General features: G+C 41.2%; 2 protein-coding genes across 19 annotated transcripts; one reads left to right on the forward strand and one right to left on the reverse strand.

The window, feature by feature from the left end:
• The first annotated feature begins 5,236 nt into the window (after positions 1-5,236).
• On the forward strand, positions 5,237-440,111 carry TENM3 (teneurin transmembrane protein 3). 16 transcript variants are annotated; one of them, XM_054202752.1, is made up of 32 exons: positions 5,237-5,343; positions 113,903-114,205; positions 128,682-128,960; positions 262,055-262,264; positions 297,509-297,746; positions 302,813-302,919; positions 305,631-305,721; positions 315,774-316,012; positions 336,735-336,857; positions 343,655-343,869; positions 350,680-350,890; positions 351,396-351,497; positions 351,651-351,845; positions 352,970-353,170; positions 356,143-356,328; positions 370,672-370,698; positions 373,265-373,411; positions 381,380-381,596; positions 382,637-382,756; positions 383,156-383,417; positions 389,941-390,208; positions 390,783-390,926; positions 394,255-394,504; positions 400,137-400,369; positions 400,910-401,064; positions 401,927-402,801; positions 419,172-419,347; positions 420,028-420,263; positions 426,309-426,605; positions 427,800-429,411; positions 432,167-432,297; positions 436,497-440,111. In XM_054202752.1, the coding sequence occupies exons 2-32, from the start codon at positions 113,974-113,976 to the stop codon at positions 437,250-437,252; spliced, it is 8,535 nt and encodes a 2,844-aa protein (XP_054058727.1). In that variant the 5' UTR covers positions 5,237-5,343; positions 113,903-113,973; the 3' UTR covers positions 437,253-440,111. The 16 variants fall into 16 exon arrangements, with proteins under 16 accessions (XP_054058727.1, XP_054058711.1, XP_054058712.1 ...); XM_054202736.1 differs by lacking the exon at positions 305,631-305,721 and having other exon boundaries at positions 302,813-302,905; XM_054202737.1 differs by lacking the exon at positions 305,631-305,721 and having other exon boundaries at positions 302,813-302,905; positions 351,654-351,845.
• A 32,741-nt stretch (positions 440,112-472,852) lies between these two features.
• Positions 472,853-492,442, reverse strand: DCTD (dCMP deaminase). Of its 3 annotated transcripts, none has more exons than XM_054204251.1 (6): positions 492,347-492,442; positions 488,522-488,633; positions 487,036-487,171; positions 478,076-478,192; positions 476,446-476,542; positions 472,853-474,509 (listed from the first exon to the last, which is right to left on the reverse strand). In XM_054204251.1, exons 1-6 carry the CDS (start codon positions 492,379-492,381, stop codon positions 474,431-474,433), a joined length of 576 nt encoding a protein of 191 aa, XP_054060226.1. In that variant the 5' UTR covers positions 492,382-492,442; the 3' UTR covers positions 472,853-474,430. The 3 variants fall into 3 exon arrangements, with proteins under 3 accessions (XP_054060226.1, XP_054060227.1, XP_054060228.1); XM_054204252.1 differs by lacking the exon at positions 492,347-492,442 and adding an exon at positions 492,156-492,294; XM_054204253.1 differs by lacking the exon at positions 492,347-492,442 and adding an exon at positions 491,501-491,620.
• Positions 492,443-535,271: the final 42,829 nt, after the last annotated feature.

A 535,271-nucleotide genomic window follows, 5' to 3' on the forward strand; every position in this document is an offset into this window, starting at 1 on the left:
CTCTTTAGATCCACATTTATTTTCACTCGTCAGATTTTCTAAAAATATAACGAGTGCCTTTATTAATTAGTAATAATATGCAAATATTCAGCACATGTTCATGATACCTAACAATGGTGGGAGCGTATGCGTGGCTGTGGGGGTGTGTTTATGCACGTATGTGTGTGTGGATGTGTATCTATAGCAATATATATACACACCTATATAGTCATATATAGATAGGTATACACCCACGCACACTTTTATATATATTTTTTTCAGCTCAGAGAGTTGAATTTAGAGCTCAGTTTAAACAAGGTTAATGCCTAAAACCTTCGAATGCCTCAAATAAGGCCCATATGGTGATCACTTTACAAAGCATACAGGGACTGTGCTTAGGTTGCAACATACACATTTCCAACTAAATTCCATGCCAGATCAATTAGAAACAGTTCTCCTGAGCAGACAGGAACAAACAGAGATTGTTACCACTCTACTGCCTGAACTCTTGTCTTCCAGGAATGAAAGCAGTCATCTTGAATACAATGTATTTTGCTACCAAACAGCCTAAGAAATTTTATAAGCTGGTAGTATTTTAATAAAATCCCTGGTTAAGCACATCGGAGCAATTAACATCCAAATTATCAAGATAAAATAGGAGATCATTGTCCCTCGTTACAGCTTTTAGTTAGAGAGGTACGTTTCCCAGACTGCATTTGTTAGTGATGTCTTCTACCAGGAGGAGTACGTGGCAGGGGAGAAGGGAAAAGGAAAGAAGCAGACAACAGAAAAGCACATTTGCTTTCTTTTTTCCTCGTCCTATGTGCTTATCTTTTCTTTCCTTCGAGTAATCTTTTCTGCAAATTTCCTTTATTTGAGCAGTTAATTGGTGGAATTTCTTATAATGATCTTTTTTTTACACACCTTTCAGACAGAAAAGAAAAAAAAATGTTAATTATGGCTGTGAAGCTTATTTAAAACAAGGCCCCTTTCTTCTTGCAAAAAATCATAAATTCTGAATAAGCGTGACTTTATGATGTAAACCTCTGCGTGGTGCATATAAGGTCTGTATATTGACTTCTAAATAAATGTATATTCCGCATTCCTCCTGCTGCTGGGAAGTATGGATGGTTACCCCCAGCGACAGTTTTCTGGGAAAGCGTTATACCAGCAAAGACGAACCTTAAATTTTTCATGGCCTCGTGTACTCATTCACACTGACGGCAATAACAGCGTTTGGTGATGGCTCCGACGTGTGGGTGCAAGGTGATTAAAATGATTATGATGTGCTTGATTTTCAGGCCGTAAGTTTAGCTCAGGCAGGAGTTCCTAATGCAGTATTGAGGCATTTTTGGAGTCCAAATCATATGCAAACTCCTTCAGGTTCCTTCCGAAGAAGCCAATGAAGAGGGTCAGCAGTTGTGCGCAGCTGAAGTGCATCATTCTCGCCAGAGGTCAGCTTCCCATATAGCTTTGTTTTATGCGGTGGAACACAAACTAATGTAGTGGAAAAGCATGACCCCCATTTAAAGGTTGATTTGTATGATAATCAGTACATTTAGTGGCTTCAAAATGAATGTGTGTAAGGCCCTATCTTGCTTTAATTAAGGTAATTAAGACATATTTCCCTCTGCAGACAGCTATTTAATTTTATGGCTTTGTCAGTGATCAGATTGGAATATTTGTTTTCCAATTTTAACCACAATTCGGGACTCGGCGAAAGTGCTTTTATCGGTCTACTTCTGGAAGGAAAAAAAAAAAAAAAAAAAAAAGAGTGACAAAAAACCCCAGCAACCCACAAAACAACCAAACTGGCGAGACAGAGCGCCGATTTCCGCCGAATTTCTACATTTTTTAGCTACACGTGGCCCCCCGGGCCGCCGGAGTTCCGTACTCGGCGCATCCCCCGCGGAGCGGCGCGGATTCCGCCGCTTTCTCCCCAAAGTTTCCCAAAGCATGGGGAAATGTGGGGTGGGGGGGGTGATGCGTTTGTCGCCAGGGGTGACGGCAGAGCGTGGTCCCAGCCGGCTCGTCACCTTCCCTCCCGGCGCGGAGGGCTGCGCGGGGGCGGTAAGGCGCGGCGGAAGGGAGAATCGCGGTGGCTTTGCGGAACGCCCGAGCAACCGGTAACTCGGTGCCTTCCCCGGGAAGGCACGGGAAGAAAGGGGAATAGTTGCTGCCATGTTAGGATCAGCCAGCAAGACTGATGGACGAGCCGAAAGGGGCACTTATTTTATTTATTTATTTATTTATTTATTTAATTAATTAGGATTGCGGTTATAAAGTATCCTGGCGCAGGGCGACGGTGCTAATTGTCTGCATCACGTAGATGCGACCCCGACCTGGCTGCGCTAAAGCGCATCTTGCCGCTCACCCCCAAGGAGGGGGGAAAAAAAGGTGGTTAGAAACAGCGTCTCCCTCCAGGAGCCGGAGATCAAGGACCTTTGACAAGGCAGAGAAAGGTTGGGATCGGTTATTCCCAGTGTCCTAAAGAGCGGGGAGTCCCGGGAGCAGAAAGTGCTGATGAGTCCGGGGCAGCCCGAGTTCCCGTTCCCGGACGGAAAGACACCTTCCGAGCAGTTTAAGAAGTTTGGAAAGAACGTGACAATGTCTTAAATTTGTCTCTTTTTTTTTTTTTTTTTTTTTTTTTTTTGGAGTTCGGGGGAGATCAGCGCAGGAGCCGGCACGTCTTGCATCAGAGGACGTCCTGCTCTCCGCTTTCGCTAACACCTACCCTCCAAAAAGATTTACTGATGGTCACACTTAAAAAAAAAAAATAAATAAAATAATTCTAAGTCGATAAGGAATGCGCCTCCTTTTCTTCTTTCTGTACTAAACTTCTCTTACTGGCAATCCAAAGGAGTAAGGAAGGGCTGGACTGTGATTTTAGGGAGTTTAGTCACATTTAAGAGGTGACATTCAGAAGCTACTTTCCTACAAAGCTCTAACACAAACGTGACTGCACACCTTTCAAATGAGTTTAAACTCCGAAGGCTGGAATTTAATTAAACTTCGGTAAGCCTGGGGATGCTGCTTCAGTTATCTTCGAGTTGAAAGCCCCAAAATAACTTATTCTGAACTTCAAATGTGTATTAATACGTAGTTGACGTTTGTTGTTTATCCGGTGAGCTTTGCACAAGGGAGGAGTTACAGAGTCTTTGTAATTAAAGGAGCATCTTCACTCGATGTATTTGGAGGCGGTAAAAAGTTCAAGTTAGTAGTAGATGAATGGATTTAGCTGAGGTGATGCAAGTGGCTGAAGTAGCAGTGCAAAAATACACCACTTTTTATATATCTGCATTTGCAAAATAAAATTTTTAATTTTGTGCTAGGGGGCTGTAAGCCAAAAGGAAAACCGTACGTAAAGCCCTGACTCTACAAGATTACCGTTTAGTTTAGCAGAAATGCTATTTTGTGTCCTGTGCAACAACAATTATAGCATTTGGGGTACGTTCAGGGTTAGGATCATTCCTGTGTGTCGAGCCTGTACGTGTTTTGTAACAAAGGATTTTGTGCCGTTCACATTTTCCCACTTGGGAGTGCTTCCTTGTAAGGACTGAAACCCCTGTGGGGTATTTTATTTGAAAGACAAGGTCAGGACGATTCCAGTCCTACCTCTATCTTCTGGGCGCTCACCTGCGCAGAACTCTGTCTGGGGAGGTCTCTGCGACTCCTGCCTTTTAAAATGAAATCCCATCCCTCCAGAGTCGCCCCCCAAATCAGTGCAGATTGTTCCTTTCCATCCCATTGGTTTAGTTTTGCTACCTTCAGAAGAACTTTTCCAAAGCTGTATTTAAAAGTAGTTGCTTAGTGGTATCACCTCTTTCACCTTGGATGAAAACAAGTGGTTCCCGTTAATAAAATGACGGGTTTGTTTTCTGTGCGCCCGGTACCACGAATTACACATTGGCTGCCCACCTAAAAATGCTTGAAACGTTGGTGGGTTTCTATTACACTCGCTGCACAACGGGGCTTTGTGATGCTGGAGATTTGTGTGTGCGGTGCCCGCCGATAGTTCTCCAACGCTGATCTCAGCCCTGTCGGGTCGGTCTAAACACCCAGGTACTCCTCGGCTGGAGAAATGGAAAACACTGGGGTAAAAACCAGAGGATAAAAACGCTGGCATGCGGGCTAAAACTGCTGGACGGACCATAGCAATGCTCCTCGTAACCTTTTATTTAGGACTAGGAGCTATTCCCACTCATTTCAGAGGGATACAGAGATTTTCCTCCCAGTCCTTTCAGAAATAATAGGGTTTGTTTAGTTTTTTTTTTTATTTATTTTTTTTCCCCCTCCTCCTCGAAGAGCGAACGTAACGGCGCACCTCTCCTTACGGACTCGGGGAATTTGAAGTTTGAGAAAATTCAAAGTATTGCAGCGGGTAGCCAGCTAAACGTTCCAAGATGCTCATTTACTTAATTTCTACCTCCTGTGTGAAAAAGGGGGGTGCCCAGGCGGGTCGGGGGGTGCCGGGGGTGGGGGGGCGCTCCCGGGGGGCCCTCGGCACCGGGTTGTAGGGAATCACGGCTTATTTCCCAAAATTCATCCCCTCCCCTGCTAAAAATAAACCGCTCCCCAGCGGGAAAAAAACAAAAACAAAAACAAAAAACAAACAACAACAAAACCAAAAAAAACCCCAACGAACCAAAAAAACCCACAAAAACAAAAAAACCCCAAACCCAAATACCGGCGGACGGAAGCTTTCCGCCTCCGCCGGGAGCGCGTAATGAGAGCCGCGTTAAGTTCATTAAGCGCTCGCAATCAGGAGCAGGCGAAGAAGAGCCGCTCATCAGGCTGAAGTGCTGCCGGCGGATGACCCCCCCCCCCAAAATCACCGCGGCGCTGGATGCGATGATTGGGAACAGCGTGGGAGCCGGTCCCGGCCCGGCTGTGGGGGGGGAGCAGCGGCTCCTCCCCACCCGCCACGCCGCGGAGGCGGGGGAAGGCGACTCCGCGGGGCGCGTAAACCCCCGTGGAGAGGAGGAGGAGGAGGGAGGAAGAAAGGAAGGGGGGTGCAGCAGCAACTCCTGGCCCTCCCTCCACCTCCACCACCTCCTCCTCCTCCTCCTCCTCCTCCTCCTCCTGCTCAGCCCGGCCCTCCCCTCCGCTCTCGCCCGCCCTCCGCTCCCGCCCGCCCCAGCCTGACAAAGTGCCGGCGTGCGCCGCGCTTCCCCCGCGCTGCTGCTGCCGCCGCTGCCGGCTGCGCGGAGGCGGCCAGGCTCGCTGCGCGCCCGCGGAGGGCGGCGAGCGGGCCAGCCGGGCCGGGGCTGGGGGGGGAGGGAGGGAGGGAGAAAGCTCTGCCCTCCCCGCGCTGGTGTGCGGAGGATTTCCGCGGCCCTTCCCTCCCGCGGGGGGCGCCCCCAGGTAGGCTTACGCGGGCGCGGAGTGTGTATGTGTGTGTGGGGGAGGTGAAGGGGAGGCGGGGGAGGGGGGGATAGCGCAACTTGAGGGGGAAACTCCGCGGCGCGGAAAATTGAGCGGAGGGGTGTTGTGTGTTTTGGGGGGGGGGGGGGGGGGGCGGTGCTGGGTCTGTTGAAGCATCGCTGCGCGGCCCCGGCGGGAGCCCGGCTGCGTGCGCGCTCCCGGCAGGACTCGGCACCGCCGCGGGTTTCGGTGCTTCCCCCGAGCCGGCTCCGGCGCGCTCGGGAGACGGAGGGATGGATGGAGGGATGGATGGATGGAGGGATGGAAGTGTCCGCACTTCGGTGCGGGGGCGAGGAAACGCGTATCCCGGTGAGTTGAGGGTGGGTTTGGAAGTTGGTCGGTGTTTCCGCGGGTTTCTCCCCCCCTCCGCGGGGGTGTCTCCGCTGCAGGCGGGGGGTCTGGAGGTACCACCGTGGCTTTGCTGTTCAAGGAAGCGTGTGTGTTTGGGGGGGGGGAGGGGGGAGAGTTGTGGGGCTAAGCCATCGAGGAGAGCATCCTCTTGATGATTCATTCACTAAATTGTAGTGAAAATAGCGTGAGAACGCGCGGTGCGTCCCTGTGCTTTGGGGACAGAAAGGGGAGGGGGTGTCTCCGGCGGAGGTGACACCCAGCTCTGGGGTCTTGGTGGGCGTTTTTCTTTACGGGGATGCGTGTAGGAAGCAGGCCCCTGGTTCCGGGGGCTTAAAACTTTTCTGTTGTGAAGTTGCTTTAAAGGAAAGTGATGTAACAAGGTGAAAATAGACAAAAGGGCATCTTTATGTGCTCACGGCCTGTGAAAAGTTTTTATAGGAGCTGTTTACGATATCACACAGTTCTAAATTTTTAGGTTGAAACTACTTCTTTCTATAAGAAAACTTCAGCAGTTTTATTTCTGTACTTTCTAAATATCATGTGTCCTTTACGTTAAGCCTTCTGAGTTGGATCCTTGTTTGTTTTTATTTGTCTGTTGCCTGATTCATATTATATATACCTCTTCATGCAAAGCATTTTGCATCGTTCCACTGCAGAGTTACAATAATATTCTGTGGATGCTTGCAACCTAAAGTTCAGTCTAGTAAAGAGCATATTGAAGTATAAACATTGCTCATCTATGGTCAGTTATCTTAGAGAGAAGTTAATTGTAGAACACTTAAAGATGTAGAACACTCTCTGATGAAAAACACAGAGCTCTTCCTTTGTAAAATAATCGAAGTGCTATTCAGAATTATTAATGCACTCATATCTAGGAGGTTGGCTTAATATTGTATGTAAGGAAAGATTTTCATAAAGTGTACTTTGGTGTAATATAAGAATAGTTAGGAAGAATGGGCCCGATATGGGTATGAATATATATGGAAAATATATCACTTAAATTTGGGGAGGATACAATAGACTGAGAAAAATAATATTATGTTACAATTCCTAGCTTTGCTGTTTTGAACTTGCTGGGTTATTTTCAATGGCCTGGTAAATTAGGGGAGGGGAAAAAAGCCAGCAGTAGTGAAGTATTAGATGCATTCATCAGATTAAAAAGTGAAATGAGTTTACGTGAGTAAACACCGAGATGAAAGATTCTGTTTGGTAGAAGAAATAGTTGAGCACACTAAGAAGAATCTTTTGTTTAATATTTATTGGAGAGGGGGGAAAAAAAATCCAGAAATACATTCATAATCCAGTTAGCAAGTTAAGACTGGTGCTTCAGTCAAATCTCTTTGAGCCAGGAGTAATTATTTTCTCTTCAAATGGAAAAGGGGAAAAAAGGGATTTAGTAATAGGAACTAGATTTAAAGTTATGAATCAGTCCACAATAGCTGCTTTTAATAAGGAGCTATTTGACACGAATCCCCTAAAATATCAGAAAATGAAATAATAATCAACCTGAAAGTATGTTTTTGTCGTCTCCTGGCCCCAACAGTTAATAGATTATGGGCTGGGCTCAGTTCCGAGTCCAAGTACCTTCACCTCGGGCTGAAACGGGGGAGCCTTTTGCAGACGGATGCCCGCGGAGATTGATGCAGAAACTCCCCCTGACTTGCATCAGTTTGGGGTTTGGCCCAATAAAAGCCGAGAGTGCTCAGGGACTCGAGGATCAGGTGCTGCTCGCGAAGGGGCATTGTGCTGTACAGGCGCAAAAGAAAACACCACAGACTTAATGCTAAGGCGTCAGGTCAGAAGTACTTTTAATTTTATAGCGGGTACTGCATTTCCTGTGCTGAACGCGGCATTTCGGTTATAGGAAACTGTTCTCTCGGGCAGTCTACAAAAGAAAATAGGAAATTTTTAAAGAGAAATCTTAAAAAAAAAAAAAAAAAAAAAAAAAAAATCTTATGCAAGTATATTGCACTTGTGTAAGATTTAGAGGCAGCTTTGAACTGTGGTACTACACATTACAGATTGTTAATCAGATTAACGTATCTATATACTATTATTGTTGTCTGTTAAGAATAGCTTTACTGTATAATCTGTTCTATTAAATGAAAACGTGTAAACTCCTCAGGTTTACTCTTTTAGCAAATGTAGCGAGAATGTGACTTTAGCTCCTGCAAGTTTGCGCAGTACCAACTGCAGAAAAAATTATCAGAAATAATTACGGTGTTTTATAATGAAAACTTTGGCTTGATGGAATACATTTTTTTTTCCCAGGCTAACTGGTAAAATTAGTAAGTTCTTTTCAAGATGCTTGCACACAGTTCCCCTTCCTAGGCTGAGGGGTATCTTGTGATCTTAAAATAAATGCTTTAACTTCATAGTAGTGTAGTATTATTTGCAAAGAGTTTTAGCTTGTGGTAAAATATATTGGAAGCCCAAAGTTAGGATAGACATCCATGCTGTCAGCTGAGCAATTAAAACAAAACCCTAAACATTTAATTTTTTGGAGGTTACAGAGGCTTTAAAGAGGACCGTTGTAAAAATGCGCCGCTTTAACAACCTTTCCTTTTCTTAGTTCTAAAACTGATTAATTGCTGTGTCTTATAAAACCTGATTTATTTCATACTTTTTTCATACCAAGCATTACCATTATGAAGCTCTCCTTATAATTGAGATTAATGTTTCTGAGCAAAGAAGTGCTTTGGAGGGCTGCATTCATTTTGAGTGCTGTTTTAATCAATTTTAGATACAGCATTTCACAATGTATCCGTCTGCATCCCAAACCTGCCTTATTAGGGGGAATTAAGGTGGTGGTGACTGATAGCGAGCCCGCTCCAGCTCCAGAGGTGATTTGTTGCCAAACAAGTGTTAGGGCTCCCAAGAGTTTGAGCACGGGGTCAGGAGATTTGGGCGCCCTTTCGGTGGCCTGAATGAAGCTCGGTGGAGTAGTTGGGGGAGGGGGGGAAAGGTGTGGTTTTTGGGGGGGGGGGGTGGGAAAAAACCCCAACCCAAAACCTACATTGACCGGTGTTCCTTAAACTGGTGTTTGCATGCAGTCTGGAGCGCTGGGTGTAATGCCCAAGCAGTAGCTCAGAGCATCACTGCGTTGTGTAACGATGCACATCTACTGGATTCTTTTTAAACGCTTTTAGCGCTTGAACCCAAAACTCGGGAGGCCGGTTGCAGGTGACAAGGTGTACGTCTACTCGCATATTGCCTGCGTAGGTAACGAAAGACTTGCTACTTTTCTTTTTTTTTTTTTTTTCTCTCCTTTTAAAACTACCAAGGGGAGGGGTTGTTTCGGTGTCTGCTGAAATGTTTGCGCGTTCCCTCTGTGCACCTTCTGGGCTCAGCTTCGCCACCGCTTCCTTCGGAACCGACGGTGCATGGCCATGGGCTGCTGCGGAAATATTTAAAGTTGAGGTGAAACAGATTTCTCAATAGTGAGAGGAAAAATAAGTAAAAAAGACCAAACTTTAAAAAAAAAAAAAAGAGAAACCTCTGAAAATAGTAAACACAATTCTAAGAAGGTTTCTGTGTGTGCGTCTATTAGCAGGATAGTGATTTCAGTCTAAATTGTAGTTATTTATGTATTTCTTGCAAGACACGCTAATTGCATTCAGTAGGGATTTTTTTTTAAGCTCGCATATTGAGGTAATTACACGAGTCTCTTAGTGTAAGTGTGCATGTAAACAATACCCAGCACGTTGCAGCTGAAGCATTGCCTAAAAATATTTCCGGCCTTATGCAGATGAGAAGCTCATACAATTACAAAATGTTGACGAGTACCAGGCTGTAAGTGCCCCACGCCGCTTGGCTCAGGCTTTTGCTGTGGAAGAAACGTTGTCAGGACAGGTTTGTTTTAATACTGTAACCGAAATAGCCGCTACTGAACTAATACAAAGGGAATAACCTTTTTAAATGTATTGTGGAATGGAGAAGACAGCACAAACTGTATCTCTGATTGCTGCCTTAGGTGGAGGTCTGGCCCCATGATACACACTCTCATCCTATAGTATATTTATTTTTGCTGTAAAATACTTTTTAAGCCAAGGTGATGCTTGGGTGACATGAGCAAGATAAGTAGTTTAAGCCCGGAACTGATTTTTGTGCTGGGAGGCGCCACGGGTCTCGCAGAGGCGAGGGGACGCTTTTCTAATTGAGACTGAAATCCGACAGAGAAGCCCAAGCCTAGCTGACCTGATTATTTTAAATTTTGCAACTTGTGCCTGTGTAACGGATGGAGGTTGTCGGTACTTGATGTGCGTGGTTGTGTCTCCAAAAAAAAAAAAAAAACCAAACAGGTAATTGTAAACATGAGTGCCTAGAAATACAGCAAGGGGGGAAAAAAAATAAGCTAGAAACTGGGAAGCGCTGTAGTAAATTCTGCACTGGTGAACGTACCCTGCAGGTCCACTGAAGTCAGCAAATTACCTGGATGGCTACGTGCTACTGCACTGGGAGGCAGTGGCATCGCTCGGTGTTAAAACCTTCTTTTCATATATTAAACACACGTTATAGGTTGTAGTAGCAACTTTGCTGTAGGCTTTCATGAATGCAAATGCCATCTTCATGTATCAAAGAAAGCAAAAACAGTTTTCAACGCAAGAAAAGAAGTGTTAAATTATTTTTGTTGACTTTACTGGTTTGTTTGTTTTTTTTTAACACGCTTCTGGTCAATGTTTAAAATGAGAATCTTAACATGTGTTAGCTATGGGTTATAACTACCTAATAATAGAGTCTGTGTTTCTCTGGGTTTTGTTCTTTTCTTCCCCTCCCCGGAATGATTGCAGAAATTTTTAGTACAAAACAGGCAAAAACTTTGTTTACTCTTTCAATTAATTTGTTTGAAAAGGGAGAAGAATATCTTTCTCTGATGACGGTCGAAAATCTGTATTCTGTAAATCTTTTAAATTCAAAATCTAACCTTTACATCTGTATTTTTTGCATCTGAATTTCACAAGTGTAAAATAGCAGTTTGCAAAAAATCTTGAGATATTACAACTTCAGTTTTTTCCTGTGAACGGTACGGCCAACCGTGCAGAAAACCAACAAATATTATCGTAAAAGCTCTGTTGGTGTTGAATTTGGATTGAAATCAGTAGTGGTGTTGGTGTTATTTTCCAGCGTTGTGTCGAATTTCTAATAGTATTTTTTGACAGCAGTTAAACCAACATACAAAGGAACTAATGTGTCTTATTTCCTTATTTGAGTCGTGACAATTTTTAGTGTCTTAAGAAAACTCCTGCCAGTGGTGAAATATAAATTTTAAAATATTTTCCCTGGCAGGAATTGTAATTGAAAGCTGCGCGTTGGAATTTTTTTTTTTTTTTTTTTTTTGGGGCGGGGGGGGGAGGGATGTCATCAGCACGTGATTTACCATAATACAGCAATAGTTTCCTAAATCATACGAGTCCTTGATACCCTTTGCCTGGGTCATGGAGCGGGTGACATGTGGTGGTTGAAGAAATCATCGTAGCTCCTAAGTGTTACTTTAGATTAGCAAATGAAAGACTGCGTCCTCCTTCAAAGGCCTCATCCATTCTCATTATAATTCTTGGAGCGTTTGTCTGACCTTTTTTAAAGAAATCCTACCGAAACTTTATGCTTAGAGTGCCACGTAAATAAACTGACCGGCGCTCCCCTCAAGAAGTCTGTAATTGAATGACAGGAGCGTCTTTTAACGCAAAAACATCAAATGTTACTCGTCGCAGGCCACTGTTCATTTATTTAAAAAAAAAAAAATCTCTTTTCCTACTGGTGTAACGCTCACGAGACGAATGATCTCTGAGCAGCTTTATGAAAGTGAGTAGTGTCGCAGTTGTCTAGCAAAAATCCAAAGGCAGATTGTGTTGCTGGTATTTCTCCTCCCAGGCGGGTCAGGGTGGGTGCGCGGGGAAGGCCGGGGGAGGTGGCGTAATTTTGGTTTTATGACTGAGAGCGTGTGGAGCCAGGATGTGCCCAGCTAAAGCAAACCAGCGCAGCCTCACTGGGGACATCGCCGTTGACTTCGCAGGTGACAACCTGTACAGCTTATGCTCAGTTTACATTTCACTGTAAATCATCTTTTTTTTTTTTTGCGTGTGAACAGTTCACGTCTTCCCAGTTATAAAATACATTGCTAATTTGAATAGGCTCTGGTACCCCTGAAAATCGCCAGGGCTCAGACGTTATTTTCCATTAAAAGAAAAAAAAAAACCCACCTCGTTCTGTTAGTGAACTTGGCAAAGCAGAAAATAATTCATATTAGTAAATCAGTTTTTCTTAGAAAGATATTCTTTATTCGTGCTACTGGATATATGAAGTGCTTGATGTCTCCCTGCTCCCCTTAAGAGAGACTCTTGATTTCCACGTCAAAAGGTTGAGTGGCGGCGTCCAAACCTACGCAACCAGAACCAGAGGAAAGGTTTGATGTTCCAATGAATCAGCTGGTTGAAATCTTGGTTATGAGTTGTGAGCGTCTGTGTAGCGCTTTAGCAGCAAAGGCAAAGTCATCGGAAGTCTGAATGTTCAGGCAGCAGCTCCTAAACCGCAGTTTGTTCACCCCTGTTCCCATTTCGGAAGGCAGAAATGTTGTATTTTTACAGTGATGGTGGAACTTGAGAAACGCTGTGGTTCTCCACGAATGGTTGTCTGAGCTCGGACCGAACAAATAAAAATATTGTTGGGAAGGCTGAGGGGTTCTAGCTTGCATTGGGTGAGTCAGGCTGATAGGAGTTGAGATAAGTCTTCAGATTTGACTTCCCTTTGTCCGTAACTGGTTGGAAAATTAAGAATTTGGGCAACATAGGGCCCCGTAGCATTATAGTTTCTAATTTTTATTTTGGGTCTGATTTAAGAGATGACTTTGCGTGTAAGACGGTAGAGGCGCTAGGAAGGGTTCTTTTCATACCTTGCTTTGCTGCTTGCCATGGTAATACACACCCACCCACCGTTTGTAATTGTCTCATTTTCAAAAGTAACAATTTGATTTTGATATAAATTGCTGGGCAGATGAACTAAAAGCTTTCCTGGCAGCTTTCAAAAATATATATATGTGTGTATATACATATATATGTGTGTGCGTGTGCGCATGCGTGTGTTGACCATTCCATGCAGTTTGACTTAGCGAGCACTGCAGTACAAAATTATAGGAGGATTTTTTTTTTCCCCCTGGTTTGTCTGGCGATTGCAGAAGTGTGTGACTTCAGCAGAGGCCGATATGTTGGGAGGTGTCGACAACCCCCCGAAACCCTTAGGGTGGGAGGCCCAGAGTGACGTCTGGGTGATGCTGGGAGCAGAAATGCGCGTCACCTTTCAGAAGGTTTTTCAGTCATTCGTGTGTTATTAGACCATGAAACAAGACCCACCTTGTAATGGAATATTCATGTTTGTGGCCTGTTTTCATCTTATTGACTGCAAGAAATATGTGAAGGAGGGAGCAATTCTACCTAAACGTGTGATAACCCAGAAATACCTCTATGAATGACTGCTCTACAGGGAACTTAAAAGTAATAAGTGATCAGAAAAGCCGGGGCTTTATTTTCTCTCCTGAGTGAGGAATATCTTAGAGTGAAAATGGAGTATCAACTCTCACTTAGCGTGAAATAGTTATAATTACATTTAGAAATGTTTTAAGTGGCTTAAAAATGCATAGCCGCTTATATTATTCTTTTGATAATTTCACGTTAATTGTGGAATGATACAGGGTTAATGATACAAAATGTTTGCACTTCTAATGATATGTTTAAGAACAGTGCAGTCATTAAATTCAGTAAACGGAATATGTGGGCCTCATAAATAAATGCTGAATTATAATACAAAACACACCATGACCAAATTAATTAGTATGTTTAATCTAGTGAATTCCAGCTAGGCTGCATACAATACGGACATGTATTTAATATCTAAATTTAATATTAGCTGCATAAGTCAACTCTCACTTATTCGGTGCAGAATTAGTAATAGAAATGTTAATATTTTCCAGTGTTTTACAGAAGTGTTTTTTTTTTTTTTTTAAACAAGATGTTTTAACTCCGTTAGAGGTTTTAAACCCTGCCATTGAAAAAAGGGATGCGAGTGGTGGTGTTCCCCCCTGCTCTCCCCATCATATGTCGTCATCAGGAGGTAGAATTCCTGAGGCCCAAAATCCCAAATTCGTTCCATCAAAATGGCGACACTCACTCAAATTCATTCGACAGTCGAGGGCAGAATATTTTGTATTCGCTGATGTGATGCAAACTTTTCGGTTGGTCGCTTTGCGGTGGTCGTTGTTGTATCAGATTTTATTTATCCAGGGAGAGTTAAAATGCCAGTAGAATCATCTTGATTTTTCGTTTGAAAGCCTTATTTTTCAAAGAAAGCAGAAAATATATTCTATTTATTTTTTTTTTTTACCTGCGAGTACCTCAGTTTTTCTTCTTAAATTACCAATACCATGTCTTTATCACGTGGGTTCTAGGGCGTGCAGATTTTCTCAAACTCAGCTTCTGAATTCTGAAATGTGAGTTTAGGACCGAAATAGGAATTTGGGTGGTTTTGATATGTTTGTTGTTGAGTCTAATTCTGCAAATCTCTACATAAATCTATTCGGTTGGTAGTTCCAGGGACTTCAACGAGACGGCGGAGCGAACAGGCATTGTGCCCGTGATCGGTGGAATACGGGCTGTGGCTCCTGGCTGTCAGAGGCCAGGCTGTTTGAGATGAGGAAGGTTTGAGAATAATCAGTGTGGGGTTTTTTTGCTTCTTTTTATCTTGATAGAGGATCACACGCCCCGCCCATAACCTTTGATACAAGTCTACCTTTGCATTGCGTTTTTCTTTAGTAAATACTTGACTAGAAATGACTTGATGAACCATCCCGTTTTCACGGAGAGACCATAAAGCGCTGAGCTGTGCTGACAGCACTCTGCTCCTCAGCCAAACCTTATTGTTAAACGCGTTTAAAGTAATTTCCACCCCTCCGCCCCCAGCATTTCCAAAAGGCAAGTCCAATGACCGTTTCTTTGCTGGTCCACAGCAAAGGGCGCTCTTGTCCAAAAGGGAGCATGATGAGGTTATGCCTCTACCACCATATTTAACACCACGCTGTGATTTCCCCACGTGCCGGGATGCAGTCATCTATATGGCTTAACTCTTAAAGAGCGTCCTTAATAGCGTTTTGATCTGCACCAGTTCTGTCCCCCCCCCAAACAATTCTTGGGCACGGTTCTGCAGTTCAGACTGGGGACGTGTTCTTGGGACCGTTCCCAAGAAGCGCTTTGCTTCCAGCTTCAGAGGTTGAGAGTTTTTTTTCTTTTTTACTAGTACAGACCTGATTTAATTAGACCTGCTTTAAGCAGGGGTTTGGACAAGATGACATCCAGAAGTCCTTTCCAACCTAAATTATTCTGCGATTCCACGCTTGCTGGCCGCACTCCTCGCGATCCTTCTTGGGGATGTTGAATTTACTAGTTGGGCATCACATCTGGGTTCGGTGTTGCCAATGCTGATTCCATTGACCGCGTTTGCAAGAACAGTTTGGTTTAACGGGCTCAGAATTAAAATCGTAGTATTCCCATTTTTAATCAGCTTTAATGAACTGATGTTATTGTTTTATAACCTGTTGTAGGGCTAATTTTTTATCCACCCTGCTCGTATAAGGTAGATGCTCTATTAACTCACCAAAAGGATTGGTGGGAGTGGACAAGCACGCTGAGCACCCTCTGTGTTGGAAACTTCAAGGTATTTCTTGAAAAGAGCTATTTTACCTTTGGAAGTTACCTTTTTTTTTTTTTTTAATATGTTAATCACAAAAAAGAACTGTATTAACAAGTCTTTTTTTCAGCACTTCTTTCAAATTCTAGAATGATTGTTAGCGTGCAGTAAGTGGACCTGCACTACGAACTTGACAAAATTGATTCAACTGTTAAGAAAGAAAAAAACTAGCTTAACTTTAGTACACACACCTGCTAATTATTACACAACGCTAACCTGACAGAAGTTAAGTTTGCTGGTTTATATTAAGTGCACAATAGCATTACTGTTTACGGGCAACGTCATGTATGGAACCCAGATTAACAGCTTTTTATTGAGTTTTTTTTTTTTATTACGAGGCTGGATTAAAGATGATATTAACTGACTTAATATGAAAGTCTCAAATCTGTAGTTTTTTTTTTCTAAGGTGAATTTTTTTTCATGTGGCTTGTTGCAGAATTGACAAGAATAACAAGCTACCAATGCTGGTTTTCTAACATTAAGGAAATAAATAATTTCTTAAAAAAATGTTCAGTAACTCCCAACTTTTTGGATGTGAAGAGACTCTGCTGACGTGTAGCACGTAACGCCTAAACTGAAGCTACAGCACCGCGTATCACATCGACGTTAAACCACTTCCAATCTATAGATGAGACTTTAAAGCCTTTAGTTACGGTGGAATGGAGCAGCAGTTGGGGACCTGCAATGGAGACGGGGTGGGCTGGAGCCCCCTGGGCTGAAACCCAAAGGCCCAATGAAGCCCTTTTTCTGCAGCGCTTCGGTTTTCTACCGATGCCGTGGAGGGAAAGAGATGGAAACAGCCTAGGAGGGATCTTGGCTTTGTGAAGGTCTTTAAGACCTTCTCTCCATTGCTTGGGAGGTTGGACACTGGCTCCAGTAGACTTCCTTTGCCAGATGCCCAAAGCGTTGCCTGGGTTTAGTGATCTCAGCTAACCAGGCTGGCTTTCGTACGTACATCCTCAACAGTAAGTTGTAAAAATAGCGTGGAAGTTACGGGTTTGTTTAACCAGAACAAAAATAATTGTTTTCAGTTTTGCGTTATTTTTTTTTTTTTTTAATGTTCAAACTGAAATCCTGTTATTTCCAAACTGCTATTTCATCATCAATTTGTCGGTTGGGTATTCTCCCCCAAATAAGATCTTGACTTCTACGTTAACACAGATGATCTGCACAGCAGAAACAAATGTTGCTGCAAATATGTAGACATTTTTGTATACGTTTTTTTAAGCTCTGGCTTAGATTGATGTTGTTTCAGGGGGGAAAAAAAAAGTTTATGCATTATTTCATGATAAACAGATTAACCGATAAGCACTGTATCTGCTGCTATTTTGAATATTTTTGCTGAAAGCAATGCCAAGAATTTTAGATTAGAAAGTGTGCCAAAATTGGGTTAAGTGCATTTAAGTTAAAACTCCTCTAGCTCATCGATATTTTAAAAAAATTTAAGTAGACAATGGCTGTAGACTTTTTTTTTTTACTCATAACATTACCAATGTATTTAGTTTAATTTCATATCCTACGAATCAAAAGTACTTTCAGGGATTCTGAAAGCTTGGTCTTAATATTTCTTTGCCCTCCTTTACTGTGCCACTGGCCCGACTCTTTCACTCGTCCTTGTTATATTTCTCCCTGATGGCTGAAAACAACTGTTAGATACCAATTTCTACTTCCAGAAGATGGCTTATATGACTTTTTTTGTGTGACAAGCGCAGGAACTGCTTGTTCTTTCATCTCCTCTACGGTGGTTCATAACTGTCTTAAAAAAAAAAAAAAGGAAAAAAAAAAAAAGCAAGCAAGGTTTTGGTTTGATTAACATTTTAAGCTTTCATAAGCTACTTCCTTTAAAAATAAAAAATTGCCACCCTGCCCCCTTTACGGCCTGTCCTCCTCTCCACTGCCCTCTCCCTTGTAGAAGCTCGGCTCTTTGCTTGGCCGTATACTGAATTCAGAGCAGTGGTATGGTGGAAAAATGACCATTCCGGCTTTTTTTTTTACTTTTTTCTCTTTATTTATGTTTTGCCAGGTTGGTAGTCAGCCCGCTGACCCAGTTCAGCAGGCAGCCGCGGCGGCGCGGTAGGTGCAGGGCAGGAATATAAGGAGGATAGGGCTGCCCTTTTTGGTTTATGATTTTAAAAAAGGGAACATCACACCACCTACGTTCTCCTGGCTTATGAACTTCAAAACACCTACAGGAGAAGGGGAGGTCCTAGAAATGGGGTCTTGGAACTTGTGTTTTTTTTCCTCTCTGCGAATTGCTTTGTTTTGTACTCAGCATCACAGCAGAAGACTTTGGGGACTGGGCTAACCGAGAGAAACCATAAATAAAAGAGGGGAAATTGAAATACAAGACTGCCTTTTTTTTCTTTTTTCTTTTTTTTCCCCCCTCCAATAACTGTCTGTGTGCATGCATACAGTAGGGCTGGTGTATTTGTTCCCCCCCCCCCCCCCATATATACTGTTTTATAGAAGCAAAAGCAACGATACCGTGATTCACTTGCTCTGGAACGGCATTGCAGTTCTGCAGGAGATCAACCAGCAGCAGAAGGGATGTCGCAGCCATCGGTGCGTGTTTACAGAGACCGTAAAGAGGGCTGATTTCTCTAGACCACACATTTCTGTATTCAGGATTTAAAAAAAAAAAAAAAAAAACAAACAAAAAAACCCAACCAAACAAAAAAACCAACCAAACAAAAAAAACCCAAAAACCCAACCAAAAAAAAAATCCCAAAACCCAACAACACAAAAACCAAAACAAAAGAACCCAGATGTTGTCAGTATGGTGTTAATGCTGTCGATGCTCGTGTTGGCGGTTTGTGCCCCTTGGAAGCTTTCAAGGAAAGAGTAACCTGGGATAGATAGAAGCAAACCTGAAAAAAGAACCGCAGTTCATAATGCAGCTTTTCCCCAAAGTCTTTGCTGATCATTTAGAGCCGGGCTTCGGGGTTGCGAAGCGGAGATGCAGCTATTTATGGAGCTTCTCCCTCTGCCCGCCTATTTCTCCTTCCAGACATGGATATATGTAAGGGGATCACGGGGGTTCTGGCACTTTAACCCTCCCCTTTAGCACCAGCTGATGTGACAGCAGGTAATTCCGCATCCTCTGATGGATTTACCGTTGTGCCTCCCGCGGCCTTGCTGTGCCAGGGCGGCACGGTTCAGCTCCGGGTTTTTCCCGGAGAAGGTCATCATCACTTAGCTATAGGTTATGATGCTGATGCTTTTATTTTTTTTATTCCCCCCCCGGCCCCCCACCCCGTTGAAGTTGTTCTGCTTCCCCGTGAAGAACTTCAAGGTTCATTGGATCACAAGAGGGCAGCGAAGTGGGGGCGGGTGGCGGGGGGGGGATGTGTTGTTGCAGCCTGATGCTTAGGGCGTGCGTTTGAGCCGGGGAAAACCTACAGCTTCCTTTAATCTGCCAGAAATGTCCTTTCCCTTCATTCCTGCTGCTGCTCTGGTGCTGACACGGGCACTGGTATGCCTTTGGGCTGAGCCAGAATTTATCTGTCTGAAAGATTATTTTTATTTCTCCCCCCTCTCCCAAGTTAATTTTTTTTTTTTTGAGTTAGTTTTTCTAGCTCAATTTGCCGCCTGGTGCCACAGTACGGTTGCTAGTGCTGGCACGCAAGAGGAAGGAATCGGTGGCCAAAGCTGGGAATAAGAAATTGCTAAGAAGGCTGGGAGTGCACTTTTTAAAGGGATTATGTGGGATTAAAGTGAGCATGTAACTACAACATGAATGCATGTATATGACAAAGCTAGGACAGGTAGAACATGGGCACTTCCCGCTTTTAAGGGATGTTACCTGCTTCCCAGCCCAAATCCCAGTTTAAGTGCACAAGTCCCTTCTTTGCATCTGATTTTTATCTTTCCGGAGGGGGAAAAAAAAAATACAGTTGTCAGTTGGAGCCTTGGGTCAGGTTGTTGTGGTCCTGGACCACGCGGGGCTGGCTTTGGACATGCAAAGGGAAGAAAAATGAAATGGAAATAATGTGGCAAAGTAAACAGTTTCAAAATGAAGTATACTAGATTGAAAAGAATAAAAAAAAAAAAAAAAATTAAAACCCATCCTTATTTCCCATGTTGGCAGCAGCACAGTGTTTCTGACGTAACTCAGCAGATAATCCCTGTACGCATGGCTGTCCCGGGCTCGCCCTCTCAGTGTGTGCGGGCTTGTCTCCCCCCAGTAAGAGCAGAAGGACGGCTGTCACTGCAGGCTGAAACACAACCGTCACCACAACCCCCTTCCAGTAGTTCACGAATAAAAGTTACCAGTGGAGTTTATTAGGTGCGATAAAAACCTATGACGTTTACCCTTATTTTACAGACCCCAACGCTGGGGCAATGAAAGGCGATTTGCTCGTCGGACCACGAGAACTTAGAGCAGAGCCCTCGTGTAACCTGACTCTTAATTAGCCTGCGTGGAAGATGGTTCATATTCTTTATAGGCTTATTTTTGGCTTGCCCATAATTTTGTCCGAGTGCATTCTTACCGTTTTCTGGCAGCAGCCGCACGTTCTATGATTCTCGGCTTCTGCACAGCACGAAGGTGATGTGTCACGCCGTGGTTTTGAGTTGCTCGTCCTCTGACACGGCCAACGCTTCAAAGCATTTCATTCAATTCCCTTGGTTCAAAAATCACCCGCCGCCTCTGCGGCTTCCTAATTCCAGTGTGATTACATTTCCCTGCAAAGCTTTGCTGGTTGTGTTTGAAGAAGAGAGGTGCTGACTAACCATGTTGTTAATGTTTTTAGGTGACAGTCTCAGCAGCTCACACATTTTAATACTATGAGTTTCTTGCTGCCACCATCGGTGAAAACAGTGGATGTTTTCCAGCGCACGTGGTAGCACAGACGTGGCCTTAAATTAAGTAGTCTCAAAAATGTCCCCGTGAAGGTGCACGGTGCGCCTTCTGAATGTAGATCTCTTGCTTTTTTCTTAGTTGCCTCTTACCCTATAGAGCTATGAACCAAAGACGAAAAAGTCATCGAGGTGAAATGTTTTATATTTAGTCACGGACTGAGAACATCCTGTAACTCGGGTAATAGAAGTCTGTTGTTTTGGTGTTACAGAACCGTTATTAGATAGCTGATTTCACAGATTTGTATAGATCACAGTTAAAATGCGTATAAAATTAAACTTTTTCTCCCCCCAATCCCTCTAAAGTAAAAAAAAAAAAAAAAAAGTGCATTAGCAACTATATCAACATATTTCTATGTGACTTAGAATCCACTAGTAGAAAGAAAGAAAGCAGAAACTTTTGTTTTAAATATTAAATTTTTAAAGAATTTCTTCGGTTCCCTTTCTGGATCACAAGCTTACTTCTCTCTTTCTAGTTGCAACTTAAGAGAATGTTGGTGTCTCACAGAGGAGGTAGTTCTCAAGGAAAGGAAACATTAGAAAGGTGAAGGTACTGACAATATTTGAAGCCTGAGCGTGCTTCTCCGTAAGGGAGCGTTGAAAGAAAAGATAATGATGTAGAGCAGCATGTTTCACCCATGAACCTATTCAAATTACCCATGAACCAAATTCAAATAGGTGACTCAACAATGAGTTACCTATTCAAAAGAAGAATAAAACTGTGTTGTCTAATAAAACAATGATAATTCCAGCGTTAATTCTCCTTTTTTGTCCCGTGAACCCAAGGTGAGCAGGCGGTGTTCTAGTCTACATGCATATTGTTGAGTCCTAATGGGTTTTTACCCTCTTTTACCAGTTTACTCACCGGAGTAGTTAATGCTAACCTGGTTTCAAACAGTGGCTGAGCTTTGCTGGGGTGGACAAGGCTGGATGGAGGCGGTGGAGCTGCCGGTTGAGTGGTATTCCCCTGGAGCCAGGGGAAGATTGCGGGCAGCGCTCGGCATCCTCAGGTCCATAATCTGCATCCGTGTGGAAAGGCTGGGATGGAGGATGCAGCTCACCAGAAGGGATTACTGTTCCGTGAGGGGAAAAATGTCTTTTGAGAATTCCCGATTGGGTGATGCGTTCATTGTATGTATGGAAAGTTCTCAGACAAGAACCAAGATGAGAAAGGCGTACTCATTTAGTGCTTCAAATACGTAGCCTCCAAAGGCTTCTGTGCTTTCTGAGATTAAGGACAGCTTACTTTAGTGGAGAGAATGCTTCATCCATCGCCTTTCCTCTAATTTCAGTTATGCAACGTCCTTGGAGCAACTTGGAAAAGGAAGATTAGAGAAGTAAGATTTTTAAGCTGTCTTTCGGAGGAGACTCGTTGAGCTGTGAATCATGAACCGCAGCTTTGCATATTGCTTTGGTCCGTGGGTCACTGTTCAGAAGGCACTACGTGACACTGGAATGAATGCCTTGTCCTCCAGAAAAGAGTCAGAAAATTGAATTTCAGTTCGAAGAAATGTCCTTTCTCTTTCTTCTGCTGTCAGCTGATCATTAGTGATCTGTGGTACGTGTCTGAGATGGTTGGTTTTGATTTGTCCATGAGGATGGCTAGATGATTTTGTGACTCTTTCAGCTTGAATTTTGTGAGCTATTCTGGCTCAATGTCAGTTTGATTTAAATCCTTATTCTTTTCTCCTTTTTTTTTTTTAGTGTCCTTTTTTTACGGCTTTCTCATTTTCATCTGCACTTCTTATTTTGAAGTGTTGTGCAGTCTGACCATAGAGTTTTTAGCGTTTAGCACTGCTGACGTGTTTAACATAATACTTTTTTCTGGAAAACACATGTTACCTAGTGATCCTGTGTAGCTGTTGTCATTATTTCTCATTTTAGATTTTGAAGTGCCTGGAGGGGCTTTGTGCTTCTCGCTCCTCGCACAAGGAGCGGGTCTGTTCAGGATGGAAGAAGCAGCTTGCTCGGTTGGCACGGGGTTAACAAACGCAGGGGGATGCGGGAGAAGTCGCGCGATTCTGGTACCGATGGCAAGCAATTCTTTCAGAGGGTTTTTCCGATTTGAGGACCAGGTGCTGACATCCCTGTGAATCGTGACGATGCAGCCCGCTCCCTGCGACTTTAGTGGAACGGAAGGATTTCCTCGCGGGGTGAGGAATCAAGGCGTTTGGCGAGCTGGTTGTTTTAGTGGCTCAAAAAAAAAAAAGTCTGAACGTTGAGAGCATCTGCCAACTGGAACCGCTATTGCGCGTGTGCGTGAGCATCGGGCTGTCAGCGTAGGATTCCATGTCCTTCTTGAGCAGTAAGGACACTTCCGCTAAGCTGTCTAGCACGAAGGTAGACATACGCCTCTGAGGTCTGTGTCAGGGTAACAAGCGGGCTTGAAGTCATACGTCTTCAAAAGCTGACCTAGTCTGAACAGCGGTGGTAGAGTGACCTTGCAAGTGTGCATCTGCTCTAACTTTGATACAGGGGTCATTTTATGTGCCGTTTTCTTTGTGTATCAGGCTGCCTGTGCCTTCTGCAGAGTCTACGTTTTTCTGTTGCGAAATACTTTGTGTAAACATCTTTCTTTTTCTTTTTTTTTAACCTTAGACTGAAGAAACATATGAGATATAGGGTTGTATTGGATTTGAAAAGAAATAAAGCTAGTCGTTGTAAATCACCAGCTTATTCTTTTTAGAGTGTTATGTCACTCAGAAAACATTTCTACTTACATAATTGCTTGCATGCTATGCGAATAAGCATGTAAAGATTTACAAAGAAAGTTAATAATTTTATAGATACCTGTTCCACTGCTCTGCCGTCCTGTTTCTTCCTCCAAACTGTTACTGTGCATTACAGTTGGGGTGCGATATGCCAGACGCGCAAAAACCTCCATGATTCAAATGAGTGAAGGCAGATTAATTTTTATTCTTTTTTATCATAGTGATTATATAGCGTTTTGCCACAGGACAACTTTCTCCCAATGGCAGGGCACGGAACAGCTTGCATCTGTGGGAAAGTGGCGTCGAAACTGATGGAACAGTCTGTTCCTGCCGATGTTCATTTTGATGCCCCAGAATACGGCTCTCGGTGTCTCCGCTGCCAGAGCGTACCCTAAATTGATGGGACAAAAGGAACAGCCGGGATCGTCATGTGTTGAAGTGAGGAAACGGAAGCTCAAATCTCAGTTAGACTTGGAATTAAGTGGGTTGGTAATGCCTGTGGGGCTCGAAAGGGGGAAAAGGTGACTCTCTCTTGCTCTTCCCTATCATGCAACCCTCTGAAAGGGCTTGGAAGTGTTTAGTGGAGGGTGGGAGCAGACAAAAAGGAAAGCTTTTCTTGCTGGATTGAAAAGCGAGGGAAAGAACGAAGACACGAATGCCTAATGAAAAAACACATTGAGTTTAAAATGTACCTCAGGAAATATTTAAGAGGGGAGGAAAAAAAAAAAAAGGTGGTGCCATCTGCAAGGAGAAAATCTCTCTGGTATTACTAAGACCAATGAGTTTTTCATGTGATCTGCTGAAACGCTGAACTCTCCAGGGCAGCCCTAATTCATCATCTGATTTTCGCAAGAGTTCACAGAATTCCCAAGAAGGTGCCAGCAATCATGTTGTTCATACACAGTTTTTTCTTCCACTTCCTGTTTTTCCGCAGCGATGGGACCTACCTCTGCTGCCATTCAAGCTGGAGAGAAGGCTCCCGTTGGTGCGGACAAGTTAGGATCAGGCACTTTACAAAAAGGAGACTCTTCTAAGCAAGTGTAGACAAGGAAATTGCAACATGACTTATAAATATTTTCTTCTGTTCATCTTAATGTGAAAATGCCATGAAGTAGTAGGGTCAGGAATGTGTATAGAAGAGTGCTTTGAGACCTGTATATGTGCTCAATCTATGAGCATAAATCTATATGCGTATATAAAAAGCCACAGCTTTATTAATTTCTTTAACCCCTGTAAGATAACTTTATAAAGATCATAGAATCACAGAATGGTTTAGGTTGGAAGGCACTTTAAAGATCATCTAGTTCCAGCCCCCCTGCCCTGGGCAGGGACACCTCCCACCAGACCAGGTTGCTCCAAGCCCCGTCCAGCCTGGCCTTGAACCCCTCCAGGGATGGGGAAGCCACAGCTTCTCTGGGCAACCTGATGCATTCTCACAGTAAAGAATTTCTTCCTAACATCTAATCTAAATCTGCCCTCTTTTTAAGTTAAAGATGCTGTCTTTCATTCTATTCATGATCCAAGCTGGAGCTGTTCTTGCTCCCTCAGCCCCATGGAGATCACTGGTGGGAAGGTGTATGTCGCAGCCAAGTGGAACGGCCACCTTCCTTCCTGCCAGTGTCAGACTACTTGTTTTTCTCCTAACGATGATAAGTTGTCACTCCATCCGTCAGTCCTCCACCAGGAGAGTGAAGCAGACAGCTTTGCGTCTGATTCCTGGCCTTTGACCTTTCCGACTTAGGTGAAGATATCAGGAGCTACAGCTCCTATCAGCGTGGCTCCTGGTTTCCGTAACGTACCTGGGCCATTGAGTCCTATCAATGATCCTTCCCAAGGAAGACTGTTCATAAGTATGCACTTTGATTTACTCATGTGATACGTCATTTGTATAAATTATGTTTTTATATAAGCATGCACAGAAAATGGAACATAAAAGATCTTTTTATTTTTTCCAAAGTTCTTATTGTAGAACTGCATGATGTCGTTATTTTCAGATTGCATAATATTATCTAAAAAACTGTTTTTCTATAGCCACGAAATAAGCTTAATACGTCCCTCAAACCGTGTGATATTTAGAAATACCGGTATTTCTTAAATTCTGGCCCTCCCCCAACATTTCTCCAGCGGAAAGCCAAATACAGCATCTCTGACCTTTTGGTTTATCAATGAACTAAGAGGCCATCCCTATTGTAGTAACGGTCTCCGATGTACCTTACGCTGCGTCTTGCTACCAGAGCAGGTTTGTTCCGTTGGGGGTTAAGAATATTTAATCCTTTAACGCTGACACATACAACGCACAGCCATGTCAGCTACAGCTGTTTCCAAACATCACTAACAAAATTATAGATGGTTTTGAAGCTTCTGCGGTGGAAATGAATACATTTGAGGATTCAACTTGCTGACAGTGTTTACGTAATTTAATCTTGCCATCTGGAAGAAAGTAAACATTTTTTTAGGAAATTAAAGTTAAGGTAGCAAGCCCCTTGGGGTTTCTGGCTGCTGCAAATAACTTAAGTTGAACCAAGCTGATGAAAATCTTCAACAGGGAGGGGATCATGGTTATATTTAAAAGATTGTTATACAAGTGCATCGATGCATAAAATTGTTTCAGAATATCTGCTTTATTAACTTCCCTGCTTATTCAGTGGTTACATGCCTTTCTTCTGCGCAGACAAAACCAGCGTGTTCTTCAGTGAAATGTGATAAAGCCTAGGACGTGTATGTACACAGAATGCAGAGGTGTTACTGAAGCATTTAAGTGATTGCTTTTCTTATCATACTGTTCTGTAGGGTTTTTTTTTTTCCTATTCCTCTTTGTTTGTGGGTTTGTTTGGTTTTTTTTTTTTTTCATTCTGTGTTATTATTTGCTTCTCAAATATCTAGTATTTTTTTCCTTTAATTCATCTCCTTTATTATTCCCTGGGCTCATTATTTCTTTCTGTGTTTTTTAGCTTGGCTTTCTAAAGAAACACAGTGTACACGATCCCACCATGTGGGCCTCAGTCCTGCTGTAATAATTTTGAACCTGTTAGCCAATTTCAAACAAACAGGAGAGACAGGAAAAGATTGCAAAGGCATTGAGTTCCCAGAATGCTTGTGAGTCGAGGTGGCTTGGTAGAGGGGAGACACCTCAACAGTTGCCCACAGCATGAGCTATCTCATAGAATCACAGAACGCTTTGGGTTGGAAGGGACCTTTAGGATCATCTAGCGCATCCCCCTGCCCTGGGCAGGGACACCTCCCACTAGACCAGGTTGCTCAAAGCCCCGTCCAGCCTGGCCTTGAACCCCTCCAGGGATGAAGAGAAGGAAAGAAGAAACACTTTGATGGAGAGAGAAGAAAAGTTTAGAGGTATCCGTAGCAAACCAGGGTTAATTGATGCTGCAAGTGCTGGAGCCCCTCTGCTGTGAGGACAGGCTGAGAGAGCTGGGGGGGTTCAGCCTGGAGAAGAGAAGCCTCCGGGGAGACCTTAAATCCCCTTCCAGTCCCTAAAGGGGCTCCAGGAAAGCTGGGGAGGGACTCTGGAGCAGGGAGGGGAGCCATAGGACGAGGGGGAAGGGTTTTAAACTGAAAGAGGGGAGATTTCGATGAGATCTGAGGCAGAAATTCTTTGCTGTGAGGGTGGTGAGCCCCTGGCCCAGGTTGCCCAGAGAAGCTGTGGCTGCCCCATCCCTGGAGGGGTTCAAGGCCAGGCTGGACGGGGCTTGGAGCAACCTGGGCTGGTGGGAGGTGTCCCTGCCCAGGGCAGGGGGCTACGAATGAGACAGTTTTTAAGGTCTCTTCCAGCCCAAGCCATTTTATGATTCTAATTAACTGTGCTGCTCATAAAATTGTTTAAATGCCAGCCCCTTCCTCTCACTATTCCATGTGTTTGTTTTGTTTGTGCCATCTGATGAGAGGCTTTCCATGGTGGGGAGGGAGGCAAGATACTTTTCATAATATTCACGGTCTAAAACATACACAGACATCCAAGACGCTTCTGGTAGGAAGCTGATTTTAGAGGCCCATGCTTTGAAGGGATGGACAGTGTCAGCCATTTTACACGTGGAAATTGTGTGATTGTTAGGATGGAGGAGAACTGAAGCGGAGCACATGAAAATTTAGTTTGCCTTTAGGTTTGTGAGCCTTTAAGATCGTCTTCATCTTTGTGAAGGATATTTACTGTTATTCTTCTTATTCTTTAATGAAAATTTTGTGTCAGGATCCACAAGCACGCAAGCAGGTGGCATGGCAGAGGTGCCCTTTGTTCCTAAGTAATAGACAGTAAAAGAGAACAAGGCTTTTCAGTGTTCTGCAAAGGGTTTGTAAAACCAGGAGAAAGCTAAAGGCTGTTCCTCCTCAACTTGGGTGTCTGGTGATTTCAGCTGGTTCTTTCAACCTGCGTTTTCTCTGCTGTTCGAGATCATACTCACCCTTCCCTCTTGGCGTCTATGTCCTCTTGCTTTGCTCTCTTCTGCTAGACACATTGATTTATTTATTTAGGCTTTTACAAGCACGCTAGTGTTTGGCTAAAATTAAAAATACCATTGCCTTATAGAGCTGATCAAGTAGTGGGATTTTAACCTAAAATATCTAACTTCATATTCAGTGGAAGCTGCCTGTCAGCATCTTTATAGGTCTGAATAGGCTGTTAAAAAAAATCTAGCTGTAAGCCTTGGTAATTGAACTTAAGCTCCTAAGTTGCTAATCTACTTCTGAAATTTAAACCTGATCCTTGTTGTAAAACTGCAATGACGGTCGACGCGAAAATGAAATAGGATCTTAATGGAGAATTTCTCATTTAGTATTGCATCTTGGCTGTCTAAGCAACAATTTTAGGAATGTTGATCTGATTTGTATCGTCTTGCATATGAATGACTTCATAAAGCGAGTTAGTTGGTGTCCAAATCGTGCCACGTTCCAACTTTGTCAGTGTGACCTAGACATTTTGCTTGGAATAAATACACAGACTGGTGTGTTGTAAACATTTATAGCTGTGCCCTGTGTTAAATAAGGACTATGCTTTATTTTCATGCAATAAAATTTAATTAGTTGTAAGTCAGGTTTTGCTTTAGTTGTAATTAGTTTAGCATATAATTATTGTGTCTAATAGCAATCTGAAATCTGCAAGCATTTTGATCTTATTCCAAGTTTAAAAAAAAACAACAAAACCCTCTTAGATGTATTCAATCAGTAGCTATAATAGAATCTTATTAGTCAACCGTATAACAGACTGTGTAAATCTTTAAGTGACTGAAGCGGTGTTTTCACTGATGCTTGTTATGTATTGCATTAAGAAGATATATAAAAATGTTTTGTGTTGGACTTGGTTTTTTTTCTTAGATGATTAGGAAAAAAATCAATGATTTGGGTTTTCTTGGCGAACTTAATATTTGCTGTTTGATTCTTAGCTTTTTTTTTTTTTATTTCAAAATTAATTTTAAAGCTCTAGCTTTCCTAAAATATAACCGGGAACTGTGTGTGTGGAAATACTAATCAATTTTAATGAATGGATTATATACAAAATCTCATAATTTGCACACAAATATTATTGCGTGGTAAAAGGTATTATAATGATTCATGGGTATTTTTTTTTTTTTTTTTTTTAACATCCACATGAATGTCTTGTCTTCTATCTTTCGGTTGTGGCTGGCTGGCGTTTCTAAAGAAGTTGCCCTTCCGAGGACTCTTCTGTCAGCTCTGCCTATGGATTTCCTTACGGGAACAGCATTACAGCAAGAGAGAAATGCCGGGAGCCTGCCGTGGTGTCAGCTGCAGTGGAGTAGCGGGGAGCTTCCCTTCTCCCTTTCCAGCCCAACCCAGCTTATTTTTTTGCAGATACCGTAACTAGCAGTGGTTTAAAATACGACTTGCCAGCAGTGTTGTTCTAATTTAAATTTCATCTGTATTATTCATATCGGTTCTTACATGTTTGCTCCATAAAAGGGCTCGTCTTGTTCTCTGCTGATCATGTCATCAGCCTGTAGGTCAGGTAATTATGACTAATCAGAGCACAGAGAATGGCACTTTTTAAGGTATTGAGTAAATGAACAGTAACCTGCCTCGTACTGGATGGATATTTGTCTTTTGGATGCTCTGTGGTCTGGTTGGGAGGGCTAAATGACTTCGCAACTAGGAAAAGAGGTATTTGGATGTTGACGTTTAAAAAGGAATATGTGCTTTATATTAGGCAGGAATTGCCTCATTTGTAGGGAATGGGATTTGCAGTGCCATGTCTATTTTTGCAATTACCTGCCCTACAACACTCAAAAAACCCCTTAGATATTTCTGTTAAATTTAGCAGGCACATCATGCGAGTTAACTTGTCATCCGCCTTTCTAGACTTTCTATTTTAGAAAAGCGAGGAGGGTACAGTTCTTCATTTTGTTTCACTTTGTCTCCGAGCAATCATATTGATATTATCTGGCATATTTCTAAGGTATCTCATAAAGACAGTATATTTAGTGCATATTATTACATATATAATTGTGTGCATATAAATACTTGTATATGCAGGTGTTATATGTAATTATAGAACTCAATACTATACATATAAGTATCTAAATGTGCATAATACAGAATTAAAAGTTTAAAATACAGAACACAGTTGTGTAGAAACTCGAAAATGTTTTATTTGCACGTGCCCACTTGTTAAATACCATTATGCTAAGGCCTCAGTGGAAGAGTATGGAAAGCTCTAATAAAACTACTGTTAATTTAGTGCTAATCTTTGGAATAGCAGTTTGGCTTTTTGTTTTTTCCCCCAAATGAAACTAACCAATAAAATTACTGAAACAAGAGGGTGAATAATCTTGCTTATAATAGAGAAGTATATTTGTGTTTTATTTTTTTCACCTAGACTACCTTAAACCTCGGTTTAAAAAGGCACTCTTTTGGCATCATTGGGTTGAAGTTCATTTGCATCCCAGGAGTAATAATAAAACCAAAAGTAAAATATTTTCCCGTAATCGCTCAAGGTGCTGTGGTTAGAAAACGGATGTAGAAATGGCACGAAATATCCATCTGCTTTACAACAAAGACTAGTCCAAGTATAAATAAACACTTGGAAGTGTTTTGTCTTTAAATTGAAAGGAGTCTTAAAAAAAAAAAAAGGTGATTCAATTCAGTGTGACAAATGAAGTATGAATTCCATTTTAAAATAAATAAAAGGAAGGGTTTTATTTTTGTTCCTTTAACTGTGTTTTACCCAAACATATGAATATTGTATTTAGTACTAAACAGTTTCAGAAGATCAAAGTTGCCGATCACTGGAGCCTATGTGCATTTTCTAGGCCACAGCCCCTGAGCTGACTGAGGGAAGCAGAGAGATGTGAAAAATCTAGAATAATAGAAAGCATTCGCATCTCCTAAACCTGCATTTCAACAGGATGCTTGGAATTAGAACAGGGCAAATATAAGGGGAAGTATCCCCTCCCCAGCTCGGGAACAGTCTCGGAGGGTCTCGCAGCCAATTAGGGCACTTCCGAGGGATTATTATTCTTGCAGATCTCCACAAAAAAAATCATCGTGGTTTTTTTCTCATGTGATAAGCAGAGACGGGAACTCCTCTTTAGACTCAGTATGATCCTTATATTTTATGTAGTTGCAAAGGTAAAGCATCCTATGCAGAAAAGAGATTATTAAATATCCATCTCAAGGAATCAGAATGTAAGTACCTTCGTTTTCATTTGTGTTGGGGTAGCGGGGAGCAGCGCTGTAGGAAATACAAGCAGTGTTTTGCTGGCTGTAGTGCAGTAGAGCTCAAGAGCAAGATAACAAGAGGAAAAATGTTTCATTTTTTAAGAAGGTTTTCTAAAGCAAAGATCTAGTGATTCTGTTTTCTCTCTCCCAGTCCTTTGAGGCAACATGTGATCCTGGCCCTACTGTCTAATTAATTACTGAGCAAAAAGTCTGCAGGTTGATTTATAAGGGGTCTCTGTTGGATAAGCAAGCTAGAAATTTCCTACTTGGTAACTTGTTTAGGTGTATGGGTTTGGTTTGTGACATTATTTGCATTTCTGTTATTCCTTTCAGGGTATGGTAAGTTGGAAAACATTTCAAGGTCTGAAAACTTGCATGGGATTAAGAGATTATAGGAGTATGTTAAATTTTGGGACTCATGGTGGAGAAGTAGGTGAGCTTCTGGAGAACAAAGGACAGAAAAGGCAAAAGAGCAGGTTAAGTGACTGGCTAAAGGAAGATGGATTGGGCACCAGGTGGCACCCTTTTTCCATAACAAGCTAACACTTGGTGGATGGCAAATGCATCAGGTAGTTCTGATAGGCTTCCAGAAGTTTGGTTTTATTGACACCAACATCCTCTCCCCACAGTAGCTTCTCACTTGTCCTTTCCGTTGGCTTTGGAGCTGTTGGCTTTGGGTCGGCTATTTGGGAGGCAGCAGGTGCTGTGGTTGTTGCAGAGCTGCAAGGGCGCTCGTTGGCCTGTTGGGCAGGAGCCTAACACGTGTCCGCTGGCCAGTTACCCAGAGCTGCTGGAGGGGAGAACCAAACGGGCAACCAAATGTCTGCGTCAGACAAAGAATATGTAGGAGGTATAGGGGGCGAAGTGAGAAGGCAACAGGAGGAGGAAGGAGGAGTCAGGAATTTATCAAAAAGGGATAAAGAACTGAAGAACATCAGATAAAGAACATCAATTCTATGGGAGGGAAATAACATAGAGAAGCATATAGGCAAGGAGACTGTAATAAGTTTGAGGCAAAGATAATCATGGAAAGAAGAAATAGCAAATGTTCTGCCTGCTCCTACTTACTTCAGGAGTTTCAAGAAAAATGCCTAAAAAGAAAAAAAAAAACAACAAAAAATACCCACCAAAAACCAATCCAAAAACCCATTATGAAGAGAACAAATAGTCACGAGAGGGGAAAGAATCCAAGAGAAAAACGATTTCCTCTCTTTTTTTTTTTTTTTTTTTTTTTTTTAAGGCGGTTTATGGAGAACCTACTTTAGGCTCTGGTGCGGGAGGACAGAAGGGGCAGCTGAAACAGGGTGTTGCGTACCTGTTCTATTGGTGTTTTCTCTTCTCTCCAGTCTAGCTTAAACTTGTTGTTGGCGATTATGTAGCGGTAGCTTTTCCTACTGATAGCCGAGTTCGTGCTCTCCAGGTTTGCATCGCCACAATTGGGATGGCGCAGTCGCTGTTGACTCTTCTCCAGAGGGGCTTCACCGCGCCAAGGGAGAGACTGTGAATATCGCAGCCGCCAAGGCGAAATGCATTCTCAACCTAGAGTTAGAAACATCTCTTGTTTCCAGGTTGTGCTTCTTGCTGAATCCTGAAGCGTGTAAATCCGCGTTTGCTTCGGAAAGCGTTTTGCGTCTTTAAGGCCGAGAAGTATATTTCAGCATCTGACAACTAAAAAGAAACTTTTACAAGGCTGCTGACCCAGGCGCTTTCAGAGAGGTTGGAATTTAGTTAAATTTCACTTCAGGCTGCTTTTCCCCGACCTTCCCTCCCCCTTTCCCCTTGCGTATTCCCTCGGTGGTCTTTCAAAAGCCAGGTGGCTGGGATTGTCTCCAGCCTGCTCCGAAAGCATGGATTAATACCCCAGAGCTACCTTTTATTGAAGTCCGTCCATTTAACATCATGCCTGCTCAAACCCACTTGAGATCCACGGCCAAGTTGAAGCGAAGCCGTAGCAGGTCAGTGGCGCCTGCTCCTGCTTTTTACCGAATTTAACTTAAAAACGTTGCACCTTTTCGCAATGAAAAGCAACACATATTGCAGTGTGGGATTTTTTAGGGATCTTTGTGTGAAAGAACCAAAGAGAGAGCAGTATGTAAAAAATGTCCTTCCGCTTAAAGGGTGCGAGTGTAGAAAATTTCATTGTGTAGACGTGGCATGACAGCGTAGTATGAAAAATACTTCCCATAATACACGGATCTACCTAAAACGTATGAATGTCCTTCTGTTGTCTCAGCTTCTCACTCCAAATGCATTGTTTCCATTAAATGAAACACTTGAATCAAAAATAGTCTCATTTTCTAAATGCAGTTCTGAATGACTTATATCTCAAAAAAACCCCAAATTTCTCATTATCCTTTGCCGCAAGCATATTGAACAGCAGATTGTGGTTTAGGTTTTTGGTTTTTTTGTTTGTTTTTTGGGTATATTCCCCCTTTTCTGATAATCCTGATCGTCATCTTTTATACCTTGGCATTGCTTTTTATTAGAGTCCTCCTCAATCTCGTTGGAAGCGGGTCACGGGGGACCTGGTTCGGTTCGGGGCGCAAGGGAACGATTGTAGAAAATAGGGAGCCCTGCTTTGAGCGTCTGTTCCAAATCTTCAGGCTGCCGAATTTGCAACCAGATGGTATCATTAGTGATCCTTGTGATTAGAGGTGAGATCCAAGTTCTCCTGCCTGCGTAGCACTCGAGGAGTGAGTAAAAATGATCAGGTAAAAAAGCCAAATTTTAGAATTTCTGTTACTTAGTGATAGGCTTTCTTGCCACAGGTTGCTTTAAATGCTACAACATAGTACGAATGTATTAAAAGGGCATTATTTTTGCAATATTTCTGCCTTTTTTTTTTTTTTACTTGAAAACACAGTGGTTGAACCATCAGTTGATTCTAGGACTTTGCTGTAATATTGTTGGTACTTGCACAACGTGGCACTGCTTGATTTCCCTAATGAGCAAATAGTTGTTTCCTCTACTTTGGGCCGTATGTAATTCACATTGTTATGGATATATCTCTTTAGACCGGAGTGGTGTATTAATAAACTGTCGGTAGGAGATTATTCTTGCTCTGAGTGTACCATGCTATTGTTTGTCGTCCTTCAATGGCTTCAAAATTACAGCGATTGCATTTTACTACCACTTCTAAATTATCTTGGGGCTGAATGTTGTCTGACTCCAAATTTTTAATTTTATAGATATTTCAATAATACACGTTCAAAAATCTCAATTTTCTGTTGCTCTCTTTTGACCCTGAATTATCTTTGTCACCTTTAAACTTGTGGGTTTTTTTTTTCCTAAAAATCAGAAACTTTTGCTGTGTTTTCTTAAGAATGTCAAGATATTTTTTTGTGCCCTGCACATGAATAAAGCAAAGATTCATTAGGAGTAGCATAATAACACGCTATTTCCTTTGCAAATTAGTTATCTGCACTTCATTGTAAAATTCTGAAATATTTAAGCAGTGAAGTTATATTAAAAGTTTTTTAAAAGACGAGAGCATATAAATGATTAGATTTAACAGCTGATCAGATCTAATGTGGGGAAGATAATTGTATGAAATTGGTGCCAGATGGGTCTTGGTCCTCTATTACAGTACATGGTTAGGCTAAGAAGAAAAAACTACAAATCTTAACATAGATTGTGGGGAAAAAAAATATAAATAGGGACTAAGTGTTTATAAATACAGACGTGTGAAGGTTGTAAATATTAAAAACTATGCTTAAAAGGTTGAGTATGAGTGCAAGGCAATAACAGAAATAAACATAAGAAGCTGTGGATTGGAATAAAAATTTGGTGTATATTGTGAATCCTTATCTGTTGGTGGAGTTGTGATGGCAGGACATCACGTTGCTTACGGATTTACCTGGCTCACCATGGTGTAAAAGGGGAAATCGTAGAGGATATTGGGATTCCTGATGGTATTATCTAGATAGATTTAATTTTTTCACTTGTCTTACCACACCGTGGTTTATCTGAAAGCTAAATACTAAAGAAATTACTGTGCTCTTTGCTTGATTTTAATGTTACTGAAAGGGAGAGCCTTTCAAGAAGGAGCTACGTCCCGTCTAAAATCTTGTCCTGTCAACACCAAAAACGTCTGCATGACAGAATAAACCTTTGGGATCTTAATATTTTCATCGTATTTGGCAAACCAGGAGCAAGGAGTGATCCATTTAAGAGCAAGTACTGAACTTACCACAGAGGTCAAGATTTGATGGTGATGCACCTCTAGTGTCCAAGGCTGGACAAGACATACCTCTTGGGCCACATCTTAACGTCTGATGGTATCACAATACTTTTAAGTTCTCAGGGGCCCAGCATGTCCAAATAATTCCCTTTTGTCAGTGGCTCCTAAATAGAGTTGTCTAGAGCAATTGGCATGGACTGTGGTGGAAGATTTCCAGTGCATGGTGATGGCTTGACACCAGCTTTGGCCAACATCTCTGGCACAAGTGGTCCATGGAGCTTTCCATTAACTTCTGTAAATACTGAGGTCCCCTTTTCACTGCCACCTGCCAGTCACGAGGTCACCATCTGTCATAAGGATTGGTATGTGACCTGCAGTGTTGCCGATAATATGGAGACACTTGACTCTTCCTATCATTTCAGCTATCTTTTCCTTCCCTGTCTACGCTGGTTGAAGGCTTATTTGACACATCTTAGTATGCAAACTTTCTCTGCAAAAAACCACATACTAGTAGTAGTGTGTCAACAGAAGGTGAGCACTGAGAAATGTTTGGTGCCATTTCAGAAAGCTTAGACAACAATTTATTAAAAAAAAAAAATGTTTTTAACACTCTTGGAAATTTGGTTGTGTGACCATATTTTGTTGTTGATGATACACATCATAATCCTGGCTTCAAAATGAATTTTAAAGAGGTACGCTTGGTTTTGTCAGGGTATTTCGCTAATGCAGATTTTAAGTAAATGTAAGAATTTCTGAGCTTAACTAGTCGGAAATAATTGCTATGGAGTCCAGGAGGAGAAGTTGAGTTTGTGAAGACAGCCTGAGAGAATGGGCTCAGACAAAAAGGTTGGTCATTATATCCGTATTGATCAGAGAGAAAAGGAGAAACCATCGTGACTAAAGAGGGGGGGAAAAAGGATGAAAAGGAGGGAAATGGCTAGTAATAAATGGGTTGTAGGTGTTTGGGGAGAGGGGGAGGATTTTGTTGCTAATCTGGCACAGATTGCTGGGTACCCTTAGCCCAGTTCTGGGGAGAAAAGTGTTGTTAAACCACTCAGTGAAAACTCTTCAGGCAGAACCTCAAGAAAAGACAGTTGTGCCTAAAAAAAAAAATAATAAATAAATGTGTTTGAGTAAGTGTTTTGTGGTTTGAGATCAGCTGAAAGAATGGTATTTAACAGAAATCAGATTTGTTTTCTAAATATTTGGGATTTGGCAGAAATATCTTAAGGTTCAGACGCTAATTACTTTTGTTTATTGTTGCTTGATTAGCTGGCATTTAAAGTTTGAAAGATGACTGCACAATTAGGTATTTTTTAGTGGTTTTTAAATAAATAACGCAAAATAAATAACAGAGGCATGAGGTATAAAAGTATTCTTTTTTCTGTGGTTTTTTTTTAGCATTTACAAGGCGTTATTATTGGGAATTGTGAAACAATTTTGAGTATGGTAAGGCACGATCCTTGATTTAACCACTTCAAAGGACATACATTATAAGCACAAAGTTTATATACGAAGCTGACACCAGCCAGTTGTGACCGCAGTGTAAAAATGATCTATTTTAAAAGGCTGAAATGCACACAGATGAAGTGCGCAACTTTAAACGTTTTAAGCGGTTGTGTTTCAACGTGCAAAACAAATGACGTTTCCGTAGTAGATTTTCTTGCTAAAATGTAGGTTTTGTGATAAGAGTATTGGATTGAAATTAACAATGTACAAAAGGCATCTGTATTGACTTCTTATCTCTCAAAAATTGTCTTTTTAATTAAGTTTATTATAGCATGTTGCAGTTTAGGTGATATAAAAATTGCTTAGCATACCGCGTAACCATATTTGATTCTTCCTTTGGTCTACACAAAACCCAGCAATAACAGGAGGGGTTTTTTAATAAGTATTAATAAGGCATGTAAACTTGCTCCCTCCCTCGCCCCTTCTGGGTTTTTTTGATCTTTGAGTCATATTGTCAGTTTTGACGTTTTCTTAAGCTTGCATATGGAGGAGATTTGTGGTGTGTTTTGGATAAGAGAGGAAGGTTTAATGGTCTGTCCTGGAGATACAGTCTGGCACCTTTTCAGTCCCGAAGTATCAAGAGCAGACTCAACAACGCGAGAGTGGAAGAAAATCGAGCTTGGATTATCCCGACAATAGGTATTTCGAGATGAAGAAAACATATGGAACTTGCTAACGGAGAAATCCTAGAAGTAGCCAAGCTCAAGAGGTTTGGGTTGTTACTGTTTTTCTTGGCTGGCGTTGATGCTGCGCAGCAATTACTGAGGAATGGGTGAAGCTGGAAGTCGTGGCTTCCAAGGAGAAACTTGAGTTCAATCCGGTTCTTCAAGGAGAAACATAAGAAAGCTTCCACTAGAGATATATCTGATACTTCAAGATGTAACGTGTGAAGCTGACCTTGGGGAAAAAAAACCAACAAACAAACAAACAAACCACTGACAATAGACAACAAATTTTAAATATCAATAAAACATTGATATAACATCGCAAGAGAGTGGAAAACTGCCTTCAAGAGGTAGACTTCTAACAACCAAAATTGTATAGCTTTGGAACAAGTGCAAGTTGTTCAACTTTCTGTGGAAACAATTGGGTTGTTTTCTGTGACTTTCTTTGCACGGGCTGAGATCGGGAGTAGTAATGATTTCTCTTAGAACTAAAAATTGCATCTAATACATGACTCGCGTTGCAAAAAATGGGTGGGTTTTTATCCCCTCTGCAAATCTGGGTCTTATTTTACAGTAAGTTAAAATCTTTTTTTCAGCCGTGGTGAAAGTACGCATTGGATGTAAAACATTTACAATTGAAACTATTTTAACAGTTCCTAGTAGGAATGTACTTGATGCCCCCTGCTCGTGGCCTTTGGCCCTGTAGAGTCTTGCCTGTGCCGCGACAGCAGAGCTCGGGTATGAAACGAGGGCTGTGCAGGAGAGGGGGGAAGGGAGGAAGGAGTGACCAGATAAAGTATTAAATGAACGAGAAATAACGGGTGCTCCTTGGTTTGGAATAGGGAGTTTTGAACGACACAGGTATAGTGATTAGCTGTTTACCTTTGCTAGACAAATTTTTTTTTTTTTTTAAAGAGCTTTTTAAAGAGACTAAAATATTTTGTGATAGGTTGTTTGGTGATTGGTTTGTTTGGTTTGGGGTGGTTGTTTTTTTTTTTTTGGTTTGGGGTTGGTTGGGGTTTTTTTTGGTTTTGTGTCTGTGGTGGTATATTTTTCTGGGCTAAAAGAGGCACCTTTATGATGTTCCATCAAGGTTGTTTTGGAACAAACTGCCTTATTTTCATTATTTGTATAATTCCTTACTTTATACAAAACGTAGTACCATATTTCATAGTCTTTTTTTTCTTCTACAAAAAAAGCCTCTGACACCATCTCAGGATTTTCTGTCAGAACCACTTAATTTTGCTGGATTTAGCACTGCCGTACATCAGACACTGTTGCTATGAGTTTTTCTGTGTACAGGAAGTTTTACAGTGTTACTGGTTACATGGAATCTCTGGCCTTAGGAGCTTTTTTACCAGTTTCCATTTCTTAAACACTTTTGTTACGACTATTTTGGTTGGTTTGGGTTGTTTTGTTTTTTGGTTTTTTTTCCTCGTGTGGGAATGTGGTTATGTCTGAATTGGCTGGCATCTTGGCTGCGCTTCTGTACCTGAGAGGAGCCAGTGGTGTGGAATAAAGCCAGACTGCTCGGTAGACTTTTTTTGTTGTTGAGATACAATCCTTGGTATGTATGCTGTAAAAGCATTTTATTTATTTTTCCTCCCGTGAAAACGAATACTAAAAGGTTTAAAAATGTAGCCAGGTGCATGCTACGGTGGTTTGGTTTATTCACTGGCTTCTCTTTAGCTGATGGCATGAGCCAGCTAGCATGTTCCAATACATATATGTAGTCATTTTCTGCTGATAATTGGAGGTTAATAAGGTTTAAATGGATGGTACAGCAGAACAAACAGCACAGTCTTTACAAACACTTGAGTGTTTGATCAGAAAGTGTTTTCCATCCTTACAATGATCCATTGTGGAGAGCTTATCGTGAACCTGACCACAGGTACTGGGTCACGCAGGGTCTCCTGACTCTCAGAACGTAAGGTCAGAGTTTGAGTGAGGTCCTCAGATAGCGCAAATACTTTCATTTTTACTGAGATAACAAAGGCCTCTTAGACACTGCTGGGTAGTTAATATTTTCTGCGTGGTCTCCCAAAGACAAAGTGCTTGTCAGCTTCTGTTCCGTTATTGCTCTTCCACGTGCTCCGACAACCCTGTTCCCACCAGGAGGAGGGGAGCAATGGATGGTACCCCGTGCTGGATGTATCCACTCGTCTTTCCTGACTAAGTTGGGGAAGGGGGGGGGAAAAAAGTGATGATGTGGAAGATCTTAAAGCAAAGTCCGTGCCTTTCAGGACATTTCTTGCCTCCGTTTGCTGAATTGATCTGTAAGTGAAGCATTCACCTTTGTAACTGTGTGTACGATTTCCAGGGTAAGATCAAACTGTTCAGAAGAATCTACTATTTGCCTATGGCAAATGCACGAAAAATATTCTATCTGGCTTATTTTTAAAAAACGGCAATGCTTTCAGTATGTGCTGCTAAAAGAAAACAGGAGGTTTCATCATGAGTTAAGAATCTGTCTGAGCTGTAAGCCCTAGGATAATTAGAATAATCAGTCTCGAGCCTAAAATGTTGCTACTATGGAGTTAGTTACTGTGAGGTAGGAAACGAAGTTCATGTTTCTTTGCTAAGTAGGTGATATAAATATAAAACGCGTTACTTAAATAGGGATACTATAGAAAAATTCCGGGGATGAAATTCCAAAATGTACAGGTATCAAAGGGTCTGAGGGGAGTGAAACAGCTGTTCAAAAGTCTTCTAAAACGCTTGAAAAGAAAAAATGGCGAAAAAAAAATTAGACTAGAATAATGGTGATGTAAATAAACATTATTTCCAATTTTAAGTTGTCTTCATATTCATATAAACGTACCCTAAGGTGTACTGGGCCGCTCTTTTACTCTGTACTTTCATTGAACTAGTAACAGATGTTAGCCCTTCCAGGTAGATAAGGCTGATATTATATTTAGGTAATATAAATTATATTTAAGTCTTCTGTATTTCAAAAAGTAGAGTGCTTCTCTCGAGATACTCTGTTTCTTGCATCTAATAGATTCTTCATTTTGAGGTACACCGAAAGGAATATTAAATTTCAGCTTGCAAGCCCTTTTTACGAGTTATTCAGGTAAAGTTAAGCATGTTTCCCCTAAAATCAGTACTAATATTACAAATCAGGCAGTTAATTAGTATGTTAATATATTAATTTTGATCTATAGAATACAGTAAAGGTGTGGAAATTCTTTTCATGCAAGACACTGAATTTATAAAAATAACCTTTCACCTTGGTTTTCCCATTTATGAAATGGGAACAGTCCCAGCCCTGGTCAGGTGCTCTGATGCTTGTGGCAGATAAATCTGCTCTGTGTGTGTGTTCTGTGTTAGAAGTAGCATTTATCACTGCGATATCGAGAATTTGTACAGGAGAATATATTTGCAAGGACAGGTTTTTCTCCATTTTGATTACGCGCTCTGTATTCTGCTTCTTTGTGTACAAATTTAAGGCTAAAACGGGGCTTGTGTCTCAGCGTAATATCTGATCAGCAGGACGTCCTCCGCTGAATAACAGTGCGGAGCAAATAACGCAATTCCATAAATCGGAAGGGTAATTAGCAGCTTGCTATTTTGAACGTAATTTATGTCTTTTTAAAACCTCAGTCCTTGCATTCAGAAATGTCTTCTCTTTCAGTTGCTTCTTATTGATGCTTTATTTTAGCAAGTGGAAATACAAATAAATTTCCAGTTTGATCCCAGTCGGTTATAACCTTCTAAAACAATACACTGAGCTTAAAACAACTTGCAATAAGAGAGAGAGTGTGTGCGTGTGTGTGTGTGTGTGTGTTAGATAAGTACTTTGAGTTTGCTCCTTTTCACGCGTTGCGCGAACAGGTGTAGTGATGGAAAAGAAATATTCCCTGACATGCCTAAGAGGTGAAGGATAAGCATTTGTAGCGAAAAATGAGGAACTTCAGAAAAAAATATGAAAATCCTCTTGAAATGTCTCTTTCTCCACATATCACCAAGAGAATTGCAAATAATAGTAGAAGGGATTTGAAGATGCTAATATGGGATGGAAAAAATATAGCCATGTTTCAACAGTTGTTTTTCTCTGTGAAGTAAAAGCTTTTGACTTATTTAATTAAAAATAAAAAAAAAATAAAATAAAATATCAAACCCAAAGGGTTCTTGGGATGGTTAACGGTTGGACTTGATGATCTTAAAGGTCTCTTCCAACCATAATGATTCCGTGATTCTATGTGGAGGTCATCCTGGAAAATGTTACAAGTTTTCCATCTCATTTAGAAATTATTTTTTGATTTAAAAGCCGGCAAAATAAGGATAATCCCCTCAATTCCTTAAAACGCTGCTAAAGCTGTAAAGTGGGAACCTAAATGGGAAAGGTTAACGCTGTTCTTAGCTGAAATGTCTTTTAATATAACTACATTTTTGTGAAATGTTCTAGCGCGCAGTGTGTTGTGTCAAGAGGTTGAAACGGATTCCTTAGGACAGCTGCCAATGTAATGTCTGTTGGCTGTTTTGTCTCTGTAGCAGAAAAAGAATTAAAGAAAATCTGACACTTGTATTTGTGGTGTCTACAGCACAGAAACTAACGGGAAATTCTAAAAGTAATGATAAGATGATTTGTGTTGTGGTTTGGTTTTTTTCCTGCTACTTGGGCTTAATTTTCTTTCTTCTTTCTAATACGTGTAATTGACAAAAATAGAATGTGCCATTTTGCTCAAGAAAATGCACTAAAATTTTAGTTACGCCTTTACGAAGCACGGTACTTCTCTTACGTAAAAGACGCCAACAATTCCGATGAGGATTAGGCTAATTGATGTTATGTGGGCTGCGTGGCGTTTAACAAACAGAATAGCTTTGTTAATGCATCATTAGCAAAAAAATTTCTTGCTTTTCATTCCTCAGAGCTGAGAGTGCCTATGCCTGCCACGTGTTTGTCGTCCTGAATTGTAGGCTTGCTTTTGCAGTCTTGCTAAATTGCAAATACTATTGATTACCTGTACCGGTACCACGTGCGGTGTGATAAACGGGTTAGGCGCCGCCGCTCAGAGAGATCTTGGATAGGCCAAACTATATTAATATCTTAATAGCAGTGTGTTCTTATAGATCTCTGTAGCAGATGAAACGTCCCACGCAGATACTTGCAGTAAGTATTTAACCTAAAGGACTGCCAGGTATGCTTCTGACAGCGTCGGCATGTGAATATGCTGTACTTCTTGTCTATCCCAACAGCACACACCTGGAAAAGTCAACTGCAAATTTAGAATGGGAGAAAGTACTGTCTTGCCTCCTGTGATATTCATGAATCAAGAGAGAGTTCATGTTAATGAGTTGTGTACTGGTGATGAGTGTAGTAAGCCTAGTCTTTCTTTTGAAAGGTAAATAGAAGTTGCTCAGAATACTGAGTTGTTTCCATCACTGAATGGTTTGGGTTGGAAGGGACCTTAAAGACCACCTAAGTTCCACCCCCTGCCCTGGGCAGGGACACCTCCCACCAGCCCAGGTTGCTCCAAGCCCCGTCCAGCCTGGCCTTGAACCCCTCCAGGGATGGGGCAGCCACAGCTTCTCTGGGCAACCTGGGCCAGGGGCTCACCGCCCTCACAGCAAAGAATTTCTTCCTAATATCTCAGCTAAATCTCCCCTCTTCCAGTTTAAAACTGTTCTCTCTCGTCCTATGGCTCCCCTCCCTGATCCAGAGTCCCTCCCCAGCTTTCCTGGAGTCCCACTAGGGACTGGAAGGTGCTCTAAGGTCTCCCCGGAGCCTTCTCTTCTCCAGGCTGAACCCCCCCAGCTCTCTCAGCCTGTCCTCACAGCAGAGGGGCTCCAGCCCTCCCAGCATCTCCAGGGCCTCCTCTGGCCCCGCTCCAACAGCTCCGTGTCCTTCTTCGTGAACAGGTTTCATTTTATGGAAAGAAAAATCTGGCACGTTAGTGCTAAATTTAAGGTATTGTCCATTAGCTGCACGATCCTTCTGCTCTGCCTTTGTAGTCTAGATTAACAGCAGAGATATGTCCATAGAAAATCTTTGGAATATAAATTTGCAGCAGAACCAAGTGCTACATACAGATTCATAAGGGGTGGAGGTATCACACAGGGATACCTAAAATATTGAAATATTCTCTAGGGTGGTATTTAATAATACTCTAAAACTTATAAATAGGTAGAGCAATCAAGCTGGTTTTATGCTACTTTGGAACTTTCCTGTAAAAAGTGAAGTAACAGGATAAAATTCATGTTACGTTGTTTCTTTTGTAGAGTGTAAGGCTGTATCCAGTGAGGAATTAAACATGAGAAGGGGGGAGGGAAATGAAATGACCAAGTAGCTAGACTATGCTAACGCCTGTAACGCGTGTGGAAGAATATGCCGTGAATTTCACAAAAGAAATGGAATGTGTTGCCATAGGGCTTTGCCTGAAATATATTCCTACAAATAGAATATGGCTGTCTTACAACGATGAGTTAAGGAAGTGTTCCCCTTTTTTACGAAGGGCATGTGGAAGCTTCTCAAACGCTGGGAGCCTCCCCTCAATAGGAGAATCAGTTTGTCACCCAACCCCCTTGTTGTCGTCTTTTGAGGGGGTTGGTATTGAAATGAGATCAGAAACGGGTTTTGTATCAGTAAGATACAAAGTATCTGGATCAGCATGATCCAGATGTCCTGGGGGCTGTTACCTTTCTGGGTGTGAATCTCAGAAATTCCAAAACTCCATTTTTGCTGCGTGCCGATCACTTAATAATTTTCCATAGATCTTGAAGGCTGCCATGCTCTTCAGGCCTCTACGGCAGGAGTCCCATGAATGCAGAGGCTGTATTATTGGAAAAAGAATTGTTGTAATAAATTACTCTGTGATTGCTTGGGAATAGGTACGGAAATTGGGAAGGACCTTCTGAGGTTGCCTCATTCCTCTCCTTGCTCAGCTCAGAGCAAGCCTGGTTACATGGGGTTGCTCAGTGCCGCATCCAGCAGAGTCTTGGACACCTGGAGATGGAGGTGGAGGCAGGATGGAGACCCCACGGCCTCGCTGAGCAACTTGCGCTGGGCTTTGCCCGTCCTTATGGTAAAAGTGTGCTGGTTTCAGATGAACTAGCAAGTAGAAATGGACTACTTCGTTTTTCCATTACTGGCCCCTTTCCCTCTTCTCTCTGAACGTGAGCGTAAACCAAAACAGGTTCTTTCATACTGCAGCTCTTGCTGGACTGCTTGCTCCTCCTCACGGAGGAGAACTCTTCTGACACTTATGTACCTTAAAAAGGTACATAATCTCGTTGTAGTTGTGTCTGTTGGTGAGAAAGAGCACGCTTTTTTCTCCTGCGTGATTCTGCTTCGCTAACTGGCTTTGCATTTTCCATCAGCGTCTACTGCAAGGTGAAAGAAAGTCTGTGAGACGTTGGGAACAATCGGGCAACTCTTTCCTTAACCGTAGACGTAAGCCATCGTTAAGTGTCCTGTTTGGTACCGTGTTGGAAGGGAAGTGAGAGGAAACTGCAAAGCTGAGAATGGCGTTTAAGACAGATGACATTTCCATGTATAAAAATAGTTTGCCCTTTTCTGTGGGTGCCCATAACCAAATAACATTTGAGCTCGTCCTTTACTGCTGTTACATACATCTTACCCTTTCTCTATCGAAATGCAGAACTGCCCACTTCCCCCACCTCTAGTTGGCTAACAGAGGTTTTAAACAGGTATGCTTCTTCCCTGTCTCACTGCCAGTAAAAGAAAACATAAATACTTTAGCTATCCATTCAGTTATTTAACCACGACGAGAATGGATTTTAAAGGAGTGAATAGCTGGGGATACGGTTTTTGGCTGAGGCGAGGTGAGTCATGCTTTTTTGCCAGGAAAATATTTCCCCTAAGCTTTCTCACCGTGAAAAACTTTATTGACCGAAGGTGTGTTTTACCTGCTTCGGAAACACGGCAGTGCCCAGCCCCTCTGCCCCAGGTTTAAAGGCTGGGAACTCATCAGTTGTGTAAGCGTTGTAGTAAATCTCAGTGTATGTGTGTGGCGGCTACCAACAGAATGAAGTATTTATTTTTTAACGCTTAAAATACTTAATTTCTGCTATAGCGTAAATATAAGGAATATGCCGGAATAGAAATTCGAGTAAAATTCCTTCTCAGAGAAAGAACTGCATAATACGTTTCTGCACTGTGGAATGCTACAATTTACTAGGCTAATGATATACCGAAAGGTTAATCGGGTGTCCTCTTTTTCTGAGGCAGCTATTTCTAGGAATAGCTGTTTCTAAGCTTTTCATCCCAATTTCTGTCAACCGGATTTCCACAAAGAACAGCCCAAAGGAGCATAAACAGCAGCTTCTGTTGTGGAGCGCACTTCCTTTTTACTTGAAAGCGATGATTAACCCTTTTTTTAAAACTTCCTTTTGATGTGACCGGACAAAGAGAGACTCCTATAGCCCTTTGGGATTTGCCTCCACTGAACCTTCTTCAGAAATCCTGACCTTGGCTGTCCAAGTGACAAGGCTCTGGAGTTGTTAAAGTAGATTTAAATGAGAAGAAAGCAGAATGTCAAATATGCATATTTGTTGCTGGAGATGTAGTGCAGCGAGGAGCAATACTTCATACGTGTTGAGGCACACGCGAGTGCGTTAACCTGTCAGGGTAGAAAATAAAACTTAACGCCGTGGAACAAATTCCGCCGACATCCCGGCATCTGAACGGGCGAGCGTTTCATCCATAAAAATGAACGTAGCTTATATTTACTTCTGTCAGGGGGCAGTAATATCAGCAAAGTCTGTCCCTCTCAGGAACAAGGACATTCTCTGTAATGCAGATATGTGCATACCTTTTCCTTTACCGTCATAGCAACTTCTTGCCATATGAACCACAAAGTCCCAAGCGAGGCTTTCCCATCACGGTAGAAGAAGAACTCAATAACTTGGTATTCAAAAGCCCTATGATGGAATACATTTCCGTCTTCAGAAATTGGGTCCTTTGCACGTTTCCCTGGGAAAAAACGCACTCCAGTGATTGTTTCAATGTATGCGCTAGGGTTATAAAGGGAGTTTCAGAGATACCGTACTTATCAGCTGCACATGAACAGTTTGTGGTTTGAAGAGGGAACCTGGGATGGAGAAATCCAACCTTCTGTATCCAATTTTACCCAGTGGAATACGGCATTAAACAACCCTATTGTGTGTTTAAAATTTCATTTTGTCTGTTGGAACACTAGACCATATGGTTTCCCTGGAAAAGCTTATGGATAGTTTGTGCATCACTGTTTCCTCATTTTCTACTTTATAAATCAGATAATGCGGGGAAATATATTGTGATAACCAAAGGTAAACCTTAAAGTTCAGCGTGGTGTAAAACTACACCTTATGTCTTAACTGTTTTATTGGAAGGCAGGAGTCGTGCCTTTTTTGATTTAGGTTGTACGTTTGGATTAAAGTCCGATTGAACTGAGGACTAAAAATAAGTTGACTGAAATATTTAATTAGAAAAGGTTATGGATGTTCTGTTTCACAAGCACTACTTGAAGAATTAAACATCCTCAGGAAAGAAATTATTACTCCTTTTAATGCGTGAACCAGACTTGGGCTATATTTTCTGATATCAGCCAGTCTTTTCAGTTTTAAAAAATGTGCTGGTGGCTTTTCTTTTTCCCCTTTCCACATTTATTTACTCGTCTCCTTTTATACACTTGTTTAGTTGTACAAATGGGAGACTTTCTGAAGGTGCGTATTTAGGAAGTAGCATAGCTAACCTGTAAAAGCGCCTGAGCTCTGCAAAAATCTATGCTGTCCCTGTGAGACGGACCGGAAAGCTGCGTATCGCTAGTTATTTATCTAGCTTTTAGCGTTGCTGTTCGTTGCCATTTATTTAGATCCGTGTTTGGAACCTGCTGTAGTGTTTCTTGCTTCTGAGACTTCAAGTTTAAGTGGAGCCGCCTCACAAAGAAACGTCCTTTCACGAGAAGATTGCCGAGTAAAAATGAATGAGCAGAGAGAGTACGCCAGGGCTATAATAATGTTTGTAACATTCATTAAACTGTTTGTTAAGTAATGTATTCAGACTGACTAGTGTTTCCCAGCTTCTACATCGCCCATTATGTGTTCTAGTAAATTAAAGCTAGGAAACCTTTGTTGGAGTTATAATACTCAAACTGACATCTAATTCCCCCAGACAATAGGTACAAGCCTGCAAGCCTCTCTAATTCTTTCCAGTCTTTACATTTATTGATTCTTTTGTAAACGTGTTCCATCCAATCTATTACAAACAGCGCTGGTTAGAAGTGTGAAGTTTACCACGTTTGACCTAAGGCACGTTAAAAACAATAGCTGTCTGGCATCCCACCGGCCGTCCCAGACTGACTTGGAAATCAGGAGGAAATTTGGGGCTGTAGCTGCTGCCCCGGGTTGATATCTTGCTTCGCTTAGAAGGATTGACATGTTAATTCTTTGATCTGACCGGTTTGGGTATGAATTGGGTTCAGCTATCACTCCTATTCTAGGCTCTAAATGTTTTATTACTTGAGTTGCCTTATGTAAGTAGTTTATTTTGATTCAAGGCTTCATTTCGTCTCGCATATACAGATGTAAGTTTCTTCCTGCAAAGTATGCATGTAATCCTTTCTTTTTCAAGATTTCAGATATTTTGTATCTCGTTATTGAAATTTCATAATATCTGAATGGATAGAAAGAACAGGAGATTTTAATGAAACGAACATAATGCATTTCTATTATTTTCTGCATATCTTATACAGTAAAACATACGCAATAAATAATTTATAGTAAACACACATCTTATTTTTTCCCCACCATATTCATCATCAGTTTCAAAGCTTTGAAGTTCAGTAAATAATTTATGGTAGTTGTTAGCGTAAGAAAATCAAACCGTACTCCTGATCCTGCTTGCTTTTTGTCCTTGTTGTTCTGCAGCGGAACTTTGACTGGTAGCCAAACAGAATGATAAAGAATGTATGAATAACCAATGGGATTCATTAAACAGACTGAAAAATTAAACGAGATATTGCTGCTTAAAAAAAAAAAAAATCATTGAAATACATAATGAGAAAATTTTGTCTTTTAAAAAAATGTTGGATTTTTTTTTATTGGTTATGAATTGCATAGGACAATGATGGAAGTAAATATTTTTAATACAAAATGGAACATGTTTTCAGCCTGCTTTTGTTCCCAGAACTTCAATCAGGGTGTCTCTTAGCCTGGTTAAATATCTTGCTGAGACCTGCTGTATTTGCCGAGAATGTAAAAACAGATGCCTGAGTAAAAAAAAAAAAAACAAACCCAAAAAAACCCAAAAACCAAAAAAACATGGTTTTGACCTTTAATGAAAAGTTCCATAGAATATCTATTCTAATTCTTTTGTTTTCCCTTGTTTACATGGAAAAGCCAAAAACTTTGGAGAGATTTTTAAGCATTGAAGAGACTTTTATTCTCCCCCCGCCCCCCCAGGTCATTCAGACTCTTCAAGATTGTTTTTATTTATGTGTTCTTATAAAATTTCTTAAAACTCCAATAATACATTGTCAGTTTGCACCTGTGTTCTGACTGACTGACAGCAGGAAAAAAGAATACGTGACTTCAGGGGGAGATGTAAAAATTCCGTGTAATTCTGTAACTTCCAGGTCCCGGTTCGTACGATTTGCATTCCAAACAGGGTGAGATCGGGACAGAGCGGAGTGGTTTGAATCCATCCTCATTTTGGCTGCAAAAAGCAAGGCTTCCCTTGCTGTGTAGTTTTGCCTATGTGAAGCCCCGGGTTTTTGCTTTGTTTCCGCCAGGGAGTCGCATGGGGAGCAGCGGATACGTAGAGATACGGTTTTGCACAGCTCTAAGTGCAATGAGGCATCATAGTGAAGCTTTAAATGATATTTTCAATGCAGAGCTGGATATATTAGATACTAACAGGCAGTTGTTCTCTGCTATAGGATCTTCTGGGTCTGAGGTGTAGGCTGTTTTGTGAGGTTTTCTATGTGAAGAACATGATTTGTTATGGGCTGAAATCCTCTTGGCGGCCGGTCACCAGTGGTGTCCCTCAGGGCTCAGTTTTGGGGCCGGTTTTGTTTAATATCTTTATCAATGATCTGGGTGAGGGGATCGAGTGCACCCTCGGTAAGTTTGCAGATGACACCAAACTAGGTGGGAGTTTTGATCGGCTTGAGGGTAGAAAGGCTCTACAGAGGGACCTGGACAGGCTGGATCAAAGGGCCGAGGCCAATGGGATGAGGTTTGATAAGGCCAAGTGCCGGGTCCTGCATTTCGGTCACAACAACCCCAAGCAACACTACAGGCTTGGGGCAGAGTGGCTGGAAAGCTGCCCGGCAGAAAAGGACCTGGGGGTGCTGGTGGACGGCCTGCTTCACATGAGCCAGCAGTGTGCCCAGGTGGCCAAGAAGGCCAACAGCATTCTGGCTTGTACCAGGAGTAGCGTGGCCAGCAGGAGCAGGGAAGTGATGGTGCCTCTGTACTCGGCACTGGTGAGGCCTCACCTCGAGTGCTGTGTTCAGTTCTGGGCCCCACTGTACAAGGGGGACATTGAGGTGCTGGAGCGTGTCCAGAGGAGAGCTACCAGGCTGGGGAGGGGTCTGGAGACCAGGTCACATGAGGAGAGGCTGAGGGAGCTGGGCATGTTGAGCTTGGAGAAGAGGAGGCTGAGGGGAGACCTCATTGCCCTCTACAACTCCCTGAAAGGAGGGTGCAGAGAGGTGGGTGTTGGCCTCTTCTCCCAGGTGAATAATGACAGGACCAGAGGAAATGGCCTGAAGCTGCGGCCGGGGAGGTTTAGATTAGATATTAGGAGGAATTACTTTACTGAAAGAGTGGTCAGGCACTGGAACAGCCTGCCCAGGGAGGGGGTTGAGTCACCATCCCTAGAGGTGTTTAAGAAACATCTAGATGTGGCACTTCAGGGCATGCTCTAGTGGCAGAGATTGTAGGGGTTTGGGGTTTTTTTGTTTGGTTTGTGGTTTTTGTGTGTGTGTGTGTATGGTTGGACTCGATGATCTCAAAGGTCCTTTCCAACCATGAAGATTCTATGATTCTATGATTTGTAGGTATCATGAGATAGATATTACCAAAAATAGCAAGGACGGCTATCTTGTTCTTGCCTTTCATGGGGTTCTTATCTCAAAACTCCCAGTATACCACTGGTTTTTTCCCTTGGATTGAGCATGGGTCCTGCCTTCTGTTGGCAAGACCACGCTAAGCTAGTGTCTTTATTGGCTCACTAGTTTTTCTGCTGTGGCAGATGACACAAGAGGAATGTTTTGGGAAGTTTCTATCTTTGACAAATACGGTGATAATTTCACTTGGCAAAGGCACTTTTCTACTTGTTCCCTATTGAGTAGTAATAAACTTCTCCAAAAAATGAATTTGTTAGAACATTTCAGTGGGGGGAAAAAAAAGCACCACCATCTTTTATAGCTGAAAGTGTTAGCCTAAATATAGATGTTATCATTGACTGCTCAATGTTGTCGGACAGTGGCAAATTGTTTCCTTTAGGGATCTGTAAATGATGTGAGGAGCAAGTATTCAATCTTCACTTGGTGGCTCTAGCTGCTTTTTAAAAAGTACTTTGGTTTGGTTTTGTTCTAAAAGCTGCTCTTTTCCTTTCTTCCCCATGGCTTTTACTGTGCTTCTCTGTCTATTTTTAACTCCTACACTGTAAAAACAGCGATGGCAGCTGATAAAGCTAATGATGTTCGCCGACGAACACCCATATTCCTTTGGAAGCTTTAAAATTAAGAGGATATCAGCAAAACATTGTCTGGAAGAAACGCGTGGCTACGATGTGACCTCGTGCATGTTAGTTTTTCAGCGCAAGAAGAACCTGTACGCTTGCCTTGGAGCATCGCTGGCTTTCATAGATCAACTTGAAGGATTGGGGCTTGCTTTTTGTAAAGAACGTGGAAAGTATTTGTCAGCTACTGCTCCCCGTTTGCAGTAATACATCATCTTTGTGCCTCTCTTTGGTCATAGAGAGAATCTGCTGACAGCAGGACTATGTTAGAACAGGCCACGTCCCCCATTGACTTTCTACTTTCAGTGTCACCTTGGGGCATCGCGTCTAGTCTCCAAGTAATGGTAATTTCTTAAAGGTTTTTAGCACTTGTCTTCGTTGTTGTTGTCTTGTGCAGTCTGTTGATTCTTCGGAGGATAAGTTCATGTGTCTCACAAAGGGAGACAAAAATGCTATAGAAGAAGAAGAAAAAATATCAATCATTTTCAAGTTGCCTTTTTTTGCTGTCAGATACTTTTAAGAACTGTGTAAATTTGTATTAAGCTGTAATAGGTTTTTGAAAACGCCTGGATTTCTTGGCAAGGAAGATGGAGCAGAAAAGGTAGGAAAAAAGGCGAACTTCCAAGAAGGATAAAATTAACCTCAACCAAAGGAAGCAGGTCAGCAATGATCTGTACATTGCCAATATTCAGGCTAGAACGTTGTTCACAGACAAACCTCGGTTATCTGCAGAACAAAGGCAGATCTTCAATAACTGTCAGTTCAGAAGGATTATAACAGTAATCTTTGTGACCACTAGTAACTTCATAAAAGGCAAGATATTAATGAATACAGTGCTTGGTTCTTGATATTGAAATCTTTGGAGTTAAATTAATAAAACAAACTTGCGTAGCTATCAGTGAATGCCTTCTTGAACTAAATCTTACTTTCTAGGTCACCAGAAGCACCAATTACTCAAACTATCAAAACCAAGGTGCTTAAATTAAAACAATTTTTTAATGTAAATCTACTTGAAGAAAGAAGTTGTTCATGGTAGAAGAGATCAAAATTGGAACCTGACAAATTTGTATTTGTACATAACTTTCCTACAAGAATCGAAATTTGTCTTTACTGTGTATTAGTTCCTAAGTCAGATGTCTGAGGCGAGAGCTGCAGAGCTGAGAGCAAATATTCATAGAGGAAGCTGATAACAGCCTTAATTAAGCTGCTGCTGTCTTGCTATGATAAATTTAGAACTTTTCTATAAGTCATCTGACTTAACGCTCCATTTGCATCCAGGAGTGTTTGATTTAGATCAGTTTCTTTGTTAAGAGTTCTGCAGATATCTCCTTGGTGTAGCCCTCGCTGTCTCTCCTTGAAGAAGAGCCCAAGAGCTCTGTTTGTGCTGTGTTGAAATGGAGAGAAGGAGAAGGTGGTGTATCTTGACCCAAAGCTGGCCTCCCAGCATTAAGCTTTTCCAGGGCTGACATACCCTCAGACATACTTTTTCTTTAAGGTCTAGTGCTTTCTTGTGTCAATTCTTGAACCGCAAATTCCTTAATCTCTTTTAATTACTCTGGAAGGTAAGAGGTGAGATGTGCAAATAGGTGGATAATAATTGTCCTCATGGACACTTGGCAATGACATCTATTTGACAGAGGCTGTTCCATGCCACTGTGTCATGTCTGAAACTTTCCACATTGTGTTCTCCGTGTTGCGTTCAGAAAGAAGGACATCCACCTTCTGAGGTCATCAAGCTTTTATTTGGGGCCAACTTCTATATCAAATTATAGAATCATAGCATCTTCATGGTTGGAAAGGACCTTTGAGATCATCGAGTCCAACCAAACAACCTACAATCTCTGCCACTAGAGCATGCCCTGAAGTGCCACATCTAGATGTTTCTTAAACACCTCTAGGGATGGTGACCCAACCACCTCCCTGGGCAGGCTGTTCCAGTGCCTGACCACTCCTTCAGTAAAGTAATTCTTCCTAATATCTAATCTAAACCTCCCCTGCCGCAGCTTCAGACCATTTCCTCTGGTCCTGTCATTATTCCCCTGGGAGAAGAGGCCAACACCCACCTCTCTACACCCTCCTTTCAGGGAGCTGTAGAGGGCAATGAGGTCTCCCCTCAGCCTCCTCTTCTCCAAGCTAAACATGCCCAGCTCCCTCAGCCTCTCCTCCTGTGACCTGGTCTCCAGACCCCTCCCCAGCCTGGTAGCTCTCCTCTGGACACGCTCCAGCACCTCAATGTCCCCCTTGTACAGTGGGGCCCAGAACTGAGCACAGCCCTCGAGGTGAGGCCTCAAAAGTGCCGAGTACAGAGGCACCATCACTTCCCTGCTCCTGCTGGCCACGCTATTCCTGATATATTATATATATGTTGTTCAGCCGGGAGAAAAGGAGGCTGAGGGGAGACCTTCTCGCTCTCTACAACTCCCTGAAAGGATGGGGTAGCCAGGGGGGGTCAGTCTCTTCTCCCAGGTGACAGGTGATAGGACAAGAGGAAATGGCCTGAAGCTGCATCAGGGGAGGTTTAGGTTGGATATTAGGAAAAAATTTGATGCTGAAAGGGTTATTAAGCATTGGAACAGGCTGCCCAGGGAAGTGGTTGAAGCACCGTCCCTGGAGGTACTTAAAAGATGGGTAGACGTAGTGCTTAGAGATAGGGTTTAGTGATGGTTTTCGTCAGAGTTAAGTTGATGGTTGGACTCCACGATCTGAAAGGTCCCTTCCAACCCAGGCGATTCTATGATTCCATATTGTCCCAATTATAATGCGGAAGACACTCAAGGCGGGCACTCTCAGAGCTTAAAAAAAGCATTGTTTTTTGGATATCATCCAGGATATCACAGTCTGCCAGTTTTACAAAACAAGCCCAAAATCTTGATCTTGTAGACTAAGTTGCAATAGTTGAAGGTAGGAGGAGAATGATGGGTGCTGATCAGCTGAGGCTTTCTCATGATTGTGGCCGGGCTTTTCCCGGGAGCCGTCTCTGCTCCTGGACAGTTGGGGATCTGACAGTCATTCTGCCTATTTTGTCTCATTCCCCTCTGATTTTGCTGTAGTTACTCATCTCATGTTCACATTCCATTACCGCACAATATCTCTATTCTAAAAATGAGGAATTGTTGATTAAAAACGGCTGGCACTTGGTTCATTCTAAGAAGTTTTATCTTGAAAACTTTGTCTAAAAGGATAATTTCAAGCATATTTTTAGAAACTTCGGTGGGCACAGTCCAAGACAGTTATATTCCTGTAGTGTTGACTGCAACTACACCAAAAGTCTTTGAGATAGCATCTCGTTTGGTAGATTTTTTGCATAGCGAGTTAGTATTATGTCATTGGATTATTTGGATGGACTTATTTTCTCTGTGTATTTTGCTTTAGGGCTTTGTATACATTGTAAAGGTGTTACCAAATCATCAATGACTGAACTGTCCGACAGAAACACTTTTTTTGTATTCTACTTCTTTTCAGGAGAGAATGACTGGAATAGAAACGTAAATCTTGTATTAGAATTTTTTGATCAAAAAAATAAACTGCAACGTATTTTTCCTGTCGAAATTCTGTCATTGTTTCTGAACTAGACGTTTTAATAGTATTCTTTTGTATAGTGTACTTAGAGGGAGGGTCCAGTACTACTCCCTCACAAATAGTTAATAATCAGTGTTCAGAAACTCTAATTCTTACGGCCAGCGAAATTTTGAGATAAACTGGATCATTAAGTTGATGTAAGTTACAATAGTCATCTGCATGGCTTAAATTACAGTATTTATATATTTTATAACAAACAAATATAAAACATAGAAGAGTTGCTTTTCGCCGGAATCTGAGAACTGGTGTGAAAGGAAAAGGAGCTCTGCCCGAGAGATGTGGAGGCTCTGATGTATACGACCACTTAAAAACAGGCAAAAGAAATCAAGCTTGTTCTGCCGTATTTCTGCTGGCTGGGCTCGTACGTGCTCATGGGGTTTTTTTCCCTAACTCATCTGCTTTTTACGCAAAATTTTTTTAAAAAAATTGGTATGCCTCTGGATGAATTTTCAGGTTTTGGTTTTTTTTGTTTGGGTTTTTTTTTTTTTTTAATAGGAGCTTGGAAAAAAATTCAAGGTTTTTTTTTTTATTTTTTTTAATTATTTTTTTTTTTGTCTGTGTGTGTGCACGTGCGTGTTTGCTGCGCCGTGGCGCCGCTGGTGCAGCAGTGCTTCGTAACTTCTGAAGTGTTAGGATTTCGTGGTGCTGTACCTTGGCGGGGTGGGGGGGAAATGCAGAAACCAGTAAGAAATAGTAGCCAATACGCATAACTGGAGTGTTTAAAGTCACCACAGTGATTCAGGTTGCTCCTTGGGCAGTTGCCATTTGCCAGAAACTGGTGGGTGAATAAAACGTTGTTAGTTTTCTTCTCTGTCAGTCATTAAGACGGTGGCCAGTTGAGTGGCGTTTGCACCTGGAATAATAACTTTTTGCAATGACCTCTCTGGATGGGGTGCGGAGTAAATTAGCTAGTAATGTATATCACAGAATTTGATGAAAAATCCTTTTGCAAAAAACCCCAAAGTTAGAGCTTGCACTTCTCTGCTTTCTAACCTGTTATAAAGTCTGTTTGTAACCTGATTAGTTTCATTTTCAGGGGATTGAAAACAGACCAAAGGTTTAAAAGTTTCTCCATGTGGGTTGATGTTATTTTGCCGAGGTAGTAGGAACATCTCTGGACAAATAAATATTCCATTTGACTAATTCTGCGTACCAGCAGGGGTGGGAGCATCAAACAGGGAGATGCAGATCCGGAACACGCCCGGTGCTTATGTTAGCTGAAGAGGTTCTCTGGTTTGGGATTAGGAAGGTGATGGATGTAGGTAACTCCTACAGCCAAGCGGATATCAAAGCTTTGCTTCGTTGCCTCGCTCCCCTCAGGTTACGTGCTGCCCTCTTTACTCCAGTATTTGGCAACCACTTCACTGAGGTAGCCGCGTTTCCATAGAGCTGCTGAGAACAGCAGCAGATGGCAGCTCAGTCATTTATCCATCCTGCACTATTTACTTCTATATTTCTTTGGAAACTGAAGTTAATTGACGTTAAGCTGTAACTTCCTACCGCCTGCTCTCTTCCTTTTTTTTTTTTTTTTATTCTTCTTCTTCTTTGTGTGGTTTGTTTGTTTTGTTTTTTTAAGAAGTGAAAATAGAAACCGTGGTTGGTCGGTTGTTTTTTTGGTTTTTTTTTTGTTGGGTTTTGGTTGTGGGTTGTTTTTTTTTCCCTCTCCTAGTGATGAATATTTCAGAGCTGTAATGAGTGGTCTTTGAGAACTGGGTGGAAGATGAGGTAGTAAAAGACTAAAAATTACCCTAGACACGGCAGTTTATTCTGTTTCTAGAAACATCCATGTCAAAATGATGATACGAGTATGCCTAAAATACAAATTAGGGTTGAAGGTGGATTGGGCACTGCTTGGAGAACTCCACTTGGAGAGTAACCATCAGCACTTCATTACCCACACAGAAGGTTACATCCAGTTCGGTTTTGTATGGTGACCTCCAGCAGCATTGAATTTTTGTTTGTTTGTTTTCATGAGGTGGTGGAAGAGACTATAAGCTTTTTTTGAACTTCGTCATCAGTGCTTTAGTATCACCTTAGAATCAAATAATCTTAAAAACATCAATTGACATTCACTCCAGTAAAAGAGAAGATTTTGCTCTTCAGAAAACACTATTTTGAGAGGTGGACCATTCTGTGGGGGCATATTTAATAGGGTATATTTAAATAACCGCTGATGGGCAGGAGGAATAAACTAAATAAATACAGGGTGGTGAGCAGATACCAACAACGACTACCAATAAAATATGTAAGGTTAGAGTAGATCCCATTGCCTTACAGCTGAGGGGGGGGGTCAAAAAAACACAACTCCAAAGCCGAGCGGAAGTTTATGTCGCAAGATCTGTAAACTGCTCAGTGCTGTATGCTTCATTGTGAATGTTATGAAAGTTACAGTGTGGTGAGCAGGGCTAGGGCTAGGGCAGTGATGGTCCCCCTGTACTCGGCACTGGTGAGGCCCCACCTCGAGGGCTGTGGCCAGTTTTGGGCCCCTCACCACAAAAAAGACACTGAGGGGCTGGAGCGTGTCCAGAGAAGGGCAACGGAGCTGGTGAGGGGTCTGGAGCACAAGTCTGGTGAGGAGCGGCTGAGGGAGCTGGGGGTGTTCAGCCTGGAGAAGAGGAGGCTGAGGGGAGACCTTCTCGCTCTCTACAGCTCCCTGAAAGGAGGGTGTAGCCAGGGGGGGTTGGTCTCTTCTCCCAAGGAACAGGCCATGGGACAAGAGGAAATGGCCTCAAGTTGCACCAGGGGAGGTTTAGGATGGATATTAGGAAAAATTTTTACACAGAAAGGGTTATCAAGCACTGGAGGAGGCTGCCCAGGGCAGTGGTGGAGTCGCCATCCCTGGAGGGATTTAAAAGCCAGGTAGACGTAGTGCTTAGAGATATGGTGTAGTGGTAAATTGGCAGTGCTGAGTTAATGATTGGACTTGATGATCTTAAAGGTCCCTTCCAACCTAAGTGATTCTGTGATTCTATGATTTTGTGGAAGATGGCTGTATACTTCATTGTCAATGTTACAAAAACGGTGTGAATTCCACCACTGGTTTATGTGAACGCTACGACATTTTGAATATTCTGGTTTTTTTCATCATCTTGCTTCAAATCCTGGGCTGGAAGAGAGAAAGGACACAATCCTTGATTGACTGCCCGTAAGGCAGTAAATGGGAGAGGAGGAGAGTGGTCCCATAGCATTACAACTTCAGTGTGCCTCCTGGAAATTCAGCTGCTTTCTCCTCTTGGATCTGATAGGAAAAGAACTGCGAAGGCAAGAAGAATATTGCCCATAAATTGCCTTACATTAATTCCTGTTCCAATTCCGTGTAGCACATGTAAGTGAAAATCTTGGAAATATGTTTGCTAAATCATGTGGTAAATGGTCTTGTTGATGACTGCAGAGTTGCTCTGGGGATGGAGTTGTTAAGCACTTATTATAGGAATCCAACAGGGCAAATTAAGAGAAACCTGTGTGTGTGCTTGTTATTTTAGGACTTTTATGCTCGTCTTCTGAGAGACCTCATGTAGGACCTCCTGACCTAAAAAGACTCGATGTCTCTCAGTCAGAGGTTAACTCCTGGAGTCTCAGTTACTGACCTATCAACAATGAAAATAATCACCTCCAAGGGAGGGTTTAGTGTTATTATTCTTTAATGCTAAATAGCTGAATATTGCTGTTAATAATACATATAAAGTAGCTTTTTAGCATTCTGCTTAGTTGTATGTGGTGCACTCGCTCATAACTGAGTCTTTTTATACTTGTAAATTAGGGGGGATATTTTATGTTTCATTGTAAGTAACTGCCGAGCGCGTTTCTTATTTGTTTGTAAGACTATTGCAAGTGTTCCCTTAATCCGTGAGCGTTCAGATCCAGTGGGTAGAACTTAAATCTGTATGTGAGCGTTCCTTGGAAATACTATTCCGAGTACACAAAAACACTGTGCATGGTAGAATCTGCCAGTATAATAAATTCTATCATAGAAGAACCAATGCCTGGTGCTTTTTGCTGGTTTAAATTGTTGTGTTTTAAGACTTAAATGGGCAGTCCATTTAAAACAAGTATTGGTATTTATACTGCTTGCTAGATGCTTCTCCAGATGGACGTCTTTAAAGATTTATCAATTTTTTAATGCTAGTGTACAAGTGTATACTTTTACATAAAAAGTTCAAATTTCAATATGTATGGGACAGGTAGATCATTTTTCTCACCTTTTGGTTTTTTTCTAACTTCATTTAACTTTCTCTGAAACACTATCATCTAATGGCATTTTTGCCGGGATCGTGAGCATTCTCAGTAACCTTTGGGAGCAGCCTTACTGACAGACCTTGAGTTCCAGCGTGAATCAGTTAAGGCTTTGGATGGCATGATTATTTTGCCAGTCATCGTTATCGTAACAGTGGAACTCCCCTTTGAGGAAAAAAGGGGGCATCCATCTTTTGTAAGGTTCGTATGTGAGCTTTATCACTACAGTAATAAAATTCATTGCTGGCTTGGTAACCACAAAGGATTCCTGCCACTGGAAAATGTAACTACACGTACATACATTGTCACGTGCGTGGTTAGCTTACTTTTAGAATAAGCACAAGAAAATGCAAATATGGCATACTGATAAAGAGAGAATGTGTGTTTAGTTTAAATTTACGGAACGCTGGAAAGTTTGAACAAAATATTCAAAAATGCCTGAAACAACATTCTGGCCTTCTTTGGTTTACCTCAGATTCCTTTGGTGAAATTTATAAACTTGGAGGGTTTTTTTACTTATTATACGTATTTACACCTAATATTCTAGGACCCTATGTTGTCTTTAAGTAGCATTTTTCCGTTTTTGAACCTTACCGGTTTATTTGTAAGGCTCTGTATCTGACAGCTGCATAGCCAGTGCTTAGATGGCTTCTCTGTAAACTACGTTCTAACCGGATATATTCACGAGTATTCACTTTTCTTCTCTTTTTCCTCTCTGTATCTTGTTTGTAGTATTAACGGAAGTATCCAAAATTAGTCTTCTATATGGCTGCGGAATGATTTTTTTTCGTGTAGAAGCTGATATCACTGTTACCTCGAAGAAATTCATACCAGTTCATATCGCTCTTGTGAGACTGTAAAACTCTCAGCGTTCAATTGACTTAACAAGATGACGGAGAGCATTATTTCCAATTTGGAAAAAAAAAAATGTAGGCCTTTTAACTCCTGTAATATTACAGCATAGAATCAGAGAATTTTCTAGGTTGGAAGGGACCTCTAAGGTCATCGAGTCCGACCCTCAGGGTCCCATTGACTGCATTGTCAGCAAGGAGTGGCTTTCATTCAGTGGTATTTTGGAAGATTTCTAAAATTCAGAATTAATTTTTTTTTTTTTTTTCCGTGGTGCCAAGCACCTTCCATTTGTATTTAAGGCAGAAGGCGCATTTTGGAGGTGGCGTGCAGCAACACGCAGGGATGCCTGGTGCTAGCAATGCGGAACACTTTCCACTCCCAACAAATCCTGCAAGGAATTCCAGGCTTCTGTTTGCAAAGGCAGCAACAGAAAGGCCGAGTGAATGGGGTGGAGCAGAAACGACTCCCTCTGCTGCGGACGAGGACATAAAAAGTACTTCTCTAATGAAGATTGTTACTGAATCCATTGCTGTTGGTATTTCACATTGAGCTTCTGTTAGGCTAATTTATTTATTTATTTATTGTAAATAAAGGCAGTTGAACCCATGCGTCGAATGTACATTGAATGCTAAAGCAAATACAAGTCAATGGCTGCACGTCTTAATGAAGAAAATGGTTGTGGTGGTCTGTGGTGAAATTACTTAATTTCATCAAGAGGAATGTCTTGTTACACTCCTTGCAAATAATTATTTGCAAATAATCCCTAGCACGTTAATCTGTCTAGGAGATACCCATCTCCTTAACATATTCTAAGAGCTACAGGTACCTAAAGAGAAACAATGCAATTAATTTTGCCCGTATTCATCTCTACCATTTTGTTGTCTGACCGTTTCCCTCTTCGATAGAAGCTGATTTGGCCGGAACCTGACAGCCTTATACGTGGATCTTCTACTAAGGTTTTTAAAGAATTCCTGAGATCCTAATAAGTAATCAAAAAAGAGAGACCTTTTAGTCCCACAGGGTATTTCAGAATATCATGTAACAAATCCCTGCAAGCTATTTTGTACAGATGATGAAACTTCGGATGAAATACCCTATGATGCTGCAGAGTATTTTAAAGAATGATTTCGATCTCTTGAATGCGCTAAAATATCACATGCAGATTTGCTCCGACTAATTGGGATTTCACAGTTGTGCCGTTGTAAAGAGAACTTCTGTGCAAACTAAGTTGTGGGCAGGGGAGGGGCAATCAGACTACAGTACAATATAAACTACATGAGAATCAACTTTTCTTAAAACGCATAACAAACTTGATCATCTCGCGTGCTGTTAGCAGCACAGTGGGTTTTATGGTGCTTCTGTAATTTGGATACTCTGATTTGGAGACTAATCAAATTCGTGGGCGACACCGAATGTCTTATGCTCTGAAGTTGTGTAAAGACCATTTGAAATAATGGGCTTGACATTGACCTTTTAAGTTTCCATTTTTAAAAATGTATTTGAAAATATTTTAAAGATAAGCCTCGATAAAATTATTGGAGGTTTCAGGAAAAAAAAACTACTCTTGTGTCTTAGACCATAGGTAATTGTTCAGTTTGGCTCTGTGTAATAGATAAAATAAATTTACGTTTTATTTTTTCCTGACCTCCAATTACCGGTGTAAACCAAGGGGTTAAAAAACTTCCCTTTCAACTTGGAAACAGCAGCTGCCTTGAAATTCAGCCAAAGAATTTGGCGTTTAGGCAGCAAGTAAATGCTTACAGAAAAACCTAAAATCAGGAAGGCACAGTATATCCGATGATTATTGTGTTTCAGGAAGGGGGTGCGAATGTAGGTGTGTTGAGACTATTGAAAATAGCAAGAAGTATTTGCCTTTTGTTTTTTTCTTTTAACTATAACTCACATTTGTGAGGTTGGTGTCCTGTTGCCGTTTAAGCAACGGTAAGGCAGGGCCACGCTGTTCTTTGGTGTCGTTGCTGGTGCTTATATAAAACCACGCAAGGCTGGTTCAGAAAGTTGCTTAAAGCAAATATTAAGCTTTTCTTATTTCCTCTGGCATTGTGACAGCTTTCTGAAACAGCGCACCTTGCAATCATCAAAATGTCAACGCAAAGGAGGGACTCCGGACAGGGCGGCAGGGGAGGACAGTAGAAGTGGCGACTTGGGTTGGTTTAAATTGTTAGGAAATTTCCTTAACTTCATTAGGCGTGCGTAGGATTCTCATCGGTGGGCGGCTGAAAGGATGCTGTGATGGGTCAGGTAATCTGGTGTCTTCTGCGTGTTGATGCTGCTTGATACCAGGCTGTGGAAGATGTACAAATGTTGGGCTGAAGACGCCACGGGCAACGGAACCCGCAGGTGGTGATGTGCAAAACTTTCACCTGGCATAGGCCTAATAACGATGTTAATATTTGACTTCATTATTAAAGGGACCATCCTTGGCAAAGGAATAGCTACTGGGTAGGCAAACTGATTTTTCGCATCCGAACTCAGGCGCCGTTAATCATGTCTTAGGTGGTTTTGAAGAATTTATGAGTCTGATCGACGGGTCATCATACAAAGGGAGCTGACAGTGGTAATGGGAGTAGTATTTCCCCAAAGATTGGGGGAATACTCTGGGGGAAGGAGGAATCTGTGCAATCTGGTTTCAAGGGAGATGAGAAATTCCCTGATGGAAAGAAAAAGCTACGTTAAGAGGAGTTTGGATATGCAGAATAATTTTGAGCAGTTTGCTCTCGCTGGTGAGGAAACTGGGGGAAATAAATGCACCCTAACATCATTTTGTTTTAACATTAGCTGAAGTTAAAAACCAAATTTTGGGATCGCTGTGTGTTTCGGTGCCATCGTTTTCACTCATTTCCTGGAGGTGCGACCTGTCAATCTGGAATGCCTTCGAGTTGTAGAGCCCTGAGAAGGGCTGCACACACGGTGAAGAGGATTTCATGAGGTCGGGCTCTCACGAGGAGGCTTAACCATCTCTCCACTGCGATGCCTAATTTATGGGAAGGATGAGGACGTTTGCCAGGGCGGCCATGGAGAAGGGACTGTGCCAAAGCCACTTCAAAAGAGCCTTAAGCTCCTGGGACCTGCAGTCCTTTTTTTAACAACTCTGTCAAAATAGTCCATCTCCATTAATTTACTTGAAGATATCCCAACTGATTTATTTGGAACAGAAATCACCTTTTCAGGATAATATAGCAATATCTGTATTTATTTAATTTTTTTGTTTGGGAATCTCATTATTCAGATCCTGAATGTGTATTTTGCAGTTGTAACAGCTCTCATTAAGGGCTTCTCCAGTGTACGGTAAGGTAAATCGGGGAATAATTTCAGTAGTAAGGGTATTCTTCAGGTCATCTAGTCCCGCCTCTTGCTGGAAGCAGGGCTGCCTTCAAAGGGGAGTGCGGTGCCTCGGGGTCTTGTTAAGTCAAGCTCAGAAAATCCCCAGGGATGGAGATTTCACAGCCTCTCTTGGCAGGCAGGTCCAGTGCTCAGCCATCCCCGTTAGGAAGCTGCAGGAAGGAGTTTGCAGTGTATTTTGCAGATTTTTAGATCCTGATTCTGATTTGGGTGTCCCATTTTTTTAACTTCTGGGTAAGATGCAGATTAATTTAACATACCAAGCCTGTTTGGATTAGATCTAGAGCTTTTAACTGATGCCCTCCAAGAGTACTCAGGTAACAGACCTTCATTGCTTTTAAATCCATGTTAGGATTTTACTCGTTGGCGTCTGTTTTGATATTTTCGAGCCACCGTGGAGTGTTTTCTAACTCCTGAAATGCTTAGTTCTCTTCCCTTATAACATTGTTTACATACATTTATTTTCTGTTCCTCAAATGTATAATAGGAGTCCTCATCCGGTGCTAATGCTGAGTTGGGGAGCTCGCACCTATCTCTGTAGAGAGTACCGGTATTTCCAGCTGGAAAACATTGGTATTGCTGGAAAAAATATCTCAGCTTTGGAAAAAATAGTGGTGTGCCGTGTGCGTCAAGTTACATAGCTTGAGAATGGTAATATTCCCGAGAGAATAAAGGATCTGAAAGTAGTAGATGACCTCATTAAAACATGAAGAGGGGGAAGGTGTAGGGTTTTTCTCGTGTAACCCTCTAGCTAATCAAGGCCGTATAAAAAAATTAAATAGGTGGTTGAAGATAAAGATTTCCATAAGGTTTTATCACTTTTTATGTCTGTGGAAATTATTTCTTTTCTGTTCAGTATGGACCCTACTCTCTGAAGAAAGGGACTCAACCGCGGTGTTGGTGAAGTGCAAGGAGCTGAAGCTGTCACTGTTGTAAATGACATTTTCAGGAATGAGAAGTTAGTTGACCCGATACCTCATAGCAAGCGTCTTTGAAGGTCGAAGGTGCTGTCTTTGTGAATTAGAATGAAAACATTGCAAGTGGAGGTGTTTATGTAGTCTGTCTTGTACATCTTTTCCAAAATGTATCATTGGGTACGTATTCTGGGAACACATTTTTCTCTTCAAGCAAAACCAGGTTGTTCGATACAGATGTGGCGCTCGTGTTCCCTGAGTTCAGGGAACTCACAACGGGTGGGTTATGCCGGTCATTCCAAACACGTGCCTGAAAAACCCATCCATGTACCATGTCCTGGAAGTTTTCACCACTTGACTGAGAAACTGTTATAAAAAAAAATAGTTTAAGAAATATTCTAACGTACAGAAATTTCATACTGCGAATAAAACCAAGCTGTCTTCTTTACTATGACTGATTTTACAGCTTTTGAGAGAAAATTTTGGTGTCTTTTTCTAGAGGCTTTTTTTTTTTTTTTTAAGATCCCTTAATACCTGTTTGTACTAGAATGAGAAATTCTTCAAGTCTGCTTGGATATTTCTCTAGAATATAAACCTAGAAGTTGGAACGCGTTCTGATTTAGTGGAATATTACAGCTCTTCTCTTCACCTAAGGTTAACTTGGTAGGTCACTGGATCATCATTGCAAGGGACAAAGCAAATAACAGCTCTGCACCTGGTACGCTTATATTTTCATGTCAGTCTCTGATCCCGTTAAAAGCCACTTGAAATCAAAGCGCTTGATGTGAATTGCCAAAGCGCGGACCCTGCCTTGGAAAAAGGGAGCACAGCCCCTGTTCTGAGTTTCAGTAAGAATCTCTTGTCAAGAGACAAGGATTAAGACCCTATTTGTACGTATGGAATTAGGTAGGAATTAAGCATTTGGACTTTTGAGGATCCCTAGAGACACCTTTCTAATACCTGAGGGGCCCTAAGTGTTTTTAATAATCCAGCTCCTAGTCCCCTGTTGATTTTTATTTTTTTGTCATGTAAGGGAGTATATACATCTGTTCTTTAAGACTGAATATTGTACAAGAAATAATAAAAATGTTAGCAAAATACCTTTTAAAGATTGCTAGAGAACTTGTTGCACTGACTTAGTGCCCTGGCGGATCTGTTGTCTAATTCCACCCTTACGGTCCCCAGTGACCTCGGCTGACGTACTTGACCTTAACGCTTCAGCGTTTCTATTTAGCGTGTCTGTTTGGCACATCCCACAAGGCCAAGAGACCCTTGTGGGAGGGAGCTCTACCGCACTGCGTATTGCACAGACGAAGACGACAGTCCCTGCCGTAGGAATACATCGTGTTGAGAGAAATCTGGCACGCGAAGGCCTCCAGCCAGCTGTGTGAGTACAGGAGGTGGACGATGTATTACCAAAACCAGTTGAAGATTTTAACATCTAGCTGTATGAAGAGCTTTTTCCTCTAGTTAGTCAAAGTGCACCATTACCTAAACGTCTACTAAATACATCGTTGAATCTGAAGTGCTGAATACCAACATTTTTTCCTGACAATCTAGTATTATTTGTATCTTTAAAGATATGCATTAGAAATGCAAGCAAACCCTCAATTTATGCACAATTTCAGTCTCGCAATCAGATGTTTCCTGAAAATACGAATAGGTGTGCTGATCTTGCATCCGAGCCTCTTCTTTTTCATATTCGTCTTCCTTATTTACTCATCTAAAACTAGGGAAGATACTTTATTGTTGTGTTGCAGAGTCATTTGTTATGGGTTGTTAAAACGCGGCATAGTCATTTATTATAGAGTTAAAATCTTGTCTGGCCATTTGTTATAGAGAGTTAAAATGTTGACTGCAATAGCAAGAAATTGAACTCTACTTGGATTATTAACTTTTTCCCCTCCTAATTGATATCTCAAGTGAGAGAGCTGTCATTTAAAAGTAGTGGGCTGCTCTAACAATATCTGACTGTCGTGAACTCATAGCCATAACAGAATTACAAAGATATATAATGGATAAAGTCAGAAATTTGGGTGGGGAATTAATAGCTATAATTTACTTTCCGGTTATGCTGCCTTTTCTTTGTTAGAAAATAGCACTTTGATATTTATTGCAAATACACTTTGCCAAGTGGCAATTAAGTTATGTTTTGGGCATAAAAAGACATACGTTTATTGGAGATTCACTGGGCAGCATGGGAGAAGGTGGAGTTTTAGCTACCTGTAGTCCATCTTCTTGCTGCCCGCTTTTCTGCGGTGGGGCTGGTGGCTTTTTTTGGTGCTGGGGCTTCCCGCCCAGGTCCAGCCCCACACCCTGTGCCCCGCTTCCCTTCTTCTTGCTCGGGTACCTCTGTTTGCTGGCCTTCAAAATACGCCCTGGTTTAGCAGGGCTACAAACCGGTCCCTGGATGTTACGGCTTGAGGAGCCCCCAACAATTTATTGTCATTGAGACAATTGTTTTCTCGCCCAATGACCCCTCCCCGCCCAGGAAGGGGAATTGGGAAAAGACAAGGAAACACAAGGGTTGAAATATAAACGGATTTAATAGAATAAGACTAAATAATCAACATTAATAATACTAAAGAACCAGTATTGATCCCGATACCAATATAAAACATACAAGGGTCATACCCAGCCCATTCCATCAGCAGGAGCCGTGCACTCCCCGCAGGGAGGGCCAATGTGGGACCCTGCGAGCGCTGCGGCTGCGGGAGGACGGGAAGGGCTCAGGGCTCCGGCACCGGGGCGAGGAGTGCTCAGGATGGCAGATGGACACACAGAGAGAACTCTTCAGCAAGCTTTCTAATTTATATTGAATGTGATGTTCGTGGTATGAAATAACCCTGTTGGCGGCTTGGGTCAAGTGCCCGGGTCTCGCTCCTCCTCATCCCCGCACCTGGCAAGGCTCGAACACACTGAGACCTTGAAACCCACACACCAGAGCTGGCTATAAACAAGTATTTTCACAAATTCTGACACTAGAGCCTTCTAAACGTGCAGTTTTCCTAAGCATTAGAGGAGACCTTACTGCAAAGTAAAATTACTGAAATGAATCCTGTGTCGCTCACACCAGGACGCTGGGGCGCCCAGTGCTCCAGTACCAGATCAAAATGCCCATACGCTGCAAGTTCTGGCTCGGTGTTAATTCGCTCTTCCGGTTTGTATTGTTCTGAATTTTTTTCTCGATTCACTTTCTATAAGCAGATTTTATGTTGAACCACGTCACCTATCCGTACCATTCTGACTCAGCGCAGAACTGGGTGTGTCGTCTTGCTTAAACTTGCCCCCCTATGGCCCTTTGGCCAGTTTGGCAGGTGTAGTAGTCGTGTGTCAGGGCTCAGTCCTCCGGGTTGAATTAATAGCATTAGGTGATGGAGCAGCGCTCGCCTCTGCTGCCTTGTTAACCTGGTAAACATTTTTAGAGAGCCGACAGTTCTATCGTGTCAACCATCGACGGGGTTGGGCTATTAGTCCAGAGGGAAAATTGTCAAGCAAATGTTTTTCTGCGTTAAAACCGTCAGTAAAGGCTACGAACCGAATCAAACTTTTTGGTTAGATCCTGTGGAGCCGGGGTTAGAAATTCTGACGCAGTCAGATGTTATGAATTCTGAAAAGAAATACTTAGATAGACTAAAAGAGAGAGATTGTCAAGAACTACATGAAATCTTTTTCTGTAGAGTGTAGAATTGCTGGTAGCAAACTGTTCAGTGATTTTGCTGCAAGTGAACCACACGGTTAATATGAGAAAGTGAAACTTTTCCAGTTGAACAGAATTTTCAACTCTTATTTCTTAATGTAGAGAAACCTAAAAACTAAATGAAATGTTCTTTAATTCCTGCGCCAATTTTCTAATGTTACTTTGGGTTGACATAAATCGTCTCCATTGTATGTCTCTCGTGGGGCATTCCCTCCTCCTCGTGCATTATTTCAAGGGTGCAGGATGCACGTTGCTGCAACATTTCGGAGAAGGATCTTGGTTTTAAAATCTCAGAGAGAGAAATTCAGAAAGTAGTCCAGAAAATTCCTTTTTTTTCCTGACTGTTTTCTCTCCTTGTGCTTGTGTCCGACTGAAAAATATTGCACAATTGCATATTGAAGTTCTTGTAAGCTTCTGTGGAGCACTTCATTCCTTTTTTCATGTCATATTCTATATGGCCTAATTACAGAATTTATTCAGGAAAAAGGAAGTGCCTTTTAGTTTTGGAGGATTCCTTTAATTTTTTGTTATCAGTGATATAAAGATAGTGGCATTAATGACCAAGTTGGCTAGACTTAAAGGGTGCATCCTTGGAAACAAAATCTCTTCCAGACTGAAAACCAATTTAATATCACAATCTCATTTCTGTTATTCATGTACCTCATTTTATGACAGTGGTAATTGCTACATTTTTAAGTGCAATATCTCTATATAAAATATAGATATATAAGTGCAATATATATATATTGCAAATATATATATATATAAAAAAATAAATTTAATTTAATTTTGAAGTTAGATGCACAAAGTTTAGGAAGTTAAGAAAATGAGAGGTTGATGCTTGCAGATGCAGTTTTACTTCTGATACTGTAGAATGTATGTACAGGTAAATAGTCGTGGACTCTGTAGTAAATCCGTGATTCTAGAATTAAACGTTGCATCATAATGTGCAAAACGAAAAGAAGATTTTTCATTTTACGTATTTAGTTTTAGATGGGAAATCTCCCTTGCTATCCCTATGCACTTCATTCCATAATTTCGAAGAGATTAATTTTGCCGTGTGGATGGTGTGGTTTTTAAGTGCAATTTTGGAACTCTTCTTCATCATTGCAACAGCGTCTGCCTCGTGAACTGCAGAACTCTTTAACAAACAGCTGGAGAAGATCATTACATGAGGTTCAGGAGATGGGTGTGTTTGAGAGAGCTGGGTGAGTTTGCTTCTTATTTCAGGAGTTTGAATTACTTCTGTTCCTCAAAAGGTTCCCAAACGGGAGTGGCGGCACCATCTGCCAGACTGAGTGGCTATTCCTCAAATAAAATCTGCATTACCGCAGGGATTCAGGTGTTCACCTGAAAAAGCAACGCGGTGTCATGGGGGTTGGTTTTCATTAGCATGGACCCCACGCTCATGTTCCTAGAATCTCCCTCCTGTCCCTTTAGCTGTGTTTTTACAGTATTAGTTGCTTTGGGCCCCTGGACCACGCTTTTAGGGTACACTGATAACATTCTTGGGATATGTCAGAATGTTACCGGCCAAGACGCGGAAGAAAATGGAAGGTTCTGACAGGTTATAACTGAGTTGGTGCTGAAATGGCCGAGCTGAAGGAAGAAAAGGGACTTCTGTAGCTTGAGAGATGTGTTCATGCAGAGTTTCGAAGTCCATCCACGCCCACTGGACACACACAAGTGGAGTGCTGTAATTGATGGCTACCAGCTTTTCAGAAGGGATAGGCAAGGGAAGAGAGGTGGTGGGGTGGCCCTCTATGTTAGGGGCGGTTTTTGAATGTCTGGAACTCAACACTGTAAATGACAGTGTTGAGTGTGTATGGATAAAAATCAAGGGGAAGGCCAACAAGGCAGATATCGTGATGGGAGTTTGTTATAGACCCCCTAATCAGGATGTAGAAACTGATGAAGTATTCTATAAGCGGCTGGCAGAGGTCTCGCGATCATCTGCCCTTGTTCTTGTGGGGGATTTCAACTTCCCGGATGTCCGCTGGGAATACTACACAGCAGAGAGGGAACAGTCCCGGAGGTTCCTGGAGTGTGTGGAAGACAACTTCCTAACACAGCTGGTGAAGGAACCTACTAGGGGAAGTGCCCTACTGGACCTACTGTTTGTTAACAGAGAAGGTCTTGTGGGGGATGTAAAGGTTGGAGGTCATCTTGGGCAGAGTGACCATGAAATGATAGAGTTTTCAATTCTTGGTGAAGGGAGGCGGGGAGCCAGCAGAACTGCCACCTTGGATTTCCGAAGGGCAGACTTTAGCCTGTTTAGGAGCATCGTTGAGAGTGTCCCTTGGGAGGCAGTTTTGAAGAGCAAAGGTGCCCAGGAAAGCTGGTCATACTTCAAGCAGGTGCTCTTAGAAGCACAGGTGAAGGCCATCCCCATGTCCCGAAAGACGAGCCGACGGGGAAGAAGGCCGGCCTGGCTAAATAGAGAGCTTTGGCTGGACCTCAGGAAAAAAAGGAAGGCTTACATTCTCTGGAAAAGGGGCTTAGCAACTTATGAGGATTATCAAGATATAACAAAGCTATGCAGGGGGAAGATTAGAAGGGCCAAAGCTCAATCAGAACTCAGCTTGGCCACTGCAGTTAAAGATAACAAGAAGAGATTTTTCCAGTATATCAACAGAAAAAGGAAAACTAGGGAAAATATAGGTCCACTGATGAATGAGACGGGTGCCCTAGTGGTGGAAGACACAGAGAAGGCAGAGTTACTGAATGCCTTCTTTTCTTCGGTCTTCACTGATAAAGCCGTCCCTCACACATCCCATACCCTGGAGGCAAGGGGGAAGGTCTGGAGAGAGGAAGATTTTCCCTTAGTTGAGGAGGACCGGGTCAGAGACCACTTGGCCAAGCTGGACATTCATAAATCCATGGGCCCTGACGGGATGCACCCGCGAGTGCTGAGAGAGCTGGCAGATGTTATCGCTAGACCACTCTCCATTGTCTTTGCAAGGTCATGGGGAACAGGAGAGGTGCCTGAGGACTGGAGGAAGGCTAATGTCACTCCAATCTTCAAAAAAGGCAAGAAGGAGGACCCAGGGAACTACAGGCCGGTTAGTCTCACCTCTGTCCCTGGGAAGGTAATGGAGCGACTCATTCTGGATGTCGTCTCCAAACACGTAGAGGAACAGGAAGTTATTGGAAGTGGTCAGCATGGATTTACCAAGGGCAAATCATGCCTGACCAATCTGATAGCTTTCTATGATGTTATAATGGGTTGGCTGGATGAGGGGAGAGCCGTAGATGTCATCTACCTTGACCTTAGCAAGGCTTTTGACACTGTCTCCCATAACATCCTCATTAGGAAGCTGAGGAAGTATGGGCTAGACGAGGTGACAGTGAGGTGGATCGAGAGCTGTCTGAGTGACAGAACCCAGAGGGTTGTGATCAGCGGCACAGAGTCCAGTTGGAGGCCTGTAACGAGTGGTGTCCCTCAGGGGTCAATACTTGGACCAATTTTGTTCGATATATTCATTAATGACCTAGATGAGGGGACAGAGTGTATCCTCAGCAAGTTTGCTGATGATACCAAGCTGGGAGGGGTGGCCGACACTCCAGAGGGCCGTGCTGCCATCCAGCGTGACCTGGACAGGCTGGAGAGCTGGGCAGAGAAGAACCTAATGAGGTTCAACAAAAGCAAGTGTAGGGTCCTGCACCTGGGAAGGAAGAATGCCAAGCACCAGTATAGGTTAGGGGCGGACATGCTGGGAAGCAGCTCTGAGGAGAAGGACCTGGGGGTCCTGGTAGACAGCAAATTATCCATGAGCCAGCAGTGTGCCCTTGTCGCCAAGAAGGCCAATGGCATCCTGGGCTGCATAGGGAAGACTGTGGCCAGTAGGTCGAGGGAGGTCATTCTTCCCCTCTACTCTGCACTGGTGAGGCCACAACTGGAGTACTGTGTCCAGTTCTGGGCTCCCCAGTTCAAGAGGGACAGGGAACTACTGGAGCGAGTCCAGCGAAGGGCAACCAAGATGATGGAGGGACTGGAGCACCTCCCTTATGAGGAAAGGCTGAAAGAGCTGGGACTCTTTAGCCTGGAGAAGAGAAGGTTGAGGGGGGACCTGATTAATGTTTACAAGTACCTAAAGGGTGGGTTTAAGGAGGATGGAGCCAGGCTCTTTTCAATGGTTCCCAGAGACAGGACAAGGGGCAATGGGCACAAGCTAGAACATAGGAAGTTCCGTTCAAATACACGGAAAAACTTCTTTACAGTGAGGGTGACAGAGCACTGGAACAGGCTGCCCAGGGAGGTTGTGGAGTCCCCTTCTCTGGAGATTTTCAAGACCCGCCTGGATGCAGCCCTGAGGGATGTGCTTTAGGCAACCCTGCTCTAGCAGGGGAGTTGGACTAGATGATCTCTAGAGGTCCCTTCCAACTCTGAAGATTCCGTGATTCCGTGATTCCGTGATTCCAGTGGATCTGTTAGATCTTAAAAAACAAGTCACCATTTCAATTTACAGTGGCACCTGGCAGGCCACCAAAAGCCCAGGTGTTCCCATGGTACGCTGTCAGCCTGGTTTCATTGCCGCAGGAGCAGATTCTAGCCCTGAAGCCAGTGGAGAATCACCTGTGTGCATCACCAATGGGGGAGGTCACCTGCATCTGAAATGGTGCCTTGGTCTCACACCGTTGCCTTTGTCTCGGGTATTTAGCTGGGGGGTGGTGGAGGGGGGTAAAGGTTCTACTTAAGCAGAGTCTTCCCTGATTTTTCCGCTGTAAATTAAAAATATGTAATAAGGTGTCCAAAAATACGGCATAGGTGTCCAAGCACTAGAACTGGACCCTTGGTTAGGCTTGGTCTGATGGTGTAATAACTCTGGCAAGTTCTGTGAGCTGGTGAAAACAGCAAATGTCATTTTATGTGACCTTCACTTTTCAGTTCATTGAAAAACGACGAGGAATAAGATCATGTTGTTTAAGATGTTTAAAAATATTTTAGTAATACATATCACTAGAAAAATGTTACCGTTTTCCCTCCTCAGAGTTGCTTATTAATGTGTGTGCTATCTAATGGATAGTTTGGGTTGTAAATCTTTTTTTTTTTTTTTTTTTTTTAAAAAGTTATTCCTCTGACTTACACATTTTAGAATAAAGCTGTTTCTACTGTACCTTTAAAGATGAGAATTTTTTAATTCTCATCTTTAATTAAAAAGTTAAAATTTATTTTTAATTTTTAAATGAAATAAGTAAATAAAATTTAATTTAAAATTTAAAAATTACAAATTTGAGAAACCCGTAACATTTCTAGGGCCCTTTCTCATACAAGCGTCTTTAACGGCAAGTATCAAAACTGAATAGAATGTGGTCCAGGAAAAAAAAAAAAAAACAATCTCAGAAATGAGAACTCTCTTCTCTCTTGGTGGCATCTAAGTCTGTCTGAACAAGAGCAGCGACTGTCTCGTAGCCCTTGTTGTTGAACTGCTGAGGTCCTTGACCAGCTGGATCACTTACTGCCCCTTCTCTTCGTGTGATTTCTGCTGGGATCAGATAGAGTACTGCCACGCTGAGCCTTTTCCCGACGCAGGAGGAGCGACCAGGAGACCGACTTATCTTAGATCGACGACTAGATGGATGGTAAGCAGCGCAGAAGGTTCAAGCCCCGTGCTAGCATGAAATCATTTGACAGATAGAAATATTTGCTTATAAATTGAAAGAGTAGGTAATAATAGTGGTTTTTTATGATTACATTACATGATATTTTGTGATTACACAGACTAATAGCTAGCAGATGGCAGAGTATACACTCTACTTGTTTACCAAGATGACGGATGGCAGTGATTGAAAAACATTTTTTTCCTTGTTACATTACTGTGGCAGCTCGTAGTGGACAGGCAATTTACAAAGCGAGTCAACAATAATTCGTATCTGCCCTAGATTTTGGGGGGTATCAGTTATTCTGTTTCTTATTTTATTGGAGTATTTGCTTCTTTCAATTATATTTACTTCTTGGGGCGGGGGGCGGGGGGGCAGAAAAAAAACTACTTGGAAAACCAGGCCTTTAAAAAGGGCGCGTGTGTGCCTGACAGCCTACATATACAAATAACATCTATTTGTATGAAGAATAAATGGTGGGAGGGTTGTTTTTTTTTTTCCACTGTTCTATTTCAATGTTTATCATATTACTTGGGCATTTTGACGAAAAGAGGTATGCTCTGTCTTTTGTTTAGGCACCTCAGCACAAATCTACATTGTTATATTGCATGCTACCGAGATAGTTAAGGCTATCCAGTCACAATAATGACTGCAGTGGTTTTCATCCCTTTTATTTAATTGGTATTGACTTACTCAAATTATCCATGAGCGTGTTTTATACGTATTGGCTGCTCAAGCGTTGTTTTGCTGTGTTGTTTTTTTTTTTTTTTTCTTAAATACTTGAGGCTTGAGAATACTCCGTAAACACGAAGCAGGTTGTTCCATGAGTGGTAGACCTAAAAACTGGATTTCTTCTAGGTTCGTTCCCTGTGTATTTTAGTTTCCAGTGTCAGGTGCCCTCCTCCTTGCCATCTCCCCGCCGTCTGCCATTCCAGTCGGCCTGTCTCAATGATTTTGGGCCGGATTAGGAACAGCATCCTTGTGGTTTTGACAGACAGTACCTGAATTCTGATTAGCTAATAGATTGCCATCTCTGCAGGGAAAAGGGGACAAAGCTATGGGCGCTCTTCTCTCAAGAGTCACTGCGTTGCGTCTCATTTTTTCTGTAAAGACTCTAACTTCTGTAAAACTCATATCTGAGACATCTAGCATTTTGCCAAATTTGATAGAACTTGGACAACATGGTTCAAATGTTATGATTTTGTGTTTAGTCTTCTCATAATAACATTAGTTTCCTGGAAAAATCAGGCTAAAACAATCAGATGGCACCAGGGTGTCTTTTCTCCTTAAAGAACCCAGTAAGATCATGGATTATTTATTTTTTTTTCCCCTAGTAAAAGGGGAAGGGAAGTCATTGCAATAATTACAGTGACTGCACAGCATAAAACATAACTTGAGATATCTTTTCTAGATAGGAGGACTCTTGCCTTTCAGGCAGAGGATGCTCCATAATGTATATATCTGATTTCTGTTTGAAATATGGAGTCTGTTTAAAACTGTCCCTTAAATTCCCCTTATGGATTTACATACATGATAAGACTTGAATGGACATTAGTGTTAGGAAGTTCAGTTTTATGTCAATCAGAGATAGATTCACTGAGTCCCTGTAATTCCACCCACTTACAACTCCCTTCTCTCAAAGGGTTTTCGTCACGGCAGACTGCCAGTGGCCTTCCAGCAGGTAGAAGGCTATGGTATCGTCTCACCTTTTGCAATGTGAAAAGAGGAAAATAGATTTGGCTAGTTGCTGGCAGCTTTAGTGAGCTTGTTTTCCATAGTCCCTATTCCCAAGGTGTACTTTTTTCCTGGCCATTAATTAATGTTTGTTTTATTTCCTCCATCCTCTGCTTTTCACCACTGAGTTGGGTGGCAAATATATATGTATATAGTTGCTAACAATTACCGTCTTGTTCAGCTTCCCTACCTTTGATTAATCTTTATTTAGCATTCTTTATAAGACCCAAGCTTCAGACCAGTATGATACTATGATGTTTTCCAGCTTGTATGTGTAAAGATGAAATGGGTTTGGTAGTGATGCCTAGCTTTGGCTCTAAAGAGGAGAATGGGAAATTAGCAGTAGAAATCTAGCTACCAAGAGCCAAAATTCTCCAAAACGTCATCATTTCTATATGGGAATCTGAATTCTGTAGCTGAAGTGTCACTGGTGGATGGTTGAGGTTGGCAGTATGGGAAGGAGATGAGGAGAAAGAGCAATGCTTGGCTGGCCTCCTTCAATTTTCCCAGTGCCCGTGTCAGGGGAAGGCGAGTACCGCAGCAGAAAGTGACTGTTGCATCAGAAATAGTTTTCGGGTCTGGATGGGTTTGTACTTGTGTAGCCTTTGCTGGATTCAGATTATGGAGCCAGGTTGTGAGATGAAGGGGATGGTTTCATGCGCCGTAGGCGTCCCTGCTGTACTGCAGCCCCCACGGGGGTCCCGGTGGGCGGGTGCGGAGACAGGGAGTGGACCCGAGTTAAAACCGACTTGGTGAAAAATGAGTGTTTAACGCAGGGAAACCACAAACTTCGGGACAGGACAAGGAGCAGGGATGCACAGACCTGAGTAGATGCGGTAGAACAGAGGGTTACTGCTTTCAGGGCTACTCTGGGCTTATACCTGCGTAAAGTTTCATAAAAACTTATCTTAATCCTGTTATAGAAATCCATATGCACATTTCTGGATTAGGAGGTGACAGTGATTGACAAGCATGTGCTGTTAGTGTGCAAATTCCGGAGTTTTGTCAGGATTATAGATGATAAACCAGGCAACAGGTCTTAGTTAAAGAATATATAAAACATACAAGTGACTTCTGTTGTCTTTGCCCAGATTTTTATTAGCTTTTTGCATTTGCAGCGTTCGTTCTTAATTATGCGTGTAGTCTGCAGGCTGCTCAATCTCCTTTGTAAAATTATACAGCAAAATTTTCAATGGAGGCCTTTTTAGAGTATGTGCTTGTAATATGTACCTTACTGCTGCAAAGCCACACGGTCCTGATTTTTAAAACTATTCAAAGTCAGTCCTTTGTTAAAGCCGCTTTTTTGTATGTGACTTTTTGTTGGTTTAATAGTTCTCTTTTTGAAAGGAAAAAGGACTTTGCGTTTTCCGCGTGTATCTAAATTATGCCTTCATGGTTTCATTATAATATGTTCACTTCTATTTTTACCCTGTTTACATGGCTCACAGAAGTCACTTTGAAACCCTTCTAACGATGTAATGCTGCCATTAACAGTCATCAATATTCGCAAGCAGGAGATTGATTCGCGTTGGGTAGCAAATACTGAAACTGTTCCTCAGAAATGTCTCAAGGAATATATCGCAGCATTTTTACCAATGAACTTGGTATGTAAGATGGTACGAATATCAATCAAATTTCGAAATTCAACCTCTGTATTTTGGGAATGTAGCGAAAGTTAACCACAGATTGTCATAACTAATTTGCTGTGTATTTAGTCAGTGAAGTGTGAAGGAATTTAAGAAGTCTACGGAAACTTTTTATTTCACGTTTTGGAACTTCTAACTGTTGTTTTCCCAGAACCATCTCCTTCCAGGTACGTCTTTCTTCCAGCAGTTTTATGGGCCAAGGGAAGTTCTTGGGGACTGTGGACAGAAATGCTGTTTTCTGTCCAAGGCAAAAGCTGAACATGAGGAAAAACTTCTTTGCTGTGAGGGTGGCAGAGCCCTGGCACAGGCTGCCCAGAGAGGTGGGGGAGTCTCCGTCTCTGGAGACATTCCAAACCTGCCTGCACACGTTCCTGGGCCACCTGCAGGCGGTTGGACTAGATGATCTCTAGAGGTCCCTCCCAACCCTTGCCATTCTGTGACTCTCTGATTTACCGTACACGCTTACTCCCAGTTTCGCAAGCATTTGCTGAAGTACCTGCAGTGCCACTCATTTGTATGCTGCTCGTGCCTGCGTCTCCATGGAAGGTGGTTCAAGTGTATCTCAATATTAGAACAAACGGTTTCAGGTTTTCTGACAAGAATTGACTGCCATTCAGGTTTTAGCAATAGATTTTACCTCTGTGTGGGGAACAAAATGGGCTTGAGTAATGATTTTTGTCTCTTAACCTTTTACTAACTGGCATAAGTAAAATTTGTTCTGGTGTTTGGGGATTTTAGTTTTTCCTTTGGTTTCTAGAGAAGACAACCTATTTTATTACTGCCCTTGTGTCAACGGGCACGCTTTTAGCTTCTAACCAAAACCAGAGCTGAAGGTATATAAAAAGGTGCACTGGTCCATCCGTATTTTCGTACAACACTGCATCAGGCTCTTCCAGATGATCCAGGATGCTCGCTGTTCAAATTCGCAAATCACTGCTTCATGAGGACAGCCACAGCAATGAAAGGGTCGGGGGTAAGAATTGCTTTTTTGAAAAAACAAAACAAAAAAGCCCCACAATTTTTTTAAAAGCAATTTTTTTTTTTTTTAAAAAAAGGCATTTTTTTCTTTTAAAGCAGTTAAAAAAAAAAGGCAAAAGCTTGTTGTCTCTCTTTAGCAATTACAAAAAAAAAATTATTTACTGCCTGGCATATGACAATGTCTAAGTGCGCAATTCAATCTAAAAGAAATAATTTACAAATAGTTCTGTTTTCTGACTTTTGGAATAGAAGTTATCCATTTTATTCCGTTCCTTAGTCAAAAAGCCCCAAGTTCAATACCAGTGCTAAGAGAAGGCTGTGAGATTGTATGTACAAAGGGACGCGGAAAACAAAAAAAAATAGAAAAGTTGCTCATATCTCCAGGAGATATATTTTTAGTTACAAAAAGACTTTGTTCTTTTGTATATTGTGCCTTTTCAGGCACTTTTCAAAATTAGGCTCTGGTATGTGCAATGAATTTTAGTGGAATTTGCATATTGCACGCAGGAGACAGAGTATACATTGTGTGTGTGTGTGTGTATTAATTTATTACAAAAAAAATCACTTAAAAGAAAAATATTAGAATTTTTACAAATAAGACCCAGCCCTATACTTTAAAAAACAAAAATGAGTAAAAGTTTCCACTGCTCTAGACATAGAAGAGTGTCTCGAAAGAATAAAGGGGGGCGAAAGATTTATCGTTCTTTCCCTCTGTCCGTGTCGCCGTGGTGTCCAGTCCCCCCCTCCCTTGCTAAATGACACTGATTGATTTGTTTATATGCTTTGGTTAGGAAGGTAGGCTCGGCGTTGTTCCTGTTCTGGATGCTAGCGTTTGTGAGACACGAGCAGGCGTCTTGCTCAAGGTCGCAAAAGGCAAATTCTCTTTCAGGAGTCTGACTCCAAAAGTCTTTCCGTCTGTCTGCTTAGTTCCCTCTTTGCCCTGGGAAAAGCTGGTTTGAAAAATCAAGTAGTATCCTGTCGTGCTATTTTCAGGTGAGAAAAAAATAATTATAGTAAAAAATAGGACACTGATGTGAACGACCATCCAATATGTAAAACATCCACTGACATACACTCTGTATTTCCAGTCTGTTGCTTACAGGCAAGATCACACTTCTTCCATTTCCTTAAAAAAATAACTTTTTAAAAACCCCTCTCTTTCCCCCACCCACCTATATAAAATGAGCGACTGTGTTAGTTCAGATCAGTTACACCGGCTTGGGGAAGCGAGAGGGAGAATTGGAAACGCATCCACTGTATCTCTTGTGGAAATTAGGTTTTTGATCGTTTTGATAGGAGATAATTGCTTAAACATGACAGTTAATTTGTGTTTTGTGTTCCAATGTAAAAGCTTCAGAGAAAGTGTGTTACAGTGTGTACAGCTGACTTTTCTTGAATTTATACCAGAGGCATTTTTATCTCAGCTTGAAGTGCAGTACTTATTTTTGCAGTATGCTAATACAGCAATCTGGGCAAGGAATAGAATTTTGGTTTAATCTTATTGTAGAAGTTGCTGGCAGTGACCATGTCTTTGATATAAAATGTTACGAAATTGGGCAAATGTAATATTTAATGCCTGACCTGCAGCGTATAGGGTCAGAATATCTTAGCCGAAATCAGTGTTCCCAGGCAACAAAAAATACAATAAAATCTATTTTCTGTCAATAGCCTATAGACATAGTTGGTTAAAAGTCTCACTTTTAACACTTCTTTATCTGATGTATTAATTTGATATACTATATGGATGATTAGAAACAAATATATTTTTACTTCATAATAGTCACCTGTCCTCAGATAATAAACAGGCATTAGCTTTCAATGAAATAGTAAATGAGTGAATAATAGTATTTACAGTTCTGGCTGTAAAAGAAGTAGTCCTGTTAGTCTGTCGGAATCAGTTCTTGGGTTTGGGTGTTTGACATACAATTCAGTTATTTCATTTGAGTTTAACGTCATGCTGTGTTGTTACACCGCAGTCTTAAACTGTGCTGGTGCTCAGAGTGGTTTGAATAAACTCAGGATGTCCATGGAGAAGTGCTGGTGCTCTGGGGAACCGTCACCGGTCCAGGGGATGCGGTGAGGGTCAGCAGTGCGCTGGATGGCCTGCCGCGCTGCTCTGCTATCAGACGGCACCACATTGAGATTTAAAAATGACTTTTAAAATAGTGCTTTGACCATCTTTCAGCATCTTTTTGCAAGAGCGTGGTGTTTGTTGTTAATTCATATTTGAAAAGATGCTTTTAAGACTCGGTGTGCTTTATCATTATTCATAACAACAGAAATCTCAGATGAATGTGGTCACGTCACAGAAACATTTGCAGCTAGACACAAACACTGCTTCATCATTATGAGAAACACAGCCTTAATGATTCTGGAGAAACCATGTCAAACGAAGCACTTGCTGCAGTATCCACTTCAGACCCAAAGTAATTGCGTACAGTGGAGTACGTCTAAGGAGAAGTGTTGGGCTGGAGAAAGTGCTGATCGTTTATGCCCGTTGTTTGATGATCATCAGTTTGGATTTCTGACTTGCACCATCGTCGCTAATGCGGCCAGTGAGTGTGATGGGACAGGCTCCTCCCCAGAACCCGGCTTGGCTTCACACAGTCACAGGGTTGCAGGGGTTGGAAGGGACCTCTGGAGATCATCTAGTCCAACCCGCTTGCCAGAGCAGGGTCACCCAGAGCAGGTTGGACAGGAATGCGTCCAGGCGGGTTTGGAATATCCCTGGAGAAGGAGACACCACCACCTCTCTGGGTAGCTTGTGCCAGTACTCCGTCACCCTCAAAGGAAGGAAGTTTTTCCTCATGTTGAGATGGAATTTCCTGTGTTCCAGCTTGTGCCTGTTGCCCCTTGTACTGTTGCTGGGCCCCACTGAAAACAGCCTGGCCCCATTCTCATGACACGACACCCACCCTTTAGATCTTGATAAGCATTGATGAGATCTCCTCTCAGTCTTCTCTTCTCCAGGCTGAACAGGCCCAGGTCTCTTGGCCTTTCCTCAGCAGAGAGATGCTCCAGTCCCTTATCATCGTTGTAGCCTCCACTGGAGGCTACTGGAATTACTGGAATTACTCCAGTAATTCCATCTTTCTTGAATTGGGGAGCCCAGGACTGGACCCAGTGTTCCACCTGTGGCCTCACCAGGGCAGAGGAGAGGGGGAGGATGACCTCCCTGGACCCTGTTGGCCATGCTCCTTTTAATGCACCCCAGGAGACCATTGGCCTTCTTGGCCCCAAGGGCACATGGCTGCCTCATGGGCAACTTATTGTTCACCAGGACTCCCAGGTCCCTCTCTGCGGAGTGGGTGCATGTCATGACAGGGGCAGCCTGGTGGCTTCTGCCCCTTCCCCTGCCCGCCATTTGTCAGCAGGGACACCCCGACCAGCAGCGTCACCTCGGCATCCGGAGAACAAGAATGACTTACCCTTACCGTGCTTATCTTACAATCGCCCTACTTGTGAATAGAAGTCTTAGTAATGGGTATAATAGTATTTTATAATATCATAAAAAGTAAGTTTAATCTTAATTTATTTGATTGCTGCTGTGGCAGAGATCCTGAAGCACTAGCTCTGCTTCTTTTCCTGAATAAATTTATTCTGCTGTAGTTGTAGGTTTTGGTTACTGGCCTGAAAGCTCTGCGCAAATGTCAGAGTGGTGGTGTATATTAAAATTTATCATTATTCCTCTTGGTACCATAGCATGATCTATCTGAAGTAAAAGATTTTTAAAGGCACACATACATCTTCCTGAGAGACAGATTTTTGCAAATCTGTCTCCATTTACTCTCATTAGTATTAAATCAGTACAATTGATAACGAATGTCAGACTGTAATGTTTCTGGTGAAGCAGACCATCTGCCTGTTTCGTAATATGAACATTTCTGCTTACGATCAGTATACTTCAACAACTGTCCCTGAAATGCCAGGTAGTAAAGTCTGTTATTTGAGGTCTGTGAATACATTATGTATGTTGGATCAATAATTAATTCCATGCTTTCTGGCAAATGTAGTTATTAAAGGAGATTTCTTCCCGTGGATTGCTCTCCTCCCTTGAAAATGCCATCCTACTCTTCGCCTCTCTTTTATTTCCTTGGGATTGTTTGTTTCTTCCCAATGTATTTATTTTTCAAGCTAGTTAGGCTCTCTTTGATCAGCTGAAGTTTGCGAAGGCTGCCAGTCTACCAACGAGCGGAATGTTGTGATACCGGAACAGAATCATGTTGCCATCAACTTTCCAGTTTGTTTTGATGGAAAGTTTTTAATTAAAAACAAACACTAAGCAAACTAAAAGACTACAAATATCTGTGAAATCCCTCAGTTAAAGCTTTGAGGGCTGCAGTATAATTTGCTGTTCTCCTGCGGGGAGCAATGGGAAGTGGAAGACGAGTTGTATTTCAGAAGTCTTGCTCTACAGAAGTGCTGTTACGCAGGTCAGTTGTGCAGAAAACAGGCTGTGCCCACCTGGACGGGTCATTTAACGAGTAGTAGGACTTAATCACTGGTGGAGATGAAGGGAAGAGGGGAGAGCGATGCCTCTGCTGTCTCTAGTTTTCCTCAAGCCCTTTTCATGGAAGAGGAGACTCTTCCATGTCTTTGCGGCTGTGGAATGTTTTGAGACCGTTGTACAAAACGGGGGTTGGGTTGGGGTTTTTTTGAGGCCAATATTAGGGGGTTTTTTTTGAGACCAATATTAGGGGTTTGGTTTTTTTGAGACCAATATTAGGGTTGGTTTTTTTTGAGACCAATATTAGTATGCCTAAAAGGAAACTGGAGAATTGTTGTATGTTAATAGCAAAGCTGCATATGTTATGTAGACATTTTCGTCACCAAGAAACACTGTAAATAAGTGAAAAGATGCTAGATGTATTCTTTATTCTGCTTTATGGTACCCTTTTCAAAATGGTTGCTAACGCTGTGCACTTAGAATAGGTAGAGAAGGTTTGCTGAGTTATTGCTAGCGATACGTGAACAGAGCCATGCATTTACTAAATTTCTTACAGGTTGTTGTATTTCTCCATCGTGATTTGAGAATGAAAGCTAAGATAATCGAGCTGTTCTTTTGATTGCTCAAGACCAGATGACTTGAAAATAGTGTTTGACAAAAAGAAATCTTTGTTTTGTTGCAGGGTTGGGGTTTTGTTGTTTTTTTTTTTTGTCATTGTGCTGCTGGTTTTCAAATACTGGCAAAACGACTTGCCCCACTTGTGGCATATCACATTTTATTTTTAACAAACTTTCCCCTCTTTGCTGGTTTATTCAGTGTTTTCGGAGCAATATGTTACATTCCCAGCTTTCATGTTTGGCTTGGAAATCTGCGCTGTTTAAAACTTGAAAATAAGCAATATTCGTTCATGCATTCATTTGTTTATCTACTTATACTGCGAGGTTTCTTAGAGCATTATGTCTGAGTAGCTACGAGTGTAACTTGTAGGTATGCGTATAGCTTATGTATTGGAACGTTTATTTATGTATTGATTGGTAGGTTTTTCCATAAGCACTTAGCATGTGTTTGTCTTTACCAGTTGAAACGGGGTTAGAAATCTGTCCCGTAAAATCTGTATTTCTGTAAAGTACCTGCATTTCCAATTTATCCACTGAGTCTTGGTCTGACAAAGCAGCAGAGATGTCTTCTGTGTACTAAACATTAACAATTTATGGATGCCTCCAATCATCAAGATTTTTAAGCAGAGGAGTTTTGTCAGTGAGAAAAATCAATTGAAGGAAAATTTTGCTTGAGATTACTCTCGTTCTTCATGCCGTGATGCTGAGCAGAAGGTCTGGGAAGTGGTATACAGAGTTACAATCCTACAATAAAATCAAGGTCTGCAAGTTCTGCCAAGCTTCTTAGTGAGTAAATATTCAGCAGAATCTGTCATTTGATGTTGAAGAATGTAAAAGGCAGCAGACATGCAAAACTGCAGCAGGTTTTAAAGCCGTTGAGCTGCTTCAATAGAAATAAAATGGTTTCAATCACAACGATATATCATATGCACATCCTGATAGAACACTTAAATGTAATCATATTAGGGTGTTACGTTTTTATGTGCTCTGTAACGGTGTGCATATGATGCATCATTGTGATTTAAAACATTTTAATCTTCATTTACTCTTTTATCTTCCTAGTCCTCTTTCTTAGTCCCATTTTCCTGATCTCAGTAATAAAAAAGCAGCTTCTGATACTCCATTTTCTTATTTGTTTGGAAGGCGATGTTTTGGCAAAAGGATGCAGGAGTTTTCAGATTTATAGGCCTGCTTGTTAAGGCAGCCTCTGCTTAATTAATGTAAAAACCGCGAGACTGGAGAGGACTCTCCCAACTCTCCCGTTTTCACCTCCAGCCCATGTGAAGGACATACCAAACATCCATCTGCCATAAACAGGTGTGATGGGAGTTCTCTGAAGCTTAGAACCTAGACCTGTTCTCCCGGCTGCGGAGTTAAGCATCCCCTAATGTTTAACCAATATCTAGATAGTAAAAAAATAAAGAAATGTTAAAAGATTTGCTGTTAGTTAGGACTCCTTTCTTAACAAAATAGATAGTGTTATCCTACTGTTTTAAGTAGGTTTGAGCAAGTTGATGATATCATTCTATTTTCTCATTAACCATTTTATACTATTATTATACCAATTATGCCATATATTATATCATTATACATTTATTAAGCATTTATATTGTGTTTCCTATGATGATAATTTGGCTTCTTCAAGTAATAAGCCTATTCTGTTAAATCCTTACTTTGAGAGAAGCAAGGGGATAATCTAGAAACTCTTCAGGTTCCGAGAGAAGAAAGTTTGGCATAGACTGAGTTGCTAGTTAGTCAGACGCTTATAGAGTCTTCAATTTTGGTTTATTCGTGAAATGTACAGCACCAATTATAGCTGATATGTGCTGACAAGTGATATTTTTCACTTTACAGTTCTATCTAGTTAGATAATTTAAATAAATGGGTAAACGTACCCAATTCCTGGAGTGAGCTTGCCTACCTGCTGCTTTGCTTTGATTGTTCAGTTAATAAAAGTTTTAAATGTCATATCTATAAGAGGCCTGACATAAAATCCTCCGGCTAAGGAACAGTTTTATCACGAATTTTTTGGTAGTGAGAAGAGAAGATACTCAGGCCTTACTCGTAGTCTTTTTCCAAAATACTTGTTAAGAAATTATATTTGAGAGTGACCTGACGGGATAACGATGAGTGCCTCGAGGAGCTCGGTGCAGTCTCTGGGTGTAGGTTTTATTTCTTTTATTTTCCCCTCCTTATATAATCACTATGTTTCTACAAATCCCTCATCCAACTGCCTGCCCTAGCCTTTTATTGTGGACGTTTTTCTACCCATCTCTTAAAAACAAAACAAAAAAAAAAAAAACAAAACAACAAAAGAAGAGGTGTGTATTTGTTCACTTCTTATGTGACAAGACCCTTGCTCTCTCGAGTCCCTCTCTCAAGGGTCACTTCTTGGCCATCTGCTCCTTCCTATATACCATGGCTAACCGATGCTGCCAAGTGACAGTTATGTGCTCGTGATTCTCGGCTGTACGTATTTCTCGACACCTTTAATGACTCTTCCCTGTTCTCTTTGCCTGCTTGCGTTGACTTTCCCCTCTAAATACTTCACATGGATGTGTTTCTCCTGGGGACAAATCAACTGTTCCGCCTCTGTAGTTGCTATTTAGACTTTCCGTGAATAACCCCGCTGTCACGTTTGATCCTGAACTTCTCAACTGATACCTTTACCTCTACCTGCAAATCTCATTTGCTACTTATAACACTGGCATTTTTTTAGCACCTTGTGGTCTGAACTTCCTCTCTTGACAGTTTCGCTTCTCTCTGTTCTTTCTTTGTCTCCGTATTTGCTGCGTGTGAAAGAAGCATTTGTACTTTTTGTGAGTGTCCTATAACTTGGCCGGCTTCCGATTAATTTCAGGGATCAATATGAAACCATTCTCTCTTACTCAAAATCTAAATACGCCCTCTCATATCTTTTGCTTTCAGTGTTTTCCTTTTGTTTTAGCACAGATCTTAGTTGCACAAGTCGAGCGCATTTTAATAGGAGCTTGTGTGTCATATATACCGCTTCAAGATAATTTTTAGTCTGTTTTCTTCCAGCTACTATATCATGTTACTTGAGTGTATAATTTTCTTAAAACTTTAAAATTATGTTGTTTGGGGTTGTTTTCTTTTCATTTTTTTAGGTTTCGAAGTGTGAGTACACATACTGTGATTCACACATGATATTGTTGGATACGGTCCTTCAGTTTTTGGAGAACAACGAAACCCAAACTCCCTCTGCTGTGGTTGCTATTTAGGGTATTTCTGCATTACCAAGTCCAATGCTGAGGTCCTTGGCTTGTTGACTGGTTTAGGCTAGGTCTTGTGTAGAAGACTGGCGGTTCTAGAGGTCAGTCTAGCGGTTCAGAATATAGCGCGCATTACGTACTCCTTCTGCATTAATCGGTATAAAGCTTGGATCCACTTTGGGCAGGATGCAACCGTCCTTTATCATCCTTTTCCATATGAGCACTTCTGAAGCTGTTGAGGTTGTGCTGGAACAGCCGTGTTAGACTTGCGCGCGTGCCGCTCGCTGGACAGCCTGGAAAGACTGCTCTGATGGTTAGTGCTGTGACTACTCACACTTAAGGCTGCAGCTGATTTTGGTTTGACTTCAAATCAATGTTTTCTTCGCCTGTTTTCACCCCTGAAGTTTCTTTGCTCAAAATGATCTCTGAATTACTGTTACAGATATCTTCCAGGCCCAAGATAAAAACTGAACATTTTGTAATCCACTTTCATTTTTTCCAGTATCAAAGGAAACTATTCAAGATCTAGTCTACAAACTCCTCATTACTGCTCTCTGTACTGATTCCTATCCCTTTCAGTGTCTTCTCTGATTTAAAATTCATTCCCAGCTTGCCTTTGCATTCAAAGAGTCAGTCTGCTTGACCAAGAGGTTCTCCGTTCTTATGTATTTACACGGGATTACTGGGAGCTAGAACTAGTGCTGCTTGTGAAAACAAGCCTGTGCCTCTGTGCAGTGCAGTGGAAGCTGGAAGCTTTCACCACGAGCACCAGCCGGTCGGACAAGCAAGGTGCAAGAGGTGAGCCCCTGGCCCAGGTTGCCCAGAGAAGCTGTGGCTGCCCCATCCCTGGAGGGGTTCAAGGCCAGGTTGGACGGGGCTTGGAGCAACCTGGGCTGGTGGGAGGTGTCCCTGCCCAGGGCAGGGGGTGGAACTAGATGGTCGTTAAGGTCCCTTCCAACTCAAACCATTCTATGAGACAAGGGAACAACTCGAAGCCGTGGTGCTGGGTGATACCAGCTGAAGGGCAGCAACAGCTCTAGCCCTGAACTTGAGTCTTATCTCTGCTGACAGCGTATCACATCTGTAGAGCTGATCTAATGCTCCAGACATGCAGTAGTTCCTACCGTCAGATTCCAGCCAAAGAAAGTGTGGGGTTTTTTTTCTAAATGTCAGGTGTTAAAGCATTTTGGAGTTTTTTGAATGCGGGCAAATTGTTCATTAGCGTGTTGTTACTGGCTACAGCTGCCGAACTTGAAAAGAGGTGATCAGTTATGCAAAGGTCACAGCGTATTTGGAGGCTTGTGTTTGTTTCAGTCAAAACGTTTTAACCTCAAATGTGAACTAAGGAAAATCAGCTCCTACCAAACTGGTTTTTACACGTCGTGACAAATTCAGTTAGACTTCACTGACTGACCAGAGAGTAGCTCTGAAAGGTATTGCGTTTTGAAGTTAATTCTATCCAAACCTTTACAAAAGGTTAGCAAATTTTCAAATACAAGGGACAAATTTTCCTCAGAAGCCTTTGAGAGACCTTTAGGTCTCCTATTTTGTTTGAAAGTTTAAAATTTCCTTATTTGTTGAAATATTCTTCTGCTTTAATGTTTTGTCTACCATATACAGTATTTTAAAATTTTAAGAGTATGCAGAGTTCTGAAGGTTTTTGGGTTTTTTTCCCCAGATGTAATTTAGTATCTCCTTAGTAGCCACGGTGCGGGCAAGTAATTATTAGGAGAAATTATTGTTGGGATTAGTCTTCCAACTTGCAGAATGAATGTTCTCCTTTTAAACAGAAAAGTAATTGAAGTGGCTTTAACGAGAAATTCTGCAAGGCTCTGCCAAGAATTCTTTAACATTTAGATGTAAAGGCAAGAGTCATAAGGCATCCTTAAGATGGGATAGGAGTCAGGGATCAAAAATTTATGGCATAATATGAGTATGAAATTGTGATACTTCTGTCAGCGTAGGCATATAGTTATTCTTTTCATTAGGCTTACTTATAATAGGGACTTCTAGCAGAAATAAAATTTTAGGTTTAACTTATGACTAAGTTTAGATTAGTTTCTTATTGTAATATGGAATATTGTTTCAGGTATGTTGAATTTACATTTTGGGGTAAGGGGAAAAACTATTCACTTCGTTCTTACTGTTTGTCTAGAATGGGACGTTATACTTGTGGCTGCTGGTCTAGAGGAAGTAGGTGGTGATTAGCTGAGTGCTGCCCTTATTCTGATGTGAAAATTGATTTCTGTTGCTCAGTGACAGCCCTTTATTGTTTCTGAACTAGTTTTTTTTTTCCTCTGTTGCTGAGTTTCTGGTTTGCCCTCGTGGAAGCACAGTATATTGCTCCTAGAACTTATTTTTCTCTCTGAATTTATCAATAATACTCACACAAATGCCATGAATACTGTTAAAGTTACTCATTTAATTTTATAAACTCATTAATAATATGCACTGGAGAATAAAATGCATTCAGAGGTTCAATCTGAGTGATTCTTTCATAGCTTTAAAATATGAACAGTAAGGTCTAGCTATTTTTTTTTTTTTTTTTTAGCGTTGTCATGGTTTTTCTGGGCTGGCCACTAAACTAGGTTTCTAGTTGGGCCACTAAACTAGACAGATTTCTAAGCACTGTAGCTTATTTGAACATCTCAGGAATGTCCTTCCATATGTGGCTGTGTCATTTATTTTTTTTGAAGTGGGGTTGTTTTTTTTTTTTTTGGTTTATTTGTTTTAAGTTCTGGGTTACACTAAGGAATTTAGCAAAAAGTTAGTTCTGATTTGGTATTCACTATTTCAAAACAGGTGGTGTAGACTTGTGAAAAGGGGATGGCTGTTACGTACTTCTATTTTCGTAACCGTGTCTTTGCAGTACGTCCGATGTGGAGAGTTGTCGTATCAGGTACGAAACTCACGGGTGTGTAACCGCGGTGGCAACTGATGAACTCTTCAGCTACCGGTGTGGAAGGCAATTTGGCAGGCACTAAATTTGTTGAATCCAGGTATGCATTTCTGATACCAGAGGCAGTCACAAGATGCGCTGTGTTGTTCAAAACTCCATACGGTGCCAGCTCTTTTACAGTGTGTGGCTTCATCATTGAAACCCGGGGAAAGCTTCTGGGAAATTCCAGGTGAAGTGTCATTTCCAGGACATTGATTATAGCAGCAGGGATGATGCAGTATGTCTAGTTTGTATCGTAGTTGGAGCTTTTATGTTCAGGCAACACTGGACGCTGGAGCTTTATGATGCTGCTACGGCTGTCACAGACATGTATCTGCTGGCCCACTTGCAGAGCAATCTGCTGCTGGTGGTGAACAAGCGTAAGCAGGGACTAGGCTTTTTTATCTCCTGTGAGGTATGATATTAAGAGTTTGGGTTTAGAGTTGATGTTTCTAGTTTACTGTCACTTCTAGAGCCATTCCAAAAGTACTATTTGGCAGAAAATTCAGTTTCAGACTTGGTGCATCCCAGTCAGTTCAGGGTTTAAGGACGCGCAGGGCCATTTTCACATATGTCTGCGCCAACCCCATTTGATAAGGGACAACACATATGCTTTGGCCATTAGCAGGAGGGGGCTTTTCCATGGGAAACTAGAAACTTACTGGGAAACAACACTCTGATCTGTGTCTGCTGGAAGGTCAGCAGGTACATACATAAGACCATAAGGAAAGTTCTCGCTTCTTGTTGTCAGTGTGCCTGTGTGATCGTACGTGCACAGGAGCTCACTCATATTTTATAAAGGTATTCATTTCTGGTGGGTAACAATTAGCCCTCTGTTAAGTAAAAGTGATATTTTTCATCTCCAGAGCGGCGCTTTTCTCTGCGGTAAAGAATATCCTTGGCCCATTGTCACTGTCCTGCACAAGGACGGTCGGGTTGAGAGACCAGCGAGCCGCAGGTTTGGGGGAGGAAGACTTGTCTGTCTCTTTTTCACTCCCTTTTTCCTCTACGTCCCTTTGACCTCTCTCCTGCTTATCACTTGCTTCCATTTCTCATCATGAAATGACGATCAAGAGTCTCATCTGCCAGTATGGTGGGAAGAAAACTGCAAAGCCTACGTGAAGGGCAGAGGCAAGCTGACCGAGGTACTGCCTAGCCATAACCTGCAGACATGAAGAAGCAAACCCAAGACAGTTCTTTGCTCTCCTTGTTCTTCATTCTTGCCCTTTCCCTGAGGCAGCTGCTCTGACAGTCAAGGTAGCACATCGTACACACCAAGGTAACCCCCTCTTACTGTGGGACTTGGATTTGGTGGTGGATACTCAGCTCCCCTGGCTGCTTGTGTTGCTCATACGTGGTGCCTGGTCTGTCACTCAGGGCACGTTCTCCCTCCTCCTGGCTTGTAGGTGGCAGGGTGGCAAGTATCAAGTTTTGGTACTTGCCAGCACTTTGTCATTAAAAGTGTAAGCGGTCTTCTCAGCTCTGGAGTAGCCACTGTTGTCCTTCACTTTCTACTACATGGCCAAGAGATTTTCCCGCAGCTAGCAGCTGTGCGCGTTGCCTGTGTTTCCGTCTGCTGGAAGGTGCTGTCGTGAACGGTATCGCTGTGGAAGTGTCCAGCAGCTGCGCCCTGAACAATGCTCAGGGTTTGGCAGGTGTTACTCGGATGCTCTTAGCTAAAGACACTGCAGTGTTTTTCATTCGCAAAATTAAAAGTGCTAAATGGCTGTGACAGGGGGCTGAAGGGCTGATATCCACATCTGGGATCTGCAGGTACGCGAGAGGGATAAGCCTTCTCCAGCCTGGACAGGACGGTACTACCAGAGGATGCCAGTAATCCTACTGTTCTTCATGCCTTCTCGTGCCCAAGATCAACAACTATCAAACACTTTGTGTTGGTATGGAGAAGACGTTTTCAAAATCTAATATTTTCCTGGAAGGCATAGAACTTTAATAAAGAGAAAGGAGCTTGGATGATATTTTCTTTTTCATAGTCATGCTATTAGTTGTCAGTGAGTGGGTTTTGCTTTTCTTTGCGGTCCCATGCCACCGTACTTGGTGTAAGTCTTCATGCAAGAGACTCACGCAGACTCTTCAGCAAGCTTCATACAGAATATAAATGTGGGAGATATTTCTAGGGATGTAAACTTATTTATCAATAAAGGGCAGCAAAATATTCCTATTAAACTAAGGGAGGAATCCGTAAGCTTGGGAAATCTTATGTGCAGTGTCTTTCACCTAGCCTGTCTGTGCATTCTTTGCCTATAAGGCTGCTGTAACGGAAGTATTTTGCTAGATTGTTCATACAAAATAGACATCTCTGAAGAAACGTTGCTTCAGATGTGTGTTCTTCTGAATATTCATGAAATGAAGAAACTAGAACTGGCATTTTCATGCTGGTAAAATTCTACTTGGCTCCTCAAATCTAAGAATTAGTCTTTTCAAAGGGACAGAACACATACGTATTACTCTTAAACCGTAGTCTTCTGTTAGTCCGTTTCCATCGCATTTCAGCTTGAAACATATTTGTGCAGAGATAATGAGATAGACCAGGACTCTGTCCTTTGCTTATCTTGTACTGAATTTCTCTTGTAAGCTTATAGATTTAGTTTTAAAAGCTCTCTCCAAAGTTCAAGATGCACTTTGCAGAGTATTGTTAAATAGATTAAATCCCAATGCAAATAGATTTTGTTGAATTGTGTTTGATTTTTTTTTTATATATATATGTGAAATTTCTCTATTAGTAGTAAAAATAATACAATAGTGGAAAAAATATTTGCAGCAAGGGTAGATGGGGAGATAGGAGGAACCTGAGCAGAAAGTTAATCTTGCTGCAAACAGATAATTCTCAACACGGTGTTTTCTACCTAAGAAGTAGGAATTACTACAGTGAATTCATCAAAATATCTTAATTAGAGCTATGGTTATGATTGTCTCTTTAAAGCTAGGCATTGATAAGATCCAGCACTTAGAAATTGAATTTTTTTTTTTTATTCTTACACCATTCTCAAAATTAAGATTGATTTGATCTGCCAGCGTGTGACCTTTACAAATCACAACACTACTTTATCATTTGATCCTTTTTCTGAAGAAAAACTACTTAGATCACACAGCTACCATCTATTATTATCTTGGAATCAATACATTCCTTCTAAAATTCTCTACTTTCTGGAAGTTGCTGTAAATAAAAATGTATAATATGGAAGTGATTTCTTTAGGACAATTGTTGTGAACGTAAGATGTGATAAATATACAACATTTGAAACAAAATGCAATTAGATTTGAAGAGTGTGATATTATGAAGAAGTTATAAGCAGTAGATTTTATTTTGGAAGTATGGAGATGGAAATATTTTTTCATTGGTTACGATAGTTATTTTTATTCTGTATGTCTCACATAATGAGCAGCACACAATTGTAAACCAGCAACATTGCCTGTTAGATAGAAATGCTTTTCAAGCTAAACAAAATACTTTCTGCATGTGAAAAATCTTCACTTACCTATGTTTTAAAATTTTTTTCCCAGTTATTTCCTGAGTCTTCGTTGCTTTATTTTGACTTCGACCAGTAAAAATAGGGTTTTGTTACTGCTATTAATAGTGTTAGTATAATGTGTTATACCATAGCAACTTACATTTTTGGAGCCTATCTTGCAAATGTCTCCTTTCTCGTGTTCGTTTTCCTTCTGTAAAAAAATTCTTTTAGAAATCTGGAAGATCCAAGAGAGAGCTTTTACAGGCATTTGAGTATTCTCCACTACATCAATGGAGTATTATATGTAACTTGTATGTGTGTGTACAGATGTACAAACCTTGCCTTTAACATTTCTTGACAACTGCTGCTATTCTTAAAAAATCTGAATTTGATCATTGCAATTCAATGAACTACCGAGCTACTTCAGTGTCTTAAGACCTGCATCTCTCGTCCCTGATGCAGTTGGCTGACAGATGTCTCCAGGACATTGTTCTCAAACGTCATAAAATTGTTGGGTCAGTGGGCGGGAAAAACGAAAAAAAAAAATCCTTCTATAGGATGAATTCGGACTTTCCCATTTGTTGGTCTCTGTGCTTGTGCTTTTATTGTATTTACATTCTTATGACTTCCTAATATTCTGAAACAGTTTTCAGTTTTGGAGGGGTTAGAAGACAACATCTGTAAAACTGGGGATGAAAAAAGTCCTGTGTCCTCTTGCAATTATCTTATCGCTTCTGTTTGTGATCCTTTTTTTTGCAAGGAGTACCAGTCTTGATGTGTATAGGGAGAAAGCAGATTTTTCGAAGGTAATATTATAATCTTGGAAGATCATCTACTTAAAAACATTGTAAAATATTTGCTGTTTTGCTGATCACAACATTTTGACTGAAGGAAGAAAAGGGCCATGTAGCCAGTCTTGTCTTCAACTCTGTTCTCAACAAGCTGGTAGAAAACCTTAAAAGTCACATTTTATGCCCAATATGACACACAGCCACTACCTGTGGTGTTACTCGTTTCAGGTTACGGTCAAAAATGGGATCATCCAGATCATTTGCCTTGCAGGGAAATTTTGGAGATCGCACACGGTCTTGTAAACTGAGCAAGCTTGTACATGGGAAGTAGTGAGGGATATTGAATTCAGCAGCTCTGTAAAACCCTTACACAAAAGACACCTTCGTAACGAGTCTGTTGCGTTCCGTGTCCATAACGTATACCTGAAATCCTTCTCCTCTTTGCCCGAGTTAGATCCGATGGTTAGGAGTGAAACCTGAAGAGTACATGGAGAGGGAAGAGAGGATGCTTGCAGCCCCTTTGCTGTAAGCTTGCCTTTGGGGTTGCAGCAAACCCTGACCTGCTATGGAGGGTGCGGGGGAAACCCTCCGCTTCCTCCAGCAACTGCTGCTGGCTCCTGCTGGGAGAAAAATCAGTGAAGAAGGTGTATAAATCGATATAAAGACTCCAAGACTGGGAGAGACAGGCTTATTTTGGCACATAAAGGTAAATTTTTATATATTTAAATAGTTTACATTTCCCAAGAGAGTGCTTCAAGCCATAGTTTACATGTTGTATCTTTTACCGAAGGTTGTGATTTGTGATTGTTTTCTCTGTTTGAAACACGGGTTTCAAAGCATTACGCACCAGTGGAGCTTCACTGACAAGTATTTTTTACGCTAAATAAGCTTGCTATTATGTGTTTTTTATGTAGTTGTTTGTAATACAACTCCTAAAAAAGGGAAAATTTGTCATAAATCTTAATCTGTGTTGTCAACTAGGTTTGCTCTGTTGCCATGAAAAACTGTATTTGGAAAACTCTTGAGAGGCACCATAGGAACCTGAACAGCTAGATATGAAAATATTAGGGGCTTTGTATTATGTGCTTTGGACATTTTCATACAATTCTGTTCAAGAATATTTTTTTTTTTTATATAGAATGCACAGCTGCATGTGGATTGTAAATGATTATGGGAGGCAATTAAATAGCCATGAAAGAAACAGCCGGGGTAATTATAGATAGTTTTCATACAGTATGTTACAAACAATCGTTTTGGTTTTTTTTTTCATACTCATCGCGAATTCTGAGATTCTGACTAATCACTCTAAGGTGAGTTGTCAAAGCTTATTTAAAATTGGAATACCGGAATGTAAATCATTCAGCACGCAAGACAATTTTTTCACCGCGATAGGCTAACTCATATGCATAAGTGTGTGACCTTGAAAATTGTATGTGTAATTTTGTTCCAGACAGTAGACTCCTCACTGTAGTAAGATTAAGCATATATGTGATAGCAGGTTTAGCAGCGTATGGCTGGGTACGCGTTCCAAAAATCCATTTGTTACCTTTTTTTTTTTATTTAATGCCTATTTTCCTCTGAGCCTGGACCATAGTGCCCTCTTCCTCCCTCCTCCCCCCTCCAATAAAAATTAATGAGCAATGTTTTTTACTGCTACGAATAAGCTTTAATGATCTTAGCAAAAAGTGACAAGCAATTAATTTGTTGAAGTTCTTCCATTTTTCAGCACACAATTCAAAGTGCGAACATAGTAGGCAGAGACAATGGGAATCTGACAAATAACAACTTAAATACAAATATTTATTTAAGATTTTGTGTTGACAATGCATTCACTGAACTTACAAACTTTAAAACAATTAACGATGCAAATCTTTCATGTAGGTGTCTTCCATCATTCATCACTATTTTCAGATTACTTCAAAACTTAGGAGTGATGCTTTACTTGGTTTGACTTGTTACTGACAGTTGTGCATATTTCCTAGATGTTTCTTTCAAAAATGCAACACTTGAGATGTAAAAAACCTAAAAACTCTATTAAAATTGGTAGTGTCTCACATTAATACTTCTATTATATGTGCTGGCTGTGTTTTAGAAATATTTAGAATTGAATTAGAAATAGAAATTAGAAATATTTAATTGATTTTTTTCTTACTACAATTTACATTGGTGCTTGTTGGCATGAGGGATATAACACCATAAATGAATTGCATACGACAGTCATTATACCAACTGGTATTTCTTGTTTACAGCTGAAGATAAATTCTTAGCTCTTCATTTTCGTTTGCCTTCCTTTTTCAATATGGTACGTTGGGAAGATTACTGGTGGTAAGCAAGTCCTGCCAAAAAAATTCATGTTCATGCGCACTGGTTATCGCTGTTCATCGCAGCAGCACAGAAGGACAGGGCTTTGAGCTGGACAGTAAAACCTGCTGGTAGAAATTTTATTTAAATTTATTGCATTGAATGAAATGCTTTGTCTGCTTTGCTGCTCAGATTCCTTCCATACTTCACCAGTAGAAGTGGGAGAAACCCAAACTTTGACTCTGTTCCCAACAAGGAAAATCACCAAAAGTTGTACAGAGCACAGTGATATTGGTTGTTACTGGCTTGAGACAAAATATTGGGATAAAGGAGTTAATTACTTCAATTTCTTAGTTAAAAGTCTTGTTCTAAATGGGAGCTGCTGTGCCTATTGATCTGTTGAACATCGTCTATATTGCGTTTACCTTATTCTTTATTGTCTTTCGTCTGTAAAAGCTAAATAGCTGCAGCAAGTTGCGGAACCTGTACGCCTCCTGTATGCTGGTCTGTCCTACTCTGCCATGGCCTGTAGGGAGGTCTTTTGTCCTGAAGAGGCAGGCTGGCTTGTAAGACTTCAGTGTTTGTTTCGGATGAGAGGAAACGGCCTCAAGTTGTGCCGGGGGAGGTTTAGATTGGATATCAGGAAAAATTTCTTTCCCAAAAGGGTTGCCGAGCATTGGAACAGGCTGCCCAGGGAAGTGGTGGAGTCGCCATGCCTGGAGGGATTTAAAAGACGTGTAGATGTGGTGCTGAGGGCCATGGGTTAGTGGTTACTTGGCAGTGTTAGGGTAATGGTTGGAGTCAATGGTCTTAAAGGTCTTTTCCAATCTAAAGGATTCTGTGGGTTGCGTGGCTAAGGAGAGCCTGCAGCTGCCTTTTGTGGACTGCAGCTTGTATTATTGCCATCGCTAAGTGCAGTAGCCGCTCTGTTAATTGGTAGGAGGGTAGCCTTACAGTCACCTATCTGAAGAGCTCCCGGTGTTCTCCCTCTCTGTCAAATATACAGGCAGCATACCTGCCTGAATTTTTAAAAAATAAAAATTAATATTCCTTTTCTTAAGCTTGTAAAAATTGATGTAACGTTTAGAATGTGTATCTAGTATATGTAAATTCTACCATAGAAACACATGCTTGAATCATTCCCTTTACCAGACACCTAAGAATATCTTGTTACCCTACAATTGTGCAAAGGAGCCCACACATTTATTAGAATCCTTTACTACCTGACATAACCCAGACTTACACATGGTATTAATGTAATTGTTTTTAGAGATACAGAGAGTCATACAAAACGACCAAGAACTTCAAATGCACTGATTACGCAGTGTTACACAGGACGTTTGCAATGGGAGGTTGCAGACGTGCAGCATTTGGGAGGTGGGAAGTTTATAACCACTTTTGGCTCTTCATGCAGCATGCTTCTGACAGTCTGTGTAGAATTGAGATGTTTAGGGAACTTTTAAATTAGAAACAGAGGCTTTGTCCTGTTCTCAGAATGATAAATATCTAGTTCTGTTTTTTTTCTCAAGAAAATATTAGACCAAAATTTATAGCAGGTGAGTAAGTGCACACTGTTTTTTGTTGTGTGGTTTGTTGGGTTTTTTGGGGGTTTTTTTGATTGTTTGTTTCGTTTTGTTTATTTTTTGTTAAATTGTTCATTATTAGCCGTGTTTGGGGAGGTGTGTGGGGAGGTGGTTCTGAGTGAAGGATGCTTGGGAGAAAGGTTACCCTCCTCAGGATAGAGCGCTCGTGTTCTTTCTGCTGAAGTCTGACAGAGGACTTCATTGATCTCTATAATAAAGACATTGAAAACTCCTTTGGGAGACCAAATTTGACATTTTGTGATATATCTAAAGTTATTTGGCAAGAAGGAAGGAAATGGGGAAAAGATGTCAGGTAACAAACCCCTCAACCTGCTAGACCTTATTTAAACACTAGGAATTGGGGAGGGGGGTGGTTTGTTGCCTGCGTAGAGGGTTTGGGGTTTGGTTTTTTAATGTTTTTTTTTTATTTGAGAGGGGAAGGATCGTAATCTTTCATTCTCCCTTAGGTGGTTATCTTCCTTGACCATCAAGTTGATTTCAGCCAGAGGAAGAAAAGAATGAAATAGATGGGTAGAAATACTTAGATGCTATGCTCTGCTGTATTAACTGGCAGATTTTTTTTTTTTTGAGTATCAAAGAATACTCTAGCTTTCTTCATGGTTAGACACAAACTCGTGGTTCAGTTCAGCAGCCTTCAATTGGGTGTGTGTTAGAGTTCAATGAAATTCAAGTTAAAATTTGGAAAATGAAGCGTTTGCTGTAATACAGATCCTTCACATATGTATTTAAAACAAGCTTTCTTGGCCTAAAAAAAGGTTATAATTTCAGTGAAGGGAGGAGAAGATTCAAGTAAACAGCAATTAATCCCTTAAATACTATATTGCCTAAATCTCTCTTGCTCTGACAGATACCACTTTCAAATAAACCTGCATATTTTCTGTTGTTGCAAAAAAATGCAGGCTCTATAATCTTATCACTTTATTATTTCAAATAAACCTGTATGTGTATATATTGACAGCCTTACGCTTTTTAATCACAAGATTAAAGAGAAAGTGGCAGTGAATTTACAGTCTTTTCAAAAAGGCCTGAAGGGGAGTATTCTCAAGTGTTAGTCTTTGGAAAACAGGTGATTATAGTGCTCATCTTTATTTTTAATAAATGTTTTTCAAGTACCACTGTTTCTGTGCATCAGTGCCAGATTGCCTGGTTACAATATGTATGCTGACATCTGTCTATTTTATAATTAAACACAGGCCTACTGTACATCAAGTATCTGAAATAACTACACAAACATGAGTGCTGGTACTGCGTGTATAACCGCTGAAACTTGTCATTCCTTTGTGCTCCTATTATTTTTGTACTCTAAGCTAAACAGACTAACTGCTGCTAAGAAGCTGTCAGGGGATGCATGTCAAACACTAGGTGTATCATGCGATCGGACCAGTGCTGGGATGGAAAAGTCAGTGGTTGGAAGGAGAAAAAAAGTGACCTTTTTCTCTCAACGTTGTCTTTACACTGAAAGGAACAGATGAGATTCTGAATTATTCACGGTGCTGAAAGCTTCTAATCGTTAGCGACGGTGGCAGCAGCAGAGTATAGAGACAGGAGTTTGGGGTTTTTTTGTGCGAAAATGCCTGATTTTGAAGCTCATCAAAGGATACGTTTCACAAAACTGTCTCTGGGAATTTGGGTGGTTTAAGGTCTGTGGGAGAGAGGGCAGATTCTTCCAAAGGATCATGAAATAGAATATTTTCCCCTTACCTTCATAAGGATCTGTGTTGGAATAAAGGTTAATATTAATCACAGGTCTTATTCAGTAACGGAACAAAGAAGCTCCATGAAAAAGGGTTCGCTGTTTCAGCAAGTAATCTTTGTGAGTCAATTACAGTGATAGTAATAAAGCAGATCTTTTAACCCATAATATAATTACTAGATATATAAATTACCTATCCAGCTAAACAAATAAACCAATTGCCATAGTAGTAAAAGGTACTTCAAACAAAGATAGGCAATAAGATTGTTTTGGTTATAACTGATATGTGGTGGAAGGTAAGGCTTCTCTTGATGTCGTGTAGAGTTTTGCTTACTTAAAATACAGAGTGTTTATAGTTTCCTTGAAGTAGTTAGCTGTTAATGATATGATGTTTAAAATTCTTTCGTTTCAGTAGGTCAGATTTAATACTATATTTTCCAAAGTTTCTTCTCCTTTTTTTTTTTTTTTTTTTTTATTCTGAAAACTATTGATGCTTATTACGGATATGGAAAGTGAGCACTTGGATGCAGCGTGCAATAATTATGCTGTGATTTAGCATGCATGTCATTAGTGTCCTATGATGAACACTCGTTAGTCAGAGGCTATTGCCGAAGTGAGAGCTGGTGTGGCAGCACCCATTATTATCGTTACTCTCTACTACACGTTCCTGAAGACAAAGGTTTTGCGTACAGAGAGAGTAAGGAAAAAGCAGTGGAAAGTGGCAGGAGAACTAATGATCTGTAGCTCTCAGGACCCCCAGTTTTTTAAAAATCTTCCAAAGCTTTTACAGTTCTCCGTTTGCTTTTAAAAGCTGTTCCTTGTGGCTGGGAAGATGCGCTTTATTGATACGCTCCAAATCTTCTTAAGATAAAAGGGCACATGCCATAGATAAAGCACTAAGAATTTCCTAGGAGTCCGGTTAATGTTTTAGCAGTCTGATAGCCCACAGAATGTAGAAAAGCCTCTTCAGTAATACATTTAAAACTGTTAAACAAAAACTTCTGAGTGCCTACCCCACTTTGGTGTTCCGCTGGGTTGTGAGGGGGAACAAAATGGTGGCCGCGTGTGTGGAGGGGTGTTTCCAGGCGGTCCCCAGCATTCCCTGCCCTCCGCCCCAGGCAGCACAATGTTCACAGTGGGGCTGGCTTCCTTCTTGATCTTGGCCCCACCTGGGGCTGTTTTTATATGTTTTATTGTAGCCTGTGGGGCGTCAGACGTTCCCCACAATGTTTTCAGGGACAGGCCGTGCTCGATCACCTCAGGTCAAGACAACCCCAGTCAGCTCCCGAGACCCTGTGCTGCCAGGTCAGCGCAAAGCCTCTGGCCTTTCACTAGCGTTGGCAAGAATCATATTTATTGGGCTACTTCGTATATAGAAATATAATTAGATTAAAGCTTTCTGAAGTCATCAGCATCTGGCTCATATTTCCTGTCAGAGAGAACCATGTCGGTCAACACTACCAAATGCACTCAAACAGGCTGACTGAAGTAATCGCTGCAGGTCAGAAACTGCTTATTTAAACCTGGCTAAAAAAGATTTTTTTTTTTTTTTTTTTTTTTTTAATGACAAAACAAAGTAGATACAAGTCATAAGCTAATGCTGACTAAGGAGAAAAGGTAGTCTCCTCGTTTTCTGCAAGCCCTATCCATCTCTTCCTTGTGGCTCTTCTGGCTTTGTGTCTCCCCTACGGCCACACCACGGCCCAGCCTCAGCAGGAGAAGCGTGGGATGGTCCTCTCCATGTTCCTTCAGGCCCACTGGGTGGTGGAGCGCTGGAGGACTGGTTCGCTCCTCTTAGATGGCTGTTCAAACCCCCAGGGGCATCTGCTAAAGGGGAGAGGAGGGACGGGAACGCTGTTATGGTTGCCATTTCCCCTCATTTTAAAAAAAAAACAAAAAAAACAACAAGAAAAGCTGTTCTGTGTGATTTATTTTCTTTTTAAATAAGTTTTACACTGAATTTCTTGTAAGCATCTGCCAAATCCTGTTGGCTTCCTCTTCAGTCAACGGGGAGAACATAGACTCCCCCAAAAGACTCCCAAGTCTTTTTTTTTTTCTTTTTTTTTTTTCCTGTTGTTGCACAAAACCACAGGCTCTGTAATTTTATCACTGGGGATTCTGGCAAACAGTACTTTGTGAATCTGAATTATGTCTCATTTGACGAAGCCAACCTGCTTCATGATTTCATGGATAAGGCGTTCAGAAATCGGGACTGACAGATTGAATTCTAAGAAAACTGTGTTGTGTCCTACGACGAGCGTGGTGCATGCTGAACCGGAGGGCTTAAGCTTTCAGGACTGACATCCCAGTGAGGTAAGATACCACTTCATTAGTTCTTTAAGTTGTTGCTGTTACTGAATCACTGTGACACAATCTCTAATTTAACAATTCTGCAGGACAGTCAGCACCCTTTAAACCAGAGTCACGTACCAGCCAGTAGTGTTTTTGTTGTTGTTGCCATGTTGTTGTGAAAGGTAACTAAATGCTTTAAACAGGAGCTGGTAGATTCAGCCTCACAGCAATGTGTTTGACTTGCTGATAGACAGAACTTTTCCTCTTTTGAGGCAACAGCTCCTGATAAATTTGGCATTTCTGCCAAAAGCTACTAATTTCTCCTTTAGGTACACAGGAACACAGCCCTGTGGGGATAACAGGTAAGACAATACAGAGCAATACATAGTTATTACTAGCTAGAGATGCTGGTTTTGTTTCCATAGTAAATTTCATTTTAATTGAGTAAATAGATAAAAGGAATTTGGAGGCAATTACAGTTTTATGGTTTTCTAGCTTCAAAACCAGCGTAGAATTTATCTCCACGATGGCATTTTGCACATCTGACTAATTGCTGTGTCACCTAAATTTAAAAATTTTCAGCCATGTCTATTTGGATAGGGGAGATTCCCACTTTTCTTTTTGAGGGGAGGGGGAAGAGAGACTATTTAAAAACTGAACTTACATAGTTCTAAGAACATTCCTGCTTTGCTCCTTCCTCCAGTACTTCCTAGTTATCTTTGTTTGGTCACTTTTACCATAAAGAATCCATTATTGTGAAGAGACAAATTATCAGCATTAAAGTGTTTTGGAATATAAAATTGCTGAAGGTAGTCAAATTAGTAACTTAAATTTCCCAACCTGGCTTATCTTAAGTTAGCTACGTAGTGGGTTTTGTTATTTTTAGATTCAAAAGAAGATGACTTCTTATAATACTTTCCCCACAATATGTCCTTCATAGTTTTTTTATTTTTTTTATATATTTGCATATATGTAACATTTATTTTACATGTATACGTATTTATACGCACATGTACACATTTCACTATATTTGTAATGCTCAATTAAGCTTTTTAGGCATTAGGGAAGCAAGATCTGATGGTTCTGTGCCTAGTCAGGCCACAGAGCTATAAAACGTCTCCTGACCTTTGCAATCTCTCTCTCACCTGCTTTGCTGTAGTCTCCATCACTGTTTCAAACTCTCTGTGCAAGTCTGTCTCTATTACAGCTCTGCTTGGTGTTTCTGGGCTTGTTGGGTTTGGTTTTTTTTTTGTTTGCACTACTTGCTGTCTGTGTGTGAGAATTTTTAATTCTCTCACAAATAAATATTAATATATATTGCATATGCTTAAATTCAGGTAAATGGAGATCCTAACTAATGTAAAGGAATATTAAGATTTCCTTTATCCTTCCTGTTCCCCCATATGAAAGATAAACTCCCCAAATACTGGTGTATATCCTATGTTAAATACTTTTCTTTCTGACACCTGCTTCTCGGAAACCCCAATTAACTTAGACACACACAAATTGCATCACTAATCCTCCCCGACAGCCCCGTGCAGCACAACAAAGCAGTCTGTGCGTGAACTGGAGGTGTGGAGTCGCCCATTCGTTGTTCCCAGCTGAATGAGACCCCCCCAGAAGATGAGTATGTCCGGAGATGATGATAGCCAAGTGGTGTGAACCCCTTCAATCGCCCTGCTGGGTGTGCTTATCCTTTCACCTGGATGCGTTAAGAGCCTATGATATTCATCAGACCGGCTCCAGTCTCAGGGCTTATCTACATCAGTGGTTTTAAAAGTGCACTCTTCTGCCAGCATCGCTGCATCTGCACATTAAATTTTGCTAGCTTAAGCTATGGCTTGTAGTAAATTCAACTATGTTGGCCAAACTTTTCAGTGCAGACTGGATCTGTCAGTACTGTACGTTTTAAGTGTGCTCCTTGGCTGTGTAAATACAGAGACAAGATTTTGATGCCGCCAAGCTCAGGTGCAGGTACCGGGTGTTTTCTCCCTTTTCTGATGCCTGCATTTCTTCAGTCCTAGCCCACCCATCAGCAGTAGGAGAGAAAGATCATAATTTTCCTAAAAGTTTAAATGCTTCTGAATGTAGCTAACGCAGTTGAGGGAACTTCTCGGACGTCCTACTATGCCACAGGGTCCTTCACTTTAGGATGGATGTGACCCTCTCTACTCCATTGTGTACATCAAGAAACTTTCCAGATCCTGCCTTCATCTTGTGAATGCATCTCGTACCCTCTTTCTGTTCCCACAAAATAATACCTCAAGACAATTCAGGAAAAAGTTAATGCTTGGAAGAGCCTATAATGGTATGGCGTCTATGTCCTTAACTAGAGAGTAAGAAAATCACAAATAGTTTCGTATTAGGTATAAGGCCATGCAAATAATGAATTAGTGATAGTTCCACTCTATGTTTTGTATTAAAACGGAATTAGAAATATTTGAAACAGGATGGAAATCAAACTGCCTGCTCATCCACCCAGGTAGTACGTATGGACTTGTCTGGGGCATCTTGACTGTCACTGTGGGAAAGATTCTCTTCCTCCTTCTGCTGGTGCTTTCCTTGTCCTGTAAATGCTCCGAAGCCTGCAGTGTTCCTGGCTTTCAGTCTTGCACCTGTGCTTGCTAAACTTACTTGGTAAGAAATACAATTACCCACAGTTTAGTTCTGGTCTAACTGAACCGTGGAGCTTCTCTACAAACTCATATTAAATCAAAAAGGATTTCGTTGATAATTGTTAAATATTTTCATTATTCAGTTACAGTTAATTGCCCATGTGTTTCGCGTTTAACTTTCCATTTATTTTATTAAGAGACTTTTTTAAAGGAGAGAAGTTGCCCATCCTTTAAAGGTCACCTTGAGATTGGTTGCTGAAGTGAATTGTTGCTTTAGTTAGAAGGACTTTTAATCAATGATTGTACTAAGAAATTCTGAGTGTATCTTAAGTGGGGAATTGAAAGGTTTAAAGAAGCAACTTCCCTCCCCTCCCAAAGCATAATGTGAAGCTGCTCAATACTTACTGTAGAAGCTTGTACTTTTTTTTTTTTTTTCCTTTTGCAAAATTGGGATCTTCAGGCAACGAAGCATTCTTTACAAGTCGAGACTGGTTTCTCTCAGAGACATGAGCGCAGTGGACCGGGTGCCGGCATTGGGCTCTGCTGGCAGCAGCCCGGCTGCAACCCTGCGGTAGACATTGGGCATGTGGAAGCGCAGCTGGGTGCCTCACCTACAGGTAACACACACCAGCAAAAGAGGAGGTCGGTTTGAGGTAGTTCTTTGGGTACTTCCCCAGCTTTGCATTTATTAAAGGTTAATTGTTTGTTCTTTAACTAAACAGAGAGGATTTTGGCTGTTAGCCAGCTAGGGCCATGCCGGAGCAGGCTGTGTGGACACTCTCAGAGAGAAACATGGTCCTTTGAACAAAATTGCTAAGTGGTGTGGGAAATCTTGTGTCTCACACAGTTAGCCAAAGGGACTTATTTTAAAATGCATTATTCTTTTGTTTGCCTTAATCAAAGTCTTAGTTCTGTTGAAATTGGAGACAAAACCTGGGAGGTAGGAGCGGAATGGGGTGATTATAGGAGAAAGAGTTTTTGTACGACCTTTAAGGTAAGGCTAAAAATGTGATGCTTTGAAAGGGATGGTTTGAAAGAGAGGTAGAACGGGGATTATGGCAAGGAAGTGAATCCAGCAGGGCAAACAACCTCCAGCCTTTCCTGTCTGCTGATGTTGGCTAGTACTGAAGAAGAGACAATTAGAGGTTGTGACAAGAAGATACAGCTTGTGCAGAGAGAGAAGCAGGAAACTGGGGAGTATATAGGGAGACATGACAGCTGATACAGTCTGAATAGATGGGATAGTTAAATACACTAGTAGGGATTGCTAATGTAAACTTAATCAAGTTACACAGTGCTTTACTGCATGTTGTGTAGGCATTAGCTAATAAATTTTCACTCCACGGTGTTAGGAGTGGTAAATGAATGCTGTGACAGGATGAGTATACAGCACTCCCCATGTTTCTGGGGGGATTTTTCGTCATGTTTGGGACTTTTCTTGCTTGTGTCTGTGTGGTTTTGATTTGTTGCTGTTTTGAGAAGGAAAGTCAGGGCAGGGGGGCAAGGGGATAAGTTTGAACAAAACAGCGTTCTGAGCATTAAAAAAATTGGCAGCGTGCCTTAAACATCTTACTAGTTACTCTCTACTGAGGTGAGTCGCTAATAATTCTCCAGGTTTCCAGGCTGCAACAGTATCCTAATTATAGTGTGACTGGGACTGAAGAATCCAGCTACCCGTCAGATCATTGTGAAAAGAAAAACCATTTTGTGAATGTCCTCTGTTTATGTGGCATTTCAGCTTTGACAATGAGGAGCTGTACGTGGAAAGAGAGGCTGATGGTGCATGTGTATCCTGTGTCGTGCGATCACAGCAATAGCTTCAGCTCTACCCTTTGCTCTTTCTTCTCACTGCTGCGTGTCCTCACTGACATCCTCATTGCAGTTTCCGCAGGTCCTCCTTTCATTTCCAGACACCTTCACAGTGATATTTTCAGCTCAGTCCTGCGACTGTATGCCCAGCTCTCGCATGTCACATGTAATATACCTCATTTCCCTTATAGTGACTTGAGAGATGTGTTATTTTTGAAACCTCGCTACTGTCAGATTGTTTGAAATTAACTCTGAGTTGTTGAAGGGGGAGTTGAATGATCGACAGCCTGTTCAGATGGTGAAGCTGACACACCGATAGCTTTGTTCTCCAAACAGAAATGCAGAAGCCATTGTGCTGTGCTCTCTGCTTGGGGACTCGGGGACTGTTGCACCTTTGCTGATGCTCATGGCTTCTCACATGTTGTTCCTGTGTCAGGTTCTCCACCCCACTTGTTTTAGTTTTAAAATTCCCTAGATTTCTGTGGCTTTGTTCCTGAACAAAAGTGGACTGTACGGAAGAGCTCTGAGCTGGTGCAGAAGTAAACTTGGGAGGTACGGTTCAAGAAGGAATTTATACTTGCATAAATCAAGAGACCATTGAGATGGGGTGAGTAAGAAGGGAGGGGGGTAAATTCTTGTCAAAAGGATGGTGAAGGGAAGGAGCTGATGGCATAAAGGGTGAAATTCAAGTTTAAATGAGTGGAGGAAAGTATTTAGGCCTTTTTAGTTGCTGCTGAATAATGAATTACTCAGTGCTGTCTCTCTCAGAATTTATTACTTTCCTCTGAAGTAAATGAGGCACAAAGTTTCTCCCTTCTGAAGTTTTCTTTGTTCTCTTCCTCCACTCAGTTTTTCCTCTTAGACTCTTCTCTCTCTCTAGGCTTGCTGTATCACTTGTCCCCAGTGTTGCTGTACTGGATGCTAATTATTTTTTCTGCCTCCACTTTCTGTCCTGAACTCATTTTGGTGTTCATTTTCTCTTTATACTGCAGCATTTCTGCTCTCCTAACTTCCTCTGCCTCTCCATCTCTCCATCACGTAGTCTTACCGTCATTTTCCTTACAGGAGCACACCACATTATTTCACTCGTTTTGGTCTTCGTGTTCCCGTTCTCACTTAGCTCTCTCAGCCCTTCAGAAAAAAACACATCTTATTCAAATCCCCCAGATTAGAGTCAGACATTTCCTCTTGAGATCAGAGTTCACGAGGTGTAACAAAAATTGTCAGTGTAACCCCGTACTGAGTTCCTCTGAGGAGGCTGTTCTTGTTTATGCAAGAGATAAGCAGAGTAGTTTATCTAGAGCAATTTATCCAGTGTTTTAGCCCTCCCTCCTTGCAAGTTGTGTTTTTCTGCAGGGCCTGCTTGGCAATTTAATAGCCAGCACAGCCCCAGGCCATATCCCTGCGTAGCCAACTTATGGCTATTTTCAGTTTTCTCTTCGGAAGGTTTTCAGCCTTGCCGCATGCAGGGCTTCCAGCCAGCAGGAATGGCTGTAGCTCCATCTCAAATGCTGCTGTAGGAGCTTCGTACCCTCGCAGGAAAATGCCATCCGGAAAAGTACTCCCTCCACTCCCATCAACACCAAGAGTGCATCATCTCGTTCTGCTCATATGAGGGGAGGCGTGAAGTCTCCTTTCCTTCTCCCCCCTGCCCCAAAGGTTTCAATTTTAAGTAATGGCAGCAAAACTGTTACACAAACATTAACCTCTATGACTAACCAGGACCCTGCAGAACTCTATCTTGCTCATTTTCCTGACTCTTATTGCAATAAACTTTTATAATGAACATAGAATACGTTTATTTGTTGTTTGTTCTGTCTGTAATGAAGCTGAGATTTTTAGATAGACTATGTGAAGTAACTTTTTACTAACATTACATTCTGTAGTGATGGTAGATAATGAGTGCTTTGTTCCCCTGATGCAGAAAAATGCTTGAAGAATAGGCAGTATTTTTTACTGGTCTTCCTTTTTATTTTTTTTTTTCCTCCTTTTTCATTTTTAATTTAATTCTAAAATGTAGGATTAGTTAGTGACTTAAGGAGGCTTTTGTAAAATTTTAGTTTGTGAACTGCTTGTCTGGCAGGCCATCTGTTTCCCACTCCCCCTTAAGAATGCTGACTTCGGATGCATCCTCTCTCGTCTCTGTGCGGGAAGACAGACTTTTAATATTAAGAAGTGAGTTTCCAGATATGATGACCTGAAATATCCATGTATTAAGAGTCATCAGTTTGACTAATGGCACACCATGGCTACAGATCATCCTAAGCACCTCTTCAAAGTGTCATTTTTCCAGCTCAGTTGATTTCTGACATATCTCACTTTATCAGCCATTGAAGTGGAAATTTCATCACTCTTTTATGCCTTTTGAGTTTTTCTCAGTATTTGTTTGTAATAGGTTTTATGGGTGATTAGTTGTGTGAATTGTGAGTATTTTTTGGTGGACAGGAGATTTCCTTAATTTCTGTTTGATTTCTGCATATCACTCTTAGACTTTTTAATCTACTTGTTACATATATCAGCTAAATTTGCTTTGTTCTTTTGCTGTTAAAAGGCATGCAAGTATTATACCTAGTGCAAATCATAACAAATGTAATATTTATATTAATAAAAATTACAGATTAAAAGGAAATTATGATTAAAATTAACAAATTACACTTGCATTAATGTATCTATTCAGCAGCACTACTTAAACACTATTTTCAGCAACTGTTGTCAATGCTGAGAATAGGCACTGACTTGACTTTCAGCCCATAAAATCTTCTGCTCTTATTTCAGACAGAAGTTCAAGCCTGCTTCTTCTCGCAAAAGGCTTATGATTCTTTTACTGCCTGTGTGTATGTGGTAGTTTATCATGAAGGAAAATTTGTTCCCGATCTAAGCAAGCATTCAAACGCTGATTGTATTAAGGGATCAATGTGGAAGGATCAATGATTCTTAATTTGTAATAATAGTAATTAGTAATAAAAATAATAGTAATTCCATAATGATAGTAATTCAGTAATAATGATGCAGGCTTTTAAATGCAGCTGGGAATACTAGTGTTCTTAGGAATGCCTAAATTGTTAGATTTAGGTGTTGGGAGGGAAGGTTGTGGTATGTAATGTTACAGTTTCTTCCCCAGCTCAGTTCTGCCGGCCTTGGGAAGAAGGGTTCTGCTCTGAGCCGCGTGCTGCTTTCCTTGTTCTTCCTTCTCCTGGTGAGGCTGAGTAGGAGAGGGCTTGTTTGGCGTCCTTAGAACAGTATGTCTTACTCTGTTACTGTTCTTCTGTAACAGAGAAATCTACAAGTTTTATCCTCTCATTTTTGAAACCTTTTCTATTCCAGCACTGCATATGTTAAAATAATGACATGTTATTCTCAGAACTAGTTCCATTTTTGCTTTTGAGATTTCTAAAATGGATATATACATTGAAAGGGAATATAATGCACACGACTGTAGATCCATAAATCTGCCCTAGCAGTGACATAATCTTTTGTATACAATTATCTCTTCATTTTGATAGCAAACATATTTTATTTCTTAAATAAATAAATATTTGTATATAAACAAATAAAGAATATTCTTTATTTCTTAAAAGAAATAAAAAAGAAACTTCTTTATTTCTTTTTACTACTTTGCGCCTATGTAGCTTTTTAGATATCAAAGAGCATAAAACATTGAGGTATGTTTAGACTTGTTAATCATTTACCTTGGTGTTCGCTGAACCAGCTTTAATGCTGGGAGAAGGTTCTCCGAGTGAGAGATGGGGAGGGAGCCCTGCGTACGTCAGGCACGATTGCCGTCCTCTTGCCAAACTGTAGTAACCCTTTGGGGAACTCGGAGATGAAGCTGCTGAATTAAATGCAATAATTTTCCATAACAGTTTAGAAGGCCTGCAGGCATGCTAAAGTTGCAGCTGGGTGTTTTAGATAACACTTTGTAGCACGACCCTAATGCCTCGTTTACATCTTGGCAATTAAAATATATACTACATTTTATGTCTGTTGTACTTTTCCTATATTGCAGTGGAGGGCTTTAGTGTTGAGGCTTTTTTATTGTAAAAAAGGGCAACTGGTTCTTTTCCTTGTCACTACAGTGACTCTATTTCACGTTGCAATAGGTGATTAAGAGAAACTGCTGAAAGGTTGTGCTGAGGAATTTTAAATATGGTGTAAAACTTCTACCTCTGCATCAGTCAGCTTTGGCTGTGTCTGAGTCTTCAGTCATTGAAGCTCCCACGGCATCTTCGACACGTGTGTGGTTATGCCTTGTGCTGTGTTTTGGGGTTTGCACTTGGGCTCTCTACGACATTTTGAGTGAAAAAAAGGATTTTGATAATTTACTTGTTCTAATTATTATTTGTACACACCTTATCCGACTTGGTAATTAAATGTTGTGCTGAATGATGTTGGAAGTCTTCAAAGTAGCCTGGCACATGAGGGAATGAGCTCTCTGGTCCCAATGAGACCTGGGCACGTACAAGAAACGCTTCTCTAGTTCTGCTGCTTCCTATGTAAATTAAGTTAAAAGAAATATGTATTAGTTTAAAAGAAATAAGTATTAGTTTAAAAACAGGCATCTCCTCTTTAGGGTTTTGAGCCGTTTTTGAAATGTGGAGTGATGCTGGGAAGGTGCATCAGCTAAGCTATGTATACAAATGGGCTGGGCATGAGTCTATAAGAGCTGATATGTCAGTCTGGTGATCAGCATGCTCTCTCCCGTTTAATCCAGCCAGGAGCCCGTGACATTGGGCAGATCACTGAAGAGGTCGCAGGAGATCCCAGTGCTCGGTGACACAGATGAGGATCCTCGGTTTTTATACTTAGAAAAGCATCAGACAGAAACTTGAAGTAGTGGCATGCAACAGCGAAAGCTTTTTTGATTTTCTTCAGTGTATGCAGGCCATTTCACGTTAGCATTGTAATACAACACGCAACAGTATTTAGTATGGCTGTTCTGACATCCGTTTGTGAGTGGGTGAGTTAGTAGTTCAAGAGCTTTGTAAATATTGCTCTATGAAAATTCTTTCATTTAATTGGAGCGAAGCTATTCGATGGACCATAAATATTGACATATGGGCAAAAATTACTTGCAGATGAAGGCAAGTGTTTTTTGTAACATGTCACAAAATAAATTTAATTTTATTTGGTTTAAGATTTTAATCTGATTTGTCAAAAAAACTGTCCATGCGTCAAATTAGTTGCTGTGTTCCCTTGAGTTTGTATTGTACTCATTACCAATATTTCATCTGAGCTTCTTCTAAGGTATAGTAAAAGAAAGCTAGTCAGTGCGTTCGGGTAACCCCCCCACCCCCCGGGATGCAGCTTTTATGCTATAGGAGACAGGGGAGAAGAAAAATGAGATATGTTCAAATTTGTGCAACAGTGGTTCATTTAAATCTGAAGACTTGAGTGGGAACACTTGTTAATATTTTAACTACAGTGATCTTTATAAGAAAGGAGCTGAGCAGATGCAGTAACTGACAGTTTGGGTTTTTTCTTAAAATGTTTTTCTCAATAACTGAAAATGTTTCTCTAAAATTAGGGGTGAGAGGTGTTGTTTAAAAGGGGGAGGGGGTGGAATTTTTGAGGGGACCAGTCAGTCCTGCGCAGTCCCGAGACTGTAAAACATCCCACCGCAGAAATAAGACTTACGGTTCAGCTCTTTTAAAGCCATCTGCAAGTCTTCCTTTGTTTGACTTGTCATTGCTGGCTTACTGCTTAAACGTTAACACTGATATCTCTTTCTGTATTCTGCAAATATGTTTGTGTTCTCTCTTTCTCTTTGTGTTCTGATCATGGTAGAGAACGTTTATTTGTAGACAGATCTTTAAATAGCTTTTATTCTTGTCTCCTCCTTTCAGATATGTGTGTTCATTCACTGATGAAATAATTTCAAGGGCATGAGACTGAGGATGTTAAGTGTTTCCTACAACTCGTGTAGATATACTAATTATTTTTAGATATTACTGAAGGTAGACAGGTGTTTTGTATAATGTCAGATTCAAAAAGATCAGGCTCTTAAATCTTGAAGGATTTTTTTTTTTTTAATGCCCACAAAAAAATCCACTGGTCTTTCATTATTGTGACAGTGTAACCACTGTTAAAATGTCTCCATAATGAGATGCCATTAAACAGCTTGTATTTTTTTAACCTTTTCATTCTTTGCCTGGAGAGGCAATAGATAACCCAGAAAACTGCCTTTTGAAGTTTTATTGAATTCATTGACTTCCGTAGGAAGCAGATCAGTACTTCCTCATGCTACAGCACAGATTAAATCTTTGAGGATTTTAGCTTGGTATAGTAACAACATATTGTGCAAAAGAAGGGTTTGGCTGGGTGTTTTGGTTTTGTTTTTTTGACATAATAAAGGAGCTTGGAAACGTGGAAAAAAAAATCGAAATTATTTCATCTTTGATGATGAATAGTGTATGTCAGTTTTCCCATGGCACAATTTAGAGACATTAGGAATTAGTGGCTTTTTAAAGTCCTGAAATGCTTAGATGAAAGGGGAGATACGCTTCCATGTGAAGTCTTGACGCTGCAAAAGAATACCTGTGCGTATCTGTTAATAATGATTTTTAAAATCACAATTCAGTTTAGCGTTAATAAAAATGTCTCAAAAAATGTTTTTACATGGAAAGAACTTTCATTCATTAATCAATCAAATATTTTAAAATCTGAGTATTTTATATAAATTAAAAAGATGTGCTACATGAGCATGCAGACATCTAAATAGCCATAAATTTAATAAACTACTCTTATAAAAATTTGCTTTTTCTGATCATGTACAAATATTTCAGTTTCTTTCTAACCACTTAACATTTGAAAAATGTAATAAATATAGAAGACAGTTTGCTTTAATGGAAGGCTTTGTAGCTTTGTCTTTTAGTCTAAATTGAGATTCACACAGGTCAAGAAATGCAAGAGCTTTTCAGAGAATTTCAAAACAGAATGATAAAAGACGCTGCCATTCACAAACTTGAATTACGCTTCTGCAGTAAATTAAATACTCTCTAAAAATCTTTTCAAGGAGTGACAATAATTAGTTTATTTGATATTAAATGTTTAAAATGAAATAGTTGAAGAGTTCTAAAGCAACCTTGTTTTTGCTGAACAGAGTGCAAATGGAAGTGGCTGTTGCTTTGTGATATGTGCTGTAGCCTGTTGTCATGGTTTCAGCTGGGATGGAGTTAACTTTTTTTACTAGCAGCTGGTGCAGTGCTGTGGTTTGGATTTGGGATGGGAATAGAGTGATAGGGCACTGGGGGTTTGGGTTGTTGCTGAGCTCTCAAGGCTTTTCTGGCTCCTCACCCCACCCCACCAGGAGCAGGCTGGGGGGCACAAGAAGTCAGGAGGGGACACAGCCAGGACAGCTGACCCCAACTGACCACAGGGATATTCCATGCCATGGGACGTCATGCTCAGTGTATAAAGCTGTGGGAAGACGAAGGAAAGGGGGGGACGTTGGGAGTGATGGCATTTCTCTTCCCAAGTCACCGTTAGGCGTGATGGAGCCCGGCTTTCCTGGAGATGGCTGAGCACCTGCCAGTTCCTTGCTTTGCTTGCGTGCGTGGCTTTTGTTCTACCTATTAAACTGTCTTTATCTCAACCCACCGGTTTTCTCACTTTTACTCTTCCGATTGTCTCCCCCATCCCAACGTAGGGGGAGCGAGTGAGCAGCTGCATGGTCCTATCTGCTGGCTGGGGTTAAACCATGACAACTGTCATTTTAATTCTACATCATGAAGCACTTGACTGATAATTCTTCATAAAATAATAAGCTGTGGTATTTCAGTACTATAAATTGAGGGGATCACCCAGGAGAAAGTTCTTCTTGAGACAAAGGAGAGAACTCTGATATCTAAGGTGTTAAACAAGAACTATCAGGGCCTCAGTTACTGGGTGCAGTTGCAAAGTACTAAAATCATCTGAACAGTTCTTCATTTACATGTTTTGTCAGCTGTTTAAAGATATAAAAAAATATATTCTTTATTTTAGCACTTTTCCTTAAAAAACAAAACCAAAATTTCCAAACTATTTCTTACTCTGTCAGAAATAAAGATATTTGGGGTAAGTGTGCAGGACCCAAGAGATGAAACTGAGAAGCCTTGTTTTGAATATTAAGTGGAATGAAACAGTGAAGAAAAATAAATAGTAATAGAAATAAACTGCCTTGTGGAAGTCTTCCTGCATATCACCTATAATGTTTTAGTAGCTTGCGGTGCAATTATGTGTATATGTTCTTGATAAGAATAATTTTCTTAGAATAGAAATGACAACAAAAAGTTGTACAAGTCTGTATACCAAAAACAGGCATTAAAAACAGAAGTTTCCGACAAGCAGGAGGAAATCAGACTTGTCATTAAAGCAAAGCATCCCTCTCAGAAAAAGAGGAAACAACTTACCTACAGATAGACTGTAGGCGAGTAATGTGTTCTTAAAGCTGAAAAAGCTATGATTTTTTACTCCCAGTTCTCCATATGCTTTTGATCTTCTGATCTGTTGTATAAAAATGAGAAGTATTGTGGTGTTGTTCACAAAAATTTATTGCTAATTTTTTTGATCAGGATAGCTCATGCATGAAACTCTGGGAAGTCTTGCAAACGTTACAGAAGTGCATCTCACCTATGGCTGATCAGATCTATCTTTCTCTTCCAGACAGTTAGGAAGCAATCACAGCAATTAGAGAACATTGTAACACATCAGCGGTTGTCTTTCTAATTTTGTTATAGGTGAATGTAAGCTGAATGTAGAGAAGACTTCTAAATAAGCTGGACTGATGTGCGCAGAGAAGGAATGAAGTATGGATGTGAAGGAACGTAGGCCTTATTGCTCCCTGACAAAGAGCAGACGGGACAAGGAACGGCGCTATACAAATTCTTCTGCAGAAAATGAGGAGTGCAGAGTGCCTACACAGAAGTCTTACAGCTCCAGTGAAACCTTGAAAGCTTTTGATCATGATTCCTCTAGGTTGCTGTATGGAAACCGGGTAAAAGACTTGGTCCACAGAGAAGCAGATGAGTATACCAGACAAGGTAGGCAAGATGTTTTAATTCAGAGTGTATAATTCATTAGTACCAAGTAAAGAAGGCATTCTTGCTGCACGAGGAATATGTTATTATACCAGTTTCATGAGTTTTAGTGCCATTCTGCACACGTAGTACACTTGTATCTCCCTAAATAGTTTACAAAGATGGAAAAACATTACGTACCGTCTTTGAAATAAATAATATACGATTCACAGGAAAGTTAAGTAAATGGCTCATGTTGGGCAATGGGTCAGTGACAACATTGCAGACTCAAATGTGAAGTATTCAGGCCTTACAGTTTAAAAACTGGACCCCCAGCATCAATTCAACTCATTAACAGATTGCCTAAAAGTTTCCCACTCCGATATACCCAAAATGTCAATAGCTTCAAAATGAACCAAAAAAACCCAAATACAACTGTTCCAAGAAGCCTAAGCCCTATGAACAGGTTTGGGGAAACAGTGTGTGTGTGTATGAGCGTACAAATAATGCATTAGCTCAGTGTCTTTATCTTTTAGCTCTCAAGGGCAGTAACAGACCACTGTACATTTGGGTTTGTTGGGGGACTTTTTTTTACTGGATATCTCTGATATCTAACCAGATGCTAACAGATTGCTAGAGCTCACTGTTGAATTTCTGAGTCCAGGAATGGAGAGACATGAGAGATATGAATATATTTGGAGACGCTCAAAACCTGCCTGGATATGGTCCTGGGCAGGCTGCTGTAGCTGACCGTACTTTAGCAGAGAGTTTTGGACTAAGATGATCTCAAGAGGTTTCTTTGGACCTCAGTGATTCTGGGAAATTGCACTTGGCTCTAGTTAGGGTTAAGCACTTATGCGTCACCCTTGGATTCAACTTTGTAGCCTCTGGAACTGGCATTTCTATATTTCCACAACTAAACTACTTAATATAAGGAGGGAAAAAAAAAAGTTATAAAATGTATGGAGTACTGCAGACCAGCTATCTAAAAGGATAAAGCTAGGCCAAGAGCTGACTGAACCTATGCCTCAGTCTTCTGCATAGAGCTATCTTCTCTTTTATGAAGAAACAAGAATAGATTTAGGGGTAGAAAAAGAAAGCTTTGTCCTGTGAGGAAGTCCTTAGTTTTAACTTTATAAATGCTTAAAAATATTTTCCCCATTGGTGGTTTTAGTTTGTTCCAAGTAGAATAACTTTACATTAGAATTAGAGCTGGGCAGATGGTGTTGGCTTTTTTGCCTTCAAATGTTTGCAAGGGAAATAAAAATATTTCTCTTAGGCTCATGCAACAGAGGCTTGCTGGTACTGTAGCCTGTCTGCTTTCTGCTGTGTGTTTTTGGTTTCTGTGATGCGTTGAAACTTCAGGTCATCACTACTTCCTAGTTTTTAAGTCATTAGTCACCTTGATCTCATTACTTTAATGTGGTGAAATAATGAGGACGTTTTCTAAGACCTCTACTGTAGACACTTTCTTACTACTAGTGACAAAATTATATCAAAATAGGCTCCAATTATTTAATGGATTAATAAACTATTGCTTGAATAGAGTACTAGTCTTTTTAAATAGCAATAATGAAATGGAAGAAGCTATGTAGTCTGGCATGTCACATACGATGGTGCACTGGGGCTTGGGGTTTTTTTTTTCTCTTCATTTTCTCTGGAAAAGTACATAATATTTAGCTAATACTCATTGCCCATTATGCAATAAATGACATATCTATGGGTTTGAAATGGCAGTCTGGGATGTGTAGTGTCGTCTTCACCTTTCAGTGGTCTCAGCGCTGTCATCTGTGCCCGTTTGATTTTCCTCGTTGTCCTTTCAATTCTTTTTGTATGGCTTATTGGCTTCCTCTGATGTGTGCTGGTTTAGCACCTTTGGGGACTACCTGCAGGTTTGATAGGGTCAGGTTAGAAAGGGCTTGTTTTGCAGTCTTAGGTACTGTGTTCCGTTGATTCATCTTTGACTGAGAGAATTTACCGCTTCTGACATTGGAAGCATTTTGTGGAAAAGGTGTTCAAGGTCATTCCAAAGGTTTTTAAATAATATATAAAACACGCTTCCCTGTATTTATTTCCCCCCCCTTCCTCTGTCTAGAAATAGAGTGCAGATATGTGGCTTTGTTGACAGTCTAATTACATTCAAGCCTGCTAAATCAACAGGAAATAAATCTAAAAGCAAAAAATGCAAGCTTTAATAAATACCTTTAATTGAAAATTAATTTTTAAAATTAATCATGACCAATGTTTCACTTTTTTTGCCCAGACTGTGTAAAATAACAATATCAAATTTCCAGTGTCCACTGTCTGATATTTTGGGGTAAAGCCCTTCAAAGCTCTCTGCTAACAGATCAGAACTTTCCCAGCTCTTCTTCCTGAGTTGTCTCATACACATCTTTGTCCTTCCTGCTTCCCAAAATCTCATGGTAGGAATTCAGAAGGGGATGTTGCCGTGGGAGATAGGTGTGTCCTGTTCAGGGGTAGCTTTATGCCAGGAGATCGCTACTTGTGGAGAGGTGATTCTCCGATTTTCAGTTCCAGTCACAGAATCTTTTTCCTCGTCTGTTGAATTTCTGCTCCTTGAGATTAATTGCATAAATAGAAATAAGAGCCTAGGAATGCATATGTTTGTCATTGTAATGCTAAAACTAGCATTTAAAACATTTAGTAAAATATTTGAACATTAAGTTATTAGTTAACTGGGATTATGATTTTAATTTTGAAAGCCAGTTGATAAGACTGGAAGAGCGGGTGGGCTTGTTTAGGAAACTGTAACTTCATCTAGGTAACATGCTTTCAGATAACATCGACGAGTGATGAGACCTGCTGTGGTCTCCTTCCCTTCTTCCCAAGCCCCTTCATCTTTTGCAAAACTGGGTTTTGGTTTTAAATTCTTTAGATGAGGATTGTTTAGCCTACTATTTTTGGAACTTCTGATTTAGTTACTTATTTTCACTTTGTTGTTAATCCCCACATAAGATTCAAAAAAAGTGGTAAGCCTGTGAATAATTAAACTCAGCACCCAGCCATGTAAATGAAGACCATGAGCTTTTTGTCTTTAAAAGCATTTTTAAACTAGATGCTCAATTTTATATTGCGTGTTTGAGAAGTTACCTAATCTCATCCTTGACAATGGATGAAGCACCATGAAAGACTGTTTAATTCCAAGGTGTGAGTATTTGCTGTTTATGTGCTAGGGAGGAAGAAGACACCTATTTTCTTATGCTTTGAAGTATCCAACTATAACGAGCAGCCTGATTTGCATGTACAACTTCTCTAATTGAATTCAGCAACCTAAATGTTTGTATTTTGGAGTATGCCCAAGTATCTTGCTGAATTCAGGATTAAAGCTGACTGTATAAAGTTGAATTTCTCTGTTGTACAGAGAGAAATTCCTGTGTTTACAAAATTAAACTGCTGTGTGAAGTGATGCAAAGTACATAGCAGTCTCCAATGCAAAAATATCTGAAAATGTGACATAAGTATGGAGTGGGAGGGAAGGACTGTAGAAATATAGAATGTAGTATTTTTAAAATTACATTTGGAAAAAAAATAATTGGAAGTAGTAATATAACAATATGAAAATAATTTGAAGGAGATCATGAATCGAACCTGGACTCAAAAGAACTGAAAAACTTTTTATTTAGTAAGAAAAATACAGGCAAGCAAAAACTGTATTTTATTTTCCATCAGATATGTGTTAAAGGGTAGAGAGCAACATGCAAGACCTCTTAAGTAGTCATTGTTCCTTTTCAGAGAATCTTGTTGTTGCAGGACAGTACAGTGATTCTACAGAGGGCTCCACATATGGTGTCAGTGAGTTTTTGCACAGGAGCAGGAGGCTGACCCATGAGCGCAGGTAGCAGGATCTGCACGTGGTCATGTTTTCATGCAAAATAATCGCAGCGCTGTTTGTGAGCCGTATGTGAACTGAAAAGCTGAGCTGTAGGACACCTTTTGCTAATAGAAAACTCGATGAGGTAGTGCAGGTTTTGTTAAATTTTTTACTTTTCGAAAGCTTGAGTCAACTATGGTTCTAGCCTGCAGGTAAAGTTATTTGGTCTTTCTAGCTGGCAGTGAGAATGAGTTCACCGTGTTTATCAATCAGAACAATTCATTGTCAACCAAACCTCAACATCAATTTATTCTCATGCTACCCCTGCAGTTTTGCCGGAGAAAGTACTTATATGCGTGGTTTTGTGCCTTTACCCTTCCAGAATACTCATGTGCCTAAATTAGATTAAATGCACTAATAACTCTTTGGAGCTGCAAAAAGAGGGGCTGAACTTACCAAACAAGCAAAGAAAAAGAATTTCTTTTCTTCACAATATTCTGGGTCACTGCTAGCAGGTTGCTGAAAAGTGAAGCCGTGTACAGTACGTTACAGTGTGCGGATGTATCATAGCTGTCGTTCAGCTGCCACTCAATGACAATTAGATTTACACACTAGAAAAATCTCACCATTCAGTGAAAGAGAGTCCTGAAACAGTGATATGTATGCTTCGATAATTTTATTTTATTATTTATTATTTTCCACTGTCAGGGAAATTCTTAAGATTTCAAAAACGTGAAACATTAATTGCAACTTCTGTCCTACTGTAGTATGTCTCCAAAGTCTATTGCTTTTAAATGCTAGCTGCTTAAAATGAGTTATTTGGATAGCAAAATGTTTAATCTTTTTAGTCTCCATAAATGTCAACTGTAGGATTAAAGGATTTAAATGGTCATGTTTCTAAACCTAAAGCTTGAGTACTTTAAACTCACCTATCTGAAGCAGTGGAAGGACAGATACGTAAGACCATTTTTGACCTTGCACTACCTTTGCCTTATTGATAAGTAGATTTTGACTATTGAGAAGGCAAGTGATTCTCAATAGAACTGAATCAGCCTGCTTTGCAGATTATTTACAAGAAGGTATGAAATAATATATAAGTGACTGCGTGATCTCCCGATGAGCAAATTAATCACCGTTCAGTGACATGGCAAGCGCTGTCCCTCAAAATCTGAGGCAGATATTAGAATTAGTGTTTTTTGTTCCCGGCTGCAGTGCAAGATGTGTCCTGATTGTCATCGTGACAGATACTTTTTTGTTATACTGAAACACGGCCACCTGCAGTACCTGCCCGATTTGAGTGGATAACTTCTGTAAGCAGCATACGGTGCCAGTATGTTCTGAATAATTTTGTGGCCTTGAGCTAAGCACATAACCTTCTGCCAGAGGTGGTTTTTTTTTTTCCCTCTGTAATACAGGAATAATAACACTTACCCACCTCACAGGCGTGTTGGGAAGATTAATTAGTTTATGTTTGCAAAATGCTTTGAAGATGAAAAGCGCTGTAAGTGCTAAGTAATATTATCATCTTTCATTGCTATACTAGTTACTTCTTAAAGCAACAATAAGAAGTTAATTGGTTTTCAGGTTCCAGGTGATAAGGATCTGTTGACTTTTAAAGTTATTCTATTAGCTACAGAGTGGTACCAAGAAAAACGTTTCACTTTTATTTGATTAGGAGTATATTTAGCTCACACTCAGTGATACGCACACTTGCTCTAAGGTATTCATCTAGTTGAAATTGGCCCCTTGTGGGTCATGGTCTGTAGATGAGCTACAGATCTGGAGACAAAGGGCAATTGTGATTCTCCAGGGAAAAATCAACCTTGGTTATTGGCAGGAGACTGCTTGATCAGGCATTTCTACGCAGCCTTGGTCCACAGAGTAAAAAACCTTGTCTTGTACTAGTCCAGTTGCAAAATAAGAGAATTAAGTTCTTGATCATAATGATTAAGGATTTATAAGGTGAGCAAGGGGCCTTCACAAGGACTTTCAGCCTCATGGAAAGGAAGATACTGTAGAGGGTCAGTAATTGCTTTTACATCTTTCCGTAGTTCATATACTGAGATGTATGTGCCACTCCTGTTCATAATACAAACTAAATTGAGGACTGGTGAGATAAATGGATCACATGCATGGCCGTGAAAGATGACTTCGGCGAGTTAATGTCTATGGAGATAACGAAGCTAGAAAAGTGTGCGGTTAGAGATGGGGTGAGGGGAGGAATGGAAGAGACTGAGGAGTCCCATCTGTCCCATCTGTTGGTTTAGTACTTGGGGCTGTAGGCCAAGCTGTGAGTGATCCCTTATTCCATCACTGACAAATAAATGTGGAAAGCAAAGCAGAGGTGTAAAATAGGAATAATTCCTCAGAAAGTTCCTTGATACTTTCTGAAATTAGTTTGTAAAGTGTCACAACTTACTGGCTTGAGAGCCAGTACTTAGCATTACTGAGCTTATTGAAGCTGGAAGAGGAAATGGCAGAGCTACAGGAACATGTTTGCCCCAAATTTTGTGTGTCTTTTTTTGTTTTGCAGTGCCATAAATATGTCTGAGTCATAAATCCTTCCTTGTCTTCAGCATAATGGACATTTTGCTAGAAAATCTAAATTAAGACAATGCTACACTGCATTTATTTTGGGGTTTTACAGAATGGAAACCCTTTTGGGGGAGTCTGTCAGCAGTGTGAGTGAGAGGCAGTAAAAGAGGTTTTCATTTCTGCAGAAGGCCTTGGGTCTGTGCTCTCTGATCTTTCTTCCACTTACCTACAGCAATGGTCTGAGTGTCTCATTCTGTCCATGCATTGCAGAGCATGTGGGATGCTTGTTTATAAAGTCCTACAAATAGAAATGTATGGGGCTATTCTAAGTAGGTGTGTTGGGTTTTGTCATTGTACCAGTTCAGAGCCTGTTGAACTAAACAAGTTTTCTACCATGCTGTGAGACCTCTGCCCACTTGTGGTGGCAGACGTGCCTTGCCCTTGTGGAAAGGCGGCAGTAACGCTAGAGTTTTCTCTCCTCCCCGTATGGAGGGGAATAGCAGTGAGCCTGGGCTCCATTTTGCATGCTGCTCTTCATGCTGCCTCCTTTCTCCTCACCTTTTTTCCCCATTTCAAGCCGTATGTCATGTCATTAGCATCGTGCGGACCTTAATGTGGCAGTTCATACCTGTCAGATCCGTGGTTGTAGGCTCTTTGCAGGCTGGGTATCCATCATCTCCGCATTACTTACCCTTGGGTCATATTTTCTTCACATCTATCAAATTTACGCTTTATTCGTATTTTGTAATAAATGGATGCTGAGGTGTTGATGATTTGGTCCCAGGACCCAAAGATTAAGATAGAGGCCTAAAATGTCTATACTGTCTTTCTGATCATCATCAAGACTTTGTGTTTCTTGCTACTTGTGGAGTTGTATTTCTTTTTTAAATCCCCAGAATCCTTTTTTTTTTCCCCCCCTTGCAGCTGATGATCTGGACATCTGTGTTAGCTTCTCTTGATTTAGTTTGTATATTTTGTAATCATAGTCATGAAACCCAATTTTTATATAAAATCCCCAAATTTGGAACCGTAATGCTTAAATTATTAATTCGTTTACTGGAACACCATTGCTGATGCTGTAGCTTGAAGCTTTGAGTTGTGCAATTGTGAAATTATCTTCAGCTGACTTTAATCTTACTCTGCGGTAACTTCAGAAGGGCTTGATGAACAGTCCTTTATCCTTATACTGGATTAAGAAGTGCTTCTTATGTTCTAGTCTGTGGATTAGTACGAAGGATCCCTTGCCACCCTCAAGCCTAACAGGGAATAAAAATACGAGTCTCCCATACAGCACAGAAGAGTCTGTGTGTTTGAACCGTAATTTGGAAAACCAGTGGCAGGAAGACATTGTGTTTCATTCGCATTGATTCTGCTCTATTTCTTAAAAAAATAAAAATGTTCCCAGGCTAGCATTTCAATCAGTGTCTCCTTGTGATTCTGTAGTTTAACGCTAGTAAAAATACATGGCCGGTTTAAATATCAGATTTGAAATACTTTATTTCCCACAAAAAAATAAGTGTGGGATGGTGTTGTTCTTTTTGGTTGGTTTGTTTTTTTTTTTTTCTTCTATAATCGACTCCAGTTTTGAGTCTTACATAAAGCTTTTCTACCAGGAGTGGCACAGTAAGTGCAGCTCAGAGAACTCACAGTATCTGGCATTAACTCTTTCAGGAGTCACTGAGACCACCATGATTTAGCTCCCCACATGCTTTTGAAAACCCATAAGGAATGGGAGAACTGTGTGGTTCAGAATAACACGCACTTGAAAATTATATGCACAGTTGCTAAGATGTAATTCAATTTAATGCTCTTTGTTATTATGTAGTTTACTGGTTATAGTGGAGAAGCAACTGTCTGTCGTACGAATCTTACAGCTCCACTCTAAATCAGATAATGACAAGAAAAGGAGGTTAAGATGGAAAAGTGAATAGAGCGGAAAGGTCAGGAAAGAGAGATTAAGAGGTGACAAGGAAGAACGTTGTGATGAGTGAAGAGAAAAACACGGGAATTAAAAACAGGAGGAAAATGTGATACAGTGGATTAGGATGGTTTAAATTTCACAGATAATTTTCACAAAAACAAAAGAGAAAATCAGGCTGAAGTAATAACAACAAAATGCCAAATCAGAAAGAAAAAAATGTTAACACAGGCAAAGCTCATTACTTGTCAGTCTTCACTGCGATTTCTTGCATCCTAGAAAACAGAACTCTGCAAGTACAGCTTTGAAAACTCCTTTTTAGTAAATATATTGTGAAGTTTGTCTGACAGAATGGATGGTATCACATCTCTTACTCATTCTCTCTTCAGTGTAATTGTATTCTATCCACCTAACATTCTGACTTCTGTAGACAGCATTTGTACACTTCTTATCAGAGTTTTATAGAGCATCCAAGGGCTCTGTTTTGCTATTTTCTTTTTTAAAATCTTTGTCCTTTTTATTTCCAGCAAATTTGTTATTCTACGGTACATTTACTTTGATGTTACGTCCTTCCTCTCAAGGTCTTTCCTTACAAAGGACCACCTTTGTAAGTGTACCATATCGCGTTTGCCCCAGTAAATGGAAAAAAATTATTTTATTTACAAAGAAGTTATGTGTTTTTCCTTAAGAAACCAGCTAGAATTGACACTTGAAAGTAGGTCCCACAGGATTGCATGGAATTCTTGTTAAACCGGTCCAGCTCTGCTTTGATCATTTAGGAAGGTGACATCTACCCCGTGTTCTCAGTGGTGCTGTAGTGATTAGCTTGTACCTGGAGAAGAGAAGGGACGGTTTTTCTGCCTATTGTTATACACAAAGCAGTTCCATTTTCCATCTTTGACTAGCATGTAATTGAACTCTGTATTTTTCAGGAATTAGTGAACAGGCCAGCCAATTTGCAGTTACAGAGCTATTCTTTCACAGCTGTCATGTGTATGAGTTAGGAAGGCAAGGGACTGTTGAATCAGGGCAGTAGTCTTGAGCTCTTGGTTGTACAGACATACCGAGAACGAGCTCCAGGTAAGAAGCTTCAAATAGAAAAAGCAGTCCCACTTTATAGTGTTTAAACACGGACACAAAAGGAAGAAATAAGTACTTTTCCCATATCAAAATAGCAGAAAACAGCATGGTCCTTGCAGTAGCACTTTGACGTCGGTGCTGATGATACAATAAGCTTTTATGGTAAGCATTGTATTATGAGGACACGTTTGTTTGCAGTAATCTGGAGACAAAAGATAAAAACCTGAGAAAAATATTTTTCCTCATTTGCTTTCTAAATAAATGAGACTTCTTTTAATTAAAAAAAAAAATCAGGATTAAGTAGGGCATTGAGGAAAGGTAAGGGAGAAGATTGGTTCTCCTATGGACTGTGATCATAATTTTTCACATGTATAGCTTTCACAGCTATAAGAAAAACTTGTTTCACAGTTTTTCTTAGTTTAGTGTAAGTATTTTTGTTGCGCATTATCACAGAGTGATTATAGGGAAAACGGGCTTGATTTTTGAATGGCATAAAGGTGTTATAGGCAGATTGAAGGAGGCAAGATACAAAGGAAGACTAGATTAGAAGAGGAACTGACGAGTGCTGAAGGATGCAGCAGACAGGGCATGAAACTTCATCAGAAACATAAGCAAGAACCAAACTAAATGGAATTTTGAGTGTGGATTTGGATGGGTCTGGGACCTCTGCCCTTTTGGCACTGTGTCTATCCTGTTACAACAAAACCAAAGTCAGCAAAGGCACTCAAACTATAATTCCTCTGGTTTAAAAGGTAGGGGTGTGGGTGTATTTTTATGCTAACTAGGTAGATACTTTAGAGGCTTTTCAGATATTTTTTTTTCTTTCTGTCTTTTCCACAATAGTCTATTGTTGCTGAAACCTGAGTTGTCAATTTATCAGTGGTTAATGAATTACTAAGGACAGTGCTGATGTCTGGAGATGCTGACAAATTCTCTGTTGAATATTTTTTGTTCATTCCTTCTGTATATTTCTTTCCCCTTTTCATGTTTTTTAAGAAAGTATCTCTGTATATATTTAGTATAGATCCACCTTAGAGCAAGGACTGACAACTGAAGAACCATGGGGCTGTTTCTTTTGTTTAGTAGTCCTCTTCAAAAACCCGTTTCCACAGATGAGATTTCCAACCCGAAGCTTAAATTATTACAGATGTCTTTGAATAACTTCCCCCATTTAGGCCAGAGAAACAAATGTGACACAAGTGCAGCAGGTTTCCTTTTAATTCCAGCTGTGAACTTCTGACTTTCTAAAGTAATATATAATTTCTGCATACATCAAACTTGTTTATGTGCCGTATTTGATTAAACTAAAAAAAAATCATTTACATTTCTAGGCAATGTAACCTGTGTGATTCTGGCAGAGAAATATATACACACATATATACACACTTTCTTTAAAAAAAAAATATATATATATATATTAACATATACGTATTAAAATTATGTTGATATACTTTGTATGTGTTTAACTGAAGGAGTTAAGGAGGTACACCAATCGTCTGTGGATCATATCTTACACAGAAGGTGGTTGCAACATAACAAACGGGTAGATGTGTATGGTTACTGATGGCAAACGCTGTGTTTTTAACAGTGATTGCTGCACAAGCTCCTGAAAGTTATTTTAGAGTTATAACATTAATTTTGTTCTTGTCGGCACAAATGGTGGGTGCCAGCAGTCCTTACGCTCCCTATAAGTTGATGTTCCTAGCCAAGAGAAGTGCAGTATCTAATGGGAGAGTGCTAGTAAACAGCATTAGTGTCAGTTTTTTAAAACCTAACTTCATGACACATCATCCCAAATAGTCCAAAACCCCCAAAGGTGTCTCCAAAACAAGTCTCCTTGAAAAGTCTCTCTTTTTTTTTTTCTATTTTCTATTTCTATTCATACTTTTTTAAAGGAAAGGAAAAAACCCACGGAGCATTATGCCTATCTGCTTATTCTGTATCTACATTTTCTTCTCAGGAATTAGTTCATTAAAATTGCCAAGTTGTTTTTAAGTCTTTATGAACTGTTGAGGCACTTATTGTCAGTGGGAGAAATTGCAAATGTGTGTATAGTGTAAGAAACCAATGATTAAATCCCTCACATTGAAGTAATTCCGGAAAGGTTAATTAGAAACTCTAAGAACAGAAGGAGAACATCCTCTCTTCATACTCTTTTTTTTGTTTTGTTTTGTTTTTTTTTTTTTGTTCTTTTTTCCACTGAGCTCCTACAACCTCCTCTTCAATTTTTATTTTTATTTCATGGTATTGTTCATTATCAGGTAAAAGCCGCCAACCATTCTGCTGCCCACTAAGTCTGTGTCCCAGACGTTCAGCTTCCCCTGGAAGACTTCCAGCTTTCATTGTTCAGGAATCTTAAGATGATGTAAAATTTTTGTATCACATCTGTATGATTTCCTTTGGGATATAAATTCCTACACGAATACATATTTTTTCCATGTCAACTTTTTGGTTTGCGTTTTGTGGGTTTTGTTTGGCTTTTTTTGTGTGTGTTTGTTTTTTTTCATTTGTGTAGGCAACTTACATGGAGTACAATCCTCTTAGTGAAGCTCTTAGGAAAGGTTTAATTCAGAAGATGATTTAGCCTGATGTTTCTAAAGCGGTTACAGCATTTCTGGGCTACGCTGTAAAACTTCTCAGTGTAGTGAAAAGCTCTAATATATTGAATGTGATGAGAGACCAAGATACAAACCTGCCCCCCTTTTCTCTTTTGGCCCTGTGACATGCCATTTTGGTTTTCATAAGAGGGGAAAAAAAAAAAAATAATTATATTTTACATGGAGGTAGGCTGTTGTAAACTTAAAGTAAAAAATAAAATCCGTGAACAGGTGGGAGGTGGTATATTGTGTCTGAGACCCAGTCTCCTAGACAGCAATAGCGGAGGGTGGTGTTGTATAATGCCTGATGTAGTTTCTCTTAGAAATAATAGCTTGCTTAAGAGGAAGAAAAAGGGGATGGGGGGAATAGTTTCTTAAAATCGATGTGTCTGCACAGATGTCTCCCCAGCTGATTCCCTGAGTGCAAAGAGGTGCTTCTGGCAGCGCGGGAGCATGGGGCTGCGTGGTGCGGGCAAGCCCAGGAGCTGCAGGTTGCAATGCTCGCCCGCTGCAGCGGGTCTCACTGGGGCTCAGGAGACTGTGCCTGGGTCTCTCCGCATCCTTCCTCGCTTCCACATCCCAGGACCATGACATTAAGGGGACTGGAGCCATAACACCTTGTAGCATTGAAGTCAACGGCAGTTTTGTTACTGACTCAAGTAACCTTGTCTTTGGTCAAAAATACCTCTTCCCTTTCCATTTTGCTTCCCAAACCCACATTCTTAGAACCAATAAGATGCTCATGTGCAGTTGTTTATATACCTTAGCTGCTTCGTGTGCATGTAGGTACACCCCTATACATACACACACGCACATGGGCTTCCCCTATATTTGATTCTGACTTTAGGCAACCGTAGATTCACGTAATAATGTACCAGACACATAAAACCAGTGTTCTAGGCAGTCACTCTTAGCATGTAGTTACCAAAATGCAAAATAATAAGCATTTTAGAGACTTTACTATTTTCAGCTCTGCTCCTATTACCACTGGGCGGTTTGTTTGGCCTGTTTGCTTCTCTCATTAGTTTCAACTCTCACAAAACCTGAAAATTCACATGGCATGACAGCTTTAAAAAATGAGACGATACTATCAGTGTGCATGGTAATCCTCTGTGCATGTACCCTTCACACTGTTCAGACATAGTCATAGAAATGCTTACTCCTTTTATATTTACCTCCCCAGCTGTGTTTTCGTTCAAATATTTATTCACACCTGCATAATAAATACAGTTTGATTTGCACCTAATTGTAGTAACTGATTTTCATTATTTATGAAAGTCATTGTCGGAATTCATTTATGGTTCTGACTGCAAAGAAACTTATAGCGACAACATCCTATGACTGCAGCAATAAAATAATTAACTGGCTCACTTAAAGCAAGTCAATGGCCAGGGCATTAACTCTTAATATTTCAGGAATTGTTTAAACTTCTGTACTCGCATGTCTGCAATTCTATTACTTTCTGATTGATAGGATCCTGTTCTTGTTGTATTATGTATTTTTATGTTAAATGGCTAATTTGGGAGAAATTAGGATGCCTGTCAGATTCGAAAATTGAATGTGTGTTCTAATTTGTTCCCGAAGCTATGAAATAACTGTGGGCTAGGGTGGAAAAGCATTATGGGTATAGGCATACAAATGAGCTTGCTAAGTGTCTCTATATCATAAAATGTCTTAAATCTATGGACATAAAAGTAGGATGAAGACGGCCATTAAAAAGGCAGTCATTTTTGAGTGTCGCATAATTTAGACACTTTAAGTTATCGAAGTGTCATGAGTTTATTGCAGCTAATTTATTAATACAATCATTTGGGATTCACGTTATGTCTCTTGCTCTGCCCCAAAACAGAGGCTAGAAGTCTGTTTCAAACGTACAGACTCTGCTACGGCAGTAAAAGCCTAACATGTTTCTCAAAATACGGGGACACGAAAAATAACTTTACTGTAGTCCTTGCAGGTAGCGGGTGGCCGTGTTCCTGTTTGTTTATATTTTTGTATTAAACTAGGGCAGAGGAATTCAATAAAGACCAAGTGAGTTTGGTTCCCATTTAGTTTTTCCATTGCCACATTAGGTTACATCTGTAGAGGGAAAATAGCCCGTTGCTTTGGCTCTAACCAGGACAGAAAAAAAAAGAGAAGATAATCCTGACAAATACCTTGTTACTGCTTTCATGCTTTGAAAAAGGAAAAAAAAAAATAATTTTCATTTATTTTTCATCCTTTCATGTGCTGAATTGGCTTTTCTTAGTTTGCAGGTTCTGTTACGTTTCTTTCCTACCCAGGAGCACTTTTGATGTGTTTAAGCAGTTGACAAAACAGTGCTAAGGTGTAGTACGAATGAAAAGGGGCACCACAGAGAGCTGGAGACAAAAGAATCCACTTGATTGTAATACGTGCGGAGTTTTGACAAAACGCCTTGTGTGATACCTGAGACAATGATACACATGAAGAGTTTTTACTTTACCGTCTTTTAAAAAATAAAAATAAAAAAATAAATAAAAAATCTCACCTTTTGTTATCTTTTTTTCCCCTAATCAGGACAGAATTTTACCCTAAGGCAGTTAGGAGTTTGTGAACCAGCAACTCGTCGAGGACTGGCGTTTTGTGCGGAAATGGGGCTCCCCCACAGAGGTTACTCTATCAGTGCAGGGTCAGATGCTGATACTGAAAATGAAGGAGTGATGTCTCCAGAGCATGCCATGAGACTTTGGGGCAGGGGGGTCAAATCAGGGCGCAGTTCCTGTCTGTCGAGCCGTTCCAACTCAGCCCTCACTCTGACTGATACCGAACACGAAAACAAGTCCGACAGTGAAAATGGTAAGTTCTTATGCGTATGCCCATCTATAAATCAATGTTTTATTTGCTGTTTCGGTTGACACTCAATAATTTTAAATCATTAAAGGAATGGCCTTGAATTATTTACCTATTTTTTTTCTTTCTCCTCTTCCCAGAAAAGTCAACTTTCAGTATCAATCCTAATTAATGCAAGTTTTGGGTGTGATGTTGTATCTGTAATTTTGAAAGAGATTAATCACAAAAAAAAGATTAGCTCTGTTTTATCTCAGGCCATGTCACCTGTTCCCCTTTGGGGACCAGCTAAGTAAGTGGTGATAAAGTTGATCCCCAAGGCCAGCTTGCAATCAAAGGTTTCATTGTAAACTCTTCTCCAAGACATCTTGGAGAAGTTGCAGAATCTTAGAATGGATGAATGAACGCGAAGAATAGCTTATTAACTGGGCCCATGTGATTGGAAAATGAATTTGATTGTGCTTTAAACTTCCTAGTTGATGAGAGCAATTGGAACTGTGGTGAAGAGGGACATGTGGCCTTTGATGTGCCTGGGGGACTGGATTACTGTGCAATTAAAATCTGCAAAAAAATCTAAACCGCATCTTTGTAGGATGTGAGGTATGACCATTGTGTATTAAGGCTTAGTGTTTAAATGAAAAGAGGTTAATACAATTGAATGATTCCTTTTTAAAGCTTTTCAAAAATTTTTCACCTCCACTTGAGGTTATGAACAGAACCTAATGTGGTGTTAAATGCTAAATGCACAAATCTTAGAAAACATTTTATCTTTAACTTCTTTCTATTTGCAGAAGATTTCCAGCTTTACTAGAATTAAAATGATTGTTCTATTAACTTCATGACTTTCTATATGACAAATTCAAAAGAGGAATAAAGAGAAATGAGTAAAAATGAAAATTAGTGATGGCTATTGCCTGCATGTCTACATGTCATTTTATTAATTTGTTAAACCTGCTCAGCTGTACAAAAGTCAGAGCAATTTTACTTCTGTCCTCTGGCAATAGCTGTAACGCATTGTGGGAAACAGTGATGTAGGTGTGTATGTATGGTAACCTTATTTTTTTAAAAATGCACCTTTATTTTAAACTACAGGCAATAATGTTTATTCCTACCTATTTATTATTTTAATGTCGGTTTGAGAAGACAAAACCAAAGCCGTATGTTGGTATTATTTGTTGTTGTCTTTCCTCTGGTGGCTGGTTCTAACTGAAGATGCCTGTGCAAGACAGCTCTCTCAGATGGGATCCTCCTTTTTGTGTTGGACTTAATGCTGCGCAGTACCTGAGGAGACTGCTCTCGGTGTTCCCAGGTGTCTTGTCTCATGCTTGGAAAACTTGTTTTGGGTCAGAGGCACATTTTGAAAGAGGAGGATGGGAATACTTGCCTACCTCCTTTTGGCAGTGGAGTTTCTGTTGGATGACTCTTGATATTTCAGCTGCAAAGCAATCTAGAATAAATTGTTGAACAGTCCTGTTGATTTTCCTTTTGAAAGGTCTATGCTGGCACAGATTCTCTTGAGCCTTCTGTAGAACCCTAGGCTAATGATCTTGAAAATACATATCTATATATACATGCACGCACACACACACACAATTTCCTTAGAAAGTCATACCTTTACTTTACCAAAGGGGTGACTACTTCAGAAGTACAATAGGATTGGTATACTTTTTTTATAAACCTTATATTTACAATTTTTAAAAAAGCAAAACGTCAAAACTTTTTGACATATTCTATGTCAAATATTACAACATGTCAAAACATCCTCCATGAGCTTAGAGTTCTATTTTATTTTTTCATGTTTAAGACGACTGTGAATATGTTAGAAAAGACGTAATTCTGCACTGGTTAAAATTATGCAAGGAATGTCTGATGTTTGATACAACTTCAAAGAAGAGTTTAGTCACTAAAAAGGATTACAGTTGATTTATTTATTGATAGGGAGGCCAGCAGTCCAACTTAAGAAGGAACTGGGACTGCTGTGAGGCTAATGAAATTTTGATGGCTTGAGAGTCCCCTAGCGTTATCAAATGTATGTAACTCGGACCATGTCATGGGTCGCCATTTCAGTGGAGATGTTACAGAAGTGGTGAAAAGCTTAATCTTCTTTGGTATTTTTATCTGAATTTTTGTTTCCACTGAACACGGAAGATTTGGCTGAGAAATGATTTTATACACATAGTTGGAAGTCATATGTTAAATGGTCACAGTAGAATAGAAAATATAATTTAAAGCCAGGGAAGCCGTATCATCCTGGCAGGCACAGGTGCTCTAATCAAAGGATCAACCTGCAGGTGCGAGTTTTGTTAATTTATGGCCTGAAGTTAATAGCTGTGCCAGTATACCGTTGGCATCTGACAAATCTGATAAGGCTTTGAAACCAAAGTTAGAGTTACGGCGAGTCCTCTGGACTGCGTTGCCCATTGCTGTGTGTGAAAGCTTCCTGACTGAATTTTGATGGAATTGTTTTACAGGTAAATGCATTTCTATGTGACATGTTTACCTCTAAGGTAGATGAGGAGCAACAGGTTACGATGAACTAAACACAACACCAGATTGTATTTTCCTCACCTAAAGGCCTCAGTTCTTGAGCAATCCCAGTGTTCACCCAGTAAAACCATTCACTGTTTAAATAGTCCATTACCTTAAGCAGACATTATTGAAGTTAATGGGACGATTCCCAGTGATGAGAACAGTGACTTATCCTACAGGTTTATGAACTCGGGATTAACTATTTGTTGGATGTACTTGGGGTTTTCTTTCTCGCCAGTTAGGCAAGAAGAGAAGCTTGGCATCAAAACATGATTTCCTTTCCGTGTAACCATTGTGTGTATTTGCTCTTCTGAAATAGTTGTGGATTGCATGTTCCTCAGGAAGGCAAAACTCGAGGTTCTGTTGCATAAATACAATGAATAAGCAGAAATTGTTGAAGATAGTAACTTTCATTTGTCGAGGTCTCAACTTTATGTTTCTAAGATCCTCCAAAAGCAACCTAAATTTGTGAATATTATCGGCAGGATTAGAAGTTTCTTTAAACAAATAACATTGCACATGATTAAGTTGCAAAATTTTAAGTATACTAATAACATACCATGAATGACAGCAGATTTTTTTATATTATTTTTTTTTAGAAAACATCAGAACTGTCTATCAAACATAGGGTTTGTAGATGTACTCTCACATCAGGGTTTTAGGTTACTACTCAGTAAATCATTCTGAAGAGAACTATTTTTCTTTGAGCTCATTCAAGTTCCATCTATGACTCTTGGCATCATATTCTGGGAGATTTGTCATGTCAGCCTCCCTGAAGGAGGACCTGCATCTGTTCATCTGGGCAACCGACCAGTGTCACGGACAGTATGATGTATCAACTGGAGCACACTGAGCACACACGGGCTTCTTCAGGCTTTCTTCTCCATTCCCATTGCAACTTATTTCATAAATGCTGCACCAAGAAATTCATGTTAATAATTGTTCTAGGAACTGTGGCTTTGAAATACAAGCAGCCCATCTTTTACATGCTTGCCAGTAAATTTAAGTTGTTAAGCTGTTCTAAAATTATTAAAGCTTGTCTTTTAAACTTGATAAACATTCCAGCAGAGTATGAGCTAGAAGCTGTAGTTAGGCTTCAAATGGCCCTTTTGCTTAAAGGGTCAATATATTTTTAAGGTATCTTAGAATCCACTTATTTAAATTATTTTTAAATCCATTAAACTGCAGTCCCTGACTTCATGAGACACAGAAAGCTAATAAGCAAAACAGGAAAGTTAATTGAGCAAGTTATTCCTGAAGTCCAGCTCCTTCGGGAGTTTTTACTTATTTATTGTAAAGTTGTAGAACAGGTTTTGTATGCACTTTTTGTGGCAGTGATTATGACTGGAAAGTCCCTCATTTAAGGCTTAAGCAACTCCATGTCACCTTCTATCCCTTTGGGAGCGCTATTGGCAGTCAGTGCTTCTGGAAAAGAGTTGGGCACTCTGGATAGATGCGTGCCACATAGTCGACTCTGCCTGCAGCCACAAAGGCTAGCTGGGTGTACAGGAAATAGTTTTGATGGCACTAGAATGTGAGGGTTTGTTTTCTTATTTAGTCAAAATTTTGCACTGATGTGGACCAGAGGAGATCAGGATGTAGCAAAATAAAAAGAAGAAAGGGAGAGAGGAGAATGAGATCACGGCCTCAGGCAGTCGTTCTGAATTGGTTAGATAAATGATTTTAAACTTAGACTTATTTTTCACAGACACAGAAAAGTGGATATTGCTGGTAGAATGTTCATTGCTGAGGATTTCTGTAAAGAGAAAATATGAATTTATCAGCTGTGTGGGCACCTGCTTGCTTCCTCTCCAGCTTCAGACCGTTTCTGAAGATAGCATTCTTGTGAACCTAATACTCTCTTGTCCTTCCAGAATGGTGAATTTACTGGCATTCAGATCTCTGAAAACCAAGAAATACATTGGTAAGATACTTGTCAAGACATTTCAAATCTGTTCTCTCTAACCCAGTACATCTATAACATACACTTGAACTCTGCATTCTTAAATAATGCACATCATTCAGGAAGTAGTGTTATACGTTTTCACCTGTTTAACATCCTTCTTTATGCTAAGGCAAAACTTAGATGAACTCTACTGAATAGGAGCTGCTTGGTACCTGCTAGCCAAATGCTGAGCCTACTGATCAAAACCAGCCACATAGCTGATGAATTAATATTCATCTTTACTGCCATACCACCATTTACAGCTTCTTCACAATTTCCCACACTATTCCATCTAGCAATTATCTACCCCTCATTAAGCATGCCAATATCTCTTAAATCCTGCTTTGCTGCTAAGAAATTTCATGACCAGGAAATCAGTCTGTTTTATTGTTGACAGAAGTCAGCTCTGAAATAATATTTAATATCTAAAGAGGGATACACATTTTTCTTTGGTTAGACACACGGAACGGAAGTACATACACAAAAGTAGTCATCCCTGGTTTTCTGCAATATTATCACGAGTTTTCTGTAGGTGTGCCAATTTTCACATTCTGTTATATTATTGTAGTTCTGTGGATATATTTCAATAAATCTTCTTAGTGTTCACTGTTAATGCAATTGAAAATCGTGTTGATAATTCCTTTGGCTAGTAGTAGCCAAAGAGGGAACAGATGGGCTGACCTATTTCCAGTAGCCTTTAGGGATCTCCTGGATTTCAGAGGTTGGAGTGTCACTGAACTTGCTGTTGAGGAAAGGCATGAGATTCTGAAGGGCCATCTTAATGATGCTTTCATGATGGGAATCTGGTACAGAACATCAGGCCAGAGGATGAGGCTCTTTGGAAACACTTAAATCTTCTGATGCACAGGAACTGTAGGCTTAACAACAGCTGACAGCAATAAAATTAGAACTGAAGTCAGCAAGGAAGAACAAATCTAAGAAAATTTCAGAGAATTCACTCTTGGCTGCTAAGCTTATAAATCCTTCTAGCGCGAAGGAGTGGCGGAAGAGGTGTTTAAAGACCAACTGTCATAGCTCAGGATTTTTCCAGAGATCTGGATTTCAAGAAAGAACCACGCAGAAAATGGAAGGAAGGTCAAATTTCTGAGGAGGAGCTTACAAAGATGCAACTGAGGAGGTCCAGGAATACAAACGAAATTGAGACATCACCAGCAAAATAGTGCAGAGTTGTACGGAAACATGACTATTAAGACAAGGGAAAAGAGGGAATTGATTTATTACTTAACAGTGAAGGAAGACTAATATATTGCCGATGTGTTTTCTTCTGGTTGTTTTTTTTTCAGCATTTGTTACCCAAGTAACTGATCACAGAGCTAACGTTTATACTATTAATTAAATAAAGGATTAGAGGTTACTTAGGTAAATAGAATTTGTCCTGCATGTATAGAGTGTCTACAGCCTCTGGGCTTTTTATGACTCATGTCTGAGAAATTGTTGATAATGGATATCGTTCTGGAAGACAAAACCAAACAAACAGGATGACTTCAGAAGGGGCAAAGCGAAAGAGGAGGAACCTGCCTAGTCAGTTAGACAGGAAACATCCTAGGGAAAAAAGAAATAGTAAAAAGTTTATGCTTTATAAGAATAAGCATGTGTTTTTACTAAATGAGTCTTGTGAAGCTATAATTATTTCCTTCTGTGACAGTGTAAGTCACTCCTTGATAAGGAAGAAGGAGCAGATGCTGAGATTAAAAGGTATTTTGATATTAGTAAGGTTTCTGACACTGCCTCACTCCTGACATACTTATAAATAGAGACACAGGGTCATGGCTCGTTATTGCAAGATAAATGTACAACTTGTTGGAAAAATCTGTAAAAAATGATTATCAGTATTTCATGAACTGGCACGTTGAATCAAATAGTGTGTCAAGATTTTCTTAATGACCTGGATAATACATTGTAACCTGGAAAGAATCACACACGCTTTGTAGGACAGGATGAAAGCTGGAGAAATAATTCCACGTGAAAAAATGCAGTTCAGTAAATACAAATGCAAAGACCTACATTTAAGTGAGAATAATCAAATTTCCCAAATGTGAGCAAGACAAGTGGCTGAATCACAGTCCTGTAGAAAATCATAGAATAATTCAGCTCAGAAGGGACCTTTTGAGGTTGCGTGGTTCAACCATCTGCTTAGAGCTGGACTAACATTAATTTAGATGAGATTGCTGAAGGCCTTGTTCAGTTGAGTTTTGAAAATTTACAGGAAGAGAAATTCCATATCATCTCTGGGCAACTGTTCTGGTGCTTAACCAACTTTATTGTGATTTTTTTTTCCCCTTTTATGTCTTATCAGGGTTGCAGTTATGACCACTTGCTGCAGTTGTGACCACTGCCTTGGGTAGTGGAAGACCAAAGTTAGATTTCCACCTCTTGCCTTTTCCAGGCTCACTCCAGCTTCTCCTCGAGTTGCATGCTTCAGCACTCCAATCATCGTGGTCAGTCTCCACGGAATTCGTTCCAGTTTGTCAGTGTTGTATGAGTACGGGCAAGCCCCGAACTGAATATTGTACTCTAGATGTGGTCTTCAAATGCTGAATAAAAGGGACTAATCACCTCCCAGGGTATGCTGGCTCCATTCTTCTGAATGCAGCCCAGTATGTGGTTAGGCCTTATTGTTGAAAGGGCACACTGCTGAACTTGTTGTCCACGTTGATTCCCCAGGTCCTTTACTACAAAGCTGCTTTACAGTGGGCTCACAGCTAGTGCTGTTAGATGAGGTTATTCTGCCTTTGGAATTCATGAGTGTATTTTCATCCAGTTCTTACAGCCTGTTGAGATCCCTCTGAAGGGCAATCTTGCTCTGCAGTGTATTGATCACTGTCTCCAGCTTGGTGTCATCCACAAACTTGCTGAGGGCACATTCCATCCTATTCATTCTCAATATGTTAAATGTAGGACAGACATAAAACAGCATCGGCCCCAATATTAGCCCCTGAGGAATGCCATTAATACTGGCCAACAGTTGGTCTTTCCACTACAAAACGCTGTTCTTTCAGCCTCTCTGTGTAACCAGTTTTCCACAAACTGCACTTTGTAGCTCACCAATCCAGTCCATCTCTCTCCAGCTTGGCTACCAGGATACTATGGGAGACGATGTTGAAAGCCTTGTTATAGCCTTGCAAAAAGTAGAGGTTAGCTCATACAATGGCGTTCCAGGGATAACTGGGTGAAAGGAAAGGAAAACAACATCTGCTGCTCTCCCTTTGTCTGCTGAGACAATTACCTGTTCCTAGAAAGCCCCGTGGGGTTGTTTAGGTGTGATTTACCTTTGATAAATATGTGTTAGCTACTCTCATTCCCTTTCTTTTCCTGGAGCCCTATCCAGGCATATGAAGGATAACTCCAGCAGAACTTGTTCCATAATCTTCCCTGGGAGGCTGGGGTGAGGCTGACTGCCTCTACTTCCCCATATACTCCTTGCTCTTCTTGAAGATAATATGACCTTTATGTTCTAAAAAGTCATCAGGAACCTTCCTTCATTGCCATGACCTTTCAAGGAATCACAGAGTGGCCTTTCAATGACATTGGTCACTTCTGCCAGCACCCATGGATGCCTTCTGTCTGGTCTCCTGGACTTGTATATGCCCAGCTTCTGTAAGTGGTGCCCGGCACTCACCCTTCCTCTGCAGTGGTAGAGCTTCTCAACTGTGGCTGAGCTTTGGCTTCCCTATCCCTCATCCTGCATGTCCGGGAAATGTTTCTATGCTGCTCCTACGTAGCCATCAGCTGAAGGTCATGGCGGTTATTTGTCAGTGGTATTTTCTGTGGTATGTGAGGGCTTCTTCCACAAACTTATGACGTATCTCTTGCATACAGATCCACTGAAATAATCCTACTACTGCACTCAGCAAGGCCAAGACAGAAACACTGCGTCTCTGTGGCTGGTTTTGGGACTACATTTTGAGGAAAATGCCAGCCAACTGGAGACCTAGAGAAAGCTTAACAAGAATGATGAGAAATTTTAAACACACGACACTAGAAGAGATTGGGAGAATTCCGACTGTTGTACCTAGCGTGTTCGGTCTAGGTGTTGCTGCTGTTACAAAGGCCATGTGTGGCAAATAGGACAAGTAGAGGTTAGCTCAGACAATGGTGTTCCAGGGATAACTCAGTGAAAGAGATTGCTGGGGACCGCACGACCGTTTCATCATCTAACATATTTTCCAAACCAATTCTAAAATGTTGGTGTAGTTCCTGTTGGTACGGATTTGTGGGAGAAAATGGACAGAAGAAATCCTTCATTTCCTTACTGGTTTTGTTTTCTGTGAGTCAATTGTGTTCTTCAACCCAAAAATTAATGAGCAGGAAGCGTGTTGAGAAAATGAAGGCTATAAAAATGTTGCTCTGCAATTTAATATACTATTAATATTCATATCTTGTTTGTTCTTCTAATTGGAAACAGTTAACTTTTCATAGATTTTTGTATTTTTTCTCCCCCTCATTTTCAGTTTGATATAAAAATATTGCTGTTCAGTCCCTCTAAACAAAACATGTTATACTGGACGTGCTTGCACAAGGAAGTCTTAAAGAAAACACCTCTTTTTCATTTAAGTTGTGTTTTAATTGTGAGGTTGCTGTGAAAGCAAAGCATGCTTTGCACATCTACAAACTGATGATCTCTGCTGTTTTGATTTGGAATGTGGTTTTGATGTCCTTGAAAAATCACAGTGGTAGCAGTAAATTGTTTTAATTAATGAATTAGAGAGCAACGGATTTGCTGAATCAGGTTTATTGATGTAATTATCACTGGAATAAAAAGGAGGAAAAAAAATATCTGTCAGAGCTGTGAGAGTATTTGGTTTGTTGTCATTTGAAAGCAAGTTTCTCAGCCACCACTTCCTTCGTTTCTTGGATAGTTACGTGGACATAGGGAGGGGTGCGTGCATGTATACATACACATATATACACATGCATTTATATATTTGTTAGGGAAAACCAAATTAATGTTAGAGGTAAAGTCTAAATAATACCAGTTCTATATAAAGAGTAGGTTTGTTTATATTCGGTTGTGTTAAAGATGTTTTTTAAGCTTCATCTAATTTTGATTTGCATTAAGACTTTAATTGTATTTACTTGTATAATTAAATATGTCATATTGAGAAATAATCTAATAATGTTTTCGACTTTAAAGTAAATCTAGGCTGTGCTGTTGTCGGAGTATCAGTAATAATTACAGGTGACAGCCTTTGTATGCTGGTCAAATAACAGCTGCAGAAAATTTGTCAGGATGATGGTCTGTTGGTTGGGTTTTTTTGTTTAAAAGCCACTAAGTTCTTTAAAACTAACTCTTATTAAGCCCATGTAAAGACTTATTTCAGTGTTTTCTGGATGAAAAGTTGTATTTCTTTGATTTGGATAAAAATCCAGTTTGAAATTAAGTTTCAAGTCAAATTTGAAAATTAATTCCTCTTACAATTATTAAACCAATGTGTGGATTGAACTCATCAGAACTTTTTTTGCTCTATATAATGTGCTGACTGATCTGTTGGCAAAATTTAAGCTTTTTTTCCTTGATTTAAGGCGGGAAGAAGATGAAGTCTAAAATCTCAGGAAAAGAAATGTTAGTTAAGAAGCTGTGGTTTTGATTTTTATTCCATCCCCCCTCATTCAGTATACCATTTTCTTCCCAAATTGTATCAGTTTTGTGTTTAGTTGTCTGTTATTTTCACTTGGATGTTGTAGAGAAGGAGAAGTGTCGTTTTGACATGCTGAAACTAAGGAGAATAATATTTTTTTTTCAGGTCAAATTAGAAGCTTTTCAGTGGAGGGGCCTTTGCTGCCTGCTGCAATCATTGTGGATTAGTCCAGGTTTCGATACAGGGCATGGGAATCTGCAAAAGACTTAACAATATCTTACTTTGTGGTTTTGTTGTTCGTTTGTGGGTTTTTTTAATTTCACAGTTGTGAACCCACAGCATTAAGTTAGGAAAGATGAGGGGGAACAATGTAAATTAATTATGGATTACAGTATGAATATGCAAATGGTTAATAGGCATATCTCTCATATCTTCTATAAGAACATCCATAATTGATAGCTTTTCTCTTGGAGTTTGAAGGTTCTGTGCAGCGGGTGGGGAATCCCTCCCTGGGGTACTGTGGCTGCTGACTAGGTACGTCTGGGACAAAATGTGAGCGTTTCCACCTCTGGTGCAGTGTTCACAGCAGGAAAAGAAGCAATTGACCTGGGAAACCCTTGTTCTGGATTGTCAGGGATTGTCACGACAGAGTAAAGACTGACAAAAGGCTGATTTCTCTGGTTGACTACATTATGATTGCTTTTTGTCCTTTGTGGTGAAATGGGTGCATAAATGTGTGTATATGGCTATGTGTGCATGTATATGGCTATCCTTAAAACCCCTTTTCCTAAACAGTCTTATTTTCACAGCTTGTATACATAGTTTTCTTGTAGATGAAACAAAAAGGCTTGAAGTCTGGTTTCTTCTTCAAATGACCCAGAAACTGTAAAGCATTTCCATAGCGAATGTTGTGCAGTCATAAGCACATGAATAGGAAAGTTATTCTGGTGTTACACAATCTGCCACTGACCTACTCTATGCTGGAGAAAGAGATTGATTTTATTTAAAATTTTTTCCAATTGCTGGGCTTTTATAAATGTAATACTTCTACAAACTGCTTGATATTTACGAATAAAATGTCTTGTATAATTGCTGATGGCTAATGCTCTGGAGTCTCAGTCTGCACCTGTGGCAGACAGTCTAAAGAATTCGGGTTGCTTTGTCTCTGTACAAAACTTCACCTTTTGCAGTGGGTTTCACTGAGTCGAACTGTATTGGTCACTTGTGTAGTTTGTAGAAAAATAGCAGAAATGAGGAGTTTAAGATACTTTTTGGCAAAAGTTAGTTCTTGGAGATGGTTCCGGAGTTGTCTTTTCTGCCTACTGTTGAAGATGGATATTGAATGTATCAAGACAGTTTTTTGAAGTTGTGACAGATCTTTGAAGTTCTTTTGAATATTCAAAGCTTCCGAGATATCTAAGTCAAAATGACTTGGAAAGGAACGGCCTCTATCATCACTATTTGGTTAAAAGGATAGTATCCAGTCTCCTTCCATGTAGAGTTAGGCAGAATTCGTTCAAGCTGCTAAGTTCTTCGTTGCGTGATTGCTGCATGTTCTGTAAGATTTATTTAAAATTGCTTAAAAGCTGCACTCAGTGGGGAATTCTGCTGCTCGTTCCCTTAACTAGTTTAGCTGCAGAGAACATATGACGTCTTTTTCATTAACTGTCTTTGCTGCTTGTTTGCTTTCAGTGGAGTTCTAAGAGATTGTTATATTGTTTTGTAAACTCAATATTGCTGGGCCCTGGCTGCTTATGGCAATTGAGATGAGATTAGATGCTTTTGTTAACGGGCCCCAGACTTTAAATTTATAGGGACTAGGCACCATCTGCTCTCAATTAAAGGTCCTGAGCTCTGAAATTAATTCCTTCCATTGGTCCATTAGACTCAATCTTTTGACCTGAAGTCATGATAAGGTTCTATTAGCCTCTCGAGCCTTGGAAAAGTGAGGAGTTCACGCAGGGACAGTACTGGTTATTCCTTTTAGTCCTTATATCGGTGTAGTTAGAAGGCAGAAAGTAATGATTGTTTTTCCATTTTACAGGTAGAGTGAGATTTTTTTGAAAAGCGCCCTGGAGATTTAGAGCTCACATCCTCACAAGCTGCAGTAGGACTTGTGCTCCGAAATCATATAAGTGCTGTTGAAAATCTTTCCCAGAAAAATCAAATTAATATAGAGAATGTCAACTAAATTCACAGAAAGACTTGATATAGAAGTGGGCTGAGTGTAGAAGTCCGTTGTTCCCAGACTCACGTTTGCTCCTTAGATTAGCTGTGTTTTGCCTCAGCATTGATTCCATCTGCAGCTGCAAAATGATGGGGGATCGTACCAGCAATCCTGGCCCTAGAATTGTTCCACCAGTGCTTCTGCTGAATTTATATCTGTCCTGTGGTGTGTAGATGTTTCAGAGAAGAAATAGGTGGATGGACAAATTGGTTCACATTTTTGCAGTTGTAACTATCCCCCCCGCTCCTTCTCATTTCCTGTCTGTATTTAACTGAAAATTGAGTTTTGCTCTGTGAAAATACAGCAGGGAATACTGCGGAGCGGGGAGAACCTATAGCCACAAGCTTTTTGATTCCAAAAGAAAAGCTCTAAGATGCCAAATAACTGCGCCGGTTGTTTAAATTTAACGTCAGTTCCTCATACACATGAAAATGTATTTTAAAGGTTTCAGGATCTGATAGTTCCTCAGCAGACTTTGGTTTAATTTATACAGTGCTAGTAATTTCCTGGGAGACAGTTTGTGAGAGTATTGGTTTTGAAACAAAAATCTCTTCAATGTCTAAGAGCATTCCTGTCTTACCCCAAAATGCAACTTATTAGAATGTGTTGGGATCTGCTGGCCATTGGGCTATGAGGAGAAACGAGCAAGGAGAGAGTTCATATGCCTGGTTTTATTCCTGTCTGACAATTCCTGTGACATAAAACGTGCAGCCTTGTTTGACTTGATAAAGGGAGCAAACAAAGTCAAAGTGACGGCCTTCTCAGCGCAGAAGGGATGACTTGTGACTGCTCCACCTAAGTGTTGCTTCCTGGCGACCTGCCAGCCAGAGGTTAAACTTAGGAATTCAGGTTTTTAATACTCTTTCTCAATATTTTCCCTAAGTTCACCTAACTCTCTACCCCAGTCATAAATTTCGTATTCACGGGGCAGTGCGGGTACTTACCCGCTCGCAGCGCTGCAGAGGTTTATACCTTCAAGGCTGACTGCAGTGCCGTTTCCTTCTGCCATCTTGATGCTGCCAAGGCAGTTTTATGTAGTTGGGTCACTCCTGTTGTTTTTTGGGTTGCCAGAAGATGGCTGTATGGGCCAGATTAGCCCTGTAACCACTGGCTGAAAAAGGCCAAAAAATACTTTTTCATGTCCATGGGGAAAACCACTCTTCTTGCTCTTCTAGCCGTTACAGTTCTTGTTTCCAGCAAGACCAAGTCTCAAGCAGGCAAGAACCTGTTGTCTTTAAAAAGTAGGTTTCACTACAATCTAGGTGGAGCCACGTATCAGCTTTTTAACTGGGTTCCTAAACAGCTAGGTAAAAATATTTTTGTCTGCTGTCTGCAATTAGGACCTCATAAAGTTTAATAACTTGGAAGATACCTATTGTTCAACATTACCTAAACTACAATAATATTGGAGCCCCCATGATAGCAGGCGTTATTTGTCAAGTATGGCTTAGATGGCTCCGTGACACATATATACGTTTTGAAATTCAGTTTTAGTAGTTACAAATCCCAACTACATTTTTTAAAAGATAAGTTAGAGTTGTTACCTTGTTTTTCAAATGTGAGATACCGTATCAAGCCTTTAAGTAAACCTACTCAGAAAATACGAAGTGTCCACTTTGCATACATTAATAACATTCTCCTTATCCAGAGAGTCATCTTTGCACTTCTGGGACTTAAGGAACACATTTAAACAACTATAACAATATTTAAAATATGGTAACAGAGTCCATGTACTTTTAGTTAGCAGTTTGCTTTAAAAAAACCCCACAAATTCATTTCTTTCTTGTTTTCTTACAAGTTCTTTGTTCTTTGCAGTATCAAATATATTGATTTTTATGGAAAAGTTAATCAGCTTACCTTTGTTCAGAGTGGATTTTTGTTCCTCTGATCAGCTCTACACAATTGAATTTTTCATCCTCTTTTCTGAGATATTTCAATGTTATGAAAAAAGCATTAAAGAGAATTCTGATAAATTATTCCTTTAAAAAAAGAGTCTACTGCAATGCACTTTTGTTGAGGCGGGGGAGTTAATTGAACTCAAAGATTTCTGTTTTGTTTCAATGAGAAAGATATCTATGCTTGGTAAATGCAAGAGACAGTGTCTCTTAGGGAGCTGGATTACATGGTTCCCTGCTGATTCTGGTTACCCCAGAATGCATAATATGAATTTGAAGAAACCAGTTAGGTGACACAGTACTATTGATTATCTCAAAATCCAGTTTTCCTTGTGGTTTAAAACATTTTATAGTAGAGTTTGAATACAGTACACTAAAAGATACGGAAAAAATATTTCGTAGTCGTATACAAAAAAGAAATGCTTTCTGACTGTTTTTTTATCATACTCTGTGGTTCTACTTTTATGGAGCAATTGTTCTCCTCCCCAGAACCTACAAAAAAGCCAGACAGTGTGATATATTTTGATACAAAACGTGTGATTATCCTATTTTGCCTTAAGAAACAAACAAACAATAAACAAAATTATAACAAAATGTACCATCACCGACAAAAAAAAAAACCCAACCCACAAAACCCCCCAACCTTTTCTTGCATTGTGTTCCTACTTTGTTTTTCCTTGTTAAATCAAGCCTGACCTAATCTTTTATGAGTTGTTTTTGTGTCTCTATTACCTCAGGCTGTGCTCTCATCAGACTTCACAAGCTAAGTGGACTTGAGTTTTGGATAGTCTGTGGAAATAATCAAAGAAAATGTACTGTACTCCTGGGTGTGATGATAATGGTTCATTATGTCCATTAAATTTAGTACTGAATCAGTGCTGAGGATTCTGCTGTGAGTTCAGGTTAGACTCGGTGTCCTGATCACTTGTAATTACTAAAGCGCAACTGTTAGCTCGGCTAAACTCCAATCCCAGTGACTTTCGTTCTGCTTATCAATTTCTTCTGAACTTTACATGTGGGAAGCCTTCAAAGTATTTGCTTTGAAGTCAGAGCTTCTGCAGTGAAAACCTGATCTGGTCATTAATTTGCTGCCTCTGCATTTGCACATTACTTCATCTTTCTGATTTTGTTTTCCTACTTGTGAACGGGCATCATAATGCTTATTTTCTAGCAAATACTCTATCTAACTCTGCCTTTTTTACCTTCTTGAACTAAATAATTTTACAAGGTTGGATATCTTTTTTTTTTTTTTTACATATGTACATATATAAATAAAAATACATTTGCAGTAACTTTAAAAAAGGCATAACTTTTATAAATTCAGAAGTGCTTCTGAATCCTGCAAATAATCTCACTGAATTTTAGCCAATTAAAAAATAAGGTGGATGCAAAAACCTCGACAATCTCTTGTAATTTCGTATGAAATTGCAGTAAAACTACCGCACAAATTATAAGCAGCTTTAAGATGCTGGCTTTTGTATATTCTGAATAAATGCAAGTAGTTTTGTATGTTCTTAAAGTCTGTGTCAAACGGCTGTTACTGGCAATGTGTTCTTCATCTGCTTGCACGTGGGTAAAAAAGCAGAGAAGATGTTACTGCCCTTTCTTTGGTTACATGCCACCTCCCATTATAGCAGAGTACAGCTGAGCTAGTGTTCTTGTCCAGGCTTTGGCTAAATTGCTACGAACTTCTTGAGTTGGTTCTTTTGATTTTTGATTATATCAGTACTCTTAGATCAAGTGCTGACATTTTTCACACTCCTCTATAATACCATTTTTATGTTTTCCCTTATCTCCTGCTCAGGGCTCTTCAACCTGAGGCTTCAAATTCTATCCATTCAGTAACAGATTAATTTTCTTTTTTTAGAAAACGGGCACAAGTGTCTGTCTCCTGTTTCGGAGAGCCGCACATCCTGCCATGCTCAGTGTGCTGGATGTTTTCCTGTAGGATGCACAAAGCCTGATAGAGAGGAGGTGAAATTTGCTTTCTGGAACCATCTGCTCTGATCTCATCAGATCTAAATGAAGCAACGGCGTTCCTTCCACTCTTTTGCTGTCCCACCAAAACCATGGGAATGGTTTGTCATCAGGTAGACAAGCCCAACTCCATTCTGGCACAAAATGAACGTGCCACAGTATAGGCAAGCGTTGATTCTTGGAAATGGAGGTGGACGCTTGTGCTTTGGGCATCATAGGTGGGTATGAGGAAGGAGCATGCTCAACCATACAGAGGCACTGGATGGAGCTTTACTCCTTTCCTGCAGAGTTTGAGGGATAAGAAGGTGCCTCCAAATCCCAGCAGTGTCAGAAAGTCCAATATGTCTTGTATCTTACCAGCCACCTAGGACTGGGTAAGATGGCACTGGAGTCACCTGCCATTACCCGTACCGGTCCTGAGCGTATCACTGCTGCTCATTCGTGTTTGCTCTCTCTCCCAGATGAGTTTTTCTGCGTAAGAGGAAGAAAAGCTCTGCCCTAAATTTGGTAGTTGATACTGTGGAGAACAAACCCAGGGCTGGCAGTGCAGGTAGCAGCCCTGTCTGGTCAGAGCATTGCCTTTTTCTGCTCTGACACCATGCTAAATGTGATGTCTGCCACACTGTATTTTCTATGCTGTACCATCCCCATCCCTCCTCAGAGTCTGCTGTAACCAGGAGTGGCCTTGTTTTCTGTGTCTAGGAGCTGTAGGTAATGACACAGCAGAGTTCAAGAGAAAATGCTTGTGTTCACAGTATTTCCTCATTCTGAAGCGTAGGATGGTTTTACCCTGTCAGGTGTCTACATTTGAGGAGATTCAAGAAATCCATAGGTTTCTTGTTAGCCCATCTTATTTCAGGGCTCCCGTTCTTCAAACTCATCTGGTGCACAGCTTTTTAACTTGCAAGTCATTCGGCCACCTTCTGAGCCTGCAAGAAGTATTCCGTTTAGGATTTCACTCCATGGCCTGTAACATATGAATAAATGAATTTTCCAGACAGCCAAGAATGGCGTTTTATCTATCAGTTGTGGAAGCAGCCTTGAGGAGGGACCAAATCCATGTGCAGATGGATTGGCATTGTCAGGAGTCCTGTAAAACCTGTAGCATTGACTAGGGCATCATGAAAGCTGTAATATATCAGTTCACACTATTGTAGATTATGGAGTTGGTTGGAGCCATCACCTATCAGGTGATTTTAAAAAATAAAAAAAAAAAGTGTAGTCCTATGAAAGCATATGTGGATAGCTGGAGATCCTAAATCATGTGTGCACATGTAATGCTGCTTTCAAGACTTCATGCGTAACGTCTACAGGTTTCGCTGGAGTTTGTGTGCTGCCCTTCCAGGTACCACCTGAATAGACTGATTTTATGGATCAGACTGATTTTATGGAGCAAAATCTCACTTGATGGCTGGATTCCATGAACATGTGGAGATGCTTTGTTTTTTTCCTGGTTGTGACTATGGATCACATGCACCAGCAGACTGAGTAGCTTGCAGATACAAGGGATGTGATGTTGGGATGAACTCAAATTACCTAGTCTTTCTTCCTGGTTTTGAAATTTGTCCCAGTGTCCCACACAGCATTGTTCTGCATCTCGTTTCTGTGCCTGACTTCAGAGAGCAAGTCCTGAAAAACAACACATTGGAAAGCCAGAAGGACGTGACATTCATTCATCTGACCTCTGCCAGGAAGCAGTCTGTCTCACAGGGAGATCTTGTCATATAAACTCTGTATTTCCATGGGTTCTGCAGTGATCTGGTATTTTCGAAGTAGCCAAATGATGACTTAGGAGCGCTTTGCTGCTGAAGGGGTTTGTGTGGGCAGTGTGAGGGAGGGACCTACCTGTGAGGGATTCATTTGTCGCAGAAGAGAATACCAAATTCATAATTTCTGCTTCATTGTGAATTGGATTTATTGTCAGATACCTTTAATTTCTTTAATCATCCTAAACTAATTTCTATGGGGTTTTTTTTCTGATTGCCAAGCTTAGCTAGGACAAGGCTGCAGGGTTGTTGTTCCAACCAATTTCAAATACCAGAGCTATCTGTCATCAGTTATCTCCTGTGCAATCTTGTGTCCTACACAGGGCATATTCTTGGAGAACCAAGGTTCCATCCAGTCACTGGGGCTGGTCTTTGAATGTGTGAGCGCACAGTCTTAGTGAGCACCACTAAGAGTTACTGTACCTTGCGGATTCAGGGAATCCCTTTACAACGCAGAAAGCATGAGGACTTCGTCTTTAAATGGAAGGATTTTAGAAGCGAGATTAAGAATATTTGGATCCAAAGAGAGTTTCAGTAACATAGAGCCTAGTAAGGCAAGACCAAGTTTCATGTCTTTGCAGTATTTGGTAGTGAAACTCCGGTACCAGCATTCCTTAGGAATCTCTCTCAAACAGAATTAGAGGCAGCTAGCCTGTGGAATACTGTGCGTGTGTTCAGTACTTTTTCTGGAGTTTTGCGTTTTTCAAGTAACATATAATCAATTTTTTCAAGTAACATATAAGATTAAGTTAAATATGACCACAATGGACTTTTTTAATTCCATTTCAGAATCAGTGAAGTATCACAGGTCTTATTACTTTGACTGGCAAAATACAATTAAAACCAGTAAGAATACAGCTAGATTTGAAATACATCAGTTTAAAGCCTTTGTGCTGAAAAACTTGCAACTAGAATTCTTTAAAGTAGGCAATAGACTATTAAAAGGCTAAACAAACTGCTGACTAAATTCATTCAGAAACTAAATTATTCAACAGCATCCAACACACATTGTCATAGCATGAATTTATATCTAGCTACTCTTCTTGGGAGCATTTTGTGCAATTGCTGTAACTTGAATATTAAGAACTAGATTATTCAATCTTATTTCAAACTGAGCTGCAATATCTGCAGAAATTGGATATGCGTACTGGTCCCTGGCTTTTCTTAAATGGAAAGAAAGTATTCACATATGTAAATGTGAGTATGTGCAGAAAACTATGCCGGGCTGTAGCCTATATGACTTTAAAGATGTTTGCATGGTAGCATACTTCATGGAAACACAAATAGGGATCTTAAGATACGGGGAATACCTAAAGGGTATTTAACAATTGGCGTCTACACCTTGGTTTATTCTAACAAACTGTAATAGAAACTATCTTGTGTTTCAGAACAATATTCACATATCATGCTAAGGAATTTTTTTTTTCACATATCATTTAAGGAATTTTAGTTGAAAAGCTTTATAGAAAGCATTTCAATATGTCTATGGATATACTAAAAACTTAATATTGAAGAATACATCAGTGAGTAAAAAAGTTACTAAAGCACTCCCCTGTGCTGCGATTAATTTGTATATTATCAAGGTCTTTATTATGAATGCAGTTCCTAATGTAGGCCTGTAATAAACAGAGTGTAATTGAATTTTCAATATTTTGCCACCAGGGAGTAATTTTCTTACAAGACCTCTGCTCCATCTTCTGGCTAATTGTCAGCAGTTACTCAGTATTACTGCATTAATGTCACCAAACAGTGAAAACAGAAGCTACCTGCTTCCATTATGTGTAAGGATGTGCAATTCCAACCCTTCTCTATTTACTGATTTGGAGTTGTGCGCCATTATCACTTGCACCTTTATTAACAGCATGAAGTTTTTTGAAAATATAGCTTTGGAGACAAACCAAACTTCTCATAAATTTGGTGTAAGGTTTCAATTTGAGTCTTCCACGTAGCAAAACCAGAAAGTTCCACAGCGTTAGGATTTTCAGAGACACTAGAGAGAAGAGCATTTTATGTAACCCATGCGTGACTGAATATTTTGTTTTGTTTCTCAGCAAATCAAGTCTTAAATTTGGGAATATCCGTTGCCTTTCACTTCCAATTACACGTTGTGTTATACCGCAAATATAACAAGAACAGAATTATGGAGGCTGATTGTTCTACCAGCTGAGCAACCAATGGCCAAAGTTATGTGAAGATCTTGGTTCCACTCCTGGTCAATATTTTCATTAAGGTTTTGAATGTTTGGAATAGTTTTATTAACTTTTACGAGCAGTGCCAGGCTAGGAGGAGCCACAGACACTTTGCTGGAAGGGATTAGCATTACAATCTTCATACATTGGACTTGTGAGCAAAAAACTGTAGTAAATAAGCTGCAATTCAGTAAGAGAAAGTACAGATGCAATTCTGGAGTAGGAATAATTAATTCATACCTTCAAGATGGGAGAACCACTTGCTGGGCAGAAGTTCTGTAGGAAAGGAGCTAAGTACTGCAAGGGGTTGTTCATAGACTGTGAATCAACCAAGTACTTATTTTGTGGGGATCTGTGGGGATGTGTAAGCATGGGTGTCATATGAAATAGTCACGCAGTAATTCCTTCAGCAGCTCTCAGCGCTAGTGAGGCCTCACCAATATTACTGTCCACCACTGACAGTCACAAATCAATCAAGTTTCGGACCGAAGACCATGGGAAAAAAAAACCAAACAACCAACCAAACAGAATTAGGTGAAATCTGAAGTGGAGAGTATGTCCTCTGAAGAAAAAATGGCCAAACTGGACTTTCTCTAAAGAAGGGAAAATGGTGGAAAGACCTTGCACATTTTCAGGTACATCCAAGGCTGATGGTGAGGAGCAGGGAACAACTTTGTGGGTCATTCTGTCGGCAGGTCAAGAAACAATGTGCTAATTGTTGCGAGAGAGATTTTGTTTGGGCATTAGGGTAGCTAAGTACTGCTTGAGATGTCTTGGGAAGGCTGTGAAATCTGTCTCCCAGAGGTCTTAAGAACAAGTTAGTGTTCTATTAAGAATGGATAATCCTTCTCACTGTCTCGTTCACTCCTGTGAATCTGTGGTCCCTGCAGATTGCTATAAACAATACGTAAGAAAAGTTGCAGTTTGAAAGCTGACAAAAATAAAATGTCTAGCGTCACCCACCTATCTCAGTTGCTTAGCTGGCCTTAAATAGCATTTAATAACAATGCTTATCTGTTATTTTTAACACTTTTGCAAGCTGGACTGTTGAGAATTGTTTTGATAATTTAGTTATTTTCTCAAACACCTGCCAGATTGAGAATTTGCCAGGTTCCTTGACATCCAAGTGCTGTATTTCAAATTCAGCCAAACCTTCTATTTTAGCATGAGAAAAAATAACCCCGGACCAGCAAATGTTTTACAGGATTCTGCTGGCAAATAGGAAAATACTGTTACGCGTATTTACAACTTGATAAATGAGCACCCGTCTACAGTTATCTAAACCAGTAACTTCCCTCCTCTTTCCTTCCTTGAAGGGGGAAACACAAAGAAATGTGAAGACAGAGAACGTGCTAGAGCAGGAATTGCTACCTGTACTGCAATTGTGCTCCCTTCACCCCTGCACACCTTCTTTCCAGTGCTTTTCCATCCCAGACACTGTTCAGAAAATCCCATGCTGGGCAGGGGGAGCGAGACGAGTGCTGAGAAACCAGGTTGCAAGTGAAGCAGGAGGAGGGAATTAATTGGAAATGCTGCTGGATGGCTTGGAGCATTGGCAAAATGGGGGCTGATGCTTGTGCTCGTAGATGTGGAAGAGCTCAGCAGCGATGGGGTGGATGCAAGGCCAGAGAAGTGTGAAGTCTGTATGGCGTTTGAACAGAAGTAGCAACTTGGGCATGCTTCTAAGATGAGGAAGTTGACAATTGTCTTTTTAATAAGAAATGGGAACAATAACTTTGCATTCAATTTAGTGGCAATATTATATGATGCTACAGTTGTTGGTTGTGTATAAAAAATTAATTTACATAAGACATGAACTCATACTCAGCAGCCGGATTGTAGATATAATTCCTTTAAAGTGGGTTCAATGTAATATTGAAGGTCAGAATTAAGGTACAAAGGTCACAATCAATCTCTTTGTCATCCATTAAGAATTACTTGCACTTCACTACTCAATATAGTCAACATAATTCTCTGTAAAACATGTGTCTGAAGTTCTATGTACTACATGCTAATTATACCTGAGCTCTTCCTCCAGCATAAAGAATCTGCATGTTTTTAATTCTTTCACATTACTATGCAAACGCCATTTGCCCGGGAAAGGCATTATGATAACTCTATAGCATTCATATAGCATTCACATGCCTCCTGGAAACCTTGCCAGAAGTTCAAAGTGAGGAAATGCCTTCATTTCCCCCAGTCTCTTCTCGCGCGAGCACTGGGACTTTGCTGTTATCAGACCTGTCAGGTCTCATGATTCCAGCAGGAGACTGATTCCCCCATTCAGGTTTCTCTGCCGTTGCTTATGTATCCCCTGTACAGGGAAATGGTGCTGGAACCTCTCACGGGGCTGTAATGCTTTGGCTGATGCTCTGGGTACATGGAATCCTGTAGCAGAGCCTTGTAGCAAGTGAAAAGCCCTTGCAAGGGTATGAGCCTCTACTTTGGCCTTGCATTGCCATTCCTCACCCCTTCTACGTTCCTGTTATCTGGCTTGCGTAAGTTGTGGCATGTGTTTCATGAGTTACATCCTTTAGATTGTTTAACTTTAACATAGCTTTTCCGTTTCGTACCTTTTTTCTGTGAGTTCTGTGAGTTTTGAAGTGCTTCCTACATCTTTTTTTAAGGTGTCACAATTCAACAACGTCTCTACGAAGCGGATGATGGTGTGGCTCTTCTTCAGATACACAGCAGACATGTAAAGACTGGTTTACTGATTGGGGCTTAACTCAGATTTCTTTCTTGAGGATGTCAGTCAAGGCATTTGTTATAGTGAAAGCAAGTATAGAAGTAGTTAGGATTATTGTATTTTTCAGCTAAGGAGTTAAGAATTGCTTGTGAAGTAGTACATGGACAGGTGGAAAGCACACGTGAAGACAAATGTGAGAATTTTAGTATCTGGTTCTTGGCTTAATATGTGCTGGCTTTATGAGGAGTGGGAAACAATTTATTTCAGCTGAGATCTATCCACTTATCGCCAATAAAAATAGTTTAAAAAAAAAAATCAGTGAAAATCACTGCAAGGTTTTGAGGTATATTCCTACAGCTCCTCAGCGTCAGGATGGTTTTGGTAGCCAGTAGGCGGACAGTAATTGGACTGAAAATTGGCTGGTGAGGTCATTTATGATGACAACACATGGAGTGAGAATTACTGCTTTGGGTCTGAGTGTACAGTACATTTTTTGCAGCAGATGTAAATTAGAAGAAAAGTTTGCAAATGGTCAGAGGCTTAAAGCAGCTCTCGTTTTGCCAACCTGGTTCGTGTCCGTGGAAAAGGGGAGATGTAATGTCAGATCTACTGGGAGCTCCTGGAAATTCTCAAACTATATCCTTGAAATGAATTTGCATAGCTCCTGTTGAAATAACAAGGACATGCAAATATCAGTTGGAGATGTAGATGTGTGCTGTGTTTTTTGCTTTTCAGGTGGATAATGAGTCTCTTTTGGCCCATAGGGTGAGAATAGTAACATGTATAATGCGGAGAAGACAAGATCAAACCAGGAGTGAGATGCAGGTAGGGGAATTAGCTGGGCTTCTCAGGGCCCACGCTATATAATTTAGGTCTAGTGTGCATAAGGGACATGGCATAACCCCAGTTAAGACCTCAAAATGTAAAGTTTGGCAGTTAAGTGAATACTTTTTTTTTTTTTTTTTTTAAATGTCACTTAAAGCACTACAAATTTAGCACACAATATGCACTTGGTATCCAGCTTCTGAAACAGAAAGCGTATCTCAAAAATTGTCAGTTAAATGTGTAAAAATCACTTCTGTAACAAATTGAAAGGATCTATTGAGAGCATAAACTGCTCTTTATTTGGCATTTTCAGGCTGGGAAAGGTATATTGAGAAAATGGAGGTATGCCTTCCTGATGTATGTTTTCATATGTTGTTATAAACAAACATACAAATAGATCTTGTGCCTTCCCTTAAGAAATAGTGTTATTAAGGTGCCAGTGAAACTGCCTTGAAAATAAAAGCACCAGCAAGTGTTTTCTCCTCCCCCGTTATTATTTCTCCTGAGGAATATCTTAGTGTAAGAGTAGTCTGCATTTTCTTTGTTTTTAAGCTTTAAGGTGTTGTCAGTAAAGGTGATGTGTGTTTGATAGCGCTTGCGATTTTTTTACATTGTTTTTCCCCACTCTTTCTAAATACTGTGTCTCATTCTCTCACAGCATCTCTGCATTATCGCTGCTTTCCCAGCTCCCCGAGAGCTTGTCTACATTAGCACGGTCCCTCTGATAGGTGTTTCTATTTAATCTACTTAACTAATGCTTTCCAAATGCATCGAAGCAGACGGGTGAATTCTGTTTGACTTAAAGTATGGGTATAGGTGTGATTCATCTCCCTGCAGGTTTCCGTCATTTCTGTGTTCTTAAGCAGATCTTGTTCAAAGGCAATCACGTCCCCTCCCCTCCTGTTTTTTTTTTTTTTCTTTTATACGAGTATTCAATGAACTGCGATCTTGATATGCACCATCCCTACAGAAAAGCAGACTAATGATTTTTTTGGTCATTAGATTTATGTCAGATGTTTTTTTTCTTATGGCTGTTGCTACGTTGTTTTGTGTTACTTCTAAGAAATCAGTGATTTTTAAGATGTCACATCTAGGAGTATTTTACAAGCAAGAGTTCTGTGTGTGCCAATGTGAATCCTATTTGTCAAAGTTAGGCCAGGAAGGATTTGTCTGAACAGAGTCTATGTCTGTATCGCCTTTATAATCGAAGGAGAGGAACTCTAGAATGTGGTTCAAGTACTTCGGGTCCTAAGTAGGTGCCCAGGTTATGTCAGGTGATTTGCTCATAAGTGTGTCTTTGACTGTGGAGGAAGCATTAAAAAGCGTTATACCGGAGTTAGTTACTTGTCTGGACTACCAGGATCTTAAGTCAGTTTAAAAGAAATAGGTCTTTTTTATTTTCCCCTAGTGCAAACTGTCCTCTTTTCCTTATATGGACAAAAAGTTCCTCCACGGTTTGCTTGGGAAAATGGGATTTTCATGAATTACACTAGAGGCATTGAATAAACTTGTTGTTAACACAATGTAGCAAATCCAAACAAACGGACCTCAATCCTCCTCCCCTCAGCAGCCACCATTGACAATAAAACTGAGAAAGGTGTAGAGGAAAGAAAGCGTTCAGGTGGTACCGACACTGAAGAAAACACGGCTATTTTGGGGCAAAAATATCATTGAAGTGTAAGTGTCCTAAAGACTGAGAATAGCCAAGAATGAAGAAGGAAAAACATGGAATCCTATATAACTCTACTTGTAATTGGTTACTTCTTGAATGCTCCTTGTTCTATCGGGAAGGAGTGTGTGTCTTTGTCTTTTTTTCTTAGCTCAGCCTACCTATTGTAGGGGCCACCGATGTGCATAGCACAGAATATGGGAATAACACAGACGCTCTGTGCTGCAGTCCAATGTGTGCGTTTTTTCACCCCTCAGAGAATAGTCTAGATTGCAGTATCACGCGCTATTTTGAAGCTTAGAAATTAGTTTAGTGAATTCTTCAGCATTCAGGGACGTAGAGTTTATGTGGCTTTGCCAGAGACTTAGTGTACTGATACTATTTTTTTGTATTCCTTACAAAATTTGTAGCAGCTAGCTTCAAAACTGGAAATATCAATTAGTATCGGTTTAGCTACATTAGATTCATAAATTTATTCCAAATCCACCTGCAGAAATTATTCTTCTTTTCCTGCAAAGGTAAGCTTTGCGGACAGACATTGAAAGTCTCTAAAACTTTCTTACCTCTGAAAAAATGCCCAGAAAATGTAAATTACAGCTTGGTATCAAATGGCCTCAAGTTCACGTGTTCACACGTGCTATAATTCAGGCAGGAATTACTTTAAAGGAAGTCATTAGTATGAAGTCTCAGAACTTGTAGTGGTTTGAAGTTGTGGTCCTCTTTTCTTCCATATACTATTTGTAATGTTGACAGCCCTCTTTCAAATAGAATTAAATGCAATTTTATGAGTGATGGAATGGAATTGATAGCAGTGTTCAGTAAAAACTGGAAGATCAGGAAACATACCAGAGCTTTAGTATTTGCATATAAAGGTATTAATTAGAGCAATATTTCTAATAAATTGGGTTTCTACTGCTTACAACATTTAAAATACTAAACATTGTTAAAAATGTTATTGTAGTGATTTCCCTGTAACAGGAGGATTTGGGGGTTAACTTAGATGTTCTCCTGCACGAGTACGTGTGCTGGTGCTGCTGCTGGCATTGCCGTGACGTGACACACTTCTTTTTCCTCTGGCAGTAATGGCTAAGCAATCAAAATTTGGAAGCCTGTTGTGCACCGTGTCAAAGCTGAGAAAGAAGGGCTGGGGGGAATGCGAAACTTAATTTGGTTTTGTGGGCTTTTTATGGCTGTGGTGTGGCCAACGACTTCTCAGCTCTTTAGCTTTGAGAAAGACTTCTCTCAGAAATGACAATATTATAAACAAATTTGTAATTTTATTGCATTAGGCTTGCAAGAGGCAAGAGTCAGGTCTCTTGGAAACACAATGTTAAGATTTGTCATTCACTTGTTCTGTTTTAAAGTACGTTTCTAGCTTGCTTGTATCTTTTTTGCCACTTTTCCCCATGTCATTTCACAAACGTATACTTCTTCCCATATCATACACATAGTTTTCACTCTGGCCTGTTCCTAATACCTTTTTTTTATCAAGATCAGAAAAGGAATCATGTTTATTTATCATGTTCCTCATGATAGTAGCCATCAAAACCAGGCTATAGCTCTTTTAATAAAATAAGAGAATGTGTTTGCTTGTTCTACTGATAAAACGAAGAGTTAAGAAAATGCTTCCACAGGCAATGCAAGTTTGATTTTTAAAACAAGCCAAATTAATTTCTGGGCTTTCAGTTGTCGCTGAAAACACTGACTGCAATAATTTTAAATTAATCGCTTTAGCAACTAATACCTGATGTGCTGAAGTGTGAAAATATAAAATGCGAAGAAAACCCAAATACATATATACGTATATGGTAGTTTAGTAGAAAGTGTACCAACGTAATGCCATTAGGAACAAATCACCAACATCAAGGTATTTTTTGCAGATGCAGGGAGCTGTAGTTTAATTTTCCACCAGAAGGTGACTGCTTAAAAGGTCATTTCCCAAAGCACAAGTCAGATTCTTTGGGGATGTATCCTTTAGCTTCATCTAATGTTTCATTGACTGTATAAGCATTAAGCTCGGCGAGAGTGACAGGCTGTAGTAAGTGGATCCCAGGTGGGCTTTGGGATCCGCAGAGCCAGCTGTTCCCCAGCTCCGATAACTCTTTTAGATTTGCAGATCCTTTTGCGCCTGACATGGCATGCCGAGCCTTTGTACTGCCCAGTCCTGATCTTTTAAAGGAGAACGGCTTAATAATTTATTAACTGCTACGTTTCCTTTGGGCTTTATCTGTGTGATGCTCTTGAGTCACTGAGAAGTGTAAATACATAGAAGTTAACAGAAGCACGGTCTTTAAGAAAGCCAAAGCTTTTTCTTTCTCTTTTGCCTTTTTTTTTTTTTTGACCAAGGACTCTTCTGAGAATTTATTGTTGGTTTACCTAGTTATGAAAGAATAAAACTTCTGCTTTTTAAATCAGGGCTGAAACATGTTTTGAGTTTATTAACATCATGCCCTCCTTAAAATAATGATAATTAGCAGTATAATGACAACGTATTTTCCCGTTTGTATGCAATTTTAGCTACTGATATTTTTTCACCCTATTACCGCTATCAGCCTTTTCTAATCTCTATCTCAGCATGCAGTCTGTGCCTGTATCAGCTCTTTCCCTTCAAATTCAGGAAACATGCTCTTGTCCATCACCTGTGCCTTTGTAATATGTTAGTGTAGGCTTCTGCCAAGCTGTTAAATCTCCCTAAGGCCCCCTGCTCCACAACTCTAGAAAAAGATGATGAAGAAACACTAGTATGTCTTCAGCATTTCCTGGCTGAGAGAAATCAAATTCTGTCTTCTGGTTCCCTGAATAAATGCGATGAAAAATGGCTAAAAATGGATAATTTTCACGCTTGTTTCTTTAATCTCTACTGTCCACTCCTGGAAAATCAAAGCCTAATGCAGTCTTGTCCGTGCATATGGATTTATAATATCCATTTAAATATCAGTCCGTACTTTCTGTTATATGTCCATGAGTAAGAGTTATGGCAGAGAATTACAGAACTTCCGATATCACTATTTTCAATAGTATAACTCTCCTCAGCTCGAGTAGTACGGTAGTGAATTAGGACCTTTGCAATATTTATTGTTCAGATGCAAAACCAGTATAGTGCTGTATTTAAAAAAAATAATGATTTTGTTTAGATATTCCACATAACGACCCAAAAAAGTAGAGGTCATTAGAGGCTTTCTTGGTAGAACAGTACAATGGAGAGAAGACAGACTTCCTCTATTTCCTTTGTTTTATTTAAGACGTGAGCTTGCAGAAGTTAAATAAATGGGCTTCTTAGATTTGTGGAAATCAGTCAAAGAATATCTGAATACCTGCTAATATGTGGTAAATAGTGTAGTAGAATAAATGGATAGAAGTTAATCCTGACATGACTGAGTTTTCCAACTGCAGCTAGGGCATTTGGTCTTTGTCTGTCTGCGTCCCCTGCATCTGGGGACGGTGGCACACACATTTTCACATGCTGCGTTACTGCTTTTATTTCTGTGAAATCACCAACGCTTCATTACTAAAATGCTGAGATAATGATTATATGGCACTTGCAGACTTTATGCTGATTTGAGCATCAGGATATGATAACGTGAATTATTTTTCATCTGTTCAGCAGCATTTAGGCTCCGTGGAGGCTGAGAGCCTTGTGGAAGCTTTCCGTATCGGAAAAAGAGTAGACCAAACCTGATAGGCATCAACATCCAACAGAACTGGTTCCTAATGTAAAGAATGATACATTATTTTCATTAGATAAAGCAAGCAAACAAGTCTTGCAGTTGAGAGGCATTTGAGTTTTCCCTGCATAGGCTTAGGTTTTCCAGCGGAGGGTTGAAGTGTCGCTCTAATAGGAAAAGAGGCTCTATGGAAAGGAGAATTTCTGACTCAGCTGCTGGGAGCCTTCTATGTGCTTGCAGTTCTGTTTAGGAATGAAAATGCTGATTTAGACAGCCTTTGGTCTCGCAGTTAACGTAGTGTTGGATTGGTGAATTGCGTCCTGGTCTGTCCTGGTCTACCTAATTAACAAAATTAGGTAACTTTAATACATCTCCAAACTCCTCCTTTCGCTGGTTTCCCAAAAGTGTTCACAGTGGTGTTTCACTGATGCAGCTGAGATGGAATTCACCAAAGACAACAGATCTGCTTTAGTTCCATGAGGAGTTTATAGCACCGGCAGCTATAAAGAGATGTTATTCTTTGTAAAGGCAACAAATCTGGCATAGAAATTGTCAAAGCACAATTAATACGGAGTTCTGTAATGCATCTTCAAAATGAAATAAGTTCATCTTTTTTTTTTTTTTAACTCGGTTTGTATCTCTGTGGGTTCCCACAGTTTCCAAAATGACAATTGGCTTCACTAACACCCCAATGAGGATACAGAGATCATTGCTCATTAATGTATTTGTTCTTTGTGTTCAAAACTTAACAACCTCCTTTTGCGTTTGAATGAAGTTTAGAAGCCAGCATTTTTAATAGACTTCTGACACTGTGGGAGCAAACGTTACGTCAGATGTGTCTCACTACTGCGCATCCACAAGGCTGAATATAAACTTAGCAACACAGCTGAAGAGTTCATTATTTTGTGATCTTGAAGCAGGTTTTAGCTTGAGGCAAGTTTTTGTTTTGAGCCTTATAAAGGAAGCCTTATAAACTCATTTTCTCTTATTTGAATGGACCATATTAAAAAGGAAAAATGTGGATGTACAGTAGAGACTGAACTATAAGAGGATCTGCTGGCTGGGCAGGGATTAGCTTCCCAGGGTAATTGTTGGACAGACAAAACCAGATGGAAATAATGAATGATTACTCTCAAACGTAGACACATTTTTAGAAAAAAAGAGGGTATTATTTTTTTTCTGAAGTTACTGTTTGCTTCAGTAGCTTCGCTACTTTAAAAGTACTGTCTTATTAAACAAAAAGTATGTTGATATGTATTTACCTATGCACAAAAAGGTTAGCTTAGAAAAGCCCAAAATCTTAGCCAGAAGAACTAACTTCCTCACTTGTAAGGGTTGTAAATCAATCTCACCTGATTCAGTTGAAGACTTTCATTAATTTAGTAGACTTTAGATCATGTTCCTGCCTTGCTGTTGCTTAGATGAGCTCCTTAGAGAGGTGATGTTACTGAGAAAATTTTATAGAAATAAATGATACATTTCTTTAAGATACTCATTTTTTCCCCCAATTTGTTATATCACCTACAGACAATTAATATCAATAATGAAGCGTTCCTGCATCCTCTTTTTAAAACCTAATCCACTACTGTAAGGATTAACTAATATGTTATACCTGGATATGTCTACATATACCATTCTCGTTGTCCCTTGCGGGGAGTGATCAATAGACGCTGAACAACAGAATTTGGTCCCTTCTTATTTATGTTGCAGCATCACAATACTATAAACCAAAGATGTTGTTCTTGTTTTGTCATCTTTAATAACATTCTGTTTTGATTTAGGCATGCTTAGTTCTGTTCATTCGTGATCCATTGATCTGCAACTGGGGAGAAATGAAATTCACTCAGGAAAAAGAAATAAAATTTTCATCTTAATCAGTCAAGTGCAGCCACCTCTGGGCCGCTCGGCTTACCTACTCTGCTACCACATCAGTTTCAGATAAAAAATGTAATTAGTTTAATGCACAAAAATTATTATAAGTGGAAAAATACAGTTGTAAATTCACAAATTTAGAAGCCCTGTTTAAGATCTATTTGGTAGGTTTTTTAAAAAATTATTTCAGTTAAGCTACTGAGACAGGGGGGATGGAGAACCTGCGTTAATGTCCAAATACCAGGTCTTTTGTCGCCAGTTTTGAGGTTAAGAGATCTCAGAATGTCTCCTTGATGGCACTGGTTGGAATTTGTGTCTTGTGCTGGCTAATAAATTCTACTGACACCTTATTAATAAATAGCAATAGTCTCAGTCAAGAAAAGTATCATTCCTAAGTAGGGATTCCTAAAAGTATTCCTAAGTAGGAATGCTAATTTCCAAAGCACAGTAAGTTACCATGAAATTAAATGGACAGAAAATTGTACTTGAAGTCAAGCGTGTTTTCTCTGTGATTTGGTAGATTTACTCTTAGCAGGGAAATAGGTGATATTCAGTGTTGATTATTTTCTGTGCGTCTCCCACCACGGTGTGTCATGGAGTATTTGCTAGTGTACAAGTTTAGCTAGGACTACCACGTCAACCCTAGCACCCACTTTGAAAAATTATTGGGTTGTGAGAGAGGGCACGAGCAAAAGATTTGGGTCTACTTAGTTGGTGGCCTCTGAGATCTTAATGGCCTTCAGCCCCATCAGTCTTGGTATCACTGTGTGCTTATTATATTGATATTTTTTTCTTTTGCAAGGAAGCAGTGATATATTTAATTTGAAAATTAAATTGCAAAATAATCTCTTAGCAACTCTTAAAATTGCATCCATCTGATGGTTTATTTGGGCTGATCTGATTGTAAGAGTATTTTATTTGTGTTTTGTTGATTAGTAAAAGCTTTATTTCTAGTCACCTTGCCACTGTTGTTTAGAAATGCATTTGTGAAAATGGAATTGATTTTTCATTAAGGAGCCTTTATTTTCGGTTACAGATAAGCCAAATTGACCCGGAATATTCCTAAAGCATATGCAGCGGATTGTCTGAATTCCTAAACTGTCTTCTCAGGTACTTTGCTAATGTGGCATTGATCAATCTACAGATCCCGAACTGCGGAGAAGTGATAGGAGCATTGGCCACAGGATGCACTACGGGCCAGAAAGATAAATTGTTTGGGTTGTCTTTTTGCAAGTTTAAGGTCACAATTCATTCATCTTGTTACTTTGCTGTATCCCTTTAGTGGCTTCAATTGCAGGATTAAATATTGAATGGTGGCAGATCATTCAATATATGGCTCTTCTACTTTGGCATTAGGAGGCTTTTCATGCTTAAAATGGAACGATGTGCACACAGAATGCCAAAGGTAGTCGTGCCGACGATCTGTTCTATAAGATTAATCCCACAACAACTTTATCAGGCAATTCTTAACACATCGATTTATTCCTGATATGACACTTCTGAAACAAATGGATAAATGCTTGGCATATACTCAGCGTCCTAGGAGGGAGAATGCGGAATTGAACCCTCTACAGAAAAGATCCATATTTAAAATTAACCCATTAAAAGCTTAGTGAGGAAAACTTTAAACTTTTAGACTGAAATTCATGGCCCCTCATGAAAAGCTGGTCCATAAGAAACAAAAACCAGGTAAGAGAGAGGAAGACAGGCTGAGAGAGTTGGGGGGGTTCAGCCTGGAGAAGAGAAGGCTCCGGGGAGACCTTAGAGCCCCTTCCAGTCCTTAAAGGGGCTCCAGAAAAGCTGGGGAGGGACTCTGGATCAGGGAGGGGAGCCATAGGACGAAAGGTAAGAGTTTTAAACTGGAAGAGGATAGATTTTTATAAGATATTAGGAAGAAATTCTTTGCTGTGAGGGTGGTGAGCCCCTGGCCCAGGGTGCCCAGAGAAGCTGTGGCTGCCCCATCCCTGGAGGGGTTCAAGGCCAGGCTGGACGGGGCTTGGAGCAACCTGGGCTGGTGGGAGGTGTCCCTGCCCAGGGCAGGGAGGTGGAACTGGATGTTCTTTAAGGTCCCTTCCAACCCAAACCATTCTGTGATTCTTCCCCAGAGACCAGATCATAGCAGATTCACCACATACCCTGTTTACAGTCCTGGTTGTGCCATTATACTTTTCTAATATTTCATGTTTCGGTGCCTCTGGCTTCCCGCAGAAAGACTCCTCTCTGCCCGGCTGCAGGGCTCTGCTCCAAAGCCCCCAGGAAGGTGCAAGGTCCCCAACAGCCTTTTCCCTCACCACTCTCCTCTTACAGTAGGCTCTGTAAAGCTTTGGGGTTTCTGCACTGATGAACGGAGCAAGAGCATTTTGCCTCTAATGACTCTCACCTGTACGAACTGTATAAACACCTTCTGTGTGTTCCAAGAATATTATATGCAGAACATGAAAAGCAGCAGAGCTGTTGAAGTAGGTAGGTGCGCTTGCAGGTTTTGTACCTAGCACCGTGATTGCAGCACGAACCAGCTAAAGAAAGGAAATGAGTTGCTATTGATTCTTAGCTTTAGCACTGTTTTATATAAGGTTTCTAAATTGGCGTTGTATTTTGTATGTTATGGAGGCTTTTGTTAAACCTATCTGCAAGTTAAGAGGGAGGCTCGGGATTTCGAAAGCGCATGATTAACTTCACCAAGTGAGAAGTAGCTCCAGAGGAGAAAATGTAGTGTTGCCCTTTAAAATTGTATCTAATGATTAAATATGTGTTACGTATGAGTTTGGACAAAAGTGAGATCCAGTCTCAGTCCTGTAGACTGTCATTGGGTGGTATTAAAAGCCTCGGGTTAGGTGCCTGCACTTCCCACCGGTGTATTAATTACACTGCCTGTACGGATGCCTTACACTGATACTCACGAACGGCTGAGCAATTTTGCAGCGTCACTCACGTAGCCAAGCAAGTGCCAAAGAAGAAGGTGTTGCAGGAGTAATACCCAGGAAGGGACTCGCACCCTGGGCTGTAAGGTGACACCTGAACATTCAAATTAATAATAAAGGAATTGCTTCTTTGGATTTGAGTGCTCCAGGCATGTCTATGCTTTCCTGCAAAATTAGAAGGGAATATTCTCTGTGATGTGGTCTTTTGGTGTCCTCCAAAACTGACTGCAGACCATTAGGTTACTTTATATATACATACATACATGTAATACATGTATGTATTAAACCCCTCTCTTTCCAAAATGATTTGAACCCAGGTGTCTCATCTCAGGAGGAATATTTGAGACTGCTGGAGTTCTGGCAGTCATCTAGGATAGGGAGGAGTCTGGTACAAGTCCCCCACCTGACTAAAATTTGCTTATGCAAGGAAGAACAGTTATTACAGAGAAGGCTGACAGCGACCTGCCCGAAGACATCCAGTGTGGCAGGTAGTCTGTCAGAGCACATTTCTTGAAAGTCAGAGATCTGATTTCAAGTACTTTCTTTGGGAGGATTTGATTCTGAATCACTCTTGTGCCATATATGTATAAAAGGTATAAGAAGGACCCTCTCATTAGCTCGTTCGTGATTCAGTCTGTGTGTCTCCATAAGGGAAGCATGCTCTTGGAGCACTTTTCAAAACAAAAATTATTAACGTGTTAGAGATGAGCTTAGTGAAACTAGCTGACTAGAGATATTAGGACAAAATTGTTTCTAAGGTTTATTCTCAAGCATTAATTTGGGTTGTGGTGTTAAGTATGAAAAATATATGCTAGGCCAGGTTCTTAAATTAATGTTTTTTACCGTGTTGCACTTCTGTAAATATTAAGATGCATGAATTCTGGCTGCCTGCCTGCCTGCCTGCCAAAATCTCATCTGGATATAGTTAGTACGTGTATACAGCCCCTGTTCGTGTGCTAATGTCTGTAAATATTCAGGCAAGCTAACAAGGCTGTTGCTTTCTTTGCAGTTTCTTCATGGAAGTGATTCTTTAAACTGACCATCATAATACATTTGAACTTCAAATATTCATTGAGTTGAATGAGTTGAATTGATAGTTGAAGCTTATTGACATTCAGCGTTTTTTCCTAGTGCCAGTAAAATGTTTTTGTTGTATACAACACCTTTTACAGTTTGCTTTAAATTGCTAATGTGTTTTGTTTATTTCTAGTGCTGGTATAACGAAAGCTTACTTGGGAATGGCTTTTACTGGAAAAGAGCGTGTATGAAATGTTCTATGGCTGGTCATATGGGTGTTTGAAAAAGTAACTTTTATGTGGATGTGAGCAGTTGTCTTAGTTAAGAAAAATTGGCATCCCGTGTCCTCTAAAGTTGGTGACAAGTGAAGTGATTTATATTAAAAGTTTTTGTTGTTAGAATCCCAACTAGTCGTCAGCATAGAATTAAATATATATATTAGGATTATTTTTTTCTTTAGCCAAAATCCTCATTTGTATCGAAGGAATATTTTAATTCATTTGGCTGTTGTTGACATCATAATACCGTCGAAGTCAACGTGAAATATGAGCAAAAGATGCTTTTTGCAGATCAAGAGTTTGATCCAGTATTTGTGCTGTAGACTCGTTTTTTTTATGCTATCCTCCTGCCATGGAGAATTACACTGCAGAACATGTAGTAATTCAGATTCAAAAGAAAAATTTCTCCTTGCTGTTTGAAAGAATTTTTTTGGAGTATCTGCTGATACAAGTAAATCCTGCACGAGGACATTCTTAGATAGCTACACGTGCTCCCTAAGTGCCTACTTCCCTGGAACGTTGATTGGTCGCAGATAAATTGCTGCATAGGTGTCATGGTGTAGACACCACAAATTATCATGAAATTATGAAATTCTCTTTTTTTTTTTTTTTTTTTTTTTTTTTTGAAAATGTTTCTCCTGGGCTTGAAGATGAAATAGCAATGATGAGAAAACCAGCGTGTTACATTCTTAAATCTACAGGGTGATAAAATCACCAATTACATGAAAAGTTGCCTGGAATGCTTTTCCTCATTTTAAAAATACTTTCACTTAAATGTTGATTTTTCTGGTTACAAAGTGATTCAATCTGCTCATTTCCTTTGTCTGCATTTTTTTTTTTTTAATCACCATAAAATTAATAACCGCATTATCACATAGTCACATAGCCTTATTTTTCATTGTTCCATTTTTGTCTGTTAGGTTGGCATAAAATTCAAAGTGCAACTTTGGAGGTGAAAAGCATTGCTGGCCTGGAGATTTTACTTCTGATATATATATGTGGGTGTGTATATATATATATATATATATATATATAAAAGTGTGAACCCAGGCTCCTGTGTTGATAAGCAATGTATGTGACCCATGACGGGCAGCTTGCTGTTCTGGTGGAACGAAATATTACAGCTAGAGCATGCAGGCTTCTGCTCCACTGGACTTGGAATAGATTAGTAAAGTACTCTCCCAGCTCGAAGGGTTTTAGTTGGGTTCTTTTTTCCCCATGATGGATTATAGGTAAACTCATATGCAAGTTTATTGCAAGATTCCTCTGAGACCCCTAGTTTTTTATGAATGGAAAGGTCATTTATAATGTTCAACATCATTGTATTTTATTATTTTTCCCATAGGACGAGATTGCTGTGTTTTCTGTAAGAGACTGCAATCAGATTTTACAACCACACACGTTTAATGTTGTACATATTACTTGGGCTTAGATAAGTGAAGACTGTACTGGAAAATATGTTTGACTTCAGCTAATGGAGGTCTCTTATTCATACGTTACAATCTTCAAACCAGAACAGAGACTTTACCAAGGGCAAAAGTCTTCAATTCGAAGTAATTGATGCAGGACCAATCTTTGCCTAGCGTGTAGTTTTCTATAATGCTGAAAAGTTCCAAACAGTTTTCTCACATACGTCTGACGAGTCTTTCTCGGAGTGGCTTTGAAGTCCACTATTTGTGGACCTCTGTTTGAACAGTGGGGTCATATTGCAGCTTGGTTTGGTTCACTCAATTATACTTCATATTTATGTTTGCTGGTCTTAGTTCCTGAATCTTATTCCTTGGGGTATGACACAGCTTTCAGTCACTATAACATCTAGTTTGTTATCATCTATCTAAAAGCATTAATATTAACTAGAAAAGTCTTCACTCAGGGAAAGTCCAGGACTTGAACGTGTGCAGCCATAGGTTGCATTCATTATTGCAACATAAAATGTCAATTAGTAAATTTGAGAGTTAAAGCAATAAAACCAGCTCTGTGATCTGATAGAGAGATTCAACGTCAGGCACTGCAATTCTTCAAGCGTTTCTTCCCTGGCTTAAAGCTCTAAAGCCAACTTGGATTTTATTAGTAAGGCTTGGTAGCAAAGTGCATCCCTGTATTTGCGTTACCACTAAATCCAGAACCCCCACGCTCTGTCTCGCACCAGGAGAAGCGACACCATCTCCAACTACAAAGCTGTCTATCAGCATTTAAGTGAGTATCACTGAAGTTTAGAAGCAGTTTCCCAAGATCTTGGGAAAAGTGTGGGGGCAGGAAGAGTTCCTCATCACGGAGTATTTTGCATACGGGAGAGGAAATAACCTTTCCATATTGCAAAGCAGACAATCAATGAGAACCCCAACTAAACCTGAGAGGGCTTCTAAAAGGTTTGTGTGGAACACGTTCTCCAGCATGCAAATGTATGCATGACTAGCGCCATGTGTTAAATTTCTTACACAAAAGGAGAATGGCGAGATTGCTTATGAAAGCCAAGGTGCAGGACTGTACTCCCACCTCAAGGCAATATTAAACTCGGAGTAGGAAGAAGAACATGAAGTGTCCCGCTCACACACATCGATGTGGGAACACCTGGCAGTTAAAACTCATGATTTCTTCTTGAGAGGTTTAGGAAAGATGGTTTCTCTTAAAATAAACAATGTCATGGTCAGCGGTGCACGGCTGTGATAAGTACCAACTTCTCTGAAAGTATTCAGTGGCTGTTCAGGCTTTAGATTTTTAGATTCAGCTCAGTGTGTAGTGCCGTGCAGAGACGTTACATAGCTCTGTCTTATTAGTATTTAAGTGCTGCATGGGTAGGACTCCAACATACCTTACCAGAAGCATCTCATTGGTGTTTTGCCTGTTCATAAATTGCACCATACTGGTGGGTTTGGCCTGCGCAATACCGTGTTTCAGACGCTGTTTAACAATCTATTGGCCAAAGAGACGCAAGTTGGTTGTTGCACAACCAACTGTTATTTCACAGGGTAGCACGATGGTTCCTTGTTCATTTGTTAGTGTTCTAAGACAAGTCAATTTATTGCCTTGAAGGGAGAGGATTATGGGCCTGTACTATATTTAACAGCTTCAGAAACATCAACTTTTTGTGTATGAAATCTAGTAGCTGTTTTCTGAGAGGCGTCTCACATTTTTGTGTTGAAGTTTTATGAATACCAGGTTCTTGCAAGTACTTGTGGAACGTTATTTTGATAAGACGTTCTGAAGCTAAATGATTTTGAGGCATTGCTTGTGGGGGAAGTATTGGCAATGAGAATACAGTGAGATCAAGAGGCAACTGTCAGCTGGCAAAGCGAGCAGTCTTATTCAAGAAAGTGTCAAAAGTGACAATATTTGATAGGGACAAAACTAACTGTTTTCCTTCCCCCTCTGCATTTTTCCATAGTTTGTTGCCCTCTAGCAATAGGCTAGGAACAGTTTATGTTTCCCTTCAAATGCCTGAACTCCACCTTGCACGCACAGACACATGCCCATACTGTTTTTCCTAGTAAGTGTCTTGAGTAGACAGGATATAAACCAGCCTTTTCGGAGAGTCCAGAGAATAACGGCCCACATTCCCCTGAAAATAACATGATATGCTTCCTGAATAAGGACAGCTGGCATTCATGAGTAGGTGCATCATAAAATACATCTATACATGCGTGTATTGTGTGTCTGTTTTAAGATGTCTTTGATTGCTCTAGCTTGCAGTTCCCGTCTGTTGTCTTGTTAAAACCCTCCGTTGTCAATATGGGCAAGTATACAGGGGGTTATTATGTCGCAATTGCGTAAGTTTGTTGCTCTCTGTAGTATTTGTTTGCGTGTGGTAGGTAGAGCTGAATGTGGGAGCAAGTGGGAAATGGCATTGCGTCTCATAGCTGAGCTTGCACATTTCTTACCGTGAGATCCCTTCCCCCCCTTTCCTCTCTCTTCCCCTTCCTTCACACTAGTGAAATTTAAATCTGTTGTCTGGGGAGTTTGCTGGGGAAGTGAAGTTTTCCATGGTGTAACTTTACATATGAACCAGACCGGATGTTAATGAAGCTTCAGGCGTGTAGCGACCAGGCAAGCTTTGGCCAACGCTGGTTTACTACCTTCGGGGTGTTCATCAGGGTGCTGTAATAAGACAACATTAGGCACGGTTCCTCCTTAACGCTCCCTCGCACTAGGTAAGGACTGTTTCAGCTCTGTTTTTACAGTTCTCTTTTCTGAAAGTCAAGTTGTAATAAAACCAGCCGAGGCTTTCTTCCGTCGTTCAGCTTCTCCTAGAATGTACCCCTCAGGACTGCTGAGTCCACTCGGCAGGCTGTGCTTTTCAATTATGGGCCACGGATGACTTTTAAGGGACCTGGCAAAGGTAACCAAAAAAATTGAGCTTGGCAAGATTAAATTTGCTGTACAGGGATCTTCATCTTCACAGGAAAATTCTGAAGGCTCTGTGAAGGGTAAAAAAAAATAATAAAAAAGGCTGAAAACTACACATAGCTCCTCTGAAAGTGACTTCTATATCATGACAGTTCAAAAAAATCATCTGGCCTCTAGCCACCGGAATACACTAACCTTTGGCAAGTGGAAGAAAAGAACTTTTGGTAGGTTGTTAGAGTTATACTTATTACAAGTTACACAGTTTATAGGCTTGTTCATCCTATATGAATTTATGTCCGGCTGTATTGATATTTGCCAGACGTCAGTTTGTTCTCAAATGAGTAGCGCAAAGTTTGTGTGTCTGATGGCTTAAGATGAGACATAGTGTATCTGAAACGTGTCTTACCCTTTCCCAGTTACGGATTTCTCATTCTTTAAATGATGAATATAAGAACTGCTGTTTGATCTCACAATATTTGTACAACTATCATGTAAGTAATGTCGTGCTTGTGGAGTACGTCCTCTAAACTAGTGACACGAACAGATTTTACAGATACAGAAAACTAGAAGTGAAAGTAGTGGCATTTGGGCAGTGGAAGTGTTGCTCATATTCACTGAGAACAACACTGTGCAAAGGTGTTTCTATAGTGGTATTAATCAGCGTGCATTTCTTACCTCTGTAAGGGCCCACATATACACTTACACCAGTAGAGTTACTCATATTTGTAAGTATATTGAAACACAATCCTTACTGTAGTAATATTGTATACTAATTCTTTTTTTTTTTTTTTTAATATTTGCTAATCTGTATTTCTTATACAGCGAAGGGCCAGAAATCAGATTTGGGACGTTAAGGAACTGCCGCTTTCCCCTTTAGCATGAGGGAGAGAGCACTCCAGTTAGCAACCAAGCAAAATATTAATAGTGCCATACAGTTTGCGTTAATTTAACATTTGTGATGTTTAGTGGCTGCAGCTAAGATTCAACTCTGTATGGCAGTGGAAAGACGCACCCAATCTGCTGAGATGGGACTGACCTGTATCAGGATGGGAGGTTACTTGGAATTAATTTCCATTAGTTGTTTTCCCAGTCTGTCTTTTCCAGCCATTCCCCATGTAAGTTATTCTTACAAAATGCAAGTATACATTTTTGACAGCAAGGCTGCAGGAAGTGCAGCTTATAGCGGACAGAGTTTTAGTATTTTGCCCTAACAGTCTAGAAAATTATAATATATTCCCAAAAATCAATAAGCGTAGCCAGAATGCAATTCTCCCTCCTACAGAAAGCTCTGCAGTTGTTTTTTCCAACAGCTGGCAGCCTGGGCGCCTGAATCTTTACAGTTTCGTCCCTTCCTTTGTCACTTGGGCCTGACCTGCCTGGCTTGGAAATCCTCCTCAGCCGGGAACGCCCGGCGTTTGTACCTCCTCGTTCTCCGGGTCCCACCAGCGGTAGTCGCCAAGGATTCTGGCCCACCGTGCTGCTGCTGCTGCCATTTCTATTTATGGCTGACTTTAACTGAGGGAATTCCAAACTGAACTTTGATACCCTCAGACGCACCTGCTTATAACTCCTGAAATACCTGAACAGAAATGGGCATTGCGAGACTATGTAAAGCACCAAGAGAGACATCTGAGAAGTCCTGGAGCATGATCCAAATGCCAGACACCTTCACAGCAGTTTAAATATAGTACTAAATGACGGTAAAAATGTTTTTCCCAAGCTGTGTGAACAAAATCTTCATTAACTTCATTAATCTGATTTGATATGAAAGAACTCATAAGTCATCTTGTAAGATCTTCTGTTCACTGTCAGGAATAGCAGATGCTTATACATTATATAAAATAGTATCTCTATTCCCCTCTCCAGTTACTTTTCAGCTATTTTTCCTAAGTAATTGGCTTTTCATACATTCATTTTATTGTACTTGAAGTTTAATATTTAAATTGCTTAACATGCTAATCAATTAGTAGAGGGCCAGACCTCGCTACACGTTTTTATCACGTAATTTTATAGACCTATCTGCACGTAGTTAATCTTTTTCCCTCATGAACGCAATCAAATTGCCTATATCTGAAGTACTTACAGTTCCTTAAAGGCACGGATTTCCACTGGAGGTCTATATTCTCACTAGGGCTGATGATTCTGGCAATTTTATTTTTACGGGGTGGTGTCCTCGAGTCCATCAGGGCTGAAGCCACGTGCACTTGGGCGTGAGGGAGAGATGTTTTTGTTGCTCTGCTAGAAAGGAAGGTCTCCAAAATCCAGTTTTTGTGTATTTGTCAACTGTGATACAGCTGCTGATTACCTCTTAATGAAGCTCATGCGACTTGCACTGTGTGTAGAGCTGGGTAAGAAGCCCTGTGTCATCTGCTCCACAGTGAGCCCAGTCTGGCAGAGAAGTTAGGGACCCAAGGTGGGTACAAGTCTGTTAAGGTGGTGCAGTTCCCTCGTTAGGAATTGTGTCCCTCATCAGGACACCAGATATTGTGGTTATAAGCACTGTGGTATCTGGTGGTCCTTGCTCAGAGAAGCTTCTTCCTACTGGCAGCACTGAGATCCTGATTCAAAGAGGGTTGGGCCAAAAAACGTTTGGGGTGGAATGGTTTTCTATGGAGCTCTAAGGGGGGTTGTGGACATGAAGGGCACGGTGTGCCAGCGCAGGGGAGGTGCTGTGGGGTGGCACTGCTGCAGTGTGTTTGGATGGGGTTGGGCGGCACTGCGGGGACTTGCAGGAAGCTTTGGGGGTGTCACGGGCTTGGGAAGCAAAAGCTCAGGCTACAGCGACGCAGGGGAAGGATACAGGGGTCATACATGGAGTGGGAACAATATGTACAATGGGGTGGCAAAAGTGTGGGGTGATATTTTTTCCCTTTAAAATCATATGTGCTTTTGAAAAATGAGGGTACCTTAGGCTTGCGCCAGCGTGGTATTCCTTTTTCCTTTTCTAATGCCATGTCCTGACCACCAGGAAGAGCAGAAAGAAATATTTAGTGTGTTGTTTGTTTTATTTTGTTTGTGGGTCTGAAGGATGTGAAATAGGAGTCAGGAAAAAAAAAAAACTATTTTAATGTTTTGATTTCAAATTAATTTAGAGATTTAATCAGACAAACTTACTTTTGAAACTGGGAAGGATTTCTGTTTCACAACTTAGAAACGTTATTCCTTTCCAAGTATTATCAGGCGGTTAATTCCGGGCATACGCTTAGCAAACTGCAGAAAAGCTGTGTCTAATTGCAAACCCCATTTTCCTTCACAAGAAAGGGAAGGGAAATAGGCTCATCATATTTTTCAGGCGGCAGGTCAATGTGGAAGCATTTCTGTAGCTTCCTCCCCTCCAAGCCCATTCTGTCTGCCTTTGGTCGTGGGTTTGCTCTGTTAATACGTCAGAGACAGAGCAAGCAGGTGACTAATGGGAAGGTTAAAGGGGACTTGCTGAAATGGAACTACCTAAGCCAGACTTAATGTGAAAAGACAAAAAAAAAAGCAGGGAAGAGACAAAGAAGAGAGAAGAGCAACAGCTTTTCCTACGAGCGGTGCAGCGCGGGTGTGGTTAGTCTGCGTGTTCCTGGCTTGTTTTGGTCCATTTTGCCCTGTGTCAGCATACTTGAGACATATCTGTTGCAGCACGGGTTATTTTGTTAGATCAAACATTTCCTTAAATCTGATTCTTGTCTTCATCACTATAATATTCGTAATAGGTAAATAAAATAAAGGTTAAGCGGTGTTTCAGAGGAAACGGGTGAAAAGAATTATTTATGCTGAGCACTGAAGAGCAGAAGCGTCCCCGTTTGCGCTGAGCCCAGCTGATGGATCTGCGGGTTACGAAGTGCCGCGTGGCAGTCGGGCCGCGTCGGGAACAGGAGTCTGTCCGCATCAGCCAGGAGCTTCCTCCAGACTAACAGACCTTGTCAAGAGGTAGGGCATGCTGCTAGCGCGCTTTGATGGCTCTCCAGCTCCCAGGCACTTGCATACTTGCCAGGTCAGGTATTTTAGCAGCCGTATGTAGACATCCATCCTTAGACATGTAATTTGAAAAATGGGTTTGTAATAAACGGAAGGCAGGCACGTCCCTGTTTTACAGAATCGGTAGCAAATACTTGAAAGTTAGTAATTTTTTGGTTTTGTTTTGAAACCTGCTCTGGTTTCTGAAAACAAAGACTAATCGAGAAATTCAAGAATTGAAATGCGAGTTGCGGATTCTTATTATCTTTTCATTACCATAGTTACTTGCATATGGGCTGTATGATAATCATTGTTAACGTCCCACTGATTTTGCTGAGAAATGAGATTTGGTTTCCATATAGAAATGTAATAAAAGCTGGCATATAAATACTAAGAGAGAACGAAAAACACCCTTACTCTTTTTATCAAGTGATATAACATTTTGATATTAGCACCCATGTAGCTAGTGTATATAATATTTTTCGAGTCATTAAAATCATTACTAGTGAGTAATGCATTGTGAAAAAGCATTGTAAAACAATCTGAGGCCTTTCAACTCACTTCTTTCATGTCATTTCATTCAATTTAAACCTGTTTGACGTTGTCCAAGTTAACAAGTTACTCTCTTCTGTTCAGCACCTACTGGTGGCAACCCGTAAATCAACGTTTCGTGCAGAAGCATGAAAGACCTCATTAAATCCATTTTTGTGCAAGTTAACAGCTCTCCAAATTAACCTTTCTTTAAAAATAAAATAAAATAAGATAGTAAAGGTCAGCCTTTTTTTGTGCAACAAAGTTTGCTGACCACAGAGATTTTCAAGCCTGATGGCACATTTGACTGCAGGGTTGTCTCATCATTTTGGCAGGGATCTGTTTGATGCCAGTGAGGAATGCTAAGACTCTAACTGTCTGAAATGTGTTAACGTGTAGACTTCATTATTATTTTTTTTAAAGCACGAAGTGAAAAGTGGAGGAGAAAATGTCTTTACATTCTTTTTTTTTTTTTTCCCCCAACAGCAGTAAATTATTGATGTGAAATGACTTTTGTTAATAATCTGGGGGGAGAAGCGCTCAGCTCTCCATTCACTTGCCAACTCTTTGACTGGCAATGCCATCTTGCATTTTATGTTTGATTCATTCTGTTAGAATTCTCTTTATTTCACTAACAGGTAAATATTATATATGTAAAAGTGTCAAAATATTGTCTAAGTAAATACATTTTGACACAATAGTTGCAGAAAGACTATGTAAGAAGGCTGCATCTTACTTGAATGTGGACTCTTAACAGTTTAAGGTAATTAATTAGACCTCTAAAGACAAAAACTAAGCCCATATATGCTGGAGATAATAATGATATTCAGCTGTGTCTAAAGATGTAGGGAAAATTTATTTTAAGCACATTACTTTTTAGGTATAGGGTATAGAATCTAATGTACTTCCAACAGAAATCACAAATATAATTCACCTACGTTATACATAAAAAACCAGCTGGCAAACATTTCCAAATTTTGCAAATGGGAATGTCTGTAAAAAAACCCCACTTTAGTAACATCAAATAAAGGCAGAAGAAAAAGATAATGAAGCATTAAGAAGAAAAATGAAGATCTTAAGAGTACAAATAGCATTTTAGTAACAACATTATTACAGCAACATCTATACTTCTGAGTTTGTGTCATATAGAAAACTAAAATCTGATTATAAAATATGTCAAGTAACAGTGCAGAGTGCAAATATTTGTAGTGAAGTGCCAGACAATTTATTTATTACATTGGTTAAAATTACTGCTACACTGAACCAGATTTTTTTCTTGTCGTTTTTTTTCCTTGTCATTTTTATTTCAATTTACACAATTTAAATAAGAAACAATATGCTCCCATTGAAAGAGTGCATTGTGTGGTCAAGGTGGGTTCTTTCTTCCCCCTTTCTTCCCCACCTAATAGAACATGTTAGCATTAGTTAAAGTGTTTGGGCTTTGGTTCTGAAGACCCGCTCAGTGTTGAACTTGGTCGAGCATCTATGACGTGAAATCACACCAGGGGACAATGTGACTCGTTAAGAACCTACCTCTAATATCGAAGCGGAAAAAAATGGTATTATCGTGGGGTCTTCAATGGAGAGATTATGTTCTGTATGTCTTATACTGTCAGTACTAAAATGACTCTGACATGTAAAAAATCATAGACATCTAAAATATTGGTGCGATAAATTCTTTATTAAACTTTGTATCGATGGCTGAAAAAGAAGGGGAAAAAAATCACAGTTAATGTTGGCTTAGGTGAGCGAACAGATTAATTTATGACTTTGTTAAATAGAGGGAAATGAAAACCAGGAAATAATCTCTGTGAAAAACTGTAATGTAAAATCTCTCTCAGTAAATTAAAAACCCATTTACAAACTCAAAAAAAATATTCAAATCCAAAACCTGAAATGATTCTTTCAAGTTTATGCTGAAAACTGCCCTAGCTAGGAAACAAAAAACCCCATTAAATAAAACAGTTTGAGAGGATGCATACTGAAAAACAACTGGAGGAGAGCATAATTTGATGATAATGAGTTTATATCAGCTAAGAAATTCAGAAAAATGAAGGGGCAGGAGGACAAATTAGGGAGAAATCCGTGGCCAATGAGTTTGGTGGGTTGTGGGGTTTTTCTTTCCTTTAATGGGGCAGATGTTGAGCTTCTTGTTGTGGCCGTTAAGTTGAAAAGGAATGAAAGGAATCCTAACAATGTTAGCCAAATCTAGGCAAAATTAGAAGATTTCCCCAGGATAAGGCAGAAAATGCTGAAGTACCAAATAAATATTTATCTTCTGTGCTCAGTGGAGGAAGAGGAGGCAAAGAGGACAGTTAGATCATATGATAAAATACTTATTTTTTCTGTGGAAATATTAAATTTTAGCTATTAATATTGGATGTTTTCAAGTGCTGTGGCCAGATAACTTCATTCAGGAGTGCAAAAATATGCAGTGAAACACCAGGTAGACATAAAGCAGATGAGTTAAGACTGCAAATAATGATGCCAATTTATAGTCAGGTTCCATTAAGAATATTAAAAAAGCTGGCTGAAGGCCTCTTCCAGTTGTTCGTGTTGACTTCCATGAAGTTGTCTATCACTGGAAAACTTTTAGAGAAATGAAAGTAAGACAGTGCTGTTCCGTGTGCTTTATAAATACTGACCACGTATAATTTTACAAGGCTGGCTGTTTTCCTGGCAAAGTGACTGACCGAACGATGCAGGAATAATTCATGGGAATTCTTAACATTAACGTTTAACATTCAGTGGCATTTTAGCATCAAGACTAATTAACCACTGAAGCCGTCTCTATGATTTTGTGGAAGTTTTTCAATTGCCAGAAGATTTAATCGCTGTCTTTTCTCCAAAAATCAAGTTAAACCAGAAACATAACTAGTGGTAGTTCTGTGGCCAGTGTTGTCCATGCTTGCTGGTATCTTCGAGTCCAACTTCCATTTGTAGCCTCCAAGATATGCAAAAGCATAAACCTTGGCATGTTTACACCGTGTAACAATTGCATTCTTTCTTTAAAAATCTTCATGAAGGAAAATACTAGGAAACTTCTTCTATAATGTCTATTTTATTTCCAGCAGCTGTCTGTAGGCTGTTCTTTTAGAGGCGTAGTTAGAATAATTGATATAAAGCCTTTTGAGATGGTAAGGAATGTGATACTTCAGACCATCTGCAAAATGGTGGCCTTGCAGAAAAAATGAAATGAATAAAAGAAGGACTAGATACTCACTGTATTAATCTTTTTTTCTCTGTCTATGATCTTTTTTCTTTTACCTGTAATAGAGCTCTATTCTCTGAGTTGAACAATTTTTCATGATCCAGCTGTCTCGGGATTGTTTTAGTTCAGCTTAATATTTCTTTTGATTCACTGTTGTTTTTTTTTTTTTAGCTATTTATGGGATTTAACTCCTGTGCCACACAGGGGTTAATAAATCATGATTTAAATAATTATAAAATGATTCCAGTTGAATAAATGAATATGACCTCATTAGAAAAAACTCTTAATGCCACTGGCTTTTGCCAACAAATAGCTGATGTCACTTTTCCATACCTCTTCTCCCAATAAAATATAAACATACTAAATCTCTGCTTCAAAAGATTAAAAAAAAAAAAAAAAGCTGAATTGAAGCATATTGTTGTTTTCTTTATCTATTGATACAGCAATTTTCCCCCAACGTTTTTATAATGGAAAATGCAGTTTATTTTTAAGGATGAGACTTCATATGATCCAATATCCGTTTGCATCAGAAGGGGACGATCCCATCCCACTTGACTCCAGCCAGATGCTGTGGCCATTTCTTTTACAGACTGAGCACTTAATTACAGAGATGTGGAGCATGTCAGGTCCTTGGATGATCCAGGGGCGATGGTGGATGCTGGCGTACGCTGCGCTGGTACTGCCTCCACCCTGAGGCTTGCTACACGGCGGCCCTTATTCCTTTGTATGGGGGCGGGCTTCATCCAATTTCTTAATGATCTGGTTAAGGCTATTGAGCCAGCAAAGTATTATTCCCTGCTCCTCTCCCCACCCCCTCTATCCCCAATTTCCTTGGATGGTTTCCTGAAGATTTACCGGCTTGAACTTGCTCCCTGCAGAGTCAGGCGATCAGCACAGTTGACACGACACAGGAGGCAGGGCTTTGGAGATGGACGTAACTGCAGCAGCGCTAAATATTTTAATGTAAACTTGAATGGAACTGTACCCGAACCCTGAAAAGAAAATGACCTTCCATCACCAGCCAGCTGAACCAACTCACCCTTGCAGCTGTGCAGGCAGATCTCACAAAAGGAGGGAGGCAGGCAGGGATCCGTGGCTTCAAGGGGTGGGAAGGGGGACCTCCTCCCCTTTTGGCTGCCTGAGACTGGCAGAGCTGTAACATGAAACTGCTTAAGGTTCACTGAAGAATCTGGAAGTGCCTGATTCAGTTTTACATCATTTAATTTGTGCTCGCGTGTACTTTCTCCTCACTCTTTGCAATTTGTATTTACGTTACAAAATTATTTGTGAGGCAGAGAAAAGAAGAAATTCATTCAAAACTAGAATTTCGAAGGGCAAATAGGACTTTCCATAAATAATTGACCTGTCAAAATATCTGCTTCAAAACTAAGTGTAAAGTTATTTTGGAGATCCTGATAGTGTCCCCAAGACCTCTGTGCTCCCTCTTGCAGTAGGCATAACTTGTTGTACTGCTGTATCTTCTTATTTGACCTCCCTTTCCTAAGAAGGCACAAGGCATAACAGGAATTCGCTGTTTGTTCACTTAACTTGATCCACCTGTATTTTCCCAGGCTTCAGAAACTGGGTCTGAAGTTAGAGAGAAGAGGTAGATCTTTCCTGTCACCGTTTTGATCCGGTGCTTGGATCAGGCAGGTAATGGCCGTTAAACAGGAGGGAGAAGGGTAGTTCTGTCTGACCTAAGTTATTCCTGCTCCACCGTGTCACTCGCCTCTTTCCTTTACTGATTCTCTTTTGTGTCTTGTTGAACCTTCTTTCAGAGATTTCAGAATGACACCTTTGTTTGCACAAGCTTTCTCAGCGTTGCTGATGTCCACGTAGGCTCCCAGCTGAGTGGGCTTGCTGTCAAACGGTCCAGACGTCCCCATCTGCGTGAGCAATGGATGGGACTTCACAAGTTCTGCTCATTGAAATGCACGGGGGTTGATCCGCTTCTGGTAAATCTGACGGGGTCAGGACAGATCTGAGGAAAAGCAGCTCGTTCTGTAGCTTGTTTATTCTGGGAGCGGTTACAATTTCCAAGCCATGGGAAGAGTGAGTGATTTCAGCCTGGTCTAGCTCAGTAGCCTTGTCTGGTGTAACCTAGGTTTTGGTACAGGTTATCCAGAGAAGACCCTGTTATAAGGGAGGGTGAGGAACACAGACTCATTACAAGCAACAGCTTTAACTTCCTTTTAAGGAAGCTTTTAATACTTAGCTTTCGATACTTAAGCTTGTAGCTTCCAAATTACCACTTCCTTGTCCTTAGGCAGCTACTGGAACGCCCATTTCAGAGGTGAGGTAAGTGTACGTTAGTCATCCCCTATACATTGCTGAATTGTGAGTCAATGCTGCAGCATCTGAAAGCGGCCACGGGATTTGTGAGATTGATAAAAGGTGCTTTGTTCCCTTCATTGTTCATCACAGGTTTGAGGAAGGAAGGAGTACATGTTGGTAATTGTACTTTCAGGTATCTGGAATTGCAGGCACAGGTTTATAAATTAATGGTCAATATTATGTTAAAATAAGAGTGTTACTTTATAACTGAGAACAAATAGCGTATCAAATTAAAAATAAACTTGGCCTTCTGTAAGCTCTGTTCAAACAATTTTACTGGTGGGTTTGTGGAGTTTGCTGGGATGTGCACCGAGTCCTGTACTTAAAAGATAATAGCCACTTACTCTCCAGAGCCCTCCTAAAGAAATAATGTTTAAAATTATTTCTTCTCTGCTAGTTTTGTCAAGCCACAATAATTACCTGTACTTCACCTGAAAGCATCCTCGCCTTTTCCCTAAGTTTTGACACTGTGACAGGTTTTGTAGTTGGAAAACTGGATGTTCTAGCTCTGTATTCTTGAGAATTAAATGCTTCCATTTATCTGATGTCTGAAATTCAAAATTAATAAATACAAAATCAGTAACTTCAAAATTAGTAATATAAAATATGATTCAGCTAGCGATGAATTTCTGTCTCCAGTCTATAATAAGTAAAATCCATGAATAAAGACACTGCTACAAATATAACTTTTCCTCTTATGATTTCGGAATTAAATACTATTGCTTTGTACATTTCATTTTCCGCAAAAGTGTTACGGTGATGATTACTTATACAACTGCTAATATCATTGGTGGAAGGACTTCACACCAGTGAGACCCTGCCAGTTGGTCCAGGCACCATACGAAGGCTTGCGGTGAGCTTGAATCCTCCTTATCTCGTCATGGAGCATTTCCTATATTTCCTGTATTCCCTATATTCACCTGCCTCTTCCCAAGGCCTGAGCCACGGTACCTACAGAAGTGCTCCTGCCCTTGCCATGAGGTGTACAGCCCTATCGCGTGCATCTTTTCATGTGGGAGGACTTTTCTGCTACTGCTGAATTGCTTCAAGTAGATTTCCCAAAGCGGAAGAAAGAAAATGGTGATGTCATTCGGCGAGAAAAGGAACGGCAGCAGTCTCTCGAAGCAAGCAGAGGTCCCTTTCTACTTGGTTATGTATGGGTACTCCTCGACTCTGCAGATAAATATATATATACACTTCTGTGTGTGTGTATATATATATATATTTAGGTGTCTATTTGTAGCTAAATGGGACTTGAAGACAGTAGAAGTGTTTGTGGTTATACCCATTTGGCTATGAGCTTTCTCAGTACCGTAAGAGTTCTTCCCCAATGCTGTGCACCTGTATGTGCTTCTAAACCAGCAGAGCTGAGGTAATTTATGCTGTGTTTCACTTAAGCTGTTTATATCAGTTAATCATACTTTGTCATTAGTTCTCTACATATGTCACTCTATATGTTCTTTCCCCACCCCCAGCTTCCCATATAATTCGCAGGAACTGTAGGTTTACCCATGAAGAAGGGACTGTTACTCTTATACATATAATTATGTATAGAGAGAGAAATAATACGAACATCAGATTATTACAGCCCATGTGCTTCATTGAGATTACTGCTTTTCACTAGCAATTTAGCAAAGCACAGGGGAAGAGGCATAGGTGAATCTAGGGCGTTCTGTAAGTTTATCTGCGTGTGGGCTGCTGATTTATTTTGCTTTATTTTGCAGCTCTAGGCAAAAATACAGTAGGTAAACAATTAAAGAATATTGATAGCAATATGACTGAACTCTTCTCTCTCTTTTTTCCCCTCTATTATTTTTTTCCTTTTGCATGTGTGGGATGGTATTTTGTTTGGCAAGGTACTTTCAGAACAAACGGTAATTTGGGGGTGAGAAAGGGTGACTCAGCTAAGAGACCTTTCCTCCTGTAGTTACAAAACACAGAGAACTGAGAATGTGCAATTGCATAAAGCCAGGGTCGGAGGGGATCCCTGGAGCTCACCACGTCCAACCTTCTGTTGAAAGCAGGGCTTTAGATGACCCAGGGCTGTGTTTCAAGCCGAGATTGAAATAATTTCCACCAAGGGAGATCCCACCTCTTGTCTGGATAACTTATTCCAATTTTTAATTGTTCTTATAGTGAAGTTTTTTTTAATATCCAGACAGAACATCTCCTGAAGCAGCTTGGGCCTGTTGCCTCTTGTCCTGTCACCACACACCTGTGTGAAGAGATGACCTCCATCTTCTCTGTAACAGCTTTCTAGGCATTGGGAGGCTGTGATTAGCTCCCTCTGAGCCTTCTCTTCCCTAGGCTGCATGAATCCCTTCTTCCAACCTTTCTTCATCTGGCAAGCTTTCCGATACTTTAATCATCCTGGTGGCTCTCCCCCAGACTCTCTCCAGTTGTTCGGTGTCCCTCAAGAGCTGGAGGGATCAAGTTCTTGATGGTTTTCTGCAGTCATCATCTTGGAAGCATTTTAAGAGGGCAACGTATATGACTTTGTAAAGCCATCAGTTTAGTGCCATGCTGGGCATGTTATCATATACGTTGTTTAAACCTGTGACTTACGTAGTCTTTGTATATGTCCTAAATAGGCTATGAGATTGTATTTGTTTTATCTAACGACATCTATGTTTCGGTGCAATCCTTAGCAGAGGTAAAGCATTTTAATTATGTACGTCCATGCTTTTTCTTTTGTACTTTATATAGTGTGGCCACTAGGGTTTGGAGGGAAAGATGTTTCTTTTTTTAAACAAAGAGAAAGGGAAAAACTAGTCATTTGCTCTCATGTTTCTCACAATGCAAAACTGCTCTTGTACCAACTAGTGCTGAACAGTCAATGGTGGGTTTAAATAATCAACTACATACTTTAACATATTTTGAAGCACGAACATGGCATCAGTAGGGTTGTGTACTGGAGTTGAACTGCAATCCCAGAAGTAATAGAGAAGATTTTTTTTTCCAAGGAAAATCCAACAAACAAAACTGTGCTATCGTCCTAAGACAATGACTGACGGCATTTGTATCACTTATATATCCTAAACTCCAGTGTTCCCTGACTCACATTAACCTCTTTCACAAGGATCACAAATCTTCAGAGAATCTCCTCTATCTATGTAATTTACTCTCTGTCAAACATATAAAACAAATCTCAGTAATACTTTGCGTTAGGGGAGGAAAGGAACTTGGAAAGGAAATCTCTATCACGGCTGGCCCTGCGGTTTGACTGTCCAGAGCAGACGGATGGGAAAAGCCTTGTTTCAACACCCGTAACCACAGTTAGACTGATGCTGGGTTAAACGCATTAGCTCAGAGAATCTGTTACGATTTTGGTGTGGGCTTGGGGTTTTCTTCTTTTAGGGGGTGGTGGTGGAATTATTCTGTCACTAGCTTATCGATAGAGACTTTTTAAAATTACATGAAATAACTCAGGGTAAGATTAAGCATGTCACAACTTGGTATTTTTGTCTATACGGCTACTGGTCTTTAGGTTTAGCTCCCTTTTAAAAATAAAATAAGCAGAAATCCTGGGCAGCAAAATACTTGGCAAAGTTTTAACTCTCTTAAGTTCTTTCTTAATCGTTGCTCTGATTTCTTTCTTGTTACTGTGCCAAGCTCCAGTTTGTGAATTGTAGCTTATCCTCCTTCATTTATAGTTCTACATCTCCCCTGTATCTTCTCCGTATTTCCTGGTTTGTAACACAGATCTTTGCTTCCAAGCAGTTCATTTTTAACTTCCCATGTACTTATATGGTGTTAGAAATATTTCTGTTTGATGACTAATAGTGCAGGTAGACATTTTATCTACGTCCTTCTCGTTTATAAGCTTTTTTTTTTTTATTTTTGTCCTTTTTGCTCTAAAAGAACGTGTCTATCTTTGCCTTACCATGTAATTATTTTAAACATATGTTCATCCATAGTTTTGAATCTCACTCTGTTGGCATTACAGAGTAGAATTTGACAGCTGGGTAAGTCTTATTTAAGAGCATATTTTGCTAGGAACTACTTCCTGCAAAGAAAAACAGAAAATAAGATCCCATTTAAACCAAAAAAAAAAAACCTGAAAGAGAGCAACTTTTTAGCACCAAATTTCCTAAACTTCCTTTCTAATAGATAATCAAAACCTAGGAAAATTAATTTGAGATTATCCCCTTAGCTTCATTCCAGACTGCTACTCTTTTTTCCCTTTTTTTTTTTTTTTTGTATTAGGAGAAAATCTATGTACCCATGTGTTTAGATTAAAGACTAGCTTTGGTAGCGCAGACGTAGAATCTTTCACCGCTATGAGGAGGCAGGTTAAATGCCTCCTTCGGGGAGCGTGACCTGTGTAAAATCCAGCCTTTAATCGCAGCCCTACTTACACCACTTATTACAGTATCACCAGACCAATTATAGCAACATCCAGGCTTATCAGAATCGTGGCAGAACAAAGTCCAGAGCTCTTCTCTTACCCTAGAAGTTGCAGGAGCTCAGATGTGAGAGCTCTGAGCACGGCGGCGTTGCTGCTGCTGTTACTGGAGCTGGGCGGTGGGTGAATGTAATTTTAGTCCCCGATGCTGTCAACCTGGCATCTTTCACAAGTAGTGATTTTGTTATATAAAAATTGACTCTGTCTGCCATATCTTACAGGGTGGTTATGTAGAAAATGATGCATTTAAAATTAAAAAAAAAAAAAAAAATAGTTGCTAGAAGAGAATTAAGGCAAAGACTCCTTAAAAGTTGTTAACTGGGAGGACAGACTTTTGAAAGCCATTCCACCGGTGCGCGGTGCCAAACTCTTGTATTGCAAAGTTCTGGCTGAAATACCGGGACATGGAGATAATATGGTCCCAGAAAACTTGCCAAGGAAACTGCAGTCAAAAATGTAGGAAACTGTCCAAGATCAGACCTCAGACATGCTGCATTCATTACCAGCAGCTGTGCACATAAGAAGTGTTTCTTTATACCTCACAACCAAAACCGCTGCGGCCTGTCACTGTCATTTTTATAGCAATTTGCTGACTTTTTAAGAAGCAGGAAAACATTTAGCTAAAACAGAAGTTAAAATGACTGACAGAAGATAATTTAAGGGAATTTTAATGGCTACTGGAACGTGTACCATAGAACTATGCTGAAGTGCACATATATTTAAGATTTTACTTTATGTAATAAAACTTGCTAAGAAAATTTAAAAAAATGCGTTGATAATAGTTTAATGTTTACTGTAAATTACAGATGCATACCTTAAAAGATTCCTTAAAAAGCCAGGAAGGGGAAAGGGATATGACAGTATTACTGTTATTTTGAGCATTAGAATTTTAACTTATTGACATCTCCTTTTAAGATAAATTCAAATATGCCTCCATTAGGGGGAGTTACACATTCATCGCTAAGTGCTTCAGACTTTCAGACACTGTTTGGTATGATGGATTTTCCCTTGGTTGTTTTTGTTAACTTTTAAAACACTCTGTTACTGCTAGTGCCACCTTGTTTCTCTATAGTGGAACGCGTTTTTAGCTTGTTTAATCAGCGTGCAAAAATTTGCAGCAAAGAAGAAGGTCCAACTATATCAACTTCTAAATACTTCAGGAAAAAACAACCCTATTACAATAGTAAAAATATCTTTATTAATTGGCGGATTTTCCAGAATGAAATATCAATGGCAAGATTTAGAAAACCTGGAGCAAAATTCTCTCTCTCAGGCAGTTTTTCTTTTGCCCGTCTTTTTTTTCTTTTTTCATCTGTGAAACTGCTTCTGCCTGAGGGTAGTTCAGGAAATCTATCAGTGTCTGGTTTGTTTACTTTGGTGCAGGAGGGTTTTAAACAGCAATGTGACCCTTGTGCTGGATGTTAGCAGGCGCGTTATCAAAAAGGCAAAGAATACCGATGGACTTCAGCTGATAAATTCTTGTGCCGGGCTTTTGAGTATAACAGTTTTAGATGAGGTATTGAAATCACGTAGTTACATGCCTAAGCACTCTCCATCTAGCTGAGCTCCCGCGTAACGTGGGTAGGGACAGATCCCTCTCCTTTATATAGAGCTGGGAACCGCGACCGGTTGAATTCTCTATGGAATAAGTCCGTTGCACGCTTGCCCTGCAATCACAGAGCCCTTGGAGTACTTTTCTCAGTGTCTGTGGCCCAGCTGCAGGAAGCACTGGCTCCTGGGAGTTCAGAAGAACTTCTGGGAGGCCACGTGAGTAAGGAAAAAAAGGATTTCAAATCCTTACAATCTAGGATTCTGCTATACCACATGTGAGGGCTTGTCTCAAAATGAACGCCGGTATCAGTAGTCCGCTCTTCAGGACAGAGCTCTGCTGGAGACTTTGTGTCTCTCCCCCTGGCAAAGTGATCACTGAGGAAGGGTGGACAAGATGAGAAAGGACAATTCAAGGTGGGGAGGAGAGAAGGGGAGAGGGAGGGACGGAATGATGGCAGCAATTCCTGAAGTTCAGCAGTCAGTGTCTTTGCTTAGATAGATGACTGAGTCGTGTATGCGTAATCATCCTCATTGGAGAAAAAGGCATTTGGGTCTCTTGGTGGTGGACACAGAGATGTGAGAATAACTTATCAAAAGTGGATTGAGACATGAAATGTGGAATAGAGATATTTCTTGTAATAATAATTTTTGCATACATTTTCCATGCAATTTTTAGAACAGGCTGTTTTCCATACTTTTCTACCCTTTTGACCCCGCTTCAACCAAGTACCGAGCAAATGCAGTGAGATGAGTATTCCAACTCCGATCAAGCACAAGCATCCCCAGCAACTGGGAAGGAGGGAGGAGGAATCCCCAAGTATGGCAACTTCCAGACTCTCTAGAAAGGGCTGACGATGCTTCTTGCAGTTAATGGATGGCAGGGGGAAGCTAAGGCAAGTTGTGTGCGTCTGGGAAGTACTGCTGCAGAAAGCAGAGGGAACTCTTTGAGACACTGGTCGTGCTCTATCTGCCTTTTCACCAATATTAAGGGCAGCTTCTATAAATTTGATTATCTTCAGGATATTTGCAATAAAAGCTGTATTTTTACTGAATGCTTTTCTTATCTGTGAGTCCTTCTCCAGCAGGCTGGGCTCTGTCCATCTCAGATTTTTTGGCCTCAGAACTGACCCAGTCACACTGGTGTTCTCAGTCCTAAATGTGGCTCCGCTCTTCCATGTAGGTTTTCACTTAGGCTTTCACTTTGCGTGCTTTGCTCTTAAACTGTAAGCACATGGTGGGTGGGAAGAAGCGGGCGGGAACCCTTTCCTGTGACTTGAGCTGATTCATCAGCAGTCTAAAAACTCCTGTGTCACGCCATCGGCTTTTGTCTGCCCTCAGTATATACATACTATATTTAGTTTCCTTATTCTCCTTGCGAAATACCTTTTATGCTGAATATTCTACCACTTGCTCAGATTTTAAGGGCTCTTGTATGAGAGAGTTCAGCTGGCCTTTGAGTTCCTTGTCTTGGCAGATAACGCCAGAACTTGCAAATCTGGCAGCGCTTGTGGGAAGGTCTTCAGTGAAATGCGTTGTTAGTGAAATCATTTGGATGATGGAATTAGGAAATGCTAGTGATAAAGTTGGCTGCTGTGAAATAGCAACCGTATGACAGAGCCCAGCGCCGTGATTTCGGAAGCTGTTTAACACACGTGGATCCATGGCGGTCTGACATCTGTGCAGCGGCGTGCCGAGCAGATGAATGGAGTACGGGGAAGCGGTAGTGGGAAGACTTTAGGGACTATCACATGTGATATCTTCAACGTAATATACTGCAGTGTGGAAACTTGTCTGATGGTTAGCCTTGCTTGAAGTAGGTCGAACACAAGTGGTGGTTACAAGACCTGCGGTACAGGCTGATGGCTCTGTGCATGAGCACAAGGTGAAAAGGCTCACTAAAACCTGGTGGGCACATCAAAAAAATCCTGAAGTATGGATGAAATGAAGGAAGAAATATTTTCTTCTCCTTCCCCTCCTCTTAAATCCATGGTAACTTTAAATTCTTGATAGCGTCTACGCCCTGGTTCTGAATATGGCGCGTCTGCTGGTATCCAGTACAATTATTTCACTAGCAATTTGGCATGTTGGCAAGTATTAAATGTGTCGTGTTGAATGTGGAAAATGATCACCACCTCTCCAGGAGAATTAATATCCAATAAATCACTTCAGGGTGTTGCCATAAATGCAATTCTAGATGCACTACAGCACTTACTCTTCTGCCGAACAACCCCCCCCATCACCAGGCATTCATCATCTGCCCGAACGTCTACCATGGGAAGGTTTGTTCATGTAGGCACTTCCGAGTGTACATCAAGTATATATAAACCCTATTCTTACAGTTTATGAAAACCTCCTCTTCTTTTTTTTTTTTTCCCCTGGAAAAGGTGATAAGGTGTCTACTTAACAGCAGCCTGCAGTGCAATTTTTTTATGTATATAAACCCAAGTTAATATTTTGTAAAGCATTTATTTCATTTTAAACGTACGATTTTTATAAGCATTTTGTATATAGACCACTTGCAGGGACATGGCTCACACCAGGTGTCAGAGTAGTGTGAAATAATTTTTATGCCACCTTTCCAAGGCAATAAATGTCATATAAGCATACACAAGTGCAGATATAGTACTTTTAGATGAACATTCTCAAACTGTATGTTAGAAATCTGTTTGACAGATTTACCCAAAGGATGACACTTTTTTCTGATCTTGCCAAAGCAGCAACTGTGTAAAAAGAAAATTTGCTCTGGTGGTTCATGTGGGTTTTTTCCCCGCAAGGAGTTATGATGTAGAGGGAGGGAGGAAAAGCTGTAATTAGGAGAAAAGAAAACGGTTTCTTTCTATTGAGGAAAAAAAAAAAAGAAATTTCTGACCAAAGCGATACAGTGAGTTTTCGGTCACCTACCCTACACTAAAAAAACAAAATAGAAGATGAAGGACAGCAGCAGCTGAACCCACAGTCCCAGCCACATAGTTTCTGTCATGATCAGTATAATGCTTATTCCAAGAAATATGTGAAATATTTTGTGGGAATCACACGGATATTGACTTTTTTCTTTTTTTTTTTTTGTGCTTCTGTTTGTAAAATATCTTTTTAAAGATGTCAGTTTGGAGAAGTACCTTGAACTGGGTTTTTGTTTGGTTTTCGTTTATTTTTGGGGGGTTTTGGGGGTTTTGGGTTTGGTTTTTTTTTTTGGTTTTTTTAAGGTGATCAGAATACAATATAAACTTTTTTAGAGATGTGAGATTCCAGCTTCATCATGAAGAAGAACAGAGTGGTTTTTCGTGGAGCTTGTTCTCTTACACGAATAGGATTGCTCTGCTGGTGGTCTTTACCAATTCTAAGAGATTCACAACAGGGTAGTTTTTTCACGAAAGCCAATTCTCTTTGTCAGACCTCTATACAAAACTATTTTATTCTAAATTGATTGTTTCAAGCAGCCTACAGATACCTTGTTTGTTAGGAAATGTCCTGTAGCTCATGAGCTTACAAACCAAATTGACCTCTTTTTCTTTCCAGTTACTCCTTTATGTCACTTTCATTTGCAGTAGATGTCTTCCTCTTTTTCTTTCTGACAAAAGTGTAAAAATTTAATTAAAAAAAACCATATCCAGTAATCCTGAGGGATTTAGAGCTGTGGACCCAAGTATTAAATGTAAATCAAAACTTAGTCAGTTGGAAGCTGCTTAATATGAAGATTAGACACTCGGTCTCCAGTTCGGAGCATTAGCTGTGCAAGCAACTGCTTCTTTGCCTTCTTTTCCAGGTGAAAGCCAGTGGGTAGCAGCTGCCGATAGAGGTCTCGGAAAAAATGGGAAAGCAATATGAAAAATTAAGGGAGGAAGGTGCAACACCTGTGCATGTTTCAGGATCTTTAATAGTTCTCTCTTGCGGGTCCCGAAGCGTGCTGATGCGCTGAAGTGAGTCTCGCAAGACACCAACAGGTTTCAAATTCACGGCGAGTTGAGTTTAGAGAGAGATATAAGGCTTGGATTATAGTTGGATTTTTATTTCTTCAGTGAAAAGCTTAAATTTTTTCCTAAAATACTATAGCCTATCCCTCTAAAATTACATAAAAAGACCTGAAAACATCAGAGCGTTACTTTCATTGCTTCATCTCACTACCGTTACTCATATAGCAGTTCTTCTGAAACAAACAGGATTAACTTTTTTTTTTTTTTTTGGTGGGAGGAGGAGGAAACTATTTCTTTCAAAGGCCTCATGGATACATCATCTAATCCCCCAGAACTTTCATGAAAATGTCTTCCTCCTCATCACTGAGCTGTACGAGAAGATAAGGGAAGCATGTATGCTTTGTATTTTCCCAGAACTGTGTTAATCATTCAAAGCATATGTGCCCTTTTTCGCTGTAGTCTGCTGGCTCACTGGTACTGTCTGCATTCGAACACGGGAACGTATTGATGAAAAAGTAACTAAAACTATATAAGTACTATGGAAAGCATCGTGACCAATATTTATGTCTTTAATAATTCAGTTTTGTTCATCTTGGTTTTGGAGACCAAGATATTCGATTGGTACAATAACTGTAGGTTTGTATTTTATGACAGAAAGTAGTGTAGAGTAGGGTGGTTCTACGCAAAATTCTAGGTATTGTTATACAGAAATATTTTGCATTTTTTTTACCTTGCCTGATACTGCATTGAGCTCGCTGGGAATTTGTCAAAGAGCAGAGTAACGTTATTTACTTCAATATATTAATCTACAGCACTCAGAACTCGCAGTACAAATATAGACTGGCTGGGTTTGTGTTGCTTGTTAGGGAAAAAAACACCCACGTATTATCCACTTATATTCAAGAAAAGTGTCATAATTCAATCATTTTTTGAAAGGACTGTATTTTTGCTATAACTCTTGCCCTACCCTAGTTTCATCTACTTGCTTACGATTTCCACTTGTATTTTCAGTGAAATGCTGATGTGAAACTGCAAAATTTTTAATACACTCTTGGAAGGGATTATGAAAAATAAAGTTAGGCTTTATCTATGTGAATGAAAAGGGGGAAAAAAAAATGTTTATTGTTTTCAGATTTGAACACCGAATCTGTGGTCTCATCGTGGTCTTAGTCTGTTCTCATTTAAATCAGCGTCATTACGGCATGAAAAATGGCTCATCTGAATCTTTCTGTGTGAGAAAAATCTAGTCAATGTCGTGTACTATTTAAGTGCTTAAGAACTACAAGATGTTCTACATGTAAATATATTTGTGCACATGTGCTTTCTCATGGGAACACATTATATTACTAATCCTGTTGATATCAGATAGTGTTCTTAGACTTTTATTTCTAGACAAGAATTTGCCTTTTTTAACACACTTCCATCAGGAACTGGAAAGCCAAGTGATAAATATTTTACTTGATTAAGTCTGTTTTGTAAAACAGATGTGAGAATGTATGTTGCTGTTATAAATGATACCTTATCTGACAACAATCTTTCTCTTAATCAGTGTTTAAATTTCATAGCTTAATACTCTGCTTTGTTGTAGGACTGTAAGAAAAACAGGTTCCAAAGTGACGTACTGATGCTGTGCGGTTTCGGTTTCTATGTAGATACGTAATGCACATGCAGAGAACAGTATTTCTCTGAAGTACACCTAGCATTTCAGTACAAGTGGCTGTAACCCTAATTAACTATTTACGATAGGATGTCTTAACTTAGGCTACTGCTATTCAAAGAAGTGAATTAGTATTTGGCTAAAAAGGTGTTTGTTCCCTTTTAGTAAAAGCCGTTGGTCATCCCTAATGTTGATAAATAGCTGAAATTATTGTTACCGGGATGATAAGAAGAAGAAAGGTTCAGTGATTAGGATAGGCCTTGGAGGACCATCCGAGGCATCAGGTTTTCCCTCTCCACGTTTGTGGTATCGACGGGTCAGCTTTGTGTCTCCATCTGCCGTGTTAAAAATGGGCATGATAAAGTTTTCTACTTTGGCGTGACGGCACTCAGAGAGGATCTTAGTAAGGACTGAATCGTTAATGTGCTGCAAGGAGCACAGCCACTCGTACCTGGGGCTCTCTAGTCTAATGGGTCACCTCCGGTGTCACTTCTTAAGCCCTTTCCTGGCATCACCTTGAAGTGATGGAATTACCAACGTTTCGGTTCTCTGTGATGATATTAACAGAGTGAGTATGGCTGTTTGTTACTACCATTAAATTCCTGAAAACATGTCACAAATTCTAATGCAAATGTAAAAATTAGTCATCGTGACTGAGCTGCAATAGCCCTCCCTCCTCAACCAAATGCAAACCAGCCAGTTTGAAAGCTGAAACAAAGCCCTGTCTCCAGAAACTAACCACATTCACAATTCTCCCCTGTTTTCATACACTCTGGAAAAATATGAACTATGCAACATGCTATGAAGGCCATAAAATCTGAGCTCTTCTGGATCGGGGGAGAGGAATCAGTTCCAAAAGCTTTGAGTTCCCACAAAGAACATCCTGTTAGCAGTTCGTCGCTCTTTTATACCAGCAAGGCCCCAGCTCAGTTGTTTTCACTGATCTAAATTGTGGCGATACAACAGAGAGAGTGAGAGCGAGACAGAGAAATTCTTTCACATGTGTCAAGGCCGGCTGTGTGGTACCTTTCAGTCCTCTTAAAAAAAAAAAGGTAAGTTTTCAGGTGACCCTGGCAGTGACCTGGAAAGGCCACCGTGACTTGAGTTCAGCGGGGGACGAGTCTCTGTTGCCCGTGAAATGCAGCTTCCAGTAAGGAGAGTAAAAGTGGCTACCGTCGTGATAAATGTACCTGCAGATAGCTGCATGGATTAACACAGCTCTAATTTATTCCACATTAAGAAAAAGGGCTATAATGAGTTATTAATAAAGAAAGACTAAAAATGGGTTCAAATGCAATGGTTAATGCTCTGCATAATTTACTGTAATAATTCTTCTGACCAAATAATTAAAAAAAAAAAAAGTGCTTCTTTCTTTTCCTATGAATGAAACATATACGCTATTCCCCCCCCGCCCCAACCCCCAAGGTTTTGTTAAATCTTTCTACTGTTCGGGCATGAGAAACGTGGACATAAAGCATGGTATCTGTGCTGGAGTCTGCTTCACCCCCGTTTGTCTACTCCATATAAATATTTTCCTAAGCAAACATCTATGTTTCAGATGTCTTGAGCGTTGCACCTAATAGATTTCATAAATCATTTGTGCTGGCATTAATGGGACAGTGGAATCGCAGCACAGGGGGCATCAGAGCAATGGAAAATTCCATTGCAGCTGGCTGAAAATGGAGAGAAGAGGATCCACTGCAGCGACACCCAGGTCTGTTCCTGCATGGGGATGGGGAGATGAGGGACAGCCGGGTGAAGGAAGAGGGTCAGCACCAGCATAATTAACAGGTGCAGAATCCTACTTTTTTTGATAGGCTGCAAACCTCAGATAGTGAATGTACGGTTGTGTGTGTTTGTCGAAAAATGGTATCAAATGTATAGGTAGGTACTCACAAGGAAGCTTTCTTTTGGAAAGAGGGATTGTTGGAATACCTCATGTCTTGCGTAGCATCTGGGAGGACCCTGCTTCCTGCAGAGTCCATGGCAGTCTTCTGCAGAGGGGCAGTAATTCTCAAAAGAGCTCTACCTGAGCTGGCTGCAAGCATCCAGTTCCCATTCCTCTTTTCTTTCAAGACCTCTAAGGGTATATGCCTCAATTAATAACCTACTTAGTAGATTTTTCAGTGGCTGAAAGTGCTTATCCATAGGTACTCCGTTCAAGCAGTTTGGAAAATGGTATTTGTGTGATCTAATGTCGCATTTATTACAACTAGACCTCTTGGAAGAGACACAGAGTATGAGTGTTGCTGGTGCATTGCTGGAGACTTCCTTAACTGACTATATTCCTTCATGATTTCATCTTATACTTCTCTTCTTGGCTGATGTTGCAGCTATCGCAGACGTGAGAGTCTGTCCAGAATTCGAACTGCAAAAAGCTTCCAGTTTTCAGCACAAACCCCCCGAAGCTGGAGCAAAGTATAAGCCAATGGTGGCTGTATTACGGTTTCTCCTTTGTGCGAAGTCAAAGCACACGTAGTCTGTTGCACATCCAACTCGAAGAGCTTCAGTTCAAAATGTAGTATCAGTGCTACTACTTCTGCCTTTTTTTCAGTACTTTTCCCCATTGCCAGCCAAGACTGCCCTCATCAGGACCTGGCCACTCAGCTCATTATTTTCCCCCATTTCACGGAATTCTACAATTTCAGTCTGTCTAGCCTTTGTTTCTCTAGGAAGTTGCAAATGAGCACTAATTGTGTGAGCTTTATGAATATTATTATATTTCTTCTGAATAATACATCTAAAATATGTGCGTTCATTGCAGCCTTCTATGTAACAGTGTTGAAACGTATTCTGGAATGGTATTATCTTCCCTGGAAGTATTGTGTAGTCATTAACAGTGTCTTGATCTGATTTTTGGCAAAATGTGGCTTCTGAGTAGCTGCTGTGATAACTTGGCCTGTGTCAGCAACGGATCTTGTAATGGGGTGAGGAGAGTTACGGTTAGTCAGTATTAGCAAAGGTCCCAGGTGAAAAAAAGCATGATAGAAGTTTTGTAGGAATTACTACATACCACTGTACTTTCTAAGCCAATTTGGAAGAAGGTTCTTTGTGTATTGATGTTAAGAGTGAATTTGGAGACATCATTCCCATGAGGGAGTAATAAAAAAAAAATCTGATTCTGTTACTAAAGACAGAGGCATTAACTTATTTGATTACCAGATGAAAAGGGGATTTTCTGCTTTGAATGGGTATAGAATCATAGAATCATGGAACAGTTTGGGTTGGAAGGGACCTTTAAAGGCCATCTAGTTCAAACCCCAGTGAGCAGGGGCATCTTCAGCTAGATCTGGTTATTCCGTCCAACCTGACCATGGATGTTTCCAGGGATGGGGCATCTACCATCTCTCTGAGCAACCTGGGCCAAGGTTTCACCAACCTCAGCATAAAGAATTTCTTACTTATTTCCAGTCTGAATCTATCCTCTTTTGGTTTACAACTGTTACCCCTTGTCCTATCACAGTAGGCCCTGCTAAAAAGTCTGTCTCCAGCTTTCCTGGAGCCCCTTTAGGGACTGGAAGGGGCTGGAAGGTCTCCCCGGAGCCTTCTCTTCTCCAGGCTGAACCCCCCCAGCTCTCTCAGCCTGTCCTCACAGCAGAGGGGCTCCAGCCCTCCCAGCATCTCCGGGGCCTCCTCTGGCCCCGCTCCAACAGCTCCGTGTCCTTCTGCTGTTGGTGCCCCAGAGCTGGAGGCAGCGCTGCAGGGGGGTCTCCCCCGAGCGGAGCAGAGGGGCAGAATCCCCCCCTCGCCCTGCTGCCCACGCTGCTGGGGATGCAGCCCAGGCTGCGGGGGGTCTCTGGGCTGTGGGCGCACATTGCCGGCTCACGTTGAGCTTCTCATCCACCGACGCCCCCAAGTCCTTCTCCTCAGGGCTGCTCACTATCCCGTTTGAGATGGGATTTATATCTGCGTATTCGGTAGGCACCTAGCTGTTCTGTCTCTGTATAGCAGTTCAGAAATTAGCGGCGAGCGATGGGAACGCGGTGTTTTGTACCCGTTATCCATCGCTGTATCCGACAGCGGTGGTGCACAAGGCGATGCACCTGAGTCTGTGTCCGCTCAGGTCTGGCCGCGGCCCCAGCCCTTGATGACAGGACCCTGCAGCCCTTCCCCGGCCGCGTCCCCTCCCCGGCCGCCCTCCCCGAGGGCGGTTGGGCGGCGGTTCGTCGGCCGCAGCCCCGAAAGGGTTAAGGCGTCGACAGGCCCGGCCCCCGCTCCCCGCCGGGGAGTGAACGCCGCCGCCTCGGCCTATCGCGGCGGGGCCGGGGGCCGGCGGGGCTCGGCCGGGCGGGCCGCCGCTGAGGGGAACGGCGCGGAGCGGCGCGGAACGGAGCGGAGCGGCACGGCGAGGTGAGGCGGGGGCCGGGGCTTCGGCAGCTCCCCTGTGAGCAGGAGGAGGAGGAGGAGGAGGCGGGCATGGCCGGTGCGGTGTCGGTAGCGCGGCGGAGCCGTGAGGGAACGGCTCCGGGCCGGCGTGTGAGGGGCCGGGGAGCGGGAAGGGCCGGTGCGCGGAATCGGAGGTGTTAAGAATTGAGAAGTGGGGCTGGTTTGTTTTTTTTTTTGCATAATTTGCATTCGTGGGGCCGCAGGGCTCCCTCGCCCAACTCTCGTTATCCTTGTGTCAATGGGAAAAGTGGAAAGTACTTCTAATTATTGCGCTTCCGAGAGGCGGCGGTACCTGCTGTGCTGGGGGGAGGTGGGGGGGGAGAGATGTGGAGGAGATCGTGCTGCTTCAAAAGTGTGGAAAGAAAAATGTAACTTTACAACAGTGCAAATTATGCAAATAAAAGCGGGGGGCCGGGGAGGGGGGGCAGGAAAAAAAAAACAAACACGCAACACCCTAGTTAATTTCTAAAGGATTGTAAAATCCTTCATTTAAAGCCTAGCGTAATCTTTGACGTTTCTGTGGGCACCTGAAAAACAAGCAGAGCCGAGGTATGGAAGTGCAGGGCTGCTGGTGTAAAGTGCCAGCTCCTCCTGCCTTTCGTGCCTCGCAAACCATACCTACGGAACCTACAGCTGTGTCACAAAGTCGTTCCCTGTTCTTAAAGCTTAATATAATCAAATTCAGTGCCTAAAGATGGTGTAGTTGAAGATGTGATCCTTTTTGCACTGAAGTGGAAATACTTTCAGTAATTGAAAGCAGATTCACGTCTGGAGTTGTACAAGCCAAGGTTTTCATTTTTAAAATAAACCTTTTGTTCCCCAGCTTTAAATGTTTCACTGAGCCATCCGGAGACCTCTGTTTGTTAATTGCTAGAGTAGACTTTAAGGAAGGATTGGGGAAAAAAAACCCTGAGAAAGGTATGTCAGCAATTAAATTTACTTACATTTACGATGTCTGTATTCCAGTGCATGAACGTACCGTTGCATCTTTTGTGCCCACTACGTTTTAGTTTTCCTGTTAATTCACGTGAATCTGAGCTACCCATCTGTCTGTAGAGTGTTTTGTTTTGTTTTAAACCATCTTAGCTTATGTTCGCCTCGCTTAGCCCATTTGCCGGGGTTTTTTTAAGAGTTTATTAAACAAAAAAACTGAACTTTGAAGAATTGGGGGAATACTGATCTGCTCCGCTCCAGTAAACAAACCTGACACTTTGTGGCGATAGCTCCCCTTTGTTAACTTTCTGCCTGTGTTCTGGCCGTTACGGTGGAAAGCTTTCCCGAAACCTTGCCTTCCGATAATTCCAGCGATGGGGAGAGAAACTTGGGATGTGAACTCCCAGACCCCCCACCCCCGACAAAGACTGAGCTGCTCTCGAGCTGTTTGTTACCGGCTTTGAAGGTGGAGAACAATGGAGGGAGAGGGAGGAAAGCACCTTCTCTCCCAAGCTCTCTAATTCACAGAATAAATGCACTAAAAACGTGTGGAAAAGTTACTGAAGATGGCAGGAGTCCCCTATCCGTTAGGAAGTGTATTAATTGCTTAATAGACACAAGGATCTGATTGCCTGATGTTAAATGCAGGCTGCCATTAAGATAAGAATTTGTACATTTGCATGATGGTACTAAATAGGCCAGGTTTATTTCACTGAACTCCTTGGTGCTGTGTGCGTAGCTGACGTAGTTCACTTTTCCCTCTTTTATTTAAAAAGATAAATCTTTTAATATATCCTCAGTAAGTTTAGGTGAAAGTATTTGAGTAAAAACTGGGAAGGGGAAAGCGTTCTCACCAGAACAGAAAATACAGCCTACCACTTTTTTCATCCATCAGATTCGGGCACAAAACTGTCAAGCAGCTCAGTAACTACACATAAGCTGTTACAAAATTTGTCGGTTAATTGCTCTGCAACTCTATATGGAGAATGGGCTCGTATGTGTCACAGTATGTTTTGTTTTTTCTTTCAAGGAGTTATAAAAAGGCACTGCTACAATTTAGCAAGAAACCTACAACAGCAGAACCTTTACAAAAATATTTAACCTTTGGATGGTTTTGGCTTACTTGTCATTTTTACTTTGTAACCTTTTTGGGGTAGAATTGAGAGCACGTGAAGTAATATGTTCCATGCAGTATGGGATACATTTTAGGTTCCTGGGTTATTTTTTGTGGTTTTTCCTTCTGAAGAAAAGCAGCTGATGTGGTAGCTGTCTAAAAAAAATTGATAATTGATGCTATAAAAAGATGTAAAATGTTATACCAGGTATGTGTTCATTTTAAAGGTCTGCAGTAAGAACACTGCTAAGCACCTGTCAGTGTTCCATGTAAACTGACCCAACGTAAAGAATTTGTCTTGAGCTGTTTGTATTCTTGCATTTCTATGAAGACTTAACATGACTTAGAAAATTACTGAAATGCTCTGATAAGCAGTTGTGAGATTGGACTTTACAGCTTTTCTTTCTGTAACTTGTTTTGCATCCCAATGCACTTCTTGAAGTTAAAAAGGAAAAATAAAAGGTCACAATACACATGCTTCGTACAATGTAGGCATTTGAGCGGTGCTATCAGAAAATGATACTGCACCGTATGGTTTTCCCAATGAGAAAAGACATTAGCTTTCCCATTTTTTCTGCATGTCTACAGAGATCTTATTGCTGCTTATTTCATTCTAAATACTGCTGTCGGCTTCCCTCTTGTGTGGGTTTGAAAGACTTTCTGAAGAGGTGGTTACAGACCCATGCGTTTCAGAATAGCAAGAGGGCTTCAGTGTGTTCAGGATGTACAGAGAGATGATGCTGTGAGCTGCTGACCTCACTAATGATTTGAAGATGTATGTATCTTTTAGATTTGAACACTTGAAGATTTTTATACAAAACAAGAAGTCGGGAGGAAGTAAAGTAACTGTACTAATAAAATGCTTCTGTAGTTTCCCAACTTTAACTTAATTAAGCTGGTTAAATGTTAGGGACAGATGGAAAAAATGGCACTTGTTCCTTTAGAAAGTTTCACCCATGTTAAACTCTGAACAGAGCAGGCTGAAATACTCTGAATCAGTGGAAAGTAATCATTCCCACACCTTTGCCTCAGACTGAAAGAATTACAAGTGCACTTGCACAGGAAAACTGCAGAACTCACTGTGGGTAATGACAAGGCGCCTAGTCTTCTTTTGGGACTGGCTAGGGCAACCATTTACCCAAACTTGAAACGGAAATAATTGTTTTGTGTAAACTGCTGTCAAGTGGATGGTTTACGAAGCAAGTCCTTTAAGTGTAAGAGCGGTAGAGTTCTCATTTCTAGAGACTGTGTATCGTTCTAGTGGGATCTACATGGGAAACAAAACACAGGGTGACCCTTTTGAGACCTAGCTCAGGGCGAGAGGCTTGTTTATGACTTACTACGTACAGCAGAAAGGATTTTGCATAGCGATAGTATGTGAATCATTGCAAACTTCAGGTATTTGGTGTGGTGATCAGTGATGTTGCAAGTACTGGGTAGTAGAAGGCATCTTTACAGGTGGTTTAAGTTCTGCCGTATTCAGAATTCAGGAGCTGAGTCTAGATTAAGAAGTGTTATGGCAAAAGGTTTAGCCAAATACCTGAACACTTTGAAATTTGGACAAACTACACCTACAACTCAAAGTAAAGGTGGCCTGACAGAGTGGCAAAGGTAGATACTGTCATTTCTGAAGATCTGCATTATGGCAAAACTCTGATTAAATATGTGTAATCGGTTTTCTGTATGCTGTATTTTCTGTGGCAAAGGACCAGGAATTTTTGCAGTAGCAGTAAGCTCACATACCTAGTATCACATCAACAGCGAGTTGCGTGGTTTTAGCTTTTTGATACAACTTGCTGTTCTGACTCTTTCTGGCTCTTGCAGAGGATTCAGACCTATACAACAGTATTTCTAAGATGCTTAAAAGAAAAACAGATTTAGAAGAAAAAAAAAAAAAGATTAATCTAAATAAGATCTCTTGCATGCAACTACAAAAAGAACATCCAACTGCTTTGCCTGCTTTTTTTATTCTTTTTATCCTGTTTCAGTTGTTATTAGTCCAAGTGCTATTGACGTGGGGGATTTTTTTTCCTTGATATGAAGAAGAATTAGTGTCCTGGAGAATGCTTTGGGATGCAAGAATAGATACAAATAAAATTAAAGAAGAAAGTAACTGCTATTATAGAATGGTATTATTTGGTAATTTTTCATCGCTGTATAAATCATGAGAAAGCATTACCTTAAGCTTCCAAATTGTCATAACTGGCAAACTGATCTTTAAACTACTTTAATTTGCATCTCTAGTATAGTTGCTGACCACACACAAAGGGAAAAAAAATGAAATACATTTATTAGAGCAGCTCTTGGTTTAATTATACAGACCTTCTTTTTCATAAAACATAATTGTACCCATGTATGAAATACAGCCAGCTCCAAATCTACAAAAATTTCAGAGTTGTTAATTTTTGCAGAACATTTTTCCTCTTAGTGAGAAACTGCGTTAAACAAAAGACTGTTGTCCAGGGAGTTGTAAAAAGTAGCCTGGAAAGCCTTTTATGCCCTTTCTTTTAAATAAAACAGAATTGCCTTATGTAACAAAGTTAACTTCGTTAACCTTTTATAATTATTTAACCATTATTTCATTTTACCCCCTGCTCAAACATTGTACATTAATGCAGTAGACACCTGGCTGCGCTCTTAAAAGTTTATTTGTCTTTCAATTCCTGTGATAGTAGGGGGCAGTATATCTCCTTAATTATCTTTGTTCAGGGAAATGTTGAAAGGCCAGGGTAGTTAAACAAGGCCATTTGGATTTGCAATAAGGTCGAAGTCAGATGCAAGGAAAGTGGTTAAATGCATTATCATCTTATTGAGCACATCATCAGGAAAGTGACCTTGATGGAGGTGGAAAAAGCCATTTGGCTATTTTATGACAGCCACCTCTCTGCTGGCTTTATCCCTGCCAGAGAGTACTTCAGATAGCTTTATCACAGTCTCCTCTTCTTGCTTTGAAATCTGATTTTTCTTAATTACAGATAACGAGTTAGAGGCTGAGCATTGCAATGAACTTTTCTAATAATGGCAAATTTTAGTACTTAAGAGTTTATCCTTTTCCTTGGGAGGTACAGAAATATCTCTAAATTGTATATTAAGGTGACCTTAAAGTTGACTGTTACATACCTGCCTATAAGGATCTCTTAAGGATAATCATTGTTTTTAAGTCATGAAAGCTTTTATTCTACTACTTTTTAAACTGTTTTTAAGTTACTATGAGGACAGGCAAGCCAATTTCCAGCCTTAGCAGCAGGGACACTATTTGTTTTAACAAGTGTGTATTTATGTTTTTATAAAGATACTCAAGCCTTGGGAGGCCTGTGGCTAAGCTGGAAACAAATAGTTTAGAAAATATATAACTAATGCTTAAATTCCTGTGTCACTTATGCTTTGTAATGGCAGTCAATACTGATGCCTTGAAAGCTTACAAAAGTAAAATTTCAGCTATTGCACGCTAATTTAAGTATTTAATCAAAGTACTCTCAACTGTCCATCTTCCCCTCCCTCCTTTTTTAACTGCCTTTTCCCATTCAAAAATCATTTCTTTCTTTGGTGTAAAACTACACTGACTTGGAACAAACAGTGTCATTTTAAATTTCTGGCATCGAAAAGAGCGCGGTGCTAGTTGTACTTTTTATAGTGCTCTCTGTATAAGCATTGGTATAATCATTAAGGGAATTTTAAAACAAATGTACAAAATACAAGGGAAGACGGTATCAGGAAAACTGGATCCAAATTTGAGCACCTTAAGATATAGGTTAATTGGCTGAAACTCACAGCAGAGCATTACAAATGATTAGAGACTAGAGGGAATGATTTACAGGAAAAGATGAAAAGAAAGAAAATATATAGCATAGTCACATGACAGATCTGCAGCGGTGGAAGAACCATCTGCAAGATTTTTCAAGATGATGTGGACTGAGATGGTGTATCTAGATGCAATAAAATGAAATTAAGGATCAGAAAAATATCCGCTGCATATCAAGACTGGCATTGTAATGGTAAAATCCTGGAGGTTATGGGAAATATCTCAGCACAATTGATAGAAGTTCCATTTTTTGAAAGAACAGATAATACTTGTTTGATGGCAGAGTGTGGCTTTATACCTTTTGTTCTAAATTTTGATCGAATGTTGCCATTTTGAAGGTAGATGTATTTAACTTCCACTTTGGGACCGATGATCTCTTATTCTTCAATACGTAGGTGATCTCCCAAGCAGAGAGCAGGGTTCTTCTTCCCATCATCACCTCAGTCTTCAGAGCTGGAAAGCATCTCATAGTTGTGCCCCTCACAACTTTTATGGCAGTAAGAAAGCACATTATCCCTGGGTATGCGGTACTTTTCTGAGACCTTTCACTTCAGTCATTAGGATTTTAAAGTTGCCAGCTGCCAGCAGTGTTTTGCTGTGGTCCTTAGCCCTGGGTTGTAGGGCCAGAGTGTGTACTCAGCATGAAGCATCATCCGGATGAGCACAGAATCTCTGTTTTCACTCATGCCAAGTTGCCCTTGTTCCTCACAGACTTGCCTTATTGATAGACTTGCCTATATGATGGAAACGCCCTTCGCTTTTGTAGTATAAAGTTTTCTTACATTTTCTTTCTGTTTAATTATTCTTGCTTCCTCCTCAGCACTCTTCTGGTACTTATCACTCATGTTCTGCCATAAAGCGGGAGGATTATACCTCTGTGTGTGTGTTTCCATCTGCCCATCTGGAAGACAAGCCTTTTGAAGGCAGACACATAGAGCCAGAGTCTGAAAATGTAATTCTGCCTTCTCCCTCTGTCGAACTCACTTTTTCATCAGATAACTCCAGGAAGGTCGCCACGCAGATACGCCTGTCCGTTGTCTTGTAATGATACTGAATCTTAAGATCTCTCCCATCAACCAAGAGACAAGCAGTGAGCTGATGGATCGTGTGCTGAAGAGGATCTCACTGTTCCTTGACAAGTGTGCCGAAAGCACTGTCAATATTTGAGTCTTTTCTGTAGCCTAGAAGTACCTCAAAGAATTTTTCTTTTCCTCCCCCATCTTCCTTTTCTTTTTGCTCCTCCATCGACCATTTTGGTTTATGGAGCCAGGCACGTATTTCATGGCCAGGAGAGTTTCTTTTTAACAGCTGTCCTCTCTCCAAAACATACAGTAAGGTTCATCACATTAAATAGACATCTTCAGAGTGTTTCAAATAGTCTTACTCTGCAATCCCTGCTACTCCTCATTTGTGCGAGATCCCGGTATTTACCACTCACTTCTTCCCCTGAGGTCAAGGAATCTCAAACAGACTTTTCAGACAGACGGTTCCTCTCTGGATGTAAACCCTTCTCCCCAGATGATTTTTTTTTTTTCTATCAGTGGAATTTCGATAGTATTTTCAGTTATTCCTTAGCAGCTCTGCCAGCTTTTCACAGAAGAGACCTGTGTATTATTTATCAATTCTCTTTTCTCATTCCTGCCCTCCAGCTTTTACATTACCCCCTCATCCTAGTCCTTTCTACCTAATCCTAATTTACTGCTGATCAGAGCCACAGCAGCAGAACCAGTTACATGAGGTGAAAAAAAAGAATAAAAATAAAAACCTACATCAGACAAAGTTATGTTTTTGCCTTTGAGGTAATTGGTTTTGCTTGCAGTGATCTCGGTGAAACCGGGCAGAGCTGAGCATTCTTCTTCTCGCTTGTATATTGTCTGCCTTTGTTTCCTGTAGAGTGACTGTACCCCATAAAATAACAGGTAACAAATCAGTCTTCCTGAGTGTTTGGTTTCTCTCTGCAGCATAGAGCAGAGCTTGTGCTAGAATCTGTTCTTTGATTATTTTTTTCCTGTCTTTTTGCCTGCAGTTTTATATGTGGGTGGAGTTTCCCTGTGTGTTCTTGTGCCAAATGTGGTCAGTATTAAACTCGTATGCAATAGACTACATGGGGGTCTTTACTAAGAAATATGAAAATGTACTGTGGGTCCTATTTTAGCAGACTGAGAATTACCATGGTTCCATGGAAATAGTTTATTGGGTATAGTCTGTATAGAAGTTATAGCCTTTATTAAAGGTTATAGGTTATATTATAGGTTTATTATAGGAGGATAAGGAAGGTGATTTTCCCCCTCTGCTCCACTCTGGGGAGACCCCCCTGCAGTGCTGCCTCCAGCTCTGGGGCACCAACAGCAGAAGGACACGGAGCTGTTGGAGCGGGGCCAGAGGAGGCCCCGGAGATGCTGGGAGGGCTGGAGCCCCTCTGCTGTGAGGACAGGCTGAGAGAGCTGGGGGGGTTCAGCCTGGAGAAGAGAAGGCTCCGGGGAGACCTTCCAGCCCCTTCCAGTCCCTAAAGGGGCTCCAGGAAAGCTGGGGAGGGACTCTGGATCAGGGAGGGGAGCCATGGGACGAGGGGGAAGGGTTTTAAAATGAAAGAGAAGAGATTTAGATGAGATCTGAGGAGGAAATTCTTTGCTGTGAGGGTGGTGAGCCCCTGGCCCAGGTTGCCCAGAGAAGCTGTGGCTGCCCCATCCCTGGAGGGGTTCAAGGCCAGGCTGGACGGGGCTTGGAGCAACCTGGGCTGGTGGGAGGTGTCCCTGCCCAGGGCAGGGGGGTGGAACTGGATGATCTTTAGGTCCCTTCCAACTCAAACCATTCTGTGATTCTATATGATTAACGTAATTTGTAGACTGAGCTGTGTTGGTCTGAAACAGCATGTGCATGCGTGTGTGTAGTACGTTTGCATTTTAGCCAAGGGAAGGAGTCCCCTACACTCTGGCTGCCTGATGTTCCACTTGTGTTCATGGCTATAACACAGCGACCCTTTAACGTTATACCTTATTGCTGCCAGAAACTGTTAAAAAGTGTCCTAGAATTCAGTAGGTAAAAGGCTGCGGATGTTGATAAATCCATAAGCCTGGCAAAGCAGCAATACTTGAGAAGTATCGGAAATTGTCAGTTCTGCCTGCCTGCTCAGGAGCCGCTGGCTAGCAGCTATAGCCATGTGGCCTTCCCTCCTTTCCCAGCATTCCCATTCCCAAATGTGGTGAGAGAGGGCAATGAAAAGGGAGAGGAGATACCAGCCAGGTGCCTTTCTCACTGTAGAGAGTAAAATTCGATTGTAGAAGAAAAGAGACAGATGCATAGCCTCTGTCTGCACCAGCAAAGGGGACAAGCCAAGGTCTGTTTCCTAACTGTTGAGGCACAAGGATTACTGATGTACACATGCCCTTCACCAACTGCCCAGGGACCTCGTTCCTCTGACCGGTTGGGAGCAGTCCCTGCTCCATACCCTTCCCTGAACTGGGGGGGTGTTAGCTGCTTGTCGGAGCCTGAAATTAAGGTGGGAAAAACATTATCAATGACAAGTTATTGATGATTTTATGCCAGTGCTGGCACTCAGCTGCTCCTGTTGAGTTAGTACAGATGAGCCCCAGGCTCATGGTAGGGATACGAGGGGAAGAGTAAAACAAAGTAAAACAAAGCCCTTGCAGGGACACACCTCTCTGCTCTAAACTCGTTTGTGTTTGACAGAACCCATTAACACTTTCCCACATAATAGAGCAAACTTAACTACAGCATGTCTGTCTCACAGTATTTTTCACACCCCCATCCCAGTTAGATCTGGATTTCTTTGTTCTTTTTCTCTCCCTGGTGGTTTTTCTATGGGTCTGTCGGAGAGCGGGGAGCCCTTTTGAGTGTGGTCCTGGGGCATATGCCCCCCTTTTCCTAAAAGATAGCAGTTATCTCCGCTTTACTAACTCTTGATTCTGCAGATCACTTCCAGCTCTAGGGACATCCAAATTATGCTTTTGCTCCTAGGTTTCTTTGTCATGTAGCTCTTAATTTAGGATAATGAGATTATTTCTTTTTATTGCTTTGTAAAAAAAACACGAAAAGCACTGAAAAAATATGCAATGTCAGTTCCCATTCAGCCCTCAGCCTAGCGGAGTGGCTGCATGTGTAACTACCTCGCACGTACCAGTTCTTGCCAGATTTGCTGCTCCTTTATGAATGAAATCAGCTTGAAAAAAGTTCAGCTCAGCCTCATTTTCATATACGCTTCCACATTTGTTGAGACAATTAAAAATATTGTAGCTCATATTAGTGGTCACACTTCATTTCTTAAGTGAGAGGATGAAGCAGCAAGAAGTGTTTTGATGTGTTTTCTGCTGGGTATAGATGTTGCAGTACATTATTTTTTTTTTTTTAGTTCATAGAAACAAGTTCTTCCCTTAGACACATACCACCCTAAAAGTCATAAACCTTTGTGCTAGAATCATAGAATCTTCATGGTTGGAAAGGACCTTTGAGATCATTGAGTCCAACCATACACGCACGCACACACACACACACAAAACCCCTACAGTCTCTGCCACTAGAGCGTGCCCTGAAGTGCCACATCTGGACGTTTCTTAAACACCTCTAGGGATGGTGACTCAACCCCCTCCCTGGGCAGGCTGTTCCAGTGCCTGACCACTCCTTCAGTAAAGTAATTCCTCCTAATGTCTAATCTAAACCTCCCCTGCCGGAACTTCAGACCATTTCCTCTGGTCCTGTCATTATTCCCCTGGGAGAAGAGGCCAACCCCCACCTCTCTGCACCCTCCTTTCAGGGAGTTGTAGAGGGCAATGAGGTCTCCCCTCAGCCTCCTCTTCTCCAAGCTAAACATGCCCAGTTCCCTCAGCCTCTCCTCATATGACTATGATATTCCTGTTGCTGCGATCAGATTTTAAGTTGGTTGAAAAATTTATAACTACTGCCTTTTGGCTACCCATCTGAAGAGCCTAAAGAAATGCACTCAACTCCATTCTAAGTCAATTAGAACTCACACTAAATAAGTTGATTCAGTATCCCTCTGTGGCAGAGGAATGACCTAGCTAGCTTTTGTTTTGGATGGAGCTACATCTCCTTTTACAAAGCTGCCATTGCTCTGTTTAAAGAAAATGATTAACACAGAAGCATGGGAGCCAGGTTATTGTGAAATAGTGGCTTCTACCAGCTGAGCTATTCATCAGTCATTTACGGCTCTCCCTTTCATTCAAATGCCGCTTGCAGTTCTGCAGGCAGACCTTCTACCTTTGCCGCTGACTCTGGTTAGCTCTTCTGCGCCTCAGTAGGATTAAAATAGAGCAGAAGGAGAAAAAAATTGTTTACTTTTCACAGCCAAATGAATAATAGGCAATTCTCTGTCATTGCATCCAGCCTCTAAGACGTGTCATGCTTTGAGGTGACACTGGGCCTTTTCCGTAAGGCAGAGGTATGTGCGCTTGTGTAGAGGGCATGCCTTCCGTCCAGACAGGCTGGCGTTTTCCAAAGAAGCCCCCATGGTGAAAGTCTCCGTGACCAAGTGGAAGGAGAATTAGCTGCCTGGTCTGATCAGTTAGGAAAATGTACCATTAGCAAAAATAGTAATGTACACTTTTCTCTGAAATAGGGGTTTTGCAAGTATCTATGACGTCCATTAGTAAAGCAGATTTTATGAAGCCGCTGTGCTCTTCCACATGGTGAACTTGCTTCTTTCCTTTCTATGTAGTTAAGTTGATGTGCCAATGCAAGGCAACAGGATAACCCCGTCGAAGAGGAATAAAAGCTTCATCTCTAATAAAATGCATAGAAAAGTTTAGAATTTAATATTGATGGTATATACAGTGTTTATGGAATCAGCATATTACACATTAGCGGTACAAGCAAACTGACATCAAATCAATGCATATCCATGTTATGGACGACTTAACTGCATATATTTGTTTTTCTGATATTTTATTCTTGTAATTTCCTGAGTCATGCCAAAGAGGAGCCATAAAGATACTACCATAAAAGTTAATACTGTTAGTTTCCTGTAACTTCAGATACCTGTGCTTAAAATCTCTGCTGTTTTGTGTCTACTAACAGAAAACCTCGAAGTAATTTTACATCGTTCAGACTACACCTAGCTGTGTTCCACCGAGCTTAATGAACTCACCTTCGAATACAAAAAGTGATAGATATTATTAGAACATATTATATATGTGTTCAAGCTTTGGGGGTATGGTGGAGTTACTCAAGGAATGTACAATTAGACTTTGGCATTAGTGATTGTGTGATAAGGGACAGCTCGAGTTCCCTGGCCAACCTGAATTAAACGAAGAAACCTGTTGGAGGTCACAGATGGGATCTGAAGTCTGAATGTGTGGAGTTCCTAGCTCCTGTTGCAAATTTGGGATCGGTGCCCTGCAGAAGTATTCCAAGATAGCGTGAACTAGTTGAGAGCATCCATCCCCGTTGCACTCGGATGTCTCTGCAGACACCCCACGTCCCCAGTTTCAAGTTGTGGCACAGAGCTACCTAAGAAGGTGCAGGGCCAGCATAGCTCTGGTATGGTTTAGGTTGGAAACCGCTAATCTTGACCATTACACCAAGGCATGGATGTTTAAAATAAAATATTATTTTAAATTAAAATGTTATTAACATTTGTTAAAGTAGCTTAGACTCTTAAGGTTAACAAGCTGGAAGAAATCTCAAGCTTTTTATTTTTCCCCACCTTTTCAGAGGAAATTTGTATGCAGGCTGACTAGTATACCAAATTTCAGCCAGATGTGAATTAAAACTGCTAAGTTAGGAATGCTTGAGAAAGAGAGTGCATAGTGGAAATGACAGCTCCGGCACAGGAATGCCAGGAGCTGCTATAATAACTTAATATTTAAAATGCAATAAAATCGGAAATAAGCACCTTTAGATTTTCATGTTTCAGAAGGAGATTATGACTGAGACGCATTGCTTCTGTAGACAGATTCCCTGCTACGTTACAGCTACAGCACTAGCAGGTCTTTACATGCCTGCAAGAGTAAATCAGTTTTTAAAGAGGTAGTCCATTTGAAACTAGTAATCAGCTTTTTGCTTCTTTTTTTCTTTTTTTTTTTTGTAGCTTTATTACAAACATCTGTAAACCTTGAAGTGCTGTCTACTGGAGTAGAGTTCCCCGAAACAGATGTCTTGTTTGCGTTTAACATGTCTAGTACCTTGCTTAGTCCTTCTCAGGTCAGGAACTCTTAAAATCATAAGGTAACAAAATGTTTGCCTATTTATTGTATGAGTTATGGTGGTGTTAGTTGCAGGTACCATTCAGATAATCAACATTTGAGGATTGTTATACTTTTCATTCCGTGAAAGCCTTGAAAAAGGGGGAAAAGCCATTTACTGAGAGAGTTGTTGCTGTCGTTCTGAGGCATCCTCTTCTCTCTTTCATACTTCATAATTAATTGATCGTAAGCACGCAAATGCGTTGGGTTTTCTTTCCGTCACGGAACAGTCTTGAAAGAGGGATTTGGAAAGCAGTTTTGCAGGAAGCAGGGTAATGGGAATATTTTAAAACTCCTTCATCCACATAAAGGAAAAAGATGTTTCAAGTCATTCTTTTCATTGTAACGTTTGAATAATGGAATACTACCAACACTGTTAGGCAGCAGACTACAAGCCATTTTTGTTGAATAGCAACAGGTTACAAGTGTGGCTACATTTCAGATCGCAAAGAGGTATAATATTTATGACGATAAATGCAGTAAATGTAGTAGTCCTTGCTGTCCCTTAGAGAATATTGACCAGTTCAACTCCAAGAGACTTAGAAATCCAAATATAAAAGGATATGCCTGATCCCGGTGAGGCACATTCCTCCTATATTTCCTAGTAAAATTTAAATATAATCTCAGTAGTAGTTTTCATACTTGTCTGTGACTGATGTTAAAACTTGCATCTTACATGTTAAGATGTTAAAACTCACACCTGTAGCCAATAAAATAAATAATCTTTGATAATACGAGTGGAAAATTACGTTCATTAGTAATGAACAGAATATAAATGTGTAGGTCTCCAAGGACCAGAAACATGTTTTCCTTTCATAACTTCTAAAAAGTGTTTTGTGTAATGCCAAAATTCCTGCATGAATAGGTATAAAAAATCGACTAGTCAAAAAGTCAGACTAGACAGCTGAAATATTTTGAGGAGACAGTATTTTTCTTCATGCTGTAGAGCTGTGAGAGGAATTGTAGACACTGGATTCTTGAATATAGCATAAAACAATTTTTAAATTATTGAAGAATCTGTGGTTTAGTAGCCTGTGTAAATTTACATCCATACTGTAATTTATTAGTACGTGGAGTAACGGCATTTTGATTACAAACTGAAAGTTTGTACATACCAAGAATATGTTAAAACTGTGGCACCATTTTTAACTGCAGAAGATCCTAACTGGCTACTGCAGATAGATTTCCAGGATGAAACAGTGGATCCCTGCTTGTGAGAGGCTGTAACTTTAGAATTATTGTATAAAACATGTTAAGCATATAATGACAAAAACCATAAGCTGTTTGCTATCACTTCTGGTAGACCATAACTCTTACAGGAACGCACATTTTGGGATTACTTTTCCCGAAGTGTTTGTCAGCAGAGGTGTATCAGCAAGCCCTCCTGCACATTCACTAGGACAGAAGGATCTATTATTTCTGTGAAAGAATTTTTGCTTCCGTAGTTTTAACAGAGTTCTGCTTCTGCTGCTGATGACATAACTGTATCTATGGTATAAACGTGTTTGTCCAGAGGTGTCATTCCCTTTTTCCCCATTTCTATTAGAAAAACTAGTCTGCCATCACATGCATGCTCATCTGTTGCTTGCAGTTTTTATAACTAATAATAATCTCTGAGTGGTAAATATTTTTTCAACTATTTCACGTTATTATTTTCCTTGGGAACTTCGTGGGGGTATTTTAAACCAAGAAAAAACCTAATTGGCTGAGCAAAGAAAATACTGGCAGCGGCCACACAAACATTGTCAGTTAAACCAAAGAAGTATTACCCTGTCCTCCTTATAAATGTAGTGAGGACACATATGGAGAGGACATATACATATATATATATAGGGGGACATATATAGCTATAGGGCTGGTGACTTAAAATAGGTGCTTGCAGAGAGAAGCTGACATTTGCATGTTAACGTTTTCTCCTGTATGCGCTATCACAGTTATATCCAGCCCTGAAAGTCTTACCTGTCGTCTCTGTTGGCAGCTCAAAGTTTTGTCCCTAAAACTTTTCAGTGCAAAAAACCCCATTCTGAGCCAAACGCTGGTTTAACTCGGATTCAGCTGGCTGCCTGGGGTAGGGGGGAGGGTTGTAGCACATGGCGGAGGAGGATGAAAGTTGAAGTTTATGATGCTGTGCCGAAATAAGGGTGGAGTATCTGGATTTACAAGTGTATCTGATGGTGATCCATGGACACCGTGCTACTACATTGTGTAGTACACGCCGTTTCTCGGGGTGGCTGACATGGCTGAGAGAGGCATTGCGTAGGCATTGCTTGTCTCTGTTATGAAAACATTTTCTGGCAGGATTTGTCTGTGTTTGATTTCTTTAAATCATGTTTTTTGAAAAAAACCAGGAGAAATCCAAGTAGCTGGAACAAGGTGCTGTTTTAGAGTTTGTATAATTATTTGTAGTACAGTGAGCTGGCCTTTATTTACTTCAGAAATATGTTTAAAATATGTTTTAAATGAGAATAACATAGCAATGCGTCCTCAAGTTAAAATCTCTTCAATACATGCGGTTTACATTTAATATCTTAATGTGCTATGCATTCATTAGTTTAATACAAAAACACCATCTGTATAAAAAAGATCAAATAAAATAACTGCTGTTTTTTCCTCATATTGAACAAAGTAGTTGCCAGCTAGCGTACCGCAGGAAGAGCAAACGCCTTCCCCCTCTTTCCCCCACCTCTGCCATTTGGGGTACAGTTTCCTTTTATACTCCTTTCTTCCCAGTGTGGGACTGGGAAGGGTGATTTTTCACTCAGGGGTGGCTGGTTGCGTATTCCTGAGCTGTGGTTAACTCCCCAGTTGCATTTTGCTGACTGTGTTATCCGGTCTTACTGGTGGGGGAGGCAACCCCAGAAGAGGAGAGATGTGGCCTGACGTACTTCATGCTGGAAGCTCACTTGGGATGGCCTGAAGGCTGCCTGCCTTTTTTTTTCCACATGTCTTGTTCTGAAGTCATCCTATTTTTCCTATCCTTTCTCTTCGTATCCGCTCTGATATTTTTTTTCCCTTCCTTTTTTTTTCCCAGTGGGCTTTTTTGGTTCTTGGATGGTTGGTGGTTTTCTTCCTCGCGCCAGACTTGGGCTCCTTTTTGGTGCCTCTTTACCGTCTCCCTGGAGCCAGCAGTGCTTCTGGCTTGGGCTCATCTGTGAGTGGCCCGGACCGGACCCCTCCGTTCTGGCTCATATCAGTGGCTTGACAACTAGACATATTTTTGAAGCAATAAATGCTAGTTTAAAGGGGAGAGCAGGAGAAAGGCTTAGGGCACCTCTGGAGTTTCAGGGAGATGTGAGCAGCGGCATCTCCTCTCCTCCAGCCTTCCTCTCCATCCCTACTTTCTTCCCCAGTTGATAATCACCTTTTGTATTAGTTCGGTTTAGTCTCAGTGAAAATTTGAGATTATGGGACAGGCTCCGTTCCTTTTCAGGAAACAAAAAAGCCCCTCAAACTGCCTTTCAGTTCAGTGCCCTGCTAGAAAAGGTACTGACTTGTGGGCCCTCAGATTTCCATATAGATCCTGTCTTGGGTGAAGTAAGCGTCACCAGACGGAGGGAAAAAGCTGTGCTTGGGCTGGCCTTGACAGTGGTACGTACTGGCTTCAGCCAGGGCAGGACCGGTTGCAGGATTAACTTTAAAGTTCCTCACTACTTAATCCACTGCAGCTGCTGATGTGGTGTTTGGTGCATATCCTTTTACCGTTACTGCTCAGTCCCGGCCTTTCCTAATCCAAAGTCAGTATTGGTGTGGACAGCATGGTTGGAAAAGGCTGATTTAGGAAATGAAAGGTGGCTTACTTGCTATCTTGAGGAACCAGGACCATGGCACTTTGCACTGGAACCTATGTGTTTATGCTTTGCGCTTTCAAGTTGACGTGGGAGGAAGGAGCAAATCCTCTTCAAAGTTCACGTAACTATTAAGTAACTTCTTCTAAGATTAAATTTGCATTCTTAAAGTAAAGCTATGAGCCTTGAAACGTTTCAATTAGTAATACTTTTGGGCTTCAAAATGCTTTGGGTTTACCTGTGAGCACTTCTAAAACAATACTGTGGAGGTTGTGGCTAATTATGCGAACTGTATATTAGCATTGTAATTGGCTAGCTTTGCCTTCCTCTAACAATAAAAAAACAACCCCAAATTTATGACACAAAGTCTATAATCTGTGAAGTAGATAAGATGAATCCTAAAAGGAAAGTGTTTGTTAAGAGTGAATCATATATGACTGGTGTATATCTGAGCAGTTACAACTTCAATATCCAAATTCTAGAACTACTTTATTATTATTGCCCTGTTTGCTTAAAAACCTGACCAGGAGCATAGAATGACTGGCATAAAATAAAATACCGGGCTTTGTTTGCAAATAAAGGTTGGTGGTGTGCTAGAAAGTGAAGATTTCCAGCTGAACTTTGCTTGCTTCCCACATAACTGCGGTGCTGCATAGATCTGAACACAAACCTCATACTTCCAGTGTCTTTGTGGATGCTGTTTTAAGGTGGCCTTCTTTTAGTTGGCCGCTTACTCGTAACTGCTTCTCAAGTTTGTCACCAGCAGTTTCAGAGCAGCTCACACTGCTGCTTCCAGCTGCTCTGCAGACCTGCAGGCTACCCAAGGCTTCACATTTATCAAGCGTTGCCCTATTACTCTGTCCTGCTAGTGGATAATATTAGGTAGGAATTAATGGTTCCTGCTTATGTCAATAAAATTTTGGCAAAGGCCTCACCCGCACCGGCAGCGTAAAAAACACAAACCATAGGATCTAGTACTAGAACAAGTTCTTCACTAACCCAAATTTGCAGGGGCTCAGTTTTTGCAAATGGAACAAGATTTTGTACAAGGGTTCAAATCCTTTCTATTATATAGGAGCTCCCCATTAGAGTGTAATAGTCAAGGTTTTCAAAGAAGTCTGTGCTCAGGGACAGGGGAGGATGAGACGGGAAAGTTGTACTCCCCATTACAACCCTAAATCTTGGGGTAGAATTGTGCTCTAAGATTTGAGCCAATCTTGAGCTGACAGTTCATTGCTGCCAAAAAACATAACCCAGAAGAAAACAGGCAGGAGGGGAAAAAAGGGCATAGTTTTCCGTTGGGTTAGCAAGTCAAATCAGCTCCCCACGTGGATAGGTGGGTAGAAAAGGCAGGGGGCAGGAATGGCCAGTTGGAGCAGGGGGAGTTTAGGGTGGGGTGTCCCATTTTCCGTGGCAGACCATGACGATAGCTCAGCCTTAAGCTACAACTTCAGCCTTTGTTTACAGCACTGGTGTCTAACACCCGTGATCTTTTAAAAACCTGCATCCTATTTTGCATCGTTTTTTAGCATTCAGCTGAAGGCACTCCTGGTGACAGAATGGCTTGAGTTGCTGCGGCGTGGTATCTGATTTTGTGCCCCACCTCAATCTCTTGTTCTTTAAGGGTTTTTTTCCTTGCTCTTGGAATGTCTGTAGGGCTCGGCCGTATTATTTAAACATGTACATTGATGGTTGCAGTATCAGTAAAAGTGCAGGTTTCAGTGCTGATTTGCTGTGTATTTGCTATTTATTTACTTTTCGGGCTACCCAGTGGGATATAAGAGTGAACTTGTCCTGCTCTTATTTGAGCCTCAGTGTGCTTACTGTGCACATTGTGCAATTGCTGTGAAGGAAAAAAATCACTGCGATAGACTCATAAACCTGAGCAGCTGTAGGGGCTTCCTCTGCAGAAAAATAAAAGGAGTCTCTCCCGGTCGCCCTGTGAGCTTGCACTCTGTGGCTTGCTGCTGCTGTGCCCTGGCAGCCCAGGAGCACGGTCCTGCCTGAAGAACGTGCTGCAGGACAAGCTGGTCCGCAGTCGGTCCTCTCCACAAAACCCTGCCGCTCAGTCTCGTCCCCTTCCTGCTTTCAGAGACTATTTAACTCCTCAAAACCACCTTTCAAACAGCTGCATGAGCTGCATGCAGGCAAGCGCTTTTAAATAACATGCCTCCTTTAATAGCTAGTCTTTAGAGCAGAGTGAGATGACCTAAGCTGCTTGATTTTCAGAGCTGAGTGTCTGCCCAGTTCCTCTCTAGCATACACCCCGAAGGAAAAATGACAGTCTGCTATCTCTTCGGCGTAGCTCCATGCCATGTAAGTGTCATACAGTCTCCACAGTTGGTTACTCACAGGTTATAAGGAGGCTGCTTTTTGTTACAACTGCGCTGCTATTTGCTTATTGTTCCTTGAAAAGAATAATTGTATTGCTTGGCTTCAGGTACCGCTTGTGTACTTCTATTATTTGCTACTCGTAATTGTGCATGTTTGTAGTAACAGGTAGTTTTCTATTTCTATGAGAGATGACGAGGAAGTATTTTGAAAGGATGAGAAATAAAAGGCCTAAACCTTTATTCAGGAAAAAACATATGCTTTGCTCTGAGCGTACAAGTCTCGTTGCCATCGGCCCCTCAACCTTACTATTACAGGGATTTTAAAATCTCTTGGACAAAACTGGGCAATGGTGGGCAAAACTGAACAGTTGTCGTGGTTTGGGCATACCATTCCTTGGTATTAATTAGAAACATCAGGCCTTATCTCTGCTAGAAGTGGGTACTGTCTGAAAAATAATGCCGTTAAGCTCAGTTAGACGAGATTTAACTGAAAAGTAAAATTACCGAACAGTAATTGGCTCTGGTTTACCTCAAACCAGGACATCAGTGAACCAACAAAGAATTCCTTGCTCAATTTTTTATTTTTTTTTAATAAACAAAAGGGTTTATGTTGAGTCATCCCTGCTCTCTCCTAGCGCTTCATTTTGTGCGAGTCTGCAAGGGAGATGGAGAGAGGGCAAAATTCAGGGACGAGATACCATCGAACCCTGTAGCCTGCCAGGGAGGAAAGGCTGGGCGGGAGGAACGCGTGTGCTCCCGATGCATTCGTTTACGGTAGTGCAGCTTTACTATTTGTCAGCAAATGGCTATTTGAAAGAGAAGATGAATAGTGGGGAAATCAGCTCAAACCTACCACGGCTGCTTGAAAACTATTGAAACTCTTTAACTTTACTGACAGTAAAGGAAAGAGAATGTGATATGGCAGGGAACATATTAATAATATTGAGCAAAGCATTGAATGTCTGATGTGGATCCCCCTTCTGCAAAGCACCAAGGTACAGCGTGTCTTTGGTGCAATAGTTTGTATTTCATCGCCTTTGCTGAGATTCAGATAAAGGGTAAAGTTAAGAATATGCTGAACTCTTTTGCGGAATTAGATGGGAGATAAACACCAGCTTTAGTGCACAGAGAGGCACCCACTTATTGGTAAAGCGAAGATTACTGTTGGTGGATAAAATTTTATATTTTCCATAATACTCTTCATTTCCCAATTTTAATACAGAATGCTTTAAAAATCAAACCGTTAATGTAACTTGATTCTGTTGTGGGGAGGAAATATTAAGAGGCAAGAAAAAGTGAAGAGGTTTTTTTTTTTATTTCCTTTTAATATTTTATTTTATTTTTTGTTTACCTTGTTTGACTGTTAGTTTGCAGGGAATTGTCCACTGTGTTTCTCACCGGATCACAGACGGATATTAACCCTTGCTCTTAATTCAGAACAAGGCAACTCCATGTGCAAAAGTTAATTCTTAGTAAAGCAGGAGATATTTGTAAAGAGAGTAGATAATCCAGATAAATTGCAGGTTCAGAGTAACTGCTGCCTGGTACTTAATCTTTGCTGAGAGCAGATTAGGAAACCAAGTTAAATCAAACAAGCGTGCTTTCGTTTCTGAGGCTTCGTTCCAGGCTAACACCAAGCATGAAAATCCTGGTTGCCATTTCATGGGGTGCAGGTTGCCGGATCCATGAATTCTTACCAGACCCTTTTGCTGGCGCATGGGTTTTTTTGGTCAGTTAGTATTTCAGAAATGCTCCCGAATTCCCTACTGGAAGCATTTCCTACATGCCAATGCCCCTTTAAATTTCTACATGAGAACTTTATTGTGCTTTTTTTGTAACCAAACCTAACGTAATCTGAGGAAGAATCTTACAAATTCTCCGTGACAGTGTCTTACTGTGCTGCAGGTGGTTTCATTGCCCATTCTGGGCAGCTTCGCAGAGATGAACGTTGCTCTCCATTTTGAGGGGGATGCACCATCTCCTTCAAACGGCACTTGTGGAAGGGGTCGCTGGACGTTGTGTCAGCCCAGATTTATTTTGTTTAAAAAGTGTATCGGAAGCTTTCATAGGCTCAGAGTGGCATATTGTACAGAAGGTGGAAGTCCTCATCCCGATAAGGCCTTTTCCTGTCAGCAAAATCTCCTTCCATTTTCCTGCCAGAGGTTGGGATCCCACCGGCAGTGTTGGTAGCCACCTCAAGTCTGAATGGCCTGGAAAGGCTTTGAATGTTCCCTGTTGTCAGCAGGATGTTTTTGTGTGGACCACAGTACCTCGATGGGCCTGGGTTTTTTTTTCTTGTACACCAAGACCTGCCGCGCGGTCGCTGCTGCCGTGGCCCAAAATGGCGGGAAGGAGGGCGGACGTCGGGTGCCACAGGTGCGTTGCAGTGCCGGTGTGTGAAGTTTATTTTGATAATTAACCTTCATTATTTCACATATTCTGAACTTACTTTGTGTTTTAACCGTTGCTATAATGGTCATCAGGTTGAATTCGGTATTTTGTGAAGTTAAATCATTAAAATGCTCTGTCATGATATAAATCCACAGAGGGAAACATGCGTGTCAGTGGGTGTCATCCCGCCGTGTCCCATGAAGGCCTTTTTGTCACTGTTGTGCAGGAGTAAAATGGTATATTAGTACCCAGGCAATGTAAACTGAGTAATTTGGGGAACTCTACTCTTGTTGCTTTTATCTGCCTTACTTGTGGCAAGTTTAATGGTGAAAAATTTTTGTACTGCTTCTTGGAGGGCTTAGAGGTGGAGTGGCAGGAGGCTATGACTGAAAGATGGGCTTATTTTTGGAAACCTAATTATAACGGCATCATTTTACTTTTCCGTTATTGTTGCCCAAGGTTTGTCATGTTTCTAGTGTTGCTATTAATGTCGTCTTAAATGTCAAATTCAAACTGCTGATGGTGATCATCTCATATCGTGTCGCTAAAAATATACACCCTGTTGAGAATGTCTGATGTAAATGTTATGCCAGACCCTCTACATATGCATATTAGAAGTCTTCTTATGCTAAATAGCTGCTATCAAATATATGCTTAACTATTTTCCTAAGTGATACACGAAACAATTTTATGTTTTTCAGTAGACCTCATACTGTTGTATCATTTGAAATGATCTGTGTTAGGTGAGATCTTGCTTCTGAATAATTGTGACACTGCGTGCTGCTAAGTAAGAAATTACAAATGTATCTTCACTGATGAACTGGAAGCTAATGTCCTTTCCTTCTGAATGTTGCTCTGTGAGATCTGGGTGCACGTGACTACCACCTAGCAACTAGCAGTCAAACGGAGAAAAACAGAAAAATGCCTCAGGGACATCCTTAGTAAAACTTTATAATATATTAAAAAAAAAAAAGTTTGCCCTTGTAGTCTGGTCAATTCAATACAGTTTCAATTATTAATGATAAATAGCTCTTCATTTTCTTTTTACAGAGTCATTTTGGAAGTGAAAAATCACTTTAAGACATAGGTTCTTGTAGTCCTTAAATTAGCTGGCTGGTTAACTGTATGTGGATGACTACGGTGTGCAGCTTAAGTTGTGGTGTTCAGTTTCCTATTCTTGGAAGCAGGATGTGCGAAGTTTTCCTCTGATACATATTGAATTTCATGCGTTTAGCCTATTTGAAGTGTACAATATTTGTAATTTGGATTGAAACATCAATTATGTGCTGTTGGAGCTGTTCTTTAAACTCTTTTCTTTGTAAGAAATCACCTGTAGCTTCACTGTGTAAATAAGATTGCAAACATAACTGAAAAATGAGTTAGTATCTTGTTGCTACTAAAAGTGGTTGCAAATGACTGTGGAGATTACATGCCAGGGGAATAAGATTTCGCCTTTACAACGGTTTTGTGATGTTTCCAGTGGCCTTTAATATCTGCCATTATGCTTTTTTCATGCTTCAAAAGCAAGGTCTTGAAATTTCAGAGTTATAAATATATTTATTATATTCACCCACATCTGCGAAAAAACATGTGTCTGACTTCTGGCACATGAATACATAATTGTGGGATTTCAAAGTGCTTGTATCTTGTTAGAACAGCAAACCTTTGGATATCAAATATGCAGTTTTGAAGAAATGAGGGATGCCATTTGTTTTTATTAAGCTGGGATTTGAATGTTTGGAGAAAGCATTGGGGGAGGCATTTCTTTTGAAATGGAAGTAATATTCCTCATTTGTGATGTTAAAAATATTATTTTTGGCATAGTTACATCCTTTATAAATAAACATAGGAATCGGTGCCTAAAAGAAATATGCTTATTTTCCGTGTCTACTTATAACTTGGGGTTTTTTTATTATTATTTTCATTTTCATGAGGGCTTCTGTGTAACAGCAAAACCAGAATTGAATATACTGCTGTCTAAATGTGCCATCATTGCTTTCTGATGGAAAGGCCAATGTATTGATCACAGAATATCAATGCATTGAAAACTCTTCATTCTATTATTAAGTCATAAAGAAAATCAGTGAGTGATGTTTTTCAGGCAGGGAACTGCAGAATAAAGTTAAAATAAACTGTTTTAGCTGACTGCAAAAAGACAAGGATAATAAAGCTTGGAATTCAGCCATTACCTCTCTCTTCATTTGTTCAGTGAACGCCTTTCCATTTTTTCTGCAGCTTTCCACTCACGTCCTTTTGGTTATTCACATATTCCAAATACCAAACTTTGTAGAAGTATGCTTTTGTATTCTGAGAAACTTGGCTTTCTATGGAAGATTAAGGCTTTGGTTGGTCAACTTTTATTTACAGAAGCCAACAGACTTGTATGGTTTTAGATGTAATGTACAATAAATGTAGGTGACACAATAGAAGTTTATGGTTTTACGCCTGTCTTATATCCTGACCGATCCTCTTCACCATGAGAAATTTTAATTCTCTTGTATATTTTTCAGTGTCCAACCTTAAGGCATTTTGTACTATTTCTCTAATTATGCTTATGAAGTGGCATTTGAGGAACCTTTAGGGGGAATACTGGGAGATCATTTTCATAAAGGTTGCTCTTCAGTACAGGATGTGGGAAGAATTAGTTCTTTTTTGGTGGCTTGTGGTTGATTACATGGAAATTGTATCCTGAATTTAGTAAGCTAAAGCCAGTGCACTCTTCTTCATGCAGTAATAGTGGCCTTCTGCTATAAAATGAAATTAAGAATTCAGTAAAACGTGTTCGAACTCAGACTTAGAATTTTAGTGCATTTTATGTTCATGGGGAATATTCCTAAGTGTGTCTGGGGTTAAGGATAGCTTTATGCATTCAGCATTATAATTGTTTAGTTGATCCTCGTTTTGATGCCTTGTGTTCCAGCGTAAGCTAGGTTTTGTTATGAGGAATTCTTGTGAGAAGTCAATACGCTGGAGGAGGATAAGCTAGTATGGAGAAGCTGGCCAATATAGAGAGGGGCAATTAGCAGTAAAGGAACGAAAATTATTTAAAGTGATACATAGCCAGTAATAATAGAAATAAAGGGGGAAATTACAATGTATGTTAGAAAAATACATAGACTGGAAAATAACTTTCTCCAGAGAAATGCTACACTTAATTTTTTGAAGTCCTAGATTATTTTTTTTTAAGAGTAGACTGCACATAGCACTGAGAAATAACATGTAGCAAGTAGAGGAGGAGGATAATTTAGTAAGTCTTTTCTATCTCTAACTTACAGCTGTAGCCGGTAAGTGAGATTCAGTTGAACATAAAACCTGCGCCGCAGATGTAAGTGCAGTATGTGCTTCACCACGTCCTGAACTGTGAATCAGGAGCAGACGGGCACACGATGGCCCTCTTTTGCGTTGGGTAGATCAAATTAGGGTGTTCAGTAATTTCCCTCCATTAAATATAAAAATTTTAGTAATGAGTGGGGAGGAGTTAACCTAATGGTAAAGACAGTGCATGCGTGAAACTTAGGAGACCTTGTCAAGCCTGCATTTTGTGGTGTGAAATATAGTCAAAGGCTGGTACCATGTACAGTGGGTAGGATGCCAGGAGGGCCCTCTCCGTGCAGCTTGGACGGATCTGCAGGCATGAGTGTCTGAAAATCCAGTCTTTCATCTTTCTGAGCTTTCTCTCCCTTGCCAAGATTACACCTAGGACAGCCCCACAGAGATATTTGTTGCTGCTCTTGATATTGCTAATATTAAATATTAAAATTAAGTATAAAATATTAATATTTTAGTAGTCACACAAGTCTCTACGCATCTTTAGAGCCTCTTTATACTAAGCACTTTTCAACAATACGGAGGCACAGGCCTGTCCTGAAGAGCTTGTAATAATATAAAACAAAGGATGTATGAAAAATGGGGAAGGATAACTCAATCACATGTCTGTATTATACATTTTTATTTTAATTTATGAGTAAAACACCAAATGTTCCTATTTTCTCTTCAGCCTAGCTGTTGGTTGGCTGATTTGGTAGGAGAAACCGCAAATACATGTGGATTTGTGTTCGCTTGCCCTTCATACTTTTGCACATTTCTGTAATTCATAAAAGCTTGTAGCTTCTCTTCTCAGTTTTTAAAAAAATAATTTCAGATGCAATATTCAAAAAGATTAAAGAGAATGAAATTTATAGGTCACATTCCTGGCTACTCCTGTCTTATATTTTACTGTCTAGAGAATATCCCAATGCTAGAAAAATGCCTTTTATAGCTAAATTTTACTGTCTTTAGTCAAATTGACGACAGGACAAATTGATTCCAGATCCAGGATCCAGATTTATTGTAATTGTTGGAAAACAGATGCTGATTCAAATTACTGCCTTTAACAACTAGAAATAAAACGCCATTGTCTGGTGGACAAGTGTTAATTCGGATGACTTAAGGGTGTGGAATAAACGACTCCAAGGGGAGCCTCTGCTGCGTCACGCGGGGCTGCGCTGCACAGGGGAGGCAGTGGGGAAAGGCACGAGTAGGAGGACGTGGCAACGGGATGGTCCTGCAAACTGGCTTGATTTGGTGACCTGGGGCTTTGGAGAGCCGTGTCCAGGAGGATGCTCTGTCCATCAGGGCAGATGGACAGAAATCAGGCTGTGGTTGTTCGCAGGTTGCAGTGGTCGAGGAGAAAATTTCTTGTTTAGGTAAGATTACCTGGGGCCAGACAGTTTTTTCTGGCTTCTTTGTAGCATCGGCTGAGCAGAAGCAGCTCTAGGAAGGCAAAACTTAAACACTAACTATGTCTAGTAGGAGGTGTCTCTGCCCGTGGCAGGGGGGTTGGAACTAGATGATCTTTAAGGTCCCTTCCAACCCAAACCATTCTATGATTCTGTTACGAATTCTTTAATTTGTAACGAGTTGTGAGGATTATTGCAGTCCCTAATACGCAGTGCACTTTCATGACCAAGGATCTCCCTCACAGAAGAACTGCACGCTTCATTCATACAAAATATACATACAATAGAAATCTATACACCAACCCCAGTAAGAAATACCATAGACTGGTAGGATGTGGGCCTTGAAAGGGCAACAGAATCTTTGGCTTTCATTAGGATTTCTCCTGCTACAAAGATGGGGGGAACCCTCTGCATGGGCAGCTGGGACAGTTGCTGCTTAGAGACAGGTAGATGATCCACTTCTGCCTCTTACCCTTCTTAATTTGACTTCGTTATCTAGCCCAGGTATTGCTGGTGTCTCCTCCTGTGTGCAGGTGGCCTTGAAGGTTTGGTCCCTCTGTATCCCCTTCCTTGGGATTCCGTAGTTACAGAACATTTTTTCTTCCCCCCTCCTGTTACAAAGTAAAATGAATCGATCTGCTCCATAAAATTAACAAGAATACAGCTTGTTTCCTTTCATCTTTTTATGACAGTATCAAAAGTTCCTGAGCAGTCTCCATGGCCTGCTGGCAGGCAGGTCTGTTTGGTATGGCACTCCAGCCTCTTGCTTTTGGTCAGAAAGGGCTGCAATTCATCCATGCTTCTGGCTTTTCTGCATGCTCTGTTTAGTCTGCTGTTCATTTTCTCCCACTAACCTTAACCTGTCATATCAGTGCTGTAAAAGTTCTTAATTTCTTGAAGTGTTTCTTCTTCCTGTGGAGTCTAAATATGAAGAAGTGATATTTTAAATAGTGTCTTACTCTAGCTACTGACTATATAGTTTCCACATATTAGTATTTCCGATATTGTCTCTGGTTTTGAACTATTTGAGGTTTTTCTAACAATCTAAACTTTTTTAACAGTTAAACCAGTCATCTTGTCCTATATATAGCAACTACATAGCGACATCTCTTTTTACATGAAATATATGTCAGCATGTCATATTCTGTGTTCATGAATAAAGTCTCTTACTTCCTGAAAACACTAGTTAGTGTTTAAGTGCTTTGTTTATTTGCGGCATCTAAGCATTACATGTTTTCTAATCTGTTTGCTTATGATTACATGAGACCATGGGTGTTTTCATGATGTCTTGCATTGACTCACATACGTTCTTGCAAAGCTTATAGTTTTGTGGTCTCTTTTTTTAATTCCACTGTCCTTCAAATAAATCAATGGGAATAAGGTTTAAGTCTGTGTGATGACAAATAGGACTGCAATGTTTCCAAATTGATGTTTTCTCAAAGCAAAACAGGGGCATGGCCACTCTGTCCAGCGAAGCAGTGTGCTAGCCACGTGGTGGCTCATCATGGTGTCACTCTTCTTCCATGCTTCTTTACTTCAGTTTCCATGACTGATCATCATCTTTTTGTAATCATTTTTTAAGAACACGCACGGTCCAACTTCTCTGGCTCTTTTTATTCCTCATTACTGCAATGTTATCCAATTCCATGCTTCCTTTGTGTGTTTCCAGCTTGTTCTTCTCATCTCTGCACAAGTTAGCATTCCTGAACTCTGTGAAGTATGGCAGAGCTCACTGGAAGCCCATCACTGAGGCGCGAGGTCTTGATTCCCCCAAACATTATTTACATCTTGTGTTGCTGCCCCTTGTGCTTTCTGTGCGGCAGAGTCTTCCTCCACTCCCTTCCACACTCCTGGCAATATGTGAACTTTGTGTTTGTGTGTTTGTTAAATAGCTGGAACAGGGAGCTATAAAACAATTCCTGTGAACTTTGTGCTCTGACATTCGCTCAGTCACTAGTGCCCTAAGGGGCATCTTCTTCGAGCTTTTGTTTCCCCTTTCAGAGTTAATCAGAGACATAAAGACTATTTTGTCTCGAGACCTACAACCGCTGAAAAAGCAACAAAGGATCAGCACAAATCACTAAACTTCTTGTGGCATATAAGACTTGGTCATCTCATTAAGTATTTATGTATGCTCTCTTTTTTTTCCTGCAGCTGTCATATTTCTCAGAGGGGACACAGTACCTTATCACCACATCCACTTGTCTTTATGCCTCTTTGTGAATCTGCAGTGGGAAGCTCAGTCTTTTTTTAGCGAGTCAGACATAGCAGAACTGCTTTTAGTTTAAGCATTTTGCAGTCTTGCAGGAAAATATTCTGGGTGTGAGCTGTTTAGATTTTGTTTGATTTAGCATGAGCTGGCTTTCATAATTCATTGTTCTTTGCGGTATTTGAATTCTGGGGGGTTTTGTTTCTGGTGTTTTGGTTTGGGGTTTTTTGTTTGACTTTTTGTTTGGTTGGGTTTGGGGTTTTTGTTGGGGTTTCTTTGTTGTTGTTAGCCTTCTAGACTGCAGCATTAAAATGGTTTAAACCTTAACATAAAGAGGCATTTCCCCTTCGCGGTCTTATTGCTTTTCTGAATAAAGGATTTCAATCATGGGAGATTAATATCTGGTTTTGTACAGTTTCATGTGTCTGCTACTTGCAGGTTCCTTTACTCTTCACATTTTTCTTGGTGTTTAACATCATTGCAGCCTCGATGGTGTTGGCAGTCAGCGCGTTGCTCTTCTGCCATCTGGGTCACTATGTATTGAAAAAGTACTAAGCTTTCGTATATCCCAGAGAGTACTTGCTGACCCAAATGGAGAAGTGCAAGTACAGATCTTGGAAACTTTGCTGCAAAAAGGAGCTAAATTTGTCTTATGGCAACATCTGTATGTACTGAAGACTTTTCTTTTTTTTTTTTTTTAACCTGTCTCCACAGGGTGAAATATTAATACCGTGTTTTCTGTATTCTTTAGCTTTTGAGGGTCAGTGCAAAGCTGTGCTCTGTTTTTCCTGTGTTACTGTGTATTGGATCATCTGGCTTTTCTATTTCATAAGTTATTCTTAAATATATATGTGGTCTTTCCTGGCCTTATTTGAGAAAGCTTAAAAAATGTGTTAGAGGACATATATGCAGGGTTCAGCATGCAACCACAGCTTCTTGTGGTGCACGCTCAAAATTAGTGCAAGTTTTCTCCTGCTTGTGTATCTTTGATTTTTGTCAGGAGGATTGCTGGCTGCCTGCTCCTGTCCATTGATGAGAACGTTTGTGTAACAGTGTCCCAGGACTTTAGAATTCGTTCCCGGCTACAGGGCTTTCCCAGCATTCTGACTTTTTATCCTGTATGTTTGAAATAGTGTTTTTCGCTTTCTAGCATTCTGACTTTTTATCCTGTATGTTTGAAATACTGTTTTTCGCTTTCTGATGTTCCACTCAATATTGCTATTGAACCCTTCTGCTAAGCTGTAAGCATAACATTTTGATTGTATTTTTATCTACCATCTTTGTATTTCAGTCTACTGTCATGATACAGTGCAACTATTAAATAATTTGCTGCGCTTCTAACCTTTGCTCCTAGAATTTACTTATTTCCTTTTCATTGTGTTTTCTAAAATTTAAACAACATCTGACTATTTCTGTACTCAAAAAAGACTCTTTCATGTGTATGGCACTGATCCTTTGACTTTTTTTTTTTTTTTTTACTTTCTGTTTGAATGAATTTATCTTATTCTGATGACTGATGCTCTGCTTTCTGTGGAAAATTCAATGAGTAGCTTGTCTGAGAAATTCACACTAAAATGCAAGTAGATGAGACGATTTCTCTGAGTAAGCCAAAATATGTTGCATAGAGGAAAATCCCTGTCAGAGAAACCTGCAGAGAAAGTTGTATATCTGAAATTGTGAAAGACACTTTCAGTGGTCAGCTATTTTGAAGAAAAAGAAAAAGTTGAGGCCAGAAAAGAAAGAAAACAAGCATCAGCAGTTGTCATCAGATACATTTGTGTGTGATTCCACTTCTTTTTCTCCCTTCTCCTGTGTTGTGAATGTTGACAATGGCCATAATACAGAAATTTGACAGGAGTTTTACCAGAACCTTTACTGATGCTGAAAATTTATTTCCAGAGTTGTTTTCTAGATCCATCGTAGCGCTTGAGTCTTTAAATTCTCTAATCTGTTGGTACGTGGGTGAAATTAAATTAACAGGACTTCAAAATGCGCTTAAACTTAGGGCTAGGAGTGAATTAGGTCCTGTGTTCTGGGCACAGCAGACTTGAATGGCCCCTTTGAAGGAATCCTACCCTAAAGGGCTGAGCAACTTCATGCTCATTAAAAGTAAGAATCATAACTTGACCTTTGGCAATAGATTCTGTACACGTTAGACTGTGCTTTAGACGCTGCAAATAAATGCAGTGCTTCAGATGCTGGTGCAATTCATATGGAGTAATGAAAGAAAAACTTGTCTCCTTCTACGTAAAGACATTTTCACTCCCACTGTTGCTACTGCTACGCATTCAGCTGTGCTGCCGGAGAGAAGAGTGGCATTACCAGGGTCAGTGAGACCTTAGGGACCAATGTTATTTTAACTAGTGCGACTGAAACATGCTCTGAACAAGGTGAGAGGACAGTAGTCTGGATACTGCCCCTTTCTCAGCATCACAGTCGCTAGTGGGAAGTGTCACCAACATGACTTGGTGCGTCGGCAGCTTTACGGTCCTGGATGGCTGCAGGCAGCTCTAATTATTTGTTAAAGTTGGCTGATAGCACAGCAGGTAGTGTCCCATAACGGTGCGCTCAACTTCACAATTTGCTTCCTGCTCAAAGGTGAGAGAAGGGCTATTGAACAAGCGCTGTAGGATTATCGGAGGTGTTGAGAGGAGATGCTGCCTAGAGGGGAACAACAGTTTGTTTTGTAAAGTTGTTTTTATTTCAGAGCGCATTTTAGCAACATTTCCGTAGTAGCTTCACAAAATATTTGAAGCTGTATCTGCTTCTCGGGTGGAAAATGGCTATAAAGTAATCTCAAGATAGTTACCAAACCTTTGTGGCTTTTTCCCCTTCTCTCTTTGTCCTCTTTTCATCTTCCAAATTGCATTTGCTGGGAATTAAATAATAATGGGCCTGTTTTGTCAAAACTCCCTAGCTGCTGCAGTATTACAGCCCAAAGAGAGTGTGGGAGTTTTCTAGCAATACATTGAATTTCTGGTCTGATAATTCTCGGCAGCAAAAGTATGATTTCAGAGGCTCAAATCCCAGCTGCCATATTTTCAGGTAATTGCTGGAAAAAAAATTATCTTACTGTATGGGAAATGGTGACTGAATGTACCCTAATTTTCAAGTACAAGTAAGTTTCGAGAATGCCTGGTGTAATATGGATATCTGTTGCTCTTATACAGTGGTTAGATAAGTTATATAATAGTCTTTGAGATGGTATTTCATCTCCCTGATCAATTTGTGATAAAGTTTGGGAGCTTTTATTCTGTTGGAATGTATAATTGAGTTTTCACAGTTATATCTTTATTCTATTCCCTTCCCTTTCCTTTCCCTTTTCTTTTTTCCTCTTTCTATTGTTATATGCATACAGTCATCATGGAAACAGATTTACGGCATTTTCTAGTGTCTCTAGGCCATGTTGTGCATAATACCATAAACATAGGCACAAAAAGTCATATGGTACCTTTAGGGAAGTGTTGCATTAAAAATTGCTACAGACATTAAATAATAACATTGCCGTGTACCTCTGATCTTGACAGATACTTGGTCGTAATTGTAGCCTGTCTGTAAAGATGTTGTATCTCATATTTAAGAAATAAAATATGGAATTATCACATAATAGCGCAAGTATGTTTTAACACTGTTAATACTTGTTAAAATCGACTTTGGTGCACAAAGTCGCAGAAAATAAATACATTATTTTCTAATTCTAATGAGGATTAACTACATAAAAATTTTACGTTCTTGCAAAAATGGGAGAATAAAAATTAGATTAATTCTGATTTAGGGAGTGGGCCAGGATTCAGATCCAGGTTACTTTCCTGGGTTTTTTTTACAGGTACACTGTTTACCTAAGCCTTTTGAAGATGGGAAGCTAAGCTCCCCCAAACCTTAGTTTCTCTCCTGTCACTGGCACTGCTCTCTGTAGGTGGTGGCAGGGACGTGCTGCCTTATTGTCACTTTAAGGTCCTACAGATTTTGCATTTAGCACTGTCTACGTGCCACAGCTTCTATTAGGAGGAAAAGGATTTCTTTTAATAATTAAACAGGGTCGTGTTTCCTCTCCTGGTGCTGATTTGAAGGAACAGGGAATCATGCTGAACTCTGTGTCGTTGGCAAGTGAGGGCTGGGGTGAGACAAGCCCCACTGACAGCAGCTGAGCCACGTAAGGGGTTTCTGCTGCCAGCTGCTTGTCCCAGCCTTCCTGCCATGCATGCCAGCAAACTGCTCAGGTAGCTGCTCCCTAACCTGACCTGCCCAGACAGTCCCCATTCCCTCCCGCGTTTCCGATAACAAAGCCTTTTTAGCCTGTCATTTTGCTGTCCAGGGTTCGGAAACAAGTGCGTGATTGTGATGCGGAGGGGTGATGGTCTCCCCCGGTGACGAGCAGCTGGGAGCAATAACCCCTTCACCTCACTTAGATGCATCCAGGGCATCGAGTCTGATGATGGCCTTAGGCAGTTGGAGCTTTTTTACAATTCGAGAGCCTCAAGGGATTTTGGCCATTCTCATTTGAGGGTAGCGAATGGCCTGGAGATGCAATACATTCAGTAAGAGAAGATAATGCTGAGATATTTAGCAGCAGAATTCAAAACACTCTTGCAGCTTTGCTGGTGAAAACGTGGACCTCTGTAAGTTCTCAGGCGTGTAAGGTAGGGATTTTTTTGGATATCGTTCCTGCACTGGGGCACAGAAATTCCCATTGTAAGCATATACAAGTTTTTATAGTCCCAGTCCTAGCGGGTGTAGAGACAGATGACTTAACTGGGATTTAACTGTGTACCTGAGGTATATACTTCTAAGCAGACTGCGCCATCGTTCATTTTCCCCTTCTTCGTTATAATTTGAAGCATATTGCATGCTCATCAGGCAACAGAAATAATCTGCATAAATATTCTGAATAGGACTAAAGAAAATATTTCAGGAGGAATATTCCCGTTCAAATTCTGGACAAAGTACAAGTCTTCCAAGTTTTCATGATTGGTAATAAAAAAACCCAATTTCACTGTAATTCATTGGAAACATTTCCCAAAGATAATTTTGAAATGCTTTGTTTAGATTTAAATTATATAAAATAATTTTTAATGCTGATTAGATTACATTTAGAATCAATATATTTTAAATGGGCGAATAGGGGTATTTCTGAGATACTTCAAACTGATCGCAGAGGAAACGCTTTGGAGTGCACATCTTCATAGCGTCTCCAGAAAGCTTTACAAGTGAAGCAGCTCCTCCAAAATTAAGGAGCCTTCAAGTATAGCATTCAGGACTTTTAAATCCTTTGTTGGAAAGAGGGGTTTAATGTAAAAACCAGGACAGGAGTATTACATCATCGCAGATATTTTTTCAGTATAGTGGCATTTCAAAATACATGCTGTCTGCAGCTAGAGATTTACAAAATATTGTTTCAGAATATGTGGTATTGGGTTGATCAGCCCAGAAATGGATGCCTACTCTGTAGGAAAAAACGCAAGCGTGTTTAACGTTGTTGCATAACTGGAGCTTCATAATTGGATTTTCTCCCTTCCTCCACTTTGCTCCCCCATTTTTTGTACTCTGATACCGAAGTGCTCTAAATGCAGTGGCATAAAATTATAGTAAATGGAGCTAAAGTAAAATATCTGTTCTTTAAAGCATGCGACGTAGTTTTAGCATCACTTCTCTTGCCTTTGGACTTTATCAAAGCAAAAAGCAATCCCGTCTTACCTGGCTGTTGCAGATGACCTTTGACAAGGTGGTGGTAAGTGAGCTGTGCACTTGTCTGTTTCCTTCCGAAACCCTGGCTAAATGCTGAGGTGGAGGAAAGGATGCTGGTGAATTCATTTCATATATTTGTCAGAGCGTCTCCCTGTGTAATACTTAAATCTCTGCTTAGAGAGGTCACGCGAGACTGAGTTTCAAAGGTTGAGGCAAAATTTCTGTTTGTGTCTGTGTAGGGAATCATTTTGATGTTTTGGGGGAATTCTAAATGAGAAGATAACGTTGCGTAATTTCTTTTTGTGTACCAAAAGAGGCATGTTAAAAACGAAAGCGTTTTCCATACTTTTGGATATAACACATGGGACCATTTGTTTAAATTCTGTTTTACTGAAGGAGGAAGAAAAGAGTGGGGAAAAGAGGAAAAGGTATTTTTTTCTACCAAAGCTACCCTCTGAAGAGAGAATACTACCGCAGTTTCATATTCACGCTTTTAGCAGCGCCCATCCGCGTTTGTTACAATCTACTGAGGCTGCACTAACAGTCACTTTATTTTATCCGGTATTGGTGTTGTCTGTCAGGGTTATGGGATGGCTGCAGGCCACTCGCTGCCTTCTTGCGGCTTTGGAGAACGGTCCTCGCACAGTGGCATCAGCCATAATGGCCCCACACCTGAGCCGCGGGGGCTGGGGCTGGAACTGCTCCAGGATGCCTGACTTTTTGTGGTTTTTTTCCACTTGTACAATATTCTTCAATAGTGAAAATAATGAATTACAGGTAGATAAATATAAAGTGTGTTATTTTTCTAAAATTAGAGGCTGCATGCTTTGTTTTAATACATGGCTTTTTTGTCAACTGTGGTAAAGAGGAAGTTGTTTTTCAGTTTAACAAGCCATGTCGCTGTCTTTTCCTCTCAAAGCTACAGGCAGAGCTGATCGAGCTTGGAGAACTTGAACCCGGCTAACCTGAGCCTTTGTTTTCAGTTTTGACAACTTTGCCATTCAGATTTTCAAATTTGTGTTGGTAGAAGCTAGTGTGTTAACTATGTTGCATTAAAGTCTATCTGGACCGCTGTCTGTGCCTCTCTAACTGAACAGAGCCCCTCTCTATATGATTCTAGGTTATTGCTTCAGGGATTTTAATGACAGTGAAATGGTTCTGTCTAACAGTATTTTTCTTATGCATGTAAGTTTTCTGAATTGGAAAATACATTATTTTTTTTCAGACTATATGCTGTACTCACTTATCAGAGAAAGTAAGAGAAAGCAATGAGCTTCCCAGCAAAGCCACTCCTGTCGGAATGAAGGGTTGAAGACCAAGAGTACCAATTTAAATCTGGAGTAATTACAACTGCTCTCAAAATACAAAATCCTTAAAATTCACCCCTAGACTTTTTCACAAGAGCAGCGATTGAGAATTTTCCCTCATGCTGCAAATGGTTTGCTAGTCCTCACGAATCCAGATCTTTGGCAAATGGCTTGAGGAGGAAGTAAGTGGAAAGTTCACAGTGCCCAGCTTTAAAACAGGCAGGGGTGGTGGGCTTGGGGAAGGGGGGGACGGGAGGGGTTTTCTTTTATGTGTTGCAATTTTTATTAATTTTTTTCTAAATGCATTGATAAAAAGAAAGACAAAAATATAGACAGCACATCTGCAAATAGCTACAGCCTCGTGTAACCCACTGAATTAAATGGATTTCCCTGCAGGCACACAGATCTGCCCACATGGAAGAAAATGTGGGATTGAGACACACTTAGAAGACTTAGAATAATAGTTACATTAATGAAAATCAGGATAGAAACAAACCACGTTAAAATTATGCTGTTAAAATAATATTTTTTTCCTTTTGCATTTTTGTTCACTGTATTGTTTTTTTCATTCTCATTGTCTGTGCTTCACCCCCACATCCCCCAGGACTCCTTTTTCCTTTTTTCAAGTTAGAAAAAACTCTTATCCAGTCTTGTGAACAGAGCTACAGTTAACTGGTTAGAAGCAGATAATCTGTGCGAGCACAAATGAGACCTTTGAGCATGTAAGCTAAGGGGAAGCAGGTAGGCTTATCTATGAAAACAGAAATCAAACTCGTGATATAATATAGTTTTAATAATATAGTTTTACTCTGATTATCCAATATTTTTATCCTGATTATTGTGTTGAGAAATTTTGTTAAAAGTTGAACTGCTGACTGGAATATGGGATGGTTTTTTATATAAAATGGGACCTCAAGTGTGTCTGCAGAACAGAGGAAGAATTGTTTTGCTTGTGGCTGAGGCAGTACTGCTTTTCAAGCTTTTCCTTTCCAGTCTTTCCTAGTTTTATACCTGACTTTTGTAGTTTAGGCAGATTTTTTTTTTTTTCCCCAGTTACACTCTTTGAAGGATAATTTGTTAAACCTTTGAAGAACTTATGTTGGCTTCTGTTGAATGGACTGTAAATATCTAAAATGCAAAGTATATTCAGACTACGCTCTGCCTAAAATGGTCAGCCCAAACTAACAAGGACTCGAAAGTAAACTGTCATGTTCTGGCGTGCTGCACTAAGGGAGATGAATGAGCAGAACCAGGCAGGCTTCGTAGCCTGATGAAGAAAAAGAAAGTAATCTGTATTTTTTCCAAGATTTGCCTTCTTGTCTGGTCATATGGTAAACCAGGCTTGCAAAAAGGCCCAAAGTGGATAGGTATCTGGCAAATAAGTGTGTCATTTAAAAAACCCAACGCTACATTGACATCAATGGAGCCAAAAAAATCAATGACTAATCTTGTCAAATATACCGACTTCCAGAAGCACAATTAAAATTCAGAAATAGCAACAAGCATACTGCTTAAGTACTATACTGTTTAAGCTTGTTTTCTTTTAGTATTTTTAAAGGATATCTGTTATCGCCTTTACCATTTTCCCAATTTGACGATATAGTCGGGTAATGTGGGAATGGTCAGAGCCAGGCTCAAATATTTTTTCTGAGCATCGTCGCAATATAGTAGTTTATAGCCAATGAAATGCCTTTTCTGCCCAACGCATGCCAGACATGTATTTTTCAAACATGAGGTCTGCGTTTCAAGTTTGTATTTTAATTTAAATTTGTAAGATGGAATGTCTTGAAGAGAGCAGGAATGGCTTATTTTATCCGTATCTGATTGTGAAGGGGAAGAAGAAAAGCTTATTATCTAATCAGATGTATTTTTAGCAGGCTTCCATAATTGGCATGAGACCCTCAATCTAAGTACTTGTTTTAGAATGGAGATGAGCTGATCCTTTCATGTTCACTGGTTAGCTGGAACGCTTTCAGTTCAGACAGAGCTTTATGATAACATGCTGTTTAGGGGCTAGTGCTTAAACAAGGTCCAAGGCTCTAATAGTGTCAGTTCTTATAAGAAATTATTTGTGCATTTAATGTAATAACTGCAGTAAATGAAATAATTCCATTATTCAGGTTTGATTTTTTTTTTAAATTAATTTAATTAATTTATATGTTTTATTGTAGGATTGTTACTTTAATTTAGCTAGTTTCATCTGTAAATCTTGGAACATGTATGTTTTGGTGCTGCTTCTCCAGATACTGCCCCTCTCAGTAAATCCAAATATGTGTGTGTTCAACCCACAAAGAATTTGGTGTGGAGGTACCCAGGCTGCTGCCCAAATCAAAAATAACGCATCTACGTGAGCTCACGACAGTGCCTAATGTAATGAGAAGCAAGGCTTAATAGCCTGCGCTCGGTACTGCAGTGAGGTAGTTAAACTGATCCCAGGATGCTACTGGTTTGCACATTTGGCATTGTGTCGAATTGTAGAAATAGACTGGCTCTTGCAAATAGCTTTTCTTCTGTTTGTGCTGCTGTCCTCTCTACTGGAGAAACGATCAGAGATTGTTCAGACAACTATAGCCTATTGAGAACATTCCCCTCCATGTTAATATTTAATTCAAGTGCATGTAAATAACTGTGAAAAGCTTTCTGTACAGATGTGGTCCAAAATAACTGGGTTTTATCATTGAGAATTTTGGCTGTGCTCTGTGCCAAAATACGTTTATTTTATATAATAAATGGACGTGCTGTATTAGTATTTCAAGTTTTAAAATTAGGCAACTGCTTTTTCATATAGCAATGTTTAATTGTGGAACGATCATCTGGAAATGCAAATCTGTCCCTTTGGCTGCTTCCAAAGTACTTATTTTTTTAAAGGGTTAATCTTGTAAACCAAAAGCTGCCCAGGAAAGTGTCACCTGTGCTGGCAGGGGGAAATGAGTGAAGCCCTTCCCTGGGTGGGTTCAATGTGCGTTCCTAATAAGAAGCTCCATATTCACTGTCAGACTTAAATTAACGTGGTTTGAGAGGTGTCTTGCAGGTTAGTTTTGAATCAGTGTTCATCTGTCAGCTACGACAATTGTCTCCTGCTTACTTGAGCTATGATACCTCTCAGCCTCTTAATCAAAACCAACCCAGGCAGTGTAATCAGAAGCGTGCGGTGGGTGACAGTCACTCGGGAAACCCTCCCAAGCTTGAAGTCTTCTCCACTGCTTCAATGAAAAGTGAAGCATCTTCTGCATGCTTGCTCCCTTTGGTTTCTGAGACTTTGGAGAAAGACTAAATACAGGAATGAATAAAACCTAAGCACTGGGAGTTACTAATACATGGGGCTTTTGATTTTTATGTTGGGGTTTTTTTTGAAGAAAATCTCGTAGAATGATAGAATTGCCTAGGTTGGAAGGGACCTTTTAGATCATCTAGTCCAACCATCATCCTAACTCTGAGAAAAACCATCACTAAACCATATCTCTAAGCACTATGTCTACCTGCCTGTTAAATACCTCCAGGGATGGTGACTCCACCACTGCCCTGGGCAGCCTCTTCCAATGCTTAATAACCCTTTCAGTGTTTCCTTTCAGCCATTTCCTCTTGTCCTATTGCGTGTTCCTTGGGAGAAGAGACCGACCCCCCCTGGCTACCCCCTCCTTTCAGGGAGCTGCAGAGAGCGAGAAGGTCTCCCCTCAGCCTCCTCTTCTCCAGGCTGAACCCCCCCAGCTCCCTCAGCCGCTCCTCACCAGACTTGTGCTCCAGACCCCTCACCAGCTCCGTTGCCCTTCTCTGGACACGCTCCAGCCCCTCAGTGTCTTTTTTGTGGTGAGGGGCCCAAAACTGGCCACAGCCCTCGAGGTGGGGCCTCACCAGTGCCGAGTACAGGGGGACCATGGCTGCCCCAGTCCTGCTCACCACACTGTTCCTGATACAGGCCAGGATGCTGTTGGCCTTCTTGGCCACCTGGGCACACTGCTGGCTCATATTCAGCCGGCTGTCCACCAACACCCCCAGGTTTTTTTTCCACCAGGCAGCTCTCCAGCCGCTCTGCCCCAAGCCTGTAGCGCTGCATGGGGTTGTTGTGACCCAAGCGCAGGAGCCGGCACTTGGCCTTGTTGAACTGCAGTTCTTTACGTGGTGTAGCACCTTGTTTCTCACCGAACTGCCCCATACTTTGAGCCATTGTTTCTACATAGACAGGCAGCTGATAACTGGACAGTTGTGTGCCCGGCTGTAGCAAAGATTGTCAAGAGCATGTCTCCAGGCAGAATATTGCTGGATGTCCTCCACAAGGCTCATGTATCATCAGCTTCCCAACTCTGCCCAGTGGGAGATTGGCCATAAGAACTGTTCTGAATTAGAGGATTTTTGCTACCTTTTCCGCTAGCTAAGACTTCTTAAATGGCAAATCATCCTCTTCTCTTTGAGATTTGATATGTAGTCATCCCAAGGCTTTTTTTTTTATTTAGGTTTTCAATTAGGGAAAAAGAGTTGTGATACAGATCTTAGGGCAAAAATACTTTCAGCCAGATTTGTGTGCTTTGATCTGAAGTAATGCACCAGAAGTAATAAAAGATTAAATGGCCACAAACTTTAATGTCAGCTTTAGTAGTCATTAAGATCCTTCAGGTATTCTGTAATTGTTAATTCAGCTCTTGGTTCATGAAAAATGTATGTTTGTTTAATTTGCGATTGCATTGGGACTTCAGAATTATTTTGTTAGTTGCAAAACTTCTGTGCCCTCTGCGTCGTAGCTGCCATTATGCATTTCCAAATACAATGTTTTTTACACAGCAAGTCACTCTTGTGTTTAAAAGTTATCTTTCACAAATAAAAAGTGCAACTAAAAGATGTGCATCAAAAGCACTGTATGTGCTGTGTCTGCTCTCAGACACACAAAAATACATGTTTTCCGTCGCTCCCCAAACCCTGGCATGACACAGTGAATTGTCATTTTTCTTTTTTTCTGAAGATTTTTGCAAATGACCTTTTTGTGGAAATAGCAAGGTGAACTTACTGAGGAGTGATGTAACTGTTCACATTCCTCTAGCTTTGATTAATGTCTTGACAAATACCTTTACCAGGAGTTCCTGTGGGTTTCTCTTTCGTTGTATTCTCTGGCTGTTGAAGGGTAAATAAGTTAACTGAATATTCAATGTAATCAGCTGGGTGTTCTAGTCAGGTAATCGCTGGATCAGTACAGTCACATAAGTATTTTAGAAGATGTGTTTATTATGGGAGAATCTCTACAGTAAAGTGATGATCAAACAACGAATTTTTTGCTGTTGGCAAAGTAGAATGTTTGGTACGGAAAAAAATGAGATGATACACAAAAGGACTTTTTATCAAGTGTGGACATTTCTTAGTACGTTGTTTAGAAATCCGGAGTACCTCTTAAGTGCTCTGAGCTGAAATAAGAGACCTGAATTTTGAGCTAAAAATGATCGTATCTGGAAGAATACAGATGAGCATCTTAGGCTTTCAAAGCTTAAACGACTAATCCAGTTTTAGTTCTGTGATTTAATAGATTTTTATAATGTAATGAACTGAATATCAGCTTGTACCCACCAAAAAAAAAAAAAAAATCCGTTTCTTCAGTGTTTTCAGTAAATTCTAATGAGGAAGAGTTAATGAAGGTGAAGTAGAGTCTCCTAGATCCTAACACTTTGTGTTTAAAAGCAATTTCTCAGACAGGTAATACACAGTAAGTAGAGTGTGCCCATACATTTGGTATTTAAAAAAAAAAAAAAAAAACAAAACGGTGTTTTCATGTTGTGATGCAGCCACAGTGTCTTGGAGATGGAAATAGTCGCACATCTGCAAATAAAAAATGTAGGGTGGAACAACAGTTGTGTGGCATAAGCTTAACTCGTAAAAGTTCAGAACTATGTGTTTGATTTGAATATGTCTCTTGTCATTTCTGTAAACTTTAGGAAGCTCATTTTTAGAGTGCCATTATTACAAATTTCCTAATTGTTTTCAGTGCGTTCTTCAAAGGAGCATGTACATGGTATGATTCATGTGTATACATACATGAGTATTTTCATTGATTTATGTAGTTACATATATAAAATATTCATACCTTAATAGAAAATAAAACCAGTCTTTATTGAGTTAAGTTGTGAATGTGGACACCGGGCTGCAGAAATGATTGATGGTTTTCTTACCACATGTAATAGCCTAGCAGGATTTCACAAAACCTTTGTTCACACATTTAAAAATTTACTATCTGCTCTTTACTTTAAGGAAATGTCCTGGTAAATCTTAAACCAGTGCTTCAGTATTTCAGAGAGATTTTCCTAAATGTTTCTTCAAAAAATAGGTCTGGAATTTAAGGGACGTTTTTTTCTGTAAATAAATACTGTAGATTGCAGTTGCATATAGACTGAAATATGTTGTTTTCATTTTGTTGAGTAGAGTTCATTTGTTGCATCGTAGCTTGGTTGGGTTTGTTGGTTTATTTTTAACACTTTCCAACAGAGAAATTGGAAGTAAGGTTAATTATAAAATTTGATTCTATTCTGCTTTTTTTGTTTCTGTCTGGAAATTACCTGCAAGTGTCTTGAGAAACAGTCACAGTCATTATTCACCATTTATTGAAAACCTCCTAAGCCTTTTCCTCTTAAGGTCCCTGCCCCTGCCACCCGCTGTACAAAGTTGCCACTGTTGCTTCCTTGCCCTCTCCTTTGCTGGAGTGAACTCTGGACCTCGCCGCCGATGTTACACCTCCCCTGTGATGTGCCTGCTCTATTTATATTTCTGCGTGGGTCAGGAGTGCAGCCTTTTAGCAAATCTCCGGGCTTACCCCACTTGGTTTTGCCTGCTGGCATGGTATCGGAGCCCAGGCGCTGCTGCCTGCTTGGGTGATGCTGAGCTGGAAAACGCACTCCAGAAGGGCTCTGCCAGTCCTCAGCTGCCCACATGCTCCAGGACCACGCTGGAACTAGGCCAAAGTGAAACCCTTAAAATATGAATCACGTGGCGGTCGGGCTCTTGGCAGCAGCTGCTCCGCACAGCAGATCCGCTCCTGTTGGCAAGCTTTGCTTTCCAGCATCCAGCGTAGCCCCGTGTCCCTGGTGGGGACCCCGTTGCCTGGGATTGCAGTGTCCTTCTCTGATCCTGTCAGCACTGGTGACAACACAGCCGTCATCCTGGGAACAAGAATTTGAGAGGGGCACTTTAAGATGGGTACCAGGAATTCATGCCATTCATCACAGAGGAGTATTCATGGTGTATGCTGTAATCACTGTAATTAAGGACTACAGTACTATTTTCTTGTGGGTAGCGCCCTCCTAGTATTTTTTTCTACCCCTCCCTTCCCTCAGGCTTGCTTATCCTCAGGAGTGAAATTATTCATGGCCAACGTACTCACTCCTATATCACCCCAGTAATTTAGTACAACTTCTCTGTTCCTTGTTCCCCTTTGATTGGCCTCTCCATGTAGTCATGTCGCGCATAACACAAAGATGGATTGTATGGCATTCTCTGCTGGGGAAAATCAACACATAGAGCAGGCTCGCTGCCAAGATGCTCATAATTAAACTGTTGCTATGGACAGGATTACATCGATGTTTCTATCAATCATTTGCTGCAGTTTTGTGGCTATCGGTACTTGGATCTTTTTAGGTTTTAGTTTTTATCTTCCTTCTACTTACGTTAGTTTTCAATTGAAGCGTTGCAGCACATAGAGAGATGTATAAATAAAAATGATTATTGGAAGACATAGGAAAAAAAGAGAAGCCAATTCCATTATTCTGATTCTGTGTTTGAAGCTGATATCTCTGTGAGGTGTTTGCATTTATTCAGCTAACAGAAATGGCCAGGCGCCGTCAGTCCCTTTCAAAAGTCACCATATTGTTGTGACCTAAGAGCCTGTTGCCAAACTCCCATGGTGTGGTAACAGTTTGTACAGCCAGAGCATTATCAGTTTGCATTAAATGTTGCAAATGCAGTAGAACAGCAGGTGTAATGGCAAAGCAGCAGCAAAGCAGTTAAACCTGTGATTTTTGTTGTCCCCCATCCTGTCTGATTCACAAACAGTAAGATGTGAGATGGACTGATGACAGGATGGCATGAAGTACGCTGGTGTGGTGGAACAGAGCTCGAATACCATGGCCGTACTTCAGCTGCCACCGTATCATTGCTAGTGTTATCCCCTCTTACAATGATCTTCAGCAAGTAATTCCTTTTGGTAGCACTCAAAATGTTTGGTATTACAGCTAACGAGTGTGCAGCACGTTAAATGTAGAGGAGAGGTCCAGGATTACAGCACAAATGAGGTAGTCGGAGGGGTAATAAATGATATCGAGTGCAGCTGAGATCACTGTAACGAGATAAACAGTGTGGTGTCACAAAATTGTCTCCCAGTTGACAAAACAATCCATATTTTATAGATTGCCTTAAAAATTGAAGGATGGAGTCAATTATAGCCAATTATGATGCTACATTTACTGGAGGAGTTTTCATATCCTTTGGGGAGGAATAAGGAAATGTTCGAGTCAGTCAGAAAAAGCTTTTGCATTCGCTTCCTGTTTTATCTGAATGCGTTTTTTTCCCTATTCAGGTGAAATTGGCGTATGAAAGCTGAGACCAGGTTATCTTTAGGAAAAAGATATTTATTTTTTTAGTTCTTTCATTTGTCTTTGCGCTGAGCATAAAATTGCGGTAGATCATATGGCAAATAGAACAAGAAACTTGAACATCAGCTCCCCTCAGTTACGTTTGGGTTTACTCCAAAGGAATTGTAAATGCAGCCTGGTGATGGCAAAGCCTGCTTAGACAATGCATATTGACATCTTTAATTTGACTTGCTTCTTTCCCAAAAAGGAGTCTTCATGTCACTGAAGAGATACCTAGTAGATACTGCATCTTTCCGAATGTAATCTGTTAAAGTAAAAATGAAGGCATGAGAGCAGGGAACGGTTTGCTGCGACCCACAGTTGCTTTTCGGGGAATAGATGTAAATTGGGATACACAAGCTGTATATTGAAGATGAACAGAGAGATAGCCGTATTCTTAAGAGATCTGATGATCTCAGTGGTTGAGAGGCAGGCATTCATTTAATGGCGTAGTAGTCCTTCATTTAGATTATCTCCCTCCTCCCATTCTGATTCTCCGGGAGCTGTGCGTCCCGTCTGGCTCACGCTGTAGGACTGACTGTGAGGAGCAGTTTCCCTTCCCTAGCGAAGCATGCTGTTGGTAATTAATTAAAGATTCGGATATATAGATAAAGGTGTAGTGTATTCAGAGACGAAAGCTGACGGTAAACACGTTGTTTGAGTAATGTTTCAAAGTGTTATCCTCCTCCTGTGCTCAGGATTTCATTTGACCAGCTCGCTTCAGAGGGTGACCTAGTACATGTGCCAATGACAAAAGCTACTTGTAACAATTCAGATCATGCTTTCTGCTTTATGAAATGGGATTGTAAAAATCCTCTCAAAAATGACATCTGAAATAGCATTAAAACACAATTTCCCTTTGATAAGGTTTTAAGGCACTCATATGAAAAGTGACACTGCTTTGAGTGGCTCTGTGTCAGCATTATGCAATGTGTTACACATAAGTGACATTAATCCATTAAGGGTGTGAGGGTCACTTATTTTTCTCATGAAGTCATTAAATACCTTTATTGATTTCTGTTCAATCAGTTGCATTCTGCTGCATACGGAGATCGGCATACAGCGATCTCTAGACATGCTAATAGTGCTGTTTCTAATAATGCTTATAGACCAGAGTTTTAAAGACAGATATTACATTCAAAATAAATTATCATGCCTAAGTGAAACACAAAAGAGCTTAGGGAAGCAATAATATTACGCTGTTTGCAAATTACCTGAACCTACTTTATTGCAAAAGATGATTTTGTGACACAGATGTTCTAAAATCAATAATTAGCCATCTTCAGTACATTCATTGCTTTTTCTAAATGTCCAAAATTAATTTATATGTTTGGACTGTCTCTGTTACGTGATGATAAAGCATCTTTTAAAAATCGAATGCAAACCTGGAAACCCTGTCGTAGCAAATACAGAATTTGTAATACTGGTTTTTATGCTGAACACTGTTTAAACCTTGGATCGTAACAAATGCTGTACATTGAGCTGGCTGGTACTTACTGTATTACTAGATTATTTTGTCATTTGAAGCGATGTTGTGTATATGAAATGCTACTGAATCAAATGCCAATAAGAGAGTACATTTCTTCTTCATTTCTTCATGATGAACAGATCTCGTAAGAGGATGTACGTAAGACTCAATTAAACATAACGGGTGCATTTTAGCTCTGTACAAATGGATGTGCATTATAGAGGGGAAAAAAAAAGTCATGTTGTGCCCTCCCTGCTTTGATGCCATCCTAATGCTTTATCTTGACAGTTAGCCTGAGCTTGTTTCCTTACCTAACAGATAACTTCAATTGTATTTTCTATTTTTCCTACTTAGAAGGAAATGAGGCTTCAGATGACTTTAAAATCTGATGGCAGAGTTGTGATAGTCCTGTTAATTTCTGCAATAATGTGATATTGTAGTTTACCTCACCTCTTCTAGCTTCTTTGCCTGTGGACGCAAACAGTTGATCGGAGTAGGTTGCCAGCTTTGCCCTGGGAGTAGCAAAAGCAGACAGTACATTCATCTCTGCAGCTAAAGCGTGAAGTTTTCACTCCCAAGCAGTGAATCGCATCCTGCTGAGGAATTACTGTTTGTTTTGTGGGTTTCTTCGCTGGGACCCTTAAGGGGCTCTGACAGGTCTTGTCGAACGGCGTTGGCCATCCCCGTCTCAGACACCAGACGATGCCAAGTAGTGGCAAGTTTATTGCATTGTCTCTGGAGAAGCTGCTGTTCGCTCAGCGTTTTCTTCGTGGGCCGCCTGCCTGATCTCATTGAAGGAAACATGAGCAAGGCTGTGTTATTAATGAATTATGACAAGCCTTTTGCCTATCAGGCAGAGAGGTTCCTGCTATCTCCTTTTAAGACAAAAACTTAATGGAAGATGCTCAGCTGGGCCAGCTCTCCGATGATGCTCCTTAAGTGCTCATCCCAGGCTGATGCGAATACGCAGAGAGCCGTGAAGCTGCAAGTGGCAGCGTTTAATACAGTCTCCCTCATAATGCCTGAATAATTTTCCGGAGAGCGATCGCTGCTGCTGCTGTGAACATGGTTATTTGTTTATTTTTCACCTTGGTCCTGGCGGATTGCTGACCTGGCTAATCTGCTGCGCGCGCGGGGCTGGCGGTGGGGGGGGACACACGACAACGTTTCCCTGCTCGTAGCACTGACACTTTCCTCAACGTGACGGGATCAGCCGCCGGAGCGTGAGCCTGGCTCCCGAAGCCCGGCGGAGTTACATGGGCTGGCTGCCGGGAGCTGAGCAATGCTGGCGAGGGCCGGGAAGGAGGCGATGAGGGAGTCGGCTTATGTTTTTCTTAATGGCTGTTTGTGAGCGGGAAGGAGATGGCACGGGCTGTCGGGGTGAGTTATGGAGCGCGTTTTGCGATCTCCCTCCGGTCGGGCGGCTCATTATGTTAAACAGTGCAGCTTTTAAAGTGCCGTAGCTCTCCTTTTATGTGCCTTGGCCTTCATTTGCTGAAATGCTTCAAGTTCACGGCGCTCAAGTCATTTTGGAAACGGGATGTAATTACAAAGGTTTCGTGTGCTTACCAACAGCTTTTTTGAACCAGTGTAATTATCATTACTTGTGGATACTGTAAATTGAATATCCCCTCCCTAATTACATTAAACTCAAGGGTTGGCTGCTTAAACAGCCAAATAAGAAAAGTTCGCCCTTTACTATAAATAGCAAAATTGTTCTTTTAGTTCTGCTGACCTTTAAAGCTAAGTGCTTTACACGATGTCGTCAGGTGTACATTATAAAGATAGCTTGTAATTAGATCTGTAATGAGGAGCTCGGTTAGAATGGCTTTCTGAAAAACTTCATTTATTCGGCGTTTTCTAACTGCGTGACGGAATTAAAGTTTCAGGGTGCGTCAGGACTTTTAAAGGGGCCAGCCACCGTTTCACACTTCGCCTGCTCTGCACCGCTGATTTGTAGCTGCCCGTTGCTACTGCCAGCACTCCAAGGCAGCCGCTGTGGCTGCAGCGACTCAGCCCTGCCCTTTGAAACCAACCCGGGGTCAAGGGAACAATTTATCTAGTGGTCCAAGGGTTTCTGTGATTAATTAATGTTTCTTCTCTCACTTCAGGAGACAGATAATGGCTTAATTTGTAGCGAACGGCGGAATAAAGAGAGGGAAGAGGTGGTCGCCTGATTTTTGTTTGGTTTTGGCCGGTTAACAGAAGTGGCCGTAGTCGTGCTGAACCATAAGTCGTCTCGACTGATGGAAGGCTGCCGAGCTGTAGTTAGTGAGCTGATGTCCCTGCCTTGGGTGCAGTCTGCTGCCTGTCACAGCGTCACCGGGTCTGTGCGTTGCTTTAAGAACACTGAAGGCATTTCTCTGAGCAATTCGATTGACTTCCACTTACTGGCAGGGACTGAAATTTTTAGTGCATTGCTACCAGCTAATATTTACTTTGCTTTCTTCATTCTACTTTAATTAAAATCATGCCGTATATTCCCTGTAGAAGCTTTTTTGTTAGTCGGGACTACTTATTTTCCCAGAGCGCTTCCTGCTGTGTGTCCTTCATGACCTGTCATAAAAACGTGCTCGGACGGGACAAATTGAAAAGTGCGCCTTCAAAAAAGAAAGAAACTTCAATTACAGTTCAATGGTAGAGAATTACAGCTATAGGAAAAGAATAGAAGAAAAAAATCCGCATTGTATAATGCAATACTATAACATTTGAATTGAAATAACTTCCAAGTGATTTTTTAATGAAATGTAAGGCTAAAACAAAGGCAAAAAATAATACGCGACTTGGTCTGGTTTAGAACATGTATTATTAGTCCATCTGCATTCTCCTGTAGCAGCTCTTAGCCAACAGCTTAAACTAATGGAATACCCTGCATAGGTTTATTTCTTGTTGAAAAACTCTTATGTTCATATTTGATAAATTTATGAGTTCAAAATTAAGAAACAACTATTCATCACAATTCTGGTTTTTCTTCCAACATATTTCCTACCGTTCTGTATTTATTCTAATACACGACAGGCAAAGCTACTGTATAGATTGTTTATAGATCATGGTGGTAGTGTATTTCTCTTATACGCCTGTGTGGGCATATGTGAAGTGAATAGACAGTATTTTAGGCAAGTAAGTAGAGAGTACACACCGCGTAGCCAGCATTGATAAACAAATTCTATGTCTGATATTTAACAATCCAAATGAAAACCAGAACGGTCTCATGGCTCATGCAATTAGACGAAGATATGAGTAGTATCAGTCCATTAGCAGGCAGGCAAATCCTTTCTCATGAAAGCAAGTAGTTGATGTTTTAGTAGAGATGTGTAGAGATTAGCTCCAAGTCTGAAGACCTAGACTTAATTTAGTTGTTCCCTGTTACAGAACCTCAGTACCTAAAAACATTTGTGTGTTGTTCAGGCACCAAAGAGTCTGATTCCAGCGGCACCTTGAACAGGCTAGCTGGTAGGAAAGAAAATGAGGAAAAGAGAGCAGTGAGAAAGGCAAGACTTTAAAGATTTTTTAGATTCATTTGTTTCTACTTAACCTTTTGCGGGCACTTGTGCTTACCCTTAAGGCTTAAAATGTTTAGTCGCTTCAAAATGGCATGGCAAAGTGATTTTTAGCTGGCTGTGTACTGCTAGAGTGAAGGCAAATCTTCAAACTTGTCTCTTCCCAGCTATTTCAAATACTAGTAAAGCTCGTGTGTTTAGCAATAGCTAAGTTTGTGATACACAGCAATGCTTTTTAATAGAGCTCATTGGCTGTGTCTAATTTGTCAACCTCTTTTTTTTGAATGGTTTACCAGCAAGTACCTAGAAGGGGCTGCGTCCTTGAATTTTTCTCAGAGAAAACTTGTGAAACTCAGACGCAGACAATGTTAAAACTGCTGTCTTTATCCCCCTAATTATGGGTCGCTCTTCTGCATTAAGCTTCTTTCTGTTTTGCTCCTACCTTTGTAGAAGTAAACACAAAATACTCTGTGCTGAAGCACGTCCCCTGAACTTGTCCCAGCTGGAAGCAGGGACAGCGTATGAACTGGGTGGCGTTACAAAGTGGTCTCTGTTTTGCTTCCTGTTCAGTTCCTAACAATACCTAATATTTGGGCTGCTTTCTTTTGGCAGCTGAACACTGAGCTGACATTTTGATGGCACCATTTATTGTAACCCCAAGGTCTCGCTCCTGAGCGGTAATGTTCATCTCGGAGCCCATCACTGTACGTGGGAAGTTAAGGTTATATTTTCCCATGTGCATCACTCTACACTGAATTTAATTTGCCATTTCATTGTCTAGTCACTCCATTTCATAAAGTCCTGTGATTCTTCACTGCTTGCCCTCATCCTTGCTGCCCTGAATAAGTCTGTACCATCTGCAGACTTCGTTGGTTCAGTGCTCAGCTGCCTTTCCAGGTGAGTTACAGGTATGGAAAGAGGAGCAGGTCTCAGTGCAGATCCTTGTGGTACTCCGCTGGTAGGCTTCCTCTGCTATACAGGCTTGACCATTTACCACTAATTTTTCGTTATGTCTTTTAATCAGTTACGTTGCCGTGCAGGGACCTCTTTTGCCATAGGTGCTTAGTTTCTTTAAAAGCTTTTGGTGAAGTACTTGTTCAAAGCCTTTTGGAAATCCACGTAGGCTGCATTGACTGCATCACTGGTTTCACATGTTTGAGCTATTCAAGAAACTGGGTTAATTTTGTAAGACAGGACTTCATTTTATGAAAACTGAAATTTGACTTTTCTCAGACATGCCCACTTGGTCTATTTGTTACTATAGTCTCTATTAACTCAACTAGCATATAGACATCAGGCTTGCAGATTGCTGTTCCCTGGAGCTTTTCTGGAACCTGTATTAGAAGTTGGCAGCACATCAGCCTCATCGGAGACCTCGAGTAGCTAGGCTCTGGGGAGAGGGATGACACATCGTTATTAGTAATGCAGCTATTCTACCTTTGAATTTTCACTCTCGGATGAATGCTGTCTGGTGCCAGTCATTAGTTACTTCATACAGAAAAAGGACTGGGTTTCCTTTGTTACACGCTTCTGTAATGCCCAGCACAACAGGGTTCCTTGTGCTCACCAACGTAATAATAGTCATAAATTAAAATCAGATCAGCTGTTAAAAAGTGGGTTAAAAAAATGTGACTCTTGCTTTTACTATTATTTGCAAGCTTTAGTAATATACTGTTCTGTTTTGTTTTCTTTGATTTTGTATATTTTCATTTCCCTTACTGGTGTTTGAGAGAGTAATGCAAATGGCTGAAGAAAGGGCAAGATTTCATTTACAGAGAAGGAGACTTTAAAAACCCTGAAAATATATAGAGTGGTGATTTCGTTTATATAAATCTGAGATGTTATTTGAAACCATGGTACTCTAGAAAAAGTCAGACGGAAGCAGTATTTTTAATCTGACAGTTTCCTTTTAATAAAGACACATATGGCCTCCATCAGTAATTATCAATCTTAAATTACATTAGTCAGATTTTAACTCATGGATAATAAATGCACACCGGCGCCCTGCTTGGTTTCTGAGTGAAGCTTTTGTGATGTTTCAGTTGTGGGGAATGTTCCTTTGGCATTCCTCATTACACAGCTCTTGCTCAAAGCTGAGCGAAGTTACACGTTGTATAAAAAAAAAAAAAGTCTGAAGGAGAAGTTTGGGGTCACAATCTGCCATTTCTTTAAGCTGTGTCAATGTTTGCATTATATATTCAAATATTAGGGATTCACAACCCGTTTTTAGTCACACCGGGCTCAGATTTTGAATTCATCAAGTTTTTGGGCTCTTTCAACTCCCTGAAGTGGGGTTCCTACCCCACGAGGCAGAAGAATGTTGCGGATGAAATGCTTGACAGCAGGTCCTTTTGCCGCTTGAAAGCAAAAAGGAAGAAGGCTCCTCAGGTGTCTGCAGAAGCATAGCCGTGATTTTACTGCAAAGCTCAGCTGAAGAAAGCTCCCTCCCACTCAGGGTGGAGGCAGAGCAAAAGATTGTCTGTTCTCCTGGTTTTTTATCTCAAGGAAATGGGCTTTGTGGTCCTTTGTAGGGTCCCACGTGATGTAAAATCTGGCAGCTCTGATCCTCCGACTTCACTTTGCTCTGTGTTTCACGTCCTGCCAGCCCTCAGTGGGAGAGACAACTGCTTCTCTTTTTCTTCTGCCATGGGCGTTCAGGGGCATGAGGTATGATTCATCACAGGTGCGCCGCTCGGTCTGATACTCCATCGTCCTTGTATTGGAGGCACGGGAGAAGAATACCGTCGTAACTGGAATTGTAACATTTTTCCCGTTATGCTTGAGGACTTTGCCAATTATAAGAAGAAAGAATTTCTGTATCGATAAGTTTTCAGCTTGTCAAGCTGAAGGTAGGAAAGGTGGAGAGAGAGAGAAAAACAGGGCAAAAATGGCCAGATAATGAGGTAAAATGAATTACAAATAATACATGGAACTAGCATGATGTGCATGTAGCTTGAATGGTTTGGCAGGCAAAGATTAAATGAAAATTTACCTATAGCACTGAGCACTGCTTATGTAGTGGTTTTGATAGTGATTTCGTTCCTGTTCTTTCATTTTTTTCAATTACTGTGGACAGACCAGGAAATTGAACTACCCTCATAATTCTTCACCAGCACCAGGAAATACGGTGTAAAATACAGTGTAAAAGAACTGCCAAGTTCTATTCCAACCCCTCTTTCTTAATGATAAATACACCCACTTTACAGAATTGCGGGCTTCAGGAAGGTTTCCCCACCTCCCTCCCCACCATATTCATAGTTTGTAGAGAAATTTTCTGGGGTTTGACTTCCAGAAGATCTCTTTTGGCAAAGTTTCTTGGGAGTGTCAGAAACAGGACAAGGAACAAGTTTGGTATCGGTGCTCCAATTTGCTTGGACATTGGCAAGATCCAGCTGCCAGATTTGGTATAATGGAAATAAATCCCTCACAGCCTGAATGGCAAAAAACTTGGAGGCCGTTTGTCTTAGGTTGTGCTTTCAGTGAGGATCACCTGCTGGGATTATATAGACACATTACACCCGTGTTCAATCCAGTCCATTACAGGGACCTTCAGCACTGGTCTCCTGAGGACTGGATTGCTAACGTCTACATAATAGTACTTTGAAAACTGTTGGAGAGAAACGGTTTAACAAGAGGATTTTGAAAGTTTGTTTCAAACACAAAATAAATATGGAAGAAGACACACAAACTAGTTTTTAAAGGAAAAAAAAGAAAAAGGCAAAGTGGGATTTTGGGTGAGGATGCTCAGAGACATTATGTAGGAGATGGTCTGGTCTTTGGGAGCTTTCTGAAGACAAGCCGGGGACAGGACTGAGCTGTGGGCTTGTGCGTACCAGCAGGTCATGACAGTGGGGTTAGCTTTCCACGTTACCTTCTTGGCACATGGCGTCTCCAATATAAGACTGTGTACATCCACATGGGGACTTTATCACGCATGCCTGGAGTGTTGCTAAGGCAACTATGTTGAACTTCAGATTTGGTATCAGCCATGGTATTTTCTGGCCACAAATTGGCCATTTGTGCTTCCTTTTTAAGTATATAATAGCAATTATTGTAACAATAATAACGGAGCATTGTGGGTGGAAGTTGCTGTAGAGTATAAGAGACCTCAAAGTAAACAACGAAGCTTGGTCTGTTTCCAGACCTCCTTTGGAGAGAGCAGCTAACAGAATACATGGATAAACTGGGCATGACCATACAATTATTTCAATGGGTGACATTAAATCCAGGTATTTTGTGTAGCGAATTTGTTCTTTCATCTCCTTTCTGTAGGCTAGGGATGCACAGTTCGTAGCCTACGTGCCTGATTTGCAGCCGAGAGGTTAATTCAGTCAGTTGTCTGCTGCCTTTCAAGGCCTGGCTGAAATGTTTTGGTGTTTGTTTGGCCTTCTTTTCTCAAGTTCCCACTTCAAGGCACAGCAGGCCAGCCTAGCTCGCAGCCAGCACACTTGCTGCTCCAGAAAGGGCTTTGGCAAGGAGGGTAACCCAGGCCAAGCTGTGTGAATTATTCTTCAGTCACGGTCTGCTCCCAGCCGCCCCCTTCCCTGGCAGCAAGGGAGCAGGCAGGGGCCCCGTTGGGCACCAACCCAGGGGTAACGCACGTGCAGCAGAGTCATTGTGTGCGAGTTTAGTAAATCCAGCTTTTCTGGATAGCGTTATGCCTTCCGCTCCCGCAGTGCACTTGCAGTCCAGCTGATTTTTCCAGGCTCGGCACATTTGGCTGGTTCTTCCCAGCCCACTGATGGTGCTGCTCCTGCCGTGGAGCTGAGCCCCGCTGCAGCAGCTGGCACGGCTTCATGGGTACCATCATTTCACCAGCAACACTGAGAATACTTTCCAGACTCCACTGGTGCAGGCACTGCCTCCTTAAAACGTAGACTGGGAGAACAACTAGCAGATTCCTCCTTTTTGCGTGTTTATTTTAGGTCTTAATAGACTTAAGTATTTCAGGACTCTGTAGTAAAATAAATGCCTGAGGGAGCCTAAAATGTTCACACATAACTAGGGCTGGCAGGAGAACAAGAATTCAGTGTCATGAAAAATTTAGCAGGCTTGGCATTTGTCTTGATGAGGAACTAAACACAGTTCTTCAGAGATTTTAATGAAAAATAGGGAGGGAGAAGAAGTTGCTTTGCTGTTAGGTAAGGGCTCATTAGCTGGGACACTCACCTGGAAGGTGGGAGACTGGACTTAATCCTCTGGCCTGAATCATGCAAAACATCCAAGTGTCTTTTCTCTGGTTGGCTGCTATCTCTGCCCGCTTGTCTCTCTTACGTTGACCAAAAGTTGGGGTCACCATCTGAGATGCCTCTCCAGTAGCAGGTGGGAATAAAGGTCGTTCAGAGTCTCTTCTGATGTTGAAGAGTCTGCAGTTCCTGTTGGGAAATGGTTGGGGGAATGCTCCATAAAGGAGTGCCCACTTAGCCCCTTTTTTTTCCCCAAATGTCCGAGTTTGTTTTAATCAAAAGAAACAATGGCATTACCAACATTACCTGTATATTTATGTTATTCCACGTACATGTCACAAAATGATGTAAATCATTTCTACGTATATTTTAGTATGCAAGTGTTTTACGTTAAATTGCATAGACACTCAACTAGTGCTACATTCAACACTCCCACATCTTCTTGTCTTGAGAATTTATTTTTTAGTGGAAGTTTCCTTCTTTTTCTACAATAAATTGCTTAATTTGTAACAGGAAAAGCATTTGAAACTTTTTCATTGACTTGTGAGGAAAAATAAAACAGACGTCCTATTAATAAGAAGGGCGTATGGAAATAAAAGGGCAAGGAGAGGTAAGATGGAAGAAAGTAGCGGGGCAGAGGTTCCCTTGGTTGCAAGGGGGAAGACTGGGACATCAGGAAGCCTTGTCTCTAGGAGGTCATAGATGCCATGAGGTAGGTGGCACTGCCTTGACTTTATTACATATGTTGTGCCATTCTCAGAGGCACGTTGCCTGCCAGCTTTGCAACATTCAATTTATAACCTTTGCAGGGGATAGGAGGCATGCAAGATAAAACCCCAGTATTCTGCAAAGCCAAAAGAAGAGGGAGCATGCGTTTCTGCCCCCAGACTGGGATCCTGGCAGGAGATGCCTGAAGCAAGAAGATAATTTGGTGCACTCTGTCCAGCAACTTTACATTCAACTAGCATGGGAGATGCTCCTTCAAAGCCTGATTTATAGAAAACTAGAGGGGATTTTTGTTTGGGTTTTTTTTTATGGATAACATCAATGAAGACTTATCTGAGCTGGGGGTGGGAGGGGAAGAGCTGGATGCGTTTTAATCCAATAGATTCTATAAAAACAGACTGTAACCATAAAAATGTCAAGTAAAGCAGTTGTGTTGTATATTATTGTTTATAATGAATTGTTTTCTGCTTTTTCTGCTAATCAGGCATTTTCATAAATGTATTTTCCTTCCAAATGGATATGTTGTTGTTCCCATGGAGCAGCTGCAGTAACATATTGTACTTGCATGTTAGGATTTTTTTCTTTCAAATGGAATGATGTATGAGTCATTTATGCCTAAAACATAGTAAAACTTATTATACCGTCATTTATACCACATCTTCTGAAGTAAACAGATCCAAAAAGACACTTGCAGTGAAAGTTGGATTCAAGAGAGTTTGCATGGGCTGATGTATAATTTATATTCAAAAGAAATTTGTGGACGGTCCTTAACATCGCTGCCTGCTCACCTCAGCACACATAATCTTAACAGCAGAGTGACAGAGGGGTTTGTATAAACTGCACTGATTAACATCCTCTGCTGTTTGACAGGATCTGACTTTGAAGTATCCTGTGATTTGTTTTCTACTTGTGGATGTAAAAATTCTGACCAAGAATTTACTTGCTTCAGAAAATAGGTAATGAATGGTAACCGCTTCAGAAAACATGTAATGAATGATTATTTGGACTACTAGGATACCGCAAAGATAAATAACGAATACAAACAGCATAAAGAAAAGAAAGCATCTCAGATAACTGAGCAAGAGAGCTAAGACTATTCCTTTGTCTTTATCTGGTCGTATAGATACCGTGGCATTTTGAGTGTAGGAGGCTAAATCAAGTACCATGTAGTAACAGCAACTGCAACAGAAAACTGCATGCGTGTTAGGCGTAAACATGCCAAAGTACAAAAGGAATGAAATGTAGGTAAAACCCGGTTTCAATTCTGTGTTTCTCTTTTTCTCTGCGCTTATAAATTGCATTTTATATGGTCTGATCCTTTCAGAATGAATACGTTTAGCTTGTAAGTGTTCCTGCCTAACCTTTTCCTTACATAGTGCTGCTGCATTATCAGGCATCATATAAAATTAGTTACTTTGTGCTGATATGAATGTGGACAAAGTCAAGCCATTAGTTGGCTTTTTCAGGGGCTGCTCTCATAATTGGTTGCATTACTTCTTTTTATAAAAGGAGCGTTGTGTGAATATGAATGGAGTCTTGGCCAAGAACCCGTTAAAAAGTGTCTTTTTCAGAGAGGGGGGAAAAAGCAGTCATATAAGAAATCTGTTTGTGTCTTTTGTTATCAGTAAGTGCTTTGGTAGGTGTTTTAGCAGTAGAGATTTATGAAGACTGACGTGAGGGAGTGGATAATCTTGGAAAGCGTGTGTAATAAAGTATATGGGGAATTTTAGTTTTACAGGGCAGGACTTCCAGACCGATGCCTTTAAATGCTTTCTGTGTAGTAATTGGCTTTTATCAGGCAGGTTTTACAGGTACTGAGTGGTGCATCTTGAAAGTACAATGCTTCAACATTAGCAATTTTTCAGGAACTGGGAGGCTGATGCAGCTTCTGCTGGCGATCCTACCGTTGAGATGAGGAGCAGTTGTTTCAGAGTTTGCAAAGCACTCAGAGGAGAATTTCCTTTCATCTCTTTTCAAAGAGATGGATCACCTCTGTCTGGCGGCAGATTTGGATGGCCCAGTTGGCATTTCCCTTCTCCTTGGACAAAGGCCCAAGGATTCTGGAAGCAGCTTGGTAAAGAGGGTTTGTTACCCTTGGCTTCAGTCCGGCGTAAACAAGTATTTTCTCTGTTTTGGAATTTTCCTTATATGTATTTTGGCCTGATCTTTTGGGCCTTTTCTATTTTCACTGAGATAAAACCTCTTAGAAGTAACCAGTGTGGTTTATTTTACTTTGGTTTTTACTATTCTGAAGTGGTCAAATTGGCAAAGAAATAAAGATTATGTTATTAGTGCTGGATTTTATAGTTAACTTTTCATGAAACTTTATTAGAACCCCCTTTTGTTCATTAGCTCATAACTTTATGAAAAGCACTTTTGGACTGAAATTTTCCATGTTTAGTCTGAGGCCAAAGGGATTTTTTTACCTCCATTCAGCATTTTCTGACCTACCCCGCTAATGTGACGGGTTTGTATATTTTTTTTTTAAGAAATGTTAAGTCTGTGCACTTCTGAACTTGAATGGATAACTAACCGCATTTGAAATTTACGGTTTTAAATTCTACATATAGCTAGAGCACAATGCAGTCCTGCCAAGTATAAACACAGATAAAATGTTACAAAATTAAAAGCTATCAAATAGAGGGTCTATATAACTGGCCAAACTATATTCGATTCTAGATCGCAATAATTTCTTACAGTGGAAGAGAGTGACTAAAAATGTGCTTTACAAATACTGTATACATTTTCTCATGAGTTAAAACATTATTGTTTATATATTCAGGCCAAAATAAGGGACTTTGTTGTCCCTTTGTTGATGTGGGGTTTTTTGTTTAATGCTGGATTTCCAGAGACACCTAAATAGAGTCCAACTTTCTCTGAGTTCTCAGTACCCAACAGTTTTTATTGTTCTCGGTTTTCTAAATCATCCCTCAATGAGACGAGGCTTTCTCAAAAATCTGGCCCTAAAATGCCACCTCCGTCCCCCTTCACCACGGCCGCTTTAGAGGCTTTGGTAGCGAGGTAACGTCGGGGATCATGCGGCGGGTTTTCATTTAAGCTTTCCAGCTTCCTGCCTGTGGTGGTCTATTTGTTTCTAAGGTAGAAACATTTTCTCCACATGGGCAAAGCTGATAAGTTCTGTTCCAGCAGAGAAATAAATTACATACTAGATGTAATGAGACATCAATGTCCAGTAAATGTCCTGTTGCTTGCGAGAGTGGTACTCTGCGAGACAACAGTCGATAATTTTCTGGTAATTCTCTAATTCCTCCCCTCCCCAAAATTCCTTTGTTAAGGAGTTATATTTAATACAGCGGAAAAAAAGCCCCAACAAGGAACCAAACTTGAAAGTGCAGTAGGAAGGGAAGGGCTTTTGAAAATGGAGTGATGAAGAGCTGACAAAAATACCTCCCCAGTTGTGTTACCTTCAGGCATACAAACCCTGTGAAGTTGAAGACTTCTCTGGATAGACAAGTTTGATGTTTTGTTAGCGGGACTGCTTTCTCCTTTCTCAGCGCTAAACTTACGCTTCCGTAAGCATCGCGTGGTTCCTTAGTTTTATGGGCAGCTTTATTGGTTGACTTTATTTTATTGGGAAAACACAGGGTGCAGCAGCCCGTCGTTTTCTCTCCTGTGGGAGGCTCTGGCAGCAGCACTGCCCATGGCTGCCCGGCAGCCGGCTGGTCCTCATGGGGACATGGCCCAGTCCCTGGGGCAGCTTTCCATCAGGAGTTGGTGAAGATGACAACAGTCATCTCATCCCTCCTTCTTTTCCTCCTCTGCTAGGCCAAAACCGTGATCTTTTGAAATGAGCTTTATGGAATGCTTTTTCAGGACTTTGTTGCTCTTTGTGAGCTTCTATCGAAATCTCTTTAAATTGCCATGTTCCCTTCTAAGAAAACAAGTCATATTCTGTGATCTGCAAGCATAGGCAATCCCATGTCATTAAGAGCTTCTCTGGAGGCTTTGCTTCAGAGATATGGTTCCCTTTATAACATACTGCAAGGCGGCGGCCACGCTAGTAGCAAAAATAGGCAAAACTGGCATCCCTACCATTGCTTTGACTGCTTTTCTTGTGTAGGGCCCGGTAGAAGTAAGGAACCCAAATTTAGTTAAACAGGATTTATTTTGATTCCTCTTTCCATTATTTCTTTCTGGCGTGGGAGGAATGAGGGTGCGAAATTACCTGATTCTGAAAACTGGATGATTTGTGAGTCATTCTTAGAAGATTTATTTTCTCTTTAACAAGTCTCTCCCTGACTCTCTTCCAAAAAAGCCCCAAAACCCAAGTCCTCTGATGCTCTTCAAGATGCATTTCCCGTCCTATTACAACAAGACTTTTTCTGCGTGTCCCGCCCCCCCCCCCCAATATAGCCCAAAGCAACGTTGAAAATACAAAGTATGTAGGCTACCACAGAGTCATGCTGAAAGAATGATAAACCAGATGTGACATGGCTCAATCCAGTTCACCTCTAATAATAAAAAGTCACGGATAGGAAGAATAAAGAAGCATTTCTTCAAAGGTTACTTTTTTAGGCGATTACTCTTTATGAATTGCCATCCAAAAGAATATCAGCATCCAGAAAAATTGCAGTCTTTTACAAAGGTCAGGATTGAGAGTGGAAACTTGGTAAACTCCTCAGCCTCATCTCTGGGTGAATACAAGACGCAGAGAGACTGAGCGCGGCTATCCTCCCTACACCAACTACAGTGTATGCCAGCAGCTCCATTTGTGATGCTCGGTTCCATTTCTGGAAATGAAAAAAAAAAAAAAAAAAAAACCCAAAAAAAACCCAGAACCATTGGTGGGTTTTTTCCCTGGTTTTTGCTTGTGTCTGTGGTGGGTTTGTGGTTCAGGGGTTTTTAATGTGGAAATCCTGGCAGGTTCTTGAGAAAGGGCTGTGTTCTGTCTACAGCACTGTGTGATGCTGATTTATGTTTGGTGACCAGGGTGATGGGGAGGTACCAGGGAGTGGAGCCATAGGATGAGGGGTAAGAGTGTTAAACGGAAGGAAGGGAGATTTAGATAAGGTATTAGGAAGAAATTCTTTCCCGTGAGGCGGTGGCCCAGGCTGCCCAGAGAAGCTGTGGCTGCCCCATCCCTGGAGGGGTTCAAGGCCAGCTTGGACGGGGCTTGGAGCAACCTGATCTGGCGGGAGGTGTCCCTGCCCAGGGCAGGGGGGTGGACTAGGTGGTCTTTAAGGTCCCTTCCAACCTAAACCATTCTGGGATTCTAATAAGGAGTGGAGAGAACTGGCTGCGTGTCCTCTCCACTCAGGAGACATCTCCTGCCCTCTCCCACCCCCGTGAAGTGGTCAGTGGAGCAGTAAGCCCAGGCAGATGAGCCTGGTTTGGGCTCATCAGGCAGAAGTCGTTAGCCACAAATGGGTGCCTTTTGCGCTGCATCAGTACGCAGCTTTGTATATGACCATGCACCTATGTCATTTGGCTGGATCCGAGCAGGCACCAGCTCAGTGGCTGGGCCACGCAGGGTCCAGATGGGGACCCCAGGAGCTCCCTCCCCTGGTTGACCTTGGAGACCTCCTGGTCACCATGTTCCAGGTGCCGGGGCTTGTGAGGTGGTTGCAAGAGGTAGTGGCTTGGGCAGAACTGTGAGCGTGCGGCTTGTACAGCAGAGTCGGTGGCTGAGCTGGTGGCTCCTTGTCCTAGCTGCGCTGGATGAGGCTCTCATCACAAAGCAGAGGAGCTTGAATCCCAGCAGATGCTCTAAATGGAGAGGTGGCATTTTTGTGTGAGAACTTTTACATCTCAAGTGGAGAGATGAGTTAATCGAAACATTTTGCAATCTGGTGTTGATTTCATCAGCTTGCTTCTGTCCAAAACCCCCACCCCCCACAAAAAAAATAGAATTAGGCATCTTTTTTCTAAAAATATGGAGGCCTATCACTTAAAATGATTTTCTGAGTGGAGTGAGGATTTTCAGTCTTCTGGAAATAGCTCTCTGTTCTTCTTCCAACACTTTGTGTGCCCACTCTTAATTAATACTGGGGGACATAAAGTGGTAAGTTCAGTTGAGTTGAGCAGAACAGCTCCTAAAAATCAAACCTGGATGCTAGAGATGCTTGAGTTTTTAGTTGGGCTCATGAACTTTCTGCCTAGCTGAGTGGAACTTTGCTCTGCACCTGGCTCTTATGTTATAAGGTAATTCCTTTTGAAAATAATAATAATAAAAAATAAAAAGGTAGTGAGAGCAATGCGCTTCAGTTAGGATAAGCTGTCGGTTAAGGCTCAGATTCTGCAATTTCTTTACAGACAAAACTCCCATTTAAAGCGAAAATGAGCACTGCCTTAACTCAGGATTGAAGAAGGAGCCGTTGTGATCATGCAGTCTGACCCCTGCAAGAACAGGGCACTCCTTTTCATTTAGCAATCTGCTGAGCAGCAGCTGTTAAATTTCTGAAACCACCAAAATGCCTCAAAGTACTGTTTGCTTCAGAAATAAGCATCAGTTCTAATGCATAACCATTTTTCTTAAGAAATCTTTCTCATTTTCGGAAGACAATTACAAGCTTTATAGTACAGACTGTGATTATTATACTACGCTTCCAAGAAGAAGGAGGAAAAAAAAAAATAACAGTATTTCAGGGCAGCATTTCTCTTGCTTTCTAATGGATTACTTTTGTTTTCAAATCAATGTCCTCTGATTATAGTCTTGTAAAGTTTCAGCTTTCAGTCTACAGAAGCAGTTGCAACTTTGTGAGTTAAAATACACGTCAAGATAATGCACCTGTTTTGTTTAGAAGGAATAACTTTTCAAGGAAATCTAGGAAAAGTAGACGTGATTTGTATTTAAGATTTGCATCTGAGCTGTAGTCACAGTTCATCAGCACTCAGAGGGATTTGAAACTTGGAAAATCCGCTTCCCAGTTCAGGGGTAAAAGGGTCGTTATCCTCTATGCATACAAACAAAGCAAAACAAAACCAATTAAATGGAAAGCCCACCGTAGATTGCAGGCATCATTTTTATGTATTTGAAAGCATTTTCTTTTAAAAGAATTCTTGGCACATAGTTCTTCTCACTGGAATGTTTTTTACTATAGATGGATTTATACACTCTTATTTATATACGTGTCTATGTGCATGTGTATATATTTGAAAGACCGTCTATGCATGTATTTCCTTGGGGAGATCTTCACAGTAGCTACAATGGTCGACTCTGGTATAAGTAGATAAAAAGAACTGTGTTGGTTATAAATAATCGTTCTTTGTGTGCTATGCCACAACACTTTTCAGTAGGTCTATTTGCATGTAGAGTTTTAATTAAGAGATAACTGTCACTGCAGGTTGACTGCAGAAGGCTGCAGCATCCAGCAGAGAGATAAATGCCAATGCCAAGTCATACAGGTTGGAGAGCATACAGGGAGTCCATAATAAAAAAAATGGGTTTACAATTAAAACTCACTTATTACTAACTTACTGTGTTATGCGAAGAGGTCCAAAATCAGGTTGCTTAGGGTTGTACGTACCAGGTGGGGTGTTATCTGGGGGCTTTTTGGGGTCAATCTGCGTGCCACACATTGGAAATTGAAAGTTGGATGCGATCGGTAAGCTTGGTAGGGAGGGTGTAGGTGCCCTATTTAACAAGAGTGTGTTACAGCTTTCAGCGCGCTGGGAAGTCCTAGAACAGATTGCAAAGATTCATCTCAGCTTGATTCAGAAGGGCTCTAAGTGTCCTTCTGCCTGTTTGAAAGTGGTTTGCTTTCTAATTAATTTAGCCAGAAGACACGTTATTTCTGACCTTCACAAACCACTGCCTGTCTGATCCCAGTTTTAAAAGATCCCATTATCTGTCGTATTAAAAAAAAAAAAAAAAAAAAGGCAACCTGTCTCTTCCTGTTGTGAGGAGCAAAGTACAAAATGGAGAGATATATATAGCTACTGTTAGCAAGCCATTATATGTATAACATATTTTTCCACAGTATGTGGTATGTTTTGGGGTTTATATGACATAATAGTGCCATTTAAAATAAGGTGAAATCTTCATTTCTATGAAGCCACCAGCAAAAATCCCATTAATTTAAGTAAAGAAAAGAGATATCTACCTTGCAATCTGTAATTTAATAGCATTTTCTTACTGACATTGAAGTCAGTAAGTACTCTTTACCGCTAACTTCAAAATAAGACTCTCCCCCTCTGTCTTTGAGATGCAGATAGAGGAGTTTTCTTCTTCAGTCCCAGTGACAAGGGCTGCCAAGCCCGTGAGAGGAAAAACGCGCTGTTCTGCCGTAGCTAAACAGCCAGACAGAGCTGTTTCCTCTTGTATTGCCTTAAGCAGCTGTCAGAACTTGTATGTAAGAGTTAGGGGTAGGATTTGCGCATCCCGATTGAGATGAAAATAATGGCCCTTCACGTTTTTATCGTGAAATGACTTGTGCAAAGGACGAAACTCGCAATGCAACATACGCAAAGTGAATCAATAATGCTGGGTGGTGGGAACTAATCTAGATATATGAACAGAAGTTCAGCGTTAAAGACATTCATGAAGCAACAAAGACTTCCCTGAACTAAAACACGATCTTAAGAATGTGTAGGTTTATAATTACAAAAGAAAATAAACAAGGGTTTTTCTTTCTTGTTGGTATCATATTGCCAGCAAAATGCCTGAATCTGTTTGAGGAGTTTTTGTAAGCGCGTGTATTTTAGGGCCCTGCAGAGACTTTCTGGGTCATCTCTTCCACCCCGCCCACCCTGCAACAGCAGGAGATCATTACTCCTGCTTCTCTTCCATCCTACTTTTTCTCCTAAATGCCACGTTCCAAAAGTGTCCGATACTATTTTCTCTAAAATACATCTGGTGAAGATGCAGCGTGGAATTCATCTGCGCACCCATTGGTGTTGAAGCAAAGTGCTTCTTAGGCACGTGATGACAGATAAAAGATGAAATCTGAGTAGTTGTTGGATTCGTTCTTCATAAGACGATATAAATAAGCTGGCGTGCTGCTAACGGCGGTTGTTTAAGGGAAGGGGTGTAGGTGAGCGGTAGAGGACGGTGAGCTGTGGGCTGTGGCCAAGTGGAAGCGTCCCCGTGGGGAAGGCTGCGGGGCTGAGGGCACAGCCCTGCCCCACACTGCCCTGACCCCCCCTCGCTTCCCTGCTGGTACCCACCGCAAATTCCCAGAGGAATTGCCTTCCCTAAGCAAGCCTTAGACTTAAACTTCAGCTTCGATATACTTCGTATGGGAAGTCCCACGCATCCCTATGCCTTCCATTATTACTAGTCCACTGATGACGGTTTTCCCCATTGTTAATTTGCTATCTTTTTGGTGGGTTACACGTATCATACTTGTCCCTTTCAGCTTTTCTATATGTGACATCAGCTCCGCTTCCAACATTTTTTTTTTTTTTTAATACCGTCTTTTAGATCAGCGCTGATCTTTGCACAGAAGAGTACAATTTTTTTAATGTAATTACCTTGTACGTATGTATTTAATGTATCCATTATTAGCTCAGGTGTATTTCTTTGTTAATGTTCTTACAACCAATTTTCTTTGGGTTTTACTTTCTTTGGGGACTCATATTATATCCTTAGCAAATTTATTCGCATCTCCACATGCTGCTATATTGAGTCTATTCCTGATGGAGTTTGCCTATATTTGCTGCAAATCTCTTTTTCATATTTGTGTGAGATAGTGGTTTTGTTTTAGGGTTTTTTTTTTTGGAAGTACGTAAGGTAATTGAAAGTCGTGTATTTTCGATTATGAAAATCCCAACAAATTAAAGTGCGTTTATCCTCATAACTAACCAAAAAGATGAGATTTAAGTACTCTTAAGCGCAGTATACTTTCTCATGAAAAATAGCTTACTATCTTATATCGAAGTCACATAGTAAAACCAGAAACATTTGCTTTTTTAAAGTATGGGCAAGAAAGTCAAAGCAGAACAACAGAAATTTTTGCTAGATGTATACCAAAAGAAGCAGAGCAGGGGGAGGAAAAAATCAATATTTGTATTTTTGTGGTTTTCCTTAGAATGAAATATTCTTTGCATCATCGTGTGCCTCCAAGCTGTATTGAAAAAGTGTTATAATCAATATAACTGGGTTTTGTCATACTTAATGATTTTTGTGATTTTACTTAATGATTTTTGTGATTTATAAATGTGTTTGTTAACGCTTCAATAAGAGATATCACCAAGTATTTTTAAATGCCTTTCATTCCATGTTAAAAAAAAAAAAAAAAAATGGAGAGGAATGTGCACATCATTTACGATCCCTCTTGCCTAGTGTGTTAAGTATTTTTTTTTCTTAACATGTAGCTTATTCTATAAATGGCAGTGTAGATAGCTATCTGTCTTTTCACTTGGAATCAAAGAGGAACTTACTGCAGAAATCTGCCAGCGCTGGATGAAGTTGTACAGAAATCCGCGGCCCAGCTGGTTGGCCCAGGAATTGGCTGGTATTATAACTGGCTCCCTTTTCTCTGCAGACCATGTAACTTTGTGACAAGAAAGACCTGCCTGCCAGAATTAGGCTTATTTATAAAAATCAAATCACTGAAGTTGCGTGGCCCGTGCCTGACACACGGGGGTTTGCGCACCCAGGGGCTCGGTAACCCGGAGCACCCAAGGGACACTCTCCCCGGCGGGCTGCTCATCGGTGCAGTGCGGTGTCAACGAGCCACGTAGAGCTGAGGCAATTAATAAATTTGGATAAATGAGGGGATTTACAAAATAATTAAGGGACCTTGGACGTGACACCTTTTCAGGCAACACGATGTTTTGTGTGATTTCGGTTTGTGTAATCAAGGCTTTGTTGTGTAGGGAAGTGAATGGGTGTAAACTGAGAAGGAGAGAGGAAGCGTACTGAGAGCTGTGGTGTGCGTAAGCTCCATAGGTATTACGGAGACGCTGATTTGCTTCAGTCTGTGTACCTCTGGAACTCATTACTCTAGCTCTCCTCTCTAGGCAGAGAAGTCCAAAGCAAGTAAAGGAGACTTGTTCCAAGCCAAAAAAAAAAAAAAAAAAAATCATAGAGCTAATTTATCCTTGAAAAAACCCACTGTTAACTATTATTGGAATTATTCAAAAAATGAAATATAATGGCTAACTAAATTGGTTTGGGTACATCATAAATAATGCATTAAATACTCCATCAAGAAATAACCACAAATCCAGGTTACTGAAGCAAACAGTGGGAAAAACCGAAGTGTAGCAAGAAAATCTGGTGGCACTTTATCTCGAACTTGAAAATGTGCCCATTCCCGACTTCCACATTCCCAGGTTGAGCCCTGTAAAATGTCGTTCCCCCACCCTTGTTATTTCCCTGGCTATAAACCTTGGGTTTCACACAGGAGTTACTTTGGTAATAGTAAGTGCTTGCTTTCCTTCCAGAACCAAACCTGAGTCTTAACATTGGTAATAATATATATTGTGCTGTTTGCTACAAGAAGAGATGAATGAAGCGTGAAAGAATTAAGCCAAGAGTTTGTGGTGAGGCTGTCCCTGGTTTCTTTCCAGGGAAACCAATTGGTTGGGACTTAGCAACATGTTTTAGAAATCTTTAAGATATTATGGGATGGGATAAACTGAATATGAAAGAAAAAAAAAAAATTTAAAAATCAGTGTGATTCTATCAGTGTACAAGGGAGATGGTGAGAAGGTAATTCAAGCTATTGGTGCCAATAGGATTTATTGTATTAAACTTAAACATAACATTGAGAGGTGCTGCACCTCTCCAGCATAACTGTACTACTGAGTACCATAAAAACAAATCATTATATGATGGGAAAAAACCCTCTTTTCCTTTAATTTAAATTTAGATTCATAGTTATGAATGGTATCTGTGCAGGTTAATCTATTTTATATTTTTTTTACCATAAAGTCGGTAATAAAGCCACTTCATTTTCTGGTACGATTCCCCACCTACAGGCAGCATAATACTGTATTCAAAAGTAGTGCAGCAGTCGTACTCTCACAGAGGGAGATCTGTGCTGACTAAATACTGTAAAGAACCGATATATTCACAGGGTAAATTAGGTAACTCTTTCTCTGCCGCTTATGGGGTTTACCTATTGTTTCCTTGAAGGACTAAAATGCATTGTTATGATATGCTAAAGCTTTATTTAAATCTGTCTTTCTCCACGATGTCTTTATGGTACTTCCAAGACGTAGAAATGGGATGTAGTCATTGTGTATGCGTGTTTTAAAAGAACTTGTGCAGGTGGACTCGAGTTTGACAGGTGAAACATTTTAATGGGTTTTAAATAGTACGTGTATCTCAAACGCTGCTAAAACCTTAAATTCCTGTCAGAATAACTCACATGGTAGACATTTAGGGCTGTGAGTTTCCCTGTATATGTGAGGTTGGAAAACTCTTCCTGTTTCTTAGCTTATCTGAATTATTTTCTTCCATAAGTAGATTTTAGACAGGAGTGTCCCACTGACAGAAGCAGCCCTATACTTGGCCGTATATTTCAGTACTTTTGTTCTGCTTAAAGGCTTGAAAAAAAGAAAATACTGTCTTTTCCAAATGGTTGTACAACAATTATTTCACTTCAGTTAACGCCTGTTCCTCTGTCATTCTGTGCTGCAGAGACATTGGAATTCCAGGTAGCAATAGACACCATCCATTGCAATAGCGAGTCGTGGCATTGGGTTATGTTTTCTAAAGCACTTAAACCAGTTTATTACATGCAATTGTCATATTTTCTTTGTCCGTCCCTTTTTATTGTTTGAAGTAGACTACTAGTCTTTCGGCGATGCAAAAAATAAATGATTTGTTGTTCATGTGGTATCTCGACCCATATTTTAAATTTTCTTTTATTTTTTTTCATAGGTCCTCCCATGCCATCCTCCTCATCTAGTCCATCAGTTACTGAACATTTACACTCCCCTCCTCCATCACCCAATCTCCATGACAACCAGAGGTGGTTATTAAGTAATAATGCCAGCCAGCCAGTTCAGGACTCTGATACAGATGAGGACTATACTGCCAGCTCATATCTAGTACAGACCGGTACTCTTTCAGTGTCTGTCCCAGGTCATGGTAAGAAGAGGACGCTTTGTCCATAGTTTGAATACCCTTTTATTTTCCATCCTCTTACATGCCTAACAAAAATTAAAGAGAACAAAATGACTTTGTATTTTACACTGATTTTCCTTTAAATGTCGCTAATGATGTTTCTACTTTACTGTAGGATAACCCAGAGTAGGAAGTAACTTTTAATACAAAAAAGCTCATTTACATTATTTTAAAAGGCAATACTTATATGAAGCAATAGCCATTAATGATTTATTATGTAATGTAATTTGTAGCGAGCGACTCGCCTTTAGTTGAACTTTTTAAAGAGCAAGCCAAAGTTGGTTAAACTGTCATGATGCTTAGCTTCAGAATGATGTAAAAGTCATCTGTTACTACTTTATCAAGTTCAGCAGGTTCCAGCTGTTTCTTGAGTCTCCCTGGGGCACGAGAATGGGATTTGTACGTTACTGGATAGGGCAGTCTGGCTTGAGGGAATCGATCTAGAGGAAGAGAGCTGTGTGGTGAGAGGAGGCAGCGGTGGCTCCTGAGATGTATGTTTCCATGTTTCTCGTCCTCCCAACAAGTATGAGTAACCAACAGGAGTGACGTACTTGAAACAGCAGCGCCCACTTATGCATCTTTAGACTTTAACATTAAAAAAAATAGCCACAGGGTTCCGTTTTTGTTGTATGATTTAACAGATTTTCTTGGGGGGTAGGCAGACTGGAAGATAATTTAATTCACAGCCTTTCCCCAGTAGATCAGCAAAGCTTGGAACAAGCCTCTTCATTTTCTAACCATTTCTGTCTTTCGTAAAGAACTCTCCTACAGATGAACCACTAGAGGGGGTTTGGAGAAATATTTTCGTACAGATTACACATCAGTTGGTTGGAAGAATGATTTTGCAGAGCAAAACCACTGGCTTTGAGCTTCTCTTCCCAGCTTTGAGTGAAACTTTGGCATGGTGTCTAAAAGGCCAGTCTGCTAAGAGCAGTTGTGTATGTGAATTTGACACCTTTTCTCTTCTTTCTTTTTTTCTTTTTTCTTTTTTTTTTTTTTTTGCCATGTTAGGGGCTTGGATTAAGATCTTTTAAATTAACAATGATAACTTTATTTTTGTGTTTTCAACTTGCTCAATATTTAATCTGTGAAGAACTCCAAAACAAAAAAAAAAATGGTAATGCATTGTCATAATCAGGGTATGTTATGAAGATGTCTCCTTTCCTGTATGTCTAGGAACATGAAATCTGTTAGCAAATACATGCGTTATCGAGAAGGTAGCCTGGTTTAGTTCAATAAGTCAATACATTTAGATTGCTGTTTCCACCAGCCCTTCCCCTACAAATGAAAAATGCAAAAGCAAGAGAAAGCTGCTAAAAATTTTGAATAGTTGGGATGAACTCCTTATACCTCCTAGCCTCATAGGAAGCTAATAAGCGTTCATCGTTCCTCTAGGTTTTAGCATTTTGCTGCTTCTGAAATCTTCAACAGATGCTTGCCAGTCTGAGTTTACCAGCCTTGAGGAATATTCCTTAACCCCATTCACCCCAGACTGGCCAAAATAATTTCAGCTGCTCCCATGGCAAGTCAAGTCTTGGCCTTTTGGCAGGAAAAAATAAGTGGTTTTTTGATAACAAGGAGGGCAGAAGTTAACACCATGGTGTATGTTGAGAGTTGTTCTTGGTAAGACTTTTGCTAAGCAGAAAGGGAACCCAGCATACTCTGTAAATCCATGTTCCTTTTCCCCTCCCCTCACTCTTCCCGCTGTGCTCCCCTGTCTCCTCTATCTGCAGATGTCTGAGATTCCCCCCTCAGTGTATATGTGCCATACAAGTGCTTGAGTTCCTGCTTCCCGCTGTCAAAGTATTAAATCAATGATATATATACACTCATAATCTAGCAGTGCTGGCGGTCATATCATACGGCTAATGATCTTTCTCTCTCTCCACAAGATTAGACTTGTTTTCAGAAGTGCTTCGACTTGCTAACAACAGATACTGTATTTGTGATTGTCATAATTGAAGTGGGGTTTGTTTTGCTTTTCTATGGACAAGGAGAAGTCCCTAGGTGTTCCGGTGGCGGGCTTCCATCCCTGCAGTCAGCTGCAGGAGCAGGGTGTGCGTTACTTGAAGAAAGGATGTTTTTATCCAGCACATACATGAGTATAGCTTGGAATAGCTACTTGATTTGCTTGTGGTTGGTTTCTCGTATCTTATGCTGTTGGCCTATTGATGGGGAAAAAATACGTTCCTTGTAAAACGGGCAATAGCAGAATTTAATAGTTAAGCTAATAATTTCTAAGTCAGCTCCAGCTTTCTTCTACTTGATGATTTGCATTGTTGTGTGGCTTTTTTACCAGTGTGTGGATCTCCAAATCTACCCTAGAAAGTAAATATCACTTAATCATGGCCTTTGGTACAGTCTTATATGAGTATTGGATTTTCTTTAGTTAAAATGATAAGGAATACAGCATGTGTAGCACTTTCACAGGAGGAAGGGTTGTTTTTTTTTTTCACCCGTTGTCTTTTAATTCATCCAGATGCAAAAGAAGCTTTCCGTTCTAACTAAGGTTAACGGGTGCGAAATAACTCCAGTGCCGTATTCTGGATGACTTCTGTCCAGTGTTCATTTTGGCAGGGCCTGGGGGATCACTTTTGAAGCATTTAGGATGAAAAAGGTACTGACCAAAAATAATATTATTGAACTGGTTTCAATTATATTGACTTCATGTGAACAGCAAGTTAAATTACCCTTTCTTTAGTCTATGCAAACATCTGTTTTACTTTAGTCTGAGTTCATTTGATCAGTGTAGTTTATTTGATGAACTCCCTCAAAATTTAAAGGATCTGATTATGTATTTAGAATGATATTAATCTAAGCCTTTGGGTTTGATTAGTTTGTTTTGTTGACCGATGGGAATTAGCTTTCATTTGAGGAATTAGCTAAAAGAGAAATGAGAATTACTAAAATCCGTTATCAAATACTTACCATATGAGAAGAATCTTCATGGAGGTATTGCTAGTAGCTTTAAAAATTCAGATCCAGTGAGGACTGTGTGGACCGTGTCCTGGGATTCATTTCATTTCTTTAAAAGCAGTGTGTTAATAGGTTGTTGATTCAGGAGGAGATAAATTTTCAGACCATCAGTCATAACAGTGTTCCTTTACATAGCACCTCCAATTTATTCTGCTTGTTGTTCCTCTTCTCCGCGGCGCAGCTCTGTTCCAGCAGTCAGCCTATTTGTCTACTGATTTCAGAACAATTTACTAGTTTTATTGTTTTTAGAAAGAAGACCAAACTGGTTTATAAGAAAGAGGGGCATCGGAATATGTCTGCAGGGAAGAGGAACAGTTTAAGCGAGAGGGAGAGTGAACGAGGAGCGAGGAAGAGAGGACTCATGAATGTGACTGAGGTGGAGATGTTTTCTTTGTGCAGTAAAATCTGCTTATAAACAATAGAAGTCATGTAAAGTCTGTATTTAAGCATCTTGATAAGCTTCTTAATCTTTTCCTGATAAAAATTAGAAATTAGTCAGAGTTTGGAGGGGAATTACTGGAATTGGTAGTAGCTTATCTTTCAAGACAGGCAGGTATTATAATGAGAAATACAGTGCTAAATTCTTAGGTTAAGCAGAGACTATGAAGAAAAATACAGTTAAAAGTTAATGCTTAGTATTGACAATGGAGGTGAAGAGTCTGAATTAGAAATTCAGATTTGAGGATTTTTACGCCCTAAATTGGGAACATTATGGCAGAACCATCAAATGCAAAATAGAGAAAGATGTCTTTCAGAGCAGCCTTTTTACAGGGTATTGGAACATTTAAGTTGTACAAAGTTCTCAGGTTTCTTAATAACAGTTTGTGATGATAGTTCATCTGACGGGAAGATCTGTAAAAAAATTCATTATAATATAAAATGGTTTTCAATTCTTCTTGATCAAGGATGTACCAGGTGGTGCACAATAAATAAGATTCTGTTCCCGCCACGTGTGAGTTGCAGATTGATGGGCTTTTCAGTTCAAAATGGCTAAACTTTCCTGCAAAGAGAAAGAATTTGGAAATCTAGAGCACAACTCTGAATTTTAATTTATGAAAGAGGAAAAATAATCCAGTAAGGCTGGTTGAATGATAACATACAAGAACTCTTCATGTTCAGAGGTCTCATTGTAGGACATCTCGCTCGACAGACACCAAATCTGAGGACTTTAGTTCATGGTGACTTATTAGAATTTGATGGGAGAGCTTATACAAAAGTCTCTCTCGTACAGAAATGATTATTGTTTTATCATACCACAATGTCAAGAAGCCAAAGTCAGAACCTTCTGCTTTTGTACAAGCACCTGAGAGAACACAGGCCAAATGCTCAAGAGTGGCAGCAGTAATGACCAGATGCAACACACGTGCAAAGCAGAGGTGTGAATGTTACTAGGTGGTTGGTTTTTTATTAAAACTCACATATTCCCTTCAACTGTCATGTTTTTTCTGCCTGGGTATCTCAATTAACGTATACCCACCGCAAGTAAGCAATCTGACATTTCCTTTTATCCCCGCTTCTGCCTTTTCCTTCCCATCGGAAGCCTGAAATGGAAGTGTGAATGGAAGCCCACCCAAGGATTTGTGTCAAAAGTTAGTGGACGAGGCGAGTGATTTGAAGGTATCTTCCTCCATTGCAGCTCTTGCACATGCTCCTGGGAGGGCAGGAAGAGAACAACGTGGTTTCCCCCTTCAAACCCCACTGGCTTGTGAGAAGATTGGAAATAACCTGGAAATACTGAGAAGACCCACGGCAAATTAAGTCAGTCCTAGCCCATATCTTGGAATTACCTCATGTAACCTTCTGGCAGCCCCACTTTAGTGCCTACAAACACTCCCCAGCCCTTATTCCATCCCTGCTTTGCCATAGTTATTCCACAAGGGAAACTTCGTGTGCTGCTGAACTAGAACTTGACAGACAGGCTGTTTTGTTCTGATTATTGGGGAACAAAAGGAGGGCGGGTGGGAAATGCTAGGGGATAAGGAAATGCAAACATGATGGCATGAGATTGAATGCTTAAAAGCTGTTTGGGCTTTTTTGGATGAAGTGTAAATTTGCTTTTTTTCTCTCCGTCATTCTGAGAACTGGCAATCCACCTGAATTCCCTGGAAACTCTGTGGGTATCCGCACGCCTTATTTTCATTGTTGTCTTACACATTGTCTAATGAGATTTTTTTTTTCTCTCTTATCTCATAATTCATGGTAAATTAAGTTTTGTCATTGTTATGTCAGTATATACAATTTGTCTTCAGGTCTGACGCTGGTCCTAAGACGCGTTGCTTGAAAAATGATTTTAGACCTGCTTGGTTTGAAATAGTCTGTGACAATAAATTAAGAATAATAGATCAAACTAGGAGGAGTTGTGTTGGGGAACGTCATGGGGATATGCTATAATCTTGGTTTTATTTAACATTGTCATTAGTTATATGGACAAAGGACTAAAAATGGCACTAATAAAATTTCCTAATGATACTAAATAGTGAGAGTTCTGAGTGCCAACTGGGGACAAAATGTTAATAGAAAAGGACGAGAAAAGATCATTAATTGTACGGCCAGAAACTAATAAAGTGAAATTAGAACTGAAAAATGTGAGCTGGTCTGAGATGCAGAATATTCAGGGGAAAATCTGAGGAGAAATGGTGGTAGAGAATTTTAATCAGACATAAATCTGCAACATGGTCTGACTGACAAGTGTAGTTTGAGCTGGATTTAAAAATACGTCCACAAAGAGGGAATCGTAGACCTAGCATCAATGGAATGTAAGTTTTGAATTTGGGCCTCTTGCTTTTTCAAGGTTCCCGTCAAATAATATTATTACTTCTAGAATTATTGCTATTTATTCTACAGTTCAGATGTATTTGGATGAAAACATATAGGAGGTTAGAGGTATTAATATATGGGAATAGGTAAGAGAATGAAACTTTGACTCAGTACATAGCCTAAACGCTAATTAAGTTCCGACAAAGGGAAAGCGATAACCCAAGATGGAACCGAGCATGTTGTGTACCATGTAGAGATACAATGAAAAGCAATAGGATGAAAATAAGAAAAGGAAACATTGGGCACGTTATCAGGAAAAACTATCTAACAGTGAACTGTATTAAGATATCTAAGCCTATCCCAAGGGAGGTGACAGAAGCTCTGTCACTTTGTAACATGAAATTAAAATAAATAAAAACGTCAGTCATACTTCTGAGAACGAACCTACGTTCACTTAGCAGGAGGTGGACTGAGGGAACCTCCTGGAGCTTTCCTAGTAATACTTGTGCATGTTTCAAGTCAGGTAAACACGAGCTTGTAGTTAACAACAGAGATTATCGTTCTAATAGATGCTGAGTGTGTTTCATTAGCGGTGTGCACGTTGCAATGACTGTCTGCTTAAATGTCGTAGAAAACTACGGTTTGTCCGGTAGCCCAGACCTGGAGTCTACACCTTCTACCATAAATCATTTGCAAAACAGATGCTTTCCTGATCCCACTTGCTGGACCATTTTATATCCTGCAAAATTATAAAATAAGGCTGCCTGTTCTCAATGAAAGCTGCCGGTGTCTTCTGGGCATGTGCGTACTCAATATTTTGTAAGCAAAAATGTTTGATACCCATAAATTCGAAATGCCCGTGACGCTGAGCAGAGGTATTTGGCGGGCTTTCTCTAAATATAGAGTAAGTTCATGCTATAAAAACACATGCTGACGTTTTTTCTGAGGCCAGGGATGGTTACATTTCAAGCCCTGTGCAGCCATGCTTGCAGGCTTCATCACTTACAGGCAGAAATCAGCGACTGCAGGAAGGCCAATATCCTCTAGGTACAGATCGACAAATTTATCTCTTCCACGTGCTTGGGGCAAATATAGTTGCTTTAAAAACTTAAAAATTATGTCTTGAATGCTAGCCAATTTATTTTCGATCCCTTTTTGATATTTGATTTCAATTTCAGGAATCCGTCTTTTTATCCTCTTCCTTTGGTTTTGAAGCCAGCCTTCTGTCAACATTGTTCCCTTAATGTACAAAAATGTACATTTGTTCAGTTTAATTAAGCATTCAGCCTGTTTGCCAAGAGCAAATTACAGTTCCCCAATCTCACCCTCACCCCTCCAAAATCAAATTTTGCAAAGTGGTGGGCAATTAGTCCTCATGTCTGATTGTTGTAAGTCATGTTTTTTCCCTTAAAGATTTTTGTAGTTTTCGATCTCTGTTACTTAATGGAAGAGCCAAGACCAATTATTTCTCCTCAGATTGTGGCCTTTGTAGCCTTCAAAGAACAGTCTCCCCCACACCTCCTGTATCATTAGCTGCAAAATATCTTTCCAAAGATGATTTCGGCCTCTTCACAAATCAAAGGATTCAGAGTGACAAATTATCCGTCTTATACTCGAATGCATGCCAGATGGGACAACCTGCCAACTGTGTATCCTACTGCGGATATGATCTGATGTAGAGACGTTTCCTCCCCTCCTCCCTTCCCCATCAAAAAATTGTGCAAGTTAAGAAAATCTGTGAGGAGAAATTGATTCTGAAATACAGTGAAATATAAAAGCAGAATATAGCTTTATCGAAGGAAGGAAGCTGCATCCAAATGTCAGATCACTTAAACTGAACAAACGTGTACCTGACAGTAGAGATGAAGATGAGACTCAAAACTGCATCCCTTCCCTGCTTCCCAGTGCTTGCGCACACGTCGTTCCCTTTGAGTCGCTTGACTGCAGAACAGACATTCCTAATTGCAAGATAAGGAGCTTGAATTTAAACCCTGTTGCAGTTTGTTCGGGGAAGAACCCTGAAGTCACCATGAGGAACGAGGATGTACTGCTCCTGTGGGGAACAGGAAGCTCTAACAAATTTATGGTAGAAGTTAATTTGTAATACGGAAGGTAAAAGGAGAAGGAAACAGTTACAGAGTTTATTTCCACTATCAATTACAAAGTTGAGGCCTTTATCTAGTTGCTGCTTAGGCTGACTTCCAGAGGTACAAGCGGTGTGCAAGTGCCCGGCAAATAACTTGTGTGAGGTCAGGGTCAGACGCAAGTGTCTCTCATCGTCGCCGTAAACTCTGTTATTGATGATCTTTCATTATTTTAGTTCAGGGAAAGGTCTAGTATTTTCAACTTTGTGCCACGATACAAAAGCCTTATTTAGGGAGAGAGCACCAAAGATCTTACACATGATCCCATTTGTTCATCACCCAGTTTTACTTACAGTTTTACAAGCCTTTCTTATCAACTCAAATGCTCACCGAGCCTTGATAGCTTTGAGAATACAGAAGTTCTTCCGGTAACACAGAATGAGTTGAAGGTTGTGAGGTTTTGGTAAAATCTTGATTTTTTTTTTTTTTATTATTTTTTAAAAATCTTGTAGTTTCATAGTCTTTAGGCTGCTATTGGTTAGGGTTTGTTTTTCTAAAGAAAAAAAAAAAGTCACGTGTTTTTCCCAGCTGTGAAAGCTTGGTCAGTCATTTAATTTTTTGTTTGTTTTAGCTGAATTATTTTGTGTAGTCATGGTCATTGTAAGGAGCTGGTGCTTTGGAGGGCACCACATCTCTACCAGCTTGGAAGAAAACGTATAAATTTATTAAGGATACCATGTACTATCCAGTCCTACTGATTGTGGAAAAGTTTCTTCCTTCATCTGGGACTGAGTCTTTAGTCGCTGTTGAAGAAAAAGAGCTGTGCAAATACATAAAATACCTAATTTATTCCTTAGTTCTGTGGAACACTGATTGCTACGGCCTGATTCTGTGCTTCTGAGGAAAGCCCGGTTGCTGTTGGATGAAATGGAAGTTAATACAGGAGTCCAGTCATTGTAATGCAACTGCAACACAAGTTTTCTTCTATAGCGTGTAGCAAAAAAAATAGAGCATTTGACAAAAATAATAAAAAAATCTTTTTTCTCCTCGTTGGCTTTTGGCTTCCACTTGAACTCCATTCTGGCTTGCTGTAGGTTGGAGGACGATGTTTTTAGTGCTTTAAATATGCTGCTCACTGGAAGCAAACAGGACTCTCGCAAATTCTGCTGGCAGATGCTTGTCGCAGTCTTTCATAGGAGAAATACTGAGGATTTTGCACTTGAGTCACTAAGCAAGAAATGAGTAGATGTGCACTGGGTGATTGTGAAAACAGAGCTTATCTCAAAGTTGAAGAGTAAAAGGCTAACCATTTGGCACCCTTAATTTAACATCCTTTATCTTTTTAAATATTATCAATGATTTTAAAAGTGTCAGGGCTGTGCTTAAAGCATAATTTCTCTGCTTTTCTACATTATACACAAAAGGCTTCTCCATTTAGTATCTTTCTGTGTCTGGACGTGGCATTGACATGAATTTCTTTGTCACTCCCCCATTAGGAGCAGGCAGGAGTGGTAACCCTACTTTTTAAGGATGCAGAGATCTGACTAGAAGGCACATCAGCCTTCCTCTCTCGTGCGAGGCCAAGGATTCCTATTGTCAGATGCAGTGGGCATGAAAGCAGCAATTTTACAGCACAAAAACTCCAATAACATTTCCTGCGGTTGGCTGCCATCGCAATGCACCCAGGCACCGCTCGGTCGGGGTTGCTTAAGCACCAGCTCCCCTCGGCCTTCTGCCAGCCGGCGCGCTCCGAAGGAGACAAGTCCTTTAAGGGGAAAGAGTTTCCCTCGGAACTTGCTGTGGGGTAAACAGACCGTTCAGGCATAGTTTTATTGCATTACATACTCGGCTATGCATACTGGAATGTAGCAAAGTAATTGGGAGAATTATTTTAGTCGTTAGAATTCTTAGGTATGAGATACGTTCTCTGAGCCAGGAGGAGAAAAAAAATATACGTAAGGATGTTTCTGTCTGCTAAGCTGCTGATCATTTATTACAAAGGACTAAAAATATTCTCTCCGTGGGAGTTCTGTATGTTTACACTGGTATCCCTGCTACGGTTACAGAAAACTGAATTAATTTGCCTCTTTATTGCTATTCTTCTCTTGAAGATAAATCCCATAACAGTTAGCGGCAAGTTACAGTGTAAAGGAGCAGTTCTGTGCATGTAACAGGATACTTTTTGTTGTCGTAAAAAAACCCAGCTCAATTTAGAAATACTGTAAGTGCAGAGTACTTGCAAATTAAAAGGAAGTCAGTTACCGTAAATTCCGCCATCAGTCCAGCTCATCTTTGCATTGATACCTACTCTGTTTTGCAGCAATCAGCAGTAAGCTTAGCCCATCATTGCCGTAACCTGGAGACTCCAAATGAAATATTGTCTAAATATTATTTTCTTAAAGCTTGTTATTCTTTTCTTAAAGCTTTAATTTAACACTGCAGTACCTATTCAAACAGCATATAAGGGAATTTATTTGTACAAAAACATGTGTTATGATTGCTGAATATAGAGAAGGCTGACTTGGCTATCGCTGAGTACAAAGTGTCAGGTGCTGCTCTTTGAATCTTTCAGTTCCTTCATAAAGCTTCGAAGAAGGGTAAAGCTTTCCCTTGATTTTGTTGCTAGTAGTTGGTGTAAGGGGACTTGTTCTGTTCATTCTTAAACCTCCTCGGTGGTGTCCTACAGTGTGTTCAGGAAAGGTTTAAAATCCTGTCTGTGGCATTTCTTGAGTCTCTGGGTTACTCTCTGGTAGCTCGTCCTCTGTTGAGCGGTGAAGAGGCGAGGACAGGGGTGACCTTGCACCCCTCGCTCTGTGTCCAGCAGCATCAAAAATGCTTCGGAAAGGCAGTGAAGCACTTCTGATGAATTGCACTTTTCAGTCTTTGAATCTGCGCAGCAACTCCATCAGGTTTTTACAGCTGGACTCTTGCCATAATTGCTGCTGGGATGAGATGCCCAACGTGGGGCTTTGGAGCTAAGTACTTACATTGTTTTACTGGCCAAAAGTATACGGCATAGTGGGAGCATCAGACTTCATGAAATTCACACTTGTGTATCTTCATGTTCTTCACCCGTTTCCGACATGCTGCTGGTTTGCCAGCAGGCACTCTAGATGGGGATGATAAAAACGGAAAAGCTGAAAGATGGAGTTTCTTAAAGCAGCCGTATGTTAGTAAAGAAGTTGCTTGTGATTATGACGTGCGATAAGTCTCCAAAGATCTGGTTTTCATTAACTGACTTTAAAGTAATTTTTACTGGTACTGAAAAATTAGATAGAAGCACTTCACCATCTTAATCTTCTTGACATCAGAATGTAAAATAATGCTCAGATAAAAGGTATACACAGATAGAAACAATAATTGGTCCCCTGTAAGCTTCAATTTCCAAGTCCTTTAGATCTCACCTGTCTCCAGGTATGCATCATCTTTGGCATATTTACCTGGCTAATTCAAAGATTATACTTCTTTCTCAAGTCTTTATAATGCATTTTTCAAGAGATACAATATAAAGTTGTTACTTATGCCCTGTAATGTATAGTTCTCAAAATTCACTGCAGTATTTTTCTTCAGATGCCCTTCCTCATCTATTTCCTCAAGGCCTTTTATCAGTGGCTTGTAATATTGAATATTTTTCTGTTTGTTTACGGTTTTGTATGAATAACTCGAAATAATTGGCATCAGAATGCTCCACAGCATCACATGTGGATCTCTTCCTCGCTCAAGTTGGATTATTTCTTATTTTAATCTAGTCTCCCGTTTAAAAGTCTTTGTTGCTTCCCCTAATTGTAGTGAATTCTGGCTACTGTGTGCCTAAGCCAGTAAACCCCAAGGCAGAGAGGGAGGATGGGTTAGATATTTTTAAAACTCCTTTCTAGCTTCCAAAAAGCCTTCTAGAATAAACTGCTTTGCAAGCCTTGTGGGACAGGAGGCCCCGAGGGACATTCCTGGGCAGGGCGGAGGAATCAGCCAGTGTATTTGCATTGTTTGGAGCCTGAAAGGGAAATTCTTCCCTCCCCTACTACAGTTATTTATCCTGTTAGCTAGACATTAAAATGCAAAGTGGTGTAGAGAAAGACCAGCAGAATAACAGCCGAGTAAAACAGTGCAGCCTGCCCGGGTTTATCCAGTTGCTTTATCATTAGTAATACTCAGATCAAAAATTACATTAAATAAATTTATCTGGAAGTTCTTTTCATTCAGTCTTGAACTTTCAATGTAGCTTTGCTTCATTACCATATAATAATATTTTATGATCATGGCCACAACAGACCAGATGTTTTTTCTCCTTTGTGTGTGGAAAATCCCCTAAGAGAGTTAAAATGCAAGCTAGTAAAGAACAAAATGCTTAAACTTAAGCGTTTGAACCACACGCTTAAGAAGTCTCTAGAAGTAAGTAGCCTGTAGTACTGGTTCCTTCTAGGGGCAGCTTCCACATCCTTCCTGCATGCTGTAGCAATGTTGATGGTCTTGTCTGGTGTTCTGCCCCAGATTTAATCTGGTCTGTCATATCTCAAAGGAGCAGACAGAGACTCCGAATTTTGCACTTGGGATTTTAAACTAGCAGGTATTTGTGTATGTATTTTGGAGTGATGGACAGGATGCTGCTTCCATTAAAAGTTGAAGAAATTTGAAGGCAGAAAAAAAATCAAGGGAATGATTAAAAGATTGTTAGCTTTTATTGTGTGTACGGTTGGTAGTATGGAATTTTTCTCTGACATTGATCCAGAAATAATAAAATGTGATTACTAAATAGTCAATAATAAATGCACTAACCTTTCTTCTTACTGATGATGGTTAGTGACTCTCAATTTACACGAGTGCAAAGAAAGGCGTAAATCCTGGCAGAATTAAGTTGTAGTTACTGCATCCTTATGTTTCTGGTTCCTCTTACTGTGCTCCCATGATTACAACAGAACTTAAAATGTATTTTAAAAAATGTGAAAAGAATACTCCCATGGTTACAGAGACTTCAACAAAGCCTTTGGGAAAAGCTCTTAAGAGTTATGAAGTATGGGAACCTCAGGTTTCGGTGCTCTCCCGCTGCCGCATCAGTGATGCTCTAGTTCTGTTTGGTTCCCTGGGAGATCAGACGTTGAGTATCAAGGGAAAAAAATAGCAGGTCCAGTATTTCCACCACTCAAGAACTGCTGACATAAGTATCAGACAGCTTCTGTGCCATGAATTCTGCCTCCAAGAGCAAACCTCTGCTGCTGCTTTGTAGGGTAATAATCCTAAAATGGTGTGCTGGTTCCATTACACTGTCTCAATCTCTGGAGGGAATGAAGTTGCACTTTGCCATATCTGTATGCTAGTAGGGACCAGTGGATGGATCGTGACTGGTGGATGAGAAGCTCAATATGAACCGGCAATGTGCGCTGGCAGTCCAGAAACCACCCGCAGCCTGGGCTGCATCCCCAGCAGCGTGGGCAGCAGGGCGAGGGGGGGGATTCTGCCCCTCTGCTCCGCTCTGGGGAGACCCCCCTGCAGTGCTGCCTCCAGCTCTGGGACCCTCAGCACAAGAAGGACACATGGACCTGTTGGTGCAGGTCCAGAGGAGGCCGCAAACGTGCTGGGAGGGCTGGAGCCCCTCTGCTGCGAGGACAGGCTGAGAGAGATGGGGGGGTTCAGCCTGGAGAAGAGAAGGCTCCGGGGAGACCTTCGAGCCACTCCCAGTCCCTAAAGGGGCTCCAGGAAAGCTGGGGAGGGACTCTGGGTCAGGGAGGGGAGCCATAGGATGAGGGGTAACAGTTTTAAACTGAAAGAGGGGAGATTTCGATGAGATATAAGGAAGAAATTCTTTACTCTGAGTGGTGCCTCAGGTTGCCCAGAGAGGTGGTGGAAGCCCCATCCCTGGAGGGGTTCAAGGCCAGGTTGGACGGGGCTTGGAGCAACCTGGGCTGGTGGGAGGTGTCCCTGCCCAGGGCAGGGGGTTGGAACTGGGTGGTCTTTAAGGTCCCTTCCATCCCAAACCACTCTATGGTTCTATGACTATGACATCTGAGCGAAGCCAAGTGGTGGTGCATCAAAGCCTTTAATTGTGAACCCACAGAAGGCACTGGAAAATTAGATCCCTTTTTCTTGGTGTATTCATTGTTTACTATAGTAGGAACGATGGTTTGCATTGCTGCATTACTGCTGTGGAGTGTCAGCAGGCATCGTAAGCGCGGTTCCCCCATGTGGAAAAGTAAAGGAAGGAATAATGGAGACTGCTCATCTGCCACTCCCTATCTATTTCTGGTGGTGTCAGATGTTGAGATCTCTTATGGAGAGGCAGGCATGAATGCCCTAGACCACTAGTAGCATCTGCAACTGGTTAGGGGACAGTTTTTTCTGATACCCCCCCTCATCTTGGAAAAATAGGCAGGGAGATGTTCTTTCCGGGCTCTTCCTGAGCCTAACTGCTGGCATCCACCTTGAGGCAAAGCAGGGAAGCGGGAAGTGTAGATGAGAAAGCAGAGCTGGGCCTGGACTTACCCTTGACCTCCAGCCCTGATGACTCATCTTTCTAATGCTCCTTAAGCAGTCAGAAGTGCTGAGGAATGCCGTAGAGTCACATGTAGGCTACAACACACGCAAATGGGCACGAGCCTTTCGCTCCCTGAAGTGATCTGTATGCACGGACGTGATTTTTTTTTTTTTTTTTTTGCCTTTTACTTCCCATTCTTCGGAGAGGTTTTCTTTTATTCTTGTGTTCCATCTTAGGTTTAATCCTTCTCATCCTTTAAGTGTGCTCTTTTAATTTCCTCCTTTCCCTCTTTTAGCCCCTTCTCCTTTGAAGGCTCCTTCTTATTGATTAAGTCGTTTAACCTTTATTAGACGATACCATGCCACTCCATCCCACTTCCTACTTTCCTTTTTATCCTTTTTCTCTCTTTTCCAATGGACTCTTTTCATATCATTCTCTCCTTGTTCAGGCTTCTTACCTCCCCTTCCTCATTCCCTTTGTTGTTCCCTCCATGGGACAGGTATATCTCATGAAAAGGTGCTTTGTTCAGAATGTATCTGCCTTGGGGCAGCTATTTAATGAAAAAATCAGCTTTCCATCCCGTGCTCCTATCCCTCTGAAGCCCTACGCAATAAATGCCAATTACAGTTTTACATAATTAAAATAACCGTGTCATATTTCTTTTTTAGTATTGGCGCCTTCACATTAAAGGAATAGAACGCTATGCAGCGTGTATGTTTTTCAAAACAAAAAAAATAAAAGTTATGCTTCTAATCCCTATTACAGCCCTCATTATCCAGAATTTTCTTTAACCCTTCTTTTCTGTTCTGAGAATATTCCAGCCATCTGTAGAAGGGTCAGCAAACACACCAACATGAACGCTTATAAGAAGTCTAGTTCCTTTATAATTGGGGATGAAAACTAACATCCTGCCTGCTTCTGATCCCGCTTATGCTCTTGTGGCTGGAAAGCTGTTAGAAGGGATGAAAATTGATCAAAAAAACCCCGACAGACTTTTCTCTTGATGGCTGCTGTGGTTATTGGGGGAATTTGTGGTTGCAGAGAGGACGAGGGGAGATAAAGGTACAGAAAAGTATCAGTCTTGGGTGGTTTTAACAATGCAGGATAATCTTAACCTTTTGGGTGCTGGGCTACTTGTCCTGCCCCAGGGAACTGAGATATTCCTGGATACCTTAATATCCTTATAAGAGGATTAAAAGCAGAAACGAAGGAGACGTTGGTGCCGGTAATGGCAGTCATTTCCAGAAATGTGACCACTTTTACTATAGAGAATAGCTGATTTCAGACTTCTCAGTGAGATGCTCCCACTTAACCTGAAATGCCACGGTCTTTAATGTGTGAGTTTGATATCAAGTGGCTCTTTACGCTCACTGTGCCAAAGTTAACATCTGGATCGGTGCTTTTCCCCAACCATTTTCTCCATCTCTTTTATTTCAGCTTTATACAGTTTCCTATTCCTGCTCGTAACAAGACAGTACTGTGCAAACAGCTAGAGCTTGAGTAGCTGAAGCTAACTATTGGTATAGAAATGAATATATTTTAGAAATAAGGATCTTACTTTTTTTCCCCTCAGAGTTAATGTTATTAGATAATATTCTGAAAGTCAGATTTTGAACAGACAAAAGTCAAGTTTGGAATTGCAGATTTCTCTGATGAGACGGATGATATAAAGGAATTATTGAAAGCAGTTTTAGGAACTATGTTCTCTGTAGTGTTTCCTGCTCAGGTAGTCCCATTAGAGAAAGTATTTTTGTTCAAGGGGTGACAGGCAGTCAGCAAGTAGGACATACAGCATCGCTGTATGTAAAAAGACTGCTTTTTGCATAAGTGGAAGGATCATAATACTAGAGTGGCATCGGGATACGATTGCAACAGTGGTGACATGTTTGTGCCTGCATGTGAGATGAATGATTAATTGATGGGCAATGGATAAGAAGAGGTTAGATGTGCTGGCAAAAATAATCGGCATTTTATTACGTGTGTGGAAGCTTTTACAGAACATAACCATGTGTAGACGCACACCACTGCCTTGGTGACTCCCACGTTGCATGCAAGTGAGATGGCACCTGGGTCCTTCTGGAATGGAGGAGCTGTATATCTCCTCTGATAAACTTTGGTAGCTAATTTTGCCCAGCAACTAATTCACTAGTTGTGCTCCTGGCACCCTGAGTAGTCACCCAGCAGCATCTGAGTGGGCCTGACGTGCCGCCCCCTCTGCTCGGGGCGCAGCGTGCCCTCAGCCCCGTGCCCTCCCAGCAGGACCATGGCAGCCCTGCGAGCAGCCCTCCAGTTGGGCTGGTGGTCTCCAAAGGGCTTGAGTGCTCAGAGGGAATTAGCTGGCATGGTAATGTGGAGCAGATGAACATCTGTGGCACAGGTAGCTGATCCCAGGATCTCTTCCAGGGGTCTAGTAGTGTGGGTGGGAGCAGTCTACTACCAGAAGATAGAAAATATGGGCAGTATAGTTCTGAGACACTCCGGCACATGATCAGAACAAAAACAGAATTGCTCTTCGAAGCAAATTGCAAAACCAGGGTAGCTGCTGCTTTTATGTCCTAGGACAGAAGTTCCTCTTGGGTGGCTCTGTCCTTCCCTTGTCAGTCTTTTTTCTCCTTTTTCTTAAACATCCTTCACCATTCTTCAGTGTTTTTTTTAATTCTCTTGTGTGCTGGTATAAACATCTTTGACGTGTCTGAGTGGTTGTCTCTACACATTTGCCATTGTGCTTTGTTTTTTCCTTTCCCAGATGTTTGCATTTTTAAGGGATTTCATGGCCTAGAGGCTATTATTTCTCAAAAAAAAAAAAAAAAAAAAAAAAAAAAAAAAAAAAAAAAGACAGGAGGAGGGGAATATGTAAGTTGTTTTTCTTAAAGCACAAAGAAAATAACTTATCATTTTTTTTCATCTCTTGTCATATTTTAGGAACTCGTGAGAATTTTGCTTGTGATTATATTATCTGTTTATCAGTCTAGGAATTTCTCAATCATATTTCTCAACCGTATGTTCAGTATGTCATTATTGCATGTATAGGGCAATAAGATACTGAGTAACATAACAATGTGAATTACCCAGGGTATATTAAGATGTACAATCAATCATGTAAAGAAATGGGAAAAAAAAGAAAAAAAAAAAAGAAAAAAAAAATCCGTGGAATGGGTTTCACATTTAGTATTATAATCCTTCAAATCTGTATACCCCTTTAATTTTTTTAATTACGCATATTTTCTTTTGCTGTTTTCTTACTCAGGATGTAGAAAGGAGATGCATTGACTCTGTAGAAGAAACTACCTTGTAAAAGAAACACCTTACAAGGAATTAATTTCCATTCATTAATAAAACACTCTGAACTGATTAATGAGACGAATGTAATTCTGTATTTCAGAAGTAATAGCTTGAATTATTTTTTTTTATGAATTGTTCATATTTTATTGGCTGTTTATTTTCTATTGCATTACTTTTCAGATTTATGGAAAGTACTCGTAATTATCATATCCTTCATTTGATGCAATGAATATATTTTACTGGACAGCTTTATGCATTCAGTGTTACATCTTCGTTTTGCAGCTGAAGACCAATTTCCTAATTACACTTAGGCACATAGTTGTTTATTGAAGTTTTGGGTTTGTTCTTAGAGTTTTGAGGTCTTTTTCTGAGCTGCTGGGAATTTTGCATGTACGTGTTAGGCATGTGCAATACATGTGCAATACAATTTTACAAGTTACAAGTCTAAACCAAGCTCTCATTAGCTACTTTTGTGGTTCTGAAGATTACAGCGTACCGTTGCGCCTGATATCTGTAATTGAATTTTTAATAATAACTTCTAGGTCAATACCCAGTAGTTGGTAATATAGAAGCAAAATGTTTGTGGAAACTTTCCCAAACTGTTGATTGACATTTCCATAGTCCCTCTGTCCTGCTAAGAGAAAGAGCAAGAAAAGAACGCTTTTCTGCCGGGGGCTGTTGTGCTTACATGCCATGGAGGTAGGAGCTGTATGCGAATTTAAGTTTTTCATTTATAGCCAGCACTTTGTTTTTTATCTGAACCCAGTGATTTTAAAACATCATTGCAGGAGTCATTTTCCTCTTGCAAGTAATAAACATGCCACATCCTTAAAAGACAAAGTGTGAGACATAGCTGTAATTGCTCAGTTTTGGTGCCAAGAATAAGTGGTTTGAAGAAAGCTTAGCACCCCTATCCCTAGGGAGATGTAAATTATGGCAGGCAACACCAGACACAGTTACTTCTCACTTGAGTTCTAGTAAACAGCAAGGACGTGTCACAAGTATAAGAGATCGTCATAAAGTAATATTAAAATGTACTTCTTCTGACATATATTTGTATTTTTATTAACAGTAATTTTGTATGCATGTGCACAAGTACCTATAGTGCAAAGTATTCATGTTCCAAGAGTTGCAGCAGCGCTGCAAATATCAAAGACAATGTGAATTATTCTTTTATTCTGTAAGAGTAGGTGCCTTTCGTAGAGCCGTGTGCGCCTCAGTGTGTTCCAACGTAAGGGCAAAAGAAATCATGGGTAAGAGAGACCTTCTTACTCTTACAGCAGGGAGACTGAACCCCGTGGCTTTCTTGAATATTCTTTCTCGAGGTTTGTTTCTCAAATAAGTTTTTGTTTGCTCAGTAATGATTTTTGTGTGTGCATGTTTCCCTGTCCCCGCCAAAAAAGATAAGTAAATACAGTAGAAGAATGATGGATATGGTTAAGCTCATTCCTTAATGAAACGGCCTAAAGCAATTAAGTGATAGACACTGAGGGTAGTCTGTAAGTGCAGAGAAACGCATCCGCCTAGAAACTAGCCTGCCGTCCCCTCTGGTTCTGTGTGCAGAAGTCAAAAGGCGACACAAAATACATCTCTCTGCTCAGTGAAAATTGTTTCTGATCTAGAAGAGACACACACTGACTGGGGTTGGCTCTTACGGCATGTAACCAGTAACCAGAACTCCCCTGGTTTTATCAGGAAGAGGAAACTATTAAAACACTCATTAAGGCTGCTGGTATGAGCGAAAGCCCTGGCCATTAAACACCTGAGCGCTAACTCTAGGGGCAGGAAATCTGGCATCTTTGCCGACGTTCAGCAAAGATCTGTATCTCGTACAAACGCAATGTGGAATATCCAGAGAGTTTACTGGGGGGCAGGGGGGGCGCTCAAACATCCCGTTGTACACAAACCTGATGAGTTGACCAGCTGGGACTATGAAAACTGGCACGAGATTAGCTGTACATGTACCTGTTAGAGGAAACCACACTGGCCTGAGCAGCAGCACATCAGTCATCACATTTCTTTCTTGGGATTTGCTAGAGAAGAGCTACCATCATGTCTCCCTTCAGTCTATGAGTCACTTATTTTGATGGGCCAAGCAAACAGTTTTCATCTGTATTCTCATAGCATGAGGAATATTCAGCAGTGCCCCCGCGGCCTACATCTGGGTGAGGATTGAATATAAACAGTCGTAAAGCAGGAATCGTGCCTCTGGCAGATGTGATGTTTTCCTCCAACTTCGTGTTTTGGAGACATGATAAACAATAATCAATTGGCATTAACTTCAAGACACTACAAGGGTCTTATGGAAAAGAAACAGCGAAGATGATTTATGTCAGGTCTCTGAGCTTGAATGGGCCCAGGGGCATTGCAAGTGCCTGCCTTTTACATACTTTCCTACCAGTCTGACTGATCCCCCCGGTTATTGTCAGTGCTGGTCAAAACCAGGACATGCTCTTCCATGTAGTTGTGTGTTGGCCAAGGGTAGACTTTCTGCATGCCAGCAACCACAGCCAGCTGGGTTCCACAGCAGTTACAGCCGTCGTGTTTCACGGGGTGAGGGCTGCAGTTTCTTCTTGTGTCTAGACTTGCAGCACACTGAGGTCTGGCTGGTAAGATAAATTATTCCTTGCTTTTTCAAGAAGTCCTGTACAGTTGGAAAAGTTCTGAATGCAAATCGCCAAATGTGAAAATTCTTCAGATTTTCCCATTGTCTTTAAAGGAGAGCATCTAATACAGGTAACATGCCACAACGAAGCCCGTACTTACCAAAATTCATTAGAAGGTCTCCACCCAAACTTTACTGAGAGCTATAAAATATTTTGGAATCAAGGCTTGAAGTTGTTGTTGTGGAAGGCTTGCGCTGTTATGGAAGAATATTGCGATGCCAGTGTCTTATTTTGTAACTGTTTGTAAACTCTAAAATAGCTCTTAGCCTCTGTCAAGTAGTATCTCAATGGTGTTTAGAAATTTGAAAAGCCTTCTAAAGGTTCTAAAAAATTAAAAGAGCAATTTGGTTCAATGATTATTATTAAATGGTAACAAGTAAAAGAGGAAAACTTGGAACCAAAATGTACCTATTTAAAAATAAGTATTCACACGTAGAGGGCTTTACCCTGTTTTTATTGCCAGTTTAGGCTACACAATTAGTCAGTGCTTCTGTTATCTCCATGATCTGTCTGCTTGCTGTTGTAAATAACTTACACTTGCTGGTGGAGTTGCTGACAGCTATTTAGACTTTCAGCTTTCAGAAATGCTACTAATTGTCCATGTTTGCGGCTTCTAAAAGCATTGGCTTCTGAGGTAATTTTTGCAGCTAATGTACCTCAGTCTTCACTGTTTGTTTGTATTTATTTTCTTTAGATGTGTATTTTCAAAGTGTGAATCTCTCTAATAGATTTAATTCACCTGAGACTATAAAGCTACCCAGTAGCTTTTGCTGAAAATGTTACCTTGTTTGTGATGTCGGTTTGTCTTTGTGGAAGACAGAACGTTCTCCTGTAGTGCCGCAGGTAATCTGTGAAACCTCACACCTTGGGGAAGGATGCGCGCGTGAAATTTCCACACTTACCCCTGCACGAAGGCAGGAAAATTGGGCTGCAGGGAGCTCTTCAGGGAGCAGGTGGGATGGGTTGCAGGCACTTCATAGAGTCACAGAATGGGTAGAGGTTGGGAGGGACCTCTGGAGATCATCTAGTCCAACCCCCTGCCAGAGCAGGGTCACCCAGAGCAGGTGGCACAGGAACGTGTCCAGGCGGGTCTGGAATGTCTCCAGGGACGGAGACACCCCAACCTCTCTGGGCAGCCTGTGCCAGTGCTCTGCCACCCTCAAAGTAAAGAAGTTTTTCCTCATACTCAGATGGAATTTCCTGCGTTCCAGTTTGTGCTCGTTGCCCCTTGTGCTGTCACTGGGCACCACTGAAAAGGGTCTGGCCCCATCCTCTTGACACCCGCCATTTAGATTTTTATAATATCTAAATATCACTTCCCCACTCACAGGCACTGTCTGTGAAAAAGTGATGGGAACTTGACCCACATCAGAAAAAAAATCCGATATTCTGAATATCCCCTCCCATTCTCCACTTGGGTAGCAGTGTGGGGTCGCCCCTCAGCAGAACACAAAGCGTGCCCTTCCTCTTCCTCCTCCTCCTCCTCCAACACGTTGGTCTGTGCGCTCTTCATTGTAAATCTAGGCTGAGGACCTTTACTCACCTCTGCCGTATCTGTTCAAATGTCACCCTTAGAACATCTTTCACGTCGAGAGCAACACAGAGCTGTCGGGCATGTAATGGATTCCCGCAGCCCCCTGCGCCTTGGTATCGTTAACCAGCTTCGGCGGCGAGACCCCTGCATGTACAAAGGTTCTCGCTTGCTTGTGATCACGCCGTAAGCCACTGGCTGTGTCAGGAATAGAAAAAAAAGGTATTTCCTGATTTACTCTGCTGCGGTCTTACCATGAGACAATTCTCCCTCCCGAAATGTTTGTTTTTAGCTCCCGGTAGTAGTTATAAAAGCGTGTTAAATATCAGACTTCTCAGCCTGAGACCATCTGTTTCCCTCACAATCACGTACCGCCCACACACACGGGTGGCTTGTCACCAGCCGTGGGGTTACAGCAGAAGACAAAAAGAAAGGCATTTTCCCATATGAAGGTTTAACCAGGAGACGGACCAGGGAAGCGTGTTCTGGCGGAGGAGGCATGATTTTGCTAGAAATAGAGGGGTGTTTCCCTGCGAGTAGAAGGCTTCCAGGGACTCCAGTCATTCCGATCTCCTCCGGTGTCGGTGTCAGACCTTGTCCCCTTGACTGGGGTGTAGTTTGCTTGAGAAATCAAGCAGCGTGAGGTGGGGAGCAAGCTGTCTTTGTCACTGCTCTCCCAGCATCCCAGGGAACGCTTTTGCCAAATTTATTGCTGGTGAAATGACAGCTGTTAGGTATAAAGGGAGTTTACACACTTTCTGCACATTAAATCACTTGAAACTCAAATTCTGTTTATGTAGAAATTAGATTACTTATTAGGAGGCTTCAGATCAATCTTTTTTTAAGAACTAAATTCCGTGCAGAATTTGTAATTCTGCCAGAAGGACATAGAATTGTAATGAATCGTTTTATTTAGCCTTTGCTTACCCCAGAAGAAGCAGCACCGTCTCTTTTGCTGCTGCGATTGCCCGGCAGGCAGGAGCATCCTGGAATTCAACTTGTGTTTGCGAACAGTATATGGGAGATTTCATCACTTTTCACTGCACCGTGGTGGTGATTTACTTTGTGCTTATTTGTATACTTTTGCCGTTGTTTCAAAAACAATTCTTTTAGCTCTGGTCTTTTTGGGTCTTTATGTGTACACTATCAAAGGGTGTTGTTGTGAGCTGGGATTTCTCTACCTTCTATCTGTTCTGTCAGTGTCTGTTGTAGAACTACAGCAGCGTTATTAAAAGGAAGAGCTTACTACGACATGAATCAGCCATGGCTTTTTTTAAGGAGCTTGGTTCAGGCGAGAAGCTGTAAAGTTTAGCTAGAAACCAATGTCAAAGAGCACCTGCAGGAAACAGCTTCAGAGCAGCAACACAATGACGACATTATGAAAATATGTACAGGAAAAGGCAAAGCCTGCAGTCATTCATAAAAAATATATATGGAATTTAAATAGAAGAAAGACTGATTTTCACAATTTGCTATGGTTTATACATTTAAAAAATATTTCTGGAATTTCCCACGTAACTTTTTCTTTATTATCGAACATAATCGTTTATTGTCATTAGTTATAATACAGTCTGCTTAAGCTGCTCAGCAAACTGCTGTCCTTCAAGCAGAATAAATAGTGAACACATACAAACGTCTAATTAGATCACTCTCCATGTCCACTGATACCTCTGCGCTTGTCGTAGATTCACTTCAAATGGTACGCGAGGTAGGGGAGAGTGTGGTTGATAAGTTACATGAACTGAGACAGACTGAAAGGCAGTTTTTGTTTCAACTCAGCAATTCAAAGTTTATGTTGGATTTGAGGGTTAATGACAATGGTTACTGAAAAGGGAAGCAGCTGCACTGGAAACCCAGAACATCTTGTAAGAAATCTTTTGCAATGGATTTGTTCTTTTGATTGATACCTAACTAGCCTTGATTGTCATTAGAATAGAATAATATCTTCCTGAAATCAAGAGGTTGTTGGGGTTTGTTTTTTTTAAACGTAAGGAGAAAGAGCAAAATTCTAATTCACATGTAAGCCTAAAAAGCTTATTTAAAGTCATTAGAGAACAATAGTTCCTCAGTTTGCTCTTGTGGAGGCCTCCCCCTCTTATGCGTTTCTCTTCCCTGACACAGTTAGGAGAAAAAAGTACTTAAAAGCTATTTTGGAAGCTTGGTTCCCTATTCTTTTCCTGTCTTTCATGATCTGCATATTCCTTATACTTGATAAAAGATAGATCAATTAATTGATCTGGAGACACAATTCATCTGGTGACCTACTGCTTGCTTTCTCTCTTGCTCTGAGGCCCAAGCTGCAGTCTATAAGAATTTTTACCTTTAACTCTAGAGGCCAGGATTAAACTCGTTTTTTAAAAGTCAAGGCTGTAGAGTAAGCAGCTCACTTCTGTGTTTTCCATAGAAGTTTGATTGTTATGATTTTCTAATAAAATTGTATATGCTTTCTCGTTTTTCTTACAGTTTTTCTCTTAGCTGTTCGCTTTTGCGTCTCCTCTGTGTATTATTCATTCAACCCCTTTTCTGTGCAGTTCTACCATTTTTCCCCCCCCGGTTTTCCTTTCATCTCACTGCCCCTGTTCCTTTTTCATTTCCTCCAAAGCAAAACACGAATCCCTCTTATCTGAGTTCTTTCAAATCTGATGAAACAAACCCACCTATTTGTGCTTAGAAGTTTTATATTGTGTTTTCCCATTCCTGGCTTATCTTTCACCGCTTTTATTAGTGCGGCCTTGTGTTCCCAGACAAGGCTGAGCGTGCAGAAATTGGTCAAGAATTTCATCGCTTCTAATGAACTAATTTGGGGGCCTTTCAAACCACTTTTGGATTTGTAAGTTTACAAAATGTTCGAGAGGCGCCATTAACCTTAACAAGTCCATGACAAAAATTCGGTTGACTTAATTAGTGAAGAATTTTCACCCTGGCGCTTAGAATTGGGGAAATCTAATGGTTTGTTCCTTCTTCGTGAATGTCAGCCATATGTCAGTAAAAGTCAGGTTTAGTAAGTAGTAAAAGAGCCTTTAGATGCTATTTTATTTATTGGGAAGAGAGGCATTTTTTTTTTTTCCAGCCCTGGTTGTGTCAGCTGTAAGCTCTACATAATCATGACTTGTGAGTGTATTTTTTCAGGTTAAAGGTTTTGAAAGTTTGGGGTTTTTTTAACCTGTACAGTAGTAACTGTGCTTCTAAAATAAATAGCTTTGGCAAATTGTTTTTCTTGGAAGTGTTAAGAAAGAAAATCAGAAGACAAAGAAAAACATACAGTCGTAGCTCACTATGGATTAATGATTTTGGATAGGAACCAAAATTATCTAACACTTGAAAATGCTAGGAAATCTATTAAGAAGTCGTACATCAGACTTTGCAATCCATACCGCGCTGCAGCTAAACGTGTGGTATGAAATGAGTACATATATTAACGCGCTGTCATGTTGCCTGAATCAGGATTATAGAATGTACTCAGCTTACAGCTGAAGCATGGTACTTCTTTTTTATATCATTTATTTATAAATCACAATTTTTGCAGTCAAAATGAAGTGGCTGTCACTATTTGGTGTAAACATAAGGTGTTGGGTGAGCAAAGCAGGCAATGAGATACTCCACATAGTTTTACCTGTCTTTTACAGGCAGGTTTTGGCTATGTTCTCAAAGATTTTTCAGAGTAATTCCAGTCCTCTGTCAGCATTTTGGAAAGCTGAATTTTCCTCCCCCTACTAAGGCTTTCGGATGAACTTCTCCATTTTTGTTTCGTGTTTTGTTTTCTTTCAACGGAAACTTGAATTCTCTGGTTAAAAAGCTAGCCTTCAGTTTGTGAGCTCAAAACGTATCGCTCCACTGATTTCCTTGGGTTATCAGCAAAGAAGATTATCTGAAGCTAGCAATAATTGCATAAATTTCTAACTTCTGACTCTAAACAAGGGAGAAGGATGATCTGATTTATGAAGACGCAGAAAAGTCTGTTCCGAGTAGAACCAAATGTGACTTTAAGTGAAGCCTATGGGCTTGGTGATCCCCAGCCCCAGTGAGCATCACTCTGGGACACTGCTGTCCCCCGGGGAAAAAACCTGACCCCCCCAGCCCTGCAAAACATCTGAATCCCACCGCGGGGAAGCCAGGCCAGGAGCACGCCACTAAAGGCTGCATTATTATATTTTTGAATCTCTGCATAATAGAAGCTGAATGTCATTTTGGTGTCTGAAGTGAGCAAGCTTTTGTCGTTTCTCACCGTGTGATAGCATCTTTTCCCAGTTTGATCTCCAGGTAAATTGTTGGAAATAAGTCAATGACATTTTACCATTGTTCTGTTCTGTTTGGGTTTGACAGACCTCAGGTCCTAAAAAGAGAATAGAAATAATGTCTGCTAGTGTCCCTGCTAACTGCTGGGTGCATTAGCCTGGAGCGGAAGGAGATGATGTTCACGTAATACGACAGCAGGATTGTTAAGTACACTGTTGCTTCTAGTTCATTCTGTGTGCGCAGTTGCCATCATGCGTTTTATGTTATCTTTTTTATTTCTTTTTCTTGTAAAGCAAGATCATAAGTATGTTACCCCAGCAGGTTAAATTTCAATTTACTTTAGCAATGTTTCTGTACTTTTTTTTTCATCTTTCTTCTTAAATCCCTCTGGGTCTAAACAGACCACTATTAGGAAGGTTGTTTGCTGAACTAGTTCCCCTATAGCTTTTTTCACTGAAGCTGAAACGTTTGCCTCTGTTTTAGCTTTCGTAAGGTGATTAAGCCATCCGCAACTCAGTCAAAAACCTGCAAAGTTTCAGGTTACTTTGTTACTTAAAATGCCTGCCTTATGGATGACAGCATCCTCATCGGTTTTCTTTGTTCTAGGTGAATTTGTTCTCCCAACCTGAGCTCTTACACCCCACGTGCTTTTGTGACTCCCTTCCGTTAGCTGGTCTCTTGTACGGTACCATGGGCAAGAAGGCGTGTATCGTTATATGCTATTTGAATTAAACAGATTTTGCCTGCCGTAATATTGACGGCGTGTTACGTATGTATTGAAGGGGTTAATGGAGCGGTCGCAGGCTGGAGGTGGGTAGTTGGAATGCTTTGAGAATCGATTCCAGCTAATGGAAAAAATGTTTTAAAAGTGAGCTGGTTCAGTTCCCACAGTGAACAACAGAGAGTGGAAACAACATTTAATAAACCTTTCAGAAGTAAATCCTCCGCTTTTTCCTTTCACCGCCATCTGTGGGAGAAATGCCCGCTTTCTTCTCAATGGGCAGTATTTCTTCCTGCAGCGTGTTTGCCTTACTCTGTCAGGTATCAAGAGAAAGCTCTTTATGTCTTTGGACAGAAAAAAAATATTTGAAAAATATGTTCTGTTCTTACGTCCTCTAAGACTTGAGTTTCATTGACTTTGTATGTTTTTGTTTAAGCGGCAGGTTGACCAAAAATAACCAACCTCAACAGCCCCTAATTGTCTGGGTTCTGGTAAATTGAAGAAGTTTTAACTTCATGCATCTTGTTTTACAAAGATGGTGCTGCAAATGAAAATCTCTGTTGTACTTGGATTACGGGAGAATGCTGCATCTTCTGATTTGTCTCTGTGTCACCTCCATTTTGAAAAATAAGGTGCTTATAAGATTTGGCAAACATAACCTGTTACTTCTGAAAATAACACGCGATTACGTTTGTTGTTGTTGTTTGGGGTTTTTTACTATCTAGTTCTCATGCGGAGTTGAGGTGCTTACAGTAATATTTTTGCATTGCTAATTAAGATGATTATATAAAAATTGAAATTACGGAAGAGGTTTTGTTCTATGGATAAACCTCACTGAAAAATCCAAGTTTTATTTTGCGTTTGAGAATTAGCACAATTTTAAATGCGGGGCATATTTGTTGTGAACCACGAACAGTCTTTATGAAACCTGAAGAAGATTTGTGAAAACAGCCTGTAATAAAAATCACACATGCTTCATAAAACGCTACTTGATAGATATCACTTGCACCATTAAGAACTAAACGACAAAGGATGTAATTTCAGTTCTGGCATGCAATATTAATCGAAAGCCTTTAAAGCATCTTGCTGATGGGAACTATGACAACATGACATTGAAGAATTACGAACTAGAGACATCTATCTTAATCAGATTTTCAAAGTAAATGCCATAAAACACAAAGTTATTTTATCTATCTTCACAGGGTCACATATCATATAGGGTACATAGCTTTTTAGCTTGTTTATGCTAAAAATACCAGGGACAAAAAATTCCGCCTTTCAAGTAAGTTTAAAGTTCAGTTCATATAGTTTAGAAAGTTTTTTGTGAAAAGAGTGTTAGTAACTGATGGTTTCTATATGCTGCAGTAAGATTTCTAAAACATTATGGAGAGCTGAATTATAAAACATAGCCAAGCGTGCACAGGTATTACCAGTGTGGAGTTGTTGAGGGGAAAGACTTTGCTGAATGGATGCGAAATGGAAAGACAAAGTTACAGGTGTGCCTTTAACCTGAAGGGACGCTCCTGTAGAGAGCACATCGGAAAGACACAACTGAAAGACACTGGTAAAAGCATTTTTTCTTTAGTTCCTAAAGATTGCATTTTTGGGCATGACTCATTTGTCTTCCAGCGTATATTTAACTAGTAAAGAACAGCTTCTGTATATTATAGGATATAAGAAATTATCAACATGTACTTTGTGGTTTAAAATACCAAGGTTACGTGTTGGGGACTATCCTACTGCCCTCCAGGGAGCTCCTGCTACTCCTCTCCTCTTGTCATCTGCTGGATCTTAGAGAGACACTTACGGTGTGTGCACCAGGAGACCCTTTGAGTTCCTCCACCATCAAATAAGTCTTTCTTCCCTTTCAAAGGAGAAGTTTTTATTTCACTTCAAAAAGTAAAATAATCATAGAATCACAGAATGTTTCGGGTTGGAAGGGACCTTAAAGACCATCCAGTTCCACCCCCCTGCCCTGGGCAGGGACACCTCCCACCAGACCAGGCTGCTCCAAGCCCCGTCCAGCCTGGCCTTGAACCCCTCCAGGGATGGGGCAGCCACAGCTTCTCTGGGCAACCTGGGCCAGGGGCTCACCACCCTCACAGCAAAGAATTTCTTCCTAATATCTAATAAAAATCTCCCCTCTTTCAGTTTAAAACCACTCCCCCCCATCCTATCACTCCACTCCCCAATAAAGAGTCCCTCCCCAGCTTTCCTGTAGGCCCCATAATGTTGAGATTTAAAGAAAAACGTGTAATGTGAATAACAAAATTCAGGTTTTCTTTATCATTTCTTACAAACTTCAGGTGCATCAGGAAGGCAATGCAATCTTTCAGAGCATAACCCACTCTTAAATTCGCCGGTAGTTTCCGATAGCATGACAGGTTGTCACACCCTACAGGCAGCGTACTGGTGAGGAGACAAACATTGGCCCGCTTTGATCAAGCTACTTGTATGACTTTTTCCCATTTTATATTATAATAGTAGACACACACGCACACAAGATGCATATCTTGATCAAAGTGTCCTTGTCACTTCTCCACGTTCTTGTCACGGCGTAGCTGGCACAGAAGCACAGAGTACTTCAAGAGCAAGTCAGTGGCAGCGACTGCGGGTTAATTCTGTTTCCCTCCGTGTGTCCATTAGTTATAAAGCCAGCAGATAGGGATGGTGCGGGCTGACAACAAATGCGAGTGACAGGGCTCTCCTGTGGTGGTTGGCACTGTGTCACCTCGTTCTTGAGCGTGCGGTTTGGATCCTTAATGCAGTTGGCAGGGCAGAGCCAATTTGGGCATGGGTAAGATTAAACAAATACTGGGGATTAACCACAAAATGAGCAGATAACGGCAAGTTCTCTTGGATTGCCTCCATAGCTTGTAATAAATGATCAGAAAGGAAACTTGGAGTCTTGCGCACCTTGGCAGAAAAAGTAGACTGAAGCAATTTTTCTCTAAACCCATATCCTCCTTTTTGTTTTCATTGATTAAATACAGAAAGGTGCTCCCAGCCCAGAGACCTCTGGAGTGAATGGTTTTATTTGTCCGCAGAATCACTGAAGCCCTGGCCGTAGCGGTGCAGTCTTACCCCTCCATAAGCAGGGACTAAAAAAAAAGAGCTCTTTTGGGAGCTCTAGGAATAATTAAGCCGTAATATCCACTCTCTTCAATTTGCAGGGATTTCCAAGGTGAAGCCCACTTCTGCTTCCACTACTTTTGGAGATGGATCCATGTGTCAATTAGGTAAAATTTCAACTCCATCAAAGTGTTTTGTTGAGGAAATCAAACCCGTTCCTATAGAAATTACTTTTGACTGCTGGCAATGGGGGGCTAGCAGCCCAGGGACTGGGGACCTGGAAATGGTCCGAATGGACCTTTAATGGTCTGGAAAATGTTCGAATGGACCTTTAATGGTCTGAAGTTGCGGCAGGGGAGGTTTAGATTAGATATTAGGAGGAATTACTTTACTGAAAGAGTGGTCAGGCACTGGAACAGCCTGCCCAGGGAGGGGGTCGAGTCACCATCCCTAGAGGTGTTTAAGAAACGTCTGGATGTGGCACTTCAGGGCATGCTCTAGTGGGAGAGACTGTAGGTTGTTTGGTTGGACTCGATGATCTCAAAGGTCCTTTCCAACCATGAAGTTTCTGTGATTCTGTGAAATGAAAGGTTATCTTTTTTGTTATCAGTTTTCTAAAACGTTCAGTCAACTCCAGCTGCTTACTCCTGGGTTATATCGTGGGTACTTGCTTTACCATGGCAGAGACTCATCTGAAGAGAGAGGAAAATCGGAGCAACTTCAGTAGAAAGAGTTAAGACTCGTGCAGACATAGATATTGAATTACGTTATGTTCGCATTTGAAATGTTTATATCATAATGGAAGTCTTTGCTTTTGTGTTTGTCATGGAAACTCAAAGTTAACGTTAATTATACGCTATTAAAAAGCCTAATCCTTATCAAATGGAAATCACCTCTTTTTCCTAGATGAGTAGCTAGCTGACAGGTCTCAGTGATCTGTCTGTTATAGAAAGGCTATCACACAAAATGTGCAACAAATTGCTTTTTTTCATGGATGCTTGGTCTGCTTTTCTCCTTCTGAATTAACCCCTTTTCCCCAAATGGCAGTAGTTGTCGTAAACGTCTCTCTCTCTCCTTGCTTTTTACTTTCCCATACGTGTTTTTCTGTATTCTTTCACAGGCTGTTCAAATTCTGTAACAATTAAATGATAAAATTAATTAAATGTAAATTACTTTTTGAAAAAGAAAAGAGAAAAAGGTTTTGTGAAAGGCTACAGACTGCGTATAATTTACCTCTACAATTGAAACGGCTGCTTTGCTTCACTGTGGTTCCCTGGGGTAAATAACAATTTAAATATGTTTTGAAAAATTCATATAACTGTAGTAAGACAGCTTTCTACCCGATTTCTTGTGACTTTTCCGAGTTCTGTACATATGTTCGCATGCATAATTATCTGATGCTGACTTTTGCAGCAAATGCCTCAAAAACGTGGGGCTTTTTTGTTGCACCTGAAGAACTTGAAGGCCCAGGCTGGTTGCTGGGCCGATTTACACGTGCTTCTTGCTGCAGAAATCTTCTCTTCAAGATGAATGGGATTGCTCTACAGTCATTAAGGTCTGGACTGAACAAGAATGTTTTAATTAAAATTTACCATTTTTAGACATAAACTTCCCCGTTCCCATACCTGCTTGTTTTTAGTGAAAACCAGACGTTTCCATTTAGATTGAATCAATTAGGATAGCATTTACAATCCAATGTAAAGCAAAGCAACTGTAGCTTTCTGCGATAGTTTTTAAGTATTTCAACCCAGTTGCGCTTTATCGGAGTTGAATGTTCTTTCTTCTTCCTGATAGTCTATAAGAAGGAAATTTCTAACAAGTGGTTTGTTGTGAGGGCCCTGGCCGAGTCCCAGGACTGCTCATCTTTTCCCCAACCAAGGGAGGAACTGTTTTCCAGACGGTATTCCAACAAGGTGAGTGATGGAGAGGAAGGAGGAGTCACAGGTCTCGGTGCCGGCCGTTGGGGCACACACGGGGGTATTTTCACTAGGAGCAGTCTCCAGCATTGCAGAGCTCATGAAGTACGTATCTCTGTCGTGAAACTGCTGCTGACTTTATCAATTCCGTAATTATGAAGAGCAAAAAAACGAGTACTTTTCTGGCTGCGACGCTGATTTCTCAGGAGCGCGGTGGCGAATCCCTTTACAAATATTCCTCAGTTTCCCTGTATGTGCAATGGGTATATTTTTACAGTGTCACAGGGCTGTCGAGAGGCTTAGTTGCTACCTAAGGCTGATGATAGCTTGGTGGGAAAGTCGCACTAATACCAAAAGCTGCTCTTTGGCTATTATAAAAGAGGAGTAAAAAAAGGGAATGTGGCTCTGGCTTAGGAACAAGCATTCAAAACACGGCTGTTGTGATGTTTACATCTTCCTCACAAATCCATGGGGCGAGGTGGAAGTTTCTGCTAGGGACTGCGTGGCCATCAGAAGAGCTGTGGATTCGGGAAACCTGGCAGGTTGAAGACAAGATCGAAAGAGCAGCCCTCAGCGATCTCTCATTCAGAACGACAACATCAGGCTGAGGAAATTTAGAGGAATATAGATTTTAGCTCTATTGATTTATGGAAAATCTAATCTTGTTAAACTCAATTCTACCTGTAGCTCTTGCACAATTAGAAGAGGAATAAATCATTCCAGATTTTTCAGGCATTTCTGTTTCTGTGGAGGCTGGAGATTCCCTGCCAATTGAACTTGCCCTCGGACGCTAGAAAATGTCACCTGGCAGCATCCTATGGAGGCAGACAGTGGGCTTGGAGGACGTGTGATCTTTGCAGAGTTGCACTTCTCGCTCCCTTCTAGCCTGTGCCCTATGGTTACAAGCTCATCCCGCAACTCTTTATTTTAAATGTTACTTTATAGTTTCGGTGTCAGTAATGTTTGTATGTTATACGGCAGAAGGGCTTTGTAGGTTCACAGTAAATTTCTGGGGGAATAATCTAAATCCCAAACAGTGGCCTGAACAGCTGGCCTATGGGCTGAGGAATAGTTTCACACCTCCAGTATGTTAGTGATGGATTTACTAGATCTATGCATTTATTTGGGGAGTGCCTAAATATCCTTTACAGAGCCTTTCCTATCCCTCTTCCTTGCTGGCAGAGCGTGTGGGAAGGTTTGACGTCTACTTGAGACCAGCCGGCACAGTCCCTTACTCACACCCTCCTTTGTGCAAGAAAATAACATTATTTTATCCTCTGCTTTGTCTTCAGCAGAGGATGGTGCAAGATCTTCAGTACTAAAAATGATAGACGAAAAGATTGATTTTCAGCTGAGAATTTTAGATGAGAAGAGAAATTAATGAAGAAGAGGGGTGTCAGAATAACGTTTCAGCCTGCAGAGGAGGACGGTGTTGCATTCATGCAACGCTGTTCACCAAGGCTGGGCAGGTAGGAGAGGCAAAAAAGGGAATGGCAAGGACAAAAGGTCGTGTCTTTAGGACAATTTTAAGTAATTTATCTGATTAAAAGTCACGAAAAATATTTAATTTCACTTGTAATTTTTTTCTGTAGTGTAATTAATCGTTTATACGTATATATTTACACATGCACATGTATAAATATTTACAGACACATGCACATATATGTGTATCTATAGATACATAGACCTATGTATTATAAAATATAGTTAATTCCGCGCCAACCAATAAATAGCTTGTAACCTAAATCTAAGTAGACATGGGAAAGAAGTCTTTGCTTGTGTCAGTCTATTAACTTTCCTTTAGCCGGCTTGTTGAAATGTGGCTTCAAGCCCTTGGCAGGGATTGTAATCGCACGCGGTGACACCCTTTGTGTCGGTGTTGGTAAAGACAAAGCTGAGCAGTTGTGTCCTTCCTGGAAGGTAATTTTTCATTAACGTATTATGGATTTGGTGTTGAAAACCTTATTGGCAATGTAAATGCTGCCATTATTTTAATGACAGATTCAGCGTTGCTGTTGTTTGTGAGAAAAGTCGTATTGACCACACAAGATAACTGGAAAGGAGAACGGGGTTCTCGGGAAGGAGATTATTCCAAAGGCTGGATTTTCTCTGTAAGCTTAGTACGTCTGTTCCTTAAGATTCTCAAATTTTCTTACGTTCACGACATGAGAAATTACTCACTGTTAAGTTATTTTTATAGTAGTCACCTGTAAGTTATTGGAAACATCTGTTTCAACGTAAATACTTTTCCTGTGTTCTCTCTACCGAGGTATTATTACTGGGTTTGTAACAATTTGCAGTCCTAACCAGTCCCAAACAGGGAATTGATTTATGAAGATCAAACAACTAGTTTAAAAACTACATGAAAAACATTTACGCTGTGAGTAAAGTGCAGGCCCTGTATCTTCTGCTCTGCTTAACGCTTGGATTTATATTATTAAGTATGTTCTACTACATTAGTTTAGGAAATAGATTACGATTTGAATTACATATTGTTAAGTGTTCCGTTCTTAAGTGTCATCAGTCATTGCTAAATCATGACAAATGAAGTGTCTTGAGGTTTTTTCTAATTTTGTGTTCATTGGGTTGTGTGGCAAGGTTTGTCTCCTATTTATGACTTATTTACTACTGATTTTGCAGAACAGATTGTTAAAACCTAACATTGACAGGGGCGTTTGATTGTGGGTTTTGCTGGTTTGAGGTTTCGGTTTTAAGCTTTGTGGGGGTTCTGTGCTTTGGCTAAGTCAAAAAATATTTCCTTTTGTTTTGATGGGCTGCCTCTCTGATCACCTGTGACTTACTCCAAACTGGAGTTCTATTGCAGAGTGTGAAATTGGAAAATCTGTTCTGTGTGTGTTCTAATGGATGTGACGGTCATTAAGTATATGAGTCTTCTGACGTTGTAATCAGATGTGATTCAGTCTGTTAAATATCCATGAAGCAACATCTGCTTCACAGAGTGACCTTCTGCTAAAGAATACTTAGCATCTATTAGCAGATCATAGTGCAGATCTGCCTTATTTGAAATGCACCAAACTAGTCTGCTGCTGTTTAGCGACTAGCTTGTAATAATTTATTGCAGTTAAATAAAGCTTAAAAAACTCCATTAAATAATTATAGGGATTATATGCATTTTGAAAACCTTTGTGTTCTACGGAAATTACCCATTTAATTTCAGGGTTGGTTTGTTAAAAAAAGCTGAAATCTAAAGGCACATTAGGGGATCTGTCAGATGCTATTTTCTGTAGGTGTTAATAAAACCAGATTAAAAAAAAAATGAAACAAATTAAAACCAAAAGCAATTTTACCATCTGTTGTATATTAATTAGAACTTTGTGTATCAAGGGTAAACTTGCTCTTAGAGAATGTCACTGAATGTCTGCTAATAGAATAATATGCAAATATATTAGATGATAGGATTATATTGAATTTCTCGTTCTGCTTTGGTTGTAGCAAATGCTAAAATGGTGTATAACGAACTTTAATTTTCTTTCTTCTTAGAACAACCTCCAAATAACCAAGGCCAGTCGACCCTGCAGCCTTTGCCACCTTCTCACAAGCAACATTCAGCACAGCATCACCCATCCATCACCTCACTTAACAGAAACTCACTGACAAATAGGAGGAATCAGAGTCCGGCCCCGCCGGCTGCTTTGCCCGCCGAGCTGCAAACCACACCTGAGTCAGTCCAGCTGCAGGACAGCTGGGTCCTTGGCAGTAATGCGCCACTGGAAAGCAGGTAATTACTCAGGTACTACTACAGACCTTCGAAAGAAAACGTTTAACTTGATGAAGGATGACCAGCAGCTAATACTTCCCCTCGTTCAGCAAATAAAACTGAAAACTTTACGGTACTAAAAAAATCCGTCCTCTCTCTAAAATCCGCAGTGATGCTCTTTTCCCGTACAATGCCTATTGCAGAGTAATTGGACTCAGAGAGTATGTTCATTTTTCCATACAAGCATTTTCCTTCCTGGGCATAATCTGTGACTTTTGACTGTTGAAGAAATTTCTTGCCTTGCTTGCCAGATGTGTTACGTGTCAAATATATACATTTGCCACACAGATCAAATGTCAGGGAACGTTCAGTAATACTTTTTAACTCTTACAGTAATACTTTTTAACTCCCTTTAAAGAAATACCCATGTGAGCCTAGATGTTTATTAAACTTGTCTAGGATTCGCTGTGACGAAAGAACTGACTTAGTTCTAGTATAATGATAAATTTGTCCTTGTCCTTTTTTGTCTTTTGGAATGGATAACTGGCTCTAGGAAAGAAGCAGCTAATACAAAGGGTGACACTAGCTTCTTTACATGCAAATGATGTATGATGCAGAGTGATCTATAAAGAAATTTTATAGGATTTACTGGCACAGAGCTGGATTTACCTACAGTGATTAATTAATACTCATGTTACACTCAATCAGCACTAAGTTTTTATCAATGAAAGCCATAATATTCCAATTTAGTCATCAAACTGAGCATTTATAACTGTATTGAAGCTGACAGTAATTCTTGAAAATGTTTATGAAATCCCTTCAGTTTATTCTTTGAATCCCTTTAAATTATGTTTTGTAGCAAAGTAAAGATAGTCGGGCTGATTTTGACTGATTTAAGACATATGTGACCTTAAGGTTCTCTATTAGGTAGTTTTGTTTGTTAGGTAGCTGCTTCAGGCATCTCTTCCGTCAGGCGGCTGGGAAGGGCTATTCCTTTCTTCGTTTTCTTGGACCCTCCCGTGTTGCTGACGAGACACAGACACCGGGGACCGGGATTCCACTGAAGGGATTTCATCTTCATATTCAGACAATTTAGTACATTAAGAAAGAGTTTTCTTATAGAACGAATAAGTTTGTAGTGGGAATAACGTGTTTGAGGTTTTCCAGACTAATCTTCAGTAGATGGGTAAGGTCTTTGATGTTTACTTCTATTGCCATCTATGTTTTTATTGTGTTTATAAAGAAGAAGACATAGGACTTGAGGAACGAGAATACCACTTCCAACCTGGACTAAATATTTTTGGCTGAGCAGGGTCTTTTCATCTTTTAAATGCTCCTGATGAAAAGCTAAGGGTAGTTGAGTGTTCAAGTTTGGAACACTTGTGAATGAGCTGAAATGTGAAAATTTCACATAAAAACTGACAGAGCCCTACTGTAGTTTCTCTAATAGTCTCACTTGGTTGGAACTCTGGAGGTGAAGAACCCATCTTATTTGTCATTGATTTTTCCCTTTTTGGGTACGGTTCCCTACTGAGCGTGATTCTTAAGCTCAGTTTCAACTATATTAACAACTTTGTGATAGGTCTCTTCCTTCATCCTTTTTTCAGCGTAAAAGAAAGTTTATTTCATCTTTGGCAATATTTTAGCTTATGCCCATAGTCAGCGCTTTTTTTTTTTTTCCTCCTTTTTTTTTTTTTTTTATCTGACTTAGATGACGGCCATTTAGAGGTACAGAATGTGAATGTCAGCATCTATACATAGCTATCTTTCTATCTCTATAGGCTCATATCGGTGATGGGTGGCATAAAAATGACATACAACTTGCTCTCCTGTATAGCCGGATAGTGAATAGGCTGGTTTTGTGTATGTGCGTGGAGGTGAGGGATGTATTTGCAAAGCCTGAGGGAGGCTTTAGTCCCTATCGTTTCGCAGTAGTAATGGAGGTGACTTTGAAATATGTATTTCATAATACTGCATTCGGTTGTATATTTAATAGAATATTCTGCAATTTGGCTCTGTGTAGAGTTAATGCTTTTGTGTAAAGCATTGCTGTTACTGGTTAAATGGATGAACTGAGGTGACAGATCGATAACGTCCAACAGAAATTCCGATTTATGGTTTTTTTAAATATAAAAAGACTCTGCTTAAAATTTTATGAGAGCCTAAAACTGTAACTTGGATTACGTGAGTGCTTCTTTCCTCTTTGATGCCACCTTTAAATGACAATGAGGTTACTGAACGGTGGCAGAAATTGTCATCACTTTATTGGGGCAAAGGAAAATCTACATTTAAAAAAAAAAAAAGCGAGACAGTAAGAAAATATTTCCTGCAGATTTCCTCTGATTTCTGCAGACTGCAGGACTTTGTCATTGGACATGTAGTGACCTTTTCTATTTGCCTCTTCGCCAACATTCTGCGAGTTAGGTTCAGCTGTAGAAGCAAAAGATCTGCTGGAGAAGTCAGCGCCTTAGAACAACTTTAACTTTTGAAGAAATAAAAAAGCAGGATTATATTGAATAACTTTCCATTTTGTTCTTTGGATTACTGGTTGGACAGCCAAAATCATGCAAATGCATGACTACATGTCAGGTGTCTGAATATTATAAATGATGATTAAGTATTTAAATATTAGTAGGTTTTTTTATTATCATTGGTTTTTAAGTTTTTGTTCACCTACTAGTTCTAGTCATCAGTTCTTGAGCGCCAGGATCATTAGTTACATTCTCAAGGCTTTGTGTTCCAGTAGGATCTAAGTTACTGATATTTAAAAAATACTTAGTAAATCCCTTCTTCAAATGCTTTCTCTGTTAAATATTCGAATGTGCAGAATTTTTCTAAGGCACAATCAATTATGTATGTCGGAGATGTGCAGAGGAAAAGTATGTTAGAATTCATAAATCTGTTGATAAAAGTGAGCTGGTAGCATCTCTTAGTGCATTTCTCAGGCAGTATTTCTTTAATTTTAGGCATTGAATGTCTAAGATAAATTTGTCAGCAAGGGGAAATTTACATATTCCGGTCAAGGAATAAATCTCTGAGAGTATTATATAACTTTATTCAGAATTTGTGCTAACGTGTCAGTGAATCAAAGTAGAGCTTTGCTTTTTCTTACTTAATTTGCTCTATAAAATACCTCATTTTTGGAAAGATGGTTGTAGTTTGCGTGATGGACTGTGAATTTTTTTATAGAAACTAACCAAGAAACTAACATGTTTTTCATAGTCTGTACTGATACTGCTTAGTCTTCTCTTACTCCTAATTTACACTTAAAAATAGAGTGGGTAGGAACATTACTGTATTCAGTTACTCATCTACTAATTTGACCGAAAAGAAAGAGGGAACTGGTTGAAAAAATACTTGATGGCTGGAAAATACTGCGGCATTTTGAAGGATTTAATTAAAGCACTAGAATACCTCAGAAGTGGTACAGACAAAACAATTCCTAGAATGCGTTACTTCAAAACCATTCTGCAAGCTTGATCCAAACCTCCTTTTCGAATGCGAAGATTTCAGAAACTCCTAAAGTGTGATGAGCATACCCGTATGTCTTTATTGGGGTGGACTGCCAATGAAGCTAGCGCCTTCAGCATGATTAAGGTGTGGAAAGGGTGTTGATAGTTTCCAGGGAAGTCTTAAATCAATTCATGTAGGGGCTGATTGATTGTCTGCAAAAGCACAGTGTTGCTGGAGGTTAAAGTCTGCTCAAAGCAGCTATTTTACGCATTCCACCCACTAAAGCAGTGCCGGGTTTAATCACATTCAAAATTGTTCCGTTCTGTAAGTCTTCCAGGTTTTCACACATGGATGTGATTAGACATGTTACGTATATCGAGAAGGCATGGTACAAAATAAAGGCAGAAACTGAGGGTGGAGTTCAAGTCCCGCTCTTCTGAAGACCTCGTGTCTCAGTGTGGGCATCTGGAGGAGACAGGACTCCACTCCACGTAGATTGCTGAGGGCGTGAATGCATTTTTAAAGATTGCCATGCCGTAATTACAGGGTCAGTATATACACACGTTAGACATGTTCATTAAGTCAGACAAGCAGTATTGTTTTCAAAGGCTGACGAACAGAAAAGTTCTTTTGTTTTTTTGACATTCTGCTGCAGTCGGGTGCTCACCAGGCATCTGGGTTTGAACCCTAGCACACTGCGCCCGTATGCTTATAAGCTTCCCTTGGTGTGAATAGTGTCTTACTTTAGATTTTTGCTTGATCTCTCTGGCAACCTTCCTGCCTAAAAATCCCGTGCTGTCCCCATGAATACTTGGAATTTGACCACGCTGTGTATTTCGATCCCTGTCCCTTAGGCAAGCACTGATAGTCCAGAATTCAGCAGTATTTGCACAGTATTCCATGAGTTATCATCCCCCTCTTCAAAAATACGCAGTCATTGAAGGACGCATAAGCATGGACCCAAATTTTTTTTCCAAAATTCATCTTTTCCTGTTTTAGATAGGAAAAAAGAAATATACAGTTCTAAACAAAATAATAGCGCCTAGCTTTGGTTCTCCCCTTTCGTTTTCTCACCATTCCTTGAGAGAGCCAGAGTCTGCAGTCCTTCCTTTCCCCCCCCTGCTGCTGTGCAGTGTCATTTGCGGAACACGAGATCTCCGCTCGCGCTGGTACCCAGCCCTCTGCGTATTTTCTGGCTGACTGGCTGTGCCAGAGAGCCAGCAAGAGACTGTCTTTTAATAGTCTCGGTTCACTTTTTATTATTTCATCTCTGCTCCAGCCTCATCAAGTAAACAACATCCCCCACTATGCGCTGCTCGGTCCTTACGCCTGTCTTGCCACGGGCAGCAGCCGGGAATTTTATTCAAGGACTTGCACATAAATGAGGGATCACCAAGGGGTGGTGACCACCTAATGGTAGCCTTGTAAAACCCTGTCTTCAAGTTACAACCCAGCGTGTAGTTCAGAGGACAGCAGGAAAAGCAGATCAATCCCACGTTCAAAATGCAGTTTTGCACATCTGTGGAAAAAAGAAAGTTATGCAACAGAAGTAGTATATTCTTTTTGTGGGATCATCCCATCCTTTAATTTGAAATTGCCACTCTAATTTCATCTTTTTGTATCTTTGTGTGTAGAGAATTAGGAAATCAAGCAGTCCTTGCAAATGGTCATGACAACCTTATAGAGATGGATGTGTTTTCTCCAACATATCACGATAGCAGTTATGGGTACGTGACTCTAAGTGTTTGCATGATGCTGACTGTTGACACAGAAGACAAAATGTAATTTTTAAAAAAACTTTGGTTACAATAGTCAAAAACATCTCGGACAGACTTCCTCATCCTTATATCTGATTTTTTTTTTAAATTATACTTTAAATAATCTGTCAAACTGACTCGTGGTAAATACAAAATGGTAAACTTTGATTGCCAAATCTCGTTTGCTTTCACTTGGGAAAATAAGAGTGTGGTTGAGGTTGTATTAATTCTCTATGGCCTGATTCTGCAAGCTGTTGCAAACTATTTGCAGGCTTACACAGTTGCCAGATCTGATCCTTAGTTTGTAATACATTTACTACTTAGCAAATGTTTGTTTTTGAAATATTATGACATATTAATGTAGCATCAGGAATGGCCAATCAAAGAAGTTAAGAATTATATCTAATCTGTAGTATTTTTTACCGCCTAGTTTGAAATCGGAACTGATCGTCAATATGTAACTGGAAATAAAGAATTCCATATAAATGTATTTCAATATTTCTATTATGGGACTGTTCTATATCGACTTAACTTTGTCATTAACATCTGTCCTATATTTGAACTATATTTTGGCATCCTTATGCCAAATCAGTATACTTGGTTTCTGATCCACACCAAACAAAAAAAAAACCCTGACAATGCTAAATTTTAGTAAAGAATTGGTAATCATAAATTTAACTTTTCTTTTTTCTTTTTTTTTTTTTTGTTTTGTTTATACTATGGTAAAATCGGAGCTTTATGTTCAAATTCTGTTTTGCTAATTGTCAGTCTTAACACTATAAAAGAGGTGAGGTGCTGTTTGATTAAATGAGATCTGCATCTGCCTAATTCCTCTGTAAAATATATTGACACTGTACATTGATCTGCTTCGTATTCCAAAAACTCTTAAACTTTCACTTAGTCACAAATTAAAATCAACACCAGGAAGAGAATGGTATGTTAAATTCAACTAGTTAATCATTATCGGCAAACTCAAAGATACTACAGATATTTACCAGAAGACCCTAATATATTTTCTTTAAAGTTGAAATGTAAGCATATTGTATTAAAAAAGAACAAACCCAAACATTATTATTCCCCATAGGCCAATTACCATACAATACTGATTCAGATGCATAATTGCTGAAGTAGAGTTAATAGAGCCATGGCTGGTTTATGCTTTGTATGTTTGTCGTGGGACCACCAAATGCAAGTATTTTGGCAAATGGACTATGTTATATGAAATTCCTGTTAGTTGATACTAATTCAGGTAACAATACAATGAAATTTATCTTGTTTGTAATCCCTTCATTTTTAAAATTATGCTAGCAGGGATCACCTCCTGATGCGAAAGTTGTCCAGAGATAATAACCCATCAGTTCCAAAGCGTAATAGATTGGAGACCACAACATGCAATCAGCATGAAGATTCGGTTTATCAACCTCACCAACACACTGTGTCACAGCTAGAACCATTATATATTTGTTTCTTTGTTTTCATGTCATGCGTGTGTTGCATTATGATCTACTGTTTCTTAGTTTGTATGGCTTACGGAGAGAATATTAATCTAATGAATTTGACAATTTTAGTGTTAAAAATGGTAATAGAAAGGGACATTTTGCATAGAACTTCTAATGATTCATGCGCCTAGACTTAAAGAATAATTGTTTATAGCTTCGAGAGATTTGTGCACAGTGCATTAATTATCGTAAGGCAGCTGGAACTCTCAAAGTATTTTAATGGTATGTATTGTTGGCTTCACTTGGTACCACTATTCTTTTCTCTAATATGTAAACATAAGTTGGTATACCTGTTGGCAGATCAGCTTAGTTTGAAGTAAAAAAGTCTGGTTTTGTTTTACCTAACCTGACAGTCCTCTCCCCAAATTATCTACATGTCAAAATCTGAAAAAAAAAAAAGATTCACCATCAGCAAATGACCGTATTCATATTTCTTATAGATAAAGCTTCCTAGCATTTGCTTTTACTATAGAATCTCCTCATTTTCTGAAAATTTCGCATTTTTGCAGGGTTGGGCTTTGAAAACTTCCTGTTGTATTTAAGTAAGAATTCTTCCCAAGAGGTTGGCTGGAGATTTTTGTCATCTGTTGGGGAAAAAGTTCAGAAGAGCTGAGTTTAAAAGAGGTCAGGTTGTTATAAGGGCAGGGTGAATTAAATTCCAGAGTGGAAGAAGCCAAGAGTGCAGAGTGGAGAGGAGGAAACTGGAACTGACTGGGCACAAAAAGGGTAGGAGTGGGCGTGCAAATGGGTAGATGAAGTAGTCCAGAAGGAGGAGCTAAGAGTAGCTGGTTAGGCAAGGTAGGTATAAAATGCTAGAGGAGCAGGGAGACTGAATATCTAGGATGAAAACCAAGATTATTCCTTGTCCTTTACTGTCCTTTACTATTGGTGAAATCCCTTTGGATAGCATGCACCTCATCACCTGTAGGACTGACTCAAGACAATGAGAAGCCTTGGCTGCTGGCATATGCTCCAGTAGTGACAGAAGCCAGAAATAATCAAACCTAAAGGTTTTGTAGTTGTGATGGCCTATGCTGATAAGAAACCTTTCAATGCAATCTCTGAAGTTCTTCTAACTTGCTTTAAAAAAATCACAAACAGAAAAACACTTTAGTAAAAAAAAAAAAAAAAAAACTTCAGCACACAGAATTTACAAAGTTAAAAGCTAACGTCTTTCTATGGTTGCTTGTCTACAGTTGAGCCTGCCATCCCAATACATGCAGCTCGAGTTGAACCAGAAAAGAATTTTAAAAGATTCTGGAGATTCTTTTTGTTGCATTCGGACAGGTGAGAAAACAATACCAAACATCATGGCAAAGCGAAGACCTGGATGCCTGTATAGTGCCAGCATCCAGCGTCTCTGATCATGTTGGTTGCACAAAGAGAAGTGCAGCTCCAAGAGGGCATCTGTGGAGATGAGTACCATTAAAGATAAAGCATCACCCCCTTCTGGGCACAAGGTGTAACCTTCTGCCTTGGGGAATCCCTGCATGGTGGTCACTCACGTCTACACATCTTGGCACGTTGCATATGAGAGCATGTGGAAGTGTAGCATACAAGTTTCCACCAAGGAAGAATAAGGACTGGAGAACCGGAATGACGGTTGCATGGGATGAACGTGTGCAGTTGCCAAGTCAGTGGTAGTGGCTGTAACTCTGAGGTTATGACAGTGCTGTCACTGCAGTGACATGAATCTGGCTGTTTGAGTGACTGCTGGTAGCGTGGTAGTGGCAGCACGGGGTTCATCACGGGTTATCACAGACCCGGAATCGCAAGAGAACCACGGCTATGGAAGTCAATAAGTGAGCTAAGGTTCACAGATCCATTATGATGGAAACTTCAGCCTGCTTGCAGCTGGAGGCAGAATCAGATCCTATCAGGCACTGACAGAATAATGCTTCACTTCTTCCACTTCCCTCTGGTTTTATCTCCTTTTAAAATGTCCAGTAGCCCAGTCAGGTCTTTCAGCTGCAGATGGAATTTCAACCTTTGTTCCAACTTCTGAATTGATCTTTGGGTAAATAATGCAGCTCTGAGTCTCTCTTAAACCACATTTACTTTTTGGAATTGTCTCCATGTGCCTTTTGAGACATTTAGAGCAATTGTTCTCTTTCAGCTTTATGAAGACAGCGAGGGTATTTATTAAAGATTGGAGGAGTATTTGTGCCCTCCCTTTCTTCTTTGATTTTCTCCCTGGAAAGCTTAACTTATTTATTCAATATTCAGGACAGGAACTGGCCAAGATTAGAATACCTCATCTCAGAGACAACTTTTCTCTCTTTCTGTCCGGTAGGGATACAATTCCAGAAGAGCAGAGAACAAGATAAGGAATTGTAATATAAATTCTTACTGCTCACATGAGCGTTTCTAGTTGTCACGGCAAAATCCAGACGCTTTCCTCTACTCTCTCTTCCTTTGGAGAGAGGAAACCTGGAATAGCATGAGCACCGTCAGTATCAGAAAGTGCAACAAGGGGCTGTCAGGTTCACTCCAACTTATGCCTCCTTCAGAAGTGAATATCACCAACAACATCCAGAGCCAAGTCACTTACTGAAGCCTAGATGGAAGTCTGTGTAAGTACTCATCCTCTGAGAGGCCCAGAAGAAGCCTGTAAGGAGAACAGAGCCCCGTGATATTTTTTCAGCAGTACATTAAGTCTACTTTCACTGTCCGCGGGAAGGTAGGTAACGGGACAATCCTGCAGTGAAGAGCACGAGTAACTGAAATCGTGGCAGGCTTCGTTGCTTGCCCACCCAGACCACAAGTCCTTCTTTGCGTGCGGCTCCTGCTCACTTCTGCAGAGCGTGGCTTAGCGTTGTTTGCTTCCCTTCCTCGTCTTCAGAGTGCAGCAGAGCAGAGAGGAGCACGGAAGAGCAGGCTCGGCAGAGCCAGCTGATTATACTGGTTCTTTTGATCCTAGACGTGCGTATACATATCACAGAAGTGAACTCCTCCGGGGGAGAGAGCTTGCAGCCCGAATCTGAATTTGGAGGAACAAATAATGGGATGTTTACAGGTGCCCTCTGCGTGCTGTAGCACTGTGTTCTTCCTTACAGCACCAAGAAGGCAGGTGCGTTGCAGAGGAAGAGAAGTAGTTTGGGGCTTTTGTCGGTATCCAGTCCTTCAAGTCACCACGTCCCGGTGGCTTTCACAGCAGATGGGGAGATTGTTGTGTCTGAATTGGCGTTTGAAGCTTCAGCTGCAGGTTGCCATGCCTGACTTCTCCAGCTTTTTCCAGCAGCAGCCAGCAGTGGACCATAACCTGCCAGGGGCCAGATGTGAAAGAACACACAAGCAGTGAGGAAGGCACTTGCAGCCCTAGTAGTATTTTTTCTCTTTTTCTTGGCTTTCAGCCTTCAGTTTGTAAAGAAAGCAGGGTCCTCGGTGTAAACCCACCCAAATTCAAGCCAGTCTTACCACATGTAAAGTGTTTTTCTGAAACATTTGAATAAGCTGTTAGAAGAGGCTTAACTCCAGTTCCCACAGATGTTTCCTCTGGTTTTGCATATGGATAATAGCTCTCCTCTCCTCCTTTCTTTCCCCCAAACTTTGATCATCATTTGATCTGATGTGATCTTGGAGCTTTTTCCGGGATTATGATAGTATTAATATTGGCTCTGAGGAAGCGGAAATTCACTTTTATCTCTTCCTAAGCAATATTTTGTTTGCGATTCTGCACAGAAAATAAACTGAGACAAATTCGCAGCATAATGTAGTTTCTGTGCTGGCTTGGATTTATGTTAAATGCAGCCATATGGTTCTGTGGAAGTCAGTCATAAGCCTGCGCTAAGGGCAAACACCACCAGCTACAAGGTTTCATCTCAGAAGAATGTTAACAGAAGATGAAGACAGGCATAAAGCGCTCACGGAGAAACAAAAATCCAATTCCTTCTGGAGCCTACTGGGAAAGCTGATCTCATGCATCAGTGAACCAGAGTTCATATGAGACCTAGCCAGTAATTTCTGTTATCTTTTACGTCTTCCCTATAATGTCAGTCGGCGGAGATTAATCTTCTCTTTCCATCTGCTTCCTCAACCCAGTGCAAGGAATCAGATTTATTGATGTGATCTATCCATTAGTGAACCAGGCGGAGCTCTCTAACGTCAAGTGGCAGGTGAGGGTCACGGTCTCACTCAGAACGCCCAGTTCAATCCAGCGTGAATGGGGTCTCTCAGCAGAAAGCGCGCACACCAGTCGGTAGATGCGGTGCAATGATTGATTGCCATCTCGGACCGCTGTTTTTACCACAGTTAATGGTTTTCTTCTGATTCTGACAGTTAATGTATCTGGTAGGGGTTTTGTAAACAAACAGAAAGCATGATAGCCCGTTCCCAGGAGGGAGAAATTCAGCTGGTTTGCATTAAGGAAAGTCAGGGAGGGAGAAATATAAAAACATAAATGAGAGAAGGTGAAGCAAAGTAAAATAGCTGCAGCTGGATATATCCATCCTCTCCTGAAGTGACTTCCTTAAGATCAATTGATTTCTTTGCATGGAAGCGGCAAATAAAATGCTAGGTCTTCACAGAGAGATAGGCACACACTATGTGTCAGTAATGACAGATTTGAGGTAGAGAATGAGAGCTCTCAAACCTCCAAAGTCTTTTCTGTCTGACTTTCCTCTGCCCCTTTGGGCCATCAGAGAAAGAAGAAAAAGCCACAGCTACCCTTATGTCTGTCTTCCTTACATTGGCCTCATGGTGCTGCCAAACTGGTGCAGAAGGTGCCATTACACTTCTGAAAAGCCGAATTACTGATTGCTGCTGTCTCCTGATAGGTGCGTTTTGGGGCAAAACCTGGTATTTTATTTTTAGTTCAGGTGAGCAATTGTCACAGCTGTATTCATTACAAAACAGAATAATTACAGTTTTTATTCCCAGAAATTCAATAATGCTATTATATTAAACATCCAAACCAAGTCATTAGGAGTACTATCGAATTCTGAGCAGAGAAGTCATGTCTCCTGGAGCATTGGTCCTAGAAGTAAATATGTCACCAAAACATGAATTCACTAAAAATTACATTACTCTCAACCGGCAAAGTGGATTTGGTTTTTCCACCTCTTGAGTCTGAGGAGAATATGATTGATGTGTTCCTGTTTCTAGATGTCTAAGGTGTAGGTACCACTTTGTGCCTTGGAGGAATCCAGCGGAACGGATTGAGGACCTTAGCAGGATGGATAAGAACATTTACCTGGGCTTGCTTACAAATTTCTTCATTCATATAATAAAGTCCACAGATGCAACGTTCCTTAGAGGCAAACAGATAATTTTTAATAGAGTTAGATACTGGCAAATTTGAGTTGGTTTTGGGGGGAAGATTAACCGATGTTCCACACTGTAAAAATTGGTGTGCTCATTTCTTAAAGTCCTTAAGCTGTGATTACAGAAGGCAGGATGGCGTGGCCTTGGCTGGAAGAGTCAAGGAAAGTACAATCATCACCTGAGCCAACAGTGGTCCCTTGTACTGTAATTACTACTATATCCAGGGGTTTTCGAAAACTGCAAGGAGAACAAATGAGTCAAATATAACAGATTAGTGGACTTGCTACTTACATGAAAGAAATTTTGAGAGACTCAGGGATATACTTATATTCCCATCCCTGGAGGGGTTCAAGGCCAGGCTGGACGGGGCTTGGAGCAACCTGGTCTGGTGGGAGGTGTCCCTGCCCAGGGCAGGGGGTTTGGAACTAGGTGGTCTTTAAGGTCCCTTCTAACCCGAACCGTTCTATGATTCTATGATTTGGGGGCCTTTTGGTGCCTAAGGGTAAAAGCAACAAATGCAAAAAACGTTAGGGATAGCGTTCCTTTCCTCTTCCACCTCTCCTCAAGTCACTTTCTATTCTGTCATCTTCCAAATGTCAGTTTTGTTCTATTCTGCACCAAAACAACAGGTATCTGAAAATAGCATTCCTCAGCTCCACGGTTGCCTTTGTCTGACCCATAAAGAGCCTAAATTTTGCTTTTTTGCTTTAGGCAATTACTTTTTAATGCTTTTGTGTGTTTTACCCTAAAAATAAAGTGAATTAAGTAGTAATATTATAAAAGTTTTGTCTTTATGTACTGCGGGGCAAACAGTACATACTCATTATACAGGAACAAGGGAACAATCAGTTGAATTTAAATTGAAATTGATAGAAGAAAATACATTTTGACACGATGCGTGTTTAGCCTACAGAACAAAATGCCACAAGACATCAGTGAGAGCGTGAGTTTTGGACTGTTTGGAGAAAGAGTGAGCTGTTAGTGAAGGAGTAATCTGGAAGGGGTTCATCCCCTCCCTTTGTACCAGCCGCTTTCAGGCAGGGAATTGTTCCTGGAGATCTGCCCTACCCCGGTAATTCCTGTTTCTCCTTATTTGGCTGCAGCGACACACAGATTTTGCACTTGTAAGTCTTCGCTATCAAACAAGATTATCCTCCTTCTCCACAGTTTTTGGAATGAACTAACTTGTTCAACCCCCATTGAACCTCCCCTTTTTTTTTTATTGTTTTTGAATACAAAAATACACAAGATTCAAAGACTTGGGACGGAGTGAGGGATATAGGTTTTTTTAAGCACGTACATTCTAAATACAGTTTTATTCCGGATCAATGGTATTGTAGCTCTTAAGGTGAGGAGTGTCATCGTTGTTGTATATGCATAAGGCCTAGCGATATTGACCTTTATTCTGTGACAGCAGCCATCATCTAAATAGTAACGTTGTACAAAATAACAGTAGCTGCCTTCAAATCTCACTGGCAAGGTGATAAAATATGATATATATTCTGATGTCCTTAAGAGAAATGCAACAGAATTTTAGCGGGCCTTATGGACAATTCCTTATTTGGTATAATTTTTTTTAAAGTCCTTTGGGACTTTAAATAACATTGTGACGTATTTTCCATGGGATTCAGCGCTCTGTTGTTGTGGTTGTGCTGTATGAAAAACTTTAGAACAGAACTGAAATGCTGCCAAGAAAGATGTTGGAAATTATAAGATAGGCTCTTTCACATGTTTTCCAAGTATATGCAAAGCATTCTGTATATGATGCCCAAAACCAGAGAAATCACAGCTGCAGGTTGCAAGGAATTTTTCACAACGTGAAGCAGTTTCAGCAGAAGGTAAAAAAAAAGTCATGTATCCAGTGTAAAAATTATATTAGGAATGTTAAAATTATGCAATAATTCTACAGAAATGGAGGCCAATCTATTTAAAAGTGATGTGGAGTACTCCTTTTTGCTTGGTGAAGGTTTATTTGAATAATATCGGCGCTTCTGGCAGTCTGGAGTTTAGGGACTTCCAGATGTGTGTGTGTACTGTTGCATTCACTGATGCAGAGTATCCGTCATCTTCTGAACTGGGGTCAAAAGTTTTCATCACAGACCCTTTTGTAAAGAAAGTTAGTCTAAATCACATTTCTCTTCCCGGGCACCTGGCTATCTTATATCAGAACTATTTGGGTTTACGGTCTGAGCCTTACTGCCCTGGAACGTTTTGATAATCCATCTCCATTTTTCTAAAGACACAGTTTTCAGTTAACTTAATCTTTCTGCCCAACTCGGGGTGGGGGTGGGGGTTATCACTTTTTTTTTTCCCCCCTCCTGCTTTCCTATTTACTGAATTTAGTAGAAGGTGCTTCAATTTTATTGCAGCATAGAGAGAGTCTTATTTGGTGTGAATCCTCCCTGCAACTTGGGGAGGAAGAAAATCGCCGGCGTGTCGTCAGGTGCACACCAGCATTGGTGCTCGGAGGGTACCGAGGTCAATTAAAAGCCTGATTATTTTACTTTTATTCATGGGCTTCTGTTTTCCGAGCTGACGTCTTTGAGGGTTTTGATGCTGTGTTTCGGTCTTATCTTTTAAAGATGGAAGCTTAAGCAAAATGCTCACCGTTTGTGAAATAAGAGGACTTCCCAGCTGGTTTTGCATCCAGGGATTAGTTTATGACAGAACTCTGTATTTTACAACCAGTCTGTAGTTCAGGTTTGTTAGGCACCGAATTCTTCCCCCTAAAACGTTAAGATTAGCCGCACTTTTTAATAGAAACATACATTGAATACACAGACAGAAATATATATTGAATAAACGTAAAAATAGAAGATTGTTTGCTTTAAAAAGTGAATTGAATTATTTAATAAAAACAGTTAGCTTGTCTTGTAAAATATTAGCATGATTTGCTGGATTTTTGTACTCTAAAGCTTAATAAAATATTTAAAGTGCTGCTTACATGAAGATCTAGCAAGTTAGATGATCAATTTTGAATGAAAGATACACCATTGCAGACGCTACAAGCTCCCTGTGAGATGAAACATGGTGTAATTGCCGGTAAGTCAGTGCCTGGTCAAGTCGTGCAAACAGTTTAGGCTTTAGAAATGAGCTGTTCGAGTTCCATGGTTTGCAAAGACAAGGTAGAGGCATAGATAGGTAATTAAAATCATTTGTGGATAGATTATATTTCAAGAGCGTAAGAAATCCGGTGTTATCTGGAGGTGGCCCGGATTTGTTGTCAGATAGGGTATCCTCCCGAGCGTCTCTCGGGAGCGGTGTTTGGCACGGCTCAGGGGGGCGGACAAGATGGGCAAGTCTGATAGCGTTACACTTCAAATACCTCTCACTCCCAGTTAATGTCGCAGGAGAGGCTCTGACAACTTTGTTAGTAACTCCGCTCATTAGGAATAGAGAGATCCAAGTTTTCTTAACCCGGAGGAAGATGCCAGGCTGGGTTTTCTGCCATTGTTTTATTCTCCAGCCAGCCGATGCGGCTGCTCTGGCATCGAATTCCTGGGATAGGAAGCAAAGGAGGAATAGCTTCAGGTGCGGAGCCATGCTGCCTGGCAGTGCACACTGCTGGATTCACATCCAAAAATTACCATTTTCTTTCATTGCCTTCATGCCTGAGGTGGACTGTCAGAGCTGTGACAGCTCCCACCGCCACAGATACGCGGCCATCTCCTGAGTTTATCTATGGGATTAACTCCTCAAAGGCTTTGAGAGTGTGGATTACAGTCTCTAGTCGGCTGTGCTGTACCAAAGCCAGCGTCTCAGCTCTCACTTTCTTGGAGAAAAAAAATTAAAAAAGATCAGAGACTGACTGTTTTGTTGCATTGTTTTGTTAAAGCTTAGAGTATGTGGACTTCCATTCAAGTGCTCGTATAATGCCAGTTTCCATTTTTAGTCTGTTGAGCCTAACAGCGAGAGCAGGAGGATGTGAAAATTGCAGGTTGGTGAGGCAGCTTCTTATTTTTAACATGGAAGCCGCTGTTTAGGAGGCGTATTATTATATCTACTGTATGGCTTTCCTCCAGTCCCCCAAAACAGTACACGTGGCACATGGAGAGGGAAAGAGCCACCTTCGCCTTTGGCATTTTCTTTGAGATCTGTGTAGATACTGTTTGTGAAATAGACCTGGGCACAGCAGTTACCAGCTGTAGCCAGAAATGAAAGAGCAGTAAAGGTCAAGTGGATAAGACGCTTTATCAGGACTTAATGAATCTGCACGCTTCTGTGAGTCTGTAAAATCAAAGTGATGGTGTTGTAAGGTGTAAACCATTTTTTACATAGGGCTAGTTATTATTATTGTGGTGTTTGCTACATAGAAAATGTCACAACTTTTAATGAAGTACCTTCTTAGAGAGGATTTCAACCGCAGGGGCTTTGGCTTTCGAAATTGTTGGTAATCCTCTGAGCTCAGAAGCCAGGAAAAATTGAGATGTGCTGTTGTGCATTGGTAGATCTAGTGCATATCCTTCTGTTGTTCCGGACGGCAAGTTTAATATTGTTCAAAATGAAGTAACCCGTGTAGCGTATTTCATGGGATCATGTTTGTAATGCAAATATTTTCAGGGAGAGGGCTTATGCCAAGATGTTATAGTACATCTGTTAACCTCCCGTAGCAAAAATCACCTGCAAATAACAAACCTTGTTTATCAACTGCTGGTATTTCTCTCAGGCTGCAGTGGGGCAAATTAATTTTGAGTGTCTCTGCAGTGCATTTCTGCCGAAGCCGCTATACCTGTATAGCTCGGGCCATTCCTGTGCAAGGCTCCAAGCGTGGAAGTCCCATGAGCTGAGAAGCAGAGGCCACAGGGCCACCTGGTGTAACCAGAGGGCTTTCCTCCCCACATGTGGCTCGTTTGGTGGTAGATCCTCTGGCCTGTAGCATAGTGGTGGCAAGCGGTAGGCAGACCCGGCGTAGGCATGCCCTTGGCTTCAGGAGGACCTGGGTATCAGCAATTCATGAGTGTCTCTTACCTATTAAAAAATGCAAACACCTCTCTAGTCCTGTTTACCTGTTCCTGCGCTTGGTAAGTTCAAAATTCCCCACCGTGTGTTTTCTTACCATTTTTAGCTGTAGCATATTCATTTTGCAGAGCCTAATTAGGTAAGGCCAAGCTACGGAGTTGCCAACGTAAATTGGTGGAAAAACCCCTGATGCAAAGATCTTTGTTTGGCTGAGGCTTTGTTGTTCGTAGAGTTGTATATGTGCGTCGGGAGAAAAACTCCAGGTAGTAGATGCCGTGCTTAGAGGCTCTTCCAAAATAATTATGCTTGCATGAACTAAAATTAAAGGATTCTACTTTAGGTAGACTGAGGGAATAACATTTCTTTCAGAAATTTTAATTGAACAAAATTAAGTTTACTGGTAACTGACAGAGTGTGTCTTAACTTTGGCTTTTCTTTCCATTTCTGTTGCTGGCTGTTCTTTTTGAGCACTGACTAAATATATTTCTTTAGAGTACTTCCCGGGTTGTAACTAGCTGCCGTATCCATAATCAGATCTTGTTACGGTAAGATTATGTGCGAGGAGATACGAATTAGTGAACTGAGCATTTAGGATGCAAAAAAAAAAAAAAAATTATTATCTTTTAACTGACTGATTTTGGCAAAGTTGCCAAAAGTTTACGTCTGAGAGATTGCTGGTTTCTTTGTGCTTAACCCAGGAAAGCTGCGATAAGTAGTGTGGGCTCTGGTCAGATTGCTCATTATTGACTTTTTAATGGAGTTCCCTGTAGTCTGTAGCGGAAGCCAACAAAAATAAACAGCAGCAGAAAGCCTGTCCCCACTTGTCAGATAAACTCTGAGAGACCTCCTCCCTACCATACCCTATTTTGGGTAGTTTTGTTTCCTGTCTGGATACCAGCGTATTACTAATGTTTGGGGGTGGGGTCAGTCTTTTCTTAAGGGGAAAAATGTCTTTTTTTATGTGCGCATGTCGCAACAAGTATTGCTTGTGTGACCCTTTGTAGATTGGATGTTGTTAGCTATTTGAAAAACAGGCAACATTAAACAAAAGCGGTATGATTGCCTGTGCTCCGGCTTTATTTACTTTTATACTTTACCATACCCTCTTTCTTCCGCAGGCATTTCCTATTCAAAACAGGAACAGGGACCACACCGCTGTTCAGTACCGCAACGCCAGGGTACACAATGGCATCCGGCTCGGTTTATTCCCCTCCTACTCGGCCACTACCTAGGAACACTCTATCCAGAAGTGCTTTTAAATTCAAGAAGTCTTCGAAGTACTGTAGCTGGAAATGCACTGCACTCTGTGCTGTAGGAGTCTCAGTGCTGCTGGCAATACTGCTGTCCTACTTTATAGGTGAGTCCCATTTTTATAATTGTCACCGTGAACAGGGACGTCTGGTGGGTTGTGTATGGACTTGTGACATGCTAACCTTTAACTAGCAAAGTTTTTGCTGACAATAAAACCCACAACAATGATTTAATGAAAAGTCCCAATTGTTTAGAGGAAATAGAAAATTTGCATGTTTTGCAGGCATTCTGCAGCATGATAGTGCGTGAATTAACTTCAAAGAAGTATTTGAACTGCAATTAAGCTATGTGGTGCCTAGTTCTTGCAAAAGTATGTGTGAAATATAGGCTGTAAAAATTCCGTAATATGAATATAACTTGCAGCGTATCCAGGGAACTCTTTTCCTCTCATTTTGCATGGAATATCACTAATGCAGCATTTAGGAATGCTGACTGTCACTTATTTCATCATTACATACACGTATGTTTGTGTATAGAGCTAAAGCAAAAGTCTAATACAGACTTTTGATTGCAAGATAGGGAAAATAATTGTCCAAAAGGACAACATGCGGAGAAGATGGCGAGATCTTCCTCTCTTGTGGGTTGTTTGTTTTTAATTATTCTCTCTTTTCCTCTATTTGTTTGTTAAATTCTGTTTCCTGATTTTTATTTTTGAGGATTTCCTTTACTACTTCATCTCTTTAATAATTTAATTTCATAAGTGTTTCCTATAAATATTCTATAATTTGAGTTTTAGGCAGTTAATGGGGACAGTGCTTGTCTGTGAGGAAAATGTCATTGACTTTAATAAGAGAACGGAACAGGCTCTTTTTATGCTTGTAACTTCTGTGGTTTTGTCCAGATTACAGAATTTTTCACTTCTGAATCCATAAATGGTCTTCAAAGACTTTCTTTTAACTGATTTGCTAATTAGAAGTTTAAGTCACCACAGTTATGGGAATGTAAGTGTAGGGGTCTGGGTTTTGGTGTTGGTTGCACTCAGATTCAGAGTCCTAAGAAGTCAAGGGAAGAAAATACAAAGAGGAGAGTCAATCTCTCCTTCCCTCCTTCTTTCTAAAATCGGTGTAAATTAATAATGAAGCCTAGAAGGCCCTATGATCCTTAAATCTTCATTGCCTTTGTTGAAACAGACTTGCTACATTTCAATCCAAGGCACGGCGTAAGCTGCGTAAAGCCTTTGAAGTAGTTCTTACTGGGCTGAAGCTCCCACGAACAATGCAAGAAACTGGGTTGCTGAGTAGCTGGAGAAATTCCTCAGCCCCGGCAAAGCAGAGCCCCCCGAGCCCCCGCACCAGCTGCCAGCCCCGGCCAGCAAAAGACAACGATGCAAATGTGGGGCTGGCTGCTGCTGGTCTGTCCCTTTCCGTCACTGGATTTGGGGTTATGTTGTGGGAGTGTGGGCAGGAATACAGAGGTGTGATTTAGAGTTAAGTTTTGACACTACATCTTTTTTAAAGTGGGATTGAAATAATCCCATTTATAAAACACATGGATTGCGCTCGGTCTCCATAATGTTGCCTCATAAGTCATCCGAAGCAAACATCTGCTACTAAATAAATACATGAATACGAAAGAAGGAATTTGGTGTGAAGTATCACTGTCAAGAGCTGGGAAAAACAGCCGTACAGATAGTAAAATATTGAAGACCTGATTCTGAGCTGAGCTCTACACTTTGCTAGCCCCAAAGAGCCCGATTACTTATGAATCTGAGGGGCAGAAGAAGATAGCTGTACCGGATTATTTCTCCCACAGGCACATTAAGAAATATAAGCATGTCTAATGCGCCGCTATTCCTGTATTCGGGAAAAAGAGCCGAGCTTTCCAATGAGTGAGAGCTTTCAGCTCCATACATCATTTATTCAGATACCCTGTAAAATCCCAAATATAGCTGTACGACATTTCGTGGGCGCACGCCAGCTCACATCCTCGCTGAAACAAACAGTGCACAAGGGCCTTCCTCTGCCCATAGTCAATAGGGAGCTCTTTGCCTGCTGGTGATATTACACATATTTCAGCTAACTCAGCAATCTAAATGTAAAATCCAGCACTCAGGGAGGCTCTCTAGAGAACTTCGGGTCCATAAAACCATGAATGGATTACACTCATTCATATATGTGGTTTTCCCATCTCTACAGATGTCATATCAGAAATCTGCTCCATTTAATAGGCCATCCAAGTATAAATCGGTGGAAATCATTAATGTAAGATGGACGTGATACTTTATCTTGGTTACCCGTTTCATAGCAGAGGTGTGAAAGGGAAATGACTGAGTAGGACGTTGGTCTTAACATAGAAAGACGGGAAGGACTGCAGTGTTGTGTGACCTCTAGCATCCCGAGACGTGCCTCTAACACAGTGGTCTGGCTTGGCTGCTGAGGTTTGCAGCAGGTGAGGTGGCGTGTCACATTTGTAAAGCCCGTTTGAGACATGTTTTGAACTTCACAGAGAGACATTGCCACAAGCGTGAAAATGCTACAGCCCTTTCTGCAAAATATGCCAGTACACGTCAATGAGGAGCATCGTGTGGCTGGTGTCCACTGTGTGACTGCGGCAGCTGCAGACTGAAGAGCTAACAGGACCTCTCGCCCAGTGAATGGTGGTGTAACCAGGCCCTTCTCAGAAAGACATGTCATGCCCAGGCTTATTTTAGTTGCAGTGGATATGGGTGTATTGCGTTTGGGTGGCGAGGTTTTGGTAGCAGGGAAGCAACAGGGGTGGCTTCTGTGAGAAGCTGCCAGAAGCTTCCCCTGTGTCCGATAAAGTCAATGCCAGCCAGCTCCAAGGTGGACCTGCCGCTGGCCAAGGCCAAGCTCATCAGTGACGGTGGTAGCACCTCCGGGATAACATAATTTAGAAGGGAAGAAAAAGTTGCTGTGCAAGAGCAACTGCAGCTGGAGAGAGGAGTGAGAATATGTGAGAGGAACAACTTGGTAGACCCTGACATCAGTGAAGGAGGAGGAGGAGGAGGAGAAGGAGGTGGAGGTGCTCCAGGTGCCAGAGCAGAGATTCCCCTGCAGCCCATGGTGAAGACCATGGTGAGGCAGGTCGTCCCCCTGCAGCCCATGGAGGTCCGTGGTAGAGCAGAGATCCACCTGCAGCCCATTGAGGTTAATGGTGGAGCAGAGACCCACTTGTAGCTTGTGAAGGACTCTGTGCCAGAGCAGATGGATGCCTGAAGGAGGCTATGACCCCGTGGGAAGCCTGCACTGGAGCAGACTCCTGGCAGGACTTGTGACCCCATGGAAGGGACCCATGCCGGAGCGGAGCAGTTTGTGAAGAACATTGGAGAAGTTCGTGGAGGACTGTCTCCCGTGGGAGGGACCCCATGCTGGAGCAGGGGAAGAGTGTGAGGAGCAAGGAGCAGCAGAGAAGGTGTGATGAATTGACCACAGCCTCCATTCCCCACCCCCTGCACTGCTTGCAGGGAGGAAGTAGAGAAATGAAGAGTGAAGTTGGGCCCGGGAAGACGGGATTGATGAGTGGAAGGTGTTTTTAAGATTTGAGTTTATTTCTTGTTACGCTACTCTGATTTGATTGTCAATAGATTAAATTAATTTCCCCAAGTCAAGTCTGTTTTGCCCGTGACAGTAATGGGCGAGTGACCTCCCTGATGTTATCTCAGTCCACGAGCCTTTCGTTATGTTTTCTCTCCCCTGCCCAGCTGAGGAGGGGAGTGGTAGAGCGGCTTTGGTGGGCACCGGGCGTCCAGCCAAGGTCAACCCACCACAATGGGTAGAGAAAATGACTTCAGATCCTGCTGACGCTGCTCAGGCAACATAAGGCAGAAGAGACAGTTTGCTAGACTTCATGTCTGCCTTTGCAGAACTGCTCAGGCAATGACTGCTCCGACAATTAGCCCAGCCAGGGGAAGGAGCTGCATCGAGAGTCTGGTCTGTCTTGCACTTCTTCCATCACTCTGACAGGAAAGACTCCTACATTTACAAAGTCTGCAAAGAGGAGGTGAGAGCAGAGGATGTCAGCGTGGCGAGAGACCAGAGCAAGCGCTGCATTGTGAGGCCACTTATTGCAGTCCTGGGGGTCACAAGGAATTGAAAATGTAATTTCAGTCTAAAGGGAAGAAAGTCTCACTTCCAGCCTCCCCATGGATTCTTGTGTCCCGGCCCTCGTGGTCTCTCTCAACCCTTTTGAAATGTGCAAAATGTTTAAGTTTACCATTCTTGTCAATGAGACCTGCTAAGTTTTAGAGAAAATAGGAGTGAGTGGTGGAAAATGTTGGTCCTGTGTTTAGATGCTTCGTCTGCTGTCAAATGGTTGAGAAACAAGGAATTAGACAACAGAAACCTGCAGGTGCTGAACCAAAAGATAGTGCAGCAACATAAAAAAGAGTGGAATTAAAAAAGTTTGGAGTGAAGGATTCAAAGAAAAGCTCCCTGAAATAATGGGTTAAAAAGATAAAAGAATATAAACTGCCTCATTTGGGGATCAGGATTACGCTGACATTTCTTCAAGCTGCTCATTTGCGTAACTGCTGTCCATAATCAGATTTGCAACCAAGGAAGAAAACGACCTATTTTTTTTCTAACGTGAACATTTTAGAATCTTTTTCCCTGTTTGGAAGGCTAGGAAGAGCAGTGTTAATCCTAAACCATGAAAGTGTAAGAAATATGAAGTTGCCTTAGTTTGACCTCTTTCTATCCACACATTAGGAGTTTTACCCAAACCTTGTAGAGGGGGTGTGTGAGTGCCAGAAGTAGAGTCCGGCTTTACAGCGTGCAAGACAAACCAGAGCTTTGTCCCTGGTCTCCCCATGGCGTAGTGCCTCAGCGTCCAGCGTTTGCAGTGAACGAGTGAAGGGAAAGTTTTGTAGACCACCTCCTAGGTCAAACATGGGCATCAAATCCCAGTTTTGTGTGTGACCTCCATCCTTCAGTTCTACCTTTTGGGATCTTCTCTGTCCGCTCTTGGTTGTGTTGAGGGGAGGAGCCTGTTGTTCTTGGGAGTGTTGTTTTTGTTCTAACAGAAAAATCCTCTGTGCAATTGGAGAGAACTCCAGCAGTCAGGAGGAGCTGTTTGCCGTATGTTGTTGCATAGCACAGACTCTGGCCAGCTATATATTAACAGATTGATTGGTGCTGTGCTAATTATAGGAGCCCCTCTCTGTGAGGACAGGCTGAGAGAGTTGGGGGGTTCAGCCTGGAGAAGAGAAGGCTCCGGGGAGACCTTAGAGCCCCTTCCAGTCCCTAATGGGTCTCCAGGAGAGATGGGGAGGGACTCTGGATCAGGGAGGGGAGCCATAGGACGAGGGCTAACGGTTTCAAACTGGAAGAGGGGAGATTTAGATGAGATCTGAGGAAGAAATTCTTGGCTGTGAGGGGGGTGAGCCCCTGGCCCAGGTTGCCCAGAGAAGCTGTGGCTGCCCCATCCCTGGAGGGGTTCAAGGCCAGGCTGGACGGGGCTTGGAGCAACCTGGTCTGGTGGGAGGTGTCCCTGCCCAGGGCAGGGGGGTTGAAACTGGGTAATCTTTAAGATCCCTTCCAACTCTAACCATCTGTGATTTCTTCTTTGGTGTGGTTCAATAACTGGATTAAATTACTGAGAATTAGGGGCGATCAGGGCTCCTCTTTCTTCCCCAAGGGATTGCTTTGGCAATTGATTCTCCGTTGCCAATGGCACTATGTTGACATTGTCTAAGTCAATACAAGCAGTTAGTGCCATTTTCACTGCGCGTGGAACCGAAGAGATGAGCAGTTCTCCTCAGGCAGTGCTGGAGTCACACACCACCAGACTCAGGCAGCTAAGCTTGAAGAGCTGCGCGCTGAAAGACCACATGCATCTGTCGTGAATGTTGTCTTACGTCTACTAAATGGGTTTCTATTAATATAAAACATTCTTTGCATACGCAGTGAGACCTGACGTATTTAGTCAGGCCTCTGCTGTCCCGACTTCTCAAAAATCTGCCGCACTTCCAAGTCTGTTGAGCATTTTACCCTCTGTGTACCTTGGGCTGATCATTTGGTTAGCCTTAGCTCTGCAGCCAGTGGTCAGGACAAGAACATACACCAGCCAGCTATTCTTTGTGATAAAGCAAATATTTAAATATCAGCGATAACAGAAGGACATCTCTTCTGTAGCGGGGGGGGGGGGGAAGGAAAAGGAATTTTATTTAATTAGAAGGCCACAGGACTATTTTTATCACTACTGCTTGCTGTGAACAGTTAAACAAATCCATTTTGGACAGAAAAGAAAGCTAACATTTAGACTTAACAACTGAAAAATCTTCTGTGAAAACCTATATTGTGGTTTATATTTCCTTCTGCGAGAAACAGTGGAAAAACTGCTGTTCTGCCGTGACACGGAGATGACCATACAGTCATCACGCAAATTGCAAATGAAATGTGAATGGAAAAGAGATAGCAGACTTGAAAGCCGTGTGTGATAATTACAGATAATTCATATTTTCCACATTTGTATAAAAATAGATACATTGTGCTTGTTCTGTGGTTATTATATTGTGCATTCATGCTTTTTGTCCATCAGAATATGTTACTGTTTTATCATCATCTCAAGATATTTAAAGTAAGCTGAAAATTTATATGCTAATAGATTTCCCATGATGGACAACTGTCCTCAGAGTTGTCTCAAAAACTTACTGAGAATAAAACAGAGCAACTTAAGACAGGAGGTTTTAAGGTAGAAAGAGAAGAAGGAGGTGGCCAGAAAAAATAGCAAATAAGTTTCATCATTGGAGGAGACTGACGTAGAAGGATGCAGGGTGTGAAAACTATAGCTGAGGGTCAATTAACTATCCTGCAGGTGGGTTTTAAATAATCCTTAAAAACTAGGAAATTGTCTGTTTCTGCAGACTGAGGTTAACTTTCCATGGCTCCAGCGCTGTTCCTGAGTTTGTTGTCCGTGGTTCTCCCGTATTGCTCAGGATTTAGTGTGACAGCTGCTGGCATTCACACGGATTCCCAGATTGTGGAGCACCAGATGCCTTTTCTGTTGGGCTCAGTGGCAGAAGTCAGAGTAGAGCAGAACCACCCTCCCCAAAACTAATGGACTTACAACCGTGACAGTTATAGAACTGAATTTTTGTGACTAAAGCAGTGACTAAATATACCTGTAATCAAAAGGAATCTATTTTACTTTATCAATAAACAACAATATAATATTTCTTTTTGATTGCAATGCCAAGTTAACATTATTCTGCTGTTTGTAAAGCTCAATTACTGCCAGGAATGAGGAAAACAACTTAATAATGCCATTTAAATGGAATTTTTATTACAATACCCAGCATAGGTATTGTAATTAACAGGCATGAGGGAGAATATAGTTTAGTTGCCATTAATCACCTTTACTTTCATTATGTGTTTATAGAAACTGTTTTTCTCTTTGACCTGCATTTAATTTTGAGTCTTGTAATGCTACTGTCGCTGAGGGTTTCACCAAGAACTTTTGGTTTTCCGCATTCTCTCCCCATTTCTGTCTGCTTCCCTAGGCTGTGCTGGGACCTTTGCTGTAAGCGGAGCTTCACTGAGCTGTGGGGCTTGGAAATATGCTGCCTGTCTGCAGATACAGGGCGGATTTTTACAGTTTGCCAGGTTTATGCTCTAACCCCATTTGTCTTTCCATCAAATTAGAGGCATTGAGGTAGACTAATACATTTATAGATACGATTCTTAAAAAAATTATAATAATCAGGAGTATTTTGCCTTTCCTCTTGGCATGTTGTCATCATTTCAAGAAAGCGCTCTGAGATTTTTTGGTTTACCAAATCCACATATAAAAACGTATTCAAAGTACCATCCAAAAATCCACAGCAGGGAAACTTCTGTCAACCTTTCTGAGAAAGCATACCATGGCTTCGTAATGCTGTCTGCTTGCACCAGGCCCTTAAGAGAACCACACCAATGTCTCGTGTTCTTCCTCGCCATGTGCCTGTGTCTGGAGCTGTGAAGGCAGCCAGTGTCTGCAACACTATGGGAAGCCCATCCCTCCATGCAAAGTCGTAGGCAACTTGTCATTTTGACAATCCATGGGACTTTTAGGGCAGGTGACGTGTGTCTCTGGTGTGTTTGGAGGCAGCAGCAGTGTTCCCTGTCCTCCTTTCTTTTCCCATATGGAAGGTTTCTGGTACCAGTTCAGGCTTGGTGGGAGTTGGAAGTGGCAGCCTCTCAAAGTACCAGGCTGCGGATTAGGTACATGCTGATGTCTTGCTTCTATCCAGAATGGATGTTTCCAGGTCTCACTCAGCTCCAGATGTCACGGGCAGCCAGAAGCTGGCTGGCTCGGCTGGCTCTGCGTCCCCCGCCTGCCTGGCTCTGCTCTGCGCCTGACAAAATCCACTTGCCTCTTGTTTTAGCCATCGGTGCCACACGTCGTTGTGCTCTGACAGGAGAGCGGGTATGAGGTCTAAGTACAAGGCAGGACCAGAGGGTGCGTAGCCTCTTCCACATGTGGTCACGCACCCAGTGAATGCAGGACAGACCAGTTATTTAGCAGGTAGAAAACACCCCCTGAAATTTCTAAAGGATTTTATCATCCTGAGTGGGCCTTAGGAAAGTCCTTGAAGTCTGAAGTACCAATGTCCTAGTTTCACTTCAGTACTTCATAGTCTTTAAAAACAGAACTATAAAAGCGGGATAATTGGTATTTGTAGGCCGTGCCTTGCTAACGTCGGTTCAGGCAGCTCCGTTCAGTCATTTCTGACACGTGCTCTGTAAGTGGCAGTATCCAGGTACACAGGTGACTGGCCACACTGCTTTTACGCTTTAACGTGAAGCTTAATATTACAGCCGGTACCTCCATGACTTTCTGCATTGCAGAGATTTTCAACTATGTCTAACATGAGATAAATTTCTTTTCTTTGGTATCCCCTAGGTATGGCTTTTACATATCTGTATGAGTTTCGTGTAATGTTTACAGCATTGCTGAGGAGCTCATTGTGCTCCCTTACAGTGGAAAGATTTTGTAAACAATAATGTAATTTCTTATGTTTACCACATCCTTTCTTTCAAAACGGTGAGACAGAGAGAGGATGGCTAGTCAGAAAGTGAAGTTGTTATGCTTCACCACCTTATTGGGGGGCTGAATTGGGCTGAAAATTTTTTTAACGTCTCTCATTGAAATAGTACAAAATCGAAACATGTTGAACATCTATGTCTTGAAACATGAACATTTAAATACGCTTTATTGTCTCTTTTAAGAATACCATTATGGATAATGCCTTTGGTTGATGTTTTTTAAGCAAAGATCCTGTTACTGTGGTTCAGACTAAGTGCAAAGCATAATATAATATTTACTATTTCAGGAGTGCACTATTAGTACTTGATTGGTGTTGGGGATGTCACATGCTATTCTTGTTAGCGGCACTGAGAGTAAAACGTTCATTGAGAAAGATAATCCTCACACAGAAGGATGTAGGAACATGTAATTGGCAGTCAGGAGGTTAAAAGAGACTTGACAAGATTTCAAGGGATTAAAAAAGTTAATCCGTCAAGGAGCATACCCACCTCTGCTCCGAAAAAGGTTTGTACTCTAATTAAGATTTATCACAAGGTTTTTGGCAATGGTCCTGTCACCCTTCCATTTTTGCCCAGTGGAGCAAATTGAAGCTCAGTAATCCTGGCAATGTAAGAGGTGGAGTAATAAACTGCACGATGTCATTGTCCCACACCGTGTCCTTCTGCCATCGTACTGTGGTGCAATATGATGGGTTTTCAAAACCTGGATGGTGTTTTCAGGAACACTGAAATCTCTTGCAAGCACGTTAGGTAGAGATGTGGGTGCTTGTTCACTCCTCCGGGCGGACCCCCAGTCTCATGAGAAATTAAGTTAAATTACACCAACTACTTCTTGTGGATAAATAGCAAGCTTAGAGTAATTTAGAGCTGTAGTTCCTATTTTATCAATGGAGGTAAATGTGTAGTATGTAAGCATATGTAATACTTCAAATATATGCTTACCTTTAAGGGATTTTGCAAGGCAGAGATGAAATCACTCAGGTGATTACTCACGTTGTTGTGGGCATGGGATTACAGTCTTCTCTTCTTTGCTAGTAATTCCCATTCATTTCTAACTTGGGTCTGTGAAGAAAGAAGCCAGCCCTTAGAGACGTGCTATCTGCTGTCATACGTGAATTATAATACATGTATTAAAACTGGTAGTTTTCTGTATAAATCGCCTCTTTTATAAATCGCCGCTTTTCTGTAAATTGCCATCTTTTCTATGAAGAGAAGTGCTTGGTCTCTTTTTGAATGCTTTAAAAAATTCATGCTGTTAAAATGGTCTGATTTAGATGAGATTTCGGTTAACCTCTCCATACGCAAGCACTTCAGAGTAAAAAGGTCAAGTCCATGTGTCCAGACTTGCTGTGAGCAATATCATTTGATGTTACATTTATGACTGAGATGGCAAGAACACATGGGTTGTATACGTGTAATTACCCCACTGTAGTCGTTAATTATAGAAGAAAGTCAGGTGTCCTCTGAAGGAGACAGGAATCCTTAATTATGAGATCCTTCATTTTCACGTTGATGCCATTTCAGACAACGTCATTCACAAACAAACAAAAAAGAAGCTCTCTTAGGAATCATCACCTATAACAGCATTTGTAGTTTTGTAATCCAGGAAAAACAAATGTGCTACAGCTGTTTAGATGATGTGGATGTTTGTCTCTGGAATGCTTAATTTTCCTCAATAATACAAGGATTAAACAAAACCAGAGTGATTTTGTCAACATTTGATGACATAGGATCACACAACAGCATCTCTTTTGATAACGTTATAGAAGGAGTAATATGAGGGAGGGATTAGGTATTGTAAATGAGTATCAGTCATTTGACAAATTAGCTAGCTCCACAAACCTTTAAGTAAAGAAACAGACATGTTTCCTGTGTTTTTTATTGGAAAAATACTTCTTCTAAGTTACTATTGCTATGGTAAAGGAAGAGTAGTATTTTTATTGCGGTAATACTCTTTGAAAACTCTAAAACAACAGCCATCTGCATAGAGTTAACACCCTTTGCTAACCACTGATTTATATGAGTTTCACAAAGTGTAACACAATAACTGGGTGCAATAAATTTATCTTCACTTGTGAAAGCTCCAGACTCATCTCTTGTTTATCTTCTCTTTCATCTTTGAAATGCCAAGTTTCACACCCATTTTTACGGAGGCATTTTTGTGGGACAGTGGGTCCTCATTTGACTCGCTCCAAATCTTTTCACGCTGCCAAGGAATAGTTCTTCGTCTTCAACTTATTTGCCAGGTTTTGGTCCCCAGCAGCTTCTTTTCTGTCTCTCTCCTGTTAGTAACCTCAAGTAGAGGTAATGATGTGTAGGTGTCCACGTGTTTGAAAAGGAGAGGTACAATCCTTCTCGTTATTTCAATTCAGCCGGAGACAAAAGTCGAGGATAATTTTAAAACACATCCTTGTTATCAATCCAATATCTAGTAGTTGGTTTTCTCCATCAATTTTATAAGTGACTGCTACTTTGGAGCTAGGACTGCCTATTTGTAGTATCACCTGGAAGATTTTATAGTTCAGTGTCGTGGCTGATTTTATTTGGCGGGGGGGAGGGAATCAATGTGAAAGTGTAATCTTAACTTGTTTTTGCCAAGGCTTACGTAGTTCTTAAAAAAATACCAAGTGGCTTACCAAGCAGCAAATCACTGGCCGTACAAACAATTAACAGTAAGGTTGTGTTCCTTTCATAAATCATATATGATAAATTATTTGTTGTTTGCTTTTTGTTGGTAGTCTTTTTCATGCACCTACGGTATATCTTAGCTCACAGGAGTAGTTCCATAAAAGCCACATCTCACTGTAGTGAGGCCTCTCTAGAGGAACGTGGTGTGTTGTTCCAACGCACATAAAACACATTAATGACTATATAATAAAGGATGTGCCGTCTGGTAGCCAGTCCCTCCTGTCTGTCTGTGGCCCAGGCGCAGTCGTGATTCCTGTGGTGTGGTGAGGAGCTCATGTCCCCGAGCTAAAATGGAGAGTGGTGGAGAGGTCTCGGTGTGGGGATGACCGCGATCACTGTCCTGACTTAAACCTTGGGGTTTTGAACCAAGGATTTGCACAAGATTGTTTGCTTGTGCCGATATGTGATGGCTTACAAGTTTATACTGGAGGTGTTGAGGTAAGGTAGAGTTGTGTAAAAAGGCCTCTTCGACCGTGAACTCAGTGTGTCCATTCTGTTTTTAAATACGGATTTAAGTGGTAATTCCGTGGTCTCACAAGTTGATCTGCATGTAGTGGTTGGTTTATACATCTACATAATTGCACAGTTCAGGCAGGTGAGTGGTAATTATCACGGATAGATCTAAATCACCTTGTAAAGAGGTTATGGGTTATTTTGGTTTGGCCTCAATCACATACCTTTGATCTACAAGTGGACCGCTCTAATTGTGGTATCATGAAGCCTAACAAACAGCAAAGGATTAGAAAACCTATATATTGACTTGCACGTTCAATCAACTTGCATGTGATCTCAGCAGGAAATTCAAAACAAAAGCTAATTTATGGAAAAATATGTAGTTCTAATCACAGTTTAGCTCCGTGGGGTTCCAAATAACACACTACAATCTCTACATGCAGATGCTTTCATCTTACATTCCAGATTTGGTGACATTCCAAAAGTTCTTATCAAAACTTATTATCATCTTTTATTAAAGCTTATTACATTTCTCCTTATTGCATGTTTGCTGTAATATTCTGTCATTCTTAATATGGAATAAAAAAGCTTTGATCTTTTTTAGCCAGTCATGAGATGGAAATACGCAACACAAGTATTTCACTATATACTATAAAATCCCAGCTCGGTGTGTCCTTTGAACATCACATTAATTGGCCCCTGTTTCTTTCTCCTTTGGTTCTCAAATCTTTTCATCAGACCGCACTTCTTTATGCCATCAACATGCAAATAGGTTATTCATGATCATATAGTGCCGTTTCATTATTATTATATCCCTCGAGAGACTTGTGGGGTTTTGTTGGCTTTAGGTTTTGGGGAGTTTTTGGTAATAAATAAGGCTTTTGAACTATAAAAAGGGTTGGACCCACTGATGCTTTTGCCTAAGAAAGATGTTTCCGATGAATTTTGAGACATTACATCGGCATGGCTTTTCTTAACGCTTCTGTTTTATGAAGGCTGCGATCTGAAGGATGTTGCCCTGAGCAAGATTTCTGTTGGAGTTGTGGAAAACAACTAAAATAGATAAGCACAAACCTGAGCCTCAGCTGTTTTCCAGAAAGCAAGTTTAAGGGAGGAAAGGGAAGGAGTTAAAGATCAAGAAGGAAGAGAGTAAAGAAATGCCTGAAGGAATAGAGAGAAGTAATTATCCTGCAGTCTTAACCCAGTCTTGAAAAGCGTAAATCAGGGGAATTTTTTTTTTCTCCCCCACAGTACTTGACAACAAAATCATTGATTATGACTTTATTAGATAGAAACCCAAAATTTATGGAATGTTTTTCATGCCTCGCATGAACTAAGAGAGACAAAACAACCCTCGTCTCAAAGGAGTCAGCAATCTAATATGCGCTTCCCCATCATTTCTGTACCTGTAACGATTTTTCACCATCTCGTTAAACATGAACAGCATTATCTGAAAAAAATAAACTATGTTCAGGAGAAAGCCCAGGATGATACTAAAGACTGTTTAGGTAATACTGAAGAGTATTTCATGATGGGGAATGTTGGATGATCATCAGACTAAATGGAGAAATCTGAAACAAGACATAACCGATAGCTCTTATTTAAATAAAGGGCTACTGAATAACGATCTTTGTTTCTGTTTTAAGAAATTGGGATTCTCCCTTAAGCTTTGAATGTGCCTCACATAATGCTGTTGACAGAATTAGACCAATGTTATATAAAAGTCGCTGGCTTGACAACGAAAATGAGACGTCTCCCCATACAACTTTTCAGAGGAATAAACGTTCCATTTTTGGTTGAAAGTAGTAAAAATAGTCACACCGAGACTACCGCGCTTCTTTCTTAACAGTTCAAATGCAACAACGCTTTAAAATAGCATATAATCATCTTTGATTAGTGGTCAAAGAAAGTAAGTTTATCCATAGTAGATAGCTAGTAGATAGATATCTTTGGTGCTATATTTTTTCTAGGCATTTTTTGGGGATGTGTTTTGCAGTGTCTTTGTTGCAAGGTTCCAGAAGAAAATGAGGACTAGAGTATAAAGGTTGGATTTTCTTGCAGGTTGAAACAGTAAAATCAATGGACCCATTCAGCAGTTCAGGATAAAAGGAAAAAGACCACACTTTTTCAGTTACTATATTGATCTTGATAGGTATCGCTAAGTTTTTCATATAATGCAGTACTGAAATGTTTTACATTCAGAATATAGGTACAGAAACTTTTCTATGATGCTCCTGGTGGGTAACCTTTTGAAGATGCTCAAAAGCATGTACTTTTAAGTTATTTTAAATTTAGAAATAACAGGGGCGTTGCTGATTTGAGAAAAACAGTAATAAATAAAGAACTTGTCTTTGTAACTTTTAATTCACATTATTTAAAATTTTAATTAACTATTTTTAATTCACTATTTGATCTGCAGCAACATCCAAGGCATCCTATTATCTTAGAAAAAAGCAAATGAATGCAAATCACCGACAGTTGATTTGCACATCTTCTGGTCCACTCCAGGTCCTTCAGAATAAAATAGGTTTAGATTCTAATTATAGCTGCAAGAAAAATATATGGGAGATAATTTTGAAAACCACTTCAATGTTCAAATATTTCATTTGAAAATGTATTGCCAACAGGGAGATGAACTAGAAGATAATCCTTCAACAAGATTGAGCAATAATTGCAATTTGCTTAGTTTAAATTATAATCTTTTTGCATTGCTTTAAATATAAATGATATTCACTTTTCCTTATGTGCAAGTGTGCATACATATTATTCTATTAATTCTAGGGAAGCAATTTTGTAAATCATGGTTTGAAAGCGCCAGCACCCAGACATACGTAGCAGTAGCAGTCCTGGAAGATGAGTTCAATATCTTAGCTAGAAGCTCATCTTCAAGCACAGCTTCATGAATAGTAAGATTTGATTACCGTACCGTGTAAAACGCATGGGAGAAGGGAAGGAGGATTGCCAGCACCGTTCAGTTCCTCTTGCCAGCTTTCCCCGCAGTGTCGAGTTCTTTATGTTTATAGAACCAACGCTATAGGCCTGATCTCCAGAGGTCTTGGGGAGATGCTTCCTACTTAGAGCCGGTGGTTTTTCTTTCTGCTGGCTAGTGGTAATTTTTCATCTGTTGTCATTCTAAGAAGAGCTGGAGGAACACTGGAAGCCCAGTTCCCAATTCAGGCGATTCTGTTTCTGCATCTTTCTGCTGGAAAGAATCCTCCTATCGGTGCATCCTTCTTCCCATGAAACGCGCTGTGTCACCTTTAGGATTCTTTCACTGCAAAAGACAGGTTTGCCAAATTCAGAATGGAAGCTGTTGAATTACTGGCACTTCTGACCAGTACTTCAGAGAGTTTGGAGTCAAACTTTGGGTACTGTAACTCTCCAGTTACTGTAGGGCTATTTTTGTGAATAAAGCCTCTGCTTATAGGCATGTGGTTTTGCTTGTTCATCCTTCTCACCTGCATCTTTAATGCTTTCACTTGCAGAGCTCGTAGGGTGTTTGCTGCCCCCTTTGTGTTTTCCTGTTGGCCTGCTTTTCACTTTAAAAAAAGATGTGGCCGATCCCAGTGAGTTACTGTAGAGACACCCTTGAATTTTGACTAGAACGATAAATAAATTCGTCTGCTTTTTACTGCATATTGCTACGCTTTCCTACAAAGAAAAAAAATATTCATTCTTTTTCCTAGCAATCGTAAACCCCACCATTGCATGTATGCTCACATCTGAGTCCAAACTTTGTTTTCTGTTCAGAGCTACATCCTGGCTGCTGGAGGATGCTAACGCCTGTCTCATTTCTTTATCGACTAGGGTGTCCCTCGCCTCTTACCATTCCAGAGTATGAGGACGAAAAAAAAAATCCAGACAGCCCAGTACTTGCTAAATGGAGAAGCAGCTACGTGAATGGGTTTTCTGTTACAATTCTGGTTTTGCCTCTCGTAACTTTGGCAGCAGCGAGCTTTGAGGCGGCGGAGGGAAAGCACTCCCCAGTGACTGCCGCCGGGGCTTGTCAGCTCGCACGGTTCTGCTTCTGCCACGTAGTTACATAAATTATCCCTTTCTCTTACCACCTCGCAATAGAGGAACTGATTCCTTTTTGGCTTGCTTGAAGAAAGTCTCGAAGAGGGTTTTGAAGTGATAATACAGTGTGTTTGCTCGAGAACAAGTTCTGTGTGAAGAGGAATGCGTAAAGCGCAGCAATACTGGCTTGAGAAAGGCGCGCGTGAGACAAATGGGCTGGAAACGTTAAAAGAAAGAAAGGGCCTGATAGCAGCAACTTCTTCCTGAAGCGGGTTATTGTAAAATGTTTTACACGGTGTAAACTAGTCGTAATATTTTTTTCAAGTGTTTGCTGTGAAATGTATTCTTAGTCGCCGTTTTAATTATCGAGTGGAAATGGAGGCCTTGTAGCCTGATTATAAACCAAAACAACTAGACCTCAATTACAGAGTGAAAGGTAAGATGAACCAAGCTTGAAAAAGCAGTTTAAGGTGGTTCAGAAACCCTTCAGTGAACTGTGTGGTGACAGATGGTAAGATTACCTGATAGCCTGTAACAAATGACAGCATTTTTGCGTTAACATCACTGCTACTGCAGGTATAAATGCACTCCTTTCATCTGAGCTCTGAATCTGGTGAATCTCCCAGTCCTTTGGCATGTGCTGCTTTGCAGAAATATAAAGGGAGGGGGCAAAAGCCCAAGTGTAAGTTTGGTTACTGCTCGTCTGTTTGAGACTTGCTCTGGAGAATTCAGCCCTATCCACCGGCACCATCCAGCCACTGATGCTGTGATCGTGCCAAGAGCAGCGCAGATCCCCGAGGACTTTCTCCTCTCTGCTGTCTCTCCTTCCCACTCTGATACAGGGAATGGAGTCCTCACCATTTAAACTATCACCGCCCTCCAAAGGCTGGCTATAATGCTGATGATTTGGCCAGTAGCAGTACAGATACCACCTCATACAACCCAAAATGCTATCATAACTCCAACAAGTGAAGAAGATCTGTTGGTAACTAGAGGTTACTTCAGATTAGAGATGGGGACTGAAAGGCATCCAAAAAAAGCCATCCCGTTCCCCGACGGGAGCAATCACCCCAGTCACGATACAGTAAAAGGAGGCTTTTGTTAGGGTTTCTGGGCACATTTGGAACTGTGACAGCCCGTCTTTTCTCCCATGCCCTGAGGGTTCAGCCATGCTTGCAGCTGTGGGTTATGTGGGTGGTTGTTGTCCCTGACCACAACCATCACAAGCTGCCTGCCTTCCGGTTAGAGGCATCTGGCATCCTCAGACTCATCCTTGTTGCCATCAAAGATACACCAGTATTGAAAGTTGTTCCGGTGTCAGTACCCCCATAGATTTGGCAGAACTGGTTACTCTAGGAAGGGTCTCTTGTCTTCATTGTCTAACACCAAATAAATGCCAAGTTGAATAGGAATGAACCAGACCCGATAGGCAATATCCAATCCAAAAATCAAGAAACTGCTTTACGTGAGATTTGGGACTAAAATAGCAGCTGAGAAATGAGAAATATATTTTGTTTTATATATTTTGGCTTCATATAGCAAATTCTTTATAGAAAGAAGTACACCTACTATTTCTCTGAACATAATATAAACAATTCTTCAGAAACAGAGAAGGGGGTTAAACTCTCACATCCCTATCTCAAAGGTGGAAGAAAGTTTCCATCCTTTTCTAGACCTGAGGAAATCAAACAAGCGTAAGCAGCACTGCAGTCTGCCCCCATCGTTCCGCCTCTGGAAATTCAGCACTAATCCTAACATTTGACTTGAAGGTCTCAGCCCCCGCGCCGAAGTGTGAGCTCAGTGTGCAGTTACCACTGCCAGGTGCTGCTTATCACGCTCATGGGGGCATCAAGAATTTTTAACAGATGCCTCACTGTCCTTATAACACTGATAAGGGCTTAGAGTTTGCCTTTATTTAGGTGGCTGGCTGAGAAGAGACAAATCTTAATCTACAAAATAGTGCCTGAATTTGTCTTAGTCAATTTACCCATGTTCTTAAAGCTCCCCACCTCTAAAGAAATTTTGCCTCGTATTTTGGTCCTGTATCAACAAGCCTAATTCCTTCATGGTGTTCTCATATGTTTGTAGTGAAAGGAGAATTCTCTAAATTCCGTAGTGCCGTCTCAGAGAGATTACACAGCTGAATTATTTACTGTATTAGTGCTCACTGTAAGTTTTGGGTTGTCGTTAGAGCTGCCAAGCAACATTTTTGGTCTGCTTCAAAAATAGTCCGATATTCACAATCTGTGAAACAGCTGCATGTGTCCATCTGTTCATTTTTATTAGACGTTGTTTATTGAACTTGATGCTAGTTCAGTGTCAAAGTTGAGAGAGCGATAGTATTTTTGAGGCATACAACTATTACTGACCATCTTGGACAGTGAACTACAGTGGGGCTCACATCAGCACAAACACAAAGAAAAGGTAATTGTCGCTTCCCTTGTAGTAACTATGGCTCTTTGAGATGTAATCAATATAAATCCCACAGTCCTTGCCTTTGAAGACTTCAAATTCCAGCTGGTTTGAATTACGAGGGAGTGGCTGGGAGGTCATGTCGGAGCTTCCCCTTCTAACCTCCCAGTGGAGCTTGAAGAGGCAGAGGGCATGTACGCGGTACCGGCAGACAGAGCTGTTAAGGATGTTCTAAGCTCCTGTGCTTGGAAGGGATGCACTTCTAGACTTACAAAATGAATGTCACTTCTTTTTTGTCTCCTGAAAAGTATTACAAGTGATGAGAAGCTAGCGAAGTTAGGAGAGGTGGTGTAGACCTCCAGACTGAAGACAAGAAACGTACTGGGTTTCAATCATGAAATATTTAGCTATTTGCAGTCTTTCGTGGCTGCCAGTGAAGTGAGCTAGTATAACAGATTGTAGAGTTTGACCCTAGGGTTTTTGATGAAATGCATTAGAACAGTTACAATCGTCAGATGATTAGTACATAAATAAGAATAAGCTGAGGTAGGGCCAAAATAATAATGGCTAATTCTAGAGATGTGCCAAAAATGGTGGTGGTTGGATTTATGGTTTATCAAGAGATGGGAAGAGAAAAAAGAACTAAGGTTTTAGGGTCAAGGAACATTCTACATTATCAGGCTTTGACAGACAATTTAAGGTCTGAGAAAGAAGAGTAATAGTAGAGTCAGAGACTTGGAAGAAAGAGAATATGTCATCTATAGTGAGGATTTCAGACTTTGAAGCATTCAGTAATAGGTCTTCGGTTGCATTCTGGTTTTTTGTTTTGCTAGGCATGAGGGGCAGGGGTAAAGGCAAAGAGCTGGCAGAGAGGGGCTAAATTCTGCAGCGCTCACTGTCTCCCTGACTAAACTTCCACTGATGCCTGTTCATCTTAAGTAAGGGTTGCCATGGTCAATACAGAGGGATTGAAAGATCAGCGATGAAACCAAAAGGGATAAAGAATTGTTTCTCATTAAGATAGAAGGAATGAACAAATTCCTAACATTGACCATAGCAGTGATCTGTTTCAGGGACAGAAGGAGCACGAGCAACAAGAGACAGTGAATTATCTTCCTTATCTTTTGCACTAATAGTTAAAATACATTATTACAGAATTTTTTTTCCAGTGTATTTTAATTCCCTGGTAGCATTGAAAGACTATTTCAGCTTTGGAGATAACTGCTGTCATAGAATCAGCAAGCCCATGTTATAGCAAACGCAAATTAGAATAATGACAATAGAACGAATTTTGGTGGTATCATAGAGTCATTGGAAGAGAAGGAAACACACCACAGATAGCAAAAATTGCATGCGTTATGTGTATCATAGTATAACATTAAGGTGATGATTTTTTTTTCTGTATTTTTGCTCTGAAAGTTTAGACAGGGCGTTCATTCGTTAATCCCTGGTAATCTCAAGGTTCCTTAAGTAGTTCCCCCCAACACCATGGAAGGCTGACTCTGTCTTTCATAATTAGTTTAGCTAAACGTTTTAACACGGTATCACCTTTCTAATACACACAATTGTGGGGAATTAAGTAGTTCAGAAGCCCAGCATGACCATTACCAGAGCAGAGTGCCCCGGTGTCCCCAGCTCCGCTAGGGGTCCCGGCCTCGTTCCGTAGCCTGGCGTGGGGAGCGGGCATGGAACTGGAGTTGCGCGGGGTGCTGGTGACAGCGTGGGAAGTTCATGTCTTAGGTTGGTCCTGCAACACCCCCAGCACCCTCCTCCCTCTCCTCTTCCCTTGTCTCTTTTCCCTTTCTGGCTAAGAACGGATCCGTTTGCTGGTGAAATCATTTACTTTATAGGTCATTTAGGAGCTCTCTTAAATGATTTGTCTCTTCAGAAGGATCAAAAATGAAAAAAGAGAAAAGGACATAATTACTGCCTATGCTTTCGAACATTGATTTGGGACCGGTAAAAGACTCAAAATGAGACTGGTGAGCTTTCTGTCAACTGCGTTCACCGAAAGCACTGTATCATTAAAGGACAGTGGTAGTAATTGCTTAGTGCCATTGCTAAGTTGAACTATTAGTCTGTGAATGCTTGTTCCTGTAATTTAATTTTTTAATGTCTGAGTTGCTATTCCGCTGCAAAGCGTGGAAAGCCATTATTTGTGCGATTTGTCATTGCGGTTAACAGCATCAAATAACCTGTATCCTTTACCACCAGCAATGCATCTGTTTGGCCTCAACTGGCAGTTGCAGCAAACTGAAAATGATACGTTTGAGAACGGAAAAGTGAATTCTGATACTGTGCCAACACATCCTGTAACAGTTCCTGCTGGAGAAAACGGTAAGTGAAACAGGCACCAATTTCTCTCTTTCTTTCGGAGCATTTCCTTTCTTTGTGTCTTATTAACATCACCAGACTTTAACACTTTTCCTCCAGAACTATATATTTAATGGAAGTGCAGAGCGTTTGTAAGTAATAGTAATTTTAAATAGACATGTAGATACTAAACAGGAGTCGAATTTCAATTTTAAAGAGCATACCATTCATCCTACATAGCGTGTGAAGGGAATGATGAATCCCGGGCAATAATGTTGATCTTAATAGGAAAGCTGGCTGTCAACCGAATTTCCTCATTGGAATTTTCGTGTAATATCTGATGAGGATAGAAAAGCTCTCATCACATCCAGAGAATCATAGGGCTGGAAGGGCCCTCTGGAGATCATCTAGTCCAACCCCCTGCCAGAGCAGGGTCACCTAGAGCAGGTTGCACAGGAACGTGTCCAGGCGGAAGCAGAAGCAGAACCTCTGCTTACTCTAAAATCTTTGTTAAGGTAGTGGTTGTTGTGGGGTCCTCAGAGGTTGCAGGACGGTGCTGGGGCTGGTGGGGTCCATCCTGGCTGTGGGGCTGGGGTGGCTGGGTCCCACGCGGCAGAAACGGCCACAGTGAAGCCAGGGAGCCCAAGGTGACGGGACACGCTATTTCATAATTGTGACCGGATACCGAGATTCAATCTTTGGGAGTTCCAACAAGCTCTAGACCAGCCAAAAGCCACGTCTGTGACAGGGGGACATAATCTCTTTTTCTGAAGAGTTGGCACCGGAAATGACACTTTGGGGAGATTTTGCACATTTTTGAAGCTTCTCTCTTCGCTGTGTGTAGAATGTAACTCAGGATCAAGGAGCTTCTTGTGGCATGATGACCTCACTATGCAGTGGCTTATGTTTTTCTCTACGGATGATGATATTTTCCTCCTTTCTTTTTTTTTTTAATTTCTCTCTGAAATTTAATAGGTCTCGTATAATACTTTCATTTGTTTTCTCCAAGTCTCTAGCATATAATATTAACTCTGAATCATCCAACCAACATAAGAAGTTAAAAAAAACCCAAACCAACCCACCCCAAACTTTATTAGTTTTGTTATAGGAGCTTTTAAAATACAAGCCACATAAAGGGATTATTTTTTATCGACCTTTTTCCATGTTGCCCTTTAAGATTCTCAAAACATTTAAGAGCCTGTGCACTTTTGGCTATCAGAGGCTTTAAGATCAATAGTTTTTGAATGGAAAACTTGATTTAAATGGTTGATGAATGCGGTGTTTGCTTCATTACACAAAAATCCATTTTGCCTTTCACAAGGTAGAGCTGACCTCCTCACCGCGGAGGAGGAGGAAGCCTCTGCCAGCAGTTGACATCTTGCAAATTTTTCAAGTTATCACAGCTCCAAGTTATAGAAAAAAATTACAGCTGAGCTCATTCTTTTCGTCATCTTTGGAAGCATGTGAAACTTCTCCAGTAGGACTTTTTCTTTTTTTGTTTCCTTTACCCTACCGCCTTTTTCTTGCACTTAGATATTCGTTATCTCTTTCTGTGTTCTTAATTGTTTTGAATGAACAGCAAAAAGCTACTGTACGGTTAATGACTATTGATGCTGCGGTGACAGCTCATCCTCCCACTGTCTTCTGCCCTCAGTAGCCAATACACTCTCTTTTATAAAACATAGGTATATTATATATATAGTAATATATATAAAATAATTATATATATAACATTTTATAGATTGTTCTTTTTCCCTTGGTCATTTTTAATTTTTTTTACAAATTGAAACCCGTTCTACATTGCCTGAAAAATAAACGCGTCTCTCAAATGCTATTTTTTTCTTCCTTGTGTCCCTAACCTACTATAAAAGAGACCAGGGTTAATTCCATCCACTGGTAAAATGCTGTCCTCTGCAGAATATGGGAAGTGCTCATTTATCAGCGTCCATCAATACTAAACAACAGACAGACCAGGGAATACACATTTTAAACCACAAAAGGAAAGTTAAGGGGAAGTTAAGTGGAAGTTAAGCAGGTGTGATGACTGAATGTGAAATTTAAGGAGAGGGGCCCTCTGCTATCTTGTTACAGAAAGATGGAAGGAAGAATCATTAAATCCTTGATTTGGGTACTTCCATGGGTGAAGAGCTTTCAGTACAGCCCCGCTTTACCCCCCCCCGCCCCCCCGGTGATATCCTGATACTCTGATTTAGGTGGGAGAAATTCCCAGTGTTGTATGGGCCAGGCATTTTCCTTGGCTCTCTCGTCTAAATTTTGGCTAATCCTGGGGCTGCTTTGGTCAGAAAATCATAGCCTGCTCTGACCAAGATCCCGGGCATTCGTTTGCCAGTCAGACGTACAGGTGCTGCGCGTGATGGATTAGCAAAGCTTAAACTGGAAAATGCATCCGTATGACCTCTGCCGAAAATTCAGCTGTGGCTTACCTAGAAATAGCTAGTCATCAATCGACAGTAAAAGCACGTTAAATCACCCTTAAATGCAAATCATCTGTTAAGTGAAGCTTGAATCTCTGACCAAGCCTTTTCCAAAGTTTTTGTTTGTTTCTTTCTTTTGCGTTGTTTTTTCCCCCCCCCCCCTCCCAGTGCTTGTCTCTGTATGAACAGCAAACTGCCAGCAACGTGGCACCCCCTTGTCTCGACAGGCGTCATTCAGGGCTGCATCAGGCGCCGTAAGAAAGTGTGTCTTCTAGGGATATGGGGAATTTTATAGGGCATTTCAGTTGAGGTTCTCCAAAGTAATTTGTAAGCCATGCTTAATGAAATACAAACGTTTCTTGAGGTGCGTCAGCGCTTCAGCTGTTTTTATAACTAGGCGATAGAAAAGAAAGGTGAGAAAACACAACTTGTTTCACCACTGTGTTCTAGCTGTTGGACACCTCTCACGTGTCGCTGGCTTTATTTTAGGTCATATAAAATCTATGGGGAACTGAGAAATGCCTTACAATCATTTATGCTTAATTGCAGATTTTTAAGAAATGCAAGAGAGGAAAAAAGTGAATGGGAAAAGGCTTTTCTTTTGGCTTACTTAAATGCATTTTTTGAGATTATACTCGTTAAAATACATTATACGTGCTTTAAATGATATGTATTGAGCTTTTTTTGAGTTGTTTACAGTATCTCATGCTAATTAAAGGTATAGTAACTTCTTAATTAGATGTTATGTTGGGTTTTTCTTCTAGAAAGGTATGTTTTTTAATGAAGGTTTTGATTTCATTTCTTGAAATGGTTGTTGCAGAAGGATGTGTAGCAGGTGTCTCCCAGAAGCAGATCCGAATCCAAGGTTATGCAATGGAATGGGAGAACATGCTATTGACGCTCTGTAAATCCAGCCTTGCAACCTAATATTCTAATTAGCACTGCTTTTGAAGGATGGAAAATGATATTATACAGCAATTCTTGTTGAGCGTTTTTGTGGTTTGGTTGTGCATTCATTTTTATTCTGTGTTACAGATACTCGGTTATTCACAGCGTATCTTGTGTTTTAATCTATAGAACGTTTGCAAAGAAGCAGAGGGCGTTCGGCTTCATGTGATATTTGTGAATTCTTGTATAATAATTAAATGTTGTTTATTTCTTTAAATATTTGTTTAGCTCAGGATTTTGTCCGCCCTAACGTCAGACAGTTGAAATACCATTTACAAATAATAAATATAACGCATATTTTACCTGTTAATTAGCCATAACGCATTGGATTAACGGTATCATAAATGCATCATATGAGGATTGGATATATTAGTGATATGGCAAATTAATGTATTTTGTAAATTAAATAATAGTGTATCTAGCAATATAGGTACAAATAATGACATAAGTATTATTTACCTATAAATATTTATGTATATTTGTATTACTGTCTTTTTGGGAGGATCTGTGAAAGAAAAATTGTTGGGGGTAGAGAAGAGAGAATATATTCAGGTGACGGGGCATTTTGAAATTTGGTTTCATAGTTGGACTGGTATGTCACGCTGGAGTTCAGGGAATGAACGTGACATTTCATATTTTGATTTAAAGCTGTGTATAAGAACAGTTACTGTTTAGAATGTGAAAAGAAAATGATGACGCTACGAAGATTTTTCTTATGCCCATTGAGATACAAGAAGGAACAAAGAATAATTAAGACCCTGTTCTTAGGAGGGCAAATGACTAGTGGTGATTTGGAGAGAGGTGGTGTGGGGTTACTGGGACAGGTGGCTACAGGGTAAAGCTACCTCTTTTTTGGTGAGGAAAATGGGAGTCTGTAGGATCATTATCTTCTAAGGATAAGTGTTAAAGCCCAGAGACAGATATTCCTGGGAAGTTGGTCAAAATGTTTGATAAAATGCATCTGCTTAAGCTATCTAGTTCATCCTTTCAGTAGTAAGAGATAATTAGGTTTAATTTCAAACGTAGAAATAGGGGAAGCTGCAGATCAATACTGCAAACAAGTGTTTACTGTTTAGTGATTACCCGTCATCAGCATGTGAATTTATACAACACAACGCACTTAAATTTGAAGGAAGTGGCAAGAAACAAATGCTTAAACGAACCTAGATAGTGACTGCAGATCCGTCTTCTAGAATTACATACGAATGTTGTGAAAGGTGAAATCCAAAGTTAGAAAAGCATCGGACTCATCCTGAAAAGCATAAAAAAACCAAAAGGTTTCTCCAAGCTCAGACACTTCACTGTCTCTTCTCAGCAGAAGACTGATCAATATGAGGATCCTGTAAGTGAGACGTTTCCAGGGACTGCAGCACCATTGTGGCACTGCTGTTAAGAAAAGCCCCCGCTCAAGGCCACTCTGCCTGTTTAATTCCGCAGCGGTTGTTGTTCCTCTCAGATGCACAAAAAGTGGCGAGGATCAATCTGTGACCTCACCTGGCATTTCAGTTTTTAATCTATTTTTTTTAAAGCCTAAATGTTTGCAAAAAGGTTGTGTCAGTTTGTTCCATCAAATGATGAATAATGTAGAATTTGAACGTAAAAGACAGGGCAGCAACAGAGCGTTGTCAGTTCTTCAGAACACTTGTACGCAAACAAGTCAGCATCACTTGAACATGCTTATCACATTCTGATGGGTTTAGTTCAATCTTTGTAATAAACTAGCTGCTGAAAAACAGAGTATAAATTGGTAAAAACACAGCGAGCTGTTAAGATTGTAACTACAGTTCCATTTTTCTTTATATTGCTCCACTCAAGGCTCAGTTTGATTGTGCCAGCAGCTTAAATGTGGCATTGCTTGCTTACTCCGGAGTTGCCACGTGTTGGTAAGCAAGGTCTCACACGCATTTTTGCACCTTAATCTGGATTTGACAGCGCTGATTCCATCAGATCAAAGTAGGCTTGACCCTGGCACCAGCTTCCAAGACTGCCCGTGGCCAGCCACACGGCATGGAGTTAGTGCCTGAACATGAGATCTGAGTCTTTGCCCTCAAAAAGACTTGACACAAATTCATCGAAAACATCCCGCATTTTAAATCTGGGTGGTGACGGTTTGAGCGCACCACTTCTTCGGTGCATCAGTCATAGTAGTTCTGCTTCCTACGAATCTGGCAGGTAGAAGACACCACCACAACTCAACCACGATGTGTTTGCCGATGAGCTTTGAGAAGGGTCAGTGATCTTTGCCGGGTTTAGCGCGTGCCTGTGCCCCAGTGGGCAACGTGGAGGTCTCAGAGCTGTCCCAGACCTACGCTGTCCATGGCGTCCAGCCCAGGGCCTCGCGGCATCATCACCTTGGGCTGGAGCAGTTTTACCCCTTCACTTATTTGATGGTGCTTCACCAGGACACCACAGAGCCTTGAGGATCAGATGATACTGTTCTGTACTCGAGCCGTGCTGTAGATCCAGGCTCTGCTGCCTGCACTTACCCACTTGAAGAAAAAGTTTATTGGGTGTATCTAAAGTTGACGACTTCATTTTCTTCTTTTTTAAAGCCACAACCACTAGTCCAGTTTTTCCGTGTTAGCATTTGACAACACGTTTCTTTTGCACGTTAGCGTCTTCTTTGCTTCTTCGGGGCATTTCCAAGCCATCATCACTGGCCTCCTAAGGCTGATAGTTGCACAAACGCTTTATAGAGGAAAATCATTCATGCCCTTCGGTTCTTATTCCTAGTAATGGGCCTGCAGGATAAATGCATATTCATGATATAGAAAAGAGTGAAAGTACCAGACTTTGACATGCTGGTGTACGTTTATTCAGGAGACAGCGTGGACGAGGAGGTGATACCAAGCTTGGGGCTGAGGCTGGGGAGCGCAGAGGGTGTAGGCATTATGGGGGGCAAAGGCACAAGGACAGAGGCACTATGGAGCAGGAAACATTGCCTTTTTTGGGGAACACAAAAACAAAATATAGGAAACGGGAACTGTAGACATTGTTAGTATTGTAGAAATGCTCTGATATTTAATGTAGAAAAGACTGTATATGAGTTCTCTTGACTGCTTATGTTTATATATCTATTATTATTAAAATCTGTATGCTACATTTCCTTTTACCCTAAATTTTTTAGTGTGAGACTTTATGCCGGAAACCCCTGTTAAAATACTTGGGGAAAACATGAATAGTTTAATGTAGATCCTAAAACAGTTTCCGTAACGCTGGTGCTCAGGGAAGTTACAGTATTTTTACTTGGTAGGTATATGTGGTATCTTTGCCTGTTTATTTCCAAATCAGCGAATTCCCTGGGATCTTACATTCAGAAAGACTGTCAGGTTACATTTTATCTGAGGTGACTCTAAATATTTGATGGTTTATATGAAAGATGATTGAAAGCAAGAAAGGAATACTAATCTTTGATCTCTTATTATTCTAATCCGGCAGGAAAATTAGGGGGATTTGCACAAGAAAACAACACTATAGATTCTGGAGAACTTGACATAGGCCGAAGAGCGATACAAGAAGTTCCCCCTGGGATTTTTTGGAGATCACAACTCTTCATTGATCAACCACAGTTTCTAAAATTCAATATATCCCTTCAGAAAGATGCATTGATTGGAGTATATGGCCGAAAAGGCTTACCACCTTCACACACTCAGGTGAGAACTGCTTGCGTTAAAAGCACGACACGTTATTGAAAACTGTGAGCTTGTATCTTTTGTAACTTTGTTCTTTCTCATCATTACACCCTTTTTCATTTCGATCATTTTTATTTTTTCTTTTTATACTTTATTGATCTCATGCGATGTCCAAAACATTTATAATACTGTAAGTGGTGGGATCTAAAAAGCGGGGGGAGGAGGATTTCTTATTTATGAGCTGTTCTGAATGCCATGAGCCATGGTGATGCTTTAGATATGGATTTGTTTCATGCAGAATTTATAGGTCCTTTTTTTTTATTCTGTGGTGTATAGACATATCTTTAAAAACCTAAGCAAATTAATACAGCAGCTTGTGGCCACACACGTGGTCGAGAGTGCCTGGTGAAGACTGTATTTGCCAGATTTCCAAGCAAGAAGACAAATGTTTTCTAAAGAAGTTTCAGTTTGTTCTACAAGCAAGCGCTACAGTATTTACAGCTTGGCATCACACTAAATAAATATAAAAAAGAAAAAATACATTGTGTGTACAATATCTGATGTAAAAGGGGTTGTAAAAGGGTCAGTCTTCACTAGACATCTAGCGTCTTGAAACTTTGTTCTGAAGTGTCCCAGAGGCTTTACTCTGCTCCAGAAGTTTTCTAAAACTTTTTATTGCATATGGTCATGCCTTTGCCTAGTATCAAAGAAACACTTTTTATCCATAGTTATAGAAAAGTTAAAGTACAAAAGAATGAGTAGTCTTCTGGATTGGCAGGAAAAAGGGAGAACCATTGTCTGAGATGGTATTTTAGAATCAAGTGTATTCAGATTTTATTTTTAAGATTTAAGAACCTCCAAGTTTAGATTTCTTTCAGCTCAATATTTGTCCAAGTGCTGGCTCGGAACCATTGTTCCACCTGAAAAGGGAGTTGCGCTCATCCTCTTCTACCCCATTTAGAGAAGTAGGCAACGTCTTGCTGATTTTTATGGTTTTTAAGTGTATGGATTTGCCCTGGACACTATAGCAACCTAATGGTATAATTGGGATGAAACTTGACTATGCCTGATATGCAGTTGCAACAGCAAACCTGTAACTGCAAAATTCAAATATTTTATTTTAATTCCACATTTTTTTATTTTGATTTGCATGCTACTGCACTATTTAAATTTATTTTGCTTTTTTTTCCAGGCATAACTTTTAAAAGATGTAGGACATAGAAATATTGCTAATTATATCACCTATTTACAGTTGCAAACCACAGAGGAAGAATTAGGGTCAGCAAAGGAGTTTCATGCAGCTAAAATTACAGAATGTTACATTAGCTTTTTTTGTTGTTTAGTTTAGTTTCCATTAAACTATAAACAATTTTCTGAACACAGAAAATGCACTTATGTTTATTTAAAAATTTGATCTTCATAAAAATGATTAAATGGATTTTCTTCAGACCTTCCCGTATGAACACCCACCCTCAGGCTGACAACAAGCATGAGAGATTCTGGCTCAAAGAAAATTGATTCAGAAAGTTATCAGCCATTGGGAATAGGGCTTTGGAATACAAATGCCATCTCAATGATAACAATAATAACAGGAGATAGGGGAATATATATGTGGCAAGAATGAATAAAACTGAAGAAGCTGATCTGGACTGTGCATTTATATGAGAAGTTATGCAAGTAGATAGTTCTATGAAAAATGATCCTTCCTTGATTCCTTATCCCGGCAAAAGATTGAAACAGGGGTGCCCTTTATCCAAAAACTCGGGAAAAGGAGATAACTAAATCTGTTTCCCATCATCTGTGTTACACATACTCCTTTCCCTTTGGATTCCTACTGCCCAAGTCCTTTTTTGTGTTTAAATATGATACAACAGAAAGTACAATATGCGGGTCCTGCTACTATATCTTCTGTAGTTCCTGTGACATCTTGGATATATTGTTCCCAGGTCAAGCTCTCTTGTCCTATTTTTGCCTGGTATATAATTAGAGTATTTTTTACAAACCATTTGACTGACGCTTGATACCTTGAAAAATTCGGTGTGCTTATTTATCGATGCCCTGGTGAACTTCTGGGGCTGATGAAGATTCCCAAGGGCGCGGGGTTATCAGAATGTTTAGATGGCCTTGAAGCCAGTGATGTCTGGTTTAGGTGCCTGAGATAAAGCGTGTGTGCAATCTCCTAAAAATGCACTTCCAGTGAGCCGTTGGGGGGGGTTTTGTGTGACTGTGCTCCTGCACGTGAGGAAAAAAAATGGCGTAAAATATTCCTCAACAGTTTAGGCCTTTCTGCCACAAAGTCCTAATCACAGGACTTTGATGAAGACACACCTCATACTGGTAAAATATGTGTTTTACCAAAGTACTTTATGTAAACAAAATAAGGTATCGAGGCAAAAGGATGTTTAATGAAATGATGGTACCGTGAGGGGTTTGCAAGCATAAATCTATTTATTGTTTTCTTATTGCCCCTAACCCTTATGGCTTGTACTGACAGAAGTTCTTACCTGCAGGCAGGGAGAGCTGGCAGGGGCAGGACAGGAGCTGCTCCTGGGCTTCCCTGCATCCCTCCGTCGGACAAGGCGCCTTATCGTATAGCTCCACATGTCCCAAGAGTGTATCAGAAAAACACACGGATGTCCACGCGGGGTCTGATCAAAGCCCATCCAGCCCAGCGTTCTGTCTGTGATGGTGGCCATTAGCAGATACATAGAGATTAATAGAGCAGCACGACAGATTTGTAGTGCTTCTTCCTGGCCTCCAGTGTTTTAAGGCCGAAGGACTTCCTGAGTCAAAGGTGCCGTCTTTATATTTTACAACATTTGATAGATTCTTTTTTCCTGTGAATTTGCCTGGTCACCTTTGAACTTACGGAGGCTTTTAGCATCCGTGACATTTGCAGCAAGGAGTTTCACGGCTTTGACTATACATCTCACGCTATGCTCCTCGGCGTGTTTTGAGGCCGCCTCCTGGTAGTTTTCATTTGACACCCTGTTGGTAGTATTTTGGAAGAGGTAGCAGAGAGTTTCTCACCGATTTTTTGTCTCCATGCCACCCTTGATTTATAGATCTCTCATGTCCTCAATGAGTTGTATTTTTTCTGGTCTGTTTTGTCATTCTTTGCGTGGAAGTGGCTTCAGTCCTTTGGTCACCATTGTCCTTTTCTGAATGTTCTCCAGATCTACTGCAGCCTTTTTGAGATGGGGAGGCCAGAACAGCACAGAACGTAGCAGATGTTTAACTACAAGGGTTTCATACAATGCCTTAATGATGTCTGCTTTTTTTTTTTTTCAATCGTAGAACTGATATTTCCGTAGCTCTGTGTACCATAGCTCCAAAATCTCATCCCAGAATGATAAAAGTTGGCTGAGAGCCCATCCCTGGATGTGTAAAGCTAGGGTTGTTTCTTGAGGACTTTGCAAAGTAGGATCTCACCCATATATATCACTTCATGTCTGTCTCTCTTGAATGCTATCTGCCCTTATCTCCTAGTCACAGAGTGACAAGTGCTAATAACAAAATTTATGCAAATGAGCAACTGCTGCCTGTTTCTCAAACGTCAGTATTTGAATTTTCAGATCTTATGTTAAATAATAGAGAACCGATTACTACCTGCGCTCTGCCAGCATTTGTAAAGTGTCCTTACCAGCTCTCCCCCCGCCCCGATTTCTTTGCTCGTCCCGCGTGTGTCACCACACACCGCCATCTCCTTTAGCTCCCTCCTTACAGCTTGGCTGGTGCTGTGAACGTCTCCTTCTCCCCGCGTCACCTTTGGCTGTAATGCAAAACTTGCGTATTACATTTGCCACCTTGTTTCTCCACTTCTCTCCGGGACCTTTTCCCTGTTTATCCACCTCTTTTTTGTCTCCAGTTAAAACCAGACAGTGAGTAAGAGGAAACCGGGGTTTTCTTTCCATAGCTGTACAACCTGTCACGCCAATTATCCTTGCGCTGCGAGGAACATAATGAAAGTATGATAGAAATGAGCTTGGGAGAGATGTCGAGAACTCTTTTAGTTTACACCCTCGTCTTGGAACAGGATCAACCTAAACCATTCCTATCCGCTCCTTAGCATTTCATCAGAACATAATAACAGAATGCAGCAAATTTAACTCTCCTACTGTCCCGTAACCCAAAATAATAGGGATACGGTGTGCAGGAAATGGTTTGATATATTGTAATCGGGACAGAATTCTTGGTCGCGTCTTTGTATTCTCTTTAGGTACCGAAATGAGTCTCGAGCGCAGCCACTGTGTGCGTGTGTGTGTGTGTGTGTGTGTCACAGGCTGATGTGCGATGCATAGTTCTCTCTTTCTGAGGAATCATAAATAAATCAACCAGAAATAATTGACGGTGGCTGTCCATTCAAAACCCAATCAATGCGAGCCTGAAAGTCTTTGTGACACTTTCTAAAAATGTCAGTTCCATTGCAGCCAGAGAATCAATATGTTTATTTAAAGAGACTTTGAGAATAAAAAAAAAGGACTTTGGTTTAAAGCGAAACTGAATGGAATGGTAGGGAAAATCAGCGCATTTAGACTCAATATAAAGGTAATTAATTTATCCTCATAGGAGGAAAATAAAATTGGTATGTTTTTTGCTTATGAAGGTAGTTGTTTTTCCAGTCTGTCTCTGTTATCGTGTCCTAAATATAAAGAAAGAGCCTTTAAAAGGGTTAAGATCAATTATTGTTTTTTGCTGGGGGACAGAATGAACAGTAAATTCCCCTCTGTATGGCTTTTAAAATGTAGTCTAAAATGGTGTTCTGATAACAGCATATGTCCTTATTACATTACAAATACAAAATCATTAATTGTACCATGCTTGTCAGCCATTAGTGGTCAATCAAGTAGTGTAATCAGTTGTTCCTGTATCAAAAATACGGGTTTAATCTGAAATTGCCCTCCTACAAAAAATGATCCTCTGCAGTATACAAATTACAAGGTCGCTCCTAATGTCCATAAATTACTTGTTAGAACTCAGGACTCCCTGAGCTTTCTATTTTTTAAAATGTTAGTGGAAAAACACAACCAGAAAGAAGCGTTCTTGAGTCAGGTGGGAGGGAAAAAAAACAAACCACCAACTGAAATTGTTTTTCTCTCTCTCACAAAATCAGATAAATATTTAATTCTCTGACAAATGAGAATGTTGAATGGTTTTGAATAATTGGTGCTCTCCCCAAACGGTTGCAGTCGTTCTCGTGGGGTGCAGCACATAGGAAGTGACAGCGTACCGAGGTACCGGCTTCTGCACATCCTCGTCACGCTCTGTTCTGTTCTGCTGGTTCAGACAGAGCTGGAAAAGTGTCTCAGGTGTTGACAGAGGCACATTAACTCTGCATTTCTTTCCCATCCGGGCTCGTAGGAAGAGAATGCTGGTTATTGGGGAGGAACATTCTTACAATAGCCGTGAATTTTGGCCTGCAATTTCAAGAAGAGAACATAAGTGGTTAAACCCTTGTTGCGGGACAAAGGCTATCGTGTTTTCTTTTTCTGTTTCTGAAGGTCACAAGTCAGGGTGTGATTCTCCGGTCCCGGCAACCGATGTTATCCTAGCTCAGGTGAATCACTGGTCTCACAGGCTGGCCTTTACTTTAATAGCCCTGGATGTAATTCCATTTGAGAGATCTCTCCAACGTGTGGGGAGATTGAAGGTTTCTGCGTTACAGTTCATACAATAAACATGTGTCAGTAAAAGTGAAACTGTGAACAGACTCGGCAGGAAAAGCGGAGACTCTCCATCGCAAGCAGGAATGCTCTTTAATTTTCCTACCTGTTTAATGCTATATACACATAGATATTCACATGATAAACGTGCAGAAGACCTCTTTCAAGCCATGAGAGCAGACTCCCAGACAGTGTAAATCAGTGCAGGGCCCGGAGCAGAGTTAGCCCTCCAGGTGCTATTAGCCCTCGTTAAGATTAACGTGCATAAAACCTCGTGTTGGGAATTTGCTTGTTGTATCAGCTGAGATGCTGCTGCGTTTTTCCAAGCATCCCCCAATGGTTGTTAACAAAACAATATGTGTTCTCCATTGACCTGAGCTACCATATTTTTTGTCAGTTTGCCGTTTTCAACAGCTGCAATGGTTTATGTTTTCCATCTCCTCTCTTGGGCTTCTGTGACGGGAAGCAAAGCTCTTGCTCTCCTTCCTCCAGAACTCCGGAGTGGCCAAAAGGAGGACTGAACAGTTTAATTGCAGAATCACAGGACAGTTAGAGTTGGAAGGGACCTTAAAGATCATCTCGTTCCAACCCCCCTGCCCTGGGCAGGGACACCTCCCACCAGCCCAGGTTGCTCCAAGCCCCGTCCAGCCTGGCCTTGAACCCCTCCAGGGATGGGGCAGCCACAGCTTCTCTGGGCAACCTGGGCCAGGGGCTCACCACCCTCACAGGAATATTATTGTATATTATTGTTAATATCCAATAATATTCCAATAATATATCCAATAATATTGTTAGTGTTGGATATTATTATTAACCCATATGGGTTATTAACATACCTTGAAAGTTAGCTCTCACCTGGTGACAGTGGTGACTACAGACTCAATTCAACTGATGGTTTTTTCCCCCCCCCAATATATGTAGTAGGTTCATTGGCCACTTGTCACCAAAAAAGCCACTGTAATAAGCATGAGGACTAGTTGGTAAGTTTGTCTGGAGTCTTAGCAAGAGGCAAAGAAATAACCAAGCGTCGGTTTCACCTCCTGCTTCCCTGCTCCGGAAGGAAACTCTTGGTCAAAATACGAGCATATTGTCAGGATGTTGTGGGGAAGCTGGCGGTGCCATGGCTCATCCCATGACTTGCCAAGCTCCTCTCTGTTCCTCCCTGCAGTACGACTTTGTGGAGCTCCTGGATGGCAGCCGGCTGATCGCGAGGGAGCAACGCAACCTGCTGGAGTCGGAGCGAGCGGGGCGGCAGGCGAGGTCTGTCAGTCTCCACGAGGCAGGCTTTATCCAGTACTTGGATTCTGGCATCTGGCACCTGGCCTTTTATAACGATGGGAAAAATGCAGAGCAGGTGTCTTTTAATACCATAATTATAGGTAAGCGTAATCTTCAAAGCTCTTACAAAACTCTAGGCTCCTAGTCAGGGTTTTTGGGAATAGAGAGATAAGTTCTCGTAGTTAAATGCTCTGACTTTTTTTCACAGGTTTCCCATTCATAGTGTTTCTTTTGCTGCTCAGAATAAAATGCAGAATCTCTGTTTTAATTAGTTGGTCTAAGGCAGAACGAGTCTACCTTCTTGTAAAACAGCGCTTGAAAGGAGGACGCTATTTTGAAGTATTTGTTAAATGGCACGGGGCTGGATTTTAAGTATGGAGCTCATATGGTTTTACCATTGTAATTTGAGCCTTTTTGTTGGAATGTAGTGTCCTGAGATATTGTAGGCATCGGCAATAGAAAATCACAGCTATTCGTGCTCTTCAAACAAACCAAACGTAAACACTTCTCTGGGAGCAAGGGCGCGCTGTCAGTTAGTAGTGGTTCAGATGATAGGTACTTCATGCGGTGGGCGTCTGTGAATTATCCTCCTTTTTTTCCCTTTAGAGTCCGTGGTGGAATGCCCCCGAAATTGCCATGGTAACGGCGAATGTGTTTCTGGATCCTGCCATTGTTTTGCTGGGTTTCTGGGCCCCGATTGTTCCAGAGGTAAATCAACCCAATGCTTTTCTCCAGTCAGTCTAAGTGAGCGTAAAGACAAATACAGCGGGAGAGCAACCGGCATGTGACTTAGATGTTCTTCTTTATAAAGCTTTGGCGAAGAAGTTGATTTTATTTTGTCTGCCGTGTTTTCTTTCGCAGCAGCCTGCCCGGTGCTGTGCAGTGGCAATGGGCAGTACTCCAAAGGACGCTGCCTGTGCTACAGCGGCTGGAAGGGCACCGAGTGTGACGTGCCGACAACTCAGTGCATCGATCCCCAGTGCGGGGGCCGGGGCATCTGCATCATGGGCTCCTGTGCCTGCAATTCCGGATACAAAGGAGAAAACTGTGAAGAAGGTAAATGAGTAAATATTTACCCCGGCGCCTGCTGCTGTTGGTCAGGTTTCCAGCTGGCACATCCAGCTCTATCGATTCTGTTAGGTCTGGATCGTGCGCACTAATTGTGTTTCTTCAAAAATCATTTTAGAATGCTAAAAATAAAGTTTGGGAATCACTAGCATCACTGAATTCTACAGAATTATTACACTTTATTTATTCATAAGTAATCAGTGGAAAAATTCTTAATGATGAGTGATATCTTTTTGCTTGCCAGTATATTTTTATTTATTTTTTCTGGCTGGGGTCAGCTAAGAAGAAAGTACACAAAAAACAGATGTTGAGATACAGGAAGACTTACTGAATTTTCACTGTATAGAAGAAATCATTAATCTATTGCATTTGTTAGTGATCTTTTCCACCAACCACATTTTGGAAAGTGCTGATTCAAATGCATCAGAGTGAAAAACAATGCGTCATTTTTGTATTCCAGAGATGTGCATAATAATATTCGTTCTGGTGTGCTGCAAAATGCAGTTCATTTTCCATTCTATTTTTTTTAGGGAGTAAAAAGCGCCATTTTCTTCCTCAATCAAATTGATTTTATTGATCTCCACGTACAAAGTAATGCAATTAAGTCTCTGGAATTAAATTTTCAGACCATTGACCCTACAAGTGTAACATTTTATTGAGTCAAATTGCTAAATTAAATCTCGTCATCTAAAGCACATTAAAGTGAATTAAGACAGATAGACAGTATGCAACTCATTTATTTCTGAAACAAGTTGAGGGTCCTGTAGAGCTGCCAAAACTCAGTGGCGGAGGATCAGGTCAGTTGATAGCGGGTGCTGCAGGGAATCCAACACTTGTTACACTCTGATTAGGCAGAACAGAGATCAGTTGCCCGAGACCTGAAGCCGATCTTCTTGTAATTCAGAAAAATTAGCAAACCTTGAAAGGTTCTCCATTAACTCAGTGGGAGCCTGTGAGTGTCTTTATGACAGTTATGTGCACACATAAATTTCACGATACTGGAAAACGGTGTGGAAGCGAGGTGTTTTTACAAAGAAAATTGCATTTAGGGCTTGATTAATATTGTTAGGAACGACAAGAAGTTTAAGCTGACCTTTCCCGTCTCCCCGCAGCGGATTGCTTGGACCCCGCCTGCTCCAGCCACGGCGTGTGCATCCACGGCGAGTGCCACTGCAACCCGGGCTGGGGGGGCAACAACTGTGAAATCCTGAAGACGATGTGCCCCGACCAGTGCTCTGGCCACGGCACCTACCTCCAAGAGAGCGGTACCTGCACCTGCGACCCCAACTGGACAGGTCCAGATTGCTCCAACGGTAAGGGTTAAAAGCGCTCGCATGTTGTTAAGTGATGATGTCTCGAACAGCAGCATTTTAATAACATTATTCTGTTAGGACCTGACCTGCTGAGCTGATGGAAGTCTTTGAGTCGACTCCAGCATGAACTGTGAATTGATTCAAAGATTCAAAATAATTGATGACTTTGAAGTATTTGAAGATCAGTGTATTTGTTGGTATCTTTTTAGCTGCCTTCACCTGATAACTTCGGGTACTTCACATGCAAGTACAGAATGTTCTTTGTACAATGTATGGATCTAACTATCATCTTACCTAATACGTCTGTTTAGAAACTTAAAACTAGACTAGTGAGATTGGAGACAGTCCCATTTTAAAAGTCTCTCCAGCTAATTGGAGGTATTTTTCTTGAAAAACAGACAGCGTTCCAGTTTGAAGGCGAAGGGAATGCAAGCGTGAATCCTAAACAGCTTTCGAGGAAGGGCACAGGCTGCCAGGGTGGAAGGAGTTGGTAGGAGTGAAGAAGCAGAGGGATTTCTTGGAGTCTGAAACTGATCTTATTAAAACCATAGTCTGAGCTTAGAAACAACAGGAGAAAATGACTGGAGGTACTGACACAGGGAGCAGAATCTAAATATTTATAAAGTATGACAACAGCCTTTTGACAAATATGAGTTTTTAGAATCTCGTTTGGTAGCCACATACGAAAAGAGAAATCACGTCTAACTGTGAGACTTATATTTGTCTAAAACAGTTCATCTAACAACTCAGATGATTTTGTTAATGAAAACTGAACACATGGGCTAGCTGGGTTTATGCCAGCTTATGAATAAATGTAACTTTTTCAGGAGCAACCATCTTTTTAAAACAAATGTACTTCCTGACCAGGATCTGTGATACTCCGTCATGGCTTATGCATACGAGAGTGATAAGACAGAGTTCCAAACATTCATGAAAACGTGACAGAGAGAAGAAAATGTTGTCTTCTGTTAAATTTGTTTAGAAGGAAAAAAAACCTCCTCTGAACATCTCTAGCACTAAAAATGGCTATTTGTGAGAGACCCTTTCTAGTTCTTAGGCAAAACTTGGATCCTCTATTTCTTGACACGGTGTCCTCTACGCTGTTTTCAATGCTTCAGTTATGCTCCAGCTTTTACTTTTGTTTCAAGGAATGACTGGTCGTTAAAATACCATGAAATATTTCTGATCTTCTCAAATATTTCAAAAGTGTCAGACTCACACAAGAGCTTGGCGAAAATACGCACGGATTATTTGCTGAGGTTGTGCGAAATGACCTTCAGACTGGTACACTAAAAAAGTAAATCTTACCCATAAACATTTTGTTAAGCTGCTAGAAGAAAAAAAGAATGAGTTATTTCCATCAGAGGGGTTTATAGGTTTGAAATCAGCAGAGCTTTCCTCTATCTTCATCAGCAGTTTGTCCGTTAATTAGCCCTTCAATTCCACTTCAATTAAATTAGCTCTAATTAATAAGTTCATTACAAAGATTGACGCACCTTGCTCAGAGCTAGTGTGCTAAAAGCTGATAAACACCTTCACCCTAATGAAAAATTGATTAGATTGAAGAGAAATAAACCTTTCTTTCTTGGAGCTGCGTTGATGTTTTGTGACTCTAAAGTTAATCAAACCATCTTGCATCTCTTAATCAAAAATTTAGTTCAAAGTAGGTATAAAATGTTGTATAGGAAAAAAAAAAAAAAAAAGGGAGAGGGAGGAAATTACAGCTGTCTTTCTCCATAAAGGTTTTGGACTGTTTCTCATGGGAAATGTCGCAGCTCCTTGAGCCGGTGTTTCGTGTTCCCCGGCACAGTGAGACAGACTCTATGGGGGAAGAAAAACACTGTGGAGTGGGAACTCAACACTTGCGCTGAATACTTCTGCCTTTTACTGTTGGAAATAATTTCAGGCTTTTATTACTAAACTGTTTCTTGTCGTTTACAAGAAAACAAAAAACTAAATATATTACTTCTGTGAAGCGGTACGTGGTGGCAGCCAGCTGTATGGCAGGGAGCTAAGGAAGTCCCTCAGGCTGCATTGTACATCCTCTTGTTTTTCTGTTGTCTGCTTAGCAGAAGTAAAGTTTGCTGGAGTCAGACTAAATGAAGCAAAACTGTAAATGCAAAATCTGGCAGTCTAAATTATCATCTTGTATTAGCTGAGACTTAACATGCGTTGTTTGGCCTCTGACTACCTTTGGCTCTTAATGTGTTTTTCAATTATTCTATCAGTTACAAGTTCCTGTTACTATATGTAAATGACAAGTTAAATTGCTGTATGTTGATTTTTTTTTTAACAATCTATTATTTAAACCAGACTGTTCATAGCTGTCACTGATACAAATTTACTGAAAGTAAAAGAGAATCATCTTTTAAATTTAACAGATGTGTCAGTATGTCAGCGGAGTACTAATTTGTCTCGCTAAGGCTGATTCTTTATAATGAAAAAATGTGTCAGAAATGGCACGTTTTTACTTTGAAAGAAAACAGGGAGCAGGGTAGGGAGGGGAAACCTTGTTAAAATGAACTTTCATTAATATTAGACTTTCACTCGCAACATTCACCTTCAAACAGTGACCTCGGTGTATGGTACGTTTAGTCACTGGGAGTACACTGGAAGTTCTAGTGGGTTTAAGTGCCGTATAATCTAAGGTACAAAAGGTTACTCTTAAGACACATGTGATCACAAAAAATATGACTGAAAATTAATCAGCACTAACAGAAGAGCTGTGGACACTTAAGCTCCGCCGGGTCTGCTGGATAACTGAGCATCAGCACAGAGATAAAACTCTGTTGGGTCCCACCTGAAAATGCCCGTCGCAGTAAATTCCTTTGATTTAATTTTCAAACGTTTTGCCTTTCTTATTCTTCATGTGTTGAATTAAAATGTAGTGCGGCTGATTAATGCATACCCTCTCTCTCCCGTGTGCAATCTCTTCCTCCTTTTCTTCCCCCCACCCCGCCTCTTTCATGCAGAAATCTGTTCGGTGGACTGCGGCCCGCACGGGGTGTGCATGGGGGGCACGTGTCGCTGCGAGGAAGGCTGGACGGGCGCCGCCTGCAACCAGAGAGCCTGCCATCCCCGCTGCGCCGAGCACGGCACCTGTAAAGACGGGAAATGCGAATGCAGCCAGGGCTGGAACGGCGAGCACTGTACCATTGGTAGGCCGGCTACGCTTTACCCTCTCTTCACTGCCCAAATTTCAAACAGCCGGCCCTGCTGGCCGCGGCTGAATAAGGAGTGTATGGCTTTGAAGCTTGTTTCTTCAAACAGAATATTTGCACGTGTCAGTCTGTGGAAAGGAGTTGATATTTTAAGAAAGGAAATGGTTATACGATGGCCCAGCAGTTCTTCGTACCTCGTTTGCCATGAAAAGCAGGTGGAAGAATTTCCTTTTCAGTCTTTTCCCTTTGACTGCCTGTTGCTGAGGGGGAGGTTACTTTTATTTTGAACTGTAAATATATTATTTGCTTTGTGCATTTTCTATTTTTATGTGATAGCTTTACGTCTTTCGGAAACGAAGATTCCGATTGTTTTTCTTCTATGGAGATGCTCTAAAAGGTGGCTTGCCTGCACAAAAATGTCACTTCCACCTTGTAATAAATGCGATCTAGCTGCCCAAAATTACCTTCTTGTCAACATCACGCTCTATTTTAGAATTACATCAAATTTCTTCCATGTAAATAATGTAACAGCAGTTTAACACAGCTGATTGAGAAGAAGCCATCCTTATTACTGCTCCTGTGTTTCTGTAATCAAGTTAGTTCTAGTGCCTGGAAAGCTTTGGAAATTGCTGTGCCTTTATCAACGGAGCTTTTCTTACTCAGTTATGTACAGTTCGTGCGTCCCACGTACAGCGGGACGTCCCTCTCCGCTGCACAGGTCTTGAAGGTGAGCTAGCCTGAGAAATTATATATGTAAATAAGGGGACGTAGAAAAAGCAGAGGAAGAGCTGCCAAAAAGTTTTTTCGTTTTTATTTTGATTTTGTATAGCTGTAGTGCTGAGAAATTCCCTCCCACACTACTCCCTCTCCGTGCAAGACACTGCAGGTCCGTAACGGAGGAGGAGGATGTGCTGCTAACAATTTGTGCCTGGGCGTAAGCGCACAGCCAAACTGTTGTGTGACAACAGGTAGGAAGCAGAGACAAAGGAGCTGGCGACGGTCTGATTGTAAGAGACAACTGGCTTGTACTTGAATGTGTGGTGAGCGTGGCACAGAGCTCAGCAAAGGCTGTCACGGGAGTCACAGAGTGCCTCCGCAGGTATTTATGGGGCACATCTCCCAGGTGTGAGAAGCTGAGCACTTAGAGGCGGGTTGAACAGACAACGAAAGAGGTAACCGCAGGTCAGCCGAAGGCAAGAGTTAACTCTGAGTGATGGAGAAACCACCGATAAACTGAATAGTCCAAAAAATTTCCAATAAGGAAAAAACTCATAGTTTTATGTTTGAAGAGATGGAGGAGAGTCAGCTAAAAGAGGTGACGTAGCCAAAGCAACAGGATACGACAGTAAGTCTAACTGCGGTAGAGCTGATGGATGGGAATATAGCATGATTTGCTTTTGCCATAAGCTAAAAAGACTGGAGGATTTTACCTTTTGTGGATGTTCTGTAACTCTGAATGTGTTAGCACGGCTAAACCATCGCTGGAGCGTGAGTATCTAGGAAGAAGGAACGTCCCAAGCTGGGTTCCTGGGTAGTTTATTCCCCTGGCTGCGCTTGGCCATTGTGGGAGACAGCAGCGTGAGCTCCGAGGGCAGGGAAAATGAGGGGCTGTTTCGGCTCTATTAACTGATACCCACATCACTGCAGCAGGAAAACCAGGCAAGATTCTATTTTGTAGGAGGGATTCAGGTGTGAAGTAGGAGGATTGATTTGTGAGTTATTTTTTACAGAAATGACAATCGATTTTTTTGTTGTTGTTTGCTAATGAGATTGCTCAGACATATGAGAGATGGGGAATCTGCAGAATCCCGGGGAGAATCGGTAGGGTTAACATTTTTGAGGAGCTTCCAGAAAACCTGCTGACAAAGAGAGTGAGAGGTGGGCAGAGAACTGCTTTCTGAACAATAAAATAAAGTAAATCTTTAGAAGTAGGATAAAGCCTTTCCCTTGACCGCTTTAACTTGCCAACGAGCAATTACTCAGCAGATCGCTCTGCTGTTGGTCTCACTGACCTTGGCAGCATTTCAAGGGTTGTAGTTATACACGGATGAACTGCTCTTGAACAATTTTTCCAACATATTAAGCACGAACAAGTTTTTCCTCAGCTTTGGGCGAGCAGGTCTGTCTTCCCACCTGTTTATTCTTTAAATGGGTGTTTACTTTGTGGCTGCCGCTGTAAAGATAGTTTGATTTGTTTATGTTGCCCTGCCAGCCTCCAAGACAAGTAATGAGGTACAGGCTCCAGCCTGCTGTTATTTTTTGTAGAGCTCTTTTCTTCAGGAGCCCGGTGTTATGGAGCAACCAGGTCATTTTATTGCTCGTTTCCAAGAGTATTTCCGCTCAGTGGAATAAGGAGTGCTGCCTCCTCAGCTTGGCAAATGAAGAGTCAAACTGCCTTTTTCTCACCTGCACCTAGAGTAGGTGGTAGCTCTTCCTGAGCAATACATTTCAAAACCGAAGGGACATCAGAACGTTTCTCCACGCAAACCAATTTTTTATTGTTGCCCTCCAGTTGTATCCCAGGCGGGGTTTTTTTATGCTACTTACAGCTCTCAGCTTGGTAGCAGCATATTTATGTCATTTGTGTTGTGCGTATGAAGGACTCCCACTCTCCCTTTATATGTCTAAAAATAAACAGTTGCATGTTCTTATTTCTGAAAGCCATTAACCATTTAGCTGCAGGAGTGTGAAGTATTTTAGAAAGACGGATACATTGGTTTGATGCATCACGGCAGTCACATGGAGAGCAGTGGCCTAAATTTACAACTTCTTTGGGAAAGGAATATTCCAAAGAAGTTGTACGTTTTTTAAGGGGAAAGCACTTTATTCACTTTTTGGGAAGGGAATAGCGCAGCAGGTCTCTGGCTGGATGCACAAAATGGGGTAGATGCGTCTGCGTTAATCACAGAGGCGCTAACTGGAATGTCTACTGAATCCTCTAAATCCGTAACTCAGGTGATCGGAGGGGTTATGGTGTTCTCCTGAAGCAGGAATGCCATTTAAAATGATAAAAATGTTTTGCACCTCAACTAACGATTTTCATGTATTTCTAAACGCTGACTATCTGTTCAGTCTCATTTTCAGTTAGCTCACTCTTTGTGTTGTTGGCCGACATGTCTTAAAGGGTGGCAAGAAGGAGATTAATTAAAACAAGATAATCCTTGGTTTTATTCCTCTCTAATATCTTTTAAACCCTAGATTGCTTCTGGAGTTATGCTGATTTTCATGTGTACTTCAAGGTGCTCAAAAGGGAATTCGGACAAAGGAAATTCTAATTGCTCTAAACTTCCAGAGACCGTTTCTTTGGTTTATTTCAATACTTCAGGGCTCTCAATACTTCATTATAAGGAAGCAAAATCATAGGTGATGGCAAAGGTTTGCTTTTTTTATTCAGAAAAAATGCAGACATCTGCTTCGCTGGGTTAAGCATCAGCACTTCCCTAAGGCTGAGGATCGCAAGACCGGAATTGGGAAATAGAATCATAGAATCTTCATGGTTGGAAAGGACCTTTGAGATCATCGAGTCCACCCATACACACACAAAAAAACCCAAACCCCTACAATCTCTGCCACTAGAGCGTGCCCTGAAGTGCCACATCTGGACGTTTCTTAAACACCTCTAGGGATGGTGACTCGCCCCCCTCCCTGGGCAGGCTGTTCCAGTGCCTGACTGCTATTTGTGAGGGAGAACAGAATACACTGGATAAAGCAGGTTGCTTTTCTTTTTTTGAAGCAATGTGTGTAGTGAGGTGGGCAAGATTGTTTTGACTGAGGCGGTAAGCCCCGTGGGTGTCGCTGATATCCACGGTTCCGTTGTGCGTCTCTGGGACAGGGTAGCTCCAGCTGCGATACCACGTCTGAGGCAGGCCACGCTTGTGAGCCATTGCCTTTGCTCTGAACACACACCTCCAAAGATTTATATCAAAGATGTTCAGCAGATAACTGCGTGTTCAGTGTTGTGATGAAACGAATCTAATGAGAATTAACAAAACCCAAGATTTAGTGCTGTTGTTTAGCATCTTACAGGTTTGAACTAAACACTGGCCACGTATGTTTCAAACACTAAACTATTTAAGGCTCCTAAATTGCTTACTGTCTTTTCCCTCCTGAGAATTGTAATGTTTCACCATTTCCTGTATCCACGTGAGAACAACTTAACTCAACAGTTTACTGCAAAGTTATGGAAAATCACCATCCAATTGTTTATTTGGTCCGGGAGTGACGTTCGGGGGTCTGAGGTGAACATCCATATATTATTTTGGGAAGCTCAACCTGCATCTCAATGTGGTACAAGACGGCACATGCACAGCTGGTACCCAGGTGATAGCCTGGATGAAATTTTCCTCTGTAATTAAGTTTTCATAACACAGTTGTGCTAAAATGTGTTTTTGTTTCCTTTCTGTCCTGGCTTGCAGTGAGTTCAGTGACCTGCTCCTGTCTGAGTAGTTGTTTTGTGAGATTGGAACAGATACTATTTCAGAAAGTCTATTATTTTTTGTGATATAACTGGCATGTACCACGAGTAAATTAAGTAACTGTCATAGGAAGCCCATAAATATGAATACTTTTCCAGCTGCTTTTCCATTAAACTCCGTTAGCTGAATAGAATTAGTAAATAATTATGTTGGTGGGGAATCTGTTATATCCATGTGCTGCGGAACATCTCAGTTTTACAATGCAGCTTAATTTTTTCTATAGACCAAATTAGTTTTAGAGTCATCTCCATTGCAAATTGGCCAATTTGCATTAAAACTATGCCTTCTTGTTCAGATTTGTCAACACCTCTTTTTTAAAAAGTCTTTAACATTAAGCATGGGTGGGTAAGACCATCTGTTTATGGAGCTTGCCTGCAGCTCCATTACTTAACACACGAGACAGGTTACAGCTGTTTAATTGTTATCGTGTTGAACGATAATCTTGCCGTCCAAAATTAATATTTATATATGTATGCATGGAAAGCATGTGTCGTTAAACATAAGTGATCTAAATGTGGATTAATGTCATTAAGCATTCGTATTAATCCCCCGGGAGGGCTAAAGTTAGCATCCTGGTACTTTCATGCCACTTTGGAGTGCTGCGTGAGGCCGCTTTACCTGATACCTAGAACGGAAATTCAAATCCAGTGGTGGCCGCCATAGAAGTGTACAGCTTGTAATACGTTTATATTCCAGTGAGAATTGGTATATCTTCTAAGAATTTCCCCTGAAGTTTAGTTGAGGAAAAAAATAACAAGGGACAGCAAAGTATTTGTTTGAACCTTTTTTGTCGCATGAAAAGACACTAACACGACGTTCAAACCAATCAAACCCGAAATAAATTTTCTTCACCAAGGAATCTCTGCTTTCAGCTATTTTAGCTAGAAAAAACAGGAAAGTCATCTGGTTTAGATAATCAGAATTATGAAAAAAAAATAAATAACATCTAGAGCACACTCTGATAAGTGTGTTTCCGTTGGTACAGGCTCTGTCCTGGTGACTGATAAAGATGATTTTCTGACCAGGGACAGACGTGGAGGTATTTGCGTGCTGGTTTTCTACGTGACCACGAGCAGCGTAAGCTCCGAAGTCCTGCTGGTGCCGAGGAATGCTAAGCAGCAATCTCCTCCGCTGACTGACACGGTCTGCACCTGCTCTCTTCAACACGTGTTTGGCTCAGGGCTCCTTATATTCCAGATTTCAAATATGACTACAGGGAAATGACACTTTATCTCGTTATAAGATCAGAGAGCAAGTCAAGACAAATGTGTTCCTCCTGTTAATTAAAGGAAGTGCTTATAGAAAAGTTGATACGGCTATATGTCATTACACTGTATATTTTTGAAGTACAGGCTTGCCGAAGTAAGTTATGGACCAGTTTAAGGGCTTGATTGATCTTCTCCACGTTTGCAGGTTAGGAGGAGGGCAACGTGGATAACCGGTGTTATGATGACCACCATCAACTTTAGTACTGACGTTAAGTTGCCAAGCATGGTTTACTTTTCTCCGAAGTTTAAATTATCAAGAATATTCACATTTCAAAGTGTTAGGTATTTAGTGTACCTTAGTGCAATCATGCCAAGAATTCTTCATAAATTTTAAGATTCTTTCGAGACTTTAGAATTTTGATCAGAAGGAAATTTTTTCCTTCAAATTAGAATAATTACTGCGGTATGAATATATTCTGTAATTATCAAACTACCTAAATTTATGTTTTTCCTTAGTTTTGAGTTCATGGAATTATACCTCAGTACAAATTTCATCTTAAAAGTAAGATTGCATTAGAATGAAGGTTTGGCATTTGACATTCAAACAGTTTATTCTCAGGTGGAGTCAATCAGAGATTCAGAACTAATTCTACCAAATATCAGTTAGTTCACACAATAGTATGAGTGAAATCCTACTTTCCAAACAGCTGACTTGACTGCCTTGGAGTTGGGATTTCACCACCGTATTTATACCTGTACCCTCAATGCAAAAACTCCATGAAAAAGAAACGATGACTTTCTTGGCACCCAGAGGACCGATAAGCACAGTTTAACAAGATTTCGTGAAATTTAGAACAAATATTTTTTTGGCCTTTCCTGTGCCTGAAGGGCATGTTAATTTGCCAGGCCAATTCTTGAATATGCAAAATATTTGCATGTTCGGTAACTATAAAAATATTCAATTACTAGCTAAATTGAAGATAGCGCTTGCGTCTGAAGCTATGAAAAAAGAGAATTATTGGTCAGGCCTTAACACATTTCAAGACCAAGTATCTCAAATACAGTTAGCATACTTTAAATTGCTAATTGCTGATTTGCATTTAAATGAGGACCACATGTGAAGTTCAAGTTAGGCACATTTTCAGAAAACAGCAGAATCCTCTGAGATGTGAAGAATTTTAAAGCAGGTTGCAAAGCTTACTTGAGCTGAAGTGGCCAAAAAGTCAGTGCTTTTGTACGTTGTGCTGGTGAGACACGTTCTGAAAGTACTTCCAGCCAGCAGGAAAGATGGAAACACTAATGATTCCCATCCCGTTCCGTCCCCTAATGTGTTTTCAAGCCAAATTTATCTTTCATGCAGTCCTTAATGTGAGCGTCAGGATTTATCGGCATCTGTCTGAGGCAGGTCTTTGCGAGTTTGTCAGGGGTCTCAAACAGGTATTTGATCTTTTTCAGCCTGTATATGTGAGACGGTTTTAAATCCTTAACGGCATATACCCTTTCTTCTAAATCCTTTTCTGGCTAAATAGATGTTAAATAGGAAACAACACTGCTCATGAACTTACCAGCAGTCCCAGACTTCCTATGTCTATTATATCCTTAAAAGCAGATGAACCTTTTATTCTAAGATACCTGTGGCTTTCCAGTAATAACGATGAGAAATCTTACTTTATAGTAATATTGGGATAGACTACAGAACAAAAAATCTACAGGGTGGTGGGCTTATGTGCCCTTGTACATGAAAACACATAAAGGGTTGCTGCAAAGATTGGCTGCGGTCTGGGCAAGGGAGAAATTGCAGTGAATTCAGGTCTCTGCATAAACACGGGTCTATGTAGACATTGGATAAAAGTGCAGAAATTATGAAGAAGGTACAATTTCAGGATGAGGATTGTGTTTTGGCCTGTGGAGGGAGGAGAACAAAGAAAATTGCCTGAAACTATTATTCCGTCCATGTGTTCTCCTTTAGTAGAAGGGCAAGATGGGAATTTAGGAGTAAAAAAGTATCAAAAAGGGAAGAGCGCTTGTAATCCTGCTCTATTGGCAGCGATGCTCTGAACATATGGTGTGTCTAAGACAAAGTTCTCATAAACTCAGAGAGAGGATGACAACCATGAGCTGCTTCCAGTGGAAGAACATGTGCTTTCAGTACTGTTCAGTGATGAATAGAGAGAATTACATTTGCAAATGATACCAAAGCCCGCTGCCTCCAAGCACTTTGGAAGACAGGACAAGAATTTAAAATTACTTTAACAACTAGCACAGGCTACGCAGAAAAATAAGGTGCAATTCAACAAATGCCGAGTTCTGTGCTTAAGGAAGAATAATCAGCTCCACAAATCCAAGTTAGGAAGGAGCTCGCCGGGCAGAAGAGCATCAGAAAAGGCTGTAGTGGGTGACGAATTTGACATGAGTGAACCTCTCTGAAGACAGGTTAGAACAGGGGCTTTAAACTTTTATGAATTCTGGACTCCTGTAACTTTTACGGTAGAGGTGTGGAGCTCCTCAGAGATTGCATATGGATGCGTGACTTTTTTTAGGCACTCTCTGAGAGTAAAAGCAGTTGCTTGAAAGAATCGATACGCTACTCCCTAGGTCTGCTGCGGGTAGGATAAGAAATACTGGGTTTAAATATCACAAGAGATACTTAGTTTTTTACATTCAAAAGGTGTTTTAATTGTCGGATAGGTAAACTTTGGCTGGGGGGAAATGAGAGGAACTTAAGGGTGATGTGGTAGCCAGGTCAGGAGAAGTAAACCACCACGGATGGAGTCTCAAATAGGTTAGAGGGGTCAGGCCAGAGACGCCAACTCCGAGTTTTGTACCACTTCCCCCAAAACAAGCACAAAAACCCGTTTACACAAACTAGATTCTCCCTGAAGCTTGCCATGAAACTCTTAGAGTTTCTCTTCTGTTGGCAAGTGCCTGTGAAGCCACCGATACAGTGTGTGCCCCATCCCCTGAGACTGCTTGGCTGCGCAGGGAGGAAGATTCTCTGATTCTATGAAGAAATAATGTTCATAACACTTTGATAGCAAATGGCAGAAGCGCAGGTGGTTCATCTAAGCCTCCCTGTTGCTCACCGGAAAAAAAATGTGATGTGACAGAATGGAATCTCTTTTTTTCCCCCCTTCCTTTTTTTTATCAGTTTTCTCCATGTGCATAGGTCTTGAGAGCTTTCAAATGCCCAAACACCACCATGGTCAAAGAACATTAGTAAAGGTGCAAAATCAAGAATAGAAAGTTCAAAGAACATCGGTAAAGTTGAAAAATCAAGAACAGAAAGTTAGGAAGCCACATATAATGTATATTAATTATAGCATATACATACCATTGTCATAAAACCAGATAATGATACTACTAAGATAACGACTTTTCCCTCTGCCCCTGACAGACCTGATTTAAGACCGTCGCAAGGCTGTGAAGGGCTGTCGCATGCAGAAACCCCACTTTGTTTGTGCCAGCGGCTGGCGCACGGGGTGATCTGGTCAAGAATGGGTTTGAAGAACAGTTCTTCAAACTGGATTCCAGCCTTGCTTCTACCACCTCTATTCCATTAGTCATTCACAGAGGCAAACTTCAAGCGTCCTCTGGCTCTTCTTCAGTTTCTGGGGACCTGACTTGCTTGTGTGTGAATTGCTAAAATGCTGATTTGTGTATGAAATCCTGTATAAGTCTAAGTATTTTGAAAAATCACATCATAGGTGTTCTCAGCCAAACGGGTGGATACTTTTCACTTTAATCTTTCTATGCTTTAGTTCCCCACTGGTAAAATGAGAAGAGAATACATTCTCTGCTCACACCAGAAGTGTGAAGACACTATAGTAAATAATTTTGGGTTTGGGAGGAAGAGGATAGAGAAGTCTATAAGAAAAAAGTTACTTCTTTGTTTAGTTTAGCCTGGTGTGCCTGTTGCTAAGGCATCAGCCGCTTGCTGTTCATGAGGGAATGGCTACTGACTGAGGACTGCCAGCTCTGTACATCGGCAATGGAAGAAGGTTATCAAAATTGCACAGGTAGCTGTAAAACTCAGCATTGCCTAAATTTGGGGTATTTAGCTTTGCCACACCTGATACTCTTGTAATGCGGGGGGGTTTTGTTTGTCATATGGGTAGTAAACAAAGTTTTACACAAGTATTAAAAATCAATGAAAACATTAAGGGAAGATACTAAAACTTTCGAACTACGAACAATCAGACAACTAACTGTATAGAAAGCTTAAGGGAAACTGTACACTGTCAACATGCCGTAGTTTGCTTGCAGTCAGTGTTTCTACTGAGAAATTAAGATGGCATTTTGACCTGTTATGTATGACACTTAGCTGTATGTATGACCTGTTATGTATGACAGTTATGTCCTTGTATGACACTTACCGCAAGGTCAATGCAGAAGTCTGAACACGACTGATGCGAGAGATGTTCACATCTTCCTGGAGAAGGTTTGTGTCTGGGTTAGAGCAGAGATACATGTGCAGTCGCTCCCCAGTGAACGGGGATTGCGGTGCCGAGCGGTGGGCGATGAGAGTAAGCAAAACTAAATTTGCTAGGAGAAGGGCAGAACAGTGTTCTTCGTTGTTCCTGCATACTGAAATTATTTATCATCTTTTTTTCTTCCCCGCCTTTGGATCTCTTCTTTCTTTCTAATTTCTCCTTTCTGTTTTGTTTTGGGCAGAGAGGCCGTAACGCATAAGGAGAAAGCCAATGGTATTAGAATCATAGAGTCGCCCAGGTTGGAAGGGATCTTTCAGATCGTTGAGTCCAACCATCAACCTAACCCTGACAAAACCCATCACCAAACCCTGTCTCTAAGCACTGTGTCTGCCCATCTGTTAAATACCTCCAGGGACGGTGCCTCAACCACTTCCCTGGGCAGCCTGTTCCAATGCTTAATAACCCTTTCAGTGTATCCAATCTAAACCTTCCCTGGTGCAACTTGAGGCTGTTTCCTCTTGCCCTATCGCCTGTTCCCTGGGAGAAGAGCCCGACCCCCCCTGGCTACCCCCTCCTTTCAGGGAGCTGCAGAGAGTGAGAAGGTCTCCCCTCAGCCCCCTTTTCTCCAGGCTGAACACCCCCAGCTCCCTCAGCCGCTCCTCACCAGACTTGTGCTCCAGACCCCTCACCAGCTCCGTTGCCCTTCTCTGGACACGCTCCAGCACCTCAATGTCTTTTTTTGTGGTGAGGGGCCCAAAACTGGACACAGCCCTCGAGGTAGGACCTCACCAGTGCCAAGTACAGGGGGACAATCACTGCCCTAGTCCTGCTCACCATTAGTGGAGAGGAGGCAGGGTTTCGTCTCTCACTTTCAAGCTGTAGGAAGTAAAAAAACTTAAAAGTAGCTTTTAATTTAGGCAGACCTCGATTGACATGGCTTTGATCCCATTCTTCTCTATTTTTGCTTCACGTCTGGTGGTAATGTGCGGTCAAATTCTGCACTTAGGGCCAAGTAACTCATGACTCTTGCAGAGCCGTTGAGTTGACGCTGTAATGGGACTTTATTTCCACTGCAAAAAACATGTGGCATGTTGTAGTCTAGTGTACAGATTACAAAGATTATGACAGGTGAAGATGTCTGGTGGAGGATAATAATGTAAACTAATAGTAATATAAATTGGCTATACAGTATTTAGAAGCATATCACAGTTATAATCCTTTATGACAGAATAATCAGAGTAAAGCAGTGTTATAAGTACCAATTAAGGAACATCAAATCAATGGGTATGTGACTCATGCTGATTTAAACAGGAGCTGATTGGGATAAATGGATTTAATATGTCCGTTTATTCTGTGGCTATTGTCATACCTGGAGGAAGTAGCGTACGAGTAATCTAAGGAAGACACTGACTTACATCTCTGATAGGAGACTAATGGGAGACATTAAATTAAAAAAAAAAAAAAAAGTCTGGGTTCTGAGTGGTTATGAATTATGCCTTGTTAAATGTGAATTTGCCTGACTGTTACCAGTTCTTTGTAAAATACATTTATCTGCCACGTATTTATATAAATATCCACACACATTGATAACACGGTTTATATTTTACATTGTATGAATTTTGAGTGCCACTTACATCTTCTTGGATTTTCACTGTCCTAGAAAAAGTGCAAATTTTATATCTTCATTTTTCTTTTCTTCATTCTATTTGGAGCTCTACAAAGTCCCTGTACTTCTGGAAATAATAGCAAGGTGTTAAATTTCACAGTCTTAAACCCTGCAAGAAAACCCTTGTAGGTATATCGGCTGGCCTATAATTAGACTTTTTAAGGACTTAACATAACCCAGATGTGCCAGATGTGTAAATATCTTGCCAAGGGGCACCTGCTGAGGTGCTCCATCCTGCTAAAGTGCTCCAAATCCCACCTGGAATTCTCTACGCAGAGGAAAAAAGGCTTGTATTTTGTACTGCCACACAGAGCAGGGTTCATTCCTGTTTCAGTTGCAGCGAAGATAAGGAAGACAGCATGGCTAGTTAAACTTCGCTGCAAAGTTATACTGGTTTTGGTCACTCGTTTTCTGCTTTTTGGTTCCTCTAGGATGCTGCATGTTAACCAAAAGAGTTTCCCATGTTGTCCTTTTTTTTGTGTGTGTGTATGGTTGGACTCGATGATCTCAAAGGTCCTTTCCAACCATGAAGATTCTATGATTCTGTGTCAACTGGCCGTGAGTAAAAGGATGCTGGAAGGTAGAACTTGTTTTCCGAGCATTATAGGTGTATGGTCTGGAACTGACTTCTTATAAGACTCCTGGATGCAAAGAATAGCATTTTCTTAATCCTTTTTTTTTTTTAAATGCAGATTGAATTTCTGAAAGGAAATAACATGTCGGGGCCTGGGATTGCAGGGACTATTTTCAGCTCTCTAGGAGGTTTTGTTGTATGTTCTGTTTTGTTACCTATCCTTACATTTGTAGAGGCATTTAATGTTTCACTGGTGGACAGATGCATTCCCCAGACAGACCTAATTGCTTCCATTTTATGGAGTAAAGCTTGATTTTTTTCCTCCACACGTACTACACCATGTTCCGAGAGCAGCTGTGTAGGAGCAAGGGGAATTCTGTTGGATGAGCAAGAGAAGAATTTGATCCACCCTGAAATGCAGCTGTATCATTTTTCTTTTTGCTTGTGGTTAATGTGAAAAGCTACTTAGTTTGTTGCTGCTGTTGTAAATGTTCTGTAATTGATGTTTTCATCTTCTTACTTTGTCTCCCTTTAACCTTACCGTTATCAAAAAAATTAAAAAAAGAAAACCCAACTGTGCCGTGGACAACCTGACACTTGCTTCGAGAGAGAGGAACTAGAAAGTTTCCACCCCTTAGTTGTGGCTTCTGTGAGATTACGTATCTCATCGGCTCCCTCCATGGGCTCAGGAAGAGCTTTTTCCCGTTCACCCAAACTGGAGGAAAGGCCATGGAAATGCCTTTTTTACCCATCCGATACACAAAGTTGAGGGATAACAGCAAGTGACAGAGTACTTGGCCAGACAGGGGCCATCATCCAGCAGGGATCTAGAAAAGGTCAGATTTTGAAAGTAAGAGAGCCCACGAGGGGGCTGTGTTGAGAGAAAGCCCATGAGGGCTGTGTTGAGGGACCTTGTCCACAGCAAAAACTGGGATTGAATCCAACATTGCTGACCCGCTTGGCGTGTCCCCACTGCAATAGTCTGTAATATCCTGCCATATCCTCTAATACCGCGTGCGCAGGTGGCTGGGTTCGGTAGCCTGCGATGGACCTGTCCCACGTGGTTTTGCTATGTGACATTAACCCCTTTAACACACCTGCGGCTGGTGTCTGTTTCCTGAAAGCAAGGAGGGAACGTGTAACCCATCTCTGCCGGGTTTCATGCATTAAAAGTAGGGCCTGCTGCTTCAAATCCATCTTGTGCTCTGTCTGTCATTCATCCATCTGCCTCCTCAAATTTTTTGTGAAATTTTAAGTGTCATAACTTCTAAAAAAAAAAAAAAGTCTTGCTATTCGTGGCTATACTGTGTTATTTATTTTACACATCTAAAGCCTAAGTTTTATTTTCACCCGTTTTTCCAAATGAAATGGAACACCACGCTACTAACCCCACTGTGCCCTCTTCCACCCCATGTATACGATCTAACTTATTTTACATAATTGGTGTGTGTGCTCGGAAGAATAACGGTAGCTGAATTGAAGCAGAAGAAAACTATTCCTCCTAAAAATCCTGTTAATCCAGTTGGAATTAAGATAGTGTGCTGGTTGTGCTGTCAGAGTCATACGTGACCTGCAAATCAAAGCTCTTCCACTCTGTGGTCAGTGTTTTAAAGCTCATAAGCTAAATAATTACTCTTACATTGTGTTGCAATTTGAATTTTTTAACTAGCTCTGATGATATTTTTGTTAGACGTAAAAATCAAAGCATGATTTGAAGAGAAGTCAGCAGAAAGGTCTCAGGAAGGTAGTATCTCGTTCTTCCGCAGGCCGCCTTTCTAAAGTAGTTTCGTTGAGTCATGACGGTGTTTGCTGAAAAGAGAATTTCTTGCATTTTTAAAAGCTTTGAAATACATTTTCATTTTGTAATGTAAGACCTCTCGTGTCAGGTGCACCTGCTTGATTTGCATGTGAATTCTGAACAATTCTTGTTTTATGTGACACTTCTGAAATGTCTGTCTGTTTTTTTTTTTTCTTTTTAATTCTCAAGCTCACTATTTGGATAAGATAGTGAAAGGTACTGTATATTTGCTCTTTGATGACATGCCTATACCTACATGTGCTTTTTTATATGAATATATAGTTACAAACGTACTACTCTGGGCAACAGAATCTTCTCTTACATACATTCCACGGATTATAGATTTAACTCATATGACTTTCAGCTCATCTCAAATTAAAAATGAAATCTTGCTTATGTGACATAATAACGTTTTGTCAGTAATTACACATTTATATGCAAACTGTATATATGTATTAGATTTTGTTTGAACCAAAAACTGAAGATAGTATTCATTTGCTGTTTGGTGTTTTTTTCTTTGTTAGTTTTGTCATTGGACCTTTACCTACAAAACTGTAAATATTTAGGAAACAAAGCAAAGCGATGCTCTTGTCACAGGACAAGAGTCATTAGTTCTAAAGAACAGATTAATTATAGATACGTGTATGTTTATATACAGAGAGATCAATAGAATACCCCAGGCTTTTAAGCTTTTGTTTATCTGAATGTAGAAAATCTATAGGAAATTATGGCTTGTATTTTGTATGAAGACAGAAAAAGCTCGTTTACTCCACGCAACATTTTCAATTAAAAGGCTCAAGGATGCAAAAGCCTAACATGAAACAGCAAAGATTCTTGTATCTTCAGTTACGGTGAAAAGTTGATTTAGGAAAATGTTTAAAATATTCCTACCCCTCTTTCCCTGAGTATCTTTCTCTATTCCTTATTTGTGTTTTTTTTTCATTAGAATATGGCAATATTCATGGCAATATCCAGGCTTTCACACAATAAGTCTTGAGTGTACCCAGTTGACTCCTAAAACGCTCTGTCAGTATTGCAATTAAATATGTAAGTCTTCCATAAATTAAACAGAAGAAAGATTAAGAAAAAAATAGGTCTCAGTGCGTCAACAAATACTATTAGCAGCTCCAGTCTGAAAGAATAAGAGTAGCAAAACTAATCTCGGCGTGGCATGATGGCAGGAGCATCACCACACTTCCTCACCAGAGGTTTTCTCAATCCTCTGCTTTCTAAGAGTAATTTCACAAGAGTTAAGCACCCTCTATAACTTTTTTCTGGGAATGTTTGTAATTTGGAGCTACACGGTTGAAAGGAACGGTTGAAAGGAGTCAGTAAATTCACAAGTCTTTAGAAGAAAAAAATAGACTCTTACTTCTGAAAGACTGTTCTAAGCTCAACTAAGCTTAACCAAAACGGGTCAGTAGATGAGTTCACAAAAATAGTAGTTCTACAAAGTGAAAGAGAGTGCAGTCACTTAGATTTTTTGGATAAAAGTTTGCAGAAAACTGTTGTGTCCAAAATTATCTGATTCGTAGCCACCTTCTCATAAGATATTTAGTGCCATAACTGTATTTGCTTCTGTCGATGTCTTATCATAGCCATAGATAAGGAACACCAAAATCTACATATTGATAGCGTTGTCATCCTCATACAGATCATGTTGGCTGCATGCCAGATTTCATCACTAGGAAGTGACAGATACTGGTTGGTTTTTTTTTTTTTTTTTAAAATGCAATGTTAGACTGAAAACAATTATCGATTTTGGATATATTAAATTATTTTAATTGTTTCCCAAATTTTCCCTCCTTGGCCATAAAAGCAGACAAGATAGGATATAAAGGTAACAGCACAAAAGCCTTAGGGAGATTGTCACAAAAAATCACTCTCTGCTATCTGTCTTGAAGCACGTCACTACCGTGTTTTTGTTCAGTCTATCAATGTTTTATTGTGGTCCTTATGGTATTTCATTTTGTCCGTCCTAAGTAATCAAATACGCACAGCTATTACATTTAGTTGGAAATCCTGTTGGTCCTGTCCCATCCGTATGCAGCCTGAATCCTAATGTTTGTTAGAATAGATGCTAAGCTGCTTCACTATTTCCTGGGCTTTGCTTATTCTGTGAAAAGGAATGTATTTTTGGCATAAAGTATAGTCATTAAAACTGGCCTATACTTTGTGCAATTATTTAACGCACTGTAATTTCACATGAATATACGGCAACTCTGAGACCAGATAAAGTTAACGTTCTCTTTTATCACGTGCCTAAAATCCTACCCATTTTCCTGCTTAAGAATTTGGAGGGATTTGTTCCTAGTAACAGGGAGTTTAAGCGTTTGTGCCAGTAAGTAACAAATTCTGCATAGAGCAAATAACGATCTGTTCTATGAGCACAGAAAAATGTACCATTTTACACAGCTGTGTTTGCACTATGCACTCATCTCTTGCTACTTTGCCAAAAAAAAATAAAAAAAAAAATAAAATTTAAAAACCCACAAACTTAATTTTGTCTGGCCTGCAGGTATTTAGAGGATTGGTGCATTTATTTCCTGCCTGTACAGGTAAGTGGTGTCTCAAGTGTCAGGCCAATCAAAGATGCCACTTTGTTAAGAATTACATTCCCCAGGTAATGTTGCTGTTCCACTCCATGTGCAATTACAGTATTTGTGCTGTTCTTAAGGCCTGTTCCCAGTAAGTGTCCCTTGTTTGTATTTTTTTTTTTCTTTCTATACAATTGCAATATTGAAATCACTTGTGCTTTTTTCTTCTTTTTCTGTTTCGACAGAGGGCTGCCCCGGCTTGTGCAACAGCAATGGGAGGTGCACGCTGGACCAAAACGGCTGGCACTGCGTCTGCCAGCCGGGATGGAGGGGAGCGGGCTGCGACGTAGCCATGGAAACTCTCTGCACTGACAGTAAGGACAACGAAGGAGGTAAGAGATACCGACCGGATCTTTAAACACACAGCAGAACGGAGACTTTACAGTCGGGTGGTGAAAGACTGCCGTGAGAATCACAGAATCACAGAACGGCAGGGGCTGGAAGGGCCCTCTGGAGATCATCTAGTCCAACCCCCTGCCAGAGCAGGGTCACCCAGAGCAGGTGGCACAGGAACGCGTCCAGGCGGGGTTGGAACGTCTCCAGAGTTGGGAGACTCCAGCACCTCTCTGGGCAGCCTGTGCCAGTACCCCGTCACCCTCAAAGTAAAGAAGTTTTTCTTCATGTTGAGATAGAACCATGCACACATTTTACTAGCTCTTATGCCTGTAAGAATACACTGTGGTATTCAGCGCTTCTATACGGCATAGCGGCAAAGCCTTACAAGGTGCTTATGACAGTTGAGATATGTACTTAGAAAATGATGGGTGTCACCTTAGTTTTCCTGCAGTGTTCTTTTATACGTGAATAAGACACAGTCTCAACTCAGTCAACTGTAGTGGAGGGGAAAAAAAGAAAGCAGTTCAAATTTTCAGTGACCTCACAAGGAAGTCATCTCAGAAGAAATGGCCAAACGGGGAGTTTACATTTTGACCTGTGATACTAATGCTGGAAAAAGTTGGTTGCCCGGTCTACAGAGATCTTACCCCTCCGTAGCCTGAACGCTCCAGTAACTGGCAGGATGCTCCCAGCAGTTTTTGGGGTTTTTGGCTTGCTTTTCCACATTCTGTCATTCAGGTGACAGGTAACAGTCTGCAGCGAGATGCAGGCAGGGCTGTTGACTTAAGGAATCACTCTGCAATCATCGTGGTGGGGTAGGGAAGGTAGAGGGGCGGTGACTTTGGCGTGACTCCAGAATCACACAAAAAACCCACAGAAAACCAAGGCTAAATGTGAACGCAGTCAAATATTAGATCAGCATAATGCTGCTGTTGTCTGTCTGTCTTCCCCTTCTCTCACCAGCTCTTTTTGTTCAACACCGTCAGATTCAGAGCGGAGATAAGAAACTCCATTAGGGCCTCCGGATGATGATAAAGTCATCTGAGACTTTGTTTTTCAGCGTTAGACTGCAGACACCTCTGCCATCGCTGGCTGGCTGTTTGCTCTCGTATCGCACCACAACTGGGTTCTTAGATATCACAAAGTATAAATAACAGCAGCATTTACTTCCTGAGGAAAATAAATAACACGGTTAAAGCAGTGCTGCTGTTTATTGCTTCACACGTCATTTGATTTGTCATCCTTCACCATTACACAGTGTATATTTTGAGTCAGTTTTGCACATTTAGGGCCTAAAGAATCTGAGACAATCTGGTATACACGCAATCGGAGCTAGTGTGAAGCTGGATTTCTGCACGTAGGAAGGGGAGCAAGAGGAACAATCAGCCGTAGCATTTCCATGCCGAGATTTGGAAATCTGTGCTGTTTGGGGAATTAAGTTCAGGTGCCTGGGGGATTATGAACATAAAGAAGAAAGAGAAACCTGCAAGCATGAAAGGAGACAAAGCAAGGAGGAGGAGAAACTAGGTTAGAGCATAAACAACTGGGAGGGAAAAAATAGATCGTGTAGAGAAAAAAAGGGGAAAAATTTGAAAGCCCAGTGATAGAATCATAGAATCATAGGGTTGGAAGGGACCTGTGGAGATCGTCTAGTCTAAAGCAGAGTCAGTAAACGTTAGAGGTAATAGATAGAAGGACGTGACATATCAGAGGGAGAGTCGAGAGCAGATAAGGGAGCAGTGGGAGGAAGAAGAGCAAGGTGAACAGGAATGCACGTGAACCGAACGAGGGAAAAAAAGATGCTCCTTCAGACTGAAAACAGTAATAGCTGTTTGTGAGGAAAAGGGGAAAAAGAACGAGGAATTGGAGCAGAAGGATCTAACAGGATGACTTAAAGTTCAAGAAGAAAGAACAGTATTGCAAAAAAAAAAAAAAAGTCTAATACTGGTATTTTGTTGCTTTTTTCCTCTCAATTTTTTTTGTTGTTTCCTTTGCAGACATGATACAACTATGCATGAGGAAGGGATTGGCCAAACAGTTGTTTTGCCATGATTGACCTGTATAATGCTTTTTGTCACTGGCGCTTCTCTTTCAGTGGACCTTATTTCAATTTATATGCTACAGTACAGAGCATATTCACTGCAGTCTTCCACTAGTGGCTGAGGAAAAGGGTTAAAATATAACAATTAAATTAAATTAAAAACTGGAAGCATACCAAACAGAACTGGGAAAAGAAAGTCTTCTTTGCCAGAAACCCACCTGGAAAGAGAAGTGTTTCTTCCCTTTCCAAGAGTGTGTGCGATCAGCCCACTGATCTCTGGAGCAAGCCATTGAGATTCCAGCCAGCTACAGGGAATGGGCCAAGGATGCCTCTGCTGGATTTGTTTGTTGTGGGAGATGAGCTTATCGGAGCACTTCTGCTGAATTCATACCTGTGACTGCAGGTAGTGTGATTTACATCGCGCTAGGCTCAGTGGTTGTATAATTAAAGTTATCTTGGTTGTTAGCTAATTGATATGCTGTGGTTAATGTTTATGTTTCGTCCCACATTGGAGAAAATATATTCCATATATTAATATGAATATAATTCATTAATAAGAGTGTCTGCTGTTCCTTTGAGTCTTAGCTCGTTCCGGGATCATTGTTCAAATTCTGTGAACATGAGCATCCCAGGGACCTCAATGGGAATATTCTCCGTAGGAGGTGCTAATGACATCAAGGCATTCTTGATCATTTTTGCTTCCAGATACTATTGACATATGATGGGATGATTATTAGCCATCTTCCTTTTCATCTAGATTTTTGAGAGTCTTGCAGGTTATTTCCGTTCTCTGTAAGGATCGCTCTTTATTTTTCCCTGTGTTTGGTTTGGATAATAAAATACAGAATTTTCTTCACGTTTTAGCAACCCACAAGGAAAGTTTGTGCAACAAGCAGACCTTGGGCTGAACTGAACTCCTAATGACTTTGTGGGGAGAGAGGGAGTCAGAGTCATCCGTGGGTGGCATAAGTCTAACCTCTTTACTTGGGCAAAAAATGTGTCACTATTATACTTTAACAAAGTGGGCCATGTTTTGTCATCGCTGTAGGAAGAATAAGCTGTTTACTCTTTAGTTTAGGTAGGTCTTTATTGAATAGATTCCTTTGTTAAATTTGCTTTCTATTAGCTCCTATCCAATTATTAAAAGTAGTTACAGGTTTCCACCAGCAGGATTTAAGGGATTATTAATATTCTTTTATTACTAAAATGAAAATAAATACTGGAATAAAGCAAAGTGTACTTAGCACTACTGTATTTCTGTAATTACTTGCATGGGCTAGGAGAGCCTGCTCCTGATAACCATTGTCACAGGTTAGTACAATTTCAGCCTAATAATTCAACCTCCGATAGTGGCTAATAGCAAATGCTTAGCAAACGAATATAATGGGACAAATGTGTACTTCTATTGTCTTTGGTATACTAGCAGGCTGCTAATTAAAGTAGGAAATTACTGCCACAGAATATTTTGAATGTCAGAAGGGTTACTAAGTACAAAGATAACCCAAGCTTAGGAAATTTCAGGTAGTTTTTACTTGAATTACAGAATCACACAATCACAGACTGGCAGGGGTTGGAAGGGCCCTCTGGAGATCATCTAGTCCAACCCCCTGCCAGAGCAGGGTCACCCAGAGCAGGTCGCACAGGAACGCGTCCAGGCGGGTTTGGAATGTCTCCAGAGTTGGGAGACTCCAGCACCTCTCTGGGCAGCCTGTGCCAGGGCTCTGCCACCCTCACAGCAAAGAAGCTCCTCCTCATGTTTAGGTGGAACTTCCTATGCTCAAGTTTGTGCCCGTTACCTCTTGTCCTGTTGCTGGGCACCACTGAGAAGAGCCTGCCCCCATCCTCCTGACACCCACCCTGTAAGTATTTATAAGTGTTGATAAGTTCCCGCCTCAGTTGTCTCTTTTCCAGACTGAAGAGACCCAAATCCTTCAGCCTTTCTTCATAAGAGAGATGTTCCAATCTCTGTATTCTAGAATTAGGGCTGATACAGTGGCGTGTTCATGTTCTCTGGTTTGTGCTCCAGCACTTCTCATTATTCAGCTTTTTGTTTGCATCTGTGGTTGCTGGGGAGGAGTGTTGGGTTGATATATCCATAGCCCTTACCCACTTATTTCTTTCTGGAGTGACAGCTCATTTAGAGCCCAACACTTAATATTTTAGGCTTCTTCATTCCAACAAGAATGTTGAATTTGAGTACCGTATAGGTATGCTTATAGAGAATCTGCAATAATAACATTGAACAAGGTCCTTGTGCACTGCTCAGGAATAAATCAAGGGCCAGTTCTGCTTTTGAGCCTTTTCCAACCAGCTGCTCCTACAGGCGGTCATTTTTGGTGTCTATAATTGAGTCCATTCATTATAGCCTGTAGTAAAATTGAGCTATGTGAGGACAGCTGAGGTTTGTTAATAGTTTTCTGTCCTTTCCAGCCTCTTGCCTTTGTGTGTGCCACAGTCACCGAAACCATCCTGGTGGGATGGCCAGCATCATAGCTCCAAAACTGTATTCCTCCTATGAAGGCACTGAATTTCACTTCATGGAGATTTTTTTGTTGCCTAAATATATAATCAACTTATTTACCAAGAATGTGATTTATGTCGGTCCTTGGACACGATCTCCCCTTGACGCTGGCAGAACTTGTGCCCGGGGCTACTTTGTCCCCCTGTTTTTCTTCCTTCCATTAGTTTTATACATACCCTTTAAATCCCATTCAAAAGCAAACACGCCCACTGATACATCTTATTTTTTAGATATCTGTAAGTGTGGGAATCCTCTGTCTTGCCTCCTCTCATTTAATGTTTTGGGGGGTTTATTAGTCTCTCCAAAGAAGCAACCTTATCACCAGACCATGCTCCATCGCAATTCTGTGCATTTTGCAACAAAGGGAAAAGTAACATTCGCCAAGATTTTTACAGCTAGACTTTAGCTTTTGAGAAAGAAAATAATAACGTAGTCATTACCTCTTCTGTATATAGAAGAACCACTTACATCCAGAACAAAAAAAAAAAAAAGCAAATAGCCTTCTGAGATGGATAATGATTGTCCGGCTGGCTGTAGGAGTTTCTATTTTCCTTATAATTTCACTGTCATATTTGAGTGATATAACTGATAAGCCAGTGTTGAGCTAAGTTTCTTGTTTTTCAGGCTAAACAAAATTCATCAATAATTTTGCAGAGCTGTTTCAGAGAGGAAATTTTACTCTGCTTCACACAGTGCAATAGAGCACTCAGCTTAGTGGTACTAGATAGCTCTAGCCACATATAAGTACAGAGAAAGAATGAAAAATGTTTTCTCAAGTTATAAGGAGCCAGATTCATAACCATCCGTCACTCGCCTGGGCAAGTTCCTGATAAACTCCCCAGAAAAATAACAAACAGCGTATCCCTGTATCTTGGCTGGTGAAAATGAGATTCTTTTTCTGATTGATGTTAGCGGAGAGGCTTGTAAAAATGCATTTCCAGCTGATTAGTTCAGAAGGTGTCAATCTCATGCGGTTTTATGACCTGCAGACTATACTCCAGATGTACATTTGCTTTTTATAAACTAACAAAGATGAATGTTGAAATTTGAGCATTTCTTTGGCAACTGCACCAGATAATGCCTAGGAGACCATACAGAGATATAAAACCCCAAAACTATACTTTTAAACATCAGTGCCCCCAGCTTTGACACGGCTCCAGGCTTCTAGAGTTAAAACCAGCAAAGGAGGTCAGTCCTTCAGCTAGGAAAGGGTTTCATATTGTACAAGAACAAGACTAGAAAAGCACAAGAGTCAAAGAGTCACAGGCTATTTGAGGTTGGAAAGGCCTCTGGAAATCATCTAGTCCCACTCCCTGCTCCAAGCAGGGTCAATGTCCCAGGATGCTCAGGGCCACGTCCAGCTGGGTTTTGAGTATCTCCAAGGATGGAGACTCCCCAACTTCCCTGGGCAACCTGTTGCAGTGTCTGACTGCTTTCACAGTAAAAATAAGTTTTTCTGATGTTTAGACAGAATTTCCTGTGTTTCAGTCTATGCCCATTGTCTTTTGCTGGGCGCCACTGGAAGGGGGTCTGGTTTACACCCTCCCATTAGGGATCTGTACACGCTGAAGAGATTCCCCCTGAGCCTTCTTTTCTCCAGGCCAGTCTCAGCTCTCTCAGCCTTTCCTCATAGGAGAGATGTGTCAAGACCTTAACCATCTTCATGGCCCTTCACTGAGCTTTCTCCAGTATGTCCATGTCTCTCTCCTACTGGAAAGCCCAGCCTGTGCAGAGCACTCCTGGGGTGGCCTCACCAGTGCTGAGTAGAGGGGACAGATCACCTCCATTGACCTGCTGGCAACACAACCGCATGTCATTGGCACCTTCTTTGCCACAAAGCGCATGTTGCTGGCTCGTGTTCAGTTTGGTGTCCACCAGGACTCCCAGGGTCTTCTCCACAAAGCTGCCTTGCAACCAGTTGTCCCCCAGCATGTACTGGTGCCTGGGGCTGTTCCTCCCCAGGGGCAGGACTTCGCCCTTCTCTTTGCTGAACTGCGCGAGGTTTCTGTCAGCCCCTTTCTCCAGCCTGTTGAGGTCTGTCAGAATGGCAACACGACCCTCTGGCGTATCCTCATCCCAGGAAAAATCAACGTTCTTTCTTTTCTCTTAAAAAAAGTTTAAACTTTGATATACTTAACGATGACTTTTTCATCCCGTTTAATTTCCCTGAACTGACTTCAGCGTCAGCCGAGTTAAATGAGAATTTTAGATGTGCCAAAGAATAGAAATCCCAGTCCTTTACTGTTTTGCCAATCCTCTAACTGATCCACATAACACAGCAATCCTTAGAGGAATACCTTCAGAAGATCTCTGTTTACTTACACTCTTTCAACATATGATTGAACAAAAATGGATGATATTTTTCCCTTCAGAAAGAAGTTTTACTCTAAAGCTGGATTCTTTTGTGCGAGAAGAGTCATGGGCTTCCTTCGAGTGCTGCACCGGTGTATTTTTCAGTTGAGTGCAGCAAGCAGCTCCCGCTCTAATCTAAATGGAATAATAAAATGTTTGAGCTATTTCAGTCTTGCTGTTCTTTTGGGGAAACAATTATCAGCTCTGTGATACCATATTACATTCATCTAGAAATTTTCTGTAGCTGACATTTCCAGGCTCATTTTCCTCACGACTTTACTTACAGCAAATTAGGAGTTATCAATTTGATCTGGATTTTAATCTTTCACCAAATTAGATTTCCAGTGATGTGACAGATCTAATGCTCGTTATATGTGAATATTTCAGCCCATACGCACCCGTGTGTTTAAATCTTGTTTATACTGGCCAGCATTCCTCATCAGTTTGTTCAGAATAAAATCTAAATGTTAGATGCAGATTTTGTTCTCTCACACATTTTCATGCAAAATAGTTGTGGAAATTGCCTTTGCCACTAGCAACAAAATCTTTCTGCCAAGGTATAAAGGAATCCACCTTGATAAATGTCATGAAATATTTAAAGCTACTTGCGGCATAGATATGCTAAAAAACTTCAGGAAAGCGGCGGAGTGGGAGTTACTTGTTTCTTTTCCCTCGCAAGCCAAATAACCTCAGATAAAAGCTCCTTAGACCCACCTAAAATGTTTAATATTTATAAGTTAACGGTGTATGCAGAGCCTGAGCGCCTTCATTTTCTGGTTTGTTCAACATGTTTTTAGAGAAGGATCGAATAAATAGGTTTAATTTGAACGCGATACTGAGTGTGTTCAGCTTGTGTGGATTTCCACGGGAGTTTAAGAACTCAGTGGAAACCACCTCCCGTTCCTTAATTGAAAGTGAATTCATTAAAATCTTAATTATTAGTCTTTTTTCATACTAGGTATTTGTTTTAATCTCTCTGCTGGCTGGCTCAGGGACGTGCAGAGGGGCAGGAGGAGGAATTTGTTCATTTGTGCGACTTTCTGCCAACAGATGGGCTGGTGGACTGTATGGATCCTGACTGCTGCTTGCAGAGTTCTTGCCAAAACCAGCCTTATTGTCGCGGGCTACCTGATCCCCAAGACATTATCAGCCAAAGCCAGCAGTCGCCATCTCAGCAAGCAGCCAAAGCGTTTTATGACCGGATCAGTTTTCTCATCGGAGCAGACAGCACTCACGTCATACCTGGGGAAAGCCCTTTTAATAAGAGGTGAGCGTGACGACTCATTAACTCACGCATACGAAAGAAATTGAAGCGTGCGTGAGATTCACCTTTAGAAGATCCACTGTGACTGCAGAGTTCATGGCGTGGACTTTGAGCAGAGACCTTTTACCTTTAATTTATCAAATCGCTTATTTTGTCTCGTTTTCTGTAAAATTCAAATTGACGGTGCCGGTAGGTTACAGAAGGTACTTGCCGTGCTTAGTACCTGTATTCTGACAGGGCACTTCATTAATGATTAAATAAATCTTTATTTAACCAGTTGATTTGGGCTAGCACAGTTGGAAGTACATCAAAGCAATGAAAACACTTCAGAAGGAAAAGCAAAGCTTCACTTTTTAAACTGAGCTCACTAAATAATATAAATTATGAATTAATGTAATAGAACTGTTAAGAGCACGACAGCATAATTGCATAAACTATTTGACTGGTGCTCTACGAAGCCGTAATGACCTGAAAATAAACCAGTAACAGGAAGCAGGTGTCTGGGATCTCACTGAGTGAAGGAAGATGATTTACACTAGAACTACTGCGTTTGCAGTAATTTAACAGCATTAATGTGTTTGGGCACAGCAGTTGATTAAAAGTTGTTGCTCAAATGTTCCTTATTGCTCTTTTAAATTTTGTACTTCATAGTCCCTGCAGTTTTACAGATTGCTTTGATACTAATTGAAAAGTATGTTGTTCTTTAAGAGCCTGCCAGAGGTATGACTTACAGCGGGAACATCTAGAGTTTGTAAGTTCTTAAAATTCTTCAGTGAATTTCTGGTCTTAGTAACTCGGTACAGACAAAATGAACCAAAGTAAAATCAACAACATTGAAGCAAAATTATCATCTGTAGGTTTTGAGGCATTTATTTATACAGTGTAAATTATGTGAACTTGTAAAAGGGTTAGAGTCTCAGGAATGTTTTTTTAGTGGTAGTTGATACCGCATACAGATGTGTGTGTGTGTTCTCTCTTTTACTCATTCAAAAGAGAACAAAAAAGAAGCAAATTTGTAATTTGATCCTGCGTCTTTTTCACAGTCTTGCATCCGTCATAAGGGGCCAAGTATTAACTGCTGATGGAACACCGCTCATTGGGGTCAACGTCTCCTTTCTACACTATCCAGACTATGGATATACAATCACTCGCCAAGATGGAATGTAAGTTCCCTTTGAAGCACTTCGTGTCATAAACACAGCAAAGGCATAACTGAAGAGCTGCTTGTAAAAATAAGATAATAATAAAATAATGGAAACAAAAGGCATGAAAGAAGTCATTGACCAAAGTTGTGCTTTGTACATTCTTCAGATGTAAAACATGCTGATTATATACTTTAGAAGTAGGAGGGCTTGCTTAAATTGACCACGGCGTCCCAGACTCTCGCTTCTCTTAGGGCAGTATTATGTAATATAATTTAATTGGTGTCCCCATTGTTCCCAGTAGAGCCGTTGTGCCTTCAGAGCAGTACAATGGAATGAAAAATCAATCCATAAAATGGAGGCTGTGGGTGGCTTTGGGAATTTGCTGACTAGCTGGCCCTCTTGCGTTTTTTTCCCTAGGTTTGACTTGGTAGCGAATGGTGGTGCCTCTCTGACACTGGTGTTTGAGCGATCGCCGTTCCTGACACAGTACCACACAGTATGGATTCCCTGGAATGTCTTTTATGTCATGGATACCCTGGTCATGAAGAAGGAAGAGAATGACATTCCTAGTTGTGATCTGAGCGGATTTGTAAGGCCAAACCCCGTTATCGTGTCGTCGCCTTTATCCACCTTCTTTAGAATTTCTCCTGAAGATAGTCCTATCATCCCAGAGACACAGGTAACGTTTGCGTAACATAAATAGCGTGTTATCACAGGTTAGCATTAAGCCACCATGATGAAAGGAGTGCAAACTACTGTTGAAAAATAATTCTGACCAAGTGCTAAGAATTTGCAATGTGATTATTTTCAGACCAATTTATTCATTCTATGTGATCGTTATTAAACTTTCATCCGAAAAAAAAAAAAAAAGGGTAAGAAAGCTTGGTGTACACCAGTGTCTGGTTTTATATTTGATGGCATCATTTAATTTACAGACTGTCTTCAGCAATCAGGCACTGGCCCATCAAAATGGACACACCGCAGTACATCTGACTTTTTTGACTGCCGCCTTGCTAGAAGCGCACCTCAGAAACTGGAAATGAAAGGTGTTTTTCCCCTATGTCTGAAAGATCCATACAGTTCAATTTATCTGTTTAGTCCTAATAAATGGCACGACACTCAGATTTTTATAAACTCAAAGAACCCTCTGTAAGACCGAGGACAGGCTTACAAGCCAATGCGCACGTATGTGCTACTCTACTTCTTCAGAACTTGTAATACTGAAAGCAAGACGTCAAAACCGTGCTTTAAACGGAAAAAGCTGCGATGGGAAAGTTTTTTCTCTAACACAGGTGTATTAAGTTCTTCCATCACAAATAAGTAATCACTAATACAGCCTTCTTCGACTCTTAAAGCAGCGTTGCATTTCAAGAAGTAATATTTAACTCATTATTGATTTCTGATAAAACTTTTTCTCATGAAAAAACACTCTCCCTCTCCCTTCTCACCCTCTCCCTTCTCTCTTTTCTCTCCCTCTCCTTTCTCTCTCCCTCTCTCTCCCCCACCTTCACAATGTCAGAATTACACAGGGACCCTCTTTTTCCCATTCTCTAAGAAATGTCCTTGTCTCTTCAAGGGAAGCATAGAAAATGTATTCAAATGTTTTCACGCAGAGCTCTTAAGAAAAGAGCAAAATCATTAAGCGGTTCATGCTAAGAGCAGGTTTAAAGTAAAGATGTAAGGAAATTACAACTAAATGCTCACACAAATCTAGACTGTGCTAGAAAATTGTTGCTTTTATCCTCACTATCATTTCTCTGCCTTTGATAGTTGCAAGTCAATTAAAAGAAGGGATTTGCAAAACACAGTCCACTGAAAAACAGCTCTGATTTACTTGTTTTGGCAACAGATGATAGATTTAGTTCCTGAAGTGGTGGAAAATGGCTTTGATAGATGGGGCATAAATCTAAGAAAAAGGTAATAATAGAAGAATGTCAGAAAATACATATTTTCACAAAACATTTGTAACATGTAGGTAAACAAGTAATTTCATGAGCAGTGGGACTAATGAAGTCTGGATTCCTACTAATTCCCACCCGTTGCTGTAATTCCAGCTATCTGCCACATCCAGTCCTTCCCCCACGGACTGCGTTCAGCCTTTTTCTCATGGGAGTAACAACTTCTTCCCTACCTAAACCCTTTTCTTTAATAAACCCTAAAGGAACTGAATCATCTTTAGGGATTTCTGCTGTTATTTCAAATGGGGTTGAAACGGGCTCCCAGGCTCGCAAGTCGTGAGGAGGGAGGTCTGACAGGCAGGGCGGTTGGGTCAAGTTGATTTCCCTAGGAAACCAGCCGGAAGGGAAGCTCGTATTCTCATCGGATCCTAAGCAGTTGGTGTTGGTGGGTCATTTACGACGAGGTAAAAATAGTCCTGTCATTACGTATGCAAAAATCTGGTTGTGGTGCTGTGTAAAAAAAAAACATCGAGTATTTTCTTCCGTATTCTTTGCTCATCACACACGTAGTTCCCGGCTTCGATAAGTGGGAGCTGCCCAGCCGTGCCTGGGACATACCCTGTTAGGGTCAGGTTCCCCTCAGAAATCCATAATGCTCAACGGTCTGTCTCCCAAAAAATTCACCACGCTGATAAAAGATGAGCAGAACCAGATTCCATTTAATCTCTCTGTTCAGCTCCGGAGGAACAGCTGTCAATCTGTTCGTAAAGAAGGGGCAGTGCCAGTTTGAAGTGTGGGAGACTGGATGAAGGCACAGAGAAAGAAACGGTTCCCCGTGTTCCTTCAGCTGGCGTTAGTCACCCCGTTCGTGTGGGGTGGCAGCACCCACTGCCACGTACCGCAGAAGAAAATGATGTGCTGCTGTAATCATCATCCCTTGAAGTGCTTCATCATCCCTCCAAGATAATGTTTCCGAAAGGGTGTACTTAGTGGCTTATGAATCCCAGATTGATCAGAGGGGGAATTAAAGTCTGTTCCGAGGAAGCAGCACAACGGAGAACTGAAAAAAGAAGGCAAGCGAGGGGAGAGAACCAGTGCCGTGGGTGAAGGGGTGATCGCAGACCCAAGAGATCCTTACTCAAGGGGGATGATAATAAATAACATGTTAACTGAATTCAACCTACTTAGGCATGACTTCATCTACTTTTAATTGCAAGTTAGCGTGCTCTGCTTAGACTTAACTCGCTGAGATTAATCAGTGTGGAACAAGACAGTGAACGGCATGCAGATGAGGGAGATCGGGTTAAGCTGGAGCTGCTTATATGGGTTAGCAACAATATTTGTTGCTGTCTTTTTCCTAATATAATACATGTCTGTTTGCCACATCTTGCAGTGTGATCTGGCAGAAACCCACACGTGAGTCACAATGAGCAGCTCTGAGTTTTTGAGGCTTTCCTTCTCCTAAACTTCTATCATCCACTGTTACGTACGCTTCCAAGATGCCTTCTGCAGGTCCCGACCAGCTTGTCTCCGTCACCTCCAGCGTGTGGGAGACTGAAGACTGAAACTTTTCCTTCTAATCATATGTTCAAGGTTGCCCATTTAATTTTTTCCTCTCCCCTGGCTCTCTCTCACTGCTGGCAGAAGTTGGCAAAATATATTTACCCGGAAGAATTCAGGGTAAAACATGGGCCTCGGTGACTTGATAAAAATGATTGTTTGTAACTTCAGGGTGGCCAGATTTTCAGCAAAGTAATTAATCTGTTTTATCATTTAAACAGGCAGTATAATAGGATGTTTAGATATTCCAGTATTACATGGATGCTGCATCCTAGTTTCACATAGCTAAAATCTCCAGAACTTCAAGTTTGTACTGAGAAAAAATGGAGATCATTCTTAGACCCAAATATCGTCATTTATGCATCGTTGTTTTCCAGCACGTTTTCTGGTTTTCATCTCTTTTGATTTCTGTTTGAACCTTTGTATACACCTCTTGAGTTATTCTTTTATGGTCACATTTTTAGGTTTTTACGCGTGTGTGGCTTTTTCCTGTGCCCCTTCTCTGTGGTATCTCAGCAATATTTTAAGTCTAGGAAAACCAAGTCATTTTCCCCCTTTTCATTTCTCCTTGCTTTATATTGTTAACTCAAGGTTTTTTTCTTTATAAGTTCATTTAAGAGCCTCAGTTCTAGCGGAAGTCTTTTTTAAAAAGGAAAAGATTTTTCCATCTAGAAATGAGCCATTTCAGCTTCTACTTAAAGAAGTACAATTTTAGTACTCCTTGGTCTTGGGCTTTGTGTAATAGCAGCAGTTGTCGATACCTACCTGTATCTATAAATGCCATCTTTACCCCCCTCAAACCAAGTCGATGTTACACTTTAATGCAGCAATTCATCTGTTACTTCTCCGCAAAGAACCTTTTCCTGAAATGAGGACTAAAGTTTGCACTCATTTGTGAAATTTGTTCTCAAATCCTCATTTTGCTCAATTTGCTAAAAAAATCACGGCGACACAGCAGCCAATTTCCCCCCTAATTGAATTAAAATTCGTATTCACAATTCCTAATACCATCAGAGCACGTCACCTGAATCGTATTATATTTTGGAGCAGGAAAGCGTTCCAGAGCCTGGCCAGCTTTAGTCCTGCTGGCCCCAAGGGACAGGGAGCCGTGCACAGTTTATGGGACTCAGTCGCCAGATCAAACTATTGGGACAACAAACTCTGTCCTTTTGAAAATTGAGACGACCCTTATCTCAGTCCTGTAGGTTAAATATTTCACACCTGTCCTTCCGAGGAGCTTGACCATCCATAAATAAAATGTCAACCGTTAGGATTTGGTGGTTGGGCTGTAACTCCGTCTCCTGTGGGTACCAGGCTTCCTGAAGGTAGTGTGATACTCAGGCTGGAAAAGGTAAAGTACAGACGGCTTGCTTGTGTCGGTGATTCCTGACGTGACTTTGATCCCCAGCGACGTCCCTGATTGCTGTACAATTGACGTGTTGTCATGGCTCCCATGGGATGCTCTCTGCTGTGCCCGATGATTTAACTTTTCAGATGAACGTTAAACTGCTTTAATTCTCTTTGTAATGCTTGATTCTGGGAGAGAGATTGAGATGCGTGACCTTACCTCTACATTTCTGAAGTTCTCAAGAAAAGAAGTTACTACAGGGGATATTTTATGGAAAGAAGGAAGTTATAAGTCAGATTTCCAGCAGATATTTGAGGCTTTTGCAGAAACTAATAATAGGGGTTCAGGTTTTGTTTTAAACCTTGCTGAGAACTGCGTGAGTGTCCTAGTTTCTAATTTGATAGTAATCCAAATACACAGTGGAATTTCTTGCCAATTGAAACTTCAAGGTGTCCTCTTTATTGCCTGTTATCTCAGCCAGGAACACTGGAAGACCACCTGAGTGTTTAACGCTGCTCTTCCACAGTTGCAGTTGTAAAGGAAGCAATGGTCGTGACAGGAGACCGGTGAAGTCCATTAAATTGTGTCCTATTACAAGCGTATTATTTCTTTTTCTCCTCTTGCTTACCGAGCCCTCCATCTGTTAGACCAGTTTTAATGTGCAGTATATGAGAGTCCTGCTGATGTCTTGAGGAGGAATTTGTCTTTTGTTCCTAGGTGGTTTCTGGTTTTTCTTCAAAGTCTTAGAAAAGGAATATGAGGTGCTGCTTGTCATTGCTTCTCAGTCATGGCAGCTTCTTGCCGGGGAAAAAAGAAACATTCAAAGACTAAGAATTTTTAAATCTGAATTTAATTTGTTGAGTATCTTCCAAATCCTCCTTTACTTCCTACAGCTCTGTTATATAGTCTTGCTGGAGAAGAGCTGCATGCCCCCATATATCAGATGCGAATAACCACTCGTACCGGGCAATGAGTCAAAATACTAATTCTGATTTTTTGTGACTGTTATTGGGAAGGAGATAGATGTCATTAATACCATATAAATCTTTCTTTGTATCCCAGCAAAAGTGCTAACACCGAGGACGGTGGAGCGCCTGTCGCCTTCCCCAAGAGCGTAAACCACACTCTGTGCCCCTATTCAGCGCAGAGAGTGGGTTGTTTAAAAGCAGTGTCCAAGGATTCCTCTACCACAGAGAGCTACCTCAGCACTTCTTTAGCAGCCGGGTTTTGATCCCGCTGAAGTCTCAAGCCTAATATTTGCGGCAGTGCTCTCCCTGAAGTCCGCTTTCCACTAACATTAACTAGTGTTTGGTCTTCAGGCTGGAAAGTAAAATAAAGCTTTCCAAATTTACTTCCCCAGGGGTGTTCCTTTGACAGCACGGAGGCTCTGGGCTTGTGCTTCAGCGTCCTTCGCCCTCCCTTCCCACCAGAGAAACATTATATTTGTAAATGTGTCCAGATACTTTTTTCTTGTTTCTGTTTTTCCCCAATGAGCTGGGATAGTTGGTAGCTCCTCACCTGAAGCGCTGGCTCTCAGTGTTTATGTCCCGGCTGAGGTATGGGACAGTATGGATTGTCTTCATCCACGTTACACAGAAACCTTTCACATCCATCCATCACCCACAAAAGCTCCTCAGCTCAGAGGAAAAGACAAGGGGCGGGGGGGGGGCGGGGGGGAGGAGGAACCTTTTAAAAATAAAATTGAATCATTGCACCTCTCTGAAATGAGAAAGTGGTGAGCTGATGTCTGAGTAGTGAATATTGATCAGGAAATATGGAAAAAGCTTTCCCTGAGGCGTCCTACTTATCTGTCTTCAAAATAAATGGAAGAATGCTCTAGTTTAAAGTATTTACAATCCATGGGTAATGCAAATAATAAACCACCTAAAAGTCTTTCCTGCTCCTACAGGAGCAGTTAGCGCCATCCCACCCCAAATCTGAGCTTTGCAGTGCTTGGAGGCTCTGCTGCTGTTATTCCCTATCCATAGTTGGGACACGGGTGGCAGGACAAGAAGGGGCTGCTTCCATGCAGGTGAAAGATGCTTTTTTGCTTCTTCTGGAAAAAGCAGTCAGTTGGGAATGTTTTCCCTCTCCTGCGTGCTTCTTCTCCCCCCATAAAAATAAAGGAGAGATCTCTGAAATCCTTCAGCAGAAAGTATCAACTAAGCAGCTTCAGTGTAACAAAGAATTTAGGCTTCGCTTTTCTGAAAGAAAGGTGAAATGTTGTTATTTATTTATGTATTTTTTCCATTATTAAATGAAAACCAGGTTTAGATGATACTTCCTAAGGGATTGTCCTGTAGCATCGTGTCAGGCCTCCTTTTATGAGAGCTGCGTTGTTCTGTTTTAATTTCAAAACCATTCAAATACCGTACTTTTTTCTTACCAATGCCTAGGTCCTTCATGAAGAAACAACAATACCAGGAACCGATTTGAAGTTATCATACTTAAGCTCCAGGGCTGCGGGATACAAATCTGTTCTGAAGATTACTATGACCCAGTCTGTGATACCATTTAATTTAATGAAGGTTCATCTCATGGTGGCAGTGGTGGGAAGACTTTTCCAAAAATGGTTCCCCGCATCCCCAAATCTGGCTTACACTTTCATATGGGATAAAACTGATGCATACAACCAGAGAGTCTACGGATTATCTGAAGCCGTTGGTATGTGTGTGATGGAGGTTTTTTGCGCTTTTATGGTTGTCTTGAAAACAGGGAGGCACATCTCAAGCACTTGTATCCGTTAAGTAGAAAATGTTTAGCAGAATAAGATGAAAAATAATAATGGATATTAAAATATATTGGAAAATAGTAATCCAAACTTTGAATTGTAAGAAAAAAATGTCCTTCGAAAGTGAAAAGAGACCACAGTCTTTATTCACTTCTACTTCTCCCCCATGAAGTATCCCTCAGCCTAATAATTACACAGTGTGGTATTTAGTCTGCGCTCTCCTCGTGCTTGAGAGTGCAATGGCATTCTGACATACTGCACAAAATGGCTTTCTTCTGTACCTGTCCTAATCCACTTTTAATAACTGAAATTATTTTACTAACCCAAGATTGCTTTCTGAGGGGTTTTGGAATTCTATTTAGTATTTTCAGTATAACTAAGGAAGCCACGGGGATTTTCAGGTAGCCTGGGAGAGCAGAAGAACCTATGTGCCTTAAGGAAATCACATTCTTTAAACTCTTCTGAACGAGATGCTATACTTAATGAGGAAATTTGCTGTTATTTCAGTGTCTGTGGGTTATGAATATGAGTCTTGCCTGGATCTAACCCTCTGGGAAAAGCGGACTGCCATTCTGCAGGGTTATGAACTGGATGCCTCCAACATGGGTGGCTGGACGTTGGATAAACATCATGTATTGGATGTTCAGAATGGTGAGGAGTTCCTTTTCTTCTTGCTAATTTTAATACTCAACTGCCCTGCACTTTAGGTGTCTCATTCTAACTTCCCAAATTTTTACTTTGTTATTTTTAAAAAAAGGAAATTATGGAAACTTTTGCATATGGTGAATGCTTTGAGCTTTACAGCGTATGTCGTGTTTCTTCACCCTACAAATACATAAGTATTAATAATTTCATCTAACGGTGTGAGCCTGCGTGAGCTATGCTTAGCAAAAAAAATCCCAACCCAACAATGTCGAAATTGTTTTTAAAGAGTGAGTGATGCTAAGGAGCCGGTATTTCTAAAGCAATTGTAGGTGTCAGCATGGTTCTTGGGATTAACTGTTTGTATGTAAGAGGATCTTGAACAATGTTTTCACTTCCAGTTTTTACAATGACTGAAAATTAAGCAGCAATAAGAGACATTCCTGCCAAACTGAGAGCTCTTTGCTCCCAATATTAAATCCCTCATTTATACAGGAGTTGTTCCCCTTCGTGTCATGACATGCCCAGCCCCGGCACAACTCACGGGAGCAGACAGTGCCTGGGTACCGTCTCTTCTGGAGGATGAGCCCTCATTTACACTCTCCTCCCGTTCAGTCCTTCCCCCGAGGTGAATCCTGCCTGGGGTGCCGTGGTCGGCTCAGCACACAGCAGGTGACGGATGGTGTTGCCTTGAGTCAGCCCGGGGCCCTTGTGCCCCTCGTTTCAGGACGGAGTCCGGTCACTAGCGAGCAAGTCTTCCAGAATTCCAGTGAAAAGATGAGGAGCAATACACAGTTTTAAGAACTGTGCGTTGGCACCACGGTAGATTTGTCCGGTGTGCTCCTCAGCAGCTGCCTGGAGGGTGCCATGCTCCAGAAACCCCAGCTCAATGCGGAACAGCAGGAAATTTGGAAAAATTCATCTGGAAGCATGTAAGAAAAGTAAAATAAGCAGAGTCACACTGCTCAAGGTGGGAGGTGGTCGCATTGGGTTTTGATGCAAAGGAGGAGCCCAGAAGTAATTCAGCGAGAAGAACGTCACTTCTGCAGCACCTGGTGTCCCTTGGAGGTCTCCCCATTGTAGATGAATCCATCTACTATTGCCCCATCCCTGGAGGCGTCCAAGGCCAGGCTGGACGGGGCTTGGAGCAACCTGGTCTGGCGGGAGGTGTCCCTGCCCAGGGCAGGGGGGTGGAACTGGATGGTCTTCAAGGTCCCTTCCAACCCAAACCATTCTATGATTCTATGAGCTTATTTTGTGCAATATGCTCATCACCACCTAAAGCGCTGCTTCTGACTGGTAGAAAAACAAGGCAGCCAAATCAAGGGAAAAGGTGTCATTGTACCTAATTGAAAATGTCAAAAAACCCTGTGCAAATTATTGTAAGGTAATCCATCTAAAAATGTAAAGAGCTATAATTATAAATATATATATCAGATTGATTCTGTTCACAAGGCAAATTGATGGTGGCTTTAAATTACGTTCAAGAGTACATTTGACAAGTAATGACTTTTCAAAGTGACGTGTGTCTAATTGAATAAACGAAGTGGAGAGTTGTAATGACAAGGTGGATGAGCTGGAGAAATTTATTCCGAGGAGAGTGCAGCCAGTGTTTGTACGGACATCCCGAACTCCCGCAGTAAATAGTCTAATGTACATCTTTTAGTCTGGGATAATAGAGGAGAAATGTGAAGGACCAATTTTTCAAGGTAATGACAGAATAAATCAGGTGCAATAGTGCTCTGTGCTGACTTGTAGAATTCCTCTGATGAAAATTATAGAACTCAGCTATTTCAGGCAAAGTGATGGTGCCATGATTGTCATAAATGATGTAATCACAGGAGAGGGGATTTCGTACACTCTTAATGCATTCTGGCTTTAACTATTCATGAAAAATACGTTCTCCCTCTTTTGATTTAGATTTCTTATTTAGATTGCTTGCCGTTAGGTTTCCGTAAACCATTTTCATTCTTCCCAATTTTATCATGTCTATTGATTTTTCATTTATAATCTCCTAAATTTTATAGCATTAAAAAGTAGTGAGGACACCTAAAACATTTGAAGAGGAAAACAAAGCGGGGTTTTTTTCTCCTATCTTTCAGTATAAAGAGTGCAGTTGGGGAGTGAGGAGAGAAAGAGGAATACACCTTAAATTTCTTCTAAGCTTCCATCTCAAAAGAGAAATGTAGCCCTCAGCCCCAAACTGCCTCTGAAACTCGGGGCAGACGAGCAATAAAACGCGTGTCACCCTGAAATACCAAGTGACATGGGGTTTCCATGGATTATACGGCGGGAAGGCATATTGTGCCTAAGGAATAAAACCAGCAGAGCTGACCATTGGCAGAGGACACCGGATGGATTCGCTGGGAGATGTAACGATGAGGGGCCTGGCAACACCGGAACACACTGTAAATCCAGGCTTTTTTTCCCTAAGACAGAAGATTTAACATAAAACCCGCATTTTTCTTCTCAGATTTCCTATGGAGGCTGTAAGGAAGAAAAATACTGCTGGCACATTGCTTTGTCTTCACGAAATTATTGTTCCTTTCATGCCTCAAAGCAGAATTAAGTTTAAGAGGCAGGTTGGTCTGGCACTGCATTTTTTTTGTTGTTTTGACATTTTTAATAACTGCCTATAACTGCAGCCGTGGTATTGAGGCAGACTTTGTTGCCAGAGGTACATTTTTATTGTGAGCTGAGTAGAGTCTTCTTAGAATGGAAAATTGCGGCAATCTCCAACTTTTTGAAGTAGCTCTTTAATTAATATTTGCAATTTGCCTCAGTAATCCACTTCAGATTACATTTGGCACCGTATTCATAATTAGTTATAGTAGGACTTTAGGAACACAATTTGCAAATATTTTTTCTTTTTTACAATATATGCACAGTTACAATTTTAGTCATGTGCGGGGAATGTTAAAACTGTAAGGATTTAGAAACACAGACCTTGATTTCATTCAGTACACCTCGCGTTTCCTTCAACGTGACCATTTTTATTCTGAATTATACCAATTAAAATTAATAACATTTAAAAGAATGATTGAAAACTTGTTTGGGTTTTAAATGCTCGTATGTTTATTGTTTCTGTTACACTTTTTGGACAAGATAATTTAATGCTTTGTGTGTCTGTGACTTCAGTATAACTATAAATGTTTTAATAAGGTTCTGTTCCGTGTAGTGAGAAAAATACGGTGGTGAAATAATTAGAAGTCCATTAAATTATATTCGTGAACTAAAAGAATATTTAGAATACGTTTTGTGTACGTAAATTCAATCATATACATTTTTACAAACTTTTGGTTTGTTGTTGTTTTGTGCTTTTTGTGTTACCTGCCAGGAATCCTCTACAAAGGAAATGGTGAAAATCAGTTTATATCTCAGCAGCCCCCGGTTGTTAGTAGCATCATGGGCAACGGGCGACGCCGCAGCATCTCCTGCCCAAGCTGTAACGGCCAAGCTGATGGTAACAAATTACTGGCTCCGGTTGCCTTAGCTTGTGGGATTGACGGCAGCCTTTACGTGGGGGATTTCAACTACGTTCGGCGGATATTCCCATCTGGAAATGTAACTAGTGTTCTGGAGCTAAGGTATGGGCTTTTTCTCACCTCGGACTTTTGGAGTTGTGAATTACCGTTGCACACTGAAGTACGGAATAGATTTCTGACATTGTGTAAGTTCGAGTTGCCAAATGCTTTTAGGAACAAAAAAAAAAAAAAAAAAAGGGCAATTCAAAGGATTTTAATCCATTTGAAAAAGTATTTAAAACTGAAGTGAAAACATTTTCCCCTGGTAAAATGTTTCAACTGTGCAAATCTAAACTGTGCGAATGTAATCTACCCAAAGTAATTATTCTGTGGATGTAAAGAGTTAACCTACATAGTGGACATGAGTGGACAAAAGACAGTCGTTCACCACTTCGCTAATGATCGCTGTAAATGTTGCCTTCATCTTTTAACATCCTTTCTGAATGTTTTCCTAATAATGTTTTTCTGTTCTTTTTTACTTGCTCCCACCAAGAAATAAAGATTTTAGACATAGGTAAGCATTCCTTAAAGAAGATTTATATTTTTCTAACTGTTCTTTTTTCTTTCTTAACAAATGAATGCTTATAATGGAGAAGTCATTTCTGAGATGTATTACTAGAAAAGAGGAGTATTTTTCAAAAATAATGAGTTCATATGTTTCAGTTATGTCAGCTGTCAGGCGGTATCGTCCTTTCGGATACGAGTTCCCCTTCTCTCATCACTCTCTGTCCGCAGTCAGGCTTCTTTTTAAGCTTGCGTGTGCCCTCCTCCGCTGCGCCCTCGTCCCTGCTCACTCCTGCTCCTTCCTGCCAGCACTTTTGCTGATCCCATCAAAACTCGCTCATCAATCAGATACCCCAAATACGAGGAGAATGGCATCTAAGTAATTAAATTATAAAAGTATCCAGTGAGTTCATTTCATGAGATTTTTGACGTTGAGTCTTTTCAGGCTCACATTTAACAGGTTTGTTTCTTTAAAGGTGAACTTCTCTTAATGACGAAGTTGAGATTGGCCCGTAATAATACAGCTCCGGGAGCTGAGATTTTAAAATACACCAAGATTCATAGGACTGGCCATAAAACCACCAGTAATGAGAAGGGTGTAGCAGAGCATTCATCCACCCTGGCATTGCTGGAAGAACAGAAGAGAAGGTGGTGGCTGCTTAGAGTTGCTGTGCCGCAGCAGCCGCTCCTCAAAGGGGGGCAAAACCAGAAAACAGAGTGATGCTAAAATGTTGTTGGATCCATGAAACCCTGCAAGACTTTGTGGCGGAACTCCTAAGTACAGGGTTTAGCAGCCCCACGCGGTCCCTCTCTCTCCTTTTTTTGCTGCCAGTCATTTTCTTTCCTTGTTTTTAAACAAATCCCAGAGTGTCGTACCTCAGTTCTCCTTTTTTTTTTTTTTTAAATTCGCTTTGCTTTGGACATATTTCTTTATGAGGATGGGGTTTGTGTTTAAATAAGTGTGTTTCAGACGTGTTAGGCAAAAAATTCTGTGACTCAATAAGGTGTTTGCATCGGCGCTAATGACCAGGCCTGGGAGTCGATGCAGAGTCTGGCTGGTTTTATGGTATTTTCCAGGTGTGACTCCGAGGCAATCTCTCCTGTTTGGTGCTTTTAGCTTTTCACTATTACTTTTAATTTGCGTTTGTTCCACTACTTTTAAAAGAATGATGTCCCTAGTGGTATCGTAAAGTTGTGATTGCAGCTGGAAAAGGCATTGTCTTGGCAAATGTATGGAAGATGGAATAATATTCAAAATGAGGATTTGGAATGGACAATTGGGATTAAGGAATGGACGCGTGGTGAGGTTTGCTTTGCTGTGATTTAGTAGCCACTGCCAGAGCCGTGGGCACAGGCTCAACTGCGTCATCTCAGCAGCTGGAGCCCCCCGTGCAAGAGCAGTCGGTGAGGGGGAACGCTGCAGCTTTCCTCCTTTATTCGTGCCTACACGTGCGGAAGCCCCGGGGAGCCCAATTGCAGTCATACTGCACAAACCAGCGTTTTCATGGGCTGTGAAGTGGGCGAGGGAGGAGGCGCAGGGGGCCGTGGAGAGCTGGCTCCGCGGCAGGGGCTGTGGAGCGCACACCCTCTGCTGCCAGTTTGAGTTTTCTCTCCCATCAGACAACATTTTCCCAGTGTCCACCCTTAGCCTTAGGGGTTTGCTGCTCAGGGGCTAAGCCAAGAGTGGCATCTTTATGCTTAATATCCCCTGGCAGCTTTGTATTTTATTAATTTAGCTGATTTTTATTTTAAGACGTGTAGACTTTTAGGATGCCCCAAATCCTGTGGCTGTGGGTTCCCCAGCTTAAGGACACGCCGGGAGACCAAATAGTTTCTTTTGCCTGCGTGAAGTCGTGCGGAGCCCTGCGAAATGCTGAGGTTTCTATTTAAATTGCGGTTTGGAAAACAGCCCTCAGCAGACCACTTTGCAATGTATAATTACTAGGTATCGAAACTAAGAAAATACACTAAAATATGCATTCAGCAAGTAAAACTAATGAACAGGGCTAAATACTGGCTCGGATCTATTAGCTCGGATCTATTATCCACTCAAGCACTGAACTGGCCTCGCCTACAAACCCAACACGGAGCGTGACGTGCCTCCCACCGCAAGGAGCCTGTGCTCAACAGTAGAGAGACAACGCGGATCAAATTCATCCTCTCACGTGCCAGTGACCTCTCATCTTTCCAATCCCAAAGCTGAACTGATGTCTTTATACACACTGCTGCCCGTGGGTGATTAATGCAGACAGGCATTCATGGAAGAAGTCATTTTTAGGAGGACTTTGAAGATGAGGAGGTCATGTGTAGGCTGCGGCAGTATCCCAAGTCTCTGAAGAGCCAGAAAAAAAGTTTAGGGAAGCAGCAAACAGCTTGGAGGGTGTGTGGTTTGGAAGGCACAGAGTGAATGGGAGAGAAAGGGGGACTGGAGCAGGAAGAATATTTTTTAAAAATTCCTCTATCCATTTACAAAAATGGAGAGTAATTCAGGTGATCGGAGAGCTGAAGAATGAAAAGATGGGTGTAAGCCAGGTAAAAGCGGTGGGGAAGAGATCGTGGCAGCTCTGTGTGCGTGTGCGTACTGCGCACACGTGTGCGCACTGCAGATTTGAGGCACGGCTACCATTATTTGGCACAGACAGAGCAAGTTAATTCGTAGTCATTTGTCTTTATAGGAGCCCACGTTGGTATGTAACTGCGTGTTTTTCAGCGCTACTGACAGCGATGAGGCGACACTGAATGAGTCAGGAAGTCACTGACCCTGGATTTTACTTCTTTGCGTTTGTTGTTACTGGTAGAAGGCAGAAGCTTAATATTATTTCAAGCTACAATGAAACAGAATAAACTCCGAGCAGCTTTCCAGCTGCTGGCCGCTTATCCCTCTGCTGTTTTTGAGATGTGCGTAGCGCGCGTAGATGTTTTCTGGCTGGAAAACAAACGCGGTTTTCACTGGACAGTTATTCAGTCCCTCAGATTGTGCCTTGCTCCTGGGAATTAAAGGGGTTTTCCTCTCGGCTAAAGCCGCCTCCGCGTTTTTAACCTTCTCTTGAAAAGAAACGCTGAAGTCGAGCCTGTTGTATTATTTCCGAAAGGAGCCATTAGACATTTCATATAACAAATTGGAGAGTTTGTATTGATTTAATAATAATATCCAACGCACTCCCAACCTTTGGGTGTTTTTTTAATAAAATGAGAAAATATCCTTAAGTTATCAGCTGTATTTTTTTGTTTTGATGAGGATACACTACTTAATATGAGAACTCATCCCAGCATTTTTGTTGGAATTAATTAAAACATAGAAATGTTTTCATATTTATGAAGAAAACAGCTTTGAAAATTCTTCTTTGAAAGAAATAATTGTGTTAGGCATAAATTGTTTAGTTATTGATTTGCTGGCTCTTTATTCCAACAGTTGAAAAATATGGTTGAGGCAACGTTAGATGAGTTGAAGAAAAGAACTTTAATTTAGATTTTAGTAATATAAGAAAGGACTTTATTTTAAATTACAATGAAATAAAATTTAATTGCACATTTCACAATTTGCAATTTGTTTATGTTTGAAGTGTCTGCAAAGTTTCTTAAAGACCAACGTAATCATGTAAATGGGTACCATTTAATTTGCAGTCTGTGGAGGTATAAATAATTTGTACGCTACACAGTGATCATCTCAAATGATCTCTGCGTAAAATAAGGTTTCGAAAATACCTTTCAACTATTTTGCACGTTGGCAATAATAGATTTGTAACAGACGGAAGCTTCACGTAAGCCTACATCTAATTGTGTTCAGACGTGCTGTACGACACCCAGCTCTGTAGCAGAGCTTTTAAGAGGTGCTAATCGCTCTGGGTTTGATTTCATTACTCGGCTTCACTTGGCTTCTTCCTTCTGAACCAACATGTTAAAAGTCTTAAAACCAAAGAAAATCCTATTTATGCAACACATTTTTTCGGTGTTTCTGTAATTTGGGTAGCTATAAAAACCTGTCCCTGCTAAAAGACATAATTTGTTCACAAGTTGTTCCTGTTGGTCTCTTGTTGCTTTTTCCAAGTGGCAGTACATAAAAACGTGTGACATTAGCACAGTTATGTATTTACACAACGTGAAGTGGAGCATTCTGCCAGCAGATGTTTGGCTGTCACCGAGGCGGGCAGATCTGTTTAGGCAGCGCTTTTGCAAACAGCAGAAGCGGGACTGACTGTTCTGACACCGCTTCAATCCATTAGGAGCCCGCCTGAAATTACCTCCTCTATTTACATGACCTTATTTCGGCTCTTCGTGCCGTAAATTAGGTCAGGAATCCCAACTGCAGTGGGTTAAGTTTCTACATCATAATACATCAACCCCAAAAGGTACTCTCCAGGGCTGGTTTTTACACCAGCAGGGGAGAAAAGATGGTAATTCTCAATTATGTGGCACCAGTGGAGAGGCAAAATGTACGTTTCTGGGAAAACTGTTAGCAATATATATTTTCATTGTAATAAAGACTGCGTTGGCGTAGTTAGCGGTTTTGTGCCAATGCGTACAGTTATTTGAAATATGACTCCGAGTGAAGAAGAACGGAAAAGCTGCGCTCGGTGCTCTGGTGGAAAAGATGACATTTCCTAATGCGTTAAATCATGCGCATCACGTCTTTGAAAGCGGTGGATTAAACAAATACTTATGAAGGATGTCTTATCTCTTGCCTGTGAACTAATAATACGAACCCTGCCTTATCTGTTTATGAATTATATAAACCACGCACCCCAGCAGCCTTATATAAATTATAATAAAACAGATAGGATGATAACAGCAACAAAGTGTAAGCAAAGGCTGGGGTCCTGCTGCAAAGTTTGGGACCGGATTGAGGTTCCCGGAAAGCCTTGGAGTCATCAGACTCCGGTATTTTGGTCTGGCCTATGACAGAGACAGGAGCTGTCTCTAATTACGGAGCACGGGACGGGCCTCTGAGCGTTATGGACAAAATGGATCTTTTGTCCCAAAAGGATGAGTCTAGACTGGACTGCCTGAGACACAGGCGAGAACTGAGAACCAAGGAAGATTCTGGGGCCAAGACCTATGCCTAGAGCATCACTGTTGATTTTAATTATTTATGTATTACTGCACCTTGCCCATGAACTGAAACCTTTTCTTCTTGATCCAATGGTAGGTGCAATTAATTACAGCACATGCAATCTATAATTCCATTTTACAGCAACAACCCAGCTCACAGGTACTACCTTGCAACTGACCCCGTGACGGGAGATTTATACGTTTCCGACACGAACACGCGCAGGATTTATCGGCCCAAGTCGCTGACGGGTGCGAAAGACCTGACCAAGAACGCGGAGGTGATAGGAGGCACGGGGGAGCAGTGCCTGCCCTTCGACGAGGCACGGTGTGGCGATGGAGGCAAGGCGGTGGAGGCAACGCTCATGAGCCCTAAAGGTAAAAAGAGTTATCCCTCCCTAACTTGCAAAATAATACGAGAGTTCAGAGCCGGGGGCGTGATCATGCTTAATTACTGAATTTTGGCTCAAAAATGTGGTTCTGAGTAATTTTTTCCAATTGGAAAGACCATTGAGGAAGAGGGCTACACGGTACCTGGGTTGATTTTTTTAGGAAATATTTGGCTTTCATGGTTATTGAGCATTTTCAAATGTTCCTTTAGATTATGTGTTTGGCAGGCAGTGGTGAAGATTTAAAACCAGTGTTGGTTTTGGTCCCACTTACCCATTTGTCAGGTTAACTTGAAAGCTAGGCCCTTCTCAGCGTACTCTCCAATGAACAGCAGATGCGATCAAGAGGAGTAGATTTCAGACTGAACGTTGGTTTATTATGCAAAATACCTTTACAAGCTGGTTTACTACCTACTGCCTAAGGCCGCGTATTCTGCCCTCAATTCCCACTAGGCAGGCAACGCCCTCAGTTATGGATAGCACATTCCCTGCTAGTACAAACAACGGATTTCTCTTCTCTTCCCTAAAGGAATAGCGATCGACAAGAACGGGTTAATCTACTTTGTTGATGGGACCATGATCAGAAAAGTGGATCAGAATGGCATAATATCGACTTTGCTTGGCTCCAACGACCTGACCTCGGCACGGCCTCTAACCTGTGACACCAGCATGCACATCAGCCAGGTACCTTCCCCTGCTGCCAATTCAGAAAGCTGAGCTGGGGCTAGAAATGCAAATACAGCTTTTATTGTCCCTTATAATAAAACTGGGCGGAGTGCGTAATGGATATTTAACATCAGAAACTGGGGAGAAAGAAACCTGTTCCAAGGGCACGAATCGCAGTGTATTCTCTCGGCTATAAATGCCGCTGTATTCAATTTTTCTGCCCATAAAGTTCAGTTTAGTTTAGAACAGCAAAACTATCAGTGGGAAGCATTAAGTCTGGTAGTAAATACTGGGAGAATGGCAGATCTGTTAGAACTATCTTGGCATGTTGATGCTTTCGGAATGGCTAACGTCCCCAGCCTGCTAGAGGGAACGAGAGGATATATAGAAAAGAACATATTTTTCTATTTGTCTCAAGAAGGTTTGTGGAGGTGCGAAGGGGCATCGCTAGCGGTACGTTTACAAATGGAGTACAGTACGGTGTCTCGTACTCTGGAAGGTAGTAAGTTATTTTTGCTATTACAAGAATAAAAGATGAATACTGTCCTTAAAGTACGTATTTAGGCTTTGGTATCTGTCTCTATTTTTATTTATGGATTTGTGATACAGAAAAGGGTAGCATTTATTGGAGAGGAAATTCAACCTGTATTGTAGTTCCAGTGCAACTGGCTTGTTTTCAAGAAAATAGATGTCTGATCACAGTTCCCTTTGCCTCCCTGAAAAGCTTTAGTTTGCTGCGCGTATTTTGATACAAGTTTTTTTGTCGTGATTGGTTACAGCAGATGAAAAACATCCTTACAGCAGGTCTGAAATTGAAGGTGAATTAATTCATTTAATCTGCAGTGGTTAACTGTTTAACTAAACACTTCTGTTTGTAAAGGTTCGTCTGGAATGGCCAACAGATTTAGCAATCAACCCGATGGATAACTCCATTTATGTTTTGGATAACAACGTAGTTCTGCAGATCACTGAAAACCGTCAGGTTCGCATTGCCGCGGGGAGGCCGATGCACTGCCAGGTTCCTGGGGTGGAGTACACGGTGGGGAAACACGCCGTGCAGACCACGCTCGAGTCAGCAACGGCCATCGCCCTGTCCTACAGCGGGGTACTCTACATTACAGAGACCGACGAGAAAAAGATTAATCGGATAAGACAGGTCACAACTGATGGGGAGATCTCATTAGTGGCTGGAATACCTTCAGAGTGCGATTGCAAAAATGACGTCAACTGTGACTGTTACCAAAGCGGCGACGGCTACGCTAAAGATGCCAAACTGAATGCCCCTTCCTCCTTAGCTGTGTCTCCGGATGGCACCCTGTACATTGCTGATCTGGGAAATATCAGGATACGGGCTGTGTCGAGGAATAAACCCTTATTGAATTCAATGAACTTTTATGAAGTTGCTTCTCCAACTGACCAAGAGCTTTATATCTTCGATGTCAACGGTACTCACCAGTACACTGTGAGTTTAGTCACCGGAGACTATCTCTACAATTTTAGCTACAGTAATGATAATGATATTACTGCGGTAACAGACAGCAACGGGAACACTCTTCGTATCCGACGGGATCCCAACCGGATGCCAGTAAGAGTGGTCTCTCCGGATAACCAAGTCATCTGGTTGACGATAGGCACTAACGGCTGTTTGAAAAGCATGACTGCACAAGGGCAGGAGCTCGTCTTATTTACCTACCACGGCAACAGCGGGCTTCTGGCAACTAAAAGCGATGAGACGGGATGGACCACTTTTTTTGAGTAAGTACATAAAATAAAGTCAGATGCCTTAGAGTTGTTTTGGTTATATGTATATATACACACAGACAGAGTTATATACTGTACAACTGTACAGTAGCCTTGAAAGATTTCTGGAGACTGATGAAGTAACTGCAAAGGTGACCCTTGATTACAAAAAACACAGAAAGATAGTTCTCATTTCCCCCACTGTCTTCCTCTGTCTGACTTCTTCTAAACGTTGGCTTGGAATAATTTTAAATTCATTATTTTGAATTTCAGCTTTATATATTGAAATAGTAGTGAGACAACATTTCACTCTTTGTCAAGAGAGCTGTAACTCAGACAACCACGATTTTGTAGATTTGCATCAAAATCTAGATTTTCATCCCATTTGCTCATTAGATTGACATTGTTCTGCAGCAAATACTGACAAGAAATTTGTCTTCACTGCTCAATATTTCTTGCTTTCTTTTTTTCTAAGCAAAAGCCTGTCTGCGTGGTCTTTTACCCACAAAAAAAAAACCAAAAAGGTTGGGTGGGTATTTTTGTGAAGTTGTAAAAGGTTGTATTTCACTGAGTGGCAAATATGCAGGAAGGATCTCTTGGAGGACACAGCACGTTTCCCACAGGTGGACCTGGGCAGGAGGAGCTGAGAAAAGAAACGTGAGCTGTGGGGGGAAATGTCATTCCGGTAGGAATAAACTGAAAACACGGAGACCACCAGCGACGTGTGGCGTAGAGGTGCGAGCACAACAGCCAGAAGGATTAGTGGAACAGCAGGACTTGTAATTTTTCCAGCCTCTGGAAAAAATAATTTCAGTGGATTGCTTTACCCTGTGTTACAGTCATTAAGCCATCAATGCCTGTTCATAACCGCCAGATTAGCAAAACGTTTTACAGAGTCCTCGATTATATTGACTAGGGAAGGTCATGACAATTTATAGATAAACTAGTGGAACCTGAGAGATCACGCATGGCTTTTATGGGCAACTTCATCCCCACATGAGCTGAGCTACAAACTGATATGCCAAACAGAACCTAACAAAAATGCAGCTTAAAACACAATTTGTTTAAAAAAATGATCAATGTAGAATTAAGACAGATTTTTTCCAGTCATCTCTGTCAACTGGAAAAATATGTGTATTTTTAAATCCCATGAAAGACATGCTAAGGTTGGGTAAAAATGTGCCTATGAAGGAGTGGAAGGCGGAGAGATAGTGTGATAAATAAAAGTGTTAGAGGGCCCTCAGCTGAAGTATTCAGGATTACAAAGGGCATCATGAAAATCCAGTAAGTCCCTCTTCTTTTTCTTTTTCTTTTTTTTTTTTTTACCCTCTTCTTTTCTGCTATCTTTATGATGAAATGCAGTAGCAACTGCTGCCAAGGTCAGGGCCTGAAAAAAAAAAGCTTTCAATTCAACAGACATGATAAAGAAAATAAAGTGCGGGTGTCAGGCAGTGGCAGCAAAGCCAAACATCTGTGTTCTGAGATAACTTCACGTTTCTGCCGGCGTCCGTTTGGCTGAGGCAGTGTGCAGGAGGACTCGGCACCTGGATCTACTCTCCAGCCTTCACGTAGGCCCGGCGGGGACACGAGAGCAGCAGGTGCTGCTTCGCTGCAGATTGTGTCCTGAAGTGGAGACAGGGCTGGAAATGCTGATCCCTAACAAAGACAGCAGGTGGAACGGCGCTGCTGCCAGTTTTAAGGTATTCTTACAATAATCTGTAAATTGGCAGGGCTTTGGTAGCGGGCACGTTCCCAACGCCTTAGCACACGTCTGTAATATTTAATTGGGCATTGGTGCATCCGCTGCGTAGCTTTTTAGGTCCTGCCAAGAGGACACAGAAACACAGCGAGGATACACAGAGGAACGAGAAAGCGTTCAGTCGAGAGGACACGTGTTCTCCTTCTCCCGAGTTATCCCTGTCCTGTACGCCGAGAGACCGAAGCACAGCTTCGGACGGGCTGGGAATCATCATCCATTTCCATGGAGAGTAAACTCGGTGTTTAACTGTCACACGCACAACCACTTGTTTCCAGCAGGTGAGTTGGGCAAGGCAGTCAATTTGGGAGACAGTGAAGTCCCTTACTGAAATTAAGGCATCTGCTGGGTACAGCAGGCACTTTAAATCACGCTGGCATCCATAGTGGCTAATTGAGGACCTCGAGTTTTAATCAGGGCAGTAATTTCTCACCATGTTGCCTGTAGTTTCTGTGTCGCTGACTGCGGTGCGCTGCAGAAGTAGCTGATGGCTCCTGAATGCATCTTAATGGCGTCTGCGTGATGGCAAAGAAGTGGATATTATATTCACTATTAAGTGGTTGATAGGTCTGTATTTTTCAGCACGGGGAGAATTTAGGGTACTGTGTGTCATGCGGTACGTGGTTATCTACTGAGTCTGTAAATAGCTGTCTTTCACGCCCGATCTGCTCCCGTGCCGACTTTCTGGTCTGAGCTAGGTTATGTCCAGCTGGCTTAGGGAGACCCCAAAGGGCAGGCTGTTCCCCTCCGTAACTATGAGTATTATTTCCAAGCTGCTGTTTATGCACTTCCTAAACAATTACCTCCAACCAATGTCTTGTTAGAATTCCCAAGCTGAAATAATTACGGAGAAAGCTAGGCAATTTCACTCACCCTGAATCTGCAAGTGTATGAGGCTTCTGCAGAAGCCAAGATACTCATCTCCTCCCCGTAGCCATGGCGAAGCCGTAATCTGTTTAATTGCAACAAGGAAGAGTCAGGTGAGACATGTGCAAAAACTTCGCGGAGAAGATTCTGGAGCCCTGGAGCAGACAGACAACCGCAGTGACCCCGTGCCCTTCACAGACTGGCTTTGAGAAGAGATGAGACATCTTTGGGGACTAACGCGGGCGGAGCAGATCCTGCCTTGGGGTAGGGCTTGGACCACGAGACCTCTCAAGGTCCCTTCCAGTCATGTTTGCTGTGATGCTCCGTACCAGTTAATACCAAAAAGAAAAAATTGCACTGATTCTGTAAAGCTACAGGGAATAAGCGGGGGAAAAAAGCACCGTGTTATTTTTCTTGCCAAAACAGCATTCTTAAAAACATCCATCGGGCATCACAGCTGCTTACTTCTTTTTAACATAAAATCCCCACACACTGAATTTGTGTCTGTATATATCACTCTTTTGAAGGAAAAATAGATATAAACACAACTATTTTGCCGTTTTCTATTCCAGGATCAGCAAACATTATTGTGACTTTGCTTTTCAGGGCTGATGATGTGTAACGTTAAACCCGACTAGGCTGGGTTTCCAGAGGCTTCTACTGCTATTGCCAAACTCGTTGGAAACCCTGTGTATCGTATAAGGGCTTGCGTGGGGGTGGGGGGGTACACACGCGTGTATCACTCTCCCAGCTTTTGCGTATTGATGTTTGGAGGTAGCGTGGGCGAAAAAATTCTCAGCTGAAGAGTTTTCTGTTGAAAAAAATGAAGTCTTGTTAAAACGGAAAGGTTTTCCTCAAACGTCAGGTGAGGAATAAGAAATTAGGAGAAGAAATCATTCTGATTTCGTTCTTCTATTTTAGTAATAGCAAAATATTTCAGTTTCATTGCTGGCTGCATTTTCTTTTCATATCGGAGTTTATTTAGGTATTTTATTTATCTGTTGTATTCTAGGGACTTTTTACAAGGGCATGTACTAATAGGACGAGGGGGAAGGGTTTTAAACTGGAAGAGGGGAGATTTAGATGAGATCTGAGGAAGAAATTCTTGGCTGTGAGGGTGGTGAGCCCCTGGCCCAGGTTGCCCAGAGAAGCTGTGGCTGCCCCATCCCTGGAGGGGTTCAAGGCCAGGCTGGACGGGGCTTGGAGCAACCTGGGCTGGTGGGAGGTGTCCCTGCCCAGGGCAGGGGGTGGAACTGGGTGATCTTTAAGGTCCCTTCCAACCCAAACCATTACTCAGATTCTCAAAATATTTTGGGAAGGGGATAGAATTTATATTCCACGGTGAATTTACTTTCTTCCCACACAGAGTTAAGACTTTTCAGCTGTTAGAATTTCCAATGGACTAGAAATGTCATTTTTCAACTAGCTCTGAGCGTGGCTGGGTTGTTTCACCCTTTGGTTGTCACACATCTGTTTAAATGGCAGAAGTTACATTGGAGTAAAAATAGTGCGGGTTTAGTAATAAAAAGATCCGTCTTTGGAGCCAATTCAGTAATAGCTTCGTTAACTATTCTCTTGTGCAGATCTGTTTGTACAACTGGAGTGTGGGTCCAAAGAACTTAGATCATTTCAGTTGAGTTCTCAGTGATTTGAGAGCAGATTTATGAAAACGATTTAATCTTTTTTTCCTTTCTTAGAGCAACTCTTCAGCGAAAAGAGGAAATCTTTGAAAAAACATTGTATCCCCAAAACTGGCAATCGCTGCTCTGGCACACATTAAAGCATTTGGACTTGTTTCTTTCAATGGCTTTTTTCCATCATCTAAATCACACTAACATCAGATCCAAAAGAAGTTTACTTTTCTATTTCATTTAGTCTGGACGCGAATTAACCTTGAGTTTATTTAGTCTCCACTTTGCCTGAGGAAGGGAAGGACTGACATACAGGAAATATGTGGGTTTTACGGTGAAAATTGTAAGTACTAACTTGAATTATTTAGGATATCATATAATCTCTTTTCTGTAGTTGTTTACAGATTGGATTTTTTTATATCTTTATGGCAAAATGGATTTCTGAATTCCTATTTTGTTAAGGGTTACAGTCTGCTGATGAAAATTGACGCTTTATATATCAAGAACGCATACTTTTGTAAAGTACTCTTACTAAAATTCGTGGTAACTGTTATCAAAGATCTAAAGACTTGCTGAATACAAAAAGATATTAACAGAGTGTTCACAAAAAGGACTGAAAATCCACGCACACTAAAAAACCAATGGAGCCATATGAAGCTAAACGTCCTCCAGATGAGGTTTTATAATGAAATTATAATATTAAACAAGGTATAAGAGTAATCAGCCTAATCAAATTCTGTTGTTATAAAATTGTGAGATATCTGAGCTGGAAACTATTAACTATAACTGCATATTACGTATGCATAATATGAACATTTAAACAGATAAATCTTAAAAGTTGAACTAATTATATCCATATTAGCATTTTGGAAGTGACACTTCCTAGCTAGCCTATATGATATTATTTTTGTGCAGCAGTTTCCATTCTGCTTTCACACACGGAGAGCTAAGCCAGGTGCACAGAAGGGCATTTTCCTCGGACCTAAGTCTTTGAAGTATCAGAAGCGAGTTCCTAAAAAGCCAAGCCTTGACGTGCCCCTGTGCAACCGCTCAGTCAAGTAGGTCAGACCCTACCCCAGTCTCCAACCCCAGGTCTCTGTCACAGCCCCGGCACGCCAGCAGTTGCCAGCCAGGCTTTAAATTCAGCTGAAAATGGGTAAAAAGCTCACTATTAATTGAAAGTTTGACGATGGGCAAATTATTCCAGAGGAAAAACTGGTATTACTCATGACATTTAATCTGACCAGAAGCATGAGGCAGCCCTCTGAGAAGGTCCCACGCATCTTGTTCAGCCCTGCTTCTTCTGAATCATCCCAGTATCCCAAGTCCTTCCCTGGGAACCGCTGGAAGCTGAGCCCACACCTCTCTGCTCTCCTTCAGCCTGCTCCATGACTACTCCAGGTAACTTCAGCCAGGGCGTTACGGGGAAGCCCTGTGGTAGACTCGGCTGCTCTGTGCTCCTCAGCTTGCTCGAGGAGCTGGGAGAGGCCAGAACAGTCCCTCCGTCTCAGCCCCCCGGGAAGGCGCAGGCTGCGCGTGCTCTCCTTTGGCCTCCTCTGGCCCCTTCGGTTCAACTTGGATAACTTTCCTCCTTTAGCTGTGAATCAATTCCAATAGCCAGTTTCTTCTCCCTTTCTCGCCTTCCTCTCCTTTTAGGAGCAATATCAACAGGCAGAGCTCTGATCCAGGCTCAGATGCCTCCTCCTCCTCCTCCTCCCTGCAAATTCATGCCTTTCCTCCATGTCTCTTTTTTTGCTCTCCAGACCTTGCCCTCCTACTATGTTTCCTTATTTTCTTACCTTGTATCTTGCTCTTTCCCCTGTCTCACATCACTTCTCTAAGGCGTGTTTGGCTTCCCTGCCTTTTCCTTTCCCAGCGGTGCGTTTCTTCTCAGTCCCCTCTTGTATCTCTTGACAGTCCATCCAGTGTTTCCCCGGGCACTTCATGCCCTGAGCTCATTTGTCTTCTTCCCCTCCTCCCTCTCCTGCTCAATTCTTGTCTCCAAGGGAATGCGCCAGAAATCAAAGAGAGTGACATTAGCAAGCAGAGCCCTTATAAGTTTACTTTGCTCCCACAGTTAAATTAATGAGCTTTCCAGCCATTCTGGAAAGGTGGTGAAATCAGGCAGAATGTGAAATCCTTACCGTAATGTTATAGACTAGAGAGAATCGCAGGTAAAAACCTGTTGTCACCGCGTGCGGCAGAGTATCACCCTTTGCATATTAGGCATTTATTCACAATGCCTTCGGTGCCGTGGTTTCCTTACCACGCTGTGATGCCGAGTAAGATGCTGCCTCTGGCTTGGACTTGTTTCGTTTCCCCACGTACCGGGAACATCATCTGTAACTGTCAGCATTTGGCAACAGGGAACAGATGGTATTTTGCCGTTTTCCTCTTGCTTCATCTTAAGGCATTGCTTGTGGAATCTGGCTTGGAAATACTGAGATTTGGCTTGCAAAAAGTCTACGGAACTCCTAGTCAAAGATTTCCTTTAGATAGCAGCAACTATTTAATTTTGATCAGATAAAAATTATCACGCAATAGCAGTATCAATTCACTTGCACTTTTACTGTATATTAAGACATTAACAATTCAGTTTTCATAATTAATATTGCTATACCATTTCCTGTAATATTTGTAGGGTTTAATTTTCCCATAACATTTGTATTTCTGTTTGTGTTTGTTTTTCTATCACATTCATGTTTCAGTAATGAGAGTATCAAAAAACACCTAGTTTTCTTTTTTCTTGCAATTTTGGGGGTTTCATTCTAATTTGACTCTGTTTTCTTACAAAATTGTAATCTGGATTTTTACCACCTCAAAACAGCATTCTCTGAATGTCCTTGGTATCATAGTGCTTTTTAGATATTTTTATCCATTCACCATCAACAACCTTCTGTACCTTCTGCTTTTACTGCTGCTTCTTGCTTCATCAGTCTAAAACGTAGTGGCTATAAAGTAATTAACCATACTCATTAAAACAGTTTTGTTGAGCTGATTTTCATATTCTTGCATTGACTTTTGTAGCATCACATGAGCCCTTGATTGCAAACCATGACTTACAAGTTCAGTCTTTCATCTTCCCATATTATATTTACTCAAGCAACAAAAGACATACTCTTTTCATTCTTAACCGCCTCTGAACTGCCTTTCTGGGGATATTTTGGAGATATCCAGTCCTTTCCTAAGCGCCTCTGTATCCACATTGCCTGTCTCAATCCAGCAATAGATATATTTCTCTCTTAAAGCACATTTCAGGGACTAGCTGGTTCTCTGTTAGTCAATACTTGGTGCTTCTCCTCCTCTCGACACGGCACAAATTGAAACTCCAGCAGGAGTAACCCTCTCTCACCAGTTCACGGAGACCCGTGGAGGCAAGGCTGGCCAAAAGGCGACTAACACACTTCCAACTATTTGAACAAGCCAAGTATTCCCCCTGCCCAAAAAGAACTTGTAGGGAAAAGTATCAAGCTGACTAGTTCGATTTGTGCATGGCCACAAGCTGAAAAACAACATGGTTTTTTTTAAACCTTCCCTTAGATACATCAATACTACACAAATATGGAACCATGTTTCACGCAACGCGCAAGTTCTGAGAGGAGCTTAGTGACAGTTGAGCTTGCTGGCTATGCTTACCATGTTTCTTCTTTAGATAAACCGTTAAATACATTTTTTAGATTTCTAACTTCAACTCCTTTTTACTGAGAACAGAGGTTATGATCTCACAGCTTTCTAAACTGGAACTGTAACAACTTTACAGTAAATTTCGTAATGATGATACAACATGCCATTGTATACATCAGTCGGGTAAGACTTGTGCTGAGAGTGGAGCACACAAGCTTGCTGTCTCGGACTCATCCTGCTTAATAACAAAGCAGCCATGTTAAAAATAATCCATTAATAGATACCATTAACTAGCAGCGTGAAACTTTCGAGAGACCTGTAGTGTGTCCCCTCATTGCCCTGGTTTCAGTAGAGTATCTCGTCTGATAGACATTGACCCATTTTTTCATTCTTCAATGTTTACCACTCCTTGTCCTTAGAACTAGGCTAAGGAATAAAAGCAGAACTGAGAACCCACTGAAGAGGTAATAATATCTAAACAGCATCGCTGAAGACACATATCAACATTATTACATCTTACATGTATGAGAATGATTGTACGAGTATGCTTTGATTTCTGTCAACAAAATTGGCACGTGATGTCTCTGTGGTTTTGGAAAGCACTTAGAAGTAAGGATAGTGCAGCAAAAAGCAGTATTGTTCCTATTAATGACATAAATGTCCTGCATTATCAATACAGTCAGCTCTGCTGACTACAGAAAGTATCTGTTTCACTTCTGGCTTTATCAGGGACTTAATAATACCATTTGTTCAGTTATTGACATGTTAATATTCTTGTCCCACCTTGATTTTCCCTGTCAAACAGAAGCCAGGGAGGCTGCAGCGAAGCTAGCTCGCCCTCCTTTACACTCGCTTCATGGGGACCTGGCGTGGTGAGGGCGGAAGGGCAGTGAAAAGGCAGCTCTCTGTTTTCACTCATGCTGTATTTGAACACACAGCCCTCGTTTTTGAGCCTCATCAAGAGATTTGGCCTTCCTTGGTGTCCCCAGTGAGGCCAGACTGACCAGCTCTCCAGGGAGCCTGTGTGGCACACGCAGCTGGAAGTCCTACCTCATTCCCCCCAGAGAGGGGACAGTCTGCTGCTTCTGAAGCCTCTACAGGTTGGGTGTGACTCATGCTCTGAAGGAATAAGGATGTTATTCTAAGTTAACCGTAGAACTTCAATCTAGCAATATTTGTTTACCATCCTGGTATTCCACTGTCCTAAAAGAACAAAAAATACACCTGTATAATTTTGCTTTCCTTTTGCTAAATTTGCCTTTCAAACATAATGCAATTTAATAAGTTCATTATGTCCAATTTTTGTGACCCTGTAAACGCACCCTCATAGAATTTTTACCTTTCAAAATGAAAAAAAAAAAAAAAAAAAAGGAGAGAAGAATTAAGGGGCAAAAAGCAATGTTACAGCTTATTCTGTGAACAAAACCTCTGGCCTAACAGACCAGCCTTACTGTCCTTTTTTCACTAAAGGCCTATGCCCTCCGCTCTGGTCGCGTAAGCAGACCTTACAGCAAGGGACAATCCGTCACACAAAGTACATATACACCAACACTGCTTGTATTTGAAAGGCCATACTCCAGTATTTATATCGGCAAGGCACACGGTTTATTTGTACAGTAGCAGATGAGCTAAGAAGGTGGGGGGGAAACGACACAGAAACAAACCAGCAGCCCCAGGGAGCCCCAAGATGAAAGACACCGCGCGGGGGAAGCTGCTGCGGGGCAGGACCCGGCTCAGCAAACCCCGGCAAAAAACAGAGTCCGGTCCCTGTGGAGCTCAGGGGAGTGAATTCCCATTAGAGGGAAGTTGAAAAGCCGGGGGTGAGTCTTGAGGTCTTGCAGATAAAAGCCTGGCTACTGTGATTTAGGCTCATCTTCATAAGAAGACACACTCCCGGCCCTGAGAACCTGCTCCATCCCCAGGTAACGCCTCTGGTTTCAGCCACACCACGTCCATCCTGCTGCTCCCGATCACCCCTTCCCCCTTGTGCCTATGCCGGAATTGTCCTTCCTGCTCCTCAGAGAGCACCGTCATCTTAACGCAATTTATTTGTGCGGGTTCTTGTGCATGTCAGAAATGTGAGTTATGGAAGAATTCTTGGTTTTGTGAATCCCGATGAGAATATACGTGGCAGGTGCTTATCGCAGCGAACAGCACAGTGTGGGAGGATTGCAGCACTGCACAGCAACCAGTGAAAAGTTTGGCAGTCGGCTGGCAAAAAAAAAAAATAATGTAAAGAAGCGGCCCAGCATGATAAAGTCATGTATTGCCGCTTTGACTGCACAGCACCGCTCCCCCTAAACGCCTGTCTCTGGAAGTCATTTGGGATTAGGCTGTAAAGGTGGTCAGTCTTACTGCTCGTTTGCCTGGTTGTGCGATGAAGTGGAAAATGAGCATCCCAAACTTCTCAGTACGGAAGCGAGCAAACTATCGCAAGGGAAGGTCTCGATTCATCTCTTTGAGCTCCCTTTCCAACAGACACGTTTTCTGCAGTGATTTTCGTTTAGAGCGCGCCTGTTGTTTTGCAGATGAGTTATGGCTGTCAAGAATGGCCTATTTAGGTGAATTGTTCACTTGTCTAGTGTGCTGAATGCCAGTTTGCAAAAAAAGACTGAAAACTACCCTTTTAACGTTATGACAAAATAAACGCGCACAAAAAAAAAAGCCTCAAAAGCTGCAGTTAGAACAGGAGAAGGTGAAAAGAGAAATTGTCAATCACTTTCAAGCTGAGGAAATTTCTTCATTAAACCTAGGCTGAAAAATTCATCCTGACCTCGTTGCTAAGATAAAAGGACATTACGTGAATTATTTAACCAGTTGTGCAAACAGTTGCATAAGACTTTCCCAGATGAAAATGGGATAAAGACCCTTTCCCCATGGAGGGCAGCCATCAGATAAAGGGACAGGAAAAGCAGACCAGCAGCTCAAATTTAAGCTTGAGTTATAGGACACAGCAGGACAGAGAAATTTAGCCGATACTAATACTTTTAATGCCCTTCTAGCCTTTGTGGTTTTGTGAGTTTGCATTTTCTACCCAAATGACATTAAAAAAAAATCAAGTAGATTAGATAGATAAACTCCTGTCCAGAATTGGACTTTGGGCTGCAGTTTACTGTAGGTCCTTCCTAGAATCATTCCTGGGCCTATTTTCTGTAATTCCTATTTATCCACTATTTTCTCTGAGCTAGGCACAACAGAAAGGGAGAGGGAAAAGGAGAAGGAGCAGAGCAGGAAGGAAAGGGAAGGAAGCTTTTTTTTCATATATCTAAAATTCTGTAAGACTGGAAATAATATTGAATTTTCTTCTCACGCTTAACAATATTCCAGATAAGAATAAAGGAAAAATGCCACCCGTCTAGGACAATAGACAAATTTAAAAAAAAAACAATCCACTTGTCATAATTTACAAGCCTGCTAACATACATCAAATTGTCATTTATGACACGTTTTCTTCCTTCTTGTTAAACAAAACAATATTAACAAGATATACAGCTATCTTACTGTTTATGGTTCTTCTTAAAAACAACAAAAAAATCTGTTCTATCTCAAAAGGAAGTTACAGTTTAATATTTTGGCTTTCCTGCTCTATTTGTACTGTGAATCCACAAGCAAGATGCTAAACCTTTAAGATGTCAAATACGCTGTGTGGAAATAAAGGAATATGTGCATACGGTATTTCAATTAATACTATTTTCAAAAGGCAGGTGTCAGTGAGTAGTTATGGATCCACTGAAGTGTGTATTTCAACGCGACTAAAGAAGAAATGCCAAAAAAAAGAAAAAAAGGAGAAATCATTTGTCTATCCATGCATCTGTAGATTATTTTCACTTTTTTCATTCTTAGCAGGTTCATTCAGTCACTCTTCAGATAAAGCAAAAATGCGTATCAAAATGAGGAAAGCAACTCAGACATGGAGTAAAGCGAAAAATTGGCAAATTTCATTATGTTGAAGTCAAGAGTCTTTTTCTTCCCTTCAACAACCCACATAATGGTTAAAGATGGTCAGAACTAGAGCTCCCAGTAAGTTGCCCTGTTTTAAACAGGAGGACTGGAGAGCTCCATAGGGGTGATGAAATGGTAGTAAAAGTGATGGTGTATAAACTATGGGTTTGTTTCCTTTTGATCAGCAAGATAACTGTTTTGTTACTGGTTCAGCGATGCAGCGATGCCCGGTCAAGGTGGCGTCTCTTTACTGTAGCTCTCCCACGGTGAATCCACTGTTCGGGAGGGACTAAACTTCCAGTACGCTACAGGAGGCTGAGTACAAGGGATTTGCAAACCAACACTCGTTAATGTTAAAGGTAACGGTCCTCTATGCGAACGAGGCCTTAATGGCCTCAACAAGCTGAAGGAGACATTTCATTGCCAGGGTAGGACAAATTTTTCAGTACGCGTCAACATGGTGAGTATACACCTAAACCAACAGCATCCTGCACGTCTCAAAGTCAACTCTGAGTCTTCTGTTCTCACCTGCCGAGAAGCAGCACCTTGGTATGTAAGGCTTCTGACGAGTAGTTTGAAACAAGTACGGTAACGTTCCATAAATTTTTTAGCCACTCTTGATATTTCCAGATGCACAGAAGAAATGCCTGATGTGCGCTGAGTGAGACTGTAACAGTACTTTTCATTTTACTGTCAAAATTATACATGTCTGTATTATGAAATGCATTCATGCCTCATTTCTCTATTACAGTATCCTGACTAATAATATAATCTGTAACCAGTCTTTAAAGAAATACATAATACACGTTTGCACTGTATGTCGTGTTATCTGAAACGCGCAGGAACCGGCCTGCCTTGCTCTTCAACCTGACGTGTTTACAATAGCAAAAAAAAGAATTACAGAATTTCTTTTGTTAAGCGAGTGTGCTGCAGAGGTCTGTGGAAAAACAATATCAGTCATAACTTCACAATTGGCTTTAGCAGCAACCTTTACTGTACACTTCATTTCTACAGCTCCCTGTTTTATGTTGAAGTAACTTCCGATATAAAACGTTAATAAAGCTCTGCAAGTTGGGGTTGAGCTAAACGTGCTCCAAACTAAGATACAATGCACATGAGAAACAAGTCAGAAATAAAGAAAGTAGGGCACTTCCTTCTGTGACAAAGCTTACCAGGAAGTTTTCACTGCACAGTGAAGTGTCCTACATAGACTAGAACAGAAAATGGTCTGGGAAGGAATGTAATTAAAACTAAAGGAGATGAACAATGGAAGAGAGACTTCCAGCAGGTGAAGAGCAAAAGGTCAAGAATCTGGGAAGCCGATAATCATTATCTCAGAGAAATTCTCACTGCAGAAGGGGAAAACTTATCTGGCAGTGGCAGATCATCCTGAAGAAGAAAAAGAATTTGATCTAAGGGGAACTTCAGCTAGCGGTGGTGGCAGCTGCCCCTGCTGCTGTCTTTTGTAGTTACTGACCAAAAATGAAGATCGTGACCTTAATGCAAATGGAAATGAGTTGATGGGATTGATGCACATGAGGTCACGCCCAGTGAGCAAGGTTCTGGTTTAGATTCTTGAAAAGTTTACTTGTGACTTCTCTTGAGGAACTGAAGAGGTGGGTTGAATGGCTTTGCTGTGGAGCCTGGCGCAGGAGAAAGATCAGAGGGCTCCATGGTAACACGTGTGCCGGAGCTTGTGTTGGGATGGAAAGATCAAAGAGACTGTGAAATGCCAAATATAGGCACTCGCCCTCTAGACTTTAGATCTCACTCCTTTTAGGGCAATTTCAATATTAGAACACTAGGTAGATAAAAGAAATCTCTCGGTCTAAAACCGACAATCTTGGGTGAACAAATTCACCTTGGCAGCAGAACGCAAGAATATTTGGATGTAATAAGAAAAATGGCAGAGGAATGCCCAAAGGTATGAGCGATGTTGCTATGCTGAGCATTGATAAGGCTTTCATTGTGGACAAAAAGAGATCAAGTATAAAGTAAGTTTAGTATTCGATGCACTGTGAACAAAATGAAGGACACACATTACAATCCATCATAAAATGGAATATCTAGTGAATTGTAGAAAGACCTGTTTCCCTTCTTTCTTTTTGTTCTGGCAATAAAAGTGTGAGAAATCCTATTCTTACCTTTCACATCTCAGTCACATTTTCTTCTTGCACCAGGATGCCTGAACCAAGCAATCATGGCTTTTAAGATTCTTTCTGCTTTAAAGTCATGTTTTTAAGACCATGAATGCGTAGCATGATTTTTTGCTGATCTTTGAACTCTCCCCCACTGTAATAACATTAGCTGCTTATCTCAGGCCCGTGATGTGCTTTCATGTATTTGTGAAAGAAGAGACCGGTCTAGGAACTAGAGGCACGGAGTCAAAAAATAATACTGTGGAAGCAAGAATGCATAAAACAAGAACAGGGCTGTTCAGCGCTGCACACTGCAGCGAAGCCACACGCTGCACTGAATACTACTGATGGGTAGCATTTCCCAACTCAAGTGGTATACTCACAAATATGATAATTAATTTCTTGCAAATACTGTGATTCAAAGGGTGAAAAGTTCTTACGGGGAACTCTTACCTTCTGCAGCTTTAGCAAGCGTTGTTTGAAATAAAGACCTTGGCTACTTGAATCAAAGGACACAAGTACTTCCCAACAAAACAATTCGATACCGTTTTCAAACATAAAGTGGAAAATAGAAAAGGACACTAATTGGGCAATATACGTTCCCCTCGGAGTTGAAAAGGGAAGTTGTGCATGAAAAGAAAATAAGTTTATGGAACTGAAGAATGCGACTGGAGGTCACGAACAGGCTAGCAGTCACATTCATGCGCCAGGAATGTTGGTACGTTTGTTTCAGTCTCCCGCATAAACGCAGTATCTCTGCTTGCCAAGTCCGGTGTGTGAAAAAGAGCCAAAATTAGGGCTAGAAACACACTGGAAGAAACCCCATTATCTTGAAATGTACTTAACTTCAAAATGAAGTTTTCCCACTTGATTTCCCTGGCTTGCAGTATGGTTTCGGATATTTAAACGTTCTTTTCTTTTTCCTGTTGCTAAGTGAAAGTCTCATATAAACAAAGGAAATCAACTGTGTTAAAAGGATGGAAATGACTGTATGCAAAAAGCTGTCAAATCTACAGAGTAAGCAAACTGGAAAACAACATTTCTTAACCTAATCCTTTCAGTTACAGTAATGCTGTGCAGTACTCGTGCTGTTCAGAGAAAGTTAGTGCGTTGTGGGTTAAAACTGTTTGGAATTAATTCTCTCAATTTAAGAAAAAGAGTTTCTGTAGCCACAGTGATATGCTTGGGGCTTTTTTTGGTTTTTTGGGTTTTTGGTTTTGCATTTCTTTCACAGAAGGAGCAATTTTGATGATAACTGTAAGCATGAAATGTCTAGCGCGCTATGAGGACCTGCAGGGTCATATTCAAGTTACTTTAAGAGACTAAAGCTTCCTTCAGCTTCCTCCTGCATGGGCACGGGAGAGGGATGGAACACTCCAGAGAGCAAACAGGTCACCTGGGGGCTGAATCACCCTTTGGATGCTTGTTTCCCTCCACTGCAGGTACAAGGAGGCTGCACTCCTGACGAGGAGCCTCGCTGAGCACCGAGGCTGACGAATCCAGGCTATAGTCCTGGAGGAGCTAATCTTAAAGGCATTTTTATGACCTGAAGCTCACATAATGCTTTATCTGTATATATTGTGGACACAATGCATGTTTGGATGTGAGCATGGTCTCAGGTCTTGTACCAATGGTCTATACCTAACGCAGCGTAGGAAAATACATGGTTTAGACATCATACATCTACTTAATTACAGAAATTGTATCTACCTATTCATATTAAACGGATATATAGCTGTTGGTTTAAAGAAATGTCAGCAGAGCAAGAAAAAAGACCATCTCCTGCAATGGCTTGTGCCACAGTTCTCAAACTATGATCCACGGGCAGCTAACGAGTTACATACGCTAGCTGTTCTGATTTCCAGCTACAAGCAGCTTAACTAGATTAAATATTACTCCAGATTCTTTCTTTTAATAATACAAGGGATGTTAAGCACTCAGGAACAGGAGGGCAGGTGGTCTGCATGATCATTGAATAGGAAAGGCCCCAGAGACACTCTTATTAAGATACCCTTTTTATGAAAAATTTTGAGGATTCCTACAATAACAGCAAAATCTAGTCCAATAATAGGGAGCAAGTACAGAATGCTATAGAATTTAGCACCAGTAAATATGCTCCCCTTGAAATGGTGAATTAGATGTGCAGCAGGATCTGGTCACACTTCAAAGAATAATATGCAGAGCTGAAGATCCATCTGTTTGCTCCTGCTATCGCATGGAGGCTCCTGTATGTTAAGCAGTCTTTTGACTACTTCAAAGCACGTTTGAAGTCTTTGCTGTGCCTATCCCATGCAGAAAAAAAGCAAACGTGCCTTAACAATGTGAGTAGCTGGTAGTTTCGTTCATTTTACTTGTAAATGAAAACAATTTGTTCCTGCTATGTCTCATTTCTGGACTCTCTTTTTTGTTGTTTTTCTATTTTTTTAGCTACGATAGCGAGGGCCGTCTAACAAACGTTACATTCCCAACTGGAGTTGTCACTAACCTTCATGGGGAAATGGAAAGGGCTATTACAGTGGACATTGAGTCATCCAGCAGAGAGGAAGACGTCAGCATCACTTCCAACTTATCATCAATCGATTCTTTCTACACCATGGTCCAAGGTATTGTAAACAAAACATTTCTCAGCAGGTACCTGACCTGAAAACTCTTTTCTTATGGTACAAGCAGCTCCAGTCGGACGCATTAAGAGGGAAGCTTTAGAGGCGTAGTTCTTGGAGGAAGGGGTGATACGTACGTGTTTCCATACATATATGAAAAGAACTGTTCAGGGAAAGAAGGAGTTGCGATGAAAGTACAATTAAAAATGTTTTCCAACCACAGGGTTTCCTTTTGTAAACAGCTATGGGAAGTAGTTAGAATACCTGCTTTGCATTAAAAGGGGATCTTGGAAAGGAAAGAGAAATGGATTGAAAGGGAAACAGGTGCAGAAATAGGGTGAAGTGAGATTTTAGCTTTAAAACTGCATGTGACATCCCAGCAGCCACAACCTTGCAAAAGTCAGTAGTCATAGTATGCTTGAGCAGAAAATGTGTTTTTTGCCAGTCCAAAGAATATACTCGGAGGGTGGGATCTTCTTAAGCATTTAAGCAACTTTGCAGACAGGTCCCAAAGGCATTTGTTCTCTGGTGTGGTACGGACACTCTTACCAGTCTCACCCTGGGTGTTTATACCATTGGGTCAGTTATGTGAAGTCAAGATGTTACATGTATAAAGCGTGCAGGACAAAAGCAGACTCTTAACCCACGTGGGTGACCTGTGCTTCTCCTTCTTGCCTTTGCAGATCAGTTAAGGAACAGCTACCAGATCGGTTATGACGGCTCGCTGAGAATCCTCTATGCCAGCGGCCTGGACTCACACTACCAGACAGAGCCGCACGTGTTGGCTGGCACTGCCAACCCAACCGTGGCAAAGAGGAACATGACCCTCCCGGGGGAGAACGGGCAGAACCTGGTGGAGTGGCGATTCCGGAAAGAGCAAGCCCAGGGAAAGGTCAACGTGTTTGGCCGAAAGCTTCGGGTAAGCACGCAAGCATGCGTGGTATCTACTGCATCCTCATTAAGTGAAAGGAAATGTAAATACGTCCCTGTAGGTACCACCATCGAACAATCACAGAATACTTACTGTGGACAAACTTACTCTAGAGCCGAAAGTACTTGCTTTTATTGCTTCACTTACTGGCTGTTTTCCTTATTAATTGCTCTTTTCTGTGGATTTTAAACGGTTGGTTTTAGCCTGGAATGCATTAGAGTGCATTGGGATAAAAGAATAATTCTCTGCTTTCCCTCACTGTTTTTGTTTCTGGTACGGAATTCCCACGCCTCATTTTGAATCTTGTTTTCAATTATTCTACCATAAGTTAGCACAGTCCTAGGATTTTCTTTCTTTTTTTTTTTTATTTTAAATAAAAATTGTACTAATACTTATTTCTGGTAGAAAGGGTTTAACTGTCTGTTCATGTGTACCGCATATTCCTCCAACATATGTCTTTACCATTTTGTTGGCATTTCTTCCTCCTATATAGTGAGTGAAATATAAGTAGGAAGCAAACTATGATTTATGACAGCCATTTGGTAAAGACAACGTAGATTAAGCATTTAAAATTGGGTTGCCAGGAGACCATTTCAGGACCACACTAGAGGTCTGACTTGCTATTAGAACTGAACTCAGTTCTTTAAAATAAGGCATGGGCAGTATATCAAACGAAGGTAAGTCATTTCAGACCACTTGACTTCTAAGAGGTAACATGCCATTTTAAATCTTAAAATATTTTATATCTTCCTTTGGGACGAGAAAGGAGGGAATGCTGCCATGCACCTTACATTCCTCTCTACCACTTGCTCTGCAAGAAGAATGGATTTTTTTTCCAAGAAGGAAGAATGATTATGCGCAGTAGCTGCTGCTTAAGAACAACATACCCGTACCTAGCTATGGCAGCTGCCCGACACGGATAAGGAATAGGAAAAGGAAGCCAGGCTTCTGGAGCTCATCCTTGTGGTTCTGGTTCACAGGCATGTCATTGCATAGCACGGTGGGATAATACACCTGCCAATGCATTTGAGAAAGAAGCCCAAGAGAAAATAAAATAACCATACCGATGACATTTGGTTTTGGCAGCGAAACAAATCGCCGTGAGTGCAGTTCTCCCAAGTGAAGCAAAATTTTGGTATTCAAGTGCAGAGGAGGTAAAAGAAATGTCATGGGCACCCTTAACTTGGAAGAGTTACCAGGAAAAAAGGAGCAGCAGAGAAGAGGGAAAGATTTAAGAAGATGGAGGGGAAAGTGAGAGATTATAGATTAGGATAAAATAGTAGTAATTTATTGTTTACACAAATGAGAGAAGCAGGGCAGGTGGAGATGGGCTAATAAGAGAAAAATGCCAAAAAAAAAAAAAAGTAAAGAACCTTGTCAGCAAGAAAAAAAAAAGGAAGGTTTTCGAAATTGATTTACATGGGAAGATATTACAGAAATGTCGCTCGGGGGTGGGTGGGGGGAAGTACGAAAGCAGAGAAAGAAAACAACAGAAAGACAAACAGGAATAACTTAGGGAGCTCATAATTTCCATCTACAGATATGTCAGCAGCATTTTGCTGCAAAGAAGACAAATGTAGACAAAAAACAGTGACAAAATGTATTGCCAGTAAATGTACTCATACATATGACACTTTCACTGCATTATATATATATATGCAGTATCTAACGTTACCAAGTACACCCTCAGGTACTCTCCTGGTTTCCTCTCTTGTATTAGTTCTACCCATTACTAGTAGTCTTTATAAATAAATTAAAAATTATGCCACCATCCCTTAACTAAACAATCCTCTGTCAATCTTCTGTTCAGACTTGTTTCGTATTTGTTCAATAAACTAATTTTGTCCCTGGACCTGTAGGTTTGGTCTGTAGGTTGGCCTTTGGCAGAGGTGCCGACCGTCCTCTACATGAAAGAGCCTTTTTAGGGCATTTGTACCGAGGCCAGACAGACCCTCATCACAAGGGTCTCTAATAAAGGAACCGGTACGAGCTCTGTCTGAGGGGGCGCCCCCAGAGCAGACAGGTAACACAGATGGGGGGGCTCACAGGAAGAGTTTGCTCTGCCTCCTCCTGAGCCCTGATGTGCTCCGAGCACTGCAGAGGTCCCCAGTTGTCACGTTACCTCTTGAATCTCTCTGTAAGGCACAGCAACACACTCCTGCTCCTAATGGGGGAGTTACACTCAGATTTCATGCTTCTCGTTGCAAAGAAAAACAGGAGTTAAAGGACAGCAGGATAGATGGACACCTAAATTACTGAAACAGAGCAGGACTGTAGGTAGGGACTGTCAAGAGATTCAGTTTTGTGTCATTAAGTGTTTCTTCATTGAAAATTTCCTGAATTACTATTTTGTATTGCATTTGGGTGGCAAGGTTTTGGCAGTGGGGGGCAACAGGGGTGGCTTCTGTGAGAAGCTGCTAGAAGCTTCACCCAAGTCTGACAGAGCTAATGCCAGCTGGCTCCAAGATGGACCCACCACTGGCCAAGGCGACAGCGGCAGTGCCTCTGGGATAATATTGTTAAGAAGTGGTAAAAAACCGGTGCAGCTGCAGCCAGAGAGAAGAATGAGAATATGTGAAAGAGCTCTGTAGACCCCAAGGTCAGTGCAGAAGGAGGGGGAGGAGGTGCTCCAGGTGCTGGAGCAGAGATTCCCCTGCAGCCCGTGGTGAAGACCATGGTGAGGCAGGCCGTCCCTCTGCAGCCCGTGGAGGTCCATGGTGGAGCAGAGATCCACCTGCAGCCTGTGAAGTTCCATGGTGGAGCAGATATCCACCTGCAGCTCCTGGCAGGACCTGTGGCCCTGTGGAGAGAGGAGCCCACACTGGCGCAGGTTTGCTGGCAGGACTTGTGACCCCGTGGAAGGGTCCCAGGCTGGAGCATTCATGAAGAACTGCAGCCTGTGGGAAGGACTTATGTTGGAGAAGTTTGTGAAGGACTGTCTCCCATGGGAGGGACCCCACGCTGGGGCAGGGGAAGAATGTGAGGAGTCCTCCCCTGAGGTGGAAGGAATGGCAAAGACAATGTGTGATGGACTGACCATAAACCCCATTCCCCGTCCCCCTGCACCACTCACAGGGAGGAGGTAGAGAAATGGGGAACGAAGTTGAGAAGAAGGGAGGGGAAGGGGGGAGGTTTTTTGAGATTTGAGTTTATTTCTCATTACCCTACTCTGATTTGATTGGCAATAAATTAAATTTCCGCAAGTCGAGTCTGTTTTACCCGTGACAGTAAAGGGCGAGTGACCTCCCTGTCCTTACCTCAACCCACGAGCCTTTGGATTTATTTTCTCCCCCTGCCCAGCTGAGGAGGGGAGTGATAGAGCAGCTTTGGTGGCACCTGGTGTCCAGCCAGGGTCAACCCACCACATATTTTTATCATAATGAAACCCAGAGGTTTCAAATACATCTGGAGTGTGACTGTCTTAGGCACAACAACAATGTTCAAGTTTTGCTGTAAAAGCATTTTGGTAGCAGAGCTGTTGTTAAGAAACGCTTTAGTTGAAGGCAGTACTTCAGATGACATCCGTTATTCCAGCCCCATGCTGTCCAGTGAAGGAAGCTGTATCACCAAAACTTGCTGTTACTATATTGCCATCTGTATTACCAGATTATGCAAGCGCAGCCAAAATTTCACCAAAAGCTCACGTCTGAAAGCAAAAGCTCTGTCAGCAGAATCTGGAAGCAGGAATCTGGCTGGAGAAAGAGGCATTTCCTCTCTTTCCCCTCTGTCCTGCCCTTACAGAGACCAGACAGATGGAAAGCGAGAAGACAAGGGATGTTATTATCCTGCGTAGCAGCTAAGGCGGTCAGACAGCCAGATTAATTACTCTGCTGCAATTTACACCAGAAGGATGTGCTTAGCCAAGAAATTAACCACAACTGCTTGGACATCTGCCTTAACCATAAAACCACCCTTCCCTCTTTGCCAATTCAGAAATCAGAAGTGCCCATTCTCACTTCAGTGTCTTAGCCCGAGAGGTAGACAAGAAAATTAGTTAAAATCATAATTAAATGTAAAATAAGGAAGGAAAGATGGAGAGAAAAGGAGGGAAAAAAAATTCAGAGAAGCAAAAGAAGCAGGGAGATGCAGAGATGAGTGCAGGCATGCGTGGGAGAGGGTGGGAAATAGAAGCCAGAGATAAACAAGATTTAAGAGTGAATTTAGGCAAATGATTGAGTATTAAGTGTTGGAAAATTTAAACAAAAGCTACCTGAAAATGAAAAAGTCAAAAAAAACCAACAAAAAGGAAGTGAATGGGAATGCTTCATAGTTAAGTTTAACCTACCTCTAGAATCAGTCTTGTAGTGTTAATTTAAATAACAGTTGATGGCTCATTAAATATATAAAGTAGCTATTCTGCATCTGCTAGGTTTTTTAGAAGATTTACATGAAAACTTTTGTTCTGAAATTGATTGTGCAGCTTGTTCTCATGCCAGCAATTTCATACTGAAAAGGAGAAAGGTAGTGTAGATAGACAGACAGACCGACAGACAGACCGACCAACCGATTACGCAAAACTGAGCATTTTTAGGATTTTTTTTTTTTTCATATTTGCCTATGACCCATCACCAGCACTTTAATACTTTTTATGCCAGTAACAAAGGATCTAATTTATATTGCTCTTTTAGAAGCTCGTCAGCCTCAGGCTGCAAGTACCAAAGTCCATGATATATGGATTTTTGAACATACAGCCCTGTAAAACGCAAAGCTCCTCCAGTCATCTCTTTGGTCAGGATATCTATTTCATTTTCTTGTTCTTTTCTGAATGTTATTTAGCCACCTTTCTTCACCTCTTCGTAACATCAAGTACTTGAAAGGAACTTTAAAAAAGAATATTAATAGACATAGCTGTATGTCCATTTGTCCCGTATTTACCATATGTTAGCAAAATACAGTGTTGAAAAATCTTAGTTTGCAGTGTTTCATCCTCACCTGGAAAAACTTTAAAAAAACACAGCAGATACAGAAATGGTTTACGGATGAACAAAGAAATCCTAAAGGCCTGTTTGAGAGAATAAAAACCAGTTCAATGCAGAGAGGGAACAGAGAATTGCGAAGATGGCAATGTGGGAAGAGAAAACCAGACATTTTCCTTTCATAAATACAAAAATGAGAGCTCATTCAATGACGCTGAAAGTTAGAATATTTAGAACACTAAAGTGGGAGGCGGGGGGGAGCCGACAGGTCTTCAATGTAAAAGTATTATATAGAAATCACTATCCACCACAATAGTTTACATATATAAATAATACGGTTTTCAACGTAAATGTATCTAGACTAAGGCTTTAATTTCAAATGAAAACCGTTATGAACTTCAGAGCATTGATAACTGTTTTTCAGTGGTTCGGTAATCTTCCAGTCATGTATGGCTTTCAGTGGGCAGTTAACTGGGAGAAAGACAGAATCCTCTACTAAGGATTATTTCGGCCCCATAAACGTATTGCAGCTGTGGATGGTATACCGAGTTCAACTTCCGTGTGATCCAGAAGGGGAAAGAAAGCCTATGTTCTAAGAACTGTTTAATCTAAATTTGAAGATTTAATGTGCTTTTGAAGATCTTAATTTTGTATTTACCGTTTTGAAAAATACTTGCTGTGGAGGATTAGGATTCAGTTCTTTCTTAGCGTGACTGTTACAAACCAGACAAGGGGTTGCTGGGAATATGTTTTGACAATAATTTGCAGAAATACTTAGGGCTGCCTGCAAAAGAAGTAGTTTGTTTGCTGAAATGGCCCCATTTATTACAGAAGTTTTCAATGCACATCTTTCAGTATTTTCTTAACAGTTGACTAAGCATCAAGAAAGAACATATTGCAACAGATTCTGGGCCACCTCTTCATATAATGAGACCTTCTAAAGTAGATGCTAATGTAGCGCCTTGCATTTATGTCAAGAAGTTGCTAAAATAATTTACGCACACAGCAAATCAATCACTGTAAATGGTATTTACAGAATAGGTAGCTTTGTGGAAATAATAAGTGGCTAGGGTTTGAACAGCATGATTTATTGTGTCATTTTGTTTGCTTTAAAAAGGTTAATGGCAGAAACCTCCTTTCAGTTGACTTTGATCGAACCACAAAGACAGAAAAGATCTACGATGACCACCGTAAATTCCTGCTGAGGATTGCCTACGACACGTCAGGCCACCCCACCCTGTGGCTACCGAGCAGCAAGCTGATGGCTGTCAATGTTACCTACTCATCCACGGGTCAAATAGGCAGCATACAGCGAGGGACGACTAGTGAAAAAATAGAGTATGATGGACAGGGAAGGATAGTGTCTAGAGTGTTTGCTGATGGGAAAACCTGGAGTTACACCTACTTGGAAAAGGTAAAGAACACTCAGGTTTTAAAAAACGCTTCGAATGGGCTGAAATTCTGCAGCATCTGACTGCTGCATACAAAGCAAAACCAGGTAGTAGAAGCACATTTCAATTATTCTAAGTATCAACATGTGATTCCTAGGGGAATGTTTTATACAATAGATACGTAGTCACGCTGTAGCTAATTGCTAGGAATTGATGTCTTTTTAAATTATTTAGGCCACTGACTAACAAGAAGCATCTGTATTTACCTTTATTCTTAACGCTTAAAATAAGGTTCAGGGACTAGAACCCTGCAGTGTAATTCAGCTGAAAACAGTTTGTTTGTAAATTCTTCACTGTTGGTTTTTTTCACTACCAAGAAAAGCTCTTGCTTCTAAATAGTTTCAGCTGTCAATTTGTACTTGCTATATGTTGTAGCATCGAAATAAATGATAGGTGAAGAATCTTCGTTATATACAACGATTGCTGAAAAATAGCTCTCCCTCTAGAAATACCTGTGAAAATCCCCCTTGTGAGATCTCACGCCTGCTATGCAAAAAGAGAATCCATTTCCTTCTGGGGTTTAAATATATTTCTACTGAAGCTGTTGCTCAGCAAATACTGTTTACTAGTCATTGCAGACATAATTTAATCAAGACCTATGATACATAATAGCCACACATCAGAAAAATGTCAGAATAATTCCGAGTAGCTCCTTTTGATATAAATACTCAAACAATTGTTTTGCCTGTGTCTGAAAAGCCTACAGAACAAGAACACAGTATTCAGGGATCTCAGGCTATTCAGATTCTTCAAAATCCTCTCTAATTGTAGGGAAGAAATTGTATCTCCCGTATGTTGTTCTCCTCGTGAGTTAATGGCTCTAAGACAGTTTTACTTCTTCCCATATTAAACATGACTTATCTGAATCCATTGACAATCTGCTGTTTAGCTGTGAGTGCTTGATAAAAGAGTGATACAGTCATAACAAGTAGCAAATTATGAATGTGGAACTACTAATTACAGAACCCCTTACAATTAAGCATCCAAGTAAATTAGGCAGGGAGATGTTAACAACATGTAAGGTCAAGGATAACTCAATTAAAGAGGAGATAATTTTCTCAAGTGGGAATGTCACGTTTTTGTGAAGAAATAGTATCAGTATATGGGGGGATAATCCACCATTTGTCACATGGTAAAAATCTGTTCTTAATTTTCAGTCAATGGTTCTTCTGCTTCATAGCCAACGGCAGTATATCTTCGAATATGATTTGTTGGATCGGCTTTCTGCTGTCACCATGCCCAGTGTTGCTCGTCATACCATGCAGACTATCCGCTCCATTGGCTATTACCGGAATATATACAACCCCCCGGAAAGTAATGCTTCTGTTATAATGGACTACAATGAAGAAGGGCAGCTCCTTCAAACTGCTTTCCTGGGGACAAGCCGAAGAGTATTATTCAAGTACAGACGGCAGACCAAGCTCTCAGAAATTCTATACGATAGTACAAGAGTTAGTTTTACTTATGATGAGACAGCAGGAGTCCTGAAAACAGTAAACCTGCAAAGCGATGGTTTTATCTGCACCATTAGATACAGGCAAATTGGCCCATTGATTGACAGACAGATTTTCCGCTTTAGTGAAGACGGAATGGTAAATGCCCGATTTGACTACAGCTATGACAATAGCTTCAGAGTGACTAGCATGCAAGGCGTCATCAATGAAACCCCACTGCCTATTGATCTCTACCAGTTTGATGATATCTCTGGCAAAGTTGAACAGTTTGGAAAATTTGGAGTTATATATTATGATATTAACCAGATCATTTCGACAGCTGTAATGACCTACACAAAACACTTTGATGCACATGGCCGCATCAAGGAAATTCAGTATGAAATATTTCGGTCATTAATGTATTGGATTACAATTCAGTACGATAACATGGGACGAGTGACAAAAAGAGAAATTAAGATTGGGCCATTTGCCAACACCACGAAATATGCTTACGAATATGATGTAGATGGTCAGCTCCAGACAGTTTATCTGAATGAAAAAATAATGTGGCGATATAACTATGACCTGAACGGCAACCTCCACTTGCTCAACCCCAGCAGCAGCGCCCGTTTGACACCGCTTCGCTATGACCTGAGAGACAGAATAACTCGACTGGGGGATGTTCAATACCGATTAGATGAAGATGGATTTCTGCGCCAGAGGGGTACTGAAATCTTTGAATACAGTTCAAAGGGCCTTCTTACTCGAGTTTATAGCAAAGGCAGCGGGTGGACGGTGATTTACCGTTATGATGGACTCGGACGACGAGTCTCCACTAAAACTAGCCTTGGACAGCATCTCCAGTTTTTTTACGCAGACCTTACTTACCCAACCAGGATAACTCATGTGTATAACCACTCGAGTTCGGAAATCACATCTCTTTACTATGATCTGCAAGGACACCTTTTTGCCATGGAAATTAGCAGTGGAGACGAGTTTTACATTGCATCGGACAATACAGGGACACCACTGGCTGTTTTCAGTAGCAATGGTCTCATGCTTAAACAAATTCAATACACTGCTTATGGAGAGATCTATTTCGACTCTAACCTTGATTTCCAGCTGGTAATAGGATTCCATGGAGGCTTATACGACCCACTGACCAAGCTCGTCCACTTTGGAGAAAGAGATTATGACATATTGGCAGGCCGGTGGACAACGCCCGATATTGAAATCTGGAAGAGAATTGGAAAGGATCCAGCTCCTTTTAATTTGTACATGTTTAGAAATAACAACCCAGCCAGTAAAATACACGATGTGAAGGATTATATCACAGGTAAAAGAAGGTTATTTAATTGCAAGACTGTCTCCCACTTGCTCAAAAATTTCCCTATCTGTGTTCTAATAATCTGGAATCTGATTATCATCTGAGTTACAGGCTGAGGATATTGTCCAGGGAAGGTTAGTAAAGAAACTCTCAGGGAAGATAATTGTTCAGAAAAGTACTTGGCTTTTAGAAACACATCGACAAAGGGATTTTAGCTTGGGGGTGCTGGACTATAGCCATCCAATTGAGACTGGAATTCACAATTTTGGTGAAGTATCTCAGTATGTCCTATTTGGAAAAGTTATTTATGAGGAAGCGTTAAGCACTTAACAATGAGAATAATTACAGCAAACACACTTATCAGGAATAGTGAAATAGCAAATGGGAGATCCTGAAAATATCTCATCTAAGGTTTAGACATTGATTTAGGTACCTGTGTAAGAGATTAGGATCCACAGGCCATTATTAGCTTTCAGGTTTAAGTAACTAAACCTAAACCTTGTGCCCTACACAGTCCTTGTGCTGCTTCAATATTGGACCCAAAAACATAATTCAGTGCATTTCAGTGTATACTGAGGGGTTGGGTTTTCCGAAGTATATTTTGGAGTACCAGTGGAGTACATCTCGTCCTCTCCCACTGACTGAACTGTAACACACGGTGCCTCAGCTCAAGATCTCAGTGCATTGGAAGAGGGGAGAGGAGCTCTAGGTTCTCCTTCCAAAACTGTTACACGTTACGCAGTGCTCTTATAATGAAAAAAATAGACTCCCTGAGCAAGTACAAAAGTAAGAACCCCTCAAGACCATTCATGAGAATCTCCTTACATGCGGATTAGAGTCAGGCTTCTTTGTGGCTCTGGGCTACTGAGCAGTAAAAATTGCATATTCATAGACCAGAAAGACCAAAGGCAAGAGGGAGTGAGACTGTAAGGTAGCAAGGGCAGGAGGGGTCTTTCTGTGACCGACTGACCTCATTAACATGGCAGCAAATATTCACTGCAGGTTGGCCGATATTTTCCAGGGTAGGTTTTTGCAAGGCTACTAATGTAATTTGGCTAAGAAAGAGAAGTCCAATATGCTCCAGGCCAGCACAAATTAATGAGTGCACAGCCAGGAGCAAGGAAGGGGCTGGATATACAAAAAGGAGCGTGAACTTCTCTTTCGGCAACAGAAAGCTGCTAACATGCTGCTTCTTGTATAACTGAGTTCTTAGGGAACCTATTGCTTTTTGTGGGTCTAGTTAGTGATGTGTAGTGTTTTCCATTATTCTACATACAAAAAACCCTGATTGCACATCACCAGAAGTTTCTGAAAAATGCATGGCTCAGACACATTTGAATTTTCATATTTTAATAGATGTAAATAATCCAAAATATTTTACGCAGACAGTGCCAGACTACTGGAGGTGCTCAGCCCCACTTACTTATGAGCTGCGAGACTACCACTCAGAAAAGCATCCTGGGAATCAAGTGGGTTTGCATTAATTTAACAAAGAGCAGCTATTAACAGGGTTGCTAACGTGCTGCCTGGGAGCAAGGATAATAACAGACCTTTGAATCTGTCCTCTTTCAGCAGCATGTGCTGTAGGGGATGCAGTTGCAATCAGATTCTTTGTGGCATTGAAAATGATGCACTTAGTTCAAAAATTGCCCTCAAAATACAGTTTTAGTTCTTTTCTTAACATCTTTGATGTATGGAATACATAGCCATGCACTGCTCATATAAGGTTATCATTACAAAGAGCAATTTCTCTGACTGGCAGTTTTACATGCAGAGCCTCATGAGGCGTATCATTTATCTGGAACGGTTAGAAATTATTTTAAGGTAAATATTTTTTAATTCTTTTGACATTTGGAAAAATTTGGTTCCTTGTTCCACTTATTTGGGTCTTTCTTAAATGAAAACTGCTAGACTCAGTAAGGAGCACTCTGCCAACTTGTGCAAAGCTTAGTATTTGTGAAAGATAGGGTAGAACGACAGAAACAAGGCAGAGCACCCATTCTTGCCCAACAATTGTTAACTAATTGATTGTTGGCATCCCTAATTTATGTATTTTTTACAGAACATAAAATGTATCACAAATAATGTTATCTAATGCTAATTTAGTATCCTGTCTGCTTACTGATGCAACGGTAATACATTTCATTAGTTTTTAATTTCATCAGTCCAACCTCACATTGAAGAGGGGGAGATTTCTCTTGAATCAACATAAAATATTGGCCAAATCATTTAGAAGGTAATTGGCTGTATAGGTGTTACTTCAGGGCTAGTTTGACGACATTACAGTAACGCATACGTAACAAAAGGACAGGATGTACTCTGCAGCACTACTTCTTTTTTGCTATGTTTTAAAGTATTGATGTTGAAGGCGCAACATGGAGCCTGTTCAGCCTGACCATGAAATCCCAATTAGTTTAGGCTATATTAGAAGGAACCTCACTTTGCACTCCTATAGTTGTTCTGGAAGTCACTGAGGACTTCAGAATTGCTGAAACCTGTAATGCCTTTCAAACAAGCATAATGGAATTCTTACATAGAACAGAAGTTTTCTTGTAAGTTTAGAACTTCAAGTTTACTGCACAGGCCTTGCTGTTCTAGCGGTAGTACAAATCCATCCATAGCAAAACGAAGACTGTTTAATAATTTTCATGTTACAGAAGGAAATCAACTCTGACAAAAACTATTCCATGTAAAAATGGTATGATTGCAAAACATAGAACAATTCTAATATTTTTCTCTTCTTTTTTTAATAATTCTCTTGCAGATGTTAACAGTTGGCTGGTGACCTTCGGCTTCCATCTGCACAATGCCATTCCTGGTTTCCCTGTTCCGAAATTTGATTTAACAGAACCTTCTTATGAACTTGTGAAGAGCCAGCAATGGGAGGACATTCCAGTAAGAAACAAAACTAAACATACAAACGGGACAGGACAGAATGTTCCCTTCTATTCAGATCTTATTAGACATGGGTAAACCTGACAGGGTTACTTGCTAAATTAAATCTGAACAGTGCTTTTCAAACCTCTAATTTTTATCTACTTTCAAATGAATTTAAGAAATTACAGATGGTGTTTTTTCTTACAGATTTGCTAAGTTAGGTACCATTTTAAATAAGCTCTTGTTTGCTTTCAGCAATAATAAAAATGCAGAAAGACAATAATCAATGAAAAGAAGTTTAAGGCCTTTTAAAGACGTCTAAGTTTCTTAGCAGAAACTACAGAGATTAGATTTGTACTAACACTCTGCCTGAAGGCAGAAACTGAACACTGTAGTAAAAAATAGACTGTGAAATAAACAGAAGAACAGGTGATATAAATTATGCATACCAGGCACCACTACAATTTTACTTCTCTTTAATATTAACCGTGTTTTATATGTAAAGATAAAATATTGAAAATGAAATTACCTGAGGTAAAACCCATTATATTACATAAAACCAAAACTCCAGGTGCTTATGAAGTTCTTTGGGAGGAAAAAAAATGAACTTCAGTCCTGAAAACCTGCTACAGTTTTAAATCATGGAAGAAACAAATGTGGAAGTTAAAATCTTAATCTGCTATTTAAGAAAATAATATTTACAAATCAAAGTTACTCAAAAATCGAAGACCTGTGCCCTCAAAAATCCTATGATTCTCAGTTAAGATGGAAGCATTAAGGGGCAGTAAAATCCCATTGTGAGCAGTCAAAAACAGATCTCTTAACAAGAACCATGATAGAGAACTTTACGAGATTAAAAGAGGATTTGGAGATTTGGGCAAAGAGGAACCTTACGATATTCAATAAGGGCAAGCGTAGGGTGCTGCACCTGGGGAGGAATAACCCCAGGCACCAGCAGAGGCTGGGGGCTGACCTGATGGAGAGCAGCTCAGCTGAAAGAGACCTGGGAGTCCTGGTGGACAACAGGATGACCATGAGCCAGCAATGTGCCCTTGTGGACAAGAAGGCCAGTGGCATCCTGGGGTGCATCAAGAAGAGTGTGGCCAGCAGGTCGAGGGAGGTCATCCTCCCCCTCTACTCTGCCCTGGTGAGGCCGCACCTGGAGTACTGTGTCCAGTTCTGGGCTCCCCGGTTCAAGAGGGACAGGGAACTGCTGGAGAGGGTGCAGCAGAGAGCTACCAAGATGATTAGGGGATTGGAACATCTCTCTTATGAAGAAAGGCTGAGGGATTTGGGTCTCTTTAGTCTGGAAAAAAGACGACTGAGGGGGGATCTTATCAACACTTAAAAATACTTAAAGGGTGGGTGTCAGGAGGATGGGGCCAGGCTCTTTTCAGTGGTGCCCAGCGACAGGACAAGGGGCAATGGGCACAAACTTGAACATAGGAAGTTCCACCTAAACATGAGGAGGAAGTTCTTTGCTGTGAGGGTGGCAGAGCCCTGGCACAGGCTGCCCAGAGAGGTGGTGGAGTCTCCGTCTCTGGAGACATTCCAAACCCGCCTGGACGCGTTCCTGTGCCACCTGCTCTGGGTGACCCTGCTCTGGCAGGGGGTTGGACTGGGTGATCTCCAGAGGGCCCTTCCAACCCTATGATTCTATGATTCTATGATCTTGAAGAACCTTACAACATAATTTAGACAAAAAAACATTAGTAGGCCCAGCAGAAGGGAGCATATGGAAGCTAATTTTGCATGCATGAAGTGACCCGCTGTATATATTTTTTAATAGCCAGGGATTGAGTAATGGGAAAAGACCTTAGAGCACAGCATGAGAATAGTGTCTTCCATGAACAGCAGAGGCAGTGAAGGAGGAGCACTGCAAGTACTCCAGGCAAGGTGGTTGTATCAGGAGATAAGAGACCTGTCATCCGGCATGGCTGTGAAGAACTATAAGAGGCTGTTTATTTAGATCTCAAAAGAATGCAATTATCCACTAACACTAGCAAACGTGCATCAGGAAAAGAACCAGTCTGGTCAAAGCGATGAGAGCAGACAGATAGTTGTCAAAAAACTTCACGACAGAGCTCAGCAATGTGAGGAGCCGCAGGGGCATGGGACATGACAGAGAGAAAGAGAGAAGCGGGAGGAACACAAAGATTCAAAATTCTCAGGTAGGAAGAAGCTGCAACTATGGTATTCTCTGTTGAACAAGCAAATGCAATCAGGAGCCAGAAGTAAACACACAAACCACAAAACACACATTCTGGAGTGAGTGAGCTTTACCGAGCTCAGAGGTTTTGCTTCAGAGCTCTGAGGATACATGTTAAAAATAAACAAACTTTGTTATTATGAAGTTGCTATAGCATCTCACTGCTCTCACTGATGAGTGTGCTGTCTAGAATATATTTTTGTGCTCAATACCTTTCATGTAGGATTTACAACAGCTGAAATCCATACTTGTTAGCAAGTGCAGTCAGGAATCTGCCACATTCAAGAGAGTTGAGAGCCCAAGTCAATTCATAATTCCCTCAGGAACCATCCCCTCCAGAAAGCCGCCCTCCTGGCAGAGCAGAGAAGGCTTTGCAAACCTTTTGCCAGGCTTTGATTAGCAGCAAGGCTGAATGAAGCCTGTAGGAGTCTGTTAATGACTCCTGCTTGGTCTCCCACCCAGAAATTTGGGAAAACTAAACAGGCTTTTGCCTCATTTGTCAGCAATAAATCAAGTGGGTTAAACAGTATTTTTACTGAAAGGAGAAGGGGTCAATTGGAAGATAAACTGGATCATCTACAGAAACTAAGTACTCCTTTTCAAAAGTGCAGCCAAAGCTATTTAAATCTTCTCTCTGTTTCCTGCTGAGACAACTGCTAGGGCAGCTAGCTGTCTGCTCCCCACCTCCGTCAATACTTGCTCGTTCACAGCTTGTAGCTGTTAAGACCCAGGGTTAGACAGATAAGATATGCCTGTTCTGCGCAGTTGTAAGGTCTCACCCCAGCCACAGTTGACCCCATAACATGAGCTGCCCCACTACGTCGCTGCGTGAGCTAACCATTCCCGCTCGCTGTTCCTGAGCTTCTACCTGCTCTGGCTAACCACAGCAGTTCTACTGTCAGGTCCCGTTCCCCAGCTACCCTCGCTCATCACCAAGAGTCCAGCTGGCCTACTGGGCCACACATAGCTCTTAACAGCCAAGCAAACTTTTTAAACAGCTTCTCCTATCCTAGTTTTTCCATCTTGTGCTTTTGCACCTCACGATTGCACCTCTTACTTCCTCCCCTTTATAGCACACCTACCTTTTCAACAAGAACACCCCAGATATGGTAAAACACGAAATACCAAGCGAGCATATTTCAGACTTGCTGGTAGGTTCTTTTCATTCATTGCCCCTTCTCCTTGCTAGCTGTCAACAAAGCACTCTGCTGTATTCAGGACGGCACCCCCCTAAAGTTCCAGGGAGAGAAGCTGCTCGTCTCTTTTAGGCAGCATGCTGATACCTGCAGTGAAATGGAAGCTCACACAACTGAACTGGCTGGAGCTTTTTCACACATCCCCTTTTATCAGTTTCTGCAATTTTTTGCAAGAAAGGGCATCAGTCCCCAATATTCCACCCCCTTTGCTCTGCACCATTTGCTTCCTTCTCTTTTACTGTAAAGGCTATCATTACAGTTCGATTTCCCCCTTCTTTAGCAGCTTGAGGGGTTACGAGAGCCTCCCTGCAGTTTGGTGTCAGACTGCAGCTACCTGAGAGGCTCCAGCTCCTGACTCAGCGTAACGAAAGGCTTGTTCCAGTTCTAACGCACAGCCTCGTGACCTGCAAAAATCTCCTCAATTTGGGTGGACCCACAGTAGACAGGAATCATACTCGAACCAGATCAGAGGATGAGATGACACTGTAGTAAGAGAGCTCTTACCCATATTTAGTATTGCAAAGGTCTGTCCTGCGCCAGCCCAGTAAGTAGCCTCTGAAGTTTGATCTTATTTTTGTGCAGGTTCTCGGGGAGACAAAGAGAAAAAGCACTGAACATTATCACACAAAATAGTCTTGTAACTCAGCAGAACACGCAGTATGTAGAGTATGTAGATTTAATTAACTCTTTGGCGCTGTCAGTTGTGGCATATCCTGTTGTCGTCCACGGGCAGCACACCAAGAAAGCCTGGCTGTTTGGCATCTAGAGGGGTACAGATGGCTGGTAAAACTTCTGTCTGTTCTTGTTTACAGCCAATTTCGGGAGTGCAACAACAAGTGGCGAGACAAGCAAAGGCTTTCCTTTCCCTGGGAAAGATGGCAGAAGTGCAGGTCAGCAGACGGAAATCCAGCGGAGAGAAGTCATGGCTGTGGTTTGCTACGGTGAAGTCTCTGATTGGGAAAGGGGTGATGCTGGCTGTCAATCAAGGCAAAGTGCAAACAAACGTGCTCAACATTGCCAACGAGGACTGCATAAAAGTGGCAGCTGTTCTGAACAACGCCTACTACCTAGAAAACTTGCATTTCACCGTTGAGGGCAAGGACACGCACTATTTCATCAAGACAACCTCCCCCGAGAGTGACCTTGGGACACTGAGGCTGACGAGCGGGCGGAAGGCCCTGGAGAACGGCATCAACGTCACTGTCTCCCAGTCCACCACTGTGGTGAATGGCAGGACTCGTAGGTTTGCTGATGTTGAAATGCAATACGGCGCTTTAGCGCTTCACGTCCGCTATGGCATGACGCTTGATGAGGAAAAGGCCCGAATACTAGAGCAAGCCAGGCAAAGAGCTCTTTCCAGTGCCTGGGCCAGAGAACAACAGAGAGTCAGAGATGGAGAGGAAGGCGCCAGGTTGTGGACAGAAGGAGAAAAGAGGCAGTTGCTAAGTGCTGGGAAGGTACAAGGATACGATGGGTACTATGTACTCTCTGTGGAGCAATATCCAGAATTAGCAGACAGCGCTAACAATATACAGTTCCTCAGACAAAGCGAGATAGGAAAGAGGTAACACACTGGCTTAGCTCAGGCTGCCAAAGAGACTGTGTACCAGTGTCTTCTAAAAAGGAGACCAAACTGTTTTGCTGCATTACTACTTAAGCCTAAGCTTACACCTTTGCTCAGATTTTTTCTGTAGCACAATCCAAACAGACTCTGCAACGAAAAGAGCGCCTTCCAGAAGAATGATACTGCTAATGACAAAACTTTTTTTTTTCTCAATGACCTTAAAGGTGATCTGCTTTAAAGAATATGTTTACATATGCATATCGCTGCACTCAAGTTGGACTGAAAAGTATTAAAAAGAAGAAAAAAGAAAAGAAAAAGGCCTACAGATTTTGCAACAGGCTGGCTGTTCCTTTGAGGCACTGTATTTAATTAAGATACAGACCCGTACAGTGTTTCCAAATATTACTGAATTGTTGACCTTTGCTTACCAGAAGTAGTCTCTCTCTTTCTCTCTCTCTCTTTCTCTCTCTTTCTCACTGCATAGGATGTGGTATATATCTGTTAATTTTAAAACGTGGGGCAAAAATTACTGTTTATAGACAACCCAACTGCTTTAAACTGTGCTGCTTTCTAAAAGGACATTGGCACAAGTGACTTATGCTACCATGGGAATTTAATAATGGATTTTACAATGCTAACATGGTTTGCCTTGGGGGGAAAATGGCAAGTAGAATCCTTGTTGCAGATAAGCAAAGGAAACCCTGATTTTTTTGTAAATTATGTGAGACAAGTTGTTTATGGATTTTTATATGAATTACAATTTACTGTACATCAAATATTAGTCTCAGAGGAGTTAATTTATGTAAAGTGTTTAAAAAAGTTTATACTTAAAAATAAAATGATAAAAACATGTGCTGTGTGTGATTTTTTTAAAGAAAAAGGAATTGCACCTTTTATGTTATAGCTGTACAGTATAAAGGATTATATTGTAGAGATATAACAGTGATGACTAATGTCCAAAAGTGTTAATATTTTTGTATTAGGTTTAAAGCTGTGCATCTATCACTCTGCTGATAGGATGGGACACTCCAAAGTGGCTGGCCGAACCAGACCGCAGCTCCCTCCCCTCCTGTACTGCTCCTGTCACCCAGGCCAGTGCCACTTCATCAGTCATTGTTAGAAGGCACAGTAACCAAATAAGTCTCGTTTATTATGATGGAAGACTTTAATAGGTTGGGTTTTCCTTGTCTTTTTCCAGCCCTAACGTAATAAATGGACATTTATTCATACCAGGTGGGGTTTCTGTTGTTTTTTTAGAAGCTTTGTTTCACAATGGAGAGAATAGTGTCTCAGGTGCTTGGCAAATTGTATGTAGAAGAAGAAGAAGAAATGATGTAGTTTCATCCAGTTATGTCAACTTTGTCTTCTGTATAATACAGCTCTTTTAGATGTTATAACTCCAGATAGAAGAAGCGTACCTCTGACCTGATGCTACAGAATTGCTCTTTAGGCAGGCAGGCTGTTCAGTAGGTTCATCTCCTGGCCTTCAGCTGGCAGATCAAATCCCATTGCTGTGAACGCTGAACCTGGGGATGGAGAGGAAGGTCCAGTTCTAGTGCCTAGTCTGCATCCCCACACCACTGCATAGATCTGGCACGCTCTGCTCCAAGGCCCAGTACATTTGCTGCAGGACAGAACTGAAGTGTGCAGCTGGTTCCTTATAGGAAGCCTGTGGTGGCATCTATGGCATCTGTTCTACACCTTGGCTGAAACCATTCTTAGAGCTTTACTCTCATGAGCACTAAATTCAGCCACAAAATTAAATATTTTTAAGATGAGACAAAATTGGGGTTTTTTGATGTTCATTGAAATATACACAGTATTTCTATCCATGTATTATAATGACGAAACATAGTAAGTGAACGTGTCTTAACTATGAATGGTTCAAGTGGATGTAATAAAAATAGTTTTCTAACTGCTTTGTATTCTGAGAGTCTATGGTATTACATACTCTAAATTGCACATTAGGATTGTTTGATAAACAGATTTGAATTTCTCCCAGCCAAGTCGCTACCGAATCTACAGTACCAGTGCTATTACTGTATGTGTGTATTTGGTAGAGCATACGGAACTAATTACACATATAACGAATGCTAATCATCTATTAGAATGAAAGCACAGATTAGTTAGTATTTTTACCCTTGAAGTCTTGAGGGCCCTAAATTTAGAGAGGATGATATGTCAGACCCCAGAGGCGTGTCAATTGATCTACGTATTCTTTTTAAAGATGTAAAATGCTAGGTGTTCGCAGTTCTGTTGGGTGGCTCTTCCACAGCACTGTATTTAGCATGCTGTAAGTGCTCTCTGTTGAAATAGGCTCATATTCTAAATTATGTCAAATGTTTCTGTTCTGTTTGAATATGAAAAGCTTGTATAACATGTCAACAATGAAATATATCTTCTACTTGACGCGTACCAGTTCCTTCTCCTTTGTTCTGGCACCAATAAACAACAAATTATAGTATCTGTTGGTGATCATTTTAGATAAAGTCAAATCAAGCCAATTAGTGGCCTTGTTAGTAGGTATAATGAGCCTATTTCTTGCTAAAAAAAGACTTGTGATCTGGACATGCTCCTGCAGGAAATAGTGACCTTGGGGAATATATAAACAAAAGATCTTTTTAAAGAAAAAAATATGTATAATTAAAAGAAGCATATTACAAAAAAAAAAAGAAAGAAAGGAGATTCTAAGTATTTTAGGCAATGCCAGTCAAAATGCTATCCTGATATTTTGAAATGTATATTTCGTCTGATTTGTATTGTTCTTTTAATTTGCCTTCTTAACTTTATATGTGTCCTGAATTTTCCACAAATTGATAACTATAGATTGCATCTAGGCTTTCCAATAAAAGCCAACCCAATGTGTGTGTGTGTGTGTGTTTGTGTTTATATTTGTTTTTTAAATCTGTATGTCAGATATTGCATCTGTGCCATTGCTTTTCTCGTTGTATCGGAAGAAGCAAGCTGATCCAGTTGCGGTGGTATTGATTTGCCTCACGGTTGGCAGTAGCTTTTTTGACTCTGTCCGATGGCCTCATCTGCTAACTCAGCAAAGTGAATTACGCCATGGGATCTCTCAGGTGGCCTACTTTAGAGAAAACATTAAATATACCTCACAAAGCCAAATCTTTTAGAGATAAGGAAAGAATCACTTAGAACTTTTTCTCTCATGTTCTCCCGAGTAAAAATACAACAAAAAGTATTTGATTATAAATAACGAGCTTGGCACTGGTAGTTACATATATACACAGAAGAGATCCTTCAATCCGCATTTAGATCCACTTTGCAGAAACTGCTGACTTCAGCACTGCTGTATGTCAAGAGACTGCTTTGATTTTAGTTGGAACAGGCAGACTTCACCACGCTTACTTTGTAGTGACAACCTCGAGTTGATAACATGTTGATCCAGCATGAATCAGGTCACTCTGCTTAGCTAACTGTGGCCTAATTTTGTTATTAAAAAAAAAAATAAATAGAAAAATTAAAAGCCAGGAAGAGAGCTTTGTATGTTCGCACTTAGGAGGTGGGACATTTGCATTTGACATGGGGAAAAAAAAATGCCCATTGCCACTGCCACTCTTCAGAGGCACTTTTAAAGTGATGGCTGAAAGACTGTAAAAGAAAACATACCGCATGAAATAACATTTAAAATTACTGCCTATGAGACAATAGGCTGCATTTGCAGAGAATCTGAGATGACAAAATGTTTGAATTCTGTTTTCAGAAAAAAAAGAAAAACAAATCTAAAAGTGTCAATACCTTAGTTTACTGCTAACTCCAGAATGGCAAGCTACAGCTACACATATGGCCAGCTTGAGAACCTTTAAGAAAAAGAGGAAGAGACTAGTGTGTAATTCTTTGGGGATGGGAAACGCAAAGCAAGACACTCATTAAAGACAGCTTCTAAGCAGCTTATTAGAAGCTGCTTATTTGACATTTATTAGAAGCTGCCAGGGTTAAAAATAAGCCAAAGCAGAGAGCATCACACAGCATAAACTGAACAGCACAGGCACAGTGACATCATACCCCTCGCTGCAAAGCCACATCCAAACCGACCAGACTGATCAGCTTCTCATCTACAGCCAATTAGTGCTAAGGACTAAATATGCAATGCTTATAAAATTAAATTGATCTTTGACTGCACACACAAGTTGCTGGGGCTCAATAAGCCAAAAAAAAAAAAAAAAAAAGACAAAATGAAAACCAGTTAATTGATGGGTAGGTGCCAATTTTTTTCCCCCGGGAAAAAAGGAACACATGGTCTATAGCTGCCATGCTGATGGACAGAGCTTAAGGCTTTAATTTTTCCTCTGAAGTTTTTAGCTTTGTAGCAGAGTGACCATATGAGGCAAATTTAACTGTGTGAATTATACAAAAAGTCAAAACACTAATAATAGATAAAGCCCCGCTCCTCGCCCCCAGACCATTCTTCAAGAGGCGTAATGTAAATAAAGATGCAAACGCTTAATTGAGTGCACAACCAAAATCTGAAAAACACAGCTTGTCTGTTCATCCATCCCAGGAACCTGCGTATTTGTTGCAGATCACTAAAAATGTCTTAGGCCTTTCAGGTTGGAAAAGACAGTGGAAAGATTCGCTTCTCCTGCCACCTCCTAATCACGAGAGACAATATTGGCTATTGCAGTTGGCACTGTGAGGGTGACGGAGGAACAGGAACATGCTGGGTGACACTCAGACACTGCCCTGCTTTAGTAAGGGGGTGTGCTGGGGATGGAGGGGGAAAGGGAGGTGGCCCGTCATTAGGTGGTCTAAAAACACACCAGTGAGAGTGAGGTCACACAGTATCACACAGATACTGGCATGAGGATTATCTTAACTGCACCATTGTTTGTACTCATGCCTTAAAAAAAAAATAGGAAAAAAAAAATCCTTGCCTGATTTCTAGCTTCACAAATGCATGCAATTCTGAGCTATGCACGGATGACATAAAATCTAGCCCTAAATGAAGAGAAATACACTAAATATTGTTCCCCACTTCTAAACAAAGCAAGCTAAACAGCTACACCATCCCTTTCTTTAAGTGCCTAAGAGTCTTACATGCAATTTGGAAGGTGAAGAACAAGCATAATAACATGGCAGCTCATTAGAGTGTCATGTTTTCACAGAACCTATTTTATTGCATTTAGCAGTTCTGCAGGTAAACCCTCTTGCTGTTAATTACTGTAGGTTCCTAGGTAAATTGAGTAAACCTTTTAATTTACTAAGTTAAAATTCTGTCATTGAGGAATATAAATTTCTAGAGATGCATGCATTTATTTTTTTTCCTACTATAAACTGAGTCAAAGCTCATAGTAACATAATTATGCAGCTTAGAGTTAATGGTTCCCACAAAGCTGTCTTAATAAAGCCTTTTGGGATTCAGGAGGAAAAGGAGGAAATTCAGAAACTAAGAACAGGGCTGGAAGGCGACAACGTGTTTCAACTGGCTCTAGTTACTCAATCACACTTAAGCTGTCTGAGACAGCAGGGAGAGCGCCATGCATTACAGAGGCATGCGGGAAACTGTTATCCCAACGCAATGAAGTATTTCCACATTCCAAGCCCAGGGATCATTTCAAAACTGAAATTACAGGAATGGCTATCTAATGAACCAATTAACCTCACATCAATAAAAAAAAAAAAAAAAAAAAAAAAACCAAAAAAAAACCCACCACCCCAGTACAGGGAAAGCTAACACAGGAATGAGTTAAGAATTCAAATCTGAGAGTAACTATAGGCACGCGATGCTGTAGGAAAGTCCATCCAGTGTTTCCTGACAAGAACTAATGGGGAAAATATGGGCTGGGGAGTGCACAAGACCATGATACTAGGACCAGGTGCTACTCACCATTTTCCACAATAAAAAAAAAAAAAAAAGTTACTGATGCAAACATCTGCAGATGACAAAAACTGACAGAGTGGCAAATAATGGCTAGGACAGAGCAGTCATACAGAACAATACGGATCACTCGCTGAAGTGAGCCCATTCAAACAAAATGCATTTTAATACAGGCAGCTCCAGAAGTAAAATATCTCAGAATAAGAAATGCAAATCTTGCTATGAAAGGTATGTAGCCGCCTACAAGAAAGCAATGACTGGAAAGAATGGGGAGCACATAATAGATAAATAACTCATTGTGAGATTCCAGTACAATAGTGGTGGCAACGAAGAGCTCATAAGGGTGGGGAAACTTAATGAGATTACTGGCCTTGTTAAACAAGGGAAATAGGAAGGCAATGTTATCTCTGCATACAGCACCAGCAACACTACTCTTGCATACAGTCCTGGTGCACACATCCTAAAGACGCTGTTAAAACCCTGGAGAGCGAGCACATGGAGACATCACACATAAATCTGAGGCTTGGCAAAAAAAAACCCCATCACCTTTCAGGGAGAGATTTAAACAGCTCACCCAACAACAACAAAGAACAAACAAACAAACAAAAAGCCAAAGGGTGCTGTGACAATAGACTCCTAAGTGCCTTCGCAGAGAAAAAACACATCGTAGTGAAGTGCTGCTGAGCAGGGAAGAGGCAGTGAGTGGGAATGCAATTCTGATAAAATTCACTACTGGGAAAAAAAAAAACCCAAGCCAAAAAATAACAACAACACAGGGCAGGGGGAAGCTTTGCCTCATGACCGCAAGAACAAACTACAGAAGTGGTTTCCATAAGCTTTTGGCAAAACAGGTGGCTATTGGGACGACATGTAATGGACGCCGGCGACGGCAGTTTCACCCAGACGATGGCTCCGTCCACTGAACCCCACAGGAGCCCCCCCGGGCGAAACCTGCCTAACTCTGGTGAAGGTCAGGGCCCAGGGCTTGGGTTGGGGTTTGCCTTCCTCTTATCCCCTCCCCTTTTCCAACCCTGAAATATACAAGTTAGTTAGATACAGGCTGAAGCCAACAATTACTGTAAAAGCCCTGAGTTTTTAAACGGACAGTGCAAGGCTGAGGCATTTTAAAAACACCCCTCGGTTTCCACAGCAGAGATGCACTGTTCTATTACTTTTTATAGCAGCTGATTATTAAAACGAACTAAAATAAACCTCCTCAGTCTCTATTCAGTTCTTTTCACGAGTGGAGTAGAAGCCAATACGCCTGCATGTTTATGTCTCCAAGGCATCCAGAGGCAAGCGTTTAGGTTTAAATAAATAAATAAAGTAAAATCATAAAACCTTGTCTGCGCCAACAGTGACTGCGCTTCGCCCTGAGCGTACATTGCCCTCAATTACCGACTCTGCCTTCCCAGGTGCTTCATGCTCTGTCAGCTCCGCTGAAGGCGGGACAGTGTCTCCTCAGCACCCGCTACAAAATGGAGAGACCCTCACCCGGGGGCTGGGGGCGAGGACCGCCGAGCTGACGCCCCAGGGAAAAGAAACTGCTCCCTCCCGAGGCCTGCCCCACCTCATAACTAAGCTCCTTCGGCAACCCACTCTCCTTTTCCGCCGCCACGGGGCGAGCGGAGGCGCCGGGCGACCCGGCGGGCCGGGCGGGCCCATCAGATTGCCCGCCCGCTACCCTCAGCGCCGCTCGGCCGGGGCTCGAGCGCCCCCTGGCGGGCAGGGGAGGGGCTCGGCCGCCATTTTAGCGGCTGGGCGAGGGCTGTTATCTACAAAAAAAATACATAGATAAATAAATAAATACTGCCTTAAGATGCCGTGTCCCCGAGAGCAGCAACTCATGGCGCCTGGCTGACCCTGGCACGTCTTGCGGGGCCCAGCGCCACCTCCTGCTCCCTCGTCCGTCTCTGCCCTGCGCCATACCCCCAGCTCTGTGGAAGGGCAGTGCCAGAGGGGGGCCCTGCTTGCTGCCCTCGGTCCGGCTGCCTGCCCCGTGTTCCCCCCCGGCCCCTGCTGTGTCACGATGGTGAGTCATAGAATCATGGAACAGTTTGGGTTGGAAGGGACCTCTAAAGGCCATCTAGTCCAACCCCCTCCGGGGCCATGAGCAGGGACATCTTCAACTAGATGAGGTTGCTCAGAGCCCCATCCAGCCTGGCCTTGAACACCTCCAGGGATGGGGCATCTACCACCTCTATGGGCAACCTGTTCCAGTGCCTCATCACCCTCAGAGTAAACAATTTCTTCCTAATATCTCATCTAAATCTCCCCTCTTTCAGTTTAAAACCATTACCTCTCATCGTATGGCTCCCCTCCCTGATCCAGAGTCCCTCCCCAGCTTTCCTGGAGCCCCTTTAGGGACTGGAAGGGGCTCGAAGGTCTCCCCGGAGCCTTCTCTTCTCCAGGCTGAACCCCCCCAGCTCTCTCAGCCTGTCCCCACAGCAGAGGGGCTCCAGCCCTCCCAGCATCTCCAGGGCCTCCTCTGGCCCCGCTCCAACAGCTCCGTGTCCTTCTGATGTTGGGGCCCCAGAGCTGGATCAGGTTGCTCAGAGCCCCGTCCAACCTGACCTTCAGTGTTTCCAGGGATGGGGCATCTATCACTTCTCTGGGCAACCTGGGCCAGCGTTTCACCAACCTCAGCGTAAAAAATTTACTGGTCTGCCATCCCTTTCGCGGGCAATTCAGCCCAACTTGTTGCAGCTGGCAATAAGTTGCTGCGCTAATGCCACCTTGTTTCTTTTTAAATGCAATCAAAGGGTGCCAGCTTGATTGCTGGTATATGCTTTTATAAAATACATGGGGTTTTTTTGGTTTTAACTGCACAAAAGGCATTTACAGATGGCTTTCATCTGCAGCCAGTGATCAACTGCTTCAAACAAAGAGCAGCCTGTTTCTCAGCATGGCTGGAGGGGACGTGCTCTGGCTGGAGGCAGCCCCACAGTAGCCGGTGGCTAGCCATGGCCGTGGGCACTGCCACAGCCTGATACCCACGCTGATAGCTTGGCTGGCTTCTGCAGGGCACCAGCCGCCCACGGACAGGAGGGCAGAGGGGAAGGGCTGGGGCTGGCGTTGTGCAGCAAAGCGTGTTCCTGCGCGTGCCTGGAAAGTTAATTCCTAATTTTTGCTCCTCAGTAAATCAAGGCAGACGCCCCTATAAATCCTCAGGAAGAAAGCAGAAGGCCAGGAACTGCATGGAGCAGAGAACAGGGCTATTTTTCTTTCCAGTGCCAAGAGCACATCAGTGACACTCAATGCTGTGCTGGGTCAGGCCTTCACCCTCTGCTAAGTTAATACTAACAACTCCTTCATCTAAAGGGCAGTTGGGCCCCCCTTGCACTTTTCTGCTTTTCTTTCCTCCTGTTGCAATAGCAATAGCCTCTGAAGGAGCTGCACTAATTAGTTGCTATTACACTTCTTGGGTGGTTGGAAGAACACGCTGCCTCTGACCTCATGCTTTGCAATGTACCTTAACAGCTTATTACTGCTATTGCATGGCAGCAATGGTTCATTTTATAGTTACTTTGAAAGAGCCATTCCTCTGGTGCTGAAAAATAATCTAAGACTAATGCACAGTCTGTCCAGAAGACTGCTGTTAAACTGTCTATAACCAAGTGTCCAAACACTGCACAAAGCTGTTTCATTTGCTTAACATCGACTCACTAGCAATTAATATGCCTGACATAACAGCGCACTACAAGGCCCATAAAATCTGTAGCAGTAGGGGAGTGAAATGATTATAACATTTTTTTTTTTCTTTTTTCAATAATACCAGACTACAGTTTGGGCACTGTAATCTTTTCAAAGCAAGAAGCTGAGCTGCATCTGAACAGCTGTTGTTTACTGAAGCAATAATTAGCAACGAACCAGTGAAAATACCTGCTACCTTCCACAGCAGCTCAGTGGTCACTTGTACCCCGTGCCTGGCAGCGGAGAGGCTCTCAGCTTCACGTGTAGACTATACTTACTAAAAATCTCACTTAACTAACTTTAAGAAAGGACATATTTAAAACGGCAGCGTCAGCCAGCCTTGTGCATACAAGTAATCCCACTAAACTCACTGTGCGCTGGGAGGCACAGACTTCGGCTCATACCAGATGTCCCTTACACAGTGGTTTTCAGCTGGTGGGGGACAGGACATGCCGCAAATAAGGTGATAGGTGCAGTGCTGCTGAATGGGCTCTGCTGGCTTCGGGCAAGGCCAGCTGCACCCTGCTCCTGGGGCTGAAACCTCTGGGGAAACAGGTGTGCAAAGCCATTTGCCAGGTCTGCAAGTCTCCTGGTCTTGCAAGGCTTTTTCACTTAGTTTGAGAGAGCAGCAGAACAGCAGTAAGAGAGAGGAAAGAGGGCTGCAGAAGACAAGGGAGCAAAGAGGTAGCCATGGGCCACGTTGAAGATGGACCTCCCGATTCCACAGCTGGATGAAACCTAGAGATCTCTATGTTCTTCCACTGGGGAAATCACTGTGGAGAAAGTGAGACGTCCCAAAGTAGCCATTTGTTTACTGATTAGGGCATGTTGCTGGTATGTATGAGTTTACAACCAGGAATCTGAGCCTGAGTGTTATATGTTTTCAGCTCACGTGCCAACCACCTGGCTACTGGCAGCATTGGTATATGTATTTATCCCCCTGAGACTGAGTGAAAACATCAGTATACAGCTGTATATATACAGCTGTATACATCCCAGGTAAGGGTCAGAAATCAGGGTACCAAGCGAGGCTATAGCTAAACCATTCTAATGTCCTGCTGCTGTCTGAAGGGATAGTCATGAGCCTTTCTCCAGCCTCTTCCCAGCCAAAGCTTCCTATCGCTTGTGCCACCACTCATGTACATCTGATCCTGTTGTGAGCCACTCTGAGTACCTAAATTCAGTCTCCATGGATCTCAGCTCTGGTATGCCTTCAGGCAGCATGAGACGAGCGTGACTGTGGCCCCAAGTGAGAGGAACACGCAGCCAGGCTCGGTGTGAAGGGGAGACGGGGCAGGACCTCACTGACCAGAGTCAGTTTAAGCTGCTGTCCCATAAAAGTTTCAGTCACCTGCTCCCTCTCTGGACCAATAAATATTTAATGACTTCTTTAAACACAAAACAGAACTAACTCAAGATTGAGAAAGCCATACCTCATACTAGCGTCTTGGAACTCTCCCCATGTGGGCTGTTAGAGATGGAAGTTTAAGTCTCCAGGTTTTAAGTCTCCGGGCCGGCAGAGCACTGGAAGCAGTCAGTCTCCAAAGGCCCAGGGAAGGCTGCCGGCCGTGCCAGGGTGAGCGGGATGCTCTGCAGACAGGCATCTGCCCTGCTCCAGAGTCCTTCCCCTGCGTGAGAAGACTTGCCTGCCAAAACTGATAGGTACATTTCCACTAACAGCTGTCAAATCAGCGGCTTCTGACTAGAGAAAATAAAAACATTTTGACAGAAAATTCCTGACCAGCACCACACAATAAGCCAGAAACTGACTTATCTCATTACACCTGTAGTGCCTTACAGCTCCCTTTTCTGGCTAGTCAAGTTGTCCTATTGAGATGGAGCTCTGGTGTTAGAGAGAGAGGGATCCAGGACAGTCAATTATCAGCTTGAGGAGTTTCAGTTAAATGAAACAAAATATACTTCAAAGTTTAATTTTTGGTTGGAATTCTATTTTCTTATATCACCGAGAAATTATAGCTATCACTTCTGTCATTAGAAATTCAACTAGAGTCACTGGGCTAGTAAAAAAAAAAGCAGGAGACCAGTACAGTTCCACTGGGTGTGCTCAGCAAAGTGAGAAATGGCAAACAGCGAGCACGATTTTAAGTGAGGTCTTCCAGATTTAGATGATAGGAACCTAACTGTCCTCTCAACGACCTTTACCACCCAGAGCTACAACTGCAGAAGTTCAGCCATTTCAAAATAAACATGGCTATATTTATGTAAATGTAAATAAAATCAAGTTGCAGCATGCCATACCTTTCAGGTCTATTAAGACATATCCCATGTGGCGGTGTAAGGCACAAGGCCAAATGATTTCAACAACCCAAGAAACAGAATAGTGCCCTCAAAGTTGGCTGGCCTGGGGTGTTGTTAAACAGAAGCCTGAAATATTTGGAAGCCAAAGGGTTTTGCATTTCCTCGTTCCTGTTGGCATGCGCATAAACCACTGCAACTCAGTAAAGAAGCACCATTTGTTTCCCAGAGTCCTATTTATTTTCTCAGTGAGAGCAGGCAAGAAACATCCAACCAAAACACTAGGGATGTGACGCTGGGTGACAGACAAAGGGAGGTGTGGAGCTGACAACCCATAGTTAAGAAAGACTGGTGAGCCCGGACCTTGCAGCCCACACATTGCATCAGACCACACCATGCCCGCGCAGCCAGAGGAGCTCAAATAAAAGCGTATCTATACATAGAAGGTGCAAGTTGTAACGGCACTGAATGAATTCAGGTGATACAAGCCCCGTCAGAGGGTTCACACAGGTTCAGCTGCTGTGACTAATGGGATTTATACAGCCTTTGATCAAAGCAGTTCCATTGCCAAAACATTTGTACTGTACAAAATTTGTGAGACCAATTAGGATATGACAAGCCTTCCACTGAAATTCCTGGATCATGTTGCAGGGTTAGGAGTTTAAAAAAAACCAACAAAACCAACTGCATATAATAGTAAAAACCTCCCATCGTTTCCCTGTTAACATGTGGTTAATGGTCAGGTGTGTCCCTACTCAATATCCCCATCACAAAAGCGCTTGAGCAGTGTGTAGTGTGAGCATCTTTCTAATAGGGAGGAAAGGTGGAGGCTGAAGAGAGGACGGCCCAAACAGCATAACCTTGGCTTTGTGCTGTCTTCCAGACCAGAAGCCTCCTGCACATAAGGAGAGCCGGAGGAGGCAGAAGGCCACCCAGCTTTGCTCCCTGCCCAGGCTCTTAACGTCACTGCCTGGGGGCGCACTTTCTCTGCACCACATTGCAGGCTTGGGACCTCAAAAGACCTTGCCCTGCCAATTCGCCTCAGGGACTTGTCTGGCAAGAGCAAAAATCATTACTCAAGCTCGTGCTGTGACATACGTACCAGCGCAGGTATGGTGCAAAAGCAGATGGTGTCCCAGCGCCGGTGACACAACACAGCCTCAACAGGGTGGAGCAGGATCAGGTCCTGAATAGGAGAGGGGAAGCAAAGTGGAAAACAAATAAAACGAAATGGAAATACAAGCTAAAGAAGAGAACATTGATTAAATAGAACACCACTAGCAAGTAAAGGACCAAGGAGAAAGCCTCTGTACCTCAGTGTAGCACAGAGGAGGCCATGGCACAAAGGCTGAAGGAGGCGAGAAGGCTCAAGGCCCTTATCTTGCAAGCAGACATGTACCGTACAGGACCTCCTCTCCATCTGCCCCTCAGCCACTGTCTTCTCTCCCTAACATGTCCCCACAAGTCAGAAGAATAGATGCAGGCTGAAAACCAGGGATCTCCGAGATCTATGGGTCTGTTGCACCACCTAACCAGGGTTACAAATTTCTGCTTGTCGTTCCCAAGCCACCCCAAGCCTCGGTGGGAGTGGCAGAGGGGCAGGGTCCTTTTTCCCATCTCCAAGCCACCAAGATTTTCCCTCGAGTGCTTTGCAAATGCCTGGGAAGCCCTGCGCACCCACGCTTGCAGGAGCAGCAAACAAATCTTGTTAATGGTTTCTTGATAATCTGCATGCCCAGAGAGAGCACATATTACTTCCTCGGACTGAGAAGCATTACCGAAGAGCTTTCTTCCCATTTATTTTGGGACATATTCTCTCACTACTCTGCTGGGGAAAGCCAAGGTGAAACTGTTCACTCTTCCCCCTCCCAATCTTCTGATTCGGGCTGTAATAACTCTAGAAGAGTCTCTGTCTAGGGTATTACCCTAGGCGGAAGCGGAAGGTTTCCTAGGGTGAAATTATACAATTACTGGCCCACTGCTCCGCGCTCCCGCTAGGCAAGCTGGCCTCAGAAACAGCAGTGAGAGGCTCATGAGAGAGCCTACGCACCTTCCAAGGCCACAGGTCTTGTAATATTTCACACCGCAGGGGAGAGGAGGAGGTGAGAACAGCAGAGGTTCTTAATAAAACTTAGTTCTTTTGAAACATGGCTCTTTGAAGTGCTCATAACATTGCACAAAAGAAGCCAAGCTTTATCCCCGTTTTACAGAGAGATGATAAGAGTTGCAGGCAACAGCAAGCCAGGAGCAGAGTCAAGAAACAGACCCCAGGCCTCCCAGTTTCTACAGGTCTAATGGTGGGAACAGGCTGCTGTCATGTGAATCTTCTGTTAATGACAGTTTCTCCACAGAGGCACCGACGTTTTAGCACTAATTTTAAAAACATTTCCACCAACAGCGGTGGAAGACTTAAGTGCTGATGTAATTCTCATGGAAATGAGATTTGAAACAGGATCCACAGCTCCCTGTAAAAGCCTCAAATGTTAGCTTGTATTACCGCTGCTTTTCAATGAGTGTTCAAGCCAGTTTCCAAACATCAGTTTAGAAGCTTTTCATACTCAGGCATGTCTTGAGCCATTCGACAGATGCTCTTAGGAAGTCTTGCACTTGTGTGAGATCCTCTAGAGAAAAGGGAGATCTTCAAAGGGATAACAGTATCTACTTCTGATTAAAAGCCTAGCTTAGCATGCTGCTTGAACACCACTGGGTGCATCCTGCGTAGCACATTCTGATCAGCAGAGCGTTGAACATTCAGAAGAAATATTTTTCTCGTCCTGTTAGTTTATGTGAAGTTTAGGAATTTAAAACTGAAACACAAGTACCCTGCAGCCAGCAGAGACAGCCCTGGACCAACCCTATTCAGAAGCAGTGGCTCCTGTCCCAGGGGTACAAGGACTCGGGGCAAAGATCCTCTGGTTTTCCGCTGGCGCAGGTTGCTGGAGTGGCCAGGCAAATGTTAGCTATCAGCAGCTCCCAGACCTTAGAGACTTCTTTGGAGAAGCCCAAGTCAAATTTTATTGTCAGCGCTGAACGTACTGCCGCGTTTACAACTCTCCCACTCTGTGCTCACCAAATGCCGTGCCGCTCTGGAAGGAGCCTAGGCTCCTGATGTTTATGAACAGCGAGTGGAAAATCGACTCAAACCACATTGTAAACCAAGTGACCTGTGCTTCTATATTTTAAGCATCAGATGTGATTTTCTTATGAGCTACTACCAAAGTCCTCCTGCCCTCTAAGTACCCTGCAGAGTAGTCCTCTCTTGTTCTTCCATAGAATAAGCTGCGCTGCGATACCCCTTGCGAAGGGCGCCTGTGTCATGCCTCCGTCTGCCCCAGTGCTGTCAGGAGTGGAGCCAGATCCCCACGTCACCCAGCAATGCTGGCTTCCTGAGCGACCTGGGGGCCTGTTAGCAGCGTGCCTGCATGTTCATGTAATACTCTGTTAGGAGAGCAAACCTCAGCTGAAGCATAGATGTTTGTTTTATTAGCACAGGTTTTTCTACCGCTTCTCTGGGGAGAAAAGAGGGAAGTTTATTCCCTGCAAATGTAACTATTCAGACTAAGTAGTAAAAAAGCATAAAAGCTGCTGCCACTGCTTAAACAAGAACAACAATGGTATGAAGATGAGAAGCCAGGAGAGACATTTTGTATACAAACTCACATATATAAGCTACAGAGCCTGAGACCTAATGGAGGAAGGGCCAGTGAAGGTCAAAAAAATGACATTGGGAATCTCTGCACTGCTTTTAAACTAGAAGTGTTGCCTGTTGCCAGTGGCCTTTGGTGCAGTTTTCACAGTGTTCATATGGTAGCTATTCATTGTTGGGTAATTATCTTGTTTTATTTTTCTATTTATTTATCAAGTAAATCAAACTAATAAAAATCCAGCCCACGATTGCCATGGGAACACTCCAACAAGGACAGATGCAGTGTATAGCTGCGAGGAAAGAAAGCAGGCTTCAACTTTATTAAATTATACACAAGGCAATCAATACAACTTAACACAAACAGCCCTTGCAGGCTCTGCACTAACCATCCAGAAGGCTCAACCAGTAACCTTAGAGCCTCTCCCAACAGCAAACCTTAAGAACCACCATGCCAAGTTTCTGTAAGGGTAGGTGCTCCGGAATGCAGTCTTTCTTGCCCTTCCCTCGTATCCTTCTCAAGGGAATCCCAGAAATTGTATAGTCTACTTTTCCACCCCATAGACATGCCAAGTATTTTTTCCCCTTCCCTGTATCCAGTAGATCTGTCTGGAATTCTTGCTCTGGTGATCCCAGAATTTGCACTGAAAATTTAATCCTAGTTAAAATAATACATTTAGACAATTTCAAACAGCTTCTGAAAGCAGACATCAAATCAGTCGCAAACAAATCTAAATTGTTGCTTAGCTTAACTTGGTCACTGTCTCTGCAAAGACGGATGGCAAGAGACAGGAAAATAGAAAGCAGAGAGGAGAGGAGATTAAAGCGATAAAGGGCCTACAAAGCTCATAGCAATTTTTCTCCTTAATTTCCTCATATTCAAGGTAATGCCACTGAGAGAAAGGCAACAAAAAGAATTACATGCACTGCCCAGGCTGTATTTGTAAAAGGCAGCCTGATCACTGCCGATCCTTTGTGTCGCTGGCAGCGAGGGTTGTCTTTCTGGACACTGCGGGGAGAGGAGGTGCCAGGCATTTGATTAGGCCAGATCACAGTCTCCTTAAGTCCCCCAGCTGGGAGCCATCTGGCAGTAAGTCTCTCCGTGCAGGTCAGCCTTTCTATCGCAGCGCCTTCCCACCCGCCAGAGTGCTGTGATTATCCTCCCCACTCACATCCTCTTAAACTTGTCCCAGCAGTGGTGACAAGACCCCCCCTTGCCCCTCATTGCAGAGTTAGGAACGGGCCCCATCTCCTTTCTGCATCCTGAAGAAATCTTAAGATCTCTTTTCTTTCTCTCTAGTCCTCTTCTGATGACAGTTTATCAGGATTCAGCTCTGTGATTAAACAACGCCTGTACTGAGAACTTTACAGAATAAAAGATAATGTTAATTTGCTTTGCTCCCTTGACCCATACTCTGCCTGCTTCTTATTCACTATTTCATTTCCAGTACCAGCCAGCATCGTCTCCAGTCCCTAGCCGGAAAGGTGTACTGCTCTGCCTGGCAGCACGGAGTGTGCCACTTCAAACCAGGCAGACACCGATCTTCCCTCTTCAAGTTATTTAAGCCACCAGTGGGTGATACCTCCTGTGACATTGCTCATCCAGGACAGCCATCCAGCTTCCACCCACACTCTCCTGCAGCATCTCCTCAACTACAGGAACTGTGCCTTCTTTTATTAAATGCCAGTAATCTGCCACCTGCATTGCGTTACTCCTAATTGCATTTCTCAGCACTTTGTGTTCTCAGTCACCATTACATTGCACAGCAGAGCGACTGTCCAGCAAATTATGCCACTACTGCAGTGGAAGGAAGGCTTGTGATTGTGATGCATTGAAACAATCTTTTAATGAATAAACAAACGCAGTTCCAACTTGGAAGGGGTTGCATTCACTTCTGTGATTCCTGCTTTGAGCTTTCTGAAAGGAAGCAGATGCGGAGTGAGGCACTTGGAGTCACAACTGTTGCTTCTTATTCCAACCTATTTCGGATGCTGGTTGTCTCTCATTTCCTCCTCCAGGAGGTACTTAAGCAAAAACCTAAGAGTAATATCGTTATTGCTAACAAGACTGTGCTTATTCTCCATTGCAATGCACAAGCACACAGTTACAGATAAATTGAGCACTGCACAATTTACCTTTACTACACTATTAAGTTATTGCAACATCTTAATTCTCACCTCTTCTGATAAAATAGTTTTAGTTAATTTAAAGTAACAAGTCGATTGTTTCCTTTCTGTTTAACCCTCTAAAGTATATTTCATCCTTGAGGCTGAATTACGGATGAGTGGCATTTGTTAGCAAACAGAGTTTTCCAGAGTTTCGGTTCACTTTTCTTTTTGTTGAACCTCATTGTGGCCGGCCAGCTATCATAAATGACACATCGTAGTTCTGTAAGTGAAAGATGTTTCTCATTTAAACATAGGGCTGTGATAAACCTTTCCATATAAAATTGTTGTTTTCTAACTAGTATGTCAAGGTTGGTATCATTTCGATTGCTAAATTCTGTCTTTAAAATAAAATATGAATACGTATTTTGTCACAAAATCAAGGTAACAAAATGTTCTGCAGGAGCAACTTGATGATTATGTGGCAAGGCATATGTTTTTAATACCGATTTAGCTAAAAACAGAGACTGACTCATAAGGAAGACGGGGAACCTTAGGAAGGTGCTGACTTTCCTTCTTGCAGTATTTGGTTCCGGTGAGGACTGTCCAGTAGATCAGGATGCTTGCAAAGAGGCAATTCCTAGCAGAGCAGAGCCGAAAATAAAACATACTGTTAAAGCGTTGTCAGATCTGAGGCTGTGCTGCTCTGGAACTCTGACTTCACAGTGACTCCCAGCCTCAGCCTGGAACCAAAATCCAAGCTCTGAAATCCCTTGAACTCTGCAGGTTCACATCTGGGTCCAATCAGGCGGGTCCAGCCCATTTCCAAGCAGAGGCAAACCGAAAGGCGCGTGGTGTGCTGGGGAGACAAACCGCAGATGTTTATTGTGCTCCTGCGCCCTTAGCAATTGTTTTAATGGGCTGGAGCTCCTGGGAGACCATTTGACTTTTGCTCATGTCTATACTGTTCTCTTACACTGCTGACTGTGCAGAAGCCTGAAGCTGTCAACAGTCTGCTTCCAGTGTTATTTCAAGGAAAGAAAAGTGAAGTGACATCTGATCTGTTGAGAGAGGATGGGGAGGGGGGGTATTTTTAAAATACAAAGCAACAACAAAAATCTGTATGGAATCGATACCACAATCGATACCTTCTGCCCCTTTGGAAAGCACAGCTTACTCTGAAACACAGGTTTCTCCTTCTCTGTTGCAACGACTATCCATTAAAAAGTCTAGTACTTACTTTGCCAAGACCGCATTGTCAGTAAGTGTTTTGAAGCTCTGCAATAATGATTATTGTGCAGTATTGCATTTTAATAATTCAAATAAACCATGGAACATTATGATCTCTACAGCTAAGTAAATTCTTTGTTGCAACTGCAGCCTTGGAAAGCAAACTCCGTTTCAGTAGAGTTGTCTCTTTGCAGAAGGGAGCATTTTGGAACCACTGCCTGCCTCCACGAAGAGCAGCCCTGGCTGCTGCTGGTCTCCCCCGGTCTGTGCAGAGGGAAGGGTCTATGTTTGTGACGATCATCGTCAAGGGAGAACTGTAGTTAAGTGATCTTTTGCTATGTGTTGTACCATAAGACTTGTGCAAGCAAGGAGGTCCATCCATACATGTAAGGCATTCAGCTCCTTTCCTTTATTCTTCAGTCATTAAAATTTGGAACTGGAACCCCGTCAATGACAACAAGAAGGTCCTGGCTCCGTGGTATTTCATTTTTTAATGGCCCTACAGGAACCTCGTTTGAACAGAGGGTGTTAACTGCAGAAGTTATTGATGTGAGGCACTAGCGCTAGCCATGAGTTTCCCTAGTTCTTCTTTCACCCAAGAGCCGAACTGCGGAAGAGAAGGAAAGGACCGTTCTTCCCCTTTGAGATGAAGCAGAGGTGGGGAGTGAGAGAGGCTTTGTGAAGGGCCCTAGCGAAGGCTGAGTGCATCAGGAAGAGAAGAAAGGCTCAAGGACACTGGAGGTGAAGAAATGCTACAAATTCACAGGAATCAGTAGAGCCCTCCAGGAAATAAAAGACCAAGGCAAAATTAAAAGAGAAAATAGAGGGCAGGATTAAAAAAAAAAAGAAGTGTGTTTACTCAAGGGCATCACTTTCAGGGGGAGAAGAGTTAGAAAATGTATTGCTTAGGCAAGAAAGTGCGCTAGGGAAGGCTGTCAAACATGGATGTCAGCTATGCAAAAATATACTGTTAGTATTGTTCAGATGGACTAACATACGGCACACAAGTTCCTGGATCTCCCTAGTCACTGGGAATTTTACAGACTACTTAAAAGACATGAGGGTATCACTTACTGTTTTGCCCTAAACACAACCTTTTGTGGCCACTGAGATTTAGATAGTAACAAACGGGCAACTTCCCAAAAAGTGAATGAAAAGGTTTTCTCTTGCTGAGGATACGAAGCATTTTATTTTTTTTCAGTTCTTATATCAGTATGACAACACAGAGGCTGATTTCTTGATTCCCGGCCTTAAAAGTTTGTGTATTTGTGTTGGACAATTCCACTACTAAAAGTTTGATGAGGCTGTCTGCTCTATTTAGAGTGGAACAGTAAAGACAAAGGACGTTTCCTAATCTGCTAAATCACGTAGTCCAAGGATCTCCCCACTGTTATGCACGTGGTTTTCTACAGCCCTCGAAAGATAAGATTAGATTAGATGGAATATTATCAGAACTAGAGTCACTAATGTATCACTAGAAAATGAAAGGAGAAGTTGCTGTCTGTTAAAGTGCAACAAAACTACTAAACAGGAAATGGACGACTGGCTACCATAAATCAAAGCTTAATAAGGCTCTCAATCTATGTGGGTTTTTATTTATAGCAGAGAACTGAATAGGCTGATATTTCTCATTCGAATTTACATAAATATGTTCTTTACTGTCTGGTAGGTCAAACAGAGCCCTGGTGGGTGCAGATGCAATTCTCCTGGCTTCTGAGAAGTCAAAGTAACCACGCTTTTGAGGAATGTGTTGCTCTGACAAACAGCAGAGTCAAAAGTACTCTATGACAGGTAGAAAATTTGCATTTCCATTAGCAAGGCCTTTGTCAAATGAAATCCCTAAAGGCAATGAAGAATGTGCGTAGAAGGAAAATGCAGTGTATTAATTTACCGCCACCCCCCAAAAAAATTCACTGTATTGTTCAATGAAACGTAAGTTAAGATAAAAGGCAGAAGGAAAAGATTTACATTCCAGGGGGCCGTACAATAAAGGGATAGTGATTTATGCATGCTTTTGCTACAGGATAGCCCAGAAAAGAAATGCTTTTAGATAGCTTGGCGGGCTGGTAATTATCAAGGACTCAATTCTTCTATCCTGTTCAAAATTAGCAGCTGCTGAAGTGATGCCACGAAGATGTACTGAGTCAGGGCACGGGCATCAAACTGAGTCTGCGCCTGAGACACTTTGCCCCTCCGAAAAACCTGGCCTAGATGCTCACCTACTTGCAAAAATGAGCCCAGGTTTTACCTTTTTTAAAGTTTATCAAAATATGGATGCACTTTAAAGGATAGTGCTTCATCTTTTTGGCTGATGTCTTTTAGAAATTAATGAAAAGATTATTGATTTTAATGAGACTGCTATTCCTTTATGCTCTGTGACCTCTGTTTTTCATGGATTAAATTCTTACTAGAAATTAACAGATCATCAGTCGAATTACAGATAAAACAAGGGACTATTTAATGTGAATAAAACCATCAGAAACTGGTCAGAAGTTTAATTTGGCCAGCCTTTAAAACACATTAATTTTATCATGACTAACCCTGATTGGTTTAGGATGTCTATATCCTGCATTAGTTCTTCATTTATATTCCAGATATTTATCATCGAGGGTCACTTTATCTTGAGACTGATGGAATTAAATTCACAGATTTGGCATGAGGAATGCCTAAAGAAACGCAATAATTTAGTAGTTGATACTGGTTTCCCCAGATAAGTTTGAGCACTCCAGGAGAATATGAATGATAAAGACTAACTTAGACCATACAGAATTATGGTTTCAAATCTTACTAGGTTATCAGTAGATAAACTAGATAAAGTAGGTGAAGTAGATATCAGTTTTCCGCCACAGCCCATCCCACTGAGAGCCTGCCCTGTCCAATACTGACACCTCTTCCTTTATTCTGGTGCACACAGCTGTACAGACGTTAGCTGAACTTGCTGCAGTCCTTACCCACATTTACTTTAGCTTATCGGCATTGTCACATCTGTGCAACGCCAACAGCTTGCCTGGATTTTGACATTCAGATGTGGAAACAGGCTCCCAGCTCCGCGGCGTTCAGGGAGGGTACTTTTGCATCTGTGTGCACTGTCGATAGCTTTCGGAGTACGTGCATTCTCTTTACCAAGTCAGCTAATACAAGTACATTTCTCTCACAAAGAAGCCTTTTCAGGAACAGCTCAAATATTTACATACTCCTTTTCATACCAAACTCTCACAGGTTAACTCTATTGATCACAACTCAGACAACTGCCAAGTGAAATTATAGTAAGTCTTGGATAAATATTCTTCCAGTTTATTCCTCCCTCCTGTATACAGTCATGTTGTACTGGCACATGCCCCTGTGTGATGTGTGGTGCTTGTAACTCTTCCAGCAAAAGAAAATCCAAAAGCTTGATCCCAACCAAAATAGTCATATTGGAAGAAAGGTTATGAGTTAACTAGATCCAAAATCATAGGTCCTAATAACATCTTCCCCTTCAATTAGAATGCTCTGAAGTCATCTACGAGCTTCCAAAAAGTCTTTCCAGGAGTCAGTGAATAGCTTGTGTGACCATCACACCCCCTTCAAAAAAAATCACAGCCCTACCAGAGTGAGAGTGCGTGTTCAGAGCTGCAAACAGCACGCCCACGATGAAGCTGGGTTTATTTCAAGCATTAAGAAGTATCTCACCAGATGAATTAAAGAACTGAGAGACCATGCACAGTGGGTAGCAGCCTATTTTCTATTTGTTCAGAAACAGGTGTAAATTGCTTTCATTATGCTTTTATAAAACAGTAGGTTTTCCACAGGCTCTACTAAGTATCACTTTCTGGTTTGGGCTCTTTCTGGCTCTGTACCTATTTATTCCTGCCTCGCTAACTTTATTGCTGGCAAAGTTTTTCAGCATTTCTTTCTTTTTTTCTCTTCTCTTTTCATTCAGCAATAAATATGATTCAATTCAACAAACGCATACAAATGGTTTCCATTAGAATTTTAATCTACTCTCAAAATGAAAGAAAAGCTTTGTATAAATCTTTTTAAATTACCAGAACATAAATTCAGACAGGGACATCTCCACCTAGGCTGAGCTGGGGAGTTCACAGCCTGCTGTCCTCCTTCATAAATTAATTGAGGTCTCTAGTTGCTGTAAATGAACAGTGCATCCTGCAAAAGATCATATCTGTCAAGATTGCAGATTGGTTTCTATCAGAGTTTGCAAAAGTCAGAGCGCACAATGCTTTCATTATGTCTATGAGTATGGCTTCCCAACTGGAAAGAAATGTGTGTTTTGTTCTGTTGGGCCAAGATTTACAGAAAGCAATTTTCTTCCACGCTCCAGCTATGACAAACCTACTGAAAAATGTCATTTCATGACTTCTTTCATTCAGTCACCTTTTTACTGACAAATATATATTCTTTCTGCTCCATGTGTACGCACCAACTGTGACATTTAATGGCCAAGGAAGGTTAATCACAGGTGAGTACATATCCCTCTAGGATGTTGCAAACTATACTGCATTCACCGCCACTTCTCCAGTAGAAAGTAAGCACGGCTTTAGCTGGCACACACAATCCCTGCTTTATATTACAAATTCATAAATTTTTTAAAAGGCTCCCTAAGATTCTGAGCACTGGCCAGCATATCCTTGAATACCCCTTAGGTGTCTTAAATTACACGAAGGTTGTGATAGAGAGGGAAGACAATCACAGGCAAGGTGGGTATTGTTGAGTCCTCGGTACCATTTTGCTTCTTCCCCTTTGGCTTTGTGCTGTGAATCCGCACGCACAGGAACGGTGGAGTAAAGAAAAGGCAGAGCATCAGATCCCAGATTTTGGGAAGCAGAGGTGGTTTACCTTATTTAATTTTTTGTAATTAGCGCCGAATTTGACAGTGGTGGCAGGGACCTTAAACCGACATAAACGTCGGTTTGTAAGAGTTTGGAAATTAAAAGGAGGATAGGGCTGACCAAAATGTCTCTTTACAGAAATTAGTAGAATTGATACTATTTCAATTTACAGGTAAGGGACTACAACCCAAAGACAGGGCATGCACACATGTCCTTCCTGTGTCAGCTCTGCTGGACCTTCTCTCTTCACAGCTGAAGCTGTAGAGGAGGCACCCCCAAAGCACCTTAACCTTTCACTCCTACCTCTCTTCTTTAAGAGAAGAAAAATCTCCCTGTCGGGGTGCACTGAGTATTGGCCAACAACTGACTGTGCTGGTTCTCTGGAAGCAATAGCAAGGCGTTATACCAACTCTTAAAAACCATGGGGAGATTCACCACAACTACAAACACCGGCCGCAGAGAGCTCTTGGAGATCTCGGTACACAAAAGACTAGCGAGGCAGGGCTCAAAAGGCATACTACAGCATTTTGTTCTGTAAATACACACACAACCTTGTAAAGAATGCAGATTATTTACGTGCTAAAAGTTAATGTGCCTGTTAATCTCTATTTAAAGGCTTCTGCCTTAGCTAATAGTGCCAACCAGTTATGGTCCATGAAATAAAGGTGGCTGCCAGCCACAAGAGCCAAATATCCTGGAAATTAATTATTTACTTGGCAGGCTCAGCAGTCACTTTATTATCAAAGCAATTGGGGCAATTTAGCTGTTTTATTAAATACTCAGTAGCTCTGACCTGTATCACACCAGTGACGTTTGGCATCCCTGTGCCATGATGCTGCCTCTTCCCACCATGAGTCAGGAGCACCACACTGTCACACGCTTCTCCAGGAAAAATACTTGCAGGTGCAAACATCAGCAGTTGTCCTGGTAGTCTGGTTTAGAAAGCATTTAAAAATAAGTATTTTAAATGTACAACGTGCTCTGCGCTGGGCTCACACAACAGGAGGGAAATTTCAGACTGGAAGTTTTTATTGCAAGAAATTGAAGAAGTGGATTGCAGTGGAAATCCTGATAACATGTTCACCGGAGCAGGGACAAGTCGATATGGTGTGAAACAAATTCCTTCTAAGCAAATACTCATGCCAACACTTTCCGTTGTATCAGCCTACACCTGACATATACTGGCGTATAGGTACGTACATCACTCCACTGAACAGCAGCAGAAAAAGGAAAAGGAAAAAAGAGAGGGAAAAAAAAAAGAAAAAACCCTCAAGTATCTGTTAGTTTGGAACACAAATCAAACTGCAGAGATTTTTGTTCAACAACAGTTTGGTCCCCACAGCCATGTTGTTGCCGTTACAGGTTGCAGTGATACTATCAGAACACAATTCCTCCAGATATTTAATTTTCCCCTTCCTTTGTTTTAACACACTGTCCCTAGTTACAATCCTTTGAACAGAGTAGTCCCTCCCTAAAAGTTCAAATATTTGGAAACCCCTCAGTGCCATTTTAGGCATCATTTAAAGAGGTTACCCAGTTCAAGTTTTGCCCTCATTCCCCTGGGTTCCTAATTGCTGTTACACCCTCCTGTATTACTGAAAGCAGAAACTGCCCCAGGCAGGCGGCTAGTGCCGGACAGTGTGCACAGCACCCGGCAGAGCAGCTCTTGCTTTTCCGTGACAGACATAGGCCAAAAGTCAGGCTTGCTTTTTGAGCGACTGCATCCCGTTGCAAACTCATCTACTGTGTACTATGGACTCACTCTTATGCTACTTAATAACTTTTTTTCCAAAATTTCTCCTTCTCAGGGATTTTCTGTGTTTGAGATTATTTTTCCCTAGATAGCATAATTTCCTTTTCTCTCTTGTATTCAGGTGGAGAAAGGCAGAGGAGTGGTTGAGGAGTCTTGCAGTGGACCCAGACTTGACCGCAATTACCTGCGTGAGTCGGGAGCAAGACCCAGTCAGCCCAACGAACTCCTCATTCATGCTGGGAAGTCTAACGTGGCTGAACGGGATACCTTCCTCAGACACAACTGGTGAGAGAAACGACCACACTTCAGTTTCATGCACCACCTCGGTGAGTGAATGTTTGACCTGGATTTGTCCACCATCTAAAACATAAAGGAAAAAAGTCAATGAGACTTAACAACCCCCTTTCCTGCCATCTCCTTTTCCTACTAAGGATCATCTGGGAATATCTTTACCTTCAGGTGACTAAGGTACATCCTAAATAGACTACACAAAACCGTAATCTAGAGACAGCCAACTGTGATGCAGGATATAAACCAAAGAGGAACTGCCTGAGTTTACAGGAAGACAATCCTCATAATATGCTGTTATATATTTGTTCATCAGATCAGGGGGCTTTTAGGCACTGATCTGAAGACTACAGTGCTGATCCCTGTTAGAGTATCCAGCTAAATGGAGCATATGTGTATCTGATTAGATTGTAGACAGTTCCAATGTTCCAGACAACTCCCCTAATGAAGGTCTTGCCTACCAAATGGATCAAAACCCCATCAGCTCTAATGACTGGCATCAATCCCTCCGTGTTCATGCAGTACCTTTGTTTTCAGCAACAGTGGCACACTGCTTTCTGTATTAGTAACTGAGGGTCTAATGACCGCAGTATGGAGGTAATTACAGATTTGTGTACGAGGCAACTATTTTGTTCTACAATTATCTTTATTGTTTTAAATTTAGAGATGGTTAATGTATGTGACTATCGCAACACTTTTATTAAGGTCTTGCTTAAGAGACCTAAGAGGAGAGCCAGCTCACACAACTCGTGCATCTTATAAGCGTTCTTAGAAAGTGGCACAGGAAGGGCTTTGAGGATCTTGATTACCAAAACCCTAGCAAGCAATTCATCTCTCTTTTCAATCTAGCTTTTCAATGAAAGGTGCCTGCTCTTTCTGAAGTTATTGGATTGTATTCTGACAATAAAGTTAAATTACACGAGGAGTATCTAGAATATTTTCTCACAAAATCAATGTGCTTTATATTAAACTTTGCTCTCTTCCTCGTAACTTGCATACACACACACTGATCTAAGAAAGTTTGTGTTCAGTAAGAACACAATTTCAAAAAGCTACTGCTGCCTCAAGGAAAATACTGAAATATATTCTAAGACAGAAATAATTCTATTTATCAATCATTTTTCTTCCTCACCTCGTTGCTATTTAGAATATTTGCATGAAAATGGGATCTTTATTTCCCAAGAGTTCATCAGCTGCTCCTGCTATGATATAATTTCCATGGATACCAATTGTATGTGATGTTGCAAGCATACGACTAAAGGATACGGAATATGGAAGAGAGAAGTCAGCTGCTTTATTCTTTGGCTATGCTTTCAGGCAACTCCATAAACAAAACTGAAGCTTTATCTAATCGATTCATCACCCACACAAATAACCCACTCGGTCCCTCTCCCTTCCACACCCTCTTGGCAGAAATGGCCCCACTTAATGAAATATATTCAGTCTTTCAAATATTATCTGCTACTCAATGAGAACAGGACTCGGGACTTTAGAAGGTGACAGAGAAAAAAGCCATTTTAATTTGCAATTTTTTAAGCTGAACTTTAAAACTTGCTAATTCAGAAATGGAAGCGGTAGATTTCTCCATTTAAAAAAAAACCAACATCTTGGTAAGCTATTACTTTCAGTAAAATGACTAGCATCAAAGAATTATAGATATAATAAAAATCTATCTAGTAAGGAGGGAAGAAATAACAGAGAAAACACCAGGTTTCAAAATGTATTTGTTCCATCAGTAGGTACAGCAATTCAATGCAATGTGCCTGCACCAACTATACAAGGCTGAGTTACTTCACAGTCTGATGTGGATTTTGATACCCGTGTCTTGTTAAAAATCATTTGAAGAATATGTTATCTTTGATTTAAAGCCATTTCTAATAACAGGTTTTGGATGAACAAGTTTTCTCATTTTGTAACTATACAAAAAATATTTTTCAGATAAGCTTGATCAGACTATGACCCAGGGATTTCAATTTAGCTCAGAAGAGAAATGTCCAGAAGCAAAGAGCGGAGCAGGAAGAGAGAACTGTAGTCTCCATTCATCCAGGAAGCCCTGATGTGACTCGCAGGCAAGTCCTGGCAATATTTTGCTGTAATGGTAACACGCGTGACCTATAGAGATGCAGGAAGACAGTGATAACTATAAAGCCTCCACCATTATCTACCGTCCCTCTTTCCAACATCTCAAAGACAAGGAAAAATGACTGTTTCACAGGGAAGGAAATGCACACACACAACGAGATCAAGAAACTTGGCCAGAGTGAAAGGCAGGGCTGGGAGCAGAGCTACAGATAGAGGTCCCACAAGAGAGCATTGGCCACCAAGGCACAGTCCTGATCCAAGGGTGGTCAGAGCATGGCAGCTGGGAGCACCAGGACCATCTCACTTGCTATGTTTCTCCAAGCTCTAATAGCATCTCCCCCAGCATCTCTCAAATCACTCCTTAGTTACAGTTTGCAAGCAACATCAAACTTCTCTGCCAGCAGCTAAAAAAAGCTAAAGTAGCCAGAGTCCGGGATACTTTTGCTTTTACTTATCCCCGGTTCAGGCAGCACCCTGAGGGACAACCACAAAATGCCCCTCTGGAGCTCACAGGCTCCTGCCTTGCGAGCCCATTCACCGGCCGAGAAGAAATAGATGTTAACCTTCAGCACAGCCAGAGGGAGAGGGATTTAACGTTTTCACATCCTCCCTTCTGGTACAGAAGGTTCAACACAGATATCAGGCTGGGGTGATGCATGCCAGGGGCTGCTCAGCCCCCAGGGCAGGCAGAGCGTCCTGCAATGTTGTAGTCTCCTCCCAAAATCTGAAATCCAAGGTATGCATACCCTGCAACACACAGGGGCAAGGCTCAAAGTATGTATTTTCTGTTCGTTCTCTACTTCTCGGTAGCCTTAACATTATCTCTGGGGTAGATATAAACTTTTTTTTTTTTTTTTAACTTTGCTCATCTGTCAGGTCTCATTGCCTGACATCATGGAGATCAATCTGCCTTCCTTAAACACAACTCCTGGCTCTTTCGAGAGGCTTCCCTTTTTAGACATCGGTCTCCTAAGCTCCTCTCCGCAGCCTGTCTCCCCCGCTGCAGTCTTCAACAGATTTTTTTCAAATCAGAACAGACAACCCATACAGGCAGACATGCTTTTTGCAGCGCTCGCTCGCTCACTGCTCACATTGGAATGTTCCTATCCAATCTGCCCGCATTCCTGGGCAGTGCAGCAGCGTACAAGAGAGGGGACGAGAGGTGTCTGCTACATGTGTACAGCCGCACACCTTGGAAAGGACTCTTTTTCTAAAATGACATGGGGGAGGAAACTCCTAAACATTACTGCCAGATAGTTTTAAGTACCAAGAGCAGAAAATTTCTATGGGAGAAAGAATAAAAGGAAACCAAGAGAAGGCAAAAAATCCCCCAGACGTTATCAGAATCTGCCCTCTCTTTTGGAAACTTTTTCATTCAAAAGAAAGCACATTTGGGTGTGTGAACACATAACCTGCTCTCTCTGAACACCGGATTCTCAGAAACATCATTCATCTTACTAGATATTCCTTCTCTGCCTGAGGTGAAGTCAGTCAGTTCTGCGTCCCCAATGCTGGTAGTTGAGCCTTAACCTTAAAAAGTGTTCAAAATAAAACAAATATGGTGAAGCTCCAAGCCAGACGGTTATTTCAACTTTTACAGGGAGTTACCCATTAGAGAAGACTGTGACCTGAAACAGCTCTCCTTTGCTCTTCCACAGTCCATTCCATGCACACTCTCCCATGGGATATGTAAAAGAACACCTTAGTTACATCAGTCTGAGCTAAAAGTGCATTTAAAATCAACCCAGGTAATGCATAGCCCCCACTTGAGGGCAGAATCTCAAATCGGAATATTTATTACCGAGCTGTAAAGCTGTGTTTTCACAGACTTTGTCAGGAAGGCGTCGTTTGAATGCCAATAGGGATGTCAGGCTCCATCTCTTTATAGACCTCGGGTCAGGAAAGGATGTGAGCACATCGTCAGCTTTAGCCCCGCTGACTTAAAGCATAGTTAAGCACGTATTTTACATTCTGTCCTGAACAGGAAATATGTAGTAGCGTAGTCACCTTAGCTGCAAGGGGAATACACACACTTATTAAACAGGCTACCCAGCTCACTGCAACGGATGGTTATGGCTTTCCTTGCACTCTCAGCTCTGATCAACGGAAAAGGAACTGGCCAGAAGTGAACAATGGGATCAGTCTATTAAGGTTTTTATTCAAACTAAATGTATGAAGGTACCGTTTTATTATGCCTCCTAGTAAGAACATTCCCAGGCATCAGTCACCTTTCCTGCAGGCTTAGGTCAGTCCTAGAGGTTTTAGGATCCCAAAGGCTCAACCCCAGGGACGTGTATCTGCCAGGCACTGACCTGGCTCTCCATACTCATGCAGCAGCACTTCCAGCCAGGGAGATGAGCCACAATGAGCAATGAGGGGAAGAGCAGCAGGGACCTCCTATTTCCAGAGCTGTCCTACCTGAACCATGTCATGGTGTCACCCCAGGAGCAGACAAGCAACCCTCAGATTGAGATGCTCACCATGGCTCCCACTGCTCCACACAACATGACCCTGGGGATGCAGCTACAGTGCTGCAAGACCCCATATTTCAGGGAAGGGGAGCAGAAGTAGCAGAGACCCACAGCCCTGCTGGATGAACGATGACCCATGCTGCTTCTGCCACATTCGTGCCACTCCTGCCATGATGTGAGCCTCTCACTCACACCTCTGCAAATCCCTGGAGGGTAAGAAGCTGTGGAAGGGAGAACAGGGGCTGCAGGAAGAGACAGTGAGAGGATGCAAGAGCGCAGGGAGGGGAGGAGACGGCAGCAGTCAAAACATAGACCTGGAAATCACCAGGAGCCGCTGCACTGTGAAACCACTGCACTGTGAAAGCTGTGGGCAAGTTTTATTTTCAGAGCAGAGACGCTGACTCTCAGTGGGACAGAGTCCCCCTCCCTCGCAGTCCCCCAGCTCACCAGCTGTCTGTGGGACCCCCTGCAGCAGAGGCTGTAGTCCAGCTGCATCGAGCCTCCCCGGTAATTTCAGTGTACTCCCACAAACTAACCACTCGGGCTCTGCAGTCACTTCTTAGTGGCCAGGGCCACTAGCACTTAGGAGGCCTATCAGTTTCAAAAGAGAATGGCTCTAGTTAGCACAAGAGAAACACAGATTTTCAGCATACATGTTCACTAGCCGCTTTGAAAAGCTCCTTCAGAAGAGACTTATCTGACGTACTCAGGCTCTCCATCCTCCTTCTATCTCCATTTTTTTCTCCAAATCACAGGGAGGTTCTTTCTTTCCCCGTTTCCAGACAGCTTCCTTTGGCCTTGAAGGGCCTGACAGGTAACAGACCTCCTGTGCAAACATGTGCTTCCTTTTCTCGCTTCCTCTCATCCTCAGACTTCAACATCCCATCACAAATCTGTTTTGCTGTCAAGGACTTTCTAGTCTCCCCTGTCTCTGTCCTCAGGGCAACTCTCCAAGCACCAGCCAACACTCTTCAGGTGTCTCCACACCTAACTAGCTCCTGGTTTTTCTCCTCTGGAAGACAGACAAGCAATGTTAACAGCAACAAGTAGATTCATATAGACCAAGGCATTCACGATATGGCTGTTTCTTACAGTGTCACGTCCCCAGTTGTCACAGAAACATTTCTACCCCGTGAGATTTAAAATCAGGAAGAACAAATAGGATCCAATATAATTAAGTACAGCCACCCTTGAAAAAGGGAATACATGGAATACAAAATCCTGGCGTCTGGATGTGAAGCTCTTCAGCAAAACTTGTCAGCACTTCAAGAAATAAATATGAAAACCGTACCACAAAACACTAGATGCATTATTATTAGTATCTTTAATAACAGTACAAATATTAAAGTGCCATATTGTTTACAACACAAAATTAAAATTTTAATTTTAATCAGTCCTGTTTACCCAGCAATATTCTGATTAGCAGTCAGAGTTGATTGAACAGTGGAGGGGAAAAAAAACCCGCTGACAACAAGGTATGCCACATAAAAGACTTCGGCACGAGTCAAGCAGCAGCAGAGTTGTACAGCCAACTAAGGAACGTACCCAAGGCTCTGGCAAACCAAGACACAACTGATGCCATTGAAGAGGTGATTTGAATATATTTCGTTTCCTCTCCTTTGGTGCAGGGAGCCCTTCTGAATATTTGCATGGCAGAATTGAAATACACATTAGCTTGAAACAATGAAGGAATAGGGAGGTAGAGAGCGCGGAGTAAGAAATCCCAGGAAACCGTAGGCAATTGCTTCTTTATTATGCATATTTTGCTGCTGGAGCACATTATTCTCATTCTCCTTAGGGCACTGTTTGTTAAGAGCACAGTAAATAATGTCAACAACTAAAAATCCAGCACATCGAGCTTGATTTTTTTATCTTTTTTGCCTCATATTTGGATGAGGAGTGCCCTGACAGAGGCCATATTTTCCAGCACAAAACTGAAGAATACAAGACAGAAGCAGCAGTTTCTCATTCCAACCCCTACTCCTTAATTCCTCCTAAGAAAAAATTCAGGTAGAGAGACAAAACAAATTGCTGTAATTCGTGCACCCTGTCACATATATCTCTGTTTTAAGCGTTGCCCTTCTGCTGCGCAGTTCACAGAAAGACGGTGCCCTTCTTGTTCCTTATTGGGAGTGACAGACAGCAGCCCTCCCGCCACAATTAATCCGGTGGTGCCTTGCGGGCACAGAGCTGCCCAAGGCACCTTCCTCCTGGGACACACCTCCCCAGCAGGGAAGGGGTTCAAAGCCCAGCCACATCCCCGCCTTTGAAGCATTCGGACGGAGTAAATCCAGTGCTCCTGAGGATGAGCAGCGTTGGGAAGCGAGCTGCTGTGATTAAGCTCCTGCTCCAGCAAAAAAAAAAAAGAATCAAACGCTGCACTCTTCCATAGCTTGACTAACCACACGCTTCATTAAAGCTTTCGCTGCCATTTAACTGAGCTGTAAATGCCAGGAAGACATTGGGTTTTTTTGAATGAGGCATAGACAGTTCATAAATCCTTTTTTTTTTCTTTTCCTCCTTTTTCCCCTCATTTCCTTCAAGCCCAAGAAAGTAAACAGGTGAGATAAGTGTAAAAAGAAGGGAACGTGGATTTAAAAGTCTGACACAGGGTTTCTTAGGCAGTCAGCTCTGTTTAATGCTTTTCCACCCTGTGCCTTTCAGTAGTTCCCAAGACTGAGAACACGGAGCAGATGCAGACTAAGCACTTGAAACAAGTTTTACCCCTCTGTTCTCAAATCAGAGAGAGTTTTACATTAGATAAACCTGGATTTTAAAGGGAAGGGAGAGAGAAATCCACTAAAAGAGGCTTTAGTGGTGCAAACCCTTTGAGCCATCACCACTGAAGAGAGGAAGAGTTGGTACCTCACACTTTCAGCCCTGTATTATATAAATCCTTTTCTTACCTACAACTGAGAAGAAACAGCTGCAAATAAATGGCCTTTCAGCTGTGGTCACTTCTGTACTTCATCTCTAAGTGCTCTCAGTGTAGTAGAAACCCACACCAACCCCGTTGGGTGACTACAGAGTACTGCCTGCTGCTCTGTCGCGCGTCCCATGCCGCTCCCCAGCAGCTCCCAGGCTCCCCACAGCCCCAGCCCCACCTCATAAAGACCCCAGGCCCCTGGCTGAGACCCAGCCGCTACTTCAGGGCGCTCAGGTGAGGCCCCTGTGCTTCGTCCCACCTCACTGGCATAAAGACTCCCATCTCCCAGCTTCAGAGAGAAAAGCCAAAAGTAGCAAGTCAGAATTTTTGTTTATTTTGCTTGTTCTCAACAGCTTAAAATCCCTGCAAGATTCATTTTGGTAGCTGATGAACTACTGCAGCTTCTGCAGTTATGTACACAGAGATTTCAGGCTGAGTGATGCACCAGAAGAGCTTTTATTGCCAATGTTATCATAGGCTATTTTGGAGATCAGAACGATTGTATCGGTCACAGCATACTTTTTGTTACCTTTGTGAAAATATTCCTAATATACAAAGCAATAAAATGCTCAGTCAGTGATCAAAGCTTCAAAGATGGAGATTATGCTCTCATTCAGTACGCCAGCCAGTGAAACCACCCTTTCTTAAATGAAATTTATGTAAATAAGATTGCCAGTTCCTTGGGTTCTCTGAGAGGGGAACGGAATAATATTTAGAAGGAAAATCTAGATGATGGCAGGATTTAGATATAACCTTTAAGATAGTTATATTGAACTGGATAGGATCTCAGCGTTTTATTTGAATGTGATTTCTTCCTCCAATTAATGCTCCTGAAGGAACTACCAAAGTGCTTCCCCAGAGTCTCCTTTCAGCTCCCTGCACTGGGTTTTTCAAGCAACGCCTAATGAAGGCTCAGCCCTTTCCCTGGCAAGCTGGCAGGGGGTGTGATTTACCACAGGAGCGATGCTAGTGGCCACGACACGACCTGTGAAGTTTCACGTTGGTAAGCCATCAGGCTCAAAGAGTCAGCAGTTCAAAGTCCAGCTGTATTAACGGCTGGAGGAATACGTTGATGGAAACATAATGAAGTCCTTCACCAGGAACAGAACAACAGTGGGCTGGGCGGAAGGAACCTTGGAAGAAAAGGACCCAGGAATCCAGGTGGACAAGAGGTGAAGTGCCCTTACACCAGAGAAGGCTATCCACATACCAAGCTCTACTAGAAAGTGTGTAGCCAGCAGGTCAATAGAAGTGATTATTTGTGCTCCTTTATTCAGACCACATCTGGAGTAGCATCATCTTTGGGCTCCCCAGTACGAGACAGACAGTGTGGTGGGACACTGAGGTGGTGACAGGATGGAGCACATGATGCACAGGAAAGGCATTTGTTCAGCCTGGAGAAGAGAAGGTTAAAGGTGGGGGGAACCTAAGCACTGACTTGGGCTACCTAACGGGTGGTAATAGAGGAGACAGACAGACCCTTTTCAGACACATACAACAAAAGGCAACAGACCTAAGCTGTAGCAGTGGAAATTCTAACTGGAGAAAAAAGAAAAAGACACAGTGCGGGTCAAGTATTGGAATGGATGATCAGAAAGGCTGCAGAATCCCATTTCTTGGAGATACTAACCCAGATGAGGCCTGAGCAACTGGATCTAACTTGTAAGTGAATGGTGCTTTCAGTGAGGGGTGAGACTAAATGCCCTCAAGAGATCCTTCCAGCCCAAACGGTTCTGTTCATCTTGAGCTTGAGCTTCAAGAATAGAAACACAGTTTATTGTATTTACCTGTTTCCTTTGTTTCCTCGACTAATTATTCTTTACTTGGAAGTCAAAGCACTATCTCCTGAACTATTAAAAGAAAAAAAGCCAGCCAAAAGCATACAGATTTCTAGGCATGCACACAAAAGGCCAAACCTTCTTTAAGATTTTCTCTAAAACATTAACCCCAAACTAAGCACACACTGTCTCAAGAGCTGTGCGTCCGCTTTTTCCATAAGGTTGCCCTGGAAATCAGAGAACCCACTTAACTAACCTGAGTCAACTGACAATTGCTCTGAAAGCTTGTATATGTGGCTCTATCAGATCAAAAATTGATCGGAAGAATCTAAAAGCCTCTCATATTCTCCAGTACTGCTCTTTTGTTACATGAACAGGAAAGTCCTGGGGAAAAAAAAAAAAGAGTAGTCATAAAAATCAGCACATTCCAAAAAACACCTGGACATTGATTCAAAAAACTCCTGAGTTTTTATGCACATTATACATTCCCATTATCCAGGGCCTGACAGAAAAATACTTAAAGTAACCATAATCACAATGCATCTATCTTTTAAGGTTGAACTTAGATCAGCAATTATCTATGAAGAAAACAGCAATTTTGCTGCCAAACCCAAAATTTCTGCTGCTTCTCTCCCCTCTGTCCCATTGTCAGATCAGTATAACTCAAAATGCTTCTACTTATTAATTCAGGCCAAAGAAAAAGATGTGTATAAGCTGTTTTAGTGACATTTTATTAAAGTAATTTTTCAGGTTTCACCCTCCCCCTCCACATATGTGCAAATTTCTTCTCCTGGCAGTGAGCCACAGACCAATTTTGAGGTGGAAAACAGTTGTAGGAAAAAAAGAGAAAGTCAGAAATTACTTTATAAATGGACACATCTTATAACACATTACAATGCTCCCTTTAGTAGCCAAATGGTTCATGAGCATTACACTTTATGTAATATCACAAATGCACAAAATATGCTTTGCATATGATTGCAAAAACAGCAGCACTCTAGAGCCAAGCACATGGCTTAATATTATAATTATGAGTCTACTTCAATGTAGTAGATTTTAATAAGACTTTAATAATACTGGTATGAAGCCAAATTACATAATGTCCCAAAATATGAAACAAAGCTTTTATAGAGAAAATAAAAGCTCATTGAAGTATAACCACATTTAAAAAAAAACACAAAACCAACCATCAATGTTATCTAAACAAAGCCATTAGGCATATTTAATTTTAAAAAATCAAATTAGAGAAAAGGAACTCAAATCTATTCCCAGATCTCAAGATAAAATTAAAAAGGATATTATTTTAGGCAACATTTATGAAAATGAAGGTACTACACCAGCACTGGGAAACAAGCTAACACCATAATTACCTCTTTTGGCACGGATACGGATATGGGTTGACTATCTCTGATTTCTCTCAAAGGACAAAAAAATGACTCAGTTACCTTACAGGTTGATTTTAAGACTGAGCTCTGTTGGATTGTCTAGGAACAGCTCAGACCAATAAAATAATTTCCTTCTACACATGAAAACCAACTCCAAGTAAGAGTCCAAAAGGTAAAGAGCCAAATGATTTACTCCCTCAGCCCCCTCCAATTCTGGAGCCTTGGGGAAAACAAGGACTTGAAAGCACCTGTGAAGCTCAGTCCGGCAGGGACCATTCTCAGAACAACTTCCCCTCTCACCCCTCCCCAGGTATGACAGCGTTAAATAGCAATTAAAAGACAAATCAGTATTTTATTTGTTGGATAGCGCACACATAATGTCACACATTCTTAAAGCTGTATAACCTTTTAAATATTAGTGTAGTGTTAGTTGGAAGATTAGTATTTGCATGGATAACATTTTTTGTCCTTTGTTAGGATCAGCTATTTAGATCCGCATATCCAATAGAGAGATCAACATATATTAGCGTATTCCAACGTACTGCTGGTTACAGCGAGTACTGCTGTTCAGCCGAGTTAAATCAGTGCTGACAGCCTATCAGAGCAGGTGGTGAGGAATACAGCAAGAATCAGAACCGTTTTCTTTACATACATTATATTGTCTCATCTGCATGTCTCTATACTTTTTAAGCAGTTTTGATAAAGGCATTAAAAAATTTTAAGTAATTTAGATTCCACATGACAAGATGAAGTGAGGGGGACATTTTATGCCTTGGATTTCTTAGAAGTCTACTTTAGCTACAGAAGCCATTAAAAAGTTGCAAGTAACTTGAAGATGAAAGGCATTAGCAGCTTTTTAGAAAAGGATAATCACACTCTTCTGGAGACTTAATGAGACTTAATTCACAGAAGCTTTTGACTTGGTCTGCTGTTAATTGAATCAAAGTCAATGATGATCTTGTTACACTTTGGCTTGAATTCCCTAAAATAAAGAAAAATAAAGATATTAGTGAGTAGTTAAAACATTTTGCTTGCTTTAGCTCCAGCTAAATTTTTGAAGGAATAAGAAAAAAAAACCCTTCTTGGATTCACATAGTTTTCATCTCTATGGGAGCCAATTATAGTGCACCACACTGAGAGAAACCTGGACAAGAAAGACTAAGACAAAAAAGACACATGGGGTGGGTTAGCCTGTACATTCTTTGGCTATTGGAGTTCATAAATTACCCAGGAGTCAAAGGACTTTTAACAACTTCGCTGCAGGTGGTGGCATCATGTTACCAGGGCTGGGATTTTTGTTCATATATATTTACATTTCGAATATGTTTTATATATATTTACAGATATAGGTACACATATATGTATCCCTAAAAATATTTTAATATACTGCATATGTATTATATATACACACACGTATGTATACGTGTGTGTATATAAAAGATATTTGAAATATATTTCGATAAATATTTTGATCACTTTTTGCCTGCCAAGTTTTCAAAGAACACTTTCAAACTTTGCCTATATAAAATCATTTTTTATGCTAGGGGAATAGATCACATTATGCATCATACTGGGGAAAAAACCAAACTAGTTAAGAGGGAATCATTTAAAAATTGTAACTTTAGAACTGTAAAATTAATACCACCACAAAATGTTTCCTTTTATTATCATTAGAGCATCTGCTGCAGCAATTAGAGAGGAAGGTATTTGGGGACCGAGCATATATTTTCCAGTCTACCAGTAAACAAAGGATTATGCAAATAGTGTGGATTTAGTGCCTAATTAAGCTCTGCAGTTCAGTTCAAGAGATTCATTAAGTACCACCTACATCCTTAACAATCAATACAAGAATGAATAACAGTCAACACAGAAAAGCACTCGCTGCTGACCACAGGAACTCTGAATACTTGGTCCAGAATAGCAATCCGAAACGCGAGAAACACTTCTCACCCTGGAGAAGTTACAAGATTTGACTTGCAAGAGAATGATTTATGCTTCTTAGTCAAATAGTCTTAGTAGACAGGAAATATACTGAAGGACTGAAACTGAATTTCAAGTACTGCTGTGTTTTTTTGCGGATGTTTCTTAGCCCACTAGGTGCCTTTCATCCTAAAATTTTATCTGTCAGAATTGTTATGTTTGCAAATTTTTCGAAGTCTTTATATTAATATTGTAAAACTTTTTAGAGTTGCAAAGCCTCCCTGACTGCATAATTAGCCTCACCCACAGCATGTTATTGCTATCAAACTAGCTGTTGAACAGATTGTCTTTAGGTATCTCTGTCAGTGTCTTTAAAAACCCCACTCTTCAAACATTTTTCAGATTCTCATTACTTTAAGGCAAATATTCCAAGTTTTATCCTTTTCTCACATGAAAAGCTGACCAAAGAAGACTGGACAGCTACAGGCACCAAGAATTAATTATGGGTGACTGCTTTGACACCTTCCCAAATTGACTGCAACAAAATGATACTGAAGTTTCAATAAGGATCAGGTAATCCACCAAATAAATGAACTGGATACTTGAGGTTTAAGGGACTTCAGGAGATCAGCTAGTCTAATGTCCTGCTCAGAGCAGGGTCAGCGATGACTCTCCCCAGTACAATGTAACCAACCATGATCACATTTGAAATTTCACTTGCAGTCCAGGAATTAAATGAGTATTCCAAATGGACCATTTTCTCATACAACGTTATAAAATTGAAATTTAACCACACACAAGGCAAAAAGAATGGTGCAACAGTCTGTGAATCCAGTATCTTCTGCAGGCATACAGAGCAAGCCATCTACAAACTCTACCAAAGAGTAAAATGCTGCACGATGCAAAGAAGAAAAACTTTTGCCCTGAAGCTGGTCTCTCTCATACACCATTTTCTTTCTCTCCAAAATAAAAATAAAGTTAATCCAAAGATCTCTTACCTGTATATAATACCTGCTAAATCAAACATCCGCCGTGCAGCTGTCATTTCTGTAGTGTCATGATACTTGTCAGACATAAAAATAACTTCCTTTATGCCTAAAAAAGTCATACAGAAAAAAAATGTTAGAATTACACTGGAAAACAGGACTGTCTGGTACACAAAATCAGAAAAGGCAGCATTCATCCACATGCTCTGGAACCCCTTGGTACACCTCTAATTCCCAGAACACTATGGATTGTACTTAAGAATAAGACTATATAGAGCTGTTTTGGAAGAGAGTTCTTTCCAAAATGTTAGAAAATGTTTTTCTCCCTTTTCACTTAAGTTTAACTCAGAAAACCAGAATCAAGAACTTGTGGGGAAAAAACACAAGATAGACAGACTAGAAATTAAGCATTTTTTCCCAAGTAATTGAAAATTATCTTCCTACCTCTCTAATATAAATAAAATCCTCTACAAAGAACTTAAACCCCAAATCCTATTCCCCTTTTAAATGCATAGCTATAAAAGGATGCTTTTTTCTTTTGGTCTCTGTTTTACAAATAACTCCCAATCCCAGGTTCAAATCCTCATAAACGCATGCTGTCCCAAATTGCTGAATGATCTATGCCTAAATCACTTAGGCAGGGGAGAGGCGTAAAGGCTGACCCAGGAGGATTCACAAGCGTTTCAGAGCCTATCAACATCTTACGGTATTTACCAGACATGAATATCAATATATTGCAATTTAGTGCTGACCTAAGCGCATAAGGAAAAGGATGAGTGACTACATTGAGGACAAGCTACCTTGAAGACCATTTGATTTTGATTCAATAAATAAGAGAAATGTAGCACAAGTACGGAATACCATTATCTTTCCCCCTCCACCTCTCTTCATTTCAAACCTTACCGACCAAAATAAAGCAGCATTCCATTTGCTACTTTCTTCCTAGATTCCTGAGCCCATTAGTGGCGAGAGAAACTCCCCAGAACAGCAATCCATGCCAGGGTTGCAAGATTTACTCAATGAGCAAAATATACGCTACCTTAAGCGGAGATTTTTACGGAACTGAAGCCTACTGCAGATACTGCCTAATCTGAAAAAAGGTGACACGTTTAGGCCAGCACACTTGCTGCAGTGGCACAGATTTATAACAATTGTAATGAAAGACATAATTAAAGTAGGATCATAGAAGTCTTCTGACATTTATGAGCAAAGATATTTTAAAATCTTCAAATATCTACCATGCATCACATTCAAATTAAAATTTCATGTATATACTCCCAACAGACCTTTTGTCATGCAGAAGTTTATTTCTTTCTGCCCTACTCTATTCAGTGTGTCAGAGCACAGTAAAATTGACAGTAATTATATGCAAAGCCTGTGTTGTTCTTTGGCAGCTCCTGGTCTAAGAAGTTACAAACCTAAATTAGAAGCACGCTTAGAATCACAGAAGATGCAATTAGCACTGGAAAAATTTGGCACCATTCAGATGCAAAAAAACCCCACAAGTAGCATCTTATGAAGTTGACAGTGCAATTAATTTAGATCTAACAGCAGCAATTTAACATCAAATACATCCCTGATAAGATACCAACGAGCAGGCAGCACTGCAACCCTGACAAATCAAGCTGGCACCACTCCTTACCTGCCTGGATGATGAGCTTTGCACATTCATTACATGGAAATAAGGCAACATACATGCTGCATCCTTTCACATCAGCTGAGTTTTTGTTCATGATGGCATTCAATTCGGCATGGCACACTGATTTAAGGGAAAAAAAAAAAAAGAAAAGAAACAATTCATAATACCATTCATTAAAATAAATCAGTCAAACTAAAATTAAAGTGTTACAATATAACTGCTTACATCCTTTCAAAGGCAAATAGCTTGCACAGCTTGTCATAAAGGGCAGAGGAAGAAATAAAAGTAGAAATACCAAGATCAATGAAGGTCAATTGTTGTGACCAGGCTGCCGATTAGTAATGATATCATTAAGCACATTAGCATTGCCATTTGCTAACACCTATTGCAGGCAACAAAGCCGTAGGCTGTGGGCCAAGTAGTTGCAACCACCCTAAGTGAAGCAATATCTCACAGCTTCATAACTCTCTGGAGTATCTAATTGCCAGTATAAAACAGCTCATTTATGTGTTTACATGCACAGATAGGAACAGTCTTATGGTTATAAGAGCACGCTGTGCGCTCTTAAAGGCAGGAGAATCGCGAAGTAAAACCCAGCAGCTCTGTCCTCTGGGTCTCAGAACAGCTCAGCGCTGCTACATGATTCTCTCACCCCAAGAATACACAAGACACACTCAACCATAAAAACGTCCCAGCTTTAATATTAAAGTGAGTTTACTGCTCATTAAAAGGTGCCAGACTTCCCAAGCAGAAAAACAAAGTCCTCTATTTCTCCATGGATTTGAGCTAGGCCAGGTAGCCTTATTCCACCATAACACAATAGCTCTTTCTGGACAGATCGCACCTGAGGGTTTAAGTTTTTATGCTGTAGACATCAGCAGATTATCTAATGTGTTACGAACACGGGTGAGAAGAGCGCAGTTTCTGTTGTCCACCAGGAACCTCTGAAAAAAACATTAGTATCTCTGCAAGAACTTCCTGTTTACTCCTAGGAATGACAGCAAGTTGCATAATTTATATACCGACCTACGAAGAAACTGCCTGCTGCCCTGACTTAATTCATAAACAGGTGCTGAAGTGCGGTGTGGGTTTGAGCTCATTTAGAGACCTGCATGTGCAGACGACATTAAGAGTTTTTCCACTGCTTGAAGAACAGATTAAAAGAAAAATAAAAAAAAGTAGTTTTCCTCTCCCTTGTGTACATGCGAAAATTAAACCAGGCAAAGTTTCATGGTACAAGTTCATAGTATACCTGCTACTATATACTGACCTCTGTGTGAATGATCTCACCAGACAAAGAATAATCGAGTGCAGGACCTTCAACACACGGGAATCCTTGCTGAATAGAAATGTTTTCCGTATGTGCTAAATGTCTACATGGAATTTTCTACATAACAGCTAACGCAGTACAAATTTACAGCCCAACTTACAGCGGGCAAGCTTTCCCATGCAGACAAGCCACAAAGGACCAAACACGTGCTAAAGAAAGCTCAGTATTGACTTCCGCAAGCAGTCCCCAGCATCACCATGGCCATGCTGTCCACATACCTTCTCATAACCAGTAAAGCCAGAAACTAACATAAAAAATAGGAAATTAACAAAAAAACCCCCCCACAACCCAAGCACCATCACATTAAGGTTTCGATTACTATTATTGTTTCTATTGCAACTGTAATTGGGTCACACTTTATTGTAAACGTATGCCATTAAGTGTACAAGAAAAACAATTACATGAACCTATACATTTAGAAAACTCCAAATATATTACTGAGTTGCACTAATCTTATATAGCCTTATTTTTCTGGGGTTACAGAGGACTGAGTGAAAGAGTATCATTATTTCCGCAACTGGAACTAGGTTATGTCAACAGGACAGAAAAATCACTTTTAAGTTTCTTTGAACAATATACTTATATTCCAGGCAGCAGGCTCAAATATGGAAGGCCTCCAGATGGAAGGGTGAGGGAATGTTTTCAAAGGCTCACAGAACTAAAAAAACCCAACTCTAATTCCTTCAGTAAATATTTTTCCTTCACTAAAACTCCGAAATCTTCAGCCATAAAACCAGACAAGTTTCATTATTAGTACTGCAACAAGTTTCCTTCCTGAGCTGATGAGAAAGAGAGGCTCTTTCATCAGACTTCTATAAACTTTCAACAACAAACCTCTTCCCAAGCAAAAACAATTCCAGGCCAAAAATAACTTACAGAAGATAATCAGCTGGAGCGAGGGAAAAGAGAAATTTTGCCTCCTGATCATCCTAACACAATCTGAAGTTAAGAACAATTACAACTCTCCAGTGTGGAAAGAAGAGAGAGGCAGTAATAAGAGACAGCGACTAATCATTCCAAGCCAAAAAGCAGCAGGGTGTCCAACAAACGCAGCAGGCTTTTGTTTCAAAAACAAAGGGAGGCAGGTTTTTCATGCACACTGTAGCCTAACCAAGTATTTCTTACTGCACTTACTGCAGAAAGTAGTATGGCACCAGAAGTTTGCATTGATTCCAGAATTCATCTTTTTCCTTCCAATATTTTTTTTCTTTTTTCATCTACTGGACTATTAAATACAAAACCATTTTGGCTCAGTTGTTGGAACTCGGAAGAACATTCTGGGGAACTATCGTCACACGTGTCTTTGTTTTATACATTTCCCTAGACGTCTGCTACTGTATGGGATATTATGCTAGATGGTCCTTAAGAAGGTAGATGCATCAGACAAATATTTTTAGGCTTTGTCCCATCACTCTTCATTCCCTGTTGCTCATACTCCCCTGTCTCTGGCAGATAGGCATTGACTGTTACCAATTTATAGGTAAGAGAGTCTGCTAGCCGCAGCTTTTTCTTATAGACCTGCCCAGCTTTGTACACAGCATTAGTGAGAGACTGAAAACAAATCAAGGAGTCCAAAATCCCTCTTGTTAATAAGCAGTTCACATTTGGAGTGTTATGAAGTTTTGTAACCTGTTAAGTTACATATTGCTGTCTTTCAGACAGTAAGAAGCTAACTTAAAATATCCTTTCATAGGTGCACAGTATTCAGAACTCTGAAAACTGTATATTTAAATAGACTAGTAAAACTAATAATTTTTACAATACCCTATGGGGCGCCCCAGTGTTTTGATTTAAAAAAAAATATATTCATGTATAGCCAACATAATATTAAGTCTGCAATGCTGGTTTCCAATTCTGGAAAAGTGGCTTGAAAAGTATTCTCGAAAGGCTTCATTAGCTGAAGAAATAACCATGGAACGAGAAGTTAGTGTGTGTTCTGACATTCCCACCACCTGCTACTATATTCACGAGAGGGAGGGAAAAAAAAAAAAGCAGCAGAGGAACGACTGCTTCATTACTGGTAGTATTAATTGCTAGCGTTTCTATCTTTTCTCATTGCATACTGCTTTGTGTTGCATGTATGAGGTAGCACTCATCCTTCAGCCTACCTGTAAATAAGAGACCCCTACTTACCCTATTAATGGTCATTTTTCAGGATTAACCACTTAACATGAACACGCTCTTAAGTGAGTTGCAGTCAGAAGTACCCTTCCCACCTACTAAAAGTGTTCTGACTAGTGATTTCATAAGAAGCATAGGACTAGTCAAAGCAGTTCTTAATACTGTTTAAAGGCTTACATGCTTGATGAAGAGCTTGGGATAGGGACCACCATAACATGTCACCTTTTAAGAAGCAATCAAAGGAGGGGCTGGGGGGAGTGACCTTTTTATGTGATTAGTTACTAACCGAGATGGACTAGGAATTTTGAGAAGTTATGCACTAAATATGGTGTTACATTTGAAAAGAATACATTTCAATGCATATACATGGTCAGGCAGGAAGTTTTGATTTATTTATCAACCTAAGTTTTTATACTGCTATGTTAACCAACTTAACAAGTATTATGGGTTCCCAAAGGTAATAGCATGGCCTTCTTCAACATCAACCTGGCACAGAAACAGATACAGGGAGTTCTGGAATTTGGCCCACTTCTCAGGTCTTTGGAAAAATCTTCACCTTTTCATGTTCAGCCTTTGTCCACCCCATCTTTGTCCAAGCTCTACCTCCCAGTTATTCTTTACTTGCTGGACCCTTGACACTGGGCATAGCAAGGATAAGGAAGGGACCGAAATATTATTGAAAGGAACAGGCTCTGAAGTGACAGCCACTGGGGACAGTGCTTGATGGATCTGGAATTTGTAGAATGACAGCAATCTTTTTTCAACCTTTGTGAAGCTTAGGGATGGTTGCTGGACACTGCATATGGGGAAGGCAGGACACTGATGCTGGGCGGCCACTGCCCTCAGCCATTCCTTCTGCTCTCATCCTCGCTCGGCGTGCTGAAGAGCAGTTGCTGTGGTCAGGGCAGGGAGGCAAGGAGAACACCACCAGATTTCACTGGAGTCCTGGTCTCTTGAGACTGCAGTCAGAAAAAGGCAACAGCCCCAGCCTCACTGCTTACTTCCATGAAAAAAGAGAACTGGGAAGTGAAGATGGGAACCACACAGCCCATTTATGAACATCAGAGAATGAACATCAAAGAAGTCCCTCTCAAAACCAGAGAAGCATTAGCTAATCCACCCCATTTCCCAGTTCCTTCCATCCTGCTCCAACTTCATTCTACCCTCAGCAGAACAGAGAGGCATTTCTTAGTGGGCAAGCAGAATGAGAGATATTATTCTTGGTGTTTCCAAATCTCCAAACTTTCTAGAGACGCCAGAATGACAGCAGAATTGGCCAGAAATCGATGCAGGACAAGAGAGTGAGTGGCTGCAGGTAAAAACTGTCTCCTATGGATCCCCTTTACAGCTGAAGCCTCAGCTCTGCACTGCCAATTGGAGAGTGAGCATCACACTTCTTCATAGTGCCTTATCAAGTTTTGTGCTGTCAAAATAACAGCTTCTACAAAAGTAACATTTGCCGGAATATCTCTGAGTGTTCATCTCTAAAAAATTGAAGAAAAGCTCATAATCCTAACAGGAGGAAATGTTGATAACAGTTTGTTTCGTTTTACACAGCAGGTACCGTTCAATTAGAGCATACTTTTTGCCACAGCACATATTTTATCATATCTGAACCTGTATAAATATTTGTAAGCATATTTACTCAATATTTTCTCTATTGCTCAGAGGTTTCTAAATTTGCCAGTCATTTTAATTTAAAACTCTCTTAATTAGACACTGGTTGTCAAATGGATGTTCTTAGATTACAGTGGAGACAGAGGGCATAACAGGAGCACAGCAACTAGCATTAGTGGGAAGACTTGCGTTAATAGGAGAAAAATGTAGTATTTTAAATTATTGGTGAGAGGAAACTGAGCATCATCAAATCCTTGAATTCATCTAACAGAAACAGAGGGCATCCAATTTTGACACTGAAAGCCAGAATTTCGTCTAATTATTAAGAAGCTTCTGCACACAGTACTGAACACAATGCTTCAGGAAGAGCTTTTAATAACATCTTAGTAAAGTAGGTGTTCAAAACTGGCTTCTGTTTCTGCCATGTGCGCAGAAACATCCCTGCTCCTGTCACTGACTGGCAGCCTGGAAAGAGCCAGTTCCAACATAACAATGAAAGCCCAATTCTGTGCTGTGAAAAATAGCATTCTGCAAAACACCCAGTGCTTTATGACATAACAAGGCTATGCTACCAACCCGTTCAAATATATGCTAAAACTAGAAGGAAAAAAGTTTTAATCTGCTTCAAGACTCTCATAAGGAATGCATAGTATCAATACAGGTGACCCACATCACTATTCCTGTAATATCCAAATGCCTTGCAAACATTTGTGTCCTCTAAGGTAAAGTGTGCACCACCTACCGCATTTTGATGCTTTCTTTCAGTAGCAGCTCAGGTTACACTTAGATACGGATAAATACAAATTTTTTTAATCAAGCATGACCCTTTCCCTAACACTGAGCTGAGCAGAACCCACACTTGAGGGTACAGGTAAGATATGTACAGTATATTGCAGCAGACACAGATAACTGAAACACTGTTGAATTTCAAGCCAACAAGTTTCAAGATACAGTAAAATTTAAGAGTGACGGGACTTGTTTAGCCTCACAACAAAAGTTCAAAGGGTTACTGTCATCGGTAAGGGCATGGGGAAGGAGGGAAAGGAGGAAGGATTAATCGCAGTGAATAAGAAAAGCTAAAAAACAATGCTGGCACACACAAGAATGTATAAACTAACCACAAATAAATTTAGGGTGGAAATTGGAAGTTTTCTAGCCATGAAACAGTGAATCTGATCAGAGCTGTGGGGTCAATGCATCCATCTGTTCTGCTGGAGCTCAATAAATTTATTATAGGATCATCTAACACACTTCTGCAGAGATAACCTCTGGGTCCAATCCCCTGCTATGTCTGTGCTGCTAAACTGACCCTTGGCCCTGAGGCCAACTGGCACAGGCTGGCTCCTGTTCACCTTACTCGGGGCTCCATCAGAACTACACAGCACTTGGCCCCGGGTTTCCTCAAGGCTCCACAAATCCCACGGCACCACATACTTATTTTGTATGTCTCGGTTCAAAGTGCATAAAGAAGTGAGATGACTTTTTGCAGCCCACCAGAGTGGTATTTTCACAGCATGAACCAGAGTATGTGCTGCATATCCCCCAGTATGGCCTGAGGGAGGGAGGAGGGTTAAGCATACCATCTCAGCAGGCTTTGCATTACAAGCCTATACAGGATGACAGTTTTCTTCCAGCCTTTCTTCCTCCCTGCCCTCCGGAATAGCCTTTGAGTGAGCCATTCGCAGAGCAATACTTAGGCTTTGTTCTGGAGAAAGCTAGTCAGAGTAGTCCAAAGCAAATGGGAAGTGAGCTAATGTTTACACCTAACCTACAACAGTACATAAAACCAGGAGGTCCGCATTCAGATCCACCCCTGGCCCTTTTCCGTAGCACTGCAGCTGCATGAAGTAGCTCTAGAAGACATCTTCCAAGCCACCATCAGCTTCACCTAATAAGCCAGAGTGCAGCTCTAGTGATGAAGGTGCCAGCATTCCCATGATAAGGTAATGGAGCACACAGTAAGATTGTACCATCTCCGAACAAGCTAGTCAGGAAAAAGCAAGGCTAAAAAGTTCAATTTACACAAGTGCTGTTATGATTAGCAAAAGCGGAAAGGAAAACATGACAGTTTAATGAGATTTTAGCAGCAATTCTATGTGTCTCTGCATCTACCAGAATTTTTTAAAGCATAAGATTTTTTTTTAATATATATACTTGTCTGGTCTGTCAACTGTGCTATCAAGATTAATAAGAAATTGCTAGAGTTTAAATGATCTGTGAATTACAAAATAGGTCGTTTATTCATCACAGCAGACACTCTATGTTTCGAAGTTGTGATTTTTTTTTAATGAGGTGAAGACTATGGTTCTTGGGGGGAAGGGTTACTTAGGAATTAGACCAACTCCTAGAAGTGAACTCATTTCTCGAAGCTGTTAGATTGGTTAGTGCATTTTTTTAAACATCATGTATTAGAGATTTTTACTTTACTCCACATTTTTTGGAGTCAGAGTTAACTAAAAAAAAAAAAAAAAAATTCTCAGGTCATCTTTTACAAATATTCCTCACAAATTCATACAGCATTTTTAGTTTAAATTGGTCAGTGTATATTTGAGTGCCTGGAATATGCTCTGGTCCCAGAGACCACCCACACTGATTTTAGTTCAGAACTGAGACCTTACAGCAGCATAAAGATTTAACCAAAATCAATATTCTGTTTTCAGTGCTTTATATTTAATCAATGGGCTAACACTTGTTTCTTCACACTATAAATAAAGAGCAGTCATACCAAGTCGCACCATTATGGTACCGTCACTGTATGTAAAACCAGTGCTTCTGTGCTTTTGAGCACACTTAAGATTTGGCAGGAGCTGGCCCTAGTATCAGGAATACATCTCTTCCGAAAAATAATATGAAACTGTCTCCAGCTTAAGAGTTAATGTTAGAGGTTTTATAATAAATTGGTAAAGTGAACAAGGACAAAGTACCAGGGTTTTAAGAACTCAAGTATGAAACTGATGAATTATGTGCTGAGCCACTGCATATCATCTTTCACTTCAATGCTATGGGAAACTAGGAAATGTAATGCTGGTTTTTAGAGAGAGCTCTGGGTGAACACAGGGAACGTCAAAACTCATGCAAGTCTAATTTCTGTATCAGACCAATTGTTAGAAGTCACAAGTAAAAAATAGAATTAGTAGGCAGAGATAAATACCGTACGCTGGAAAAGAGTCAGTATCTCTTTGCAGAAGCTGAGCTCTAGTGCTCCTTTCCCCCCACCCAGGCAGGGGAAAGGGAAAATTTCTCAGGGGTCTTGTTCAGTTTTGTGATTCCTCCCCCTGCCATGCCTGAGCCCAGGATGAAGGAGCTCCCAATACCCGTTTTGCCTTTGCCCATGGCTTCTGCTGCATTGGTCTCATCCCACAGAGGTGCAGCAGGAGCTGGTGTGAAAGCAGAAAGATGAAGAAGGGAGATTTAGGAAGCATACACTCCCAGCTTCCTTATCAGTCCTAACCACGGCTCCTCCCCAACATCAGCTATTGCAGGCCACGAGGCTGCTCTCAACTCTATTTCCATGCCCAGCAGACAGCACTCGTGGCATGAAGCCCGAGACAGCCCAGCAAGCCCAGCCATGCTCTCTGTAATTTCTGCGGAGATGAAGACTCAGAAGCAGCAATCATCTGCATACACTGCAACTCTGTGCTAATGAGCTCCGTTATATTTACAAATTTTCACTACACAATCCAAAATGGCTAATCCTGATTTCACCAGGAAGTCAGTCCTTCATGAAGACTGTTTCCATTTATTTTCAGAGCTGTGATTTTTATCCTGATGTACCACATACGGGCACATTAACAAAATCAGGTAAGTGGAAGAAAATATTGTCGATATTTTACCAGCTGAACTTCCACATATGTGGACATGATAAGCGTGACCAGTCAACCACAAGAAGCCTTACCATAAGGATATTTCGTGTCTAGTCTGTGTGCTGCTGTTCTTGTCCAAGGTAGTACATCATCACTGCAGCCATTAGGCATCCCATTGTATCCAATTCCAACAATCTTGTTTTCTGAATTTACAATGCAGGCACCGACCTAAATAAAATCAGATTTATATAGTACAAACAGCAGGCAAAATGATGCATCAACAAGAAAGATGAGACCTGAAAAGTCAGTCCCACAGTTTTCATTTAAGAGATACACGCTTCACTTTATATTAAGTCACACCATCTAGTGAGCAAGGCTACAACTGTACCTCACTGGTGCAGCTGTAAAATAAATGAGGGCAGACACAACCCTGCTACCCCTCTGGTGAAGCAGGCCCCATCCCAGCCTGCCAGCACTGTTCCTTGTCCCACTATGAAGTGAACCTAGTTCAGGGCGCAGGACCGGCACTGAATTAACCCTACTAAACTAAGTTTTCTGTCAGTTCAACTCCCCAAAATAGCTTTTCCAGCAGCCGTACACAGAAATGCATCAGTGTAGAGACAGGCTCACAAACCTTTGTGGTTTGTTTATGCAAACGCGCACCAAAATACCAGACCTTTTAACTCCCACCCTTTATTATCTCAATCCAAGTCTGCACAGGGACCCTTCTTACAGCATGAAGTGTCCCGTTTTTATGTTTTCTGCCCATATTTTAGATTTATTGAAATGGCAGTAGTACGGATTTTAGTTCACACAATGTGTTTATCAACCAGCTCTTGGATAACAAAAATTTAGCCCTAAGTGAATAACCTTCAGAGAACTAAGAGCCATAATGTACAGAAGCCAGAGAGTAATTGAACAGACTGTTAACGTGCATTTTATTCCACGGCTTTTCTGGGATTTGCTTCCTGAACTTTTTCACACAAAGGAAGACTAACAGGACAACTGGGCCCTGCGGAACAGCATGTTTCAGGAGATGTATCAATCACCTCAAACCAATATTCAACATTGGGGCACATGAAAGAAGCAAAGACTGGGGACAGAGAGCAAAGCGGGGGGGGGAAGGGGAACCTGAGGGAGGAACCAAACTAGAAGAAAACGCCAGTCAACGCAAGAACAAACAAAAGGGAATTTTTATACTCTTACAGGTGAGGAAAAGGAACTTGTAAAATGCTGTGTCTTAAAAAATGACTATGTAAAACTTCCAGTAGTTTTATCCTTCTCTAACAGTAACTATATTTACTGGAAAAAGGAGAGAAAATGCATGTGTTATTTTAACCTCCAGATGAAAAGAAGATTTACAAAACTCCAAGCAGCAAATGTACACACAGAATTATACACACGAGGTCACGCCCAATAGGAGAATTTCTGTAATAAAAGGTGCTGACCATGTTAAAAATCGAATAGCTATATACTGAAATAACTTTTAATAAGAAATCCCTGAAAGTGCTACATGTGCATCTGAGGCGATGTGCAATACAGATTAGGTTATGTTATTCTTATACGTTGCTTTCTTACCTGAGAACTTGGATCCTTGCTTCTTTGTGCTGACAAAAAAGCTACTGCCATAAAATATTCAGGCCATTCCAAATAATCCTCTCGCTTTTTGCAGGATGCTTCATTGCCAAAACTATAGTTTATGGAAAAAAACCAGCCATCAGCAAACAACAAATAGCTAGAGTTATTACAGACTGTATTCTTTTAATGTGCACAAGTTTAAAGTAACCAGGATCAGAATCTGGCTAAGACTGCACATTCACTAGTATTTTAACAGAAAAACCATCAGTGTTATGTGCTTTCCAGGAACTTATATATGCAACATTTCCTTTCAGGGGAAAGGCATCCAAGCGAGGTTGCAAATTTCAGTTTTAGATAAGAAGGCTGAGCTATTCAGAGCACTGAGCTATTCAAAGAGGGAGCAATTTATCCTTTATAGATAACACTTTGTGTATTTCTAAGATTCAGGTATATCATGTACTGACATTCTTTCTCCCCAAACAACATAATCTTTTTTATGATGACTGCGCTAACTGCAAGCCTCTAATCTAAGCTATTTTGTACTTCTGCCTACGAGAAGTGCTCACTATTGCCAGGAGTTTGCCTCTCGTTACAACACTTACCAGCAAAAACCAGAGGCCATTCTGATAGTCCCCTGCTAAATTTCTCTTGAGATTATGTCCTATGAAACGCTTCCAAAAACAGAGGAGAAGGGTTCAAGAACTTTTCCCTTAGATATAATGTATAAAAGTGGCACAAAAGGTTGCTTCTTTCCCTGCACTGGGGGGTTTATTTGGGGGAAGGAAGGAGGAAAAAAAGTGATGCATCATTTTTCTCTTGCCTCCTTATGGCTGAAAGAATGCTTGGGCAGTGTAAGGCGCAGCAGGGGAATTTCTGTGCTTTTCAGCTTAAAGAGGGGAAAGACAGACATGTCTCTCTCTTTGCACTCCCCAACATATTTAAGCTTTGCAAATTTCCCCAAACTCTCGCCAACCATTGCTACACTTGGAAACCAAACCAATGGAACATCTCAAATACAGTAATTAGCCTATCAAAATACAAACGGCACAGTACTTTTCTTCTTGGGCTCCCCTTACCAAGGACTAGAGCTTAAGACTGAGATACCCTTCTAGCGACATACAGCCACACAGAAAAATACAGCATAGGCAAGCAGCAAGACATCTCCTAACAACACTAGCACCAGCACTTTTGTAAGACAAATAAACATTAGAAGACAAGTATTTTGTTAATTATTATTTGTATAACTAAAAACATGTATTAGAGGCTTGGAGTTAGCTTGTCATGAAGAGGTTACGCTATTTGAGTGAAGACAATGCCAGCACATGATAAAATTTGTACTTTAGGAACCTACACGGTGCTGTTTATCAAAGATAAATTGCTGGGTTTGAATAGTTCACATATGGCACATTACAAGTTAGCAATTTCGGCTTGTTCTTGGAACGAATGACGATCATCTTTAAGGCCATGGTCTCAAGGTAAGGAGGGAGAAACATCTGCTCTTGGTGTAACCAGCACACCTCTCCCACAGTTAGACATTGTAAATAGTGCCCATAAAGCAAACACACAAATCAAGTATGTGATCCTGAGAGTGCCCAAACTGGCTTGAGTCATCATAACTAAAGGGTTGGGCCTACATCATACTAAGAAAGAAGGGTGTTCAGAGAACAAGAAGCTCACAGCAGACTGAAGAAATTAAAGACATGCCCTCACACCTCCCTCCCCATGCCAAATTGAGCTTTGACAGGTTAACTGGAACGCCAAGAAAGTGCTTCAGCTAATTTAAGTGATTATTTAAAATATCTCACAAAAGCAGATTTACAAAATCCAAAATATCACTGGACTTTAAATGATCAGTTTAATACATTTGCCAACTACGTGACAGTCACAGTGATGCCTTTGGAGAGGCACACCGCACACAATGCAGAACTGCACCGAATAAAACATTCTGGGAAAAAGGTTCCAGAAAGACAACAGTACTCTCAACTAAGAGATCGTGAGATCTCCTTTTGTTAAATTATTCCCTAGCAACCCTATTTATTCAAAACACAACAATAGCTACTATTTACTTTTCTAATAAATACAGAACTGTGTTTAAGTGGAGGTCCCTCAGAGTGCCAACTTCACAGGGAGAGGAGCATATCTGAAAAATGAGCAGAAGGCTTACATCAAAGAGAACATAAAAAAAAAGAAACCCTTACTCAATTACTTCTACTTAATATCACCGTGTTTGGCGAGATAATTCCCTCAACTCAGTGCACAGGAATGCAAGAGTGTGAAATGGGTATAAAACACTTAATTTCTGATTGAGCAGAAGCCAAGGCCTTGGCTAGCAGTCAAGCACACACAGGAAAATTAAGTTTATGGATTTGGGGCAGCTGATCCTCTTCCTTATGCTCATTTGTAAGTTCCAGAATTGCATGAATGAAAGCTACTCTAGAAAATATTACAGCAAGCTGTAAAATAAGCAATTAAGGTTCATTCTTGTGGTAACTCATAAGAACTTATGAATAAAAATAATGGGAACTGAAAGCCATGAAGGTAACAACTGCTCAAGAAGAAAGGGGGAAAAATATCCTTAAATTCTGGGGTGATTAGTAGCCTGTAGAAAAGTCTGTGTAAACAGTATTTCAAAGGAAAACAGACAAAAAGATTCTGCAATTAGAAGACAGTGCCTCCCTTTTCAGTTCTTTTTCATCCATCTAGGCTTCAAGTAATCTGTAACACCGTCTGAAAATGGAAGAAGTTTCATTCAGCTACCAAAAAAAAGGTCTATCTTAATGAAAAATTTAGTGGAGAATCCTCAAACAGATTATATCCCCTCAAATCTTTCCATAGGACCATTACGACAGTCAGCTACACAACAATATAGTACAACAGGAGAACTGGTGGGTATCAGACTTTTTTCCCCTTCTCCCTCTTTTTTAAGTTTTTCCTCTACTTTCTTATCTCTGATGTCACATGCATTATGTCCCAACTTACTGTAGTAGTTCTTTCCCCCAGTATCGTGTGCTACTGAAGACCAGCCATCAGTATTTTGTCACTCAGCTCACAGAATTTAAGGTGAGAAAAGAGGTAAAGCATGTATTAAACTGAAATAAGAACCACATTTTTGTTTAAGCACCTGCAGTGCTCCTGTTCCCCAAAAGCCAAACCGGATATGTGTTCTCGATGACTTTCAATACTAGCTCCTTCCTTAAGTCTCATAATTTATGATTGCTTTTATATCAAGTGAACGTGGCATTTCCTCTACTTAAGTCTTGCCATCTTTCTCCTCACGCAGGTACTGAAGTAGGATCATTCCCTATTCCTTACTAGGAGGTAAAGTTTTGAGAGAGAGAGATGGAGGGAAAAATCAACCTTACTGAAAAGTTTACTTACTGTGCATTGAAAATTACCTATATTAATTTTTTTCCTGAGAGATAACCCACCAAACCTGTAAATACAAACGCTTTGTAGGAATACCGAGCCCCAACCGAGCAGTACCGGAGTGTTTCCCTTCACCGCCCCCGTGAGTTCTGTGAGGGGGAGCCCCCCCCCGGCCCGCGACCCCTCAGCGGCCATGCTCCTTCCTCCTCCTCCTCCCTCCCTCCCCACCTCCCTCCCTGCCCGCCTCAGAGCCCCGGCCAGGCCCGACCCGCTCCGGAGGACACCGGCCGCTCTGTCCCCTCACACGCCGGGGCCGGAACCGCCGGCGGAGGGGCGGGAAGAGCCCGGAACGGGCACCACGCGGCCGCGGCCTCCCGCTGCCCGCCGCCCCTCCGTGCCTCTGGCCCCTCAGCCCAGCCCTCGGCGGCAGGGAGGCGAGCCCGGCCGCGGGCAGCCTACCCGTTAAGGTGGCGACCGGACTGGTGGCCGCTCATCCCGCCGCTGGCCCGACCTCTTTGGGCACCTTGGCGCCAAAGCGGGAGCGGGCGGGGAGAGGGGCGGGCGGCGGGGAGGAGCGCTGAGGGGAGGGCGGGGGGGTACCCCGCCGCTGTGTCGCGGCGAGGCCCCGCGCTGAAGGCGGGCGCGTGGGGCTCTCGTTTGTGTTGGCCCGGGGGAGGCCACCTCCAGCCCTGGGCCTTTGTGGGCCTCTCGTTTGTGTTGGCCCAGGGGAGGCCACCTCCAGCCCTGGGCCTTTGTGGGCCTCCGCCGTGCTTTAAACGAGTTACTTTAACATGCGGCCTCGTCGCTTTCGCTTCTCTGACAGGTGCTGCTTCGAGCATTGCGCTTTGACACGAGTGTGCAGATTTTCGCCCAGTTCATGCTCCTGAGGTGAATGCTGTTTATTAAACCTTGGCATTAACATATTAAAATGTCTAAAAATCGGGATTTTTTTGTTCTCCAGATATGAAATTCATGTGGAAAGCAAGTTATGGTTTATTAATACCTCCAGCTGCTGCCAGGTTTTAGAATTCTCCCAGGATGCTCAGGTAGACGAACATAAATACATAGATAGTCCATTACAGTGCAAAATAAGTGGTATAATAATAAATATTAAATGTTGGTATGGTGTGTTTGTCTTCGCTCTGTGAGGAGCTGCCTGCCCGGGCTGGCAGGCTGCCACTGGGGCCTGTCTTCATGGAAGTACTCAAAAGGGGAGCAAGGTCCATGCAGCCGTCCAGGCGACAGGCTGCGTGGAATCTCTGTCACTCTGGCAGGTGGACAGCAAAGACAGTACCTGTGTGCGCTGCGACCAGGTAAATGAGCTGCTCGGCCTGGTGGCTGAGCTTAAGGAGGAAGTGGAAAGACTGAGGAGCATTCGGGAGTGTGAAAGGGAGATTGATTGGTGGAGCCGCACCCTGCCATCCTCAGGGAAAAAGCAGCAGGCGGAGGCTCCAGGAGAGACAGAGGATCCCCTGCCCTCTTGTCACCAGGCAGAAGGAGGGGAACTAGGAGAGGATGGGGGGGAATGGAAGGGGGTACCTGCTCGCGGCGGCAGCAGAGCCCCCTCCAGACCCCCCATACCCCCCCAGGTGCCCGTACAGAACAGATATGGGCCTCGAGGTAGATGAGGAGGGAACTAAGGATACTGATAAAGCCCCATCCAGGGAGTCACCAAAGCAGCCACGCATTAAGACTGCTTCTGTGAAGAGCAGGAGGAGGGCAATAGTCATAGGGGGGTCCATTCTGAGGGGAACTGAGGGTCCCATATGCAGGCCGGACCCTTCCCACAGGGAGGTGGTCTGTTGCCTCCCTGGGGCCTGGGTTAGGGATATAGCCAGGAAGCTTCCTGGCCTGATACGGCCCTCAGATTATTACCCTCTTTTGATCTTACAGGCAGACAGTGAGGAGCTGGAGAGTAGAAGTCTGAGGGCAATGAAGATAGATTTCAGGGCCTTGGGACGGCTTGTCAAGGGTTGGGGAGCACAAATTGTGTTCTCCTCTGCCCGTCCATCTTTGGGGACTGACGAGTGGGTAAACAAGAAAATCGGACGGATCAACACCTGGCTCCAAAACTGGTGCTACGAGCAGGGCTTTGGGTTCAGTGATCATAGTTTCATCTACAGGACACCGGGCCTGCTCGCTAAGAATGGGAAAATCCTATCCCAAAAGGGGAAAAAGGTACTAGGCCAAGAGTTAGCAAGGCTCATGGACAGGGCTTTAAACTAGTATCGAAGGGGGAAGGGGATAAAACCAGGCCCCCTAGTAATGAGCCTAGGGATAAAGGGCCAAGGATGGGGGTGAAATCGGTAGCCCAGCTCAAGTGCATCTACACGAATGCACGTAGCATGGGCAACAAACGGGATGAGCTGGAAGCCATTGTGCAGCAGGACAGCTATGATGTAACTGCCATCACGGAAATATGGTGGGATGACTGTCACGACTGGAATGCTGCGATGAATGGCTATAAGCTTTTCAGGAGGGATAGATGAGGAAGGAGAGGCGGGGGTGTGGCTCTGTACATTAGGGAGTGTTTTGATTGTATAGAGCTAGATTCCGGTGATGATAAAGTCGAGTGTTTATGGGTAAGGTTGAAGGGGAAGGGAAATAAGGGAGATGTTGTGCTGGGAGTGTGCTATAGACCACCCGACCAGGATGAGGAGACAGATGAAGTATTCTATAAGCGGCTGGCTGAAGTCTCGCAATCGCCAGCCCTTGTTCTGGTTGGGGACTTCAACCCGCCGGGTATCTACTGGAAATATAACACAGCAGAGAGCAGGCAGGCTAGGAGGTTCCTCGAGTGCATGGAAGATAACTTCCTGACACAACTGGTAGGTGAGCCTACCAGGGGAGCTGTCTTGCTAGACATACTGCTCACAAACAGAGAAGGACTAGTGGGAGATGTAGTGGTCGGAGGTCGTCTTGGGTTTAGTGATCATGAAATGGTCAAGTTTTCAATTCGTAGCGATGTAAGGAGGGGGGTTAGCAAAACCTCCGCCTTGGACTTCTGGAGGGCAGACTTTGGCTTGTTCAGGACACTGGTTGAGAGAGTCCCTTGGGAGACAGTCCTGAAGGGCAAAGGGGTCCAGGAAGGCTGGACGCTCTTCAAGAAGGAAATCTTAAAGGCCCAGGAGCAGGCTGTCCCCAAGTGTTGCAAGTCTAAAGGGCGGGGAAAATGGCCAGTCTGGATGAATAAGGAACTTCTGATGGGACTTAGGAATAAAAGGAGGGTTTACCACCTTTGGAAGAAGGGACAGGCAACTCAGGAGGAGTACAGAGATCTCGTTAGGTTATACAGAGAGAAAATTTGGAAAATTAGGAAATTATTTTTTTTTCAGGTGAATAATGACAGGACCAGAGGAAATGGTCTGAAGTGGCGGCAGGGGAGGTTTAGATTAGATATTAGGAGGAATTACTTTACTGAAAGAGTGGTCAGGCACTGGAACAGCCTGCCCAGGGAGGGGGTCGAGTCACCATCCCTAGAGGTGTTTAAGAAACGTCTAGATGTGGCACTTCAGGGCATGCTCTAGTGGCAGAGATTGTAGGTTGTTTGGTTGGACTCGATGATCTTAAGGGTCCTTTCCAACCATCAAGATTCTGTGATTCTGTGAAGGTACAGATGCCTCCATGGGGCAGCAAGAGATCGGGTGAAACCTTCCCAAGCCCAGCAGTACGTGTCCGATCTGGTTCCTTCTGGAGGCAGTAGCAGATGGAACGAGCTGGGTGAGAGCAGCGATGGACAGAAGGAGAACACTTGCCTTTGAGAGCATCCCTGAGAGGGGTTTGTGCGCGCAGGCCTTGTGCTGCACCATTGATCCGAACATGGTCAACAGACACAGCTGAGATAATACTATCCTGCAGCCCAGTCAAAAATCTTCCTCTTCATTGAGGAAGAGGCTTCAGGTTGTGAAGAAAGGACATTTTTGGGAAACTGGGCACATATCATCATAGAATCGTAGAATACCAGGTTGGAAGGGACCTCAAGGATCATCTGGTCCAACCTTTCTTGGCAAAAGCACAGTGTAGACAAAATGGCCCAGCACCCTGTCCAGCTCAGTCTCAAAAATGCCCAATGATGGGGAATCCACCACTTCCCTGGGGAGATTATTCCAATGGCTGATTGTTCTCATTGGGAAATATTTTCCTTTTGTGTCCAATTGGAATCTCGCCAGCAGTAACTTGTACCCATTACCCCTCGACTTTTCCATGTGACTCCTTGTAAAAAGGGAGTCTCCATCTTCTTTGTAGCCACTCTTGAAATATGGGAATGTGGTGATAAGGTCTCCCCTGAGCCTTCTTTTCTCAAGGCTGAACAAACCCAGTTCTCTCAGCCTTTCCTCACACAGCAGGCTGCACAGTCCTTTGATCATCTTGGTGGCGCTTCCCTGGACCCTCTCCAGCCTCTCCCCATCTTTCCTGTACAGTGGGGACCAAAACTGAACACTGTTCCAGGTGTGGCCAGACCAGCGCTGAGTAGAGTGGGATAATGTCTTCTTTGTCTCTGCTGGTGAAGCCCTTGTCGATGCCACCCAGCATCCTGTTGGCTTTCTTTGCTGCAGCAGCACACTGTTCACTCGTATTGAGCTTGTTGTCCACCAGGACACCCGCGTCCCTTTCCACAGAGCCGCTCCCCAGCCGGGTAGATCCCAGCCTGTGCTGCGCCCCTGGATTATGTTTCCCCAGGTACGAGACCTGACACTTGTCCTTATTGAGCTTCATAAAGTTCTTGTGAGTCCACTCTTATAGCCTCTCCAGGTCTTCCTGCAGAGTGGCTCTCCAAGTGTTCTCTTCCCCACTCGGTTTGGTGTCATCAGCAAACTTTATCAGGGTACACTTGATCCCATCATCCAGATCACTTACGAAGATACTAAACAGGGTTGGGCCCAGTATCAATCCCTGGGGGACCCCACGTGTGACAGGTTGCCAGTTTGAAAAGGAGCTATTGACCACCCTGCTCTGGATGGCGGAACTGTCAGCCAGTTCCCTCCCCACCCACCGCACGGACCACTTCTTTAGACCATACCGCAGCAGTTTCTCTAGGAGGAGGCCAGGGGGGACCATGTCGAAAGCCTTGGAGAAATCCAAATAGACAACGTCCACTGCTCGCCCCTCATCAACTGAGCAGGTTACTTTGTCATAGAAGGCAATCAGGTTTGTCATACACAATTTGCCCTTGGCAAATCCATGCTGGCTTTTCCCAATCACATGCTTCATCTGACTTGCGATAGCACCCAGGGGATTCGTTCCATAACTTACCGAGGGACTGAAGTAAGACTGATGGGCCTATAATTTCCTGGATCCTCCTTTCAGCCCTTGTCTATGGGGTGACATTAGTCTTCTTCCAGTCTTCTGGGACATCCCCTGATCTTTATGACTTCTCAAAGATTATGAAGACCAGCCTCACAACATAGTAGTCCTGTCCCAGAAGCTGTCTTTGTACTTGTCCCTTACTGACCATACGCATGGCAAACTGCACAAGCGAGTACAGCAGGGAAGGTGGTACACCAACACGTGTGCAAGAAGACGGCTGAGTCAAGGGACCTGCCATGCTCATAGTCACTCTTGAAGCTGTGCCAAAAGAGAGGGAACCTGCAGTGATCAAAACAGAATAATGCACTGCTAATATGTTTTCATATTTAGACTGCTTATCAGGTAGCTATCTTTTTTTTTTTTGAAACAACTGACAAACTATCAAGTATGAAAATGTTACTTAATTTCACAGATACTCCTATTCAGTTGTAACCAGAAAACTTGGCAAAAGCAGCCTGTTATATTTCAACTGACAAGTTTTCCAGCCCTCAGAGTGGGAAAACATATAGCTAGTTCAGTTTGCAAGATTTCTATTATCACAATTTCATATGGACAACAAATGTTCATGTACGGTTTGTTAATGAATGAAAAGGAACAATTTCAATGCAAGAAAAAGAAATTTAATGAAAGTAGCATCACTCAGGAAAGCATAAGCCTGAAGGTGAAATGCAAGGCCTGATTATGGCTGATCACGAAGAGAGTTAAAGAGCACTCATTTAATTAATCTGGAGAAAAAATTAGCTTAATTCAGTTCAAAAAGTTTTCTACTACTCTTGAAATATGAATTAAAATTAATAGTGCTACAATTACCCATGCCAAATTTGTTATTTTTCATAATTAAGATTCTGAGGACAAACCATAACAACTACTAAGCTTTCAAAAGCAGTGCTTATATGCTGATCGTACACGGTGAATGATGGATTTTCTATTCTGTGAGCACTGATTAGGAGTTCTTCCAAACTCTTCCTTTCCTCTGAATTTATCGTGTTTTTCAGCTACTATCTATAAATCAGCCAGAACCAAATTCAAAATAATACGATCCCAATTTCTCAAAAAGAAACCAAAATAAGATTCATGGTCCCTTCTCTTTCTCACCCATCATAGAAGAAATACATACACACTGAAAAATAACTGCTTATATTATTAAGCAATGAGGTTTTTAATTTTGGAGTGCAGTTTTCAACATTCTATAAAATTATGTAGGAATTATATTATTTTTTAAATGAAAAACTTAAATGTTTTTGTCATGCTTAGCAAATAAGTTTCCGTAATAATTTGAAATTACTCTTATATGACCATCTGTGAAGTTCACAAATGTATAATTTTTTAAATTTTTCAAAGGTTACCGACCCTTCTATCTTACTCTTCCTCAAAAAAACAGACCAACGACATTCAGCATTTCTAATAATACAGCACTGATATATGGCCTAAGAAGGAAAACTTTGGGTGGAATTTTGGTTAGCAGACTCCTACAGTGTTGCTAAATGACACATTTTCTGGAAACCTAGCTACATTTTGCGTTTCTCCTGTTTTGGGTTGGGGTTTTTTTGGAATTATACTGAAAACTCTTGTGGCCAAGTTGTGACTGCTCTTCTGACAATGTGCTATGGAGGTGGTACCTGACACGACAGCCTCTTTTTTCACATGCACATAGGAAGTAGGTTATGTGGTTACAGATATCTGAAGTTACACCTGGATTAGACCTGCCTGCTGTCTGAATCCTCCTCTGCATTAACTCTATCTTACACTGCAATCTGGAAGCTTATTTGTGGCCTTCATCTGTCTCAGGACCATTCAGATCTCTGTGACAGAACTGGAGTGCTTTGGCTCAAAGCCCCCATTAAGACAGGCATGCACTCACATAGGCTGAATTTCTTTTAATTTTCTATCTGAGACTCTAGCCCTGTCCTTCCACAGAAGGAGGATGTATGTGAAGAAGCATGGAGTACCTCAGGTAGTCTTTTATAGGTTATTTTTGTTTGTCTCCCATTTCCTAGGTGAAAGTGCCGAGCATGGATTATCATGACCTTGCTGTACAGATGTCAATAAACAATCTGAGCTGATTACAAATATTTTAGATTAATGAGAAGTGATACAAGTTTGAAAGACATGCTAAATATATAACCATCTGTCAAGATGCTTATATTTTTAGCCTACTGCTTATGACATTTTCACATCTACCTTTTGTCAATTTTGAGAAAAGCAAAATAAGTTGAGTTTGGGGAAACCCTGTGTTTCAGACTCCCCCTCCCCATTTCTGTGCAGCTTGCCAAAAAGACACTTTTAACTTGGTTGGTGAGCAAGATCTCTCCCCAAATGCAGCTTTTGTGAAAGTTGTCACTCAGAGAGCAATGTTTGCTGTTAGCCAGGATATGGAGTACGCAATTTGGTAGACCACCTTGAAATCACTCTCAAAGCTCAAGGGAAAAGTAAAAAGAAATTGCTAATGAGCTATTGTCTTTTTCTCTTAATAGGACGAATTTTTCAGGAACTAATTACTGGATTTGGAGAGAAAGACAAAGAAATAAATATGACAGCGTCTTTATATCTTAACATCTGGTTCTTATCTGTCTTTCAGAGAAGTACTGCTTGCTGACAGGATTCATTTTTAGGCAAGTCTCATCTTCCAAATATTTTTCCAAACAGGAATTTGTACTTAGGTTAAACTTTTCCTCCTATACTCACTTACACACCGAGAACATATTACCTACAAATACAGCTGCTGGAATATACTGCAGTTCTCAATTTCTATAGTTAATTTAATCAAGAATATGAATTTATGGCTTCCTCACTGATCAGATGATGTTTGTTGCAATGTCAGGCTTTGTTCTGTGAACAGTCCTGTTGACGGACCCCCCTGACTGGAAGACCTAAACAGGGTTAGCTGCAGCAGCTTGTTAGTACATCAGCCCATTCAGAGACTGCAATAAACTGTTAGAATTTTATATTGTAGCATTTTGCATAGGGAGCACCAGCATTTCAGCATTGTAACTCCTTATACTATATAATTTTGGAACTACTTATTAATAAAGATGGTACGAAATGTAACTTATTACCAGCCTTTGATCAAAACCAAACAGGATGATATAATGGGAATTTTGGTGCAGATGGAAGCTGGTTGCAAATCCAGTATTTTCAAACTCAGGTGCCCAAATTCAGGACATTGAAATCTGTGTTTAGATGCCTACATTTTTACAGATTTGTAAACACTGAATGCCAGAAACTCTTATTTGTGACAGAATCCAGCCAATGATGAAGTATTTCTATGATTTTTATGTCCTAACAGAAACCTTTTCTCTTCTCTATTCTTAGATTTCGATGGCTTGCGTATTCCCTTACCTTTCTGTACCATCTGCTCCTTGAAAACTAGAATCAAGCACTGGATTTATGTTTTCTTCCTTCCTGTCCAAATCAGACACTATTTTGAGTATCAGTCCAAATCAGACACTGTTTTGAGTATCACATTCTCAGTCTTCCAGACTCAAAATTTCTGCAGTTTCCTAACTTCCTAAATCTAGAACTCCCTAAATCCAGCTTCTGGCCTTGGTGAATAGCAGTTAAGAGTTTTCTCTGAAAGCTGTCTTTTATTTGCACTTATTCTGACTGGGGTCACAAATAAGTATATAAATAATACTATTTAAATAGTCTTCTGTTCCATTTTTAACATTATAGTTATTTTTCATCTCACCTAAAATTTTTATGAACATATGGTGGTTCTCCTATTTTGACTGTTTTCTTCATGCTGATGGTTCCTAGTTATAGGCAAATTTATCTTTCCCAGTGCCCTGATCACCTCATCATTTTTTTGAGATCAGTATATTCTCCAGTGACATTTGTTCTTTCTGCATGTTATTTGATGATGCTTTCTTTGGTTTTTGGTTTTTTTTTAAAATGTTTGTATATGTCTCTCACCAGCCCTCTACTTTTGAAACTCCTTCTTCCATTCATACCTGCTCTTGCATCCAAATTCCCTGTTTTATGCAAGCGGGTACAATTGACAGGACAAAGACCAGCGCTAGAAAAACAAAAGATATTGCACGTGATCTTTTTTCCTGTCTCCATCCAGAACTGGAAATCCAGATAATCTTGCTAAATTGTCCTTTGGAAAGGAAACTGAGACATAAAGTCTCAGACTGCAAGTCTTCTGGCAACTCTAGTGTTTTCTTCCAAAATACGAACTACCTTCTTTGCCCACCCGTACTAGCCATGATCACAGCTATTCCCTAATTAGAAGTGAGAAATTAATTTTCTGCTTTCAGTATAAAATTTCACTTTCTTGGCATGCTGTTTCTGTACTCGGCACCTGCCTACATACCTCACAGCTTCATATTTCTTCTGTTACTTTCCCCTTATTTTTCAAGGCTTTTTTTAATACCTAAGAAGATTCTTTTCTATTTCTGTCCATTCTGATGCGGTGTGATTTCCCTATCATGATACAGCAGGTTCTCACATTACTTCCATGAACTTTCCCTAACTCCCAAAATCTTTTGCAATGTATCAACTTGCAGAAGCTCCAAGTGGACGATAACACGACCTGTAATCACATCAGACGCATGCTGAAGAAAGAAACCTTTACTCTTCCATCACATACAAATAATCTTGAAGACACGTATCCCTTCATATCTGGGCAACAAGTTTGCTCTTTGCAGTCTTTTTTTTCTTCCACTGATACAAATTCCTTTTGTGCTTGTCTCCTATAATAACCTCAGTGCAGTTTCTCTCCAAGCTTCTTCTCCTTCCTTTCAAATTTTTCTTTGTTTATGATAAGCTTTAGATTTCTTCTATAGAGAATTTTCCTATTTTTATGTATAATTTCCTGTAATTTATCTTAGCTGTACCTTTAGATTTCATTATTACAGTGTGATAATACTTAAATCTTCATATAAGAGCCGCTGTACAGAATCATTTTCTTACATCTTTATATGGGATTATATAGGTTTTAAGTAGGGGAAGGTTTTAAGTAAATGTGCTAAATCCATTCTGTTATAAGAGATGAATTACCCTTTCAGCTAACCTGTGGACTGGGGTAAAAAAAATAAAACGACAAACATTTCAGGATTCTTAGATATACCACTTTAGCTAGCAAAATTAAACTAAGTTAAAAGAAACAAAAAGAACGGCTGCAATCACCCTGGTTTTGTCCTGTATCTCACCTCAGCATGATGACACCCCTTTGGCCCTACTTGCCTTTCAAGTTTGCCAATATTCCCATTTCACCAAATACCCATTAGCACCAAAGGCATTTTCCTTCCTCAGTAATAACCGCTCCATTCCTAGGACACAGCACCAAGGGAACTGTGAAACGGGAGGCACGAAGCCGGCATTTTGTGACATCCTGAGTGTTAGCTTGGCAGCAGGGCGGAGGGAGCTCAGGTGCCACTATCATATTATATGTGACTCCTTTTCATCTCTTCCCACGGAGTTCTGGCTGTTTCCTAAACTCATTGAACTAATTACAGCAGAGCAGCTAACAGCCACGCTGCTGTAACTTATCAATAATGAAAACTGAGCTGGAGCTGTCAGGAAATACATTTGACATCCCAGCTTCGACGAACAGGAACTCTTTGCTCCCTCTGCAGATATGAGGGGAAATATAATCATTAGTAAACCTAATTTATTTCATAAGCAGAGTTGGCAGTGTGATTCCTTTCCAAGATTTCCTGGCACTTCCCTATTATGAGATTCTGCTTTTAGTTGTCTACATCAGACAAACATGATTTGTTCAGGCTGAAATAACCCAAGCTGAGCATTTGCTCCTACTGAGATTATTTTTTATCTTTCAGGTTGTATCCATATTTTTTATGCTACCGTAACTTTAAAACCATTATAAATAAAAGCATATTCACATTAGGAAGGCATCGACTGGGATGGCAAAGCCAGTATATGGTAAATGAGGAATTGTAGCATGGAGCCACAACAGCTTTGTGCTATAGAAAACAGACGATTAGGTAAAGAAGGCAATGTTTAAAGCAGGAATCATTAAGAAATTCAGAGGTGGATGGGCTGTAGATCGTGGAAAGGGAAGACAGACATTAGTTAGATATTTCCAATTCTTATTTCTCAGAACACAACAGAATATTTTTAGGGTTCACAGTACTGAAGAAAAATTGTCTTTTGAGGCCAGGCTTCACAACACCCTAGAGAGATAAAGAAATTAAAGAACAGATGTACTTTATTTTTTTCAAAACTGAGGAAGCAAAAGGGAACTGAAATGTGATAGTCATCATTTACAGGAAAATAAACTAAAACCCTCCCTATTACTTCTACACAAATTCAGCGGATTCTGTAGGGACAGTAACAAGGAGAACTCCAAATCTCTCCACTGGCATATACGTTCTCTGGAGTGAGCATTTTTCCACAGAAGATGAAACTCTTAGAAAAGTTAAATAAAAAGCAGGCCAAAATCATAAGAAGTCTATGGGTTTTGTGAAAACTGGCAACTCTTGTTAGTACCACTTCTTAGCATAAAAATGTTTCCATGCAAACAGTCTGTTAAATTGACTTTACCGTGTTTTTTTAAAGGATTGGAGAACAGAGGATTCTTGTTGGGAGATATTACATGGATGACTTTGTGTTAGAATATTCATCAAGATTTTGAACAGCACTTCAACTGATCTGCAGTACGAGGACCTGAAATTAGCTAGCACAATGGAATCAATAGCGAGCAATATTTTGTCTCTGAAAGATATTCAGTCTGACAGAGAAGAGCAGCGTATGGAAACCAAGACTCTGGGTAAAAAGCTGGATACAGAAATTCCCTGTAAAGCAGTACAAATTAGTTGATGTCACCAGAGCAAGAAAACCATAGTGACAGAATAAAATGTTATCCAGGTTCCAGTATACTTTATTATCACCACCTTAGGTCACTAAGCTTCACAAGCTGCATCCATCAAGTTTGATAGCAGTATATATACGCACAGCTGAAGCTAGAAGGTGCAGTGCTTTAATGTACTAATGATTTACATTAAGACACCTGGGTTCAAAGTCAGTTTATGACAAGAACAGAATGGGTTTGTTGGTCTCAGCCTGCTCTCTAGTGGACAATTGCACATAAATCCAGCCCTGAGAAGAATATCAAGAATTAGATTTGTTGGCCAAGACATACAGTGAAATTCATATTCTGTAAACAACATTATTAAAAATAAAATTAAACTGGATATCTGTGCTTTCTGTGCTATTCTGAAACACTGTAAGATGAGACATTTCCATCAGCATCTCTTAAATGCTGTATTCAGTGTTCTTGTTACCAGGACTTGAAAGGATACAACACAAGGGGAAACCGTACAATGGAAGGCAGCGAAGGCAATTAGATGCCCCCACGTTAGGGGAAGATGAAGACAAGATGACATACTGCCATAACAGACATATATAACGTTTATGACCGGCTAAAATATTTGTCTTTATTTACCCTTTTTAATAATATGAGACACTGAGAAACCAAAAAAAATTGCACACATAATAATGATAAAAGGAAATATTTTCTTGATACATAATTAACGTGTAAACTCATGTCTGAAAGACATCTTAGAGACAAGAACTAAATAGGATTTTAAAAAAGATTATGCTTTTATATGAATAATAAGAATAGCAAGAGTTATGTTAGATAGTATTAAAATGTATGAGGGATATAAACTCCCATGATTCAAGATATAAACCAAACACAAATTGTCTACAGCATGGGAAGAAACTCTACCCACAGATGTTTTATTTCATGAGTGTAGCCCATACAATGGTTACATTCACTGCAGCAGGCAGTAGAGTGCTGCAGTCTCAGATTTGTGTAGTCTGGGGTATTTCCTATGCTTCCAAGATAAATTCCTTAGTGACTCATTTGCAGAAATCAGCTGCAAAAAATTGTCTGAAACTCTGACCCCATTTCAGGTTATTCCCCTTTATATTGCTCAACCTTTTATTACCCAGGAGAACAATACTGATTGATATCCAAGCTTTTACAATTACAGTCATATGCCAACTACAGAGGCAAGGTAAAAATTCTATTGAATTAAAGTCTCTTTTTCAAAACTTTTTTTTAAATATAAAAAAAAATCTATCACCAGCTTATAATTGATCATTACATATCATATGTATTATACATTAACAAGTATATGCCGTATATTAAAACAGTTTTTAACATTTTTTGTCCTAGTCTAAACTGACCGTTCTGTTACTTTTCATCACGTCGTCCTGCCTCACTCACTCACTTGCGGGAATGTTTGAACACTTCTGCGTTTTACAAGCCTACGTTTCAAGTTCAAGATAAATTTAAAATTCAGTTCTTATCCAAATAACATTCACCTTATGGAGTGGTTACTGTTTACCGTGTTTAGAATGCTATATTTCTAGATTTTACCTAATTTAAAAAAAAAAAAAAAGCAGTCCCTTTTTCAGCCTGTTAGTGTCAGAGCAGCCTCTCTGACGTTATTCTGAATCCAAATTTAGAGAATCATCATTTTTAATAAGAAAACAGTTTTTACCCTCAATTTTTCAGAAATGCAACTCCATATATAATTTATAATGCAATTTATGAAACATTAATTTCCATTGCTCTCCCAGTTACTAATTATACTATTAGTTTATCAAAGCTCTTCTTTCTGTGGTGCTTTCATAATTACCACTTCTGATTATTTTATTTCCAATCTTCTGATAGTTGATGGTTTACTTAAAGGTTGAGCCAGTAAATGCTACTGTGAAAATGTGAGCTGTCATTTACAGAAAAACATTTTTTCTAGACATTGTAGATAAAAAGTGAATTTTAACTACTTTTTGAAAGTGCACTAAGTGAATCTGAAAGCCTCTAAAATCACAAGGCAAATAAAGTCAAATCTTAATTTATCGGGGAAGGGAGCTGACTCATAATTTCTGCTTATGTGAAGATGACAATATGCTTCCACGGGTAAATTCTTACTCCAAAATTATGTATTTATGGAATAGCTTGACAAGTATAATTTCCTTGAAGATAAAAAAAAAATAATTAGAAATGTTAAATAGGACCTAAATTTGCCAAGCATAATGCAGAGGAATGAAACAGCTAAGACTCATATATAACTTCAAAAGAATTTGAATTATGCATTTAAATTCAGACTTGTGGCATGAACTAAGATAATTACCAGGAAAATAGCAGCTTTTGCAGCCAATAACAGACATGGGATTGAGTTTGTCAATTTTTCTGAGCTGACAAATGAAAGATGATGGCTGCTGAAATGAGCTGCAGATTATATGAGAACTACTATGGTCCATAAGAGCGAATGCTTTTATTCCTCAAAGCCTGAAGCTGTAAGAAATATTAATAAAGCTATTTATATTTAGCTAGTTGCAGTGCATCAGGTACCCAGTAAAGAAAGGTTTCTTGATGGAGGTAGTCTTCTGTTTCCACTTGGCATCAAACACAGCTTTCTAAAAATGTTTTTCTGCTCTATTCTCCTGCTAATTCAACAGGAGTAGGACCAAGAAAACCCTGTCAGAAGTACCAACTGCTTGCTCAGGGTTTCTGTTGTACTCCTGAGCACCTGCTGGCAAATACTAATGCACAGAACAAAAATAAGTACGGTAGCTATGGCTCAAAATGGATAGTGCCGGAAACGGGATATAGCAAGCGTATTGGTAAAGGAGAAATCCCGCCATAGTGGCGGTGCCTCACTGCTAGAGGACAAATAAATAAAAACCAGTAGTTAAGCTATGCAAGATCTTAATCGTGATTTGTGATTTTACAAAAGAGCTTAAATTCCTTTACTTTCTGCAGAGCAGAGATGCGTGCACACTGAAGGAGGAACATACTGTAACCACGACTATACATTCCAGGGACATAAACCACTGAATGAATGACAGCTCAGGATCAGCTGATCAAAGCCTCAGGAATCTTATCTCCCCAACTTCTGTGGGAGCCAACTGTGACAAGCTTATCTCTTTGATCCCAAATTTAGAGTATGTCGGAATAGGTTAATCCTACATGTTTATTTTCATATTTGACAATATTTTTAAAATTAAAAGGGTAGGCAGGACCCAAGCTTTCCATTTTCTCACTGGTTTCCATCCCTTGGAAAACGCCATGGCATGGAGGAAAGTTCTAACTTTTGCATTTCAGCTTTCAGCTGAAAACTTTTCAGCTTTTCCTCAGCTCTTCCTCAAAAGGTTTCTGAACAGAGAAACATAAGTAAAGAATCTTAGAACAGAAGTCTGAAAAAGTACCATCGAAAGGAAGTGAGAAGAATCCCAGTCTTTTATTATTTTTGCGCCTCATAATTTTTGGAAAGTCATTGACTTTGAATGCCATAATTGAACATTCTTAGCCATGATACAGATTTCCCAGACGAGACGGCCAGTTCCCCTGTACCCAAAGGTATAGTACACCATACAAGCAGGCTATCACCCTGAGCAATGAACCTTGGAGTTACCTGCGACATGGCCGGTCCCTGCTGTGAGGATGATGAGAGGAGAGCCCTACTCTGTCCTTCTGCACATCTTGTCATCAGTCACCGCAATTGTCACAACCCGCTTCCGCAAGGAGGCCTCAGTGCTGCGCCATTCCCGCAGGTTCTGCTGGCCCTCTGTGTGCGAGACCCACGAAACAGCCAGGTCACTGCACACATACCGTGAAGGGTCGGCCCTGTCGCCTTCGCAGGGAAGCTCGAAGCCTTACTGTGCGGAGCATCACTCTGACAACCATTGCCATTCCAGACACGACGTCAGGTAAGTCCGGTCACTCCCCACTGCCACGGTCCCAAAATGTCAGTAAGAGTGCTACAAAAATACATATAGGGACAACTGTTTATAGTGGTACGAGGGAGAGAAGCTGCATGAATTCATTACCCATGGGAGTAGGGGAAAAAGGCAAGGGCGGGTAAGAACGCAGAAAGTCCTAGAACAGCATGCGCACATATCCCCCGTGTCTCCCCACATTTTTATTTCCTTGTTCTCTAGAGACCCAGCTCTGAGGAAGGGAACCCTGCCAGAAATCTCTTCAACTAGATCTCTAGACCAGATCATGGTCAAGGAACAGCTATGGGCTTGCACCCAGGCACTTCTTCCCCACAGTTTTGTTTTAATTCAAAAAAGAGTAATGAAGTAAGAAAGAGGAATTTTTTTAAAAGGAAGCAAAGGGCAGCTCAGAGTCCCAACTCTGTACAGGCACCAAGGAACCTATTTAAGGATATTGTAGTAGAAATACATACTTTCTCTTAAGAAAGACTTCAGAAAGGGCAGAAGGAAGCTGGTGTAACCGGCAGGGTAAGTGAGGTTGTTAGAAGCAAAAATACATCTTTGAAAATGCTGAAGTCATGTTCAAATGACACAAGAAGAAAGAGTTACAAACTCTGGCAGGTTAAATGTGAAAACATAAGAAGGCAGACCAAAAAGCATCTGAAGAATAACTAACAAAGGAATCAAAACTAATAATCCTTTTCTCTACAAAACACATCAGGAGCAGGAACTTTGCCAGAATCTGTAAGGCCAGTTGGTTTTCGGGGCATAAAAGAGTACTCGGAGAAGACAAGGTCGTTGCAGAGAAGCTGAGTGAACTCATTGCATTGGTGTTCGCTGTGGAAGGAACTGGGAAGATTCCAAAACCAGAACCCTTCTTGGCCGGGGACTCATCTGAAGATCAGTCTGAAATTGAAATTACTGTAGAAGAGATCATGGAATAAATAGATAAAGTGAAAATCACCAGGACTGTATAGTATTCACTCCAAATTTCTAAAGGAACTCAAGGACAAAAAGAGCTGAATTACTCACAGCAGGGTGTAGCCTATTGCTTAAAATTGCCTTGCTTCTGGAAGGCAGCAGATGTGACATCAATTCTTTAAAAGATTCCGGAGAAAATGCGGGGAATGGAAGGAATGTGAGCCTGACCTGTACTGGGCAAAGTACTAGAAACCATGATAAGGAACAGAATTAGGGGACGCCTGGGTAGACATGATTTATTTGGGAAGGGTTAGCATTCTGTTGAGGAAAATACTGAAAAAAAGTTTTTCAAAGGAGCCAAAAAGGATATGGATAATATGGGGGTGATGATGTCGATATTTTGATTTCCAAAAGACTTGAGTTCAGGCTAGAATTAAGGTTTGCTAAAATGGAATGTCTACAGGGATAGTGAGACTGAAGGTAGAAGAAAGATCACTGAGGAAGTGCAAGGCAGGACTCGGGGGCTTTAGAGGAAGAACATTACAGGAGGGCAGTCTCAAGGGTGTTGTTGGCCTGATGTTAGCCTTGGGGCAAGACTGAGGAAAAGTAGTTGTACAGAGTGTGGCCCAGAAAAGCAAAGATCTCTTACTGGTAAAATGAGACACTATTCGCTATGCTATTCTTTTCAGTGCATTCGGATGTAGCTCAGTAAATATGATTTTGCCAATGCTATTAAAAAGCCAGAGACCGTAGTGACCTGACAGTGCAGGGTCTCAGGAGCTGTCTGGGCTTGTCTTGACTAATTTTAGGGTTTTTTCAGCGTATGACAATCATCTAATGGTCAAGTGGGTATGGCCTAATTGGGTTGAGCTTGGTCTGTGGGACTTTATATATTAAAAGCCTGACTGCCCCACTGTAACAGTGGCTTTTTACATCGGAAGGGGCTGTGGGAGGCTGTGGGGCAAATTTCAGGCTTTGGCAATGAGAAGGATGCAGGCTGTAGGAAGAAAACTCAAGCAGAGCCCAAAACAGAGGGGAAAGAAACTCCTACTGTGAACATCAAACTCTTTCCAGCAAAGGACACAGGAGGCAAATGGCTCACAACGCTTCCATTTCTGATGCAATCTTTTTAAGGAAGATGGAAGTTGTTGACCTTAGGATCCAGTGGGATATGCAGAAGGCGAGCACAGCACCGGAGAAACTGAGCAGAAACAAAGAGGTTTACATACAACAATTTTAACTGTATTGTTAATGTTATTCTTTCTGTATTAATAAGGTAATTTGTACCATTAGATTGTTAAAAGATTAATGGGGCTAACAGTACATTCTTACCTCCTCCTTTAAGGCATGATGCCTTTAGCCCACAGCAGGATTTGAATGTAATACGGATCCAGTCTCAGGTTAGGGCTAGTCCTGAGGGCTAGGGTTTGGGTTTGAAACACCAGAAAGCTTACGGGGGTGGTGAGGCTGACAGCAGAAGAAGGGCTCCAAGGAAGCGAGTGTCCAGGGGCGTGTCCAGTACCCTGCGGTGTGACACAGGAGTGTCCAGGGGATGCCCAGGGAGAACATTATATGAGAGGCCTTAAGCATGCTACAGGGCTTCAGCCTAAGCCTAAGGTTAGCCTTTGACAGAGTTCAGAAAAGGTGGTTGAAAGGAGTGAGCTGCTTAGTTCAATGAAGAAAATGTCTAGAAAAGCAGAAAAGACCTATCACAGATAAATTCCGAGACAGTATCTGCTATATTACTTTTTTTGGTGCATTTAAAGCTGAGCTCTGGCTAGGTTATGATTAAGGTTTGTTTCAATACAATTCGGACAGGGATGGTGCGACTGAGAATAAGAACTGGAACTCCATCTGAGGGGAGGGCAGGCCTTAAGAGGTTCCTCAGGGACAACATTAGGCTAAGGGATCCTGAACATACCCAACAACAACGAGGGCATAAAAGGTAAGCTTCTTGCATGGATAAATAGTTGCTTGAAAGATAAAAAAGAGAGCATCAGATCATAGTGGAGAAGGTCACAAGTGGAGATTCACAGTGGTCTGCCTGAGATATGGTCTTCAGCATATTCATAAATTGCTTTGAAATGGGAGCCAATAATGAGATGACATCTAGTTAAATATGTCCCTGCTTACTGCAGGGGGCTTGGACTAGATGACCTTTAAAGGTCCCTTCCAACCCAACACATTCTATGATTCTATAACAACGTGTGCTGCTGATAGCATAAAATTAACGGTTAGAGGGACAAAGGTTTGTTGTGAAGGACTGCTGAAGTCCCAGAGACTGGTCAAGTCCCTAAACATACAAGACAAACTATGTTTTATCTTTGAAGGGAGTGAAAGAGAATATGCCAGGAAGGATACCCACGGGTCCAAGATAATGTAGAAGGAGATGTCAACTCCGTCACTTCACCATTTGACCCCACAGTTATAACTGTATCTACTGTGGTTCAGGAACCTTTGGGCTTGCACGGTCCAAGAGACGGATTGTCATGATGGACAGTCACCAGGGGCCAGAAAACCTCAAGAAGCAATGGTAGGACACCTCAGCCAGTGGGGGAAAAGCATTAAGTCACATGAAAGATGACACCAAGCTGTGTAGTGTGGTCGACACACTGGAGGGAAGGGATGCCCTCTAGAGTGATCTGCACAGGCTTGAGAGGTGAGCCAGTGCAAACCTCATGAAGTACAACAAGATGAAGTGCAAGGTCCTGCACCTGGGTCAGGGCAATCCCAAGCACAGATACAGGATGAGTGGAGAAAGGATTGAGAGCAGCAGGAGAAGGACTTGGGGGTGTTGTTTGATGAGAAGCTCAACGTGAGGCAGCAATGTGTGCTCACAGCCCAGAAAACCACCCGCACCCTGGGCTGCATCCCCAGCAGCGTGGGCAGCAGGGCGAGGGGGGGATTCTGCCCCTCTACTCTGCTCTGGTGAGACCCCACCTGCAGTGCTGCCTCCAGCTCTGGGGCACCAACATAAGAAGGACATAGACCTATTGGAGTGGGTTCAGAGGATGCCATGAAGATGAACTGAGGGCTGGAGCCCCTCTGCTGTGAGGACAGGCTGAGAGAGTTGGGGTTGTTCAGCCTCGAGAAGAGAAGGCTCTGGGGAGACCTTCGAGCCCCTTCCAGTCCCTAAAGGGCCTCCAGAAAAGCTGGGGAGGGACTCCAGGGAGTGGAATGACAGGACAAGGGGTAACGGTTTTAAACTGAAAGAGGGGAGATTTAGATGAGATATTAGGAAGAAGTTCTTTACCGTGAGGGTGGTGAGGCACTGGAACAGGTTGCTCATAGACATGGTAGATGCCCCATCCCTAGAAGCGCTCAAGGTCAGGTTGGACTGGGCTCTGAGCAACCTGGTCTAATTGAAGACGTCCCTGCTCATGGCCAGGGGAGGTGGACTAGATGGCCTTTAAAAGTCCCTTCCAATCCAAACTGTTCCATGATTCTATGGTTGTGACACAGCAGGGGCTGGGGGGGAACACGGGGCATGCAGCTGGACTGAGGGCAGCAGGCAGGGCCCCCCTCTGGCGCTGCCATTCCAGAGCACCTGCCACCTCCTCCACAGAGCTGCCGGTATGGCTCGGTACAGAGAGACTGGCGAGGGAGCAGGAGGCTCCAGGGAGACTTTAGAGTCCCTTCCAGTCCCTAAAGGGGTGGTGAGGTGGTGAGGCCCAGGTTGCCTGGAGAAGCTGTGGCTACGCCCCCATCCCTGGAGGTGTTCAAGGCCAGGCTGGATGGGTCTGGTGGGAGGTGTCCCTGCCCAGGGCAGGGGGTTGGAATGAGATGGTCTTTAAGGTCCCTTCCAGCCCAAACCATTCTGTGATTCTGTGCATGGCTAGAGAACAAGTCCTCTTAGCTGAAGTCTGAGGCTGACTACCAATTTGTGAAATTCACTGTAGTGGTCAAGTTTATGGGGCCATGCTTTGCACATGGAACACAACTATGGTCTCTCTCCATGGAGGGTCACAAACTCAGGCTCTGTTCTTCTGAGTTCATACAGCCAAAGGAGAAAATGCTCACATTTTTCTGTTTCTTTGCTGTCGTTATTTAAAATTTTTATCAATTAATAAAGCACAAAAATGAAGTATGAGGTATGCAAGGAAAAAGTGTTGCTAACGAAAGCCTATATTGCCGTTAACGTGCCCACAAAACTTTTCAGTGAGGTCAAAAGAACAGCATCTGGCAAAAGTCTCAAATCAGACTTCTTTTCACCATGAATCCCTGTTGAATTCATAGGGGTTTCAGTGGCAAGGAATTTTAAAAGAATTCCAGTTCTATATATATAACAGCCTAATAGGTTGGAACAGTAATTCTTCTTCCATCAAATTTAATGGGTACTTTTTAGATTTAATGTGTTTGTGACATTTTTGCAGACTCATATTTCCTTTGTTGTCTTCACATTGCTACAGAGTCGCACCCCAGGGTACTTTATGAAACTGTAACTGATGTAAAAACTTGATTGGCAGATTTTTGTGTGTAAAATATATGTTTCATGACATTTTAAAGCCTTGATGGAATCTACTTTGTTCTCTATTAGGCTGCAGTTCCTTTCTGTTATGTGAAAATGTATTTTTGCATTGGGTACAGTACCAAATACATTGCTTTATGTACTGGCAGTAAAATGTTAAATATTGCTTATGGCATTACGACAGGTATCTAAAAATACAAGAGGAACATTTCTATTTTGGTAAACTGCCCAGACCTTCCATGCAAATAGAATGTTTAATATTTCAGTGTGAAGACTAACAAAATGGAAATCATGCATAACAAACTAGCTTAATTTCTTTGAGGAAATGATAATAAAAGCAGGCAAAAGTAAAGAAGTATACATTATTCACTTGGATTCCAAGGAAGCTTTTAATCCAGTACCAAGAACGTTATTAATGAATAGGGTAAGAAGGTGAGGAAGTAATACTCAACTCGATGACAAAGTGGCTTGCTTACAAAGACGACGAATGACCATAAATGTAAAAGGGAGATGACAAATGCAGTGCCGCAGAGCTCAGCATTAGATCCTCATCTTCGTCATACTAATGAACTGGAAAACTGACAGAGCTTCAAGGTGTGCAATTGGATGTGTCAGGAATACAGGTAACAGCTGGTCATGAACAGAAAGGAGGAAAATATAGTTCAAACTGACTGGAAAAAAAGGGGATATGTGTATGCCATAGAAGTGAAAATTTAAAACGTATGAAAGTAAACATGAGGAAGTAAAAGAAATAACAGAGATTACGGGCTGTACTGAGCATGTCAAAGACCTGGCAGTGTTCAATACAAAGTTTAAAACATCAGGTAATTAGATAAATTATGTTCAAACCATTTGGTAGGAATGTAAAATACCATATAAATACAATTAGCGATTCAATATCCGGCAGCAGCTAGAAAGGACAAAAATTATATGCATAAGGTGGAGAATGCTAAATCCAGACTCATAGTACAAAGGAGTGAGAAAAGAATTGAAAACTAGAATATTAGAATCTGTCCCAGGAAGACAAAAATTAACAGTTCTTTCCGTCAGTTTACTTGTTTGGCTGTCTTTGTGCAGTGAACAGGTAATTGTGGCAGCAGACACGTTAGTGAAAGACAGAATTGCAAAATGAATTTTTCTCTCATCTTCCAGTTATTCTCAGAAAATCAGAAGGAGGTATACGGGCAGAGGACAGTACTTGTTGGAAGACTGCAGTGATACTTCTGGGAATAAAGAGGGATTTAGCACACTGTATTTCAAAAGTGCATATATTAAGCGCTAAGTGATGTTCTTCATTGCTGTACTCTCTAACTAGTGCAGTATATGCTAAATTCATCACTGCTGTATATATCCTGAGTTCCCCCGCCCCCTGAAGGTGCACGCTCAAGAGCAGCAAGTGGAAGCGGTGCTATTGCTACCAAGTCCTCCATTTACATGTCACGTGGAGGTCCAGTCTCCCACCTGCCTTCTCAGTTTCCAAACACAGCCTTTAGGAGAAGCAGTTAGACAAGATTAAGACAAGTGCAAGGTACACTTCACCACCTCTCACCGTACTCATTAGCATCAAGATGGCTTATTCTTTTGACAACAGGAGCTCACAAATAAACATTTGGCTGAAGCTGAAGCAAAGAAATAAGTGATGCTACTTGAAAAGCTCACAGAGGCACTAAGTCTACTCTGACTGAAAATACAAAACCGTAAATGGCCAACTCAGTCCATAACTGGGGACTGTTTGTGGACTCTTACATCTTTCCATCTGGGACTAATGCTTGCTCTCAGGCAGTTGTCTTTACTGAACTGCGCTAGATGATGATCTTGCTTTGTTATTCATACTTCAGTTACCTAGATTACAGCAAAGCAGTATGAAACCTGCAGCTCTCCAGAAGGTCTAACTTGTCACTCATCTGAGAATCAGAGTCAATTCTGGACACACAAAACTCATTCTCCACTCTCCATATTGCTTTTTTATAGATTTGAATTCCGAAGATCTGAGATCTCAGTATTCTGCATCCTTGAACCAAGACAACTGAAAGCCAGAGGATGAAGAATGTGAGGTTATGGCTCGACAGAGTTGCTTCTTTGTCATCCTCTACAAGGATAACATCTACCTGTATGACAGACAAAATTCTGGAGGGACTGAGGGTAGGGGGAAGAAAAAAATATAGAATCAATTCTTGCAGAAAGAAAATACTGTCACGCTGGGTCACTACCTTCTGTTCGATGTGCAAGACCAGCTAAACCATAGAATAGTCAACTCCACAACAAGCAAAACCAAAAGATGTCTGTATGTTTCCCTAGTATTCTTAGGGCAGAGGCTAAATGAGGATAGTCACAGAATCACACAATCACAGAACGGTTCGTGTTGGAAGGGACCTTAAAGATCATCTAGTTCCAACCTCCCAACCTCGCACCTGACCAGGCTGCTCAAAGCCTCATCCAGCCTGGCCTTGAACACCTCCAGGGATGGGGCATTGACAACTTCCCTGGGCAACCTGTTCCAGTGTCTCACCACCCTTACAGTAAAGAATTTCTTCCTGATATCCAATCTAAATCTCCCCTCTTTCAGTTTGAGGCCATTATCCAATCTAAATCTCCCCTCTTTCAGTTTGAGGCCATCACCCCGTGTCCTATCATTACACTCCCTGATAAAGAGTCCCTCCCCATCCTTCCTGCAGGCCCCCTTTAGGTACTGGAAGGCTGCTATAAGGTCTCCCTGGAGCCTTGTCTTCTCCAGGCTGAACAACCCCAACTCTCTCAGCCTGGTGCTCCAGCTCTCTGATCATCTTCATGGCCTCCTCTGGGCCCATTCCAACAGGTCCATGTCCTTCTTGTGCTGAGGACTCCAGAGCTGGACACAGTACTCCAGGTGGGGTCTCACCACAGAGGGGCAGAGTAGAGGGGCACAATCACCTCCCTCGACCTGCTGGCAATGCTTCTTTTGATGCAGCCCAGGATGCAGTTGGCTTTCTCGGCTGCAAGTGTGCATTGCCTGCTCATGTTGAGCTTCTCGCCCACCAGCACCCCCACATCACACCTCATTATTGGAAGGATTTAAAATAGTAAGATAGTAAGTGCAGCATAAGAAAATTAATGGAATGGAATGGAATGGAATGGACTAGAATAGGTCTTTTTTGACAGTGAGTTCTAACCTTCACTACCTAGAGCAATACAGCTGCCTTCCGACTCATGTCAGATGCCTACGGAGAAACTAGGACTGAAAACAGTGATTGTGGGGGATCCTTTCTCAGAGGTTTTTGTGCTGGGGATCAAGGTACTAAGAAGAAAATAAACCTTCTCCTTGCCCCACCTGAATCCCTCTCACACAAGGGGATGAACTAATCTCTGCCATGCTGGCCTGTTCTGTGTTGGTCTTTGTAGATCCTCTGTGTTATTAAATCTTTCTAAGTCAGTATGGAGAGTGCTCATGGTTTTCTTTTATGATTCTCTTGAATTAGCCTATGGCTGTTCTTGCTTAATTCTTAACATATCTCAGATATTTCATCATCTTACTGGGTGACGGTAATTTAAAGGTGATGTCAAACTCTCTGATGAATCTTAGATCTATACTTCATATCTAATATTTTCATAAAGAATTTTTCCTCAAAGACATTCAGATATCCACCTTTGGTAGATTTCCAGATTTTTGTATCTACACATTAACATGCAAATTATCCTTAGTCTCTCTCCTTAAAGCAATCTCCTAATGCTTCTTTTCATAATATTGTCAGTTTCTAACTTTTGAGTGCTCACTTTTGCAATACTAATGACCATTTTTGGTAGAATATGCAAAATAGAGCAATCTGCTCTTAGCACAACTGGCATCAGCGGTATTATTCCTACTCTTTGTGAGTACAATGATGAATAGAAATAAGCCCAATGCATTCGAGAATAGTTTCTGGGGATCCTGTTCTGGACAATTTTACATTTAATTGTTTCTTTTACAAAGCTTTCAAGACATCCAGAAATTTTTTATAAGTCTTTCTAATAGGTTGGAAGAAATATAATAACATTTTTAATAGGCATGTAGTGAATGAAGCTATGAAAATGAAATGAGGATAGAAGCAGAGATGGGAGCAATCTTACAACTGTACTGTAAAAAAGGACTTACTGCGAGTTCCTTGCTTCATGTTTAATAATGGAGAATAATTAATATATCAAATGTACTTATTGGTATCTCATTTATAACAAAATGGTCATCAGCTATGGTCTATATGGTGGTCTTTAAAATTGTATATTTTATTCTCTACGTTTATGAACAATCTGTTTCATCCCCTCCAATCATAATTGACAAAAATGATGTTTCATCCATGGTATTTGCAATAAAAATAATATGGCTTCAGGCATCAACTAAGAACATTATTTTCTGAGCACAGGGGAATCATTAATCTTGAGAGACAATCAACTGCTAAATCAATTATAAAAACATAGGCGTTTTCAGTTAGCTTCAATTGTTCATTATCACAAGAAACTCAAACACTTGGTATAGCTGCCTCAGGCACCAGCTAAGCAAACCTGTGACGAAGTTCCAAAAGTTTGCATGAAAGTGAAGCTAAAATATTTGAGTAAATCTTATCCAGGAACAAATTAATAACACACAGGTTGCCATACCCATCATAGCTACACCCAACCTCTATTAGCCTCCTCCATTTCTTAATTCCACTGAAATTTGAAGCAGTGAAAGGTAGTGGTAGGTCCTATTCACAGCATAGAGCTGCCTCACTTTATTCTTGTGGTCCATCTCCCTCCCATAGGAAAAAAAAACAACAAAAAAAACCCCACAAAAAACAAGCCAGAAATGCAAAGGAAGAAAGAATTAGCTGGTGTGGATGGGGCATTACCAAGTCCCTGTGAAGTCCATGGGCCGCACCTCAGCCTGCTGTACAAGAAATTCTAGTTGCAAGCATTAGTGAATGAATTTTTCCAAGTATTACTGCAAATCACAATATTCCCTTTAGGTTATCACTGACAGAATTTTAAAATATTTGCATTATTTATCAGCTCCTGCATCTCCTCATCTAAATGTAAGCTGTAATCAATAAATCATCAATACCTCACTTCTTCTTTATCTGTGGGATCTAAATTATGCAGCTTTCCATTGTTTATATATATAGGGGTGTGTGTATATGTAAAGCTCAGCGTTTCCAAATCCATCAGAAATAAACTTATTTCTAATCAATAAAGGTGCACCTATCATTTGGGAGCTGTGACTACTTCTGTATACCGAGTAATGAATTTAAATAGCATAGGATAAAATGGCAGTTGTTGTTTATGCATTCCAACCCTGCCAACCTACAACTTTGAAGATGAAGAGAACTAGGTCCAATGCTTAGGCAATGATTTTATTTTATTGTGAATTGTGCACTTGTCACTCTCTTCATGTGTCATGAGAATCGAGAGTGCTCAGGATGTCAAACTCTATTTTAATGTAGACAAAGAATAGAAGAGAGTAGAGTAGAGTAGAGTAGGTATAAGTTAAATGTCTCTCAATTTTTGCAGTGGCTTTAAAAGGACAGAATTGTGGGATGCATTACTAGCACAAAGTATCTTCCCCTTCCCGATTTTGCAAGCTTTGAAGTGATTAATAAGGAATGGTAAAAAATAATAAAAGCAGAGTCTTTGTTTTCTAGTAAAATGCTTCCTTCAGGAAAGGCGAGATGGTCAATGAAGCAACTGTAAATGTTGAAGATACAGCTTGGCATACTTTCCGTAGTGGAAGTCATGTGGGGCTTGTAGTAGGCCTTACGCTGGCTTTTGAGTACAGCTATATTTCCACAGACTTGAATGGAACTTCAGTTTACTTAGGAATTTAATTAATTTTATTTCAAACCACAGGGAAAAAAAAACCTTTAAAACTTCTTAGTATTACCCCCAAACTTATTTTAAAGGTGTCTTTTGATAAAAATCCCTAACCCATTAATCTGAATGACAATTATTACTGTTCTCAAAACTAAACCACTTAAAGAGTCTGAGAGTTCTTATGGAAAAGTTTAAAACTATTATACTTCAAATTAAATTTGAAGGTATTGCATATTGAGTTGCCTTTTTCTTCCTCCCATCGTTTTTAATTACTAGTGCATTTGCATGAAAATAGGATCTTTATTTCTTGAAAGCTCATCTGCTCCTGCTGCTTATTCTTCATTGAAGATGTCACATGCAAAGGGTTAGATCTTCAGGTGAGGTAGAAGCAAGAGCAGATGTGCTTAGAAGAAAGAAAGGTTTTTTTATGCAAATATTATTTTTAATAAAACAGAAAAGAAAAAAAATTGCAAATACATGCTCTGAAAGCAAAATTCCAATATCTCTTCCAGAAGATACAGATGTCCCTCCAAACAAAAGTAATTCTGAACTTTAAAACTGAATATATAACTTGAAAATACAATATGAAACCCTAAAGATTCACTAGATCACTTTTTACTCAAAAAAGACCCCTAATTTGGAACTCTTGCCCTTACTGTACCATAAAGAAACAGAAGGCCCAGGCAATCAGGTTCATTTAACCCCTCAAAATAAGACTTCTATAAAAAAAGTTTCTGATTTTTGATGGTCCTTTCTGAAACAAATGCCTGATCTCTACCTGAAGTGAGGTGTTTCTGTTGTAAAAATCAACCAGTCAAATGCTTATGCCTCAACATGAAAAAACCATGAGCAGCCAATACTGGGTGAACACGAACTATGAACTACCTATTGGCTCCTCCATGTGCAGAGCCAGTTGAAACACAGTGGTGCAACACTTTGAGGGAGTTTGCACCACGTGTCTGTGCTTTCAAAGAGAACTTAACATCATATTTAATATATAACCCCTTCTATTTCTCGATAATGTAGCTTGATTCCAGCTACCAACAAAATGGACTACATGAAAACAGTAATGAGAGCCTGGGCTGTATTAGAAGTATGAGAAAAGCCATTGTCATGGTTTCAGCTGGGACTCACACACTAAAATAAAACTGTTCTGCTCTAAAAGAGCTATTGTGCTCTACCAAATGTTACTGAAGATGAACTGGTCTTCACATAGCTCTGCCCAGTTAGGCAATAAATGTGGCAATTATGTTTGACAGTCATTGAAACTGCCTGCAGCCTATCTGGGAAGCATCCAGAAGTTCATACTCCGGGCACCAAACTAGTGATGACAGTAAATGAGCTGTTATTTATCAGGTATTCCAAAACTGTACACAAAAATTTGGATGTGTAAATAATGTTTTGGAATGACAAAACGGCACTAATGATTTCCATGGTATGATCACCAGTGTAGGGTAAGCTAGAGGCAGTGCTGCCTCTCTGCTGAAAGGGGGCACCACTAGGGAAGGGAAGGGAAGGGAAGGGAAGGGAAGGGAAGGGAAGGGAAGGGAAGGGAAGAGGGAAGGGAAGGGAAGGGAAGGGAAGGGAAGAGGGAAGGGAAGGGAAGAGGGAAGGGAAGGGAAGAGGGAAGGGAAGGGAAGGGAAGGGAAGAGGGAAGGGAAGGGAAGGGAAGGGAAGGGAAGGGAAGAGGGAAGGGAAGAGGGAAGGGAAGAGGGAAGGGAAGGGAAGGGAAGGGAAGGGAAGGGAAGGGAAGGGAAGGGAAATGAGGGTTGGGTTTACGATATGAGTTCCTACTAAGAAAAATACAGCTGTCAAAGCTCCAGGAGTGGTATTTGACCTCATTTCTTCTGGTATAGAAAATGCCGCAGAGGCAAGGCCCAGAGAGTATTTTACCTGCAGCCAGGAAAAATTGACAATGCACTCAGATACTCAAGATCCAAATCTGCAATACAAATGAATTGCTACTAATAAAAACAAAGCACAGAGTCCCTTTTACATTGTTTTATCCTGTTTAAAAGACAAACATTTGCACACTGCAAGCCTCAAATGGATAAAAGCTACCATGAGAACTTATAAGCCATCTGCTGGCTTCCTAATGAAGCCAGTAACTATTATTGTTTACAGTTGAACACCGGGGGTCATGTGTATTTGCTGTAATGAAAGAATCAATGCATCACTGCAGATGCTAAAAGAGAACTTTTTTTCCAGACGGCTAATTATAAATACAATAAAATAGCAAATTAAAAAAAAATCTGTTCATCTCCGTAGAGAAATAGTGCTTGGCACACCAAATACAAAATGCAGCACTGTTCTGTTTGTTAGTAGTCTCCACTTGACAGACTCGGCTTATAGAAAAAGAATCACAAAAAGTTACTCTTCGATACTGAACAAATAGCTGATCACCAAGGAATGCTTAGCCCCTAAATCTCTAATCCTTACAAATCTCCTACATTATTTAATTGTATTGTTTATCTGAATGGAATGATGAAGTGCGCATTAGCAGGTATCTCTCTGTTGCTGTTTCACTCTGTTTCTCTTGCTCTTGACATACGAAAACTTGGCTCAGTTGAACTATTAAAAATGTCCTGACATTTCTTGGATTTTTTAAATGTTGATTGAAGAGAAACTGATACACAGCAGTGATACAATCGATTTCTGGCTTACTATTTCGTCACTCGAACAAAAATACACGAACAAAAATACACAAAAATTTACACAGTAATACTAGTTCCCAACATTTAGCAAAAACAAAGCATGATAAATAACTGGGCCTTTGTACCGGATGGGATTCTCAAATTCACTGAAAACAAGCCATTCATTTTGAAATCTTGTTAAAGGCCTTTATTTGCTACTAAAAAAGCATCTTAATTTCAGGAAATTTCCTAAAGCCTGTGAGTCAAGAGAGCTTACTTGCTTTGCTGAGTCAAAACACTGCAAATGACTCCTCATTGTCCTCTGACACCATTGGGGCCATGGCACAGCCTTCTTGCAGCTCGTTCTCTCCTCATTCCACCTGCAGCATACACAGAGGTATATATGTATCATATTGCTAAAATGCAGTATAATGTTGTAGCTAGGGGGGTTGCAGTAGACAAGAAAGTTGTATTATTGCAGGTAACAAATCCGTAAACCCATAGGAAAGAAAGGGACCAAAGAATATTCCTCTTTTCCAGTAATAAATACTTGCAGCAGGTTGTACTTAAGGCAGAAATAAAGCAAGCCGTCAGCAGGAGAATACCACTTCTTTTTTAAATTTTGTCTTCGTACTGTGATGACAGCCAGGGAGAGCCAACACCAGGTAGCCTAGACCCACCGCAACCCTTTGCTGCGGCCCCCTCCTTGTCTGATGGCCGCGTGCCCGTGGCCAGCATGCCTGGGCAAACCTGTTGTGTGAACGGCCACCCGTGTTCCTGAGGTACCACATACCATGAGTGAGTGGCCTGAGGTGCTGGGTAAAGAGGAGATGGAGAGATCTGCTCGACATCCAAAGCTTTGCTTTGCTTTGGCAGACCTGGCTGGAACCCTTCAGAGAAAATCAGTGAAAGAGCCGAATGACCAGAGTACAGAAGACGATGAGGAGAACAATTTAGTTTTGGTTCCTACTCTGACAATGTTTCCACCTTTGTGGAATTAAGTGAATAACTAAAATTATATGTCTTAAATCTCTGTTTCATAAAATGTCTGTGATAATACTTCCTTCCCTAAACCACAGGCAAACTTGTATGAATATACTTGCTTCCCCAAATTACAGGGGAGTTGCAAGAATTAATTAGTTAATGTTTGCAAAGTGCTTTGAAGGCAGAAAGCACTCTATAAATGCTAATTATTAAATCAAAGGTTTATCTGACTTTATTACTAAACCACTAATAAAATAAGTTACACAGCTGTTGCAGGTTGGAAAAGGCACTTTTACTGTCTAAAAGATATAAAGGTTTTAATTAGCAAATGTTTTGAAAGCGCTTTGCTGAGGAAAAAAATGCTAACTGTTAATAAAGGTTTTCCCTAATGAAAACGGCTACAAAATATGAACTCCTGGATGGTACTGTAACTTCTGCATATATTATCTAAAATTTTGTCCCATGACAACAATATTTTTATTTGAGGCACAATTTTTGTAATATTGATGAAAAAAATCATGGTTACGTTTGTCAAATAAATGTTCCAATGCAGCAAGAGATTAAAGGTATCATTCTTAGCAGAGAATAGCAAAACCTAATGTATTGTCAAATTATACATGTATACACATACCATTATTTTTGCTATTTAACTTGAAGTTGTATTTTGCTAAGCTTCCAAGCCTCCGCTAATTTACAACGTTCAGCTCTTCCAAATGCTCTACTGTACCTGCACATATGTGACCTGTTCTCTACATGTTATCTTAAAATCTAAGCATGCCAACAGATTCGAATCTTTTATGCATAGACAGTTAGAAAGGCTGAATTCGGAAAGTGCCTCAAGCCTTCTGAAACACCGCCGATCTTCAGGTTTGCGTAGTTCCATCCTGCCAGGAGAAACCTTTTGTTCACCCGCTTGTGACACTTGTTTCCCCTCTGGAGTTAATAATATAAACCTGGGTATAATAATATGAACGTGTTGATTTATAATTATATAATAATTAATGTATTAACATAATTGGTTCTGATTCATCCCCTTCCAACATACCTTTTAGACATAAACTTGCTTTTAGAGCCTTCCAGAATCATATTATTATTATTATTATTATTATTATTATTATTATTATTATTATTTCAAAATTATCAGATGGCAGTCAGTATTCCGCAAGCGCCCAGGCTAGTGGTTTGAAAAGAGGTTTGAAAGTAGGTCTTGATAGGCTTAATACCTGTTGTAAAGTCTGCCTGTGGCTGTAGAAAACATGAAACCTTGAGCAATAAGAAAAGTCCTATTTGCTTTGCTGAGAGGGGAGAGGCACGCCAGCATTCTCCCTACTTAAAGCTGTGCTGATGGCAGGAGGATGGGGATGCAATCAGCCAGGCCGGTGCAGTGAGGCAGTGCAGCTTGGCTGCCAAGGCAGGAGGTTTCCACGGTCCAGGAGACAAAATACCCCGTGCTGTCCCCAGTGCTCCCAGCAGGGAAGAGAGGTCCAGGTGTTGCTCCTACAGAAACCAAAGGGTCTGCTGCTTTTGGATGTCACAGGCCAGTGAATTCAAAAGGTCCCTCTCAAACATCCCCGGAGGAGGCAGTAGTTCATTAATTTGAGCCATAAATCGCAATTTCATTAATTTGAGCCATAAATCGCAGTTTCATATGGCAGGAAAATGTCCACAAGATGATATGTCACAGCAAGGGGTTATGTGCATTTCTGTGCTCTTACTATAGCTCTTCCAGGCAGATGGGGAGAGCCAGAGCAGCAGCAGGAGTGATAAACCTTTATCATGGCATCGATTTGTCAAGCTGTCCCTGAAGGAAAGATGACGGAGATTTTGTTGAAAGGGGGCAGGGTTCAGGGCTGGGGACAGGAAGGGACGTCTAGGAATAGATGGGAATTGAAAAGTGTTCAGGAAACTTGTTAAAATGTCAAAGGGGGCCTTAGCAAAAGAAACTCAACTTTATTGAATTTCTCTAAGCCCAGAGTTTTGTGAGTGTGTTTTCTTGGGTTGCAAATTTACCTTATAAAAACATAATTATTCTATCTTTACAAAACAATTCCAGACTAGCTAATATAGTCCAAATTATTTTGTAGTTAGTCTGAAATTACACATTGTGAAATAAGGTACCAATGACATAAAGCAAGAGGAGTAGTGCTGAAGTAACATCTTGAATGATATTTTTGTGTTGTAACTATTCGCCCTTGTTTTTAAAAATTTAAAGGAAATTGTGTGGGCTTTCTGGAGCAAGTTTCTGGATTTTAAGATTAAATGGATGGTATTAAGATTATAGTAAACATTGTGACAAAAGAAAAATAATCCCTTTTTTATTTTTAATGCTACATTAATTAAATCAAAACTGGTAAAACTCTGGTAAAATAAAGGTATATAGAAAACCTTGTTTGGAAAACCTTAGACTTCCATAGAATTAGTTTGATGTCATCCGAGCTCAAAAAGACAGGTCTACCTTCAGTCCTGTATTTTGACTTTGTGTAGTTCAGCTTTTCACATTCTGATAGCACCAGTGGTATCGGTCCATTCACGGATGGTAACAACAGAATTAGAAATAATGCAGAAAAAAAGCAGACATGCTCAAGAAATACTTCTGGCTTGTAGCTGGGGAAAAGGCACATTAAGTATTAATAAATGATGCTGATGAAATACTTTACTGACAGTAAATTGTGAAAAAACAGTAAATTGTGAAAAAACAGGCGCTGGGACAGGCATTAGAGTTTTGGAATATGACGGCCAAAAGTAAACAATACACAAGTCCCGGTGGGTGCTGTGGAGGAAGGAGTTAATCCAATCCATCTATGGCCAAAAACTAAAAACTGGGGAAACTATAGTAGCAGGGGATAGATGCCACTTACCCTTCTGATATTTCAAACTGAAGAAGGATCTCCTTTAACTGGAGTGGAGTCAAAGAAGAGAAATGGAAATGATCACGGCACTGGAAAGTGCCTTTCACTTGTAGTGAAAACCTACCAAAGAGGAGATTAAGAAGTGATTAGATCATAGTAGGTACATTTGCAAACCAGAAATAGTAATTTCCACTTGTGCAAGATGAGATTTAAATACATCGGAAAAAGTACAAGAGTGATGAATTCTGACATTAAAGTCAATGTCACTCTAGCCTGCAAAAAGGGCATGAAGGAGGAGCCCGGGAACTACAGGCCGGTCAGCCTCACCTGCATCCCTGGAAAGATGATGGAACAGCTCATTCTGGACGTCACCTCAAGGCATGTGGAGGAAAAGAAAGCTATCAGAAGTACTCAACATGGATTCACCAAGGGGAAATCATGTCTGACTAATCTTGATAGCCTTCTATGATGGCATGACTGGATGGATAAATGAGGGGAGGGCAGTGGATATCGTCTACCTTGACTTCAGCAAGGCGTCTGACATGGTCTCCCACAGCACCCTCATAGGGAAGCTTAGGAAGTGTGGGGTAGATGAATGGACAGTAGGGTGGATAGAAAACCGGTTGAAAGACAGAGCTCAGAGGGTCGTGATTAGGGGCACAGAGTCTAGTTGGAGGTCAGTGACAAGTGGTGTTCCCTAGGGGTCAGTACTGGGTCCAGTCCTCTTCAATATAGAATCATAGAATCATTTAGGTTGGAAAAGACCCTTGGGATCATCGAGTCCAACCATCAACCCCACTCTACAAAGTTCTCCCCTACACCATATCCCTTAACACCACATCTAAACGAGTCTTAAACACATCCAGGGATGGGGACTCCACCACCTCCCTGGGCAGCCTATTCCAGTGTCTGACCACTCTTTCTGGGAAGAATTTTTTCCTAATGTCCAGCCTAAACCTACCCTGCTGCAGCTTGAACCCATTCCCTCTTGTTCTATAATTAATTACCTGTGAGAAGAGACCAGCACCAACCTCTCTACAATGGCCTTTCAAGTAGTTGTAGAGAGTGATGAGGTCTCCCCTCAGCCTCTTCTTCCACAAACTAAACAGTCCCAGCTCCTTCAATCGCTCCTCAGATATACTCATCAATGACCTGGATGAAGCAGGATGGGCACAAACTTGAGCATAGGAAGTTCCACCTAAACATGAGGAGGAACTTCTTTCCTGTGAGGGTGGCAGAGCCCTGGCACAGGCTGCCCAGAGAGGTGGTGGAGTCTCTGTCTCTGGGGACATTCCAAACCCGCCTAGACGCATTCCTGTGTAATGTGCTCTAGGAGACCCTGCTCTGGCAGGGGGTTGGACTAGATGATCTCCAGAGGGCCCTTCCAACCCTATGATTCTGTGACTCTGTGACATGGAAATGCTTACCTCTTTTCTATGGCTATGCTTAATTCCACTATGTATAGAGCACCAAAATTAAAATCCAATATTTGAAGAGGATGCAAAAATCAGCTTCTGGACTTGTTTCGAATAAAAATTCAACAGTTACTAACATTACTCTTTGGGTTTCCTGCAATCATTTGAAGGCAACCCTAAATATTATTTTTTTCATTTGGTTTGGTATTACATTCTCCTTGCTTACTTTATCAATGTATTTTTCTTCCTGCCTGCTACATCCTTGCTTTCAAGAAAGTCTGCTCCTGTGACTTGTCCCAGAACAATTTGCTTATACAGGTACACAGATTAAAAATATGAGGAGGAAGACTAGCTACACATTGAGACAATCTCACATCTCAGGAATCATGTTTAACAATCCATGAAGATTATATCCCAGCGTTGGCTGGCAAAAGCCAAGCTTTGCAGCCATTAAGAAGCCCTGTCATACCCTGGACAGGATCCTGGAACGGACACTGTTTGTCCTGCACCCAGCTAGATGGCATTTGGAACAGGGGATGATGTGAAGGATTTAAATCATTGAAGTAACAGGACTTGGTGCTGCAAAAGGTGTCAACTGTCAGGTAAAAGCAGCAGAGAAAACATAAAGTTTTGACACCCTCATTACGGGTTGTCTTTCATCCGTCATTGTTTGGCTTTGGGGTTTTTTGCTATTTCTTAGCTTTCTGCAGGTCCTTCAGTTCAGTATTTGACATTGTTTCAAAAAATATGACATGACAAGACATCATAATTATTCTGTCATGATGATTTGGTATATTTGAACATATGAATCCTCTGTAAATAAAGTGAAGGGATATGAAAGAGAATTTTAGCTCTGCAGTCTGGTTTAAGGCCTTTGATTTTACTTTGATTTGGAAATGTCATGGTTCACTGCAAGCTCACCAGAGTGAGTTTAATGGATTAGAATATGTTATTAAAATGAGATTGCTGGAGAAGTGTATTCCACAGATGTGGAATACTGAGAAGGGAGATTAAACAAAATGACTGGGGAAAGGCCTCCACTGCATTAAAAGGCAGCGTACACTACTTTTTCTTTCTTGCCTTACAGGATAAAGGGCAGGAGCAGCACTATAGGTTCACTACAGCAGACAAGTTTTCTCTATTTTTAGCTTTTCTTCATTGATGTTGATACATCAAAAAAGATCTCTTGAAGATATAGACAGAAAAGCATTAATCTTTCATGTGGCATTACGGACACAAAATGTGTATGTATGTTCTTTTGAGAATTTTTGTTTATGTTCTTTTTGAGATTTATTTTCTGAAACATGATTTCCTTCAAGGATTTACTTGATTCAAGAAAACCTCTTTTCATAACTCCTTACCTTCTTCTCCCCTGCCCCAGTGTATTTCTTTGCCTCCTCTTACGAAAACAAAAGCTTGTGTTAGCTTGCTCATTATCTATGAAAACCACCTAAAACTTTAAAAATATGTATTTAATTGGTCAGATCTTTGCTTTCTCTTAACAGCACCTCAGCGCCTGCAATTAAGTGATGTTACGTGTGACTTGAGAATGGCCCCTTCCCTGCAACTAGTGTAGAAGACACACCAATTCCAGGGGTGACAACGGCTCTCAACCTCCAGTTGCTTCTTCTTCCAGCTCTCACCAGATGGAGCTGCTGGTGTGGCTACTGGTGCTGCTTTGAAGCCACTCAAGGATGTGCAGCATATTCACCTCTGCTCAGAACCGAGCAGAATCCAGGAGTGAGCACTCCTGGTTTGGCTTTGACCCTATCTTCCTGTCTCACAAGAGTGGGATGGTTTGAGTGGCGGCCCAGCCACTGACTCAGATGTCACTGTACTTTGCCAGCTGTTCACAACAACAGCTACAGAGGTGACTACAGCCACCGACAAGACTGTTCCATGGAGTGGGGTTGTGCGGAGAAGGGAGCAGAATGGTTGATATCTGTAGGACATCACACACTGGGGAGCGCAGCTGGGACACGCACCAGCTGCGTGGAGGAAGCCAGGTCCATGAGCGTCAGCTCCGCTGCGGCCCTGGCCCCAGCAGATCAGAGCTGACGGCTGCAGAGCAACAGTGAGAGGTGTGAGAAGGGAGCAAGGAACAGAACAGAAGCCAGCACCTGTGATGGAAAAAGGTGACACTACTTTTCCTGACCCACCTGCACCAGTGATATATCAAAAATGACCGTGAATCTTAGTTTAAGTATATGGGGTGAAACTAGATGGAAGCTGTAGAACAACCAACTCCTGTTCCGCTACATTTTGAAGATATACTCCACTTTATTTCCTTGGGTTGAAAGGTCTAATACTGCAATCTGAAAAAAAGCCCAAGCTAATAGTTTCTGAGTTCCTGGAGTGGGAAGCAGATTGCCGCATAAGAGTGTTGTACTACTTTCACATTTGTTATGTTCTGGAAAAAAAGGTATCAATGGTTAAGTAATCAGAGAGTTTCTCAGCTAGTGTTTGAAAACACCATTTTTCTTCTTTATACAAAAGAACACTTTTATTTGTTTCTATTGCTGAAAGTGGCATATTGAGTTGTACAAACTATTAATGCTTCTGTAGAAGAACCAAGGTCTTTTGTGAGCGATGACGTCCACGATACCACTGAAGGCTGCAGAGACTGTAGTCCTGAGGAGGTTTATCTCTTGTTCCGATTGTCTAGTGAGACTACAGGGAAAGCAGCACTGATTCTAAACACCCGGCTGCTCGCTTGCGGGGGCACCTCTAGCCTAGAATTTAAGAAGCCAGTTTGCAGCGTAGTAGTTTCTTTGCTTTGGTATGTTTGAATTACGTGTCACGCTTTTGTGCTCTTTAAAAGATGTGGAGAAATGAGCAAACAGGAATCTCATGAACTTCAACAAAAAGAAACGCAATGTCCCGCACCTGGGGAGGAATAACCTCATGCACCAGCACACACTCCAGGCCAACTGGCTGCAAAGCAGCTTTGCAGGAAAAGACCTGGGGGTCCTGGTGGACAAAAAGCTGACCATGAGCCAGCAAAGTGCCCTTGCAGCAAAGGCAGCCGGCAGCATCCTGCATTAGTGTTGCTGAGGTGATCCTTGGTGAGCCAAGGTGAATGAGGGAGGTGATCCCTGCCCTCTACTCAGCACTGGTGAGGCCACACCTGGTGTGCTGGGTCCAAGAGACATGGACATGACACACTGGAGAGTCCAACAAAGGGCCACAAGGATGATAAAGGGTCTGGAGCACCTCAGGCATGAGAAAGGTCTGAGAGAGCTGGAACTGCTCAGCCTGAAGAAGAGAAGGCTCTGGGGGAATCTCATCAATGTACATAAATACCTGAAGGGAGATGGAAAGAGGATGGTGCCAGGCTCTTTTCAGTGGTGAACAGCGAGAGGACCAGAGGCAACAGGCACAAAATGAAACAAGGAAGTTCCCTCTGAACATCAGGAAACACTTCTTTTCCTGTGAGGGTGACCAAGCACTGGAGCAGGTTGCCCTGAGAGGTTGTGGAATCTCCATCCTTGGAGATATTAAAAAACTGCCTGGTCATGGTCCTGTGCAACCATCTCTAGGTGTCCCTACTTAACCAGGGAGGTTGAACAAGATGACCTCCAGAGGTCCCTTCCAACCTCAACCATCCTGTAATTCCTGTGGTATAAGCACAAACTGTATATCCTTTGGCTTCACATTCACACCTTTACAGAACAGCTGATTATCAGCAACAGCTCTGACATTTCATGGTCTGAGGATTATGTTTTAATACTTAAATTTTGCAGACTTTGCCTAGCTTTGAATTGTTTTCTTTGAATTATTGTTCAGTGTAATATTTTTATGCCGTTTCTGTATATTTCATTTGTGAAGACACAAGTACAGCTAACTACAATTTATGCTTTTGTTACGTTTCTCCACCCAGAAAATCAAAGGAGAGAGCTGTTGAAATATTGTCATGTGTCTTAACCGTGGACACAAGCATTTCATAACATATGCTTGACCACATGGAATTGATCGCTTCTATACACATTTTACCTGGGAATGAGATACTGAATAAAAGAAATTTTTGTATGAATTATAATCTTTTCCTTGTGATAAGAAAGCTTACCTCAACTATTTCCGAGACCACATATTGGAATAATAAAAATGACACAATGCAGTTCAACAGATTCAGCTCAGGAGCTGAAAGCATCCTATGTTCTAATCCCTATCCTATTTCATTTAGGTATTTTTTGACTCCATCAAGGCACTTAACACATCTTTTTTTTACATCCACTGCAAAGTGAACATAATATCATGCTGTGTTCTTCAAATTTTTTCAGTCCTCCAAAAAGCGCAAACATTGGGATTCTGGGTTTTAGATAACCAGACTAGAATGAAAACTGCCATGGGATGATTCATACAGTTCAGCAACATCTCTAGCACTCTAGAAGTGCCAAATGTTGGTATTGATGCATCAGTCCTATTTTTGCTATAAATTTGCACAGATTCAGATTTTATTTTTGCCGCACTGTTTTTAGCCTCAGTTAGCAGTAAGAGAGGATTCCTTTGTTGTTGGTAAGGACGGACATCACAGTACTTTGCATTCATGCAAAGAAATTGTACTTTTTTGAAGGGAAAGAAGAGGTGAAAGGTGGGTAACAGAGAAAAGAAGCATTTTTTGCATATTATAGATTGGCAGGTTCGTACTTGTTTTGTGTTTCAAATAAGATTTTTCAGTTGTTAGAAGAAGGGTTCCCTAAGCATCTCCATCAGTCAACCATTTTTTGGGTGTAATGCGGATGTTAAATACTCAAGTTAGTCCAGTCTACTTTATTTACTGCACTGGGTTTCAGAAAGTACGTGATACAGAGAAGAAACATACTTCAGGATGTTGTTGATAAAACCTTCTTTCTTGTATTGAAAGACAGAGCTCAGAGGGTTGCGATTAGGAGCACAGTCTAGTTGGAGGTCAGTGACAAGTGGTGTTCCCCAGGGGTCAGTACTGGGTCCAGACCTCTTCAATATATTCATCAATGACCTGGACGAGGGGACAGAGCACACCCTCAGCAAGTTTGCCGATGACACAAAGCTGGGGGGGGGTGGCTGACACACCGGAAGGCTGTGCTGCCATACAGAGAGACCTGCACAGGCTGGAGAGTTGGGCAAAGAGGAACCTTATGAAATTCAATAAGGGCAAGCGTAGGGTGCTGCACCTGGGGAGGAATAACCCCAGGCACCAGCAGAGGCTGGGGGCTGACCTGATGGAGAGCAGCTCAGCTGAAAGAGACCTGGGAGTCCTGGTGGACAACGGGATGACCATGAGCCAGCAACGTGCCCTTGTGGCCAAGGCGGCCAGTGGCATCCTGGGGTGCATCAAGAAGAGTGTGGCCAGCAGGTCGAGGGAGGTCATCCTCCCCCTCTATTCTGCCCTGGTGAGTAGTGTGTCCAGTTCTGGGCTCCCCGGTTCAAGGACAGGGAACTGCTGGAGAGGGTGCAGCAAAGGGCTACGAAGATGATTAGGAGACTGGAACATCTCTCTTATGAAGAAAGGCTGAGGGATTTGGGTCTCTTTAGTCTGGAAAAAAGACGACTGAGGGGGGACCTTATCAACACTTAAAAATACTTAAAGGGTGGGTGTCAGGAGGATGGGGGCAGGCTCTTTTCAGTGGTGCCCAGCAACAGGACAAGAGGTAACGGGCACAAACTTGAGCATAGGAAGTTCCACCTAAACATGAGGAGGAACTTCCTTCCTGTGAGGGTGGCAGAGCCCTGGAACAGGCTGCTCAGAGAGATGGTGGAGTCTCCATCTCTGGAGACATTCCAAACCCGCCTGGACGCGTTCCTGTACAACATGCTCTGGGTGACCCTGCTCTGGCAGGGGGTTGGACTGGGTGATCTCCAGAGGTCCCTTCCAACCCTACGATTCTGTGATTCCATCCATTGTCCCCCTTAGATACAACACAGTAGATGTACATTAAGTGCTTTCTTCTGGCTGCGGTGGGAGCACCTACTCCTTGCACCAGTAAAGAGGGACTGTTAAAAGCATTAGCTCTGTAAACCTGTGCCCTTGTATACTACTTGATGGAGTATCTTAAATACTTGAAGAAATTAATCACTGTTCTGCACCAAAGGAGCTGTTATGGAGAAACTCCTTCATTCTTCCCTCCCTGCTGATGAGGAGAAACCCACTATTGCTGGCCTACTTCTGTCTGACGCACGGCCAAGAGAGAAGACCGGGCTCTTGGGAACCTTCTTGGCTGACCAGGCATGCTTTTGCGGTTCTCCAAAGCCATTAGACAGCAGTGAATAGACACCACAATTCCATAGCTATGGTGAAACGTAGGAAAGTTAAATTTGTGTGTACAAGTATCAGAGATATATTTTAAAAATACAGAGAGACTGTTTCTATGGAAGATGTAACACCAAGACAACATACCAAGACAGCATTAAGAAATTCTGTGGGAATATGCCTCAAGAGGCTAATCTGGACCCCATCAATCCTAGGGTTTTTGGAACAACGAAAATTCTCCATTGTCTTTTTTCTTTGTCCACAGAAATATCAGCAGTATGAATCAGAGTTAACAGGACTGAATGCTAAGTTAGTTTAATGAGCAGTTTGGGGTGAGTTTGAGAAGATTTTACCATGAAACTGTTACTCACATTTCCATAGTTAGGTTTGAGGCAAAACTCTTACCACATCATTTCCATTCTACCTCCCCTAAACTTTTAATCAGGCTAACGATCAGTTAAAATTGTTCTGTGCACTTATTTTCAGATTTATAGGATTAGAATTAAGTCTGCAAGGACTCAAAAATGTGTAATTGCTCATTAGTTTCTCCTATGCATGCCTGAAGGCAAAAATAAGGCCAAAATTCTGAAAAAAGCTAGTCCTTTGAAGCAAAAGCTGGTATGGTCTTTTTCACTGATACTGTGGAAAGTCTTTGTAAGACATCCTATTTTAGCAGCAAGCTGTCCAATTGGAGTAAGAAAAGCTGAATGAGCATAAGCATTATCTGGCACCATTGCTTCTGCAGAGCTTCATCATAAATTCTACCAGAAACAGGATTCGAAGATCTTTTACTCTCAGATGTATACACACATCAGAAGTTGACAACAGAAAAAGCAGCACTCCTCCTCCTTCCTCCCTTCACGCATGTACAGTCTTTGCAGGACTTTTTAAGCCCTTTTTAAAACTAAAAATCTCACTGCATAAAGGAGTCCCTTTTTTGGTGGGGTTTTTTTGGAAAACACAGCTGTCAGGTAAAACTCACTGTTTTTAAATAAACAAATCCTTATAATGCTGAAAATACTATTTTTTAGAGTTCTACAGTAGCTATAAGTGAGGGAAGTTAGACTTGTTGTCTATATTTGGTGGTTTAAGTGTCTTAAAAAACCCCAACGTAACCAATACATATTTTCAAACATTTTTGTCAGATGTTTTTAGAAATTGATTCTGTCACCATACTTCATAATTCATTCCGTTTGAAAGCAGTGGCGACTGAACTACATAGATTTTCAGGGAGACAGCTGCGGCTCTTGATTCAGAGTCATTTGTGGATAGTACAAGTTGGAGTTGTAACAGCTGTAAATTTCCTCAGGGACGTCACTCTAGTGGATCATCAAGTTAGGGAGTCTCTTGTTATGGAAGGACAGGGTACAAACATGCCTTTTTTGATCACAGTCAGTCCCAGGAACAGATTTACTGTGAAAGAAGCAGCAAGCAGAGAGTATCAGGAGATTATCTACATTAGTACAGACTGGAGTAGGGTATGTTTCTTGTTATGTGATGGGGCACCACCACTTGCCTTTGCAGACCCCCCTTCTGGATTCAGCTACTTCCAGACTTGTATTCTGCATTTTCACATAGACATTTTTTTCTTCTTCTAATTGATAACAGTAAGTAGAAAGGACACAAAATAGCTATAATTCCCTTGAACTCAATCCTTAACTGCGTACTATGTGAACTTCTACAGACTGGTTAAACATGCATATGCAAAGCAAAAGAGAGGAACGATTAACTCCTTTTTGTTGAGCATATCTTGTTATTTATCATACTTATTGATAAATACTTAAGTCATGCCGTAGCTACATTGTTCTGTGCTTTTGGACAACTCCTTCATATGCACCCTTCTGTGTTTCGAATAAAGCATGCTTACATCTTCTGAACTATGCTGTCTTATGCAATTAAGCCAAACAACCTGTGGTATGCTGTCAGCTGACAACACCAGCACAACACGCTAGGCAGGTTATCAGTCGAGATGTAGGAGGTATACTTGAAAAAAACTACTCTTAGTTAGAATTTATAGCATATTTTAGGCTAAAAAGAATCATTATGAACATCTGCTCTGCCTTCCTATATTAGATATATGAAAAAAT

Source organism: Rissa tridactyla, chromosome 5 (genome assembly GCF_028500815.1).
Source record: "Rissa tridactyla isolate bRisTri1 chromosome 5, bRisTri1.patW.cur.20221130, whole genome shotgun sequence".
NCBI lineage: Eukaryota > Metazoa > Chordata > Aves > Charadriiformes > Laridae > Rissa > Rissa tridactyla.

Bases quoted from the DNA above. Each gene is read 5' to 3' on its own strand.
- TENM3 (XM_054202752.1), top strand. From the start codon at position 113,974: ATGGATGTGAAGGAACGTAGGCCTTATTGCTCCCTGACAAAGAGCAGA. The intron at 114,206-128,681 runs GTAGGCAAGATG...TCCCCTAATCAG, and splicing joins AGATGAGTATACCAGACAAG to GACAGAATTTTACCCTAAGG. The intron at 343,870-350,679 runs GTGAGAACTGCT...TCCTCCCTGCAG, and splicing joins TACCACCTTCACACACTCAG to TACGACTTTGTGGAGCTCCT.
- DCTD (XM_054204251.1), bottom strand. From the start codon at position 492,381: ATGAGCGGCCACCAGTCCGGTCGCCACCTTAACGG. The intron at 487,172-488,521 runs GTAAGAAAGCAA...GATTTTATTTAG, and splicing joins GCAAGGATCCAAGTTCTCAG to GTCGGTGCCTGCATTGTAAA. The intron at 478,193-487,035 runs GTAAGGCTTCTT...CCCTTAAATCAG, and splicing joins AGACACGAAATATCCTTATG to TGTGCCATGCCGAATTGAAT.